Source organism: Tachyglossus aculeatus, chromosome 3 (assembly GCF_015852505.1).
Source record: "Tachyglossus aculeatus isolate mTacAcu1 chromosome 3, mTacAcu1.pri, whole genome shotgun sequence".
Classification (NCBI taxonomy): Eukaryota; Metazoa; Chordata; class Mammalia; order Monotremata; family Tachyglossidae; genus Tachyglossus; species Tachyglossus aculeatus.
The window spans coordinates 35,080,319-35,657,034 of record NC_052068.1 but is presented as its reverse complement, the minus strand read 5'-3'; the positions used below and the strand labels follow the sequence as shown (position 1 = coordinate 35,657,034).

Below are 576,716 nucleotides of genomic sequence, written 5' to 3'. Positions count from 1 at the left end.
GGAAGACAGACATTAAAATAAATTATAGATGTGTATGTAACAGCTGTAGGATGAGGGTGGGGTGAATAAAGGATACAAATCCAAGTCCAGGGGTGACACAGTAGGGAGAAAGGAGGTCTTAGTTTTATGTACGTAAGGGCTGTGGGGTTGGGGATGGGGCAAATATCCAAGATCTTAACTGGTACCGATCCAAGTGCAAAGGCAACACATTAGGGAGGGGAAATAGGGGAAGTGAGGATTTAAGGAAAGTTCCTTGGAGGAGAGATGCTTTGTGAACTAGGGCAAGTCACTTCTCTTCTCTGGGCCTCAGTTACCACATCTGTAAAATGTGTATTGAGACTGAGCACCATGTGGGACAGGGACTGTATCCAACCTGATTAGCTCGTATCTACCCCAGTGCTTAGAACAGTGTTTGGCACATAGTAAGCGCTTAACAAGTACCATTATTAGAAGGTATTTGAATATGGGGAGAATGAGAGTTCTAGGACCAGAGGGAGGACATGAGAAAACAATCAGTGGAGAGAGAGACAAGATCGAGGTATAGAGAGTAGATTGGTGTTAGTGGACTGGGCTGGCTGGTAATCAATTAATCAATGTCATTTACTGAGCACTTATCACGTGAAGAGGACTATTCTAAGTGCATGAAGAATACAAGAGAATAGGCAAACACGTTCTCTGCCCATAAAGATCTCACAGGCTAGAGAAGTGGGGGGAAGAGCAAGAACAGGTAAGAGGGAGAGAGGTGAGTGACTTAAAACAGATAGTAAGGATTTTCTGTTTGATTCAGAGGCTGATCATCAGCATCTATTGGAAACTCTTGAGGAGACCCAGTTTCAGGCCAAAGGTAGGATGTGGGCAAAGGTTTGGCCGCAAGACGGTCAATATCAAGGTACACTGAGGAGGTTGGTGTTAGACGAGTGAAGTCTGCGGGCTGGACTGTAGTAAGAGATCAGCAAAGTAGAAGCGGGAGAGCTGATTGAGTGCTTTGAAGCCAAATTTCTGTTTGATATGGAGATGGAAGGTCAACTTATAGAGGTATTTTAGAACTGGGGAGATATGAACAGAAAAGTTTTTCAGAATAATGATTTAAGCAACAGATTGAAGTATGGACTGGAGATGGGAGAAACAGGAGGCAGAGCAATCAGGAAGGATGCTGAAGCAGTAAAGGCAGGATATGATAAGTGTTTCTATCGGCATGGTAGCCTTTTGGGTGGAAAGAAAAGGGAGGATTCTAGGTGTTGTTGTGAAGGTAGAAATGGTAAGTTTTGGTGGCAGCTGAACAGGTGGGTTAAATGAGAGAAAGGAGTCAAGCTTAATGCCAAGGTGAGACAGAGTTATTGTTTGCAGTGATGGTAAAGTCCATAGGAAGGCGAATTCTGTTTCAAACGTGTTAAGTTTAAGGTATTGGTGGGACATCTACATAGAAATGTCCTGAAGGCAGTAGGAAATGCAAGACCTCAGAGAATGAGAGGGAATGCAGCTGGAGAAATAAATCTGGGGCTCATCTATGTAGAAATGGTAGTTGATGCCCTGGGAGTGAATGAGTTCTCCAAGGAAGTGGGTGTAGATGGAGAATAGGGGGGTCTCAGAACTGAGCCTTGGGGGACTCTCACAGTTGGAGGGTGGAAGGCAGAAGAGAAGCTGGAAAAGATGCTGAGAAGCAGTGACCAGAGAGAGAGAAGAGGAGGACAGATGACAGTGTCAGTTATGCTCAGGTTGGATAGTGTTTCCATGAACAGGGGTGGTGCCCAGTATTAAAGACAGCTGAGAGGTCAAAGAGGATAAAGATGGAATGGATGCCCTTAGATTTGTTTGGCAAGAAGGTCAACAGTGACCTTAGTGAGAGAGAGAGGTTTCTGTGGAGTAGAGGGAATCCAGGAGAAGATTGAAGGAGCAGAAATGTAGTCAGCAAGTATGAGCAACTCGCTTGCAGTGTTTGGAAAGGAATGATAGGAAGGAGAAGATGTGATAACTAGAGAGAATTGTGGGGTCAAGGCAGGGGGTTTAGGATAGAGGTTACATGGATATATTTGAAAACAGGAGGCTTTGGAGCACGAAGAGTTGAAGGTGGCAGTCAGGGAGAGGGAAGGGAGGAGGCAGATGTTTTAATAAGGTGCAAAGAGATGGGGTCAGAGATGAAGGTGGAAGGTGTAGATTTTGAAAGGAAGCAGATATCCCTTGGAGATATTCCGGGGGAGGATGGGAAAGTAGAAGAGGGAGCAGGAGGAGAATGGAGCTGGAATGATGCAGGGAAGATTTTCAGGGTCATCATGCCTGAATGTCTGATGGTTTCAATTTTACTGATAAAAAAGGTGGCAAGACATTCAAAAAATACCATTGCTTGAGAGTGAAGGATTTGTTCAAATTAAGTTGAACTTGTTTCTTTTTAAAACATCTTGAGAAGCAGCGTGGCTCAGTTGAAAAAGCACAGGCTTTGGAGTCAGAGGTCATGGGTTCAAATCTTGAACCCGCCAATTGTCAGCTGTGTGACTTTGGGCAAGTCACTCAACTTCTCTGTGCTTCAGTTCCCTCATCTGTAAAATGGGGATAATGACTGTGAGCCCCCCATGGGACAACCTGATCACCTTGTAACTTCCCCAGTGCTTAGAACAGTGCTTTGAACATAGTAAGCACTTAAAAAATCAATCAATCAATCAATCAATCATATTTATTGAGCACTTACTGTGTGCAGAGCACTGTACTAAGCGCTTGGGAAGTACAAGCTGGCAACATACAGAGACAGTCCCTACCCAACAGTGGGCTCACAGTCTAGAAGGGGGAGACAAAGAACAAAACCAAACATACTAACAAAATAAAATAAATAGAATAGATAGGTACAAGTAAAATAAATAGAGTAGTAAATATGTACAAACATATATACATATATACAGGTGCTGTGGGGAAGAGAAGGAGCTAAGATGCAGGGGATGGAAAGGGGGACGAAGGGAGAGGAAGGAAGGGGCTCAGTCTGGGAAGGCCTCCTGGAGGAGATGAGCTCTCAGTAGGGAATTGAAGGGACGAAGAGAGCTAGCTTGGCGGATGGGCAGAGGTAGGGCATTCCAGGCCTGGGGGAGGACGTGGGATGGGGGTCGATGGCGGGACAGGAAGGCTGAGTAGGTGCGAATGAGGTTGAGGCGAATGAGGTTGTCGTTAATGTTGTTTAAAATGCCATTATTATTATTATTATTATTATTATTATTATTATTATAGGGGCAAGATATGGGGAGGGCAGGGCAGGGAACAGGGAGATGGAGAAAGGAGTTGAAAGTTTGGAAAAACCATTGTGGGTGATGGACGGTGGAGAGGAGCAATGGGGCAAACATGGCACTAGGAGCAAGAAGGAAGCCGATTCCTCCCCTTTTTCCAGTGAGTATGGGAAATGGGGAGAAGAGGAGGCCCCCTTGGGAGGGACCAGCAGTCGAGACAGCATCATCTGGGGTTTGCCAGGGTTCAGTGATGGTGAGGAGGAGTTTCAGTGATGGTGAGGAGGAGCAGTGACTGAATCACAAGGAAGTCAAGGATGATGGGAAAGTTTCCCACGTTCGAGTGAGGCTTTCCCCAGACCACATTTAGCTGGGGCTATAAAGTAGGGGTCAGGGGAGGGGACGGTGCGAGGGATGGGATGGGGTTGGAGGGGAGTGAGAGCTGAAGGTACCGATGTAGGGAGATGGGGGTATGGGGAGGTGGTGGGAGAGGACAGGAATGGGGTGATTAGAGGGAGAAGTGTGAGGGGATATTGTGAGGTCAGGGAGTTGGTGTGGTGGGTAGATCAAAGACCTGCGAGTCAGGTTATGGGTTCTAATACCGGTTCAGCCACTTTTCTGCTGGGTGACTTTGGGCAAGTCACTTCACTTTTCTGGGCCTCAGTTACCTCATCTGTAAAATGGGGATTGAGACTGTGAGCCCCAAATGTGTCAGGGACTGTGACCAACCTGATTAGCTTGTATAGTATACCCCATTTTACAGATGAGGTAACTGAGGCACAGAGAAGTTGTGACTTGCCCAAAGTCACACAGCTGACAATTGGCAGAGCCGGGTTTTGAACCCATGACCTCTGACTCCAAAACCCGTGCTCTTTCCACTGAGCCACACTGCTTCTCCTACCCCACCCCAGCGTTTAGTAAAGTGCCCGGCACATAGCGCTTAACAAATACCATCATTTTAAGAGGGAGTGTCTGGAACAGTCGCAGCTAAATCTGGTATTTTCTGTGATTTTTAACTCCGGGAATGATCACTGGAGCTGGGCTCCACAGCCCCTCGACTTCGTGAGCAGACACTCTTTAGACCAACTCAGTGTCCTAGCAGAGCATTGACCTGAATTCCATGAGAAAACAAGGCTCTTATCTGGGTTAAACCAGGTTATGTGTCCGCAGTGCCAATGGGCTAAATGATCACAAAAGGGTATGGGCCTGTTCGCGGATTCAGACTCCCACCCGGAGGGGAGCAGAATGGCCAAGTGAGCTTTGCCATCATGGAAGGGCACAGGGCAGCCCATGGGCACTGCGACACACCCAGGGAAAGCCAAATGGGAGCAGACTGGGCAGCCGGACTAGCCAGAAATGTGTTATCCTTCCTCATCCGTCCCCAAACCACAAACCCCTTGCAGCTGGGGGCAGGGAGAGGGGCGAAAGGGGGAGGTAGGGGGTGAGCAGATTGGAGTCAGCCTGGGGGTGGGGCGGGGGGGAGGAGATAGAGGCACATGTGTCGGGTGTGGGTGAGTGGGGAAGGTTTGGAAAGGGCAGCCAGCTCCATCTGAAAAATGGAACAAACAATGTGAATCCCATCTGCTTCCTCCCGTTTCAGCTTTCCCAACGTTTCGCAAGGAATTGTCTGGTTACCTGCTTCCTACTGCCTCCTGGCTCCTCTTCTGGATGAAAAAAGAAACTGCCCGAATAGCCTCCCGCTTAGGTCTGAGGGCTGCCCATACGGGATGGGGAAAGGGCAAGGTTCTTGTTTCCCTCGCTCGGACATGGTCACCAGAATGGAGCTGGTGACTCTGATCTCTTTGGTTCTCAGCGTGCAGGTGAGCGGCAGGGTACAAGGGGCTTAGAGGCTTGTTAATTTGCATGCTCTCAACTGTGAGCTCCTCGTGGGTAGGAATGTGTCTGTTGTTATATTGTACTCCCCCAAGTGCTTAGTACAGTGCTTTGCACACAGTAAGAGCTCAGTAAGTGCGACTGAATGAATGAAAGCATTGCCCATCCGCATGCACATCTTTCATCGGAGTTGCCCCTCCTGTGGTCCTCTGGGCTCCTCTAGTGTCTGCTGACAAGGATGGGTGTGACTGTAAGCTCACTGTGGGCAGGAACTGTCACTATTTATAGTTGTAATTGGACTTTTCCAAGAGCTTAGTACAGTGCTCTGCACCCAGTAAGTGCTCAATAAATACAATTGAATGAATTAATGAATTGTTCAGCGTTGTTTTCATGAACATCTACAGGCCTCTAAGCCTGCCTGGATGTGTAGACATCAGGGAATTGGCCTGAATGACTCGTGTTTTAGTCTTTTCTTCGATGGTATTTGTTAAAACGTTTACAAAGTGCTGAGGTAGCTACAAGCTAATCGGGTTGGACACAGTCCCTGACCCACGTGGGACTCATAGTCTTAATCCCCATTTTACAGGTGAGGTAGCTGAGGTACAGAGAAGTTAAGATACTTGCCCGAGGTCACACAACAGACAAGTGGTGGAGCCGGGATTAGAACCCAGGTCCTTCTGACTGCTAGACCGGTGCTCTAAATACTAGGCCATGCTACTTCTTGGTCCTGTCCACGCACAGTACGGAGGCTTCTCTGAGCTGCCTCAGGGCAGAATCCAAAGTTCAGACCAATTGGAGGAAGGGGGAGCTGAAAAACTGGGTCTCCAGTCCCTCTCAGCAGCAAGGACTCAGCTGGATGGCTTCAGGTCCAGGCAGAAAGCTTGCCTAAGGACCAATGCAATGAAAACGGGCATGCCTCGTAACACTCATTAATAAGTGAGGTACAATCAGTGAATCAATCAATCAATGGTATTTTTTGAGTGCTTATTGTGTGCAGTGTCTCCCCACTTCTCAGAAACCTGTGATCAAATGGAAACTCCCTACCATCCATTTTAAAGCACTGAATCAGTTCACCCCATCCTACCTCACCTTTCCAATCTACTAAAGCCCAGCCCAAACACTCCACTCCTCTAGCACCAAACTTCCTCACAATGCCCCAATCTTGTCTATCTTGCCACCGACCCCTTTCCTACTTAATAATAATAATAATAATAATAATGGCATTTGTTAAGTGCTTACTATGTACAAAGCACTGTTCTAAGTGCTGGGGGGATACAAGGCGATCAGGTTGTCCCACGTGGGGCTCACAATCTTAACCTCCATTTTACAGATGAGGTAACAAGCACAGAGAAGTGAAATGACTTGCCCAAAGTCACACAGCTAAGTGGTGGAGTCGGGATTAGAACCCATGGCCTCTGACTCCCAAGCCTGGGCTCTTTCCACTAAGCCACGCTGCTTCTCTGCTACTTCACGCTACTTCCTACTCCTATCCTGGGACTTCCTCCCCCTCTAGTCTCCCAACCTTCAAAGCATTACTAAGATCTGATCTCCTCCAACAGGCCTTCCCCAACTAAGCTAATTAGAGAAGTAGCATGGCTTAATGGAAAGAGCGTGAGCTTGGGAGTCAGAGGTCATGGGTTCTAATCCCATATCCACCACTTATCAGCTGTGTTACTTTGGGCAACCCACTAAACTTCTCTGTGCCTCAGTTACCTCATCTGTAAAATGGGGATTAAGTCTGTGAGCCCCACATGAGACAACCTGATTACCTTGTACATTGTATCTATCCCAGCACTTAGAACAGTGCTTAGCACAGAGTAAGCACTTAATAATAATAATGATAATCATGTTGGTATTTCTTAAGTGCTTACTCTGTGCCAAGCACTGCTCTAAGTGTTGGGGAGGATACAAGGTGATCAGGTTGTCCCACGTGGGGCTCACAGTCTTCATCTCCATTTTACAGATGAGGTAACTGAGGCATAGAGAAGTTAAGTGACTTGCCCAAAATCACATAGCTGACAATTGGTGGAGCAGGGATTTGAACCCATGACCTCTGACACCCAAGCCCATGCTCTTTCCACTGAGCCACACTGCTTCTCTTAACAGGTACCATCATTATTAATACCATTATTATTAAGCCCTCTTTTCTCTGGCTCATTCCCCCTTCTACGTCGTCTGTGGACTTCAAGATCTGACCTATGGATGTATGCTATTCGCCCCACCCTCAACCTCACAATATCTTTGTAGATAACTTTAAATTATACATTATAAAATACTTGTTCACATTAATGTCTGTCTCCCCCTCTAGACTGTAAGTTCACTATGGGCTGGGAATGTGTCTACTGACTACGTTCATTCATTCATTCATTTATTCAATCATATTTATTGAGCGCTTACTGCATGCAGAGCACTGTGCCAAGTGCTTGGAAGGTACAATGCAGCAATAAAGAGAGACAATACCTGTCCACACTGGACTTACAGTCTAGAGGGGAGAGACAGATGTCAAAACAAGTAAACAGACATCAATATAGATAAATAGAATTATAGACATATACACATCAAAACAAACAGGCATCAATATAAATAAATATAATTATATATATACATATATATATATACACATAAATACTGCGGGGAGGGGAGGGGGGAAGAGTAAAGGGAGAGAGTTGAGGTGATGCAAAAGAGAGGAGGAGCTGAGGAAAAGAGAGGCTTAGTCTGGGAAGGCTTCTTTGAGGAGGTGAAAATTTAGTAAGGCTTTGAAGGAGAGGAAAAGTGATTGTTTGGCAGATTTGAGGAGGGAGGCTGTTCCATGTCAGAGGTAGGACGTGGGCTGGGGTCGATGGCGGGACAGGTGATTCTGTTGCATTGCACTCTCACAAGTGCTTAGTTTAGTAAAAGCTCAATAAATATAAGTGATTGATTGATTGCAGAGTACTTGGGAAAATCCAGTTCAACAGAGTAGGTAGATGTGACCGCTGCCTACAAGGAGCTTACAGTCTGCAAGACAGTGAGATGGATTCTGGAAAACATCTTTTAAATATTTTACACCCACTTGTTGTGTGCTTGCCCAAGACAGGTACAGTCATTATCTGTCAATCGCACTAATCTATACTGGGCTAAAATACAGGAGCAGAATGGAACAGAATGTACAAAACCATATTTCCCAGTGAAGGCCCAGTAAATTCTAAAAGTCTTGACCAAGTGCAGCATCTGGTCCCTGGCTGAAACCTTCTGAGTGGAACTGGAAGGAAAGAAAATCCCCAAAATAGCCGGCACCTTAAAGCAATTCTCCAAAATAAACCGTGGCTGAATGAAAAAAAGGCTCTCTAAATGTTAATTCGAGTGTTTAATTGTGGTTCACTGTGAGTCTATTAAACCCTGGCTGAATGCATGACAGGCTGACAACAGCACAGTGCTAATGTGCGCTAGAGAAGAGCCCCAGTTAGTTTTTTTTAATGGGCAGGATTTGGGAGAACAGCTATCAGAATAAAAAGGAAGTCACTTCGAACAGTCAAATTTTGACAGTGGTTGTTGTTTCTGCTACCTTTTCCACCCACCCCTTTGGCTCTCTCGACTTTCTAAGGAGGAAGCCAATGCAGCTAAAAAGGAGGGTTTCTCCCTCTCTGGCATGAGTGTGATTGCTGTGTAGCCATGGCACTCACTAAATCAATCAATCTTATTTATTGAAGGCTTACTGTATGCTGAGCACTGTACTAAATGATTGTGAGAATACAATATAATTGAGCTGGTAGACACATCCACTGCCCTCTCAATAATGATGGCATTTTTATTAAGCACTTACTATGTGCAAAGCACTGTTCTAAGCGCTGGGGAGGTTACAAGGGAATCAGGTTGTCCCACGGGGGGGTTCACAGTCTTCATCCCCATTTGACAGATGATGGAACTGAGGCCCAGAGAAGTGAGGTGACTTGCCCAAAGTCACACAGCTGACAATTGGCAGAGCCACACCATGAACACTTAGTGCCCTTATTGAATATTACAGTGCTTTTGCCGAGCACTGTAATAAAATTACTGTGGTATTTGTTAAGTGCTTACTATGTGTCAGACACTGTCCTACGTGCTGGAGAAGATACAAGCTAATTGGTTTGGACACAGTCCATGTCCCATGTAGGGTTTACAGTTTTAGTCCTACCTTACAGAGGAGGTAATTGAGGCACCGAGAAGTGAATTGACTTGCCCAGAGTCACACAGCAGACAAGTCGAAGAGCTGGGATTAGAACCCAGGTCCTTCTGACTCCAAGACCCGTACGCTGTCCACTAAACCCTACTGAGAGCTCACCTCCTCCAGAAGGCCTTCCCAGACTGAGCCCCCTCCTTTCTTTCCCCCTCCTCTCCCTCCCCATCCCCCCTTCCTTACCTCCTTCCCCTCCCCACAGCACCTCTATATGTTTGTACGTATTTATTACTCTATTTTACTTGTACATAATTACTATTCTATTTATTTTATTTTGTGAATATGTTTTGTTTTGCTGTCTGTCTCCCCCTTCTAGATTGTGAGCCTGCTGTTGGGTAGGGACCGTCTCTATAGGTTGCCAACTTGTACTTCCCAAGCACTTAGTACAGTGCTCTGCACACAGTAAGCTCTCAATAAATATGATTGAATGAACGAATGAACTAAGCCATGCTGCTTCTCATGCTGTACTAACTGCCAGGGAAAGAACAGCACAAGAGAGTTGGTAGACTCTGCTGTATCAAAAATAGAGGGAAAACCAAGAGAAGCTGGATAGGACTCTGACCTGAACTTCCATAACTGGCATGATGTGGCCAGCTTGTCACACATTAGATTGCACACTCATTCAGTCAGTAGTATTTATTAAGATCCATTGTTTGCAGAACACTAAATAACTGGGAAAGTACGACAGAAGTAGCAGATGTGCCCTCAATCTAACTGGGAAGAGATAGGCCACACTGATAGTAATAATAATAATAATTAGTATTTGTTAAGAGCTTACTATGTGCCAAGCACTGTTCTAACACTGGGGTAGATACAAGGTAATCAGGTTGTTCCACATGGGGCTCACAATATTACAGTTGAGGGAACTGAGGCACAGAGAAGTGAAGTGACTTACCCAAGGTCACTTTGCAGACAAGATTAGAATCCACATCCTCTGACTCCCATGCCAGGGCTCTTTCCACTAAGCTACAGGTTTAGATAAGATATTCCCTGTGGATTGTAAACTCCCTGTGGGCAGGGATTGGGTCTAGTAACTCTATTGAACTGTATTTTCCCAAGCACTTAGTACAGTGCTCTGCATACAGTAAGCACTAAATAAATATAATTGATTGATTGATTGATGTGTCCTAAGGACAAGCGCTTGAGGAAGGGGGGTTGTGAAAGGGCTAAGGTGGCCCAGAAGTAGAGATATGGAAGTTGGGTTATATACTCCTGGGAGTTTAGACATTCCTTAGTGAAGGCCTCATGGAGAAGATATGATTTCAGAAGGGCGTTAAAGATGGGAAGAGGATTGGTCTGCTTCATTTAAAGGGGAGTTATAGACAGGGCTTGGAGGATAATGTGAGCAAGAGATGAGCGGTGGGAGCAATGAGAATGAGGAAAGTGAATAGGATACCTTCAGAGGGATGAAGAGTGTGAGCTGGGGTGTATTGGGAGAAGAGAGTGGAAATGTAGGTGGGAGAGAGCTGATCGAATGCCTCTAAAGCCAATAGGAGTTTTTCTTGATGCAGAGGTTGTAGATGATGCAGAGGATGTAGAGGATTGCAGCAATGCAGAGGCAACCACTGTAGCTTTATCATAAGTGGGTAAGATGTGTGTAGAATGATATTTTAGAAAATACCCCAAGAAGTAAAGTGAAGTGTGGACTGGAGAGATGAGAAACTGGAGGCAGAGAGATCATGAAGGAGGCTGGGATATGACAAGTACTAAGACTAGAGTGATGACAGCTTGGATGGGGAGGAAGGGGATGAATCCTGGAAATGCTGTGGAGAAAGAACCAACAGGAGTTGATGAAAGACTGAATGTTGAGGATGAGTAGGACAGAGAAGAATCCATTAGATTTGGCAAGAAGGAGATCATTTAAAGCACATATTTAGGGTGATTTGATTTGATCAGTGAAAATGGGGACCTGAATGTGTATACTAGACGATCACCTTGATGTCTCCTGATACACAGGGGAGGCAATCTGTTGTGGCAGATGGGCAAATTAATGTTGGATTTGTCTAAATGTGACTCTCTAGGTCAAAAGATGGCAGCTGACCACAAGGGGCAAAGGACTAAATCAGGGTTTAGAAGACCTACATTCGCGGCTCGAGTCCCCCACTGTCGTTCACCTCTAAAGCTTCAATTACCATCAATAATTATGGTATTTGTTTAGTGGAATAATAATAGTGGAATCCAGTGTGGCTCAGTGGAAAGAGTACGGACTTTGGAGTTAGAGGTCTTGGGTTCATTTGTCAATTGCCAATTGTCAGCTGTGTGACTTTGGGCAAGTCACTTAACTTCTCTGTGCCTCAGTTACCTTATCTGTAAAATGGGGATTAAGACTGTGAGCCCCCCGTGGGACAACCTGATCCTTGTAACCTCCTCAGCACTTAGAACAGTGCTTTGTACATAGTAAGTGCTTAATAAATGTCATTATTATTCTTTGAGAAGCAGCATGGCTCAATGGAACGAGCACGGGCTGTGGAGTCAGAGGTCATGGGTTCAAATTCCAGCTCCACCAATTGTCAGCTGTGTGACTTTGGTCAAGTCACGTCACTTCTCTGTGCCTCAGTTACCTCATCTGTAAAATGGGGATTAAGACTGTGAGCCCCCCGGGGGACAACCTGATCACCTTGTAACCTCCCCAATGCTTAGAACAGTGCTTTGCACTTAGGAAGTGCTTAATAAATGCCATTATTATTATTATTATTATCATCACTACACAGATGATTCTTAAAGCTACTTCCTCCATTTCTGATCCTCCTCTGCAATCTCACATTTCCTCTTGTCTTCAGGACATCTCTATTTGGACGACCCGCTGATATTTCAAACTTTGTGTGTCCCAAACAGAACTCCTTATCTTCCCTCCAGTGCTTAGAACAGTGCTCAGCACATAGGATGCATTAACAAATACCATCATTATTATTATTATTATTCCCACACAATCAATCAATCGTATTTATTGAGCGCTTACTGTGTGCAGAGCACTGTACTAAGCGCTTGGGAAGTACAAGTTGGCAACATATAGAGACAGTCCCTACCCAACAGTGGGCTCACAGTCTAGAAGGGGGAGACAGAGAACAAAACCAAACATACTAACAAAATAAAATAGAATAGATATGGACAAGTAAAATAAATAGAGTAATAAATATGTACAAACATATAAACATATATACAGGTGCTGTGGGGAAGGGAAGGAGGTAAGATGAGGGGGATGGAGAAGGGGACGAGGGGGAGAGGAAGGAAGGGGCTCAGTCTGGGAAGGCCTCCTGGAGGAGGTGAGCTCTCAGTAGGGCCTTGAAGGGAGGAAGAGAGCTAGCTTGGCGGATGGGCAGAGGGAGAGCATACCAGGTACAAACACTGTCCTATCCAAATCTTTCCCATCATTGTAGACAACACCACTCTCCTCCCTGCCTTAGAAGCTCTGTGACTTTGGCATTATCCTCGACCTTTCTCTTAGTCAACCCACATATTCAGTCTGTCAGCAAATCCCGTCGGTTCTACATTCACAATATTGCTAAAATCCTCACATTTTTCTCCAGCCAAAATGCAAATTCACTGGTATTATCACCATATCTCTCCTCTCATTCATTCAGTCATTCAATCAATTGTATTTATTGAGCGCTTACTGTGTGCAGAGCACTGTACTAAGCGCTTGGGAAGTACAAGTTGGCAACATATAGAGATGGTCCCTACCCAACAGTGGGCTCACAGTCTAGAAGGGATGGAGGGATGAAGGGAATGAGAAGGGATGGAGACTACCACTTCTATCATAGCCCATCCCAATGATTTTTTTCCCAGGTACGGAGGAAGTCCTTCCTTATGTTCAACTATAATCTCTCCTGCTTCAATGTAAACTGATCTCCCCTCATTTGGTCCTCTATAGATACGGACAACAACTGGTCCAGATCTCCCTTATAAGATTTCCACTTAAACAGGAGGTCAGTTACATATTCATTTTCAGCCTTTCCTTTTCCATGTGAAACAACCTTAATTGCTTCACGAACCTGACAACCTCTAAGTAGCAAATCCAGGAGAAACTGGAATGAGAAAAGTTGACTTTACAATCAACATTTTCTGTTTCCTCAGAAAAGTAGGCAGTGAGAGTTTTCTTTCAAAAGTAGCTACCTGTTTCGACTACAAGGTAAAGACGCGCTGCTTGACTCCAGGAGCTGCTGGTATCTCTCAGACATAAAAATAATTTCCTGCCACAATCAAGTACAAACTTCCCACCGTGTGAATTATCATTTGTGAACTGTTCAAAGATAATCTGAGTAAAAAGAACCTTTTTGTACTAATTAAAATGAAGTCTTTTATATAGGATGCTAGGCATAAGGTATATAAATTATACCCAGACTGAGCCCCTTCCTTCCTCTCCCCTTCGTCCCCCTCTCCATCCCCCGCTTCTTACCTCCTTCCCTTCCCCATAGCACCTGTATATATGTATATATGTTTGTACATATTTATTACTATATTTATTTATTTATTTTACTTGTACATATCTATTCTATTTATTTTATTTTGTTAGTATGTTCGGTTTTGTTCTCTGTCTTCCCCTTTTAGACTGTGAGCCCACTGTTGGGTAGGGACTGTCTCTATATGTTGCCAATTTGTACTTCCCAAGCGCTTAGTACAGTGCTCTGCACATAGTAAGCGCTCAATAAATACGATTGATGATGATGATGATCAATACTTAAGCACCCTTCATTTGCACCAAGAAACATTAGAAAGTGCTGGTCTTTGGTTCTCTTTATGAGTAGACACACACTGGGTGTGGTCTGCTAATCACGATGCTTATAAATATGAATAAAAAGATATTTCATAAATCCAACTTATTTTTTTTTACAATACCAACTTCATTAATGCTAGTTTGGACTTAATCGTTTTTATTGACCGCTTACCAAGTGCAAAGCACTGTACTAAGCACTTGGGAGAGTATAATACAACACTATTAGCAGACATGTTCCCTGCCCATAATGAGCTTACCAGAACAAAACAAATAATATGTGGTTCGGCTTTCCCACAGAAGATCTATGTTGCACCTTTAAATAATTCTTGCCAAGCTTCTCTGGAGCCTATATAACTGGTCTGATAAGGGGAAGCATTTAAATTGCCCTTTTTGTAAAAATCTAAATCAGATCCACACAGCCCACTGAAATACAGTATTCTCTATTTACTGAGCAACTCTTTACCACATCAGCCTCCTCGCTGATCTCTCTGCCTCCAGTCGGTCCCCACTGGGGTCTAGATTTCATTTAGCTCTCCAGATTGTTTTCCTAAAAAAAAAGTTCTGCACACAATTCCCAACTTTTTAAAAACCTCCAGTGGTTGCCCGTCTACCTCTGCATCAAACAGAAATTCCTTACCATCAGCTTTAGGGTAATCAAGCTCTTCCCTTCCTTCCTACTCTTGCTAATTTCCTATCAATCAATTAGTGGTACTTATTGAGCACTTATTATGGGCAGAGCACTTTACTGAGTGCTTGGGAGAGTACAATGCAATACAATTAGCAGATGAGTTCCCTGCCTATAATGAGCTTACAGTCTAGAGGTGCGTATTTTAAGTGCTTACTACATGTCTGGCACTGTACTAAGTGGTGGGGTATATAAAGAGAAGTAGCAAGACCTAGTGGATAGAGCACAGGTCTGGGAGCCCGAAGGTCATGGGTTCTAATCCCGGCTCCACCACTTGTCATCTGTGTGACCTTGGGCATGTCACTTTTCTTCTCTGTGCCTCAGTTGCCTCATCTGTAAAATGGGGATCGAGACTGTGAGCCCCATGTGGGACAAGGATCGTGTTCAACACAATTTGCTTGTATCTACACCAGTGCCTGGCACATAGTAAGCACTTAGCAAATACCACAATTATTATTATTATTACGTCACTCATTCATTCAGTTGTTCAATTGAGTCACTCAATTGCATTTTTTGAGTGCTTACTGTGTGCAGAGCACTGTACAATATAAGAATAAACTGACACATTCCCTACTTAAAAACGATCTTAAAATCTAGAGGGGGAGACAGACACTAATACAAATAGATACGAGATAATCAAGTTGGACATAGTCCAACTGTGCACTGTCCAACTGTGTACAGAGCACTCAGTACAGTGCTCTGCCCATAATAAGTGTTCAATAAGTACCACTAATTGACTGATAGGAAATTAGCAAGAGTAGGAAGGAAGGGAAGAGCTTGATTACCTTAAAGCTGATGGTAAGGAATTTCTGTTTGATGCAGAGGTAGACGGGCAACCACTGGAGATTTTTAAAAAGTGGGGAATTGTGCGCAGAACTTTTGGCAGGCTGCTTGTGAGGCCCACAGTCTTAATCCCCATTTGACAGATGAGGTAATTGAGCCACAGAGAAGTTTAAGTGACTTTTGTTAGTACAGTGCTAAGTGCTTGGTAGAGTGCTTTGCACACAGTAAGCACTCAATAAATACGATTGAATGAACGAAAGTGACTTGCCCAAGGTTACACAGGAGAGAAGCGGCAGAGCTGGGATTAGAACCCAGGTGCTTTTGACTCCCAGATTCACGCTCAATCCATGCTCCTACTATAAGCCAGCCTGCACGCTTTGCTCTTCTAACACTAACCTACTCAATGAATCTCGATCTCATCTCTCTTGCTGTTTCTAGACTGTGAGCCCACAGTTGGGTAGGGACCGTCTCTATATGTTGCCAACTTGGACTTCCCAAGCGCTTAGTACAGTGCTCTGCACACAGTAAGCACTCAATAAATACAATTGAATGAATGAATGAATGATCCCTCGCTCATGTCTTCAATTCATTCATTCATTCAATCGTATTTATTGAGCACTTACTGTGTGCAGAGCATTGTACTAAGCGCTTGGGAAGTACAAGTCGGCAAAATAGAGAGACGGTACCTACCCAACAACGGGCTCACAGTCTGGAAGGGGGAGACAGACAACAAAACAAAGCAGGGAGACAGGTGTCAAAGTCGTCAGAACAAATAGAATCAGAACAGTGCTTCGCACAAAGTGAGCCCTCAAAAAGTACGACTGATCGACTGATTGATCTCACCCCTGGATCTGGCCTGGAACATCTTTCACCTTCATATCATATCTCTGTCTCCCCCTTTTAGACTGTGAGCCCACTGTTGGGTAGGGACTGTCTCTATATGCTGCCAACTTGTACTTCCCAAGCGCTTAGTACAGTGCTCTGCACACAGTAAGTGCTCAATAAATACGATTGATTGATTGATTGATTGATTGATATCAACAGACCATCTCTCTCCCCACCTTCAAAACCCTAATAAAATCATATGTCTTCCAAGAAACTTTTCCTGATTAACCTCTCTTTTCCTTCTGCATCATTTTTGCAATCAAGTCAGTACCTCTTAGGCACTATGATACTCACCCCACCCCCAGCCCCAAGGCATCTATGTACATATTTCCCTACTCTCTGCCCCTTCTCCTATCTGAAATATGAGTTAATACCTGCCTTCCCAGCTAGACAGTAAGTTTCTTGAGGGCAGGGATCATGTTGACTAACCCTACTGTAATAATAATAATAATAATAATAATAATAATAATAATAATAATAATAATACTTCTGGTATTTAAGTGTTTACAGTGTGCCAGGCACTGTATTCATTAATTAATTCATTCAATCATATTTATTGAGGGCTTACTGTGTGCAGAGCACTGTACTAAGCACTTGGGAAGTACAAATTTGCAACATATATAGACGGTTCCTACCCATCAACGGGCTCACAGTCTAGAGAAGCAGCATGGCTCAATGGAAAGAGCTTGGGAGTCACAGGTCATGGGTTCAAATCCCACCTCCGCCCCTTGTCAGCTGTGTGACTTTGGGCAAGTCACTTAACTTCTCTGTGCCTCAGTTATCTCAACTGTAAAGTGGGGATGAAGACTGTGATCACCTTGTATCCTCCCCAGCGCTTAGAACACTGCTTTGCACATAGTAAGCGCTTAACAAATGCCATCATCATTATTATTATTAGAATGGGGGAGACAGACAAAAAAATAAAATAAGTAGATAGATGTCAATACTATCAGAATAAATAGAATTATAGCTACATACATATTAATAAAATAAATAGTGTAAATATGTACAAATAAAATAGAGTAAATAATATGTACAAATATATACAAGTGCTGTGGGGAGGGGAAGGGGGTAGGGCAGAGGGAGGGAGGGGGCACTGTACTAAGTGCTGGGGAGGATACAAGCAAATCAGGTTGGACAGAGTCCTGTCCCACCTGAGACTCAAAGTCTTAATCCTCACGTTTTCAGATGAGATAACTGAGGCACAGAGAAGTCAAGGGAGTTGCCCAAGGTCACACAGCAGACAAATGGTGGAGCCCATATTACAACCCATGAACTTCAGTTTCCCAGGCCCGTGCTCTATCCACTATGCCATGCTCTCTTCCAAGCACTTTGCATGGAGTAAGCACTCAATAAGTATCACGGATTGATTGTTTGACATATAGATGGAATCCAGATGTCTGACCACCAAAAGGGACCTAATTATCAAGATAATAAGAGGAAGTAGGGAAACGGCAGTTGTAGGGGAGGAAATTGGGGTCCCCCAGGTAAGTAAAGTCCCTAGGAATAATAATAATTATTATTATAATTATATTTGTTAAGCTCTTACTATGTACCAAGCACTGTTCTAAGCACTGGGGTATATACAAGGTAATCAGGTTGACCCATGTGGGGCTCACAGTCTTAATCTCCATTTTACAGGTGAGGTAACTGAGGCACAAAGAAGCTAAGTGACTTGCCCAAAGTCACACAGCTGACAAGTGACAGAGCAAGGATTCGAACCCATGATTTATAATAATAATAATGATGTGAGCCACATTTTAGACTGTGAGCCCACTGTTGGGTAGGGACTGTCTCTATATGTTGCCAATTTGTGCTTCCCAAGCGCTTAGTACAGTGCTCTGCACACAGTAAGTGCTCAATAAATACGATTGATGATGATGATGATGGCATTTATTAAGCACGTACTATGTGCAAAGCACTGTTCTAAGCGCTGGGGAGGTTACAAGGTGATCAGGTTGTCCCACGGGGGGCTCACAGTCTTAATCCCCATTTTACAGATGAGGTACTGAGGCACAGAGACGTTAAGTGACTTGGCCAAAGTCACACAGCTGACAATTGGTGGAGCCGGGATTTGAACTCATGACCTCTGACTCCCAAGCCCGTGTTCTTTCCACTGTGCCAGCTGGGATAAGGGGAGATCTTCAGTCTGTCTTTGTAGAAGGGTACCATTGTTAAAGTCAGGAACAGGAAATTAACAAGTAATTAACAAGTAATTAACAAGTTATATGTTGCCAACTTGTACTTCCCAAGCGCTTAGTACAGTGCTCTGCACACAGTAAGCGCTCAATAAATACGATTGATGATGATGATGATGATAAACTAGTTGTCAATCAGTCAGTCAATCGGATTTATTCAGTGCTTACTGTGTGCCGAGCACTGTACTAAGTGCTAGAGAGAGTAAAATATAGCAATAGAACTGACGCATTAATGACCTTAAAGTCTAGAGGGGGAAATGGACATTAATACAAATTAATGAATTACAGATTTATACATAAATGCTGTAGGGCTGGGAGGGGGAATGAATAAAGACAGCAAGTCAAGGTGATGCAGAAGGGAGTGGGAGAAGAGGAAAGGTGGGCTTAGTTAGGGAAGGCCTCTTGGAGGAGTTGTGCCTTCTTCACTAAGGCTTTGAAGAGGGGGAAAGTAATTGTCATTATGAGCAGGGAATGTATCTGTTACATTGTAAGCGCTCAATAAATACCACTGAATGAATCGGACTCTCTCACGTGCTTACTACAGTCCTCTGCACGCAGTAAGCGCTCATTAAATATGATTAACCGACTGACTGATTGAAATTTATGGGAAAACTTCCCACAGTACAATTATTCACAATCTGCCAACATCTTTGAGGAACGTCTTACATACCGATCTGTGGGTATATCTGTTTAGTTTAATCACTATTTAATCACTGGCTTAATCACTATTGTTTAATCTTTGTTAGAGTAATTTAAAGCCTAACATCCCAATTTTAAATAAATGAGTCGTAATATTATTATGTGCCTTGCAGGAGGTTGCAGTAGTAGAAGCATATTCTGCTATGTTAGTATCCGCTGGATTGTAAACTCCTTGCAGGGGGTGACCATATGCCTACTCGCTATTTTACTTTCCCAAGTGCTCCGTACAGTGCTCTGCACACAGCTATTCAAAAAATACCATTGCTTGAGAGTGAAGGATTTGTTCACATTAAGTTGAACTTGTTTCTTTTTAAAACATCTTGAGAAGCAGCATTGCTCAGTGGAAAGAGCACGGGCTTTGGAGTCAGAGGTCAGGGGTTCAAATCCCGGTTCTGCCAATTGTCAGCTGTGTGACTTGGGGCAAGTCACTTAACTTCTCTGGGCCTCAGTTACCTCATCTGTAAAATGGGGATTAAGACTGTGAGCCCCCCGTGGGACAACCTGATCACCTTGTAAACTCCTCAGTGCTTAGAATAGTGCTTTGTACATGGTAACTGCTTAATAAATGCCATTAGTATTATTATTAAAACATCTAATAATCTAATGAATTCCTTTTGAACACCTCTGCACACATTCTCTCTCCTTTAGGGTCTTCAATTGTATTTATGCTTTCATTTTATTTCTTGAAAATTGATATGGCTGTTTCTTCCTAAAATTGTAGCGGGTGGGAGGGAAACTTTAGCTTCTTCATAACCAATGCACTGATGCTTTGGATTGTCTAAATTTGAAGAGGTCCACATTGGACAAATATTTCCCTACATTAGGTGCAGTTAGCTCATCAATATCTTCATCATCTACTGCTAAATTAAGTTGCTTCCCCAGTTCATAAATATTTTTGGCAATTGACTCAGGGATCTCTTCCACACATTGAAAATCAGATATAAATTGTGGGAAAGCTTCCTCCCAGATCTATCCATTCTTGATGGCTTGATAATAAGTATAATTATTATTATTTTGGCATTTGCTAAAGGCTTACTAGGTGCCAGGCACTGTACTAAGCACTGGAGTAGATACAAGCCACCAGGTTGGACACAGTCCCTGTCCTAGGTGGAGTTCACAGTCTCAATCCCCATTTTACGGATGAGAGAACTGAGGCCCAGAGAAGTGAAGTGACTTGTCCAAGGTCACAGAGCAGACAAGTGGCAGAGAGGGGATTAGAATCCATGACCTTCTGACTCCCAAGTCCATGCTCTATGCCATGCTGTGACCTTGGGAAGGTCACTTCTCTGGGCCTCAGTTATCCCATCTGTATAACAGGTAACAAGACTGTGAGCCCCATGTGGGAAATGGACTGTGTCCCACTTGATTACCTTGTATAATAATAATAATAATAATAATAATAATAATAATAATAATAGCATTTGTTAAGTACTTACTACGTGCAAAGCACTGTTCTAAGTGCTGGGGAGGTTACAAAGTGATCAGGTTGCCCCATGGGGGCTCACAGTCTTAATCCCCATACAAGCAGTAGATACACTGCTTGTATCTACCCCAGTGCTTAGTACAGTGCTTGGCACATAGTCAGCGCTTAACAAATACCATAAAAAAGAACAAGTATTGCTTATTGCATTAGATTAAAGCAGTCAGGAAAAGAAAGGAACCACTACTCTGATGTCACTCGTGAATGAAGGTGAGTTATGGAAGGCAGAGCAGAATAACAAAAGAGAGAAAGGTTTAGGAACAACCCAGAGCAGGAGGATGTTAGTGGGGATTTAGTAATGGTTCTTAAATCAGGAGAAGGTATTAGGGAGTTGGTTTGCACTGTTACCCACAATGAGCTCAAAGTCTAGAAGGAGAGGAGATAGACATCAACAGAAATAAACAGACATCGATATAAATGAATAAAATTACAGATATATACATAAGTGCTGTGGGGCAGGGAGGTGGGGAAGAGCAAAGGGAGCCAGTGAGAGTGGCGCATAAGGGAGTGGGAGATGAGAAAAAGTGTGACTTAGTCTGGGAAGGCCTCTTGGAGGAGATGGGCCTTGAGTAACGCTTTGAAAGGGGGGAAATTAATGTTTACCTTGGGATCCCTCTAGGACCCCAGGAGAAGTCTTAGAGGGGACCCCCAGAGTGGGACAGGGGCTGTGTCCAAACCTAACTATCCTCTAGCTACCCCAGTGCTAAGTGCAGAGCTTGGTACATAATAATAATAATAATAGCATTTATTAAGAGCTTACTATGTTCCAAGCACTGTCCTAAGCACTGGGCAGGTTACAAGGTGATCAGGTTGCCCCACGGTGGGGCTCACAGTTTTAATCCCCATTTTACAGATGAGGTAACTAACTGAAGCCCAGAGAAGTTAAGTGACTTGCCTAAAGTCACACAGCTGACAATTGGCAGAGTTGAGATTTGAACCCATGACCTCTGACTCCAAAGCCCGTGCTCTTTCAATTGAACCATGTACATAGTAAGTGCTTAACAAAAGCCATTAAGAAAACCAGAATTCAGAGCTCTGCTTCCTGCGCTATCTCTGTATTCTGGTTATTATTATTATTAATAATAATAATAATAATAATAACAATGATGATATTTGTTAAGCTCTTACTGTGTGCCAGGCACTGTACTAAGAGCAGGGGTGGGTACAAGCAAATCTACCTGGACATAGTCCCTGTCCCATGTGGCCCTCACAGTCTCAATCCCCATTTTACAGATGAGGTAACTGAGACCCAGAGAAGTGAAATGACTTGCCCAAGGTCACACAGCAGACAAGTGATGGAATCAGAATTAGAACCCATGACCAGGCCCATGCTCTAGCCACTACCTGTCTACATGTTTTGTTTCGTTGTCTGTCTCCCCCTTCTAGACTGTGAGCCCATTGTTGGGTAGGGACCATCTCTATATGTTGCCGACTTGTACTTCCCAAGCATTCAGTACAGTGCTCTGCACACAGTAAGCGCTCAATAAATGCAACTGAATGAATGAATGAATGCTTCTCACAAGCCCTTGTGAGATTTATAGACTATGAGTTTCCTGCAGATTGTGAGGTTGCTGTGGGCAGGGGATGTCTGTTTATTGGTATATTGTAATAATAATAATAATAATGATGATGGCATTTATTAAGCACTTACTAAGTGCAAAGCACTGTTCTAAGCACTGGGGAAGTTACAAGGTGATCAGGTTGTCCCATGGTGGGGCTCACAGTCTTAATCCCCATTTTACAGATAAGGTAACTGAGGCACAGAGAAGTTAAGTGACTTGCCCAAAGTCACACAGCTGACAATTGGCAGAGCGGGGATTTGAACCCCTGACCTCTGACTCCAAAGCCTGTGCTCTTTCCACTGAGCCATGCTGCTACTCTCCAAAGCGCTTAGTACAGTGCTCTGCAGGTAGTTAAGTGCTGAATAAATATGATTGAATGACTGTGTGACCTTGCCCAAGTCACTTCACTTCTCTGGGCCTCAGTTACCTCACCAGTAAAATGGAGATTCATTCATTCATTCATTCAGTTGTATTTATTGAGCGCTTACTGTGTGCAGAGCACTGTATTAAGCGCTTGGGAAGTACAAGTCGGCAACATATAGAGATGGTCCCTACCCAACGGGCTCACAGTCTAGAAGGGGGAGACAGACAGGAAAACAAAACATGTGGTCAGGTGTCAAGTCATCAGAATAAGATTAAGATTAAGGCTGTGACCCCCACGTGGGACAACCTAATTACCTTGTATCTATCCCAGTGCTTAGAACAGTGCTTGTCTTACCTTATCTTCTCTCCCTTACCTTATCTTCCTTATCTTCCCTCCCAAACCCTGCCCTCTCCCTGACTTTCCCATCACTGTAGACAGCACTACCATCCTTCCCATCTCACAAGCCCACAACCTTGGTGTCATCCTCGACTCCACTCTCTCGTTCATCCCACACATCTGATCTGTCACCAAAACCTGCCGGTCTCACCTCCACAACATCGCCAAGATCTGCCCTTTTCTCTCCATCCAAACCGCTACCTTGCTGGTTCAATCTCTCATCCTATCCCGACTGGATTACTGCATCAGCCTCCTCTCTGATCTCCCATCCTCCTGTCTCTCCCCACTTCAGTCTACACTTCACTCTGCTGCCCGGATCATCTTTGTGCAGAAACGCTCTGGGCATGTTACTCCCCTCCTCAAAAATCTCCAGTGGTTGCCTATCAACCTCCGAATCAAGCAAAAACTCCTCACTCTCAGCTTCAAGGCTGTCCATCACCTCACCCCCTCCTACCTCACTTCCCTTCTCTCCTTCTACAGTGCAGCCCACACCCTCTGCTATTCTGCCGCTAACCTCCTCCCTCCACACATCCGCCAAACATTCCTCCCTTCAAAGCCCTACTGAGAGCTCACCTCCTCCAAGAGGCCTTCCCAGACTGAGCCCCCTGTTTCCTCTCCTCCTCCCCATCCCCCCTCCCTACCTACTTTTCCTCCCGACAGCGCTTGTATATATATATTTGTACAGATTGATTACTGCATTTATTTTACTTGTACATATTCACTATTCTCTTTCTTTTGTTAATGATGTGCATATAGCTTTAATTCTATTTGTTCTGACGATTTTGACACCTGTCTACATGTTTTGTTTTGTTGTCTCTCTCCCCCTTCTAGACTGTGAGCCCATTGTTGGGTAGGGACCGTGTCTATATGTTCCCGACTTGTACTTCCCAAGCGCTTAGTTCAGTGCTCTGCACACAGTAAGCACTCAATAAATATGATTGATTGAATGAATGAAATGCTTGGCACATAGTATGCGCTTAACAAATACCATCATCATCATCATCATCATCATAAATGAATGAATTCTTACAGGAATTTCTCATTTAATTCTACAGAGTCCACAGGACTTGACCGTAGGTCAACCCAATGTCAAGGAAGGCTGACGGCCTTGTTGAAACCTAGGCATTCTCCTCCCCTCTCAGATTATTGGTGTCTTTACTTTCCAAACCTCAAGGTCACTCATACATTCCACAACACGACCAGAAGTAGAGGCAAGGGTGCCAGGAGACTTCATGGAACACGGAATTAGAGGTGGAAGGGCAGGGAGAAGAGAACCAGGACTCTAAGAGTGATCAATCAATCCGTCATTCAATTAGTGATATTTATTGAGTGCTCACTGCGTCCAGACTAAGTGCACTTTACTAAGTGCTTAGGAGAGTACAAGACAATAGAGTTGGTAGATACATTATTTGCCCAGAAGGAGCTTAGAGTCTAGAGCAGGAGACAGATGTTAAAATAAATTATAGATAATATGTACATCAGGGCTGAGGGACTGAGAGCTGAGGCAAATATCAACAGCTTCAAGTGTTCAGATCAAGTGCATAGAGGTCTCCTGTGTATGTGCAGAATGATTAGGGTTGGGAGTAGAAAGCTGAGAGCTTTTCTCTCTGGGGATTTTGTTCAAACTAACGAAGGAGGGACAGTCATTTTGACACTCAATTTTCAGCTCCAAGAGAATCAAGGCTAGAATAAGAGCTTTGGGAAGCAGTAGAAAAACAGTCACCCTTACCATTCATATTGACTGTAATCTCCTTGAGAGGAGGGATGGTGTCTGCCAATTGAACTCTCCCAAATGTTTCGTACAGTGCTTTGAACGAAATAAGCAAGCTCAGTAAATACCATTGATTGACTGATTTGTCTGGAAGGGACTTCAGGGGCCATTCATTCATTCAATTGTCTTTTTTTGAGCACTTACTGTGTGCAGAGCACTGTACTAAGCACTTTAGTCCATACAAGACTATATCTCTGCCAGCTGAGACAGACATCTGTCTGTCCTGTCCAGAGATTTCTCAGCTTCCACGTTTCAACAATAACACTTAGTGCTTACCAAAATCTTTCCTGCTACAATTCAATTCTGTTGTCTCTTGCCTTGGGTGCTGGCCAGACGGAGAAAATCTGAATTCACCTTTCTGAATCCAGAATTCACCTTTCTGAATCCCACGGACAGTGATCAAAGCGGATTGTCTCCCTGCATTATTGTTCGGCCTCCTTTAACGGTCTCCTGTTTTCACCAGATCTGAAGACTTCATTTCCCCCGAACTGTTCTACAGCAATTTTCCTCATGCACCACAGCCCTTACGCTAGGGTCTGAATGAAAATCAGTTTATCCTGAATGAACTGAAGAAATAAATGATCAGAACAGCGTGAGGACATTTTGGATGCAATATCGTGCCGGATATGAAAATTTTAAAAACCTTTAAGTCAACCATGAAATTAGCAAAGAACGGTAATCTGTGTTCTTTCAAACACAAATCTCAATTGCGGAACTTTCCATTTACCAAAATAAATATCTCCTACATGAAGATTACCCCAGTTTCTCCAAGGATGCAGTCCTTTCGCAAAGATAATATTCTCATTAAAATAATATAAACAAAACACAGGCTCCAATGAAGGTGGAAAAGGACAACCGATCTTGGCTTGTTAGAAAATTCCATCTGCCTGTGTCTGAGAAAGCACATCTATAAGACTGGTTTTCAATTTTAGTTCTGCAAAGCATGACCCAGCGCAGACCGCACAGGGCCGAGAGTCTGACTGCTACAGAGAATGCGTGCGAGTTTTAAAGTTTCCACTCAAGTGACTGCTGGCAATTCCCTTTGTTTCCCTGTGCGTATCACTGTGTGAGACCAGACACAACTCCTGCTGCAGAGATTGTTGAGCCGCTTTTCCCCATCTTTCTTGGTTTAAATTATATTTATTCAGGGCTTACTATGGGTGAAACACTGCTCTAAGCACTGGGGTAGGAGGTCCGTGTTGATTAGCCCCTGCCCCACATGGGCTCACAGTCTATGTAGGAGGGAGAACAGGTAGCCCCACTTTACAGTTGAGGAAACTGAGGCACAGAGAAGTAAAGTGGCTTGCCCAAGGTCACAGAGCAAGCAATTGGAAGAGTTGGGATTGGAACCCCTCTAGGCTGTAAACTAGTTGTGGGCAGGGAATTTTATGTTGTGTACCCTCTCAGGGTCACATCTGAAGAGTGTCTAGTATGCTACAGTACTCATGACTACAGGAGGAAGAGTCAAGGAGAGGCCTACCCATTTCATTCCTAGCTTGGGCAGGGGCTAGTGAGTGGAAGACAACCTGCTACAAGTCAAAACTCACCTGTGCTGGGCAGAAGCGGCATAGAAGAGAGTCGAGTACAGACTTATTGACTGCGTGGAGGGAGGCAATGGTAAACCACTTCCATATTTTTACCAGGAAAACTCTAGGGAGACACTACCAGAACGATTGCAGATGGAAGTGGGGCGTTCTGGGAGAGATGTGTCTATGGCATCACTATGGGTCAGGCATGACAACAACACTTTCCCAAGTGCTTAGTACAGTGCTCTACACACAGTTAATGCTTAATAAATATGACTGACTGACTGATTGACGAATCCAGGTCCTCCTAACTCCCAGGCCTGTGGTTTTTCCACCAGGCCATGCCGCTTCTTGCCATTAGGGAATGTGTCTGTTATTTTGTTGTGTTGTTGTCTCCCAAGGGCTTAGTGCAGTGCTGTGTACACAGTAAGCACTCAGTTAATACACTGATCGATTGATTACCTCAATCACCTCTCCTCCCCCTCCTTCCTTAAAATCTGCTCCCACAAACCTTCAGCCTACTTGGGGCCCTTTGGATCATTTGAAATCCACCTCCCACTAGATTGCAAATTCCTTGTGGGCAGGGACACAGTATCATACTCTCTTAAGGGTTTAGCACAGGGCTCTGCACAAAATGAGCACTCAATAAATACCACTGATTGATTGAACCTTTCTTTAGCAGTATACTGGGATTTTTTAACAGGGAAAAGGATTGTGCCTCTGCACAGAGTTTTGGGAGAGGTAGAAGGCGGCCACTAATGGCCCTTACAAAAGTAATAATAATGATGGTAGGAGCATTTATTGGGAAACAGTATGCTCTGCACACAGTAAGTGCTCAATAAATACAATTGATTGATTGATTGATTGGTCTAATGGATAGAGCATAGTCCTGGGAGTCAGAGTACCTGGGTTCTAACCCTGACCCTTCCACTTGTCTGCTGTGTGACCTAGGGCAAGTCGCTTAATTTCTTTGTGCCTCAGTTCCTTCAACTGCAAAATGGGGATTCAATAACTCTTTTTCTCTCCTACTTAGACTGAAAGCCCCACATGGTATGTGACTCTCCTGTAGTCAACCCCGGTGCTTAATCCAGTGTTTGGCACATAGTAAGTGCTTAATAAATACCACAATTATCGGTATAATTATCATTGTTATTGTTAATTGGTTAGTATGTGCCAAGTGCTGTGGAAAGATACAGTGCAATTGGATCAGGCACGGACTCTACTACAAGTCTACTACAAGTCAATGTTTATGCCTCAGTTTCCTGATCTGTAAAATGAGGATTAAACCTGTGAGCCCCATGTGGGTCATGGACGGAGTCCAACCCACTTTGCCTGTATCCATCCCAGCACTTAGTACAGTGCCTGTCACAAAGTAAGTACTTAACAAGTGTCAAGCAGCATGGCATAGTGGATAGAGCACAGGCCTGGGAGCCAGATCATGTGTTCTAATCCTAGCTCTGCCATGTGCCTGCTATGTGACCTTGGGCAAGTCACTTCACTTCTCTGGGCCTCAGTTACCTCATCCATGAAAGGGGGATTGATATTGTGAGCCTCGCATGGGACTGGGACAGCGTAAAACCTGATTAACTTATACTCACCCCAGTGCTTAGTACAGTGCCTGGCACATAGACGTGCTTAATGAATACTGTAATTATCATTATTATTATCATTATTACATGTCACTCTCATATGTTATGGATGGTTGCGATGGTAAGTCCAACTAGTCCCCACTCTCAGGACAGAGTCACTTCCTGAGAAAAGTGTAATTAATGCCATTTACTGCATCCTTTGGAGTCAACCCAATCAGAGGAAAGAAGCGGGGCGGGGAGGAGACCCTCAGCCATCTCGGAGGTGAGAGGTTGCAAGCTATATGGCTGAAAGGACACAAGACATGGAGAAGGCTCATTGCTGTGACCCTGGATTCATTCCTTCATTCATTCAATTGCATTTATTGAGTGTTTACTGTGTGCAGAGCACTGTACTAAGCATTTGGAAAGTACAAGTTGGCAACATATAGAGATGGTTCCTACCCAACAACGGGCTCAGAGCATCATAGTGGATAGAGCACAGGCCTGGGACTCATAAAGTTGTGGGTTCTAATCCCAGATTCACCACTTGTCTGCTCTGTGACCTTGGGAAAGTCACTTCACTTCTTTGGGCCTCAGTTTCCTCATCTGTAAAATGGAAATGAAGACCGTGAGCCCCATGTAGGACAAGGACTGTGTCCAGCCTGATTTGCTTGTATCCACCCCAGCGCTTAGTACAGTTCCTGGTACACAGTAAGCGCTTAAGAAATACCAGAATGGTTATTATTATGATTAGTATTATTACAGGGCACAGCGAGGGGTCAGAGGTGATCCTGTGTGAGGATTAGGGCAAGGTTTGGGGTCCCAGGTAGGACTTGCCCCTGAGTGGGAGAAAGGGCACTGAGAGATTCTGCCATCTGAAGGATTCAGAGTGGATGATACTGGAACTTGGGAAGGCTTGAGAGATGAGGTGACAGGACCAGGGAAATGTAAGCACCTACAGGAAAGTTAAGAGAGACGTGTGGCAGGGCGGAGAGTATTAGATCAAGGGAAAGGCAGCTCCAACTGAATGAAAACTAGTATTAAACATTGTTGAGATGTCAGATCTTGATGTCTGCCTGCAGGAGGGGTTGGAGGAGAAGGCTTTGGGTGCCAGGGAAACATGTGGCCTTAAGAAGCTGGGAGATGGAGAGTGGGAGGGAGCGATTTCTCTGTTAGCTTCCAGAAGCCAGTCCACAGAAGGGAGTATAGGCTTAATTGCTGATGACCTCTTCCCCTTCAGAGGGACATCTAGGATTCAGTTGAAGGTTGGTGGCAGCAAATGGGGAGCAGAGACTTGGGGTACACTAAGCAGACATCCTCAACTTCGAGAAGTGAAGAAGGTTAGGTCTTCAGGACCCAATGGAAGCTATCCAGTGTCCTAGTGCTCCTAAAGTGACTCTGGGGGTCTTTGGACTGTTATTTAAGGCTGAGAATCCCTGGTTACTTTACATCAGTGGCAAACATCATGATGATGCCAATCGGGATATTTTATGGAAGTCCAACAAGTGCCTCAAGTGTGTCTCCTGTTGGTGTCCTGATTTCCTGCTTGCTCTTCTCCCATGGGCTCCTCTTCCATGTTCCTCTGAACTGGGCTGATTCCCAGCCATAATAATAACAATCATAATTATAATCATAATAATCATCACTATAATTATGATTTTATTATTATTTAACTCTTTAAGAGCTTACTATGTGCCCAATACTGTATTAAACACTGGAGTAGATACACAGTAGCCAGATTGGTCAAAGTACCTGTCCCATGTGGGCCTCACAATTAAATAGGAGGGAGCAGAGCTTAACCCCCTTTGTACAGATGAGGGAACTGAGTCAGAGAGAAATGAAGTTACTTACCTAAGTTCACACAGCAGATGAGTGATGGACTCGGGAGTAGAATCCAGACCTTCTTACTCCCAGGCCAGTGCTCTTTCAACTAGGCCACAATTTTTCCCTCAGCCATGAAACCTGAGTCCAGGAACAGAGGCAGAGGAAAATTGAAGGGTTAAAATAAAAATACCAGATATATCCTTCAAGCCTTGCACTTGAGGTGACCTGGTGCAGAGGGCAGAGCAAAATTAAATGAGCTCTATAGACTGTAAACTCCTCAATCACTCAATCATATTTATTGAGCACTTACTGTGTGCAGAGCACTGGACTAAGCGCTTGGGAAGTACAAGTCGGCAACATATAGAGACGGTCCTTATCCCACAACGGGATCACAGTCTAGAAGGGGGAGACAGACAACAAAACAAAATATGTAGACAGGTGTAAAATCGTCAGAACAAATAGAATTATAGCTATATGCACATCATGAACAAAATAAATGGAATAGTAAATATGCACAAGTAAAATAAATAGAGTAATAAATCTGTACAAATATATACAAGTAGACTTGTAGACTCGAAGCTCCTTGTGGACAGGTATCACATCTACAAACTCTGTTGTATTGTACTTCCCCAAATTCTTAGTACAGTGTTCTGCCCACAATAAGCATATGATAAATACCACAGATCGATTAACTGAGTGAGCCAATTCCTGGGCTTGATTAGACAATAACTGAACCCACCAGAAAATCGCTCCTTCTATAACACCCTCCTCCCTTCAGGTACTGGTCTACAAAGTTGCCAAATCTCTTGCTAAATCTTTCTGGTCTTTTTGGTTTTGCTCCTCCAGACAACTTGATCTCCTCACACGATCTTTCCCTACATTCCCTCTTTCCCTTCATTGTAACTATTGCACTATTGGTCAAGTGGGCATTGTGGCCTCCATGGGTCCCAGATGCACCTTTAATAATAATGATGATGGCATTTGTTAAGCGCTTACTATGTGTCAAACACTGTCCTAAGCGCTGGGGTAGATACAAGGTAATCAGGTTGTCTCACGTGGGGCTCCCAGTCTTAATCTGCATTTTACAGATGAGGGAACTGAGGCACAGAGAAGTTAAGTGACTTGGCCAAAGTCAAGCAGCTGACAACTGGAAGTGTCAGGATTTGAACCCATGACCTCTGACTCCAAAGCCCGGGCTCTTGCCACTAAACCATGCTGCCCACAGTCTTTACCAATCTAGAAGTAAGTGGCACATGTCACTCTATGTTCACCAAGCAAGTTACACCGTGGATCAGAGTCATATAATTCAGAATATTTGGTGGAAACCTGCAAATTTCAAGCACTTCCCCAAGAGTCTTCCTGACCTCCTCCTTCACATTACAGCCACCACCATCCTCTCCCAGCCCTGCTCCCAAACACGGGCACCACTTCCCACCTCCTGGTGCCATCTCAAGACTGGGCAGGGGAGAGACCAGAAGAAAACCTGATTACCCCATATGAAACAGGAGTCACCCTATGGGCGAAATTTGGTCTCATTTAATATCAATAATGATAATAACAATAATAATAATGATAATTTTGGTATTTGTTCAGTGCTTATTATGTGCCAGGCACTGTTCTGAGCACTGGGGTAGATAATCATCAACATCAATCATATTTATTGAGCGCTTACTGTGTGCAGAGCACTGTACTAAGCGCTTGGGAAGTACAAGTTGGCAACATATAGAGACAGTCCCTACCCAATAGTGGGCTCACAGTCTAAAAGGGGGAGACAGAGAACAAAACCAAACATACTAACAAAATAAAATAAATAGAATAGAATAGATATGTACAAGTAAAATAAATAAATAAATAAATAGAGTAATAAATATGTACAAACCTATATACATATATGCAGGTGCTGTGGGGAAGGGAAGGAGGTAAGATGAGGGGGATGGAGAGGGGGACGAGGGGGAGAGGAAGGAAGGGGCTCAGTCTGAGAAGGCCTCCTGGAGGAGGTGAGATCTCAGTAGGGCCTTGAAGGGAGGAACAGAGCTAGCTTGGCGGATGGGCAGAAGGAGGGCATTCCAGGCCCAGGGGATGACGTGGGCCAGGGGTCGATGGCGGGACAGGCGAGAACGAGGTACGGTGAGGAAATTAGCGGCGGAGGAGCGATGGGTGTGGGCTGGGCTGTAGAAGGAGAGAAGGGAGGTGAGGTAGGAGGGGGCGAGGTGATGGACAGCCTTGAAGCCCAGGGTGAGGAGTTTCTGCCTGATGCGCAGATTGATTGGTAGCCACTGGAGATTTTTGAGGAGGGGAGTAACATGCCCAGAGTATTTCTGGACAAAGACAATCCGGGCAGCAGCATGAAGTATGGATTGAAGTGGGGAGAGACACGAGGATGGGAGATCAGAGAGAAGGCTGGTGCAGTAGTCCAGACGGATAGGATGAGAGCTTGAAAGAGCAGGGTAGCGGTTTGGATGGAGAGGAAAAGGCGGATCTTGGCATTGTTGCGGAGCTGAGACTGGCAGGTTTTGGTGACGGCTTGGATGTGAGGGGTGAATGAGAGAGCGGAGTCGAGGATGACACCAAGTTTGCGGGCTTGTGAGACGGGAAGGATAGTAGTGCCGTCAACAGAGATGGGAAAGTCAGGGAGAGGGCAGGGTTTGGCAGGGAAGACAAGAAGTCCAGTCTTGGACATGTTGAGTTTTAGGTGGCGGGCAGACATCCAGATGGAGATGTCCTGAAGGCAGGAGGAGATGCGAGCCTGGTAACCAGACTGGACACAGTCCCTGTCCCACATGGGGCTCAGTCTTAATCCCCACTTGACAGATTAAGTAAGTGAGGCACAGAAAAGTTAAGTGACTTGCCCAAGGTCACACAGCAGACAAGAGGCAGAGCCAGGAATCATTCCCCTACTCATCCTCCTTTATATGTCTCCTACAGACATGGATCTGTATCCCCTTAAGAATAATAATAATAATAATAATAATAATAATGGCATTTATTAAAGGGCTTACTATATGCAAAGCACTGTTCTAAGCACTGGGGAGGTTACACGGTGATCAGGTTGTCCCACAGGGACTCACACTCTTTATCCCCATTTTATGGACGAGGAAACTGAGGCACAGAGAAGTTAACTGACTTGCCCAAGGTCACACAGCTGACAATTAGTGGAGCCAAGATTTGAACCCATGACCTCTGACTCCAAAGCCTGTGCTCTTTCCACTGAGCCATGCTGCTTCTATAATTATGGTACATGTTAAAAACTTACTATGTGCCAAACACTGTTCTAAATGCTTACTAAGCACTTGATATTCACCCCTCCCTCAGGATTTACATATATAACCTCACACTCCTGCCAATTTTCCTATCTGTAATTTATTCTAATGCCTGACTCTAGATTGTATGCTCCTTATGGGCAAGGATCCTGTTTATCAATTTTATTGCCTTGCACTGCTTCGAGTTCTAATCCTGGCTCCACAGCTTATCTGTTGCGTGAACTTGGACAAGTCACTTAACTTCTCTGTGCCTCAGTTTCCTCATCTGCAAAATGAATATTAAATCTTTCTCTCTCCTACTTAGACTGTGAGCCCTATGGAGAACAGGGAGTTTGTCCAAATTGATAACCTTGTATCTACTCTGATGTTTATAACAGTGCTTGGCACATAGTAGGAACTTAAAAATAATAATTATTATTATTATTCTCCCAAGCACTTAATACAGTGTTCTCCACACAGAAAGCACTCAATAAATACCACTGATTGATTTGGCCTCTGTGGGTAGACAAGGCATAGGAATGCTACAAATTTTGGGTAACTGACATAATAACAGAGTGAAGACGTGAGATAATTGATCATTAAATCCTTGAAAAATACACGGAATATGACTTCTATTACTGACAATAATGATAGCTATTATATAACCCAAAATGCTACCCATTGTTTTGCTTTCCTTTTTTAAACTTCAGAGTCTGAATCTTCCTCTGAAGCAGGGAAAGGCTGAGGCAGGAATGGAGAACAAGATTAGATAATAATGGTTGTTCTTAAGGCCCAAATGGGGAGCCTCATCACAGCTGTTGGGCTTTTGTTTTCGTTTTTAAATGGTATTTCTCAAGCACTTACAATGTGTCAGACACTCTATTAAGTGCTGGGGCAGATGCAGGCCAATCAAGTTGGGCCCAGTTCATGTCCAGCAAAAACTCTTCACTATTGGCTTCAAGGCTGTCCATCCCCTCGCCCCCTCCTATCTCACTTCCCTTCTCTCCTCCTACAGCCCAGCCCTCACCCACCACTCCTCTGCCGCTAACCTCCTCACTGGACCTCGTTCTCACCTACCCCGAAGTTGACCCATGGCCCATGTCCTACCTCTGACTTGGAATGCCCTTCCTCCTCACATCCTCCAAACTAGCTCACTTTCCTCCTTCAAAGCCCTACTGAGAGCTCACCTCCTCCAGGAAGCCTGCCCAGACTGAGCCTCCCTTTTCCTCTGCTCCTCCTCCTCTCTCCATCACCCCTACTCCCTCCCTCTGCCCTCCCCCTCCCCCTGCCCCACAGCACTTGTATATGTATATACATATTTATTATTTTATTATTCTATTTTATTAATGATGTATATATCTATAATTCTATTTATTTATATTGACGCTATTAATGTCTACTTGTTTTGTTTTGTTGTCTGTCTCCCTGCTTCTAGACTGTGAGCCCATTGTTCATTCATTCAATAGTATTTATTGAGCGCTTACCGTGTGCAGAGCACTGTGTGCGTTGTTGGGTAGGGATTGTCTCTGTTGACGAACTGGTACTTTCCAAGTGCTTAGTACAGGGTTCTGCACACAGTAAGCGCTCAATAAATACGATTGAATGAATGAACTCACAGTCTTAATCCCCATTTTACAGATAGGTAACTGAGGCTCAGAGAAGTTAAGTGACCTGCCCAAGGTCACACAGCAGACAAGTGGCAGAGAGGGATTAGAATCCTAGTCCTTCTAACTCCCAGACCCACGTTCTAGTCACTAAGCTTCACTGCTTCTCCTCATGTTGGGTGATGACAGAGGTATTTTACTTGTACCTATCTATTCTATTTATTTTATTTTGTTAATATGTTTTGTTTTGTTCTCTGTCTCCCCCTTCTAGACTGTGAGCCCACTGTTGGGTAGGGACCATCTCTATATGTTGCCAACTTGTACTTCCCAAGCGCTTAGTAAGGTGCTCTGCACACAGTCAGCACTCAATAAATACGATTGATTGATTGATTGATTGGTATAAGGACTCTGGAAAACACCTCCCCCTCTGCTTCTGCACTAGTTAAGGAATTCATATAAACATATTTTATAGCTTTGTATTAAGGCAAACAGCCTATTTCAAGTTGCTTTGGGATCGACAACTTTTTACGAGGGATAATTTCCACGAAATGAAAAAAAAATCGTTAGAGCTTGTGAAAAATTGTGCCAAAGCTATATTGACAGAAGTAGCCACAATTTCGCCTTTCTCTTGATAAAATTAAGAAAGTCACTTAATGCTTGGTGGCAGTTAGGGAGTCGTTAGTCTGGGAACCGTTCATTTTTGTTCTGTTGGTCACCGAGGTCCAGGCTTGGCACTGGAAATTTTCAAGAAAATGTTAATCTAAAACTGTGAAGGACCCAGTAGTTGTCTTTAGCTTGGTCATAAAGGATTCCCAAGTCTCATGCAAATAACTTTGCTTCCAATCTCCAAGCACTGGGGGTGGATGGGATGAAAAGTGGAGGAAAGGAACACTGAGCTAGAGGGATTAGAAGCTAATCGTGTCTACATGCAATGGGCGACACATACGTGGCCTGGTGGACAGAGTAGGGGCCTGGGATTCAGAAGAACCTGGGTTCTAACCCGCTTTGCCATTTGTCTACTGTATGACCTTGGGAAAATCACTTAACTACTCTGTGCCTCTGTTTCTTCAGCTGTAAAATGGAGATTGAGACTGGGTGCTCTGTGTGGGACATAGACAACCCAATTATCTTGTTTCTACCCCAGCGTTTAGTACGGTGTCTGACAATCATTCATTCAGTTGCATTTATTGAGTGCTTATTGTGTGCAGAGCACTTTACTAGGTCCTTGGGAGAGGAAAATGCAACAATAAACGGACACAGTCCCACAGGGAGCTTATAGTCTAGAGTCGGGGAGACAGACATTAATACAAAAGAATGCAGCTTTGTACATAAGTGTTGTGGGGCTGGGAGGGGAGAAGAACAGATGAAGCAAGTCAGGGTGACACAGAAGGGAGTGGGAAAAGAGGAAACCGGGGGCTTAGTCAGGGAAAGCCTCCTGTAAGAGATGTGCCTTCTGACACATAATAAGCCCTTAACAAATACCACAATTATTATCATTTTTATTACATGGCATGATCTGACTGCCAGTGGTTTGAGTAGGCAATGAAACAGAAAACCTTTTAAACCATCTCAGTGATTACCCTTAGGGCTCCTTTGAGAACCATCTCAGGCGCACTAACACATATTAATTCTTGATTGGGCCTTTCTTTCAGCCCGTTCCTATGGGCACAAATGAGAATTTGGCATTGATGTTTTGCCTACTTTGAGAGAAGATGAAATTGATACCCTGAAAATGGATTCAACAATCCTAAGGCATATGTGAGGGGCAATTACGAGGTGAATATCTGAGGATGAATCGATGCCTCCAGACAGAAGGAAGGGCAAAATAACCAGTAGGGGTCCCTGCCACCTTGGTGTTCTAAATCAAATCAATCAATCAATTGTATTTATTAAGCACTTACTCTGTGCAGAGCACTGTACTAAGTGATTGGGAAGTACAAGTTGGCAACATATAGAGACAGTCCCTACACAACAGTGAGCTCACAGGCTAGAAGTGTTGGGGGGAACACCTGATTTTGTACATGGGTTAGGGCAGGAGTTTGGCAGTCCCCTGAAGCACTCATCAGCCCTCCCCAGGGTCCTCAGACTCACCAGGCCCTTCCCTGCCCCAATTTCATGCCATCCCTGTTGCCACAGCAGCAAGGACAGAGACCACAGGATTAGGTCACTTATGCTGCACTATTTTTGAGGCTTTCCTCGCACCCATGCTGGGGAACTGGCAGCTGCCCTTCCTCCTCTGCCCTTCAGAGAGAAATGATAACCCTAAGACACTTTTCCTCTAGCCTGTCCCTTCAAGAAACTCCAGCAGTTGCCCATCCACTTGCACATCAAACAAAAACTCCTCACCATTGGCTTTAAAGCACTCCATCACCTTGCCCCCTCCTACCTCGCCTCCCTACTCTCCCATTAAAACCCAGCAAGCAAATTGTCTTCCATCTGATTATCTTGTATCTATCTCAATGCTTAGTACAGTGCTTGCTACATTACAAGTGCTTAACAAATACCACAGTTATTAGAATTATGATTTTGATGCAGATAAACCTGGGATCTCAGGCCAAGAATCTGCCACCATCCTGGAAGGAAAGATGGCAGTGGTGAGCAACAGAAGGGCATCTTCACTTGCAATCAGTGGCAAAGATGATGCAAATCACCTATTTGGCACCCTTCTCCCCACCTCCACTGGCCCCGCTTTCACCCACCCCTTCATCCATGCCTTCCACCAATCAGCCCATCTCCTTAAAACATCTGTCTCTGTCACTCCTCTCTCTGCTGCCCCTAAATCTAGAACCCACCCTAAGCTTTCCACTCAGCTATACTACTTCATTCACTCAATCACATGTATTGAGTGCTTACTGTGTGAGAAGCACTATACTAAGTACTTGGGAGAGTATAATATAACAACAGACACATTTCTGCCCACAGTGAGTTCACAGTCTAAAGGGGGAAACAGACATTAATACAAATAAATAAATGAATTACAGATATAGACAGATATTTACATATGTGCTGTGGGAATGGGAGGGAGGATGAAAGAAAGACCGAGTAAGAGCAGTCCAGAAGGGAGTGGGTGAAGACGAGAGGAGGACTTAGTCAGGAAAGGCTTCTTGGAGGAGATGTGTCTTCAATAAGGTTTTGAAGTGTGGTAGAGCAATTACTATTTGCATAAGAACTCCAAACCTAACATGGGCACCGTTTTTGTTGGTTTAACTTAGTCATTCAATCATATTTATTGAGTACTTACTGTGTGAAGAGCACTGTACTAAGTGCTTGGAAGAATACAGTAGAACAGATAAAGTCCATGCACACAATGAACTTACTGTGCCCTCCCTACCCCGACTCAGTGGGAGGGATCAGATGAGGTCAAGAAAGACTGTGAAGGGTAGAAAAGGGCACCTGGGCACCTCCGGGCATCAGGGCATCAGGAAAGAATGGGTTCAGGATTTTGAAGGCCCACAGGGAAGCCATAATAATAATAATAATAATGGTACTTGCTAAGCGCTGACTATGTGCCAGTCATTTTACTAAGCATTAGGATAGATACAAGTTAATCAGTCCCTGATCCATGTGGGGCTCCCAGTCTTTATCCCCATTTTACAGATGAGGTAACTGAGGCCCAGAGAAGTGAAGTCACTTGCCTAAGGTCACACAGCATGCAAGTGGCAGAACAAGGATTAGAAACCATGTCCTTCTGATTCCCAGATCCTTGCTCTAACCACTACTCCATGCTACTTCTCTAAGGAGCAGGCAGGGCAAGTAGCAATGGAGGTGAAATGGTGGGGGTAAAGGCATGGCGAGGCTGGGTAACAGTGAGCCCACTGTTGGGTAGGGACTGTCTCTATATGTTGAACTTGTACTTCCCAAGCGCTTAGTACAGTGCTCTGCACACAGTAAGCCCTCAATAAATATGATTGATGATGATGATGACTAGGCTTGTCAGGAATGGCATGGAAAGACAACCCCTTATCCCCGCAGCCATCGCAGAACCTGGAAAACTACATCTCCACTGTGCTGAGCGAGCACGGGCAATGGCAGATTCATCCTGAGAACCAAGTCAGAGGGAATGTTTTGTGGACATTGGACCCCAGCTTGGTCAGGAGAGCTCTGCTGCCCCAGTCCCAAACAAACATAGGTTTGGACCCTACTGCCATGGAGAAGACAATTAAATCAATCAATCAATCAATCAATTGTATTTATTGAGCACTTACTGTGTGCAGAGCACTGTACTAAGCGCTTGGGAAGTACAAGTTAGCAACATAGATTTGCATTAAATTAAATTAAATGCATTAAATTAAAAGAATTAAATGCGTTCTTCCAGGCTGGCTGCTCCACAACAGATTTCTCTGGAGGCCACGGCTGCTTCTTTGGGTCAGGTACTTTTGGAAAGTGCCAGTCCCACCTTCAAAGTCATACCAAATTCATATCTCCTCCAGGAAGCCTTCCCCAATTAACCTCACAGGAAATATATATACAGATATATATAGATATATATATACACAGATATATATATAGTATATATATAATATATATGCATATATATATATATATATAATATTGTACTCTCCCAAGCACTTTGTACAGTGCTCTGCATACAGTAAGCACTCAGTAAATACAATTGAGTGACTATTTTCCCTCCCCACTGTGTCTTCCACACCTTTGAGTCTGAGATTTCCAGCCATTTGCCCCAGTAGTTTTGTTCACAGCCTTATGCTCAGTTGCTTCCTCTACCTCTAATTTATTTTGATGCCTTTCTCCCTCTCTAAATTGTAAACAAGGAGAGAAAGAGCCTCAGCCTGGGAGTCAGAGGACCTAGATTCTAAACCAAGCTCTGCCACTTACCTGCTGTGTGACCTTGGGCAAGTCACTTGACTTCTCTGTACCTCAGTTCCCTCATCTGCAAAATGAGGATTCAATATCTGTTCTCCCTCCTACTTAGACTGTGAATCCTGTGTGGGACCTGATTATCTTGTATCTACCCCAGCATTTAGTACAGTGCTTGACACATAGTAAGTGCTTAACAAATACTATTATTATCATTATTATTAATCTCCTTGAGAACAGGGGTCATTTCTACCTACTCTATTATCTGCTGTATGACCTTGGCCTTCAGTTACCTCATCTGTAAAATGGGGATCAAAACTGTGAGCCCTATGTGGGACAGGGACTGTGTCCAACCTGATTACCTTGTATCTACCCCAGAGCTTAGAACAGTGCTTGACACATAGTAAGCATTTAACAAGTATCATAATTATTACTATTATTATAATTAGCAGCCTGGCTCCCTGGAAAGAGCATGGGCTGTGGGTTGAAGTCATGGGTTCAAATCCCGGCTCCTCCTATTGTCAGCTGTGTGACTTTGGGCAAGTCACAACTTCCCTGTGCCTCAGTTACCTCATCTGTAAAATGGGGATTAAGCCTGTGAGCTCCCCCCCTCCCCCGGGGGACAACCTGATCACCTTGTGACCTCCCCAGTGCTTAGAACAGTGCTTTGCACATAAGAAGTGCAAAATAAATGCTATTATTATTATTGTTGTTGTTGTTAATAATCAATCAATCATATACTTATAGAAGCATAGTAGCAGCATGGCTCAGTGGAAAGAGCACGGGCTTGGGAGTCAGATGACTTGGGTTCTGATCCCGGCTCCGCCACTTGTCTGCTGTGTGACCTTGAGTAAGCCACTTAACTTCTCTGTGCCTCAGTTACCTCATGTGTAAAATGAGGATTAAGACTGTGAGCCCCATGTGGGACTACGTGATTAACATGTATCTACCCCAGTGCTTAGAACAGTGCTTGGCACATGGTAAGTACTTAACGAATACCACCATAATTATTATTATATTTGCTTAGCACTTACTTTGTGCAGAGCACTATACTAAGCGCTTGGGAGAGTACAGTTTAACAGCTGGTAGACGCATTTTCTGCTCACAGCAAGTTTACAGTTCAGAGGGGGAGACATAGTAGCTCCCTGTGGGCAGGAAATGTGACTACCAATTCAATTGCATTGTACACTTCCAAAAGCTTAGGAGAGTGGTCTTTACATAGCAGGTTCTCAGTAGATACCACTGATTGATTGAATGATTAATTAAGCCCTTATTGTGTGCCAAACACTATCTTAAGCACTGGGAGGGAATACCCAGGTAGGTATCAGACACAGTCCCTGTCCCTCAGTGGGGGCTCATAATCTAAAAATGTACTCTCTCAAGCACTGTATATAGTACTGTGCACACAGTAAGCTATCAATACAATCCATTCATTGAATGATTGAAAAGTGTGCTTAGGGCAGGGTCCTGAGGGAAATGCCATTATTATCCAGTTCCTCCATTGACTGTGGCCCTGAAAAACCTCAGAGCCTCACTTTGACTGTAAAATGGGAACAGTAATTCCCAGAAGTCACCTATCCCCTCAAAGATGTTATAAGGAGTATGGACTTTGGTACAAAATGATTCCAAATTACACTTACTGAGATCACCTATTCCATTTTCATAACTCCACCAATTAGAGGCCATTGAGAGCTAAGGGAAATCTCAGCAGTGCTCTTCTCTCCTCCATCCAAAAGGAAAATCACCAGGAAAGATGGCTGCTTTTCAGTCCCTCCAGGCTCACAATACTCAGCCATCCAAACCAATCTTCCAGAAGGAGGGATAGGAGGGCTTCTGCTTCAGATGACCTGACCAGTGCATCATGACCAGCCTCAGACAACTGATCATGCAGACACAATTCTCTCTGTCTGTCTGTCAGTCTGTCTGTCTCTCTTTTCCCCTCTCTCTCTCTCTCTTTCCAGCAATGTTCCTTTTCAAATACAGTCAAAGGCCAGTCAATGGCCCAGAGAGTGGAGCTTAAATATGTCCATTCTGGGCAGCTTGCAACACATTCCCTCTCACCTCCCCCCATTTCTGCTTTCCACCCAAATCACAGGCTCCATTTCCCAGCAGAGCGTAGGAGTCACAGGAAAAAATTCCAAACTTCACATCTCCCAGCTTGCAGCCTCTGGTAGGTTAGCAACAACAAGAAAGGGATGCTAGTTGCTAGACAACCACTTGTCTTATTAACCCTCCCAGCACTGAACCTGACCTAGGCCATAAAAATGAAGACAAAAATGTTTAATTCAGCTTCAAAAGCGCTCTTTAACTTTTTCCCTAGCTACTCCGGTCTCCGGCTCTAATTGGGCTGCTTGGAAAGCCATGAGAGAACTGGACTGCAAAATCAAACACATTGACTGCCCAGAAGAGCATTTCAAAATTTACCTCAGCAGTTTACCTCCCTGAGGGGGCATTTTAGTGGTGGTCTTTTATCTGCAAACCTCCTGATGACTCAGTCTTTACCTCTTTTCTCACTATTCAAGGTGGAGAGCAACTGCTATGTTCTTCCTGACCAGACTTTCCTGGTAAGCACCATTCAAATGGTGAGAGTCCAGGCCAGGCGGAGGGAAACCTTGACAAAGCCCAGTGAGATTGACATTCCATTGGGTTAGCTCATCCATGGGATAAGACAACTGATCTCATTAGATTCTTTTTGCTCAAGAGCCTCTTTTTGTTTCCACACCCAGACCTGAGGTGTCCTTGCAGGTTACAAGGGCACATCATTTTCCCCTAACCTTTCACAAAGGGGAACCTGGAGCCAGGCAAGGGCTGAAGCTGTTCTGTTTTTCGCTCATAAGAGGTTTCAATCCCTCAGGGTCAGGATTGCCTGACCAAATACCCTCTTGAATTGACGATAAGTGAGGCCTGTTACCAGATCACAGGATCAGAACCCCCCTAAGGGAATGTCTGGCCTAGATTTAATACATCTGCTCTCTTCCTGAGTGAAGAGAGAAGCCAAACTCTTTTGTTTCCACTAATGAAGGCAGGGTTCCAGGCCCAGGTTCTGCAGATGGGTGGAAGAAATATATTGAGAGGCCAGTTTTTCACTCCTCAGAGGGACCAGTTAAACTTGTTTGATATCTCTGACTTTCACTTTCTGCCCTTTGCTGGTCTAACAGTGCCTGGACCTCTGCACATGGGTGAGTGGAAGCTGAAACTAGTCATTTGCAGAAGCAGTGTGGCTTAGTGGAAAGAGCATGGGCTTGGGAGTCAGAGATCATGGGTTCGAATTCCGGCTCAGCCACTTATCAGCTGTGTGACTTTAAGCAAGTCACTTCACTTCTCTGTGCTTCAGTTACCTCATCTGTAAAATGGAGATTAAGACTGTCAGCTCCACATGGGGCAACCTGCTTACCTTGTATCTGCCCCAGCGCTTAGAACAGTGCTTGGCACATAGTAAGCATTTAACAAATATCCTCATTATTATTGGTATAGAGTTTAATAACTGACCTCTCTGGAGACATATATAGTGGGTGATGGATAGAGATCAAAGATGAAAAGACCCGGCCACTTATGTAGATACCTTTAAATTCTATATTAGACATGACTTATTCATTCATATTAATGTCTATATCTCTAGACTGTAAGCTCACTATGGGCAGGGAACATATCTTCTAATTCTGTTGCACTGTACTTTCCCAAGCACTTAGTACAGTGCTCTGCACATAGTAAGCACACAATAAATACCACTGATCGATTGATTGATATAAGAATGCACACTAGGATCAATCAATTAATCATTTAGTGGCATGAATTGTCCTCTAGACTGTAAGCTCCTTATGGGCAGGGAAAGATGCCTGCTAATTCTGTTGTGTTGTACTCTGGCTCAGTGGAAAGAGCACGGGCTTTGGAGTCAGAGATCATCGGTTCAAATCCCAGCTCCTCCACTTGTCAGCTGGGTGACTTTGCGCAAGTCACTTAACTTCTCTATACCTCAGTTACCTCATCTGTAAAATGGGGATTAAGACTGTGAGCCCCACGTGGGACAACCTAATCACCTTGTAAACTCCCAAGAGCTTAGAACAGTGCTTTCCACATAGTAAGTGCTTTATAAATGCCATCATTATTATTATTATTACAGTGCTCTTCACATAGTTAAGTCATCAATCTCCTCACAGTACCTCCTTCTCGCCTGTCCCGCCGTCGGCCCCCAGCCCACGTCATCCCCCGGGCCTGGAATGCCCTCCCTCTGCCCATCCGCCAAGCTAGCTCTCTTCCTCCCTTCAAGGCCCTACTGAGAGCTCACCTCCTCCAGGAGGCCTTCCCAGACTGAGCCCCTTCCTTCCTCTCCCCCTCGTCCCCCTCTCCATCCCCCCCATCTTACCTCCTTCCCTTCCCCACAGCACCTGTATATATGTATATATTTTTGTACATATTTATTACTCTATTTATTTATTTATTTTACTTGTACATATCTATTCTATTTATTTTATTTTGTTAGTATGTTTGGTTTTGTTCTCTGTCTCCCCCTTTTAGACTGTGAGCCACTGTTGGGTAGAGACTGTCTCTATGTGTTGCCAACTTGTACTTCCCAAGTGCTTAGTACAGTGCTCTGCACACAGTAAGTGCTCAATAAATATGATTGATTGATCATTGATTGTTAAGCGCTTACAATGTACCAGACACAGTACTAAACAATCAGGTTGGACACCATCCATTTCTCACATGGGGCTCAAATCTAAATCTCCATTTTACAGATGAGGTAACAGGCACAGAGAAGTTAAGTGACTTGCCCAAGGTCACACAGCAGACAAATCCATCTGACTCCCAGGGCCCTTATTCTATCCATTAGGCAACACTGCTTCTCAGATTTGGTGACAGATTGAATATGTGAGTTGAATGAAATAGATAAGTCAAAGATAAGGCCAAGTTTACGGGTTTGTGAGACAAGGAGGATGGTGGCATTGTCTACAGTGATGGGTAAGCCAGTGGGAGGACAGGGTTTGCATGTGAAGATGAGGAGTCCTGTTTTGGACATGCTGGGTTTGAGGTTTCAGTGGGACACCCAAGTAGGTGGAGATAAAAGACTGCCAAGAGGGTGAAAAGTCAGGACTGGGGTTGTAGATTTGGAAATCATCCAGAAAGAGATGGTAATCGAAGGCATGGGAGTGATTGAATTCTCCAAGGCAGTGGGTGTAGATGGAAAATAGAAGGTGCTACAGGACTGAGCCTTGGGGGGCTCCCACAACAAGGGGAGTCTGAGACTGAGAATGAGCAGTAAGAGAACTAGGAGAAGCCAAAGTTATATGATGCTTCTAGGGGAATGTTGAAGGCACCTGAGAGGTTGAGGAGGATTAGGTTGGAGTAATGACTGTTGGATTTGACAATAAGGAGATCATTGGTGACCTTTGAGAGGGCAGTTCCTATAAGGTGAAGGAGGTGGAAGCCAGATTGAAGGGGGAGTCAAGGCCCTTTGGAAGTGTAATAATCTGAGTTGAGCAATTTTTCTGGAGCCATTCTAGATTGGATCTGAATTCTCTTGAGGGATTGAATGCTCCCTTTCCAGAGTGGAGGCTATAGAGCAGATCACCAAGCAAATTCAGAATTCACTTCTTCCAGCTAGTCTTAATAATGATAATAATAATTGCGGTATTTGTTAAGCCCTTATTATGTGACAACGAGTGTATTAACTGTTGAGGTAGATACAAGATAATCAGCTACCCCAGGGGAGAACAGATATTGAATCTCCATTTTGCAGATGAGGGAACTGAGGTCCAGAAACGTTACCTAGGGTCACCTAGTAGGTATGTGGCTGACCCAGGATTAGAATCCAGATCCTCAGACTCCCAGTCCCATGCTCTTTCCATAGGCCATGCTGTTTCTCTCATGTCAAAGCAGGGCTCAACCATGGCTTCTTCAGGGCTGTCATGTCTATTTGAAGGCCCGTTCTTTCTCTGTCGAGTGAGGGATATGGCCAGAATTATTTAGCTGGCTGAGCCAGATGGACCTGGAGTCCTTCTGGGGGAACCGGGCAGACTCCTATGCTTCAGCTGCTCTGAGAAGAATTCATCATCAATATGTGACTTTATTTAAGCAATAAATGTCCATTAATTTTGGATTATCTCAATTCCTGCCAGCCTGATTATATTTGCAATTTTTACATCTGCAATAAGAGGTTACTCATGTAGCAATCTGACTGGTTTGGCACGTACTTCATTTAGTAAATTGGACAGTTTCTCTATCTCTAATTAGATGTGCTTCTCTCTCTCTTGCTCTCTATGTATGTGTGCCTTTGTATGAGTCCGTATGCGTGTGTGTATGTGGATCTGGCATTGGTGTGTTTGCGGTACTGCTTTTAAAGGTACATCAGTGGGACAGCAAGGGAGACAGGGATGAGATGGATGCCAAGGAAATGGGCTTAATCTCCTGCCTTTGCCCCTTGATCCCCATTTAAAAATTTACATCAAACTAGAAAATTCGGAGGCAGCCTCATCAGAACTCGGAGCAGAATAGTGTCAGTTATTTTTTGTTTGTTTGTATGAATCTTCCAGTTGTAAACTAGGCTAAAATCACCCCAAAGTGGGGATCCTCTTCTTCCTCTTGCTCACTGTGACCATCTCCCTATCTGGTGGCTTAAGTCCATCCTATCTGATGGACTTAGGGTGGCCAGTTGGCTTTCAGTTTGTCAATGACCTGTTGGTTATGGCCATGGCACCAAAATCACTTGTGGAAAACTTTTCCATTTCACAGGAGGCTCAGGAGGTGAACCCCATATTCAGGGGGAGCTGGGAGGACAACACAGTCCAGGGATACTTTCATCTTTGGGGCTCAAGCCCAGAAAGAACGCAGAAGTACAGAGGACTTGGAAATGAAAGAAGGTGAGGTAGAGAAGAGAGAAACAGAGATAGAGAGTGAGAGATGAAAAGAGACAAAGTAAGAGATGAAAAGACAGAGACTGAGTAAGAGATGAAGCAAAGATAGAGGCAAAGACAAAGGTTCTGAGAGAAAGAGACTCCCTACTTTATCGTAAATACAGTTTTAAAATGGAGAGAGTCCAGGAATGTATGTGTGGGGGTACTTACATAGTAAAGTACTATATATACAATACTGTTTCATCCATTCATTCAATCATATTTATTAAGCACTTACTGTGTGCAGAATACTGTACTAAGCACTTGGGAAAATGCAATACACCAATAAACAGTGGCATTCCCTGCCCAAAACGAGCTCTCAGTCTGGGGGGGAGGAGGAGGCAGGGGCAGAGACAGAAATCTATACAAATAAATGAAATTACAGCTATATCCATAAGTGCTGTGGGGCTGGGGGCAGGGGAGATTAAAGGGAGCAACTCAGGGAGATGCAGAAGGGAGTGGGAGATGAGGAAAAGTGGGGCTTAGTCTGGGAAGGCCTCTTGGAGGAGGTGTGCCCTCCATAAGGCTTTGAAGCAGGGGGAGAGTAATTAATTTTTGGTCGGATTTGAGGAGGGAGAAGGTTAGTGCCAGAGAAGCAAAGTATGTGGGCAGGGTAGTAGAGGAAGAGAAGCGAGATGAGTTTAGGTAAGATGGGGAAAGGTGATGAAAAGCTTTGAAGCCAGTGGTGAGGAGTTTTTGTTTCATGTGGAGGTGGATGGGCAATCGCTGGAGATTTTTGAGGAGGCGGGGAGTGATATGTCCTGTACGTTTTTTTAGAAAGATTATCCAGACTGGACTTGAGTGTGGAAAGACAGCCTCCGTGCTAGACACCTGTAGAAGCATGTTTCCACTTCTCTGACTACTCTAAGCCAGACTACACACCCAATCGAGACAGACTCTCCAGTTCAGAAAGTCTGGGGACAACAGCAGAACCATCTTTGGGCTCTCTTCGGCTTCAGTGCTTCCCTCTCTTCAGAAATGTAGAGATAAATGGCTTTGCCTGCACTAAACTGACTCCGAATGCTGACCCCACAACTGGAAAACATGGAGTTTGGATTCTCACCTCAGGGAAAAGTAAAGCATGAAGGAAGTTCATTTTTTTTTAAAAAGGAGCTTGAGAAGGAGGAGTGTGGTCCAGTGGACAGAGCACAGAACTGGGAGTCAGAAGGACCTGGGTTCTAATTCCAGCTCTGCCACTTGTCTGCTAGGTGACCCTGGGCAAATAACTTCACTTCTCCGTGCCTCAGGTACCTCAGCTGTAAAATGGGACTTAAAACTGTGAGCCCCATGTGGGACAGGAGCTATGTCCAACCCAATTTGCTTTTATCTACCCTAGCACTTATTACAGTGCTTAGCACATAGTAAATGCTTAACAAACACCACGAGTAAGCTGCTCTTGTTGGTGACTAAAAGACACAGGGTAAACATTACAATCAAAATGCAATGCACTAGTTGGAGGGACAAAGTAGAAGCAATCAGGATGCCCAGAGCTTTCGTTGTGCAGTCAATGCTTGCATCACTACATAGACATTGGCTATCTGATAACTTCTGATATCCTCCAAATGGAGAAATGACTCTAGAACGTGTGCCAGAGATACTCTTAGGATGCTCCAACATCTGCTGTGTGACCTAGGGCAAGTCACTTAATTTTTCTGTGCCTCAATTACCTCATCTGTACAATGGATTTGACTCTGAACCCCAAGTGGGACAGGGACTGTGTATGGCCAAATTATCTTGTATCTACTCCAGCACTTAGTACAGTGCCTGGCACATAATGAGCACTTGAAAAATACCTTAAAAAATGATGGAGGAGGGGAGGGCAGCAACTGGATGAAGCAGCTGGGATCCTGGCCCAAATTTCGACCCAATGAAGCACAGAGGGAGGAATTTCTAGCCTGGCTTCACACCCTTCTCCTAACCAACCGGTCAATCAATGGTATTCATTGAGTTCTTACTGTCTGCAGAACTCCTGCACTAAGCCGCTGGGAGACTACAATGCAAAGCAACTGACAGAGACATTTCCTGCCCACAAGGAGCATACAATCTAGAGGGGAAGATAGATATTAAAATAAATTATGGATATGTAAATCAGAGCTGGGAGGCTGAGGGTGGGGTGACTAACACATTCTTAAAGGGTACAGATCTAGGTGCATAGGTGATGCTGAAGGAAGAAGGAGCAGGGGAAACGAGGGTTTAGTTGAAGAATGCCTCTTGGAGGAGATATGATTTTAATAATAATGATGGCATTTATAAAGTGCTTACTATGTGCACTGTTCTAAGCACTGGGAAGGATACAAGGTGATCAGATTGTCCCACGTGGGGCTCACAGTCTTCATCCCCATTTTACAAATGAGGTAACTGAGGCACAGAGAAGTTAAATGACTTGCCCAAAGTCACACAGCTGACAATTGGCAGAGCCAGGATTTGAACCCATGACCTCTGACTCCCAAGCCCGTGCTCTTTCCATTGAGCCACGCTGCTTGGGTTTGAAGGTGGGGAGGATTGTGTTCTGTCATCAATGAAAGGGGAGAGAGTTCCAGACCAGAGGAAAGATGTAGGTGAGGAGTTGGCGCCAAGATAGATGAGATTGAGATAGAGTTAAAGGAGTGAAGAGTATGGACTGGGTCAGAGTGGGAAATCATCAAGGCAGGGTAGGAGAAAGAGAGCTGATTGAGTGCCTTAATGCCAGTGGTAAGGACTATCTGTTAGATGCAAAAGTGGATGGGCAACCACTGGAGGTTCTTGAGAAGTGGGGAGATATGGACTCCCCACTCCATAGTTTTTTTTGGAAATATGATCCAGACAGCAGAGTAAAGTAAAGACTGGAATGTGGTCAGACAAGAGGCAGGGAGATCAGCAAGGAGGCTGATGCAGTAGTCAAGGTGGGATACAACACGTGGTTGGATCAGCGCAGAAGCAGTTTGGATGGAGAAGAAAGGGTGGATTTTAGCAATGTTATGAAGGTTAAACAGTCAGGATTTGGTGACAGATTGAATATGTGGGTTGAAAGATATCCCAAGCGCTTAGTACAGTGCTCTGCACTAGACTGTGAGCTCGTTGTGGTCACTGTGTATTGTTGTACTGTACTTTCCCAAGCACTTATACAGTACTTAAAAACGATTGACTGACTGACTGACTGAATGAATGAATGACATGCTCTGTGCAACAGGGTATCACCGTTGATGACACTACCATCCTTCCCGTCTCACAAGCCCGCAAACTTGGTGTCATCCTCGACTCCGCTCTCTCGTTCACCCCTCACATCCAATCCATCACCAAAACCTGCTGGTCTCACCTCCGCAACATTGCCAAGATCCGCCCTTTCCTCTCCATCCAAACCGCTACCCTACTTGTTCAATCTTTCATCCTATCCCGAGTGGATTATTGCATCAGCCTCCTCTCCGATCTCTCATCCTCCTGTCTCCCCACTTCAATCCATACTTCACGCCGCTGCCCGGATCGTCATTGTGCAGAAATGCTCTGGGCATGTTACTCCCCTCCTCAAAAATCTCCAGTGGCTACCAATCAACCTACGCATCAGGCAAAAATCCTCACCCTCGGCTTCAAGGCTGTCCATCACCTCACCCCCTCCTACCTCAGCTCCCTTCTTTCCTTCTACAGCCCAGCCTGCACCCTCCACTCCTCTGCCACTAAACTCCTCACCATGCCTCGTTCTCGCCTGTCCCGCCATCAATCCCTGGCCAACGTCCTCCCCCTGGCCTGGAATTCCCTCCCTCCACACATCCGCCAAGTTAGCTCTCTCCCTCCCTTCAAAGCCCTACTGAGAGCTCACCTCCTCCAGGAGGCCTTCCCACCCTCCTTCCTCTCCCCCTCTGGCCCTCCCCATCCCCCCCCACCTTACCTCCTTCCCCTCCCCACAGGACCTGTATATATGCATATATGTTTGTGCATATTTATTACTCCATTTATTTTACTTGTACATATTTAGTCTATTTTATTTTGTTAACATGTTTTGTTTTGTTGTCTGTTTCCCCCTTCTAGACTGTGAGCTCACTGTTGGGTAGGGACCGTCTCTATATGCTGCCAACTTCTACTTTCCAAGTGCTTAGTACAGTGCTCTGCACACAGTAAGCACTCAATAAATATGATTGAATGAATGAATGAATGAATGAATGAACAGCTATGCTCCGCTCCAGGAAAATGCCACAACTCCCCTCAGCTCCAATGAGGACACCCCATTCCATTTGACTTTCCACCCCAGGATGGAAAAGGGAACATTACCTACATTCTGAGGCTGCCACAAAACCTCAGGAAGTCTTGTGGCTACAGTGGCTATTGCTGTGGCTTCAGGCATACTATGAATTCTGAACTACGTGCAATCTGAAATTCTGCTCCTCCACCCAAAGCCAACTACTGTCTCTTGTTTATTGTAATAATGACAATAACAACACTAATAATAATAATAATAATAATGCTAATAATAATAATAGTGGTATTTGTTAATCTCTTACTATATGCCAGGAACTGTACTAAACACTGGGGGAGATACAAGCAAATCGGGAAAGAGCACAGGCTTTGGAGTCAGAGGTCATGGGTTCAAATTCTGACTCTGCCACTTGTCAGCTGGGTGACTTTGGGCAAGTCACTTAACTTCCCTGGGCCTCAGTTACCTCATCTGTAAAATGGGGATGAAGACTGAGCCCCACGTGGGACAACCTGATCACCTTGTAACCTCCCCAGCACTTAGAACAGTGCTTTGCACATAGTAAGCACTTAATAAATGCCATCATTATTATTATCCCCAATTTTACAGATGAGGTAACTGAGGCACAGAGAAGTTAAGTGACTTGCCCAAGGTCACACAGCTGACAAGTGGTAGAGCAGGAATTAGAACCCAGATCCTTCTTCAATTCAATTCAATTCAGTCATATTTATTGAGCACTGTGTATTGAGTACTGTGTGCAAAGCACTGTACTAAGTGCTTGGGTGAGTACAAGACAACAGTAAACAGATATATTCCCTGCCCACAAAGAGCTTACAGTCTAGAGTGGATTTCCAGGCCTGTGCTTTATCCATTAGGCCACACTGCTTCTCACACAACATTGTGGGTATTGTGCATTTGTCCATTCCTTTTATTATTTTGTAGTTTTTTGTCTCATTTACCTATATGTGCATCTCCAGTCCTCTCCCCACCTGTATTCGGAGACTGTGAGACCCTCAAGGAACAGAATCTGTGTCGAAGTATCCCCCTGGATACTGAAGCTGCGAAGACATCTTTTAGACTGTGAGCCCACTGTTGGGAAGGGACTGTCTCTCTCTGTTGCCAACTTGTACTTCCCAAGCTCTTAGTACAGTGCTCTGCACACAGTAAGCGCTCAATAAATACGATTGATGATGATGATGAAGTCCTTACAGTGTGCTCTTTCCCAGCACTAATTACAGGTTCTGAACCCAGTAAGCACTTAATATCAATCATTCAATCAATCAGTGGTATTTATTGAGTGCTAGCTATGTGCAGATCACTGTACTAAGCACTTGGGAGAGTACAATACAACAGAATTAGCAGACAAGATCTCTGACCATAATGAGCTTACAGTATAGAGGTGGGAACAGGCATTAATATCAATGAAAAATTTATAATATATAATTTAAAAATATATAAGTGTTGTAGGCTTAGGGGTGGGGCGATTAAATACTATTACTACTACAGTGATGATGACTACTACTACTACTACTACTATTATAGTGCTGTTTTATGTTGTAATTCTATAGTTCAGTGCCATAAAGCAAACACAATCTGCTGGAAAATACTCACACAATTTCAACACTACACAATTACTGGTGAGTTCATATTTCCCCCGCATATCTTGGGTTCACAGTCCTAAGAAGTGTCTGGGTGTCCCGATTTAGACGGGAACATCACACCCTCTACTGATCTGTGCCACAGCCTGACAGGCCTAAGGCAGAACCCATCAAGAGTCACGCTTCATGCCAAGGTGTGGGTACTGAACCCCTCGGTTCCTATGGTGACTATAGTGACAACAGCAGCTCCTTTGGACGATGATGCAGAACAGGAGGAAGAGCGAACATGCACCCAGCTAAACTAGCTTTCCTGGACATTAATATAGGAGTTTTGGAGAAGCAGCATATGGCTTAGTGGAAACAGCACGGGCCCGAGAGTCAAAGCACCTGGGTTCTAATTCCAGCTCCCCCATTTACCTGCTAGGCCCCAAAACTTCAGTGTGCTTTGGTTTCCTCATCTGTAAAGTGGGGAACAGGAGTCCTTGTTCTCCCTCCTACACAGACTGTGAGTCCCACGAGGGACAGGGACTATGTCTGATCTGATTGACTACTGCCTTGATTAAATCATCCACTTCCTTGCTGACACACCTGCCTCCTGTCTCTCTCCACTCCAGTCCATACTTCACTCTGCTGCCCAGATCATTTTTCTAAAACACATTCAGTACTCATCTCCCCACACCTCAAGAACCCCCATCCATCTCTGCAACAAACAAAAACTCCTTACCATTAGCTTTAAAGCACTAAATCAGATTACCCCTCCTACCTCACTTCACTGATCATGCTACTAAAGCCCAGCCCATACACTTCTTTCCTGTAGCTTACTCAAAGTGCCCCGGTCTCATCTATCTCTCGGTGACAATTTTACCATGACCTTCCTCTGGCCTGGAACTCCCTCCAGAGTTCCATAATCACCAGATCACTAGTCTCCACACCCTCAATGACTTATTAAGGTCACACCTCCTCCAAGAAGCCTTCCTAAATTAATCCCTATCTTCACCCTTCTACATAGTTTATGCAATTCTATCTGTACCCCTTAAGTAGTTGATATTCACCCTGCCCTCAGCCCCACAGTACTTAGGTACAAATCCATAATTTATTTATTTATATTTATGTCTGCCTCCCCCTCAATCAATCACACTTACTGAGTGCTTACTAGGTACAGAGCACTGCACTAGTTACTTGGGAGAGTACAATACAACAGAATTAGGAGGCATGTTTTCTCCAACTAAATTGTGAGCTCGTTGTGGGCAGGGGACGTTTCTACTAATTCTGTTGGGTTATACTCTCCTAACCCTTTCATACAGTGATATGTACATTGTAAGTGATCAATAAATACTAATGATTGATTGATTGATTGTATCATATCCACCTCAGCACTCTCTACAGTGCTTGGTTCATAGCAAGTGCTTAGAAATGCCACAATTCTTCGTATTATTATTTTGCATAGAGCGGGCTGATATATTCTTTGGTGCTGGGCACTCTTATTCAAAGGAGCCAAAGACCAGTTTGGTCCCAGTTAGTCAGTTGTCCACAATTACCATAGACCCATTCTTGGGTTGGGCAGAGCCAGTAGCTTTGGCAAAGGGGAGGCTGATAATGGTAGCAAATACAACAGGAATTCAACCCCAGCAAAAGTGTAAGCTCAATGTGGACAGGGAATGTGTCTATATGTGTACTCTCTCAAGTGCACAAAAAGCACTCAATAAATATGGAATGAATGAAGGAATGAATGAACGAATGAAAACAGTGGAGAGCAGACAACAGCAGACATTACTGAAGGTCTGCAGATATTGGCAGTGAGAGTTTAGCAGCATAAATAGTGTCTTCTTCATCTCTCACTCCTCACTCAAGGGAGAATCCTTGTCCCTTCTCCTCTTCTCTTTCCTCTTTCCCATTCCATTTTTTATATTTCTCTTTCCTCTCCTTCTGCCTTTCCCTTATGTCTCTCTTCTCATTCTCTTTCCTTCTTCTTTCTCTGCCTTTCCTCCTCTTCCTCTTCAGTCCCACTCCATTCAGTCTCCACTTCATCCCTTCTTCTAGACTGTAGACCCAGTGTGGGCAGGGATTGTCTCTCTTTATTGCTGAATTGTACTTTCCAAGAGCTTAGTACAGTGTTCTGCACACAATAAGCACTCAATAAATACAACTGAATTAAATGAACTCTTTGAGCCTTCCAAACTCTGGTCATCTTACTTTCCTAGGTAATAGGCAGCTTCAGAACCACATACAGAAGGAAGGGAAGGAGTCCAGGTGCACAGCCACAATATCAAGACTCTCTGAAACTATTTCCAAAGAAGCAGGGTGGCCTAGTGGTAAGACCATGGGAGTCAGAGGACCTGGATTCTAGTCTTGACATCACCACTTGTCTACTGTGTGACCTTGGGCAAACAACTTAACTTCTTGGTGGCTCAGTTACCTCATCTGAAAATGAGGATTAAATCCTACCTATTTAGACTGTGAGCCTCATGTGTGGCAGGGACTCTGTCCAACCTGATTAACTTGTATCTACCCCAGCACTTAGAACAGTGCTTGGCACATAGTAAATGATTAATAAATGTTATTATTATTACTGTTATTTCCTTCTTTTGATTTACAAAAGCATTCATGTGAACCTCCTGCTTGGTAGTTGTAAATCTGGGGCATTGAAAAGTACATTGTTTAGCCATGAAACAAACAATACAGACACCAGCTTTTCAAGGTGCTACTGAATTCAAGAAAGGAAAATCTGGCTGTGGAAACTTTAGGCATCCCCGTTACTTGTTATCATTGGGTAGATCACCGCAAGAATCCTCCTGATCTGACTTCTCCCCTCAACACTTACGTAGGTACCTGTAATTTATTTCAATGTCTCCCCTTTTAGACTGTAAACTCATGGAGGGCAGGGAACATGTCTACCAACTCTGTTACATTGTATTCTCCCAAGTGCTTAGTACAGTGCTCTGCACATAGTAAGTGCTCAGTGAAAATGGCTGATTGACTGCCTTGGGAATTTCAGTCTTCTTTTAGAACCATTGGGTTTCAATTGATGGGGACAATGATTGATGGGGCCACAGAAAAAATACCTGGGACAACATAAACTTTGTTATGTAGCCTTCTTTAACATCAAGATGGCCTTTAATTGACAGTGTTGAAGCATTGCATGGGTTTATTCTGAATTATGGATGATGTGCCCAAATTAGTCCCATTCTACAGCAGTGATGAACCTAATTCATGTCCCTCTGAGGTTAGGGAGAGAGTTTAGCTCGTGCTACTGCTGCTGCAACAGTCTTGGTATTGCTTTGCTGTTACATCTGCCCACTAATAAACTCCTCATTAGACTTTAATTAATTACTGAATGGATGGAAATTTGTTCCACCTCAAGCTAAATCTAAGATTTCCTCAGTCTTAATCACTGAAATTCAAAACTCACATGATGCTGTAGTCTCAAAAGTAGTTCTCTAAGCAATTGTTGACACGTTCCCAAGGCACTTACCATGTCAAATTGGTGTTTAACCTCAAAAGGATATTAGAATTCCTACAGTTTGAAAGCTAAAATTCTGTCGGTTTTTCCTCCACCACATTTCCCAGATCCACCTTTTCCTGGCCAACCAAATGGCCACTAGTCCTATCCTGACTAGGCTACAATTTCAGGAATCCCACTGGCCTCCTGGTCTCCCAATGTCCAGCCTCTCCCTTTTCCAGTCTATATTTTACTCTTTTGGCCAGATCACTGTCCTAATGCACAGTTTGGAATAAATGCCTACACTTCCTTAAAACCTCAGCGGTTAACCATTGCCCACTGAATCACACCGAAACTCCTAACCACTGGCTTTACGTCACTTCACCAGCTTGATCTCTTTAATTTAGCACATGGAGCAGTAACACAGTACAATCATTCTAGCTAACAATTATAATATTTGTAATATTTCTAAAGTATTTACTTTGTGCCATGCACTGTTTTAAGCATTGCGGGGGAATAAAATAAAACATGGGGTTCACAGTCTTAATCCCCATTTTACAGATGAGGTAACTGAGGCCTAGAGAAGTTAAATGACTTGCCCAAGGTCACACAGCAAAGTGGTGGAACAGGGATTAGAACTCAGGTCCTTTTGACTCCCTGGCCTGTGGTCTATCCATTAGGCCATACTGCCCCTCCGTCATACTAGCAACTTTATTGATGTGTACTCTCTGAAGAGCTTGGTACAATCCTCCTCACACAGTAAGCACATAATAAATACCACTGAATGATCGACTATAATTAAATAGGATGAATCCAACCTATACGCACATAAAAGCTAAAAATGAGCTGAGATTGCACAGGAAATGCCTCCTGGAGGAAGTGTCTTTTCAAGAGGTATTTGAATTTAGAGTAGGTCATGGCTTAGCAGATTTGAAGTGGGGATGAGAGTTTCATGCGGGGACAAGGACAGGAGTAAATGGGACTGAGCTAGAAGAGTCAAGAGTGACTCACAGTAACAAAGTTAACTCGGGAGGAGGGAGAAATGTGATCTGTCAGAGAGGATGTGATAAGAGTGGAAAGATAAGGAGGAGGCTGGCTGTGAGCCTTGAATCCAGTGGTGAGGAATTTCTGTTTGAGGCAGAGAGAAATAGGTAGTCACTGAAAGTTTTTAAAGAGGGGAGTGAAGAATGGTACTTGCAAGATGACCCAAGCAGCTAAAGACTGGACAGAGCATGGGCCTGGGATCCAGAAGGGTCCATCCCTTGTCTGCGGTATGACTTTGGGCAAGTCACTTCACTTCTCTCTGACTCAGTTACCTCACCTGAAAAATGGGGATTAAGACTGTGAGCCCATATGAGACATGGGTTGTGCCCAACCTGACTAGCTTGTATCAACCCCAGTGCTTTGTACAGCGCCTGGCATATAATAAGTACTTAAAAATGCCATTAAAAATGTAGGCTTGGCTGAATAATAATAATAATAATGGTACTTGTTAAGCGCTTACTATGTGCCAAGCAGTGTTCTAAGCGCTGGGGTAGATATAAAGGTGATCAAGTTGTCCCACGTGGGGCTCACAGGCTTCATCCCCATTTTACAGATGAAGGAACTGAGGCCCAGAGAAGTGAAGTGACTTGCCCAAAGTCACACAGCGGACAAGTGGCGGAGCCAGGATTAGAACTCATGACCTCTGACTCCCAAGCCCGGGCTCTTTCCGCTAAGCCATGCTGCTTCTCTGAAAAGAATGCTGAAAAGGAAAGAGGCTGGGAGCAGGGAGAATAAGAAGGAGACTGATGTAGTTGTCCAGCTGAGAAAAGAAGCAAGCTTGAATTAAAGTGGTGGCCAAAAGAAGAAGCAGATCAGGGAAATACGATGGAAGACACTGGGAAGACTGACAGGGTGAATGTGGAAGATAAAATTCATAGAGTACAGTGCTCTGCACATAGTAAGCGCTCAATAAATACGATTGATTGATTGATTGATAGAGTAAAAATGTCAACAGGATTGTTCATTTCAAGGGCAGATGAAGTTGATTGTATTGCAGTTGGCTATGATGGAAAACCTAAGATAAGCAGTTAGGCTGAGAAGAGAAGATGAGCTCAACGTGGCTCAGTGGAAAGAGCACGGGCTTTGGAGTCAGAGGGCATGGGTTCAAATCCTGGCTCCACCAATTGTCAGCTGTGTGACTTTGGGCAAGTCACTTCACTTCTCTGGGTCTCAGTTACCTCATCTGTAAAATGGGGATGAAGATTGTCAGCCCCACATGGGCCAACCTGATCACCTTGTTTCCCCCCAGCGCTTAGAACAGTGTTTTGCACATAGCAAGCGTTTAACAAATACCATCATTATTATTATTATAAGGAGTTTATACCCTGTTTAAGGTGCTTATGGGTCTACCATGAGTCAAAGGGAGACCTAGAACAGAGTGATGGAAGTAGTGGCAGAAGTGAGAGTATTTATTAAGTGTTTAAGCACTAGGAGAGAATTCACAGGTGGAAATTAGAAATTAGCACTGGACTAAGCGCTTGGGAAGTACAAGTCGGCAACATATAGAAACGGTGCCTACCCAACAACGGGCTCACAGTCTAGAAGGGGGTGACAGATAACAAAACAAAACATGAAGACAGGTGTCAAAACAGTCAGAATAAATAGAATTATAGCTATATACACATCATTAATAAAATGAATACAGTAGTAAATATATACAAGTAAAATAAATAGAGTAACAAATATGTACAAATATATACAAGTACTGTGGGGAGGGGGGGAGGGCAGACGGAGGGACGGGGGTGATGGGGAAGGGAGGAGGAGAGGAAAAAGGGGGCTCAGTCTGGGAAGGCCTCCTGGGGTGGGGTGAGCTCTCAGTAGGGATTTGAAGGGAGGAAGAGAGCTAGTTTGGTGGATGTGAGGAGGGAGGGCATTCCAGGCCAGAGGATGGACGTGGGCCGGGGTGAATGGCGGGACAGGCGAGAATGAGGCCCAGTGAGGATGTGAGCAGTGGCAGAGGAGCGGAGGGTGTGGGCTGGGCTGGAGAAGGAGAGAAGGGAGGTGAGCGAGGAGGGGGCGAGGGGATGGACAGCCTTGAAGCCAAGAGTGAGGAGTTTTTGCTTGATAGGTTGACAGGCAGCGACTGGAGATTTTTGAGGAGGGGAGTTACATGCCCAGAGTGTTTCTGTACAAAGATGATCCGGGCAGCAGAATGAAGTATAGACTGAAATGGGGAGAGACAGGTGGATGGGAGATCCGAGAGGAGGCCGATGCAGTCATCCAGTCAGGATAGGATGAGAGATTGAACGAGTAGGGTAGCGGTTTGGATGGAGAGGAAAGGGGTGGATCTTGGTGATGTTGCAGAGGTGAGAACGGCAGGTTTTGGTGACGGATTGAATGTGTGGGGTGAATGAGAGAGCGGAGTAAAGGATGACACCAAGGTTGTGGGCTCGTGAGACAGGAAGGAGGGTAGTGCCTGTGGTCCACTGCTAAAAACAGATTAAACTAAGTGACATGCAGATCTCCTCCACTGCACCTCAGAAAGATAAGGTCTGGTAACAATTGAACCTAAAGTCCCACACTTCATTACTGGGTCTTTCGATCAGTGAGTGCAAATTGATTGGATCTCTATTTTGTGATATATTTTCATGAAAACATCTGTCACAGAAAGGAGTCCTTACACAGAATTATTAATCCGATCTCAAACTGTGACACTGAAAAGGGGGCTGCTTCTTAGCATGACAGGAGGCCGAATTCACACAAAACACCTGTGGCCCACTTAGTTCAAGCCACTCGAGCAAACTCACTGTGACAAGATTAGATTTGTCTGCCGCTTCCCCTGGAGCAGGTCACCCATGGCAATTTACAGTACAGACCTCAAAGCCACGGATGAGGTAAAATGAGATGAAAACACATTTGCATCTTGAAACAGGCCAAGAAAAATGGTTTCCTCACAGACTGTATTTATTAGACCCAGGGAAGAAACTGCTTCCTGAGTTTCATCTACACAATTACATTCCTCTCAGCACGAAAGGAAACTATCAAATCAACCTATCTGGAGTTCTCCTCTCTCAGGTCAGAGGTTACAGTGCAACCACAGCCCATTTCTTGTGCTCCACTCTGCAGTAAGATGCTTCAGGCACTGGACTTCCAGTGGACGGAACAGTCTCTCCCACTTGGGTTCAAAAATCTGAGCAATCTGATGATTTACTGGCAATATAAATTGGGGAGGTTTTATTCCTGATTGATTTCCCTTTCTTCTTCTGTCCTGAAAATAGGTCACTAGACAAAACTGCCTTGCAGAGGGAAGAAAAAAAGAAATTATTCTGATTACAGGTTATAGTCTTCACTTGCCAAGGTCTCTTTGGGTGTGAAATGGAATTGATCTACAACTCGACGCCCGTCAGTTCTACCGTCACCATCCAAAACTGCAGAGTCTTCTTGGACTATTGAAAGATAATAATAATAATAATAATGATGGCATTTATTAAGCACTTACTATGTGCAAAACACTGTTCTAAGTGCCGGGGAGGTTACAAGGTGATCAGCTTGTCCCACGGGGGGCTCACAGTCTTAATCCCCATTTTACAGATGAGGGAACTGAGGCCCAGAGAAATGAAGTGACTTGCCCAAAGTCACACAGCTGACAATTGGCAGAGCTGGGATTTGAACCCATGACCTCTGACTCCAAAGCCCGTGCTCTTTCCACTAAGCCACGCTGCTTCTCTGACTGACTGATGTCAGACTGATGTCAGTCAGTCAATCGTATTTGTTGAGCTCTTATTATGTGCACAGCACTGTACTAAGCGCTTGGGTGAGTACAATATAGCAATATAACAGAAACATTCCCTTCCTACACAGGCTTACAGTCTAGAGGGAGAGCCAGATAAATAATCAAATTACAGCTGTGGCATGGAGTTCTTTTTAGGAAATGATCCAGTGAGGAGACTTCTTGTCCCTATGTAGCAATCCTATTTATTGAGCACTTACTGTGTAAAAAGCAGTAGGGAAAGTACACTAAATAGAGTGTCAGGGTTAAAGAATTTAATCCATTCTTAATGTCTGTTTCCTCCTGTAGACTGTAAGCTCCTTGAGGGCAAGGATGCAATTACCAACTCTGTGGTATTGTACTTTCCCAAGAGTTTAGTACAGAGCTTTGCACATGGTAAGTTCTCGGTAAATACCATTACCATTGATTGATCAACTAAAGAACTTTAGTTCCAAGAATGAACAACTTAAACATTATCGGAGAAGTACTATAGAACTGTAGAACCATGGTATCCTGTAGTTGGAAGGATCCCCAGAGAAGTCTTTTAGTCACTGCTCCTACCTCCAGGGAAATTTTACTTCACCTATCCCGACAGGGTCCTTTGGATGCTAAATGTGAAATGGGAAGTAAACCCAGATCATGTGACTTAGTGCCTATCAGCTATTTATGTCTATGTGGAGGTATGAGTTTAGCTATAGTCACTGCCTGTGCCAAGGCCATGAGATAAAAAGGGTTTGTAAAGGAAAAGCACAAGAGACATCCACAGCTGCTTAACTTGACAGACGGAGTACAAGCTAAAATCAGCTTTGACATATAACAAGGTAGTTTGCTTTGGATTGGTTTGGCTAATGATCTTGAAGTTGGAAACCAAAGCAACCTGTGAAACAAAAAAGAGCCAATCAAGGTCAGCTGGCAGCATGTCAAGAGGGAAAATATGGAGGACTGTCAAAAGGTGGTGACATCAGAGAGGGAGAGAGAAAGGGTGAATAAACATGCACAGGCTGTGTTTATACTGGAAAAATTTCTGGAGAATGTGCCACAGTTTTCCATGTAATTGATTCTTCCTGTTTAGGAAGCACAATAGATCCCAGGGTTTGGGGGCCGTGACTGCACCTGGCCTAGCGAGTCTAAGGCTGAAGGTGTAGGCTAGAGAGGCTAAATGTTGAGGAAAAGTTTTATCAGAAGCAACTGTGTTGGTGATTAAATCAGACAGGATCCCAAAGGACCTCAGAACTTGTACCACTCTCATTAGTGTCTGTATTTGGCAGTTTTTGTACAGAGCATTATGGTAGTTAGGAAGGCAGATAGCCTTTTTTTTCCTTTCTATTTTTAAACCTCAGGATAAAAATGTCTCCAAAAGCTACAACTCTTCCCCCTCCCCTCACCATCCACTCCCCTCTGAAGAGATTGCTGAGAGGCAGTGGAAAGAAAGAGAAGTTGCAGGGCTGGAAGATTCCTCTAGGTCCTAAGGAAGACATGACTCCAGGCTCCACAAGGCAATTCTTTCCCACAGGTGTTCTGAGATTTCACTTGGAAAAAGTGTCTAAGCACCTAGATACTGGGGTGATAATGCAGAGGAAAATGAATTGGGGTCATCAGCAAAATTAGTTTTCTCCTGACCTGCTTGCTAGTTATTGAAATTCATAAAACCTAGATTATTTTGTTACATCCGACAAGAGGAATTTCTAGACAATTCTACCATTAGCTCATTTCTCCCAAAGATTTAGGAGCAAATCAAACCTATTTCTTGGTTATGGACACTACGGGGAAGCAAAGGGAGGGAAGGGGTGGAAGAGATGAGAAGAAAAATCAAAGAGAAACAGGTATCCGTTTCCCAGAGGCCTGGACAGAATTGCACTCACAATGGATCATCCGGGCTGAACCATCTAATTAGGAACATTTTTGGAAGATAGTGATTGCACCAATTCCCTTAGACCACTCCTCTCATGCTCCTGTCCCACTCTTTCAGCCCACTGAAGAGTTCATCTGGCCCAAGGGCAATGGACTTGCTTTCTTGTCATATTAGGTTCAATGACCAGTGCAGGCAGATATTGTGTAAGATGCCACAGCGTAAGATGTCAGAAGCCACTACCTGGGTTGGGGGCTTCTTCTTGATTGAGGGGTCCTTCAATCCCTTACATTGCATAGGCTTCTGATCACCCAAGTACCCCTACCTTCCCCTCCCTGCTCAGAGGGCTCAAGAGCCATATGGCATTTTAATAGTGGATACATCCAGAGAAGGATGCAAACTTTTAAATTAGCCAATAACTGATCTGTTTACATTAAGAAATAGTTTAGTAACACCCACAGAGGAGGCAGCACTTAAAGTGACTTCTTATCTACCCAAGATAAGAATCAATTAATTTATGAGAGGGGCAGAAATTGGCTTTGACACAGACAACTGAAAAAAGAACAGACATGTTTTCATGTGTAATTAGCTGGAAAACAAGATGTTTCATTCCTGTATGGCATTTCCTTTTATTATGGAGGAAGGAGGAAAAAGAAAAACTTTATCCTTGATTCTGGAGCTAGGAGAACAGCTGCTCTGAACCGTTTTTTAGATAGTATTTTTAAGAAGTTACTATATTACTATATACCCGGCACTGTTCAAAGCACTGGGGTATGTACAAAGTAATCAGGTTGGGCACAGTCTATGTCCCACATGGGGCTCACGGTATTAATACCTATTTTACAGATGAGGTAACTGGGGCACAGACAAATTAAATGGCTTGCAGACAAGAAAACAGTTAATAGCTTTTAACTGAAAGGGTGTCAACTATGCAACTTGCAGGCATCTGAATTATTTGATGTCCACTTATCAATCAATCAATAATCTGTTAAACACTTACTGTGTGCAGAGTCCTGTAATAAGCACTTGGGAGAGTACAACATAACAGAGTTGGTAGACATGCTCCTTGTTCACAGTGAGCTTACAGTCTGGGGGGGGGGAGACAGACATTAATAAAAATAAAGTGGATATGTACATAAGTGCAGTGGGGATGAGGAAGGGATGAATAAAGCCTACAAAATGAAGAGCAAGAATGATGAAGAAGGGAGTGGAATAAGAAGAAATAAGCCTAGTTGGGGAGGTCTTCTTGGAGGACATGTGCCTTTAGTAAAGCTTTGAAGGTGGGGAAGGTGTTGATGCGCCAGATTTAATAATAATAATAAATCTGGTATTTGTTAAGCACTTACTGTGTGCTAGGCACTGTACTAAGTGCTGGGGTGGATACTAGCAAATACTTTCGAACACAGTCCCTGTCTCACGTGGGGTTTACAATCTCAATTCCCATTGTACAAATGAGGAAATTGAAGCCCAGAGAAGTGAAGTGACCTTCCTCAGGGTGCACAGCAGACAAGTAGGGGAGTCGGGATTAGAACCCACAACTTTCTGACTCTCAGGCCCATACTCTATCCACTCTGCCATGCTGCTTCGGGTGTAGTGATATAAACAGGTAGGGCATGCCAGGCCAGAGGCCAGACCTGGGTGAGGGGTCAGCTGTGAAACAGACAAGGTTACAAGCTAGTGAGTCAGGGAGGGTGATGGTGTTGTCTACAGAGATGGGAAAGTCAGAGGAAGAGCAGAATTTGGGTGGGTATATGAAGAGTTCTGTTTTGGACATAGTACCAAGGTCCGGGAATATCCAGTGTCCCTGGAGGATCCTGGGGAATTCCTCATTTACCAAGCTTAAAGTGAACAGGACTAGTCAATGACTGTGTTTCCTGAAAAATGTCTGTTGTCAGCGAGGTATTCATCTATAGATTGAAAAATGCATTTTTCAAAATTCTAGCATGAGCTAGCATGATTCATTCATTATTTCAATCACATGCATTGAGTGCTTACCGTGTGCAGAGCACTGTACTAAGCACTTAGGAGAGTACAATATAACAATAAACCAACATGCTTCCTGCCCTCATGAGCTTACATCTAGTTTCTCTCTGACCCTAACTTCACACATTGCAGGAAGAAAATCAGTCACACCTATGCTTGTGAGAAGCAGCGTGGCTCAGTGGAAAGAGCCTGGGCTTGGGAGTCAGAGGTCATGGGTTTTAATCCCAGCTCCACTGCTTGTCAGCTGTGTGACTTTGGGCAAGTCACTTGACTTCTCTGTGCCTCAGTTCCCCCATCTGTAAAATGGGGATTAAGACTGTGAGCCCCCCGTGGGACAACCTGATCACCTTGTAACCTCCCTAGCGCATAGAACAGTGCTTTGCACATAGTAAGCTCTTAATAAATGCCATCATTATTATTATTATTATTATTATTACAGAAATAGAATCAGCAGGACATAGTAGATAGATGGTTGTGGGTTCTAATCCTGGCTTCCCCACTTGTCTGCTGTGTAGCCTTGGGCAAGTCACTTTACTTCTTCAGGTCTCATTTCCCTCATCTGTTAAATGGTGATTAAGACTGTGAGCCCCACGTGGGACAGGGACTGTGTCCAACCCAATTTGTTTGTATCCACCCCAGCGCTTAGTACAGTACCTGACACATAGTAAGCACTTAACAAATACCACAATTCTTCTTATTCTAGACTGTAAGCCCAGTGTATGCAGAGATTATCTCTCTTTATTGCTGAATTGTACTTTCCCAGTGCTTAGTACAGTGCTTCGTGCCCCCCACCTTACCTCCTTCCCCTCCCCACAGCAACTGTATATATGTATATATGCATATGTTTGTACATATTTATTACTCTATTTATTTATTTTACTTGTACATATTTATTGTATTTATTTTATTTTGTTAATATGTTTTGTTTTGTCTGTCTCCCCCTTCTAGATTGTGAGCCCTCTGTTGGGTAGGGACCGTCTCTATGTTGCTAACTTGTACTTCCCAAGCACTTAGTACTGTGCTCTGCACACAGTAAGTGCTCAATAAATACGATTGAATGAATGAATAACAGAGTTGGTAGATATTTTCCCGGCCCACAATGAGCTGACTCAGGATGGAAGTGAGGATTGGACTCTTTGAAAGTCAGGTTAGGGTTATGGAGGGTACTGAGAAGCAGCGTAGCTCCTGAGAAGCAGCGTGGTTCAGTGGAAAGAGCCCGGGCTTTGGAGTCAGGGGTCGTGGGTTCAAATCCCAGCTCCGCCAATTGTCAGCAGTGTGACTTTGGGCAAGTCACTTCACTTCTCCAGGCCTCAGTTCCCTCATCTGTAAAATGGGGATTGTCTGTGAGTCCCCTGTAGGACAACCTGATCAACTTGTAACCTCCCCAGGGCTTAGAACAGTGCTTTGCACATAGTAAGTGCTTAATAAATGCTATTATTATTATTATTATTATTAGCGTCAGCAATAATGTTGTCCTCGACTCATATCTCTCGTTCCACCCACCAATTCAATCTGTCACCAAATCCTGTCGGTTCTACTTTCACAAGATTGCTAAAATCTGCCCTTTCTTCTCCATCCATGGCTACCATGCTGATCAAAGCACATATCCTATCCCATCTTGACTACTGCAGTTGGCTCCTCGCTGACTTTCCGGCCTCCTATCTCTCCCAACTCCAGTCCATACTTCACAGATCAATTAACAAAAACGTTCAGTCCATGTCTCTGCACTCGTCAAGGACCTCCAATAGCTGGCAGTCCACCTCTACATCAAAGAGAAAGTTCTTACCATTGGTTTTAAAGCACTCGATCACCTTGCCCCATCCTACCTCACCTCACTAATCTCCTACTACAGCCCAGCCAACACACTCCACTCCTCTAGTGCCAGATTCTTCTCTGTGCTCCAATCTTGTCTATCTTGCCATTGACCCCTCTTCCATGTCCTCCCCCTAATCTGTAACTCCCTCCCCCTGCACAGGACCACCACTCTTTCCACCTTCAAAGCATTATTAAGGCTATGTCTCCTTCAAGGAGGCTTTTCCAGATAAAGCTCTTTTTTCCTCAGTTTATTTTCCCTTCTGTGTCATCTATCCACTTGGATCTGTGACCTCTGGACATTTGATATTCATCCCACTCCCAATTCTACAGCATTTGAGTACATATTTTTAAATTATACATTATGAATTTGTTTATTCATATCAATGTCTGTCTCCCCCTCTATACTGAAGGCTCATTATGGGCAGGGAACCTGTCAACTAATTCTGTTGTATTGTACTCTCCCAAATGCTTATTACTGTGCTCTGCCCATAGTAAGCACTCAATAAATACCAATCAATCAATCAATCAATTGTATTTATTGAGCACTTACTGTGTGCAGAGCACTGTACTAAGTGCTTGGGAAGTACAAGTTGGCAACGTATAGAGACAGTCCCTACCCAACAGTGGGCTCACAGTCTAAAAGACTACCACTGATTGATTGATTGATAGTGAAATTTCCCTGTGGAAAATGCTGATCTGGTAATGGCTCTGAGAAAAAGGCTTGGGCCAAGTATCATTGCAAGATTGTCTGAGCAGCAAACAGGCAGACAACCCAGGAGACTTGGAATATTTGTGTTGTACTGAACCATCGAGGAGTCAAGCAGGGAGCCTGCCCTAAGATTTCATCTTCAAGAGGTTAAATAAGGGTTTAGATAAAATAAAGTACAAAATGGTTTTTCAAAGAGGAGAAAGGTCCATGAAGATCCCAAACAGGTCTGAATCAAGCCCAGACTGGGCTTTCCCTGGACTCCTCACTAGGGCTGTCCCAAAAGGCTAATTAGGGCCCAGGGCAGGGAATGGAGACAGAGGAGAGGATGGGATTTGAAGGATAGAATTTTTGGCTAACCCACTCGCTCCATTTCTAAGGCACAGCCCACTTTCAGGATCGAGCCTGGGGGCCTATGGGTCTGCACTATCCAGGCTTGGATCCTGCAGGAAGCTGTTTATAGAATTAAAAAAAGGACGTTACCCTGAGCCAAAGACCACAAAATGCCAGCTCGTCTGAGGGCACCCACTTTATCAACTGGGTGGTTCCTTCTGGGTTTCTGCCCTCAGGACTCTGACATTCAGAGGGAAAGAAGGGGGCCGGAAATGTTTGCCTTTTCAAATTTGCTGCTCCAGGCACCCTCCCTCTCCCTTCCCAGTATCCCCTGTTCCTCGGGGTTGATTGGGAAATCTGAGGTAGCAGACGTCATTTCACTTTTCTGTGCCTCAGTTACCTCATCTGTAAAATGGGGATTAAGACTGCGAGCCCCTTGTGGGACAGAGACTGTGCCCAATATGATTGGTTTGCATTTACTCCAGTGCTCAGTACAGTACCTGGCACATAATAAGTGCTTAACAAATACCCTAAAAAAGAGAAGGTCCCAGGTCTGCTCTTGCCTCATTCTAATTGGAATGAAAGGCGAAATTTGTTGTCGATTTCTTCTATAAGTTAAAGTTTAGCCCTCGTGGGGGTTCCATAAAGGAATTGTGTCATTGTGAACTATGACTGATTTATCAGGTGGAATCCTTCCAAATGACCTGCTAAATGTACTTCGCCCATTGTCTGGGTGGTTTGAACTATGCATTCACTAGCTTAGGGTCAAAGGGGTGGAGCTAGAGAAGAGGGAGAGTGGGGTATTCTATAATTCCTACTTCTATTCCTGTTTGCAGCCATTTCAGCCACCCTTTTCCCCCTCAACCCACACACTCTCTCTCCACACACCACTCTATTCTCCTCTGGAATGGCAGCAGTGGTACAATACCCCCAGAGTCCCCCTGCACCTACTCTGTGTTTTCCAGAGGGGTAGGGGCCATGGGGGCTTGGGATTATGTGGTCATAGCTGCAGAAATAATATCCACCCACCCACAAGGAGTCAGGAACCAGCCATGTGAGGATCCAAAGGACATTGTCTAGACAACCCCCCCCCCGCCACTCCAAATCTGCATCAGACTGTATCATATGATAGGGAGCTGGTTTTTTAAAATAGTATTTGTTAAAAGCCTACTCTGTGCCAGGTACTGACCTGAGCACTACGTACATACAGACTGTGTCCAACCTGCTTAACTTGTATCTATCCCGGCAGTTAGATGAGAGTTTGGCACATAGTAACCATTTAACAAGTACCATAATTATTATTTATTTTTACAAGCTAATCAGGTTGGACACAGTCACTGTCCCACATGGGGCTCTTATTTTAATCCGCGTATTACAGATGAGGTAACTGAGGCACAGAGAAATTAAGCGACTTGCCCAAAGTCACATAACAGACAACTGATAGAGGTGAGATTAGAACCTTCTAACTCCCAGGCCCATGCTCTATCCACTAGGCCCCACTGCTTCTTAGTTCAGCTGTTCCAAGTAAATCAAATCCCTTCTGCAGGGACCGAGGACCCGGATCATTAGTGGACCATAAATAATGTCTTTCAAGTGGGTGAAGGATGATTAGATAGGGGCCCTCAAACACATCTACAACCTAATCAAACGTACCTTATGCAATTTGCACCCTTGTCATGGCCCCATCATGGGGACCAGGAGAGCTAATGCAACCATGAAATGCAAGAGAAAGAATGAAAATCTGAACCTGAAGTCATCCAGACCAATCAGCTTGAGACGGCCAGGGCCATTGAGATTGCTTATCTTTGCTTTACCAGATCCTTCTTCATGGTGAGAATTTCAAGAAGCTGGGCAGAGCTGGCCACAGCTTCAGAAATGCACTCCAGACTTTAGTCCCCTGGGTTCTGGTGAAAATGGGATGGACAGACCTAAATCTCGATCCATCGTCCCTAACTATACCCCACAGATCCAAAAGATTGGTGCTTGCATCTGGACCTCTGAATACTTTGAAAAAAATCAGAATTTTCACTGCGAAGGCTAATCCTATGGGAAAGGAAAATCTGAGGCAAATTTCTTGGTAATGACTCAGAAATTTCCTGGAAGGTTTGGTAACCTTCTGGTCCAGCAATTATCGCTTTCCCACCCCCAGTTCAAGGCTGGCAGCCTTCCTCCTTTCTGGCCCCTGCAATCTCTCTTCCTGCTTTTTCCTCTTATTTGTTCTGCTTGTTTCTCTCTTGCCTTGATTTATTTTCTTTCTTTTTTCTTTTGCCACGCCCTCCTTAACTGATACAGGGTTTCAGCAGGAGGTCCTTGGTCACTGAGGTGATGGAGGCTCATAAATTATTTCTTCAGAACTCAGTGTTGCCAGATTTGGGAGCGTTCAGGGAAACCCATGTGTTCTCATGTCTGTCTGAAAAAAAGGGTGCATAACCCCCTTCCAGCCCCCCAGGAACACCCCCCTTCTGGCCCCCTCTTCAATTCTCCTATCCTTCTCAGCAATATCTATAGAGGAGATGCTTGGCACATAGTAAGCGCTTAACAAATGCCATTATTATTATTATTATTATTATCTCCTGCCTCTTCTCAAAAGCCTACCCCTCCACCTGCACGTCTGAACCCATTCCTTCACACCTTATCAAAACTCTTGCCTCATCCCTTCTTTCCTCCCTAAAAGCCATCTTCAACCTTTCCATCTCCAGTGGCTTCTTCCCTGCTGCTTTCAAACATGCCCATGTCTCTCCTAACCTAAAAAAACCCTCCCTTGACCCCACAGCTTTCTCCGGTTTGATCACCCCATCTCCCTCCTACCATTCCTTTCCAAACTCCTTGAGTGAGTTGTCTATATCTGCTGTCTTAAATTCCCCTCCCCCAGTTCTCTCCTGAACCCCCTCCAATCTGGCTTCCAGCCTCTACCTTCCACAGAAACCACTCTCTCAAAGGTCACCAAAGATCTCCTTCTAGCCAAATACAATGGCCTCTACTCAATCCTAATCCTTCTTGACAGCTCAACTGCCTTCGACACTGCAGACCACCCTTTTCTCCTGGAAACATTACCCAACGTTGACTTCACTGACTCCATCCTCCCCTGGTTCTCCTCTTATCTCTCTGGCCATTCATTCTCAGTATCCTTCATGGGTTCCTCTTCTGCCTCCCACCCCGTAACTAGGAGGTTCCTCAAGGTTCAGTTCTGGGCCTGTTCTATTCTCTATCTACATCCAATCCATTGGAGAACTCAATTACTCCTATGTCTTCAACTACCACCACTATGCGAATGATACCCAAATCTACATATCTAGCCCTGGTCTCTATCTCTCTCTTCAGTCTCGCATTTCCTCTTGTTTTCAAGACATGTCTACTTGGATGTCCTCCCATCACCTCAAACTTAACATGTCCAACTCCTTATCTTCTCACCCATACCCTGTCCTCCCCTTGACTTTCCCATCATTGTAGATGGCACCACCATCCTTCCTGTCTCACAAGCCAGTAACCTTGATGCTATCCTTGACTCTTCTCTATCATTCAACCCACATATTCAATTCATCACTAAATCCTGTCAGTCCCACTTTCACAACATAGCTAAAATCCACCCTTTACCTCTCCATCCAAACTGCTGCCATGTTAATACAATCACCCATCCTATCCCACCTGGATTACTGCATCAGGCTCCTTGATGACCACCCAGCCCCCATCACTCCTCAATCCAGGCAATACTTCACTCTGCTGCCCAGATCATTTTTCTTCTGACATTCAGAACAGGTCACCCTGCTCCTCAAAAAAACTCCAGACATTGTCCATCCACCTCTGCTTCAGGCAAAAACTCCTCACCATTGGCTTTCAAGCACTCCACCACTGTGCCCCCTCCTACCTCACCTCGTTTTCTCCTTCTGAAGCTCAGTCTGCACACTTGGCTCCTCTAATGCTAACCTCACAGTGCCTCAATCTTGTCTATCTCACTGCCGACCCCTGGTCCACATCCTGTATCTGATCTGGAATACCCTCCCTCTTCATATCCGACGGACAATTACTCTCCTCCCTTCAAAGCTTCATTGAAGACATGTCTCCTCCAAGAGGCCTTCCCAGACTAAACCCGCCTTTCCTCATCTCCCACTCTCTACTGAATCACCTTGACTTGCTCCCTTTGCTCTTCCCTCCTTCCAGCCCCACAGCACTTACATAACATATCTATAATTTATTTATTGGTATTGATGTCTCTCTTCCTCCCTGCAGACTGTAAGCTCTCTGTGTGCAGGGAATTTGTTTGCTTATTGCTATATTGTACTCCCCCAAGCACTTAGCATAGTGTTCTGCACACAGTAAGCACTCACTAAATACGATTGAATGAACACATGAATGAGTGAATCAATGGGGGATTTCCAATTGCAAATTCAAAGTCTCACCCCACAGGCTGTTTGGCTGGCCAGATTGAGGGTGCTGCCAGGCTGGTCGAAGTAATTGTGCAAGGGAACTGCATGGCAAGATGTGAGGTGGAGGAATGGAGAAGAGAGATGAGAAGAGCGGAGATTCCCATTCTCCTGATGTACTGCTCTCTAACCTCAGCATGAGAGGCTCTTGGGCTTGGAGCTGGTTTAAGCACAGTAAGAACATCTGTGAGCCACTCAGTCTGATACACTCCTCACTGGACAGGTGAGTGCTGGCAGCATGGCTCAGTGAAAAGAGCATGAGCTTTGGAGTCAGTGGTCATGGGTTCAAATCCCAACTCTGCCAACTGTCAGCTGTGTGACTTTGGGCAAGTCACTTAACTTCTCTGTGCCTCAGTTACTTCATCTGTAAAATGGGGATTAAGACTGTGAGCCCCCTGTGGGACAACCTGATCACCTTGTTACCTCCCCAGTGCTTAGAACAGTGCTTTGCACATAGTAAGCGCTTAATAAAATACAATAAAAAAAAGAGCTGTGGCCTCCCAGACAGCTCTTCCACTACATCTGGGTGAGGCTGGCCCTGGTCTGCTGTGCTGATGGATGACCATCCAAACTGCTACCATGTTGATACAAGCACTCATCCCACCCTTATCTTACAGTGCTCTGCACACAATAAGCACTCAATAAATACGATTGAATTTATCCTCTCCCTCCCTGATTACTGCATCAGCCTCCTTGTTGACCTTCCTGTCTCCTGTCTCTCCCCACCCTAGTCCCAACTTCACTCTGCTGTCTAGGTCATTTTTCTACAGACATGTCCAGGCCATGTTTCTCCACTCCTCAAGAAACTCCAGTGGTTGCCCACCCACCTCTATATCAAACAAGAACTCCTCACCATCAGTTTCAAAACACTCAATCATCTTGACCCCTCGTACTTTACCTCACTACTCTCCTACTACAACCCAGCCCACACACTTCTCTAATGCCAACCTTCTCACCGTACCTCGATCTAGTCAATCTCACCACCGACTTCTCGCTCACATCCTGCCTCTGGCCTGGACCACCCTCCCTCTTCATATCTGATAGATAATTACTCTCCCCATCTTCAAACTTTACTGAAGGCATATCTCCTCCACTAAGCCCTCCTTCTCTCTTCTCCCATTCCCTCTGGTGCAGCCCTAACTTACTCCTTTTATTCATCCCCCTTCCCAGCTCCACAGCACTTACGTACATATCTGTAATTTTATTTATTTGTATCAAGGTCTGTCTCTCTTTCTAGACTGTAAGGTTGTTGTGGGCAGGGAATGTGTCTGCTATATTGTACTCTCCTAAGTGCTTAGTAAAGTGCTCTGCGCATACTAAGTGCTCAGTAAATGTCACCGACTGACTAGTAACAAGAGTAAGATGGTCAGCATCTGAGGATGAACAAGGCTGGAGAAGCTAATGGAGGCTTGCCTGCTAATGGAGGCTTGCCCCATGCCTCCTTATTCATTCATTCATTCATTCAATCATATTTATTGAGCACTTACTGTGTGCAGAGCACTGTACTAAGCGCTTGGGAAGTACAAGTTGGCAACGTATAGAGACGGTCCCTACCCAACAGTGGGCTCACAGTCTAGAAGGGGGAGACAGAGAACAAAATACAACATATTAACAAAATAAAATAAATAGAATGAATATGTACAAATAAAATAGAGTAGATTATCCATCAATCAATCATTGGCATTTATTGAATGCTTACTGTTGCACCGTACTTCCCAAGTGCTTAGTACAGTGCTCTGTACACAGTAAGTGCTCAATAATAATAATAATACTGATAGTATTTATTAAGCACTTACTATGTGCAAAGCACTGTTCTAAGCACTGGGAAGGTTACAAGGTGATCAGGTTGTCCCGCAGGGGGCTCACCATTTTAATCCCCATTTTACAGATGAGGGAACTGATGAATGAATGCAGAGAACTGTCTAAACACTTGGGAAAGTACAATACAGCTAAGTTGGAAGACACAATCACTTCCCACAAGGAGCTCACAGTCTTCTTACTGTTGGGATGGACATTTTCCCCATGGTTGGGTGACAATCACTTCCCTGACTACCGTTGTATTTCTGGAAGAAGTGCAGTTGATCGGGAGACCGTGGGATCCCAATTTCTCTTCTAAAATTTGGACCTTCCAAAGGAAGCCCTCGGAAGTGACTCCTAATTGAATGGAACAATGCCGCTGCAGGCAGTATGGAGACCTATGTCATCTGGATTGCATTTTTAAGGTCATTATATTCTACTGCTTTCACATATCTTTTCCCCCCTCTATTGTGTAAGTTCTGGAAAACACTATTGAATGCCCTTAGGACTACGTTTGCTGGTGAGTTAATAGAGAAAATCTGACTGCAAAGAACTAGCTGATGCACCACTGAGACGATAATGATACCCAACTTTAATATTTAATGCAAATGCTAGAATTACATGTGTGAATATCTGTACAATCCCAATACATCTTTATAAACTATAGAGTGATTTTTGCTTTTATTTCCTTCAAAATAGGTTGGTTTCACATATCTGTTCTCCTTGAGCTGATTATTTAGCCCAGACGAAATCTTAGCACCTTATGATTGCTATCAATTTGATTGAAACGTCTCGTCCTTTTGCACTTGAAAAAGCAGTATGAAGGAAGTTATTTGGCATCTTCTCATTAATAGCAATTAGTATCAAACCCCCAAATTGGGAAATCATGCCTCTAAGGGATGCTTTCTTACAGAATTTCCTATTTCTGGGGATTTTTAAGGAGGCCACCCCAGGCTCCCTCTAAGAATTCTCATAACAAGGCCTAACTTTATTCCTTGAGACCCCAATCCATCAATCAGTCAATCGTATTTATTGAGCGCTTACTGTGTGCAGAGCACTGTACTAAGCGCTTGGGAAGTACAAGTTGGCAACATAAAGAGACGGTCCCTACCCAACAGTGGGCTCACAGTCTAGAAGGGGGAGACAGACAACAAAACAAAACATATTAATAAAATAAATAGAATAAATATGTACAAGTAAAATAGAGTCATAAATATGTACCCCACCCTAAGGAGGTTCATGATAGAGAAGCAGCGTGGCTCAGTGGAAAGAGCATGGACTTGGGAGTCAGAGGTCATCATCATCATCATCAATCGTATTTATTGAGCGCTTACTATGTGCAGAGCACTGTACTAAGCGCTTGGGAAGTACAAATTGGCAACATACAGAGACAGTCCCTACCCAACAGTGGGCTCACAATCTAAAAGGGGGAGACGGGTCCTAATCCCGGCTCCCCTACATGTCTGCTCTATGACCTTGGGCAAGTCACTTAACTTCTCTGAGTCTCAGTTACCTCAACTGTAAAATGGGGATTAAGACTGTGATCCCCACATGGGACAACGTGATCACCTTGTATCCCCCCAGCACTTAGAACAGTGCTTTGCACATAAGTAAGCACTTAACAAATGCCATCATTGTTATTATTATAATGTCTGTCACAATTAGAGCTCCAAGATGGACTCCCTTTCTTCCCTTGCCTAAAATAAGATGAGAGAAGGCCCAACAGTACTTCGACTGCTGTGCCCCAGATTAGAGTGTAACTTCCTCTCCATAATGCCCAGTCAGGCCAGAGACTCTCCTGCTGAGGGAGCTGGTAAGGGACAGATAAGCGCTTAGTACAGTGCTCTGCACACAGTAAGTGCTCAATAAATACGATTGATTGATTGATCTAGCAGCTGTAAAGCCAGCAACCAGCATTCCCTCGATGGTCCTTCACCTGAAACCAGCCTAAAGACACAGGGGCTTCTGCACCAAAGTTTGGAGCAGGTCATCTGAAGGTCTTTTAGAAAATTCTTTAACATTAAACATGGAATCACAGACATGCACACCAATGACAAGTTTGAGAGAACTGGAGAGTCTCAAAAGTGAATTCTCCTTCAATAGTCTATATACACAGCCCCCGCTTCTAGACTGTCCCCCTTCTAGACTGTCCCCCCTTCTATCAATCAATTAATCAATCAATCAATCATATTTATTGAGCGCTTACTATGTGCAGAGCACTGTACTAAGCACTTGGGAAGTACAAGCTGGCAACATATAGAGACAGTCCCTACCCAACAGTGGGCTCACAGTCTAAAAGGAGGAGACAGAGAACAAAACCAAACATACTAACAAAATAAAATAAATAGAATAGATATGTACAAGTAAAATAAATAAATAAACAGAGTAATAAATATGTGCAAACATATATACATATATACAGGTGCTTTGGGGAAGGGAAGGAGGTAAGATGGGGGGGATGGAGAGGGGGACGAGGGGGAGAGAGGGGGACTTCTAGACTGTGAGCCCACTGTTGGGTAGGGACCGTCTTTATATGTTGCCAACTTGTACTTCCCAAGTGCTTAGTATAGTGCTCTGCACACAGTAAGCACTCAATAAATATTATTGAATGAATGAATGAACACAGCCATTTATGCATGGAGCAGCGTGGCTTAGTGGAAAGAGCATAGGGTTGGGAGTCAGAGGTTGTGGGTTCTAATCCTGGCTCTGCCACTTGTCAACTGTGTGACTTTGAGCTAGTCACAATAATAATAATAATAAGAAGAATGGCATTTATTAAGCGCTTACTATGTGTCAAGCACTGTGCTAAGCACTGGGGAGGTGACAAGTGATGAGATTGTCCCACATGGGGCTCACAGTCTTCATCCCCATTTTGCAGATGAGGTAGCAGCTGGCAATTGGTGGAGCTGGGATTTGAACCCATGACCACTGATGCCAAAGATCATGTTCTTTCCACTGAGTCACGCTGCAACCACTGGAGTCTTTTGAGGGAGGAGGAGGGTGACATGTCCTGAACATTTTTGTGGAAAAATGATTTGGGCAGCAGAGTGAAATATGGACTAGATTGGGGAGAAACATGAGAATGGGAGGTCAGCAAGTGAGCTTCTAATCCCCACTCTGCCACTTGTCTGCTGTGTGACCTTGGGCAAGTCAGTTCAGTTCTCTATGCTTCAGTTACTTAATCTGTAAAATGGGGGTTAAGAATGTGAGCAAGGATGTTATCTTTTAGACTGTGAGCCCACTGTTGGGTAGGGATTGTCTCTATATGTTGCCAACTTGTACTTCCCAAGCACTTAGTACAGTGCTCAGCACACAGTAAGCACTCAATAAATACGATTGATTGATTGATTGAGCCTCATGTGGGACAGGGACTGTTTCCAACCTGATTAACTTGTATCTTCCCCAGAGCTTAACTTCTCTGTGCCTCAGGTAATCTCCATTTTAAGACTGTGAGCCCCACGTGGTACAACCTGATTACCTTGTATCTACCCCAGCACTTGGAACAGTGCCTGGCACTGTAAGCGCTTAAAAAATACTAACAATCTTTTTCTAATCTAGGGGAGAAATGAAAAATCCCTCAGTCTCTCAGCTGGAATATATAAGAGTTAGGGGCCACTGGGTTTTGATTCCACTCCATACTCAGTTGACAGATCCTAACATTGAATATCAGGGACTTTGAAGTCTCCCTGATGAATGAGGGGCTTCAATAAGCCACTGCGTTGAATGTTGATAAACATATTTCTACTGTGCATGGTCCTGCTTCTCTGGTGCTGTGAATGCAGGCGAGTTTAATAAAGACTCTTTCATTCTTATCGGCTGGGCATGACTGGTGATTGGTGCATACCCAGGGAGAAAGTCAGATCCTGGAACCCCAGGCCTCAGTCAGTCAGTCAATTGTATTTATTGAGCACTTACTATATGCAGAGGACTGTACTAAGCACTTGGGAGAGTACAATACAATAATAAACAGACACATTCCTTGCCCACAATGAGCTTATGTGGTCCGAGCAACCAGGAAAGAGGGAGAATGGATGTTCAATCCCCATTTTGCATATGAGGAAACTGAGACAGAGACAACTCAAGGATGTTATCTTGGGTAACACGGCATAGAAGTGGCAAAGCTGGGATTAGAACCCAGGTCTTCGGAGACTCTCTGGCTTGTGGTCTTTCCATTGGGCTATACTGCAGTGGGAAGTAGAAACCCCATTTGCTTCCAGGAAAATAACTTCTGGCTGTGTAGAGCTGGATCCAGGGGCACTGGTCTCATGGGGCTTGTTGGTTTGATTATTTGTCCTGATGTGACAGCTAGGCCTCTCAGTCCCCAGGTTCCGGGACTCCTGTGTGGCAAGACGGTGGATGGTTGAATAACTAGGCACGATGTGAATTAGGTATTTGCAGGAATGGGAAGAAGCTAGGAGGTTTGAACAGCCATTGTAAATAACTCTGCCTGGCCATGTATCGCCTGGTCTGTTCGGACTCAATAAACCACAAAGATTCCCTGGATTGAAAATTGGATGAATTCGGGTGGATGAAAGCAAGAGGCCTAATGAGAAAGCAGCAGTGTGGCCTAGTGAAAAGAGCACAGACTTGGGAGTCAGAGGACCTGGGTTCTAATCCCGGCTCTGCCAGTTGCCTGCTGGGGAAACTTGGGCAAGTCACTTAAGTTCTCAGTGCCTCAGTTTCCTCAGCTTTAAAATAGGTATTCAAAATTGGTTCTCCCTACTACTTAGACTGTGAGCCCCATGTGGGTCAGGGACTGCATCCAACCTGATATTAACTTTTATCCACCCCAGAGCTTAGAACATTGTTTGGCACATAGTAAGTGTTTGACAAATAAAATAAAAAAGAGGGTGCAACACTAGAGATAGATTGTTTCCCGTCTTCCTTTCTTCACATGTATTTATGTGGCTGCAAAATAAAAAGGATTGAAAAGGCAATCAATCGTATTTACTGAGCACTTATTGTGTGAGAGCACTGCATTAAGAGCCTGGAAGAGTACAATATAGCAACAAACACATTTCCTGCTCAGAACGAACTTACAGTCCAGAGAAGTGACAAAATCATTATTAAACAGCTGTAAAGGGAAGACATGGGAGCAGAGGGCTGGACTCCACCACCATTGGGGGTCTTTATCAACCTGACAGTTCTACCATTTCATTCCCACAGGAAGGGCAAGGACATCATGAGAAATTCCTCAACAGGTCCCTCTTTGAGATAAAAGATTTTTTAACTTCTCATGTCCCCAGAAGTAGAGTTGATAAGCCAAGAAAGACAGGCATGAAGGAATTTGGGATCATGTGAGTCATTTCATAGAGAATCAGAAAATTGGGGGGTCAGATGTTACTGCTGGCAGGTCATTTGAAGTGTAGGAAGGCAATCCTGCTGTTGCCCTCGGATATTTTGATTTGTCTTTATTGGAAATCCCCAAAAATGATGACTACTCATTGCAGAAATTTGACAAAAGCCCTCCCTTGCCAAATGACCCTGAATTTATCACGCCACTGGTCTCATCAACCAGTCCATTGTCAGTAGAGGCAAGAGTGGTAACAATGTTGGAGGCGATTCATTTTTAACATATCTAGGAGAGAGGTCATGTCTTTGGAAGATGGGTGCCATGAAGCATGAAGATAATGGAGATGATGATGAGGATGATGGCAATCATAATGATAAAACTTCATTCATTCATTCAATTGTATTCATTCAGCATTTACTGCATGCAAAGCACTGTACTAAGCACTTGGGAGAGTAAAATATAACAATAAACAGACATAGTCCTTCCCCACAGTCTAGAGGAGGAGACAGACATTACTATAAATACATACTTACATAAATTACATATATGAATAAATGCATTACAGATGTGAATCTGTACGAATCAATCAATCAATCAATCGTATTTATTGAGCGCTTACTGTGTGCAGAGCACCGTACTAAGTGTTTGGGAAGTACAGGTCAGCAACATATAGAGACAGTCCCTACCCAACAGTGGGCTCACAGTCTAAAAGAATAGAATCAATCTATTAATCTTTACTGTAAGCTCGTTGTGGGCGGGGAACGTGTCTACCAACTCTGTTATACTTAACTCTCCCAAGAGCTTAATATATTCCTCTGGACACAGTTGGAGCTCAGTAAATATGTTTGATCGATTAAAATACTAATTCAATTGATCTGATACAGATGGACCAGACACGGTCCTTGTCCCACACGGAGCTCACAGTCAAAAATAATAATAACATTGATGTTTTTAGACTGTGAGCCCACTGTTGGGTAGGGACTGTCTCTATATGTTGCCAATTTGTACTTCCCAAGCGCTTAGTACAGTGCTCTGCACATAGTAAGCGCTCAATAAATACGAATGATGATGATGGCATTTGTTAAGCGCTTCCTATGTGCCAAGCACTGTTCTAAGTGCCAAAGGGAGGGAGCACCAGATATTTATTCTCCACTTTATGGATGAGGAAACAAGAATGGAGAAATGAAGTGACTTGCCCAAGATCACACAGGAGACGAGTGGCAGAGCCAGGATTAGAATCCATGAATTCCAGTCATGTGCTCTTTCCACTAGGCTGCAGTGTTTCTCCAACCTGTGCCGATTCTGTCTTACACCTAACCCTGGCACATCTGCAATTGGCACTTCCAAACCCTGATACCCCTGGGGGAATTACCCTGTTGCCTATGTGACACACAAGTCCACTCTTCGCAAAGCAGCTTAAACCCCAGCATGTCTTTAATCCAGATTTCAAGCATGGAGGACAATTACCTCTGAAACGCATTTGAAAACTCAGCCCCAGGTAGACCACACCAGGGATATCTGCCAAACCACTCCCGGAAATTCAGCCCAATGGGTTTCCTGTGCTGAGTGCAGGATGCCTGGGAAAAACATTCCCATAAATAGAACATCCAAGCGAGTACTCCAGAGTTCCCCAAGGTCAGCACTGTTAGGCCATTAGAGCTGCATCCTCGATAAATTAAACCTCGGATCTCCTCTTCTGGGTGTGGAACTTCCTGGCCTTTCGTAAGCAAATACGCGAAGCCCAACTCGCTGACTCTGCTGGATAATCCCAGTCAGGAAGGGAGGGAATCTAAGAGTTCCGGTCACCACCGCTGAAAGCCCACTTCCCTGCTAACTGGCCGGCTCAATGGAACATAATGAAAAAGCTCTTCCTGTCTCATCAACCTGATCCCCTCTCTCATGAGGCTTAGCGGTTTCCAGCATCGATACCGACACACGTTAATGACACAATGAGAAAAGTTAATGCAAAGGTCTAATTGAGCTGATCTCCCATCACAGGCCATTTAACAAAGTTAATAGTAGAGAGAGCATCCATTAATATTTAATTAAATATCCCAGAATCACAAGCTGTCACACTAGTGGAAGTGAAATCCATCTCCATACTTTAGCCTCACTACCATGGCATCCACGGTTGCATCAGTGTCAAGGTGGGTTTTGGTACTCCTCTCCGTACCAAGCGGATGGGACCAGAACCCATGCCAGCCAGCCGCCCACGATGCCAACTCATGAAGTAAGTTATTCTCTCTAAGTCTCTCCCAGCTGGAGAAGGGGCAGTAACTGGAGTTCTGCCTTTTAATCTCCAGGTTGGCTTTTTGTCACCAAAATTGAATTCTTAGCTCATGTAGTCTGGCAACGCTACAGATTTCCCCGCTACACAACGTTGTCTTGAGCTTAGCATAGGGATCTCTGGGTTAAAGGGCAAGAATCTACAACCTGAGAGAACAGCTCATCAGAGAAAGTGTGGGTACGATATCCACAAGCAATTCTCCATCACTGGCATCCATTGGAACAACTTTTTGAATACATTCTGCCACCAGATGAGAGCTGTCTAATCCAAGATTGGTTCAAAACCCGAGGTGTGCCCCTATTGCCTCTGGGTTACAATGACCCCCAAGACGCATGTGATGATAATAATAATGATAATAATGATAATGATATTTGTTAGGTGCTTACTATGTGCCAGGCACTGTTCTAAGTGCTGGAGTAAATACAGGGTAATTGGATTGTACACAGTCCCTGTCCTACAAAGGGCTCATATTATCGATGAGGGAACTGGGGCACAGAGAAGTTAATCGACTTGCCTTAGGTGACACAGCAGATAAGTGGAGGAGCCAGGATTTGAACCCATGTGATACACTGCCATGCAGTGGAATAAGATGTTATCTTATTGGCTCCACTTCTGTAGTCGTTGACCTGATCCTGAACCTAGAACTTTTCTCTGAAGAACTCTGATCTCTACAATAGCTCCAGAGCCATTACTTTCTCCTCTTTGCTCCCTCTAAACCTGTCCTCCACTTCTGAGCCACGGAATACAGTGGCAGGGAGCCAAGGAAGTTATAGCCCAAAGGCCTCTGTCAGCCTCATGCTCTCTCTCTTTGTAACAGATCTCGCAAAATAATTAACTCTTTTACTATCCTCATGGAATTCTGGCTTTTACCCCTATCCATTCTGGTGTGCTTGTTGTAATAATCGTAGTGGTAAAAGTACTATTTATTGAATGCCAACTTGATGTGATGCACTGTACTGGATGCTAGGAAATCTAGCACCTACAGAATAAAGAAGTGACATTTTCCCTGCCCACAAGGAACTTACACTGCAATGGCAAACTCAGTCAATTTTCTTTCCTTTTTTTTTAATGGTATTTGTTAAGCACTTACTATATGCCAGGCACTGTACTAAGCACTGGGAGAGATACAAGCTAATCAGGTTGGACACAGTCCATGTCCCACATGGGGCTCACGGTCTTCATCCCCATTTTACAGATGAGGTAACCGAGGCAAAGAGAAGTTAAGTGACTTGCCCAAGGCCACACAGCAAACAGATCATGTACCGGAATTCGAACCCAGGTCCTCCGACTCCCTAGTCCAGTCTTTGTCCACTAAATCAGTGTCTCTCTAATCTGTCTGACATCTCCCCCACTGCCCCTTCTCCTGTCTTGGTTAGCAATGGAGCAATGCAGCTATGAGAGCTTGACTGGGACCCATCTCCAGCGCTTAGAACAGTGCTTCGCACATAGCAAGTGCTTAACAAATACCATCATTATTACTGGACCACCAACTGAACCAAGACACACTGCTCAGTATGTCGCTGCCCTGCTCACTGCTCTTACATGGAAAGAAGGAAAATATTCAGTGAGAAATACCACCTGCCAGTTCTTTTCCGGTTAAAAGGATTTTTCTAAAGAGAATTAAACACAAAATGACTGCCATGTAATGATGCGCTCTATTTCATCAGTTTCTGGCAGCTTGAACATGACTTTATTTTGTATCACACACTGTATTTCCAAAACCCCTTAACATTTTTGAAGATGTTATTTGTCACATAGAGAAAGAAGTCCCAATAGCTAACTCCTGAGATCAAAAGAAATTGCTGAATTGAAAGATTCTTTCTGGCCTTCCCAGACTGAGCCCCCATTTTTATCTCCTCCTCCCCATCCTCCTTGCCCTACCTCCTTCCCCTCCTTATAGCACTTGTATATATTTGTACAGATTTATTACTCTATTTTACTTGTACATATTTATTATTCTATTTATTTTGTTAATGATGTGCATGGAGCTATAATTCTATTTGTTCTGACAATTTTGACACCTGTCTACACGTTTTGTTTTGTTGTCTGTCTCCCCCCTCTAGACTGTGAGCCCGTTGTTGGGTAGGGACCATCTCTATATGTTGCTGACTTGTACTTCCCAAGTAGTTAGTACAGTGCTCTGCATACAGTAAGTGCTCAATAAATATGACTGAATGAATGAACATGGTTGGGCTTTTCTGGAATCACATCAACTTTCTCTTCCTCTATTAGTTTTCATCTAAAGCCAATTTTTATCACAAATCTCCCATGTTTTATGGAACAGAATAATGCATTTTTGTTTCATTTTCATTTTGACCCAACTTCTATACCCACGTTTGCCACTCAAATTGACATTTTCATTTTTGGCCCAATCCTAATGAAGCTACTCTAAGGCAACAACTCATGTCTAATTGCTGTATGCCACGCAGGTATAATAATAATAATCGTTATTATTATTATGGTATTTTTTAATCACTTACTGTTTGCCAGGTGCTGTATTAAGTGCTGGGGTGGATACAAGCAAATTCATTCACTCATTCATTCAAATGCATTTATTGAGCACTTACTGTGTGCAGAGCACTGTACTAAGCGCTTGGGAAGTACAAATCGGCAACAAACTTGGACACAGTCCCTGTCCCATGTGGAGCTCACAGCCTTAATCTCCATTTTTCAGATGAGAAAAGTGAAGTACAGCGAAGTGAAGTGATTTGCCCAGAGTAACACAGCAGACAAGTGACAGAGCCAGGATCTCTCTTCTGCCTCTATCTCCCAGTTGCCCTCAGCTGTGTCACAACATTGGAAGTTTCAAAGTTGCCTTTGCATTTGGATCTGCACCCTTTATTCACCCCTGCCTCTGCCCCACAACACTTCATTCATTCATTAATTCATTCAATTGTATTTATTGAGTGCTTACTGTGTGCAGAACACTGTACTAAATGCTCGGGAGAGTACAATTCAAAAATAAACAGACATATTCCCTGCTTAAAATGAATTTATAGTCTCCCCCTCTCCATCTCCCGTCTTACCTCTTTCCCTTCCCCACAGCACCTGTATATATGTGCATGTGTTTGTACATATTTATTACTCTATTCTTTTATTTATTTTACCTGTACATATCTATTCTATTTATTTTATTTTGTTAATATGTATGGTTTTGTTCTCTGTCTCCATCTTCTAGACTGTGAGCCCACTGTTGGGTAGGGACTGTCTCTATACGTTGCCAACTTGTACTTCCCAAGTGCTTAGTACAGTGCTCTGCATACAGTAAGCACTCAATAAATATGATTGATTGATTGATTCGGGGGCCGGGGTAGGCAACAATACAAATAAATAAAATTACAGATATGTACATAGGTTCTGTGGGGCTGGGAGTGGAGTAAAGCAAAGGGAACAAATCAGAGAAATGCAGAGGGAGTAGGAGATGAAGATAGGTGGGGCTTAAGTTTGGGAAGGCCTACTGGAGATGTGCCTTCAATAAGGCTTCGAAGGGGGCGGGGGTAATTGTCTGTCGAATTAGAGGAGGGAGGGCATTCCAGACCAGAGATGGAGAGATAGGTGGAGAGATAGGCAAGATCAAGTTCATTGAGAAGGTTAGCAATAGAGGAGCAAAGTGTATGGGCTGGATTATAGAAGGAGAGAAAGGAGGTGAGGTAGGAGGGGGCAAGGTGGTTTAGTGCTTTAAAGCCATTGGTGAGGATGGATGGGTGGCCACTAGAGTTTTCGGAGGAGCAGGGTGACATGTCCTGAACAGTTCCGTAGAAAAATGACCCAGGCAGCAGAGTGAAGTATGGATTGGAGTTGGGAGAGAGAGGAGGTTGGGAGGCTGATGCAGTAATCCAGGCAGGATACGATGGTAGCAGTTTGGATGGAGAGAAAATGACATAGCTATAATTCCATTTATTCTGATGGTTTTGACACCTATCTACATGTTTTGTTTTGTTGTCTGTCTCCCCCTTCTAGACTGCGAGCCTGCGGTTGGGTAGGGACCGTCTCTATATGCTGCTGACTCGTACTTCCCAAGCGCTTAGTACAGTGGTCTGCACACACTAAATGCTCAATAAATATGACTGAATGAATAACATACCCATAATTTATTTACTTATATTAATGTCTGTATCTGCCTCTAGACTGTAAACCCACCGTGAGCGGGTAACATGTTTACCAACTCTGTCATACTGTTCTCTCCCAAGCGCTTAGTACAGTGCTCTGGACACAGTAAATGCTCAATGAATATGATTCATTGATTGACTGAAGTTTTTTTCACTATGTCTTTAAAATATTTCTTCCGCCTTCTTTGTTCATGTTCTACCCACCTTAGCTCATAACAAAGCAGATGCAGGATATTCTGCTAGCTGTCCATTTTCTTTATATGTTCTGTCTAACAAAGATGTGACACAACAAGTATTTCTTTTTTTAGGGTATTTGTTATGTACATACCCTGTAAAATGAAAATTATTAATAGTAATGATGGTACTTGTTAAGTGCTTAGTAGGTGCCAAGCACTGCTCTAAGCTTAAATACTCCTCCCTCCTACTTAGACTGTGAGCCCCATATGGGACCGGGACTAGGTCCAACGTGATTAATTTTAATCTAACCCAGTGCTTACCACATAACAAGTACCATAAAACACACCTTAAAAAATATGTCAGGTCCTGTCCTAAGTGCTGGGTTAGATACAAACTAATCGGATTGGATACAGTCCCTTTCCCACATGGGGCTCACAATCTTAATCACTAGTTTACATGTGAGGTAACTGAGGCACAAAGAAGTGAAGTGACTTGTCCAAGGTCAGGCAGCAGAAAAGTGGTGAAGCTGGGATTAGAATATAAGTGTTCTGACTGTCCGGCCTATGCTCTTTCCATGAGGCCATGTGGCTTTTTTGCTGTTAGTGGATTGACTGCCTTTCAGGGTCACATTGTTTGTGTTACTGACTCACCATGTGATTTTGAGGCACAAGGTGGAATTGATCAAAAAAGCCTTTAGACATTGGATGGGGTACAATGAAGTCTCACGACTATTCTTCAGGTCGTTGCTACAATTTCTCCGTAGACCTTCACTTTGGCCATAAGTTTGATGCTGCATTGGTGTGTCAGCCTCTAAAATGACCTTCTTGATGTGGTTTTCTAGTTTTTTGCCAATCCTTTCATCAATGTACAGCATACTAAACTATTCAAGGTGAAGAATTCAGTGGCAGCATTCAAATCTAGATCCCCAGTGGAGAGATCTTTGGCTACAAATAGGGTTTGTGCAGGGTTTATTAGGTGTAGGGAGACGCATAGCCTCAGTTTCCCAGCAAATAGTTCACAGCACTTTGCTGATTCTGAAAAGTAATTCAGAATATCATGAGTGCATTGTTTTGAATGGACTTTTCTATAGTATTGGTTATAACCATTTAGGAATTCCTTTTTAACTAACTTTTAAGGGAAGCAGTGAGGCTTAGTGGTTAGAGCACAAGACCTGGGACTGACTTAGGGCAAGTATGAGAGTGCGGGACTGTGGGAGTGACCTTGGGCAAGTTGCCTAACTTCTCTGTACCTCAGTTACCTCATCTGTACAATGAGGATTAAGACAGTGAGTCCCATGTGGGACAATGGGGTGGGTTAGCTGATTAGCATGTACCTATCCCAGCGCTTAGTACAGTGCTGGGAACATAGTACAAACTTAACAAATACCAAAACAAAATAAAAGCTTTTGATAATAGTTTTATCCTGTTTAGTTGAAAGAGTGTCCCAGAGGAGACGAATCAGGCTTTAATACTAGCATCTATACAATGGGGATTAAGACAGTGAGCCCCACTTGGGCCAGTGGACTGGGTTAGCTGATTAGTACACTGTACAGCGCTTAGTACAGTGCCTGGCACATAGAACACACTTAACAAGTACCAAAGCATTCATTCATTCATTCATTCAATTGTTTTTATTGAGCGCTTACTGTGTGCAGAGCACTGTACTAAGCGCTTGGGAAATACAAGCTGGCAACATATAGAGACGGTCCCTACCCAACAACGGGCTCACAGTCTGGAAGAGCAAAACAAAAACTTCTGATGATAGTTTTATCCTGTTTAGGTGAAAGAGTGTCCCAGAGGATAGGAATCAGGCTTTAATACAAGCTTCCAGATTTCCTGTTGCATTCTCAGGGATGACTGCATTGACTATGTTGACCGAACAAGATTGAACCAATACAACATATTTTACAATGCTGGTGATGGGGAAAGAATTAGAAAAGGTCCTGATTCTGATGTATGACTGATACTGTCCTGAAATAACCTTTGAATCTTTACAAACCTCGCAGTGGAGCCAAACATGTTTAGCACACCTTTTGAAACTCAAAAGAGTGAAGTAATGTAGCCTAATGGAAAGAACTAGGGTGTGGGAGACAGGAGACTTGGGTTTAAATCCTGACTGCCACTTACCTACTCTGTGACCTTGAAGAAATCACTTTAACTTCTCTGGGTCTTAACTTCTCCCCTAGACTGTAAACTTCTTGTGGTCAGGGAACCTGTCTACCAACTGTTGTGTGTACTCTCCCAACCACTTAGTACAGTACTGAAAGCAGCATGGCTCAGTGGAACGAGCACCGGCTTTGGAGTCAGAGGTCAGTGGTTCAAATCCCAGCTCTGCCAATTGTCAGCTGTGTGACTTTGGGCAAGTCACTTGACTTCTCTGTGCCTCAGTTACCTCATTTGTAAAATGGGGATGAAAACTGTGAGCCCCCCGTGGGACAACCCGATCACCTTGTAACCTCCCCAGTGCTTAGAACAGTGCTTTGCACATAGTAAGTGCTTAATAAATGCCATTATTATTATTATTATTACTCTCCGCAGCATGAGCGCTCAATGAATACCATTGATTCACTGCTTGTTTGAGTTCCTCATCTGCAAAATGGGGACTGAATAAATGTTCTCATGGGGCTGTATCTGACTAGGTCACCTTGACTTTATCCCAGCTCTTACCAGTGCTTGGCACATAGCAAGCACTTAACAAATGTTAGTTATTATTATCAGATGACTCAGCTTGTCCACAACTGAACTCATCTTCCTTCCTAAACCCTCTCCTCCCCCTGGCTTTCCCATCACTGTTGAAAGAACCACCATCCTCCCTATCTCACAAGCCAACTTGGCATTATCCTTGATTCCATCTCTCTCCTCTAAGCTCCATATCCACCCAGTCACTAAATCTTAGTGGTTCTACCTTCACAACATCTCCAGAATCTGCCCCTTCCAAGCTACTCCCTTGCTGCTCTAAGCATTTTTCATATCCCATCTTTACTACTGCATCAGCCTCCTTGTCAATGCTCCCTGCCTCCAGTCCACTCTTCACCCAGCTGCCCGATGATTTTTCTAAAATATTATTTTTATATTATATTTTTATATTGTATTTATATTGATGTTATATTCATTAACAAAATGAATAGAATAGCAAATATATACAAGTAAAATAATCTGTACAAACATATATACAGGTGCTGTGGGGAGGGAAAGCAGGTAGGGCGGGGGGAGGGGGAGGAGGAGAGGAAAAAGGGGGCTCAGTCTGGGAAGGCCTCCTGGAGGAGGTGAGCTCTCAGTAGGGCTTTGAAGGGAGGAAAAGAGCTAGCTTGGAGGATGTGTGGAGGGAGGGCATTCCGGGCCAGAGGGAGGAAGTGGGCCGGGGGTCGACGGGGGGACAGGCGAGAATGAGGTACAGTGAGGAGGTCAGTGGCAGAGGAGCAGAGGGTGCGGACTGGGCTGGAGAAGGAGAGAAGGGAGGTGAGGTAGGAGGGGACGAGGTGATGGACAGCCTTGAAGCCGAGAGTGAGGAGTTTTTGATTGATGCATAGGTTGACTGGCTGCCACTGGAGATTTTTGAGGAGGGGAGTAACATGCCCAGAGCATTTCTGCACAAAGATGATCCGAGCTGCAGCGTGAAATATAGACTGAAGTGGGGAGAGACAGGAGGAAGGGAGATCAGAGAGGAGGCTGATGCAGTAATCCAGTCGGGATAGGATGAGAAATTGAACCAGCGAGGTAGTGGTTTGGATAGAGAAGAAAGGGCAGGTCTTGGCAATGTTGTGGATGTGAGACTGGCAGGTTTTGTTGACGGATTGAATGTGAGGGGTGAACAAGAGAGAGGAGTTGAGGATGACACCAAGATTGCAGGTTTGTGAGATGAGAAGGATGGTAGTGCCATCTACAGTGATGGGAAAGTCAGGGTGAAGGCAGGGTTTGGGAGGGAAGATAAAGAGTTTAGTCTTGGACATATTGAGTTTTAGAAGGCGGGCAGGCATCCAGATGGACATGTCCTGAAGGCAGGAGGAGACCCAACCCTGAAGGAAGGGAGAGAGAGCAGGGGCAGAGAAGTAGATTTGGGTGTCATCAGCATAGAGATGGTAGTTGAAGCCGTGGAAGTGAATGAGGTCACCAAGGGAGTGAGTGTAGATAGAGAACAGAAGGAGACCAAGAACTGACCCTTGAGGAACCCCCACAGTAAGGGGATGGGAGGGGGAGGAGGAGCCCACAAAGGAGACTGAGAATGAATGGCCAGAGAGATAAGAGGAGAACCAGGAGAGGACGGAGTCTGTGAAGCCAAGGTTGGATAGCATGTTGAGGAGAAGGGGGTGGTCCACAGTGTCAAAGGCAGCTGAGAGGTTGAGGAGGATGTGGGCTGTGTGGTAGAAGGAGAGACGTGGGTGAGCTAGGAGGATGCAAGGTGATGGAGTGTTATGTGACAGACACTGTAATAAGTGCTGGGGTGGATACAAGCAAATTGGGTCGGACACAGTCCCTGTCCCACATGGGGCTCCCAATTGCAATCCTCATTTTACAGATGGTAACTGAGGCAAAGAGAAGCAAAGTGACTTTCCCAAGTTCACACAGCAAAGTAGCAGAGCCAGAATTAGAATCCATTACCTTCTGACCCCAAGGTCTGTGCTCTATCCGGTACAACATTCCCAAGTGCTTAGTGTAGTGTAATGCACTGCAGTCAGTAAGTGCTTAATTGATACCATTACTAACTCTGCATAGAGGTTCATCAACATTCATTCATTCATTCAATTGCATTGATTGAGCACTTACTGTGTGCAGAGCACTGTACTAAGCGCTTGGGAAGTACAAGTTGGCAACATATAGGGACAGTCCCTACCCAACAGTGGACTCACAGTCTAGAAGGGGGAGACAGACAATAAAACAAAACATATTAACAAAATAAAATAAATAGAATAGTAAATATGTACAAGTAAAATAAATAAAAAAATAAATAGAGTAATAAATCTGTGCAAACATATAGACATGTATACAGGTGTTGTGGGGAGGGGAAGGAGGTAAGGCGGGGGATGGGGAGGGGGGAAAGGGGGAGAGGAAGGGGGGGCTCAGTCTGGGAAGGCCTCCTGGAGGAGGTGAGCTCTCAGCAGGGCCTTGAAGGGAGGAAGAGAGCTAGCTTGGCGGATGGGCAGAGGGAGGGCATTCCAGGCCAGGGGGAGGATGTGGGCCGGGGGTCGACGGCGGGACAGACGAGAACAAGGTACAGAGCCTCAACATCATCTTCATCATCATCATCATCATCATAACAATAATATTTATTAAGTGATGACTATGTGCCATACACTGCACTAAGCATTGGGGTACATACGAGATCAACCAGTCGAATACAGTCCCTGTCCCACATGGGGCTCATTCATTCAACCGTATTTCATTTTATAGGGGGAGGGAGAACAGATAATGAGCGCTTAGTACAGTGCTCTGTACACAGTAAGCGCTCAATAAATACAATTGAATGAATGAATGGAGGCCTTCCCAGACTGAGCCCCCTCCTTCCTCTCCCCATCTCCATACCCCCCACCCTACCTCCTTCCCCTCCCCACAGCACCTGTATATATGTTTGTACAGATTTGTTACTCTGTTGTACATATTTACTATTCTATTTATTTTACTTTGTTAATATGTTTTGTTTTGTTGTCTGTCTCCCCCTTCTAGACTGTGAGCCCGTTGTTGGGTAGGGACCGTCTCCTTATGTTGCCAACTTGTACTTCCCAAATGTTTAGTACAGTGCTCTGCACACAGTAAGCGCTCAATAAATACAATTGAATGAATGAATGAATACCCATATTGTAGATGAGGAAACTGAGGCATAGAGAAGTGACTTGTCCAAACTCACACAGCAGGCAGGTGACAGAGACATGATTAGCTCACCTCGTTGTCTTCTTTAGACTCATCAACATACAGCAGTTTCTGGATGACTGTCTCAAAGATTTCATTACTGCACATAATGCACTGATTAGAAGAGTATTTTGAATTGGAAGCATATTCGGACTCTAGCTTCCTGGTCCACTGTCACATTCTCCAGCATGATAATATATCATGGGGTGAGCCAGACTGGACCAACTACGTAGTCAAATGCTTAGTATAGTACTCTTCATTTATTAAGTGTTCAATAAATACCAGTGGTTGAATGGCACAGTCTTATTTTCTCATATGGGTTGGGGAAAGAACATCCAGAGATCCTTCAGTTCTGACTTACCCAATCATACTATTGGGGAGGACACTAATTTCTCAGCATAGCCAAATATTCTTAGCCCAGACCTGCAGATGATGTCAAATGCTGTTATAAAATCTAAGGGCTGCTTTCTGCAGTTTTTGTGCTGCAAAGATTATACCCTGCTGGGCTGGGCTTTGGTCAGAAGCCAGAGTGTAATTCAGGGAAGCCATCAATCAATCAATCAATAGTATTGAACGAGTGCCTACAGTATTCATTGTGTTTACAGACATTCTTCCCTAATCTATTCAGAAGAATAAGAGCTAGATATTTGCCAATGATGAAGAGTGGTGAGATACTCCAGGTGGTTACCCTGGCAACTATCTTTCCTTTTAAGGATGATGATCACGGTGACATCTTTGAGAAGCCCATGAAATTAATCTTTCGATCGTATTTACTGAGCACTTACTGTGTGCAAAGCACTGTACTAAGTACTTGGGAAGTACAATGCAACAATAAACTGACGCATTCCCTGCCCACAATGAGTTTACAGTCTGTGTGTGGGGGGGGGGGGAGGGCAGAGACAGACATTAGTAATCAATAAATTACCCATGTAATAATCATTATTATTATTTTATTAAGTGCTTACTGTGTGTCAAACACTTTTCTAAACACTGGAGTAGATAGAAGTTAACCAGGTTGGACACAGCCCCTGTCTCCCAGTGAGGCTCATAGCCCAAGCAGGAGGGTGATCAGGTAATTGAATTGAATCCCCATTTTACAGATGAGGAAACTGAGGCACAGAGAAGCTAAATAGTTTGCCCAAGATCACACGGGAGGCAAGTGGTAGAGCCAGGTTTAGAACCCTAGACTTCTAGACTGTGAGCTCACTGTTGGGTAGGGACTGTCTCTATATGTTGCCAACTTGTACTTCCCAAGTGCTTAGTACGTGCTCCGCACACAGTAAGCGCTCAATACAATTGATTGATTGATTGTACTTCCAAAGCGCTTAGTACAGTGCTCTGCACACAGTAAGCGCTCAATAAATGCGATTGAAGGAATTGAATGAACCTAGGTCCTCTGTCTCCCAGGCACCTGCTCTATCCACTAGGCCAGGCTGCTTCTATAAAAGGTCATCTCCTATTCTTTTAGATTATCTCGGAGATTTCTTAGAAAAGCAGCAGGTTCGAGTGGATAAAGCAGGAGCCTGGGAGTCCAAAGGACCTAGGTTCTAATCCTGGCTCCTCCACTTGTCTGCTGTGTGACCTTGGGCAAGTCACTTCATTTCTCTGTGCCTCAGTTTCCTCATCTGTAAAATGGGGATGAAGACCACGATCCCCAAGTGAGACAGGGACTGTGTCCAATCTGATTAGCTTGTATTCATTCATTCAATTGTATTTATTGAGCGCTTACTGTGTGCAGAGCACTGTACTAAGCACTTGGGAAGTACAGGTTGGCAACATATGCAGACAGTCCCTACCCAACTGCAGGCTCACAGTCTAGAAGGGGGAGACAGACAACAAAACAAAACATATTAACAAAATAAAATAAATAGAATAGTAAATATGTACAAGTAAAATAGAGTAATAAATCTCAACAACCATATATACAGGTGCTGTGGGGAGCGGAAGGATTGTATCTACCCCAATGCTTTGTACAGTGCCTGGCTTAAAAATACCATAAAAAAGTATCACCAGATCTAGATACTTTGTCCTTCCTCACAGCTTTTACTGCAGCCATGACTTCCTCTAAGTTTGGTTGGAAAGCCACACAACCAGCAAGCAGACCCAGAAGCTCTGAGGTGCTAAACACATCTGAAAACCAGCCTCACCAAGTTAGTATGACAAAGTGGAGTATTAGCAACAGAGAGCTGCTTCTAAATGGAACCACAGAAACAGGAGGATAATGGCTTCTTGAATTACAATTTGAACCCCCACGTGAAACTTGGTAATTTTTTTAAAATACCGGTTTCATTTGTTGAATACAAAAACCAAGTTTGAGCTATACATCCAAGTTAATATCAAGTTAATATTCAAAAAGTTTTCCTTTGTGGGTTGGTAATGAATTGCTTGTAGTGATGACATCTTACTTTGATTAGCGAAAATATGGAACTTTTTTAATGAAATTATTAACCTGTACACCCCGATTCATGCATCAAAATAAATAATGATACTTTTTTTTTACTGATTTTCACTCAAATATTGTAGCAAACTCCAATAATTCATAGGGAAAATTTCTAAAGTGAAAACAAAAAATGAGGAACTCTACCTTTATATCACCAGAGAGGAACCACCAATCATTTTTCTATGCACACAAAATGCCTCAATCAATAATACACAAATTTTTATAAATAAGTACAATAAAACACCCAGAGTTATTGCTTTGGTTGTATTTTTAAATGGTGATTACAGTCAAGGTTTCTGAGCACTGTTTCATTTGAAATGCTATTACTCTAGAAAAACATATCTTGTATAGATTGCACATTTGCCAAAACATCAGTGCACTGGAGTCTTGACTGTATAGAATCAAAGAGCTGAGAAGCAGCGTGGCTTAGCTGGAAAGAGCACAGGAATGGGAATCAGGAGTACCTGGATTCGGCTCCTGTCTTTACCACCTGTCTGCAGCATGAACTTGGATAAGTCATTTAACTTCTCTGTACCTGTTACCTCATCTGTTTAATGGGGGTTAAAACTTTAAGCCCCATATGGGACAGGGACTGTGTCCAACCCAATTTCCTTGTATTCATTCATTCATTCAATCGTGTTTATTGAGCGCTTACTGTGTGCAGAGCACTGTAATAAGTGCTTGGGAAGTACAAGTTGGCAACATATAGAGACAGTCCCTACCCAACAGTGGGCTCACAGTCTAGAAGGGGGAAACAGACAACGAAACAAAACATGTGGACAGGGGCAAGTCGTCAGAATCTACCCTAGCACTTAGTTCATTGCCCAGAACATAATAAATGCTTAACAAATACCAGTAAAAAGATAACGTCCAATTTGGTCTAATTAACTCCCAAATTATTAACTCGAAAAGTAGCAGGGCCTAGTGGATAGAGCACAGACATGTCTGCAGTGGGACCTTGGACCAGTCACTTCACTTCTCTGGGTCTCAGTTACCTCATCTGTAAAATGAAGTTTATGAGTGTGAGCCCCATGTGGGACAGGGACTGCGTCCAAACTGAAAGAATTGTATCTACCCAGTTTTTAGAACAGTGATTGGCACATAGTAAGAATTTAACAAGTGCCGTAATTATTATGTGAGCTCATTGTGGGCAGGGAATATGTCTGTTGCTGCACTGTACTCTCCAAAGTGCTTAGTACATAGCTCAATAAATACGATTGAATGAATGATTATTATTATTATTACTAATAATAATAATGATAGCATTTATTAAGCGCTTACTGTGTGTAAAGCACTGTTCTAAGTGCTGGGGAGGTTACAAGGTGATCAGGTTGTCCCACAGGGGACTCACAGTCTTCATCTCCATTTTACAGATGAGGGAACTGAGGCCCAGAGAAGTGAAGTGACTTGCCCAAAGTCACATAGTTTGCAATCAGCAGAGCTGGGATTTGAACCCATGACCTCAGACTCCAAAGCTCATGCTCTTTCCACCAAGCCACGCTGCTGCTCATTATTAAAGTAAGCACTTAACAAATATCATAATTATTAAAGTGCTTCAAATACTGTTATTAATATTGTAATTTTTAAATGAAGGCCTAAGCCAATTCATTGTCATATTTATTGAGCGCTTACCGTGTGCAGAGCACTATACTAAGCACTTAGAAAATACAATCCAGTTGGAAGGTGGCCCACTGAGTTCCAGGGATGAAAGTACCATAGGCTCCCTTGTTACCTTGGCTCCAGTGTTAGTTGCTCAAAAATTCATCTCTAGATCAAATCAAACAGCTTTTTCTGCTGCTTAAATCTCTATTTCAGTTCATTCACTCATATATATTGAGTGCTTACTTCTTCTTTCTGGTCATCTGTGGAAACACAGAATCACCAATCACAATCTTCTCGGTGAAACTCTTCACAGGCAGCATTTGAAGGCAATTGATATGGATGCTGTGCTGCTTATTTGAAAATGATCATTTAAAATTCAGTTAACTGGAAAGAGTACGATGTAAAGTGATAAAAGAACTGATAACTTACAGCAAAGGCAGGGACTGAGGCAGAGAAACACAACTCCTGGGCAGACGCTGTGCAGGCTGTCTTATACTCTCCCCAAACCCTCCCTGCCTTTCACCTCAGATAACAAGGTGGGGCAGGTGGCCCATCACCTCAGCTGTGTTTTTCTCCTATCACAGTAGGGCCCCAACCCAGATCCCTGCTACCGAAAACACAGACGCTCATCAAATGCAGCTGACGATTCGAGCAAATGCCCAGGGCTGGCCTAGCAAAGCAAATCGGGAAGCTGTAAGGCCTAGTGGATAGACCCTGGGAGGCAGAAGGACCTGGGTTCTAATCTCAGCTCTGCCCCTTGTCTGCTGTGTGACCCTGAAGTCGGTTCACATCTCTTGAACTCAGTTACTTGATCTGTAAAATGTGAGCCCCATCTGGGACATGGACTGTGTCCAACCTGATTAACCTGTATCTATCCCAGCACTTAGTACAGTGCCCGGCATATGGTAAGCACTTAACAAATGCCATAAAAAAAATGGTGTGGCCTGCTTCAGGGCAGGGAAGGGGGAATCAATTAATCAATCTATAGTAATAATAATAATGATGGTATTTGTTAAGCACTTACTATGTGCAAAGCACTGTTCTAAGCGTTGGGGGGATACGAGGTGATCAGGTTGCCCCATGTGGGGCTCACAGTCTTAATCCCCATTTTAAAGGTGAGGTAACTGAGGCTCAAAGAAGTTAAGTGACTTGCCCATGGTCACACAGCAGACATACGGCGGAGCTGGGATTCGAATCCATGACCTCAGACTGCAAAGCCCAGGCTCTTTCCACTGAGCCACACTGCTTCTCTATTGAGTGCTTATTGAGTGCTTACTGTGCACAGAGCACTGTACTGAGCTCTTGGAAGAGTACAATACAACAGAGCTGGTAGACATGTTCCTTGCCCATCAGGAGATTATAGTCGAGAATAGTGTTATAAAGAGAACTATCTGCCAATTCAGAAGTTCTTAATCCTGCAATCATCCTGGCTGGTACCCCTTCATTCCAGGTATCTCATGTGGGAATTTTCTCAACCAGTGACCTCTGAGTACTGACCATCCCATTTAGGAAAACCAAAATGTCCTGCTCTCCCTCCCCATGAGGCTGGGGCCTTGCTAGTTCCCCAGGAAAATCATACAGTTTTATTACTGATTTTCACTCATTAAATATTGTAGAAAACTCCAGTAATGCACAAGGGAAAACTTCTAAAGTGAAAACCAAAAATGAGGAACTCTACCTTTGTACTTCATACCTTCTAACATGAGCTCTGCACACAGAGGGCTGCACATCTTAGCTTGGGAGGGTGGATAATAATAATAATAATGTTGGTATTTGTTAAGCGCTTAATATGTGCTGAGCACTGTTCTAAGCGTGGGAGTAGATACAAGGTAATCAGGTTGTCCCATATAGGGCTCACAGTCTTTACCCCCATTTTACAGGTGAGGTAACTGAGGCATAGAGAAGTTAAGTGACTTGCCCAAGGCCACACAGCTGACAAGTGGTGGAGCCGGGATTAGAACTAACGACCGCTGACTCCCAAGCCTGTGCTCTTTTCACTAAGCCATGCTGCTTCTCTATGTGAATGGAGCTGAGGTTGGAGAGAGATGGCAGAGACCAAGACGCAGTCAGAAACTGAGAGGCAATAATGCATCCATGGATAATGATGATAATAGTAATAACAACAATAATAATGATACTCATTAAGTTCTTACTATGTGCCAAGCACTGTTCATTCATTTAATCGTATTTATTGAGCACTTACTGTGTGCAGAGCACTGTACTAAGCGCTTGGGAAGTACAAGTCAGCAACATATAGAGATGGTCTCTACCCAACAATGGGCTCACAGTCTAAGCACTGATGTAGATACAAGTTAATTGAGTTGGACACAGTCACGGTTCAACAGGGAATTAAGACTGGAGTCTTAATCCCCATTTTACAGATGAGTGAACTGTAGCACAGAGAAGTGAAGTGATTTGCCCAAAGTCACACAGCAGACAAGTGGCGGAGCTGGGATTGGAAATCATGACCTTCTGATTCCCAGGCCCCTGCTCTATAATTTCTCTGGGCTTCAGTTACCTCAACTGTAAAATAGGCATTAAGACGGTGAGCCCCGCATGGGATATGGACTGTGTCCAACCTAATCAGTTTATATCTACCCCAGGGCTCCGTACAGTGCTTGACATATAACAAGCACTTAAAAAACAACAAAAAAAGAAATGTCTAGGGTGGGCCTGATCCATGGTGGACATTCTGGTGGGAATTCCACTAGTTTCCCACAGAGGCTTGTCCATCCCCCTCTGCAGCTCTGCTCCCCAAGGAGCCGGGTCAGAGCTGTTTCGGGTTCTCCTCCTGCTCTTTTCTGTTCAGGGTGGCTGAGGAAATCTGGATGGGGGATTGGGAAGTGGACAGGTAGTGTGTGGGGCCAACTTGTACTTCCCAAGCGCTTAGTACAGTGCTCTGCACACAGTAAGCGCTCAATAAATATGATTGAATGAATGAATCAACTCTCCGGGGCAGGGAAGAGGTCTTGTAGCAAGGTGTCTGCCCCCCGAGTCCACTCACCATTCTCCACAATCCATACGTGATTCTGGACAGATCCCAACCCCCATCCCTGCTCTGGGAAAGAGTTCTAGCATGCCCTTTGGTCTATTCACCACCCCAAACAATCTAAATATGACCCCGGACAGACACCCGTTCCCTTACCCCTGCCGAAGGGGTCTGCTCCAGAGGAAAATCCCGCCTCCCTCTTCCCCGGCACTACCCCCTGGTTGCACGATCGGATGACTTCGTAATTTTAACTATGAAGACGATAGATCAGGAGCCGATATAAAATGCTTGTTTATCGGATCAGCTTGAGGGATTTTGCCTAATTAAATTTCCACAGAGCAAAACGTGCCAATCCGTTGTGGAACCGACCCGACTGGGCCTCAGATTTTTCATCCATAAAATAGAGTGAAGCCTGCTTTCTCATCCCTCTTGAATGAGAAGCAGCGTTGCTCAGTGGAAAGAGCACGGGCTTTGGAGTCAGAGGTCATGGGTTCAAATCCCGGCTCTACCACTTGTCAGCTGTGTGACTTCGGGCAAGTCACTTAACTTCTCTGTGCCTCAGTTACCTCTTCTCTAAAATGGAGATTAAGACTGTGAGCCCCACATGGGACAATCTGGTCACCTTGTAACCTCCCCAGTGCTTAGAGCAGTGCTTTGCACATAGTGAGTGCTTAATAAATGCCATTATTATCATTATTATGAGCCTTATATGGTACAGAGACTGTTTCTAATCTTACTCTCTTCTATCTTCTCCAAGCTGTAGCACAATCCACGGAATCCAGTATGCATTTCAGAGGTGCCATTGCTATTATGGTATTTGTTAAGAGCTTATTATGTGCCAGGCACTGTATTAAACCCTGGGGTAGATACAGGCTAATCAGGTTGGACACAGTCCATGTCCCACATCGGGCAAAAAGTCTTAATCCCTGTTTCTCAGATGAGGGCACTGAAGTGCAAAGGAGTGAAATGACTTGTCCAAGATCACACAGCACATATTGCCGCTATTATTTACTGGGTGCCACGGGGAGGGAGCTTCAGGGGTTGAGTTGACCCGTGCACAGGGTATTCTCAGGGCAAGACTCTTCCCTCGGGTCTAATGAGCTGTGGAAGAGGGAGGCTGTCATTGCTGTTGACGTCCCTCTCACAACAATATGGGTTCCACTCCCTCGGCCCCACTGATACCTATTAGAGATAGAGGAAGGGACTGAAAAATGTTGAATAGGGAGGATTGGAAGAGCCAGGGAACTTTTGGAAAAATTGGGTTGTTCAGTCTGGCAAAGAAAAGATTTCATGTGCCTCTGGGGTTCGTAATTTAGCTCAAAGTTGCTGAACGTTCATAGCCTCTCAAATTCCAAGGTGGTGGGTAAAATCCTGGCCAGCTGCATTATGATGCATGGTCTGAGAAAATGCCCTTCATAGACCGATAAAAGTCAAATTATTTCCACTCTTCATTTACCTTTTCCCCCGGCCTGGTGATTACACTGGAAACTGGAGGTTTATGATGTGTTCATGCATTATGCTGACCAAGTTTTAGAAAATACACCTGCAAGGAGGAGGAGCCGCTGCCCTTTTCTGGACTAAAAAACATTTTTCATGTTCCTGTGGATATTAATATTAATGTGTTGTTGATAATAACAGGATTCTGCATCACAGCGACAGTTCCTTCAACATCGATGGTGGAAAGGACTGTTCTGCAAAAATAATCTCCCAGTCTGTGGTTTTCAGTACAAGCAGGAATTTCAATTATGTTTCCCTTAGTTGTCCTCAAAACAGACTACTTAAATTGCGTCCCTCCAGGTTAGGTTTCTCTTTTCCTTTGGATCTGAGGAAGGATTTAGGAAGCAGAATGGCCTAGTGGATGGAGCACAGGCCTGGGCGTTAGAAGCACCCGGGTTCTAATTCCGGCTCTGCCACTTGTCTGCTGTGTGACCTTGGGCAAGTCACTTAACTTCTTTATGCCTCAATTACCTCATCTGGAAAATGGGGATTAAGATTATGAGCCTCATGTGGGACAGGGACTGTGTCCAACCCCATTTGCTTGTATCCACCCCAGTGCTTAGTACAGTGTCTGGTGCCTAGTAAGCAATTAATAAATATCATCATTATTATCATTATTTCAGAGGCAAGATTCATTCATTAATTAATTCATTCAATCATATTTATTCATTCAATCATATTCAATTGTATTTATTGAGCACTTACTGTGTGCAGAGCACTGTATTAAGCACTTGGAAAGCACAATTCGGCAACAGATAGAGACAGACCCTACCCAACAATGGGCTCACAGTCTAGAAGAGTGCATTTATTGAGTGCTTAGTGCAGATCACTGTACTAAGCACGTGGAAAGTACAATACAGCAATAAAGAGAGACAATCCCTTCCCACAAGGGGCTCACAATCTAGAGAGGGGGAGATATCAATCAATCAATCATATTTATTGAGCACTTACTGTGTGCAGAGCACTGTACTAAGCACTTGGGAAGTACAAGTTGGCAACATATAGAGACAGTCCCTACCCAACAGTGGGCTCACAGTCTAGAAGGGGGAGACAGAGAACAAAACCAAACATACTAACAAAATAAAATAAATAGAATAGATATGTACAAGTAAAATAAATAAATAAATAGAGTAATAAATACGCACAAACATATATACATATATACAGGTGCTGTGGGGAAGGGAAGGAGGTAAGATGGGGGGATCGAGAGGGGGGCGAGAGGGAGAGGGGGAGATATGATAGGAGCATGGCCAGAAATGATGTTGGAATCCTTCCGCCATGCATGATGGATGACCCTTCCCTATGAAACTTGAAGACAGACAATGCCCACAGAGGAATGGATTCTAGTGCCAGGGGTTTGCATAACTACACAGTTGCTCTGTCACCCCTATCCATCACATTACCCTGGAACAAGGAGTGCAAATGGTGAGCAGGAGAGCAGGGATATGACACATAAGAATAATCATAATTATGGTCTTTGTTAAGCACTTACTATGTGCCAATCAATCAATCAATCAATCAATCGTATTTATTGAGTGCTTACTATGTGCAGAGCACTGTACTAAGCACTTGGGAAGTACAAATTGGCAACACATAGAGACAGTCCCTACCCAACAGTGGGCTTACAGTCTAAAAGGGGGAGACAGAGAACAGAACCAAACATACCAACAAAATAAAATAAATAGGATAGAAATGTACAAGTAAAATAAATAAATAAATAAATAAATAGAGTGCCAGGGACTGGACTAAGCACTGGAGTGGTTACAAGCAAATCGGGTGGGACCCAGTCCCTGTACCACATGGGACTCGCAGTCTCAATCCCCATTTTACAGATGAGTGAACTGAAGCACAGAGAAGTGTAGTGACTCACCCAAGGTCATACAGCAGACTAGTGGCGAAGCCGAGATGAGAACCCACGACCTTCTGACTCCAGGCCTGTGCTCTATCCACTATAACATGCTGCATTACAAAGTGCATGTGTGGTCTTTATCCACACTAGCCAGCAGTAAGAACAGGGGCTAGAATCAGTCAATCAATCAATCGTATTTATTGAGCGCTTACTGTGTGCAGAGCACTGTACTAAGCGCTTGGGAAGTACAAGCTGGCAACATATAGAGACAGTCCCTACTCAACAGTGGGCTCACAGTCTAGAAGAATCTTTGTTGTCTCTGCTAGTTGACCCTATTAATCTACCTCAGTTCTGCTAGTCTCTCTCTGTCTCAATCATTCATTCATTCATTCAATCGTATTTATTGAGCACTTACTGTGTGCAGAGCACTGTTCTAAGCACTTGGGAAGTACAAATTGGCAACATATAGAGACAGTCCCTACCCAACAACAGGCTCACAGTCTAGAAGGGGGAGACAGACAACAAAGCAAAGCATGTGGACAGGTGTCAAGTCGTCAGAACAAATAGAATTAAAGCTAAATGCACATCATTAACAAAATTAATAGAATAGTAAATATGTACAAGTGAAATAGAATAATAAATCTGTACAAAAGTATATACAGGTTCTGTGGGGAGAGGAAGGAGGTAGGGCAGGGGGGATGGGGAGGAGGAATCCAATCAATTGGTCCAACAGGGAAGCAGCATGGCTCAGTGGAAAGAGCCCGGGCTTTGGAGTCAGAGGTCATGGATTCAAATCCCGGCTCCGCCACTTGTCAGCTGTGTGACTTTGGGCAAGTCACTTAACTTCTCTGGGCCTCAGTTACCTCATCTGTAAAATGGGGATTAAGACTGTGAGGCCCCCCATGGGACAACCTGATCACCTTGTAAACTCCCCAGTGCTTAGAACAGTGCTTTGCACATAGTAAGCACTTAATAAATTCTATTGTTATTATTATCAGTCATATTTATTGAGCACTTACTGTGTGCGGAGCACTGTCCTAAGCACTTGGAGGAGTACAACCTAACAGATTTGTAGACACGTTCCCCGCCCACAGTCTAGAAGGGGAGACAGACATTAATATAAATAAATAAATTAGAAATACAAACCTAAGTGCTGTGGGGCTGCAGGAGGGGCAAATAAAGGGACAAATCCCAAAGCGAAGGTGATGCAGAAGGGAGAAGGAACAGAAGAAGTGAGTGCTTAGATGGGGAAGGCCTCTTGCAGATGTGCTTTTAATGTGTTGTCTCTGCAAATTCCTTTTCTCTCTCCTCTCCAGGTCTGCCTCTGGATAGCGACTCTAGTTTTCTAAGTGCTACAGTCCCTGTTTCTTCCTCTGGATCTCAGAGGATGCGGTCTCTGGTTCTGGAGTAGCAGCCCTTCTGTATGTACCTCAAGGCCTTTATTGAGTGTTCATTTTGTGCAGAGCACTGTACTAAATGCTTGGTAGACAACATCACAATAAAGTTGGTAGACGCGCATCCTGCCCACAGTGAGTTTACAGTCTAGAGCACATTTGCCTGAACAACTATTTTGACAATTTTGGATGACGCTCATAGCCTGAGCTCGATTGGAAGGGTGATTTAGCAATGGATGCAGCAAACCTGATCTGAGTAGCATCTTCGCTTATGGCCACATAAAAGAGGTTGAAGGGCAATTGGATGTGCCACACAGCCATGCTTCTAATTTTGTACCAGCCTAAATTTATGAGGTTCTACATAAAACCAAAGGATTTCATCAACAACATGGAATGAAATATTCTCTGGAAATATTGCTACTCGGGCAAACAATTCACAGTTAGACAAAGTAGAAAGTTCAAAGAAAAAGGACACAATGCCTTGACAAACTGGTAGTGGTAATAATAATAACTGTGATATTTGTTAAGCATTTTACTATGTGACAGGCACTGTACTAAGCTCTGGGATTGATACAAGATAACTGGATTGGACATACTCCATGTCTCACAAGGGGCTCACAGTCTTAATCTACATTTTACAAATGAGGAAACTGAGACACAGAGAAGTTAAGTGACCTGCCCAAGGTCACACAGCAGACAAGCTACTGAGCTGGGATTAGAACCCAGGTCCTCGGAATCCCAGGCCCAGACTCTTTCCACTAGGCCACACTGCTTCCAACCGACATGTGGTGACAACAGACATCAAGTTCTGCATTCAGCTGAAGCTCTGTAAGGATACTGAGGTGACCAACTTTCTACTTGGATGGAAGACCCAGACCGATCAGAGAAGACATGTCCAGCTTCTGGAGCAATTTCACCTTGAAATCAAACTTAACAACAAATGGAAGGACAATATTATTGTCAGGATTAATGGCATAACATTAATGACAGAATCATATCTACTTGTACATGAAGTGGCATACTTGTACATATCTATTCTATTTATTTTATTTTGTTAGTACGCTTGGCTTTGTTCTGTCTCCCCCTTTTAGACTGTGAGCCCACTGTTGGGTAGGGACTGTCTCTATATGTTGCCAATTTGTACTTCCCAAGGGCTTAGTACAGTGCTCTGCACACAGTAAGCGCTCAATAAATACGATTGATGATGATATTTCTACAGAAAAGCAGTGTGGTGTAGTGGAAAGAGCACAGGCTTGAGAATGAGAGGTCGTGGGTTCTAATCCCAGCTCTGCCACTTGTCCGCTGTGTGACTTGGGGCAAGTCATTTAACTTCTCTGTATCTCAGTTACCTCATCTGTAAAATGGGGGTTAAGACTTGGAGCCCCACGTGGGACAACCTGATCACCTTGAATCTACCCCTGTGCTTAGAACAGTGCTTAGCACATAGTAAGCGCTTAACAAATACCCGTATTATTACCATTATTATTACAAAACTGTTCAGTCTATGTTTGCCCACTCTTCATGAACCTCCAGTGGTTGTATCATACACCTCCACGTCAAAAAGTTATTTCTTACTGTCGGCTTTCAAAGCACTCAATTATGTTGCCCCCTCCTAACTTACCTTCTTGATTTCCTACTATAGCCCAGCCTGAATTCTTCACCCCTCTAATAATAATAATAATAATAATATTGGTATTTGTTAAGTGCTTACTATGTGCAAAGCAGTGTTCTAAGCACTGGGGGGAATACAAGGAGACAAGGTTGTCCCATGTGGGGCTCACAGTCTTAATCCCCATTTTACAGATGAGGGAACTGAGGCACAGAGAAGTGAAGTGACTTGCCCGAGGTCGCACAGCAGACATGTGGGGGAGTTAGGATTCGAACCCATGACCTGTGACTCTGAAGCCCGCGCTCTTTCCTCTGAGCCAGCGTGGCTCAGTGGAAAGAGGCCGGGCTTGGGAGGCAGAGGTCATGGGTTCGAATCCCGACCGCCACTCGTCAGCTGGGTGACTTTGGGCAAGTCACTTCACTTCTCTGGGCCTCAGTGCCCTCATCTGGAAAATGGGGATGAAGACTGTGAGCCCCCTGTGGAACAACCTGATCACCTTGTAACCTCTCCAGCGCTTAGAACAGTGTTTCGCACGTAGTAAGCGTTTAATAAATGCCATCATCATTATTATTATTATTATTAATCCCAGCTCCACCACTTGTCAGCTGTGTGACTTTGGGCAAATCACTTCACTTCTCTGGGCCTCAGTTCCCTCATCTGGAAAATGGGGATGAAGATTGTGAGCCCCATGTGGGACAACCTGATCATCTTGTATCCCCTCCAGGGTTTAGAACAGTGCTTGGCACAGAGTAAGTGCTTAAAAAATGCCATCATTATTATCTTTTAGACTGTGAGCCCACTGTTGGGTAGGGACTGTCTCTATGTGTTGCTAATTTGTACTTCCCAAGCGCTTAGTACAGTGCTGTGCACATAGTGAGCACTCAATAAATATGATTGATGATGATTGAGCCATGCTTAATGCCAACCTACTCATTGTACTTCAATCTCATCTCTCCACTGATTCTTGCTCACATCCTTCCTCTAACCTGGAATGCCCCTCCTCTTCCTATCCAACAGACAATCGCTGTCCCCATCTTCACAGTCTTATCGAAGGCACATTTCCCCCAAGAGGCCTTCCCTGACTAAGCCCTTATTTTCTCTTCTCCTATTCCCTTCTGTGTCACCCTTTGCACTCTGCATTCACCCCTCCTTTAGTCCAACAGCACTTCCTTATATACCTGCATTTTATTTATTCATGTTAATGTCTGCCTCCCTCTCAAGACTGTAAGCTCATTGTCAGCAGGGAACATATCTACAAATTCTTTTGTGTGGTATTCACCCAAACACTTTGTAGAGCGCTTTCCACATGGTAAGTACTCAAATATGATTGATTGATATTACCAACACCAGGAAAATAAATGTAACACCTAATGGGCAGAGCATGGGACTAGGTGCCAGGAGACCTGGCGTCTGGTCCCAACTATGCCACAGAATAATTGATACTTGTGATATTTGTTAAGCACTTTCTATGCATCAAATACTGAGGTAGATACAAGATAATCAGGTCAGACACAGTTCCTGAGCCACAATGGGGCTCACAGTCCAAGGGAAAGAGAGGCCAGGTTTTAATTTACCATTTTACAGATGAGGAAACAGAGGCTCAGGGAAGTAAATGATGGTATTTGTTAAGTGCTTATTATGCGCCAGGCACGGTATCAACGCTGGGGTGGATACAAGAAAATTGTGTTGGACCCAATCCCGGTCCCAAACAGGGCTCACAGTCTTCATCCCTGTTTTTCAGATGAAGTAACTGAGGCCCGTAGAAGTGAAACGGCTTGCCCAAGGCCACAGAGCAGACAAGTGGCGGCGTGGGATTAGAACCCATTACCTTCCGACTCCAAGGGCTGTGCTCCATCCATTACACCATGCAGCTCCAAAGTGGCTTGCCCAAGGTCACACAGCAGACAAGTGAGAAGCACCGTGGCTCAGTGGAAAGGGCAGGGGCCTGGGATTCAGAAGACCTAGTCTCTAATCCCAGCTCCACCACTTACCTGTTGTGTGACATTGGACAAATCACATCTTCTCTGGGCCCCAGTTTTCTCATCTGTAAAATAATAATAATAGTAATAATAATAATAATAATGGCATTTGTTAAGTGCTTACTATGTGCAAAGCACTGTTCTAAGCGCTGGGGGGATACAAGGCGATTAAGTTGTCCCACGTGGGGCTCACAGTCTTAATCCCCATTTTATAGGTGAGGTAACTTAGGCTCAGAGAAGTTAAGTGACTTGCCCAAGGTCACACAACAGACATGTGGTGGAGCCGGGATTCGAACACATGACCTCTGGCTCCAGAGCCCGTGCTCTTTCCACTGAGCCACACTGCTTCCCTCTAAAATGAGGATTCAATATTTGTTCTTCCTCCTACTTAGATTGTGAGCCCCACGTGGGACCTGATGCTCTTCTATGTACCCCAGTGCTTAGTGCAGTGCTTAGCACATAAGCGATGTTCGATAATAACAATTATTATTGTTCTCATTATCATTATTACTATTGTTCAGATCTGGGATTAGAACCCAGATCTTCTGACTCCAAGGCCAGTGCTCTTTCCATTAGGCCACGAGGCCCATGCAACTCTCTTAGTGACGATGATGGTATTCGTTAAGCGCTTACTATGTGGCAAGCACTGTTCATTCAATTCAATTGTATTTATTGAGCACTTACTGAGTGCAGAGCACTGTACTAAGCGCTTGGAAAGTACAAATCGGCAACATATAGAGACGGTCCCTACCCAACAACGGGCTCACAGTCTAGAAGCGCTGGGGTAGATACAAAGTAATCAGGTTGTCCCACGTGGGGCTCACAGTCTTAATCCCTATTTTACAGATGAGGTAACTGAGGCACAGAGAAGTTAAGTGACTTACCCAAAATCACATAGCTGATAAATGGAGGAAGTGGGATTAGAGCTCATGACCTTTTAGATCTTTTAGATCTTTTAGACTGTGAGCCTTCTGTTGGGTAGGGACTGTCTCTATATGTTGCCAACATGTACTTCCCAAGCGCTTAGTACAGTGCTCTGCACACAGTAAGCGCTCAATAAATACGATTGATTGATTGATTGACCTCTGACTCCCAAGCCCCTGCTCTTTCCACTAAGCCATACCGCTTCTCTAGCCATGCCACTTCTCTACCCCTTTGAGCCCGTTGTTGGGCAGGGACCGTCTCTATATGTTGCCAACTTGTACTGCCCAAGCTCTTAGTACAGTGCTCTGCACACAGTAAGCGCTCAGTAAATACGATTGAATGAGTGAATGAATGAATATCTCAGTTCCTTCATCTGTAAAATGGAGATAAGATACCTGTTTTCCCTACCTCTTAGAATTTGAGCCTAATATGGGACAGGGACAGTGTTTGGTCACAGTATTTTACATCAACCCCAATGCAAAGTACATAATAGGCATTGGATAAATACCAGTAATTAAAAATAGAGAGTCTTAGTCAGCTCAGCATTAGAATAATGTTGGCAGGAACCTCATTCCGGTGAATTCCTACCGAAAAAAACCCTGCATATATTAATGCTGGTAGTTAAGAGAAATAGCTGAACCAGACCAATATCAAACAGTAATTGAGCCAAATATAACAGAGTTGCCTATTTTTACTTTGTTTACATATTTCCCTTGGGAGCCACAAAATAGAGTAATTTCTGCATAACAGTCTTTTTTACATTGAATGGAGTCAAGGGCAAATAAGCTGTGGCTATAAATACAAATTATTCAGATAATTCAGATCCCCAAAATACATTCTGAGTTTTGTTTTTTAGTTATGTCTGCCAGAGTTGCTTTGGCTTGGAATAGCTAGATAATTTAGCTGGGATGTATTTTTAGGGTTCGCTTACTGGGAATGATTTCCATGAGTAAACCCAGGTTGGCTCTGCTCTCCAGTAGACTCCACCACTTGCCTTCTGCGTGACTTTGGGCAAGTCAATTAGAAACTCAGTGCTTCCGTTTCCTAACCTGTGAAATGGGAATTCAATACCTGTTTTCCCTCCAACCTAGATTGCTAGTCCAACATGGGGTAGGGACTGTGTCTGTCCTGATTATCTTGAATCTGCCCCTTTTCTTAGTAGGGTTAGGGTTTGCCACATAGTAAACACTTAACAAATGTCACTGTAACAGTAATAATCATTATTATTAATACTATTACTACTACTCCAGGAACTCTTGCATGGTGGCTGGACTCTCTGGCGTTTTATTAGCAGTGACGATAATAAATCTGACCATGGCTGAAATAAAGAGTTTGCTCTATTCGGGTGTTAAAAGGAGAAGTGAATTTTTCCCCATACCCTTCGACTCTAATCTGCGTTTTGTTTTTGTTTTCCTTCTTTTCCCTAGAACAGAAAGTTGCACAGCCAAGTATCAGAGTTCGATGCTAGGTCCCAAACTAAGGCGGAGGAAGGGGTCGGTCCTCCCCATCTTCCCCGAAGAGGCTTGACAAACATCGCATTATGACTGGCGGGCCCAAGGCCCCGACCATTTCTCTCCTCTGCCAAGGGAAATCAGGCCGGTGATAGATCCCCCGCGAGAAGAGGCATCTTCTACAATGGGCTTTCTAAATTTAATCACCAAGAAAAGTAACTTTATAAATGGCCTGAGCTGGATGGGAACCGCAAGGAGGGGGAGAGAAGCTGCGAATGGTATAGTCCTCCCTCAACCTCTTTTTTATCTTTGGCTCCCTCTCTCTCTATCTCCCCTCTCCTGTCTCCGATTCCCTCCCCGCCCCCCTTCTCTCACTACCTCGCTCTCAGCCTCTCTGCCACTCTCCCCCTGCGGCAGGCGGCAGAATGGGAGTTGCTTGTTTCGAAGGCGGCCGACTGCTGTCACGCCGTGGAGGCAGCAGGCTGCCTGTCCAAAGAGTGATCCTACTCTGTCATTTAGGATGAATCACTGGGCTCTGGCAAGAATTTCTATCTTCCTTGTAGCGATCGGACCCAAGAGCTACCCTGGACCGGATCAAGGTAAGGGGGTTTTCTCTCCTTCTAAAAGGGCCTTAAGCCGGCGCGGTGCGGACCACGGCGAGGTGTCAGCTGCTGAGCAAAGACTGGCACGGGAAGTCTTTCGGTGGGTGTTTTCGGCACCGGGCACTGCATGCCAGGAGTGTGCCTTTCTAGGCTTAACCCCTCACACACTGGTTTAATCCGCCCAGAGGGAGCGGAAAGCCAGAGGCCACCGGGCAGACTGCATACTGCTCCTTGCCGGCACCTGGTTACAACTTTCATGACTATGTTCACTTCTCTAACCCCAAGAATATTAAGATGCCCCTACCTGGAATGAAAATGTTGCCATCCTCTCTGCCCTGCTTCCAGGGTCTCTTCTGGCCCAGGTCTCCTGATCTAGTTCATCCATGTGTATTTATTTTGATTCAATCTAATCATTTAATAAGTTGGGCGGTGGTCTTTACAAGTGGCTAAGCCGCAAGCATCTTCTCCAGGAAGCCTGCAGTTGGCCAAAGGACTAGCTGCATTTACTGTTATTTTGTGTTTGCTTCTTTAAACTACTCCTTAAATCCTCAGGACAAGAGCATCGATGCCCATACAGTGCAGTGCTGGAACATGCTGGTAATTCTCCTACCTTCTGTGCCTCATAGAGTACGCGGTGGATTGTATTTGTTATGTTTTGCGAGGGCAGTGTACCTCTATTTTTCATTATTTGTGGGTCAGACCTGGCAGCCTGCCCTCCCCAGAATCCTGAAATTGCTGAAGGACTCAGTCCATGGGAGCAGGACATTATTTAAACAGGCTTCTCCTGCTTCTGTCCACTACTTTTTCATTTCTCCCTTCCAATTGGAGCCTCCGCTTCGCCGGCACGACTTCCCTGGTCCCTGGTTTCTTTCATTGGCTTCGGAGGTGGCACCACTAAAGGACATTTGGGGTGAAGGAGGGCCACCTCCAGCTCCTTCCCTGCCATCCCCACCCAGCCTATGTTATGGACTGAATTTCCACCCCACCTGGCCAGGCAGAACTGATCGCAGAATGTCACCCCCTAGGTCTTGGGGAACACAGCCATTTGGGTGGGTTTTCTTCTGTTGGCTCCCTATTGGAATGATTGGAGACCGGTCGGAAAAATGACTTGGGGCCACCGAGGGCAGAGGTGGGTATTTGGTCTGACCTCCCTCATAGGACTCATTGGTCAACGGGTCTCAAGCCAAAATGGAGCCCCTTGCAAGCCAATCGACAAAGATTTCTTGGTAAAGGAGAGGACGCCAATTTTCCAGGGAAATCTTCACGATTCCGGGTGCTGATTTCCCAAGGGGTAGAGCGATGGCTAACGGCAGCATTAGCCAATCCCAAATGGGGTACTGACCTTTGACCGACGAGTAAGAAAGAGGCTTGGTTTAAGGAGGCTAGTTTTGCGATAAGTTCTTTTTCGTTATCATATAACTTCTGCCCCCTCCAACTACCTCACACATGCAATCCACAATACTAAAGAGCAACTTGACATGTTTCATTAGAAATCTGAGGGACGGTGCGGCTGAAATACATATGACATTTGAAGAGATGTTAACTTAATCTTGGAACGAAGTTGAGACACTTCAAATCTTATGGTTCTATGGTATCAGAGATTACCCTTGAGTCTTCAGGCTCCCAAGCAATTAGCATCTACTGAAGGAGACCCTCATGTCTGCTCTGTGATGTGATTGCTGGACTCAAAGGCCGGTGGAATTCCCACCATATTTTTCTTCCTTTACAGCCAGTCATGTGGTTATGTTCTCCCTTCCCTTAAAGTTGTGTGCTTAGGGTCTTCCCTCTTTAAATTAGGCTGTTCACCCTTGGTCAGCTCCATCCTCTGGAACTGGGTCTTCTCACTGAGCGGAGCCCAAAAAAGAGCAGAGTGCAGTACTTGGGTTCAATGGTTTCACCCATCATATCAAAACCATTATTTCTCTCCTGAAAAGCTCAAGATGCCTTTATGTTATTTTCTGATGTCCAGCTCTCCGGTGTTCCAGGTGCAGTTTCCCCTGGAGAATATTCTTTCCTTGCACAGTGCTGTAAATGGAGTTCTGAGGGTCACGATGCTGAAAGGCACAGTGACAAGTGAGCAGATTTTGCCTCTTCTCCCGGGCCTTACCTTTGGTTTGCTTGGAATGCAAAGATTTTGAGGATCGGTGATATGGCCAAAATACCAGCGGAATGCTGACATATTTAAGATTGATACTACAGCCCAGATGTGATGCAAATGGCAAATCAGTGATCATCCTGTATTAATTGGGAGTGGTGAAGGAGGAGGATCCATTTATAAAGGTTAACTCTGGCATGGATTTCCCCCTCTTCACTTCTCCCCTCACCGTTCAGGTTTATTTGGGCTAAATGGGTGGGTTATATGAATTTTAGGGGGAAGGGAATGACAGTAAATGCAGTTTGGCTGCTCAGTCAATCAGTGGGGCTGCTTCAAAGAAGCACTTATGGATGTTAATGTTCTGGTCTGCCACCTACAATTTGGTAGTTGTTTATTTCATTTTAAATCTTGATGGCTCATTTTCACGTTTTGGAAAAGCTCCTTGGAACACAGACTGCTTCTAGCTAGGTCTACAAATGCAAAAGAAAGAAGAAAAAACCCAAACCCCCCAAAACCTTGCCCTGGTTGATTTTTCTCCCTGAGAGATATCAAAATATCATCAGTCTCGTGGCTTTTTTTTTCTACCTGGAAAATTATTTAAATGTAGACAGTTCGCACAGACACAGAATATTTTTGGTGTAACTTAGCAACAACAGTATGAAGGAGAAGGAAAAAAAAAACGGCAACATCCATCTCCTATGCAAATCTTGGGCTATGTTGCTTGTTACCCCCATCCTCTGTGTATGACATCCCCTGAAAAGGCTGCCATTGTAGCATGTCATTTTGGTTAGTTTCTGATAATTAACCAACTCAGCCAGCTCCTCTTATTTAGAAACAGAGGCTACCAGGTGGAGAGGAGAAGGAGAAGGGGTGTGTCCAGAAACATGTCTGAAACAGAACTGACTTTTACGATTGCTTTTGGAAGAAGGAAGATACTCATGTTTTCATCGAGCTCAGCCAGCCGGATTCCAAAATTGGAAACTTAGCATCAGCATTTAGAAAACATCATTAACAGGCACTAGATTCTAGAGGGTTGCACTGTGGGGAACGCTAGCCTTCAGCGTGGCTTAGTGGAAAGAGCACGGGCTTGGGTGTCAGAGGACGTGGGTTTTAATCGCGACTCTGCCACTCACCAGCTGTGTGACTTCGGGGAAGTTACTTAGCTTCTATGTGCTTCAGTTACCTCATCTGTAAAATGGGGATTAAGACTGTGAGCCCCACGTGGGTCAACCTGATTACCTTGTATCTATCCCAGTGATTAGAAGAGGGTTTGGCATATAGTAAGTGCTTAACAAATACAATTATTATTACTATTATATGTTTCCACTTGCTCTAAGCAGTTCTTCACAGTCCCTACTCCATAATGGTCGACTTCCTTGTGAGATCCTGCCCTGGACTCTCTCAACCTTTGCAATAAATAGGATTCTTTGCAACATGATGCTGAATGCCAAAATAAATTGCCTTCTTAACCCAGAACAAAGAATGCAGAGGCTCCTGTACCAAGAGATAATACCACTTCCTCAGAATGACAAAGACATTTCAGGCTCTAGGAGATTAACTTTGCTAAAGAGGTTCAGACAGGGTCAGGGCACTCATCCTATTTTATTATTTTTTTTTGTTAACATTAATAATGATGGCATTTGTTAAGCGCTTACTATGTGCAAAGCACTGTTCTAAGCTCTGGGGAGGATACAAGATGATCAGATTGTCCCATGTGGGGCTCACAGTCTTCATCCTCCATTTTACAGATGAGGTAACTGAGGCACAGAGAAGTTAAGTGACTTGCCCAAAGTCACACAGTTGACAATTGGTGGATCATGGTATTTATTTAGCACTTACTATGTGCCAGGCACTGTTTTAAGTGCTGGGATAGACACAACATGATCAGATTCATTCATTCATTCAATTGTACTTATTGAGCGCTTATTGTGTGCAAAGCACTGTACAAAGTGCTTGGGAAGTACAAGTTGGCAACATATAGTGACGACCCCTACCCAACAGCGGGCTCACAGTCTAGAAGGGGGACACAGACAACAAAATAAAACATGTTTACAGGTGTCGTCGTCAGAATAAATAGAATTAAAGCTAAAAACACATCATTAACAAAATAGAATAGTAAATATGTACAAGTAAAATAAATAGAGCAATAAATCTGTACAAACATATACAGGTGCTGTGGGGAGGGGAAGGAGGTAGGGCAGGGGGATGGGGAGGAGGGGAGAAAAAAGGGGGCTCAGTCTGAAAAGGCCTCCTGGAAGAGGTGAGCTCTCAGTAGGGTTTTGAAGGTTGGACACAGTCCATGTCCCACATGGGGGTCAGAGTCTTAATTCCTATTTTACAGATGGAGTAAACTGAGGCACAGAGAAGTTAAGCGATTTGCCCAAGGTCACACAGCAGACAAATGGCAGAGCCAGGACTCTCTGGCCCAGGCTCTTTCCACTAGACCATCCTGCCTATTGACCAATTATGCTTGGAAGCTGCCATTTCCCATGAAATGCTAGCGCTGGGGAGGAGATGAGAGCCAGGGAATTGCCCAAGAGCTTAGTACAGTGCTCTGCACACAGTAAGCGCTCAATAAATATGACTGAATGAAAGAATGAATGAATGCCTGTGAGTCACTGAGGGACCAAGAGAATCATGATCAGTGATTGAATAGTCTCAGTTCTACCAATCCCAAGTGCCGAAAGCATGAGATACAAGCTTCTGGCTCTTCCTACAATAAGGCTGCCGGTTCCCCTCTCATTCATTCATTTCATTCATTCAATCATATTTATTGAGTGCTTACTGTGTGCAGAGCACTGTACCAAGCGCTTGGGAAGTACAAGTCAACAATATATAGAGACGGTCCCTACCCTGCAACTGGCTCACAGTCTAGCCGGAGGAGACAGACAACAAAACAGAACATGTGGATGGGTGTCAAAATTGTCAGAACAAATACAATTAAAGCTATATCCCATACTTAGCCTTGAAACACTTGCATTCATTCATCCAATCATATTTATTGAGTGCTTACTGTGTGCAAAGCACTGTACTAAGCTCTGTACTGCCCACAACGAGCTCACAGTCTAGAGGGAATGCATGGTGGGGTAAGCCCGATAGTAGTAAAAGTATTAACGGCAGCATGGCTCAGTGGAAAGAGCACGGGCTTTGGAGTCACAGGTCATGGGTTCAAATCCCGTCTCCACCAACTGTCAGCTGTGTGACTTTGGGCAAGTCACTTAACTTCTCTGTTCCTCAGTTACCTCATCTGGAAAATGGGGTTTAAAACTGTGAGCCCCACGTGGGACAACCTGATCACCTTGTAACCTCCCCAGCACTTAGAACAGTGTTTTGTACATAGTAAATGCTTAACAAATACCATCATTATTATTATTATAGAGCACTGTACTAAGTACCAGGAGAGAATACATAGGTTGGAATGGCCCCTAAACCCTAAATTTTACCCCAGCTGTTAGCTTTTGGTTAAGTATGGAAATCCGTGTCTGTGAAAACATTCTGAGTGTCTTAACTAGGAGCAATTGCTTGTTTGCTGAAAAGTTTGGGGAGCCGAGGTGTTCTGGGCTGGGTTAGGTCAGGGAGGTGGGTGCCACTGGGAAATAAATGCAGGGTCAACTCAAATTTGGTAAGGGGGGAAGAAAACCGTTACAGGTCAAGAAGGCTTACCTATTGCAGTGACTTCATTAGTCGGTCAGACAGCTTAGAGCCGCGGTCTCTACTGGAGAAAACCTTAGCTCTATCCGAATATGAAGAGCAAACTCAAGAACACCTGCAAGACCTGTCTGCTTTGCGCACAGTAATCGCTCCATAAATATGACTGAATGAATGAATGTTTGGTCCAGCTATTCCCAGTGTCTAGTCAGGATAACATGAGTAAAATTGCTGAACCAAATCTATGTTTTTCTTAATGACCCTGACGTTATCTGAGGAGACTGTAAGGGTGGGGCGAGCCAGTTCTCATCACGGAACTTCGGCACAGGTGGTGTGAGCGTGTTATGTTGAACTCATCATCATAATAATTTTGGTACTTGTTAAGCGCTTAATATGTGCCAAGCACTGTTCTAAGCAATAGGGTAGATATGCATTAATCAGGTTGGACACAGTCCCTGTCCCTCATAAGGCTCACACTCTTCTCCCCATTTTACAGATGAGGTAACTGAGGTACAGAGAAGGTAAGTGACTTGCCCAAGGTCACACAGCAGACATGTGGCAGAGCCGGGTTTAGAACCCATGACCTTCTAACTCCCAGGCTCATGCTGTATCCACTAAGCCACACTGTTTTTCCGTGGCTTAGTGCAGATCCAGGGGTTTTCAGTGAGATTGGGTCCCCAGGTGACCCTTTCATCTGATGGACCACTTATTAGTCGTGCCCCTGGGGGCTGATAAAACCGAGCATCTCGTCCAACCCCTTTCCTCACCTTGAGAAAAGGAAATGTTGTGATAGAAAACTTTTTTTAAACATCCTTTCTACCCTCACAATAGAACTATTGTGTAAAGCAGCCACTCTGAAACATCACTTATTTTACTCATTCCCACCAGGAACCTGAGCTTAGCTGACAGGTGGCTGTTTCACTTGCGCTTGCGGTCATCTTTGTAACTCTACGATGGACTCTTCATCCCTCTCCTAGCCCCTCCTTCCTCAGTCTCAACGGCTGTTGATCACCCTAGACTCGGAAAGCTCTGGGCTGAGGCTAGGCCGGAGAAGCAGCATGGCATAGTGGGTAGAGCATGGGCCTGGGAATCAGAAGATCATGAGTTCTAATCCTGGCTCCACTACTTTGCTGTGCGGCCTTGGGCCAAGTGACTTCACTTCTCAGTACCTCAGTTCCCTCATCTGAAAAAATGGTCATTGAGACTCTGAACCCCATGTGGGACAGGGACTGTGACCAACCCAATTTGCTTGTATCCACCCCAGTGCTTAGTACAGTACTTGGCACATAGCAAGCACTTAACAACTACGGCAATAATTATTATTATTATTATCATCGGTGGTTGTGCAGCCGCTCTGTGACAGAGAATGCACAGAGTGGATTTGGCAGCATGGTTTAGTGGAAAGATCACAGGCCTGGGAGCCAGAGGACGTGGGTTCTAATCCCGGCTCTGCCCCATGTCTGCTGGGTGACCTTGGCCAAGTCACTTCACTTCTCTGACCCTTAGCTTTAAAATGGGGATTAAGACTGTGAGCCCCATGTGGGATGGGAGTGTGTCCAACCTGATTACCGTCAGCGCTTAGAACAGCTCTTGGCACATAGGAAGGGCTTAATAACCACAATTATTATTATAATTAATATTATTATCTCCCAGGGTACTATTTCCAAGGACAAGTGCCCCAGTGCTGCCCCTCCCAGGGAGTGACAGACGGAGTCTATTTGGGTCTGTCCACCTCAACCTCTCCTCCTCTCCCCTGCTGCGATATCAGCAGGTTTGGCGACCTGAGCAAGCGGCCTTTTTAGGCCGCAAGATGGTCTGCCACCACCGCTTAGACTGCTCCTTCCGCAGACAGAGCCTGGGCCCCAGAAGCAAGGGTCCCTTCCTTTAACAAGCAGTCTGGCCTGGGGGAATGAGCTTGGGCCTGGGAATTGGGGTCCATCGGTTCTAATCAGGAGAAGCAGCACGGTGTACTGGACAGAATCTGGGCCTGGGAATCAAAAGGGCATGGATTCTAATCTCGGCTGAGCCTATTGTCCACTGTGTGACCTTGGGCAAGGCATTTCACTTCTCTGGGCCTCAGTTACCTCATATGGAAAATAATAATAATAATAATGATGGTATTTGTTAAGCGCTTACTATGTGCAAAGCACTGTTCTAAGCACTGGGGTGGATACAAGGTGATCAGGTTGTCCCACGTGGAACTCACAGCCTTAATCCCCATTTTCCAGATGAGGGAACTGAGGCACAGAGAAGTTAGATGACTTGCCCAAAGTCACACAGCTGACAATTGGCGGAGCCGGGATTTGAACCCATGACCTCTGACTCCAAAGCCCGTGCTATTTCCACTGAGCCACACTGAAAATGGGGATTGAGACAGGAACTATGTCCAACTCGATTTGCTTGTATCCATCCCAGAGTTTAGTACTGTGGCCGGCACATAGTAAGCGCGTAACAAAAACCATTTTTATTCCTGGCTCTGCCACTTGCCTACTCTGTTACCTGGGGCAAATCACTTCTATGTGCCTCAGTTTCTTCATCTGTAAAGTGAGTTTCAAATACTTATTCTCCCTTATGCTTAGCCTGAGAGATCTACACAGGACTGGGACTGTGTCCAAATTTATTCGTACATTCAATGGTGTTTGTTGACCACCTACTGTGTGCAGAGCACTGTACTAAGTGCTTGGGAGAGTACAGTATAACAATAAACAGACACATTCCCTACCTACAACAAGCTTACAGACTAGAGGGTAAACTGATGGTTTTACTAAGTACCTAATAAGCACTTCATAAATATTACAGTTATTACTACAATTGTTATTAGACTGACTGGCTCAGGCTGAATACAGAGAGAAGCATTTAACTTAGCTGAAGTCCTGGGGTGGCCGCCTCTTAATAATAATAACAATAATGATGGCATTTGTTAAGCACTAGCTATGTACCAAGCACTGTTCTAAGCACTGGGGTAGATACAAGGTAATCAGGTTGTCCCACATGGGGCTCACAGTCTTCATCCCCATTTTACAGATGAGGGAACTGAGGCACAGAGAAGTGACTTGCCCAAAGTAACACAGCTGACAAGTGGCAGAGCAGGGATTAGAACCCACGACCTCTGACTCCCGAGCCCGGGCTCTTTCCACTAAGCCACGCTGCTTCTCTAACTTTCCATGCCCAAGTCTAGGGCCATGAGCTGCTTGCTTGCCCCAGGCCACCAGAATGCTTGGACCAACTCTGAGAAGGGATGAAGGAAAAGATGAAGGGAAAGAAGGGAAGGGAAAGATCCGAGAAAAAAACGTCCCTAGGGACCAGGCTAGCAGCCACAAAAGTGAGCTACCAAAGGTGGGACTGGGAAAATGTTCCAGCGGGGAGTACAATCTCCTTTTCCCACTCTGCCATCCTACACATGCAGCAAGTGGGCCATAAGTCAAAGGTTTTTCCACACAAGAAGGGAAAGGGCAGAAGCAATAGCAGCCACCCCAGACTTCACCCCGGCTTGCCTCCAGGTTGCCCAATCTCTCTGGCTCTCGGGCCCTCGGGAGAGACTGGTCCTAGAAACTGCAGCCCCTTCAAATGGGAGGCTTAAGGTGAAGGCCCACTTGGCTCATCTCAAACTGGCTCTGTTCCCGCTTCAATCAATCAATCAATCGTATTTATTGAGCGCTTACTTTGTGCAGAGCACTGTACTAAGTGCTTGGGAAGTACAAGTTGGCAACCTATAGAGACAGTCCCTACCCAACAGCGGGCTCACAGTCTAAAAGGGGGAGACAGAGAACAAAACCACACATACTAACAAAATAAAATAAATAGAATAGATATGTACAAGTAAAATAAATAAATAAATAAAGAGCTTCCTCTTTCAGCGGTGCTGTCAGACCAGCTGCTCTGCCTCCAGCCCCAGCCCCAGCCTTAGGATGGCCCAACTTCAGTCCTGGGTCAGCCCAGCCGCATCAGGGAGCCTCTGTTTGAGAGAGGAGTCCAGGTTGGTGCTGTAGACACCACGACGGCAAAGGACGGGGGAGCGTAGGGAGGAAAGACAGTGTGAGAGAGTCCCGACGCCTAGCTTGGAGAGCAACAGTAGATGTGAAAAGGCTCTGGGACTGAAGGGAGGACAAGGGTAGAAGAGGATCAGACACCGATAGAATAATGATGATAATGACTGTGGTGTTTCTTAAGGCTTACTACATGCCAAGTACTTTGCTAAGTACTTGTATATTCATTCATTCTTTCAATTCATTTATTGAGTGCTTTCTGTTTGCAAAACACTGCAAAAAGTGCTTGGGAGAGTGCTCTATAACAACAAAGAGACACATTCTCTGCCCACGACAAACTTACAGTCTAGAGGGGGAGACAGACATTAATCTAAATAAATAAATTTCAGATATATGAACCCATTGTTGGGTAGGGACTGTCTATATGTTACCAACTTGTACTTCCCAAGTGCTCTGCACACAGTAAGCACTCAATAAATATGATTGAATAAATGAATATGTACATAAGTACATACACATACCCCCCCCCCCACCTGCCCGCAGCACTTATGTATATATCTTTTTTTTAAAATGGCATTTATTAAGCGCTTACTATGTGCAAAGCACTGTTCTAAGCGCTGGGGAGGTTACAAGGTGATCAGGTTTTCCCACTGGGACAGTCTTAATCCTTATTTTACAGATGAGGTAACTGAGGCACAGAGAAGTTAAGTGACTTGCCCAAAGTCACACAGCTGACAATTGGTGGAGTTGGGATTTGAACTCATGACCTCTGACTCCAAAGCCCAGGCTCTTTCCACTGAACCATGCTGCTTCTCTGTATCTGTAATTTTATTAATTTACATTGAAGTCTGTTTCTTTGTAGTGATGTCTGTCTCCCCCCATCTAGACTGTGAGCTCGTTGTGGTCAGGGATTGTCACTCTTTATTGCTGAATTGTACTTTCCCAAGTACTTAGTAGAGTGCTCTGCACATAGTAACTCAATAAATATGATTGAATGAATGTACATCATCAATCGTATTTATTGAGTGCTTACTATGTGCAGAGCACTGTACTAAGTGCTTGGGAAGTACAAATTGGCAACATATAGAGACAGTCCCTACCCAACAGTGGGCTCACAGTTTAAAAAATGTACAGATCTACTTGTGGAGATACAACATAAGACTCTCAATAGAAAGGATAGGGGAAACAGGTAACAGGAAACAGGTGAGGAAATGGAGGCACAGAGAAGTCAAGTGACTCGCCCAAGGTCACACAACAGGAAAGCTGTGAAACTGGGCTTAGAACCCAGGTCTCCTGACTCCATGCCTGGGCTCTTTCCATTACCACCCTGATTTCCCCGCTTCTCTACAAGTTCAGTTAGACCGTGTTAATAACTGATATAGCAAATATTCCAGAATTTCACAGTACCCATTTCAGTCCTCCCTAGCTCTGCTCCTAATATGCCAGGATTCCAGTGGTGGTCCAGAGACCACCCAGGACAGCAGTGTGGAAATGGGGCAATCCTGGGTGGTGAAAAACCTTGAAATTGCCAATTAGGCAATTTTCTGGACAAGCCGGGGCGTGGGACTCATAGCATTCAAGGCTGCTTAATGTTTGTTTTGCATTTAGCAATGGGCGGATCCTGGGAGGATTTGCAGCAAGAACAAAATCGCCCCAAGCATGTTTTTCAAAACACACCCTTACCCCCTCAGTCCTGGGCCCCGGGTACTAAACCAACTGGACCCTAGGGCTACAAAAGTGTACAAAATCTCTCCTGTGAAAAGGCTGCAGCAGAAAACCTGACCATTGAACTAACGTTCCCCTGTAAATGGTCCAGTCCACTGTAGAGATGAGACTTCCTATGTTTCCCTTTAATCCAAATGCAACCGGACAGTGGGGAGATCCAATTCCAAGTCCCCACAGATTTTGGAAGGGATTCATTTCAGTTTGAATATTTTTCTCATCTTTTATTCCAATCCAAAATATGCTTTAAATTTGTAAAGTCATTGACTCTGGCACTGAACTTAGCCCTTCCAATGCTTAATTTCAGTTCCTACTGAATTTTTATGGACAAATGATAAAGAAGTTTTGGCAGGATCTTAATTACCATATAGAGTGCAGTTCTAGCAATTGCAGCTGAAGTCATTCTACTAATCAAATGAAAAAAAAACATTTCTAGGACAGGAGGATCATCTTTAAAAAGTAAGAGATTTCCTCATTTGCCTAGTAAGACAGTTAATACTTCCCCAAACCAGGATCTACCCCCAAATCTCCAGGCCTTCAATCACTCCACAACAAACCAATTTCACTGACTTATACAATGGTACGTGTTTCTCATCTATACACCCCACCCTCAGCCCCACAACACTCATATACATATCTGTGAATTATTTATATTAATGCCTGTCTCCCATTCCAGACTGTAAGCTCATTGCAGGCAGGGACAATGTCTACCAATTCTGTTGCGTTGTACTCTCCCAAGTGCTTAGTATAGTGCTCTGCACACAGTAAGCCAGTAAGCACTCAATAAATACATTTAATTGACTGATTATCAGAAAATGTTTTCTCTCAGCCTGAGAACCCGACTGTGAAAAAGTACACCAAAAGCACGAGAATGAAGATCCAGAGCAAACCAGAAGAGAGAAAAGAAGAAAACAAATGAATCAATCAATCAATCAGTCAGTCGTATTTAATGATTTACTTCATGTATTTACTTCATGCTGCTGCCTGGATCATCTTTGTGCAGAAACGCTCTGGCCATGTTACTCCCCTCCTCAAAAATCTCCAGTGGCTACCAATCAACCTACGCATCAGGCAGAAACTCCTCACCCTTGGCTTCAAGGCTGTCCATCACTTCACCCCCTCCTACCTCACCTCCCTTCTCTCCTTCTCCAGCCCAGCCCGCACCCTCCACTCCTCTGCCACTAACCTCCTCACTGGGCCTCGTTCTCGCCTGTCCCGCCGTCGACCCCTGGCCTACGTCCTTCCTCTGGCCTAGAATGCCCTCCCTCCGCACATACGCCAAGCTCTCTTCCTCCCTTCAAAGCCCAACTGAGAGCTCACCTCCTCCAGAAGGTCTTCCCAGACTGAGCCCCCTTTTTCCTCTCCCCCTCCCCATCCCCCCTGCCCTACCTCCTTCCCCTCCCCACAGCACCTGTATACACGTTTGTACAGATTTATTACTCTATTTGTTTTACTTGTACATATTTACTACCCTATTTTGTCAATGATATGCATCCATCTTTACTTCTATTTATTCTAATGACTTGACACCTGACCACATGTTTTGTTTTGTTGTCTGTCTCCCCCTTCTAGACTGTGAGCCCATTGTTGGGTAGGGACCATCTCTATATGTTGCCAACTTGCACTTCCCAAGCACTTAGTACAGTGCTCTGCACACAGTAAGCGCTCAATAAATACGATTGAATGAATGAATGAATTTAATGAGCACTTACTGTTTGCAGAGCATTGCACTTGTGAGAGTACAACATAGTAGTGTAACAGACCTGCCCCTACAAGTCTTCTTCCTTAGAGCCGGGCATCTCCATGTCTGAAGAATTTCCTGGAGAAGGCCACTCACTCAATCAATCATATTTATTGAGCACTGTGTTCAGAGCACTGTACTAAGTGGTTAGAAGAGTCTTGTCTTACGCTGTCGAATAATTTCCAACCCACAGTGACTACATGGGCACATCTCTCCCAGAATGCCCCACCTCCATCCGCAATCCTTCTGGGAGTTGATTTGTAAAAATTCGGAAGTGGTTTACCATTGTGTCCTTCTTCACAGTAAACTTAAGTCTTAACTCTCTCTCATGCTGCTGCTGCCCAGCACAGGTGAGTTTTGACTTGTAGAAGATTGCCTTCCTCTTGCCAGCCACTGGCCAAGCTAGGAATGGAATGGTTAGGCCTCTGTTTGACTCTCCTTCCCGTAGTCGAGACTCTCCAGGTGCGATCCTGAGAGGGGGCTTAGGAGAGTAAAACACAACAATATAACAGACAGTAGGAACTGCCCCTGCCAGCCTTCTTCCCTAGAGTTGAGTGCCTCCATGACTAAATAATTTCCAGGAGAAGGTCACTCATTCAATCAATCAATCAATCAATCAATCATATTTATTGAGTACTTCATCATCATCATCAATCATATTTATTGAGCGCTTACTATGTGCAGAGCACTGTATTAAGCGCTTGGGAAGTACAAATTGGCAACACATAGAGACAGTCCCTACCCAACAGTGGGCTCACAGTCTAAAAGGGGGAGACAGAGAACAAAACCAAACATACCAACAAAATAAAATAAATAGGATAGATATTTACTGCTAAGCTCTTGGATGAGTACCACACATCAGTATAACAGACAGTAGGGTCTGCCCCTCCAAGTCTTCTTCCAACAAGTTGGGCAACTCCATGGCCGGTGAATTTCCTGGATAAGGTCACTCAGTATATCAATGGATCAATGGTATTTATTGAGCACTTACTGTGTGCAGAGCACTGTACTAAGAGACTGAGAGGTGGATTTTCAGTCGAGTCTCCACATAGAGGCTTCCCTAGGCTGGGCCTGGTCTGTCCAACTCTGATGACTAAACACGAACCAGGGTGAGCCAGACTGCCCCTCCCCTACTCTCCAAAATCAATGGCAGATGTAGATGACCTTGGTGACCTCAAACTTCTTCCAATTCCGAGTCAGGTTCAGCATGGGAAAGGCAGCAGGCTCTTGGAGAGAGAATATGGGTCTGGGAATCAGGAAACCCGGTTTCTAATCCTGGCTTTGTCATTTGTCTGCTGGGTGACCTCTGGCAGGTTTCTTAACTTCTCAGTGTCTCAATTCCTTCATCTATAAAATAGGATTCAAATGCTTTCTCTCCTTCCTTCCGAGACTGTGAATAATAATCTGCCCGGACTGTGCCCGATTTGATTATCTTGTACATACTGTAGCTCTTAGTACAGTCTTGGTTCATAGTAAGCACTTAATACCATCATCATCATCATTATTATTGTTTTATTCTAATGGAGTGCTAACGTTCAGCGACTAGGCCACTGCCGTACATGTATAATGAGCATGAACATGCTTCCTAAACCTGTGGATATTAAAGTCAGCAACTCATGGGGGAAACCAGCACATGTATGTGAATTCAGCAAGTCTCCGAAGTGCTTAGAATAGTGCTTGGCACATAGTAAGTGCTTAACAAATACCATCGTCAAAGTGAGGTTCAGATTTACTTCCGGGCCCCTGAGGTTCACACCAGGTAGGGATTCTGTGGGCAGATCCCTCTCAGGACAGCCCAAATCAGTGTGGGTTTGTTTTTCAGCCTGGCTGTGTTTCCTCGCCCGATCATTTAGGAGGTGGGATGGACCTCGGGGGATTTCATTCATTCATTCATTTAATTGTAATTATTGAGTGCTTACTGTGTGCAGAGCACTGTACTAAGCATTTGGAAAGTACAATCCAGCAACAGAGACAATCCCTGCCCACAATGGGCTCACAGTCTAGAAGGGGGGAGACAGACATCAAAACAAGTGAACGGGCATCGATAGCATCAATATAAGTAAATAGAATTATAGATATACACATCATTAATAAAATAAATAGAATTATAAATATGTATACATATACTATGAAGTGGGAAATGGGGCAGGGCAGATATCAGATCTGGGTCTTGAAAATCCACCCTCCATAACCTCTCCGTCCTCTCTGTAATGTGATCACTCAATCGTATTTTTTGAGCACTTACTGTGTGCAGGGCATTGTACTAAGCGCTTGGAAGAGCATGACATGACAATATAATGGACACAATCCCCATCCACAGTACCTTACAGTCCAGAAGGAGCTTACAGTCTAGAGGGAGCTTAGAGTCTACAACTTACAGCCTCAGGAAGGAGCAACTCCAACTACCATATTAAGAGAAAAAAACAAGCATTTTAGGGAATGCTAAAAATCTCTTTCTGCTTCATCAAGTATATGCTCGTTCTTCAGTCTCAGTTTGACTTTTGAAATGAGACCTGGGGCCCCAGTCCCCGTGGGAGAGGTGATGATCTGAGTTAGCCCGTAGACTGTCTCCAGAGTCAGGGAGACCAAAGGCACAACTTGCTGAGTGGGGCAGATCCAGGCCTGCCTGCAAGTTCTGCCTTAATCAGGTAATCATCTCCAAGTCGGCAGCCCGGTGAGCTTGAAAGCACCAAGCAGCAGAATAAATATGTTTCTCTTTTTCCTTTCACTGGCGTCTGAAAAGCTTTCCACTCTGCAGTACTTTTACTCATTTACTTAGCTTGAATTCTAGACACAATTTCCACAAAGATAAAGGGAGTTGAACACGTCAGACGCAAGATCCTCTTATCTAAGACAATAAGAAAAAGGGGAGAGGAACACAGGCTGGGCATTTAACCTAGCTTTTATGATTAATCTATTATTTATTGCACATAGTCACGCTGTTTCTCTAGAACATGTTTGAGGATAGAGCGTAATGGTGAATGATTTCACCTTGCTAGTTTACCTGTGACTATCTATCAGTCAATCAATCATATTGAGTGCTTATGTATGCAAAGCACTGTACTGTTTGGGGGCGTCCAATAGGACACAAATCCTGACCACAACAAACTTTCAGTCTAGAGGGGGAGATGCACATTAACATTAATAAATAAATTACAGATATATACATAAGTGTTATGGGGCTGGGAGGTGGGGGTGAATAAAGGGAGCAAGTCAGGCAACACAGAAAGGAGTAGAAGAATAGGAAAAGAGGACTTAGTCAGGGAAGGCCTCTTGGAAGAGATGTGTCTTCAATAAGGCTTCGAATCTGGATAGAGTCGAACACCTTCCTGTAGGATATAAAGAGGGAGGGCATTCCAGGCCAGGGGCAGGATGTGAGAGATTGGCAGCAAGATAGATGAGATTGAGGTACATTGAGTAGTTTGGCATTGGATGAACGAAGTGTGTGGGCAATTTGTACTTCCCAAGTGCTTAGTACAGTGCTCTGCACACAGTAAGCGCTCAATAAATGTGATTGAATGAATGAATAGGAGAGTAGTGAGGAGAGGTAGGAGGGGGCAGTGTGATTGAGTGCTCTAAAGCCTATGGTAAGGAGTTTCTGTTTGATGAGGAGTTGGATGGGCAACCACTGGGGGTTCTTGAGGAGTAGAGAAACATGGACTGAATGTTGATGTAGAAAAATGACCTGGGCAGCAGAGTCAAATATGGACAGGAGTGGGGAAATTCTAATCATCTGGACACATTCCAGATGTGACACCCATTAGATTGTAGAATCCTAGGGGGAAGGAATTATATTTTACATTTTATATTTTATATTTATATTTTGTACTATGTTATATGTTATATTTTTCTGCCCCGAGCACTTAGTATAGGGCTCTGCCCAGAGTAAGCACTCAGTAAATACCAATGAATGATTTATTGACACTCATATGATTTATTACTTATTCTATTGTGATTTATTAATTATTTGTTAATATGATCTATTACTCTATTTTATTAATGACGTGCATATATCTATAATTCTATTAATCTATTTTGATGGTATTGATGCCTGTCTACTTGTTTTGTTTTGTTGTCTGTCTCCCCCTTCCAGACTGTGAGCCCGTTGTTGGGTAGGGAATGTCTCAATCTGTTGCCGAATTGTACTTTCCAAGCACTTAGTACAGTGCCCTGCACACAGTAAGCACTCAATAAATACTACTGAATGAATGGGGAGAGGCTGGAGGCAGGGAGGACAGCAAGGAGGCTGATACAGTAACCAAGGTGAGCGAGGATAAGTGCTCGGATTAGTGGACAGAGAGGAAACGGAGGATTTTAGCAATCTTGTGGAAGTTGAACCGACAGGATTGTGATAGACTGAATATGTGAGATGGATGAGAGAGTGGAATCAAGTATAATGCCAAGATTATGTCCTTGTGAGACAGGAAGGATGGTGGTTCTACCTACAGTGAGAGGAAAGTCAAGGGAAGGACAGGGGAATGTTCAGACTGTAAGCTCACTGTGGACAGGGAACTTGCCCACCAACTCTGTTATATCATACTCACCCAAGTGCTAAGTACAGTACTCTGCACATGCTCAATAAATATGACATCGATTGAACATTTGGTTTGTCCTTGCCAGCTCTACTAGGGGTTTAATGTGGCCCTTTGGGAACAAGATGTTTGGTCAAAACACAGCAGTTTTCATTAAAGCCTTAATTGCTGATTACATGGCTTTGAAAACCATAGCCAAATCTGCTTTCTGCGGGTTGCACCTCAGCTTTATTGACTCTCACTGGCTTCCAGGTTTCCTTTCCTCACTGAGATTTTGCCTCCTCTGCATTCCTAGAAAGGATTCTGAGAGAGAGAATGAGACTGGTTGTACTCCTATTTTTGTTTACTTTGCTATCACTCTCAGTAAGGATGGTTAGTTTAAATTCAAATCATCCCTATCTTGGCCAAGAGCAGGTAGAGAGAGGCTTGCATAACCCTAAGAAGCCGCCTATATTTCAACATGGCATGAAAGTAATTTGTATTGAAAAATCAATTCCCACTATATAAACAGGAGAAAAGGAAAACAAGGTTCAATAGCTTTGTAGGAGGCTAGTTTAGGGAAAGTCCATGTATTCACTTAGACTTGGGAAGAGCGTGGGCTAGTGGAAAGAGCACTGGGAAAGAGAATTCCCAGAAGAGGTCTGGGAGTTAGAGGACCTGGAGTTCTAATCCTGACTCTGTCACCTGTCTGCTGTGTGACCTTGAAAAGTCACTTCTCTGGGCCTTTGCTCCTTCACTTGTAAAATGGGGATAAACACTGTGAGCCCCACGTGGAACATGGACTGTGCCCAATCTGATTAGCTTGTTTCCACCCCAGCTCTTAGTACAGTGCCTGGTATCAAGTAAGTGCTTAACAAATATCTTACACTCCCCCACCAAAAACTAAACCCGAAATTACACCTAAGGCCCACAGTCAACACTTTGCTGCATTGAATAATCAATTTGTACAGTATTGATTAAGTAGATATTCAATCATTTTCTGGAGTATGATATTCTTCAGAAAAACTGAAGGAGGAAGGATCATTTTGTCATTAAACCAATAAATTAATTACCTGTGACTTTAGTTCATTTTAAATTCGTTTTTTATCGCCTAGGTATTTGTTCTCGATATCTCAACACATACCAGCCTAAATGTCCTTAATAATGAATATTTAGGCCCTGGTGCTTGCCACTAGTAGGAAAGAAAATAATAAATGCCTAGCAAGTACCACTGTGGGCCTGTACTTTGCTAAGCACTGGGGTAGAGGTACAAGGTGATCAAAATGGGTACATTCCCTGCCCAACAAGGAGCTCGCAGGCTAAGAGGAAGGGAGAAGTAGATAGTCTATCCCTAGTTCACAGATGAGAAAACTGATTTCCAAGAAGTGGTTTGCCCAAGTTCACAGAGCAGGTGACTAGTGGTAGAGCTGGGATTAGAGCCCAGGAATCCTGACATCTAGTCCTCTGTGCATTAACAATAATAGTAATAATCATGGTATTTGTTAAACACTTTCTATGTGCCAAGCACTGTTCTAAGCACTGGGGTAGATACAAGGTAATTAGGTTGTCCCGCATGGGGCTCACAGTCTTAATCCCCATTTTACAGATGACGTAACTGAAGCAAAGAGAAGTTAAGTGACTTGCCCAAGGTCACACAGCAGACAAGTGGCAGAGCGGGGATTAGAACCCACGTCTTCTGACTTCCACTAGGCCACGCTGCTCCATTGGCCACACTATCCTGATACTTGGATTCATTTGTTCCTTATTACCTTCTACTGATGAATATTACACTTTTGTAATACAGCACTACCCCTCCCAGGGTCACGTCCGGAGAGTTTTTTGGGGGTGTGAATGAGTTCTTCATTGTGGGTTGATACACTACCTTGGTTCCCTTTGGACTTAGCGTCAGCCTGTAATACCCTGTAATACCGACAAATACACTGAAGCGGTGACAGTTATGTTGTTTGGGATGTGTGCCTCTAGCAAGCAGTTAATCAACAACTACATCAAAGACTTTTCTTGAGCACTTACAGTGTGCAGAACGCTGTACTAAGCCCCAGGGAGAGCGCAGTAGAGTCAGTAGACACAATTCCTGTCTGCAAGGAGCTTTCAGTCATATGGGCTCAGCAGTTCTTGAATAATAGTTTTGCAGAATTTGGATGATGATCAACATATTATATTGAGTTGGAAGAGTTTTGCAGAGGTGTGGAAGTGTATTCTAACAGCTCCATCCAGGTCTGTGAGCCCGTTGTGGGCAGGGATTGTCTCTGTTACTGAATTGTACCTCCCAAGCGTTTAGTACAGTGCTGTACATAGTAAGCACTAAATAAATACTACTGAATGAATCAGGTTGGACACAGCTCCTCTTCACAATAATTATGCTACTTATTAAGTAAGCACTTACTATGTGCCAGGCACTGTTCTTCAAGATGGGTTTCATAGTCTTAATCCCCATTTTACAGGTGAGGTAACTGAGGCCCAAGGAAGTTCAGTGACTTGCCCAGTTGACAAAAGTCTTGAATTGTTGTTGCCACTTCTTCAGAAATCCATCCCTGGCTGTAAAGATATTGGAGTCACATCTCATTCTCTTCAGAGTTACTGCAATGACCCATACAGCGTGGCTCAGGAGAAAGAGCACGGGCTTTGGAGTCAGAGGTCAAGGGTTCAAATCCTGGCTCTACCATCTGTCAGCTGTGTGACTTTGGGCAAGTCACTTCACTTCTCTGGGCCTCAGTTCCCTCTTCTGTAAAATGGGGATGAAGACTGTGAGCCCCCCGTGGGACAACATGATCACCTTGTAACCTCCCCAGCGCTTAGAACAGTGCTTTGCACATAGTAAGCACTTAACAAATACCATTATTATTATTATCACTATTATTATTCAAATGCCGTTGCGTTGCTTCCGACCCATAACGACTCCAGTGAGACACCCTTTTCAGAATGTCATCATCTTTAATGACGGGTTGAAGTTTTCCATTCTGTGGAAGTCTTCAAAACCTTGCTTCGGCCTCCCCCCTACCTGTATCATATGTTCCTTAACTTGATGTGCATGTTGTTTCCCAAGTTTCTCTAAATCTCACTTCTGTCTGACTATTCTTAAGACAGCTGTCTTTCATATAAAATGGAAGAATTTGTAAAAGAAGAAAGTCCTATTTATTATTTGTCCAGTTTTCCGGTGGGGCTGGAAGTTTTCTAATTGTGCTGAGCTGCCCATGTTTCTTCACCATACTTTGAAGACTATAGGGTCTTTCTCCTTTGAAGAGACATAAAATGTTACCTGGGGAACCCATTGTGTGTGAAGTGTGAGTAATCCCTGGCTAATAAAAAGGAGTCATAGCAGATTGAGAGGAAATAGCTGGTCTGGGAGTCAAAAGAAACTGGGTTCTAAACCCATTTCCACCAACTGTCTGCCGTGTGACCTTGAGCATGTCACTTAACTTCTCTGGGCCTCAGTTACCTCATCTGTAAAATAGGACAGGTACTGTGTCCAACCTGATGAGCGTCTATCTACCCCAGTGCTTAGTACAGAAGATATTTGTGGGTAGATGTGTATGTATTTGTGTTTTGTGTGATTATGATAGGCAGAACTACTGAACACTCATTTTAGATAGCTTTCTGCAAGGGGTTGGCCCCTTCAGACATTCAAGGACTTTAATTTCAAGGAATATCATTAGGAGGCACCCAAGGAGACAAGCAGACAAGGTAAACAGGCAGAAAACCTGTCTACTGACTCTGTTATATTATGCTTGGCCTAGTGAAGCCCACTGTTGGGTAGGGACTATCTCTATATGTTGCCAACTTGTACTTCTCAAGCGCTTAGTTCAGTGCTCTGCACACAGTAAGCGCTCAATAAATACGATTGAATGAATGAATGAATGAATAAGCATGAGCCTAGAAATCAAAAGGATCTGGGTTCTAATCCCAAGACTGCCACTTACATGCTGTGTCACCTTGGACAAGTAATAATGACAATAATTATGGCATTTATTAAGTGCGTACTATGTGCAAAGCACTGTTCTAAGCACTGGAACTTCTCTGTGCCTCTTCTAGACTGTAAGCTGGTTGTGGACAGGGAATGTGTCTGTTATATTGTTATTGTACTCTCTCAAGTGCTTAGTTCAATGCTAGGCACACAGCAAGCGTTCAACAAATACAATTGATTGATTGATTGATTGTGCCTCGGTCACCTTATCTGTAAAATGGGGACAGGGGCTGTGTACAAACCCAATTTGCTTGTATCTACCCCAGTGCTTAGGACAATGCCTGGCACATAGTAAGCTGTTAAGAAATGACACAATTATTGTCATTATTATTATTGTTCTCCCAAGCATTCAGTATAGTGCTCTGTAACACAGTAAGTGCTCAATAAATACCAGTGATTGAGTGATTGAACAAATGAGTCTGAAGGAGGACACCTGGACACATGATAGGCTTGTTGAGTAGGGATTGTCTCTATCTGTTGCCAAATTGTACTTTCCAAACACTTAGTACAGTGCTCAGCACACAGTAACGGGTCGGTGAACATGATTGAATGGATGAATGAATGAAATGGCACCGAAAGTAATCTGAAAAACGTCAAGTATAAAAATCCTAAAGAGGGTTGGGTGAGTCATATACACTTTCTCATTTCTGGGTTGACGAGCTAGATTGACACTCAGCAGGGCACCCTGGAACAACCAGTCATTTGAGGATTTCTAGAAAGTGTGGAATTCCCATTCTCTTAGACTCTAGGGCACAGCGCTGAAGTCAAAGCACCGTGGTGGCCGTATTATTTCTGAAGTGTCTCCAGAGGCTCAGCTTTTCTCAAAGCTGGGCTCCAACTGGAAGGCGCGAGCCCTGAGTTCAATTCCTAGCTTCATTCCTGCCTGACCCCGGGAAGTCTTCTCCACTATCTCTAGGCTTCCATTTTCCCTCTGGGATATTTGGGAAAGATCACTATTAGTTCACTCTTGTCTGGCTCACAAGCCCACGGCCATTACTGCTTTGAGGGTAAATGAGAAGCAGCATGGCCTAGTAGAGAGAGCAGGAGCCTTCCAGTCAGCAGGACCTGTGATCTAATCCTGCCTCTGCTAATTACTTGCTGTGTGACCTTGGGTAAGTCACTTATCATCATCATCATCAATCGTATTTATTGAGCGCTTACTATGTGCAGAGCACTGTACTAAGTGCTTGGGAAGTACAAATTGGCAACATATATTGGCAACATAACTTATCTTCTCTGTGCCTTAGTTATCTCTTCTGTAAAATGGGAATTAAGACTGGGAGCCCCATAAGGGACAGGGACTGGATTCAACCTAATTAACCTGTAACTACTCCAGCATTTAGAATAGTGTTTGATACTTAGTAAGCAGTGAACAAATACCATCAAAAAAATGACTCAACCTAAGTGCAGGCTGATTGTCCAGAAAATGGGAAAGTGTGGACCTCAACTCTTTGCTAAGGGCAAATTCTAGCCAATTCAAGGGAATAGCTTCCATAGGTCAGATCTGTTCATTAGTAATGATATTTATTAAGAGCTCACTTTAGGTGAAGCACAGGGCTAAGTGTTGGGGTTGACAGGGAAGTAGCATGGCCTCGTGGAAAAAGCACTGGCCTGGGAATCAGAGGACCTTGCCCCTAATCCCGGATCTGCCACTTTCCTGCTGTGTGACCTTAGACAAGTCACAATTTCTCTGGGCCTCAGTTTATCTGTTAAGTGAGATTTGAATACTTGTTCTTACTCCTGGTTTAGAATGTAAGCCCAGTGAGAGACAGTGACAGTGTCCGACTTGATTATCTCCTACCTACCCCAGTGCTTTGTTCATTCATTCATTCATTCAAACACTTTCAAGCGCTTGGCAAGAACAAATCAGCAATATATAGAGATGGTCCCTACCCAACAATAGGCTCACAGTCTAGAAGGGGGAGACAGACGAAAACAAAACAAAACAAAACAAGTAGACAGATGTCAATAGTAGACAGATGTCAATACCATCAGAATAAATAGAATTATAGCTATATACACATCATTAATAAAATAGAGTAATAAATATGTACAAATATACACAGGTGCTGTGGAAAGGGGAAGGGGGCAGGGCAGAGGGAGGGAGGGGGCAATGGGGAGGGGAGAAGGAGGAGAGGAAAAAGGGAGCTTCAGTCTGGGAAGGCCTCCTGGGGGAGGTGAGCTCTCAGTAGGGCTATGAACGGAGGAAGTGAGCTAGTTTGGCGGATGTGTGGAGGGAGGGCATTCCAAGTCAGAGGTAGGATGTGGGCCAGGGGTTGGCAGCGGAACAGGCAAGAATGAGGCCCAGCGAGGAGGTTAGTGTCAGAGGAGTGGAGTGTGAGGGCAGGGCTGTAGAAGGAGAGAAGGGAGGTGAGGTGGGGGGGGGGGGGCGAGGTGATGGAGAGCTCTGAAGCCAAGAGTGAGGAGTTTTTGCTTGATTCGAAGGTTGATAGGCAACCACTGGAGATTTTTGAGGAGGAGAGTGACATGCCCAGAGCGTTCTTGTACAGAGATAATCCGGGCAGCGAATGAATTATAGACTGAAGCGGGGAAGTATAGACTGAAGTGGGAAAGTACAATGTTTGACACACAGTAATCGCTTAACAAATTCATTCATTCATTCATTCAATCATATTTATTGAGCACTTACTGTGTGCAGAACACTGTACTAAGCCCTTGGGAAGTACAAGTTGGTAACATATAGAGACGGTCCCTACCCAACAGCAGGTTCACAATCTAGAAGGGGGAGACAGACAACAAAAGAAAACGTATTAACAAAATAAAATGAATAGAATAAATATATACAAGTAAAATAAATAGAGTAATAAATATGTACAAACATATATACATATATACAGGTGCTGTGGGGAGGAGAAGGAGGTAAGGTGGGAGGATGGGGATGGGGAGGAGGGGGAGAGGAAGGAGGGGGCTCAGTCTGGGAAGACCTCCTGGAGGAGGTGAGCTCTCAGTAGGGCTTTGAAGGGAGGAAGAGAGCTAGCTTGGCGGATGTGCAGAGGGAGGGCATTCCAGGCCAGGGGGAGGACGTGGGCTGGGGGTCGATGGCGGGACAGGCGAGAACAAGACACAGTGAGGAGGTTAGCAGCCGAGGAGCGGAGGGTGCGGGCTGGGCTGGAGAAGGAAAGAAGGGAGGTGAGGTAGGAGGGGGCGAGGTGATGGACAGCCTTGAAGCTGAGAGTGAGGAGTTTTTGCCTGATGCGTAGGTTGATTTGTAGCCACTGGAGATTTTTGAGGAGGGGAGTAACATGCCCAAAGCGTTTCTGCACAAAGATGATCCTGGTAGCAGCGAATACCACCATAATAATTGTTATTATTATTAGATAATGTATGCTCCTGTGGGCAGGGAACATGTCTATCAACTCTGTTGTACTCTTCCAAACCATTTAGGACAGTGCTCTGCACACAGTAAGTGCTCAGTAAATACCACTGATTGATTGATTTGGGATTATAAGGTCAGACACGGACACTGTCCCCATTGCTTTGAACATCACCTGAATTAATAGGATTTTTAATTGCCCTAGATTCTTTTCTGGCAAAAACCCATCGCCCCTAGGTGACCATCTGGAAGTTGCAATGTTTGTTCCAGGGAGGACACACTCCAAGCCCCGGAGCAGGTGTGTATGGGTAAAAACACCTCCTTCTCCCGGAGTCCACACCTGGTTCTTTCCCCCGGCTCCCATCTGCAAGCTGCCAGGGAGAGCCTCTCGGTGTCGGAGTTTTGACAGGAAAGGTGCTTGCCAGAGTCTTGCTCAGCAGAAATGCTGAATCTAGTTCAGCACCTGCCCTTCCTGACCTGATTAAGGAAAATCCCAGAGACTGAAATTCCTCCTCCCACTGGTCCTCCCATCAGAGACCAGTCTGTGGGTTCCACTCAATGCCAAGGTGTGGTTTCCGGCAAAGTAGTTGAAGCTTTGATCTCTAATGCCAAAATGATGGTCCATGAGCAGCGTGGCAAGGCCTTACTTCCCTGTGGTTATCAGTGGCTATTTGGTTGCTTTAATCAAGCACTTAGTACAGTGCTCTGCACACAATGAGGGGTCAATAAATACGATTGAATCAATCAATCAATCAATCAATCATATTTATTGAGCGCTTACTATGTGCAGAGCACTGTACTAAGCGCTTGGGAAGTACAAATTGGCAACATATAGAGACAGTCCCTACCCAACAGTGGGCTCACAGTCTAAAAGGGGGAGACAGAGAACAAAACCAAACATACTAACAAAATAAAATAAATAGAATAGATATGTACAAGTAAAATAAATAAATAAATAAATAGAGTAATAAATATGTACAAACATATATGCATATATGAATATATGAATATGAATATATATGAATATACATATGAATGAATCCCACTGGGGCGGGTTTACCAGAAATCAGCAATAAGTTGCTCAGATCATCAACTTCTCAAGCTAGGAGGAATATTGAGAAGTTATTTAGGCCATCCGGCTATCAGTAAAGTCGCACTCACCTATCTCAGCTATCTCAGAAATATAGCTGACTCCGCTCTATTGATTAACATTGTCCAGCAGAGAGACTCTACCATCTCCCCTGGGAATTCACTGCTGCAGTTCACCACTCTTAAGAGTTAGGAAGTTTTTCCTAAAGTGGAACCTGTGTCCCTCCAGCTGCTGCTTAAGCCAGATTCATTTATTCAATCGTATTTATTGAGCACTTACTGTGTGCAGAGCACTGTATTAAGCGCTTGGGAAGTACAAGTCAGCAACATATAGGTTCAGTCTCTCATCCTTATCCCGATTGGATTACTGCATAAGCCTCCTCTCTGATCTCCCATCCTCCTGTCTCTGATCTCCTATCCTCCTGTCTCTCCCAACTTCACGCTGCTGCCCAGATAACCTCTGTGCAGAAACACTCTGAGCATGTTACTCCCCTCCTCAAAAATCTCCAGTGGCTACCAGTCAACATGCGCATCAAGCAAAAACTCCTCACTCTCAGCTTCAAGGCTGTCCATCACCTCGCCCCCTCCTACCTCACCTCCCTTCTCTCCTTCTCCAGCCCAGTCCACACCTTCCGCTCCTCTGCTGCTAACCTCCTCACTGGGCCTCGTTCTCACCTGTCCCGCCGTCAACCCCCGGCCCACGTTCTCCCCATGGCCTGAAATGCCCTCCCTCTTCACATCCGCCAAGCTAGCTCTCTTCCTCCCTTCAAAGCCCTACTGAGAGCTCACCTCCTCCAGGAGGCCTTCCCAGACTGAGCCCCCTTTTTCCTCTCCTCCTCCCCATCCCCCCATCCTACCTCCTTCCCCTCCCCACAACACCTGTATATATGTTTGTACAGATTTATAACTATTTTTTTTACTTGTACATATCTACTATTCTATTTATTCTGTTAATGATGTGCATCTAGCTTTATTTCTATTTATTCTGATGACTTACCTGTCCACATGTTTTGTTTTGTTGTCTGTCTCCCCCTTCTAGACTGTGAACCCGTTGTTGGGTAGGGACCATCTCTATAGGTTGCCAATTGGTACTTTCCAAGTGCTTAGTACAGTGCTCTGCACACAGTAAGTGCTCAATAAATACGATTGAATGAATCAATCAATCAATATAGAGATGGTCACTACCCAACAAAGGGCTCAGCCCTTTCATCTTCTCGACGCAAGGCAACTCAACAAGTCCAGAGTGCAGCAGCATGGGCCCAGTGGATAGAGCATGGGCTTGGAAGTCAGAAGGACCTGCTACATCAATGGTCTCCTTTGTGACCTTGAGCAAGTCACTTCACTTCTCTGTGCCTCACCTCTTCTGTAAAATGGGGATTAAGACTGTGAGCCCCATTTAGGATAGGGGCCGTGTCCAGCTGGATTATCTTGTATCTACCTCAATGCTTAGTAAGGGCCTGACACACATTAAGCATTTAATAGATTAAAAAAAAAATCTGGAATTTAGTGTTGAGTCTAGGACAACTTTTGTTTCAAAGCACAGGCTAAGAGAATCCAACTGGGAGCAGGGAACGCATTTACTAGCTCTGTTGTATCGTGCTCTCCCAAGTTCTTAGTACACTGCTCTGCACACAGTAAGCGCTCAAGAAATACCATCAATTGATTTTCAATCCAGGTCCAAACTAGTTAACTGAGAAGTTGCTGATGGAACAGCTGGGTGAGAATTTGCTCTCTGGTTGGCCTTCACAGTCATTCCTAAAATACTTGCAGAGAAGATTGAAAAAAGTCTGATTTCTGACTTGATGTTACTGTCACTTTGATAATACTGATGGCATTTGTTAAGTGCTTACTATATGCCAAATGCTGTATGCCACATGCTCCTAGGGTAGACTCGAGATAACCAGGATGGCCACAGTCACTGTCCCACAATGGGGTCCCCAGTCTAAAGAAATAGTCACCAGTGGGAACAGTGGAAAGGTGGGGGCAGTGATGAGAGGGGAGCTGTACAGGTGGAGGGCCCCTGAAGCTGGCTCATAGGGCTTGTGTTTTTCTAAGTGTCACACTTGGAAATGTAGTTCCCCAGGATTCAATTGCCATGGCAACTCTATTAACAAATAGTAGCACAAGCTTTGCAGAGGAGCTCTAAGAGCTGGAGTTAATTGGGGCTATTTTCCTAAGCTTTTATTAACCTTTCCTTCTAGGGTACCTCTCTTCTGAAACCTTCCCTATTTACACAGTTCACCCCACTTCCTTGAGCTTTGCCACTTGGTGGGGGGAGGTCTCTTTTTTTTTTTTTTCCTGGTGTACTGCCAGACCCAAGACCCCTCTCCTGTAGGCTTCTTAATTGTATACACTGTGTGCTGCATGCCTAAGGAAAGCAAAGCGTGATTGTAGCATTCTTTAAAAGGAATAATGCACTGATTGGCATTAATGCCTCTTCTACCAGCTAATTTTGGCTCCATAAATTCAGCTCCTACTTTGCATTTTTCCCTGCTCTTCAAACTGAAAAGGATCATCTAATAAGACAGACTGGGAGAAGAGGGAAAGATCTATTCTACACATCATCGGAAATGTACTGACTTATCTCTTGAGTGCTTTTCAAACATAAAGATTTAGAAGGACTGAATTACAGAGCTTTTTCTCAATTCGATGCGTTATACCAGCTGTTATGCTACACCTTATCTGAGTGAGGGAAGATGGGAGGGAGAAAAGGAGAGAAAAGGGAGAGGCAGAAAGCCTGGGGGGAGAAAGAGGATGAGATAGGAGGAGGGTGGGATGCCAGCTTAATGTCTCTGGGCATTACGGTAATGTCCCCCAGGTAGATTGAATCTCTTGACCTATGAAGAAAATTTTTCCCCTGGAGAGAGTCCTAACTACCGACTGCTGAGAGTGCAAACTCTGAGAAAGAACCAAAGGAATAGCTACGGATCTACATTGGAATACTTTAGAGCCGGTGTGAATAAAATTGAATAAATGTGTTCAGTGAAACCTGCTCAACCCCAGTGGAAATAAAGAGAGCTAATTTGTTGATTACTTCGAGTAGGCAGGGGAGGTCTTCAATTATTAATTTTTTTATTATCATTATTAACAATAATTCTCCCCTCTGCCTCCCCTCAGGGATTCCCAGCAAGAGGTCTTCCACAGTTGGAGAGGGGAGGGGGTGTTGACAGTCCCTGGATTGGGTTTGAGGGGGTCCCTGGCCAAGAGGCGCTGGGAACTGCTTCCAAACGCAGTAACAGTCATCCGCACAGCAATCAGTCCTGTGGATTCCTGCCATAAGCCTGGAGCAAAATAACTGCCTACCCCAAATTCCACCTGATCCTTGAAGAATCAGTGGAACTACCTACCTATCCTGACAGGAGATAGGATCCCCATAAAGACCCTAAGAGAGGTGACACGCAGATGAGAGAGCAGAGGCCTAGGCTGGAATTTAGGTTGTGATGGTTTTGGCCAGGGGCAGACAAATACACAGCAGCTTGCTCCCCTTCCCTTGAAGTTGTTAGGGATGCAGTAAGCTTGACCAGTATGGCTTAGTGGAAAGACCAATGTCCTGGGAGTCAGAGGAACTGAGTTGTAGCCTGGCACCTCCACTTTTCTGTTCTGCGACCTTAGGCAAGTCACTGAACCTCTCTGGGCCTTAGTTTCCTCATCAGCAAATGGGAATAAGATTCCTGTTCTTCCTACCTCTTAGATCATGTGCCCAACCTGGGACAGGGCAGTGTCCATTCTGACCTAATCTGAGAAACAGCACAATACTTGGGTTCTAATCCTGGCTCTGCCTGTTGCCTGATTTGCGACTTTGAGCATGTCACAATTTCTCTGGGACTCAATTTCCTCATCTATAAAATGGGGAAAAGATACTCATTCTCCTTCCCCTTAGAATGTGAGCCCCATCAATCAATCATATTTATTAAGTGCTTACTGTGTGCAGAGTACTTTACTAAGCGCTTGTGAGAGTACAATATAATAGAGTTTGTAAACGTGTTCACTGCCCATTAGGAGTTTTTCATGTGGGACAGGGACCATGCCCAATTTCCTTACACTGTATCTTTCCTAGTACTTAGTACAGTTTTTGGATCAGAGAAAGCACTTAACAACTACCAAATCTTTTAAAAAAATGTTTTTATCATCTTGTAATTCTCTCAGCACTTACCACAGTGTTTGGGACACAGTGCTGTGTAAATATCATTAAATTCTGTACACTTTGTTAGGAACTTAAGGGGATGGTCCAATGAAGGGAACTAAGAGAGATGAGAGGAACAAGGGGAAAGAAGAGGAGAAGAGAAAAATAAAGGGAATGGAGAGAGGTAAGACAGAGAAAAGTGGTTCTGTCACTTGCCTGCTGTGTGACTTTGGGCAAGTCACATAATGTCTCTGTGCTTCAGTTTTCTCATCAGTAAAATGGGAATTCAAGAGCTTTCTTCCCTCCTACTATGCCTGTGAGTCCCATGTGGGGCAGGGATTATGTCTGATCTGATTATCCTGTAACCACTCCAGTGCTTAGTACAGAGCTTGGCACATAGTAAGTGCTTAGCAAATAAGACAGTTATTATTCTTATCAATCTTAACGTAATGGGGTTTAACTTCTTCCTCTTTCTATGCCACCTCTCACCACCCTCAGGTTCTGCTGCCATTGAGGGTGAGGATTTGTGCCATTAAGGTGGTCATTTATTTGTTTTAAACTAGAAACTCTAGTTTCCAGCTGGAATGGTACCAGACAGTTTCAAGTCACCTCAGCATCTGCCACTGAGTCCCACAGCTCAGAAGCAGCTGCCATGTTCACCAAGCACTGAGAGCGGGGAAAGCCACAGCTCTGAACCAAGACTGGAGAATCAAGGTTCCGAGTTCTGTCCATATTCCCAATAGGTCCTGTACAATGTCATTACGAAACCCCAGTAACCAGCTTAACACACATAACCATGTCCACCTGTCATTTCTGGGTCAGCAAAGGAGTGTCCGCTAGAACAGTGCTTGGCACCAAGTAAGTGCTTAAGAAAAACCATCATTATTATCATTATCTCAATGCTGTCAGTGCCACCTTGGTCCCTGCCTGAGCTAAGTGGCTATAATAGATCTATTTGGTTGGAATTCTCAACTGCAAACAGAGCAACCAGGTGTTCTTTCAGCCACATTTGTCCCCAGTGAGTACGAACAGACCCTAAATAGCATCACTTCAAAATCGAAGGACACCTGTAAAAGACAGAAGCAACGTGGCCTAGTGTCAAAAGCACGGGTCTTAGCGTCCGAAGACCTGGGTTCTTCTAATCCTTGCTCCACCAATTACTTTCTGTGTAACCCTGGGGAAATCACTTTGCTTCTCTGTGCCTCAGTTTCCTCAGCTGTAAAATTCATTCAATCGCATTTGAGTGCTTACTGTGTGCAGAGTACTGTATTAAGCACTTGAAATGCAGAATGAATACCTGCTCTCCCTCCTAGTTAGACTGTGGGACAGGGTCTGTATCCAACTTAATTTATCTGTATCTACCCTGGAGTTTAGAACAGTGTTTGACATATAGCAAATGTTTTAAAAAATAGCAATAATAGTAATAATAATGACAATAGAGAGGTATATATTTTGTGAGAAACTAATTCAGGGGTTTAATGTGGTACCACGACAATAATAATAATTATGGTATTGCTAAGCACTTACTTTTGGCAAGCGCAGTTCGAAGCGCTTTGGTAGATACTGTTAATCAGGTCAGACACAGTCCCTGTCCTATGTGAGACTCACACTCTTATCCCCATTTTACAGATGAGGTAACTGAGGCCCAGAGAAGTTAAGTGAATTACCCAAGATCACACAGCAGACATGCGGCGGGGCTGGAATTAGAACCCAGGTCCTTCTGATTCCCAGGCCCGTGTTCCATCTTTTTAAGCTACTCTGCTTCTGCCACCTGAAACTCCTAAATGAGCTTCCCAATCTGTCTACATAGTCTTCCCTTACAACCCAAGGCCTTAGAACAATGAACAACGAGGCCTGAGGGTCCTGGTTCTCTTTATCATTATGGAACAGCATTCACTCCATCCTCTGTTCCAAATATTCCCAAAATGGCTCCCAGGGAGAGGGAGTGGGAGAAATGCCACACATTCATAGGGCCACGGCCAGGAATTTCCTGTAAGGATATTCAGCCCACAAACGGGGGCCAAGATCCTGGGCAGTCACCCAGGATACTTGCACTTTTGGTCTGTAGAAACCCCTCAGTGACTCCTTGTGGAAACACTCCAGGAAAATAGCATGTGAAAGTGGCCTCTTCTAATATCACTTCTTGTGACTCAATGCTGCCCTTAAATTTTAATTTCTCTGAGACATAAAATAATTCTTTCAGGACTTGTGATCAGTAGACTTTGAAGCAGAAAGGAGACAAGAGAGCAAACTCCAGGACCACAACCCTAATGCTGACAGGCACTGCATGGCTTCTTCTGATCATCTTCTGATGGTCCCTTCCTCAAGAAGTCCAGAAAAACTGTGGAATTCCCTCACTTCTTTCCAGGAGGATTTAGGGAAATGACATTAGCTGGTAGGCTGATCCACCTGGCCTCTGAAAATCATCCATTAAGAGGTTTCAACGGTGGTGGCTATCTACTCCATCCCCTTCAACCAATAGATTTCAGCAGAGAATTCTTCAAATTGAAGGATACCTCTCCTACTCTTGAGGAGACTTTGATAAGGGGCTCAGAAAATGTAGGAAAAGTGTCACGGCCAAGTATCGGAAGCTCACAAAAATAATTAGTGCACGGTACAGCCTCGTTATTCGAAAATGTCAGGTAACTACAAAATGGATTTTGAATTAATTAGATTTAAATTAACTGCTATTTTCTTTAAAGAACAATAAGGCACCTAGTTCAGCTGGAGAAGGACTGTTCCTTTGACTTGCATATCATTTGGAATGAAGTTCCTCTGCTAAGAAAAATCTTATTATTGTTTGAGGAGATCTTTCTTGTAGTGTTTGATTTAATAGCATTTGAAACCTAGGACTTTGTCTAAGCCTGCCGAATGATTTACACCTTGTTAATGAATGTGATTTATTGCTGTGGATGGGACAGACTAAGATAGACTATTTGAAAGGCTGCAGTTTCATCAAGGTCCATCAATGTATAAAATGACCTAGAAAAACTGGACTATTCTTTTCTTTCAATCGTGTTAACTGAGCACTTACAAAGCACTGTACTAAACTTTTCTTTACCCTCTCTCCGGCTCTTCTTGAATTTAGCCTACCCTCTTCATGCTCTTTCTCTTCTTGCCTTTATCATTACTGTAATTATTAATAATAATCATACTTATAATTGTTGCAGTAATTATTAATAATAATCGTAGTAATAATTGTAGCATTTGTTAATCATGTTTATTGAGCTTTTACTGTGTGCAGTGCACTGAACTAAGCACCTGGGAGAGTATAATACAACAGAATTGGTAGACACATTCTCTGCCCAAAGTGTGTTTACAGTCTACAGGGGGAGATAGACATTGATATAAATAAATCAATTATGGTTATGTACATAAGTGCTATAGGGCTGAAGGAGAGGTGCAAAATCCTGCCGGTCTCACCTTCACAACATTGCCAAGATCTGCCCTTTCTTCTTCATTCATTCATTGATTCCATCGTATTTATTGAGTGCTTACTGTGTGCAGAGGACTGTACTTAGTGCTTGGGAAGTACAAATTGGCAACATATAGAGACGGTCCCTCTTCATCCAAACTGCTACCACGTTAGTACAGTCACTCATCCTCCCCCAACTGGATTACTGCATCAGCCTCCTTTCTAACCTCCCATCCTCCTGTCTCTCCCCTCTTCAGTCCACACTTCACTCTGCTGCCAGGATTATCTTTCTACAGAAACGTTCTGAGTATGTCACTCTCCTCCTCAAAAATCTCCAGTCGTTGCCTACCAACCTCTGTATCAAACAAAGCTCCTCACTATTGGCTTCAACTCTCTCCATCACCTTGCCCCCTCTTACCTCACCTCCCTTCTCTCCTTCTACAGCCCAGCCTGCACACTCTGCTCCTCTAGTGCTAACCTTCTCACTGTGCCTCGATCTCACCTGTCCTACCATCGACCCCTGGCCCATGTCCTATCTCTGGCCTGGAATTCCCTCCCTCCTCAAATCCACCAAACAATCACTCTTCCCCCCTTCAAAGCCCTACTGAAGGCTCACCTGTTCCAAGAGGCCTTCTCAGACTAAGTCCCCCTTTTCCTCAGCTCCTGCTCCCCTCCGCCTCACCTCAACTTGCTCCCTTTGCGCTCCCCCCAACAGCACTTATGTATATATATATATAATATATATGTATATAATGTAGTTCTATTTATTTATATTGATGTCTGTTTACTTGTTTTGATGTGTATGTATCTATAAGTCTACTTATACTGAAGCCTGTTTACTTGTTTCGATGTCTGTCTCCCCTCTTCTAGACTGTAAGCCTAATGTGGGCAGGGATTGTCTCTATTGCTGAATTGTACTTTCCAACCATTGAGTACAGTGCTCCGCACACAGTAAGCTCACAAAAAATTATGATTGATTAAATGAATGAAGGAAGGAAGGAATGAATAAAAGATGCAAATCCAAGTGAAGAGTACGTACTATATGTCCAGCACTATATTAACTGCTGGGTAGATACAATATATGCAGATCGGACACAGTCCCCGTCCCACATGAGCTCCCAGTCTAAATCAGAGGGAGAACAGGTATTTAATCCTTATTTTACAGTTGAGGAAAATGAGGCCTCTAGATGTTAACTGAATTTGGTGCACTTTATACAGTGGGCAAGCAGTGGAGCTGAGATTAGACCCCCAGGTCCTCTGACTCATAGGGCCTTGCTCTTTCCAGTAGACCACGCTATGACTAAGACAAGTCACTTCACCCCTTTGTGCCTCAGTTCCCTTATCTGTAAAATGGGGATAAGATATCAGTTCTCTCTACATTTTAGACTGTGAGCCCTGTCAAAGACTGTGTCTGGTTGGATCATTTTATATCTACTCCACTGCTTGGTACATATTAATTGATCAACAGTATTTACCAAGTACTTACTGTGTGCCAAGCACTGTACTGAGCACTTGGGAGAGTACAACATTATAACAGACACATTCCCTGCCCACAATGAGTTTACAGTCTAGAGGGACTATTAAGCACTAAATACTAAATACCATTAGTTGAAAAAATGCATAAGTACTTAGTACAGTGCACTGCACACAGTAAGCACTCAGTAAATATGACTAAATGAGAATTTTTATTCTGGGATATTTTGGAAAAGTAGACAAATGTCCCAGCAGTAGGACTGTTCTTGCTCATCTGGTCCATTTAACTGGCATTGATTTTTTTTCCCTCCCCTAACACACTCACACCCCCATCCCATCTGCCATGGCTTAGCGTCCATACTTGGATTGCCACACCTAATTGGAGCATGCTCAGTACATGCTCCAGATAGGTTTCACTACAGATTAGAGACCTCAGAATGATGGGGGATTTTTTATATTTTAATTATATTTGTTAAGTGCATACTATGTGTCAGACACTGAACCAAGCACTGGGCTAGAAACAGATAATCAGGTCGAACACAGTCCATGTCTCATATGAGGCTGACAATGGAAATCCCCATTTTACAGATGAGGTAACTGGGGTGCAGAGAAGTTAAGTGACTTGCCCAAGGTCACACAGCAGACAAGGGACAGATCTGGGATTGGAACCCAGATCCCGGGTCCATGCTTTAACCACTAGTCCATGCTGCTTCTCTTCCCAACTCTCATGATCACTGAGAGTGAAGGTGGGAACCCTCTCCCCTGAGTCACACAGCTTTGAAAAGTATTCGGGCATTTCATTGAAAGTAATGATAATAATAATAGCAACAGTGATAATCATGATATTTGTTAAGCCTTTACTACATGCCGAGCACTGTACTAAGCACTAGTGTAGATACAAGATGATCAGACAGAGTTTTTGATCCACATGGGATTCACAGTGGGAGGGAGAACAGTATCGAACCCCCAATTTACAGATGAGGAAACTGAAGTACAGAAAAGTCAAGTGACTTGTTCAAAGTCACATGACAGGCAAATATAAGTGCTCAGTAAATGCGGTTGAATGAATGAAATAGAGGAGCTGGGATTAGAACCCAAGTCCTCTGGCTCCCAGGCCTGTGCTGCTTCATTCATTCATTCATTCAATCATATTTATTGAGCGCTTACTGTGTGCAGAGCACTGTACTAAGCGCTTGGGAAGTACAAGTTGGCAGTGCTTCTCTGAAAGCTATATCGAACTGCAGAATGAGTCACCCTAAAATAAAAATATCAATTTGTGTTGATGCAGTGCAGCGTGGCTCAATGGAAAGGGCACCGGCTTTGGAGTTAGAGGTAACGGATTCAAATCCCGGCTCTGCCAATTGTCAGCTGGATAACTTTGGGCAAGTCACTTAACTTCTCTGGGCCTCAGTTCCCTCATCTGTAAAATGGGGATGAAGACTGTGAGCCCCCCGTGGGACAACCTGATCACCTGGTAACCTCCCCAGCACTTAGAACAGTGCTTTGCACAGAGTAAGTGCTTAATAAATGCCATTATTATTATTATTATTATTATTATTATTATTTCTCTCCCTCCATGTTAGATTTGGCATTTTCTGTCACCTGCTTTGGGTGCCACTGTGTGCTTTATTTAGGATTACCTCTATTAGCCAAGGGAGTGGGTAGGAAGTGCAGTTCAGAGTAATCACTCCTCACAGGGTTAGTGACACTCGTTGACACTGTTTGGATCGAAGGGTAGTTTACCAGTCTCAGTGATCCTTTCAAATAGACTTGAAAACCAAGGTGGTGGCACAGAAGGCAGAGAAGCAGCATGGCTTAGTGGAAAGAACACGGGCTTGGAAGTCAGAGGACATGGATTCTAATCCCGGCTCCACCACTTGTCTGCTGTGTGACCTTGGGCACTGCACTTTTCTGTGCCTCACTTCCCTCATCTGTAAAATGGGGATTAAAATTGTGGGCCCCACGTGGGACAACCTGAATACCCTGTATCTATCTCAGCACCCAAAACAGTGCTTGGCACATAATAAACGATTATTAAATACCATCGTTATTATTATTACTGCAGGTGGTAGTATTGTTTCTGTGTGTGAAAGCAAGGGCTGGGAAGGTGAGATTAGGTAGGGAGATGGGGAGTGGGAACTTGATGAATTCAGTTAATAATAATAATAATGGCATTTGTTAAGCGCTTACTATGTGCAAAGCACTGTTAAATAATAATAATAATAATGGCATTTATTAAGCACTTACTAGATGCAAAGCACTGTTCTAAGCTCTGGGAAGGTTACAAGGTAATCAGGTTGTCCCATGGGGAGCTCACAGTCTTCATCCCCATTTTACAGATGAGGGAACTGAGGCCCAGAAAGGTTAAGTGACTTGCCCAAAGTCACACAGCTGACAAGTGGTGGAGCGGGATTAGAACCCATGACCTCTGACTCCCTCACCTGGGCTCTTTCCATTTAGCAATGCTGCTTCTCAATAATAATGATGACATGTATTAAGCACTTACTATGTGAAAAGCACTGTTCTAAGCACTGGGAAGGTTACAAGGTGATCAGTTTGTTCCACAGGGGCTCAGAGTCTTAATCCCCATTTTACAGATGAGGTACCTGAGGCACAGAGAAGTGAAGTGACTTGCCCAAAGTCACACAGCTGACAGTTGGCAGAGCCAGGATTTGAACCCATGACCTCTGACTCCAAAACCCAGGCTCTTTCCACTGAGCCATGCAGCTTCTGTTCTGTTCTAAGCTCTGGGGAAGATACAAGGTGATCAGGTTGTCCCACTTAGGTCTCACAGTTTCAATCCCCACTGAAACTGAAACTGAGGCACAGAGAAGTTAAGTGACTGGCCCAAAGCCACACAGCTGACAAGCAGCGGAGCGGGGATTTGAACCCATGACACCTCTGGGACACAGGCATGACTGTATTTCTGCATTTCCTAACCTGTCAAATTCTATACTTCTTCCTTCAGGCTCCCTTTTAAGACCCCTCCACACCTCCCCACTCCTCCTGCTATACCTCTGACCTCTTATGTACTGAGCAATTTCCTAATGGAGAGCAGTCAAGCAAAGGGGATTGTAGACTCAAATGAGACATGTAAAACCTGGTCAAACAATCTGCCAACGAATCACAGACCATTAACTCCTCTTGCACTTCTCTTTCAAATACCACACTGAATAGAACCCAAAAAACGTATTTAACCAAAGAGCCACAGTTACAGAGTTACTAAGCTGCTACTTTCTATTAAGGCTAGGCCTATGCTAGGGGGTAGTTGACACCACCCTGATTGGGCTAGGGTTATTACTGATACTATCTGGGCACTTCCTCTGAAGTCTAATGCACAGACCATGAATGTGGATGTCTTTGGCAGTGTTTTGCCCCTTTAGCAGTGTTTTAGCAGTGTTTTAGCAGTGTTTTTGCCCCTTTAGCAGTGTTTTGCCCCTTCAGGCTATGAGCCTTAGGACCTTCCCCACTTGGCCTATTGAGTAAGGAGGTTGGGGGTTTCTTTCCCTACCACTTCTGATCTTGAAGGAAGAAGTCCTTTAAAGCACTCAATCACCTTGCCCTGCCCACTCTTACCCCTCCTGGTTACTCTTGTACTATAACCCAGCCCATACACTTCACTCCTATGGTGCTAACTTTCTATACTTCCATATGCTTCTGGTCTCCAGGCCAGAACTCCCTCCCTCCTCAAATCTGACAGATAATTATTCTCCCCCTCTTCAAGGCACATCTTCTCCAAGAGGCCTTCCCTGACTAAGCCCTTCTTTCTTCTTCTCCCACTCCCTTCTGTGTCACCCTGACTTGCTCTCTTTATTCACCCCCCTACCCAGCCCCACAGCCCTCATGTACATATCCATAATTGATTTATTTATATAATGTATGTCTCCCCTTGTAGTCTGTAAGCTCATTGTGGGTAGGGAATGTGTCTGATAATTGTTATTCTGTACTCTCCCAAGTGCTTAGTACAGTGCTCTGCACACAGTAATTGCTCCATAAATACAAATGAATGAATGAAGTCCAATTCTGAGACAGCTTGGGCAATTCATTTAACTTCTCTGTGCCTGTTTGTTCAATGAAAAAAATAGAAATTAAAGACTGATTCTCCCTCTTCTTTAGTTTGTGAGCTCCATGTGGAACAGGGGCTGTGTCCAATCTACTTATATTGTTACCTACTCCAGTGCTTAGTATAATGCAAGTATCAATCAAACAATTGTATTTATTGATTGCTTACTGTGTGCAAAGCACTGTAGAAAGCACTTAGGAGAGTACAATACAATAGAATTGGTACACACTTTCCCTGCACCCAGACTGTAAGCTCAATGTGGGCAGGGAATGTGTCTGTTTATTGTTATATTGTACTCTCCCAAGCACTTAGTACATTGCTCTACACACAGTAAGTCTTCAATAAATATGATTGAATGAATAAATGAATGCCCACATTGAGCTTACAGTCTAGAGTAAGCACTTTAATATTATTATTAATGTTATTATTATTATCATTATTATTCCTCCTTAGGCCACCGCCCCATCTCCATCGGAAGCATTTGTTAAGCACTCTTGCTTCGGATGTTGATTTGCTTCCAAATTTCAGTGCCTCCACAGGATACCGTTCTCTGTGAAGAAGTGAATGTCCTGACTCAGAACTAGCCCTCGGGATTCTTGTGACAGATGGAACAAGGACATAGCCGCATCTTTCTCTAACCATCTTCGTATGGGCAAGACCGTCTATACTGAGGGATCTAGCAGACTGTAAATCCTGGATCCCTTCAGCACTTTAGCCTAGGGCTGGGGGAGATGCAGGGTAGGGGTCATGTCTATTAAGTCCACAGTATGCTTCCGAGCACTTAGTACAGTGCTCTGAAAGCTCGCTGTGAGCAGAGAATGCATCTATTAACTCTTTTGTCCGTACTCTTCCAAGCACCTACTGACCTCAGGCCTACATCCTGCCTCTGGCCTGGAATGCCATCCCTCTTTATATCTGACAGACAATTACTCTCCCCACCTTAAAAACCTTATTGAAAGCACATCTCCTCCAAGAGGCCTTCCCTGACTAAGCCCTACTTTTCTCCTACTCCCCTCTGCGTTGCCCTGACTTACTCCCTTTATTCATCCCATCTCCAAGCCCCTCAGCACTTATGTACATATCTGTAATTTTATTTATTTCTATTCATGTCTGTCTCCCCCTCTAGACTGTAAGCTCATTGTGGGCAGGGCTGTTTCATTGCTGTATTGTACTGTCCTAAGCGCGTAGTACAGTGTTCTGCACACAGTAAGCACTCAGTACATACTATTGTTGATTGTAAATATTCAGTAAATACCACTGATTGATCAAAATAGCAAGCAAGCCATGGTAGTCAGTGCAAAAGATCTCAGCCCTCTCTTTTCTCCACAGGCTTAAATGTGTGCTGGGTGAGAGAATCCACTCTACCTCATTCATTCAACCATATATATTGAGTGCATACTGTATGCAAAGCACTGTACTAAGTGCTTAGGACAGAAAAATATAACAATAAACCAACACATTCCTGCACACAATGAGATCACGGTCTAGAGGGAGAGACAGACATTAATATAAATAAGGAAATAAATAGATAAATAAATGAATTACAGATATATACATACGTGCTGAGGGGATGGGAGGGAGGATAAATGAAGGAGCAAGTAAAAGAGGCACAGAAGGGAGTGGGAGAAGAGGAGAGGAGGGCTTAGTCAGGGAAGGCTTCTTGGAGGAGATGTGCCGCCAACTCTCTTCCACCTGCTCCATGCTGTCCCCTGGGGTGGTGGAGGAGAGCTTGAGGAAATGTCTTCAGTACCTGGAACTGGTCAGTGTTGAGAGATCTGTTTTCAGATAAATTTGCTATTCTTGACCTTTACTCAGAGAAGTCAGAAAGCTGAAAACGGTCCTGGACTCTTACCTCACACTGCATCGCACTGAACCTTCTGCTGCTTCTTGCCTTTTTGCAGTGATTGAGTTTTCAGGACCATCATCAGCACTTGCATACTGGACTGAAAATTCGATATTATTCATTCTGATTCCACTGTTTGTGTTTATCTCTATGTCAGCCTCCCCCACTTGACATCCAGCTCCTGCTGGAATGGTAATGTGTCTGGTATTTATTGTACCATTCACGAGCTTATTATGGTACACTGTGCTCAGTAGATAATAATGATAATGGTGTCTGTTAAGCTCTTACTATGTATCAGGCCATGTACTAAGCGCTGGGGTGGATACAAGCAAATCAGGTTGGACACATTCCCTGACCCACTTGGGGCTCACAGTCTCAATCCCTGCTTTACAGTTGAGGGAACTGAGGAACAGAGAAGTTAAGTGACTTCTCCAAGGTCACCAGCAGATAAGTGGCAAAGACAGGATTAGAATCCATGACCTTCTGAGTCCCAGGCCCCTGCACTGTCCACTACAGCATGCTGCTTTACAATGCAACAATAAAACAGACACATTCCCTGCCCGCAATGAGCTTACAGTCTAGTGGGGGAGACAAACATTAATGTAAATAAATAAAATTACAGATATGTACATAAGTACTGTGGGGCTTGGAGCAGGGGTAATAATGATGGTATATGTTAAGCACTTACTATGTGCAAAGCACTGTTCTAAGCGCTGGGGGGATACAAAGTGATCAGGTTGTCCCACGTGGGGCTCACAGTCTTAACTCCCATTTTACAGATGAGGTAACTGAGGCACAGAGAAGTTAAGTGACTTACTCAAAGTCACATCTGATAAGTGGCGGAGCCGGGATTAGAACCCATGACCTCTGTCTCCCAAGCCCATGCTCTTTCCATTGAGCCACGCGGGGATGAATAAATAGAGCAAATCAGGGCAACACAAAAGGGAGTGGGAGAAGAGGACAGGAGGACTTAGCCAGGGAAGGCCTCTCAGAGGAGATATGCCTTCAGTAAGTAGATGTTCAGTCAAGGTTATTGACTATCATGTCATGGGATTCCCTAGGGTTACTTGGCCTAATCTCCCACTTTGGGTGTCATTGGGTACAGGTACAGCTGCCCTCCAAAAACACCTGACCCCTTAAGAGCATCAGAGTATATATTGGTGGAAAGCACTGGAGGAGATTTGGGTGATGACATCAAGAGTTATTTGGATCAGGAGTTATTTCTGGCAACAGTCATTTCTGAGACTAACAACTATATATCCACTCAGAGATGTCCTACAGGAAGAGGGAAGACAAGTTGGGAAAGAGATAGCAGGGAAGCAGCGAGGCCTAGTGGAAAGAATAGAGGCCTGGGAATCAAGAGAACTTGGGTGTCACCCCAGCTCTGCCACTTGTCTGTTGTGTGACCTAAGGCAAGTCACTTAACTTCCGTGGGCCTCAGTTACCTCATTTGTAAAGTGGGGATTAAGACCGTGAGCCCCATGTTGGACACGGACTGTGTGCAACCTGATTAACTTGTATCTATCCCAGCACTTAGTACAGTTACTGGTAAATAGTAAGCACTTAACAAATACCATAAAATGAAATAGAGAGATAGATTTGGCGGTCTTTCACGTCTGGGTGATATAATTAACTAGGAAAATGATGGACTCTCCAACATTAAAAATGAAGAAGAATTGAGCCCAGGGTGGAGAAGAGGAGCAGGAGGAAGGAGAAAAGGGACAGAAGGAATGAGGAGAAGAGGAAGAGTTAATGAAGAATAATCTGAAACAGCACTGCAAAAGACAAAAGAACGTCCAAGATTTGAGAGTTCCATGAAGACCAACTCTGGACAGGATGTCAGGAAGACAATGTGATAGACAATGTTCATGTCAAATAGAGAAAGGTCAAAGGAACCCAGCAAAGGATAGAAGTCCTTGGGTTTGAAAGTGGGAACATTATGGTTCCTTAAGAAAAGCAACACTATAAAGATCATCACATGATTCTTTTCGGGAATTTTTAAGTGTCTCACCTTGGGATCTGATTTAGCAACCAGAAGGTTGAGACAGGGTTTTCATGACCCCTTAATCCTGGCTGCACAGACACAGAAAAGAAACCCTCGGGGAAGACCTCATACTGCTATTTCTCAGGACACATTCACTCCAAATAGGAATAATGCACTTGTGTGGATCCTAACAGAGAACCAAGTGCTTACCACTGTGCCCAACTATAATCCCGGTCCCACCACGTGTCTGCTGTGTGACCTTGATCAAGTCACTTCACTTCTCTACATCTCAGTTCCCTCATCTAGGGAAAATGGAATTAAGACTGTAAATCCCATTTGGGACCGGGACTGTGTCCAACCCAATTTGCTTGTATCCACCCTAAGTGCTTAGTACAGTGTCTGGTACATAGTAAGTGCTTAACAAGTACCACAATTATTGTTATTATTATGATTTGATTAGGCCTCCCCAAATCCTACTCCAATTGCAACACAAATGTCCCTCACATATTCTTAGAGTGCTTGTTTCCAGAGATGTTCAGAATGCCCACCTTGACTAAAGTTCAAGCAGCCATGATTGATGGAAGGCTATGACGATGCTTTAGAAATAGGAAGAAGGAAGAACAGGGCCCCATCAATCTGAAATTTCCAATGGTCTGAGGGGCACTTTCTCCATGAGGTTTTCCTGTTTCTTTGACCCTCTGAGTAGTAGTAGTAAAGGTAATTGTTGAGGACCTTCTGATTGCAACATACAGCCTTAAGTGCTTGGGAAAGTATAATGGAAACATGAAGTGTATAATTAGCTAGGAAGAGAAGAGAGATAAATTTACGAAAATAAGTATGGGGTAATCAGAATAAATAAATTGCTCTACAATCGATCATATATACGAGCGTAATTCCTGAGGGATGATGGAAATAAATATCTGCGTGTGGGAGGTGGCTGAAGGGATGTGTCTTGGCTTTGGGGAGTTGACCGATTGAACAACTGTATTTAATTAGCACTTACTGCACACCTAGCACTGTACTCAGGGCTTGGGAAAGTACAGTACAATTGAGTTGGTAATAATAATGATGATGGCATTTGTTAAGCTCTTACTATGTGTCAAGCAGTGTTCTAAGAGTTGGGGTAGATACAAGCTAATCAGGTTGGTCACAGTCCCTGTCCTACATGGGACTCACAGTCTTAATCCCCATTTTACAGACAAGGGAACTGAGGCACAGAGAAGTGAAGTGACTTGCCCAAGATCACAAAGCAGAGATGTCACAGGACCAGGATTAGAACCAGGTCCTTCCCAGGCCTATGCTGTTTACATCTTACAGTTACAGGAAAGCCTTTTGGAGGAGGTGGGATTTTAGGAAGGATAGAACTTCCCTCCCTATTTGAGCCACATTTTTGCTGATGGTTAGGATAAGGTTATATCCGCGCTAAATTTTCAGTTTTAGATGGTTCCTTCTGCTTTCCAGTTGTTAATCTTGCCTTGCTCCAGATATGTAAATCCTACAGTGAGGCCTGTCTCACTTCAGCCAGCAGCCACTCTTAAACTGGTCCCAACTGTGGATTACTCTCCTTTTTTGGAAGCACCCTCCCTACATTCAAGAAGCTCTGTGGTTTTGCTGAAGCCAAGGCAACAGATCACCCATCCAAATCCACAATAATAATAATAATAATAATAATAGCATTTGTTAAATGCTTACTATGTGCAAGGCACTGTCCTAAGCACTGGGGAGGATACAAGGTGATCAGCTTGTCCCACGTGGGGCTCACAGTCTTAATCCCCATTTTACAGATGAGGTGACTCTGGCACAGAGAAGTTAAGTGACTTACCCAAAGTCACAAAGCTGACAAGCGGCAGAACAGGGATTAGAACCCATGACCTCTGATTCCCAAGCCCGGGCTCTATCCTCTATGCCATGCTGCTTTCCCAAGATTATCCAGGTCGGACACAGTCCCTGTCGCAACTGAGGCTCATAGTCTAAGTAGGAGGGAGAACAGGTATCTTACCCCATTTACTAGATGAAGAAACGGAGGTCCAGGGTAGTTAAGTTGAGAAGCACTGTGGCTCGGTGGAAAGAGCATGGGCTTTGGAGTAATTGGTCATGGGTTCAAATCCCTGCTCCGCCAATTGTCAGCTGCGTGACCTTGGGCAAGTCACTTAACTTCTCTGTGCCTCAGTTACCTCATCTGTAAAATGGGGATTGACTGTGAGCCTCCGTGGGACAACCTGATCACCTTGTATTCCCCCAGTGCTTAGAACAGTGCTTTGCACACAGTAAGCGCTTAATAAATGTGATTATTATTATTATTATCATTATTAAGTGACTTGTCCAAGTTCACACAGCAGGCCAGAGGCCAAATCGGGATTAGAATCCAGATCCTCCGACTCGCCGGCACAGGCTCTTACCACTAGATATGAGCAGCAGAACAATCACTGTACCCTCCGCTCCTCTGCCGCTAATCTCCTCACTGTGCCTCGTTCTCGCCTGTCCCGCCATCAACCCCCAGCCCACGTCCTTCCCCTGTCCTGGAATGGCCTCCCTCCACACATCCGCCAAGCTAGCTCTCTTTCTCCCTTCAAGGCCCTACTGAGAGCTCACCTCCTCCAGAAGGCCTTCCCAGACTGAGCCCCCTCCTTCCTCTCCCCCTTCTCCCCCTCCCCATCTCCCTGCCTTACCACCTTCCCCTCCCCACAACACCTATATATATGTATATGTGTTTGTATGTATTTATCACTCTATTTATTTTATTTGTACATATTTATTCTATTTATTTCATTTTGTTAATATGTTTTGTTTTGTTGTCTGTCTCCCCCTTCTAGACTGTGAGCCCTCTGTTGGGTAGGGACCGTCGCTATATGTTACCAACTTGTACTTCCCAAGAGCTTAGTACAGTACTCTGCACACAGTAAGCGCTCAATAAATACGATTGAATGAATGAATGAATGAATGAATGAATCACTCCAGTTCAAGGAGTTTTTGGTAAGTGGTTGAATTTAAAAACGTGGCTCAGTGGAAAGAGCACAGGCTTGGGAGTCAGAGGTCATGGGTTCTAATCCCAACTCCGCTACCTGTCTCCTGTGTGACCTTGGGCAAGTCACTTCACTTCTCTGGGCCTCAGTTACCTCACCTATAAAATGGGGATTTAGACTGTGAGCCCCACATGGGACAACCTGACTAACTTGTATCTGCCCCAGCCCTTAGAACATGTTTGGCACATGGTAAGTGCTTAACAAACACCATAATTGTTATTATTATCATTATTGCGCCTTCCCAGCACTTAGTACAGTGCTTGACATATAGTAAGCACTTAACAAATGCCACCTTTAATTATTATTATGGGAAATCCTTGCGGTGGGAGGTGAGGCTTAGTGACAGGAATAATATTAATGATAATGATGGTATTTGTTAAGCACTTACTATGTGCCAAGCACTGTTTTAAGCACTGGGGTAGATAGAAGGTAACCAGGTTGTCCCATATAGGGCTCACAGTCTTAATCCCATTTTACAGATAGGGTAACTGAGACACAGAGAAGTTAAGTGACTTGTCCAAAGTCACACAGCTGACTGACTCCCAAGCCCATGTTCTTTCCACTAAGCCACTGGACAGTACATAGTTGACCCTCTGATTATCAAATAGATGTTAGGGAAACAAAAGTCCGTGTTTTAGGAACTTCCCCTCAAAATGACTACTCTTATGTTTGTGATCAAACCCCAGGACAGAAAGCACTAAAAATCCAAGATCGTCTTCATTTCATTGTAAAAGATGGTTCTCAAATTATATAGAAACAAGTGAATAGAGCCATAAATAGGTAGGGCTGTTTGCCTCTGGAAAATTGAGGATTACATGCTCTAGACTGCTGGCTGGATTCCTCAAATATCTGTTTGGTTTGAAGAAGAACAATTCTTATAAATGACCAAATTTCAGATACTTATTGAATCTTCAGTCACTTCAATTTACTCAATTAAGTTATCAGGAATGACACCCCTGCTACTGCCAGATTACCCTAGAAGTATGGAAACTTCTCCCAATGTGACCCTCACTCCACTTTTCTCTGACTCTCCCAAAAATTGGAAATGAAAAGATGGGTAAAGAGAGATACTGGTTCAGAGGAAAACATCAATCGCCTTCTTTCTAGAAGGGGAGAATGTGTGGCTTGGATGTTGGAAGAAAGTTTAGTTCAGCCTTTCATTTTTATCAGAACTTAGTTGCTTATCTAGAAACTAGGACTGGTTTATTTATAGGCTGAAGCATCATGTTGTGGTGCAGAAAAAAATATAAAATAAACATGAAATGAAGAAAGATAGGCTTCTCACTCCCAGAAGCGACCTTATCTTCAGGGTTATAAAATCCTCCTGAAATCCCTCATACCCTAGAGTTATTATTCTTATGTAATTGAGATTTAGAACAAATGCGTAAACTGTTAAAAGGCCAAACACAACTTTTTCCCATAGTGAAACAACAAGGTAAAGGTGACACCATGTTAGGCCAGATTCTCAGTAACCAGGACTCCATCGATCTTGAATTCAACGTCCATTGATCCTATATTAATAGACTCAATATAAACTCCTCCATTACTGCTTTGTCCTTCAACAAGATCTTTCATCTCACAAGTTCGGCATCAAAAGTTCAACATTCCTTGAAATGCTTTGAAAGAGATCTGGAATGCTAATTTCTCTGTTGCAACAATATAAACTCTGCCAGAAACCTCATAGAATTGCATGTTTTGCAAGGTTATTTTGGTCAGCCTTTATGGGCTTCTAATTTAGATTTAAGAGGGCAGTTTAAAGTGCAATTGATCATTAAACTTTTATTGATGCCTAACCACTCAGAAATCGATGCATGTGGTGTTTTATGAGTTGATAAAACTTAATAAATGGCTCTTACATTTTTCTTCCGAATTTATTTTCTTAGGGATAATAAAGTGGTCCCGTTATGTAAACGTGCGGTTATAGAAGTACCGCACATGTGCAGTGAAATACAGCAAAGTAATTTTGTAGTTAAGTCTTTAAATGAATTTAATCATCAGGGTTTTTTTTTTCAATGTATGCTACCTATAGCTGGGAGAACCCTTCCTCTCCTCAGATTTAACCACTTGATGACTGTTGTTTAGTTCCTCTACTGTGACAGGTTCTATTCGTGAATTTTTCCATTTTTTAATGGTGTTTGTTAAGCACTTACAATGTTCCAGGTACACTGAAACTATGCACTGTAGTAGATGAAAGATGATCAGGTTAGACACAGTCTTCTTTAACCCAACAGTAACTGAGACACAGAGAAAAATAATAATAATAATGGTGGTATTTGTTAAGTGCTTACTATGTGCAAATCACTGTTCTAAGAGCTGGAAGTTAAGTGACTTGTCCAAGGTCACACAGCTGAGATCAGAACCCAGATCCTTCTAACTCCCAGGTCCACTAGGCTATGCTACTCCTTGATTTAATAATCTGGGAGGAAATTAGACCGATTTGGATCTAATCTTCTCTCAGTCAGGTCTACACCATAAGAAGCTTTGGGGCATAAATAGATCCCGACGTTCTCCTCCTCTTTCCCCCATCCCACTGCTAAACTGAAAGAGCAAATGTCAACTCCAAAAGAGCCTCACTTAATCCCAAAAAGAATTAGGAATTCCCTACCGTGTGCCCAAGACAATCAAGGTGATTTTGAGTGGTAGGGATTTTTGTTGAGTAACCAGAACACCAATAGTCATAATAATTATAACAATATTAATGATAATAATGATGATAATAATAATTGTGGTATCTGCTAAGCACTTACTATATGCTAAGTACTGGATAATTATAACAATAATAATGATAATAATTATAATAACTGTGGTATCTGCTAAGCACTTAGAAAAGCAGTGTGACTCAGTGGGAGGAGCATGGGCTTGGGAGTCAGAGGTCATGGGTTCTAATCCCGGTTCGGCCACATCAGCTGTGTGACTTTGGGCAAATCACTTAACTTCTCTGTGCCTCAGTTACCTCATCTGGAATATGGGAATTAAGACTGTGAGCCCCATGTGGGACAACCTGATTACCTTGTATCTCCCCCAGTGCTTAGAACAGTGCTTGGCAAATAGTAAGCACTTAACAAATACCAGAATTATTATTATTACTATGTGCTAAGTACTGGGATAGATACAATAGAATCAAATCCGACAAAGTCCATGTCCCATTTCTAGCTCACAGTCTTAGCGGGAGGGAGAATGGCTATTGAACCCCCATTTTACAGAAGAGGAGGATGAGGCATAGTGAACAATAATAATGATAGTATTTCTTAAGTGCTTATCATGTGTCAAGCACTATTCTCAGTGCTTGAGTATAGTGCTTGAGCTTGCAGGCGCTGGGGTGGATACATGCTAAACCCTGTCCCACGTAGGGTTTACAATCTTAATCCTCATTTTACAGATGAGGTAACTGAGGCACAGGGAATTAAGTGACTTGCCCAAGGTCACATAACAGACAAGTGGCAGATCGGGGATTAGAACTCAGGTCCTTCTTATTTCCAAGCCCATACTCTATCCATTAGGCCACACTCTCGCTTGCCAAAGGCTACAAAGCAGGTAAGTGGAGGATCAGGATTAGAGCTCAGATATCTTTGCAGCCCCATCCTGCGCTCTTTCCACTGGGCCACACTGCTTTCAAGTGTCTGAAATCAACCCCTGATCCACTGCAGGCTAGCTGCCCACAGTGACCTTGAAGGAACAGCTAGTCTTGACATCTTGAGTGCTAAGCTTCCAGGAAGTCCCTTGTCAAGTACAGGAAATGCTGGTGTCTGAATGTATTGGGCTGTTGCACCTTTTGTCAGGAACCTCACCAAAAGTGGGAAGAAGGTCCCTTATTTCCCAGCCCCCTCAATTGATCTGTGAGGCCTGCATTTTGACAAAAAGCAACTGGATTAAAATAATGAATAGAATCCAATGAAATGAAAAAGACCCAAAGTTGAGATAGGCAGGGAAAATGATGGAAAGAGGGAGCCTCCATTCCTTTTGCAAACACGACTTTTCATCATTTTCATTTGATACCCTTCTTCGTGGAAGGCTGGGGAAACCACAAAAACATCCCTAATGATTCCCATCTGTGATCTAATCTATAATAACAAAATGACTGATATCATTATGCAGCATAATCTTCTATCAAATGCTTTGCTCAGACTTTGAAATCAAACCCATCGAGGCATATGGTTTCTCACAGTACTGGCCCACAAAAGATGAATCTGTCATTAGAGCTGCAGGGAAAGGGAGGGAAAAACATGTTTTCCATGAAGTTAAACTGGTTGGGAGGGGGGAAAAAAAATGTCCTTTTCCCTTTCTGTAACCAAGCATCCTAGCAAGAGCCTTGGAATTGAGTTTTGGAGACTAGGCTGGGAGGGAAGGTTCTAGTTCAGATTCTTTCACCATTTGGCTTGAGTTTGCCTCTTCCCATGATGGGTAGCTCTTAGTGGTATTATTGTGCACTTACTGTGAGCAGAGCACTGTACTAAGCTCTTGGGAGCGTAGAATATAGCATAGTTAACAGACAAGTTCCTGGCCCACCTAAATTGTGAGACCCTTGAAAGGCAGGGATGGTGTCGAATTTCCACCTGTGGATATTTTTCAGCACTTAGGAACAGTGTCCTGCACACAGTAAGCACATAATAAATACTAAGAGCAGTGAGAGAAGCACTGTGAGGAGCAGTGTGGTCTAGTGGATAGAGCACGGACTTGGGAGTCAGAAAGACCTGGGTTCTAATCCCTGCTCTGCCACTTGTCTTCTGGATGACCTTGGTCAAGTCATTTAACTTCTCTGTGACTCACGTACCTCATATATAAAATGGGAGTTAAGACTGTGAGTTCCATGTGGATCGCGGACCGTGTCCAACATGATTAGATTGATGAGAAGCAGCGTGGCTCAGTGGAAAGAGCACGGGCTTTGGAGTCAGAGGTCATGGGTTCAAATCCCAGCTCTGCCAATTGTCAGCTGTGTGACTTTGGGCAAGTCACTTCACTTCTCTGTGCCTCAGTTATCTCATCTATAAAATGGGGATTAAGATGGTGAGCCCCCCTGGGACAACCTGATCACCTTGTAACCTCCCCAGCACTTAGAACAGTGCTTTGCATGTAGTAAGTGCTTAATAAATGCCATTATTATTATTATTATCTTGTATCTACCCCAGCCTGGAGCACTTTACAAATACCATAAAGAAAATAAATTCTATCACTACTTATGCTAATCAGAGGAAGAGGAGAGAGATTTTCTAGTACAGTGTTTTGCACACAGTAAGTGCTCAAAAAAATATGATTGATTGATTGAAAGTGTGTCTATCGAGGCACAAATGCCAGGCACTAGAAGAATCCAAGAGAAAGCCCGGATGCTTTCATCTGGATTCATGAATCCAGAAAGCCCGGATTCATTCATTCAATCATATTTATTGAGCACTTACTGTGTGCAGAGCACTGTACTAAGCACTTGGGAAGTACAAATTGGCAACATATAGAGACGCTCCCTACCCAACAATGGGCCCATGTGCCAAACAAGACAACACCATATGTATCTCATACTTTGCTTGGCATGAAGGAGTTCCTGCTTTAAATCCCTTGTTTTTACTGTGGGCTTTCTGAATAAACACAAATAAACCATATAACATTCATTAGAGCTGGAAAGAGAAGCAGCAGCAGAGGAGTTTGAGGATGTGGGTTCTAATCCTGGCTCCACCACTTGTCTGCTGTGTGACCTTGGGCAAGTCACTTAACTTCTTTGGGACTCAGTTACCTCATCTGTAAAATGGGGATTAAAAGTGTGAGCCCTATGTGGGACAACCTGATTACCCTGTATCTATCCCAGCGCTTAGGACAGAGCTTGGTACATACTAAGCACTTAACAAATACCATAATTACTGTTATTAGTAATTAAGATTAGGTTCCATTACTCCTTCAGAACAGGAGCAAGATGAGGCAGAGTTTATCAAACATCCCATAATTTCTCATGGTTCTGTTCAAGGCATTTCAAAAACAATAGAGTCTATTTTGTTCAGGAGAGTAGAAGTCAGAGGAAACAAAAGGCATAAGAAAATGGAAAGAAGCAGGAATGGGGAAAAATGCACCTAATGGAAAGACAAAGCCAATGCATCAAATGGAAGAGAGAGAGATGGAGAGAGAGAAAGACACAGAGAAAGACAGACAGGAGAGGAGAGGAAAGAGAACAAAGCATGCATAAAATAAGGAATAAAGGCATTAAAACAAATAACTCTGCAATCTCAGAGTTTGGGCTCAGCGATGGACAAGAATCAACAAATGCATTCACCTATGCTTCAGTAACAATTGAAAAACCAGCGATGGGGAACAGAAAATCTGTATGCGTAATTAGCATACACGGCAGCACATGAGGCAGCATGATAATGTGGTAAAACAATAAGCAACTGAAGCATACTAAACGTAACACCACAAAGATGTTGTGCCATTGTCTGAATGTGCTCTCCTTGGCTGGTCTTTATTTGTTTTATTTTGTGGGATTTTAGAGGAGATGGGAGTTTAGAAGAGCTGAGAAGAGATACACACCTTAACCTCTCCATCTCAGGCTTTCCTCGCTTCCCTCCCAACAACCCCTTGGGTTGATAACAGGAGGAGGAGGGCACCCTTTAATGATGTCCCCATGGTCGTTGGGTTCATTGCAGGTATAACACCTACAGTGTCCTTGAGGAGGGTAGGTCAACTCATTGCTCTGCACAGAGAAAATTAAGTGTAAATAAAGTCTAGGAACTGCAAAGCTCAAGAGTTACTCCTTTTTCCTTCTTCCCAAATTTTTTAAGGGGGATAAAAAGACAAATTCTCCCTTAATGAACATGTTTCTGCATCCATCCCACCTCTGTAGTCTGTATTTCCCAAGTCCCTAGTACAGGGCACCACACTAAATGAATGCTCAATCAGTCAATTTATCAGGGGCATCTACTGAGTGTACTTCGTGCAAAGCACTGTGTTACACACTTGGGAGAAGCAGCGTGCGTTAGTGGAAAGGGCACGGTCGGTCTTGGGAGTCGGAGGACGTGGGTTCTAATCCCGGTTCTGCCACTTGTCTGTGACCTTGGGCAAGCCACATAACTTCTCTGTGCCTCAGTTACCTCATCTATAAAATGGGGATGGAGACTGTGAGCCCCATGTGGGGCAACCTGATTACCTTATATCTACTTCAGCACTTAGAACAGTGCTTGGCATATAGTAAGCGCTTAACAAATACCATAATAACAATAATTAAGGTAGTTGGCATCATCCCTACACTTAAAAAGCTGACAATCCAAGGAAGGAGACACACACTAAAATAGATTATGAATAGGGGAAAGTAACACAGTTTAAAGAGAGGTATATATGTGCTACTGGTAGTGGGGAGAGAGTGCGTACCCAAGTGCTTAGGTGATGGGAGGCACTGAAGTAGCAATTGGGGAGGAAATAGGGTGGGAAAATGAGAGATTAACTAGTAAAGGCCTCCTGGGGAAAATGAGATTTTAGAAAGGCTATGAAATGGGGAGAATAATGATCTACCAGCTATGATAGGATATGATATGGGGAGGGAATGCCAGGCAGGAGGGAGGATGTGAGGAAGAAGTCTGTGGTGACCAAGACCAAGGCACAATGAATAGGTTGGCTTAAAAGGAGCACAGAGAGTGAGCTGGGATAAGGTGAGGAAATGTTTTAAGGAGAGAGCTGATAGAGTGCCTTAAAGCCAACAGCTAGGAGTCTCTGCTGGATTCAGGGAGAAATAGGCACCCATCCAAAGAGGTTTTGGAAGACTGGGAGATGTGCACAAAATAATGGTTGAGAAAAATCATCTGGGCAGCTGAGTGAAGCATGGACTTGAGGGGTCAGGGAGGTCAGGAAGTGAACGAGGCAAGTCATTAGGTTATGACGTGTTTGTGTTTCCCCTCTTCTAGGCTATGAGCCCATTGTTGGGTAGGGACCGTCTCTATCTGTTGCCGAATTGTCCTTTCCAAGCACTTAGTACAGTGCTCTGCACACAGTAAGCACTCAATAAATACGATTGAATGAATGAATGAATAAATAAATACAACTGAATGAATGAGTGAATGAACGAACGAACGAATGAATGAACGAACGAATGAATGAATGAATGAATGAATGAATGAATGAACCGCCTTCGTAGCACTTTGGATGGAGAGAAAAGGGCATGTATTTCCTGAATGCTTACTGAGAACAGAACTAAGTCCTGGACTAAGCACTTGGGAGAGTAGAATACAATCGAGTTGATAGACTCGCCTGCCCACAAGAAGCTTACAGCCTAGAGGTACTCAAATGGACTCACTTTGTATTTTGTGACATTTACCATCAACTGTTCAACACTTAGGGACTGCAATCTCCACAGGTAGATTGCAGCCTTCCTACAATCACTGCTCTGTTTCCTGACACCTAACAATTCCCAACAGCTCTGTAGATAATGAGGCTTTGGGAAGAAGGGGCACGGAAATCCACAGAGGCCCTAATAGATCGTAAGCTCCTTGAGGGAAGGTATTGTGTTTACCAACTCTGTTGTATTTCTCACTCCCAATGGCTTAGTACAGTGGTCTGTACTGTACATGTGTCACATAATAATAATAATAATAATAATGATAATAATAACAATAATAATAATAATACTTGTTAAGAGCCAAGGGCCAAGCACTGTTCTAAGTGCTGAAGTAGATACAAATGAATCAGGCTGGACAGAATGCCTGTCCCACACGGGGCTCACACTCTTAATCCCCATTTTACAGATGAGATAACTGAGGCCCAAAGAAGTGAAGTGACTTGCCCAAGGTCACACAGTAGATATGTGGAAGAGAAGGTATTAGAAGCCAGATCCTTCTGACACCCAGGCCTGTTCTCTAAACACTAAGTCTGATCAGTTGTCGGATTGAGCATTGCCTAACAATTATAATAATAATGATGATATTTAAGTGCTTACTATGTACCGAGCACTGTTCTAAGCACTGGAGTAGATACAATAATAATAATAATAATGGCATTTGTTAAGCTTTTACTATGTGCATAGCACTGTTCTAAGCACTGGGGGGATACAAGGTGATCAGGTTGTCCCACGTGGGGAATAACAGTCTTCATCCCTATTTTACAGATGAGGTAACTGAGGCACAGAGAAATTAAGTGACTTGCCCAAAGTTTCAAGGATGACAAATGGGGGAGAGGGGATTAGATCCCATGACCTCTAACTCCCAAGCCCGTGTTATTTGCACTAAGCCATGCTGCACTGTACTGAAGAGAGCTAAAACATTCAAGTCTGGTATGGCGAATAGGTGTCCCTTTCAAAGCAGCCTTCCCCTCCCCTGCCTTTACGCTGGTCCACTTTTAAGTGAAGCAGGCTCCATGTAGGATTTTTTTTTTTTGGAAGAGAGACAGGAAACTAAAATAGAAATTTAAACTATGGATCTACAAATCCCGTCTTGACGTCTATTCCGCTCCGTCTCTGATCTGTTGGCATAGGTTCCAGAGGCTCCTGTGCATAAAAGAGGAGAACAAGGCTAAAAGGAGAAATGGATTCGGGGAGTAATCTGTCTATCCAGTGGGAGGCGGAAATGGAAATGACTTATTTGGGGAACTCGATATTGTTCCAAGTGGTTTGTGTATCTCTGGGTCCAGGCACCATGCTCTCATCCGTGTCCACCCCCCCCCCCCCCGCCCCCCAGGGCCACTTCCCCTCCTGTTTCTTGCATCTTTAATAAAGGAAATTGAACATCTTGTCAGACAGATGACAACCCTGTTTTCTTCTGTTCGGGTGGCTGACCTTGACACGTCCAAGACAGGCTCTTGGCTCAAGAGTTACCGGCTGGAAGGAGGGTCCCAGACCCCCACCCGTGGCTTCTCGCCACTAGAATAGGCTGCGACTTTAGTTCTGGATCATGAATCTTGGGTTCGGGACATTTCCCATTTCTCTAGTTCACCTAAATCATCCACTTGTCAGGAAAACGTGTCTTCCCCTTCCTTAGGCGTGTGACCTGCGTACAGCTTAATGAAGTGCACATTCAGAATACAGATGTCATTGAAATATGCAGAGATGGCAGCGTGTTGAACAGAGGGCAGAAGATTCATGCCTTTTCCCCCATCGGTGCAGCACGACAAAACCCTGCGGCAGAGCCAGGCTGCCTACGGATCAACACCTGCAAGTTGTTTGTTCAGGGGAGTCTCTCCGTACGATTATTCATTTCCTATCTTGGGGATGCCAGCAGCTCCCGGCTCTCTTCCAACGTCTAGGAGATCCGGGCCCAAAACAACAACACACAGATGTATACGGCTGCGTGTCAAAGGCCTAAGAGTGATGGGAGTTCGGGGATTGTTACCTATCTCAGAGCTCCAAAAGGAAACTTGTGAAAATCAACCATTTTTTTCCACGCTCTGCTTTACAACCTCATAATGACTTCCATCTTGGATCGCCTCCAATTCCCCAAGCTGCACGGGCAGCTCAAAACAGCTGAAACAAAGTCCGGAATGGTGGGAAGACTGTTCTAGCTTGGCACCTGCTCTCTGCTCCCGTGTAATGGTCGAACCCCCTTTACTGAATGTCAGGTGTAGAAATTACACCTCCACCACCCCTGGCCCCCAACTTTGGGGGGGATGGATGGATGGAGACACACACACACACGCCAGCCTGAGCCTCTGGGCTTAGATTGGGCCCAATCCACAGTGAAATCAATCAATCAATCGTATTTATTGAGCGCTTACTGTGTGCAGAGCACTGTACTAAGCGCTTAAAGAGTGAAAGAGTCACATTTTCACCACCTGGCCACCAAGCTGACATTTTCACAAAACTTTGTCCAGATAAATAATGGTCCTTTAAATATGGACTGTACAGTACTGAAAACACCTCCAAAATGTTATTCATAGATCGCCCAGAACAGAGATCTGCAGAATGCTGAACTGAATGCTTATAATAATAATGGTATTTATTAAGCGCTTACTATGTGCAAAGCACTGTTCTAAGTGCTGGGGAGTTTACAAGGTGATCAGGTTGCCCCACGTGAGGCTCACAGTCTTAATCCCCATTTTACAGATGAGGTAAGTGAGGCACAGAGAAGTGAAGTGACTTGCCCAAAGTCACACAGCTGACAAGTGATGGAGCCGGGGTTTGAACCGATGACCTCTGACTCCAAAGCCCGGGCTCTTTCCACTGAGCCATGCTGCTTCCCCCAGTGATGGGAGGAACCATATAGGTCACTCCTGAATTTAGTAGCAATAGTATTTATTAAGCTCCTACTGTGTGCACAGCACTCTACTTTGGCACTACAGATGAGAATTAGAAATAATAATAATGGTAGTATATGATAAGTGCTTACTACGTGCCAAGAACTGTACTAAGTGCTGGGTTAAATGCAAGATAATTAAGTCCCACAAGGGGCTCACAGTATAAGCAGGAGGGAGAACAGTTATTGAAACCTCATTGTGCCAAGAAGGGAACTGAGATACAGAGAAGTGAGCTGACTTGTCCAAGGTCACACAGCAAGTACGTGGCAGAGCTGGGATTAGAACTCAGGTCCTCTGACTTCAAGGCCCAGCTCTTTCCACTAGACCATACTCCTTCTCAGCATGGTTCCTGGCCCCTAAGAGTGTACAGGGGTGTGGTGGGGGAGAGTGGCCTCTGTTTATTGTTTATTCATTCAGTCATATTTACTGAGCACTTACTGTGTGCAGAGCACTGGACTAAGCGCTTGGGAAGTACAAACTGGCAACATATGGAGACGGTCCCTACCCAACAACGAGCTAACAGTCTAGTCTTGTTATACAGTACAGATTTTTATTTGTACAGATTAATTACTCTATTTATTTTACTTGTACATACTCACTATTCTATTTATTTTATTTTATTAATATATTTTGTTTTGTTATCTGTCTCTCCCTTCTAGACTGTGAGCCCGTTGTTGGGTAGGGACCGTCTCTATATGTTGCCAACTTGTACTTCCCAAGGGCTCAATACAGTGCTAGGCACACAGTAAGCGCTCAATAAATATGATTGAATGAATGAAATGAATGAATATCGTACCCTCCCAGATGTACTCTCCCATCAGAGCAATAGGGCACTGTAGCTACGTGGCTCAGCTTAGCTGTCACAGCCACAGCCTGACAATGTTCTAAAAGTTGAGCGGGTCTTCTGCTGGTGACACTGTTGATTTCTCACTTTTCCCAGGCTGCAGCAGGAGCCCAAATGGCTAGTTTTCTCCAGGTCACGATCAAAAGACCATGAAATTAAAATCAGCACCGAAATGCCAAACGCTCCGTGGTTCTTTACCTCTCCCTGAGCTAGAATCTGCATTCATAAACCTTTCAGAGTTACATATCTGTCTGTGGATTTAGCTGAGTCTCAGAACAGGGAAAGATTTAAGATCCCTGCCTGTCAGGCAGGAAGCAAGGCTGATTAACTACATTTCCTGAGTGGAGAAACTGGGGCATGGAGCAGAAGCAGAGCAGTCAGGCAACAGCAACTTCAAGCGCCTAGTACAGTGCTCTGCACACAATAAGCACTCAATAAATATGACTGACTGAATGAACAACTTGAGCACACTCCAAGGCTTTTTCCACTTGGATAATAACAACTGAGGTGCATTTTAAGCACTTTCTATGTGCCAAGTCCTGTACTAAGCGCTGGGGTAGATACAAGATAATCAGGCCTCACATGGGGCTCACATTCTAAATAGCAATCAATCAATCAATCAATCGTATTTATTGAGCGCTTACTGTGTGCAGAGCACTGTACTAAGCGCTTGGGAAGTACAAGTTGGCAACATATAGAGACAGTCCCTACCCAACAGTGGGCTCACATTCTAAAAAACAGGTATGGAATCCTGTTGAGGATTTTGCAGTTGAGGGAACTGAGGCACCGAAGAGTGAAGTGACTTGCCCAAGATCACCTAGCAGGTATGTGGTGGAGCAGGATTTGAACCCAAGTCCTCTGACTCCCATGCCCACGCTCTTTCCATTAGGTCATACTGCTTCTAAGTATCTTCAGGGCATTCAAGGGACACTATGACAACAGGCCTGTCGCCCCCAGAAAAATGCTACATACAGCACAGACTCCTTTTTAATTATACTGTTCAGACCTTCTCTCTTGGTCAGCACTTTCTCTCTGTTCAGAAAATTCAAACATTGAGCAAAAATTACCCTTGAAATGCTTACTTTCCTCGCGTCTCCAATCCTTCTTCAGATTGATAAATGCTTCTCGGCCATTTTTCTCTAGGTACTTGCTAATGACACCCAAAGGTTCAGTGATTTGGAGAGTGCAGAGTAAGATAAAGAAGGAATGTTGTCTTGTGTCCCAGAGCACGCGTAACATCAATATCTAGCAATTATATTGGCTGCATAATTACTGTGTCTCTGAGTCTGGTTCTGTGCCCTTCATATTGCGTGGTTAGTCCACATGGATTTGGTGTAAAACCGATGGTTTAATGTGTTTGGGATAATGACACCTGCAGCAGGAATAACATTAGAATGCCAAACGCTCTGTGGTTCTTTACCTTTCCCTGAGGTTAAGTGACTTGCCCAAAGTCACACAGCTGAGAAGTGGCGGAGCCGGGATTGGAACCCATGACCTCCGACTCCCAAGCTCGTGCTCTTTAAACAGAGCCACGCTGCTAACTGAAGAGGATTCTCTTAGCACCTATCTCAGTGCTCTGCACACAGTATGTGCTCAATCAGTACTATTAATCGAATAAATGATGTACTTTTCATCCCTCTCCCCCTCGTCCCCCTCTCCATCCCCCCATCTTACCTCCTTCCCTTCCCCACAGCACCTGTATATATGTATATATGGTTGTACATATTTATTACTCTATTTATTTATTTATTTATTTATTTTACTTGTACATTTCTATCCTACTTATTTTATTTTGTTGGTATGTTTGGTTCTGTTCTCTGTCTCCCCCTTTTAGACTGTGAGCCCACTGTTGGGTAGGGACTGTCTCTATGCGATGCCAATTTGTACTTCCCAAGCGCTTAGTGCAGTGCTCTGCACATAGTAAGCGCTCAATAAATACGATTGATTGATTGATTGATTGATTGATTTTCATGGTATTTGTTAAGCGTTTACTATCTGTCAAATGCAGTTATTCATGCTGGGGTAGACACAAATGAATTAGGTTGGATACCATCCCTGTCCAACATGGGGTCACAATCTAAGTAGGAGGAAGAGCAGGCATTTAATCCCCATTTCAAGTGTGAAGAGACTGAGGTACAAAGAAGTTAAGTGATTTGCCCAAGGTCACACAGCAAACATTTGACAGAGACAGGATTGGTGCGCACGTCCTCTGACATCTAGGCCCGTGCTTTTTCTATTAGGCCATGTTGCTTCTCACTGTTCTTACTTGATCCATACTTCTGAACCAGCGTTGGCTGTGAAAAGAGCACGGGCTTTGGAGTCAGAGGTCGTGGGTTCAAATCCCAGCTCCGCCACTTGTCAGCCGTGTGACCTTGGGCAAGCAGCGTGGCTCAGTGGAAAGAGCCTGGGCTTTGGAGTCAGAGGTCATGGGTTCAAATCCCAGCTCTGCCACTTGTCAGCTGTGTGACCCTGGGCAAGTCACTTAACTTCTCAGAGCCTCAGTTACCTCATCTGCAAAATGGGGATGATGACTGCGAGCCCCACGCGAGACAACCTGATCACCTTGTTTCCCCCCAGCGCTTAGAACAGTGCTTTGCACATAGTAAGTGCTTAACAAATGCCATTATTATTATTCTCTGGGCCTCTCAGTTCCCTCATCTGTAAAATGGGGACGAAGACTGTGAGCCCCACGTGGGACAACCTGATTACCTTGTATCTACCCCAGCGCTTAGAACAGTGCTTGGCACATAGTAAGCGCTTAAAAAATACCAACATTATTATTATTATTATTATTATTATTAATATTATTATGAATTTGCAAATGTGGAGGGTGAGAATGACTAAGTATATAAGGGACTGATGGGATGGTTAATGGGGTGTTATGATTTAGAAGGAATTAATTGTGTTCATTGACACTTCCTGTGTGCCCAACACTGAACTAATGACAAGAGAGAATACAATACAATTGAGTTGGTTGAGAAGCAGCATGCTGTAATGGATAAGGCACGGGCTTGGAAGTCAGAGGATCAGGGGTTCTAATTCCCGCTCTGTCACTTTTCTTCTGTGTGACCTTGGGGAAGTCACTTCACTGGGCCTCAGTTACCTCATCTGTAAAATGGGGAATTGAGATTGTGAGCCCCACATGGGAAAGGGGCTGTGTCCAACCCAGTTTGCTTGTATCCAAACCAACGCTTAGAACAGTGGCAGGCACATAGTAAGTGCTTAAAAAAATACCATCATTGTTATTATAAGATCTCTGCTGGGAATGAATCACCTGTATATATGTATATATTTTTGTACATATTTATTACTCTTTTTATTTATTTATTTATTTTACTTGTACATATCTATTCTATTTATTTTATTTTGTTAGTATGTTTGGTTTTGTTCTCTGTCTCCCCCTTCTAGACTGTGAGCACATTGTTGGGTAGGGACTGTCTCTATATGTTGCCAACTTGTACTTCCCAAGTACTTAGTACAGTGCTCTGCACACAGTAAGTGCTCAGTAAATACGATTGATTGATTGATTGATTGAATGAATCAGGGAAGGCTTGTTGGAGGAGGTGGGCTTTCGGGATGACTTTTGACTATGAAGAGAGCTCTGATCTGCCCAATGGGAACAGGACAGACTTTCCCAAGTGCTTAGCACAGTTCTCTTGCACACCTCCTCCAGGAGGCCTTCCCAGACTGAGCCCCTTCCTTCCTCTCCCCCTCCTTCCCCTCCCCACCACCCTGCCTTACCTCCTTCCCTTCCCACAGCACCTGTATATATGTATATATGTTTGTACATATTTATTACTCTATTTATTTATTTTACTTGTACATATTTATTCTATTTATTTTATTTTGTTAATATGTTTTGTTTTGTTTTCTGTCTTCCCCTTCTAGACTGTGCACCTGCTGTTGGGTAGGGACTGTCTCTATATGTTGCCAACTTGTACTTCCCAAGTGCTTAGTACAGTGCTCTGCACACAGTAAGTGCTCAATAAATACGATTGAATGAATGAATTAATTAAAATGCCTTTTATCACATGTGACGCTATCTAAGAGGAAGGGAGAGCAGTGTAGCCTAGTGGAAAGAGAATGGGCCTAGGAATCAGAGGGCCTACATTTTAATCCTGACTCTGTCAACTTGCCTGCTGGGTGAACTTGAGCAAGCTACCTAACTTCTACAGGCCTCAGTTTCCTCAACTGTAAAATGGGGATTCAATACCTACTCTTCTTCCTTCATAGACTGCGAGCCCCGTGTGGGACACATGTCCAACCTGATTAACTTCTATCTAGCCAAGTGCTTAGAAAAGTGCTTGACACCTAGTAAATGCTGGATGAATACAATAACTATTATTATTTCGAGGGAGGAGAAGGAAAAAGAGGAGAGGAAGGAGGAGAGGGAAGAGGTGGGAAAGGAAAGAGGTAAGAGAGGACGGGAAGGATTCCCGTGAACTAGTGAGAGAGAACAGGAATGATTCCAGAGCCTTGAGTACTAATCCCAGCTCAGCCACATGCCTCCTGTATGACCTTGGGCAAGTCACTTAACTTCTCTGTTCCTCAGTTTCCTCATCTGTAAATTGGAGGCTATGCTGGGTGTGCTTGCTATATGGCAAGGATTGTACTAAGCACTGGGTAATCAAGTCAGACCCAGTCCTTGTCCTATATGGGGCTCGCAGTCTAAGGGGGAGGGAGAATAGATATTAAATCCTTATTTTAAAGATGAGAAAACTGACACAGAGAAGTTAAGTGACTTACCCAAGGTCACACAGCAGACAAATGGCAGAGCTGGGATTAGGACTCAGGTCCCTTGATTCTCAGGACCTTGCTCTTTCCACTAGGCCTTGCTGCTCTCCCACTCCCTTAAACTGTGAGCGCCTCATGGGGAAATAAAGACTGAACTAGCACTTGCTTAATATTTGCTGAACAAATCCTAATAATAATTAATTATTAATAATAATAATTAGGAGGAGGAGAGGGAGAGTAACGGAAATACAGCCTCCTCAAAGTGATGTTTAGCAACACTCAGATGATTCAGTTTGCAGCAACCCAGAATATGGTCTCTGTCTCTGTCTCCCCCTTTTAGACTGTGAGCCCACTGTTGGGTAGGGACTGTCTCTATATGTTGCCAATTTGTACTTTCCAAGCGCTTAGTACAGTGCTCTGCACATAGTAAGCGCTCAATAAATACGATTGATGATGATGATGATGGTAGCCAATGTACCCTGGGCTGTTTTGTTTTGTTATCTGTCTCTCCCTTCTAGACTATGAGCCGATTGTGGGGTAGGGACCATCTCTATATGTTGCCGACTTGTACTTCCCAAGCACTTAGTACAGTGCTCTGGACACGGCAAGTACTCAATAAATATGATTGAATGAATGTCTCAGTCATTTAAATAATAAGACAGACTAGGCCAGAGTGTTTAGGCCTTTTGATTTTCAAGCAGCCCTGGAATTTCAGGGTCGAGTTCTGTGTGTGTGTATGTGTTGGGGGGGCAGTCCCTGGAAGCCCCAGAATCAGGTTCCGCAGTTGGACTGAGTGGGGAGTGAGAGAGGCTGATGTCTTTGGACATCGGCTCTTGGGGATGAACTCTGTCAGAGCGGCAAGGTAGCTCGCTCCTCCATCTCCTCCGGTAGCCCCGGGACAATGAGGTCTGATGCAAATGACTTTTGGAAGCCAGGCTGAGCCCACAGCGGGAAACGGATGACAACAGAACCTGCAGTGAAGGCAGCCATCAGGGCAAGACCAGCCCAGAACGTGGACACTTTCTTCTGACTTGCCCACTGCACCTGCCCCCTTGAAACCCCCCCACCTCTCTCTCTTTTCCTCCCCCCCTCCTCCCTTTTCAATCAATCAATTGTATTTATTGAGCGCTTACTGTGCGCAGAGTACTGTACTAAGTGCTTGGGAAGTACAAGTTGGCAACATACAGAGACAGTTCCTACACAACAGTGGGCTCACAGTCTAAGAGAAAAACTTTCCTTCTCTCTCTCCCCCCACCCTCCATTCCCCAGCTTTTATTCCACCACAGCGGACTGCCACCACTCCAGGCTTGTAAATTCTGGGTTGGGGAAGCAAATCAATCAATCAATCAATCAATCAATCGCATTTATTGAGCGCTTACTGTGTGCAGAGCACTGTACTAAGCGCTTGGGAAGTACAAGTCGGCAACACATACAGTCCCTACCCAACAGCGGGCTCACAGTCTAGAAGGGGGAGACAGAGAACAAAACCAAACATACTAACAAAATAAAATAAATAAAATAGATATGTACAAGTAAGATAAATAGAGTAATAAATATGTACAAACATATATACATATATACAGGTGCTGTGGAGACGGGAAGGAGGTAAGATGGGGGGGATGGAGAGGGGGACGAGGGGGAGAGGAAGGAAGGGGCTCAGTCTGGAAAGGCCTCCTGGGTCTGGAAAGGCCTCCTGGACTAAGCTAACTAATTTATAGCTCTATATTATTTCCACGGGGAGAAGAAGGGGTGGGGTAGGTGATCAGTGGGTACAAACTCAAGTGCGTAGGTGGTGCAGTGATAGTAGATGCTCGGCACACCCAGTGACCCCTGGGTTCAGGGATTCAGACTGCACAAGAGAGGAAGGAAACCAAATGTCACCAGGGCAAGGTGTTTCCATAGCAACAATTGCCCCCCAACCCTCAAAGTCTTTTTTCCAATTGAGTTCAGCGATCTTATTCCCCTCTTCCTTCTCCTGTCCAAACAGATACGCAGGGACTGTCAAGAGAGGGGCAAGCAGGTCTGCTCCAGCCTAGTGTAATTTCCTCCGTGATTTCCCAGGTCTCCCCTTTAGTGCAGACCAGTTGTGCCTGAAGATCCCCTCAAATGCAGCTCCAACAGATGGGCGCCCAGCAGGTCCTCCGCACAGGTGTCTAATAGTGACGCTATCGGCCAGCAGATGGTAGTCATAATGGCTTCAAATGTTTAACAACAATTTGCTTATTGTATAATCTCATTTTTATAACATAGATGAGAGCTTTTGGATTCCTCCGGAGCTTCTGGGCTGCATTTAGAGCTTCTGTGCCTCCCAGTTGATGGATGAATCAGTAAACTGAGACGCAATTTGGAACACCAGTAGAAGTGGGAGGTTTAGGAGGCTAAGGCCTTTCCAAGACTCAAGTTTTTTTAAGCCTGTTTTCCTTACAAATCCCACAGCTCCCTGACAAAATCTTTCCCTTGTGAAAGCAGAAATGGCTTCCTGTAGGTGTCCTATACACTGCCAAACTCTAAGGAGAGCTGAGTTACTGGTCCTTAGGGGACATAAGTGGGGCCAAGCTTTAGGGTCAGAGTCCAGCCTCTGGTTTCTCTATCACCGGGGAGTCTGTGGGTTTCATTCCTTTACCCGTAATATCGAGAGGAGAGTGACTTGTGGTAACTGGTAATGGCTTATTGTAATTTCTGAATCAGTCAATCGATCATTGGCATTTATTGAATGCTTAGTATGTGCAGAGCATGTTACTAAGTGCTTGACAGAGAGAGTTAGCAAGACATTACATACATTACATACATTACATTACATACATTACAAGACATACAAGAGAGTTAGCAGACATTTTCCCTGCCCACAACGAGAAGTAGCGTGACTTAGTGGAAGGAGCACAGGCTTGGAAGTAAGAGGTCATGAGTTCTAATTCCGGCTCCACCACTTGTCAGCTGTGTGACTTTGGGCAAGTCACTTAACTTCTCTGGGCCTCAGTTACCTCATCTGTAAAATGGTAATTAAGACTGTGTGCTCCATGTGGGACAGGGATTGTGTCCAACCTGATTTGCTTGTATCCACCTCAGGCTTAGTACAGTGCCTGACACATAGTAAGCGTTCAACAAATACCATCATTACTTTTATTATTATCCCATTTAAAACCATTAGAATCATAATGAACCTACATTAAGGCAACCTGATTTGCTTTTATCCATCCCAGTGCTTAGTACAGTGCCTGGCATGCAATAAGGGTTCAATAAATACCACAATTACTACTATGGAAGAAATTAACTGAAAAGTCCTCTGAATGTTTTGGAAGAATCATAATAATAATGATGATGATGATAATAATGATAATAGTAATAATAACAGTGATATTCGTAAACCCTTACTATATGCCAAACACCATACTAAATGTTACAGAAAATTCAAGATAATCATATCGGACTCAATGTGTCTGACAGTGTCTGACGTGTCTGACTCCAATCCTCTCCCACATCTATATTCTTAAATTCTAAGTTCCTCGAGGGACGGAGTCAATGTCTAATTCAATCAATCAATCCATCAATGGTATTTATTAAGCACTTACTATGTGCAGAGGACTGTACTAAACATTTGGGAGAGTACAATACGATAGAGCTGGCAGACACATGCCCTGCCCACAGCGAGCTTACGGACTAGAGGGGGAGACAGACATTAATATAAATAAATAATTTATGATAAATAATTTAATTCCCATCTTTGACCTCTTTCCCAGTGCTTAATACAGTGCTCTGCACACAGTAAGTGCTTAATAAATACTGTTACTACTATTACTACTACTGCTTCTCTAGCCACAGCACCCTACTGACTTTTGTTTATATTGTGTGAATTGTGCATTTGTCCTAGTCTCTTAGGCTGTTCTATTGTTTCATTGTGTCATTACTATCAATGTTCTTGTCTCCAGTCCCCTCTCCCACCTATATTCTCAGATTGCGATCCCTCGAGGGACAGGGTCTACATCTAATTCCCATCTGTGTATTCCTTCCCAATGCTTAGTACAGTGCTCTGCACACACTAAGCTCTTAATAAACAGTTTTACTGCCACACAGTTGTGTCGCCCCTGGACCTTACAGTCTAAGTAGAAGAAAGGTAGGAGGTATCGAATCTTCATTTAACAGATAATAATGATAGTATTTGTTAAGCGCTGGAGTGGATACAAGTTAATCAAGGTGGACACAGTTCCTGTCCCACATGGGACTCACATTTTACGGAGGAGGTAACTGAGGTAAGAGAAGTGAAGTGACTCACCCAAGGTCCCACAGCAGAGAAGTAGAGGAGACAGGATTAGAACCCATGACCTGTGCTCTATCCACTACGCCATGCTGCTTACTGAGGCTCAGAGAAGTTGTGACTTGTCAGAGAAGTGGTGACTTGTCCAAGGTCACCCAGCCTACAAGTGGGAGAGGTGGGTTTAGAATCCAGATCCTCTGATTCCCAGCCCCAGGTGCTTTTTTTTCCACTTCCCAGGAAGCCAATAAATCCCAGAACCAAGCCACGGGGTGGAGCTTCCAGTGGCAAGGATTCTGGTGGCTATTGTTAGCCTGACTGAAGTCACCACAGGGTAGGGTGAGGTGTTGAGATATTGCTCTTCCCCTCCATCCCCCAGCCCTCATCCCCATGAGAAAAGTACAAAATGACAAAGGATGTAGTTTATTCATTATTAGCAGGGCCCAAAACTCACCTGCGCTGGGCAGCAGGAGCTTGGGAAAGAGTCTAGGATGGAAACTCAAGTTTACTGCACAGAAGGAAGCAATGGTAAACCCCTTCCGGATTTTTACCAAGAAAACTCTATTCATTCAATCATATTTATTGAGCACTTACTGTGTGCAGAGCACTGTACTGAGCGCTTGGAAAGTACAAGTTGGCAACACATAGAGACGGTCCCTACCCAACAGTGGGCTCACAGTCTAGAAGGGGGAACTACACTACCAGAATGATTGCAGATGGAGGTGGAGCGTTCGGGGAGAGATGTATCCAGCGCTTAGAACAGTGCTTTGCACATAGTAAGTGCTTAACAAATACCAACATTATTATTATTATTATGTATCCATGGTGTCACTTTGGGTCAGAGATGACTCAACAGCATAAGAAAAGATAAACCTTAATGCCCTCTAGACTGTGAAGTCCCTGTGGGCAGGGAATGTGTCTACCAACTCTACTGTACTGTTCTCTCCCAAATTCCTAGTACAGTCCTCGGCACATAGCAGGTGATCAATAAATGCTGTTGATTGATTGATTGATCATTTCTGGTGCTTCCTCAAATCACTTCCTTCTCCTCTCCTTTCCTGCTCTGGTTTCAGAGGCTAGTAGCTAGGGTGTCTATTAAGCACATACTCTTTGCCAAAGAATTGGGCTAACACAGGAGTAATAATAATAATAACAGTTATAGGCAGGGAATGTGTGTTAATTCTGTTGTAGGGTACTCTCTCAAGTGGTTAGTACAGTGCTCTCCACATAATAAGTGGTCAATAATACCATTAATAATAATAATGATGACATTTATTAAGTGCTTACTATGTGCAAAGCACTCTTCTAAGAGCTGGGGAGGTTACAAGGTGATCAGGTTGTCCAACGTGGGGCTCACAGTCTTCATCCTCATTTTACAGATGAGGTCACTGAGGCACAGAGAAGTGAAGTGACTTGCCCAAAGTCACACAGCTAAGTGGAGGAGTTGGGATTTGAACCCATGATCTCTGACTCCGAAGCCCTAACTCTTTCCACCGAGCCATGCTTGAATAATAATGATATAATGATATAATAGTACTAACTGATTAAATAATGAGAAGCAGCATGGCCTAGTGGCAAGAACACGGGGTTGGGAGTCAGAGGACATGAGTTCTAATCCCGGCTCCGCCACTTGTGTGCTATGTGATCTTGGACAAGTCATTTCACTTCTCTGGGCCTAAGTTACCTCATCTGTAAAATGGGGATGAAGACTGCGAGCCCGACGTGGGACAACCTGATAACCTCGTGTCCATCCCGATGGTTAGAAGAGTGCTTGGTACATAGTAAGCACTAAATAAATACCATTATTATGTATAATAATAATAATTATATATAAGAAAAGACAAACCTTAATGCCCTCTAGACTGTGAAGTCCTTGTGGGCAGGGAATGTGTCTACCAACTCTACTGTACTGTTCTCTCCCAAACTCCTAGTACAGTCCTCGGCACATAGCAGATGCTCAATAAATGCTGTTGATTGATGATTGATTGATCATTTCTGGTGCTTCCTCAAATCACTCCCTTCTCCTCTCCTTTCCTGCTCTAGTTTCAGAGGCTAGTGGCTAGGGTGTCTATTAATGGTAAATAATGGTATTTATTAAGTGCTTACTATGAAACATTCACTCTTGCTAAGCACTAGGGTAGGTCCAAGATAATCAGATCAGACACAGCCTTGTTCCATATAGGGCTCATAGTCTAAGAAAGTAGAAGAGCAGACATTTAAACCCCACTATACAGATGAGGGAATGGAAGCACAGAGAGGTTAAATGACCTCTCCAAGGTCACCCATCGGGCAAATGGGGGAACCTGGATTATAGGGATCTTCTGACTCTTGGTCCCGCTGCCTCCTGGAGCAAGATATTAATGCAGTCTTCCCGGACCTTCCTCAAGCTATTGTGAATGCTTCGATACATCACTTCAGAAATCTCTTATTTCTTCAATCATTGCATGATGAATCTCCCTGTCTGGTACAAACTCACCAATCCATCGTAGGTTTCTAAAGTCACTCAGCAGTAGGATAAATCCAAAGAATAAAAAGAACTCTAATATTTCTAATATTTCTAGCCACTATTCAAAAATAGTAATATGAATACTAATAATACTACAGCTAATAATATGACAGCATATGCATTACGCACTTACTAATTGCTTAACTCTGTGCTAAGTGCTTAGCAAAAAAAGGATTGTGCTAAATACTAGGGTATATACAAAATAATAAAATAATTACATCAGGCACAATCTCTGTCTGATGAGGGACTTGCTATCTAAGAAGATAGAGAAGCAGTATGGCTCAGTGGAAAGAGCCCGGGCTTTGGAGTCAGAGATCATGGGTTCAAACCCCGGCTCCGCCAATTGTCAGCTGTGTGACTTTGGGCAAGTCACTTAACTTCTCTGGGCCTCAGTTCCCTCATCTGTAAAATGGGCATTAAGACTGTGAGCCCCCTGTGGAACAACCTGATCACCTTGTAACCTCCCCAGCGCTTAGAACAGTACTTTGCACATAGTAAGCACTTAATAAATGCCATTTTAAAAAAGAGGGAGAACAGGTGTTTTATCCCCATTTTACAGATGAGAAAAATAAGAGAAGTTAAATGACTTGGGCAAGGTCACACAACAGGCAAAGTGGCAGAGCTGGGACTAGAAGCTGGATCTCCTTACTCCCAGTCCTGTGCTCTTACCCTTCATTGCTCAGATCCTGGAGAAAGGCACACAACATTTAGTGTCGCTAACACACCTGTCTCTATCACCACATCCTACCCAAGGGCTGCAGCCAACAGACAGAGGACCAGGGGACCCTGAGGGATGGACCCACTCAATCTGGACTGTCCACCCTGCACCCAGAAAACTGGGGAGCCTCTTCTCTGTTCCACCCAAGGAGGGAGTTCCCATCCCTCTACCGATGGAATCCCTGCCCTCTGAAGCAGCTAGTGGGACTGGCAACTTTTGAGCACTGGGAGGGGAGTAAGGAAGTAGAAAGCAGCAGCAGGAACAGGAGGGGGAAAGGTGATGGCAGAAATGGGTCTCAGACACCTATTACGTAGCGTAAGGAGTTGTCCCCACTTCACTGTGCCTGAGCAGCACCATAATAATAATAATAATAATGGCATTTATTAAACACTTACTATGTGCAAAGCACTGTTCTAAGTGCTTGGGAGGTTACAAGGTGATCAGGTTGTCCCACGGGGGGCTCACAGTCTTAATCCCCATTTTACAGATTAGGTAATTGAGGCCCAGAGAAGTTAACTGACTTGCCCAAAGTCACGCAGCTGGCAATTGGCAGAGCTGGGATTTGAACCCATGACCTCTGACTCCAAAGCCCGGGCTCTTTTCACTGAGCCACGCTGCCCGACCAGACAGAACTTGTCGCTGGCCAAAGGGATGGGAAGGATGGCTCCCAGACTGAACCCCCTCCTTCCTCTCCCCCTCCTCCCCCTCCCCATCTCCCCCACCTTACCTCCTTCCCCTCTCCTTTCCCTCCCCACAGCACCTGTATATCTGTATATAGGTTTGTACATATTTATTACTCTTGATTTATTTTACTTGTACATATTTATTCTATTTATTTTATTTTGTTAATATGTTTTGTTTTGTTCTCTGTCTCCCCCTTCTAGACTGTCAGCCCACTGTTGGGTAGGGACCGTCTCTATCTGTTGCCAACTTGTACTTCCCAAGCGCTTAGTACAGTGCTCTGCACACAGTAAGTGCTCAATAAATACGATTGAATGAATGAATGAATGAATGAATGAATGGCATTCTGGCCAAGCTCAGGCCCACCTCTCCCTAACACCTCACCACAGCCTCCATGGGATGGGAGGGACTCCTATCCTCCACGGGTGGGCCTATCAGTGAGGGAAGGGCCACGCCATGGCACCCCAGATCCATCTACATGAACATTGCCCTCTCCCATCTGTGGAGTGAGGGAGGAGTTGGGTGAAGGGGATTGGGACGGAGAGGAGAGAGGGGAGAAGGGTGCAGCGTGGAATGAGGAGAGGAGAGGAGGAAAAGACTAACCTCTCTGCTTCTTTCCTTTCCCTTCACTTTTTCCTCTCTTTCCTCCTTCCCTTCCTTTTCTTTCCTGCTTCTTTCCTCCCTTTCCCCTCCCTTCCCTGATTTCCTCCAAAAACAGTAGCAGCTATTGCTGTGAATAACCATTGTTATGAATCAATATGACCCCATCATATTGTGCCGAGCAAGCTTGATGTAATGATGTCATGTGTCACTTGAAGGCTCCATAAAACTAAGCAGCCCTGGGCTCCCGGGGGATCATGAAGTGTTATTCCTGCCCAGCCATAGCAGAGCTGGAATTGTAGGGTTACCCAGGCCTGGGAATCAGAAGGTCATGGGTTCTAATTCTGGCTCTGACACATCTGCTGTGTGACCTTAGGCAAGTCACTTCACTTCTCTAGGCCTCAGTTACCTCATCTGCAAAATGGGGATTGAGACTGTGAGACTATGTTTGGTTTTGTTCTCTGTCTCCCCCTTCTAGACTGTGAGCCCACTGTTGGGATGGGACTGTCTCTATATGTTGCCAACTTGTACTTCCCAAGCGCTTAGTACAGTGCTCTGCACACAGTATGCGCTCAATAAATACGATTGATTGATTGACTGATTGAGCCCCATGTGGGACAGGGACTGTGTCCAACTTGATTTGCTTGTATCCACCTCTCGCTTAGTACAGTGCCTGACACATAGTAAGCGCTTAACAGATACCATCATTACTTTTATTATTACCCCATTTAAAACCATTAAGAACCTACAGTAATGTGTGTTAAAATTGCACAATTGTTTCTTAGAGCACCAACTGCTCAAATATTTCATTTTGTTCGGTTCTTCAGCTAGAAAAGGCTTGGATGAGAATTAAAAATGGATTTCATCTGTTTGACCCTGGACCCTTCAAGTTCCGTCTTCTTTTCCCTTAGTCCACTGTGGAGAAGGCTAACCGTCTTCCTTGAATTTAGTATCAAGTGCCTTACCACTGAGGAGTTTGAGGGAATTAGAATTAAGTATTGAAGATTTTTTCTGGAATGGTGTTTGAGGGGTGTGGCTGCTTGCAGCTGATGAAGACCAATATAGCTTGAGGCTCTGTGAAGACAGTCATGTCCACAGACATTTTACAAGAAATGTGTACTTCAGCTGAATAAAACGTGTGCACTCACCCTGAGCATGGCATAATAGGGGTGTCACAGACAGTTTGGCAATTTTGACATATTTCTCTGCTTGTTTTCTAATACCAAAGTTCAGTGAAGAATTGTATCAATCCCAGAGGGATCTCAGAATCAACTCTAGCATGGCTCATCAAGACTGGTAATGCGAATGAAGAGTAAACGTGATGGTCCTAACTCACAAATTGCTCCCTAAAAAAAATCCATCAGAAATTGTGAATTTAATCTCACAGCATTTTCCAGGTCTTAGCTTAGGTCTGGCTGATCTCTTCATTCTAAAAAATCCCCTTTGCTATTTTCCCCACTGAAAGTCTCAAGCCTCGACTTGGTTTTTAGCCGAAACATCACATAATAAGCCTCCAGCTAGACAACGTGGACTAGAGCTTCAACTGAAAAAGGGGAAATATGGGCCGGGCAGCTGAATCACCTGTGGAATAGCTCTCTCCTGTTCAGGCCTGCTACCCTGAAGTCATCAAACTAGGGGCTCAGATCACAAATAAAGTTGTCTTAGACAAACCCCCTGTATCTTTGCACCTTCTTCAAGTCCTGCAGTCAGTCCATCACTTGCTCAATTGTATTTATTGAGCACATACTGTGTGCAGAGCACTGTACTAAGCACTTGGGAGGGTACAATATAACAATAAACACATTGCCTGCTCTCAATGAGCTTACTGTCTAGAGGGGGAGACAAACATGAGCTGACAACTGTTTCATAGGTTGTGAGATAAGGAGCACTCAGATTCATTTCCAGAGGGAGTCTTTTTTGTTTTCCTGGGATAGATTTTGTCCCCTAGCACTTCAAGGAGATCCCACATATTTAGTAGAGAGTTACTGTCACCACCCTACCCAATAAAGCCTTTCACAGTGGTGAGGCAGTGTAAGCTAGGGGAAAGAGCACAGGATTGGTATCAGGGGATCTGGGTTCTAGTCTGTAACTTGCCTGTTGTAAAACACCCACCCTCCTCAAATCCAACAGACAATTACTCCCCCTCCATCTCCTCCAATAGCCTTCTGTAAGCCCTCCTTTCCTCTTCTTCCTCTCCCAACACCCTGACTTGCTCCCTCTATTCATCCCCTCTTCCAGCCCCACAGTACTTCTGTACATGTCTGTAATTTATTCATTTATATTAATGTCTGTCTCCCCCTCTAGACTGTAAGTTTGTTTTGGGCAGGGAATGTTTCTGTTTATTGTTATATTGTACTCTTCCAAGCACTTAGTTCAGTGCTTTGCACATAGTAATTGCTCAATAATTATGATTGAGTGAATGAATGAATGAATGAATGAATGAATAAAGGTTGGGCAAATCTCTGGTCCGTTACCCTATCAATAATAATAATGATAATAATAATAATAATAATAATAATAACAATAATGATATTTGTTAAGCACTTACTATGTGCCAGGCACTTTACTAAGCACTGGCACTGCACTAAGTGCTGTAAAATGGGGATAAAAATCTACTTCTGCCTTCTTAGATTATTTTGTATGGTAACATAGTGCTTGGCACCTAATATGGCACTTGCTATAAACCGTTTTGCTATTATCATCATTATCAATCAGTCAATCTACTTATTCAGTGCTGTGTGCAGAACACTGTACTAAGTGCTTGGGAGAGTACAATATATCAGAGCTGCTAGGCACATTCCCTGCCCTGGAAGACTTTATTATTATTAATGAGCTTTCTCCCCTAAAGCAGCCCCTCACTAAATTACAATTCACTGCCCCTTACAATACTCTGCTCATCTCCCTCAGCGGTTTTCCCTGCCAAATTTTGAAACTCTAATTCCAAAGATTTCTGATATTTTTCTCACAACCCTGTGGTTTCCTGGTTCCAACCAACTAATTCTGTAAAGGAGTAGAGTTGCGGCCTGCCAGAGAAGACTGCTACCAACTGGATCGAGCCACAGAGGTGTGACATCCCATTTTTCAATTAATCGGCAATTAACCAATAATAATAATAATATTCATTCATTTATTCAGTTGTATTTATAGAGCACTTATTGTGTGCAGAGCACTGTACCAAGTGCTTGGGAAGTACAAGTTGGCAACATATAGAGACAGTCCCTACCGAACAACGGACTCACAGTCTAGAAGGGGGATAATGATAAATGATAATAATAATAATGGCATTTGTTAAGCACTTACTATGTGCCAAGCACTGTTCTAAATGCTGGGGTAGATACAAGGTCATCAGGTTGTCCCATATGGGGATCATTTTCTTAATCCCCATTTTACAGATGAGGGAACTGAGGCACAGATAAGTGAAGTGACTTACCCAAAGTCATACAACTGACACGTGGCAGAGCTGTCACCAAAACCTGCCAATCTCAACTCTGCAACATTGCCAAGATCCGCCCTTTCCTCTCCATCCAAACCGCTACCCTGCTCATTCAAGCTCTCATCCTATTCCGTCTGGACTACTGTATCAGCCTCCTCTCTGATCTCCCATCCTCCTGTCTCTCCCCACTTCAATCCATACTTCATGCCGCTGCCCAGATTGTCTTTGTCCAGAAACGCTCTGGGCATGTAACTCCTCTCCTCAAAAATCTCCAGTGGCTACCAATCAACCTACACATCAGGCAGAAACTCTTCACCCTGGGCTTCAAGGCTGTCCATCACTTCGCCCCCTCCTACCTCACCTCCCTTCTCTCCTTCTCCAGTCCAGCCCATACCCTCCGCTCCTCTGCCACTAATCTCCTCACCATGCCTCATTCTTGCCTGTCCAGCCGTCGACACCCGGCCCACATCATCCCCCTGGCCTGGAATGTCCTCCCTCCCCACATCCGCCAAGCTAGCTCTCTTCCTCCCTTCAAGGCCCTACTGAGAGCTTACCTCCTCCAGGAGGCCTTCCTAGACTGAGCCCCCTCCTTCCTCTCCCCCTCTTCCCCATCTCCATGCCCCCGCCTTACCTCCTTCCCTTCCCCACAGCACCTGTATATATGTATATATATTTGTACGTATTTATTACCCTATTTATTTATTTATTTTATTTGTACATATCTATTCTATTTATTTTATTTTGTTAATATGTTTTGTTTTGTTCTCTGTCTCCCCCTTCTAGACTGTGAGCCCACTGTTGGGTAAGGACCATCTCTATATGTTGCTAATTTGTACTTCCCAAGTGCTTAGTACAGTGCTCTGTACACAGGAAGCACTCAATAAATATGATTGACTGATTGATTGATTAGAACGCATGACCTCTGACACCCAAGCCCAGGCTCTTCCTCTGAGCCACGCTGCTTCTCAATCATTCAGAACTTCCAGCTAGCTGGTCAAGGGGCCCCTGAGAAGGGAGGGATGTGGAAAACTGACTCTGGCAGGGACAAGCCAAACTAGCCAAGAATACTTCCACCTCTGGGGATGGAAAGCTACGGCATCGTGACATACATGGAATTCAGCTTCTTAAAGGATAGAAACCTGAAGGCTTAGAGTGGTATGACTGGGCTCTATCTTTCTTTTTTCTCTGGCTCAGAGAATCAACTTGGGTTTGGGAATCAGAAGATCAGGGGTTCTAATCCCGGCTCTGATACTTGTCTGCTATGTGACCTTGGGCAAGTCACTTCACTTCTCTGTGCCTCAGGTACCTCATCTGTAAAATGGGGGTTGAAACTGAGCACCATGTGGTATTCGCTCGATTTACTTGTATCCACCTTAAAGCCTGGCACATAGTAAGTGTTTAACAAATACCATCATTATTTCCTGTTGCTATTTATTTCTGGCTAAGCCAATTGCTTGGCCACACTGCTGCATAGAAGAAAAGAGGCTTATGGGGAGGGAGTTTTCCCACCAATCTCTGGTTCCACCTGCAATTCTAGCAGTATCATAATGCTGGGGGAGAGAAACAGCAGCAATGTGGCCTGTGGTCTTTCCACTAGGAGTCAGAAGGCCTGGGATCCAAACCCGGCTCAGATACTTGTCTGCTGTGTGCCCCTGGGTAAATCCGCTCCACCTCAGTTACCTAATCTGTAAAATGAGGATTAAAACTGTGAGCCCCACGTGGAAAAGGATTGTGTCCATACAGCGTGGCTCAGTGGAAAGAGCATGCGCTTTGGAGTCAGAGGTCATGGGCTCAAATCCCGGCTCCACCAATTGTCAGCTGTGTGACTTTGGGCAAGTCACTTCACTTCTCTGGGCCTCAGTTCCCTCATCTGTAAAATGGGATGAAGACTGTGAGCCCCCCATGGGACAACCTGATCACCTTGTAACCTCCCCAGTGCTTAGAACAGTGCTTTGCCCATAGTAAGCGCTTAAGAAATGCCATTATTATTATTATCTTATATCTACTCCAGGGCTTAGTACCAGGTACCCAGTTATCCCAGTGGCCCCAGTTACCCTATCTGTAAAATGGGGATGAAAAACTGGCACATAGTAAACTCTAAACAAATACCAGTAGAAAAAAAAACACAACAAAAAAAAATGAGGTGAGGTCACTGACCAGATGAGGTTTTTGACAGTTGAGAATCTGAGAGTGAGTTAGCTGGTAGGGCAATGGATAACCTGGGAAAAGTGACCCCTCCCCCTCCACTATACAATCTCAAAAGTCATCATCATCATCATCATCATCAATCGTATTTATTGAGCGCTTACTGTGTGCAGAGCACTGTACTAAGTGCTTGGGAAGTACAAATTGGCAAGTCAGGGTCCTCTGTTACTGTGAACAATGTTCTGTGGATCACCATAGTCAGGACTTGGGAGGTGGGTTTTTTTTTTCCCAGAGCAATCAGAGCTAAAACAAAGGTGTTCCAATAGGTATCATCGCATGCCCCATAAATTGGACTTGGAGAATGAAAAAAGGTCATGGGATTATTATCAACCAATCTATGGTATTTATTGAGGGCTTACTAGGTGCAGAGTACTGTACTAAGCATCTGGGGAAATGCAATACAACAGTTTTGGTTGACGTGATCCCTGCCCATAAGGATCTTATAGTCTTCAAGGGGAGACAGACATTAGGGAGAGTCTTAAAGTTAGGGATAGGGAAAAAATTAATAATGATAATAATAGTGGCATTATGCTAGAGGGACTAATATCACTCAAAGAATAAATGGAAAATGAAGCTTTGTCCTAAGTACAAACCAGCTCCATCATTAAAGTCCCCATATTCTTTCACCAACCTGACATCTCTGCTTTCTCTACAGAGCAGGGCCATTTCTCATTCTCTTCCCCCACTTTTTTAGATTCTGAGGTGCCCACTGTAGGAGCCTAACAGTGGCACTGGGAATGGAGTCAATCACGTAGGAAAACAAGGACCTGATCCAAAATAAAATGAAACTGAGGGAACACTCTGCTGGCTTTCCCAAAACTTTGTGGTTACAGCTGAATCCGCATCTTTGCTCCACTACTCTTCCCTCTTGGCTCCCGTCTGCCTTAAACTTATCACAACTGTTCCAGCAGCCAGATAGATGAGAGAAACAACAGCTATTGGCTTGGAGAAAATACTAAATGGGCTTCATCAGAGAAGCAGTGTAGCCAAGAGGAAAGAGCATGGACCTGGGAATCAGAGGACCTGGGTTCTAATCCCAGCTCTGCCCCTTGTCTGCTGTGTGACCTTGGACAAGTCACTTCATTCATTCATTCATTTATTCATACAATTGTATTCAATGAGCGCTTACTGTGTGCAGAGCACTCTATTAAGTGTTTGGGAGAGTACAATACAACAATAAACACACACACCATCTGCCTACAAGGCGCTTACAGTCTAGAGTGGAGGAGACAGGCAGTAATATAAATAAATAAATAAATAACAGATATGTATGTAAGTGTTGTGGGGCTGGAAGTGGGGATGAAAAATGGGAGCAAGTCAGGACAACATGGAAGGGAGTGGAAGAAAAAGAAAGGGAGAGAGATCTGGGCTGGAGATGTAGATTTGAGTATCAACTTTATAGAGATGGTAGTTGAAGCCTCTTAACTTCTCTTTATCTCAGTCACCTCTTCTGGAAAGTATGGATTAAGATGGTGAGCCCTATAAGGGACAGGGGCTGTGTCCAATATGATTATTTTGTGCCTATCCCAGCATTTTTTTGATATTTGTTAAGCACATATCAAGCACTGTTCTAAATGCTGGAGTAGATACAATTTAATCAGGTCAGACACAGTCCCTGTCCCACATGGGTAATTTATTTATTTATATTGATGTCTGTTTATTTGTACTGATGTTTGCCTCCCCCATTCTAAACTGTGAGCTCATTGTGGGGAGGTATTGTCTCTATCATCATCATCAATCGTATTTATTGAGCGCTTACTGTGTGCAGAGCACTGTACTATGCCCTTGGGAAGTACAAGTTGGCAACATATAGAGACAGTCCCTACCCAATAGTGGGCTCACAGTCTAAAAGGGGGAGACAGAGAACAAAACCAAACATACTAACAAAATAAAATAAATAGAATAGATATGTACAAGTAAAATAAATAATTAAATAAATAGAGTAATAAATATGTACAAACATATATACATATATACAGGTGTTGTGGGGAAGGGAAGGAGGTAAGATGGGGGGATGGAGGGGGGACGAGGGGGAGAGGAAGGAAGGGGCTCAGTCTGGGAAGGCCTCCTGGAGGAGGTGAGCTCTCAGCAGGGCCTTGAAGGGAGGAAGAGAGCTAGCTTGGCGGATGTTGAGAGGGAGGGCATTCCAGGCCCGGGGGATGACGTGGGCCGGGGGTCAATGGCAGGACAGGCGAGAACGAGGTACAGTGAGGAGATTAGCAGCAGAGGAGCGGAGGGTGCGGGCTGGGCTGTAGAAGGAGAGAAGGGAGGTGAGGTAGGAGGGGGCGAGGGGATGGACAGCCTTGAAGCCCAGGGTGAGGAGTTTCTGCCTGATTTATTGCTGTATTGTACTTCATCAAGTGTTTACTACAATGCTATGCATACAGTAAGTGCTCAATAAATATGATTGAATCAATGAATGAATAAATGAATGACGCTCACAGCCAAAGTAGGATGGAGAACGGGTACAGAATCCCCGTTTTGCAATTGAGGAAACTGAGGCACATAGAAGTTAAGCGACTTGCCCAAGGTCACACAGCAGACAGTGGAGGATCTGGGATTAGAACCCTGGTCCTTTGACTCCCAGACTTGTACTTTATCCACTAGGCAACACTTATACTCTAGAGAGGGAGATAGACATTAATATAAATAATTAAATTACAAATATGTACATCAGTGTTTTAGGGCTGGGGTAGAGTATGAATTATTCAAACAGAGCAAGTCAGAGTGATGCAGAAAGGAATGGGAAAAGGGGAACTAAGGGCTTAGTCAGGGAAGGCCTCTTGGAGGAGATGTGCCTTCAGTAAGGCTTTTAAGATGGGGAGAGTAATTTTCTGCTGGATATGAAAAAGAAAGGCGTTCCAGGCCAGAGGCAGGATGTGGGCAGGAGGTCAGTGGCAAGATAGATGGATAGGCCTTCCCAGACTGAGCCCCCTTTTTCCTCTCCTCCTCCCCATTCCCCCCGCCCTACCTCCTTCCCCTCCCCACAGCAACTGTATATATGTTTGTACAGATTTATTACTCTATTTTACTTGTACATATTTATTATTCCATTTATTTTCTTAATGATGTGCATCTAGCTTTATTCTTATTTATTCTGATGACTTGACACCTGTCCACATGTTTTGTTTTGTTGTCTATCTCCCCTTCCTAGACTGTGAGCAGGTTGTTGGGTAGGGACCATCTCTATATGTTGCCAACTTGTACTTCCCAAGTGCTTAGTACAGTGCTCTGCACACAGTAAGCGCACAATAAATATAATTGAATGAATGAATGAATGAATAGATGGGATCGAGGTACAGTGAGTAGGTTGGCATTGCATGAGTAAAATTCATTCATTCAATCAATCATATTTATTGAACGCTTATTGTGTGCAGAGCACTGTACTAAGCGCTTGGGAAGTACAAGTTGGCAACATATAGAGAAGGTCCCTACTTAACAGTGGGCTCACAGTCTAGAAGGGGGACAGACAACAAAACAAAACATATTAACAAAATCTGCTGGCTGGAGTGTAGTAGGAGAGTAGTGAAGTGAGGTAGGAGGGGGCAAAGTGATTAAGTCCTTTAAAGATGATGGTAAGGAGTTATTGTTTGTTGCAGAGGTGAGTGGGCAATCACTGGAAGTTCCTGGGGAGTGGGGAAACATGGACTGAACTTTTTTGTAGAAAAATGACCCAGGCAGGAGAGTGAAGTATGGACTAGAGTGGGGAGAAACAGGAAGCAAGAAGGTCAGCAAGGAAGCTGATGCAGTAATCAAGGTGGGATAGGACATGTGCTTGTATTAATATAGTAGCAGTCTGGGTGGAGAGGAAGGGGCAGATTTTATTGATGCTGTGAAGGTTGAACTGACAGCATTTAGGGATAGATGGAATATTTGGGTTTAATGAGAAGGAGGGGTCAAGGATAAGTCCAAGGTTACAGGCTTGTGAGAAGGAAGGATGGTGGTGTTGTCGACTTCAATGGGAAAATCAGGGGAAGGACAAGGTTTGGGTGGGAAGTTAAAGAGTTCTGTTTTGGACATGTTGAGTTTGAGGTGACAGCAGGACATCCAGGAGAAGCAGTGTGGCTCAGTGGAAAGAGCCTGGGCTTTGGAGTCAGAGGTCATGGGTTCAAATCCCAGCTCCACCAACTGTCAGCTGTGTGACTTTGGGCAAGTCACTTAACTTCTCTGTGCCTCAGTTACTTCACCTGTAAAATGGGGATTAAAACTGTGAGCCCCCCCGGGGACAACCTGATCACCTTGTAACCTCTCCAGTGCTTAGAACAGTGCTTTGCACAAAGTAAGCACTTAACAAATACAATCATTATTATTTTTATTATTATTATTATTATTATTATTATTATTATCCAAGTAGAGATGTCTTGAAGGCATGAGGAAATGCGAGACTGCAGAGGAGGAGAGAGATCAGGGCTGAAGATGTAGATTTTTTAATCATCTGCATAGAGGTATATCCTGTATGTGTATATATATATATATATATATATATATATATATATATATATATGTTTGTACATATTTATTACTCTATTTTACTTGTACGTATCTATTCTATTTATTTTATTTTGTTAGTATGTTTGGTTTTGTTCTCTGTCTCCCCCTTCTATACTGTGAGCCTAATGTTGGGTAGGGACTGTCTCTATATGTTGCCAACTTGTACTTCCCAAGCGCTTAGTACAGTGATCTCCACACAGTAAGTACTCAATAAATACAATTGATTGATTGATTGATTGATAAAGGTGGGAACTGAAGCCATGGGAGAGAATGAGTTCTCCAAGTGAGTGTACAGTGCAATATCTGCATGTTGAGGCAGTTGGGAGCCGTCAGAAGAACACGCCTTAATCCCCTAATCGTGTTCTATCTAAAATGCATAGTGAAGGCAGACGTTTCAGTGGATCGGGTAGACTGGGAGTGAGGAATTCTGATTGGGTGGAAGAGTCAGGAAACACTGTCTCCAAAGAGGAGATGGACCACAAAGGAGCAGACAGGAGAGTTAAACCACTTTCAAGCCAGTCAATCCCACTCTACCCCTCTTCCCTGGGTGGATATGCAGCTGCTGATTATCTTCTGCCTTTCTGCTAATAGCCTGTCTGCACAGTTTACTCCTCTAATACCATGTGCTCACTTTGCTTCACACTTATCTCTCTCTCTTTCAGCATCAGCTGGCATAGTGGATAGACCAAGGGCCAGGGAGTTAGAAGGTAATGGGTTCTAATCCCGACTCTGCACCTGTCTGCTTTGTACCTTGTGCAAGTCACTTCACTGTGCCTCAGCTGCCTCATTTATAAAATAAAGGTTGAGACAGTGAGCCCCATGTGGGACTGCAACCAAACCATTTTGCTTATATCCACCCCATCAATTTCAGGAAATCGAGGTTTCCCCCATTTATTTTGCCAACGAGGGAAAAGTATGACCATCAGTAGGGAAAATCTACCATCTGCTGTTCTCGGTAGAACTGGACCCGTTGAGTGAGCAGAATAGCCTCTGAGATTAAGCCTGTTGGTCTAAAGGAGGAAATTTGGCCCAGTGAGTCAGAGGCAAAATCCTCCTTCTTCAGAGGAGCAAGGGCATTCCAATTACAAACACATGGTAATGCACAATAATAATACTGAAAATGCATCCAATCCATTAAGCGAGCTGAAAAAAAAAGATCATGGCGTGGAACATGTGCTTGATACCCCATGCCTTCTCTCCTTGCTCAGTTTTGCTGGTTGTCACTAACGGCAATGAGTTTCTGGGAGCACTGTTTTTCTAAGCTTTAATATAGACTGTTTTGTAACAGTAGAATCAGACTAATGGGTTTTATTGTTGAAAATGTAGGCAGAACAGCAAGATACCAATTTTCTCAGAGAACTGCGTAGGGTTAGAAAAGTTAGGATCTCCTTCGTTTCAGAGAGACCATTAACTAAGATAACAGCTTCTTTAGTATTATTTTTCAGAATTGTCTTGTTTTCGGTAGCTATTCAATGCATTCAAATAAAATTTTTTAAAAAAATTGAAAGTGGTTCAATCTCTGTCATTCATGTAAAATGAGGCAGGCGGAAAGTAAGTCAGCCACCTCTTCCCTACTGAGATTCTCAGATGGAAGTTCAGCTTTCAAAACTTCTCTAAGGCCCTTCATTTACATTCCCTGGGCCACCGTCTGAACAACTGTAATTGGAAACACAAATTAAATAAGTAGAAACAACTTATCTTTCTGATGGAGAATATTGATTCCCAAGGATCTTAGATCTGTCACCATATTGCTCCGCATTTCTCTTGTATTAGCAAGCCATTTGCGATAAAAAAAAAACCTTCGCCCACTTAATTACCTGGGCTAATGATGAATCTTTAGAACCCAAACAGATTCAACATGCACTGAGCAGGCCATATCAGATTAACTTTATAGTGAACCCAAGAATTGTTATCCCAACCAATTACTACTGAAGGAAGATGGGAGATTCAACTGGGAAGCAGCATAGCCTAGTGGATAAAGCACGGTTCTAGGATTCAGAAAGACCTGGCTTCTAATCCAAACTCCTCCGCTTGTCTGCTGTGTGACCTTGGGCAAGTCGCTTAATTTCTCTGTGCCTCAGTGACCGCCTCCGTAAAATGGGGTTTAAGACTGTGAACTGTGTGCGGAACAGGGACTGTCATCTTGTAGATACTCCAGCGCTTAGTATAGTGCCTGGAATATAGTAAGCACCTCACAAATATCATTTTAAAAAATGCACAGTGTAGAGCAGACCATGTCAGACTAGGTTCCCTGCTAACACAAAGACTGCTATCCCAAACAATTACTGCAACACCAGTTGTCTCTGCTGGACACAACTGTCACTCAAAAATGTCAGTGCTCCTGTATTTCTCTCATGGATCACGCATCTCTTAGCCTGACTGCTACTGGCAAATCATGAACCAATGCACTTAAATCTATAGGTGACCTTCTCTCCCTTTCCCATTCAGTCTGAGAAGTCCTGCCATGGCTTCTCCGGGTATATTTTTTGATTCTGCTCCTCCTTCCTTCCTATCCTCAAAAGATTGATTGGTTCATGCCTTACTTGTGAAAGGGACCATTCTGTATTCCCTGCAGGGAACCCCCTCCCCACTCCTATCCATCTTACAACACAGCTAGAATCATCTTCTTTAATTGTTTTACTGACTCCATCCCTCCATTCCCAAAGGTCTAAAGGGACTACTAAATATTAGTTGGATCTAATTAAAACTCCTGTAGTGGGAGTACCTCTTTCCTACATGCTCCCATCCCTTGCCGCATCACAGTCTCCCCTCTCCTCTCCCATCACACAATTCTGCTCATTCCCCATCCCACTACACTTCTACTCTGGTATTCCTATAGGGAAGGTTGACAGAAATTCAACCTTCCTATAGGGAAGGTTGAGAAGCAGTGTGGCTAAGTGGAGAGACCACAGACTTGGGTGTCAGAGGTCTTGGGTTCTAATCTTGGCTCCAATACTTAGCTGCTATGTGACCTTGAGCAAGTCACTTAACTTCCCTATGCCTCAGTTACCTCATCTGGAAAATGGGGATGAAGACCATAAGCCCCACATGGGATAACCTGATTACTTTGTATCTACCCCAGTGTTTAGAACAGTGCTTGGCACATAGTAAGTGCTTAACAAATGCTATTATTATTTTTAGAAATGGTAAACTGAATCACTCCTTTCATGAGACTTCATTCATTCATTCAATCTTATTTTTGCGTGCTTACTGTGTGCAGAACACCATTCAATCTTTTTTTGAGTGCTTACCGAGTGCAGAGTACCATACTTAGTGCTTGGGAGAGTACAATATAACAATAAACAGACACACACCCTGCCCACAATGGGCTTAGTGTCTAGAGAGGGAGACATATTAATATGGATAAATAAATGACAGATATGTTCATAAGTGCTGTGGGGCTGGGATGGGGCGATGAATGAAGGGAGGTAGTCAGGGTGAAACAGAAGGAAGAGGGAGAAGGGGAAAGGGGGGGCTTAGTCAGGGAAGGTCTCTTGGAGGAGATGTGCTTTCAATAAGGCTTTGAAGTCATTGTATCTAGGTGCATTTACAGATTCAGGAATCTGGGATTCCTGATCATCTCTAGCAGAAACTCAGACCTACATCTTTGAGGAAGACTTATCAGTTCCAAGCTCTTCCAGAGTTTTAGATCCTGTTTCAGTCCCTGTCTCGAAAGCCTGTAACCTTAACATTATCTTTGACATCTCTCTCATTCAACTCACATATTCAATCAGTCACAATTTGTTCATTCAGTCATATTAATGGAGCGCTGTATGCAGAGCACTGTACTAAGCACTTGGGAAAGTACAATACAACAATAAACGGTAACATTCCCTGCCCACAACGAACTCATGGTTTCTGGGCCAGAGGGCAGGGGAGAGTGGAGACAGATATGAATACAAATAAATAAAATTACAGATTTGTACATAGGTGCTTTGGGCCTGGGATGGGGAAGAGCAAAGAGAGCAAGTCAGAGAGATTTAGAAGGGAGTGGGAGATGAGGAAAAGTGGGGCTTAGTCTGGGAAGGCCTCTTGGAGGAGATGTGCCTTCAATAAGGCTTTGAAATGGAGGAGAGTGGTTGTCTGTTGGATTAGAGGAGAGAGGGGGCATTCTAGGCCAGAGGCACCAATCCTGTTGATTCAAACTTCACAACATCACTAAAATCAACCCTTTCCTCTCCATCCAAACTGCTACCACCTTAATCCAAGCACTTATCCTAACCCTCTTTGACTCCTGCATCAGCCTCCTTGCTGACCTCCCTGCTTTCGGTCTCTCCCCAATTCAGTCCATACATCACTCTACTGCCTGGATGATTTTTCTACAAAACCATTCAGTCCATGTTTCCTCACTCCTCAAAAGACTCCAATTGTTGTCCATTCATTAATTCATTCAATCATATTTATGGAGCGCTTACTGTGTGCAGAGCACTGTACTAAGCGCTTAGGAAGTACAAGTCGGCAACATATAGAGATGGTACCTACCCAAAAACACTTCTGCATCAAAGAGAAACTCCTTACCACCAGCGTTAATGCACTCAGTCATCTTACCCCCACCTACCTTAACTCGCTGGTTTCCCATGTGAGCCCACTGTTGGGTAGGGACCGTCTCTACATGTTGCCAACTTGTACTTTCCAAGCACTTAGTACAGTGCTCTGCACACAGTAAGCGCTCAATAAATACAATTGAATGAATGATGCACACTTCAGTTGCCTAATGCCAACCTACTCATTGTAACTCGATCTAGTCTATCTCACCACTGACCCCAGCCTACATCCTGCCTCTGGCCGATAACTCCCTCCCTCTTCAAAACTGACAGATTATCACTCTCTCCATTTTCAAAGCTTTATTAAAAGCACAAGAAGCAGCGTGGCTCAGTGGAAAGAGCATGAGCTTTGGAGTCAGAGGTCAGAGGTTCAAATCCCAGCTCCGCCAATTGTCAGCTGTGTGACTTTGGGCAAGCCACTTAACTTCTCTGTGTCTCAGTTACCTCATCTGTAAAATGGGGATTAAGACTGAGAGCCCCCCATGGGACAACCTGATCACCTTGTAACCTCCCCAGCACTTAGAACAGTGCTTTGCACATAATAAGTGCTTAATTAATGCCATTGTTATTATCTCCTCCAAGAGCCTTCCCCTACTAAGCCCTTATTTCATATTCTTCCACTCCCTCTTCACCGCTGTTGTACTTGGACTTGAACCGTTATTCACCCCACCCTGAGCCTCATGACACTTATGTACCTATTTCACCATTTATTTATCAATATTGATTTCTGTCTCCACCTCTAGATTGTAAACTCCTTGTGGGCAGGGGATGTGTCTACCAGCTCTATTATCTTGTTCTGTCTCAAGAGCTTAGTAAAGCGCCCTGCACGTAGTAAGTGCTCAATAAATATGATTGATTTATTTGATAATGAATTATTTTGTCCATCTGTCTCTTTCATTAGATTGCACTAATACTGGTGTCTTTTAATAAGTGTTCAATAAATATGATTGATTAATTGATCATAAAATCTTCTGTCTGTCTGTCTCTCTCATTAAACTGCAGTAATACCGGTCATTTATTAAGAGCTTAGGAGGGGCCAAGCAGCCTGTCAAGCACTGGGTTAGACACAGGTTCATCAGATCCGATAAAATCCCTCCCCATTATCAGAGCATTAGGGAGACTAGGCTCTTATCACTATTTTAATGATGAGGCAGCTGAAGCCCAGAGAGTTTATGAGATTTTCCTGAGTAGTAGAGCTAGGACTAGAACCCAGATTGTAAGCAACTTGAGGATAGAGTACGTGTGAATCTTGCTTCTTTGGACTCCAGAGGCACTCAAATACCCCTAATTGATTTGCAGCCCTCCTCCTCTTTGCATTCCTCTCTCCTGCCAACAAACACACATACACCAAAACCCCCTGGAACATCCAAAAGATCACCTAAATCCACTCAGTCAATTATTCCAGTGCTTAGAACAGTGCTCTGCACCTAGTAAACACTTAAGAAATGCTATTACTATTATTATTATTATTGACGGATAATTTAGCTAAAGCATTCGGTCAATGGTTTTTGAGTTCTTACCTGAGCGCTTACATTGTGCAGAGCACTGTATTGAGTGCATATTGTGTGCAGAGCACTGTACTATGTGCTTTGGAGAGTATTTCTATTGAAGTCTGTCTTCCTCCCTCTAGACTGTGAGCTCGTTGTGGGCAGGGAATGTTGCTGTTTATTGTTGTATTCTACTTTCCCAAGCACTTAACGCAGTGCTCTGAACACTTAGTAAGCTCTTAATAAATATGACTCAATGAATGAATGAATATTCCAGACCAGAGGCAGTACGCGGGGGAGACCCGAGAAGTTGGCAGTGAAATAAATGAGATTGAGATACAGTGAGGTTAACATTAGAGGATTGAAGTGTGCAGGCTGGGTTGTATAGTAGGAGAGTAGTGAGGTGAGATAAAAGAGGGCAAGGTGATTGAATACTTTCCAATGACTCCCATGAGTTTGGAAAGTAGAAGAGAAGAATTTTGGGGTCTGGACCCAAGGGTACCAGGCAAGAGAGTGTGGATGACTCAGAGCAAACCATCACTGCTACTGCAACAACAACAACAACAAAAAACTCTAGCACATGTTCTGCTGGTAGTAGGACATATCTACTATCTACATATCTACATGTACATCTACATGTACATCTACATCTACATATCTACATCGATTCCGATGAGGTGAGGCAACTGAGGCACAGAGAAGTGAAGTGACTTGCCCAAAGTCACACAGCTGACAAATGGCGGAGCCTGGATTTGGACCCATGACATGGGACCCCCAGCAATCTGGGGGGGAGGGGGGAGAGGGGGGAATGGGGAGGGGGTATGGACCCCAGGCCCTTAGAGGATGGGCACTGTCAGCTGCGGTCAGGGAATGGGTCTGTTTAGTGTTACTTTATGCTCTCCATAGCGCTTAGTCCAGTGCTCTGCATGCAGTAAGTGCTCAATAAATCCGATTGAAGGAATGAATGAATGGGGACACACACACACACACACACACACACACACACACACACACACACACACACACATCTAAACACAGTCCTCTAGGCTGTAAGCTCCTTGCGGGCAGGGAATTGGTCTGTTTATTGTTACTTTATACTCTCCCAAGTGCTTAGTACAGTGCTCTGCACGCAGTAAGCGCTCAATAAATACAAATGAATGCATGGACACACACACATCTAGACACAGTCCTCTAGACTGTAAGCTCCTCGCAGTCTGGGAACGGGTCTGTTTAGTGTTACTTTATACTTTCCCAAGCACTTAGTACCGTGCTCTGCATGCAGTAAGTGCTCAATAAATATGACTGAATGAATGAATGCATGGATACACATACACACATCTAGACACAGTCCTCTAGACTGTAAGTTCCTCGCAGGCCGGGAATGGATCTGTTTATTGTTACTTTATACTCTCCCAAGCACTTAGTACAGTGCTCTGCATGCAGTAAGCGCTCAATAAATATGACTGAATGAACATATCTTTTCCCTGCTACCCATTACTCAGCTGTAGGGCAAGGGGTCAGAAAAGGTTTCTGGATTTTCATGAATAAAGTTTGTGAGTGTTCAATGGTTTTGCTCTCAGAGATGTTCACATTCACAGATGCACCATCTTCAGTTTGAAGGGCTACTACTATTCTACTACATTATTTCATAAAGGAGGGTTTCAAGATAAAACATGTGAGGGGGAGATGACGTATTCTGTTTCCTGAAAGCAGTGGCTGTGAATGGATCCTAAAGAGGTGGTATCTATTAATATCTGGCAAATTTAAGGAAAGTAATTTTAAGTCAGCCATGAGTTTTCCAGAAGCGGAATCTGCATTTTTAATTCATTCAATTGTATTTATTGAGCACTTACTGTGTGCAGAGTACTGTACTAAGCGCTTGGGAAGTACAAGTTGGCAACATATAGAGACAGTCCCTACCCAACAATGGGCTCACAGTCTAGAAGGGGGAGACAGACAACAAAACAAAACATGTGGACAGGTGTCATCAGATTAAATAGAAATAAAGCTAGATGCACATCATTATACCTATTTCACATTGATCTCCCATCCTCTTGTCTCTCCCCCACTTCAATCCATACTTCACGCCACTGCCCGGATAATCTTTGTGCAGAAACACTCCGGGCATGTTACTTCCCACTTCAAAAATCTCCAGTGGCTACCAATCAACCTACGCATCAGGCAAAAACTCCTCACCCTGGGCTTCAAGGCTGTCCATCACCTCGCCCCCTCCTACCTCACCTCCCTTCTCTCCTTCTCCAGCCCAGCCCACACCCTCCGCTCCTGATAACCTCCTTGCTGTGTCTTGTTCTCGCCTGTCCCACCATCGAAACCCAGCCCATGTCACCCCCCTTGCCTGGAATGCCCTCCCTCCCCACATCTGCCAAGCTAGCTCTCTTTCTCCCTTCAAAGCCCTACTGAGAGCTCACCTCCTCCAGGAGGCTTTTCCAGACTGAGCCCCCTTCTTCCTCTCCCCCTCCTCCCCCTCCCCATCCCCCGCCTCACCTCCTTCCCCTCCCCACAGCACCTGTATATATGTATATATGTTTGTACGTATTTATTACTCTATTTATTTATTTTATTTGTACATATTTATTCTATTTATTTTGTTAATATGTTTTGTTTTGTTGTCTGTCTCCCCCTTCTAGACTTTGAGCCCGCTGTTGGGTAGGGACCGTCTCTATATGTTGCCAATTTGTACTTCCCAAGCGCTTAGTACAGTGCTCTGCACATAGTAAGCGCTCAATAAATACGATTGATGATGATGATGATGATGATTGAATGAATGAATGAACAAAATAGAATAGTAAATATGTACAAGTAAAATAAATAGAGTAATAAATCTGTACAAAAAATATACAAGTGAGGTGGGGAGGGGAAAGAGGTAGGGCAGGGGGATGGGGAAGAGAAGAGGAAAAAGGAGGCTCAGTTTGGGAAGGCCTCCTGGAGGACGTGAGCTCTCAGTAGGGCTTTGAATGGAGGAAGAGAGTTAGCTTGGCGGATGTGCAGAGGGAGGGCATTCCAGGCCAGAGAAAGGATGTGGGCTGGGGGTTGATGGTGAGACAGGCGAGAATGAGGCACAGTGAGGAGGTTAGCTGTGGCAGAGGAGCAGAAGGTGTGGGTTGGGCTGTACAAGGAGAGAAGAGAGGTGAGGTAGGAGGGGGCAAGGTGATGGAGAGCTTTGAAGATGAGAGTGAGGAGTGTTTGCTTGATTTGTAGGTTGACAGGCAACCACTGGAGATTTTTGAGGAGGGGAGTGTCATGCCCAGAGTGTTTCTGTACAGAGATAATCCGGACAGCAGAGTGAAGTATAGACTGAAGCGGAGAGAAGCAGGAGGATGGAAAATCAGGGAGGAGGCTGATGCAGTAATCCAGTTGGGATAGGATGAGAGATTTTTCCCCCCCTATAGTTACAATTGGATTAGTTATTATGCTGTTTGTTAAGCACTTTCTGTGTATCAAGCACTGTTCTAAGTGCTAGGGTAGATAGATACAAAGTTATCAGGTTGGACACATTCCCTGTCCCGCTTGGGGTTCACAGGCTAAGTAGGATATTGAGAAGGTATTTAATCCCCAGTTTACTGATGAGGAAACTGAGGCACAGAGAAGTTAAGTGACTTCTGGCATGACTCTAATTCTCCGACTTCCTAAATTTGCCAGGAGTAAGAGACAATGAATTCTCAGACCTGTCTTTCCTACATACTCAACTGGAAATTGCTCCCCTCCGCGATAGAAGGAAAGGGGCCATGGACAGAATTTTCTTAAATGCAGTAAGCAGCAGTCAGTTAGATTAATGGATGCTTCTCGCCTAAGGAATTCAGGTAGCTAGAAGCCAGCTCTATCGCTGGCTGGGTAATTAAATCACCAATTAAAATGCATGAAGGAGAACTGCTTGGATCGCCAGCTCTGCTCCACCAATTATAACTCACATTACTTCTCCAAGCACCTCAACCGTGCATCCTGAACAGCAGTGTCCCGGGCCACAGTCTCTGACCACCACCCCCAAAACCTTCCCCTCTGAGGTATTTCCTGTTTGGTAGAGGTGGCCGACCTATTTATAGCACCACTTTGCTAAAAGTTAACTCTGTTTCATCTGTTGTACTTGGAAGTCTCTTATTTGTACTAATGTGCCATTGCATCTTGTTAGCACTATGAACATGGCTCATCTCTGCTGTATTACTCAATCTCTTCTCTCCTCACTTCCCTCTCCAGGACTTTATAGGGGAAAAGTACCAATCAGTTTGCCTCGATCGGGGAAATCCACCTGTTTGACAGCCTATGAATTCCCGGTTCTTTTTTATAAGATTCTTCTTCAAGTAAGCTAATAGATAATGGCTCTAAAAATGGGTATGCTTACCTAGAGATGGGCAGGAGGAGGGGAGCCCAGATCTCTTTTTCATTCAATTGAGAACCCATCTTTTTTATTTATTTGTTATATAGGCTTGGCACAGAAAAGGTAATTCGGGCTCTAGTTTTGGCATTCAGTCGAAAAAAAGGTTAAGATATATATGATCTGCTTGGGTATTTCTCCTAAATTGAGTTGACTGCACTTCTGAGATAATATATCTGGGGGACTGTGATCTACAGTCTCCGGTGTTATCTCCAAGCCACTTGTAATAGGATTAATGCATGGCTCAGGGACACTAAATGAAGCATGACTGGAATACAGTGTTACAAAAAGTACACACCAATTTCACACACACACACACACACACACACCACACACCATGTAATTAAAGCTCAATCCTGTAGCTGATGGGTTGTTCATAAAAGTGTTTCCTGATCATGGTGGGTAGGGGAGGGATGTTTGAGCACAAATTTGGAATCAAGAGAATGTGCTGAGCAAAGCCATTTCAATCCTTTTCGACAGGATTTGTCAATATTAGATTGCATTTTAGATAAATTCCCTATATCAATACTTGAAAAAAGGGTTTAGTTGATAGAATCTAATGTGGCTAGGAGGGAGGGAGGAAATAGAGGGAAAATGAGCAAGAGAAGAGCCAAGACAGAGGAGAGAGAGAAAAGTAGGAAGGGTGGGGGGGAAGGGGAGAGAGGAAAGGGGAGAAAAGGGAGGGAAGTGATGGGATGGAAGGGAGAATAGAGAGAGAATAAGAGGGAGAGAGGGAAGGACAGAGAGAGGGACTTGGAGAGAAGTAAGGGGAGATAGTATAAGAGAGAAAAGAAAAACATGAAAGATAACAAATACTCCTACACTTATAGTAGCAAAGTAAAAGTAATTTTTAAATATAAGACTTCAATTCCCCTAGAGAGATGTGAGCAGGGACTAAGCCACTAATTAAAAGTAGCTCACCCACTGATTGAATCGTGCAGGTGAATTGAGACATGCAAACCTAGGTCTAAAAGAAAGGTATTTCACATGAGCAGTTCACTACTCATTCATGGCACGATTGTTGGATTAAATAGGGTCCTACAGAGGGAAATAAGCAACTGACCCCACTTCAGACAGAAGGCTCAGGATTTTTGGCATATATGAAACTTTAATGAAAACAAGACCAGCTTCTCATCATCCCAAGTACACCCTGTGTCTGATGCTTTTAAATTCTCATAGAATCATTGCTTGGCCATTCAAACCCACTTAAGTACCATATTGGGATTCCTGATTTGAGATGCCAAATATACTATTTATTTGTTGGTCAGTGAAGTAGTTATAGAAACACAGTGTATTTATTAAATGTACAGGAGAGGGGATTTAGCCAGTGCATTTGAAAAAAAAAGTCAGAAGTCATCTGGACACTACTAGTAAGAGCTAGTAGAACTGGCTTTAGGGGAAAGGAGCCAGAGAGAAGAAGAGAAGGGAAGGAATGAAGACATGAAGAAAAAGTTCGAGGAAGAATGGGAAGGGGGAGGGAAAACATCAGAAAAAGGGAGTGTGATAGAGTGAAAGAAAGACTCAAGTGTGAGAGAATGAAAATTCCTGGATACCAGGAATAAGATTTAATGTTCAAATTTTTTAGAAGGGTTTTCATTCTTTCCTGGAAACTCAAGATTTCTTGAAATAGAAAGTGTGTAAAAGCAGTTTTACACTGTCTGTGTTTAAATATTAATCAACACTAATATAAATACTCATTGTGTTCAGTTTGCAAAGCCAATTGGAGCCTACCCCCCCAGGGCAGGCTTCCATTATTAATTTAGCTCAAATTTCCCAGAGTTGTCAGTCCAAGATATAAGAACCATTGCCTTTCTGGCCCCTGGAACAATTTAATTCCATGTGCAGAGGACAAAGCAGTCTATAGATTTCCTCCCTTCCTTTTGTCAGCCAGTGTCTGCCCGCACACAGTATTAAATGGACTCTTGACGAATGCCCAATATTGTCAATAATATTAGCTTTTCTGCTTGCAGTGCCATCAATGCCTTTCAGCTATTCATTATGATGGCAAAAGGGAGGCCCAAAAACCCTGCATGGAACATGCTGCCAAAGAGCAGAAAATGGCGTGAACATGGTCAGTGGTGGCTGAAGAGTTCAGGAGCTTTGCTGACCACCACCCCACCAAGTAATGCTAATCATTGCTGACCTTAGCCCACTCCATTCTCATAGAATGCTGAGGCTATGTTCAATCAATCAAGCAAGCAAGCAAGCCAGCAAGCAAACAATCAATGATATTTATTGAGCACTTACCGTGTGCCAAGTACTAAGCACGTGGGGGAATATAATAATAATAATAATGATGGTATTTGTTAAGCACTTATTATGTGCAAAGCACTGTTCTAAGCGCTGGGGAGGTTACAAGGTGATCAGGTTGTCCCAGGGGGGCTCACAGTTTTAATCCCCATTTTACAGATGAGGTAACTGAAGCACAGAGAAGTTAAGTGACTTGCCCAATGTCACACAGCTGACAGATGGCAGAGCTGGGATTTGATAGAGTTAGGAGCATGGCGCAGTGGATACAGCACCAGCCGGGGGTCAGAAGGTCATGGGTTCTAATCCAGGCTCTGCCACCTGTCTACTGTGTGAATTTGGGCAAGTCACTTCACTGCAGTCCAGAGACGATCACCACAGAATAAGCACTCAATAAATATGATTGAATGAATGAATGAATAGTAAAATCAATTACAGGGAGGGAAGGCAACCAAGTATAAGGTTGTATATTTAAATTATAAATTGTATATTTATATATCATGCATTATAAATACTTTATTGATATAAATAATTGCTCTTTCCACTAAGATTGACACGAACTCTAATTCAAGGAATATTGGTGCTATAACAAGCACCTAGTACACCCAAACTTTTCTTGAGACGTAACAATCTCATGCCATCCAAAGCAGTATGACTTGGTGGAAAGATCACAGGCTTGGGAGTCACAGGTCATGGGTTTTAATCCCAGATCCACCACTTGTCAGCTGCGTGGCTTTGGGAAAGTCACTTAACTTCTCTGTGCCTCAGTTGCCTCATCCATAAAATGGAGATTAAAACTGTGAGCCCCATGTGGGACAACCTGATTACCCTGTATCTACCCCAGTGCTTAGAACAGTGCTTGGCACATGGTAAGCGCTTGAAACATACTATCATAATCATCATCATCATTATTATTCTTGTTGGAAGAGCGTTCCTTAATTCCCTAACAGTGTTCTACCCACTCTGTGTGATAAAAACTTTTGTTATGGTAGAACTGTATGAACTGCAGGTAGTTCTAAGTTCAGTGATTCACCTTATCACTGACAACGAGGGACTCCTTTGGAGTTGCTATCAACATTTTAATCCCCTCCTGAACAAACGTTCCCCATCAAAGATGAGGCCTTAAAGAAACAAAGAAGATGAAAGTTGGAGGCTCGATCTTAGATTCAGTTTTTGAGGAAATCACTACTGCTGTCAAATCAAAAAATATGGGTCTGACGGAATTCCTATAGAAATTTACCAGCAAAAATAATGCTTAGATGCCTGTTCAGACGTCCCTTCAGCAGGAGAAACACCACCTTAAATACCATTTTCTAGAAGAAAGCTAAAGAATTGACTATGAAAAAGCGTTAGAATATGTTCCCTCACTCCATGTCTGGCAGTAGCACCTCAGCCGTATTCCTTCCAGAAAGGCTTCGGAAGAATTTCATTCGTCATGATGTATCTGAATCAGAGTGTAAGCTTCACACAAAAATACAGCATGTATACATGACCTTCACAGCACAATAGATTCAGGAGCAGTGCAGGGAACAACACGTAAAATGCAATGTCTTGGTTGCAGCAAAATAGTTGCTATCAGTAGCACACCTGGATTCTAGTAGCAACTAAGCAGCATGTGCAACAGTAAGCAGTCAGTACATACTACTGACTGGATTCAGTAAAGTTTTCTGCACAGAGTAAGTGCTCAATAAATGACATTGCTTATTTAATATTTATTGATTACCGTGAGAAGTTCACCAAGGCCTAGGAATGCTTCCCAGTGGTATGGCAAGTTCAGAAGCAGCATGGAAGGTCATGGGTTCTAATTCTGCTCCACCACTTGTCTGCTGTTGTGACCTTGGACAAGGCCCTTCACTTCTCTGAGCCTCAGTGACCTCATCTGTAAAATGGGGATTGAGACTGTGAGCCCCACGTCCCTGTCCTGTGTCCAACCCGCTTTGCTTGTATCTACCCCAGAACTTAGTACTGTGCCTGGAAAATAGCAAGCACTTAACAAATACCACAATTATTTATTATTTATTGTTGTCAGAATTGAGGATGACCTGTTCGACCTGTTCCATTTTACTAAGTAACACAGGGCTGTACATAGTAAGATAATTATCATCAGGAAAAAGAGAGAAATCAAAGGCATAGTTTGGATATCATAGAAAACCAGGATACACAAAAACCCCAGAAATAATGTGGATCACATCTTGAGAAGTGCTGAGTTGGAGAAGGTCCAGAGAAAGCCAACACTAGGCCCCAAACTCTGAGCTGAAATGAGCCTGAAGCCCTGTTCCTCTAAACACAGAAACATGTTTTTCTCTTATTCTATTTATCCTTGCCCTTGTCTTTTATGCTTTTGCTGTGCTTCATCTTTCCTTATGCGCCTGTCAAAAAATCCTCCACTTTATCCTGATAACCGTGAGTCTCTTGGAAACTTGGGACCATGACCACTTTTTATCCATGTATTTTTTTTTCTCAGGGCTCAGTACCCTGCTTTGCAGACAGTAGGCACTAAAATATATTACTACTGTAGAGTTGGGGAAGTTGGACTGACATTAACGTTTAGCAATATACAATGTCATGATGGGTAACCATTACGTGGCTCTTCTAAGTATCCTGCTGCCACCTTTGGAGAAAGAACGTTAGTCTGGATAGACAATCAATCTCACGCAGAATGGCATTTTTTGGCTTTTTGTGTTCAGTCCAATCCAACCTAAACTAAGTTGCCAAATTTGAGGATGGAACAAGGGACGTGAAAGCTCAGAATAGATTACTCTTCCAATCAACTAGGAAGCACTTCCAATTTATTAGGATATGAGTTTTGTCAGATGCCACTGGGAATTATCCAGAACCATCTGATTGCTGATAGCTGCATTTTGGATGCACATTCACAAGAAGACACACAGGTGGTGATGAATTATGTTGGCCAAGTCAGCACTGTGATGTGAATTATGGCTGAAGAAGGCCACGACTGTGTGCCACTTGGCATTAGGGAAACCCTATTTATAAGCAATGGTTTTCATCAGCCAAACCGAGATTGATGTTGTCGTCTAATTCCACTACCTACGCAATTTACACCAGCCAGAGAAGTAGCAGTCCAAATCAGGAAGGTGAATGTGGATTTTGGGAGATTGAAAGGGCTTAGAACATCAGCATTATTAAAAGGCACATCAACATAAAACCTAACACAATGGGCACCACGGTTTTTATTTTGGTTTCATTAGCATTGCTCTGGAAAATTCCCGACAACCAATGGTAAGATAGGATCACTGATCAATCAATGGTATTCATTGAATGTTTACCATGTGCAGAGCACTCTACTAAGCACTGGAATGCAGAATCAGGGAAATTTTCATTGCAATATAGAGGCCCAGGGTGGGACAAGTGTAAGACCACTGAGGGCAGGGATTATGTCTACTAATTCGGTTGGCCTCTCCCAAGTGTTTAGGACAGTGCTCTGTGCACAATAGGCACTCAATAATTATTGAGTGATTAATAGATGATAGGCACTGAATACCCAGCTAGCTGCTAGAGGATGAATGCAAATGGTAGGGTGGGGGGAGGGATGCTTACTAGCATGAAAGGCAAATCAGTGGTTTTAAAGACCCTGAGCCCTTATGAATATATTCTTACCCTCCGCTATTCCTCTATCTGTAATTTATTTTAATATCTGTATCCCCCTTTAGACTGTCAACTCCTTGTGGCCAGTGACCTTCTGTACCTACTCTTTCATATTGTACTCTCCTAAACACTTAGTACAGTGCTCTGCACATGGCAAGTGCTCAATAAATACCATTGACTAAGTGATTGATTGGATTCCCATCCCCTGAAAAAATAATTTCAAATGTAAAGCATGAGTGTGGCTGCAAAAAAACCCCCTAAAAACCAAAAACATTAGACTTGAGATGAAGCTTTTAACCTTGCCAGGTCCCAATCTGGTCTCCATCTGGAGAGAATTCTTCATCTTAGAGAATTCATTCATTCCCATGGTTTCAACGACCAGCTCTATGCAGACACAGATGATTCCCAAATCTACCTCTCCAGCCCTGATCTCTCTCCTTCTCTGCAATGTCACATTTCCTCTTGTACTTGGATGTCTCTGCTTGGATGTCCCACCAACACCTCAAACTTAAAATGTCCAAAACAGAACTCTTCATCTTCCCACCCAAATCCTGTCCTCCCCATGATTTTCCTATTACTGTAGACAGCAACACTACCCTTCCTGTCTCATAAGCCTGTAATTTTAGGAGTATCCTAAACTCATCCTCATTCAACCCACAAATTTAATCTGCCTTGAAATTCTGTCAGTTCTACCTCCACAATATCTCCAGAATTCAGCCTCTGCTCTCCATCCAAACTGCTATCAAGCTGATCTAGGCACTCCCCATTTCTTGCCCTAACTTTTGCAGCAGTCTCCTCTCTGCCCTCCCTGCTTCCCATCTCTCCCCTCTCCACTCCATATCTCACTCTGCTGCCCAGATCATTTTTCTGAAACAAAAGTTCAGTCCATATCTTCCCATTCCTCAAAAGCCTCCAAGGGTTGCCTGTCCACCTCTGCATTAAAAAGAAACTCCTCATCATCAGCTATGAGGCACTCATTCACCTCTTTCCCTCCTACCTAGTGAATTCTTACATTAACCCAATCCTTACACTCTCCACTTTTCTAACATCAAACTACTTAATGTATCTAGATCTCTTCTATCCCACAGCTGAGGCCTTGACCATGTTGTCCCTCAGATGTGGAACTCCCTCTACCATTACATCCAACAATACACCACTCCACCTCTGAAACCCTCCTAAAACTCACATCTTGAAGACTTTCCAAAGATTTTCACCTTCCCTATCTGTCCTCCCTTCTTCATTGACTATGAACTTAGCTGTTTACCCCTTAAGCACTTTACTCACCCCATACCAGTGGTCCTTAAAGTATATATCCTTATATTCTATTTCACCTAACTGTAATTTATGTTAATATCTGGCTCTAGTGTTTACTATGTACACGGTGCTGGGGTAGAGGATATGAGATTGGACACAGTCCCTGTCCCAAATGACTCTCGCAATCTAACATCTCCCCAGAGGACCAGAGGGAGTTAATTGATCAATAAGTGGTATTTATTGAGTGCCTATTGTGTGCAGATCACCAAACTAAGTGCTTGGGAAAAATACAGTATAAAAGTGATTTGCCACGGTCACACAACGAGCCAGCGGCAGAGTTGGCCCTAAGACCTGGGTACCTGACTTCCAGTTCCATGCTTTTCATTCAATCACATTTATTGAGCACTTACTGTGTGCAGAGCACTGTACTAAGCACTTTTTCCACTAATGGAAGGAAAATGGACCTGGGAGACAGAGGCCTTGGGTTCTAATCCAAGCTCTGCCACTAACCTGCTGTGTGACCTTAGGCAAGTCACTTAACTTCTGTATGCCTCAGCTCCCTCATCTGCAAAATGGGGATTCAATTCCTGTGCTCTCTCCTACTTAGAATGTGAGCCCCATGTGGGACCTAATTGTCTCGTATCTACCCCAAGTCTTAGTATGGTGCTTGGATACCACTGTTATTATTAGTAGGAAAATAATGAATTGTAGAAGCATTTTATTAAAATACAATTTATGACAGCACTTAAAGTATGTAGTGTGTTTTACATTCTGGTGCCTCTGTTGGTCTGTCTTCTTCTCTGAGTATCTTTTAAATATCTGAGGCAGAAGAACTGATGAAGAACTTTATCGCTTCCCATCCCTCAAACTGCCAGCAGAATTCAGCTACTTATTCTGAATTATTTTGCAACCTAGAAAACCTGTGGAGTACTTAATGCTCTGGTGAACCATAGAGGAGATCAACAGCTTCGCACTTCAGTACGAAAATCTACCTTCCTTTGGCAATATATAATAGGATAAAGGAAGTAAATGGGGAAGGGTGGGAGGGGGCAGAAAGAAAATTCCATGTTTGAATGATCACGTATTCCAAATTACTGAAATCTAAATGATCAAATTTCACCAGATAATTAGTCAAGTTAATTTGCCTTTTACCTTTAGAATGGAGTCTTCCCCTCCAGATTGTAAGCTCTCTGTGGGCAGGGAATGTGTCTACCAACTCTGTTGTATTGTACTCTCCCGAGAGCTTAGTTCAAGGCTCTGCACGCAGAAAGCACTCAATAAATGCCACCGATTGATTGATGAGGTTGGGAGGACCTGCCATTCTCAAGATGCACTCTTTTTTCTCCACTTTTTCCCATCCTTCTTTTTTCTGATTTTTATGTTTTCATTTAATAGCCACAAAATCACTGAAGAAAAAGGGTTCATGGACCTTACTGGTCCCTAAATATAAAGCTTCTGAAGCCTGGAGCAGCAAAGATGGAGATCAAAGACTCTTCATGTGTCAGGGCAGGGATGACCTCTATGGGGGGAGTAGAGAGGGGTTCAGACCGAACTGCACAAGAGATGCCAGGGAGCCCTGACGTGTTCTTGCTAATGCAGAGGTCAAAGCTCTTTACAGCAGCACCCTAAGGGCTTATTTACTTCCTCATACCATTTGGGCAAATCCCAAATGCTTCTTACACCCACATCTTGGTTTCCTAATCCCAGGCACCAAAAACTTCCTGAACTTACTTGATTTTAGTTAGCATTACAGTTATTCAATCAGTCAATCCACAAGTACTTCCTACATGCTAGAACACTGTACTAAGCACTTGGGAGACAACAATACAAGTGTTGGTTGGCAAAATTCCAACTTCAAGAAACTTTCAGTCTGGTGTGGGAGGCAGGCATTAAATGAAATTACGCATTAGGGAAAGGGCGGGATATGGGGAGATTTACAGAAGTGCTGATGGGCCTTGGGTGGGACATCAGGAATCTGAGGAATGTGGCCATCTGCCCAGATGTGATAGCCACCTGGGCCCAACCAATGGCCTGGAAAAGCAATGTGACTTAGTGGAAAGAGCAAGGGGTTTGGAGTCAGTAATAATAATAATAAAATAATAATAATAATAATAATAATTCATTCATTCAATCATATTTATTGAGTGCTTACTGTGTGCAGGGCACTGTATTAAGTGCTTGGGAAGTACAAGTTGGCAATATATAGAGATGGTCCCTACCCAACAGTGGGCTCACAGTCTAGAAGGATAATAATAATAATAATAATAATAATAATAATAATAATAATAGTAATAATAATGGCATTTATTAAGTGCTTACTATGTGCAAAGCACTGTTCTAAGTGCTCGGGAGGTTACAAGGTAATCAGGTTGTCCCATGTGGGGCTCACAGTCTTAATCCCCATTTTACAGATGAGGGAACTGAAGCCCAGAGAATCAATCAATCAATCGTATTTATTGAGCACTTACTGTGTGCAGAGCACTGTATTAAGCGCTTGGGAAGTCCAAGTTGGGAACACATAGAGACAGTCCCTACCCAACAGAGAAGTGAAGTGGCTTGCCCAAAGTCACACAGCTGACAAGTGACAGAGCCAGGATTTGAACCCCTGACCTCTGACTCCAAAGCCCGAGCTCTTTCCACTGAGCCACGCTGCTTCTCCTAATCCTAGCCCTGCCAATTTCTTGCTGTTTGATCTTGGGCAAGTCACTTAACTTCCCTGGACCTCAGTTTCCTCAACTGTAAAATGGGGACCCATTCTCCCTCCTACTTAAGACTTTTAGCCTCATGTGGGACACAGACTTTGTCCAACGTAATTAACTGGTACCTACCCCAGTGCTAGGAACAGGGTTCGACACATAGTAAGTGCTTAATAGACACAAACAAAAAGAAACAAATAAAACAAACAGGGGCAAAGAAATACCTGGGGGGACTGTGGGAAGTAATGCCAGTGGAGCTTCAGGCTGGGGTCCAAGTAAGCTCTACAGAGCAGGAATCATGGAAAGATCACAGGCATGAGAGTCAGAGGACCTGGGTTCTAATCTTGGTTCTGCCACTTTTCTGTATGACCGTGGGCAAATCGTTTAACTTCTCTTTGCCTCAGTTTCCTCATCTGTCAATGAGGATTAAGAATGTGAGCCCCACGTGGGACAGGGACTGTGACCAACCTGATTATCTTGTATCTATCCCAGTGCTTAGTAGAGTGCCTGGCACACAGTAAGCACTTAGCAAATACTACAATTTAGGCCCTTTTCCCTGCAGCAAGGCAGAAGACTAAACTTTTCAAATTCTCCATCTTCACATTTCCTTCACTCCGAGGCTTCTTTGTTCCAAGCCCCGCTTTTTTTCAACACCCGCTCATCAGGTAGAGAATTATTTTAAGGCCATTCATGTTTGGCAGAGATTTGAAGCAGTGATAGCTAATTAACAATACTCCTTTTTGGCTTTACTACATCCCCCAGAAATCACAAAAATACTCTCTCAGCACTCAGCTTCCTCCAAAATGATACTCACTGCTCATAATTGATCATCCACCCAAGAGATCAGAAAGGAATCCGACAAGGGAGCGGGAGAGGTTTCCCCTGGAAAACCTCACCGTGGGTATCCAGAAACCTACTGATCACGTCATTGGTTTGAGGAACGAGGAGACGAAGAAGGGGATGTGGTCATTCCTGTCTGTGGTCTCTGTGCTTGCAGGGCCTGATGTAATCCCCAACAGATCGTGGTGATTTGGAAGCCTGCTACTGAGATAACTCTGCCATTGAATAATTATGTCCCCAAGGTCAAATCGGGTAACTATCATCCGAATCAACTTCCCTGTCCAGCACCTGGGAATGTGAATTACTGTCCTCTCCCTCTCACAAAGGTATTCAGAAAATATTTGAGGGAGGAAGGAACTTCATTCAATCGTATTTATTGAACTTCTACATTTTCTAAAGAAAAGTGGGCACTAGAGGATCTGGGTTTTCTAGACTTAGAGCACTGAAGATGCCATGGAGATATCAGGCCTCATTCTCTATTAAGCAGGATAGTTTAGTGGATACAGAGTACCAGCCTAGGAGGCAGAAGGTTATGGTTTTCTAATCCCAGCTCCCCCGCTTGTCTGCTGTGTGACCTTGGGCAAGTCACTTCACTTCTCTCTGCCTCAGTCACTTCATTTGTAAAATGGGGATTGCAACCACGAGCCTCATGTGGGAAAGGGACTGTGTCTAACCTGATAAGCTTGCATCTAACCCTTAGTACAGGGCCTGACACATAGTAAAGACTTAACAAATATCATTATTTTCTTGGCTCAGGACCAGGGGAAAGAATTGGGGGACAAGCAAGAAAATACCCCTCCAGAACCCAAACCACACAAAGTGCCCACAATTAACAGACTCCAGGTTCCCATTCCTAAAACACCGAGTGCTACTTTGGAAAGCTATGGGATGTCCCCCCAAAATAAAGTCGTCACATTCCACCCGGGTCTTCCACCTGGACAGACCTTCGGAGAGAGAATTCTAGTCTTCGCTGCTCACTTCCCCAGAGCCCAACCCTAACCCCAGGAGGCCAGCCCTGTAGTGGACAGAGCACGGGCCTGCAAGTCAGAAGGTCGTGTGACCTTTGGCAAGTCACTTCACTTCTCTGGGCCTCAGTTATCTCACCTGTAAAATGGGGATTGAGACTGTGAGCCCCATGTGGGACAGGGACTCTGTCCAACCCGATTTATTTGTGTCCACCCCAGTACTTAGTACAGTGCCTGGCACAGAGTAAGCGCTCAACAATCACCATTATTATTATTATTATTGTCTTCCCTGGTACTCCATCTACTGTGCCTAGGGCTGACTGTCCGGAGACTGAGGCAGCCCCACCAAACTCTTTCTGCTGCAGCTGCTATTCTCATGATCAAGCTCGGGGCTGCTGGTTTCTTCAGTCTCATGACACTGGGGGTGGGGGGTGGGGAGGAGAAGCAGAACTGCATACAAAAACTCATCTGGAGCCAGAAGGACAAGGAGGCGGCCTAGTGGAGAAGATTATCCACACTTTTTTTCTAATCCAACAATTTACATGTCATTTTCCTCCCACACTTTGAGCTTGTTTTGTTTAATTCAGTTCAGGGCCAACTGCAACTCCAAGCGCCAGATGTTTGGATCGCTCCGGGTTTGAGACTGAACTATGAAATGGGATGACGCATCCCCCTGTCGAGGGCTGTTCCCCCTCCATTATGCTGCTGACTGTTTAACCTCACGGGAAACGTGCCCACATTGGAGCCACGCTCTATTCTGGGATCTGTCCTCGCAAACTGCTCTCCGCTAGCGTGATCAAATTAGTTTTCAGATGTCTATCGTGCTTTCCCGAGCTTCTTTTTGCAGAGTCTCTGGGCTGTCACAGGTGGGCAATCGGTAATCTGAGTCTAGCCCAATTGCCAAGACTTTCCCCAGACTCCTACTTATTATTCTCCTATGTATGAGCCTCGTTCATCTGTTGACTATTAGGGTAATGCAGTAATTGGCATTCTGGCATCCTTCCTTTTCCCTTCAAGCAGACTCACATTTAGAAACCTGCTCTTTCATTTCCCTGGGTGGGATTAGGATTAAGATTCTGCTTCAAGCCTCCGGCAATTTTATCCCCTACTTCCCCGCAGTTGAGTCGTGCCTTGTCTTTGGAGCCTTTAAACCACTAGCCCTAGCCAACCTTCCACCCCGCGGCTCTGGCTGCAACAAATTCCGGTTTGTTCCTGATTCACATGGCTTGGTGAAGGGGCTGCCCATCTATTCACACGCAGGGCCACTCAACTTCTGCAATATCTGCTTTGCAGCCTCAAGACACTCTATGGGAATAGGTGGAGGGGGAGATCCCAAAGGGTTTGCGGGTGGAGGAAACTGCTGATTGAGTCAACTGACATTTTTAGTTATTAATCAATTAATTGATCAATCATTTTTTGAGTACTTACTGTGTGCAGAGCACTGTATTAAGAGCTTGGGAGAGTACGCTATGACAGAGTTGGTTGGCATGTTTTCTGCCTACAACGAGTTTACAGTCTAGAGAAATGGTATTTGATAAACACTTATAAGGTACCAGGTACTGTAATGATAATAATTATGGTATTTGTTAAGCACTTATTATGTGCCAGGCACTGTACTAAGTGCTCGGTAGATGCCAGATAATCAGACTGGACACAGTCCATGTCCCTCGTGGAACTCACAGCTTTAATCTCCACTTAACAGATGTGGTAACTGAGGCACAGGGAAGTTAAGTGACTTGTCCAAGGTCACACAGCAGAGAATAAATTCAAAGGGGGAAATAGTAAAGTCAAGCCATTGGTAATGAGAGAAAACAGGAGACCAATACCATCCTGGTCTGAACATTATTATTACATTCGAAACCTCAGTTGGGACCTCCTTTTGAGGTTTCCTGGCTTGGGGTCTCCCTGCAGACCTCCAGAAAGGAAAGACCTATGCAAAGATGAGTTCACACTGAGTGGTTTCCAATAAGGGCATCCCTCAAAGTGACCAAATGTCCTGCTTTAGGCAAAGTGGTCATGGCTTATGGGGGCCCTGCCACCTGCTCAAAGAGTCATTCATTCATTCATTCAATCATATTTATTGAGCACTTACTGTGTGCAGAGCACTGTAGAGTCTCCAGGAGTAGCCGTTGGAGTTGACATTCAGATAGGTGTTTGGAGAAGCAGCATGATTAGAGGAAAGAGCACAGGCTTGGGAGTTGGAGGGCCTGGGTTCTAATCCTGGCCCCGCCCCTTAGCAGCTGTGGGCCCTTGGATGAGTCACTTAGCTTCTCTGTGCTTCAGTACCCTTATCTGCAAAATGGGGATGCAATACCTGTTCTGCCTCCTGCTCAGACTGTGCGTCCCACGTGGGACCAGATTATCTTGTACCTATTTCAGTACTTGGAACAGTGCTTGGTACATAGTAAGCAGTTAACAAATACCATAATAATAATAATAAAAACAACTATAATTACTATTATCAATGGCAATAGAAGAAAGGGAGTGGAGGAAGAGTCTATACACTCCTCTTCCTCCTCCCTCCACTATGGCTGGAATGGCTGCTTCATCCTCTAGACTGTAAGCTCATCATGGGCAGGGAAGATGTCTGTCATATTGTTACATTATACTCTCCCAAGCACTTAGTACATTGCTCTGCACACAGTAAGCACTCAATAAATATGATTGACTGATTGACTGCTTTCCAGAGGTGCCCAGAATTTCTTTGCTTTTGTGACATAGGCCATGCTGCAGTGAAAACCTCCAGGAACACCCAGACTGAATCCTTGAATTCTCTGCACTCACAGCTTACTGCTGGAGCTTTTGTTGCCATTAGCAATGGGGCCACTGGCATGACCGAGACAATGAAGTGCTTAGTACAGTGCTCTGTACACAGTAAGCTCTCAATAAATGTCATCGATTGATGGATAAGGGCATGCTAGCCATTGGAGGCAGAAACTGCTCACCTCTATCCCCTTTCACTTCATTCCCCATGCTCCTCTTTTCTCATCTCTTGCTGGTTCCCTTTGTTCTTCTTCCCCTCTTTCCCTTCCCCTTCTCCCTTCCATCTCCTTCTCTCATCCCCAGTCTCCTTCTTACCCTTCTCTCTGTCCACTTTGCTTCACTCCTGTTTAGCTCTGACTCCATCCCATTGAAGCAGACTAGAAATCTGGACGCATTAACATTCTCCCACAGCTGCAACTACTGTGGACCAACCATGAAACGAACAAGACTCGGCTGGTTCTGAAAAGCCAGGAAATCCCCAGCAGGGTGGGGAGAGAAAGTGCCTAAGGAGTTTAAGCTCTTCTACTTCCAGCTACCACTCATGCCATTCTTAACAGACTCCAGAGCTAACTGGAGCCTTAGCGATACCAACACCTCCAACCCCTGATTCGTCCCCATGGCTGGGAACCACATCAGCCCACTCCTACAAATCCTTGAGCTTTTCCTGGAATCTCAAAAGGCCGACTTGTTTCTGGAAGCAGAAAGTCTTGGGCACGGGCCACCGAGTCGAATAATCAGCCCGTGCCTCTCTTGACTCAGAGCTTGTTGGGTAAATTCTATTGACAGAGGGTTTCCAGTCAGAGTGGTCCTCTTAGAAACAGGAGGCAAAGAGGGGAACAGTCATGAAATACAGACAGACCCTCATCGCTTCCTGTTTTCAGCCATGCTGGAATTTACTAGGGTTCCTCCTGTTCCTGATTCATGTCTGACCTGTAGGTCATTTCTCTCCCTCCCCTGTTTAGGAATTCTGTTAAGGAATTCCGTCCAAGGATTCAGGGGAGCAGGGGCACAGACAGCTAGGATGTGGGACTATAAAGCCTTTTTTTTTTTTTTTGGATGGGGAAGGGGGTTTGGTCCCACCAAATATGGAAGAGAAGCTCATCAGGGAACCGGGAGATCTCCATTCACTCTAAAAACCTTGGTATTCTTAGGTAAATGGAGTCACTTGTCATCTCATCTTTATGATATGGTGGAGGATGCCTGCTCCTTGCTCAAGGATACATTAGATAATGCTGTTAATAAGCAGGGAGCGTCTTGGGGGAAAGATATTTAAGACCAACCCATGAGACCAGGCTATCCACCTAAGAGAGCTGAAGTGTTCAACTGGCCACTTTCTTCGGAGAGGTGAGGAGCAAGGAGAGGCATAACTCAGTCATGTACACAGAGATGTGTCCATAATAATAATAATGATGGCATTTATTAAGCGCTTACTATGTGCAAAGCACTGTTCTAAGCACTGGGGAGGTTACAAGGTGATCAGGCTGTCCCACAGGGGACTCACAGTCTTAATCCCCATTTTACAGACGAGGTAACTGAGGCTCAGAGAAGTGAAGTGACTTGCCCAAAGTCACACAGCTGACAAGTGGCGGAGCCGGGATTTGAACCCATGACCTCTGACTCCAAAGCCCGTGCTGTTTGGATGCAGCGTAATACAAGACAAGACACGGGGAGGGAGTTTTCAGCCCTGACTTTTCTCCCTTCTCTTCAATCCTAGGTCAGGGCCACTGACCGTCCCTAGCACCCCTGTTCAGGCCAAGTCCTCTGTAGGTCAGTGTAGTGTGACTTTAACTGTCAGGGAGTGAAAGGGCAGCCTAATTCTTGGGAGCAAGGAGCTGGCACAAACGGCTGGCGCTCACAGGGCATGTTTACACAGCTGGAATAATGGACAACATCAGAGACTCTGCCATGGTTTGTGCTGCCCTGGATCTCAACACACAGGCCAGGATTTCTATGTAACCAATTCCCTCATTTCTGGATGTTTCAGGACTGAGGCTCTTTCCTGCTTCATGACAGGAGTCTCCATCATCATCATATATGTTCACGCATGTCAGAAACATCATGGCCAGGTGGAAAGAGCATGGTTAAGTATGCAGGAGACCTGGGTTCTCATCCTGGTTCTGCCCCTTGCCTGTTGTGTGACCTTCTATGTCTCAGTTTCCTCATCTGTAAAAATAAAAAGATGCCTGTTTGACCTCCCCTTTATACTGTGAGGCCCCTGTGGGATAGAACTGTGTTTCATCTGGTAGTAGTATATCATCCCAATCCCATCTCTGCCAATTGTCAGCTTTGTGACTTTGGCCAAGTCACTTAACTTCTCTGTGCCTCAGTTACCTCATCTGTAAAATGAGGATTAAGACTGTGAGCCCCCCGTGGGACAACCTGATTACCTTGTAACCTCCCCAGCTCTTAGAACAGTGCTTTGTGCATAGTAAGTGCTTAATAAATGTCATTATTATTATTATCATGATTTATTCATGGCTTGCAAAGAGTAGGTGTCTAACAAATTCCATAATCATCAATCACATTCATGAACAAATCCACACCACCTAGCAGCCACAGCAGTGGGCAACAGTAAGATGTTGCTGAGACAAAACAAAATACTTTCCTCCAAGAAACCCTCCTTCCCCACTTCAAACCTTATTGAAGACACATCTCCTCCAAGAAGGCTTCCCTGACTAAGCCCTCCTCTCCTCTTCTCCCACTCTCTTCTGGGCCACTCTCACTTGCTCCTTCATTCATCCTCTTTCCCATTCCCACAGCACATGTGTCTATATCTGTAATGTATTTATTTATATTAATATCTATCTCCCCCTCTTGACTGTGAGCTCGTTGTGGGCAGAGATGTGTCTGTTTGTTGTTATACTGTACTCTCCCAAGAGCTTAGAACAGTGCTTTGCATGCAGCAAGCGCTCAATAAATATGACTGAACGAATCAATGAAGGGATATCCACTTTCTCCCTGCCTAGGTATTCGAAGAACCTAATGACCTTCAGATTATATCACCACTGGAAATGGTATCTGCGGAGCGGGTGGTACTTCCCAATGTAGCGTGGAAATGGCACTAACTGACTCCACATCCTTTTGGTTTAATGATTCCCCCCAAAATCCAGCCCAGGGATAGAATGCAGGGGAGGAGAGAGGCTTTAATTTCAGCAGGAGGGTCTCCAAGAATTTGGAGAAAATAAAGATCAGGCCAATGTTGTGGGTTTGTGAGTCAGGAAGGAGGGTGGTTTCAACAGCGATGGGAAAGTTGTGGGGGTGGAGGGGAGGAGAAAATGAAGAGTTCTGTTTTAGATAGGCTTAGTTTGAGGTGACCGTGGGATATCCAGATAGAGCTGTCCTGATGGCAGGAGGGTATGTGAGATTGCAGAAAGGAGGACACATCCGGGTAGACAGCCTTCTCTAAGATCTCAACCCAACTCCTTATTATTTTTATTATGGTATTTGTTAAGCACTTACTATGTGCCAGGCACTGTCCATTATTTTCCCTCCCACTGGTACACATCCCTCCCACACCACCCCCCCCGGCAAAATACATATGTACAGTATCCTTACATTTAGTTGCTTCCCTTATCTGTAATTTATTTTAATGCCTGTCTCCCCATTAAGACTGTAAACTACTGGAGGCTAGAGACCATGTCTACCAACTGCGTTGGACTCTCCCAAGTGTACTGCATAAAGTTAGTCTTCGATAAATACCATGATTGATTGATTGATTGATTGATTGAATGGGCACAGAAACCATTGCATTATTCCCGTAGTGGAGTGGTTCTCTTGAATTTCTAAGTCTTTGGAAGAGCAGAGAAGAAATAGAGCAAGTGTTTGGTCCATTGAATAGGTAATTAATGGAAGCAGTGTGATTGGATGTATCTTCCCTGTCTTCCCATGAGCTTGGGATCAATTTATCTGCAAAGATCCTGGCCCTAAAATAGTAATAATAATAATAATAATAATAATAATGATAATGGCATTTGTTAAGCGCTTACTATGTGCAAAGCACTGTTCTAAGTGCTGGGGGGATACAAGATGATCAGGTTGTCCCACGTGGGGCTCACAGTCTTAATCCCCATTTTACAGATGAGGGAACAGAGGCTCAGAGAAGTTAAATGACTTGCCCAAGGTCACACAGCAGACATGTGGTGGAGCCAGGATTTGAACCCATGACCTCTGTCTCCAAAGCCCATGCTCTTTCCACTGAGCCACGCTGCTTCTCTAAGATCATGCTTACCTCTAGATTGTAAAGTCTACATTGGGAAGCAACATGGCTCAGTGGAGAAAGCACGGGCTTGGGAGGCAGAGGACAGGGGTTCTAATCCTGCCACTAGTCTGCCGTGTGACCTTGGCCAAGCCATTTAACTTCTCTGTGCCTCAATTACCTCATCTGTAAAATGGGGATTAAGACTTTGAACCCCACGTGGGACAACCTGATTATACTATACCTACTCCAGTGCTTAGTACAGTGCTTGGCACATAGTAAGTGCTTAACAAATACCATTATCATCATTATTATTATTATTAAATTCCTTGTTGGCAGGGAACGTATCTACCAATTCTGTTATATTCTCCAAGTGCTAAATTCAGTGCTCTGTACACAGTAAACACTCAGTGAATACAATTGATTGATTACCTTGCTGTAGCCTGTCCTGCTATCACTATAAAAAAAACAGTGTAGTTCTCCTCTCTGATACCCGCTAAACCTGTGCATTCCTATCCCAGAGACACGAAGCATGACATCTCTAGGGCCTTCATCTCTCTTCTTAGGGGAAAGTCTTCATTATATCCCGGTGTTTTCCTTCTAGGATATTGCAAAGTACAGGCTAAATCGTTCATAGGGCAGTGGGATGTTAAAAAGGAAGTGTGGGAAGAAAGGGGCTTTCTTGGGGGAACTTTGAGCAGGGGTGGCAACTCGGAAAAGAAACCAGAAGCAAAGCATCTTGGAGCTTGATCCTGACCAGCGCAGGATTGGGTCACTATTGAGAGATAGCTTAAAGAGGGGAAATTTGATCCCAAATAAACCAAAGTTCAGAGGAACCCTTTCCCTATTCTCAACAGCTTCCATTTCAGCTGTAACTTACATTCAGATATCTCTTCTGGACCCTGAAAATGAGCAACTTGTAAATATCGAAGTCCAAGCCAAGCCCTGATATCTAAGTGGGGCAGGGGTGGGTAATGAAGTGGGGCTGAGGCACTTTATTAGCCAGCCCTAGGCACACACACTTATAAAACATTCACAACCCCCAGTAGTACTTATGTGTATCATTTTAGAGTCTACTACTTCCCCCTATTTGAATTTATTTAGTTTCTGCCACTAGATTGTAAAATCCTTAAGGGCAGGGAATAGTCTACCTCTTCTATCACACTCTCCCGAACAATATAGTGCCCCACACACAATAGGTACTCAGTAAATACTACAGATTGGATGAGTCAAGCTACACATCAGGCCACAGCATGCTTAACTCCACAGACTAATCTCATACATCTTACATTTTCCTAAGCCTAAGAAACGTTGCCTGTACAAAAGCGATTTAGCTTGTCCCAAATGAAATACACAAATTTTTCATCTCGTTTCCTGGAGAACCTACCTGATGGCACAGTTTAACAACTCTCCTTTGGGGCAAGTGTTTATCTAGGCACTGAAGTCTATAAAAACAAAACGGTATCAGATAGAGTCGGGATAATAATGATGGGATTTGTTAAGTGCTTCCTATGTGTCTAGTACTGTGCTAAGCGCTGGGTTAGATACAAGCTAATCAGGTTGGACCAAGTCCCTGTCCTAGATAGGGCTAACAGTCTTAAGGCCCATTTTACAGATGAGTTAACCGAGGCACGGAGAAGTGAAGTGACTTGCCCAAGGTCACACAGCAGACAAGTGGCGGAGCCGGGATTAGAACCCAGATTCATTTATTCATTCAGTGGTATTTACTGGGCACTTATTGTGTGCAGAGCATTGTACTAAGCACTTGGAAAGTATAATTCAGCAACAAATATGGGCTCACAGTCTAGAATGGGGGAGAAAGACATCAAAACAAGTAAACAGGCATCAATAGCATCCATACAAATAGAAGTATAGATATATACACATCATTAATATAAATAAATAGAACTATAAATACATACATATATACACAAGTACTGTGGAGCGGGGAGGGGGGTAGTGCAAAGAAAAAGGGGGGCTTAGTCTGGGAAGGCCTCCTGGAGGAGGTGAGCCTTCAGACACCCAGATCCTTCTGACTCTCAGATCTGTACTCTATCCACTAGGCAATGATGCTTCCCATGAGCCCCAGGCATCCAACTGGATTCTCTCACAATTTGCCCCAGCATTTAACACAGAGGACGTGCTCAGTGGAGACCATAGCCAACCAACCAGGATGCCCGTTCTCTCAGACCCAGTCACCTACAGTCCCCTCGAATCCCCTGACAAGCAAATATCCAAGCCTATCCTGGAGGCACTGGGACAATTCACCAGTTGAGGTGCCTTCTGCAGCTCCAAGAAAGGGATCCCCATCTAGGACAATCCCAAGTTTGCAGTTCGGGTGGTCCTGAGTGGGACTTGTGTCTCAGCTAACAGAACCCAGCATGATGGCTTTAGTACTGATGGCTCTGTCAGGAGGTTGCATAGTCACAGGATACTGGGATACTGAGAAACGGAGGAGGAGATGGCTCACTTTAAGTAGCAATAACTCTGGTTAAAGGGTCAGTCTGCTGGTCCAGCACATGACGGACATGTTGTAGAAACAAATCCCAACCACTAACGCAAGGGTTTGGGGAGGAGACTCACAGAGGTGGTAGAAGCCCCAACATGGCTTCTGGCTAATTCTGCATGGAGCAGTGGAAAAAGCACAGTCCAGAGAGTCAGAGGACCCAAGTTCTAATCCTGGGTCTGTGATAGACCTTGGGCAAGCTTAGCTTCTTGAATCCTCAGTTTCCTCATCTGTTTGCTCTCCTACTTAGACTGTGAACCCCATGTGGGACAGGGATTGGGTCTAACCTAATTATCTAACATCTATCCTAGTGCTTATTAGAGTGCTTGGCACATAAGTGCTTGACAAATACCACTATTATTAAGGAGCTTATAATTTACTGATTGATTGACTGAATACACCAAGTTAGTATTCTGAGACCGGGCTTCCTGCATTTGCAGGCCCTGACATCACAGGACCAACACCCATGGTGGGCCTCTACCCCCAGCAGTTTGTTATGGTATTTATTAAGTGCTTACTACATGCCAAGCACTTATACAAAGCATTGAAGTAGATACAAGCAAATCAAGTTGGACACAGTCCCTGGCCCCCAAGGGCCTCATAGTCTTAATCTCCATTATACAGATGAAGAAACTGAGGCCCAGAGAAGTGAAGTGACTTGCCCAGGGTCACACAGCAGGCAACTGGCAGGGCCAGGATTAGAGCCCAGGTCCTTCTTGCTCCCAGGCCAGTACTCTATCCACTAGGCGATAATGCTTCCCAAATATCAGCTTCCAAAGGAAGCTTTTAAAACTAAGTTTCCTGCAAGGGAAGAAGCAAACTAACCAGCAGCTCAGACAGTCCTTTTTTTGCTAGTCACCCGGGGCTCTGACTCACCTAGCAACAGTTCTGCCAGCCTTCCGCAGTCCCTGGAATCTACTCCTTGGAAGGCAGCCATGTCCACCATTTGAAAACAATCAGTTTGAAAAAGGAACGTGACAGAGGGTGGTAGTAGGGAGAGAAAAAAGGAAGACATGAGGATGGAGAGAAAAAAATTGGGGGGGAGCATGAGAGGGAGGGAAGGAGGAAGGGAGGAAAAGATAGAGGGAAGAGGAGAGAGAGGGAAAGGGAAAGAGAGAGAGAGAGCAAGAGATTGTCAGTCCATCCTTCATTCACATGCACATAGTAATGCTTTCAGAGTTGCCTGGCAACTAACTAGAGGGATAAGAGCTTCCAAAAGGGTGACAGTACACAACAATTTCTACCACCAATTTCTGCATATACACACATACACACACACTTGTTTCTCCCAAATGAAGAGGCATTTTAGGAACTGATAACATCAACAAGAGACTGAAATCAATCAGGATCTGAGCAAGTTATATAATCAATCAATCAATTATTAGGATATACTGAGCTCTTAGAGGGTACAGATCCAATTGCACAGACAACGCAGAAAGGAGGGAGACTTGAGTGGGGAAATTAAAGGTTCCTCGGGGCAGGCTTCTTGAAAGATATAAGATTTTAAGAGGGCTTTGAAGAAGGGGAAAGTGGTAGTCTGCTTGATATGAAGAGGGAGGGAATTCCAGGTCAGAGGGAAGACATGGGCAAGGGATTAGCAGCGAGAGAGATGAGACTGAAGAACTTTGAGCAGCTCCCCACCGCTAGCCCTAAAGCCCTCATGTACATACATCTCATTCTCCGCTGCTTTCCCTGTCATTTATGTTAATATCTGTCTCAGGATCACCAGACTGATAGCTCCTTGAGGCCAAGGACTGTATCTGCCGACCCTTTTGTATTGTACTTGCTCAAACGCTTAGTACGGTGTGCTGGATACAGTAATGACTCCATAAATACCACTGATTAACCGGTACTGCTTGCAGAGCACTGTGAGCCCACTGTTGGGTAGGGACTGTCTCTATGTGATGCCAATTTGTACTTCCCAAGCGCTTAGTACAGTGCTCTGCACATAGTAAGCGATCAATAAATACGATTGATTGATTGATTGATTGATTGAAAAGCATTTGGGAATGTACAATATAGTAGCCATGATCCCTGCCCTCAAGATGCTTACAATCTAACAGGGGAGACAGACGCCAAAATAAATTACAGATAGGAAGAAACAATAGAGTGTAAAGAACTGTACCTTAGGTACGACTTTAAGCCCCCCCTCCCCCTCAGCTCCGCCAGTACATAAGTTTTAATTCCTAGGATCTTGCTGTTCTCTCCTTGGTCTCTCCTTTGGGGATGTGGAGGATAATCCCAAAATATGCTGAGTTAGTCAGAGTATACTAGAGCTAGGTGGGACCTCTTGGAATCCTCTAATCCAGCCTCCAGGCAGGTTTGCAATTCCCTGAAATCCAAGTTTTTCCCACTAAAGTGCTAGCCAAGATTCTACTTTGCTTTGACTCAAGGTCTGTGATTTAGGGCCTGGGCTAGAGAACTATGTAAGCACCACAAGGTCAGGAATGGCTTCTAACTGAAATTGCAAGCCCCTTATAAAGCATATTGTTATGTGCCTTAAGAGCTCTCCATGCTTGTTTGCTGGGGATAATTGTTTTGATGAGACGCCAAGTATGGTGGAGGTGAAGATTCAGCAGAAATGATAATAATAATAATAATAATAATAATAATAATAATAATGGCATTTATTAAGTGCTTACTATGTGCAAAGCACTATTGTAAGTGCTGGGGAGGTTACAAGGTGATCAGGTTGTCCCACGGGGAGCTCACAGTCTTCATCTCCATTTTACAAATGAGGTAACTGAGGCATACAGAAGTTAAGTGACTTGCCCAAAGTCACACAGCTGACAGTTGGTGAAGCTAGGATTTGAACCCATGACCTCTGACTCCAAAGTCCTTGCTTTTTCCACTGAGCCACTCTGCTTCCCAGCAGAAATGACCGGGGAGCTCCAGTCTCAGCTTCAACAACAAGACCGGACAAGAGGATTCGTTCAGGCCATAGTTCCCCACTCCTCCGAAACCTCCAGTGGTTGCCCATCGACTTCCGCATCAGGAAGAAACTCCTTACCATCGAGCACTCAATCACTTTGCCCCCTCCTCCCTCACCTTGCTATCTCTTTCTACAACCCAGCCCACACGCTTTGCCCTTCTAATACCAACCTTCTCACTGTACCTCCATCTTACCTATCTCACTGCTGACCTCTTGCCCATGTTCTGCTTCCAGCCTAGATCATCCTGCCTCTGGCCTGAAATGCTCTCCTTCTTCATACCCAACAGACAATTACTCTCCCCACCTTCCAAGCCTCAGTGTAGGCACATCTCCTCCAAGAGGCCTTCCCAAACAAAGCCCTCATTTCCTCTTCTCCCACTCCCTTCTGCACCACCTTGACTTGCTCCTTTTTTCATCCCCCCTCTTCTTCAATCATATTTAATGAGTACTTACTGTGTGCAAAACACTGTACAAAGTGCTCCCAGTCCCACAGCAGTTATGTACACATCTGTATTTTTTTTTTTACGATAATGTCTGTCTTCCCCTCTAGACCGTAAACTCACGGTAGGCAGGGAACGTGACTGTTATATTGTTATATTATATACTCCCCAGATCTTAGTACAGTGCTCTGCACATAGTAAACACTCAATAAATATGATTGAATGAATACAACTCACTGACTGACTGGCTGACCCTTTGGTCCGAACTGCCTCTGGGGGCCTGAGGGCTCCTGGTTCCAGGATCTGGTCAGCCTGGCAACCAGCCCAGTGAGGCCTACAGGATGACCATATTATAGTGTTTGAGAAGCAGTGTGGTCTAGTGGAAAAGCACAGGCCTGGCAGCCCAAAACCTGGGAACTAATCTGTCACTTGCCTGTAAGTTGTGTGACCTTGGGCAAATCGTTTGACTTCTCCATACCTCAGGTTCCTCATCTGTAAAATGGGGATTAAGTACCCATTATCCCTTCGACTCCGTCTGTGAATCCTGTATGGGACAGGGGCTGGGTCTGACCAGATGGGCACTTAGTCCATTGGTTGGCATAGAGTAAGTACTTCACACATTTTGCAGTTATTATTATGTTATTATTATTACTATTAGTTTCATCATTTGTTTAGAGGTCACAATCTGGATCAGTGAAAGGCCTTTCTCTGAGGAGAAAGGCCCAGTCAACATGGGGAAAACCCACAGAGGTTTCTAAGTGATATAGAAAACTCAATGCCACAGGGCCAGGGCAGATAGGAACAGACTGCGCAACAACTGGGCCATTTAATCAATCAATCAATCAAAAAGCATTGAGGACCTGCAAGTCACTTAACTGCTCTGTGCCTCAATTATCTCATTTGTAAAATGACCGTGAGCCCCACATGGGACATGGACTGTGTCCAACCTGATTAGCTTATACCTACCTACTGCTTAGTAATAATAATGATGATGGTATTTGTGCTTACTATGTACCAGGCAGTATATAAAGCTTTGAAGTGGTTACAAGCACATCGAGATAATAATAATAATATTAGTATTTGTTAAGTGCTTACTATGTGCCAAGCACTGTTCTAAGCGCTGGGGGAGACACAAGGTAATCAGGTTGTCCCACTTGGGGCTCACAGTCTTAATCCCCATTTTACAGATGAGGGAACTGAGGCATAGAGAAGTTAAGTGACTTGCCCAAAGTCACACAGCAGTCAAGTGATGGAGCCAGGATTAGAACCCATGATCTCTGACTCCCAAGCCCGGGCTCTTTCCCCTGAGATACGACCCTGTCCCACATGGGGCTCACAGTCTCAATCCCCATTTTACAGATGAGGTAACTGAGGCCCAGGGAAGTGAAGTGACTTTCCCAAGTTGACACAGCAGACATGTGGTGGGGCCGGGATTAGAAGTACAGTGCCTGACACAGGATAAGTGCTTAACATATGCCATAAAAATAATAAAATAATTGTAATAAAAATTTTATTAGCTTCTCAGATTCACCCCTGCATCAACACAAGTCTAGCCATCTGTTGACATGCACCTTCACAGGACTGAATAATTCCTTGGGACCAGGTTATGAAATGGGACTATTTTTAGCATTTAAAAATCCAAGCCTCGGGTTGAAATCGAAATATGAGTATTTGCACACAAATTCCCATAGCTCCATCAATTAATTTCTCCCCCTTGCCTTTAGGTTTTTAGTTTCAGAAGCAGGGTTTGAGTAGTCAGATCAATCTTACTGTGACTTTTGTCCTGAGACAGGAGGCTTGTGTCTCTCCCTCTTTTCTCTTATTTATTCATTCATGTTGCCAACTTGTACTTCCCAAGCACTTAGTACAGTGCTCTGCATACAGTAAGTGCTCTATAAATATGATTGATTGATTGATTGATTGATTGAGCACTTACTGTGTGCAGAGCATTGTACTAAGTGTTTGGGAAGTACAAATCGGCAACAAGTAGAGATGGTCCCTAACCAACAATGGGCTCACAGTCTAGAAGGGGGAGACAGACAACAAAACAAGTAGACAGGTGTCAGTACCATCAGAATAGATAAATAGAATTATAGTTACCTACACATCATTAATAAAATAGAGTAATAAATATGTACAAATATACACAAGTGCTGTGGGGAAGGGAGGGAGGGAGGGCAGAGGGAGGGAGTGGGGGTGATGGGGAGGGGAAGAGGAGCAGAGGAAAAAGGGGGGGCTCAGTCTGGGAAGGCCTCCTGGAGGAGGTAAGCTCTCAGTAGGGCTTTGAAAGGAGAAAGAGAGCTATTTGGCGGATGTGTGGAGGGAGGGCATTCCAGGCCAGGGGTAGGACTTGGAGCAAGGAGTCGGCAGTGGGACAGGCGAGAACGAGGCAGAGTGAGGAGGTTAGTGGCAGAGGAGAGGAGTGTGTGGGCTGGGCTGTAGAAGGAGGGAAGGGAAGTGAGATAGGAGGGGGCGAGGTGAAGCCAAGAGTGAGGAGCTTTTGCTTGATTCGTAGTTTGACAGGCAACCACTGGAGATTTTTGAGGAGAGGAGTGGCATGCTCAGAGCATTTCTTTACAGAGATAATCCGAGCAGCAATTAGAGTGAAGTAAAATAGACTGAAGCGGGGAGAGACAGGAGGATGGGAGATCAGAAAGGAGGCCGTTGCAATAACACAGTCGGGATGGGGTGAGAGATTGAACCAACAAGGTAGCGGTTTGGATGGAGAGGAATGGGTGGATCTTGGTGATGTTATGAAGGTGAGACTGGCAGGTTTTGGTAACGGATTGGCTGTGTGGGATGAATGAAAGAGCGAAGTCAAGGATGACACCAAGGTTACGGGTTTGTGAGACAACCATAGTTGCCGTCCACAGTGACGGACTCTCATCTTTTTATGCCACGCTCTCAGGTCTCTCCCTCATGTCTCATGTCTCTACCTCTCATCTCTTTTGTCACTGTCATGGTACTGGTCTTATGTCTTATGTGGGACTCACAATCTAAATTGGAGAGACTACAGGTATTGAATCCTCATTTTACAGTTGAGAAAACTGGAGCCCAGAGAAGTTAACTTACTTACCCAACGTCACACAGCAGGCAAGTGGCAGGGCCAGGATTGAAACCCTGGCCCTCTGACTCCAAAACCTGTGCTTTCTCCACTATGCTACCTCCCTATGCCCTCAGACATGAGGCTGAAATCATTCTACCTTTTGGTTGTCCTGGGATCATTAGGAAAAAATAAAATAAATCACTTTTGTCCTGGATGAACTAGGGTGGAGGGACACTCACTTCCCTTGCAGGCCGCCAGGCCTCAAAATTGCCAGTTAGCAGCATGACTTAGTGGATAGACCATGGGCCTTGGAGTCAGAAGGACTTGGGTTCTAATCTCCACTCCGCCACGTGTCTGCTGTGTGACCTTGTGTAAGTCACTTTACTTCTCTGTGCCTCAATTACCCCACATGTAAAATGGGGTTGAGTGTGAGCCCGCTGGTGGATAGGAATTGTGTCCTACTGATTTGCTTGTGTCGACCCCAGAGCTTAGAACAATGCTTGGCACACAGTAATCGCTTAAGTACCACAATTATAAAAATAATAATAATTGTTATCATTATTATTATTATTGTTCCCTTTCTTGCTTTGATTTCCTGGAAGGGGAACTGAGGATTCATTCAATCGTATTTATTGAATGTTTACTGTATGCAGAGCACTGCACTAAGCACTTGGGAGAGTACACTATAACAATAAACAAAGTCTATGCCTACACTGAGCTTACAGTCTTCAGATCCAGCCCAGAGCTCTGTAAGTGGCTTGAGAAATAGTGGTGGGAGGGCTCACAAGGCCAGTATTTGTCTGGAGAAAAATGCATACGCATAGCTCTTCCCCAGTTAGCTACACCTCCAGGTCAGACTGTTTCTCAAAGAGAGCACCTCCCAACACCAAGTCTATCCAATATTGTCCATTTTAAACATCACCCAGAATTCCCCTCTTTCTAGCAGCCTTCTGTTTTCTCTTCTCCCTGGCTCGATCCTGAAGACTTCCAGGCATCCTGTGAGCTGAAGCTGGGATCCCAGACTTTCTCCAAGGTGGTCACTTTTGGAAAGCCGACAGGGAGAACTGCTTATTTCCATTTTAGTAACCTGGGACAGCTTCTAGTCCTGCAGAGAGATGTCCTAGTGGATAGAGCATGGCCCTGGAGTCAGAAGAACCTGAGTTTTAATCCTAGCTCCACCACTTGTCAGCTGTGTGACCTTGGGCAAGTCACTTAACTTCTCCATTTCTCAGTTACCACATCTGTAAAATGAGGATTAAGACTGTGAACCCCATATTGGACATGGACTGTGTTCAACCTGATCAATCAATCAATCAATCAATCAATCGTATTTATTGAGCACTTACTATGTGCAGAGCACTGTACTAAGCGCTTGGGAAGTACAAATTGGCAACACATAGAGACGGTCCCTACCCAGCAGTGGGCTCACAGTCTGAAAGGGGGAGACAGAGAACAGAACCAAACATACCAACAAAATAAAATAAATAGGATAGAAATGTACAAGTAAAATAAATAAATAAATAAATAGAGTAATAAATATGTACAACCATATATACATATATACAGGTGCTGTGGGGAAGGGAAGGAGGTAAGACGGGGGGATGGAGAGGGGGACGAGGGGGAGAGGAAAGAAGGGGCTCAGTCTGGGAAGGCCTCCTGGAGGAGGTGAGCTCTCAGCAGGGCCTTGAAGGGAGGAAGAGAGCTAGCTTGGCGGATGGGCAGAGGGAGGGCATTCCAGGCCCGGGGGATGACGTGGGCCGGGGGTCGATGGCGGGACAGGCGAGAACGAGATACAGTGAGGAGATTAGCGGTGGAGGAGCGGAGGGTGCGGGCTGGGCTGGAGAAGGAGAGAAGGGAGGTGAGGTAGGAGGGGGCGAGGTGATGGAGAGCCTTGAAGCCCAGGGTGAGGAGTTTCTGCCTGATGCGCAGATTGATCGGTAGCCATTGGAGGTTTTTGAGGGGGGGGAGTAATATGCCCAGAGCGTTTCTGGACAAAGATAATCTGGGCAGCAGCATGAAGTATGGATTGAAGTGGAGAGAGACACGAGGATGGGAGATCAGAGAGAAGGCTGGTGCAGTAGTCCAGATGGGATAGGATGAGAGCTTGAATGAGCAGGGTAGCGGTTTGGATGGAGAGGAAAGGGTCAGCTTGTATCTCTTGATCAGCTTGATCAGCTTGTATCTCCCCCAGTGCTTTGTACAGTGCCTCTAGACTGCAAGTTCATTGTGGACAGGGAAAGTGTCTATCAACTCTGTTATATTGTCATATTGTACTCTCCCAAGCACTTAGTAGAGGGCTCTCCACACAGTAAATGCAATTGACTGACTGGCACATAGCAAGCGCTGAACAAATATCAGGGAAAAAAAAGTGACTCAGCCTACCTTGGAGAGAAAGTCCCAAACTTTTTCTGCCGCAGCTCAGGCCATGTCCACACTTCCTAGAGGAAGTGATTTTCTGTGAAATAATAGCCAAGGGGAAAACAGAAGTCAGATTCCTTTCCTGTAATATGTTGCTTTGAAGAGGTTTTGGTTCATGGAGAGGATAGCGTCTTTTCCTGTATTTGGTGCTTTAAGTACCGTGTCCCGCTTTCCACCCCATCTCACCTGTCAGAGAAATCGGGTACCTCAACGCTCGGCCCCACTTGAAGACGGGAGTTGGCTGTCTCCCAACGGTTGTTCTGACAGACTCCAAAGGAGCCCCACACCCCTTTCTCCAAAGCTGGGCTCCGGGAGAGGCAGACTGATGAATCCTAAAATTGGGCTTCTGGGCACTTTGCCCTAATTTGCCTGACAAGGAGCTTAAATCTTTGAACAAATGACTTTTTTTTTCCCTTTCCCCTTCTTGAGCTCCTGCATGATGATTAATTCAGGGCAGAGGATGCTGCTGCAGTGCAGGCAGCTTGTTAAAGCATTTGATTAATAACTGCTGATGTGGGAAATGCATTGCAGTACTCAAGACCACATCTGGCAGAGGAACATAGCCACTTGCTGCTGTATAAACTAGACGCATTCTCCCACACTCACGTGCTCGACCTGCGGTCCAATTTCAAAATTCTGCTGAAGGCATTTCACCAAGCAAGGCACAGATCACCAAAGGAACCCAGGGTTACTTGTTTTTGATTGATTGCAGGGTCTTGAGCTCATTAGAAGTAAAGAGTGAGAAGAAGAACAACAACAACAACAATTGTGGCAAGGTTAAGCGATTACTATCTGCCAAGCACTGTGTTAAGTGTTCGGGGAGATAAAATACCATCTGAGCAGATACAGTCCTTGTCCCCCATGGGAGCTCAAAGTCTAAGTCAGAGGGAGAACAGGTATTGAGTCCCCATTTTACAGACCAGGAAAATGGGGCACAGAGAAGCAGAGTGGCTTAGTGGATAAAGCACAGGCCTGTGAGTCAGAAGGACCTGGGCTCTAATTCTGGCTCTGCCACATTTCTGGAGTGTGAACTTGGGCAAGTCACTTACCTTCTCTGTTCCTCAGTTCCCTCATCTGTAAAATGGGGATTAAGAGTATGAGCCCTATGTGCGACAGAGACTGAGTCCAATCGATTAACTTGAATCTACCCCAGCACTTAAAACAGTTGTTTGGTACACAGTAAATGCTAAACAAGTACCATAAGAATAACATTATTATTGTTGTTGTTATTTTTATGTTGGGACTTGCTCAAGGTCACACTGAAGGAAAGTGGCAGAGTAGTTTCCTGACTCCCAGTCTCTTTTCATAAATCAAAGGCTAGTTTCATAACAGGGTTTACTGAGCACCAGAAAAAGTGCTAGGTCCCATATAGAATAGTCAGAAGAAGTTCCTGACTCTTCCCTCCACCCCAAGAGGTGAATTTTAAGAAAGCAGTTGAACAACGGCCTGCTAAGAATACTTAAAAAAAATGTTGCATGGAAATAAATGGGGTCAAGGTCATTTTTGCCACACCCACACTGGAGTTCAACATGGAGGAAAGAATTCCAAAAATGAAAACTGCATGGTGAGATCATTTGAACTGCAGGAACATTTAACCAAAAAACACGGAGGATCTAATGAAATCCATGGATAGTGTTAGAGGAGGGCCTCCTGAGCCTGAGGCACTGTACTAAGTGCTAGGGCACATATACCAGAATGCAAAACATATGGTCTCTCTGACTCAAGTTCAGTAACAACTCTTTTTCAAAAATGTACTTCAAAACCATCATCAAGAAAACCAAGTAAAGGCAGATTAAAATCCATTTAATAGTACTCACTGAGTATTTACAGAGTTCTTTGTACATAGTACTGCTCTGTACAATAAAACTTCAAGACACATCCCTGCTCTCAAAAATCTTACAAAGAAGCTTCTCGGATTGATTTTCTAAAACATCATTTGAACATGGCTCCCCTGTTCCTCTGAATCATCCAGTGGTTACCCAATGCTCTTTGAAACAAGCAGAAATGCCTGACCTCCAGCTTTAAGGCACTAGATCAGCTCTCTCTCATTACAACCCAGCTTCACTCAACTTCACTCCTCTAATACCAAGCTACTCACTGGGCTTTGATCTCATTTCTTTAGCTATTGACCCCTTGCTCCCTCCCTCTTCACACTAAGCTCTTGGGTATTACCCTCCCCTTTTCCCCACCCTCCAGGAGTACAATAGTACTTTTCTTTAAACTTTGATACTTCCTCCTATCTGTAATGTATTTGTCAGTCTCCCTTGCTGCTCCTTGAGGGCAGGGATCATGTCTTCTAACTCCATTGGACTCCCCCAAGAGCTTAATGCAGAGTTCTGCACAGAGTAAATACTCAATAATTACTATTCATTTACAACCAAATGATGAAAACAGACATTGCAGTGAGAGCAATGACTTCTAACCACAGTACATTGACCACAGTAACTTTTCCAAGAATCAGTCTTATTTATTGAACTCTTACTATGTGTAGAGCAAAGTACTAAGTGTTTACCAAACCTTAGGTGACAAGAGCTTAGGTAAGAGCTCACCTCCTCCAGGAGGCCTTCCCAGACTGAGCCCCCTTTTTCCTCTCCTCCTTCCCATCCCCCCGCCCTACCTCCTTCCCCTCCCCACAGCACATGTATATATATGTTTGTACAGATTTATTACTCAATTCATTTTACTTGTACATATTTACTATTCCATTTATTTTGTTAATGATGTGCATCTAGCTTTATCTCTATTTATTCTGATGACTTGACACCTGTGCACATGTTTTGTTTTATTGTCTCTCTCCCCTTTCTAGACTGTGAGCTCGTTGTTGGGTAGGGGCCATCTCTATATGTTGCCAACTTGTACTTCCCAAGCACTTAGCACAGTGCTCTGCACACAGTAATCGCTCAATAAATACGATTGAATGAATGAATGAATATGTACTGGGTCCAACCTGTTTAGTTTGTATCCACCTGAGTGCTTAGTATAGTGTCTGCCACATAGTAAGCACTTAAATAACAAAGGAGCTTATAATCTAGAGGGAGAGACAGACATTAAAATAAATTATGGATATGCACATAAGTGCTGTGGGGCTGAAGGTTGGGTAAGAAAGGGGTACAAATCCAAGTACAAAAAGGAGTGGCGGGGGAGGTGAAGGGGACATCGTGAGTATTGGGGAGGGGTTAAATGAGGGAGGATGGGAGGGGGTGGTCCTGGTGGAAGGGATTGAGGAACATGGGGGGCCAGAGAAGTTTAAAGGTTCTAGGTGAAGTTTTCCACAGCAATAACTGCTTAATCCAGTGGTTCCACTGATTAATTGTGGAACTGAATGAGGGTCTCTGGGTCCTTGAGAGTGAAGTTGGGGGGTAACCAGGGGACCAGATTGATGTGAAGGTAGGCAGTTGTTGATGTATATTGAGCCAATTCATTGTCACCAGGGTGTAAAACCTGCCATGCTCTCCACGGGGTATTCAGGCCAGGCTGCAGGGAGAGGGAAGTTGAAGGGATGGCCACTTCTAGGTGCAGCATTTCAGGATTGAGATTTATGTGTCCTGAAGTGTGGAGGGCATCCAGTGGTTCCAATGTTAGATGTCCTAAGTCGGCTTCAGCTCTCTTCCCTGGGTGAGGTTAGATGTCTTGGGTTGGCTGAGGTAGCTCGGCAGAGAGAGATCTCAGCTCTTTTCCTAACCCCATCCTGGGGGAGGTTCTGGAAGGAGAGATTTGCTCTCCAACCAATCAATCAATCAATCGTATTTATTGAGCGCTTACTTTGTGCAGAGCACTGTACTAAACACTTGGGAAGTACAAGTTGGCAACATATAGAGACAGATCCTACCCAACAGTGGGCTCTCCACCCTAAAGGGGAAATTTTCAAGATTCATGCAATAACCAGGGTCTCCCGGACAGGTACATTAGACATCACATTCCTCTCCTGGTCCCTGTAATTTGGGCCTAGGTGCCAAGGCATGAGTGACATCAGTGAAAGTAAATCCCTTCTGCTAGGTGAGGACACACTACCGAAGGATTTACCAGAGGCTTAGGCTGATAAAAAGGCATCTAAATGAGTCATGTCATGCACTTACTGCAGTCACAGCCTATTAATCCCCCAAGGGCCTATTAGCGGCAAAGCATTTGTTAAGAGAAGATGATAAGACAAGCGCATAAGGTGATGAGACTTGACCAATCAAACCTAAAAGGGCAAACCGGATTATAGGCCAGTTATAAATCTTAACAGATTTCCCTTTAGTCTTGTGTGGGAATGACCTCAAATACGGGTCTAGAGAGAAATGATTTCCAGGGCCTGCCTCTTGGAAAGTCACAGGAAGTTAATGAAAGAGCCGCTGTCCAACTGGCAACACTTCCTAAAACCGTTTTGCGGAGCGCCATCCCGGGTTTTCAAAGATGATGTTTCCGATGGGCTGGGGAGATCCCGTCCATATGTGCCGATGGGGCTCAAAAAGGCCTCCCGTCTTCAACACTGTGTACATCTAAACATAAATCCTTGCCATGCCAATGGACTTGCCCATTCAGAGCCTAACTCTGCATTCAAGCCTGCCTCTCCGTAGCCTATTCTTGAAAAAGCATTTGCTCAAGGGAAACAATCCGTCTCGTGAGAGCTTCCCGAAGGTCTGATCTGGCTGTTGGATCTCCATTGCTATGTCGCATTGTCTGGGCCTGTGTTTAAATTTGCACCCTCCTCTTCTCCTTCCCCAGTTCTTACCCCCCCCCCCCACAAAACAGGCTTACACGTGCCCCCTTTCATTCCGCCATACAGCAGCTGCTCGGGTATCCTGCTGTCACCTATTCTTCTCCCAGGCTCCGCACGGCAAAGCTGGACGGCTGTGAGCATTGTCTCAATGCTGGCGATTTGCACAGAGGATTTGAGGCGAAAGAGTTTTTTTTGTTTTTGTTTTATTCTTTCAGAAGGAAAAGAGGGAAAATTGGAAGCCGATTGGCGAGAGGCGAACAGTCACTCTCTGTGAGCCGGAGAGCGTCTGTCAGGCCTCGTGCGCTCTCTAGACAAAACAGTGCGTGCTCTCTGTTCTTTGCCAACTCATTACAGACCTTGCAAGAACTAAGTTAATTAGCTGCTTAACCTCATGCTAATATTTATAACCAATTAAGGGGGTGTAATTTCATCTCTCACAGAGAGAGATTCTCGGAGCGCCTGGCTAGAGTTCCATCTTGTTGAATCCTGGAGTCCCCACTTTCAGCACCTCTACATCTTCCATTTGGACTTTCACTGCTCAGAAATCTTCAGGAGTAGCAGCTGCTGAGGCACCTCCAGCTCCGGGAAGCAGGAGAAAGAAAGCGTAAGCCCCAGCTGGATACTAGCAGGCTTTATGCAAACAACTGTTACAAAGGACACCGCCTGCATAGGCAATTTTGGCATTTGTTAAGCGCCGAGCTCTGTACTAAGCACTAGTATAGATACAAGATAATCAGGTCGGACACAGTCCTTGTCCCACATGGGGCTAAAAGACTAAGAGGGAAGGAGAACAGGTATTGAATCCCCATTTTACAGATGAGGAAACTGAGGTACAGAGTGACAGAACAGAGCACATAATTAATAATAATAATAATAATGGCATTTATTAAGCGCTTACTATCTGCAAAGCACTGTTCTATGTGCTGGGGTAGCTACTAATTCAAGTAGCAGTGTGGCTTAGTGGAAAGTGGCTTTGGAGTCAGAGGACGTGGGTTCTAATCCCAACTCTGGGTCCACTGTGGGACCTTGGGCAAGTCACTGCACTTCTCTGTGCCTCAGTTACCCCATCTGTAAAATGGGGATTAAGACTGTGAGCCTCATGTGGGACCATCTGATTATCTTGTATCTACCCCAGCACTTAGAACAGCGCTTGGCACATAGTAAATGCGTAACTGCTGGGTAGGGACCGTCTCTTTATATTGCCAACTTGTACTTCCCAAGCACTTAATACAGTGCTCTGCACACAGTAAGCACTCAATAAGCACTCAGTAAGAGAAGCAGCATGACAGTGGAAAGAGCCCGGGCTCTGGAGTCAGAGGTCATAGGTTCAAATCCTGGCTCCGCCACTTGTCAGCTGTGTGACTTTGGGCAAGTCGCTTAATGTCTCTGTGCCTCAGTTACCTCATCTGTAAAATGGGGATTAAGACTGTGAGCTCCCAGTGGGACAAACTTATCACCTTGTAACCTACCCGGTGCTTAGAACAGTGCTTTGCACATAGTAAGCGCTTAATGAATGCCATTATTATTATTATTATCAAATATGATTGAATAAATGAATATTATTATTATTATTACCATTACTTGTCCAAGTTCACAAAACAGAAAGTGCCTCTAGGCCCACGCTCCTTCCTCTAGACCATGCTGCTTCTGGAATATAGTCTAAAACTTCATGCTCTTCTTTTGTTTGTTTTTAGGGTATCTGTTAAGCACTTACTTTGTGGCGGGCACTGTCCTAAGCACCAGGGTAGGTACAAGCTAATCAGGTTGGACAGAGTCCACGTCCCACACGGGACTCAGAGTCGTAATCCCCATTTTACAGATGAGGCAACTGAGGCGCAGAGAAGTGAAGTGATTTGCCCAAGGTCACACAGCAGACAACTGGCAGAGCTGGGATTAGAACCCAGGTGCTCTGATTTCCAGGTCAATGCTCTATCCAGTAGGCCATGCTTCTTCTCAACATGACTTCTCCAGGAAGCCTTCCCTGACTAAGCTCTCATGCCTCCACCTATTTTTTGCTCCCTATCGTTTCATTAATACGCTTAGTCCCACCCTCTAAGCACTTGGGTACTCACTCCACTCCCCACCTCCGCAACACATTTGAATAGTCCCTCATACATGGGAATGTTCTTAGCACTTAGCACTTAGGGAATGATCAAACTCTTAAGTACAGTGCTCTGCACACAGTAAGCACTCAATAAGTATGACTGAATAATAATAATAATAATGATGGCTTTTATTAAGTGCTTACTATGTGCAAAGCACTGTTCTAAGCTCTGGGGAGGTTACAAGGTGATCAAGTTGTCCCATGGCGGGGCTCACAGTCTTAATCCTCATTTTACAGATGAGGGAACTGAGGCCCAGAGAAGTAGACTGTGAGCCCGCTGTTGGGTAGGGATTGTCTCTATGTGTTGCCAACATGTACTTCCCAAGCGCTTAGTACAGTGCTGTGCACACAGTAAGCACTCAATAAATATGATTGATTAAGTGACTTTCCCACAGTCACACAGCTGACAAGTAGAGGAGCCGGGATTTGAACCCATGACCTCTGACTCCAAAGCCCGTGCTCTTTCCACTGTGCCATGCTGCTTCTCGAATGAATGAATGAATGAGTGGTTGCTTCCCTCACCTGTAATTTATTTTAATGTCCACTAGACAGTAAGCCCCATGAAGGCACGGATCATGTCAATCAATCAATCAATCTATCATATTTATTGAGCGCTTACTGTGTGCAGAGCACTGTACTAAGCGCTTGGGAAGTACAAGTTGGCAACATATAGAGACAGTCCCTACAACAGTGGGCTCACAGTCTAGAAGGGGGAGACAATCAATCAATCAATCAATCAATCAATCATATTTATTGAGCGCTTACTGTGTGCAGAGCACTATACTAAGCGCTTGGGAACAAAACAAAACATACTAACAAAATAAAATAAATAGAACAGATTTGTACAAGTAAAATAAATAAATAAATAGAGTAATAAATATGTACAAACATATATACATATATACAGGTACTGTGGGGAAGGGAAGGAGGTAAGATGGGGGGATGGAGAGGGGGATGAGGGGGAGAGGGAGGAAGGGGCTTAGTCTGGAAAGGCCTCCGTCTACCAACTGTATTGTATTCTCCCAAACAGAGTAAAGTGTTCTACACAAAACGAATGCTCAAAAAATACCACTGATTGACTGATTCTCAGAGAGTTTCCCCATGTGAACATGACAGATCAGCAGTGACAGGTGGCCCATCCTTGTGTGGGGCTGCTTATGATGCAGCATTTGAGTTGGCAGAAAAACCGATGCCCCTCCAAGGCCTCTCCTTGTTCAACAGAACCAGGTTATTGATTCTTTGGCTGTGACTATAATTAACTTTCAAATGCGTCCAGGGAACCTAGAGAGCAAACAAACTCATTTTATAATAACCTGTAAATAAAGGTGTTTCCAAAGCAGAAGTGACAGTCAATATCGAGCACTAATGCGGTCTGCTGGCAGGCGGGAGGCCCGTGAAATGAGTTACCTTTCGATGTGAAATGTCTGGTGGATAACTCACATTCCTCCCCATTACATCGTATTTTCCCAGTTTTCTAGAACAGAGGGAAAAGTCATAATTGGTTGGTTTTGATGGCTTGGACTGCCCTGATTTCTCTGCTCACAAGCTACAAACCACATCCTCTTTCCTACTGATGTGCTAAATGAGTAAGCCTGGGCTACAGTGCTGCTGTGCCTGTATTGTACTCCCCCAAGCGCTTAACGTTTGTCTCTCCCTCTAGACTGTAAGCTCACTGTGGGCAGGGAATATGTCTGTTACATTGTTGTATTGTTCTCTCCCGAGCACTTAGTACAGTGCTCTGCACACAGTAAGCTCTCAATAAATATGATTGACTGGCAGATTCATTCAGTGCTCTGCACACAGTAAGCACTCAGTAATGCCAGATTGAGCAATTAATTATCCAAAGCCTAGGCCGACAAAGAGTCTATCAAACACAGCTCTCGCGTCTTCTCTTCTCTTCTTGCTGCAGAGAAGCAGTGCAGTGCAGTAGAAAGAGCCCGGGCTTTGGAGTCAGAGGTCATGGGTTCAAATTCCGGCTCCACCAATTGTCAGCTGTGTGAATTTGGGCAAGTCACTTAACTTTTCTGTGCCTCAGTTACCTCATCTGTAAAATGGGGATTAAGACTATGATCCCCCCGTGGGACAACCTGATCACCTTGTAACCTCCCCAGCGCTTAGAACAGTGCTTTGCACATAGTAAGCGCTTATTACATGCCATCATTATTATTATTATTGTTACTATTATTCTCACCCATGATTGGTGGGAGCTCAATCCAGTAGGGCAGTCTCAGTACCAACCTGTTCAGAGTATTGGTAGGGGTGAATGTCAATCATCAGTCAAAACCCAACAGGTGTAAAGGATAGAATTAGAGGGAGCAATCATTTAACATGCTTTTGTTTTCCAAAGAGCTTACCCATCAGCGTGGCTTACTGGAAAGAACACAGGCTTGAGAGTCAGAGGTGGTGGGTTCTAATACTGGCTCTGCCACTTGTCAGCTGTGTGACTTTGGGTAAGTCACTTAACTTCTCTGTGCCTCAGTTACCTTATCTGTAAAATGGGGGTGAAGACTGTGAGCCCCACCGGGGACAACCTGATAACCTTGTAACGCCCCCAGCACTTAGGACAGTGCTTGGCACAAAGTAAGTGCTTAACAAATACCATCATCATCATCACTTCATTTTATCCTCCTAGCATTGAGAAGCAGCGTGACTCAGTGGAAAGAGCCCGGGCTTTGGAGTCAGAGGTCATGGGTTCAAATCCCGACTCCACCACTTGTCAGCTATGTGACTTTGGGCAAGTCACTTAACTTTTCTGGGCCTCAGTTACCTCATCTGTAAAATGGGGTTGAAGACTGTGAGCCCCCTGTGGGACAATCTGATCACCTTGTAACCTCCCCAGCACTTAGAACAGTGCTTTGCACATAGTAAGTGCTTAGTAAATGCCATTATTATTATTATAGCATCACTATGAGGTAGGAAGGGGCAACTTTTATTACCCTTGTTTTAAAAATTAAGAAACTGAAGCTCAGAGAGGGTAAGTGACTTGCCCAGGAGTACACAGCATGCCAGTGGCCGAGCTGGGCCTAAGACCCAGGATTCCTGATTCCCAGACCAATGTTCATTACACTAGATCATGCTGCCTTCAACCTCCCAGACATATCAGATTGACTGCAAGTATATTCCAGCTCTATTGTAGTGTATTTTCCCAAGCACTTAGTACAGTGCTCTGCACATCATAAGTGCTCAATAATAAATTCCATCAATTGATTGATTATGCATCACCTTCTGGGACTGGATACATCTTCTGAGGAGCAGAGTAGAGACCAATCCTGCATTAGCTAAGCGGTGAACCAGAAGGGCTTAATTTCTAGGACAAACCTCATAACTTTGGATCCAGGATTAAGAACACAAAATGGAGTCCCTAAGAATTTTCTTCCAAGTTGTGCCTATCCTCTTTCAGGAGATACCTCCTCATATGGGCTTTCCCAAATCCATATTCCAAATAATTCTTGCCACTGAAAGGGGCAACAACGTTCAGCAGAAGCATGAAGCAGATTGGGAGCCCTGTGTGGGAAAGGGACTGTGTCCAATTTGCTTAGCCTGTATTTACCCCATTGCTTGGAGCAATGCTTGGGGCATAGTAAGTGCTTAACAAATATCACCATTATTATTACTGTCATCCTTATATTGTACTCTCCTGAGCACTTAGTTCAGCGCTTTGCACACAGTAAGCGCTCAATAAATACGACCGAATGAATCCTGAGTCAAAGGAGAAAAAAGATCTTGCAAAGCCAGATTCCCTATGCGAGTTTCCCACTTAGTGTTGGCAGAAGCCCCTGAATGACTTACAGAGACCCTCCTTGATTGCATCTATCGCTAATCCCACCTGTTCCTTTTGGAAAACTCTTTTCCTCTCATGCCTGAATTCTAACTGCTGAGCAGATTTCCCCTAGTGGGCCAAGGGTTTGAGGCACTTAACAGCTCGGGAGAGATTTTCCTGACACAAATTTGCTCCCTGTGTGCAGCATCTGTGTGGTTCCTTCACCTGTCATTTAGTCATGATCTTTGAATTACCCATTCCAGTGACTTACTCCCCTGCATCCCCATGAAGGTTGGGTCTCCAAATGAGCCCCTCCTTTTAGCCAGACCCGGATCTGTCCCAAGCATCCCTGGGGTCTGGCTAAAAGATGGGCCTCATTTGGAAAGCAGGAGGGTAAGGGTCGCTGGAAAGGCTAGTTCAAAGGTCATGGCTAAATGACAGGTAGAGAAAGCATGCCGATGCCAAACACAGGGAGAAAATTTGTCGTGAAAATCTCTCCCGAGCTATTAAATGCTGCAAACCTTTGGCCTGCTAATGGCAATCTGCTTGGCAGATAGAAGTCAGTCATGAGAAGAAAAATGTTTTCCTCAGATTCATAGGGAGAAAACCTTTCGAGTCCATGAATGATGACATTTTCTCAGGTTGCACCCTGTGACTAAAGGATTATCTCAGCCTCAGTCAATCAATGTTTATGATGTTGTGCTTACTGTGCACAGAACACTGTACTAAGCACTTGGGAGAGTGTGATAAAACAGAGTTGGTAGACACATTCCCTGCACACACAGAGTTTACGGTCTAGAGGGGGAGACGGACATTAATATAAATAAATTACAGTTATGTACACAAGGGCTTGTGGGGATGAGGGTGGTGTGAATACTAAGTGCTCAGAGGGTAATAATAATGATGGTATTAAGCGCTTACTATGTGCAAAGCACTGCTCTAAGCGCTGGGGGGATACAAGGTGATCAGGTTGTCCTACGTTGGGTTCACAATCCCCATTTTACAGATGAGGTAACTGAGGCCCAGAGAAGTGAAGTGACTTGCCCAAAGTCACACAGCTGACAAGCGGTGGAGCCGGGATTAGAACCCATGATCTCTGACTTCCAAGCCCAAGCTCTTTCCACTGAGCCACGAATGACACAGAATGGAGAAGGAGTAAGGAAAATAGGGCTCTTGGAGGAGATGTGACCTAGTAAGGCTTTCAAGGGTGGGGAGAAGAGTGGTGGTCTGGCGTATTTATTGCTGGAGGGGGGCAGTTCCAAGCCAGGGGGAGGATGTGGGAAAGGGATCTGTAGCAAGGTAGAAGCAATTGAGGCATAATTGATCAGTGGCGGGAAGTGATTCTGATGACTTGACACCTGTCCACATGTTTTGTTTTGTTGTCTGTCTCCCCCTTCTAGACTGTGAGCCCGTTGTTGGATAGGGACCATCTCTATATGTTGCCAACTTGTACTTCCCAAGCACTTAGTCCAGTGCTGTGCACACAGTAAGCTCCCAATAAATACGATCGAATGAATGAACGAATGAAAGTGCACAAGCCGGACTGTAGTAGATCGGTGTGGTAAGAGGGGCGAGTGGACTAAGAGCTTTAAAGCTGATTGTAAGGAGTTCAAGCCAAAGCTCTTAGCACCCCTGTGCACGTCTTTTTACTATTAAAAAAATCACATAATTCAATGGCTGAGAAATAATCAGGCAAAAGACAGGCTACGACTCCCACTTTCCAATGGAAGAACTCCAGCTAAGAGGGGAGCCAAGGTCTGGCATTGGGCTGGCACTACCGAGAAGGCACTGAGGCGATGCGCACCCCAGCGTATGGTACAACACTCCCTGGGCCAGTGCTGCATCCGTTGGCTCTCAGACAGTTCCTTGGCACACTGGGCACCCATGCTTGTGTACCCACATAGAATGCCCAGCAGTTTTAATGCTCAGAGAAGCAGCGTGGCTCAGTGGAAAGAGCACGGGCTTGAGAGTCAGAGGTCATGGGTTCAAATCCCGGCTCTGCCAATTGTCAGCTGTGTGACTGTGGGCAAGTCACTTAACTTCATTCATTCATTCAATTGTATTTATTGAGTGCTTACTGTGTGCAGAGCACTGGACTAAGCGCTTGGGAAGTACAAGTTGGCAACATATAGAGACGGTCCCTACCCGACAGCAGGCTCATGGTCTAGAAGGGGGAGACAGACAACAAAATAAAACATATAAACCAAATAAAATCAATAGAATAAATATGTACTAGTAAAATAAATAGAGTAATAAATATGTACAAACATATATACAGGCGCTGTGGGGAGGGGAAGGAGGTAAGGCGGGGGGATGGGGAGGGGGAGGAGGGGAAGAGGAGGGGGCTCAGTCTGGGAAGGCCTCCTGAAGGAGGTGAGCTCTCAGTAGGGCTTTGAAGGGAGGAAGAGAGCTAGCTTGGCGGATGGGAGGAGGGAGGGCATTCCAGGCCAGGGGGAGGATGTGGGCCGGGGGTCGACGGCAGGACAGGCGAGAATGAGGCACAGTGAGGAGATTAGCAGCAAAGGAGTGGAGGGTGCGGGCTGGGCTGTAGAAGAAGAGAAGGGAGGTGAGGTAGGAGGGGCCGAGGTGATGGACAGCCTTGAAGCCCAGGGTGAGGAGTTTTTGCGTGATGCATAGGTTGTCTGGTAGCCACTGGAGATTTTTGAGGTAACTGTGCCTCAGTTACCTCATCTGTAAAATGGGGATTAAGACTGTGAGCCCCACGTGCGACAACCTTAGAACAGTGGTTTTCACATAGTAAGGACTTAACAAATGCCATCATTATTATTATTATTTTAACGCAGAAAACTACCACCAGCATGCCCCACCCCACCACCCCCATCCCTCCCACATATGGTCAGAGAACTGTGACGGAGTGAGGTTTTCTAGCCTCTATGCAATCTGTCATTTCTGAGCCTGTCATCTTTTAGCAAAAATATTTTTTCTTTTTTTTAATTGTTTCTAAAAACATTTTTCAAAAACAAATAAACCCACTGCTTGTTCAAAGTCCTGCTCCCACCTGCAATTCACAAGGAAAAATCAAAAAGTTCTTTGTTTTACTTCTTATATATTTTGGTGTCTATAATGGGACTCTCTGTTAGATGTGATTTGGATTCACAAATACAAGTCTTTCAAGACAGCACAGGTCAAGGGACTGAGCTTTCCAGGCTGAGGGATGGGATGAGATACGGCTATACAGGCAAGACAAGAGCAGACACAAGAAACTATGTGGCTTAGTGGATAAAGCATGGGCCTGAGAGTTGGAAAGACCCAGGTTCTAATCCTGGCTCTGCCAAGTGCCTGCTGTGTGACTTTGGGCAAATCACTTCACTTCTCTGTGCCTCAGTGACCTCATCTGTAAAATGGGGATTAAGACTGTGAGCCCCTGTGGGACAACCTGATCACCTTGTAACCTCCCCAGTGCTTAGAACAGTGCTTTGCACATAGTTAGTGCTTAATAAATGCCGTCATTATTATTATTGTTATCTTGGGCAAGGCACATAACTTCTCTGGGCCTCAGTTACTTCATGTATAAAATGGGGACTAAGAGTGTGAATCCCATGTGGGACAGGAATTGTGTCTGACCCGATTAATTTGAACTTGCCCCAGAGCTTGGAAGAGGGCTTGGCATATACCACGCACATAAAAAATACCATAATTATTATTATTATTATTAGGACAATTGTGGAAGTCCCAGCCCAAAAGGGAAAATGATTGTCACTTGGAGAGAGTAAGCAGAAGGCAGGCCCCTGTGATTCGATTTGGTGAGGTAGTGGGTTGTCCCAAAGACCAGGTATGAATGGTGGGCCTGACAGACTCTGCTGAGAAGTCTCTGCCTTCCCTTTAATCCTTTAATATGTTACAAACTTGTACTTCCCAAGTGCTCAGTACAGTGCTCTGCACACAGTAAGCACTCAATAAATACGACTGAATGGATGAATAATCAGAAAGATCTTCTGTCCATGAATCAATGGAATTCAGGATCACTGGAAGTCAAGAGACCTGGATTTATTTAATTTATTTGTACATATCTATTCTATTTTATTTTGTTAGTATGTTTGGTTTTGTTCTCTTTCTCCCCCTTTTAGACTGTGAGCCCACTGTTGGGTAGGGACTGTCTCTATGTGTTGCCGATTTGTACTTCCCAAGCGCTTAGTACAGTGCTCTGCACATAGTAAGCACTCAATAAATACGATTGATGATGATGATTATTCTAATCCCAACTTCACCACTTGTTTGCTGTGTGACCTTGGACAAGTCACATAACTTCTCTGTACCTTGGTTCCCTTAACCATAAAATGGGGAATCAGTCCTGCTCTGTCTCCCTTTAAGCTCATGATCCATAAGAGGGACAAGGGAGGGTGTCTGGTCAATCAATCAATGGAATTTATTGAGTGCCTACTGTGTACAGACTAGACTGTGAGCCCGTTGTTGGGTAGGGACCGTCTCTATATGTTGCCAACTTGTACTTCCCAAGTGCTCAGTACAGTGCTCTGCACACAGTAAGTGCTCTATAAATACTATTGAATGAATGACTGAATAGAGAGTATCATTCTAAGCACTTGGGAGAGTACAATACCACAGAGTTGGTAGATACAGTCCCTGCCCACAAGGAGCTTACAGTCTAGATGGGGAGACAGACATAAAAATAAATTAAGGATATGTACATAAGGGCTGTGGGGTTGACAGCTGGGTGAAAATCAAATGCTTAAAGAGTTCAGATCCAAGTGCACAGATGACACAGAAGGGAGAGTGAATAGGGGAAATGAGGATTTAGTTGGGAAAGGCTTCTTCACGGAGATGTGATTTTAGTAAGACCTTGAGATGAAGAGAGTAGTGGTCTGTTATATATGTCTGTGGTCTGTGTATATATGTATGTGGTCTGTTATATATGTTACATATGTTATATATATATATATATATATAAATGCCATCATTATTATTATGAAGGAGGAGGGAGTTTCAGGCCAGAGGGAGGATGTGGGCAAGGGTTCGGCAGCAAGAGAGATGAGACTGAGACGTAATGTGTAACTTTGCATTAAAGGAGGTAAGGTAAGAGGAGGAGAGACGATTGAGTGCTTAAAAGCTCATGGTAAGGAATTTCTATTTGATAAGAAGATGGATAGGTAACCACTGGATATTCTAGCCCACAAAGGGACTAAATTTTTTTAGAAAAATGATCCGGGCAGCAGAGCGAAGTAAGGACTGGAATGGGGAGAGAAAGGAAGGCAGGAAGGTCATCAAGGAGACTGATACAGTAATCAAGGCAAGATATGATAAATACTTGGATCAGCATGCTGGCAGTTTGGATGGAGAGGAAACGGCAGATTTTAGAGATGCTGGGAAGGTCTGATCAGATTGTACTGTATTGAACTGGATTGTAATGTAGCCCAGCATTCAGCAGAGTGCCTAATAGTGCCATGGATTGATTGATTCCAATCTGGGGGAAGGATGCTTATTAGAAGCAGCGTGGCTCAGTGGAAAGAGCCCGGGCTTCGGAGTCAGAGGTCATAGGTTCAAATCCCGGCTCCACTAATTGTCAGCTGTGTGACTTTGGGCAACTTCTCTTTGCCTCAGTTCCTCATCTGGAAAATGGGGATGAAGACTGTGAGCCCCATGAGGGACAATCTGATCACCTTTGTAACCTCTCCAGTGCTTAGAACAGTGCTTTGCACATAATAAGTGCTTAATAAATGCCATTATTATGATTATTCATTCATTCATTCAATCATATTTATTGAGCGCTTACTGTGTGCAGAGCACTGTACTAAGCGCTTGGGAAGTACAAGTTGGCCACGTATAGATTATCATTATTATTATGTGAACGTGAATAAGGATGTTGAAAAGCAGCATGTTCTAGTGGATAGACCATGAGTCTGGGAGTCAGACCCAGGTTCTAATCTGGGCTCCACCACTTGTCTTTCTGTGACCTTGGACGAGTCACTTTGCTTCTCTGTACCTCAGTTTCCTCATCTGTAAAATGGGGATTAAGAGTGAGTGTAATGGAATGTGTTAAGTGCTTACTTTTATTATCATTATAATTATAATTATTATTACTATTTGCCATATTGTACTTTCCAAGCACTAAGTATAGTGCTCTGCACACAGTAAGCATTGAATAAATACAATTGAATGAATGACTATTATCATTATTATTATTAGGCCTTCGCTTTCATTGGGACACTGCTTTCAACAGAGAAGCATCGTGGCTTAGTGGATAGAGCAAGACCCTAGGAGTCAGAAGGCCCTGGGTTCTAATCCCGGCTCTGCTAAATGTCTGCTAAGTAACCTTGGGCAAGTCACTTCACTTCTCTGTGCCTCATTTACCTCATCTGTAAAATGGGGAATGAGAGTGGGAGTCCGGTGTGGGACAGAAATTGTGTCCAACTCGATTAACTTGTATTTATTCCAGCACTTAGAACAGTGCTTGGCACATAGTAAGCACTTAACAAGTACTATTATTATCATTATTATTATTCCAGGGCAGGATGATGCAAAAAGGTGACAAAGAGGAAGGTTTGTTTAGGGGCTGGGCTTCTCAAAGGGGGAGTTGTGGGGGAGGTCTAATCCTTCCTACAAAGTCTGGCAATGTGTTCCAGGCCAGGTCACTCCCTTGCTATCCACTTCCATCAAGGTCAGCACTTCTCTTCCTCCACCGCTTTGTTCTGGGGACAGAGCTTCTGGCCCGGGACCAACCAAAGGCAGGAGAAATTGGCTACTCCCTAGGCCTCTTTCCTCTCTCACATGTTGTTCACATGCTTTTTTGTGTGTGTATTTGTTAAGTGTTTACTTTGCCGCCGGGACCCAGGAGGATGCTCCAGTTCGGCTGCGGGAACCGGACGGGAGTCCCAGCTCCCGAATTTCCCCCTCCCCACAGCATCTGTCTAGACCGTGAGCCTGTTGTTGGGTAGGGACCATCTCTATATGTTGCCAGCTTGTACTTCCCAAGCCCTTAGTACAGCACTCTGCACACAGAAGGTGCTCAATAAATACGATTGAATGAAGGAAGGAATGAATATTTATTCTATTTATTTTATTTTGTTAATATGTTTTGTTTTGTCGTCTGTCTCTCACTTCTAGACTCTGAGCCCACTGTTGGTTAGGGACCGTCTCTATATGTTGCCAACTTGTACTTCCCAAGTGCTTAGTACAGTGCTCTGCACACAGTAAGCACTCAATAAATACAATTGAATGAATGAATGTATATATATGTATATATATGTTTGTACATATTAATTACTCTATTTATTTTACTTGCACATATTTATTCTATTTATTTTATTTTGTTAATGTGTTTTGTTTTGTTGTCTGTCTCCCCCTTCTAGACTGTGAGCCCACTGTTGGGTAGGGACCGTCTCTATATGTTGCCAACTTGTACTTCCCAAATGCTTAGTACAGTGCTCTGCACACAGTAAGCACTCAATAAATACAACTGAATGAATGAATGTATATATGCATATATATATGTATATATGTTTGTACATATTTATTCCTCTATTTATTTATTTTACTTGTACATATTTATTCAATTTATTTTACTTGTACATATTTATTCAATTTATTTTATTTTGTTAATATGTTTTGTTTTGTCGTCTGTCTCCCCCTTCTAGACTGTGAGCCCACTGTTGGGTAGGAACCATCTCTATATGTTACCGACTTGTACTTCCCAAGTGCTTAGTACAGTGCTCTGCACACAGTGAGCACTCAATAAATACGATTAAATGAATGAATGAATGACAGGCACTGTATTCAACACTGAGGGAAGCTGCAAGGTAATCAGGTTGGACATGGTCACTGTCCCACATGGGGCTCACACTCTTAATCCCCATTTTACAGATGAGGAAACTGAGGTACAGAGTAGTAAAGTGACTTGCCCAAGGTCACAGAGAGACATGTGGCGGAGCCAAAATTAGAACCTAGGTCTGAGTCCCAGACCCATGCTCTAGCCATTAGAACATGCTGCTTTTCAACATCCTTGTTCACGTCCTTCCCCCAGCTTGGAATCAATCAAACCATGGTATTTATTGAGCACTTACCCTGTGCAGGGCACTGTACAAAAAATTGGAAAAGTACAAGACAACAGAGTGAGTAGATGTGATACCTGCCCACAAGAAGATAACTCTACACGGAGAACTCCCCGCTTCCTCATACCCAACAGACTGCTGCTCACCTCATCTTCAAAGCCCTTCTGAAATCCCATCCCCTCCAGAAGGCTTTCCCCTAATTAATCCTCTCTCCTTCCCAGGTTATATACCCAGAACTATTATCTCGGTGCCAACTATATTAATTTTATTAATGATGTGTATATAGCTATTACTCTATTTATTCTGATGATATGACATGTCTACTTAATTTGTTCTGTTTTGTTGTCTGTCTTCCCCTTCTAGACTGTGAGCCCGTTGTTGGGTAGGGACCGTCTCTATATGTTGCTGATTTGTACTTCCCAAGCACTTAGTACTGTGCCCTGCACACAGTAAGTGCTCAATAAATACGACTGAATGAATGAATGAATGAACTATGTGCTTGTTTACTCACAACCACTTCCAGACATCTTCAAGACGCTTTCATGGATTAAGCTATGGTTTCACCTACTCCCCAGTCCCTCACCCTTCCCAATCACCATGAACTTGGAGCTGTACCTTTTAAGTTCTTAAAATTCACCCGATCCCCAGTCCCACACCACTTATGTACTTATATGTAATGTATTAATTTATTTTAAAGTCCGTCTCCCTTGTCCCCCTCGGGGTTCTCTATTTTTCCTCATTCAACAGATGAAGACACTGAGGCATGGAGAGGTTGTGACTCATCCAGCAGTCACACAGTGGGTCAGTAGTAGAGGTGAAACTAGAACCCAGGACCTTTTGCGCTCTCTCCAGTAGGCTGTGTTCCCTTCCCAAGTGCTAACTGCACATTTTAGGGGCTCAATAAACACTACTGATTGAGATTGTTCTCTTTCACCCCTCTTAACACTCTGGGATACAGTAGAAGCAATGTGGTCTAGTGGAAAGATTTTGGGCCTGGAAGTTAAAAAATCTGAGTTCTATTCCCAGCTCTGCCACATGTTTGCCTTGTGACCTTGAGGAAGTCACTTGACTTTCCTGAGCCTGTTTCCCACTCTGTAAAATGGGGATTCAATACCTGTTCTCCTGTTCTTCCTCCCACTTAGACCGTGAGCCAGGTGTGGGACAAGGACCGTGTCCGACATGATTATCTTGTTTCTTCACCAGAGTTTAGTACCTCAAGTTCTTAACAAATACCACAAATATTATTAACACATTATTCTGGGGAAGCCTTCGGGAGGGACGGCAGTGAAACAGTTTCAGAGTACTTTGGAGGGAGAAGATTACAGAGTCTGAAAATCAGATTAATCTTCGCCTCTAGCAAGTCAACATCTAACTGCATAGACATCATCTGGCAGAGGGAGAAAAAAAATACCAAATCTAAGTAGTTTCACAGAAACTCCCTCTCCCTGGCCTTTCCAGAACAGCTGGGACTTGAGCTAAAAGCGTTTCACTTGAAACCATGTTGAGGGGCTCACCCACACTCAGGGAACGTAAACAAAAGTTTTCAAACCTCTACTACATTATGGACTGAGGGAAACCTCCCATTCCCCAGAGAATTAGTCTTTCTTCCTTACAACGTGGTCTTTCAATCCCACCTGCCACTAATAATAATAATAATAATAATAATAATAATAATAGTATTTGTTAAGTGCTTACTATGTGCCAAACACTGTTCTAAGCGTTGGCACTAATATCATCAACATCTGTGGTATTTATTGAGCACTGAAAAATCATATTTATTGAGCAATTACTATGTGCAAAGCACTATACTAAACACTTGGGAGGGTACAATATAACAGATTTGGCAGATATGTTCCCTGTCCACCTATACAACTCAGGTCTGCCACAGGGCTTGACACATACATGGTGCAGAAGTTACCCTCCTTTTTTTTTAATGGTATTATGAGATTTCTATGTGTCATAAACTGTTCTAAGCACTGTGGAAGGTACACGTTAATTAGGTTGGTTACAGTGACTGTCCCGCATGGGGCTAACAGTCTAAGTAGAAGGGAGAACAGGTATTCCCATTTTAGAGTTGAGGAAAGTGAGGCACAGAGAAGTAAAGTGACTTGCCTAAAGTCACACAACAAGCAATAAGAAGAGCTGGGGTCAAGAACTCAGGTCCATGCTCTCTCCATTAGGCCACACTACTCATCCTAGGCATCAATCCTCAATGGTTTTGCAGCATCCATCAAACCCCCAGCTCTGGCGCTGACCATCAAATGCAAGAAGCAGCATAGCCTAGTGGATAGGGCACAGGCCTGGGAATCAGAAGGACCTGGGTTCTAATCTCTGTTCCACCACTTGTCCGCTGTGTAAGCTTGGGCAAATCATTTCTTTGTGCCTAAGTTACATTATCTGTAAAATGGGGACTAAAACTGTGAGCCCCATATGGGATATGGATTGTGTCCAACCTGAGTAGCTTGCATCTAGCCGAGCACTTAGTACAACGTCTGGCACATAGTAAACGCTTAACAAACACTGTAAAAAAAAAAATGCACCAGCCAAAGCGGATCATTACCCTTAAAGACTCCAGCCCGGAATATGTAACTCCTATCATTGCTCTCACATTCTCTACACGCTCCACAGCAGTTCAACAGAGCCACTACAAGCATTCCTGAATATCTTCATTTTCAGCTAATAACACCAGTTCAGAATGAGCTAACACAAGGAAATGTTCAGCGTAAAGAAGTCATCTCTAAAGGCCAAACATATCCTAACAAGATTTCCCTATCAGATGCCTTGTAAAATCTTGTGCTTAATAAATGTCTTCCTCCAGACAGGGCATTTTAGCCGATAAAACCCCTTTTGCGCAATGTAAGGGGAAATGAACGAGTTGATTAAAGCTGCTCTGAGGGAAAGAAGCAATGTTAGTCTGAAAGGCCAACTTATGCAGTTTTTCCCTCAAGTATTAGCATCCATTAGTTGATGCTTATGGGATGCTTTCCCCCTCTTCCCCCTCTCCATCCCCCCATCCTACCTCCTTCCCTTCCCCACAGCACCTGTTTATATGTATATATGTTTGTACATATTTATTACTCTATTTATTTATTTTACTTGTACATATCTATCCTATTTTATTTTGTTGGTATGTTTGGTTTTGTTCTCTGTCTCCCCCTTTTAGACTGTGAGCCCACTGTTGGGTAGGGACTGTCTCTATGTGTTGCCAATTTGTACTTCCCAAGCGCTTAGTACAGTGCTCTGCACATAGTAAGCGCTCAATAAATACAATTGATGATGATGATGATGCTTTTAGTTTCTCAGTCTCTGATCAAGCAAACTCTTCTTTAGAACAAGGAGATGGGGGCATCTTTCCCCCATCCCCCCACGAAGCAGCGTGGCTCAGTGGAAACAGCCCGGGCTTTGGAGTCGGAAGTCATGGGTTCTAATCCCGGCTCCGCCACATGCCTGCTGTGTGACCTTGGGCAAGTCACTTAACTTCTCTGAGCCTCAGTGACCTCATCTGGAAAATGGGGATTAAGACTGTGAGCCCCATGTAGGACAACTTAATCACCTTGTATCCCCCCCACCAGCGCTTAGAACAGTGCTTTGCACATAGTAAGCGCTTAACAAATGCCATTATTATTATCTTTATTTCTGCTTCTCTATGTCAGTGAAGGCCTGAAAGCTTCTCCAATACTGGTGGAGGGGCGTACAGTAACACAGACCTGAGAGTCTGAAGAATCTGCGTTCTAATTCCATGTTCGCCACTTGTCTGCTTTTTGACCTTTGGCAAGTCACTTTGCTTCTCTGTGCCTCAGTTACCTCAGCTGTAAAATGTGGATTAAGACTGTGAGCCCCAGCAGCATGGTGTGGTGGATAGACCACGGGATTGGGATTCAGAAGGTCATGGGTTCTAATCCGGGCTCCACCATTTGTCTGCTGTTATGACCTTGGTCAAGTCGCTTCACTTTGCTGGGCCTCAGCTACCTCATCTGTAAAATGGGGATTGAGGCTGTGAGCCCCACATGGGACAGGGACTATGTCCAACCTGATTTGCTTGTATCCATCCTTGTGCTTAGTACAGTGCCTGGCAGATAGTAAGCACTTAACAAATACCATAATTACTAATGACTATTATTACCATGTGGGACAGGGACTGTGCCTGACCTGATTATCTTGTATAATAATAAAATAATAATAATAATAATAATAATAATAATAATAATAATATTGTGGTATTTGTTAAGCAGTTACTATGTGCCAAGGAACTGTTCTAAACACTGGGGTAGATACAAGGAAATCAGGTTGGACACAGTCCCTGTCGCACATGGGGCTCACACTCTATATCTCCATTTTATAGATGAGGTAACTGAGGTCCAGGGAAGTGAAGTGATTTGCCCAAGGCCACACAACAGACAAGTGGCAGAGCTGGGATTAGAACCCATGACCTTCTGACTTCTAGGTTCGTGCCCTATCCATCATACCATACTGCTTCTCTTGTGTCTACCCCAACGCTTAGAACAATGCCTGGCACATGGGAAGCACTTAACAAATACCATTAAAAAAAAATCTCTAGTCTGGGCTATGGAACCACAAGCGTACCATACAGCAAGGACCAGCCAAACTCTAATTCTCCCCAAGGAGCATCCAGACTAGCCTACTCTCAATGACGGCTCCATCTGACCACCATTTCAGGCCTGCCCCTGACTGAAGCTTCGCTGCGACTGATTTCTGCCAACAGCCCGGAGAGGTGACTGTGAGAAGTGTGGAGCGAGTAGTACTTGAGGGTTTCAGGAGAGCCGAGAGAACGATTCCTGATCCTCTCAGGACAGAAAGGCATAAGCAGAACATGGCTCTTCTTCAGCCTCACAGGCAGAAAACAACAATGACGTAATCTATATGATGGTGTATTATTTCCCTATTCTTTCCAAAGCTGATAAAATCAATACAACTATGGGCCCTCTTCCTTCTTTTCTATTAGCTCAGTAGCTGCTCACTAGAGATGCTATTTACAGCACTCAAACATACTAGAAGCAGAGATATAAGTGACATCACATGCATTACTCTGAGCACATAGCATCCACACCATTTTGAGAGATTGAGCTGAATTTGTCTTTTTTAGAGGGCATTTTTAGGGTGATGACACTCCTGACCCCTCCTACTGATTCCAGAGCCTTTTCATTACCCTCCCATCTCCCTGTGAACACAGCTGCCCTAGAGAAGCACTGTGGCCTAGTGGAAAGAGTACGGGTTCTAATCCCTGCTCTGCCATTTACCTTTTGTATGACATTGGGCAAATCACTTCACTTCTCTGTGTTTTGGTTTCCTTTTTCATAAAACGGGGATTCGATATCAGTTCTTCCATCCTCATAGACTCTGAGCTCCCATATCAGGCAGGGAGTGTTCCTGACCTGATTAAAACTAGGATCTACCCAAGCACTTAGTCTAGTGCTTGGTAAATAGTTTGTACTCATCAAATACTATCATCATCAGCCTTGTTATGGGTGGGGACTTGTCTGCTAATTTTGTTGTATTGTACCATCCCAAATGCTTAGTAGTGTGCTCTGCACATAGTAAATGCTCAATAAATACCACTGAAAGATTGACTGATTGATTTATCATCATTATCATCATTCTGGACTGCAGAAGCACAGAGAAAGGAGGCTGGGAACTGAAAATAAAAATCTTGCATATAGAGGCAACTGGCGACATATATTGACCACTCCCTACTGATGAGGGAGTAGATGGCTTCTTCTCATATTTTGGAGTATGAGGACTGCAACTTTTCACACAGGTGATCCCCATTCATATTAAGGAAGGACTTGATGGTTTGGACCAGTTGATCTGTTGAAGTTCCCTTCCAGCATTAGGACTTTCCTTCCCATCCTCCACCTCATCTTCCTCATGACACTATGATTAAAGCCCACTAAAACTCTCTGTTCCCACCCTCAGAGCTCTCTGAATGGCTCCTTCTGCAGTCATGTTGAGTGGAAAAGTTGGAAAGAGAATTGGATTCTCCGGGGGAATGTGCACAGGGTGGACAATGCAAACTGATTTTCTCAGCCTACATAAGGGGGAGATGGACTGCTCTGTTTATCTTATAAAATACAAATACTGCTTCTCTGATTTGAGAACAGAAACCTCAAAAGGCAAAATAAGGAGAACAGCTTGAGACCACTGGATTTTCTGCCGAGCTTGAGAAACTCCCCCCATGAGAATATTTGTTCTTTCCATAGGATTGTAAGCTCCTTGTGGGTAGGGATCTATGTCTTTTGTTTCTGCTACACATTCCCAGTGCTTAATACAGTGCCTAACACTCAGTAGGCATGCAATAAATACCATTACTCCTACTACTATTATTATTATTCCTCAGCCATTCTGAAACATCTGTGATAAATCCTCCAGCCAGATTGTGGTAAAAGAGGAAGTGGGTAAGTGACATTTCTGCAAAACCACCCCACTCCCCCCCTGGAAAATTACCTTCAAATAGATCATTTATTTAAAGGGCCAGGTGCTTCATGCTGAAGGAAAAGTTTATCTCCGATGAATGTTTTCTAAGGGGTATAATGCCAGATTTAGCTATTCAGGATGATTTGGGGGTTTAATTTTTTTTCCTCTCATGCTCTAGTTTTCTGGCCCTGTTTTTTCCATGTTCCTTGACAATCTGGCAGCTTCATTCATCATTCTGGATTTGGTCAGCCTCGGAATTGAGATCTGTCTTCTTTTTGCTGTCAGCAAAGGAAAGAAGCAGCTCCTTCAGATCTCCCCTTTCCTTCTGAACCTGGGGTTCATAAATCTTAAATGCCTCTTGGATGTTTGATCGATTTGGAGGCTTCTTGGCCTTAGTGCTTCTCTGGAGGGATACCACCTTCTCTAACATTCTTGATGAAGGAGAAAGGTGAAACACTTCTGAACACCAACCCTGAGGGATTCTACTAGTTTGTTCTTCAACCCACTGTCAATCAATCTGTTGGCCAACCAATGGTATGGATCGAACATTTACTGTGTTTATTAAGTGCGTGGGAGAGTATAAAGGAGGCAGCAGACACATTCCCTGTCCTCAAGGAGTTTACAATCTAGTTGGGGAGGCAGACATTAAAATGAATTTCAGATAGCAGACAAGCAGCAAGACCTAATCGACAGAGCACAGGTCTGGGAGTGAGGAGGACCTGGGTTCTAATCCCAGCTCTGCCGCTTGTCCACTGTGTGACCTTGGGCAGGTTACTTCACTTCTCTGTGCATCACTTACCTCACCTAATAGTAATACTAATAATGGTATTTGTTAAGTCCTTACTATGAGCCAGGCACTATACTAAACGCTGGGGTGGATACAAGTAAATTGGATTTAACACAGTCCCTGTCCCGTGTGGGGCTCACAGTTTCGAATCCCATTTTGAAGATGAGGTAGCTGAGGCACAGAGACGTGAAGTGACTTTCCCAAGGTCACACAGCAGACAAGTGGCAGAGCCGGCCCGACCCCTGGATCACGTCCTTCCCCTAACCTGGAATGCCCTCCCTCCACACATCCACCAAGCTAGCTCTCTTCCTCCCTTACTAAGATCTCACCTCCTTCAGGAGGTCTTCACAGACTGAGCCCCCTTTTTCCCCTCCTCCTCCCATTCCCCCCCACCCTACCTCCTTCCCCTCCCCACAGCACTTGTATACATATTTGTACAGATTTATTACTCTATTTTACTTGTACATATTTACTCTTCTGTTTATTTTGTTAATGATGTGCATATAGCTTTAATTCTATTTGTTCTGACGATTTTCACACCCATCTACATGTTCTGTTTTGTTGTCTGTCTTCCCCTTCTAGACTGTGAGCCCGTTGTTGGATAGGGCCTGTCTCTAAATGTTGCTGATTTGTACTTCCCAAGTGCATAGTACAGTGATCTGCACATAGTAAGCGCTCAATAAATACGATTGAATAAATGAATGATTATCCAACTGCTCCATAGGTACGTGGACGAAGCAGAGGGGAGGGAGAGTAGGAGATGAGTGTTGGTCAGGGAAGGCTTTCTGGAGGAGAAAAGACTCTAGCAGGGTTTTGAAGATGGGGCCAGTAGTGGTCTGTTGGTTATGAAGGGAGTTCCAAGCTGGAGAAAAAATGTGAGCAAGGGGTTGACAGTGAGAGAGATGAGATCAATGCACTGTGAGTAGGTTGGTATTGGAAGAGTGACATGTGTGGGCCTGGCAGAACAGAGGTGAGGATAAGTAAGAGGGAGAAAGCCATCTGACTGCTTTAAAATCAATGGTAAGTTTCTGGTTAATATAGAGATGGATAATAATAATAATAATAATAATAATAATAATAATGACATTTATTAAGTGCTTACTATGTGCAATGCTCTAAGCACTGGGGAGGTGATAAGGTGATCAGGGTGTCCCATGGGGGTGCTCACAGGTCTTCATCCCCATTTACTGATGAGGTAACTGAGGCACACAGAAGTGAAATGATTTCACACAGCTGACAAATGGTGAAGCCGGGATTTGAACCCATGTCCTCTGACTCCAAAGCCCGTGCTCTTTCCACTGAGCCACACTGCTTCTCTGGATGGGCAACCACTGGAGGTTCTTGAGGAGCGGAGGGAGGGGTGCAGAATGGTTTTTCAGAAAAATGATACAGGCAGCAAATTGAATTATGGACTGGAGAGGGGAGAAGCTGGAGGCAGGGAGGTCAGTGAGGAGCTGAGATTCATTCAATCATATTTATTGAGTGCTTAATATGTGCAGAGCACTGTACTAAGCGCTTGAGATAGGGTGGGGTCCGGACTCACAATGGCTCTGCTGGTGAGATATGGGCATATATACTGATAGGGAATGGTAACCCTTGGGTCATTACTTCTCCGGTAGGAAGTGTAGGGCCCGATTCCCAAGGGGATCGATCAATCATATTTATTGAGCATTTACTGTGTGCAGAGCACTGTACTAAGTGTTTGGTTGACTTCAATATAACAGACACATTCCCTGCCCACAGTGAGCTCACAGTCTAGAGGGGAGACAGATATTGATAGAAATAAATAAATTACAGACATGTACGTAAGTGTTGTGGGACTGAGGGATGGGTCGATAAAGGGAGCAAATCGAGAAGATACAGAAGGGAGTGGGGGAAAATGAAATGAGGGCTCCGTCAGGGGAGGCCTCTTGGAGGAGATAGGCCTTGAATAAGGCTTAGAAGGTGGGGAGAATTATCATCTGTACGGTGTGAAGAGGGAGGGTGTTCCAGGTGAGAGGCAGGGCATGGGTGAGAGGTCGGCCTCCAAGTAGACAAGATGGAGGTACTGAGAGAAGGTTAACGTTAGAGAAGCACAGTGTGCAGGCTGGGTTGTAGTAGGAGAGCAGAATTGTGAGGGAGGAAGAGGCAAGGTGATTGAGGGCTTTAAAGTCAATGGTAAGGAGTTTCTATTTGATGCCAAGGTAGATGAGCAACCTAGGGGATCAATCAATCAATCAATCAATCATATTTATTGAGCAGTTACTGTGTGCAGAGCACTGTACTAAGCGCTTGGGAAGCACAAGTTGGCAACATATAGAGACAGTCCCTACCCAACAGTGGGCTCACAGTCTAGAAGGGGGAGACAGAGAACAAAACCAAACATATTAACAAAATAAAATAAATAGAATAGATATGTACAAGTAAAATAAATAGAGTAATAAATATGTACAAACATATATACATATATACAGGTGCTGTGGGGAAAGGGAAGGAGGTAAGATGGGGGGATGGAGAGGGGGACGAGGGGGAGAGGAAGGAGGGGGCTCAGTCTGGGAAGGCCTCCTGGAGGAGGTGAGCTCTCAGTAGGGCCTTGAAGGGAGGAAGAGAGCTAGCTTGGCGGATGGGCGGAGGGAGGGCATTCCAGGCCCGGGGGAGGACGTGGGCCGGGGGTCGACGGTGGGACAGGCGAGAACGAGGGACGGTGAGGAGATTAGTGGCAGAGGAGCGGAGGGTGCGGACTGGGCTGGAGAAGGAGAGAAGGGAGGTGAGGTAGGAGGGGGCGAGGTGATGGACAGTCTTGAAGCCGAGGGTGAGGAGTTTCTGCTTGATGCGCAGATTGATTGGTAGCCCACTGGTGATTTTCCTGAAACGTGGTTCAAGCCTCTTCCCACCCTAAAATTGAGCTCCACTTCTGGCTAGCACAGAAAGAAGAGGGGCCCAAATTCCTCCTCTTCTGTGCTGACACCTACCACTGTCACCACTATCACCACTCTAGCTGAACTGGCCCATCCTGAAGCCATTTATGGGTCATCTCAGCATGACGGATTTTAGCCAACCTGGAAACTTCCATGAACAGTTCCAGGGTGGGTCAGTTTTTTTAATGGTATTTGTTAAGCTCTTACTATGTGCAAGGCACTGTACTAAGCACTGGGTTAGATACAAGCTAATCAGGTTGGATAGAGTTCATATCCCATGGGGCTTGCAGTCTTAATAATAATAATGATTGAGGTACTTGTTAGGCACATACTATGTTTCAGACACTGTATTAAGCACTGAGGTTGATACAGTAATAACAATGATAGGATTTATTAAGCACTTACTATGTGCAAAGCACTGTTCTAAGAACTGGGGAGGTGACAAGGTGAGCAGGTTGTCCCACGGGGGGCTCAGAGTCTTAATCCCCATTTTACAGATGAGGTAACTGAGGCGCAGAGAAGTTAAGTGACTTGCCTAAAGTCACAAAGCTGACAATTGTTGGAGTGGGATTTGAACCCATGACCTTTGACTCCAAAGCCCATGCTCTTTCCACTGAGCCACGCTGCTTCTCCTGTCTCACATGGGGCTCACTGTCTTAATCCCCATTTTACAGATGAGGAAACTGAGGCCCAGAGAAGTAAAGTGACATGCCCAAGATCACACAGCAGGCAAGTAGAGGAGCTGGGATTAGAACCCAGGTCTTCTGACTCACAGGTTCATGCTCTTTCCACTAAGCCATGCTGCTTCTCAATCTTAATCTTCCTTTTACACATGAGGTAACTTAGGCACAGAGAAGTTAAGTGTCTTTCCCCACGTCACACAGAAGACAAGTGGCAGAGTCAGGATTAAAACTCAGGTTCCGCCGAACCCCAGGCCCATGCTTTTCCCCCGCCATTCACCACTACCTGTTGGCAACAAAGAGCAATCGGGTGGATTTTACAAGTTGCCCCCTCTCTGTCCCATTCTCATAGATGCCCATGTTCCTGGTCACTAAACACTGCGGCAGATACAAAATAATCATCTTGGACACAGTCCCTGTCCCACGTGGGGCTCACATTCTTGATCCCCATTTTACAGATGAGGAAACTGAGGCACAGAGAAGTGAAGTGACTTGTCCAAGATCACCTGGCAGACAAGTGGTGGAGCCGGGATTAGAACCCACGTCCTCTGACTCCCAGGCCTGTGAACTGTGAGCCCGCTGTTGGGTAGGGACCGTCTCTATATGTTGCAAACTTGTACTTCCCAAGCGCTTAGTACAGTGCTCTGCACACAGTAAGCGCTCAATAAATACGATTGAATGAATGAGTGAAAGGGGCCCACCCTCTTGTTACCATGAGCATCACTGAGGGTCACCCTCAGTTTACTATATTCATTCATTCATTCAATTGTATTAATTGAGCGCTTACTGTGTGCAGAGCACTGTACCAAGCGCTTGGGAAGTACAAGTTGGCAACATATACTCCATATACTACATATTCCAGAGAGGATCAATCAATCAATCAATCAATCAATCGTATTTATTGAGTGCTTACTACGTGCAGAGCACTGTACTAAGCGCTTGGGAAGTACAAATTGGCAACATATAGAGACAGTCCCTACCCAACAGTGCGCTCACAGTCTAAAAGGGGGAGACAGAGAACAAAACCAAACATACTAACAAAATAAAATAAATAGGATAGATATGTACAAGTAAAATAAATAAATAAATAAATAGAGTAATAAATATGTACAAATATATATACATATATACAGGTGCTGTGGGGATGGGAAGGAGGTAAGATGGGGGGGATGGAGAGGGAGACGAGGGGAAGAGGAAGGAAGGGGCTCAGTCTGGGAAGGCCTCCTGGAGGAGGCGAGCTCTCAGCAGGGCCTTGAAGGGAGGAAGAGAGCTAGCTTGGCGGACGGGCAGAGGGAGGGCATTCCAGGCCCGGGGGATCACACCATTCCTAGGCACTGTTATGGGAGGCCAGGATCCCACTCTGGTTGCTGGCCCATGACTGGCTGTAGGCTGCGGTCCCGGACCACTATCAACACTCTGCTGTGGCTGCATCTCTACCCCAAGTGGCATTGCATAAGGGGAGTGGTCACAGCGAAAATTAATTCTCCAGTAGATTGGCGCTGGTTTGGGGTTTGATTTGCCGTGACCCTCCAATCCATGGCACCGGTCCTGGTTTCGTAGCACTTCTTCCTCAGGTAACTCCTTGCTGGATAGGGTGGTCACTGTGGTCTCTTCCTCCCTTCAAGGCCCTGCTGAGAGCTCACCTCCTCCAGGAGGCCTTCCCAGACTGAGCCCCTTCCTTCCTCTCCCCCTCGTCCCCCTCTCCATCCCCCCCATCTTACCTCCTTCCCTTCCCCACAGCACCTGTATATATGTATATATGTTTGTACATATTTTTTACTCTATTTATTTATTTTATTTGTACACATCTATTCTATTTTATTTTGTTGGTATGTTTGGTTTTGTTCTCTGTCTCCCCCTTTTAGACTGTGAGCCCACTGTTGGGTAGGGACTGTCTCTATATGTTGCCAATTTGTACTTCCCAAGCGCTTAGTACAGTGCTCTGCACATAGTAAGCGCTCAATAAATACGATTGATGATGATGATGATGTGGGCAGGCTATGTGTCCGTTTGTTGTTGTATTGTACTCTCCCAGGAGCGTGGTACAGTGCTTTGCACACAGTAAGCACTCAATAAATAAGATTGATTGAATAAATGAATGAATGAATATCAGGCAGGGTGGTTTGCAGCTGGTCTATCTCCCTGTCCGGTTCTAATGCCACAGTGTTTGCCTGCCTTTACGGCTGGGTTTTTCCCCTTCTGCCTTTGGCTCTTACCACCAAAGCCCTTATCTACGAGGCAGCTCCATGTTCACAGAAGTCTGAAAGAGAAACACAATGACTCTGGAGCTACGGAAGGGGTGACACACATAATGATGCTTCCTGGCATCTTTTGTGAGTTTCACAACATCGTATGAAACAATGGAGTTGCTTGTGACCATGTCCCCTCTCCATCAGCTTTTCTGTTTATGCTTATCAGCCTGTAGGACTCCTGGTTAATGGTTAATTTTTAACATCCTTCTTACATTGACTTCCCCCTAGAATAATATTGCCATATTGCTCTCCCCTTCATACTATCAAATCTTAGAAAAAGACCACTGTATTTAAGATCAGGTAGGCCTCGGACAGCTTACATTCCGAGCTCTGATAATAAATACTAAATATGGTACCTCTTAAGCATTTACTATGTGTCAAGCACTGTTCTAAACGCTGGGGTACATACAGGCTAATCAAGTGGGACACAGTCCATATCCCACATGGGGCTCACACTCTTAATCCCCATTTTACAGATGAGGTAACTGAGGCCCAGAGAAGTGAAGTGACTTGCCCAAGGTCACTCAGGAGCAGACAAGCGGAGGAGACGGGATTAGAACCCAGGTCCTTCTGTCACCCAGGCCCCTGCTCCATTCACTAAGTCATGCTGCCGTCAAAGAAAGATATGATAGGCATGGGGAGGAGCAGAGAAAACAACTCTCACTCTCCCCCAACCAGACCTTTCAGCTCAGGAACCCAATTTTCACCCACCAAAACCACAGATGGGATAGAGATGTGATTGAGAGACTGTTAGCCCTATAATAATAATGATGGCATTTATTAAGCACTTACTATGTGCCAAGCACTGTTCTAAGTAAGCACTGGGGAGGTTACAAGGTGATCAGGTTGTCCCACGGGGGGCTCACAGTCTTAATCCCCATTTTACAGATGAGGTAATTGTGCCCAAAGTCACACAGCTGACAATTGGCAGAGCCGGGATTTGAACCCATGACCTCTAACTCCAAAGCCCGTGCTCTTTCCACTGAGCCACACTGCTTCAACTGTGTGTGGTTTGTTGGACAGGGCTGTGTGCAATCTGATTATCTGGAATCTACACCCCCTCTCTTGGTACAGTGCTTGGCTCTTACCAGCAAATCCCTTATCTACGAGGCAGCTCCATGTTCACAGAAGTCCAAATGAGAAACACGACGACTCTGGAGCTATGGAGGGGGTGATGCATGTAATGATGCTTCCTGGCATCTTGTGTGAGCTTCACAACATAGGACGAGACCGTGGAATTGTTTGTCAATGTCCCCTCTTCATGAGCTTATTCCCCAGTCTCTCAATCACATCTCTATCCCCTTTGTAGTTTTGGTGGGTGAAAATTGGGTTCTTGAGCTGAAAGTTCTGGTTGGGGAAGAGTGAGAGTTGTTTTAATAATAATAATAATAATAGCATTTGTTAACCACTTACTATGTGCCAAGCACTGTTCTAAGAGCTGGAAGGGGGGACACAAGGTAAACCAGGTTGTCCCACGTGAGGCTCACAGTCTTAATCCCTATTTTACAGATGAGGGAACTGAGGCACAGAGAAGTTAAGTGACTTGCCCAAAGTCACACAGCTGATGAGTGGCGGAGCGGGATTAGAACCCATGACCTCTGACTCCCAAGCCCGGGCTCTTTCCATTTAGCCACTCTGCTTCTCAGTGTTTGGCACATAGTAAGCACTCGACAAAAACCACAATTGTTATTATTACCTTCAGGCAGCATTGTGTTTCTCCAACTGGTTCGTATATCGTAGCCCAACCTATATTGTGCAGCCCCACCTGCACACTCCTCTCCTCTGCCGCTCACCTCCATGTTCTCGCCTGTCCCACCGTCGACCCCCAGCCCACATCCTACCTCTGGCCTGGAATGTCCTCCCTCCTCACATCCAGCAAATTAGCTCTCTTCCCCCTTCAAAGCCCTACCTCAGTAGGGCTTTCCTATTTGTCTAATCCCGACTCCACCACTTATCAGCTGTGTGACTTTGGGCAAGTCAACTTAACTTCTCCGTGCCTCAGTAGCTCACCTCCTCCAGGAGGCCTTCCCAGACTGAGCCCCCCTTTTCCTCTGCTCCTCCTCCCCTCCCCATCGCCCCTACTCCCTCCCTTCTCCGCCCCACAGCACTTGTGTATATTTGTACATATTCATTATTCTATTTTATCAATGATGTGTATATATCTATAATTCTATTTATCTATTTTGATGTTATCGTTTTGTTGTCTGCCTTCCCCTTCTAGACTGTGAGCCCGTTGTTGTGTAGGGATTGTCTCTATCTGTTGCCAAGTTGTACTTTCCAAGCACTTAGTACAGTGCTCTGCACACAGTAAGCGCTCAGTAAATACGATTGAATGAACGAATGAATATTGTAGTACTTCACCCTCTCCCCCTGCATTTCTGAACCAAGATCAAGTAGGGGGAACAAAATATTGTAAGTATAATTCGGACAATACCTCCCCCACACACAAGTGAAGTAGGGATAAGACAGGGCAAACCAGGTTCATATATATTTTTGAGACTAATTGTGAGAATGAATCTGGCAAATGTGTTTACTTAGCCAGCAAATTCTAAAGATAATGGCCTAGGTTTCTGACAATTCTGATGTTAATAACTATTCCGGTTACCAAATCAAGAATAATTTACAGTCAAGGCAGGTTTCACGCAATTAACAGGAGTGCAATTTTTCCCCTGACAACATTTGGAAAGGAAATTGCATATGTACATATTCTTAGTTGACATCTCAATTTTCCCAGATGCTAAGGTCCATCTACATATGAGTTGTATTCTCTACTGCAAAATGTGATACAGAAAAATCAATGTACTTTTTACATATGTATATTTCCTTATGGAGTTACTGCTAAAAAAACACCCTTTTAGCCTCATGTGGACTCTTGATTTCTTGGGGTTTGTTACTGAAACGTGGTCTTTAGGAATAGCTTCTTTACTGCCTAGAGAACAAAGATATATTTCTTTTTTTCTCAAGATTTCCCATCATCTAACTGATGTTGTCACATCACAGCTAAACGCATCCTGATTACAGTCTCCCCAAAAAATAAAGAATGTGTCACCTTTGCTACTAATCAGAGCAAAGGGAACCAGATTCAAAGGAACCTCAGTTTAGAACAGGATGTCCGTTAAAGAGTGAATTCAACCTCAGTACTTCCCTGGGGATATTATCATAATCACTGAAATCTTGAAATACCTACAGAGGTAAAATACACACATGCAATGTAGTGTGCCTTGGACTGAGTATTCCACTCGAATTTCTTCTTCAGAGAATCTTGGCCCCATGAGTAAAACCAGTGAGGAGCAAATTATCACTACAGGCAAAGCCCCAGTACATGATCATGCAACAGGATGTGCAATTTGGGGTTACTGTCTGTACAATTTGACAATTATCACAGCAATGTTATGTCCGACCGCTGTGGGAAAATCAAATCCCTCCCCACCACCTCCTTCCTATGCCCCGTCCCTGTCCCATCCTCCACTGTCCCTGGATATTTTGGGGGAAGTAGGAAGTGGGGAGGCAAGAGGCAGTTTATGGGTAGAGCACAGGCCTGGGAATCAGAAGGTCATGAGTCCTACTCCTAGCTCTGCCACTTTTCTGCTGTGTGACTTTGGACAAGTCACTTCACTTCTCTAGGCCTCAGTTCCCTCATCTGTAAAATGGGGATCATCATCATCATCATCAATCGTATTTATTGAGCGCTTACTGTGTGCAGAGCACTGTACTAAGCGCTTGGGAAGTACAAGTTGACAACATATAGAGACAGTACCTACCCAACAGTGGGCTCACAGTCTAAAAGGGGGAGACAGAGAACAAAACCAAACATACAAAATAAAATAGAATAGATATGTACAAGTAAAATAAATAAATGGAGTAATAAATATGTACAAACATATATACATATATACAGGTGCTGTGGGGAAGGGAAAGAGGTAAGATGAGGGGGATGGAGAGGGGGGCAAGGGGGAGAGGAAGGAAGGGGTTCAGTCTGTGAAGGCCACCCTGGAGGAGGTGAGCTCTCAGTAGGGCCTTGATACCAAATGCCCTAAAGCACTGCAAATGCAATTACAGTACATCCCAGAGCACCCAAATCCCCTTGGATAAAGCAGAGATCCAGGGCTTTTATTTTTCCAAAGCATTTTCACATCAATTATCTCATTTCATCCTCATAGATGAGACTATTTCAAACTTTAGAACAACTCTGGCCAATAGCAATGCTGAGCTGATGGGATGGAGATTGTGAGCTCCAAGTGGGATAGGGGCTGTGCCCAACCCAATTTGCTCATACCTCCCCCTTCTAGACTGTAAGCCCGTTGTTGGGTAGGGACCATCTCTATATGTTGCCAACTTGTACTTCCCAAGCGCTTAGTACAGTGCTCTGCACACAGTAAGCACTCAATAAATGAATGAATGAATCCACCCCAGTGCTTAGTACAATGTCTGGCAAATAGTAAGTGCTTAATAAATATTATTATTATTATTATTATTACATCTTCTGGAAGTCCACCCCGGACAGCACACGTTCTAAGGAGTTCAGTGGTGCAGGTGTTCAGAAGTAGATATCCTGTCATAAGCATCTATTTGAAGAGAAGAAGAATGCTTTTCTGTTCAACCTAAGTTGGACAAATTATTCACTAAATATCCGTTCTTCCCCCCAACGTAGAGAGATGTTAGATGATGTTCGGCCTGATTAAGTGGTCTATCCAAGCACTCATTAATCATTCATTTATTCCTTATATAATTATATTTATTGAGTGCTTACTGTGTGCAGAGCACTGCATTAAGTGCTTAGGAGAGTACAATATAACAATAAACACATTCCCTACCCACAGTGAGCTTACCATATAGAGGAGGAGACAGACATTAATATAAATAAATAGCATTTCATTACAGTGCTTAGCACATAGTAAGTGCTAAACAAATATTATCATTATTATTATTATTATCATAATCAAGTTCAAAAGCCATTAGTTGAGTTAGTCAATCAAGCTCTAACTTCTGCAGCCACCTAAACTGTAAGCTCATTCTGTGAATTTGTTCAATACAGAGCACTATACTAGATGCTCAGCAGCATGGAGTTGTAGATGCAGCATGGGCCTGGGGGTCAAAAGGTCCTGGGTTCTAATCCTGGCTCCGCTACGTGTCTGCTGTGTGACCTTGGGAAAGTCACTTTACTTCTCTGGGCCTCAGTCCCCTCATTTGTAAAAGGGTTTTGAGACTGTGAGCTCCACAAGGGAAAGGGGCTGTATCCAACCTGATTTGATTGTATCCACCCCAGCACTCAGTACAGTGCCTGGCACATAGTAAGCACCTAAAATATGCCATAATTATTATTATTATTAAAATAAAAGGTGTGGTCCCTGGGCTCAAGGAGCCTATTGGGAGGGACTGGTAGCCATAAACTATTTGCATAAGGCAGCTGCAGGGATAAAAACATAACATCTCAATTAGTAACAACAAACAAATGGAGAAAATGAATCAACAAAAGCATGAATGACGAAGTAAATGGCATTAATAAATTTGTATATACCAAAGTGGTAGGGTGGCTATTGGAATGGCATGTCCAGGAGGTGATAAGGAAATGTCTAGAAGTGGTGAATTTGGGGGAAAGCTGGGATCTGGTAGATTTGAAGGGGAAGGGTACTCCATCAAGGGGTAGTAAGCACAAGAACTGAAAAGGGAAAGACAGAGCACAGTGAAATGGTGAGCTTCAGAGGAATGAAAATTGAGACTGAACTGTTGCAGGTGAAGAAAGCCAATCGTGCTTTAGTGGAAAGAGCACGGGTTTGGGAGTCAAAGGTCATGGGTCCTCATCCCAGCTCTGCTGCTCTTCAGCTGTGTGACTTTGAACAAGTCACTTAACTTCTCTTGGCCTCAGTTACCTCATCTGTATAATGGGGATTAAGACTGTAAGCCCCAAGCAGGACAACCTGAATACCCTGTATCTATCCCAGGGTACAGAATAGTGCTTGGTTCAGAGTAAGTGCTTAACAAATACCATTTTAAATATATAAAATGGAAAGAGAGGCAGAAAGAGGGGAGAGAGAAACAGTTGGGGGGGGGGGGGGGGGAGATAGAGAGAGCTGACCTAGAGCCTGGAAGGCAATCAGTTAATCAATCAATCAATCAAACATACAGCATTCATCGATCACCTACTGTGGACAAAGTGCTTGGAAGAGTACATGTGTTTGCCATTTCTATATTGCATTCTCCCAAGTGCTTACTACAGTGATCTGCAAACAGTATGCACTCAAAAAATACAGTTGATTGATTGATTGAATTAGTAGACATGATCCTTGCCCTCAAGGAGCTTACAGTCTAATGGGGAAGACAGACTGAAATAAATTACTTCCAAGGGAGTAATAAAACATAAAGATTTGTGCATATAAGTGCTTTCAGAGTGAGGGAGGAAGGTTTGACTACCGAGGTCCTCAGGTGACATGGAAGTGCAAAATCAATCAATCAATCAATTGTATTTATTGAGTGCTTACTGTGTGCAGAGCACTGTACTAAGCGCTTGGGAAGTACAAGTTGGCAACATATAGATACAGTCCCTACCCAACAGTGGGCTCACAGTCTAAACAGTCTAAAAGGGGCTCACAGTCTAAAAGAGTAAGTAGGAGTGTAAGTAGGAGTAGAAATATTCATTCAACCGTATTTATTGAGCGCTTACTGTGTGCAGAGCACTGTACTAAATATCAGTGGTGAGATGAGATATTAATCAGGGAAACATATTGGAGCAGATGTGATTTCTGATGGACTTTTGAAAATGGGGAGAGCTGTGGTCTTCCAGATAATAATGGTGGGAGCTCCAGGAAGAAGGGACATAGGACCAAGATGTCTGCACCAGACACGGTGAGTAGGTTGGAGCCAATAGTCAGGAGCACACTGGATGCATAGAGAAGCTGTCAACATAAAGGGGTGATTCTCAGAGATAAGCAGAAATAAGCAGGAACACACACTAGTAATAGGATGAGACAGTGAAGAGATCTCCCATATAGCTGGGCAGAGCAAAAATTTCGCTTTAAAGTCAACCTGCAGGGCAAATTAGTGCTCAAAGAGCACACACGCACGCATGCACACACACACCCATTACTTTTCATTATTTCTGTTTCCTGCAAACACCCACAATCTCCAATAGGATCATTTTAAAATCATTGGGCCCCATGGCCTCATAAATGTGTCTGTGCATTAAAAGGTAGTGGCAATGCCTGGAACAGGGAAGAGAAAAGCGGTGTTGCTGTGTAAGAATGGGCCATATGTTTGTGCTTTTAAACTAAAAACATAAATTAAAATATCCACAGGAGCTCTTCCAGTGATTAAAAAACTGTCAAACAATTGAGCTAAATAACTCAATTAACACAAGACTATCTCCCAGTGTTAAATTGGTTTTAGTGTTCTCCTTTTGTCTTAAAGGATTAAAGGAATGAATGTTGCTTCGTGTAGGAACACGGATAGGTTGGTGTCCAGCTGACCCGTTGAGAAAGAGTTTGGAAAACTTGTATTCATTTTACATAATTTAGTGCCATGTTTTCATAAACCTCTTTGCCAAATCTGCTAATTCTTTCTAGCCACAGACACACTCAGAAACACACACACACACACACACACACACACACACACGCAAACACACACTTAGCTAGGCAGGGCTATGAATATAAATGCTCATTAAAAGAACAGAAGAGAGAAAAACTTATTTCACTGAGACAATAGAGAGCGAGATTGCTTGACATGTCCAACATCAGATGCCAATCTCATAAAAAGTGATGCCAAAACATGTTTGTGTTCTATTTTAGTATCCAAGGTTTATTGTCGAAACTGGCTTCAATCAACTTATTTCGGTCAGTGGAATTCAAATCAGGCATTGGTGACAAGCTGTGGGGCAGCAAAAATTTTGCAGAATTATTTGGTTTTTGCCTATTCCTTGACATTCTTTAATTGAGGAATGAACCACCCATTAGGATAGACTATCACATGATCATAGTATAGAATTGATTTTACAATGCCGTATTTCCATATATCCCCGACTTTGGCCATTACAGGAAAGAAACCCTTGTTAGCTAAAATCCTCCCCAGTTCCTGGGTTTAACTTCTCTGGGCTTCAGTTACCTCATCTGTAAAATGGGAATTAAGACTGTGAGCCCCACATGGGACAACCTGATGACCTTGTATTGCCCCCAGCTCTTAGAACAGTACTTGGCACATAGTAAGTGCTTAACATGTTTGTACATATTTATTAGTCTACTTATTTATTTATTTTACTTGTACATATCTATTCTATTTATTTTATTTTGTTAATATGTTTGGTTTTGTTCTCTGTCTCCCCCTTCTAGACTGTGAGCACACTGTTGGGTAGGGACTGTCTCTGTATGTTGCCAACTTGTACTTCCCAAGCACTTAGTACAGTGCTCTGCACACAGTAAGTGCTCAATAAATACGATTGATTGATTGATCATTATTTTAGGAAGCTGATCTGTCATGATAGTTTGAATAATAACCCTTTTATATCATTATAGATCATTATCAAATCACCCACTCAGAATCCTTTTCTTAAGGCTACATTTTAACAGTTCCTGTATCTTTTCCTTGGAATCCTTATTCTTGAAGTCTTGAATTTGAGCTCCCTCTCCAAGCTCTCCTCCGTACTAGAACTAGTTACAATGCTCCAGTCAATACTGGACCAGTTCTGAAGATGACCAATTTCTGTTTTTCCACTGTGCAAGTTCCTGAAAGCAAGAAGAAACAGTGTCTCCCAAGGGCTACAATCAATCAATAAATCAATGGCATTTATTGAGCACTTACTGTGTGCAGAGCACTGTACTAAGACTACAGTGTACTAAGTACAGTGTACTGAACTAAGGCTACCCACTGTTGGGTATGGACTGTCTCTATATGTTGTCAACTTGTACTTCCCAAGCACTTAGTACAGTGCTCTGCACACAGTAAGCGCTCAATAAATACAACTGAAGGAATGAAGTGGTGGAGTCAGGATGATACTTACTATTCTATTTATTTTGTTAATGGTGTGTATCTAGCTTTATTTTATTTATTCCGGTGACTTGACACCTGTCCACATGCTTTGTTTTGTTGTCTGTGTCCCCCTTCTAGACTGTGAGGCCGTTGTTGGGTAAGGACCATCTCTATATGTTGCCAACTTGTACTTCCCAAGTGCTTAGTACAGTGCTTCGCACACAGTAAGCGCTCAATAAATATGATTGAATGAATGAAGTGGTGGAGTCGGGATGATATTTACTATTCTATTTATTTTGTTAATGATGTGTATCTAGCTTTATTTTTATTTATTCTGGTGACTTGACACCTGTCCATGTGCTTTGTTTTGTTGTCTGTCTCCTCCTTCTAGACTGTGAGGCTGTTGTTGGGTAAGGACCGTCTCTATACGTTGCCAGCTTGTACTTCCCAAGCTCTTAGTACAGTGCTCTGCACACAGTAAGCGCTCAATAAATACTATTGAATGAATGAATGTATGTGTACAAAACATCTGCAAGCTCCCTACTTAACTTCACACCTGCACCTGTTGTGTGACCTTGGGCAAATCATTTAACTTCTCTGTGCCTCAGTTATCTCATCTGTAAAAACTGGGGATTCACTGATTCATTCATTCAATCATATTTATTGAGTGCTAACTGTGTGCAGAGCACTGTACTAAGCACTTGGGAAGTACAATTCAGCAACAAATAGAGAAAATCCCTGTCCACAAGGGGGGAGACAGACATCAAAACAAGTAAACAGGCATCAGTAGCATCATTATAAATAAAAAGAATTAAAGATATATACACATCATTAATAAAAAGAAATATAATTATAATTATAAATATGTACATATATACATAAATGCTGTGGGGCAGGCAGGAGAGTAGAGCAGAGGGAGGGAGTTGGGGCGATGGGGAGGGGAGGAGGAGGGGAGGAAAAGGAGGGCTCAGTCTAGGAAGGCCTCCTGGAGGAGGTGAGCTTTCAATAGGGCTTTGAAGGGGGGAAGCATGTTACTTTGGTGGATTTGAGGAGGGAGGACATTCCAGGCCAGAGTAGGATGTTGTCCAGGGGTCGACGGCGGGACTAGCAAGAACGAGGCACAGTGAGAAGGTTAGTGCCAGAGGAGTAGACTGCGCTGGTTGGGCCGTAGTAGGAGAGAAGGGAGGTGGGGTAAGTAGGGGCAAGGTGATGGAGAGCTTTGAAGCCAATAGTGAGGAGGTTTTGCTTGATACGGAGGTTGTTAGGCCACCACTGAAGATTTTTGAGGAGGGGTGTGACATGCCCAGAACTTTTCTGTAGAAAGATAATCGGGTCAGCAGAGTGAAATATAGACTGAAGCAGGGAGAGACAGGAGGTGGAAGATCAGAAAGGATGCTGATGCAGTAATCCAGTTGGGATATGATGAGTGATTGTACTAACATGGTAACACGATTCAATACCTGTTCTCCCGCCTACTCTGACTCTGAGCTCCAAATGGGACAGGGACTGTGTCTGACCTGAGTAATTCGTATCTACCCCAGCAATTAGAACTGTGCTTGACACATAATAGCTGCTTAATATCATTTTTTAAAATGCTCAATATACCTCCAGTGCTTTCCCATTTTCCTCCACATCAAACAAAGATTATTTACAATTGGCTTCGAGGTTCTCAGCTAACAATCTCCACCTTACAGAACTGCTCTCTCACCCACTATCCCTTAGCTCACACTCTTTGTCTTTCCAAATGCACCTAACTGTACCTTACTCTTGACTTTCCCTCTTCCATGCTCCCACTCATGCTGTTCCCCTGACCTTAAATTCCCTCTCTAAATCCGCCCAATATTCAAGTCCACCCCAAAATCTCACCTTCTCCAACAAGCTACTCACCAATGAATTCCCAACATTTCAAGTCATATTAATCCCTAGGTCACCTCAGACATTCAATACGCATTTATTCCTATCTCAGCACTTATGTGTAGATATACATTTTTATAGCCATCTCTCCAATAGAACGTAAACTTTTTGTGGGCAGGGAATATGAATTTTGCACCCATGGTACTTTCTTAAGACCTTGGAACTGTATATTGTATCCAGTAGGAGCTCAATAAATACAATTCATATTAATCATTAAATCAATCAGTGTATTTACTGAGCACTATGTGCAGAACACTGTACTAAGCACTTCAAAAATATGATACAACCGAGTTGGTAGACACGTTCCCTGCCCACAAGGAGCTTACTGCCTAGAGGCCTACAGTGTGGCTCAGTGGAAAGAGCATGAGTTTGGGAGCCAGAGATTGTGGGTTCAAATCCCGGCTCTGCCGCTTGTCAGCTGTGTGACTTTGGGCAAGTCACTTAACTTCTCTGTGCCTCAGTTACCTCATCTGTAAAATGGGGATGAGGACTGTGAGCCCCACGTGGGACAACCTGCTCATCCTGTATCCTCCCCAGTGCTTAGAACAGTGCTTTGCACATAGTAAGCGCTTAACAAATGCCATTATTATTATTATTATTATTATTACTACTATTCCCAGCATATTTAGGAGACTCATTTCCAGAGGAAGAAACTAAGGTCCCAGGAAGCAAAATGACTATTTGAGGTTGACTGAAGAACGGGGATTAGAATTCAGTCCAACCTCCAGGGTCTCAACCTTCCATGGTACAAGGGACAATTTGTATAATTACTATGTCACATGTAAAACCCTTAGCTTTCCCTTCTCCCTTTTTTCAGGGTGAACTGACTAAATCTATTATGCATTTTAATGGTTGAGAATTAATTGGGTTGTCAGCTGGAGAAAGGAGGAGACCATCAGGGACTTCTCTCAGACTCTCAAGCTGAAAATTCGAAGGAGCTCCAAAGCTCAGGAAAGAATGACTTTATAAATGGTTTTAAGTTCAATTTTTTTTTCTTTCAAAATTCCCCCAAAGTTCTGAGGCTTTCTTTTCCAAATGCATGTAAAAGGTTATCCCATTTTGGACTTACGACATCATTTAGCACTTAAATTCCCACATTAAACCATCATTTCTATCTCTTAATTTCATTTCCTTGACTCTTTTAATGAAGCTTTAAGTCAGAAGTTCATAATTGAAACACCAGTGAATAACTATACCTGAAATTCAGCAGTGATTCAAGAGATTCCCAGCTCTGCCAATTGTCAGCTATGTGACCTTGGGCAACTCACAACTTCTCAGTTTCCTCATCTGTAAAATGAAGCTCAATAGCTATTCTCCCTCCTCCTTAGACTGAGAGTCCCCTGTGGGACAGGGTCTGTGTCCAACCTGATTATCTTGTATCTATCTCAGCACTTAGAACGTGCTTGGCGCATAGTAAGCCCTTAAATGACCACAATCATTACTGTTGAGACGGCTAAAGATCAGTTCTAAAAGCCTACTGCATTACAAAAAGTCCAATGGAGAAGAGAGCTTTTAGGTAGTGCCCTGAAGATGAATCAATCAAATGATTTTTATGAGGAATAGCCTGCCTCAGTGGAATAAGAAGGGGCCTGGGTGTCAGAGAAAGGGTTTAATCCCTGCCTGGCCACATATCTGCTGTGTGACCCTGCACAAATTCATTCATTCATTCAAACAATCGTATGTATTAAGTGCTTACTGTGTGCAGAGCACTGTACTAAGGGCTTGGGAAAGTACACTACAACAATAAACAGTGACATTCCCTGCCCTCAACAAGCTTACAGCCCAGAAGCGGGAGACAGACATCAAGCAGCGTGGCTCATTGGAAAGAACACGGGCTTGGGAGTCAGAGGTTGTGGGTTCTAATCCACCACTTGTCAGCTGTGTGACTTTGGGCAAGTCACTTCACTTCTCTGGGCCTCAGTTCCCTCATCTGTAAAATGGGGATGAAGACTGTGAGCCCCCCGTGATCACCTGATCACCTTGTAACTTCCCCAGCACTTAGAACATTTGCACACAGTAAATGCTTAATAAATGCTATTATCATTATTATACTAATAAATATAAATATAATATAATAATGATGATGGTTTGTATTAAGCGCTTACTATGTGCCAAGCACTGTTCTAAGCACTGAGGAATGGTCAGAGAAGCTAGGCTAACTCTCCGATCAGTATTGGTATAATTGAAACCCCCCACTTGTGGTTTAATGTCTTGGCTTTAAATTGAGATTTTAGTATCCACCTTGCAGAAACATTCTACTGTGTGCATTTTCCTCAGTTCTAATCAACTAGAAAATTTCTTCAGTTCTGCAGAAAGAATGATTACTTTTGATTTAATGGAAATTTTTTCCCTTCAAAAATCAATTATCCAGCACATGTAGTATTTGTCTTGCAAGCAAAATCCGTGCTTAAAAAAATAAACATTTCTTTCCTTGCATTCTTCCTGGGATAAGATTGTAATGATGGTATTTGTTAAGTACTCACTTTGTGCTAAGCACTTGGGGGAGCTTGCAGGATAATCAGATTAGAAACAAGTGCGCCTCTCAAACTGGGTTCTGGTTGTAATTAAAAGCATGGCAAAGCTGCTATTACCATTGGTATTTTGTCTGAGCAACAACTGTAGAACAGGTTCTTTAAAGTAATGAGCATCATCAATTCAGAGCATTTTTTAATTAGGGAAACTACCTTTGGGAAATCCCAAAATTTATCTTCCTACGCTTACAGAATCCTCCTTTACTGTTGCGAGGAAGGAGAGACTAAGTGGCTCTTAATATCCATTGGTGAATCACAAAACAGTGAAAATATGGCAGAGGCAGGATTCCAAGTTTGCTTGCTTTAAAAAAACAAAATCACCGCATGTTCCCTTTCTTCCGTTTTCTGACTCCCACTGTCCGTTAATCAATTTCGGTCTTACCTTCCCCAGTGGCTATCAACGTGAGCTTAAGCGGCAGGAGATTTCTCTGCCAGATGAACTTTATGATTGCAAATCAGCGGCTGCTCTTTGCGGTTTTGCTCCTAAAGCTGGAGGGCTCTTGCAATATTAGATAAAGCAGTGCGAGGCAAGGAGCTGAGGCGGGTGGCAATATAGGGCTTTGCTTCTCACTCCCTCACTCCGCCAGCAAAATAGCTTCCACTTGAAAATCAAAGGCTGTTCCACCCAATGTACTACATCACTTTCTGTCAGCACCCAGCAGAAAGACCATGGATATTATTTTGACATCATTTGCTCCTTGAGTAATCCTACATCTGGCACGGAGGCCACATAAACTGAACCCTGTCGGAATTATTGCAACTTCACTAGGTATAATAAGGAAACCGAGAATCATTTTAATTTGCAAAAACATTAGAAGGGGACACACGTTCCACCCACACCCTGCAGATGGTCAAAGCCTATTCGTCCTGGGTCCCGGTTGACTTGCTATCGCAGTAAAAGCTCCCAGAGCACATGTTACTCTTGTTCTCAATCAGACACCATCTAGTTTCTCATTTGCAGATTAAGGCAACTCCTTAAAAACCTCCACTAAGGTGTCTCTGAGGAGTTAAGATATCCTATCTTATAACTGGTGGCTTGGGGAGAAAGAGGCCAGAAACGACTCAGTGAGCAAAGGATCTAGCATCTTTCCAATTTCCAGCTTCCATCTTGCCTCACATTCCCCACTCCCCACTCTTTTCTGGAAGCCGAGATTGGAATCAAATGGCAAACCTGACCACTGCCTCTAAGAAGCAGCATGGCCTAGTGGATAGACAAAGGGCCTGGGACTCAAGAAGACCAGGGTTCTAATCCTGGCTCTGCCACGAAGTTGCTTCCCACCCCACGCAGCAACACTGGGCAGATCGCTTCACTTCTCTGTACCTCCATTACCTCATCTGTAAAATAGAGATTAAAACTATGAGCTCCACGTGGGACAGGGACTGTGTCCAATCCAATTGGCTTGCATCCACCCCAGAGGCTAGTACAGTGTCTGGCACATAGGAAGTGCTTAACAAATACCATCATTATTATTATTATTCTGGGACTTGAGCAGAACTAGAGGGGCCTGAGTCTCTGGGAGAAGCAGCATCAGCTAGTGGGTAGAGCAAAGGCTGGGAGTCAGAAGGACCTGAATTCTAATCCTGGCTCTCCCACTTGTCTGCTGTGTAACTTAGAGCAAGCCAATTCACATCTCTGTGCCTCAGTTATCTCGTCTGGAAAATGGGGATTAAGACTGTGAGCCCCATGAGGGGCAGGGACTGTGTCCAACCCAATTTGCCTGTATCCACCCCAGAGCTTAGTACATTGTCTGGCACATAGTAAGCACTTAATACCACAACTATTATTATTATTACCCAGCTTTAAACCTACAATAATGGGAATGAATGTTGGTGACTCACTCTTAAAAAACTTCTTTGGAGGGAGCTGCTGTTTGAGCCACCGGTAATGAAGTACAAGGAAACACCTGGACAGGTCCTGCTGGACAGTGGGGACAGAACTCACTGAGAAGCAGCGTGGCTCAGTGGAAAGAGCCCGGGCTTGGGAGTCAGAGGCCATGGGTTCTAATCCAGACTCCGCCACTTGTCAGCTGTGTGACCTTGGGCAAGTCACTTAACTTCTCAGATAAGGGCCTCAGTCACCTTATCTGTAAAATGGGGATTAAGACTGTGAGCCACATGTGGGACAACCTGATTACCTTGTATCCTGGGACAACCTGATTGCCTTGTTTCCCCCCAGCGTTTCGAACAGTACTAGGCACATAGTAAGCCCTTAACAAATGCCATTATCATTATTATTATTATTATTAGAACACAAGTTCCTGAGTCCAGCACACACCTGTTCTCTCCATTGCAGCAGTGGGAGGACAGAAAGCAGCCCGAAGAGCCTTCCCACCCCTTGAAAAAGACACACCCCACCACACAGAAGACAACCTGTAGCTGCCATCCCTCCCAACATCAGGCCCCATTGTGCTCTCTCTCTCTCTCTCTCTCTCTCTCTCTCTCTCTCTCTCTCTCTCTCTCTCTCTCTCTCTCTCTCTCTCTCTCTCTCCATGGCAGGGTGAGGATGACACAGCAACCCCCCCTTCTACTAGACTGTGAGCCCACTGTTGGGTGGGGACCTTCTCTATGTGTTGCCAACTTGTACTTCCCAAGTGCTTAGTACAGTGTTCTGCACACAGTAAACGCTCAATAAATACGATTGAATGAATGAATGAATGAATGAATGAATGAATGACACAGCAGCCTGAGGCCTTCTGTAACTTTTAGAACATAGGTGTTGGGAATTTTTCTCTGTGGCTCCCGTGACGGTTAGACTCTGTACATGCCCAGCCCAGGAGTTGAGAAATGGTAACCCCTATGGTGTTCATTCTCGACTCTGCTCTCCGTTTGTTGTATTCAGTTTTTTGTTTTACCTTCCTTGTGTGCCTTTTGCTACCTCTTCTTCCTCTTATCCTTAGGTTGTGGGCCCTCTGCGGGTCAGGGACTTTGTCTACTTGGAATCTGGGTCCTTTTTTCCCAGAACTTAATACAGTGTTTTGCCCACAGTAAGTGCTTAATAAATACAAGTAACACTACTATTATTACTACTACTACTATGATTTGTTGTTGTTGTCTTATGCTGTCAAGTCGTGGCCAACCCATAGTGATGCCATGGACATATCTCTCCCAGAACACCCCGCCTCCATCTACAATCGTTCTGGTAAAGTATCCATGTAGTTTTCTTGGTAACAATACAGAAGTGGCTTACCATTGCCTCCTTCCGTGCAGTAAACCTGTCTCTGCCTTCGACTCTCTCCCATCCTGCTGCTGCCCAGCACAGGTGAGTTTTGCCTTGTAGCAGATCGCCTTTCACACGTTAGCTGCTACCCAAGCTGGGAATGGAATGGATATGCCTCCGCTTTGACTCTCCCTCCCATAGTCAAGACTGATACAGTACTGGAAACTCTCCAGGTTAACTACTGTGATTAGTAACTGATTAACAAATACTAGTACCACTACTACGATGACAAGTAGTAACTGATTAAGAAATACTTGTACCACTACTACTAGGACAAGCAACTGTTTAATAAATATTAGTTCCACTACTAGTAGCAGAAGCAGTGTTGGAGAAGCAGTGTGGCTCAGTGGAAAGAGTACGGGCTTGGGAGTCAGAGGTCGTGGGTTCTAATCCCAGCTCCCCCACGTGGCTGCTGTGTGACCGTGGGCAAGTCATTTAACTTCTCTGAGCCTCAGTTTCCTCATCTGTAAAATGGGGATTAAGACTGTGAGCCCCATTTGGGACAATGTGATCACCTTGAAGCCCCCCAGTGCTTAGAACAGTGCTTTGCACATAGTAAGCACTTAACAAATGCCATCATTATTATTAGTAGTAGTAGTATTATGACTAGAAACTACTTAAGAATATGATTATCACTACTGCTGCTAATAATAATAATAGTATTTGTTAAGCACTTACTATGTGCCAGGCACTGTACTTAAGCACTGGGATGGATACAAGTAAATTGGGTTGGACACAGTCCCGGTCCCTAATGAGGCTCAAAGTCTCAATCCCCATTTTACAGATGAGGTAACTGAGGCACAGAGAAGTGAAGTGATTTGCCCAAGTTCACATAGCAGACAAGTGGCAGAGCAGGGATTAGAACCCATGACCTCCTGACTCCAAGGCCTGTGCTCTATCCGCAATGTCATGCTAACTGCTTGATAAATACTAACACTGCTACTACTGATTACTACTAGTAGTACTACTACTACTACATAAAACATGAAAATTTCCAAGTCAGTCTGGTCTTGCTGGCCAGATTCTGGGAACTGGGTTGGCTAAGACAGAGATAAGAAGGTCCTCATCTCTTAATAATAATAATAATAATAACAATGGCATTTATTAAGTGCTTACTATGTACAAAGCACTGTTCTAAGTGCTGGAGAGGTTACAAGGTGATCAGGTTGTCCCACGGGGGGCTCATAGTCTTCATCCCCATTTGACAGATGAGGGAACCGAGGCCCAGAGAAGTTAAGTGACTTGCCTAAAGTCACACAGCTGACAATTGGCGGAGTCAGGATTTGAACCCTTGACCTCTGACTCCAAAGCCCAGGCTCTTTACACTGAGCCACACTGCTTCTCTTGAGCAGGACCAGCATCTATTGGCTAATAAGGAAGCCAAAACTGTAGAAGGGGTAGGCATAGCCACTCAAGACCCCATGGGCTTGAAATTAGTCTGGAAACCTGACAAGATGTAGCTATTGCTGAATATTTTCAGGATATCTTTAGTTTCAGCTGAATCAGCTGGGACAGTTCATATCTCCAAGGAACCATTAATAAGTGAAGGAAGGGAATTGCACACAGACCCAGAAAATAACAGGGGAATGAGTTCTTGGCAGAAGGTATAGAATGAAAGAGTCTCAGGGAAATGTGAAAAAATGGTTCAGAAAATGGGAACAGGGTCCAGACAATAGGAAATTGCAGAAGGTGATGACCAGAACATCACTTTTCCAAATAGGCAGCTGGAGAAACAGGAAGAGCTGTGAGGGAGGGCAGGGAGTGAGGTCCAGGATGCATGCTGACAACCTCAAAAAATAAAAATAATAATAATACTATCTGTTAAGAGCTTATTTTGGGCCAAGCACTGCACTAAGCGCTAGAGTAGATACAGAAAAACAGACTGGACAAGGGCCCTGTCTCACAGGCAGGATGAGGGGTTGGAAAACAGGGCTGAGGGGTTCAGGGGGACAGGTCCCTTTTTATAATATTTATTAAGCACTTACTAGGTGTCAAACACTGTCCTAAGCAGTGAGGTAGATTTGTATCAGTCAGGCTGGACACATTCCCTGTTCCACATGGGGCTCCCAGTTGAAGTAGTAGGGAGAACAGATATTGAATCCACATTTTGCAGTGGAGGAAATTGAGGCTCAGAGAAGTTCAGAGACTTGCCCGAGTTCATACAGCAGACAAGTGGCAGAGCAGGGATTACAGTGCAGGTCCTCTCACTCCCAGGCCTGGGCTCTTTCTGCTAGGCCATGCTACTTTACTCTACAGAATTTATCTACAGCATTTAAGCTCATTGTGAGCAGCGAATGTGTCTGTTTATTGTTATACTACACTGTCCCAATCAATCAATCAATCGTATTTATTGAGCGCTTACTGTTTGCAGAGTACTGTACTAAGCGCTTGGGAAGTACAAGTTGGCAACATATAGAGACAGGCCCTACCCACCAGTGGGCTCAGTACAGAGCTCTGCACAAAGTTAGCACTCAATAAATGCCTCTGAATGACTGACTGAATCTAAGAAGGGCTCCCATCTTTCTTGCTCCAACCCAGCAGCATGACACCCAAAAAGGGAAGAGGCAGGTTAAGATGGAGCCATTTTACTCTAACTGCATGAGTTTCTCACTTCTCTTATCCCATCAAACATCCTGAAAATCTCAACTGCCAGGTTTATTAGAGTATCTGAATCCTTCATTTTGCCACTTCAATCCAAAGGGCATCGGTTTGTATCTACATGGGTAAACTCTTCAAGTAATTCAGGTCCAGGAAGAGATTTGAGCCTCGGTTTTCTGATTTCTGCCAATGAACAGGTTTACCTGTGTATGTGGATCCAAGCTGTGTTTTGATTACCCACCCCACGAGAGGCACAGGACCTGTCTTCCGCTCTGATTCCACACAGCATAAGCCCTCAGAGAGTGTATATTCCTCTCCATCAAACCACTAAGTATCATCTCCCAGTGACAGGAGAGCAGACTACATATTTATTCTACTATTTATTTTATTTTCTTAATATGCTTTGCTTTGTTATCTGTCTCTCCCTTCTAGACTATGAGCTCACTGTTAGGTAGGGACCGCCTCTATATGTTGCCAACTTGTACTTCCCAAGCGCTTACTACAGTGCTCTGCACACAGTAAGTGCTCAATAAATACAATTGAATGAATGAACGAATGAAGGGCCAGGGGTCTGTCAGGCCTGAGTGATGATTTCCCCGTGTATAAGTAACAGTGAGCAGTTTTTCTCTGGTTGTCCCTACAATGGTTTAATAGCACAGCAGTTTGAAAATAATTAAAAAGTTCATCTGAGCGGATATGACCTGCTGCTTAATGGTTATTTTAGTTCCACTTTCAACCTCTGAAAGAGAATTTGGTAATTAGTATTTTAGGGCAAAATTCATCCCAGTCTGCCCTGGTAACAATAAAGCAGGCTTAGTAGAACAGACAGAAGAATATTGGTATTGTTTTGTAATTCAGATCTCCTGAATGGCCAAAAAAGCTTTGTGATCAACAACTTATCTCCAGGGGTGAAGCACCAGAAGCACTGAAGAGCCAGGGGGGCACATGCAGGGGAGGGGTAATGGAAGCTGTCCTCCGTTGAATTTTGGGGCTGGATTCATAGCTACATTCACCCGTTTCTCCACCAAGAACTAAGCATTTCTGAGCAGGGCTGTAAAGAGTCTGCAAACAGTGTTAAAGAGACAACAGATTCCATCTTTCTGACATGGTAGGTCTTCAAAGTTTGTGGGTCACTCATGAGCCCTGTAATTCCTGTTCCCTGAACCCCATCAGCCCTCGAACTAACAAAGAAAAGTTGGCCACTGAGATACTGATGTGTCTCCATAAGCTAGTGCATCTGTACAACTCCAAGACCATAAGTGTGAAGTTTGGTGATGGATAGTTATTTGGTCTACTGCAAAATCATGACTAAAATGGAAAATTTTTATTGGAAAATCCAGTTGGGAATAAGTCCACTTCTTGATATAGTAGGAAGGTCAGCTCCACTAAAAATTGAGGCAGTGGGATTGAGTTTAAGCTAAAGTTGTAATTTCAAAAGAGAAATATCCTGGCTGCTGCTATTGGGAGACCGTGGAGTACATTTCCAATAATACCGATTATGTATTTCCAAGGAAAGTCATTTAGTCTCTTCTGGGAAGATTTCTTAAGAAAAGGGAAGACAGTTCTCTATGTGGGTTGCGTGAGGAAGAACGATGGCTTGTCAGGCCTCTCATTGTCTCTTCCAGCTTTAGAGGTCTTTGAAATTCTTTCTCTTCCTTTAGGTTCAATGGATGAGAAAGTAAGACACTCCATGCTAGGAACTGTTTTTTCCCCCAGAGTTCTCAATTTTAATTAGAAGCTCTAGTAGATTTTTGCCCTTTTCCTTTTGCATCCATTTTACCTCTCCGAGATGCAGGCAATGAAAGGTCATAGAAAGGTGAGAAAAATGCAAACTCACCCCTGTTTCGATTAGCCTAGCAAAAGAATCTGGTCCACAATAGCTCATAAACTTGGAGAAACTTAAATTAACTTCAGTGCTGCACAGGCCATCCAGGGCGGCTAATCCTTCTGGAAAACCCAAATGAACCTTGAGTCTGATGGAAATATCAAAGCCCACATTACTGACGGCAGCTCCCAGGAGCCAAAATGCTGGTCAGCCTCATCAACCTAGATTCTAGCAGTCACAATTTATTTTCCACATTATTTAACTTGTGAGTAAACAGGGGACATTTATCTCGACTCTCAGGGCCCTCTCAGCTATGATAGAACAATGAGTACGATAGGGATTATGCTATAAAAGAATTAGGCCTCTCAGGAGCCTGAGAGAGAGAGAGTGAGCAGTAGCAATTTTTCTTGCTCTACAGCCTGTACATTCATTTTTCTTTAATGAAGGGAGGAGGGTCTCACCCAGAACAGGGGCCTTCGCTGCAACCACCCAGTCCCTTTGTTATAAGAGACTGTCCTGAACTTTCCTAGGCATCATATAGCCTGCCCTACAAATCACCATTGCTGCTTTCTGCCGAGCTCCTTTGACCCCATATTGCAGTCAAACACCCCAAGGGTGTCCAATGGTGAGGGCAGGAGGTCAGAGAGTGAGCAGGAAGCCTGAAATGCAAAAAAGCCAAACTCGAGCTTTTTGCGTGACCCAAGAGAGCACTGAGATTGATGCCCGCATCCTACTCAAACCCAAGATTGACCTTCTCTCACCCGGGACCAACTTGGAAGTGCACACAAATTGCCAGAGGAGACCATTCAGGGGCATTCCAGGCAGAGCTGAGGATAAGAGGGCTGAAGCAGTACCTGAATCTCTAGTATATATCGTAGTTTTGTCTTGGAGTTTCAGAGTGCCATAATTGTCTGAAATTATAAAAATGAAGTGCCCTGCTTTCAACCGATTTAAGTGGTAAAATTTCGGAGTCTCAAAATGAGCTATGGACTTAGAGGGGTCAGGGCCAGAGTGAGAAATGGAGAGAGAGAAGAGAGCAGAAAAGAGAAAGGAGACCAAGGAGGAGGGGGAAAATGAGAGAGTACAAAAAGAGAATGGGAAAAAAGAAAGGAAATATAGGATAAAATAGGATGAGGGTGGGGAGATTTCTTTCCTCCTCTCCTACCGCTTGCTTCCAACTTTCCCTCCTCCATTCCCATCATGCCCGGCCAGTTATCCTTAGAACTTTTGCCAAGGGCTGGCTTCTTTCAGCCCCTCATCACTCTCATCACCACTTTCTGGACCCAGGCCTGGGCTAGAATAGGACACTCGCAGCCAGGAAGTGGGGAAGGGGTATCAGTGGGGGAGAAAGAAGTTGAAGAATGGTGTTAGAAAAGAGGCCAGGGTGGTAACAGGTGTGGACCATGTCAAAACTGGCCACCCGAGCTATGAGTAGGAGTTTCAGCCACACCTGGAAACATGGATGCCATTTGCACTTTGAACGTGGGAGTGAAAAAGAATCAGGGATTTTAGGGAAAATGAAAACTGAGATAGGACAGGTTTCAAAAAGCTGAGTCAAAAATTCACTGTATCGAATCTGTTCACCCAGGAAACTCTCAGATTCATTCATTCATTCAATCAATCATATTTATTGAGTGCTTACTGTTTGCAGAAACACTCTAAAAAACATTTGGGAGAGTGCAATGCAACAATAAACAGATGCATTCCCTGTCCATGGTGAGCTTACATCTTAGAGGATAATAACAACTGTGGTATTTGTTAAGTGCTTACTGCATGCCAGGCCCTGTACTAAGCACTGGGGTTGATGCAAACAAATTGGGTTGGACACAGCTCCTGTGGAGTTCACAGTCTTAATCCCCACTTTACAGATAAGGTAACTGAGGCATGGAGAAGTAAGGTGACTTGTCCAAGGCCATGCAAAAGACAAGTGTGGCGGAGCTGGGGTTAGAACCCATGACCTTCTGAGTCCCCATGCTCTATCCACTACATTCTGCTGCAGATCTCCTCCAGGAGGCCTTCCCAGACTGAGCCCCCTCCTTCCTCTCTCCGTCCTCCCCGCCACCGCCTTACCTCCATCCCCTCCCCACAGCACCTGTATATATGTATATATGTTTGTACATATTTATTACTCTATTTATTTATTTTACTTGTACATATTTATTCTAATTATTTTATTTTGTTTAATATGTTTTGTTTTGTTGTCTGTCTCCCCCTTCTAGACTGTGAGCCCGCTGTTGGGTAGGGACCGTCTCTATATGTTGCCAACTTGTACTTCCCAAGCACTTAGTACAGTGCTCTGCAAACAGTAAGCGCTCAAGAAATACGATTGAATGAATGAATGAATGAATGAATCTGTGAGAAGTCGGGGGTGAGCAGTTCTGGTGGTCTGGCTCCAAACTCCGTGGAGACAATTGTCCCCATCTCCCCTAAAGTGGGCACCTATGCCATATCTGGAAGGCATCACCTGTACACTCTGCTGACCGAGGCATTGCGATAGTCTACCATACTTGTACATATTTACTATTCTATTTATTTTCTTAATGATGTGCATTTAGCTTTATTTCTATTTATTCTGATGACTTGACACCTGTCCATATGTTTTGTTTTGTTGTCTGTCTCCCCCTTCTAGACTGTGAGCCCATTGTTGGGTAGGGACCATCTCTGTATGTTGTCAACTTGTACTTCCCAAGCGCTTAGTACAGTGCTCTGCACACAGTAAGCGCTCAATAAATGCAATTGAATGAATGAATGAACTCCTGCAACAGTCCTTTTTGACTTGTCTCTTCCCCAGAGCTTAGAACACTGCTTGACACTTAAGATGCACTTAACAAATATAAATATATAATCACCATCATCATCATCGCTGGTATACAACCACTCCCCTCTCCAGTCAGTTTTTCTCTCTGCTTTCTGTCCAGATCAGCTTTCCAAAATTCCTTTCTCCAGACATCTTTCAATCAATGGTTTTTGAGAACTTACCGTAGGCAGCGTACTGAATTAAGGAGGTTGAAAAAGTACAATACCATAGGGGTGATTGAGGAGATCCCTGCCCACGAGGAGCTTGCAGTCTTCAGGGGGAGAAAAACATTAAAATCAATTCCAGTTAGGGGAAATAGGGGAGTATTAGGGTATTTGAAAAAGTGCTGTGGGGCTGGAGTGAGCTTCAAAGTGCTTTAGGCACATTCTGAAATTTATTCATTTTATATTAATGCTGTCTCCCCCCTCTAGACTGTAAGTTCATTGTAGGCAGGGAATATGTATGTTTATTGTTATATTGTACTCTCCCAAGCGCTTAGTAGAGTGCTGTGCACACAGTAAGCACTCAATAAATATGACTGAATATTCCTCAAAATTCTCCAATGGTTGCCTTTTCTACTCATCAAGTAGAATTTCCCGATTGTTGACTGAAGCAATCTATCCTCTTTTTCCCTGCTACCCACCTACTCTCTTCTGCCACTACACCCTACCTCACACTTAATATTCCTCTCAATATAATCTACTCACTCTGATACATTCCCATCTTTCAAGCCGGTGATCTCTTGCTCTCATCCTGCACCCTGCCTGAAATTCCCTCCCTCTTCAAGTCTGACACACCACAACTTGCCCTGTCTTCAGAACCTTCTGAGATCAAATCTCTTCTAGGAGGACTTACCTGATTAATTTCTAATTTCTCCTTTCTATTTTTCTGTTTTAATGGGACTTGTTAAGTGCTTACTATGAGCCAGACACTATACTAATCTCTGGGATAGATACAAGTTAATCAGGATGGATATAGTCCATGTCCCACATGGGGCTCACAGGCTTAATCCCCATTTTACAGATGAGGTAACTGAGGCACAAAGAAGTAAAGTGACTTGCCCAGGTGACACAGCAGACACGTGGCAGAGCTGCAATTATCGCCCAGGCTCCGTGCCCTATCCACTAGGCCATGTGCTACCTTTCTATTGTACTCTATTCTTTTCGCCAACTGCCATTTCAGCCCTTTGATGCTAGCTAAGCACATCCTATTAGAACTTACATTCATATTGCATAATAATAATAATAATGGCATTTATTAAGCGCTTATTATGGGCAAAGCACTGTTCTAAGCACTGGGGAAGTTACAAGGTGAACAGGTTATCTCACGTGGGGCTCACAGTCTTAATCCCCATTTTACCGATAAGGTAACTGAGGCCACAGAGAAGTTAAGTGATTTGCCCAAAGTCACACAACTGACAAGTGGCGGAGTCAGGATTTGAACCCATGACATCTGACTCTAAAGCCCGTGCTCTTTCCACTGAGCCATGCTGCTTCTCTCAAGCTTGCATACAGTCTTTTAGTCCTCAAATCTATAATTTAAATGGCTGATCTACTAAGCTCCTGAGGGTAGGAATTGTGTCTCTTGTACTTTCCCAAGTGTTTAGTACACCGGTATGCATACAGTGGTGCTTAAGAAATACTTCTGATTGATTGATAGAAGAGAAGTAGCCATCAGAATGAGCATTTCAGGGAAGGAAGTAGAGTGGTTGCAAGGTAAGAAAGGATGGAATCAGAGGGGCAGGTAGATTTGGTAGATTTTGAAAGCAGGTGGAAGACCTCCAAATAGATTGTTGCCACAATGCAGTGTGGCCTAGCAGGAAGATCAAGAGGACCTGGGGTCAAATTCCATTTCTGCCACTGGCCTGCCTTGTGACCATGGGCAAGTCACTTAACTTCTCTGGGCCTCAGTTTCCTCAACTGTAAAATGGGGATTGAATACCTGTTCTCCCTACCACTTAGGCTGTGAGCCCCAATGGGAAAAGGGACTTTGTCCAGCTTGATGCTCTTGAACCAACCCCATTGCTAAGTAACAGTGTTTGGCACATAATAAGCACTTCACAAATACCACAGTTATTATTAGGGTGGTCATAGCTATAATAATCGCCCTCTCCCAAATCATGTTTTCCAGGCTGCAATTCAAAAAGCGCTACATATTTTTCCCAAAAAGCCACTGGGGAGTTGCTCTCTACTGGTTAATTCAGTGGAAAGGAAATGATGTTCAGGAATCCTCTGGGGGAATTGTTCAATAATAATGAATGTCTTCGGAATCCACATCCCCAATGCTCTTTCTAATTAGTACGGAGGGTCAGTGTGCATATGAATCTCCACTTTAATTAAGAGCTAATAATGGATCCTGGGAGAGCACGGCACATGGGTTTTAAAAATCAGGGGCTCTGAGGACTTCCTCTCGCTCTCCAAATTTTGCATAGTCAAGGACCTAGCTACATAGTATTCACGGGAGTTGTAAGGAAATTTATGGGATCCCTGGTAAATAGTGGTCTAATTATTATTCTCTATCAGGCTTTCTTTACTAGAACCGAACCCTTTCCTTATGTTCGTGGCCTGGGCTGCTGACAGCACAAACCTTGATGTGAAGAGCAGCATTGTAATAGAAGGAGGAGTAATAACATTTATTGAGTATCTATTGGGTATGACGCACCCTATTAATAGTTTGGAAAAGTACAATGGAAGTATGAGTTTTGTTCTGACCAGAGAGAGTTTACACTATAATGGGAGAGGAATAAAAAATGAGTGTCTATAGAAGTGGGCAGGGAATGTGCCTGCTGACTTTGTTGTATTCTCCCAAGCATTTAGTACAGTGCTCTGCACACAGTAAGTGCTCAATAAATGTCATTAATCACATAGGAAAGCAGCATTGCCTAGTGGAAACAGCACGGGCCTGGGACTCAGAGAACCTGGATTCTAATTCAGCTGTGCCACTTACTTGCTCTGTGATCTTGGGCAAGGCACTAAACTTCTCTGTGCCTCGGTACCCTCATCTGCACAATGCAGATTCAGTACCTGTTTTCCCTCCTACTTAGATTGTGAGCCCATGTGGAACCTGATTATCTTGTAACTACTCCAGTGGTTAATACAGTGCTTGGCATAAAATAAGTGCTTAACAAATATTATTATTATTACTAGGGAGAAGCAGCATGGCCTAGAGGAAAGAGCAAGAGACTGAGAGTCGAAAGAACCTCAGTTTTAATGCCGGCTCTGCCACTTGTCTGCCGTGTGATCATGGGCAAGTCACTTCACTTCTCTGGGGCTCGGTCACCATGTAAAATGGGGATTAAGAATGTGAACCTCATGTGGGGCAGCAACTCTGTCCAACCCAATTAGCTTGCCTCTACCCGAGTGCTTAGTACAGTGCCTGGCATATAGTAAGCACTTAACAGATACCACAATTATTATTATCATTATTCATCTCTTCAATCAATCAATCATATTTCCTGAGCACTTACTCTGTGCAGAGCATTATACTAAGCATTTTGGAGAGTACAACATAGAATACAGTGCTCTGAACGTAGTAAGCACTCAATAAATACCACTGAATGAGTCGGTAGAAGTCTCCTGCAGGAAAATATAAGCAAAAGCTAGCAACACCCTCGAATCAAACTCTGTATAAAGTATTCCAGTCTCCATGGCAGCTCGCTACTCCAGGGTGTTGGCTTATTTTTACTGTTGGGGTGCTGACATATCTCTTTCTAGCTACTCCTCCTTTTGGGCGGTGGTGAGCAGGGAAAATGCTCCCAAGTGCTTAGTATAGTGCTTTGCACACAGTAAGCGCTCAGTAAATACGATTAATAATAATAAGTGAATGTTGAAAACCCGAAAGGTCTAATTGGAAGAGATTAAGAGCATCCCAGAGCTTCAGAAAGGTAAGCTCGTTGTGGGCAGGGAATGTGTCTGTTTATTGTTATATTGTACTCTCCCAAGTGCTCCGTACAGTGCTCTGCAAACAGGAAGCACTCAAAAAACATTCATTCACTTGTATTTACTGAGAGCTTACTGTGTGCAAAGCACTGTACGGAGCACTTGGGAGAGTACAATATAACAACAGACACATTCAGGCCCACATCGAGCTCACGGTCTAGAGGTGGAGACAGACATCAATATAAACAAATAAATAAATAAATAACAGATATATGCAGATATATTCAATACGATTGAATGAATGACAGAATGGCCCAGATGACAACTCTATAGTTCTCCGTTATTTCCAAGGGAGAAACTGGTCCTCTGCCTGGGTTATGCCATGCTGGAAAAGCAGCATGGCATACTGGATAGAGCACAGGCCAGAAGTCAGAAGGTTATAATAATAATAATAATGATAGCATTTATTAAGAGCTTACTATGTGCAAAGCACTGTTCTAAGCACTGAGGAGGTTACAAGGTGATGAGGTTGTCCCACGGGGGACTCACAGTCTTCATCCCCATTTTCCAGATGAGGGAACTGAGGCCCAGAGAAGTGAAGTGACTTGCCCAAAGTCACCCAGCTGACAAGTGGCAGAGCCGGGATTCGAACCCATGACCTCTGACTCCAAAGCCCGGGCTCTTTCCACTGAGCCACGCTGCTTCTCTAATCCTAATTCTAATTCTCGAATTCTAATTCTCGAATTCTTTAATGAGTTCTAATCCTAGCTCTGCCACTTGTCTGCTGTGTGACCTTGGCCGAGTCGCTTCACTTCTCTGTGCCTCAGTTACCGAATCTGTAAAATGGGGGTTTAAGACCGTGAGCCTCACGTGGGACAGGGACTTTGTCCAACCTGATTTGCTTGTATCCACCCCAGCATTTAGTACAGTGCTTGGCACATAGTAAGCGCTTAACATATACCATAATTATTATTATTGTTACAGTAGATAACCCCTTCTAGAAACATCATCCTTTGGGGTCTAGGAGCTGGGCACAGAGAAGTGAAGTGACTTGCCCAAAGTGACACAGCAGACAGGTGGTAGGTCCTCTAACTCCCAGGCCCATCTTCTTTCCACTAGCCCACGCTACTTCTCTTTGTGGTTCTGGGAAAGAAGCCGATTTTCATCTGTCTTCAGCATTAACTACAAGTTGTACCAAGTGCATACCTAAATCTCCGACCTCAGGTAACCTATCAAACGGAATGATAGGTCCCCTCAGAGGAGTCTCACCGTTAGACTATCTCTTCTAATTATTCTGCTTCACTAGTGGAGTTTGCCTTCCCCCAGGCAGTCAGCAATAATAGCAGGGACTGCAGGAGCGAAACTACCTTTGCCGTGCATTTTGGGTTTCCAAATTCCCCCATAGGTTGTTTCAACATCCCTACTTGGTCACGGGCGATGAAAGGATTGCTCCGCTGATCAAAAAAACCATTACTTTCTCTTGTCAAACCAGCACATCTGTGTCTGCACCGAAACGGATTTTCAAATATTGCTCTGTGGTGGTTATAAAGCCATTCCTAAATTGCGGATTCAATCACTTTAGGATTTTTTAAAAAATCCTCCCCAGCCAGGGAACATAGAAAAGAACCTCAAAATTTTCCATCCCCTTTTCCTCCCTAACACACCCAGCTCTGGTCTTTTGGTCTCTTCCCTACATTCACAACCCTTCTTTTTTTTTTATTTTGGTGCACTGACTGCTTCTGAAATAATAATAATAACGATGGCATTTGTTAAGCGCTTACTATGTGCAAAGCACTGTTCTAAGCGCTAGGGGAGATACAAGGTGATCAGGTTGTCCCACGTGGGGCTCACGGTCTTAATCCCCATTTGACAGATGAGGTAACTGAGGCTCAGAGAAGTTAAGTCACTTGCCCAAGGTCACACAGCTGACAAGTGGTGGAGTCGGGATTAGAACCCATGACCTCTGATTTTAAAGATGTGGCTCTTTCCACTGAGCCACGCTGCTTCTCTGCTTCTGAAAGACATGGGTCTGAACCCACTGCACTTTCCAGACCCCAAAGTGGACATGGCTGAGAGTTTCCCAGTCTTCTCTAGCACTGGTTCCAGTCTCAAGCTGGTGCAGAGGGAAGGGAGGGATTGGGTGAGGGCAGAGGAAAAGAAGAGAGGCTATGAGCCCTTTGTGGGCAGGGATTGTCTTTCTTTAATGCTGTATTGTACATTCCAAGAGCTTAGTACAGTGCTCTGCACACAATAAGCACTCAATAAATATGATTGAATGAATGAATGCAAATATCAGAACCTAAACATGCTAACAAAAAGCAATTCCTATTGCTTTAGTTCTTTCAAGCCCCTGACACGGTGAAAAACCTCCTCTTTCCGGACATAGACTGTGGTATCCCCGTAGCCTGAATGGGAGAAGGCACTTCTTTTATTATTAATAGTAATAATAACAATAATGATGGTATTTGTTAAGTTCTTACTATGTACCAGGCATTGTACTAAGCGCTGGGGCGGATACAAGCAAATCGGGTTGGACACAGTCCCTGTCCCCTGGGGCTCACAGCATCAATCCCTGTTTTACAGATGAGGGAACTGAGGTCCAGAGAAGAGAAGTGACTTGCCCAAGGTCACACAGCAGACAAGTGGCAGAGTCAGGATTAGAACCCATGGCCTTCTGACTCCCAAGCCTGTGCTCTATCCACTAAGTCTAGGACGAAAGCTACTTCAGAAGCATGGAGTCTCACTCCATGCACCTAAGTGCCTTTGCTGACTGGGAATGCTTGAGTTTTCTGGTGCCAGGAGGAGGAAAGGGATTTGAGTTTTCTAGTTCCATGTTCACTACCTCCCTGTAAGCTTGCTGTGGGAAGGGAATGATCTTAGTACATTGTACTTGCCCAACCAGCCAGAGCCCCACTTTAATCAGTCAATCAACAAATGAGTGGCATTTATTGAACTCTTATTGTGTGCCGAGTCCTGAACTAAATCTCTGGTGACCCCCATGTGCATCAGAGACTGTGTCCCACCCGTTAGAGAAGCAGTGTTGCCTAGTGGATGGGGCATGGGCCTCAGAGTCAGAAGGACCTGGGTCCTGGGCAGGTATTGTGTCCAACCTGATTATCTTGTGACCACCCCAGCATTCATTCATTCAATCGTATTTATTGAGCACTTACTGCATCCAGAGAACTGTACTAAGTGCTTGGGAAGTACAATGTAGCTAGACTGTGAGTCCACTGTTGGGTAGGGACCATCTCTATATGTTGCCAACTTGTACTTCCCAAGCACTTAGTACAGTGCTCTGCACAAAGTAAGCGCTCAATAGATACGATTGAATGAATGAATGAACAAATAGAGACAATCCCTGTCCACAGTGGCCTCACAATCTACCAAGAATGCCTGTCACACAGTTAGCTCTTAACATATCCCCTGAAGAAAAAATGACTTGTATCCATTCCAGCATTTGCAATAATGCTTGACACTTAGTATTTAACAATAATAATAATAATAATAATAATAATAATAATAATAGAGTAGCCAACATGGCGGCTAGTTCTTTCTCCCTGCTGACCCTCACTCCCCTCCAAAAGGGCCAGAAGTGGCAAATGCTTGGGAAGAGCACAGTCAATCAATCAGTGGTATTTATTGAGCGCTTACTGTGTGCAGAGCACCTGGAAGAGTACAATATAAGAAAGCAGCGTGGCTCAGTGGAAAGAGCACGGGCTTTGGAGTCGGAGGTCATGGGTTCAAATCCCAGCTCTGCCAATTGTCAGTTGTGTGACTTTGGGCAAGTTACTTAACTTCTCTGTGCCTTAGTTACCTTATCTATAAAATGGGGCTGTGAGCCCTCCGTGGGACAACCTGATCACCTTGTAACCGCCCCAGTGCTTAGAACAGTGCTTTGCACATAGTAAGCGCTTAATAAATGCCATCATTATTATTATTATTATTATTACTATTCTATAACCAAGTAGGTTTCCTGCCCACGACAAGCATACAACTGGCTCCATCAGGGCCTGGTGAAGTTTGTGCTCCCTAAGACTGATCTGGGACCGAAGCAAGGGAACAGCTTGTGTCTGGCGGGTCTGGGGAAAGGCTATATTTCTTCTCCGTAAATCCACCCGGCTTGCTCCGGCCTGTCCAAGGATGCCGGTCTTGCCTTTCGGCCCTTAAGGGGACCTTCAAAGCTGTGTGCCTCTTGTCCCCAGGAGGCCACCCCCATACCCCACCCAGATGCTTTCACATCTGCTGTGCAGACATTCCGTAGCAAGACCGAAATTGTTTGCTCAGTGATGTCATTAGACTGGTGGGGCTCAAGACACTTACTACTTCAGAGGCTAAAACAGGGTCTGAGCACACTACTTCAGAGGCCTATTTCCTGGAAGGCAGGGGAAGAATTTCGGGGAAGAGGATGCTTACAGGGTGAGTGTGAGCCAAATCTCTGGCTGATCAGTCAGTGCCACACAGCAATGTTTAGCAGTCCTCTCTCCACCCTCCATCTCGAGGGCTGGCCGTCTGAGCAGCTGCCCTTCTCACTTCCCAGACCCTAAAGCCTTCGTTCATTTCCCCAGCATTCGTTTCCTTGCATTTGTTATAAGCCAATCGGACATCGCTGGGTTTAGTGGATGCGGAGAGATAAGGCTACACTGATTTAGGACCAGGAGGGGGTTAATTGATCAGTCATTATTCATTCATTCAATCACATTTATTGAGCACTTACGGTGTGCAAAGCACTGTACTAAGCGCTTGGGAAGTACAAGTTGGCAACATATAGAGACAGTCCCTACCCAACAGTGGGCTCACAGTCTAGAAGGGGGTATATAGTATGATACCCACAATGTAAATATGATTGAATGAATGAATGAATATTATTAGAACCATGCTAAAGAGCCTCAGTGTATAAAATAGAAAATATAGGTTAAAATTAAAATAACCCCGGCCACCCAACAGGAACATCTTGGGAAAGTGGAGGGAGCAATCAAATCTACTTGCAAAACTCCACCCCTCAAAGGAGACAGTGACTGTGTCTAATTCCAACCGTTGTATAATAATGATGGTATTTGTTAGGCGGTTACTATGTGCTGAGCACTGTATTCTCTCCCAGCACTTGGAATAGTGATCTACACACAGTAAGCACTAAATTAATACTACTACTATTAGCACTACTACTACAAGATGCAAAAAAGAAATAAGGCTGATCATCCTGCCTGGTTTATTTTAGCAGAAATGATGGCAATCTGCGGCTTATTTCCTGCCTGGATTACTCTCCCTCAATTGGCCAGAAGCGGATCCAATGTTTTCACATTGTAGAAATAGCCCTGTGCTGCTCTCCCAGATGGGAAGCAGGGGTCTGACTGCTCCAGTAAAAATTGGAGGGGAAAGCGGGGCACCTCACCCTATGGAATTCACTCCAAAGGCTGTCTCATTCCCAGCCCAAGGCCATCCGCTCATCTCGGGTCTCGTGTGGGGCTTTGGCAACTGGAAGTGTCGGCTGCAAGAGACTGGGAAGGCTGACACAGCTACTAAAAAAGCGAAAGCCAATTCAAAATGAAACCCAGAGGGTAAGCTTGTGCGGAGTCAGCAGTTGTGGGGCTGTCGGTAGAAAACCACCCCTACAGCCAGAGTAAAAACACACGGGCAGCCCAGTGGATCGGACAGTGACAAGAGGAAAGCACTGGTCCTCCCTATCGCAATCCCCTAACTCCTCTTTTCAAGGAGTTCACTGACTATCTTCATGTGGATGCTGTTATAGACCCCCGCTTGAAGATTTCCATCCAGAAGGTATGCTGAATGTTACTGCCAATTCTGTCACATTGTACTCTTCCAAAGTGCTTAGTACGGAGCTCTACAGAGCACATAGTAAGCGCTCTATGAATACCATTGATGATGATGATAATGCTGTTGTCTCTCCAAGTAAAGAGCCGTGGTCAGAGGTTCCAAACTTTCATTTGGATTTGATTTGCTTTACGTAGTTAAATGCCAATAAATGAGTTAAAAACAGGTGTGCCAAGCCCAAACAGACAGGATGGAAAACACTGAAGATAATGAGGTGAGGGAGACAAGAAGTATAATAATAATAGTAATGATAATAATGATGATGGTATGCATAAAGTGCTTTCACTACATGCCTAGCACTTCACTAAACACTAGGGTAGACAGCAGATGAGCATAACAGACACAGACCTTGTCCCAGATGAAGCTCGCAGTCTAAGGGGGAGGAAGAACAGGTATCTTACCCCATTTTCACCAATGAGGAAACTGAGGCCCAGAGAAGTTAAATGACTTGTCCAAGGTCACACAGCAGACAAGCATTGAGAGATGGAATTAAAACTCACGTCTCCTAACTCCCAGGCCTGTCCTCTTCCCACAAGACTATGCTAATACCCTTTGAATTGTGCCTCAATGATTACAGCACTGACAATGAGGATGATTTAGAGGACAAGGTGGAAGAGAATGGGGGTGAGCTCTTTCGAAGGATGGCACATCCCTGAAAAGCTTCATAGGTTGTAGCTTTGTAGGGTGTAGGTTGAGAAGCAGCATGGCCTAGGAGGAAAAACACAGACCTGAGAGTCAGAGGGCCTGGGTTCTAGTTCTGGCTCTGCCACTTTGCTGCTCTGTGATCTTGGGCAAGTCACTTAACTGCTCTCTACCTCAGTTGTCTCATCTGTGAAATAGGGATAAAGACTGGGAGTCCCATGTGGGACAGGGACTGTATCCAACCTTGTATCTATCCCAGTGGTTAGTGTAGTGCTTGGTACATAGTAAGCACTTAACAAATATCATAAAACAAAAGGAAAATAAAACTAGCATTCTGATCCCAGAAATGATCCAGTGTGCTAGATCTACAGATGAGAACCAGTGGGTTAAGATGAAAATGTGGGACAGAGACTCTGTCTGAATTTAATTACCTTGTAGCTAACCCAGCATTTAGTCCAGTGCCCAACAAATACTGTCGTCATTATTATTATTATCATTATTATCTTCAGGGTGGGAGAGGAGTTTGGAAAGTTAATCCACGTTTGAGTGTGACGTCTCAGTTGCCGTCCCTGGTAAGAAAGATCTCAGTCTGTGGGGCCATCACAATCTGAACGTCTCCCCAAACCTTGAAAATTATCCAGGGTCTGCAACAATTTCGAACCTGAATAGTGAGTTTCAACCCAGAAATTACTACAGTGTCTGACACTTAGTAAGTGCTGAACAAATACCATTTTAAAAAAGTCAAATGGAACTGCATATCTTAAAGTCATGTACCTGATTTTTGGCAATAATAATACTGATAATAATAATTGTGGTATTTGTTAAGTGCTTACTATGTGCCAGACTCTATACAAGCAAATCAGGTTGGACATCATCCCTGTCCCAGTGGGGCTCACAGTCTTAATCCACATTTTACAGATGAGGTAACTGAGACACAGAGAAGTGAAGTGACTTGACCAAGGCCTCGCAGCAGACAAGTGGCAGAGTCAGGATTAGAACCCAGGTCCTCCTGACTCCCAGTCCCACGTTCTGGGTAAGTCACTTAACTGCTCTCTACCTCAGTTGTCTCATCTGTAAAATAGGGATAAAGACTGGGAGTCCCGTGTGGGACAGGGATTGTATCCAACCTTGTATCTACCCCAGTGGTTAGTATAGTGCTAACATCATAGCATCATACCATGCTGCTTCTCTATATAGCTGAGATGAATTATTTGAGTTAGAATTTTGACAGCATAGGTGGATGATTGACAGCTTAGAAGCCTCCTACCCAGTCATATAATATGGAAATAAAAGAAGACTATCAGAACAATGAACACACTTTTACTCTCTCGGTCGACTGGGTACAGGTGGATGAGAGAGAATCTCAGTGGAGACCAGACTGGAGATGTCTCTCTGATCGCAGTAAAGAGGTTTCCGAGGAGTTGGAGTAAGCAGCGTGGCTCAGTGGAAAGAGCATGTGCTGGGGAGCCAGAGATCATGGGTTCTAATCCCAGCTCTGCCACTTGTCAGCTGTATGACCTTGGGAAAGTCACTTAACTTCTTTGGGCCTCAGTTCCCTCATCTGTAAAATGAGGATGAAGACTGCGAGCCCCACGTGGGATGACCTGATGACCTTGTATCTACCCCAGCGCTTAGAACAGTGCTCGGCACGTTGTAAGCGCTTAACAAATACCAACATTATTATTATCATTATTATTATTACTACAAGTCGTCTATGGCAACTCATCAAACTGAGGAACAGAGAGCTCCTTGATTCTTAGTTGTGTTAAGGCATGTTGCTGGTAGAAGGTTACCGGTGAAAGGGGGAAAACAACCCTAACAGCCCTAGCTCCCGCTGTTCTCAACTGGTTGTTGAGTCTGGATTGGCAGATCAGTCCCGATAAAGCTATATGCCTCTGTGATTTAGTGATTCCAGGTGTGACTGAACCTCGTGATGGTTCACATAAGGAGAAGGCATTAAGCAGACTATTGGGGATGAAGGAGAGGGGGTTAGTGGAGGGAGGCACCACCTGAATCAGCTCCTGCAAACACTGGCACCAATATTAACTCAGTGTGTTTTCTGGATCTGCTCTCTCAAGCATTCCCAGTCTCCCCTCAGAGGGAAAAAGGGGAACCAAAGAATCAGCAGGCAAAATTGCTGTAGCTCGATCTCATCTATCTCACCACCAACCCATCTCCCACATCCTGCCTCTACCCTGGAACACCCTCCCTCCTCGTATCTGAAAGACAATTATTCTCCTACTTCAAAGCCTTATTGAAGACACATCTCCTCCAAGAGGCCTTCCCTGACTAAGCCCTCCTTTCCTCTTCTCCCACTCCCTTCTGCATCACCCTGACTTTCTCCCTTTATTCATCCCCCCTCCCAGCCCACAGACCTTTGGTACAAATCTGTAATTTACTTACATATATTAATGTCTATCTCCCCCCTTGACATTAGCTCATTTTGGGCAGGAAATGTGTCTGTTTATTGTTATACTGTACTCTCCCAAGCACACAGTGCTTTTCACACAGTAAGTGCTCAATAAATACTTCTGAATGAATGAATGAAAGACCTCAGGTGTTGTGGAATATTGTCTATATTCCTCCCTATCTCCCACCCTGCAAACACACACCTTTCTCCCCAGTAACATATATACTTGTCCTTCATATATGGAGAAAACTGTACTAATGAGGAAATTCACCTATGATATTTGTGAGGCTGGCTAGATCAATGCAGGATCCATAGTGGCAGCCACACTAGGCTCTCACTGTGTGTGGCAAGCCATTTCAGGCTGAACCAGGGAAAAAACTACTTGGTAATTTTAAGCTTGTGTGGGACCTGTCGTTTTGTCTCCTCTAAACTGGTTACCAGTATGCGAATCCTACGTGGGACAGGGACTGTGCCCAACCTAAATAATTTTGATCAATCAATCCATCAGTGGTATTTATTGAGCACTCACTCTGTGAAGAACACTATACCAAGCACCTGGGAAAGCATAAGCAGGCATTTCCTGTTATTGCAGAGGAATGCAGTAAACTATCTATATTTGTAACTTATTTATTTATACTAATGTCTGTCTCCCCCTCAAGACTAAGCTCACTGAGGGCAAGGAATTTGTCTATTATATATTGTTGCACTGTACTACAATAACAGTAATAATGACATTTATTAAGCACTTACTATGTGCAAAGCACTGTTCTAAGCGCTGGGAAGGTTGCAAGGTGATCAGGTTGTCCCATGGGGGGCTCACAGTCTTAATCCCCATTTTACAGATGAGGTAACTGAGGCACAGAGAAGTTAAGTGATTTACCTAGAGTCACACAGCTGACAATTGGCGGAGCCGGGATTTGAACCCATGACATCTGACTCCAAAGCCCGGGCTCTTTCCACTGAGCCACGCTGTTTCTCCAAGTGCTTAGTACAGTGATCTGCACACAGTAAGCACTCAGTAAATATTGAATGAAATGGGAAAGTACAATACAGCAGAATTAGCAGACACATCCCCTTCCCATAACAAGCTTAGAGTCTAGCGGGGAAGCAGACATTAATAGGAATAACTTGTATGTCACACCAGTGCTTAGAACAGTGTTTAGCCTAGGGTAAGCACTTGATGCCATTAAAAAAAATTGTGCTCTGCAACAGTTTCAAGCCCTACATCAGGGGGCATGGCCCACAGGGAATATAATGAGCCCTTACCTCAATCTGCTCAGGACACTGAGACAAAAGCTCATTTCTAGCCCTGGATAGATCTGGTCTTCCTCAGGTCCAGACAATCCCAGGGCCTCCCTGGTGTTCCGAGCTAGGTCCGGGAATCCCATCAGGGGAAGGGGCTTAATAGTTCAGTTCCTCAGGACTCTGGAACTGGGGCCAACTTCAGCCTTCTTCCTCAGTGACCAGCACTCTGTATGATGGACAAGTAGAGTACTCTACTTGGCATTTCCAATGCTCTTCATATATACCACCAGGAAGCCTTTGCCACTTAGCTTGACGTAAGAAATTTAGTAATAATAATAATGGTACTTCTTAAGTGCTATGTGGGAAGCACTGTTCCAAGAGCTGGGATACATACAAGCTAATCAGGTTGCACAGAATCCCTGACCCACATTCATTCATTCACTCATTCAATTGTATTTATGGAGTGCTTATTGTGTGCAGAGCACTGTACTAAGCGCTTGGAAAATACAATACAGCAATGAAGAGAGACAATCCTGCCTACAACGGGCTCATAGTCTAGAGCGGGGGAGACAGACCTCAATACAAATAATCAGGTATCAATATAAATAGAATTATAGATATATATACATATATACATGAGTGCTGTGGGGTGGGGAGAAGGGGAAAGAGCAAAGTGAGTGAGTCAGGGTGACATGGAAGAGAGTGGGAATTAAGGAAATGTGGGGCTTAGTCTGGGAAGGCCTCTTGGAGGAGGTGCGCCTTCAGTGGGGCTTTGAAGGGGGGAGAGTGACTGTCCGGAGGATTTGAAGAGGGAAAGTGTTGCAGCCTAGAGGTAGGACGTGGGCAGGGGTCAGTGACAAGACAGGCAAAACTGAGGCACGGTGAGAAAAGGTTAGCACCGGAGGAGTGGAGTGTGCAGGCTGGGCTGTAGAAGGAGAGAAGGGAGGTGAGGTAGGAGGGGGCGAGGGGATGGAGAGCTTTAAAGTCAATAGTGAGGAGTTTTAGTTTGATACAGAAGTGGATGGGCTCACACTCTTAATCCCCATTTTACAGATGAAGTAAATGAGGCCCAGAGAAGTGAAATGACTTGCTCAAGGTCACACAGAAGAACTGAGGTGGAGCCAGGATTAGAACCCAGATCCTTCTGACTCCTAGGCCCGTGCTTTATCCACTAAGTCACACTGCTTGTCCTGTGAGATGTTTTTTTTGTGCTTCTGCCCTTTCTCTAACATGCTTGAAGCAGCTGCCTTAATGTTAGCCTCCTTTAAAGCAGCATGGCTCAGTGGAAAGAGCACGGGCTTTGGAGTCAGAGGTCATGGGTTCAAACCCCGCCAATGTCAGCTGTGTGACTTTGGGCAAGTCACTTCACTTCTCTGGGCCTCAGTTACCTCATCTGTAAAATAGGGATGAAGACTGTGAGTCCCCCATGGGACAACCTGATCACCTAGTAACCTCCCCAGCACTTAGAACAGTGCTTTGCACATAGTAAGTGCTTAATAAATGTCATTATTATTATTATTATTGTTATTATTATTATTCAGTTCATTCAATTGTATTTATTGAGCACTTACTGTGTGCAGAGCACTGTACTAAGCACTTGGGAAGTACAGGTTGGCAACATACAGAGACGATCCCTACCCAACAGTGGGCTCACAGTCACAGTCTATTATTATTATTGTTATAAAGGGCCACTAAGAGAAAAATGAGCACATTTGTTGAAGTAGGCAGAAAGCCTCTCTAAAAAACCCCAGTAAAACACATTTTCATAAAAAATTCCTATTTTTAATGGCTTCCATAAATTCTCTATTTAGGAGCCAATGAAGTTTTTATCCATATGCAGTGTACATTTGAGAAATAATAAAGCAGTATGGGACAACTTGCCCCCTTAATTTTCGTAGCTACATAAGATTAATTTTGCATTACCTCGTTGACAGTATGCAATGCAGGTGCTAGACAGAGCACCGTGGTCTGACTGAACAACTGGTTCGCTTTGGACGGGGGCCAGAACACAGGTCTGGCTTTTTAGGACTGAGAGAGGGATTCAGGTTCTAATCCTTAGTGGGCTTCAAATTCTAAAATCCCGCAATTTCAGGGTTGCTCTGGGCATGTGTCTACTGGTCTGAGGTCAGGCAGGGCTGGCAAATGAAGTGTGGGGGAGTTGCAAATCTTTGCAGATTCATTATCCTTAAAGTGCATCATAACTGTGAGCATGCACGCATTTTGAAAACACTTAGCTAACCTCACAGCAAAAGCATGTTCCTAGATACCAAGTAGCCACTGAAATCCTGTCGGAGTTCCTAGGGGAAGGGTTCCATCTAGGGAAATATATTTTTTAATGGTATTTTTAAAGCGCTTACTACATGTCAAACATTGTTTTAAGCAGTGGGGTAAGTACAAGTTAATTAGGTCGAACATAGTCCCTGTCCTGCATGGGGCTCACAGTCTAAGTAGGAGGGAGAACTGGTATCCCCGTTTTATAGCTGAGGAAACTGAGTCATAGAGATGTTAGGTGACTTGCCCAAGGTCACACAGCAAGCAACTGGCAGAGCTGGGATTACAACAAATGTCTTTCTGACTCCTGGGCCCATAGTCTCTCCACTAGGCCATGCTGCTACAATAGATTTTCCCATTTTTAATGATGGTAGTGCAAATAGTCTTTCCATCTCAGCGATGGAAGCAATTCTTCTACAGTAGTAGTAATAATAGTATTTATTAAGCAGTTACAAATGTGCAGAGCACTCTACTAGGTGCTGGGAAAGAGTATAAGGTGGGAATTAGACACAGACCCTATCCCTCAAGGGGTTCTCAATCTACAAATTTAGATGGGGGAGAAACCTGGAGAAAGACTCAACAGGAGAAATGGAACAATAAAAAACTAAAACAGACCAAGGGCAAGGACAAATGCACAATATACAAAATAAGAACAAAAGTCAGTAAGTAGCTCTTGCTAGAGGAGCAAAATTTCACTTTTCTTGTGATTCAGAGTCCATGACTTACTCATAGCTGCATGACAAGCTATCAATCATTAAAACCACATTGATTCTGGAAGTCTCTTTTTGAATTGTTAGGCTGCTTCCCACATTCAGTATTTTCTTGCCATGGCATCCATTTTATTTGAAAACACAGCCTTGAGAACAATATGATCTAATATGATATGAGAATCAGCGTGGTCTAGTGGAAAGACCACAGGCCCCGGAGTCAGAGGATCTGGGTTCTACATGCTGCTTCCCATTATGTGCACAAAGTGTACAAATTTGCAAGGGATTCTCACTCAAAGATATTCAATTTCACCATCTCTCAAAGAATGCAATCTCACCATCGCCAGCATCAACTTCAAACCCAAGGGCAACTCTATGAAATGTACATCCCAATCTTCTACCTCCTCCCACTCTTCCAAAGTGCTCACACCAAAACTATCACCAACAGCTGAGACTCTTGCTTGAAATAATAATAATAATAATAATGGTATTTATTAAGCGCTTACTATGTGCAAAGCATTGTTCTAAGCACTAGGGAGGTTACAAGGTGATCAGGTTGTTCCAGTTGGGGCTCACAGTCTTAATCCCCATTTGACAGATGAGGGAACTGAGGCCCAGAGAAGTGAAGTGACTTGCCCAAAGTCACACAGCTGATAATTAGCAGAGCCGGGATTTGAACCCATGATCTCTGACTCCAAAGCCTGTGCTGTTTTCCACTGAGCCACGCTGCTTCTTTTAAAGGTGTGTGGTGGAGGATTGCCCATTTCAATGAATACCAAAATCACACACAATTATTTCATAAAAATCACCTGCTCTCTCAGATCTGGAACACAATCCTTTACCATTCATTCATTCATTCAATCGTATTTATTGAGCGCTTACTATGTGCAGAGCACTGTACTAAGCGCTTGGGAAGTACAAGTTGGCAACATATAGAGACGGTCCCTACCCCTTTCTTGGTTTTTTTTTTTTTTTGGCTGTATGGTATTTGGTAAGCAATTACTGTATGTCAAACACACAGTGAGGGTGGAGGAGGGGGCATAGCTTACCCTTCCCTTCCCCTGGAGAGACAGGGGGGCCATCCTGCCCTGCCCCCCACCTCTCAAGACCAGCCCCGGAGGAATCCGGCCCCGCTCCAGAGTCCTGGCGGGGTGGGCCGGCCGGGACAACACTCTACACATAGTGAGAAGCAGTGTGACTTAGTTGTCTCTCCCCGCTTTAGTCTATACTTCACTCTGCTGCCCAGATTATCTTTGTACAGAAATAAATAATAACGGCATTTGTTAAGCGCTTACTATGTGCAGAGCACTGTTCTAAGCGCTGGGGGGGGATAGAAGGTGATCAAGTTGTCCCACGTGGGGCTCACAGTCTTAGTCCCCATTTTACAGATGAGATAACTGAGGCTCAGAGAAGTTAAGTGACTTGCCCAAGGTCACACAGCAGACGTGGTGGAGCAGAGATTCGAACCCGTGACCTCTGACTCCAAAGCCCAGGCTCTTTCCACTGAGCCACGCTGCTTCGGCTGAAGTTCGGGGAACCAACTGAACTCCTGCAATGGGCAGGGAGGGACACCTCCCAGGACGGAGGAAACAGGACTAAACTACAACTGAAGGAATTGTGAGCCATGGAGAAGCGAGAGGTGTGACACTTTACAGGGGCAGGGGGGAATCTGGCTCTCAATCAGCCAGGTGAACTTCATGAGCACCTCCAGGACTGGGCCCAGGCTCTACAATGGCGGGGTCTGAATGTTGAGGGCACGCCACTCCCCTCCTCAAAAAAATCTCCAGTGGTTGCCCGACAACCCAGCCCATGTCCTTCCCCTGGCCTCACCTCCTCCAGGAGGCCTTCCCAGACTGAGCCCCTCCTCCCCAACCCCCAGGCCCTACCTCCTCCCCTCCCCATAGCACTTGTATATCATCATCATCAATTGTATTTATTGAGCGCTTACTGTGTGCAGAGCACTGTACTAAGCGCTTGGGAAGTACAAGTTGGCAACATATAGAGACGGTCCCTACCCAACAGTGGGCACACAGTCTAAAAGGCGGAGACAGAGAACGAAACCAAACATACTAACAAAATAAAATTAATAGAATAGATATGGACAGGTAAAATAAATAAATAAATAGAGTAACAAATATGTACAAACATATATACATATATTCAGGTGCTGTGGGGAAGGGAAGGAGGTAAGATGGGGGGGATGGAGAGGGAGAGGAGGGGGAGAGGAAGGAAGGGGCTCAGTCTGGGAAGGCCTCCTGGAGGCCTGTATATATTTGTACAGATTTATTACGCTATTTATTTTACTTGCACATATTGACTATTCTATTTATTTTGTTAATGATATGCATAGATCTATAATTCTATTTGTTCTGATGATTTTGACACCTGTCTACATGTTCTGTTTTGTTGTCTGTCTCCCCCTTCTAGACTGTGAGCCCGTTGTTGGGTAAGGACCGTCTCTATATGTTGCCGAATTGTACTTCCCAAGCACTTAGTATAGTGCTCTGCACACAGTAAGAACTCAATAAATTTGATTGAATGAATGAATGGTTGAATGAATGGAAAGAGCCCGGGCTTGGGAGTCAGAAGTTATGGATTCTAATCCCGCTTCTGCCACTTGTCAGCTGTGTGACTTGGGCAAGTCACTTAACTTCTCTGGGCCTCAGTTCCCTCATCTGTAAAACAGGGATGAAGCCTCAGAGCCATACTGAAACATAGTGTTAGTTATGAAATGCTGTAAGTGCTGTTCACTTTAACTTGAAATGCCCTAAATCGAGGGCATTCTGTATATGGTTTATAGTCCTTAGCGTCACCACAGCTTTTGAGTTTACTTTTCCCCTGAGCACAGGGCTCCCCCAGTCCAAAATTAGGCACGTTGATAAGAAACAACCCCAGCACTTAGAACAGTGCTTTGCACATAGTAAGCGCTTAACAAATGTCGTCATCATTATTACTGTTATTATTATTAATAAGCATCATGAAGCACCATGGCACAGGGTATAGAGCATGGGCCTGGAAATCAGAAGTCATGGGTTCAAACTGTGGCTCCTCCGCTTGTCTGCTGCTTGACCTTGGGCAAGTCACTTCACTGTGCCTGTGACCTCATCTGTAAAATGGAGATTGAGACTTCAAGTCCTGTGTGGGGCAGGGACTGTGTCCAACTCGATTTGCTTGTATCCACCCCAGCACTTAGTACAGTGCCCGGCATATAGTAAGAGCTTAATAAATACCATAATAATAATAATAAGCATTGTCCTAGCACTGGGGTAGATACAACTTAATTAGGTTGGACACAATCCCTGTCCCACAAGGGGCTCACAGTCTAAGCAGGAGAAAGAACAGGAGTACTGAAGTGCAAAGAAGTTAAGTAACCTGCCTGAGGTCATGCAACAAGCATTGGCAGAGGCAGAATTAGAACCCAGGTCCTCTGACTCTCACACCTATGACGTTTACACGAGGCCATGCTGGGATTTTAAGGAGGCTGCCTCCAACTTATACTTGACTTAACTGACTTTCGGTTCCTTTTTCAACCCCTCACCACTTCTCTTTTTCACTTATCTTTCTTCCCTAATGCCCATGCCTGAATGGTCCTTTAGCATAATTTATTTGCCCCCCTGTCTCTCTCACACAGATATGCTCAATAATAACAATAATAATGATAATAATAATAATAGTATTATGTCCCAAGCACTATACTAGACGCTGGGTAGATACAATGTTAAGCAGATCAGACATAGTCCCTGTCCCACACCCTCACCTGCAAAAATGCATAAAATATGTTAACAAATGCGCAGAGAGAGAGAGGGAGGTGGGTATGAGATTGAGGTGGTTTCCACATACATGACAAGTTCCTGGATGTCTTTGTCTCCTGTGGGCCTGGTTTTTGTACCACAGCATCGGATGGGCATGTTGGGGTATGGGAAGAGAGAGTAAAATCCCCTTGAGTGCCCTGAGCTCAGGAGCAGTGAGGGTCCCAGAGTGAACGGGCCCCAGTGTCAGGTTCAATCCATCCTCTATGTCTCCCCCGCCCCAACCAAAAATGCTGAATGTCAAAGGGACACATTTTATTTTTAATTGTATTTGTTAAACACTTACTATGTGCCAGGCTCAGTACTAATCAGGTTGGACAAAGTACATGGGTGGGGCTCACAGTTTTAATCTTCATTTTACAGATGAAGTAAATGAGGCACTGAGAAGTGAAGTGATTTGCCCAAGGTCACACAGCAGACAGGTGGCAGAGACATGATTAGAACCCAGGTCTTCTGACTCCCAGGCGTATCCACTCAGACACTTATTAGTATATAAGGAATACTCAGATTTAGGACAATTGGCTCCTGAAAAACTGCCCCTCGAATCTAAATATTGTAAGGAAGAGCCAATTTTCATTTTCTCACAGGAACAATGTTATAAATGTGGGATTGGTACCTGAACCAAAATTGGAAAACTTATTTTGCTCCAAATGACCTGGAATTATATAGTCTATCAATTACAAATGAGTAAAATAACAATGTTAACATATTTCTCTTGAGTCAGAGGGGTTCTACAAAAGGAGAGCTAACATATTTCATCAGAAGTAAAGCGGTCATGACGACCTTCCCTGTTAACTCTGCCAAGCAATCAAGGAGACACCCCACCCACACGCCTCCTCCCCACCTGACTCTCCTACTTGGCCCCCCCATTAAGCATTCTCCACCATTCTCTCCCCTACATCATGGCTCCCAAAATTGCTTCCTGATTTCCACTGCTTTTGTTTCCCCCAACTTCCACTGGTGTCCCTGGAAAGTCTGCCATAATGCAAGCTAACGTTGTCAAGTTGGGACCACCATGTTGAAAAGCTGAAATATAGTATTATTTATGAAATAAATGAACAAATAAATCAGAGAAGCAGCGTGGCTCAGTGGAAAGAGCCCGGGCTTGGGAGTCAGAGGTCATGGGTTTGAATTCTGGCTCCACCACTTGTCAGCTGTGGGACCTTGGGCAAGTCACTTAACCTCTCTGTGCCTCATCTGCAAAATGGGGATTAAGACTGTGAGCCCCACGTGGGACAACCTGATCACCTTGTATCCCCCCCCAGCACTTAGAACAGTGCTTCGCACATAGTAAGCGCTTAACAAATACCATCATTATTAAATGCTGTAAGTGCCGTTCACTTTGACTTGAAATGCCCTAAATCGCAGACATCCTGTGTATGGTTTATGGTCCTCAATGTCACCACGGGTTTCCATTTTACTTTTCCCCTAAGCCCAGAGCTCCCCCAGTCCAAAATTAGGCATATTGATAAAAAACAAAAGGACATAACAAGCCTCTTATTACCACCTTTCAGCCTCTAATTAGTTTCAATGAAGAACTCAAACTCTCTCAACTCTGCTGGCCCATCCTTCTAGTTTTGACTGGAGTCCAACTTCCTGAATCTCCAGTAAACAGAAAGAAAGAAAGAGCTCACTCCTTTCCTCATTGTGGAAGACTCTGAGGAAAAACATTTGACTCAAGCAGCTTGCTGCTGTTGAATACCATAAATGATATAAGAACCTCAAGAGCTACTGAGGGCTCAAAATCATCAACAGGCATTATTAGGCCATGGATCCCGGCAACTGTAGTCATTCTCCATAGAAAATACCTGGAAGTGAAATGATAAACCTCCAACCTGGAACCTGTTTGACGAAGGAGTGAACAAATGTCCCAGATTGGGACATTGGGACATTGGTGGTTCTTCAAAGGAGCCCACGGAGTCAAGGTTGGACGTCTTCTCTCAAGTAAAACCTTTGTGGGGCTCCCTTGACTCTGCCGTACCTTACATACATGCGGGGGGCTCAGAAGATTATTCCGATCATTTTGGGGATGACTGTCCATTTAAAGTGACGGCAGTGACAAGGAATCAAAGTCCCTGATTGCGAGCCTACTTAGATTGTGAGCCCCATGTGGGTTGACGACTGCGTGTCCCATTTGATTATCTTGCACCTCCCCTATCATTTAGTACAGTGCTTGACTATAATTTAGCACTAAACAAATGCAATTATTATTATTGTTATTATCATTACCATGGCCATCATTATTATTATAGGAGGCTCAGCTGACTCCCAGATGAAAGCCCTGCTCGCTAAAACATGAATGCCATCCTTTTTTTAATTTTTAATGTTATTTGTTAAGCACCTCCAATGTGTCAGGCATTGTACTAAGCACTGGAGTAGGTACAAGTTAATCACGTTGGACACAGTCCATGCAAGTGGGGCTCAGGGTCTTAATCCACATTTTACAGATGAGATAACTGAGGCACAGAGAAGTGAAGTGATTTGCCCAAGAGCTTAAAGCAGACAAGAGGTGGAGCCTTGATTAGAACTTGATTTGCTGAATTGTACTTTCCAAGCAGTGTTCTGCACACAGTAAGCACTCAATAAATAAAATTGAATGAATGAACCAGGATCCTTCTGACTTCCAGACATATGCTCTATCCACTAGACCATGATGCTTCTCCCTGAGACTCTAACGCTGGGATTTGAGCGCCAAGGAAAATGGCTGCTTTGATTGAAACATGCACACAATCTCCAGAGACGCGCTGGTTTGGCCCCTGAATTCCATGGGGTCCCATCTGACTCGAAGAGAATCCAACAAAATGCAGATTTGAAAAGGGTGAGCTTAAAGAGTCCAATTTTGTCCTGCTGCTTCTCTTGATCTCTGAACTGCTGTCAGCCTCACAGTTGAGCTCACAAAGGCCCGCTCCCCCCGTACCAAGCCCTTAAGGAGTGCTTTCAGGCGGCAGGGATCCTCTTTAGGGTGTTATCTTCAGCTTCAGCTGCTGCGGGTCTTTCTGAGCTGAGATGGGGTTTGCACTGATGATCTGCAGTTATATGAGGTTTCAAGCTGGCTGAATGGTTTTGCTAAGACAACTTGCCCGCTCAAGAGATAAGCACCTCAGGGGGATGGACCCCAGTGTTCTCACCCATTACTGAAGGGTATTTGAGTGCTCAGTGATTTGCAAAGTGCGGTGCAAAGTGAAGAATAAACTGGTGCTGGAAATAATTTTTCACTCTTGTCTGCCTCTCTATTATTATTTTATTATTCATAGTGTAGTTAAGTGTTTACTGTGTGCCAGGCACTGTTCTAAGCGCTGCGGTAGATATAAGATCATCAGTTTGGACACAGTCCCTGTCCCACACAGGGCTCACGGTCTTAATCCCCATTTCACAAATAAGGAAATTGAGGCCCAGAGACATTAAATGACTTGCCCAAGGATATACAGCCCAGAAGCACCTTCCCAAGTGCTTAGTACAGCGCTCTGCACACAGTAAGTGCTCAATAAATATGATTGAATGAAGCGGCGGAGCTGAGATTAGAACTCAAGTCCTCTGACTCCGAGGTCCGTGCTTTATCCACTAGGCCATGCTGCTTCTACTCATGTTCTATCGCATCATCAAGAGCTCAGGCATGTTCAGCAGGGAGGGGTGTGTGTGAGTGGTCTGGGGGTGGAACAAGTCCAAGAAAAGGCCACGATCCCTACAGGGTTTGGGAGCCCAGAGGTTGGCATTTGAGATTCAGTCAAGGAGGAAATTTGAGAACAGGTCAGAGCCCAGTATAAAAAACTCAGAAGAGGTCTGGAGGATGGGGGGAGGGTGGGTCAAGATGTGGACACAGTGGCATGAGAGACAATCCAGAGAAAACTGGGACTGGATGTGGGACTCTGAAGGTGGTAGAGCAGTGGCTGATAGGAGATGGAACACGCAAAGGACTAGACTATAGCCCTCTAGACTGTAGGTTTGTTGTGGGCAGAGAATGTATCTGATATATTGTTGTATTTTACTCTCCTGGAAGCTTAGTACAATGCTCTGCACACAGTAAGCACTCAATAAATATGAGTGATTGACTGACTGACTGAATGGATGAATAATAATAATAATGGCATTTGTTAAGCACTTATTATGTGCAAAGAACTGTTCTAAGCACTGGGGGGCTACAAGGTGATCAAGTTGTCCCACGTAGGGCTCACAGTCTTAATCCCCATTTTACAGATGAGGTAACTGAAGCTCAGAGAAGATAAGTGACTTGCCCAAGGTCACACAGCAGACATGTGGCAGAGCCGGGATTTAAACCCAGGACCTCTGACTCCAAAGCCCGGGCTCTTTCCACTGAGCCATGCTGCTTCTCTATGAATGAATGAACAGGAAGCCCAAGGAAGGGTTGTAGCCCAATGGAACCAGCCAGAGAGAGAGAGGGAGGGACACCATTATTCTCATCAAAGCACTTAGTACAGTGCTCTGCACCCAGTAAATACTCAAGAAACAGCGTTGATTGACCGATTGACTGTGAGCCCAAGCTGGGAAACAGGAGCCCCCCTTCTGCATCGCCCTTGCACTTGAATTGCTCTTTATTCACCCCTCCCTCAGCCCCACAGTACTTATGGACAAATCTGTAATTCTGTTTTTATATTACTGTCTGCCTCCGGCTCTAGATTGTAAACTCACTGTGAGCAGGTAACGTGTCTACCAGCTCTATTATACTGTACTCTCCCAAGCACTTAGTATAGTGCTCTGCACAATAAAGTAAGTGCACAATAAGTAAGTGCTCAATAAATACCATTGATTGATTGGCTGGAAGGTAGTGGGAGGAGAACCGAGAACTCACCAGAGAGGAGAGGAAGATTGGTGATAAATCACAAGGAAATAAAGGGAAGCAGACAAGTAGAAAGAAAAAGACAAAACCAAGTTCTTCGGTTTCTCGCAAACCATTTTCAGGGGTCAAAATCAGTCATTTGAATTAGTTGCTTCTTCCTAGGAGGCAGATCGCTTTTGTAATCCCATCTGACAGAGGGATAAACTGAGGTTGCACCTGCCACTTGAAGTGGACGTAGACAAAGGCTTCCCATTCCAAGTTGGCAGATCTATTGTCTAACTCTGGGAGGCTTGCTGTTTTTCTTGACCATCCTCCTGGGGCAGTTCTGAGGGTGTTTTACAGAAATCTGCATTCTTGTGGTGGACAGGGAATGTTTCTACCAACTCTGTTATAGTGTACTCTCCCAAGCGCTTAGTACAGTGTTCTGCAAACAGTAAGCACTCAATAAATGCAATTGATTGATAGATTGATTCCCCTGATGTATGCCACCCAGACCCAGATTAAGGCTGGGGGTGGATCACAAGGATAAAGGAAAAGCCCTCAGACTAAAACTAGATTCTTCCAAACTGAAGCAGTATAGCCTGATGGGTAGAGCATTGGCCAGGAAGACAGAAGGACCCAAATTCTAATCCCAGCTCCGCTACGTGTTTGTTATGTGACCTTGGGCAAGCCGCTTCACTTCTCTGTGCCTTAGTTATCTTATCTCAGTTAATAAAGACTAATAACAATAATAATAATAGCATTTATTAAGCACTTACTATGTGCAAAGCACTGTTCTAAGCACTGGGGAGGTTATAAGGTGATCAGGTTGTCCCCTGGGGGGCTCACAATCTTAATCCTTATTTTACAGATGAGGTAACTGAGGCCCAGAGAAGTTAAGTGACTTGCCCAAGGTCACAGAGCTGATAATTGGCAGAGCCAGGATTCGAACCCATGACCTCTGGCTCCGCAGCCCGTGCTCTTTCCATTGAGCCACGCTGCTTCTCTAGCCATGCTGCTTCTCTAAGATTAAGACTGTGAGCCCCATACAGGTCATGGCCTGGGTCCAGTCTGATTAGCCTTATATTCATTCATTCACTCATTCATTCAATCACATTTATAGAGCACTTGCTGTGTGCAGAGCACTGTACTGAGTGCTTGGGAAGTACAAGTTGACAACATATAGAGACGGTCCCTATCCAACAGTGGGCTCACAGTCTAGAAGGGGGAGACAGAGAACAAAACAAAACATATTAAAAAAATAAAATAAATAGAATAAATATGTACAAATAAAATAGAGTAATAAATACATACAAACACATATACATATATACAGGTGCTGTGGGGAGGGGAAGGAGGTAAGGTGGAGGGGATGGAGAGGGGGAGGAGGGGGAGAGGAAGGAGGGGGCTCAGTCTGGGAAGGCCTCCTGGAGGAGGTGAGCTCTCAGCAGGGCCTTGAAGGGAGGCAAGAGAGCTAGCTTGGTGGATGGGCAGAGGGAGGGCATTCTAGGCGAGGGGGAGGACGTGGGCTGGGGGTCGACGGCGGGACAGGCGAGAATGAGGCACGGGGAGGAGATTAGCGGCAGAGGAGTGGAGGGTGCGGGCTGGGCTGGAGAAGGACAGAAGGGAGGTGAGGTAGGAGGGGGCAAGGGGATGGACAGCCTTGAAGCCCAGGGTGAGGAGTTTCTGCCTGCTGCGTAGGTTGATTGGTAGCCACTGGAGATTTTTGAGGAACTGGAGATTTATATATACCCCAGCGCTTAGTAGTTTCTGGCATATCATAATTGGAAGTATAAATTGCAGTGCTTGTTACAGTGCCTGGAAGTTAGTAAGTGCTGAACAAATATCACAGTTATTGTCAGTATTGATTGCCTTTGTAAGGCAGCGTGGCTCAGTGGAAAGAGCACGGGCTTTTGAGTCAGAGGTCATGGGTTCGAATCCCAGCTCCGCCAATTGTCAGCTATGTGACTTTGGGCAAGTCACTTAACTTCTCTTGGCCTCAGTTACCTCATCTGTAAAATGGGGATTAAGACTGTGAGCCCCCTGTGGGACAACCTGATCACCTTGCAACCTCCCCAGCGCTTAGAACAGTGCTTTGCACATAGTAAGCACTTAATAAATGCCATTATTATTATTATTAAATCTTAGACTTGGTACACCATTTTCATTCATTCAATCGTATTTATTGAGCACTTACTGTGTGCAGAGCACTGTACTAAGTGCTGAACACCAGGCTGTTATCCATCAGGCACCATTATCAGAGAAGCAGCATGGCTCAGTGAAAAGAGTATGCACTTTGGAGTCAGAGGTCATGGGTTCAAATACCGGCTCGGCCAATTGCAAGCTGTGTGACTTTGGGCAAGTCACTTAACTTCTCTTGGCCTCAGTTACCTCATCTGTAAAATGGGGATTAAGACTGTGAGCCCCCTGTGGGACAACCTGATCACCTTGTAACCTCCCCAGCACTTAGAACAGTGCTTTGCACATAGTAAGCACTTAATAAATGCCATTATTATTATTATTATTATTATTAAATCTTAGACTTGGTACACCATTTTCATTCATTCAATAGTATTTATTGAGCACTTACTGTGTGCAGAGCACTGTACTAAGTGCTGAACACCAGGCTGTTATCCATCAGGCACCATTATCAGAGAAGCAGCATGGCTCAGTGAAAAGAGTATGCACTTTGGAGTCAGAGGTCATGGGTTCAAATACCGGCTCGGCCAATTGCAAGCTGTGTGACTTTGGGCAAGTCACTTAACTTCTCTGGGCCTCAGTTCCCTCATCTGTAAAATGGGGATTAAGATTGTGAGCCCCCCATGGAACAACCTGATCACCTTGTAACCTCCCCAGTGCTTAGAACAGTGCTTTGCACATATTAAGCGCTTAATAAATGTTATTATTATTATTATTATTATTATTATTAAGACAAGAGCAGTATTAGGCATGGTTCAGTTATTTAGACCTGGTGTATAGGCAGTAATATTAAATAAAAACCACGCACAGGGCACTAAATGTGCAATGGTGGTTTAATTAGAGGTTGTTTGCTCTGCATTAGGAGAGGAGAGTACTGCATTAGGCAGAAACAAGTTAAGGAGAGTACTCTGTTTTCAGGAAACGTATACTACCTGTCAAAACTAATGATTCACCCAAATAAGCTTTCTTTCTTGTTGAGTTATCTCCTGGAGCCAAAACTGAAGATACACTATCCACACAAATGACAGAGCACGCTTACTTTCTTTAGAACCACTTTGAAGAGGAGAAGACTCTTTAAAATTCTCAGGCTAACTGTGCAGCAACTCTTGACCCCCAAACAGACCGTTGCTGTTATGGGGCTGGAAACAGTTAAATTATACTAATCTGTTTTCTTAAAATCACTACTTAGAAATAACCTGTTGGCCAGCCTGGTTGCCAACATCTCCAAAGAATATAGGTTACCTACCACCTCGGGAGAAACACCAGTTTCCAAAAACATTTCTGAAGAAGGAATTGGAAATGGTATGTACTCTGTAATTTTGATCATTAAGCTAACTCCACGATTAAGTGTCAAACCTCTCTAATACGTAGCATCTTGGTCCAGGAACTGGGGTTCGGTCAGTACATCTTGACCCTTTCTGAATTCTCCTGAATCCTAGCTTGGATTCATGACCTTGGGGAACCCATTTTATATATCCACTCCTCCAACTTCCCTTCCTTTACACAAAGGCATGTGGCTCGACTCCGCGAAGTGTGAACTGGATGTGTGAATGTGTGCAGAGAAAGGGAGCAATTTGGGCTTTGTGCTGATATTTTCACATACAGATGGATAAACATTGAAAATTAAGGAGATAGAGATGTAATAATTACAATAATAATAACGGTATTTGTTAAGCACTTACTATATGCAGGCACTATACTAAGCGCTGGGGTTGGATACAAGCAAATTAGGATGGACACAGTCGTTGTCCCACACGGGGCTTACAGTATCGATCCCTATTTTACAGATGAGGCAACTGAGGCACAGAGAAGTGAAGTGATTTGCCCAAGGTCACGCAGCAGATGAGTGGCAGAGCCGGGATTAGAACTCATAACCTTCTGACTCCTTTCTATCCAATACAATATATGCTTCTCACATATATATAGTGCTGAGATGAAAAGCACAGTGGAAATTGGATACGAAGAATGTTATGTCAGTTCTTCACTTTGTATGCTACTACAATATCTATCTCTTGTTTCTTTTAATTGAATCAGTATTTCCGGAGACATGGGAGTCAACAGGAACAAAAAGTCAAGGGCAGAGACCTTGACTTGATACAACCTCTCCAGTTCTTTTCTCTGTATTGTTGTTGCTTAGTAAATAAATAACAATAACAACCTCAACCTCAGTAAATAAACCAAAACGGTAAATGAAACCAACCCATGTTTTGCAAATCTGCCTGTCTGTATACAATGCCAGCACTCCCTTCCTTCCCAGTCTAATTCTGAAATAGAAAGAGTAGGTAATGAAGAATTTTTACTTTCCTTCTGGATAGTCCAACATTTAGACATCTCCCCCAAATTCTGCTACTAAATAAAAACCACATCTCATGGGTCACTCTTTGGGGGTGATGACAAATGTTGAATTCCCAACTGCCTGAGCTTAGTGGGGTTTTTGAGAAAGCCAGCTCTTAGGAAGTCCACTGGGGATGGGACTAGGAGCATCTCAGAACTACGGAGGAAATATGGCCAAATAACAGAAACCGGTCTTGTGGATTAGGATATCAGGATATAACAGGATATAGAGAAGCAGTGTGGCCCAGTGGAAAGAGCACAGGCTTTGGAGTCAGAGGTCATGGGTTCAAATCCCGGCTTCGCCAACTGTCAGCTGTGTGACTTTGGGTAAGTCACTTAACTTCTCTGTGCCTCAGTTACCTCATCTGTAAAATGGGGATTAAGACTGTGAGCCCCCTGTGGGACAACCTGATCACCTTGTAACCTTCCCAGTGCTTAGAACAGTGCTTTGTACATAGTAAGTGCTTAATAAATAAATGCCATTATTATTATTATTATTATTATTATTATTATCAGGGTCACGCTGCTTTCCAAGGACAATGAATGTTCATCCTAAAAAAGTACTGGGATAACAAACTAAGATTTTGCTCCCCTCCCTATTTCTTCCTCTCCCCCACCCCTTCAACCCCAGCCATATTAGGACTTCTGCGTCACCTAAACGCTTGGAGTTTACCCCATCACATTACTTCCTACCTTTACAGACATATCTTAAAGTTTTGTTGCTTCCCCTTACCTGTAATTTACTTGATTGTCTGTCTCCTCCATTGGACTGTATGCTTCTTGAGAATAGGATTAGTATCTGTATCTGTTTTTTACTCTCCCAAATGCTTAGTACAGTGCTCTGCATTCAATAACTCCCTTAACTATAAGCTTGTTGTGGGCAGGGAATGTTTATTGTTATATTGCACTCTTCCAAGTGCTTAGCAGAGAGCTCTGCACATGTAAACTCTCAATAAAGATGACTGACTGACTCTATAAACAGGATTGATTGATTGACTGTGAGGGAGTCTACCTGACCAGGAAGCTCATCTCCTCATCCTCAGAAACTTGGGGGAGAAGCAGCCCCCGTGAGGCACCCATCAGTCATTCATTCATTCAATCAATCGTATTTATTGAGCCCTTACTATGTGCAGAACACTGTATTAAGCGCTTTGGCGGGAGCCACACCCACCACACCCTAGGCCGGAACTGGGTTCTTCCTTTCATTCATTCAATCATTCACTCGTTCATTCATCATCAATCGTATTTATTGAGCGCTTACTATGTTTACTATGCTTACTATGCATAGTACTAAGCATATATGTATGCATATACATATGCATATGCATATGTTAGTATGCTTACTATTCATTCAATTCAATCTAATTTATTGAGCTCTTACTGTGTGCAGAGCACTGTACTAAGCGCTGCTAAAAGTACAATACAGCAGTGAACAGTGACGTTCCCTGCCCACAAAGAGCCCACAGTCTAGAGGGAGGGAGTCGGACATCAACACAAATAAATAAATTTAGAGAAGCAGTGTGGCTCAGGGGAAAGGGCACAGGCGTGATGGTCAGAGCTCATGGGTTCAAATCCCGGCTCTGCCAATTATCAGCTGTGTGACTTTGGGCAAGTCACTTAACTTCTCTATGCCTCAGTTACCTCATCTGGAAAATGGGGAATTAAGACTGTGAGCCCCACATGGGACAACCTGATCACCTTGTATCCTCCCCAGCACTTAGAACAGTGTTTTGCACATAGTAAGCGCTTAACAAATGCCATCATCATTATTATTCTAAATAAAATTACAGATATGTGTAAACGTTTTGTGGGGCTGGCTGGGAGGGGAGGGTAGGTGGAAGAGGAAAGGGAGCAAGTCAGGGCCCTTCAGACCACAGACTCCCGTGAACATAGCCTGTGTAGCTCTTCACTCTCTCCTCTGTCTGTGCTTCCCTCCCAATAAGCCACCAAGTCAGTCAAGACCCAAGGGAGTAACTGACACCCACTCTGCCCATGACCCGTGGGGGCATTTAAGGGACCAACCAGTCTATGTCCTCATGGAAGGCGAGACAGAAACTCAACAGCTGCAGACGTGTGTCATAACTATGTCTCTTCCGTTCATTCTTTCATTCATTCAATCATATTTATTAACTGCTTACTGTGTGCAGCGCATTCATTCATTCAATCGTATTTATTGAGCACGTACTGTGTGCAGAGCACTGTACCAAGAGCTTGAGAAGTACAAGTCAGTAACATAGCGACGGTTCCTACCCAACAACAGGCTCACACTGTACTAAGTGCTTGGACAGTACAATACAACAATAAACAGTGACATTCTCTGCCCACAACAAGCTCACAGTCAAGAGTGGGGGATACAGATAACAATACAAATAAGTGAAATTAAAGATATATACATAAGTGCTGTGGAACTGATGGGAGGGGTGGGGAGAGCAAAGGGAGCAAGTTAGGGCAATGCTGAAGGGAGTGGGAGAGGAGGAAAAGTGGGTCTTAGTCTGGGAAGGCCTCTCGGAGGAGATGTGCCTTCAATAAGGCTTTGAAGGTCTGGGAGACTGTTCCCCATTAGCATGTAAGTTCCTTGTGGGCAGGGAGTGGGACACCTCTTTGCTTTGTCTTTCCCAAGCACTTTTTAAAATAATATTTGCTAAGCGCTTATTATGTGTCAAGCACTTTTCTAAGTTCTGGGGCAAATGCAAGTTAATCAGGCGAGATTCAGTCCCTGTCCCACATGGGGCTCACGGTCTACATAGGAGGGAGAACAGGTATTGGATCCCTATTTTACAGGGGAGGAAATTGAGGGGCAGAGAAGTTGAGTGACTTGCCCAAGGTCACACCGCAGAAAAATGGCAGAGTTAGGATGAGAATCCAGGTTCTCTGATTCCCAGGCCCAGGGCCCTTCCTCTACAGCATGCTGCTTCCATTTAACATCTAGTGGATCCTCAATAAATGCTACCACTACTTAAGGATTGATAATAGGATCAAAGACTGCTTCCCAGTCAGTCAGTCAGTCAACTGTATTTATTGAGTGCTTACTGTGTGCAGAGCACTATAATAATAATAATAATAATAATAATAATAATAATAATAATGGCATTTATTAAGCGCTTACTATGTGCAAAGCACTGTTCTAAGCTCTGGGGAGGTTACAAGGTGATCAGGTTGTCCCAAGTGGGGCTCACAATCTTAATCCCCATTTTACAGATGAGGTAACTGAGGCACAGAGAAGTTAAGTGACTCACCCAAAGTCACACAGCTGACAGTTGGCGGAGCTGGGATTCGAACCCATGATCCCTGACTCCAAAGCCTGTGCTCTTTCCACTGAGCCACGCTGCTTCTCACTATACTATGCACTTGGGAGAGTACAATAGAACAATAAACAGATACATTCCCTGCCCACAACAAACTTACAGTCTAGAGGGGGAGACAGACATTAATATAAACAAAGACATTACAGCTATGTATAAAAGTGCTATGGGGCTGGGAGCAGGGGGTGACAATATAATAATAATAATGATAATGATAGCATTTATTAAGTGCTTACTATGTGCACAGCACTGTTCTAAGCACTGGGGACATTACCAGGTGATCAGGTTGTCCCACGTGGGGCTCACAGTCTTAATCCTCATTTTACAGATGAGGGAACTGAGGCACAGAGAAGTTAAGTGACTTGCCCAAAGTCACACAGCTGACAATTGCCGGAGTCGGGATTTGAACCCCTGACCTCTGACTCCAAAGCCCGTGCTCTTTCCACTGAGCCATGCTGCTAGCAAGTCAGGGTGTCGCAGAAGGGAGTGGGAGAAGAGGAATGGAGGGGCTTAGGGAAGACTCCTTGGAGGAGGTGTGCCTTCGTTTAGGTTTTGAAGGGGGCAAGAATAATTATCCGTCGGATAAGAGGAGGCGGGCGATCCAGGCAAGAGGCAGACGTGGGCGAGAGGCCAATGGTGAGATAGATGGGATGGAGGTACAAGTACAGTGCTCCCACCACTACTCGGGCGACAGACCCTATTTCTTAATTATAGATGAATTTCTGCTTAGGTTATTTATTTTGGTCTGGTTTATCTCATTTATTTTCTGCTGTTTAGCTGTTTCCTTTAATGATATCCTGTGGCAGTAAGTGGTTCTGAGGACCACATCCTTTCCTCCGTGTCACTTGACCCAGTCACCAGCAAACTGATCAGTTTCGCTTTTCAATGGCTGGCTCTAAATCAGGACAATAAACGCTTTTCAAAGAACATATGCAGAAAGAATATGATTTGACCTGTAAAACTGCATTGGCCCACCTATATTTTCTGATGTCTGTGGTTCCTCCATAATTTCTAAAACTCCTTAAACTGCTCCCCATCAACATCTGCTATCAACACACACCAAGTTCCCTTTATTAACAATAATTATTGTATATTTGTTAAATGCTTACTATGTCACACACTGTACGAAGCCCTGGTGTACACACAAAATAATCACATCAGATATTGTCCCTATCCCACATGGGGCTTGCTGTCTTAAATTTACACAGTCACAGTCTAGCTGCAGAGTCCTGTTAGAGCACACAAAAAAAGGAATTAAATGATGTAGCAAAGCTACTTATTGTAAATATCATTGCCAAATTTATTCATATTAAAGTCTGTTTCTTCCTCTAGACTGTAAGCTCATTATGCGCAGGGAATATGTTCTATCAAGCAGCTAGTGCAGTGATCTGCACATAGCAAGTTCTCAATAAATATGATTGATTGATTGATTGACTGAAATGTGTTTTAAAGCACACTAGCTGGTTTCACTTGACTGCTGCTCAATTTCATTTTGTCTCTCCCTCCCTGATTTCTCTCAGATCATAAGCATAATAATGATAATAATAATTGTAGTAATAAAGAGCTTACTATATGTCAAGTCCTGTACTAAACATGAGGATGGATAAAATAATAATAAAAATAACTGTGGTATTTGTTAAGAACTTACTAAGTACCAAGCACTGTACTAAGTTCTGGAGTAGACAGAAGATAATCAGATCCCACATGGGGCTCACCGTCTAAATAGGAGGGAGTCAAGTTTTGAATCCCCATTTTGCAGATGAAGAAACTAAAGCACAAAGAAGTGAAATATTCAAGATTACATAGCAGGCAAGTGGTCAGAACTGGAATTAGAACTCAGGTCCAAGGGCTCCCAGGTTCTTGATATTTTTATTAGGTCACACGGCTTCTCTACAAGACAAGCAAGTCAAAAACACTCCCTACCCAACATGGGGCTCATAGTCTAAGTAGGAGGGAGAACAGATAATTCACCTCGTGTTTACAGGTAAGGAAACTGAGGCACAGAGAAATGACTTGCACAAGGTCAGACCCATGCTCTTGTAGACTGTAAGCTCCTTGTGGGTAAGGATTGGGAAGGCAGCGTGGCTTGGTGGAGAGAGCGAGGGCTTGGGAGTCAGAGATCATGGGTTCGAATCCCAGCTCCGCCGCTTGTCAGCTGTGTGACCTTGGGCAAGCCACTTAACTTCTCTGTGCCTCAGTTACCTCATCTGTACAATGGGGATTAAGACTGTGAACCCCAAGTGGGACAACCTGATCACCTTGTAGCCCCCCACAGTGCTTAGAACAGTGCTTTGCACATAGCACTTTAACAAATACCACCATTATTGTTATTATCTACCAACTCTGTTGTGCTGTATTTTTCTAAACTGCACACTGTAAGCACTGAGTAAATAGCAGTGATTGATAAGCACGTTGGCTAGTGCTTATTTTCAAGGCTGCTCTAAATCTTCTCTCGGATATCCCTTAATGCAAGAAGGGATTTAAACTGGCCTGCTCCAAAGCCCCTTTTCTGTAATGTGTATCAGTCATCCTGTCTGTGACAATTTTCCCTTCAAAGGAAAGATATTAGTCACAGAGTTTTCAGGGTTTACTGGTCAGTTAAACCCAAACCTTTTTTAAAAAAAAATGATATCTGTTAACTGCTTACTGTGCAGTATGTGGTGTAGATACAAGATAATCAGATTGGACACAGTCCATGTCCCCCATGGGGCTCACAGTCTTAATCCCCATTTTACAGATGAGGTAAATGAGGCACAGAGAATTTAAGTGACTTGTCCAAGATCACACAGCAGACAAGTGGCAGAGCCAAGATTAGAACCCAGGTCCTTCGGACTCCCAGGCTTGTGTTCTGTCCACTAGGCAATGCTGCTTCTTAACCCTCCACTCCTGTCTGCACTTAAAAGCCTGGAAATCACTCATTTCAGTTTTAAATTGTTAAGCTGCCAAACAAGTTATGTAACTTTGAAGAGTGGCTTCTGTGGTCGCTTTTCTTGAGGGTGTTTAACAAATCTGCATACAAATGCAGTTTTACAAATGAACCTCATCCTGTTTCTTTGTGGCTATTGAGTCTGCCAAACAAATAAACATGCATTTTGAAAGCTGAGCCCCCTTTTTCCCAGACTGAGCCCCCTTTTCCCTCTCCTCCTCCCCATCCCCCTCCACCCTGCCTCCTTCCCCTCCCCACAGCCCTTGTATATATTTGTACAGATTTATTACTCTATTTATTTTACTTGTACATATTTACTATTCTATTTATTTTGTTAATGATGTGCATATAGCCTTAATTCTATTTGTTCTGACGATTTTGACACCTATCTACATGCTTTGTTTTGTTGTCTGTCTCCCCCTTCTAGACTGTGAGCCCGTTGTTGGGTAGGGACCGTCTCTATATGTTGCCGCCTTGTACTTCCCAAGCGCTTAGTACAGTGCTCTGCACACAGTAAGCCCTCAATAAATACGATTGAATGAATGAATGAATGAATGAAAATGCTGTATCTACTTCAGTGATTGTCTGTTTCACATCAACCTGGTTATGCAAATCCTCCTTATAGTCTATGCCCTCTGACCTCTCAAAAGCCCAGGAGATTCATCATTCATTCAATCGTATTTTTTGAGTGCTTACTGTGTGCAGAGCACTGTACTAAGTGCTTCACCTCTGTTTCTGCAGCATGTTCTGATAGGCCAGGATCCACTATCCAAAGCCTTCCTGGCAGAGACCGAGCACATCCCTCTTTCAAAAGAATCCAATTAATAGATGTGAAGGGTTCTCCTAACCCAGAGAATAGCTGCTTCCTTTGTAGAGAAGCAGCATGGTGTGGTGGATGGGAGTCAGAAGGACCTGGGTTCTAATTCCGGGTCTGCCACTTGCCTGCTGTGTGACCTCGGACAAGTTGTTTAACTTCTCTGTGCCTCAGTTACGAGATCTGTAAAATGGGGATTAAGACTGTGATCCCCATGAGGCATGAGGACTGTGTCCAACGTGATTAGTTTGTATCTGCCCCCGTGCTTAGTACAGTGCCTGGCATATAGTAATCGCTTAACAAATACCATAGAAAGTTAGATATTCTAAGAGAACTAGGTTGGAAAAGTAGCATGACCTAGTGGAAAGAGCATGGGCCCAGGAGTCAGAGGACCTGGGTTCTAATCCAGGCTCTACCACCTGCCTGCTCTCTCACCTTGGGCAAGTCACTTTACTTCTCTGTGCCTCTTTTCATTCATCTGCAAAATGGGGATTCAATACCTATTCTCCCTCCTATTTAAACTGTGAGCCCCATGTAGGATCTGAATCCTTTTATATACCCCAGCTTGGCACATAGTAAGCACTTAACGAACACCACAATCATTTCCTGGTTCATCTCTTAGTCCTGCAATGCTCTGGATAATGCTGTGGCCACGGGTTGGTAGAGTCCAGTCAACTGCCCCGAAGTTTTTTCTCACTGGCCCTTGCTGATGAACTGCCACTGCCCAATCCTTAATTCCAAGGTACTTCCCCATAGACCAACTCCAAGATGATCAGAGAGCCACTCCAGGCAAGACTGAACCTGGGCCATCTCAGTCAGATGTGATCTATCCATTTTCAAAGAAAGAAGTCTCCAGAGAAGCAGACTTTCCCACGAGTTGATTTTGATGTTCAACAATCTTGAATCACAAAATTCTTCTTATGTCTTTATCGCTTCAAATTCAAAGACACATCAGAAAACAGCAACCTAAAGTAATCACACTTATAATGTACCAGTTCTGCCTGACCACTTCAATCGATTGTTAAAATTTACGGAGCCCTTACTCTGGGCAGAGCACTGTACAACGCACTTAGGAAAGTAAAATAGAAGAGTTGGTAGACACATTCCCTGCCTACAAGGAGCTTGTAGTCTCCAATCAATCAATGGTATTTATTGAGTGTTTACTGTGTGTGGAGCATTGTAGTACGTGCTTGGGAGAGCACAGTACAGTAGAGATGGTAGAAATGATTCCTGCCTACCAGAAGTTTACAGTCTAGAGGATGAGTTTACACTGTACACTACCTCTTTCCTTCTTTCTCCTAGTCACTTCCATCTTCCTTCTCTGAAAGAGTTCTCAAAGAGGGGGAGCCTTCTCAGGCTTTTGCTTGCCCTTCCAATCAATACCTGTGTGCCAAGCATTGTACTAAGTGCTTTAGAGAATTCAACAGAAACAATACATGTAATCTCTGCCCTCAAGGAGCTTAGGTTCTAGTGGAAGGACAGAAAAGTACCTAAATCCTCAGGGAGCACTTGAGCATTTAAATGCTTAGGTGGCAGGGAAGGACTAAATGGTAGTTGGGGGCTATGAAGTGGGGAAGCTAGAATTATAATAATAATTTTGGCATTTGTTAAGCGCTTACTATGTGCAAACCACTGTTCTAAGCGCTGGGAAGGATACAAGGTGATCAGGTTGTCCCATGTGGGGCTAACAATCTTAACCCCCATTTTACAGATGAGGTAACTGAAGCTCAGAGAAGTTAAATGACTTGCCCAAGGTCACACAGCTGACAAGTGGCAGAGTGGGGATATGAACCCGTGACCTCTGACTCCCAAGCTCCTGCTCTAGCCATTGAACCATGCTGCTTCTCTAAGACTTCCTTGCCCTCATGTGGGAAAAAGAATTAATTGCCCCCTCCCATTCTACATTCATTCATTCAATCGTATTCATTCATTCATTCATTCATTCAATCGTATTTATTGAGCATCATCATCATCAATCATATTTATTGAGCGCTTACTATGTGCAGAGCACTGTACTAAGCGCTTGGGAAGTACAAATTGGCAACATATAGAGACAGTCCCTACCCAACAGTGGGCTCACAGTCTAAAAGGGGGAGACAGAGAACAAAACCAAACATACTAACAAAATAAAATAAATAGAATAGATATGTACAAATAAAATAAATAAATAGAGTAATAAATATGTACAAACATATATACATATATACAGGTGCTGTGGGGAAGGGAAGGAGGTAAGATGGGGGGGATGGAGAGGGGGACGAGGGGGAGAGGAAGGAAGGGGCTCAGTCTGGGAAGGCCTCCTGGAGGAGGTGAGCTCTCAGCAGGGCCTTGAGCACTTACTGTATGCAGAGCACTGTACTAAGCGCTTGAGAAGTACAAGTTGGCAACATATAGAGATGGTCCCGACCCAACAACGGGCTCACAGTCTAGAAGGGGGAGACAGACAACAAAACAAAACATATAGACAGGTGTCAAAATTGTCAGAACAAATAGAATTATAGCTATATGCACATCATTAACAAAATAAATAGAATAATAAATATGTACAAGTAAAATAAATAGAGTAATAAGACTGTACAAACATATATACAGGTGCTGTGGGGAGGGGAAGAAGGTAGGGCAGGGGGAGATGGGGAGGAGGAGACGAAAAGGGGACTCAGTCTGGGGAGGCCTCATGGAGGAATTAAGCTCTCAGTAGGGCTTTGAAGGGAGGAAGAGAGCTAGCTTGGCAGATGTACATGCAATGAAGCAGTATGACCTAATGGAAAGATCACAGACCTGGGTGTCAGAGGACCAGGGTTCTAATCCCCGCTTTGCCACTTTTCTGTGTGACCTAGGGCAAGTCACTTCATTTCTCTGGGCTTCAGTTCCCCCTTCTGCAAAACTGGGATTCAATATCTGTTTTCCCTCCTTCTTAGACTGTGACGCGGACGTGGGACCTGGTAATCTTGTATTTCCCCAGCACTCAGCACAAGGTTTGGCTGAACAACTACCACCATTGTTAAATCAATCTGAATCCCCAGAATTCATTCATTCATTCAATCATATTTATCGAGTGCTTACTGGGTGCAGAGCACTGTTCTAAGTATTACACAGCAATAAAGAGAGACGGTTCCAGCCCACAATGGGCTTATGATCTAGAGGCGGGGAGGAAGACAAGTTTTGATGTTTTAAGTAAACAGGCATCAATATTAATAAATAGAATTACAGAAGCAGCATGGCTCAGTGGAAAGAACACGGGCTTTGGAGTCAGAGGTCAGGGGTTCAAATCCCAAGTCTGCCAGTTGTCAGCTGTGTGACTTAGGGCAAGTCACTTAACTTCTCTGGGCCTCAGTTACCTCATCTGTAAAATGTGGATTAAGACTATGAGCCCCCTGTGGGACAACCTGATCACCTTGTAACATCCCCAGCGCTTAGAACATCATCATCATCAATCGTATTTGTTGAGCGCTTACTATGTGCAGAACACTGTACTAAGCACTTGGGAAGTACAAATTGGCAACATATAGAGACAGTCCCTACCCAACAGTGGGCTCACAGTCTAAAAGAGCTCACAGTCTAAAGGAACAGTGCTTTACACATAGTAAGTGCTTAATAAATGTCATTATTATTATTATTATTATATATACATTAGTGCTATGTGATAGACTGTGATTGTGAGTAGTAGCTTTGGATTGCAATGACTCGAGCAAGAGCGTAGTGTTAAGCAGCCTCCCTGGAGAAACAGAGGTAGCACTGCGCTGTGGCCTAGTGGATAGAGCACAGGCTTGGGAGTCAGAAGGAGCTGGGTTCTAATCCCAGCTCTGCTATTTGTCTCCTGGATGACCCTGGGTCTATGCCTCAGTTACCTCACCTGTAAAATGAGGATGAAGACTGTGAACCATCCCCCCGCCTTACCTCCTTCCCTTCCCCACAGCACCTGTATATATGTATATATGTTCGTACGTATTTATTACTCTATTTACTTATTTATTTTACTTGTACATATTTATTCTATTTATTTTATTCTGTTAATATGTTTTGTTTTGTTCTCTGTCTCCCCCTTTTAGACTGTGAGCCCGCTGTTGGGTAGGGACCGTCTCTATATGTTGCCAACTTGTACTTCCCAAGCGCTTAGTACAGTGCTCTGCACACAGTAAGCGCTCAATAAATATGATTGAATGACTGAATGAATGAACCCCAAATGCATAGACAAACAGCATGGCTCAGTGGAAAGAGCCCGGGCTTGGGAGTCAGAGGTCGTAGGTTCTAATCCCGGTTCCGCCACTTGTCAGCTATGTGACTTTGAGCAAGTCACTTCTCTTCTCTGTGCCTCAGTTACCTCATCTGTAAAATGGGTACTAAGATTGTGAGCCCCACGTGGGGCAACCTGATCACCTTGTATCCTGCCCAGTGCTTAGAACAGTACTTTGCACACAGTAAGCGCTTAACAAATACCATCATCATTAGTATTATTATATGCGACAGGGACTACATCCGACTCGATTTGCTTGTGTCCACCTCAGCGATTAGTGCAGTGCCCGGCACAGAGTGAGTGCTTAACAATTAGCACAATCATTATTATTATTATTATTATTATTATTATTATTATTATTATTATTATTATCTGGGACAAAGAGAAGCACATGACCACTGCCACCCTGTAGCCAGTCCCCAAATGATACACACCATGAGGCAGCTGCCTCACTCAGCTTACTGACTGCAGACACCTCGGTGATGCCGAGGACAGGGTGTTTTCTTGTCTTTGCACATTTGTCTCTTTCCTTCTCCAAGTCTCTGGTGTTTGGTGTGTCTGCGCCTCTGTTTGTATGTGTGTGCGCCTGACTATCACACCCCCATGCCTTTTCAAGTCAACCCCCCTCCTTCCTCCTGCTCTAATTATTAAGCAGTGTGACTTTTCTAAAGAGAAGAAGATGGATACCAGTAGAAAAGGGGAAAGAAAAGAGGGGAAAAAGAAAAATATCTCCCACCCCTGAGTGACTGTATTCAGGTGACAAGTGACAGGCACACTGAGGTGAAGGGAAAGGGGAATGGGAAGACTGACCTATTTTTCCATTCAGAAATATCTGATTTGAGGCTGGGGTTGATCTGAAATCTTGGGCTGACTTGGTTTGGGAGCAATGAAATGAATCTCTCAATAAAACGTAGGCCCAAGAGTTTAGCATCTTGACACCTGAGATCAATTGCAGACTGGACCCTGGATGTGAGTGTGTGTGTGTGTGTGTGTGTGTGTGTGTGTGTGTATAATGATAATAATAAAGGTATTTGTTAAGCGCTTACTATGTGCCAAGCACTCTTCTAAGCACTGACAAGATAATCAGGTTGTCCCACGTGGGGCTCACAGTCTTAATCCCCATTTTACAGATGAGGTACCTGAGGCACAGAGAACTTAAGTGACTTGCCCAAAGTCACACAGCTGATACAAAAAATAGTATTTCGTAAATGCTTACTGTAAGTCACGCATTGTACTAAGATGCGAGGTAATTGGGTAGGACACAGTCCCTGGCCCACATAGGGCTCACCATCTTAATCTCCATTTTACAGATGAGGTAACTGAGGCACAGATAATTTAGGTGACTTGTCCAAGGTCACAAGTGAGGGAGCCGGGACTAGAATCCAGGTCCTTTGACTCTCAGGCCTGGGCTGTTTCCACTAGACTACATTGCCTCTCTTTTGCAGAGGAAGAAAGACATGTGTGGGAGAAATAGTGAAGTTGGGCCCAAGATACAACTGAGAAACTTCCTACTCTCTAATCAGGGTTCCACCCTCTGGGCTAGACACTGACTTTCTGGCTAGGTGCTCATCATGAAGAGCAGTTGCAATCCAGCCCCAGGAAGAGTCAAGAGGGGAAAAACAGACTGAGACAGTTGGGGGGCTGGGGGGAGTGGGGTGAGACTGAGAATGGGGGAGAGGGGGAGAGAGAGAGGGATAAGAAAAGTGAGAGGGAGAGGAAGAGTCAGTTAATCATATTTATTGAGCACTTACTGTGTGCAGAGCACTGTACTAAGCTCTGGGGAGTACAGTACAACAATATAACAGATCCCTTCCCACAAAAGGAGAAAGAGAGAGAGGGAAAAGACGAAGAAGAGGAAGAGGGGAGAAGGGGAGAGATGGGGAAGAGAGAGAATACTAGCATTTTGGCGAGAACACCAGTATGTTAAATCTCCTTATTTCTGCAGAAGGACAGAATGGAGATGACTAGGTGGCAGAGACAGAGGGAGACAGGCAGAGAAAGAGACAGACAAAAAAGACAGGCAGGAAGAGACACAGAGAGGCAGACAGACAAAAGCAGGCTAAGATAAGAAAGAAAGAAAATGAAAGAGAATGCGCACATGTATAGGGATTGTGGAGGCATCTCGGAGCTCCTCCGCTCTGCAAACACCTACACAGTGAGGATTCAGAGGGATCTGATGGCATAGAAACCACCCGCAGAACGCCCCCGGAGTGGGTGGGGTGTGGATTCAGTGTCCTTGCTCACAGCTTTCTTTTACCAGGGACTTTGGTGGGCACAGGGAATGACTGGGACATGGATGAAAATTGCAAGCATGTTACACAAATCAGAAAAGCAGCCCTCATTAAAAAGCTCTGAATGCGGTGGGAGAAGTCATTTTTGTTTTAGTCGAAGCCGGATGCTATCCTGTCACAAAAGATTTCAGTGACGATTCAGGGGGAGGTACGCAAAGAAGGGGGAGTTTCAAGGGGAAAAGAAGATTCCCAGAGACTCCCACCATATCCAAGGAGGGCCCTTCCCCACAGCACCTGTATGTATGTATATATGTTTGTACATATTTATTACTCTATTTATTTATTTTACTTGTACATATCTATTCTATTTATTTTATTTTGTTAGTATGTTTGGTTTTGTTCTCTGTCTCCCCCTTTTAGACTGTGAGCCCACTGTTGGGTAGGGACTGTCTCCATATGTTGCCAATTTGTACTTCCCAAGCGCTTAGTACAGTACTCTGCACATAGTAAGTGCTCAATAAATACGATTGATGATTGATGATTAGCCAGCAAGATTATTCTTCATCCGCTAACAGGCCCTCATGTGCTGCTGCTGTTTTGTGCTCTCTCGTTCATGACTTCCGGAAGAACTTTTCCCGCACTGATGACAATCTTTCTACTAAAGCCAGAGGAGAAAACCAAGCTTAGTCTTCTGAGGGAAGGAGATAATTTACAAGGAAAAATGCACTTGCCCTGTTGATTTTGCCTGGAGTGAGGATTGCTTTTGGGGCAGCTCTGATGAAAAACAGATGAGAAAAGCTGCTCTATTATTTAGCATGTGAGGAGAACACATTTAGGTTTCATTTCTCAGGTTAAAAAAGAACAGATGACATCCTTCAGATACAACAAGGCAGTGTGAAATGTCAGGATAGCCAGAGGATAAGACTTTTCCTTTTTGAGTACCTGAAACTGAGGCACATTTCCCTAATTTATTGACATATTAATGTCCATCTCCCAGTCTAGACTGTAGGTTTGTGATGGAGAGGGAACGTGTCCTCAAGCTCTATTATATTATACTCTCCCAAGTGCTTAATACAGCCCTCTGCACACAATAAATGCTCAATAAGTACGACTGATTGATTGATTCAGGATTTCATTCTATAAATTGACGTAAAAGAGCAGCCAGGCCAGCTGAAAGTCCATGGGAATACCAAGGGCTTCCAAGAGCCTCATTGATTCAGAAAAAATAAAGAAAAGTGTCTTCTGTTTAAAACTGAGAAGCAGCATCGCTTAGTGGATACAGCACAGGCCTAGGAGTCAGAAGGACCTGGGTTCTGATTTTGGTTCCACCTCGTGTCTGCTGTGTGACCTTGGGCAAGTCACTTCACTTCTCTATGCCTCAGTTCTCTTGTCTGTAAAATGGGAATAAGAGTGTGAGCCCCATGTGGGACAGGGACTGTGTCCGATTAACTTGTATCTACCCCAGTTCATTCATTCATTCAACTGTATTTATTGAGCACTTACTGTGTGCAGAGCACTGTACTAAATGCTTAGTAAGTACATGGCTCAGTGGAAAGAGCATGGGCTTTGGAGTCAGAAGTCATGGGTTCAAATCCTAGCTCTGCCAATTCAATCATGTTTATTGAGTGCTTACTGTGTGCAGAGCACTGTACTAAGTGCTTGGGAAGTACAAGTTGGCAACAAATAGAGACGGTCCCTACCCAACAGCGGGATCACAGTCTAGAAGACTAAAAGTCTAGAAGACTCTGCCAATTGTCAGCTGTGTGACTTTGGGCAACTCACTTCACTTCTCTGTGCCTCAGTTACCTCATCTGTAAAATGAGGATTAAGATTGTGAGCCGTACTTGGGACAACCTGATCATCTTGCATCCCCCAAGCACTTAGAACAGTGCTTGGCACATAGTAAGTGCTTAACAAATATCATCATTCTTATTATTACAATTCAACAACAGATAGAGACAGTCCCTACCCAAGAACCTGTTTACAGGCTAGAAGGGGGAGACAGACAACAAAACAAGTAGACAGGCATCAAAACCATCAGAATAGTGTCAGCTGTGTGACTTTGGGCAAATCACTTCACTTCTCTGGGCCCCAGTTCCCTCATCTATAAAATGGGGATTAAGACTGTGAGCCCCACGTGGGACAACCTGATGACCTCGTATCCCCCCAGCGCTTAGAATTGTGTTTTGCACATAGTAAGAGCTTAACAAATACCATTATTATTGTTCTTATAAATAGAATTATAGCACTATAAGCACTATATTCCCTCCCAGCCCGCAGCACCCCCAGTGTCTGGGTGCCTGGCACGTAGTAAGTGCTCAACTAGTACCATGATTATTATTATTATTACTAAGCAACCCACCCAGGACAGAACTCACATTTGGTGTTGGGCTGGCAGGAGGCCAGACCTCCGATTATCGCCCGGATTGAATCACTCAAACTGATGTCGACACCCCTGTTCTCTTAGAGGCATGCTGACTAAGACAAATCAGCAGCTGATTTTTAAGGGTTGCAGCAGATGGTACAAGCAGTGGGACGCTGGGAGGGGTTGCCGGGGCAACGGACCTCACTCCTGGAGAGGAAGATTCCAGGAGCTTCTGTCCCCTACCGAGAGGGCAAACTTCAGTTCACTAATGTGAGACAGAGGAAGAGGAAAAAAGAAAAAGAAAGAGAAGAGAGAGAAAGGGGGAGGGGGCAGATAGAAGGAGTGGGAGGGTCTAAGAATGGGGAATGTTTAGCAGATTTTTGTGGCAGGAATGTGAACTAGTAAGTGAAGACGATGAAAATGTCTTTCAGATAAATCTGGGCTGGAAAGGGATGTCTGCGGTGTGGAAGGCAGTGGATATCAAAGCTCTGAACTGGCATGGTGCAGAGAGCAATTTAGCAAGAGCGAAAGGGCAGCACCACACTGCAGTTTTCTTAACGGTCTCAAGCCAGGATCTCAGAGCACTCTACAATTGGTTTCTACCAGTTTGGGTTTCATTTTTTTCCTTTTTTTTAATGTTGCTGTTTTTTAATGGTACTTATTAAGTGCTTACTTTGTGCCCCATGCGAGCCAGGACTGTGGCCAATCTAATTAACTTGTATCTACCCAAATGCTTAGAACAGTGCTTGACACAGAGTAAACGCTTAACAAATACCATGACCATTCATTCATTCATTCAATCATATATATTGAGCGCTTACTGTGTGCAGAGCACTGTACTAAGCGCTAGGGAAGTACAACCTGGCAACGTATAGAGATGGTCCCTACCCAACAACAAGCTCACAGTCTAGAAGGGGGAGACAGACACTATACTAAGCCCTGGAGTAAAGATAATTCAGTTGAATAGTACCTGTCTCATATGGGACTCACCATCTAAAGAGGGAGAGCAAGTAGACCCTTCTAGACTGTGAGCCCATTGTTGGGTAGGGACCGTCTCTATATGTTGCCAACTTGTACTTCCCAAGCGCTTAGTATAGTGCTCTGCACACAGTAAGTGCTCAATAAATATGATTGAATGAATGAATGAATGAATGAAAAGTATTTAATCCCCATTTTACAGTTGAGAAAACTAAGCACAGAGAAGTTAAGGGATTTGCCCAAGATCATACAGCAGATAAATGGCATAGCAGGATTGGAAGCCAGGTCCTCTGACTCCCATGCCAGGCCTCCTTCCACTAGGCTACACTGCTTCCCTTGTACCAGTTAGAATGAAGTAAAGGAAAATTTCCACCAGTCAGTATTTTTGTGCCCTATTTATTCCTTGGACTCAACAAGGGAAGGTGAATCTTAAAGGAACCTCAGGGAGAGATGATAGTGAACAGAGAATCCCAGTGCTTGTTGGGCTACCCAGCGTGGCTCAGTGGAAAGAGCCCGGGCTTTGGAGTCAGAGGTCATGGGTTCAAATCCCAGCTCTGCCAATTAATAATAATGGCATTTATTAAGCACTTACTATGTGCAGAGCACCATTCTAAGTGCTGGGGAATTTACAAGGTGATCAGGTTGTTCCATGTGGGGCTCACAGTCTTAATCCCCATTTTACAGATGAGGTAACTGAGGCCCAGAGAAGTGAAGTGACTTGCCCAAAGTCACACAGCTGACGAGTGGCAGAGCCGGGATTTGAACCCATGACCTCTGACTCCAAAGCCCGTGCTCTTTCCACTGAGCCATGCTGCTTCTCTTCTGCTGCCAATTGCCAGCTGTGTGACTTTGGGCAAGTCACTTCACTTCTCTGGGCCTCAGTTACCTCATCTGTAAAATGGGGAAGAAGACTGTGAGCCCCCAGTGGGACAACCTGATCACCTTGTAACCTCCCCAGCTTTGCACACAGTAAGTGCTTAATAAATGCTATCATTATTATTATTATTACCCCGCTCAATTTTGTGAGTGACAGTGGTCTTCTTTGCCTGGAGCTATTTATTCTTGACTCCATGTACAAACTATTGCTTGACCTCACCATATTCCCTATCCTCTTTAACAGGGAATATCAGTCAATCATGAGTATTTATTGAGCACTTATTCTTCACAGAGCTCTGAACTAAGCTTTTGGGAGAGTTCCATGACCTAATGAAAAGAGCTCAGGCTGGGAAGTCAGAGGGCCTATGTTCTGGTCCGTGACAGGCGTGCGACGCAGAAGGGAGAGCGAGCCGAGGAAAAGAGGGTTCAATCGGGGAAGGCCTCTTGGAGGAGGTGTGACCTTAACAATGTTTTGAAGGTGAAGAGAGTAAGTCAGTAGATCACATTTACTGAGCACTGGCTGTATGCAGAGCACTGTAATAAGCATTTGGGAGAGTACGATAAAACAGAATTAGCTATGTTCCCTGTCCAAACAAGCTTTCAGTCTAGAGGAGGAGACAGACATTGATATGAGTTACCAAATTCATAATGCATAATTTATAGATACGTACGCAAGTGCTGTACGGTTTGGGGGCGGAGGGGACGAATAGCAAATGTCCAAAGGTCACAGATCCAAGCAGACAGAGTGAGCCAGGGAAAAGAAGCTTAATCAGGGAAGGCCTCTTGGAGGAGATGTGACCTTAACAATGCTTTGGAGGTGAAGAGAGTAAGTCAGTCAATCGTATTTATTGAGTACTTATTCATTCATTCATTCAATCATATTTATTGAGCACTTCGTGGCTCAGTGAAAAGAGCACGGGCTTTGGAGTCAGAGGTCATGGGTTCAAATCCCAGCTCTGCCAGTTGTCAGCTGTGTGACTTTGGGCAAGTCACTTAACTTCTCTGGGCCTCAGTTCCCTCATTGGTAAAATGGGGATTAATGTGAGCCCCCCATGGGACAACCTGAGCATCTTGTAACCTCCCCAGTGCTTAGAACAGTGCTTTGCACATAGTAAGCGCTTAATAAATGCCATTATAATAATAATAATAATAATAATTATTATTATTATTATTATTATTATTATTACTGTGTGCAGAGCACTGTACTAAGTGCTTGGGAAGTACAAGTTGGCAGTATATAGAGACGGTCCCTACCCAACAACGGGCTCACAGTCTACAGAGTGAGCCAGGGAAAAGAAGCTTAATCAGGGAAGGCCTCTTGGAGGAGATGTGACCTTAACAATGCTCTGGAGGTGAAGAGAGTAAGTCAGTCAATCGTATTTATTGAGGCTTATTCATTCATTCATTCAATCGTATTTATTGAGCGTTTATTGTGTGCAGAGCACTGTACTAAGTGCTTGGGAGAATACAATATAACAACTATTTATTTTATTTTGTTAGTATGTTTGGTTTTGTTCTCTGTCTCCCCCTTTTAGACTGTGAGCCCACTGTTGGGTAGGGACTGTCTCTATATGTTGTCAATTTGTACTTCCCAAGCGCTTAGTACAGTGCTCTGCACATAGTAAGCGCTCAATAAATACGATTGATGATGATGATGATGATAAATGGATACATTCCCTGCCCACAAGGAGCTGGAGAATATGGAGGTGGAGGGGAGTTCCAGGCTAGGGGGAGGACACGGGAAAGGGGTAGGAGGCAATATAGATGAGATTGGAAAAGGCTTCCCTGCTCTGCAGCCCTGGTTGATGAGTGGGGCGACAGACCCCCACCCCCACCATGCCAGAACAGCCTTTCTGTCTTCCTTCTAAGCAGTGGAAACCACCCGCGTCTTCCTTCCCCCCACACAGTCTGGTAGCACCAGTGGTAACAGCAGCCGCTCTCCATGCCTGGCCTGAAGACGGACAATTCCTCTCCCTGATTTCAAAACCTTATCAAAGGCACATCTCCTCCAAGAGGCCTTCCCTGACTGACCTCTCCTTTCCTCTTCTCCCTCTCCCTTCTGCATCACCCTGACTCACCCCCTTTATTCATCCTAGCCCTACAGCATTTATCTGTAATTTATTTATATTAATATCTGTCTCCCCCGCAGGACTATAAGCTCATTGTGGGCAGGGAATGTGTCCGTTTATTATTATATTGTACTCTCCCCAATGCTCAGTATGCTGCTCCACACACAGTAAGGGCTCAATAAACACGACTGACAGATTGACCGACTGAAGAGCCCCAGTTGGGAAATGGGTACACTCCCACTCACACTTCAGTTTTGGAGGAAACCCCGGCCATTCCCATCCCCAATCCACCCCCATTAAGTGAATCACTTTCTCCTAGGAGCTCCCCCAAAGCCCTACCCTCCTCTTCCCAGTGCTGACCCCTGCTCAGAAAATCAGATGACCTTGTCATTTAGACTAGGAGCCAGGCAATCAGGAGCGGTTAAATATCGCCGTGTATCAGATCGTCTTGAAAGATTTCACCTGAATAGCATTCTGTAGAACAAAATATGCCACCCCAACGAGGGACTCTGGGTTCCAATCCTGGTCCTACCACTTTCAATCAATCAATCAATCGTATTTATTGAGCACCTACTGTGTGCAGAGCACTGTACTAAGTGCTTGGGAAGGACGAGTTGGCAACATATAGAGACAGTCCCTACCCAACAGTGGGCTCTGTGTGACTTTGAACAAGTGACAACCTTTCTGTGTGGGTTTCCTCCTCTGTAAATGAGGATTAGATTCCTCAAATGGTCAGTAGCATTTATGAGTGTTTATTGTGTGCAGAGCACTGTACTACATGTGACGGCTCATTTGATATACTTTTGAGAAGGAGTATGGCATAGTGGAAAGAGCAAGGGCTTGGGAGTCAGAGGTCGTGGGTTCTAATCCCAGCTCCACCACTTATCAGCTGTGAGACTTTGGGCAAGTCATTTAACTTCTCCATGACTCAGTTACCTCATCTGTAAAATGGGGATTAAAACTGTGAGCCCCATGTGGGACAGCCTGATTACCCTGTGCTTAGAACACTGCTTGGCACATAGTAAATGCTTAACAAATACCATTATTATTATTATTATTATTATCCCCACCCATAAGTAGCTTAGAGTCGAGAGGGGTAGAGAACCATTAAAATTGATTAGGGATAATCTACAGACTAGGGATTGGGGAAAAGTAGAGTGTGAGAATATTTATGTAAATATGTTCATTCATTCATTCAATCGCATTAATTGAGAGCTTAATGTGTGCAGAGCACTGTACTAAGCTAAGTACTTAGTACTGTATTTAGTGCTTGGGAAGTACAAATAGGCAACATATAGAGACGTTCCCTACCCAACAACGGGGTCACAGTCTAGAAGGGAGAGACAGGCAACAAAACGAAACATGTAGACAGGTGTCAAAACTGTTAGAATAAATAGAATTATAGCTATATGCACATCATTAATAAAATAGAGTAGTAAATATGTACAAGTAAAATAGAGTAATAAATCTGTACAAATATATACAAGTGCTATGGGGAGGGGAAGGAGGTTGGGCGGGGGCGGCGATGGGGAGGAGGAGAGGAAAAAGGGGGCTCAGTTTGGGAAGGCCTCCTGGAGGAGGTGAGCTCTAAATAGGGCTCTGAAGGGAGGAAGAGAGCTGGCTTGGTGGATGTGTGGAGGGAGGGCATTCCAGGCCAGGGGAAGGACGTGGGCCAGGGGTTTACGGTGGGACAGGCGAGAATGAGGCCCAGTGAGGAGATTAGCAGCAGAGGAGTGGAGGGTGCGGGCTGGGCTGGAGAAAGAGAGAAGGGAGGTGAGGTAGGAGGGGGCGAGGTGATGGACAGCCTTGAAGCCGAGGGTGAGGAGTTTTGGCTTGATTCATAGGTATGTTGTGGCTGTGGTGAAAATCATAGGGTTTATGGGATACCTAGCCAAGTTCAGAGTCAACACAGCAGGGAGGATGGATGGGATAATAAAGGTCTTAGTCAGGGAAGGCTTCTTGGAGAAGGTGTGGTTTTAATAAGGCTTTGAAGAGAGAGAGAATAGTGGGCTGTCAGATATGAAGAGGGAGGGAGGGAGTTCTAGGTCTGAGAGAGAATGTGGGCAGAGTGTTCCTTCTCCCCCCTAGACTGTAAGCCCCATGTGATACAGGCAATGTGTCTGATCTGACTGTACTGTATCTTTGCCAGAGGTATGTAGTGCTTGGCCCATAGTAAGGACTTAATAAATACCACAGTCCCTGCTTCAAGGAGCTTACACTTTAGCACAAGAGACAGACATTAAAATAAATTCTATTTTTTACCTTTAAAAACAGAATGGGGTGGGGCTGGGAATCATTCTTTTCTGAAACAGTGGCTAAATTTCTTGAAGCATCAGATTTAAAAAAAAATTTGTATTCACTCTGTGACAGTTGAACAGGCTAGGGTGATCAGAACATGTAGGGTACTTATAAGTACAAAATGAATTATTTGAGTGCTAGAGGTGGAAAGAAGTATGCAATTAAATAGAAAAAGGAAATGAATTCTCCTCCTCCTACCCCTATTCTCCCCCTCCTCCCCCTCTCCATCCCCCCTGCCTTACCTCCTTCCCTTCCCCACAGCACCTGTATATATGTATATATGTTTGTACGTATTTATTACTCTATTATTTTATTTATTTTACTTGTACATATTTATTCTACTTATTTTATTTTGTTAATATGTTTTGTTTTGTTCTCTGTCTCCCCCTTCTAGACCGTGAGCCCACTGTTGGGTAGGGACCGTCTCTATATGCTTCCAACTTGTACTTCCCAAGCGCTTAGTACAGTGCTCTGCACACAGTAAGCGCTCAATAAATATGATTGAATTGAATTGAAATTGAACAGAGAATAAAGACATGCTTTGCTCTAGACTATCATGTCTACCAACTCTGTTGTACTGTACTCTCCCAAGTGCTTAGTACAGTGCTCAGTTCACAGCAAGCATTCCGTAAATACCAATAACTGATTTTAATAATGAATCATCAATCGTATTTATTGAGCGCTTACTGTGTGCAGAGGACTGTACTAAGTATTTAGTATGATTACTAAATAGATTACTAAATAAATTACTAAATAAATTACTAAATAGAATGAGTAATAATGGTACTTGCTAAGCCCTTACTAGGGCCATGCTTTCATTCATTCATTCAATCATATTTACTGAGTGATTACTGTGTGCAGAGCACTGTACTAAGCATTTAGGAGAGTACCCAGCACTTAGAACAGTGCTTTGCACATAGTAAGCACTTAATAAATGCCATTATTATTATTATTATTATTATTACAATTCAACAATAAACAGGTATATTCCCTGCCCACTAGGAGCTTACACTAAACTTTGGGGTATATACAAGATAATCAGGTTGCAAACAGTCCCTGTCCTACATGAGGCTCACAGCCTAAGCAGGAAGGAATAGGACTTAATCCCCATTTTACAGATGAGGAAACTGAGGCACAGAGAAGTTAAGTGATTTTCCCAAGCAAATCAAGTGGCGGGGCCAGGATTAGAACTTGAGTCCTCTGACTCCCAGCCTGTGTTCTTCCCATGCTGGTCTAGACTGTGTCTTAGTCTTAAACAATAGATGAACTCGAGCAGACCAATCAATCAATCAATCAATCGTATTTATTGAGCGCTTACTATGTGCAGAGCACTGTACTAAGCGCTTGGGAAGTACAAATTGGCATCACATAGAGACAGTCCCTACCCAACAGTGGGCTCACAGACCAGCTCCTGTTGGGTGGTTTTCCTCCAGTTACAACCCCGGCCCACCTTCAGTTGATGGCCATTCTTACTACTCTCTCTTTCTCTATATATACAGATATATTTTCAAATGGAATTTGTTAAGTGCTTACTGTGTGCTAGGCCCTGTTCTAGTCCCTGGGGTTAGTTACAAGGTCATCAGGTTGGACGCAGTCCCCTTCTCACATGGAGCTCACAGTCTTCATTCCCATTTTACAGATGAGGGAACTGAAGCACAGAGAAGTGAAGTGATTCGCCCAAGTTCACATGGCAAATGGGTTTAGAACACAGGTCCTTCTGACTTCCGGGCCCACGCTCTATCCATTAGGCCGCATTGCACTATGCTAAGAGCTGAAATAAATACCAGATCGTCAGAGAGAACAAGTTTACGGGAAAACAAGTATTTTCCCTCCATTTTACAGTGGAGGAAACTGAGGCACTGAAAAGTTGACTTGCCCAAGGTCACCCAGCAAATAAGCAGTGCAGCCAGGACTGCCTGTCCTGTCCCGCCGTGGACCCCCAACCCATGTCATCCCCCTGGCCTGGAATGCCTACCCTCTGCACATCCTCCAAGCTATCTAGCTCTCTTCCTCCCTTCAAAGCCCTACTGAGAGCTCACCTCCTCCAGGAGGCCTTCCCACACTGAGCCCCCTCCTTCTTCTCCCCCTCCTCCCCCTCCCGACAGCACCTGTATATATGTATATATGTCTGTACGTATTTATTACTCTATTATTTTATTTGTACATATTCATTCTATTTATTTTATTTTGTTAATATGTTTTGTTTTGTTCTCTGTCTCCCCCTTCTAGACTGTGAGCCCACTGTTGGGTAGGGACCATCTCTACACGTTGCCAACTTGTACTTCCCAGGGGCTTAGTACAGTGCTCTGCACACAGTAAGCGCTCAATAAATACGATTGAATGAATGAACGAATGACTATGGGGTCCCAGTCGCATGCTTTTGGCCACTAAGCCACTGGAATTCCAGTCAACTCCAGGTCTGAGAAGACAGGGACAGAAGAGACAATAAGCCATGCTCAGTCTGCAAAAACCCCAAAGCCCCTCCTAGCTTAGAGGCAAGGAGCCAGCCCACTACTGATCAGTGCTAAACCTCACTGGTGGCAGAGATACTCTTTTTAACAATCTAGGGAAATCCGGTGGAGGAGCATTGGAAGGAGAGCATGTATGGCTTCCTCTTCTCCCTTCAAGCCGGACAATATGAGGAGCGACAGACAAAGCCTCAGGAACTGTGCTGAGCACTTGAAATCTTTCCCCTTGACAAGACCAACTCCAGGAAAAAGTGGTGGGCCAAAACCCCACACAATCTGCCTCTCCCCCTGCCCCCAACACACACACACACCTACCCCTTGGTCAAATTGTATGGCATTGTGTGACTTTCACAAAATCCGGGGAGTGGGAACAGCAACCACCCGGGGAAGCAGCGTGACTCAGTGGAAAGAGCCCGGGCTTTGGAGTTAGAGATCAGGGGTTTAAATCCCGGCTCCACCAATTGCCAGCTATGTGACTTTGGGCAAGTCACTTCACTTCTCTGGGCCTCAGTGACCTCATCTGTAAAATGGGGATTAAGACTGTGAGCCCCCCGTGGGACAACCTGATCACCTTGTAACCTCCCCAGTGCTTAGAATAGTGCTTTGCGCATAGTAAGTGCTTAATAAATGCCATTCTTCTTCTTATTATTATTAAGCAGCCAAAGAAACAAAACCAGGTCATCCAGTGTCAACATTGCCTGGTGGTATGACCTAAATCAAGCCAGGATCTCCCATTGAGAAGTCCATTTCTCTTTTAACCTCCTTACCTTGCTGCCCAAAAGACTAGAACGGAGAGGAGACCTGGTCCTTAGGAGCCTTGATATTTCCATGGTGACAAGTCATCCATAGCAACAAGGAACAGTAAAAGGAGCAAGTCATATTTTCCTGTCACCCATGGCAGGGCTGGGTTGGGACCCAATCCCTTAAACCATCGACGTAACTGCCACTTCCCTTTTCCAAAACAGTCTCGGTCGTAAACCTTCCAACACCGCCCTCCCCATTTCTCCAGACAAGCATCCGGTGGCCTGGGTTTCGATCTCACTGTTGACACACTGAACTGATTTGCACCATTTTTAAAGGAAATCACACCTGTCAAAGCTGCCAGAACTGCTGCATTTAATGATAAAGGGTAACAAAGTGTGACAGATACCGCGGTTCCCTGAAAACGCATTCAATCTCGGCAGGCTTCGTGTCACCACTCAGCGATCAGCAAAATGAGAACAACATTAGAAGGAAAATATCTAAATCTGCCGTCTCTGATTGGCCAGGCTCTCAGGGACTCTATCACCCTACTGTTTTATTAATCTCTAGTCTAAGATGCTCACAGCCGGATTCTTGCCTCCTCTTGCCTTGAGCATCGGGTAGCAGAATAGTCTGAAGTGAGAGCCCACAGAGACAAGCCTATTCGAAAGCAAATCCTTTACATCATTCCCAAAAGGTACCTGGAAATGGGAAACTAAAGTAACGTAATTTAAAATCTGTCCTGGGTTCCCCTTGGCTTGGTCTCACCCCAGTTCCCTTTGAAATGTTTCTCTGAGTGATACAAAAGTCATTCCATAAAATCAATTCATTTTAAAATGGCATGTTCAATGATACATTGAGAAAGAGTGTGGTCTAGTGGAAAGATCCTAGTGCTGGAAATCAGGAGTCCTGGGTTTAAATCCCAGCTTCCCCTTTTGCCAGCTAGGTGATCTCGGGCAAGTGACATATGCTTAGCTGTGCCTCATTTTCCTCATCTCCAAAATGGGGACTAAATACTGTTCTCCCTCCCCATTTAGACTGGGAGCCCCACATGGGACAGGGTTTTATACAGAGTCTGATTAGTATTGTATACGTCACAGAACTTAACACAATGCTGGGTACATAGTAGAAAATAAATACCACAATTGTTTTTATTATATCATTTGATTACTTCTGGCCTGTTAGAATGAGGTCTACTTCATTCATGCTCACAGTCCTAAAGGCTCTCTGAACACCTAGGCACTTCAGGAATAAGCGAAATAATATTCAGGAATAATAATATTCGATGGACATAATTTATTTATTTATTTTACTTGTACATATCTATTCTATTTATTTTATTTTGTTAGTATGTTTGGTTTTGTTCTCCGTCTCCCCCTTTTAGACTGTGAGCCCACTGTTGGGTAGGGACTGTCTCTATATGTTGCCAACTTGTACTTCCCAAGCGCTTTGTACAGTGCTCTGCACAAAGTAAGCGCTCAATAAATACGATTGATGATGATGATGACGATGATGAAGTGCCCAATATAACCTCCAAGAGAGGAAGTCATCCAGCAGCTTCCAATTGTCTCTGACATGAAGAAAGACTAATAGTGTAAACTGAAGCCCTGGATGACAATATGAGTGATTACCAAAAACAACTTTATAGTTTCAGCGTGATGCTTTTGTTAGCCATCAACTCCCCAGACTACGGAGAATAATAATAATAATAACACTTGTTAAATGATTACTATGAGCCAACCATTGTGCTAAGCATTGGGATATAGATCAGACACAGTCTCTGGTCCACATGGAGCCCACAGTCTAAGAGGGGAGGGAGAACAGGCTACATTCCTTTGCTCAGAGTGTGAGCATGTGATGCCATTTTGTGTCTTTTTGGAAAGAAATTCAAGTCAATAGCAGAGTCAAGATGTCTAAGGAGAAGATTCAGAGCTAAGTCATCTGAATTCAAACCCCAGCTATGAAACCAGTTTCCTATAGGCCTTCTGGTGACTCACTCTGTCCCTTCGGTAGCTCAATTTCCACATCTGTGGAATGGGGGTAATTACACCTGCCTACATTACAGAGTGCTGGGAGTTTCATTTTAATTAGGTAATGCCGTATCTGTATACGAGAATTCCTCAAGGATGAGTGATGACAATAGAGGAAAAGCACGTAAATGCTCAGGTCCGAGTTACAAAATTTAGTCACGAAATAAACATCACGTTTGCTGAAACTTCTACTTGTTATGTAATGTCAGTGTCATTTCCATTATATTCATTCAATCATATTTATTGAGCACTTACTATGTGCAGAGCACTGACTAAGTGCTTGGGAAGTACAAATCGGCAACATATAGACACGGACCCTACCCAACAATGGGCTCACAGTCCTAGAAGGGAGAGACAGACAACAAAACAAAGCAAGTAGACAGGTGTCAATAATAATAATAATAATAATGATGGCATTCTTTAAGTGCTTACTATGTGCAAAGCACTGTTCTAAGCACTGGGGGGGATACAAGGTGATCAGGTTGTCCCACGTGGGGCTCATAGTCTTAATCCCCATTTTGCAGATGAGGGAACTGAGGCCCCAAGAACTGAAGTGACTTACCCAAGGTCACACAGCAGACGTGTGGTGGAGTCAGAATTCAAACCCATGACCTCGGACTCCAAAGCCCATGCTCTTTCCACTGAGCCATGCTGCTTCTCTGTCTATACTCTATCTCTCTACAATCTCTCTACTCAATCTATTCTCTAGCAATATTATCAGAATAAATACAATTATAGCTATATACACGTCATTAATAAAATAAATATAGTAAATGAGTACAAATAGAATAAATAGAGTAATAAATATGTAGAAATATATACAAGTGCTATGGGAAGGGGAAGGGGGTAGGATAGAGAAGGGGGTAGGGAGATACAAGGTTATCAGGTTGTCCCACTGTGAGTCCCACATGGGACCAACTCCATCCCCTCCATCTTACCTCCTTCCCTTCCCCACAGCACCTGTATATATTTATATATGTTTGTACATATTTATTACTCTATTTATTTATTTTACTTGTACATATCTAGTCTATTTTATTTTGTTAATATGTTTGGTTTTGTTCTCTGTCTCCCCCTTCTAGACTGTGAGCCCACTGTTGGGTAGGGACCGTCTCTATATGTTGCCAACTTGTACTTCCCAAGCGCTTAGTACAGTGCTCTGCACACAGTAAGTGCTCAATAAATATGATTGATTGATTGATAACCTGATGACCTTTTATTTACCCTAGCACTTAAAACAGTGCTTGGCACATAGTGAGCGCTTAACAGATACCATAATTATTATTATCCCATGTGGGGCTCACGGTCTTCACCCCCATTTTACAGATGAGGTAACTGAGGCACAGAGAAGTGAAGCGACCTGCCCAAAGTCACCCAGCAGATAAGTGGCAGAGCCAGGATTAGAACCCACGTCCTCTGACTTCCAAGCCCGGGCTCTACCCACTAAACCACACTGCTTCTCCTTGTGTCTAATCCTATTTATTGAGTGCTTACTGTGTGTATGCAGAGCGCTACGTCTCTGGTTTTGGGTGAAACCAAGATTGGGTGGTCAAACCGACAAAATATCAACATTTTCAATCTGACTTTGTAACTCTCACAGAGAGTCTTTTAGACTGTGAGCCCGCTATTGGGTAGGGACTGTCTCTATATGTTGCCAACTTGTACTTCCCGAGCGCTTAGTGCAGTGCTCTGCACACAGTAAGCGCTCAATAAGTCCGATTGATGATGATGATGGTTGATCTGGAAAAACTTATTTATTTAATGGTGTTTGTGAAGCGTTAACTATGTGCCAGGCACTGTACTAAGCACTGGGGTACATATAAGCTAATCAGGCTGAACAGAGTCCATCTCCCACATGGAGCTCACAGTCTTAATCTCCATTTTACAGATGAAGCAACTGAGGCCCAGAGAAGTTAAGTGACTTGCCCAAGGTCACACAGCAGACAAGTGGCAGAGCTGGGATTAGTACCGAGGTCCTTCTGACTCCCAGGCATGGGCTCTATCCATCAGGCCATGTCACTTGGATCACGAGAGCTCAGTTTTTCTACCACTGCTACTCAACATCTTTTCATATCAAGGACTCCAGTGCACTTTCTAGAAACTTCGGTGAACACCTATTTGGGGAAATTCTCCAACCAATAATTTTACCCACTGAAAAAATGGGGAACCCATATTACAGAGCACATAAACTTGTTTCCCTCTGCAAGTCCTATGGCTTTTTTAAAGCTTGGGGCTTCTTTAAGCAGATTTTCAGGGGCAAAGAAGAATCCTAAGTTTTTTAACATGGAATTAAACCCAGACTCCTGATTATTCCCAGACTCCTGATTATTATGAGGCCTTTCCAGACTGAGCCCACTCCTTCCTCTCCCCCTCCTCCTCCTCTCCAACCCCGCCCGCCTTACCTCCTTCCCTTCCCCACAGCACCTGTATATATGTATATATGTTTGTACATATTTATTACTCTATTTAGTTATTTATTTTACTTGTACATATTTATTCTATTTATTTTATTCTGTTAATATGTTTTGTTTTGTTCTCTGTCTCCCCCTTCCAGACTGTGAGCCCACTGTTGGGTAGGGACCGTCTCTATATGTTGCCAACTTGTACTTCCCAAGTGCTTAGTACAGTGCTCTGCACACAGTAAGCGCTCAATAAATACGATTGAATGAATGAATGAATGAATTATTCATTCAGTCATATTTATTGAGCACTTACTGTGCACAGAGCACTGTACTAAGCGATGATCTTTCTGTATGAATTATTCATTCAATCATATTTATTGAGCACTTACTGTGCGCAGAGCACTGTACTAAGTGATGATCATTCTGTAAACCTGATTAACTTGTTTAACTGATTAACTCCAGAGTTTAGAACAGTGTTTGACTATAGTAAGCCCTTAACAAATACCATAATAATACTAAATCCCATACATAGTGGATACTGTAAGCCCGTTGTTGGGTAGGGACCATCTCTATATGTTGCCAGCTTGTACTTCCCAAGAGCTTAGTACAGTGCTCTGCACACAGTAAGCGCTCAATAAATACAATTGAATGAATAAAGCACAGGCCTTAGATTCAGAAGGTCATGGGTTCTAATCATGGCTCTGCCATTTGTCTGCCATATGACCTTGGGCAAGTCACTTAAATTGTCTGTGCTTCAGTTCTCTCATCTGTAAAATGGGGATTGAGACAGTGAGCCCTACGTGGGACAGGGACTGTGTCCAACCCGATTTGCTTGTATTCTCCCCAGAGCTTACTACAGTGCCTGGCACATAGTAAGCACTTAACAAATACCATATTTATTATTATTACCTCACATTCACTGATGCAATCTCACCATACATGTTGTCATCTTTAAACCAAAAGACAATTCTACTACTATGCATGGCAGTATATATTCTAGAAAATCCACTTAAAATGAGATAGCCTCTGCCATTCAGACACCTCCAGTTTAAAACAACACAAAGACAAGTACAAAGTAAAGAATAAAAGCTAAACTGCACTTTGCTGCCAATATAATCTACCACCTCAAATGATTCTGACCACAATCGATTAGGTTCTTGGCGACTGCACAAGGTTTGAGTTATTTTATATGTAGAGAACTCATCACTCTTCCCTCTGCATTTCTAGCAAGGGAATTGTCTCTGAATTGTCTGCTTCTTCTGGGGATTTTCTTAGTACTTTACTTACTCTTAACACACTCAATTAACGCCAGTCTCCTTTTGTGGGATCACGCTTCTTCACAATTACATTTGTAATCTTCCTTTCAGAACCTGGATCAGAATTCTCCTCTTTTTATTTGCTTAAAGTCAGGGAGACATGATTTAATCCAGCCTCCCATGAGATCAGACACACTGAAAATCCTTTCAGTTTGAAGTTGGGTGTTCTTCCAGCAGAGAATTGGAACAATTTATGAATTCCGGTGTCTTCTGTTTATTGAATGTGCAAATGCATTTCAAAAATATTTGGATATTGAAACTTCATGGAAGATATGTTTACATTTCTGAAATCATAATGGGAGGATTTGGAATTTGCCCAGTTAAGACGTTTTTGTTCTTTGGACAGAAAGTACCAGAGCCACATTCTTCATTACTAAAACACGTTAACGATCCCATCGCCTTCCACTTGAGGCTTTGCCATTGGAGCTCAGGTGGGGTTTTGACATCTAAGGCAACTAAACAATCCCATTCTCCTACGTAAATGAATTTGCTACTGATTTCGATGAAACCTGAAAAAGCTTCTTTTGTTCTTATACTTTCAACCCGTAGGGAACAGAGTACTTTGCTAATTCCAGCTCACCACCCCTCCCCACAACTATTTCCCAGTGAAGACCCATCCTGTACACTAAATAATAATAATGGTATTTGTTAAGTACTTACTATGTGCCAGGCACTGTACTAAGCGCTGGAGCAGATAGAAGCAAAATGGGTTTATTTATTTATTTGTTTATAAATAATAATAATAATAATAATAATAATAATAATAGTGTCTATTTATTCATTTATTTTACTTGTATATATGTATTCTATTTATTTTATTTTGTTAGTATGTTTGGTTTTGTTCTCTGTCTCCCCCTTTTAGACTGTGAGCCCACTGTTGGGTAGGGACTGTCTCTATATGTTGCCAACTTGTACTTCCCAAGCGCTTAGTACAGTGCTTTGCACACAGTAAGTGCTCAATAAATACGATTGATTGATTGATTGATTGGACACTGTCCCTGTCCCATGTAGGGCTCACAGTCTCAATTCCCATTTTACAGATTAGGTAACAGAGGCACAGATAAGTGAAGAGACTTGCCCAAGGTCACACAGCAGATAAGATGCAGCTTCACTGTCAGCAATGCTATCTTTGAACTGAATATCAACTCTGCTACATTCCACCCTTACCCAAAGATGGGATCTCATCATCAAGAGTGCCCTCTTCAAGCAAGGAGGACATATATGGGTATAGTTTATGTTTGAATGCAGAAGTAAGCCACAAACATAAGCAGAGGCCGACACACCCAAGGCCAAAAAGAAACCAGGCAGTTAAACTTAAAGAAATGGAATCAACTATTGTTCTCTTCAACTCTCTGTCTGTTTGGATTTTATGAGAGTCTGGCTGACGATCTGGTGGGTGGCCACGGTCCTGTTGTCTCCCAAGTACTTATGCTAATACTCGGCATATTGTAGTCACTCAATAAATACCATGAATTGACTTGGAAAAGGGAAAGAGCAGGGATGGAGGGAAGGTTCTGGGGTAAGCGTGAGAAGCAGCATGGCCTAGTGGATAGAATATGGGCCTGGGAATCAGGACCTGTGTTCTAATTCCGACTCTGCCACTTGTCTGCTGGGTAACTTTGGGAAAATCACTCGGCTTCTCATGGCTTACTGGAAAGGGCACAGGCTTGGGAGTCATAGGTCCTGGGTTCTAATCCTGCCTCCACCCCTTATAAGATGCATGACTTTGGGCAAGCCACTTAACTTCTCTTTGCCTCAGTTACCTCGTCTGTGAAATGGCGATTAAGACTGTGAGCCCACGTGGGGCAACCTGATTACCATGTATCTACCCCAGCATTTAGAACAGTGCTTGGCACCTAGAAAGCACTTAACAAATACCATTATTATTATCATTATTCTCTGTAGCTCAGCTATCTCCTCCTTAAAGTGGGGACTAAAACAGTGAGCCCTACAAAGTAAACAATGACACTTTAGTTGCATAGCCCTACGTGGGACAGAAACTGTGTTCACCCTGATGAACTGGTATCTACCCCAGTGCTTAAAGCAGTGCCTGACACATAGTAAGAGCTTAACAAATAACATAGAAAAACGTGTAAACCTAATAAACATTTTGCTCTGTAATAATTTTGAGAGACTCTTTGCGAAGCTGCGACATATTCTTGGTATTATCGTGGAATCCTACAAACCACCTATTGAACACTTTCAACTGCTCCCTTGAACATTTTCAACTGCTCCCTGGGGTTTCCCCTATTCCATATTTCTCTGGGTCTCTGCGCATTTCTGGAATGGAGATTGCCCTACCTTTTACAGCTACTCAACCTGGGGGTCTTCCTTACTGTTTTTTTGACTTTACCACTGACAGTGGAGCCAATCCAGCATGATACTCCAGTGTGGAGGCATTGACAGAATGAGAAAATATTGGTCTTATTACCCTACTAGCAATGAAGGGTTGGGGCCTGAAGAGGTCAAAACCTTCTAAGTATTAAACCCTCAGAAACCCCAGGAATGATTCAGTAGTGGTGATCAATCCGTTCCGTTGTGGACTACTGATTTGTGGACACCGGCATTCAGAAATAATTCTGCGTAAGTGAACATTTTTGCACAAGAAATAACACTGGTCTAGGCTGAGATATCAGTGAGGGAAAAAGAGTCTGAATGATGAAATGTTAGTCTTGTCTTATGCTGTCGAGTTGTTTCCGAACCCTAGCGACACCACAGACACATCTCTCCCAGAACACCCCGCTCTCCATCTGCAACTGTTCTGGTAGTGTATCCATAGAGATTTCTTGGTAAAAATTTGAAAGTGGTTTACCATTACCTCCTTCCACACAGTAAATTAGAGTCTCTGCCCTCGACTCTCTCCCAAACCGCTGCTGCCCAGCATGGGTGAGTTTTGACTTGTAGCAGATTGCCTTCCACTCGCTAGCCACTGCCCAAGCTAGGAATGGAATGGGTAGGCCTCTGCTCGACTCTCCCTCCCATAGCCGAGACTGGTAGAGGACTGGAAACTCTCCAGGTGTGACCCTGAGGGGGGGAATGTTAGTAGTCACTCCTAAAACCTCATATAAGAACTATTCTGATTGGGTGTGGCAGTATCTTCTTCAGAAGACACATACCACCACCATCATCATCATCATCAATCGTATTTATTGAGCACTTACTATGTGCAGAGCACTGTACTAAGCGCTTGGGAAGTACAAATTGGCAACATCATCATCATCATCATCATCAATCGTATTTATTGAGCGCTTACTATGTGCAGAGCACTGTACTAAGCGCTTGGGAAGTACAAATTGGGAACATATAGAGACAGTCCCTACCCAACAGTGGGCTCATACCAGGTGTGTCTTCTAGACTGTGAGCCTGCTGTTGGGTAGGGACTGCGTCTCTATATGTTGCCAACTTGTACTTCCCAAGCGTTTAGTACAGTGCTCTGCACACAGTAAGCACTCAATAAATACAATTGAATGAATGAATTACCTAGGGGTGTGTGTGTGTGTGTGTGTGTGTGTGTGTGTGTGTGTGTGTGTGTGCGCGCATAACAATAGATTCTAGGAGTGAGGAACTCTTAAATCTAGTCTTACTCCTAATCTCAGTCTCAGTCTTTTCTTCCAAATTAAAAATGGGGATGAGCACATTGTCCTCCGAACATGAGTCCCCAGAATCCAGGAATTATGTCTATATCTCATCTACATATTTCTTTCCCAGTGCTTCTCGGTACTACTACTACTACTAATAATAATGATGATGATGGCATTTGTTAAGTGCTTACTATGTGCAAAGCACTGTTCTAAGCGCTGGGGGAGATACAATGTGATCAAGTTGTCCCACATAGGGCTCACAGTCTTAATCCCCATTTTTACAGATGAGGTAACTGAGGCTCAGAGAAGTTAAGTGACTTGCCCAAGGTCACACAGCAGACTTGTGGTGGAGTCGGGATTCGAACCCACGACCTCTGACTCCAAAGCCTGTGCTCTTCCCACTGAGCCACGCTGCTTCTCTAATAGTAATAATTGTGGCATTTGTTAAGTGCTGACTACATGCCAGGCACTGTTCTAAATGCTGGGGTAGATACAAGCCAATCTGATTGGACACAGGCTCACAGCCTTCATCCCCATTTTACAGGTGAGGGAACTGAGGCCCAGAGAAGTGAAGTGACTTGCCCAAGGTCACTCAGCAGACAAGTGGAGAAGCCAGGACTAGAACCTGAGTTCTTCTGATGCCCAGGCCTGTGCTCTATCCAGCACAGAAAGCACTAAATAAAGTTGTATTTACCCGAGCTCTTAGAACAGTACTTGACACATTGTAAGCGCTCAACAAATAAAATGATAATAATAAAACAAATAAAATACTATGTTATTATGACTATAGGAGAATTCATCGCTCTCTTGGTAACAATGACATTTTAGTTGCATAGCACTTGTTACTGTCTTCGTGACTAAGATCTACCAAACATTTTAAAAATGGACGCTACATTGTGAATATGAACAGGCATATGTAATTATGACCAATTCTAGTTCATGGTTGTCAACTTGCAATTACCCATCAATCAATGAATCAATGGTATTTATTGAGCATTTACTATTCATTCAGTCTTACTTATTGAGCGCTTGCTGTGTGCAGAGCACTGTACTAAGCGCTTGGGAACTACAAGTTAGCAACATAAAAAGACGGTCCCTACCCAACAATGGGCTCACAATCTAGTATACAGAGCACTTTTCTAAGCACTTGGGAGAATACAGTATGACAGAATTAGCTGTCATGTTCTCTGCCCATAATAAGTTTACAGTCCTAAAAGTCATGTGCATGGACTAATTAGTATGGATAATTAGTCGTGAATAACTGTGAGTTCATCAAATATTTTTTAGCAACAACAAAAATCAATTAATGGTAGCTATCGAACACTAACTGTGTGCAGAGCACTGTATTAAGTGCTTGGGAGACTTCAATACAACTGGTAGGTAGACATTGTCTGTTGGAAGGGTGACAAAATCAGGTAGCCCCCAATATGATTATCTGATGTATTGAGCCTAAGTCTTTTAATGCCATAAGTAGCAATTATAGCCTAAGTATCCAAACAGGAATTGTTTTACCCTGAGATGGCCAAGTTTCTGAGTCCTCCCAGATGAGTGTTCAGTTTCAACCTTAGCTGGAGATTGAGGCTTCTACCTAAAATGGCAACCACCTGAGAATGTCACCAGACTAGGGGTAAACAGACTGTGACTTTCTAACCAGCTCCTAATTAGGCACAAATGAGAAATCAATCAGTCAGTGGCATTTATTAAGCACTTACTATGTGCAGAGAACTGTACTAAGAGCTTGGGAGAATACAGTAGAGTTGGTGGACTCTTTCCTATGAGTCTGGGATTACAGAATCATAATTTCCTAGTACCTCTCCTCACACTTAGCAGTAGGCATCAAATAGACATGGATCCTGGAAGAATGTGTCCAAAGGGGGATTTACTGCAACCAGGATCTCTAAAGAAGCGGTGTGGCTCAGTGGAAAGAGCACGGACTTTGGAGTCAGAGGCATGGGTTTAAATCCCGGCTCCACCAATTGTCAGCTGTGTGACTTTGGGCAAGTCACTTAACTTCTCTGTGCCTCAGATACATCATCTGTAAAATGGGGATTAAGACTATGAGCCCCACGTGGGACAACCTGATCACTTTGTAACCTCCCCAGCGCTTAGAACAGTGCTTTGCACGTAGTAAGCGCTTAATAAATGCCATTATTATTATTATTATCTCTATCTGTGAGAACCAAGTACCCTATTTCACATGGGTCCTTTCCTCTGTCCTCCATCTTGCTTTTGGTGAAAGGGCAGTATATTCAGCCCATTTTATAAGATGGGAAAACTGAAATCTCACCTGATTCTCTAGGGCCATCCTGAAAAGAAGGGAAGAATTAAAAATACAATCCAGGTCAACTAAGGCCCAATCCCAGTTCATTCATTGAGCGCTTACTGTGTGAAGAGCACTCTACTAAGCACTGGGAAAGTACAATTTGGCTACAAATAGAGATAATCTCTACCCAACAATGGGCTCACAGTGTAGAAGTGGGGAAACAGACAACAAAACAAACAAAACAAGTAGTCAGGCATCAATAGCATCAATGTAAATGAATAGAATTATATATATATACATCATTAATAAAGTAAATAGAATAAATATGTACATATATACACAAGTGCCGTGGGGAGGGAAGCGGGGTAGAACAGAGGGTGGGAGTAGGGGCGATGGGGAGGGGAGGAGCAGCACAGGAAAAGGAGGGCTCAGTCTGGGAAGGCCTCCTGGAGGAGGTGAGCTTTCAGTAGGGCTTTGAAATGGGGAATTGTGTTAGTTTGGCAGATGTGAGGAGGGAGGGCATTCCAGGCCTGAGGTAGGATGGACCAGGGGTCGATGGTGGGACAGAAGAGAATGAGGCACACTGGGGAGGTTAGCGGCAGAAGAACAGAGTGTGCGGGTTGGGCTGTTGAAGGAGTGAAGTGAGGTGTCGGGGGCAAGGTGATGGAGAGCTTTGAAGCCAATAGTGAGGAGTTTTTGCTTGATATGAAGGTTGATAGGCAGCCACTGGAGATCACAGAGGAGGGCGGGGTGACATGACCAGAGTGTTTCTGTACAAAGATAATCCAGGCAGCAGAATGAAGTATAGACTGAAGCGGGGAGAGACAGGAGGTTGGAAGATCAGATAGGAGGCTGATGCAGTAATCCAGTCAGGATATGATGAGTGACTGTACTAACAAGGTAGCGGTTTGGATGGAGAGGAAATGGTGAATCTTGGCGATATTGTGAAGGCGAGACCGGCAGGTTTTGGTGATGGATTGGATATGTGGAGTGAATGAGAGAGCAGAGTCAAGGATGACACCAAGGTTGGGGGCTTGCGAGACAGGAAGGACAGTAGTACCATCCACAGTGATGGGAAAGACAGAGAGAGGACAGGGTTTGGGAGGGAAGATAAGGAGCTCAGTCTTGGACATGTTGAGTTTTAGGTGGCGGGTGGACATCCAGGTGGAGATGTCCTGAATGCAGGAGGAGATACCAGTCTGGAGGGAGGGAGAGAGAACAGGGGAGGAGAGGTAGATTTGGGTATCATCCATGTAGAGATGAAAGTCCATGATGAAAATTAAGGCCAAATTCTACTGCTGCCAAATGGAGCAAATTTAGTACTTATCACACAATCAAGCTTTGATTTTTTTTTATTACCAAGAACAAAATGACTACCATTAAAATAGGATATTCTCTGCTCCCTAAGCACCAAGATCCTCCTCAACTCAACTATCACTGAATCGGAAGTACATTCAGAGAGATGACTAAGAGTCCCACTCACTTCCTGGACCTTCCACATGTCTTAGGTGGAACAGTTCAATATTTAACTGAGTGTTTCAAGATCTGAGCCTGGTCAAGGTAGAAAAAAATGACAGGAAAGAAATTCCAACCATCTAGATATTGAGATTTAGGGCCGTTGAAAAATTTCCTAATTCCTCCCAAAATGCCCAAGTTACTTGCGCCAACAACAGAAACTTTTGCTTTCATGAGCGCTTTCAGACAAGATGTGTCTGTAAGATCTTGGGATCATTCAGGCAGCGTGCTTCTGGTCTCACTTAAGACATATTTCCAGACGTGTTTCCTACAGGGAGTTTCCTGAACCTTCTGGTTTACTCACCCACATGGTTATGACCCATCATCCGCCAAGAAGTTGAGACAGTGAGACCTTACAGGACACCCAAGCTGCTGGACAAGTCTAAATCAGGGCCCAGCCTTCAAGCCGCAGTCCCGACCAATGAAATCACTCTGCAGGGCAAGTGTGACTCTAAGAACATCTGCTTTGAGTTACATTTAAACCCCTTTATGTGTTAAAAAAAAGAGGGTGTCCCAAACTTACATGAAAATGCCCTTGTTCTGTTATTTTTGCTTGGCTGGGAGTAAATTATGCCCAAGAAAAAAGAGGATCCTGAAGTGCAGACATAAGTCAATAATATGATGGGACAGCACGATGCTGCAGCTCTTATGCCGTTGGGATTTATGATCTCCGCATTATCTCTTCCTTGAATTATTGTGGCACGAACGGGTGTTTTGGCAGGGATTGGCTTGACTGGATAACTGCCATAGGGCTCCTGGCTTCACAAGTTGGCCTTGGGGTTGCCTAGGAATGGAAAAGGGGTCCGAGTGCCATGAACTCATTTTGCCAGCTCTTTCGGAAGCAATTAGTCAAATGTTTTTCCATCTTGCCCCTCCCGTGACCTCTCTTTAGACAGGTTGCTGGCTGAAATGACTGAGTCTCCCCTCCCTATTTTCTTCTCCATCCCGTTAGCTCCGATATACTGGCAGAGAAAGCACCATGTCACTTCCCAGATGGGATAGGTGTGGCTTGGCTCATCTCTTAAACACACATGATGGTTTTTCTGGAGTCTATGACTTCGATCTATGTCCCAGAGGTTTTAGGGTGTGGAAGGGTGTGTCGAGAAGCAAGGGGAGGGGAGAGGATGGAAGGAGGGGTGTCATGTTAGAGGGATAGAAAATTTATGTGGTCCAAGTGATGTTATTGAATTGAATAGCGGTAGAATCATTAGTTGTAGCAATATATTGAGCAGGGAGGCAAGGGGAGGGAAGAGGATGTGAGGAGATGTGTCATGTTAGAGGGATAGAAAAATTATGTGGTCCAAGTGATGTTACTAAATTGAATAGGGATAGATTCATTAGTTGTAGCAATATAATGAGCAGGTATTGGCTTCCATATAGAAGCAGCGTGGCTCAGGGGAAAGAGCCTAGGTTTGGAGTCAGAGGTCATGGGTTCAAATCCCAGCTCTACCACTTGTCAGCTCTGTGACTTTGGGCAAGTCACTTCACTTCTTTGGGCCTCAGTGACCTCATCTGTAAAATGGGGATTAAGACTGTGAGCCCCCCGTGGGACAACCTGATCATCTTGTAGCCTCCCCAGCATGGAGGGCCTCCCAGACTTAGCCCCCTTTTTCCTCTCCTTCTCCCCAACCCCCCCCCCCCCCCACCCTATCTCCTTCCCCTCCCCACGGCACTTGTATATATATTTGTACAAATTTATTACTCTATTTATTTTACTTGTACATATTTACTATTCAATTTATTTTGTTGATGATGTGCATATAGCTTTAATTCTATTTGTTCTGACGACTTTGACACCTGTCTACATGTTTTGTTTTGTTGTCAGTCTCCCCCTTCTCGACTGTGAGCCGATTGTTAGCTAGGGATCGTCTCTATATGTTGCCTTCTTGTACTTCCCAAGCTCTTAGTACAGTGCTCTGCACACAGTAAGCACTCAATAAATACGATTGAATGAATGAACAGTGCTTTGCACATAGTAAGTGCTTAGTAAATGCCATCATCATCATCATCATCATCATAGTGGGCATGCTCGAAGATGGTATACCCAAAGCATTCTAGGTAGCCAGTCTGAAGCACTCTCCTTTTTATCACTATTTGAGCCATGTCTTCCGGGAGGCAGCCACCCTTCAATCAATCAATCAATCAATCAAATTTATTGAGCGCTTACTGTGTGCAGAGCACTGTACTAAGCACTTGGGAAGTACAATCAATCAATCAATCGTATTTATTGAGCACTTACTGTGTGCAGAGCACTGTACTAAGCGCTTGTGAAGTACAAGTCGGCAACACATAGAGACAGTCCCTACCCAACAGCGGGCTCACAGTCTAGAAGGGGGAGACAGAGAACAAAACCAAACATACTAACAAAATAAAATAAATAGAATAGATATGTACAAGATAAATCAATCAATCAATCAATCAATCGTATTTATTGAGCGCTTACTGTGTGCAGAGCACTGTACTAAGCGCTTGGGAAGTACAAATTGGCATCACATAGAGACAGTCCCTACCCAACAGTGGGCTCACAGTCTAAAAGGGGGAGACAGAGAACAGAACCAAACATACCAACAAAATAGAAATGTACAAGTAAAATAAATAAATAAATAAATAGAGTAATAAATATGTACAAACATATATACATATATACAGGATATATATATATATATATATATATATATATATATATATATACACACACAAGATCCTTCAAGGATCTTCCCACTCTGTCTTCTGCTCCCTGTCATTTGTTCAGGAGGAAGACAATGTAGTTAGCTCTGGTCTTGAATGAGGCAGCACAGAAGTCAAGACAGCAGCGGAGAGTTCTCAGGTAAGAATAACCCAGAAGTCTGAAGTAGCAGGCCATGTGGGTGTGACTGGGCTGCATATTCATACTCTGCTTCGGTAGTGCGTGTGTGTGCATTTGCAGTTCTGTGCACCTGCACACACTCATACACACACACATACACAGCGCACTGCCTCCTCTGCTGTGCTTAAATGGCAATAATTTTTTAAAAAATCCATAGCAAGCTTTAGGCGATACAAAATGATACAGATTCAAACTTGTCTAGGTCATTGGAGTAGAATACGCATGTTCATGATCAGAGTTTAGCAAAATAAATCAATCATTGGTATTTACTGAGTGTGTACTATGTGCAGATCACTGTACTACGTGCTTGGAAGTGCATAATAGAGTTGGTAGGTTCAATCCCTGCCCACGAGGAGTTTAAATAATAATGATGGTACTTGTTAAGCACTTACTATGTGCCAAGCACTGCACTAACTGCTGGGGTGGATACAAGCAAATCAGTTTGGACACAGTCCCTGTCCCACATGGGGCTCACAGTCTTAATCCCCATTTTGCAGATGAGGTAACTGAGGCATAGAGAAGAGAAATGACTTGCCCAAGGTCACACAGAAGACAAGTGATGAAGCCAGGTCTTTCCGACTCCCAGGCCTGCTCTACCCACTAGGCTATGCTGCTTCATTATTGTTGTTGTTATTATCATTATAGTATTTGTTAAGCACTTACTTTGTGTCAGGCACAGTTCTAAGTGCTGGGGTAGACACAAATTAATCAGATTGGACACGGGTCCTGTCCCCCATGGGGCTCACAATTTAAGCCTGCCACAAGTATATTATTATTTCTTTCTTTTCCTGACTTTTCAGTCCCACCCTCCAGATCCACCCTCCATCCCATGTGGTTGTAGGAGCTCAACCATCACTTTAGAGACATTCCTAGCCAACGGGTATGTGGGATTTTTGCAGACACTGCTTGGAGTCTCTCAAAAACCATACGAGCCATTGGCAAAAGAGAGCAGACACCGTGATTCCTAGTTCTCTCTTCCTTGTCAGTAACTACCATCTAATCACACTGGGTAAGGTTACATTGCTGAACTCTGGTTCTCAGGTGATCAGCTTTCTTAAGGTATTCTAGCTTCTTTTATGCTTCTTAATGAAATTCTGGGGATGTTTTCCCTGAAAGGCAATTCAGAATTAATTAAAAAAGGTAACGCATGTGGGAATGAAAAAGAAACTCTTTAAGATCATTATTTTCAGGGGGGAGGGGAGGAGAAACCTGCATTTTGTACCTAGATTTGTCTAATTTAAGGTAGGACAAAAGGCCAGGTTACAGGGAAATGGCAGGTGCTTAAATAGATATTTCCTTGTGTGACTTTTACAAGAAACAACCAATTTAATGCAAATTGAAATAGCCCAGTGGGCTTCACTTGGTCAAGAATGCCTGGGCTAGGGAAATACTGCACCTTTCTCCACCACTGAGTCTCTGAAGAAACAGAAAACAAAAACAAAACAAACAGAAGAGATATAAAAGAACTTCATTTACCTTATAGTGAGCCTTAAGCTGTAGAGGGGGAGAACAGATTGCCTGCCCTGAAGGACCAAATCATCTGTTTAACAAGCAGCCAGATGCAGCACAGATTGTAAAATACCATTTCTCCTCCCTCTTGTCCCCTTTCACCCAGTTCTACAGGGATTCTTGGGGCTCCAGGGGAATTACTCCTTTCCCCCCCAACACCGGGAGAAGAGGGAACTCGGTGGAACTTGAGGGAGGGAGATTCAAAGGCAGCAAGAGGAAACATTTCTTCACACAGTATGGGGGTAATCAATCAGTGGTATTTACTGACACTTCCTGTGCAGAGCACTGATCACAGAAAGTTGTGCAGCTGAAAATATCAGTAGGCTTGTTGTTGTTGTGCTATAAGCCAGGTACGGTCCTAAGCACTGGGGTAGGTATGAGGTAATCAGGCTGGACACAGCCCCTGTCCCACATGGGGCTCCCAGCCTCAATCCCCATTTTACAGAAGAAGGAACTGAGGCATAGAGAAGTGAAGTGACTTTCCCAAGGTCACACAGCAAACAAGTGTGAGTAGACCCTCTAGACCATGAGCCCACTGTGGACAGGGATTGTCTCTATTGCTGAATTGTACTTTCCAAGAACTTAGTATAATGCTCTGCACACTGTACTCAATTAGTATTTATTGAGTATTATTTATTGCACTCAATAAATACGATTGAACGAATGAAAGAAAGCAGCAGAGCAGAATTAGAACCCAGGTTCTTCTGACTCCCAGTTCTGGGCTCTATCCACTAGACCATGCTGCTTCAGATAAATTAATTGGTAAACACTCCATAAAGTGTTGCTTGAGGGAAAGTAGATACAGAGGGGAATACTGGGGGTGTTCCACCATAGAAGCAAGAGAAGACAACCCACTCGAAGATTAGATCAGACCTACCTATTCTACTGTATTGTACTCTCTCAAGCACTTAGTATAGTTCTCTGCACACACTAATCGCTCAATAAATATCACTGACATTGATGAGGGAGGGAAAAATTCAACCTTATTAACGATCATATTCACGGATTCAAATGGAGAGCTGGACTTAAATTTCTTTCTCTCCCTGGCTACTCTGACAGTCCTCAAAGCCAAATGGCCAGGATATAAGCCTTGGGAAAGTAGTGACTGAAAACTGAATTCAAGAGATGTGTTGAGAAAAAGATTTGTTAAAGGCCACGCTGCTTCTTTATTGCTTCACTTGCCATAACCCCACCTGGATTCAGCAGTTCACTTCGTTAGTTTTCAGATCTCCCTTGCTGTTTTTCGAACAGGCAGTGGCAGTCGTAAGCTTCCCATACCCCACCTGTCTGGAGCAAGTTGGACACTTCCCAGTCTTTTCTCAGTAAGAATCCTCCTCTTCCCCCCTCTTACTTCCAGCAGAGTTCATTCCAGATCATCCAAACATGCCAAGGAAAACTCATCATCCAAATCATCTGCTCCAGTATTGAAGGAGGTGCTGTTTACAGCTGGGCCTGCCTAATTCTAAGGCACAGCTGACACATCTATTATCAGTCACAGTAGTTTAGAAAAAGAGAGCAGGGCTCATGACTATAAAAGCCTCTTCACCGTTTTTCATCGCTCCCTTCCCCAGTCTGTACTTCTCTCTACTCTAAAATATCACTCTGCCCAGATCTCTCCACTCCTCTGGCCTAGTAGATAGAGCGTGGGCCTGGGGTCAGAAGGACTTGGGTTTTAAGCACGGCTCTACCATTTGTTTGTTGTATGACCTTTGGCAAAGACACTTCACTTTTCTCGGCCTCAGTTACCTCATCTGTAAAATGTGGATTAAGAGTGTGAGCCCCACATGGGACAACCAAAACACCTTGTATCCTCCCCAGTGCTTAGAACAGTGCTTAACACATAGTAAGTGCTTAACAAATACCAAAATATTATATATATTATACGTGGAGCGAGACTGTGTCCAACTTGATTAGCTTGTATCTACCCCAGCGTTTAGACCAGTGCCTGGCACATAGTAAGCACTTAACAAGTACCAGTATCATTATTATTACCTCCAATGTTTATCCATTCCTCTCCAGAACAAGCAGAAACTGAAGACGAGTCATCAATCAATCATATTTATTGAGCACTTACTGCATGCAAAGCACTGTCCCAGGCACTTGGGAGAGTAGAATATAATGGAGTTAATAATAATAATAATGGCATTTGTTAAGCGCTTACTCTGTGCCAAGCACTGTTCTAAGCACTGGGGGAGATACAAGGTTATCAGGTTGTCCCACGAGGGGCTCACAGTCTTAATCCCCATTTTACAGATGAGGTAACTGAGGCACAGAGAAGTGAAGTGACTTGCCCAAAGTCACACAGCTGACAAGCGGTGGAGTAGGGACAGAGTTGGTAGACATATTCCTTGCTCACAATGATTTTACAGTCTAGATGGGGAGACAGATATTAATATAAATAAATTAGCCACAGATATTTACATAACTGCTGTGGGGTTGAGGGAGGAGTGAATAAAGTGTGCAAATCCAAGTGCAAGGGTGAGGCAGAAGCAAGTGGGAAAAGAGTTATTTTTCTTTTTTCAAAATAGTCTATACATGCTTATTGGTGTCAAGCACTGCTCTAAGCATTAGGGTAGATCCAAGATAATCAGGGTAGGCACAGATTCTTTCCCACCTGGGCCTCACAATCTAAGCAGTGAATCCACATTTTAACAGTTAAGAAAACCAAGGCACAGGGAAGTTAAGTGACTTGCTTAGGTCACTCAGGTCACACAGCAGGCAAGTGGCAGAGGTAGGATTAGAATCCAAATCCTCAGCTCCTAGGCCTGTGCTCTTTCCACTATGTAATATTGCTTTGGTCTTTCCCTCTTACTTATCCACTCTCTTCCAAGATCACCCCAACTCATACTTTATTCCTACCATTCTCACCTTCTCACTCGGTCTCATCTCACAATAATTGTGGAATGTATTAAGCTCTTACTACATGTAAGGCTCTACACTGACAACTGGGGTAAATGCAATATAAGCAACCGCTGCCCTAAATGAAGCTTACATTCTAAGAGGGAGGGAGAAAAGGTCGTTTATCAGAACAGTTTGTTTATCCTCAGTTTACAAATGACAACACCAAGAAGTTAAGTGACTTGCCCAAGGTCATACAGCAGGGAAATGTCAGAGTTGGGATTAGAACCCAGCTCTCCTGGCACCCAAGCCTATATTTTTTTCCCTAGGCCACACTGCTTCTCTCAACTTCCCCTCCTCAAACCCTTTCCTCTTCCCTCAAATCTGCCAGACCACAGATCTCCCCAACTTCAAAACTTTCCTGAGGACTTAACTCCTCCAAAAGCCTTTTCATTTTTCTTCTCCTGATGTCAGATGCTCCCAACTGCCACCTCACCATTTATGCTCTTATCTACCCATAACACTTTAATACATCATGTTGACTTACAATATTCTGCTCTTTTAGCACTTATTCACTTACTGTTTCTTCATGCCCTCCCTCCTCCTTTGTAAATTATTTTGTGTTTGTTTCCCCAGTTGAATTGTAAGATTCTTGACAATAGGGTTCTTATCTGTTACATCTATTAGAGAAGCAGCGTGGCTCAGTGGAAAGAGCTTGGGCTTTGGAGTCAGAGGTCATGGGTTCAAATCCCCGCTCCACCAATTGTCAGCTTTGGGCAAGTCACTTCACTTCTCTGTACCTCAGTTCCCTCATCTGTAAAATGGGGATTAAAAACTGTGAACCCCCCGTGAGACAACCTGATCACCTTGTAATCTCTTCAGCGCTTACAACAGTGCTTTGCACGTAGTAAGCACTTAAGAAATGCCATCATTATTAATATTATTATTACACTTTCTCGAGCCCTCAATACTGTACTCTACACTCAGTAGGCCCTCAATGGTTTATATTGATTGTTTTTCATTTCCAGTCTTCTCTTCTGCTACCCCTTACTCCCTCCTTAACCTAACTTCCTGGTAACCTAAGCTACACAGATAAACTCTGGAGTAACATAGAGTTAGAAATATGAGCCCAAATTTATCAATGAAGAAGTAGTGAGGCCTAGAATAAAGAGCATAGGTCTGAGATTCTGAGGATCTGTTTTCTTAATCCGGTTCCGCCTCTTGCCTGCTGTGAGATCTTGGGCTAGTCGCTTAACTTCTCTGAGCCTCAGTTTCCTCAGATGTAAAACTGGGGATCAATATGTATTCTCCTTCCTACTTAGACTGTTAGCCCAATGTGGGACAGGGACTATGTCTGACCTGATTAATTTATATCTACTCCAGCACTTAGAACAGTGATAGACACATGGTAAGCACTTAACGAATACCATAAAAAAGTTGATGTGCCTGGCTGCAATCAGGAAACAAGCATGGAGGAGCAAGAAGTGAATAGTGCACTAAGAAGCTGCTGTAGAGTTTGGTATTCAATCGATCAATCAATCAATTGTATTTATTGAGTGCTTACTGTGTGCAGAGCACTGTACTAAGTGCTTGGGAAGTACAAGTTGGCAACATATAGAGACGGTCCCTACCCAACAGTGGGCTCACAGTCTAGAAGCAGCGTGGCTCAGTGGAAAGAGCACGGGCTTTGGAGTCAGAGGTCATGGGTTCAAATCCCGACTCCGCCACATGTCTGCTGTGTGACCTTGGGCAAGTCACTTAACTTCTCAGAGCCCCAGTTACCTCATCTGTAAAATGGGGATGAAGACTGTGAGCCCCACGTGGGACAACTTGATCACCTTGTATCCCCCCCAGCGCTTAGAACAGTGCTCTGCACATAGTAAGCGCTTAACAAATGCCATTATTATCATTATTATTATAGAAGTTCACAGTATTCATCAACAAGATGCCCATGCTTATCCACGGGGTCATCTGATTTCAGCAGACACTGGACCGGGGAGCCTGGAGATAATAATAATGATAATAAAAATCATAAAATAATAATAATGGTATTTGCTAAACACTTATTATGGGCCAGGCACTGTATTGGGGTGGATACAAGCAAATCTGGTTGGACACAGTCCCTTTCCCATGTAGGGCTCACAGTCTCAATCCCCATCTTACAGATGAGGTAATGAGGACCAGAGAAGGGAAATGACTTGCCCAAGGTCACATAATAGACAAGTGGCGGAGCCGGGATTAGAACCCATGGCTTTCTGACTCTCAGGCTCATACTCTATCCACTAAACCACGGAGGTGAGTGAGCCGGAAAACAGAGTGTAATGTCCAAGTGACTGTAAGAAAGTTGACCACACCAACCGCTGCAGGTGTTAGCTTTTATACCGTATTGGTGTTATCAGAGAAATAGAAGGGAAAGAAATAAAGATTAAGCTTGGAAAACACTGATAACTGAGGACCTGAAAGTGAAGTTTTCTGAGGCTCAAATAGCTGAATGAATTAATGAAAGACTCAAGGCTGCAGAGCTTGTAAAAATGAATAGGAATAAAAATAACATTGAAAATGCCCTGCTTTTGATTTATGGGGCTATAAAACTGACTATCGTGTTGGGGCAAAACTCGAAAATGAGAAACTTAATTCGAAATTTACAAAGGTCAAAACATTCAGAATCAAATTACTACTGTACTCTCCTAGAAGAGAAGAGGTGGCAAAACAGGGAATCCTCAACTAGCTCAGAGGCAGAAAACCAGAGCAAACGCTATCTGAAGATAACGTCTAAATCAATCAATCGTATTTATTGAGCACTTACTGTGTGCAGAGCACTGTACTAAGCGCTTGGGAAGTACAAGTTGGCAACATATAGAGACAGTCCCTACCCAACAGTGGGCTCACAGTCTAAAAGGGGGAGACAGAGAACAAAACCAAACATACTAATAAAATAAAATAAAATAAAATAAAAAATAAAATAAAATAAAATAAAATATAAAATAAAATAAAATAAAATAAAATAGAATAAAATGGACAGTTTGCATTGAATGAGTCCAGTCGTGTGAACCACTGTGTCAGAGAACCCAAATTCAAAGTGACTAGTAAGGGGCAGGTTTTCCTGACCTCTTTGATCTCAGTTGTCAATAATAATAATAATAATGATGACATTTATTAAGTGCTTACTATGTGCAAAGCACTGTTCTAAGTGCTGGGGAGGTTACAAGGTGATCAGGTTGTCCCACCGGGGGCTCACAGTCTTAATCCCCATTTTACAGATGAGGGGACTGAGGCACAGAGAAGTGAAGTGACTTGCCCAGGGTCACACAGCTGACAATTGGTGGAGCTGGGATTTGAACCCATGACCTCTGACTCCAAAGCCCGGGCTCTTTCCACTGAGCCACGCCTCTAGCCTAAACACTAAAATCAGAAAGATGGTGATCTTTGTAAACAGACTGTATTCTATGCCTGGAAGGGCAACACAACCAGAACAGTTCCAAAGCTGAAAGATACCCTCAATCAATCAATCAATCAATCAATCGTATTTATTGAGCGCTTACTGTGTGCAGAGCACTGTACTAAGCGCTTCAGTAAGCAGCATGCTCCATTCAGGAACCAACACGAGGGCCAGAGCCGGGTATCCATTGTCATGAGCCCAACAGAAATGTGAGGCAATCTCTAGCTAAATTTAAGAGAGTTTCTCTATTTCATGTACAGCCTGATGGAAGTCAAAATCAACAACCATCATATGGCTTCTCCAGATATTCTGTGGCCATTCTAGGAGACAGAATATTTAGCTGGATGGACCAATGGTCTGGCCAGGTAACGACATTTCATTCAATCCTTCATTTAATTGTATTTTTTAAGCTCTTAACTATGTGCAGAGCACTGTACTAAGCCCTTGGGAGAGTACAATATAACAATAAACTGATATATTCCCTGCCCATGATGAAGTTTCAATCTAGAGCACGAGACAGACATTAATATAAATTACACACATATATTACAGACAAAATTACAGGCCTTTTAGACTGTGAGCCCACTGTTGGGTAGGGACTGTCTCTATATGTTGCCAGCTTGTACTTCCCAAGCGCTTAGTACAGTGCTCTGCACACAGTAAGAGCTCAATAAACACGATTGATGATGATGATGATGATGATATAAATTACAAATATATATATTACAGATATATAATTTACAGATTTCCCATAACTTTACACATCCTAGGCCATCCCCTGCCTTCTTCCAGTTGCAGAGTTGGACAAATTTAATTAGTAAATGAAAGCCCACATTTAAAGCTCTGAAGCGGTGAAACACAACAAAATCTTTGAGTAAACTCACAATCCCGTGCCTTGCTTCTTACAATAGGTTTGCCAAACAAGTGGATTCTAGCTGGGCAGCAATGTGTAACTGTAAATAATGATAATAATAGAAATAATAATAATAATAGCGTTTGTTAAGCTCTTACTATATGCCAAGCATTGTTCTAAGTGCTGGGGGAGATACAAAGTAATCGGTTTGTCCCACATGGGGCTCACAGTCTTAATCCCTATTTTACAGAGGAGGTAACTGAGGCACAGAGAAGTTAAGTGACTTGCCTAAGGTCATACAGCAGACAAATCAATCAATCAATCAATCAATCATATTTATTGAGTGCTTACTGTGTGCAGAGCACTGTACTAAGCGCTTGGGAAGTACAAGTTTAGAGACAGTCCCTACCCAACAGTGGGCTCACAGTCTAAAAGGGGGAGACAGAGAACAAAACCAAACATACTAACAAAATAAAATAGAATAGTTATGTACACGTAAAATAAATAAATAAATGGAGTAATAAATACGTACAAACATATATGCATATATATAGATATCATTCAATCAATCATATTTATTGAGCGCTTACTGTGTGCAGAGCACTGTACTAAGCGCTTGGGAAGTACAAGTTGGCAACATATAGAGACAATCCCTACCCAGAGGTGGGATTAGAACCCATGACCCCTGACTTCCAAGCCTGTGCTCTTAATCCTTTTTATGGTGGAAAAAAAAAAAGAGAGAGCAGATTTCCTTGCCTCCTATATAGCCAGCCCAGTAGTGAATGTGAGGGGGGAAAGGAGGGAAGGAGAATTCAGTACAGTACTGAAGGAGCCAGAGTCCCTTGTTACTTTCATTCCAGATGTTCTAAAATGAGCTACTGGATGGAACTATTTCTAAGAAAGGGGCTCAGAGATAAAATCCTGCATGATACTATAACAGTAATTATGGTGCTTATTAAATGCTTACTGTGCCAACCACTGTACTAAGCACTGCGGTAAATACAAGATTATCAGGTTGGACTCATTCCCCATCCCACATGGAACTCACAGTGTAAGTATGAGTGAGTAGAACTTAATCCTCATTTTAAAGATGAGGAAACTGAAAGTTAAGTGACTTGTCTAATATCACACAACAGACAAGTGGCTTAGTGGAAAGAGAAGCAGTGTGGCCTGGTGGAACCAACACAGATCAGGGAGTTGGAGGATCTGGGTTCTAATCCTGGCTCCACCACTTGACTGCTGCCAAATCTGCAGGGACGAACCCAAAGCTCTTTCATCGGTACCGGTTCATGACAACCTTTCATTTCTCCTCTCCTCTGTAATAGATTATAAACTCCTTGGGGTCAGGGATCATATCTACATATTCTGTTGTAAATAATTATGACATCTGTTTAGTGATTACTATGTGCCAAGCACTGTTCTAAGCACTGGGGTAGATACAGGGTAACCAGGTTGTCTCCTGTGGGCTCACGCTTTAAATCCCCATTTTATAGATGAGGTAACTGAGGCACAGAAAAGTTACGTGAGTTGCCCAAGGTCACACAGCTGACAAATGATGGAGCAGGATTAGAATCCACATCATCTGACTCCCAAACCCATGCTTCTTCCACTAAGCCATGCTGTTTCTCATCGTACTCTCCCAAGCACTTAGTATGGTGCTCTGCACAGAGTAGATGCCAATATTATTAATTGATATGCTTTATTTTTTTGTTTGCCCAGCCTGCCTATCATTGCCAAGCATAATTTTTCAAGTGGGATTGAACTGGATTAGCAAATTGAAATAATTGGCGATTTGATGAAAGAGTGCCCCAGTCTTCAACCCCACTGCAATAAATCTTAAATTAATAGTAGCACCACCCAACCCTATGAATAGGTTCCCAGGAATGGGAGAGGAGAAGCTAGTAGAGGAGAGGGGAAGAGAAGGGTTAAACTAGAACACTAAAATTCACCCTCTCCTCTCCATCCAAACTGCTACCACATTAATCAAATCACTTATCCTATCTTGCTTTCATTCATGCATTTATTCATTCATTCAATCGCATTTATTGAGCTCTTACTGTGTGCAGAGCACTGTACTAAGCACTTGGGAAGTACAAGTCGGCAACTGTATCAACCTCCCCGCTAACCTCCTTGCCTTCTGTCTCTCCCCACTCCAGTCCATGTTCACTCTCCTGCCCGGATCATTTTTCTACAAAAATGTTCAGGCCATGTTTCCCCACTCTTCAAGAACCTCCAGTGGTTACTCATCCACCTCCGCATAATGATAGCATTTGGTAAATGCATACTATGTGCAAAGCACTGCTCTAAGTGCTGGGGAGGTTACAAGGTGATCAGGTTGTCCCAACGGGGGGCTCACAGTCTTCATCCCCATTTTCCAGATGAGGTACCTGAGGCCCAGAGAAGTTAAGTGACTTGCCCAAAGTCACACAGCTGACAGTTGGGGGAGCCGGGATTTGAACCCATGACCTCTGACTCCCAAGCCCGGGCTCTTTCCACTGAGCCACGCTGCATCAAACAGAAACACTTCACCATTGGCTTTAAAGTAGTCGATCACCTTGCCCACCCCTAACTCACCTCACACCTCTCCTACTATAACCCAGCCTGCACACTTTGCTCCTCTATGACTAACCTTCTCACTGTACCTGTCTCATCTGTCTCACCTTCAACCTCTCACCCACATCCTGCTTCTGGCCTGGAATATCTTCCTTTCTCATATTTGACCGACAATTATTCCCCCCACCTTCAAACCACTACTGAAGACACATCGCCTCATTGTAGGCAGGGAATGTCACTGTTTATTGTTGTGTTTTACTTTCCCAAGCACTTAGTAGAGTATACAGTAAGTGCTCAATAAATGTGACAATGAATCTCCTCCAAGAGGACTTCCCTGACTAAGCCCTTCCTTTTCTACCGCTCCCTTCTGCGCCACCCTGACTTGCTCCCTTTATTCACCCCCTCCCAGCCCCACAGCACTTATGTACATATCTATAGTTTACTTATTAATATACTAATATATGTCACCCCTTCTAGACTGTAAGCTCATGTGAGCAATCAATCAATCAGTCATATTTATTGAGCACTTACTGTGTGCAGAGCACTGTACTTAGCGCTTGGGAAGTACAAGTTGGCAACATAACATGTCTGCTGTGTGGCCTTGGTCAAGTCACTGAATATCTGCTGTAAGCAAAGCACTGTATTAAGTGTTTGAGAGTGTACAATATAGTGAGCAAGAAGTGTGTCTGTAATACTGTTGTATTGTGCTTTCTTAAGCGCTTAGTACAGTGCTCCACCTCTCTCAGGGTCGCACATGGAGAGTTTCCAGTACTCTACCAGTCTCGGCTATGGGAGCGACAGTAAAACAGAGTGCTACCCATTCCATTCCTAGCTTGGGTGGCTACTGAGTGGAAGGCAATCTGCTACAGGGTAAAACTCATCCATGCTGGGCAGCAGCAGCATGGGAAAGAGTTGAGGGCGGAGACTCAAGTTTACTGCGTGGAAGGCGGCAATGGTAAACCACTTCTGTATTTTTACCAAGAAAAGTCTATGGATACATTACCAGAAAGATTACAGATGAAGAGTGGGGCGTTCTAAAAGAGATGTGTCCGTGGTGTCGCTCTGGGTTGGAAACAACTCGACAGAAAAAGACATACACAGTGCTCAGTACATACAATTGACTGACTAGACAACCAGTCAATCACTGGTGTTTACTGAATATCTGCTGTAGGCAAAGCACTGTATTAAGTGTTTGGGAGGGTACAATATAGTTGGTAGCACCATCTCTGCCCTCATGGAATTTGCAGCCTAGCAGAAAAACAAAACAAAACAAAGAATACCGATGCCACTGATCATCCTCTTGGGAAGAAGATTCAATTCAGTTCAGTTCAATCGTACTTATTGAGCACTTACTGTGTGCAGAGCACTGTACTAAGTGCTTGGGAAGTACAAGTTGGTAACATATAGAGACGGTCCCTACCCAACAGCGGGCTCACAGTCTAGAAGGGGGAGACAGACAACTAAACAAAACATATAAACCAAATAAAATAAATAGAATAAATATGTACAAGTAAAATAAATGGAGTAATAAATATGTACAAACATATATACATATATACAGGTGGTGTGGGGAGGGGAAAGAGGTAAGGCGGGGAGAGGGGGAGGAGGGGGAGAGGTAGGAGGGGGCTCAGCCTGGGATTTGCTCAAATTCATTCATTCATTCAATTGTATTTACTGAGCGCTTACTGTGTGCAGAGCACTGTACTAAGAGCTTGGAAAGATATGATGGTGAAACGTCCATATGTCAGCTAATGTATTTGCTTCCATTCACCTGCAAAGCTGTAGTGAGGTCTCGATGGCTGGATACTCTGTGAGCCCACTGTTGGGTAGGGACTGTCTCTATATGTTGCCAACTTGTACTTCCCAAGCGCTTAGTACAGTGCTCTGCACACAGTAAGCACTCAATAAATACGATTGATTGATTGATCTATCAGCCTGTTTGGACTGAGGAAACAGTCTTTGCCACCCTCGCCACACTCCATCCCTTCCCCACAAGCTGCATGTGTGTACACACACACAAACACACCCACACACACACCCCCCACACACACACCCTTCACTAGAACAATTCCAACCCAATCCAGCGATAGATCCCCGCCCCCAGTCACGGTATTAGTTTTGCAAAGCCAACAGCATGGATTGGACAAGCTAATTCACAAGTAGCTTAATCTGAAAAGAGATTAAAAAGCCATTTTCAGAGTAATCACATTTACCTTTAAAGCGCTTTTTTCCAAAGGACTATATTAGCACAGATGGGAACTCTAGTATAGATGAGTGAGGGAAAAAAAACATTAATTTACAAGTTCTGGCCAGTTATCTTAACTGAGGCCAAGCAACAAATGTCAACTTTCAAGAAGAGAAACACTTCCCAGATATGTCAACAACAAACACTTGAAAGGAGCTCTTGAAATGAAAGCAGTCCCCTCCTATTCAGGCTTTTAAACAAGTATCTGCCCAAATGTAAATACAGAAAGCACATTAATCAATCATATTAATTGAGTGTTTATTGATCTCAACTTATACCATAATACTACTATTATGTACAGAGCAGTATACTAAACGTTTGGGAGAGTGCAATACAACAGAGCTGGAGGACATGTTCTTTGCCCAAAAGGTGCTTAAGATATGAGAACAATTTTAATGGAATCAAGAAAGAAAAACCAAACTTTGGGAAGTTATATTTAGAATTAAAGCTTAAGGATTATAATTAATATTATTATTCTTATTATAAGAATATATTATAAGAATATATTATTATCATTATAATGATTCTTCTTATTATTATTGGGGTATTTGTTAAGCTTTTACTATGTGCCAGGCATGATACTATTAGAATAGATACAAGACAAACAGGTTGGTCACAGTCCCTAACAAGAATTATTCTTATGATAAGAATAATTATAATTATCATCATAAGAATTATTCCTATTATTTTTATTGGGGTATTTGTTAAGCTCTTACTATGTGCCAGGCACGATGCTAAGTATTAGAATAGATACAAGACAAACAGGTTGGTCACAGTCCCTGTCTAACAAGAATTATTCTTAAGATAAGAATAATTACAATTGTCATCATACGAATTACTCCTATTATTTTTATTGGGGTATTTGTTAAGCTCTTACTATGTGCCAGGCACGATGCTAAGTATTAGAATAGATACAAGACAAACAGGTTGGTCACAGTCCCTGTCTAACAAGAATTATTCTTATAAGAAGAATAATTATAATTATCATCATAAGAATTATTCCTATTATTTTTATTGGGGTATTTGTCAAGCTCTTACTATGTGCCAGTCACGATACTATTAAAGAAGATACAAGACAAACAGGTTGGTCACAGTTCTTTTCCTACACAGGGCTCACAGTCTTAATCCCCATTTAACAGATGAGGTAACTGAGGCACAGAGAGGTTAAGTGAATTGCCCAAGGTCACGCAGCAGACAAGTGACAGGAAGCTATCTACCATCATCATCATCATCATCAATCGTGTTTATTGAGCGCTTACTATGTGCAGAGCACTGTACTAAGCGCTTGGGAAGTACAAGTTGGCAACATATAGAGACAGTCCCTACCCAACAGTGGGCTCACAGTCTAAAAGGGGGAGACCAACTCTGTTTTATTGCATTCTCCCAAGTGCTCTGCGCACACTAAGCACTCAATAAATATATTTGATTGATTGATTCTTGGTTCAAATTGGAAGGGGGTCCAATAGGGAAGCAGCATGGCTCAGTGGAAAGAGCACGGGCTTTGGAGTCAGAGGTCATGGGTTCGAACCCCGGCCCTCCACGTGTCTGCTGTGTGACCTTGGGCAAGTCACAGATGAGCCTCAGTTACCTCATCTGTAAAATGGGGATGAAGCCTGTGAGCCCCATGCGGGACAACCTGAATACCTTGTATCCCCCCGGTGCTTAGAACAGTGCTTTGCACATAGTAAGCGCTTAACAAATGCCATTATTATTATTATTATTATTATTATTATTATTATTAAGTAACTCCCAGGCCCCAAGTCTTTCCACTGGGCCGTGCTGATGCGAATTCCTGCCACGTGATACTCTGTTGTATTATACTCTCCCAAGTGCTCAATATGGTGCTCTGCTCGCAGTAAACTCAATAAATGCCACTGATGAGGATGATGATGATAAGCTATCAGAGACCTCTGCTCTTTCTGCTACACCACCCGGCATTTCAAAGGTGAATTTGGAAGCCAGGACCCCAAGTAGAGCTGAACCTCACGGTCCATCCAGGCCTATTTTGATGCCTGGATGCAAGTAGACCAGTAAATGCCACAGAAGCGTGAGCACTTGATCTCTGTGCTAAGCCTGACTTAGCTCAAGGTGTCAGCTCACTTCTCTAGCCCGCAATTTCCCCATCTGGAAACAGGAATTAGGCATTATTGGACCCCTTCCAATTTAAACCAAGAATCAATCAATCAAATATATTTATTGAGTGCTTAGCGTGTGCAGAGCGCTTGGGAGAATGCAATAAAACAGAGTTGATAGATATCTCCCTGTCACTTGTCTGCTGTTTGACCTTGGGCAAGTCACTTCACTTCTCTGTGCCTCAGTTTCCTCAACTGTAAAATGGGAATTAATAATGATGGTATTTGTTAAGCGTTTATTATGTGCCAAGCACTGTTCTAAGAGCTGGGGGAAATACAAGGTAATCAGGTTGTCCCATGGGGGCACTCACAGTCCTAATCCCCATTTTACAGATGAGGAAACTAAGGCACAGAGAAGTACAGTGACTTACCCAAGGTTCCACAGCAGACAAGTGGTGGAGCCGGGATTAGAACGCATGACCTCTGACTAACCAAGCCCATGCTCTTTCCATTGAGTCACACAGACTGTGAGCCCTAAGTGGGACAAGGACTGTATTCAACCCGATTAGTTTGTCTCTGTCCCAGAGCTTAGTACAGTGCCTGGTACTTAGGAGGCATTTAACAGACACCATAGAAAAACAAAAGGGGGAAGATGGGCATTAAAATTAATTATGGATATATATGTAAGTACCATGGAGCTGGGGGTGAATGAAGGATACAAATCCAAGTGAGCTGAAATCCAACCAGGAACCATCGGGCTCAAAAATGTGAACCCCCAAAAGGAAACTATAGCAGTCAACAGAATTCAAGAACACCACCCTTGATCAAACAGTGGTAAAGACTGAGAGGAGCTGCCCACCACATGATCTCTGACCCTCTCTCCCACGAGTCCCTCGTGGAGTCTGGAGAGTCCCTCCCTTACACTGCAACTTCTGAGATCAAATTTCCCATTACTAGCAGTTTTAATGGCCGGGGGACACGGTTTTCCCCTGGGCAAATGGTTTCCTCTTTCTAAAGTCGGCACAGGGCTATTTATAAACACCAGGTTCCCCAATTCAAATGGCAGATTCCTCGGCTGGCACAAAAGTAGATACTTTCACAGTTGAATGGAAAAGTTTTTGGATCGCGGCTGACAGTTATTGTCCTTCCGCTAAGTCTAAAGTGAATTTGACGTTGAATGACACAGCTGACTTCCTTCTGCAAATGTAATCCCACAGAGGTTTCTATGAAGGAAAAGCTGTTTTTCTTATGGTGTAGTTCTTTTTCTCTTCTAATAAATGTCACTAGGGTTTTTTTATTTATCATAATCTGTTCTCAAAAGATAACAAATGCCTAATGCCAGTCATGGGGGAAGAAAGGAAACCCTATTGACTTATGAAATACCATCCCCTGAATGAGCACAGAGAATGCGACAGCTCTTTGAGCCTGCTTTCACGTGAAATTAATTTATTTCTTAAGAAGCCAATTCATGTGTGTAGGAAAGACTTCTTCAAAAGCCTTAAAAGTGGGATGCACTTTGTAATGCAAAGAGGCATAAGAAACTCAGTGTTATTGTGTAGTTGAGGATTTCAGTACGACAAGGATCTGGGATATGCCCCTTATTAAAAGAGCTGGGCAGTATCGGTGAAATCACCCAGATGTCACCAGCTTCTTATCCTCTTGGGTGTGACTGCTTAGGGCCGAGAAATCTCTGCAATGATTGTGTTGCTTCATCTGGCCCAGCTGGGCCCCCCCGTACACAGCGGCATTCCTTTAGTTCCTGGCCAGGACCAGCCCACTGTCCATGCTCCCCTTCCCTTCAGATGGCACTGGATGAGGACCAATCCATCAGTGGTACTTCCATAACGACTCACATAATTGCCTCCACTCCAATTTCCGAGAGGGAAATAAAAGGATAGAAAGAGGAGTAGGACCAGAACTCCATAGATACAGGCTCACAGAGATGTGTGAGGCCCTACTGAGAGCTCACCTCAATCAATCAATCGTATTTATTGAGCGCTTACTGTGTGCAGAGCACTTTACTAAGCGCTTGGGAAGTACAAGTTGGCAACATATAGAGACAATCCCTACCCAACAGTGGGCTCACAGTCTAGAAGAGGAGGCCTTCCCAGACTGAGCCCCCTCCTTCCTCTCCCCCTCGTCCCCCTCTCCATCCCTCCTGACTTACCTCCTTCCCTTCCCCACAGCACCTGTATATATGTATATATGTTTGTACATATTTATTGCTCTATTAATTTATTAATTTTACTTGTACATATCTATTCTATTTATTTTATTTTGTTAATATGTTTTGTTTTGTTCTCTGTCTCCCCCTTCTAACCTGTGAGCCCACTGTTGGGTAGGGACCGTCTCCATATGTTGCCAACTTGTACTTACCAAGCACTTAGTACAGTGCTCTGCACATAGTAAGTGCTCAATAAATACGATTGAATGAATGAATGAATGTGTGAACCCTCATGTAGGAAGAGTCAGTCAGTCAGTCAATTGTAATTATTGAGTGCTTAGTCTGTGCAGAGCACTGTACTAAGTACTTGGGAGAGTAATAATAATAATAATGGCATTCATTAAGCACTTACTACATGCCAAGCAGTGTACTAAGTGCTAGAGTGGATACGAGCAAATAGGGTTGGACACCAGTCCTGTCCCATGTGGGGCTCAGGGTCTCAATCCCCATTTTACAGTTGAGGTAACTGAGGACTAGAGAAGTGAAGTGACTTGCCCAAGGCCACACAGCAGACATGTGGTGGAGCCGGAATTAGAACCCATGACCTTCTGACTCCCAGATCAAGGCTCTAATAGACACATTCATTCATTCATTCAATCATATTTATTGAGTGCTTACTGTGTACAGAGCATTGTACTAAGCGCTAAGTACAATTCAGCGATAGAGATAATCCATACCCACAATGGGCTTATAGTCTGGAAGCGGGGAGACATACATCAAAATAAGTAAACAGGCATCAATACGAATAAATAGAATTATAGATACATACACATCAAACAAGTAAGCAGGCATCAATATAAATAAATGATTACTGCATCGGCCTCCTTTCTGATCTCCCATCCTCTTGTCTCTCCCCGCTCCAGTCTATATTTCACTCTGCTGCCTTGGTTATCTTTGTACAGAAACGCTCTGGGCATGTCACTCCCCTCCTCAAAAATCTCCAGTGGTTGCCTGTCAACCTTCGAATCAAGCAAAAACTCCTCACTCTCGCTTCAAGGCTGTCCATCCCCTCGCCCCCTCCTACCTCACCTCCCTTCTCTCCTTCTCCAGCCCAGCCCACATCCTCTGCTCCTCTGCCGCTAACCTCCTCAGTGGGCCTCGTTCTCGCCTGTTCCGCCGTCAAGCCCTGGACCACGTCCTTCCCCTAGCCTAGAATGCCCTCCCTCTCCACATCAGCCAAACTAGCTCTCTCCCTCCCTTCAAAGCCCTACTGAGAGCTCACCTCCTCCAGGATGCCTTCCCAGACTGAGCCCCCCCTTTTTCCTCCCTTCCTCCTTCCCCCCTCCCCCTCTCTTCACTACTCCTTTCCTCTCTCCACAGCAACTGTATATATTTCTACATATTTATTACTGTATTTTATTTGTAGGTACTATACTTATTTTACTCATGATGTGTACATAGCTATATTTCTATTGATTCTGATAGTATTGACACCTGTCTACTTGCTTTGTTTAGTTGTCTGTCTCGCCCTTCTAGACTGTGAGCCCGCTGTTGGGTACGGACCGTCTCTATATGTTGTCAACTTGTACTTCCCAAGTGCTTAGTACAGTGCTCTGCACACAGTAAGCGCTCAATAAATATGATTGAATGAATGAATGAATATGTTGTCGATTTGTACTTCCCCAGTGCTTAGTACAGTGCTCTGCACATAGTAAGCGCTCAATAAATACGACTGAATGAAATAGAATTATAGATATGTACATATATACACAAGGGCTGTGAGGTGAGGGGTAGAGCAAAGAGAGTGAGTCAGGGCAATAGGGAGGGGAGGGAGAGCTGAGGAAAAGGGGGGCTGAGTCTGGGAAGGCCTCTTGGAGGAAGCGAGCCTTCAGGAGGGCTTTGAAGGTAAGAAGTGTGATTGTTTGGCAGATTTGAGGAGGGAGGGCTTTCCAGGCCAGAGGTAGGATGTGGGCCAGCGGTAGACGACGGGACAGGCGAGAATGAGGCATAATGAGAAGGTTAGCACCAGAGGAGCGGAGTGTGCGGTCTGGGCTGTAGAAGGAGAGAAACAAGGTGAGGTAAGAAGGGGCAAAGTGATGGAAAATGTTGAAGCCAATAGCGAGGAGTTTTTGTTTGATATGGTGTTTGCTAGACAACCACTGGAGGTTTGAGGAGACACAATCCCTGCCCACAAGGAGCTCACTAAATACGATGGAAAACTGTAATTTTATTCATTTATATTAATGTCTGTCTCCTCATCTAGACTAAACTCACTGTGGGCAATGAGTATGTCTGTTATATTGTTGTGTTATTATCTCCCAAGTGCTGACTGACTATGGTCCTGGGAGATCACTTTGGAGCCAAAGTCTTAGGGGCCAAGGTGGTGGGCTGGGGGAGGGGTGGGGGTGGGGGGGTTGTAGGAATGGCAGAAAGCAATTTAGAGCATCAGGCAAATCTACTGGCTACACCATTCTTAAGGTAGATTTGGCGGCAAGACGAGTGTCACTTGGCTCCCAAAATGATAATCCTTTCAGCAGGGCACGACTTCCAATAATGTAAGGTTGACACAGGCTAAACTCAGGGTCGATTCTGACCAAAAACAGATATTCATTCAATTGTATTTATTGAGCGCTTACTGTGTGCAGAGCACTGTACTAAGTGCTTGGGAAGTACAAGTTGGCAACATATAGAGACAGTCCCTACCCAACAGTGGGCTCACAGTCTAGAAAGGGGAGACGGAGAACAAAACAAAACATATTAACAAAATAAAATAAATAGAATAAATATGCACAAATAAAATAGAGTAATAAATTCACACAAACATATACATATATACAGGTGCTGTGGAGAGGGGAAGGAGGTAAGGTGGAGAAGGGGGAGGAGGGGGAGAGAAAGGAGGGGGATATTTAGCTAAACAAAATGTTCTTTGATGTACATTGGTCCCATGGAATGTCTAAGGAAAATGCTTGGTAGACATAATAATAATAATAATAATAATAATAATAATAATAATGGCATTTGTTAAGCACTTACTATGTGCAGAGCACTGTTCTAAGTGCTGGGGGGGATACAAGGTGATCAAGCTGTCCCATGTGGGGCTCACAGTCTTAATCCCCATTTTACAGATAGGGAACTGAGGCTCAGGGAAGTTAAGTGACTTGCCCAAGGTCACACAGCAGACATGCAGCAGAGTGGGATTCGAACCCATGACCCCGGACTCCAAAGCCTGTGCTCTTTCCAATGAGCTATGCTGCATCCTTCAAGTGCTATCAAGAGTTGATAGGCAGAAATTTTATTTCCATTTTTCTGAAGAAACGGAGGTGAAATTAGGTTAAACATCAGGATGAGTGCCACCTCACCTGACCAGAAAGAACTAGCATTTCATTTGGATTTGTACTCTTGATCAATCAATCATATTTATTGAGCATTTACTGTGTGCAGAGCACTGTACTAAGCGCTTGGGAAGTACAAGTTGGCAACATATTGATATTCACCCCACCAAATGTATGTGCAGACCTGCAGAAAAGAGAAGCAGCGTGGCTTAATGGAAAGAGCCCAGGCTTGGGAGTCAGAGGATGTCGGTTCTAATCCTGGCTCTGCCACTTGTCTGCTGTGTGACCTTGGGCAAGCCATTTCACTTCTCTGTACCTCAGTTCCCTCCTCTGTAAAATGGGGATGAAGACTATGAGCACCACATGGGACAATCTGATTACCTTTGTATCTACCCCAGTGCGTGGCATACTGTAAGCACTTAAATACTACGATTTTTATTATTATCTTCAACATATTAATATCTGTCTCCCCTTGTAGACTGTAATGTCCTTGTGGGCAGGGAACATGTTTACCAATTCTGCTATATTGTACTTTTCCAAGTGCTTAGTATAGTGCTCTGCATACAGTAAATGCTCAATAAATATGACTGATTGGGCTAAAGATGTCCAGAACCTTGCTCTCCCTTCTCCCCTAACTCCTCTTCCTCTGTCCACTAGACCACACACCACCACAGGAAATATTGATTTATACATGGCACATGATCAATAAGTATAATTGATTCATTGATTTGGAAGGATTGATGGGAAAAGGGGAAGAATATCTTCAAGTTCTAGCCTTTTGCAGAGCTCCTGGAATTTCAGAGTTAGTAGTAATATGACTTCATAAACTTTCCTACACACCCATTTCCCCTCTCTATATTTTATTTTAGTGTCTATCTCCCCCTCTAGACTGTAAGCTCCTTGAAAGTGGGGATCATGTCTACCAACTCTAACTTATTGTACTCTCCCAAATCCTCAGTACAGCGTTCTGCACACAGTAAGCATGCAAAACCCACTGAATGACTGATTGAATTGTCTCTCTACATGTAGTTTCTATATATATATAGATCTGTAAAATGCACTTATATAGATATAATAATAATGATATTAATAACAATAATAATAATAATAACATTGGTATTTGTTAAGTGCTTATTATATGCCACGCAATGTTCTAAGCATTGGGGTAGATACAGGGTAATCAGGTTGTCCCACATGGGGCTCACAGTCTTAATCCCCATTTTACAGATGAGGTAACTGAGGCACCGAGAAGTGAAGTGACTTGCCCAAAGTCACACAGCTGACAAGTGGCAGAGATGGGATTTAAACCCACAACCTCTGACTCCTAAACTCGTGCTCTTTCCACTAAGCCATGCTGCTTCAGTAATAGATATGATATGATATGGTATGGTATGGTATGATATATAAACATAAATATGTCACAGATAGTAAAGGTCCCTGGATCAATCAATCAATCGTATTTATTGAGTGCTTACTGTGTGCAGAGCACTGTACTAAGCGCTTGAGAAGTACAAGTTGGCAACATATAGAGACAGTCCCTACCCAACAGTGGGCTCACAGTCTAAAAGGGGGAGACGGAGAACAAAACCAAACATACTAACAAAATAAAATAAATAGAATAGATATGTACAAGTAAAATAAATAAATAGAGCAATAAATATGTACAAACATATATACATATATACAGGTGCTGTGGGGAAGGGAAGGAGGTACTAAAAGCTCACCTCCTCCGGGAAGCCTTCCCAGACCGAGCCCCCTTTTCCTCTGCTCCTTCTCCCCTCCTCATCACCCAGACTCCCTCCCTCTGCCCTACCCCATTCCCTGCCCCACAGCACTTGAGTATATATGGACATATTTATTATTCTATTTATTTTATTAATGATGACTGTCTACTTGTTATGTTTTGTTGTCTCTCTCCCCCCTTCTAGACTGTGAGTCCACTGTTGGGTAGGGACCGTCTCTATATGTTGCCAACTTGTACTTCCCAAGCGCTTAGTACAGTGCTCTGCACACAGTAAGCGCTCAATAAATATGATTGATTGATTGATTGTGAGCCTATTGGTGGGTAGGGATTGTCTCTGTTGGCAAATTGTACTTTCCAAACACTTAGTACAGTGCTATGCACACAGTAAATGCTCAATAAATACGATTGAATGAACAAATGAATGGCTGAAAAACCTACACAATTAAGTGGCTGAGTTCCAAAGTCATAATTCTATCTCTAAAATGTAAGCTCATTGCAGGCAGGGAACATATCTACCAACTCTGTTGTACTATACTCTCCCAAGTGCTTAGTATAATAGTTTGCACACCATAAGCACTCAATAAATATTATTGGTGATGGTGGTAATAATAATAATAATAATAATAATTGCATTTGTTAAGCGCTTACTATGTGCAGAGCACTGTTCTAAGCACTGGAATTGGGAACTCCTGCTGATGTCACATATCCATAAAAGGGAAGCCAGTTACTGACTATGCCTGAAAAGGAAGACTTACCCTTGTTTCCCTCTTTTCTCTTAAGCTTAGTGTTTTAGAATAAATAAGATGGAAAAATCAAAACCAGAATACTCATTGTGAACTCCCAGAGGAGTTTTTGTTACAAAATCAAATTACAACACCTAGTTCCCTAAACCTACTTCTGTCTAATAATATGGCAACTTCCTGTCACTTAACTCCAAGTGAATCACTGTGCGGTGACAGGGTAACTACACAGCAAGTACACAGCTAGCTCTTTTTCAGGGTAATTTTCTCTTTCCCCATTTCTAACACTCAGTGCTAGTTTTACAGTAATTACCTTAGGCTCTACTGAGGATGAGTACAGAAGTAATTCCCAGAACACAGATGAAAAATCAGCCTTGGCTGAAGTCAATGATTATCTTCCCTGGGCAGAATTATGAGGGTCTATGTCTATATCTAGGGTCTTATAGCTCCCTGAAAATTCTTGCTTCTTTGGTTAAAAAAAAAAAGATTATACATACATATATATAATATGCATTATATAATATATATTAGATATTATATAAACATATATACACACACATATATATATATACACATGCATATAATAATAATAATGACATTTGTTAAGCACTTACTATGTGTGATGTACTGTTCTGAGCGCTGGGGAGGATACAAGGTGATCACGTTGTTCCACGTGGGGCTCACAGTCTTAATTGCCATTTTACAGATGAGGTAACTGAGGCACAGAGAAGTTAAATGACTTGCCCAAGCTCACAAAGAAGACATGTTGGGGAGCTGGGATTAGAACCCACGACCTCTGAATCCCAAGCCCGGGCTCTTGGGAGTATATATGTTATTCTTTTAAAGTGTCTAACTGATAAATATCCTCCCACTCAGAAAAATCAAGATCCTGCACCTTATCACTTAGCACTTAGGTGATTAAAGAGAGAAGTTGATCTCAGCTGAGTGGAAATAGCTAAAAATCCTTATGATAAATCACTAACAAAAACCCTGAATGAGTTGAGAAGCAGATATTTTTATGAGGAAGAGAGAGACTGAGAGAAACAGAAAGGCCCAGAAGAAGATCAGCCCTATTTCTTAAGCAAGGTTTTCAACCTGGAGGCAGTTTGTTAATTGTCAGACGCTGCAGTGAGTTATGTTTTTCCTCTTTGGAAAAGACAGAAATTACACACACATGCTGATTGGCTTTGACTAAGATTCTGCATTTTCCAGGGATGCTGATTTGCTTTGGTCAAGATTCTGCATTTTCCAGGGAATTGCCTAGTAATGACCATGTTACCATGCAATTAGTCAAACACGAGGATATTTCTGCCCAGTAATTTTAAGTGTTTCTAGATAAATTCATTCTGTCTGTCTTGCAGGAGAAACCAACTCATTCTCATTTTCCTCCACCCCCAACTCTGAGTCTTCAAGCAAACCCCTTTCCTCCCCCTCAACTTCAATTCCAGATCCAGTGTTCTGGATCCATCCTTCTTCCCTTGCACAGTCCCACGCTGCTTCCAAGGGTCACCGGGACCTCTTTAGGGGGTGGCGGGTAGAGGGAGGGAGAAGATTAAGGTCTGGAGAATAAGGAGGAGGAAAATGATCATGACAAAGGCATTTTTACCAACCTTGATTTCCGATCCCAGTTAAATCCATCAGAGTCACTTATCAAAGTCACTGCACTTCATGGTCAAGAAAGCAGACCACTGAGCATTCTTATTCGGATTTTTTTTAAAAAAAAAAAAAGACCACAGAATTTTCTCTTTTCCACAAACATCAGCTTATTCAGACCTGTGTTGCTCCTCCGGTCACGTATAGAGTTAGTTTTATTACAAAAGGGAAAATTAAACACACGGGGGACCAAAGAAAAGTGCCTATTCAGGGGGGAGCAGATATGAGAAGAGACGACATCCCTGGCCATGGTCTAGGTCTGAGTTGTGCACGTTAAAACAATCCCTGGAAAATCAAAAACTTTGTAGAAACAAGGTCAAATGTCTGGCTCGAGATGTCTCTGAAAAGTGTCTCACCCTTCTTTCCTTTCCTCTGAAAGCTAGAGACAATAATAAGTCTTGAAGGGACTTCTCTCCCTTGCTTTCATTTTTATCACCTCTTTTAACAAGAGTCTCCAGTTACTGTATCATGATTCTAGCGTTCTCCCCCTAGGCCCCTATATTAAGAAATATAATTCAGCTTCTGCCTGGCAGTGATCTGGAGGCATGAAGGAGTCACAATATTGATTTGTATGCTAAAATTTCAGAGCTGAGAGCACAGCTGCCTTTCCCTTTTATGGAACATTCATACGGGGAACTCTTTTTAATCAGATTAGCCAGCCTTCTTAAATGGCAATCATTCAAATGACTGGAATTCATTGATTTTTTTTTCCAGTTTATCAACCCATTTGCATAGCTCCAGATATGAGACCTCAGCTGGGAATCAGAGTTCTAGGACTTGGGTGAGAAATTTAGGTTTATTTTATTATCACTGGCCCCATAGAGGATGCTGTCTTGGTTCATTTTCCCCATAAGTGACTGCTCCATTGCTAACCTACCGCACATTGAATGCTCATTTCAAACATCCCCCAGTTAAAGCTACAATGTGCTAAATGGAACATCTCTTTAGAAAAAGCAGCTTATCCAACTTTGTAAAATGAAATCTTAAAAGCTAGTTCCAAGTATGGAAAATATCCAGCAGTCTCTCTCCCCACCGGAAGGGTTGCTGTGTAACTTTTGCAGATGAGTGTTAACGAATGTGGCAAGAAGTCAGGAAACAGAAATCTATTCGGCCACAAATTCATTGTGTGAACCTAATTAAACAGTTTAACCTCTTTGAGCTTTGTCACACCCATCTTCAGTACTGAAACAGTATTCCAACTTGAAAGGAGGGGTTCCAAAGAAGTCAATGACAAAGTTTTTGTAAAGTCTTCTGGGATCCTTATAGGAAATGCATGACAGTTATTGAATCATTTACAATAACTGTGGTGTTTGTTAAGGGCTCACTATGTGACAAGCACTTTACAAAGTGCTGGGATATCAATCAATCAATCAATCGTATTTATTGAGCGCTTACGGTGTGCAGAGCACTGTACTAAGCGCTTGGGAAGTACAAGTTGGCAACATATAGAGACAGTCCCTACCCAGCAGTGGACTCACAGTCTAAAAGGGGGAGACAGAGAACAAAACCAAACATACTAACAAAATAAAATAAATAGAATAGATATATACAAGTAAAATACATAAATAAATAAATAGAGTAATAAATATGTACAAACATATATACATATATACAGGATAGAGGCAAGATAATCAGGTCCCTCCCGGGGCTCCCAGTCTAAGAATGAAGGACAGCATGAATCCCCTTTTTGCAGAGGAGGGAACTGAGGCACAGAGAAGTGACTTGCCCAAGGTGTCACGGCAGGTACGTGGCAGGGTCGGGATTAGAACCCAGGTCCTCTGACTCAAAGGCCCATGCTATTTCCAGTAGGCCATGCTACTACTCTTATGAAACGAGCTCTCTTATGAAATGGTAATTCTTCAGGAGGCTGTTTTTTGATGATCTTTGTGGTCTGAGTGGGGCATTCGGTTCTTGCCCCTTGCAAAAACCATCCTCCCTGCTAAGACCATCCAAGCTGAATTGGTGGGGGGGCAGAAATATTTACACAGCGGGCCCCCGGACATGCACATAGGATAAGTAAAAGGGGCCCACCTTAGTCCCTGACCAGAATGGCCAGTCCTCTGAAGGAGAGGGAGGCAGCATGGAGAGGAACAGTAGCAGGAGAGGGAATTAAGTTGAGGTAGCAGGTGAAGACAGCCTCCACAGCTGACTGGTCCCAGAATTCCCACTACAGTTTCTCACCTCTGCCAACCCCAGATAAAGAGCTTCTTCCTGGCTCCATGCCTGAGAGCCATGCTGGGAACATAGGCGATCTGATATCTCAGGGGTTGTGCTTGGCTGTTAGTATGCTTGGTTTTGTTCTCTGTCTCCCCCTTTTAGACTGTGAGCCCACTGTTGGGTAGGGACTGTCTCTATATGTTGCCAACTTGTACTTCCCAAGCACTTAGTACAGTGTTCTGCACACAGTAAGCGCTCAATAAATACGACTGACTGATTGATTGATTGATTGTTGGGGACAGTCTCCTATTGCTTTAGCTTCACTCTACTTGGGGAAGTGGTTGACTCACTGTGCTTGTGTATCTGGGGGTGGGTTTGTGTGTCAGCCCCTGCGAGTCTGTCAGCTCTGCTTTTGCACGTGAGTGTATCAACTGCTTTCTTTCATTTCTGTCTTTCCTTCCTGCACAATCTTGGACTTCTGCCCCACTCTCCCAAAATGATGATAATATAATAATAACAGTGATATTTGTTAATCGCTTACGTTGTGCCAAGGACCATACGAAGTGCTGAGGTGAAATGATACAACTAAGCTAGTCACAGTCCCCTTGAAATTCTCACCCCCTGTTCCACTTTGGAATTCTCACCCCCTGTTCCACTTTGGACTCAGGAAAATCTGATCCATTTACCCATCTCTGTGAATTTGCCTCGTAAAATGGATAGCAGACCCTCCGTAATGGGCTTTTTCAAAATGGAAATGCAGCATAAATGATTATCAGGAAATTAGAGCAGTTGGCTCCAATTTCAAATTATCTGGAGACACTGAGAAATCAATTACCATGCAATATGGCTCCAGATGTAGGAGAGAATAAAGCTTTAAGAATCAAAAATCTACATTTCTTGAAACTAAGTGATTGTGTAGTATTTGATGAGGTTGACAGTATTTTCAGCAATGGGTGGCAGGTGACATATGAGCCTTGTTTGATTATCAATCAATCAAATGGGTTTATTGAGCATTTACTGTGCGCAAACCACTGTGTACTAAGAATTGGAAATGTGCAAATTTGGTAGACTGGATCCCTGCCCACAGAAGCTGTTCTTCAATAAATTGCCTGACTCAGTTTCAGGATGGGGGTGTTGGTGAGAATGTAGGAACCTCATCTTCTCACCTTCCTTCTCACTCCCAGCTGTGCAGCTAGAGGTGAAGGGAAATGAGGGAGGGGCCCTTGGAGAGAGGATCATGAGGCAAATCTAAAGGCAAGTCTAAATCTCAAGAGAGTGGACAATAGATAGAATCAGACAGAAAAGGCCTGGTTGTCAAGCGCACCCTGGTACCCAAAGCAGAAGGAAGGGCTAGAGGAGGGAAGGTTAATGATTCAACCTCCTCAGAGAGGATGCTCAACTTAATACACTGAAATATCTCTAAACCTTCTGAATCTCAGGCCTCCAGGTTTATTAGTGACAGGTTTAACTAGATGATGCAGATGCTGCAGACCCCTAAGGGAGAAGTGGGAGTTCAACAGGGACTAAAGCTCCTAAAGCTCAACATGTCGAAGACTGAGCTCCTTGTCTTCCCTCCCAAACCTTGTCCTCTCCCTGACTTTCCCATCTCTGTTGACGGCACTACCATCCTTCCCGTCTCACAAGCCCGCAACCTTGGTGTCATCCTCGACTCCGCTCTCTCATTCACCCCTCACATCCAAGCCGTCACCAAAACCTGCCGGTCTCAGCTCCGCAACATTGCCAAGATCCGCCCTTTCCTCTCCATCCAAACCGCTACCCTGCTAATTCAAGCTCTCATCCTATCCCGTCTGGACTACTGCACTAGCCTTCTCTCTGATCTCCCATCCTCGTGTCTCTCTCCACTTCAATCCATACTTCATGCTGCTGCCCAGATTATCTTTGTCCAGAAACGCTCTGGACATATAACTCCCCTCCTCAAAAACCTCCAATGGCTACCGATCAATCTGCGCATCAGGCAGAAACTCCTCACCCTGGGCTTCAAGGCTGTCCATCACCTCGCCCCCTCCTACCTCACCTCCCTTCTCTCCTTCTACTGCCCAGCCCGCACCCTCCGCTCCTCCACCGCTAATCTCCTCACTGTACCTCGCTCTCGCCTGTCCCGCCATCGACCCCCGGCCCACGTCATCCCCCGGGCCTGGAATGCCCTCCCTCTGCCCACCCGCCAAGCTAGCTCTCTTCCTCCCTTCAAGGCCCTGCTGAGAGCTCACCTCCTCCAGGAGGCCTTCCCAGACTGAGCCCCTTCTTTCCTCTCCCCCTCGTCCCCCTCTCCATCCCCCCGTCTTACCTCCTTCCCTTCCCCACAGCACCTGTATATATGTATATATGGTTGTACATATTTATTACTCTATTTATTTATTTATTTATTTATTTTACTTGTACATTTCTATCCTACTTATTTTATTTTGTTGGTATGTTTGGTTCTGTTCTCTGTCTCCCCCTTTTAGACTGTGAGCCCACTGTTGGGTAGGGACTGTCTCTATGTGATGCCAATTTGTACTTCCCAAGCGCTTAGTACAGTGCTCTGCACATAGTAAGTGCTCAATAAATACGATTGATTGATTGATTGATTGACTAGGGACCCTGGAATAAAAGTTATAATTGTAATTTGCCCTGGTGTAGCCTCTGGACACTTTAAAGGTTTATATTGGAATAATTTCCAAAGGAGATTTTAGGAATTAATTAGGTGCCAATGCACCTAATTTCCATTTTATCAGAGAGGTCAAAGCTCCCAAGCCCTGGTACCTGACGTGATCTCAGACTATTTATCACACTGCTCTGAGGCCCGCTACACGTGTCTGACCACCATCATGGGAACAGTATGGCGTAGTGGATAGAGCACGTAGTCAGAAGGTCATGGGTTCTAATCCCAACTCTGCCAGTTGTCTGCTATGTGCCTTGGGCAAGTCACTTCACTTCTCTGTGACTCAGATACCTCATATATAAAATCGGGATTAAGACTGTGAGCCCCAGGTGGGACAGGGACTGTGTCCAACTTGATTTGCTTGTACCCACCCCCAGAGTTTAGCACAGTGCCTGGCCCATAGTAAGCACGTAACAAACACCCTCATAATTATTATTACTGTTATTATCATCATCCTTGGACACCACCTAAGGTCTCCATTTTGAAGCGAGATGGACTATAGAAGTTAGTGGTAGGGGCACCGGAGTAAATTGGTAATTCAGCAAAATAGCTAAACCAACCCAAACATGTTCTTTGTCCAAGCACTTCTTCCTCCTCAAATTTTAAACCAATGTTTATGCCTCCAGCAAAACAGCCTGCACTTAAGGTTGATTTGCCTTCCACTTATCAAAATGGTTTCCTGGATACAACAACCCTTAAGGAGTTCTTTAAAGACTCTCCCCTTTAAGAAGGGCTCCACACTCTCCACTCCCTCTTACTAAAACCAGGAAAGATCCCAATCACGATCAGAGTAAATGAAACCCACAAACCTCCAGGAAGAGCAGCAGGCATTTTAACCTGAAATTAAGGATTAGAGGTGAAGTCCTAATTATAATGAATACAGGTCACAGTTGAACATGTTGAGGATACGATGCACTTAGTTAGTATAGTGCTCTACACACAGTAAGCGCTCAATAAATACAATTGAATGAATGAATGATTGCTAAACTTGAGAAATTTTCAAACAGTTTGCTAGACACCTAAACAAAAATGTCCATAAAAAAATTTAAAAGAAACTACTAGTAGTGACAGAAGTTCAGTCCAAGGTTTACAAGGCCTTTTAATGCTCCACGTAGCATCTTTAATATTTTTTTTCCAAGCTAGGCCTAGAGATGAATGAGAATATATATATTGAAAGATCAGCAGATGGTTTCCCACCATGATAATAATGGAATGATCATTATAGACAAAAGCAATTATAGGCAGAAAACACGCCCTTTGAGGGGGAAGAGTTTTACTACTCATTCCACAGGAATATATCTAGGCACCCAAGAAAGTCATTATTGCCTTTTGGAGCATCAAGAAATGATTAATGGCAGAGCTCAAAGACTATCTAGAGAAGGTGCGAAGGATACTGGGAGGAAACAGTCTTGCTGACTCCGGGAGAGATATGAGAGTCATATGGGCAGCATGTTTTCAGCACATTCCAGACAATATCAGAGAGGTTACTGTTTAGCCTCTTACCCAAGAACCATGAAAACCAATCAGGTGTGGTTTAGCTGCTCACTTTAGTGCCACGCTATCAATTTATCTGAGCTGAGTCATGAAAACTGAGAAACAGGGATGTAGACAGAGTATGTTATGTTCAGATCACTCAAACAGTTGATGAGCTAGACTGTAAACTCGTTACTCTAGACTGTGACTTCATTATGGGCAGGGGACGTGCCTGCTAATTGTGTTGTATTGTACTCACCCTAGCTCTTCATACAGTGCCCTGCACATAGTAAGTTCTCAATTAATAAAATGATTGATTGGAGATAATGCTGGGTGTCCCATTGAAAATACTAAGAATTAAGGCCCAAGATCCTGAGAGGAGAAAGTGATTCTAGTGCTAGTCGTTATGAACAGTTGCACTTGCAGAGGCTCTGACTTTTCATCATGAGAATAGAGATAAAATGGGGGCAGAGATGTCCCAGGTAGGATGGAGTGTGTGTGTGTAAATAATAATGATGGTATTTGTTAGGCACTTACTATGTGCAAAGCACTGTTCTAAGCACTGGAGAGGATACAAGGTGATCAGTTTGTCCCACGTGGGGCTCACAGTCTTATTCCCCATTTTACAGATGAGGTAACTGAGGCCCAGAGAAGTTAAGTGACTTGCCCAAAGTCACACAGCTGACAATTGGCGTAGCCGGGATTTGAACCTATGGCCTCTGACTCCCAAGCCCAGGCTCTTTCCACTGAGCCACGCTACACAGGTGGCAGGGGAGGCGGGAGGGAGAGAGGGAACAGGACTGTGAAGGGAAAGGCTACAATTTACTAACCCTGACTGGACACTCCCAGGTCTTGTCAAAGAGCTGAAGAAGCTATCACCCCATGGACTAGACTCCACAATAATAATAATAATAATAATAATAATAATAATAATAATAATAATAATAATAATAATAATGGTATTTGTTAAGAGCTTACTACATGCCATGCACTGTTTTAAGCACTGGGGTAGATACAAGGTAATCAGGTTGTCCCACGTGGGGCTCAATCTTAGCCCCCATTTTACAAAAGAGGAAACTGAGGCACGGAGAAGTTAAGTGACTTGTCCAAGATCACCCAGCAGACAAGTGGTGGAGTCAGGATTAGGACCTAGGTCCTCTGACACCCATGCTTTGCCACTAGGCCATGCTGCTTCTCTCATCCATGCTAGTCTTGTTCCCACTGGGGCATGGAGCCCAAAGAGGAAACAGGAGAGTAGAGAAGCAGCATATTGCAATGTGCATGCACATCTCAGGTGCAGAACCTCCCAGCTGAGTACAGATGCAGTACTTGACAGGTGGATGCCCTGGTAACAACTGCTGTCTTTTCCACTCACATCTACCAGCTATTTTTTGAGATTACGGCTGGGCCTATCCACCTCTCCAAATGCTCTAACCTTCACCCCTGATGATCTAGCCCCAGCAGGCATTCTTCTACATGCACAACCAGGACTATAACCCCACTCTCAATTAATCAATTGCATTTATTGAGCATCTGTGCAGAGAGGAGAGTACTAAATGCTTGGGAGATTGCAATAAACAGATAGGATCCCTGCTTCTGATCTGATTATTCTGGATCTATCTCAGTCTTTAGCACATAACCACGGTCATTATTAGGCATTTACAATCTAGTCAGACACTAAAATAATTTATAGACAAGAGGAGGAGAAGATTGAACATGAGTTCATGCTTAAGCAATAGGGGAGGGAGGATATACACACAAGGGCTATGGAGCTGTTCTGAGCATACCAGCGCTAAGGTGGCACAAAAGTGCTGAAGTGGCATTTACAGGGGATAAAAGACTGATTGGGGAAGGCCTCCTGGCTTAGATGTGATTGCAAAAAGATTTTGAAGATCTCCTGATCCGCCAAACTATGTTCTCCCCACTTGACCAAAAACAGTTGCTAGGGCACTTATAGGAGGAATGACAGAGTTTGAAAAACACTTTCTCATTTCTATACCATGGGTAGTGAAACTCCTGGATAATTGTGCCTTTTTTCAACCCCCTGATGCAGAGCAGTCTATATGGGAGATATAATAATAATACTGATGGCATTTGTTAAGCACTTACTATGTGCAAAGCACTGTTCTAAGCGCTGGGGACGATACAAGGTGATCAGGTTGTCCCAGGTGGGGCTCACAGTCTTAATCCCCATTTTACAGATGAGGTAACTGAGGCACAGAGAAGTTAAGTGACTTGCCCAAGGTCACACAGCTGACAATTGGCAGAGCTGGAATTTGAACCCATGACCTCTGACTCCCAAGCCCGTGCTCTTTCCATTGAGCCACGCTGATGCCAGGGTGGGAATTAACCAGTCAATCAATCAGTGGTATATACTGAGCACTTACTATGTGCACAGCACTCTACTAAGCTCGTGGGAGAGTACAATACCACAGAATTAGCAGACACTTTCCCTGCCCATAATGAATTTGGAGTATAGAGGTGGAGAGAGACATTAATATGAATAAATGATGTATAAAATATAATTTAAAGACATGTACATAAGTGCTGTGGGGTGAATATCAAATGTCCAAAGGTCACAGATCCCGTGCATAGATGACGCAGAAGGGAGAGCAAGCCGGGGAAAAGAGGGCTTAATTGGGGAAGGCCACTTGGAGGAGATGGAATCTTAATAATGCTTTGAAGGTGGGGAGAATGGTGGTCTGATATATAAGGAGCAAACTGCCATGCCGTGGCTTGCTGAGGCTGTGAACCAACAGAAACATGTTTAAGAGTGCTCACCAAACGTACAGCATTATGCTTCTGGATAGCCTTTCCCCACTAAAACCCCTTCCTCCTCCCAACTTTCCTATCTCCGTCAATACTGCCACCACTTTCCCTAACTCAGAATCCTATAGTCGTGGTAGAGAAGCAGCAAGACCTAAAGCGAGGCCCTGGGAGTCGGGGGCTCTGGGTTCTAGTCCTGCCTGCCTTAAGCGAGTCACTTAGCTTCTCTGTTCCTCAGTTTCCTCATCTGTAAAATGAGGGTGAAATACTTGTTCTCCCTCCGCCTTTGACTGTGAGCCCCATGTGGAGCAGGGACTGTGCCTGACCTGATTATCTTATATATCGACCCCAGCGCTTAGAACAGTGCTTGAGGCATAATGCACTCAATGCTGCAATAATTACTATCCTGTATTTCTCACTGTCTTTCTAACTCTTACATTCAGTCTACTGCCAAATCCTGACAGTTGCTCCTCTTTATCTCCCAGATCCAACCCTTCCTGTCTTCACAAATAACTACCTTCGTGGTCAAGCTGTTATCATACTACAGCTGAACTATTGCATCAGTCTCTTTCCTCCCCCCCATCCCTTCTATACTGCCCGCTGCTGCAAGTCTCTGTCTTCTTAAACCATCTCTCGGCACCCACATCTTAGAGAAGCAGCGTGGCTCAGTGGAAAGAGCCCGGGCTTGGGAGTCGGAGGTCCTGGGTTCTAATCCCGGCTCTGCCACTTGTCTGCTGTGTGACCTTGGGCAAGTCACTTAACTTCTCTGAGCCTCAGTTACCTCATCTGGAAAATGGGGATTAAGAATGTGAGCCCCAAGTGGCACAACCTGATCACCTTGTATCCCCCCACCAGCGCTTAGAACCGTGCTTTGCACATAGTAAGCGCTTAACAAGTGCCATGAAACAAACAACACATCTTCACCCCTCCAAACTCTCCACTGACTCCCCTAGCCCCTCTATCACAAACGAGAATTCCTTTCACTTGGCTTCATGGCTCTAAACCATCTTGCCCACTATTCTATATCTTTCTCATTGCCCTTACTCCCCAGGCCACTCTCAACCTAACCTAAGTGTACTTCACTTTTATCGCTCCTCCCTTCATCCACTGACCCTCGCTCTTCCCCCAACCCGGAAATCGCTCCTTCCCCAAATGTGACAGACCTCAGCATTCTCCACATTCAGTGGCCTCAATTAGTGGGAAAAGCAAGGGCCTAGGCGTCAGAGGACCTAAATTCTAATCCTGGCTCTGCCACATGTCTGCTGAGTGACCTTGAGCAAGTCATTTCACTTCTCTGTGCTTCAGTTACCCCATCTACAAAATGAAGATTAAATCCTACTCCTTACTACTTAGACTCCTCACTATTGGCTTCAAAGTTTGCCATCACCTTGCCCCCTCCTACCTCACTCCCCTTTTCTCCTTCTACAGACCAGCCCACACACTCCGGTCCTCTGCCGTTAACCTCCTCACTGAGCCTCGTTCTCATCTGTCCCGCCATCGACCCCCGGCCCACGTCCTTCCCCTGGCCTGGGATGCCCTCCCTCCACACATCCGCCAAACTAGCTCTCTTCCTCCCTACAAAGCCCTACTGAGAGCTCACCTCCTCCAGAAGGCCTTCCCAGACTAAGCCCCCCTTTCCTTCTGCTCCTCCTCCCCTCCCCATCACCCTGACTCCCTCCTCTGCTCAGGTATAGCCACTTGTGCACAGGTATAGAAAGGAAGACCTTCTACTCTCAGACCCTTGCTCCTTCCACTAGGTTAGGCTATCCCGCAGCTCCTCATTTCAGGTCAAAGAGATTGGGGCAAACAGGATGTAACATTAACAAGGGCCCAAAACATATTTTTAGAATTTGAGTATGACCAGGAGTTAACCCCGTGAGCCACTATGTACCTGTGCCAACATATCTGGAAATGAGGTCTGGCCCTCTACCCGTTTGGGCTGGCTCCCCTCCAGCTCAGTGGCATCTCTGGGGCCTGTGCCATGCTGTGCTGGTCAGAAGAGCAGAGGCAGGGGTGGCACAAGGCTGGAAGCATGCCCACCTGCCCAGGGGGAGTAGTGGTAGCCCATATCACCACAATGGGCTGAGGGATCCAAGCTATCCCTCTCCAGTGCAACCCCCCCGTGAGACAGTGCCCATGACTCCCAGAGAAGAAGCAGCAGCAGCAGCAGCGTGTCCCACTGGAAAGGGTACAGGGCTGGGAGTCAGGGGACTTAATAATAATAACAATAATTATTATTATTATGGTATTTGTTGAATGCTTACTATGTGCCAGGCACTGTACTAAGTGCTGGGGTGGAAACAAGCTAATTGGGCTGGACACAGTCCTTGTCCCAGAGGGGATTCACAGCCTCAAATCCCCATTTTACAGATGAGGTAAATGAGGCACAGAGAAGTGAAGTGACTTCACAAGGTCACACAACAGCCAAGTGGCAGAGCTGGGATTAGAACCCATGACCCTTTGACTCCCGGGCCCATGGTCCATCCACTATGCTATGCTGTTTCTGCCCCAGCTCCTCATCCTGCTGTGTGACCTTGAGCAAGTCACTTCACTTCCCTGTGCCCCAATTTCCTCATTTGTAAAATGGGCACTCAATATCTGTTCTCCCTCCTATTTAGACTGTGAACCCCATGTGGGACAAGAACTGAGTCCTGATTTCCTTAGATCTACCCAGCATTTACCACAGTACTTAATAAGAGCATACCAGATGTAATAATAACAGTTGCTATTATTAGATCACTTGGTTCTGGCCTGTTAGGAGTTCTGCTAATGTACTAGTTCCAGAAACAAGCTGGTTGGTGATTTGAATGTTTCCTATGCCTGGGTGTGGCTTTTTCTTTCATCGTTTAATCCCTACTGCTCATATTCAGTTGTTCCAGAATAAAATAATGCGGTGCCTCTGCTGAGAGAGAAACAGTAGGATCCACCATAAGTCCCTGAGCCCGGATTTCCCCTTCCTGAAAGATTCAATTAATCAAACAGTGGTATTTACTGAGTACTTACTCTGTGCAGGGCACTTGGGAAAAGGTAATGCAACAGAGTTGGTAGACATGTTCCCTGCCCACAAGGAGTTTACAGTCTACAGGGGGAGGCAGACATTAAATACATTAGGGATAGGGGAATATAAGAGTATTTTCACAAGTACTGTGGGACTAGGGTGAGGATCAAAGTGCTTAAGAGTACATAGCCAAATGCGTGGTCTATACAGAGTGGAGGGTTGATGGGGAAGTTAAGAGCTTACTCAGGGAAGTCCTCTTGGGGAAATGTGATTTTATGAGGTGGGGATAGTGGCAGGCTTTTGGATATGAAAGGGAAGGGAGTTTGGGCACAAGAGAAAACATGGGCAAACGTTTGGTGGTGGGAATGATGAGATCAAGGTACAGAGAGTAGGTTGGTGTTAGAAGAGTGGAGTGTGCCAGTTGGGTTGCAGTAGGAGACTGAAGTTAGGCAGGCAGGAGAGAGCAGATTGCATGCCTTAAAGCCAGTGGGAAGGAGTTTCTCTTCAATGCCAAGTTGACTAGACAACTGATGGAGGTTTGTGATATGGGCTGAATGGTTTTTCAGAAAAACTATCTGGGCAGCAGAGTACATTATGGACTGAAGAGGGAAGAGACAGGAAGTAAGGAGCTCAGCAAGGAGGCTGGTGCAGTTGTCATGGTAAGAAATGATGAGTTCTTCAACATGGTAGCCATTTAGATGGAGAGGAAAGGGAAGACTTTAGCAAGGTTGTGAAGAGAGAACCAACAAGATTTTGGGACAGATTGAATATCTGGACTGATTACGAGAGATGAATTGAGAAAAATGACAGGTTTACAGGCTCGTGAGATTGGAGGATGGAGGTGATAAGGAGGGTGTTACAGGGGTATGGGGTTGGTGGTGTGGTGCCAGCTGAAGGACAGGGGAGCAAGGGATGTAAATTCAGAGGACAGGGTGGTGTTGACGACATGGATTTGTGTGTCAAGAGGATAGGTTCGGCACGGAGACCAGGTCGGGTATGGTGACCACCAAAATTGAAGAGGATCAGGAGATCAGAGGTCTTGGTGGGGCAACAAGACAGATTGTCTGGAGGGGAGAGAGGGAGGTCTGGAGGTGGTGGTCAGGAAGTGGAATTTCAAAGTTGGTAAGGTTGGAGATTAGACATTAAGCAGAGATGATGAGATTGAGAGTGTGGCCAAGTTGATAGGTCAGGTGTGCCGAACATACCTTCCACCCTCCTCTCGGAGCTGGATCCGGGTGCCTGGATCAACTTGCCGCCTCCTCCTGGTTCCAACCACCATGCCTGCCATGGTGGTGACCAGGTCCCTTGTTCACCAGGGAGCAGGGCAGAAAATTTGCTCTCCAGCTTCTAGAAACTGGCTCATACCTTTCCCACAGGTGAACCACAAGCCACTGGGTGAATAACCAGCCAGCGTGTGAATCCTGATATTAATAATAATAATAATAATAATAATTGTGGTATTTGTTAAGCACTTACTATGTGCCAAGCACTGTTCTAAGCGCTGGGATGGATACATGCAAATCGGGTTGGACACGGTCCCTTGTCCCACATGGGGCTCACAGTTTCAATCCCCATTTTGCAGTTGAGGCAACTGAGGCACAGAGAAAGTGAAGTGACTTGCCCAAGATCACACAGCAGACAAGTGGTGGAGGCAGTATTAGAACCCATAACCTACTGATTCCCAGGTCCATCATGCTCTATCCACAAGGCCAGGCTCCTTCTGATCATCGTAAGTGGGGATCACCGTAATGGCCATCTCCATCTTGTTGAATCCATCTTCCTGCCCCTCATTGATTTCTGACCGTAGGACACTTGCAGCCTTCTTTCCCAGACCCCCAACAATGGAGAATTAAGGTGCTTGAGATGGAGCTCAGAGGAAACAACCAAAGCCAAGAGGTCCCTGCAACAGTCTCCTATTTAAAACTGGACTCCTAGATTCTCACAGAAAACTTAGACCCTTTTCCATCTCTTTCCCATTAGGATAGAACATGAGAGAGAGAACTCTAAACCCACTGCCCCCGCCAACTATTCCACTCCCTCTTGAAACTCTCAGTGCCCCACCCCTTCCTACTCTCACCTCTGATGGCCTTGCCAATTATGCTCTTGGTAAAGTCAAAAACATCGGATTCAAACTCTAGCTTCTGGGCTCCCTCCCATATCCACATTAACTCTCTCATCCTTCTCAGCTGCCTCTCAAAGAGTTCTCCCATCTGCTTCCAATAAGAAGCCGTTTTTCCCAGTGGACAGAGCGAAGGCCTAGGAGTCAGAAGGACCGGAGGTCTAATCCCGACTCAGCCACTTGTCTGCTGGGTGATCTTGGGGAAGTCACTTAGCTTCCCTGTGCCTCAGGTACCTCATCTGTACAATGGAAATTAAGAATGTGAGCCGCATGTTGACAAGGACCGCGTCCAACCTGATTATCTTGTATCTACCCCAGTTCTTAGTACAGTGCCTGGCACATAGTAAGCACTTAACAAATATCATAAAAAATCTAATCCCTCCACCGGTGCTTCTGAACCCATCTTGCTCACTTTCTAAAAACACTTGTTCCCACTCTTCTCCCACTCTTCTTCCCTTCCTGACAACTATCTTCAACCACTTGCTCTTTGATGGCTCCTTCCCAATTGCCTTTAAAATACACCCATGACTCCTCTATCATAGAAAAAACCTTCTTTGGACACCACTGCACCATCCAGCTATCACCTTACCTCCCTCCCCCTATTCTTGTTGAAACTTCTCAGACAGGTTATATAACTCCACCGCTTATGCTTCCTCTACTCAGATTCCTTTCTTAACCGTCTACTGTATGGTATTCACCCCTTCAATTAGTCAATAAATGGTATTTACTGAACACATAATAATAGTAATAATAATAACAATAGCATTTGTTAAGTGCTAACTATGTACCAGGCATTGTACTAAGCATTGGAGTGGATACAAGCAAATTGGGTTGGACCCAGTCTCTACCCAACATGGGGCTCACAGTCTTAACAGGCACAGAGAAGTGAAGTGACTTGTCCAAGGTCACAGAGGAATCAAGGGGTGCAGCTGTGATTGGAACTCAGGTCCTTCTGACTCCCAGACTCATGCTAAGATCCCTAAACTAAATGCTTAAAAAAAGTACAATACAGTTGAGTTGGTGGACACCAGAGCTATCCACCACTCTCTCAAAGGTCACCAATGACCACCCAATTGCCAAATCCAATGGACTTTACTCCAATCCATGATATTTATGGAGCACTTCACTGTGTGCAGAGCAATGGACTAAGAGTACACTACAACCGAATTGGTAGACACGTTCCCTGCCCATTATGAGCTTGCAGTCTAAGAATAATAATAATTTTTATGGTATTTGTTAAGTGCTTACTATGTGCCAGGCACTGTACTAAGCACTGATGTGGATACAAGCAAATCGGATTGGACACAGTCCTGCCCCACTTGGGGCTCACAGTCTCAGTCCCCATTTTACAGATGAGGTAACTGAGGTCCAAAGAAGACTTGCCCAAGGTCACACGGTGGACAAATGGAACCAGGATTTGAACCCATACCCTTCTAACTCCCAGGCCCATGCTCTATCTAATATGCCATGCTGCTTCTCGAGATGGCCTCAGCTTCTCAGCTGCCTCTGGTACCGTGGACCAACCTCTAACTAGCCTTGTTTTTTCAGATACTCCTCTCCTGTTTCTTTTCATGACACTTTGGCTGATCATTCTCTGTTTCTTACACCAGCTCTTCTCCTGCTCCCCATCCTCCACCTATAGCTAGTCCTCAAGTCTCTGTTCTAAGTCTCCTTCTCATGTCAACTTACACTCATTCACTTAGTGACCTCATCTCCTCCTTCAACTTAAACTACCACCTTCATGAGAATGACTCTCAAATCCATCAGGCTAACCCTGGCCTCTCTCCTTCTCTGTCCTCTCACATTTCCTCTCTCCTCCCCAACACTAACACATCCAGCACCTTAAGCTCAACATGTCCAAAATGGAACTCCTCACCTTCCCTCGAAATCCTCTTCCCCATCTCACTTTCCCATTACATTTCCTAGCATCACCATTCTCCCTGTTTCTCGAGTCCTTAACTTTGGCATTATTCTTGACGCTCCTTCTCTTTCAACTCTCACACTCAGTCCATCACCAAAATGTTGTCATCTCTTCCTTAGCGTCATTTCCAGGATCCTCCCCTTCTTTTTCATCCAAACAACAACCACTCTCATCCGGGACCTTGTCAACTGCAAAAGCTCCTTGCTGATCTCCCTGCCTCCATTCTCTTCCCTTTCCAGTCCACACTTTGTTCTGCTGCCCAAATCATTTTCTAAATTGTCCTTCTGTACAAGTCTCCCAGCTCCTCAAAAATGGAAGGCTGTATGCAGAGCACAATCTAAGCAGCATGGCCTAATAGAAAGAACATGGGCAGGGGAGACAGAGGACCTGGGTTCTAATTCCACACTGACATTCATCTCCTGTGTGACCTTATCTTCTCTTATCTTCATTTATCTTCTCCATGCCTCAGTTTCCTTATCTGCAGAATTCTCCCTCCTACTTTGACTTTAAGCCCCAAGTGGGACCTGATTTCCTTGTATCTACCCCATGCTTAGTACAGGGCTTGACACATAGTGAACACTAAACAAAAAACACTATTATTATTATTAAGTACTATGGAAGAGAACATTAAAGTAGACGTGATCTCTGTCATAAATTACAGGTAGGGGAATCAACCTAGTACAGGGATATGTCACAATCCCGGCCCCGTTTTTTGTCTGCTGTGTGACCTTGGGCAAGTCATTTAACTTCTCTGTGCCTAAATGACCTCAATTGTAAAATGAGGATTCAGACAGCGAGCCACATGTGGCGGGCATGGACTGCGTCCAACCTAATGATCTTGTACTCCAGTGCTTAGTACAGTGCTTTGCACCTAGTAAGTGCTTAGCACCATAAAAAAAAATGGTGCGGGCACGGGAGTGGTTGAGTACCTAACTACTTAGGGAGTATGGACTCAATTGCATGGGCGATGCAGTACAGAGCAAAAATAAGCTGGGGAAATGAGAGATTACTCAAACAGGAACTCCTCCCCATCATTCTAAAGGCCTGTCAATTTGCTCCCTCTTACTTAATCTCATTTCTCTCCCACAACAACCCAGCCCACACACTCCACTCCTCCAACACAAACCTATTCACTGCTCCTTAATCCATCTCTCTTAAATGCTGACCCTTTACTCACACTATCCCTCCTGCTTGGAACTCCCTCCCCCTTCATATCAAACTACCACTCTTCCCATTTTCAAAGCCCTAATAAAATCATCTCTGCTCCAGGAAACATTCCCTAATTAACCTCATATCTCCTCACCCTACTCCCCTTTCTTTCTGCACTGCCTATGCACTTATGTCCTTATCCCCAAACTACTTCGATGCTCAGCCCACAGCACATACACGAATCCTTATTTTTTGCAGCTTCCCCATCTGTAATTTATTTTACTGTCAGTCTCTCCTGCTACAATGAAAGTTTCTTGATAATCCAGTTTCAGATTAATAACCGCCACTGGCCTGCTGTGTAACCTTGGGCATGTCATTTAACTTCACTGTGCCTCCATTTCCCCATCCGTAAAATGAGGATTCGATTCGTATTCTCCCTCCTACATAGATTATGAACCCCAGGTAGGAAAAGGACTTTGTCTGTGAGTTGATTATCTTTGCATCTTCCCCAATGTATGGTGTATAGTATGTGCTTAACAAATACCGTAATTATCATTATTATTATTATTCACCCAAACACTTAGTACATTGCTCTGAGCTCAGTAAAAGCTCAATAAGTACCACTGATTTGTCGATCGATTGATTGACTAATGCTATTTGCCTCTCCCTCTTGGTGTCACCATACCCCTGAAGCCTCTATTCCATGATTGTCTGGAGAGTTTGGTCAAGCCACTTAACTTCTCTGTACCTCAGTTACCTCATCTGTAAAATGGGGATTAAGACTGTGAGCCCCACGTGGGACAACCTGATTACCTTGTATCTACCCCAGCGCTTAGATCAGTGCTTGGCACATAACGATAATAATATTAATGATGGTATTTGTTAAGTGCTTAACTATGTGCCAGGCACTATACTAAGTGCTGGGATTGATACAAGCAAATCGGGTTGGACACAGTCCATGTCCCATGTGGGGCTCACAGTCTCAATCCTCATTTTACAGATGAGATAACTGAGGCCCAAAGAAGTGCAGTGACTTGCCCAAGGTCACACAGCAGACAAGTTGCCAATCCAGGATTAGAACCCATGACCTTTGACTCCCAAACCCAGACTTTTTCCACTGAGCCATGCTGTGCTTAACAAATAGTATTATTATTATTACTATTATTATTATTATTATTATCTGATTTCTGTGTTACAGACTAATTTATTTCTGCTGCTCCCTCCCACATGTCCTCAGCTAGACTATGTGGTTTGAGAAATTTTTCTTTTGGTGGTATTTGTTAAGCACTTATTATGTGCCAGGCACTCTATTAAGTGCTGGGGTAGATACAAGGTAATCAGGTTGGACACCGCCCCGTCCCACATAGGGCTCACAGTCTTAAACCCCATTTTACAGATGAGGTAACTGAGGCCCAGAAAAGTGAAACGACTTGCCCAAGGTCACACAGCAGACGAGTGGTGGGACCGGATGTAGACCCCAGAGGCAGCGGTTTAGAACGCAGGTCTTCTGGGTCCCAGGCCCATACGCTTTCCACTAGTCCACACTGCTTCTCAGATTTTGCTCATAGGCTCTTTCAAACACTTCTGTCTTTAATCCATCTCTTTCTCCTGTCACTCGCTCACCCAGAACCCAGACAGTTCAACTTCCTCTCTCCCCCACCAAAACTTTCTTGCTCCCAAAACACCCTCAATCAAATTACGACGACAACTCTTTAGTTTGAGCATGGGTGGGAGCGGGGAAGGGCTTTAAGGGGCACAGTGAATAAAGGGAGAGTTGGAAAGAGAGATGGCTTTGGCAAGAATCCCTGAAGAACAGCCAGAGACACTGGGAGCCAGAGTGGAACGGCTGCCTCGGGTGCAATGAGAAGGTTGGGTGGGACAGGGAAGGGCCACGGCATGATCGGACTCTCAATAATAATAATAATTGTGGTATTTGTTAAGTGTTTACTATGTGCCAGGCACTGTACTAAACACTGTTCAGGCCAAAGAGGTGTTGGATCTTATGTGTAATTCAGGATCCAGTCCGACACTGTTTATCCTAACGTGAGACTATTAAATGAATTTAAGTTAAGTTCCGGCTAACGCGAAGTGATTCCTATCAGCCCAATGAAGTAAAAGGAACACCTACCAGCAGTCCCCTGGTTGGGATAACGGAGACATGGCATTTTGCAGAGCCTCAGTTTCTCTGCATATTAAACAGAATAACGATATCCCTGTTTCTTGTCTCCAGGGGTCATTAGGTCAGGTGAAGCACAGCCTGTGAAACTGTCTCACCTCTTCCAGGAAGTGTTATTAATGACAAATTCCCTTTCTTTCACTAGTGTGCTCAGTAACCCCATTCTCTTTAACAATTAAGAAATTTCCCCATGATTGGGTTCTCTGGGTTCACCTATCATCGTGGGAGCAGCATGGCTTAGTGGAAAGCGCACAGGCTCAAGAGCTGGAAACAAATTGGGTTGGACATAGTCCCTGTCCCCCAGGGGGCTCACAGTCTCAATTCCCATTTTATAGATGAGGTAACTGAGACACAGAGGTAAAGTGACTTGCCCAAGGTCACACAGCAAACAAATGGCAGAGCCAAGATTAGAACCCAGGTCCTTCTGACTCCAGGTGCTCCTCACACACGCTTTTGGAAGGAGCCTCAGACCATCAAATAAACATTTCTTTTTTCCTGGGCTAAACACATTCCTCTTGCTGGCAAAGAGTTAAATATCTGTTCCCAAAAAATGCGGAGTTGGCCCCCTCAGCAACTTAGAGAGGGAGAATAACCTCCTGGATGTCCCAGCTACGAACCTCCGACCGTCTCGGTCGAGACATGTTCTCCTGCCCAAACAAGCTAGCTGTAGCACTGCAACAAGTCACAAAAAACAGATCTTGAGGAAGGGTCAGGAAGGAAGGCCCACCAGAAAGCATCTCACATTGTTGCTGTTGCTAGGGAAACCACTTCCCTCGGTATCGAAGCATTCCCTCTGCCCGCCTTGCTTTGTCTAAGGCGTTTGGCATATTGATGTCAAGAATGGAAGCGGCAGCAAGAGAAACATGCCACAAAATATTTTGAAAATGTGAGAGCGAAAGAGGCAAATCAGCCCTCCCCAGCAGGTGTTAGAAACCATCGCTGGTGCTGGTTTGTTTCCGGGACAAATACCGAGGTCAAGGCTGGGTGGATCTTGCAGGTTATCATGGGAAATCAAATCTAATATTAAAACCTCACAAAACATTCCTCCACCCACTGTCCCCGGCTGCCGTTGGCCGTCTGAGCACTGTACTAAGCACTTGGGAGAGTATGATTCAACAAAAAACAGACACATTCCCTGCCCACAAGCTTGTGGTCTACAGAGAGGGTGTGATTTGAAGCTGGAGGGGTCAGGAAGGGAATGGACAAACTTTATTTTGGGGCAGACAACTGAAGCCACCGGTCTTAACCTCCTTCTCTGAGCAGGAAACGTTCCCAATTCTGGGATTCTTGTGGGTTCAACAGCAGCAGTAGTGCAGGTATCAAGGGGATTTAACCTTTCCCCTTCAATATCATCGCCATTCAACCACATAGGGAGGACATTCCAATCAATCGATAGTATTTAGTGAGCTCTTACTGTATGCAGAGAACTGTATTAAGCACTTGGAAGAGTACAACAAAGCGATATAACAGATGCATTCCCTCACTGTGACATGCTCAAACATTCATTCAATCATTCAATCGTATTTATTGAGCGCTTACTGACTCAAACATGATGGGGTTTAACAGGACTCACATAAAGGTTCTCATTGCATCTGATTGGATTTTCTGTTTACCCTAGCACTCAGCGCAGTGACCGACACACAGAAAGCGCTTTAATATATAACAGTCCTCTAGATTGTATGCTGTGTGTTGGCGGGGAATGTGTCTCCCATATTACTGTGTTGTACTCTCCCAAGCTGTTAGTACACTGCTCTGCATTCGGTAAGCGCTCAATAAATAAGTTTGATTGACTGACTGCTAAAACAGCATGGGCTGGGAGTCAGAAGGACCTAGGTTCTAATCCTGGCTCTTCCACTTGTCCGCCTTGTGACCTTGGGCAAGTCGCTTCACTTCTCTACACCTCAGTTTCCTCCTCTGTAAAATGGGGATTAAGACTGTGAACCCCACGTAGGACAGGGGCCGCGTCCAACCTGATTAGCTCGTATCTATCCCCTCGCTTAGTACAGTGAGTGGCACATAGTACGTGCTTAACAAATACTATTTTTAAAAAATGAAAAAACCCACAATTATCACTGCTGCTACACTCTCCATTCCTCCTCCAGAGTAACGAATCCCTCTGGTGACTCCTGGGGCACAAGTGGTGTTCGCCTTACTCCATAGCTGGCTGCCAAAGGAGACAAAGAGGGAGTGTGGCTGCACTAAGACTACAGCAATTATTTCAAGGCTGATGGGCCGGTAAGGGATCTCTCGTGTTGCTCTTATTTCATCACGTCGACCCCCAAATCGCAATGATGACTACGGGCCCGGGGAAGTTGCACAAACCCCTTGCACCCCCAAAAATGGACCATTCTTGCTGTTGCCAATTGTAAACTCCCCCTCTCAGCCAACATCCCAGCTTTAACTTGTTCCAGATGGGCAAGCAGGTGGGCTTGAAGGGAGAGAGGCAGAGGGGGAGGGGATGGGCACAAAGCCTTTGTGCAAACCACCCCTCCCCTTCTGCCTCTCAGAAGGAAAAGCTGGCTTTTGTTCGCAACTGAAGTGGATTCTCACTCTTCCTTCCTTCCTGGTGGATAGGTCAGCCTGGATCCTTCTCAAGAAGACCTCATGGGGCTAGGTGCCCCCAGAGACTGGGACCTTCTAGAAAAATATGAGATACTGCTTCAGTCTACCCACTCAACACGTTAATAATATTAATAACAATTACAGTATTTGTTAAGCGCTTACTAAGCAGTAAGCTTAGTAAGCTTACTTAGTAAGCTTAACTTAGTAAATTAAGCTTACTTAGTAAGCTTACTAAGCTTACTTAGAGAAGCAGCGTGGCTCAGTGGAAAAAGCCCGGGCTTTGGAGTCAGAGGTCATGGGTTCAAATCCTGGCTCCGCCACTTGCCAGCTGTGTGACTTTGGGCAAGTCACTTCACTTCTCTGTGCCTCAGTTACCTCGTCTGTAAAATGGGGATGAAGACTGTGAGCCCCCCGTGGGACAACCTGATCACCTTGTAACCTCCCCGGCGCTTAGAACAGTGCTTTGCACATAGTAAGTGCTTAATAAATGCCATCATTATGATTAAGCACTGTTCTAAGCGCTGTGGTAGATACAAGGTAATCAGGTTGTCCCACGTGGGGCTCACAGTCCTAATCCCCATTTTACAGATGAGGTAACTAAGGCACAGAGAGGTTAAGTGAATTGTGTGGCTTACTATCTATGGTGGAACCTGGAGGACAAATAGAAACAACTGGGAACTGCAAAATCTGACTTTAAGAAATGAATAAACGGAAGAAAGTGAGAAACAGTATGCATGTCTAAGGGTGGTAGATGGGCTTACTGCAACCAGAGAAGGTGCTGGGCTTGACTTAGTGGAAAGACCATGAGTTTGGGAATCAGAGGATGTGGGTTCTAATCCCAGCTCTGCCACTTGTCTACTGTGTGACCTTGGGCAAGCCACTTAACTTCTCCATGCCTCAGCTACTTCATCTGTAAAATGGGGATTAAGACTGGGAGCTCCACGTGGGACAACCTGATTATCTTGGATCTACCCCAGCGCTTAGAAAAGTGCTTGGCACATAATAAACACTTAACAAATGTCATAATTGTTATTATTATTACTATTATTATTTGTGCCCAAGCTGAGCCCTCCGATGTTGGGGGTTGTGGAAATTTGGCTCAGTGGAAAAGAGCACGGGCTTGGGAATCAGAGGTCATGGGTTCAAATCCCAGCTCTGCCAATTATCAGCTGTGTGACTTTGGGCAAGTCACTTAACTTCTCTGTCTCAGTTACCTCATTTGCAAAATGGGGACAAAGACTGTGAGCCCCACATGGGACAATCTGATCACCTGGTATCCTCCCCAGCACTTAGAACAGTGCTTTGCACATAGTAAGCACAAAACAAATGCCATTATTATTATTATTATTCCCTTTTTGTCTTCAACCAGCAAAAAAGTCAACTTCTGGGGGCGGGGAGGCTGGTCACTAAGGCAAACCCCCATTGTCAGAAACTCGATATCACCCATTCCATGCTAAGCTCATTGAGGGCAGGGAATGGGTGTCTTGCTTTTGCTGTATTCTCCCAGTGAAAGCCTGAGAAGGCTTCAGTTGTGTTTCTTGGCTCCTCTGCAGAGCTTCCTCAGGGATACGTGGCTAAATAATATCAATTATAATCATGCTATTTATTACTAAGCACTTACTAGAAAGAATCAGTGTGCTCTAGAGGACAGCACAGGTAGAGGAATCAATGAAACTTGGTTCTGATTCCAGCTCTGCCACTTGCCTGCTGCACAACCTTGGGCATCACTTAACTTCTCTGTGCCTCAGTTCCCTCATCTGCAAAATGGAGATTTGCTACCTGTTCTCCCTCCTCAGACTGTGAGTCCCATGTGGAGCCTGATTAGGCTTGATTGTCTTGCATCTATCCCAGTGTTTAGTATAACACGGTGCATAGTAAGCATTTACTATGCTTATTATGCTAACTTACCATGCTGAGAAGCAGTGTGGCTCAGTGGAAGAGCCCGGGCTTTGGAGTCAGAGGTCACTGGTTCAAACCCCAGCTCTGCCAATTGTCAGCTGTGTGACTTTGGGCAAGTCACTTAAATTCTCTGTGCCTCAGTTACCTCATCTGTAAAATGGGGATTAAGAGTGTGAGCCCCCCGTGGGGCAACCTGATCACCTTGTAACCTCCCCAGTGCTTTGAACTGTACTTTGCACATAGTAAGTGCTTAATAAATGCCATCATTGTTATTATTATTATTTAAATAACACAATTATTATTATTAATAAAACTATGTGTCAGGCACTGTGGTAAGTACCAGGATAGAGAAAATCAGATCAGGTACAGTTCCTGTCCTCCATGGAACTCTGAGTCTGAGTGGCAGGACTCATCTCAGCAAACATTTGCAAAAGCCTTCTTGATGAGCTACACCCCTCTCTAAATCCCATCTACACGGTTTTGGTTAATCATATTTATTAAGCACTTACCGTGTGCAGAGCACCATGCTAATGCGCTTGGGAGATTACTGCACAACAATGTAACAGATACAGTCCCCGCTCACAGCGAGCTTACATAATCAATTCTACATCAGCATTCTGTGTTTGAGAGCCAAGGGTTGTTTCTGAAGACCAGCTAGGGAGATGCTCTTGTTTATTTTGATCCACGGAACCAAAAAAGGAAGCCAATAAAAGTGGTGGCTTAAGGGAATCCTCTTGGAGTCTGAGTGCCATTCATCTTTCAAAGAAAAAGAACTGAACAAACCACGAAAAAACCACCTGCAGTTAGACTTGCCCTGTAATTTCCCACTTGTGCTAAAAATAAAAGTTGAGTTTCACTTTACATTAGTTCTGCTCGAGCTCTTTCGTTTAGTGTTTCTTTTCCCCCCTGTTGTTGTTTTTTAAAAATTTGGTCTGTGACATCACAGGAAGCTACTGGACCAAAAAGGAGAAATCTGTTGCGTGTTATGCAAAGACTTCCCCTGTTGTTCGGTCTGACTTCTATCTAGACAGGGTTTGTCTTGGTCGCTCCCTCTCCTTCCCACTCTCCTGACTTCTTATACGGTTTTTTTTTTAATGGTTGTTGTTAAGCACTTACAATGTGTCAAACACTGTTTCAAGTGGTGGGGTAGACAAAGGTTAATTAAGTTGGATACAGTCTGTCCTGCATGGGGCTCACAATCTAAGTAGGAGGGAGAATGGGAGAACTGAGGCACAGAGAAATTCAGTAACTTGCCCAAGGTCACACAGCAAAACCAAGAAGGCCCATGCTGCTTTTCTAACTTTTCTGACTTGTTCCTGTAACCCAGGCTGGACTGGGCTGGAAGGCATTTACCCTTGAGAAGCAGCGTGGCTCAGTGGAAAGAGCCTGGGGTTTGGAGTCAGAGGTCTTGGGCTCAAATCCCAGCTCCGCCAATTGTCAGCTGTGTGACTTTGGGCAAGTCATTTAGCTTCTCTGTGCCTCAGTTCCCTCATCTGTAAAATGGGGATTAAGACTGTGAGCCCCACGTGGAACAACCTGATCACCTTATATCCCCCCAGTGCTTAGAACAGTGCTTTGCACATAGTAAGTGCTTAACAAACACCATCATTATTATTATTTACCCAGCGAGAGAGCCTAGCTGTATTATCCAGTGACCATCTCTGTAGGGTCCAGTGGCTATCTTTTTAGGGACCTGGGAGGAACGGTTTTGGTCAAAACCACAAAATGCATCAGTGGTATTTACTGAGTACCTACTGAGTTAATACTAAGCATTTGGGAGAGTGCAACAGCAGGACACATTCTCTGTCCTCATGGTGCTCACAATTTACTGGGGGTGAGAGACCAAAGGTTAGAGAGAGAATTCATCTCTGGAACTGTAACCCTGCACCCACACAACCCCTTAACTAGTAGGGTCAGAGGGAGCCAGGGGAGAGAAGACAGCAAGAGAACTCAGGATAAAGATGTAACTGTGGGCAATTCCGCCCGGGAGGCAAATAGGTGACAGACAGCCTCCATGCACAAAGCTGCTGTTCTACAAAGGATGTTGAAAAAAAGAAAAGAAAAAAAAAACAAGTCCACATTATTTGACATTATGATGCTGTCAGGAGAAGGGCTTCTCTTCAGTGGAAATAATTGGCCCAGGCTCTGGTGAAACAGAGCTGCAACTACAGCATGGAAGGAACTACAGTGACTCAGCTTGCACATGGCAAAAAGTGAATTTGTGTGTGTCGAGCCACTATGGAGAAGTGCCTGGGGATGATGCTGAGGGAGCCATTTGGGATTTATCGATTTAGAAGGACTGAAGCATGTAGGTGGAATTAGAGGGGAAAGGAACGTGCCAGAGGAGAGCCCAGATGATTCAAAGAAGCTCAATATGAATTCACTGTTGAGCTGAGTAAAACACCCGGAGCCAATTTTAAACACGGGCAGGAGAGTAGGGGACATATGAAGAGGTCAGAGCTAACCAGCCGCCCTCGGTCCTAGAAATCCAACGACTTGATATGGTCATCAGACTTGGTTCCTTTTGGAAGGAAGGAAGAGAAACAAACGTAGGAAAGCACCAGTGAGGAAACAGGCAAGCCCCCTAGGTAAGCCAGCGGTTTACCATCACCTCAGAGGGGAAAGCGAAAACAGACAGTGGAGTTCCCCCTTCCTGCAGACAGCTGCAACACATGATCCCTGCGTAGTGGAAGTCTGTGGGCGTGATGGTTTCCTCCCATGCATTACCAGTGTGGTACTCTCCATTTTCCTGGAGTATAATTACAGGGCAGCTGAGAGGAGCCAGTTCATAGTCCGCCTACCTTCTGAAGGGAGGCAGGTTTTACAGCTTACCCTGAGAAGCAACTCCTTCCAAGGAGAGACTGTGTAAAGAGAGAGTCGGGGGAAAGGGTGGAGCGGACAGAGCGCTCCTTGGACTTCCCTAGAGCCTAAGAAACAAGCAATGATCTTTGAGAGCCAGGTAAGTGTCACCCCTTTTGTGATTTCCCTCAGGAGAAATTAGAACCCCACGGGAACAAGAAAGCGGTCTTCATTCAATCAGATTTATTGAGCGCTTACTGTGTGCAGAGCACTGTACTAAGCACCTGAAAAGGACAGTTTGGTAATAATCGGTGTCAGGATATAAAATACATCTTCTCACAGAGGTTTGTGTAAGGTATCACTTGTCAAATGAGACCTTCAGCCAGGATGGTGTTCAGAAGATTGGACGGCAAATGCTAGGTCTGAGGGAAAGTCTAGCTTTGGAGTGTTCTAGGCAAGTGGTTTGGGTTCATGTGGTGGATCTACTATCCATGATTCGGGGACTTGGCAACTGTCCAGTTCCTAGCAAGGGCTTGGAAAAGATTTCATTTGCTGCCACTGTTTGGAAGAACAGACCTGGCTCATTGTATCTTGATTCCAAAATAAGCTGGTTAGCACGAATCTGCACCTGATGTGAGATGAGTTACAAAGATCATCAGTAAAGAGTCCTATGGGGAAAGAGTGACAGCATTCTGGATTATTCCATCTGAGTGCTAGAAAACATGGACAGCATTCAGTTTTTACCACTCTGGCACCAGAATCATACTTTGGGAAAAAAAAAAATCTCAGAAAAACAAAATGTGTGTCAGAGACCCTCCAACAGAAGTGTACTTTGGCCCTACAAAAACAGAGACAGATGGAAAGTGGATGTTGTCATTCTTAAGCCACATGGGCCTTATCCTCCCTGGATCTATGTGGAACTGTGCTGTAGAGAAATTAATCAGGTAACCTGATTCAGCAGACAGAGACTCGGTGTCACTTCTGTTTCAAGAGGTATTCTGGGGCTGGCATCAAAGCCCATCACGGCAAGGCTGGAAGGTCAAGAGACAGGGAAGTGATGAACTACCAATAATTTGAGCTGTACTTGTACTTTAATTCCATTTGGACCTGTTGCCTGGTTTAGGCTATCCTGGGGAAGTCTTTGAAAAATTAAGGAATGAGACAATTGGTAGTTGTCGCTTAAGAGAAAGTACAGAGAGATGTGCATGTGAGGATCAGGGGATTTAAAGGGAGGTTTTGGAAGCCGGACCCTGAGGCCACTGGGTTGTGAAAGGGAAAGAAAAAGGGAAAGGAGACTTAGCTTTCTTTTCAGAGGAAGGAGAAAAACTCAGTGGCCATGTAATTATGGGATTAATAGGAAAGCAAAGACAGCTTTGCTGTACCATTTACATTTCCAAAGCAATTTGTGAAAATCCTCCTGATGAAAAAAAAAGGGGGATAATTGAAAATGTGATTCAGGAGAAGTATGTTTGGTTTAAAGCCTTATTTCAAATGAATGACCCAGTCCATCACTGGGAAAAGGGTTCGATGGGGGAATGCTTCACTTTGGCAAAAACTGGGATTCTCAGAAAAGGAATATTGGTTTTGCAATGGGTTCAGTCACCAAAAGCTTTAAGGGGACACACCAAGTAAGTGGGTTCCTAGGGAAACAAGATCCCCGCTTTTAAATTTGTACCTAACTAGGGATGAATAATTCTAACCCTTTAGCATCCTCTGCCTGGTAAGCCCAAGTGTCTCCATGAAATCAAGAGCTTATTTTTTTTCTTTTACTCACGACATTGCAGTCCCTTAAAAAAAAGGCCTTTAAAGGGAATTGAGATCATGCGTCTGGAAGAGGATGAAATCAACTGGCACTGTGGAATTGTATTGACAAAAATCGGTTCCTCCTCTTCTGTGGAAAGGGAAGAAAACTAGAGCTTTTTTTTCTTTTTCTAACCCAATCTGCTACAGGACCTCAGGCAAACCACTGAATATCTTTGCACCTTAGGGGTCCCATCTGTTAGGCAGAGAGTAAAAGCCTTTTTAAGAGATTTCTTTGAAACTTAAATGCTGAACACAAGAGCCTCTTCAGAGGCCAGGAGGGCCAGACTAGGCTGTTGGCTAACACCATAACCTTAAATATGGAAAGGTCCACTAAGCCTAGGGGAAGCAAAAAAGAAGTATGCTGTCATGATGTGACTACAGACAGTTAGTTCCCAAACAAACTTATAGAAGCTTTAATCCAGGGAAGTGTAGGTAACAGCAGGATTAAAAATAAATGTTCAGAAAAGTCAAAGGTCACCCACCCACGGAAATAAGGATATTAAATTTTTAATAGTCCACCCCCCACAAATACCTACAGGGAATATGTGGAGTATTCTGAAAAAAAATTAGAGATATAAAGTGAAAGGTATATATCTATAATTTATTTTTATATTATCTGTCTTTCCCCCTCTAGATTGTAAACTTGTTGTGGGCAGGGACTGTGTCTATTGTACTCTCCTAAGCACTTAATACAGTGCTCTGCAGACAGTAAGCACTCAATAAATCCGATTGAATGAATGAATCAAAGAGCCCCACCATAGAAGAGACCTCTTCTGTAAAAAAAAAGTTCTTCCCCCAGCTTAGCCTTCCTTTAGAGAAATGGCTTTATTAGCTAGATGTGCAGTGAATTTTAGCTAATGGGGTCTGCCCAACTCACCCATCTGGAAAGATTCTTGACTTGATGGTGATGATTATTTTTTTAAACCCACTCTCGGGGAGAGTTTGGGGTCTGAATGGTGTAGGAGAAGGATGAGTGTGAATGGAGTAGTGGTGATGTTTATTTCAAAAATAATCATTTTAAATATGTAGCTTTTAAGGGAGCTCCCAAGCCTCTGGGATTTAAGGAACTGTTCTTTCACCCTGAACTTTTCTGTCCTAATGGATTGGGGATTAGCCTCTGCCCCCTCACTTCCATGACCTGCCTTTCTCCCAGAGAGAGGTACATTAATATCTCCATCATCTCTATTCAGGCATAGCCAGTGCAGGGGCTGAGAATCCCAAGGTGACATGGCTCCTCGATTAGGGTTCCATACAGATTTAATAATAGTGATAATAATAATAATGGTATTTGTTAAGCACTTACTATGTGCAAAGCACTGTTCTAAGTCCTGGAGTGATCAGGTCATCAGGTTTGTCCCATGTGGGGCTCACAGTCCTAATCCCCATTTTACAGATGAGGGAACTGAGGCACAGAGAAGTTAAGTGACTTGCCCAAAGTCACACAGCTGACAATTGGCAGAGCCGGGATTTGAACCCCTGACCTCTGACTCCAAAGCCAGTGCTCTTTCCACTGAGCCACGCTGCTTCTCAGATATGAGAGGGACTGAGATCTACTGAGATCAAGAAGCAGCGCGGCTCAGTAGAAAGAGCATGGGCTTTGGACTCAGAGGTCATGGGTTCAAATCCTGGCTCCACCATACATCTGCTGTGTGACTTTGGGCAAGTCACTTCACTTCTCTGGGCCTCAGTTACCTCATCTGTAAAATGGGGATGAAGACTGTGATCTCCCCCACAGGACAACCTGATCATCTTTTAACCTCCCCAGTGCTTAGAACAGTGCTTTGCACATAGTAAGTGCTTAATAAATGTCATTGTTATTATTATTATTATTATTACCTCAGAGCCGTTAGTGATCTGCAACCCTCCCTGGAGAAATTCTGGCAAGTGGAAAAAATTGAAAGTGACCAATTAGAGTGTCCGAGAAGCTATGGCAGAGAGGTAAGTACTAAAGAGATAAAAGACGAATGAGAGAAAAATCTGCTTTAGGCAATACACACCCTTTAAATTTAGCCTGAGAATAAGGTTGACAAGTTCTTCCCCAGGTATCTTCTTTGGGGTGAAAAAGAACATGTATTCTGCTTTTAGTTTATTTTCAGAATAATAGTGGTTTCCAGACCAACCCCACTCTCCCTCAGGTGAAGCAAAGCTCAACATCAACAGACTGTAGGGTATTGAATGTCCGTCCCACAGTAATTGGTATTAAGAACAAAACACAGTTGCATTGGGCATCTGTGCCGCTAATGTGAAAAGCAGCTATGCTACTTAGCCCGTGCCTGACAGTTTAGTTTACAGTATTTTTTTTCTCTTTGTTGGGCTGGAGGGGGGCGGTGGGGGGAATCAAGCAATTCTCCCACCAGCTAGGTTCCCCCCAAACAACCCAGGGTGGTCAACATATTCAGCTGGGGAATGAAAGGGATTTTCTGTGGTGGCTCTTGGCTGGATAATTCAGTATGTCACCAAACAGGCTTTGATGTGGTTCTTCCTTGCCTCACACATCATACACTCCCCCCTGGGACAGCCCCATTAAATACCATGAGTGGGCATTGGCAACATGCCAGAGGTGTCGTCAGGGTATTTACAAAATGTCAGGTTAATTTTACACACCTCTGCCTCCCACTCAAACCCCTCCTACTCCTGTAACATCACTAGTCAGAGGACCTGCTGTTCCGCTTCTTCCCCGATTTTTAACTCCCCTCAGTCAAGAGCACAGTTCCTGAGCACAGAATGGCTACTAGAGAAAACTGTCCTATTAGTGTAAGCTAACTGCAGTGTGTCACACAAACGCAATAATGCCCTCCTTGTCAGAGCTTGTAGTAAAACCGAAAATCAGAAATTACAGCAAAACAGCAGTTCTTCAGTTTTCTACTCTCCTCATCAAAGAAAGCATATTATTTTTGGTGGGGGGGGGAGCCTGAGTGCCCTTCTCCCCCACTCCTACCCCATCCATGCGATCAGGGTTTTTATAAACTATATTCTTGCTTTTCTGCTTCTTATGAATCCTGACAGGAAATGATAAGGACAATCTCTTAACAAAATAAAAGTTAGCTCCAGTGACTTTCTAATGGCAGCTTTTATCATCCCAACAAAAACAGCTCTCAAAACTTTGAAAGACTCTTTGTACTTTGATCTTAACAATTTTCCGTTCAGCGGATGTTGCAGTCCAAGCTAGAGGCATGTCTAGGGAACTTTTTTTCGTCCCTCCTTGTTCACTCACAGAGATAGAAGGCAGGTTTTTTTCCCTCCCTTCTCCTGTATAATGCTTACATCAGCTGCTTCTCTTATTTACCAGCCACAGACACAAGAGGCCTTTTTAAAGGTCCATAAAAACAGCTAGAGAGGGATATTGTCAATAATGGATGAACTTAATTCAGGGTAAATCTGGCTTCTTTTCTGTCCCCCTCTCCAGCTGCAAGCACCCCTGGAACGTTTATCTCTGGCTCTTCGGGAAAATGGTACTTTAAAGGAGGCCTCTAAAATGTTAAAAGCCCTCCTGCACCACCATGACTATCAGACATTAGTCACAGTAATCCTTTCTTTCTTTAATTTCTCCTCCCCCCACCCCCCAACTCCTCCCATCTCAACTCCATCCCCACTCTTACAGGGATCTTTGGGAAAATTACATTCAGGAGAAATGATAATTTCGTTTTAAAGGAATCATATTCTCGTCCACTTAAGATGATTCTCTGTACCCCATTCCAAAGCTGCATCTTCCAATCCACACTACTACAGAACAGGTAACAAATGTATAACACATTTCACTGGATCACTGGATCTCATTATCTCTTCTCTCCACAACATCCCCCACCCCACCACCACCACCCCAACACAAATTAAACAACTTAAGTATAACTTTTCAAAACTGCTGCCAATATTTTAACGTGTGAAATAACCAGCTTGGAGGCAAGCAGTGGGACAATTTGATCTCCTGAGGTCTCTTTTCAGTCCTATGATATTTAATCATGTGGGAATACCAGAATGAGAATGGATAATCTATTTGGGTGTGTTTTGTCCCTCCAGTTAACACCTTAAAGGTGGGCAATCAACATAACTCTCCAGGGACCTGGAGTTACAAGATCAGATTAGGCTCCCTTTGACCTGATTTACTTGGTATGATTGTATTCGGTGTGTGATATATAGCCCACCTCACACCTCCTCTGCTCCCCACCATAAGAATTAAGACTTATCCATCCCTATTCATTCATTCAATCGTATTCATTCATTCATTCATTCAATCAGTGCTCAATTTATTGAGCACTTACTGTGTGCAGAGCACTGTACTAAGCGCTTGGGAAGTGCAAGTTGGCAACATGTAGAGATGGTCTCTACCCAACAACAGGCTCACAGTCTAGAAGGGGGAGATAATAATCCCTATATTACTACATAGAGGGCTGTGCGTGTTGCAGAAAGCCCTGGTTTATTTCTAAGCAGAGCAGTTTCATCCTAGAAACCCCAGGACCTCTGGCATGCTTAAGATATGTTGCCAACTTGTACTTCCCAAGCACTTAGTACAGTTCTCTGCACACAGTAAGTGCTCAATAAATACGATTGAATGAATGAATGAATGATAAAATAGGTTGCAACCTTGGGATGGAATTTTTGAGGAAAAACAAAAGCCTCCCTTCAGCCAGCCTGTTACATTTCCCAAGGAATCCTTCCTTTCTGGTCAACTCATTCCCCCTTTACACTATAGTGTTCAACAGCCCAAGAGTTAAAAGAACATCATCAATTTACAAGCAATAGTGGCACGGGCTCAAACACATTCAGTCCTAGCCACTGTGTGATTCTAAACTGACTCCATATGGCGGGGTGGGGTTATAAATCTTGAGACAGTGTGACATAGTCAAGGGGCTGAAGGGAGATTTGCAGTCGGACTCAAAGATCAGCCAATTATTTATTTGCCACCATATTGTTTCATCTCTGAGAGATCATCAAGCTAAAAGACGTTGTCTAGTTGTCTGACCAGAAGACAAAGCAGTTAGAAATTCCCAAGTTCTACTGCTGACACAGTCTTCTTCCATCTGAAACTCAGGTTTCCTAGCATGGTGAGAGCAATATTGAACTTCTTACATACATCTGAGTGTAGATTATGGGGCTTTTCTTACTATCCTTTCCAGGTAAATCATGCCTAGGTATAGAGGAAAACATTTTTTTAACAGATAAATTTTTCAAAATGTATTTTGTATTCCTGTAAATGGATCACAGGATGCTTTTCCATCTCATCAGGATGTTGTGAGATGTGGAGTGTGTCATTAAACTGTCTGGGGGCCCTTCACATGCAAAACCTCCCTGCATACAATGCTGACAATCTAATGATCCCACACACTGAAAATGGCAAATAGCCACTGAAGAAAAAAAATAGCCCCTTTTTCTCATTTGTAGCTGGTGTGTGTTGTTTCCCAATAAGAAATAGCACCATATTTTATAGTGCCTTTAATTTAGAGCTAACTTTGAGCATTAAAAGCCTTATCTCGCTCAAAGTTAATGTGACAGATAGTCTAGGAGGCATATTAACAGGGATAATAGCTTTCTCTAAGACAGGGGAGACCTGTTAACTTACACAGGGAAATTTGCAATTCAAGTGAAGCAAATGAATTATTTTAAAGCAAGGAAGAAAGTCTGGTCTAAACTGGACTTCACTTTGAAGAAGGAATGCCCTCCCTTTTTCATACCAGATCATCTACCCGCAGAGAGAGAAAGAGAAGAGAAGGTCGTTAAGTAGGAGTCATGAATTGGAGAAAAAGAAAGTTTAGAGTGGTTGGTAATGTTGTGAACAGTGCGATGTCCTTTTGGAACAGAGATTTTTAGAACAATATGTGCAACACAGGCAGCCTTTCCAAAGGGGGTTTTAGTAAAGGTCTTCCCAGTCGGCTGGGAAAAAGTCAGATTCCTTAAAATCAGAAAGATTACCTTACCTGCTTCATTTCCATCACACTCAATGCATGGCAACCTGGGTAATAATGAAAGTGGCATTTGACAGACAGCTACATATTGTCCTCGAAGCAGCTGACAGAAGAGGTTGACTAGTAAAGAAATAAATAAATAACCGGTGAAATCTGAAGAGACCCTGAAATTCCCAGAACAAGTCCACACATTTGACACAGGAAAATAATTTTTAAATATTAAATTATGTGTTTGGTACAAAGCTTTGATTATCTGGATTTCTCTTGCTTACTAGTAGCTTTTGTTGAGAAGGCTCCTTTAAAATCCTCCACTTGCATTGCTGTTCCCATGACAGCAGCCTCATATTTCACCAAGGGTTAGCATCTCTTTTCTGTTCCATGGTCACTGATTAATGCCCTGACCCTTGACCTATTAACCCCTACAACAACAAAACAGAAGAGGAATGCCTGCATTGCCCCAAAGTTTAAATTGGTTTAAATAAGGTCCTTCCTGTGCGAGAATATTATGTCTTAATGATTTGTTTAGGTGAAAAATGTAACCTCCCATGTCCCCCAGCTCACCACCCTCCCTCCTCTCCTTCCCTATCTCCTGCTTTCTTGTAAGGGACAAGAGAACGCTTAAACCCTTGAGCTAAAAGCAGCTCAAACACATACAGAGCCAGAAAGCAAAATTAATCACTTTCTTGTTTCTGATTAAGACCAAAAATACCCTGCAGGGAGACCGCCAGTTAAGCCTAAAGGAATGAAGAGACAGGAGATAATAAAGACTTGAAAAGAAAAAAAAGGCTTATCCTCCTTCGGCCAGAGGAGTGAAATTGCCAGGCTGTTTGTCAGTACAGTACAGAATATTCTCCCTTTGCTAGCAGGTGCAGAACCCACGCTTGGATAGAATGTAACAAACCCTTCCGAACCCCACGCTCTCTGGCATTTAACCAGAAATTGGGTTCGGTCACCCAGGAAAAGCAAAAAAAAAAAAAAAAAAGAGGTTAAACCAGGGAAAAACACAGCTTAGGAAATTCAAACTCAGCCTCTCATCTCCTCCTTTCCCAGGGAGAAAGGGTTTAAGGGCAAATGCTGTTGAAAGAACAACAACAATAATAATAATAATAAAACTGTGGTATTTGTAAAATGCTTACTTTGTGCCAGGCACTATACTAAGCACTGGGGTAGATACAAGCAAATCGGGTCAGACACAGTCCCTGTTCCCTGTGGGGCTCACAGTCTCCATCTCCATTTTACAAATGAGGTAACTGAGGCACAGAGAAGTGATGTGATTTGCCCAAGATCAAACAGCAGACAAGTGGTGGAACCAGAATTAGAACCCATGACCGTCTGACTCCCAAGTCCATACTCTACCCATTACGCCATGCTGCTTCTCTAGAAATTGCCATAACGAAAAACGCTAATGCCAAATCAGGTGTTCAAGATGTTGGTGACCGGGGCTCTTCTTGATCCCAAAGAATCCAAAAAGCAAATTGCACTCGAACACCTAACATCCATTTCAAACTGCATCTTCCACCCAATTTCCACACTACTGGATGGCTCATTACAAAGAGGTAAACCAGGGGGATGGTCACCCTTAGCCAGCTGATGGCAATTGTCTGTTACCACAAAAAGGTTACTTTAGTAACTTGCTCCAAGAAGTTCAAGAGATCAAAGTGCTTTATGTTTCTTAGCAAAGACCTCTAGCTAATCTTCCTGAGACTTAGTGTCTCGATTTTTACAACGGAGAAGCTGTGGTGCAGGGCAGATGGAGGAATTTTACAAGGCAAGTCAGAAGCAGAGCAAAGTAGCCAGCTGACCACCTAAGCAGATCAGGTGGGCTAGGGCCAACCAAACAACCCAGCTCCCTCCAGTTCATACAGTCCTTCACCCTTAAACCACTTAACAATGCTCTCCTCACCCTGGCAATACTGATCAATCAATCGTATTTATTGAGCGTTTACTGTGTGCAGAGCACTGTATTAAGCGCTTGGGAAGTACAAGTTGGCAACATATAGAGACAGTCCCTTCCCAACAGTGGGCTCACAGTCTAAAAGGGGGAGACAGAGAACAAAACCAAACATACTAACAAAATAAAATAAATAGAATACATATGTACAAGTAAAATAAATAGAGTAATAAATATGTACAAACATATATACCTATATACAGGTGCCGTGGGGAAGGGAAGGAGGTAAGATGAGGGGGAAGGAGAGGGGGATGAGGGGGACAGGAAGGAAGGGGCTCAGTCTGGGAAGGCCTTCTGGAGGAGGTGAGCTATGGGAATAGCTCCTTAATAGTTCCTGATGCTCCTTAAGCTTCCAGAAATGGTTATCAGAACCTCAAGTAGGGCAGCCGTAGCACAGCCCCGGGCTTGGATGCTCAAGGAGCTGGAACTGACCACTTCTAACTGGCAGCTGTTGCCGTATGTGCTGGGAGAAGAGAACAGCTGGGAAAGCACTGAGCCCTGCTTTGAACTGGCCAGGCAAGAGACCTGATCAGGGAAAGAGGAGGCTTCAAAAACTTGAGAGGTTTTGTTGTTGTTGTTTTTTCTTTAATTCATTCATTCAGTCATATTTATTGAGCACCTACTGTGCGCAGAGCACTGTACTAAGCGCTTGGGAAGTACAAGTTGGCAACATATAGAGACAGTCCCTACCCAACAAAGGGCTCACTGCCTTGTACTTGGGTACAGGTTGGACACAGTCCCTGTCCCACATGGGGCTCACAGTCTCCATCCTCATTTTACAGATGAGGTAACTGAGTAACAGAGAAGCGAAGTGACTTACCCAAAGTCACACAGCATACAAGTGGTGCAGTCAGGATTAGAACCCAGGTCCACTGACTCCCAGGCTCTTTCCAGCAGCGTGGTTCAGTGGCAAGAGCCCGGGCTTTGGAGTCAGAGATCATGGGTTCAAACCCCGGCTCGACTATGTGACTTTGGGCAAGTCACTAAACTTCTCTGCGCCTCAGTTACCTCATCTGTAAAATGGGGATTAAGACTGTGAGCCCCCTGTGGGACAACCTGATTACCTTGTATCCTCCCCAGTGCTTAGAACAGTGCTTGGCACGTAGTAAGTGCTTTAAAAAATGCCATTATTATTATCATTTCCACTAGGCCATATTGCTTCTCGAGATTAGAGGCCATGGGTCCATCAGGTATAGTTACTCCTGCATCCGACAACCAGGACTTCACTGATCTATTCACTTTATAAGTATAAGATAGCCTGACAGCCAGGGGTGTTTCTCTGGTTTTCTTTCCCCATCTGACTGAAATACTGTCCAAGATCTGAGATCGGTCAATCTGATTGATGCCCTGCTGGCACAGATTCTTCTCTAACCCCAAAAGCAGAACTGCTGTCTGGAGAAGGGAGAAAAATAACAGATATAATGGCAGAGTCATACCCACTTCACATAGGTTGTGAGAATCGAGTTGGTCAGCGGGGTGGGTGCTGGGGCTGCCATGCCATGGGTTAACTTCCACAATGGCGTGGTCAGCAGGGAGGGTTTCAAACAACCCTATCTGGTCAACAAGGAGGGAGGGAGAAAGATGGTTTCCCTCACACGCATTTGAAGTTAGGGCACGATGATATTTGAGTGCAGAGAGCTAATCTAAGTGCTTAGCAGAGTATGATACAGTAGAGATGGTAGACATGATTCTTGCCTTCAAGGAGCATGCAGTCTAGTGGTATTAAGCACTTACTTTATGCCAAGCACTGAGGTGGGGGACCATCAAGGTCTTAGATGGACCCATTTTACAGATGAGGAAACTGAGGCTCTGATAGGTTACCTAAGGAGGAAGAGGAAAGAAAAAACTGAGGAAGGGTGGGAAGGAAAGGACAGAAAACCACTGGCCCTGGGGGACACATAAGGCTGGGTAGGTGAGGGTGAGGGTTTTGGGGGAGGGGGTTCAGCTTTCTCCTCCCAGCCAGAAGGCCACTTATCTCCTGGGCATTAAGATAACAAGTTTAAGTTTCGAAGACTTGAATCAACCCCTCCCCACCCGCTCCCCATGGTCCAACAGCTCCCTGGAGCACAATGAGTTAGGCACCACACGGAGAAAATTGGCAAGTAACTTGAGACAAACTAGATAACACAATATCTCCTTGCCTATGAGTTTTGGTCTGCCCAGCACCTCCTCCTCCTCACCTCAGTAACCTTCTTCCCAGGGTGAGAAGGAATTACTCAGTGATTTAATGAGTTCTGCAGTAGATGCTGTGTTCTGTGAATGTTTACACGTTATTAACACCTTGGTTATCCTTTTGTGTCAGAGGGGAGAGGGGTAGAAAGGAGTAACAGACACCACCAACACCCTCTAACCTTAGTTCTTTGGAAGCAGCGTGGCCTAGTGGAGAAAGGCTTGGGATTCGGGGACCTGGGTTCTAATCCCAGCTCCACCACTTGAACAAGTCACTTAACCTCCCTGTGCCTCAGTTTCCTCAACTGTAAAATGGGGATTCAGTACCTGCTCTCCTTCCACTTAGATGGTGAGCCCCATTGGGACAGGGACTGTGTCCAACTCTATTAACTTCTACCTGCCCCAGCACTTGGAACAGTGTCTGACACACAGTAAATGCTTAAAAAGAACAATAATAAAAGCCTGACCACTGCAGCCGTGCTTCTCCAGTGTGTGAGTAAACATGCAGAAAATTATCAAGCACCTCCCATGCAGCAGGAAAGTCAACATCAAAAGCATATGGGTGGTGATTTGGGTGAAAACAGGAAGAGAAGTGATTAACCGTAAGGGTTGGGAAGCAGGAGAACAAGGCTGTGCCTAACTCAAGATCCTTGCCAGGTGCACTTTAGAAGTCCTGAACTAGCTTCAGTCATTCAATTAGCAAAACATATGTCACCTCCTGCTTGGTGACATTAGAAATTGCTTTCAAATGTATTTTAGAGGCTTTCAGGCAGGGATCTGGAGGAGAATTTGTATTTGAAGACTGACTTTGCATTGCCACGCCGATGAGGATGGAACAGCCTCAGAGAAAGTGTTCACATTTCACTCCAAGTTGCCAGCTCTGCTGAAATGTTTGCTACAAACATGGTTCCAGACAGTCATTAGAAGCATTCACTTCCATCAGGGGTAAGGAACGAAGCTATTTCACTTTCAGAGCCTAGTTTCTGGATGGATAAACTCAGTCTGATAGACATATAATTTTTCGGGCTGTAGACAAGAGGAGGGAAAAAAATGGAAAAGTTCAAATAATCTATTTTCTGTCAATTTTTCTACTTCAGTGAAGAAGTTTTGTTTAGGAGATGTTGGGATTTTTTTTCTTTTTTTTTTTTTTGGTATGTGTGTGGATTTTATAAAGGAACCTGGACCTCCATGTAGGAATAGTGCCAGCTCAATTGGAATTGCCAGAGGATGCAGCTGGTAAGGATTTCCTCATCCTTGCACCTAAGCTCATTGCAAGGCTGTTGTATTTTTTCCAGGGATTTTGCTGGTGGACTCCAAAGCTCGTTATCTTTGTAGACCATGAGAAGGCGGGTTTCCTGAAGAGGCTCACCTTTGGTCACTCCAGAGAGCATCCTCCTTGAACTTAGTCTCTCTCTCTCTCAACTCCCCTTAGGTGCCAGGGGTGGACATTTGCCTTAATATCTCTAATGTACAGCAGGCAAGCTAGATTTCGGACTGAGCTGTCTATCATCTTGACACAAATTTCATTTATGGGTATTAGCAAGCTTTAAAAAAAAAGAAAAAGAGCATTAGATGCACTCTGGTTTTGCCACTTACTAGAATCGGTTACCTCAGAATGTGAGTCCTTCGGGGCACAGGGTCTATGTCTAATTTCCACCCACGTACTTTTTCCCAGAGCTTAGTATAGTACACAATATGACAGTATATTTGGTAAGCATTTAATAACTACTATTGAGACTGAGAAAAAGTAGCAAAATCTTCTTCTGAAGGCCTCAAAAAAGCAGTCTGAGGTACTTTTCTTGTGTCATTTTCCTATCCATACTTGTATGCAGGTAGGACTATGTTTAACCTCCAGTTCCGTAAACAAATCAATGCTTCAAACCATTCCTGCCATGAATGGAAAAGCTGGGGCCCAAACCCCTGTGCCTCCAGTAGCCCTTGAACAAAATGAAACCAGTGAACTAAATTAGATAAAGTCTGGATCTGTTGAATTGGAAGTCAAGAGACTTGGGTTCTGTTCCCCACTTGGAAGTCTGACCTTCAGCAAGTCCCGAAAGCTACTTATGCCTCACTAGGATGAGCACTGCTGCTGCCGCCCACCTCTCCCTGGCTGGTGTTAGCTAACAAACAACTGTGTAATGCTTTGCAAATACAAAGTGCCACGGGAACATCAGAGAATTGGGAAAAGAGCGATTTTCTTAAAGCAAAAATTCAAAACCAATTCCAGTAATTGTCAGGAACTCGCAGACACCACTGTCACTTAGCTGTTACATTTGTTCTTCCCTCTGTTCTACCTTAACGTTGCAGTTTTGAGCTCAAAGTTAGTTGTGGCCTCTCCATACAGCCACCAAGGGAGACCTGCACCTAGGTCGTCGTGGGCCAGACTCTTAAGTGATTTCCCCGTTCTGCTGAAACACTTCCTTGTAAAATTTTTAAAAAAGTTGGTTCGCCTACAGCCTTCGTAGTCTCATTGCATCAACACTTTCCCCTCAAGGGCCAGAACAGGTAGAAAACAATAGCCCTAAAAATAAAGTGTTTAACATCCACAATTTCCCCACCTCTTACAATCCTATGTCCCCTGGGATTTCCAAGATGTTTCCTCCAGTGGGATAAACTGACCTGCCTCACCTTTTCCCCATGACTACGAAGAATGTCTGATGAAGCCTAATATCCCCATTATTAGCCGATCCTATAGAACTCTTTTCTTTAACAAGGTCTTTAATGAGATTACACATCATCTATATAAGCCGCTGTCACAAGTCCCTCCCCAGAAGACACCTGAGTATCATTTTCACTGCCTGAATGAGGGGACATCCCTGCCACCCTTCGTCCAACTTCACAGATCGGAGTTCGGTATGGGAAGGGAGTAAGGGAAACGGCAAGTTAATGGGGCGTAAGTGCCAAAGACCACTGGTCCTTGATCCCCAAAGGACTGTGTGTTCCTCATAAGGAGCATCAACACATTGATATCTTCCCTCTCTGCACAAGTGGCAACCAACAATCAGTATCACCTTGTTCTTGGCCAGCTGGACCTGTTCAGCTTTTGATGGGTGTCTTAGGACCTGAAGTAGACCAGCAGCATCGACTAATCAAAAGAGCCTAATCAAATGAGCCTGAGAGTCAGAGAGCCTGAGTTCTTAGCCTGGCTCCGTCATTTATCTGCTGTGTGACCTTGGGCAAGTCGCTTAGCATCTCTGTCCCTCAGTTCCCTCATCTGCAAAACCTGTTCTCCTGCCTATTTTGGAATGTGAACCCCATATGGTACCTAATTATCTTCTATTTACCCCAGAACTTAGTACAGTACTTGGCACATAGTAAGCCCTTAAACAAATGCCACAATTATTATTACTTGACAGTATCTTAAAAATGAAGTCTCATTTTAACAGTTGTCAGCGTGCTAAAGCATCTTTGCTATACACCTATTGCACTGTTGGTCCCTCTGAGTGGAGGAAGGCCATGTTGCTTGTTGAGGGCAGGAAAGTTGTCTATCGTACTCTCCCAAGTGCTTAGTACAGTGCTCTGCACCCAGGAGGTGCTCAATAAATACAACTGACTGATGGTGAAATGAGGGGGGACCTTTGGGGATGGCCCCATGTTTGGCTACCACTGGATCAGATGCAACACTTCCCTGATATCCACCAGAGTATATGCTTGTGTAATTGCACCTTCAGAAAAAAATAAAAATGTAAAAAACACTAACTAGCAAGACTACAGACTTTTAGAAAGTGATGTCTTTAGCTTCCCATAGGACAGGGAAGTGCTGAATTGTAGCCAGGACCCCTGGGATGTGGAGTCTTTGGCTTTTCAGAGGGTTTCTCTAACTCAGAATTGAAGGCTAAAGTCAGAAGTGAACAGAACTGAAAAGCAGGGTGTTAACTTTCGGATGGGTGAAACCTTTTGTAGCAGTTTTTGTTCAATAATAACGATGGCAACTATTGAGCGCTTAGTATGTGATAAACATCATTCTAAATGCTGGGATAGATGCAACAAAATCAAATTGGATAGGTCCCTGTTCCATTTGGTGCTTACAGTCCAAGAGGGAAGGAGAGCAGCTATTTAATCCCTCATTATGGATGAGGAAACTGAGGTGCAGAGAGGTTAAGTGACTTGCCCAAAGTCATTCATCAGACAAGTGGCAGAGGTGGAACTAGAATCAGGGTTCTTGACACTCTTCCCACCCCCCCACAACCAGTCCCACACTGCTTCCATACAATAGCATGATTAGGCCATTTCTGAAAATGCAAAAGAATACCCTTGGTTTTGTAATATAACATGTCATGGGTAACCTACCAAGGAGGAAACAGATAAACATATTACTCAGGACTGGGGAAAAGGAAGGAAGAAATGGATAAGATACCAAAAGATTCCCTGGAACAGTTCTTGGTTAATTATATGAAGTTCATTATAATTATACATAAGAGGTACATTAGAATGTAATTACACTGTAATTATAGAGTTCTGTGCTATCAATATTTAATCTGCAGGGTGTAGCTGTCCTTAAAGTTCACTGTAGTTAGATTTCACCTGTATTAAAGTGCTATGGGCCCCACCCTGGCTGACTTGTTTTGGGTATCATGCCATAAGGATTTGGCAACTGGGGAGACTTGAAAATGTGCACTCCTTCATAGGGAAAAGTCTTAAAGACCAAGATCTCTTGCCCTACTTTCCCTGGTGGACTAAAGAGGTGGAAGCAGATCTTGTTGACATCATGTGGCAGCCTGGCCCGCTCAAATCTGACAACACACTTGTCACAAAACATGCCTCTTCTGTGAATCATGAGGCATCACACAGTGGCAAGTCCTAGGCCAAAAATTTGGAAAGGAGGAAAGGAAAATTAAAGTTATTAAAAGCTGATTAGAACCCCAAAATGTTCAAGCTCAGAAATAAGACTATAAGAAAGAGAGAACGCAATCCAACTGGTGTCCATGTGGGCAAATCCACTTAATGGGCCTTGTCACTGACCCATCTTCTCTGTTGGGCCTGAAATTCCCTCCCTTTTCACTTCCAACAGTCCACCACTGCCACTTGTTCACAACTAGCACAAATTCCAGAAAGCGGGCCTATTACCTAATAGGAAGCAGCATGGCTCAGTAGAAGGAGCCCGGGCTTGGGAGTCAGAGGTCTTGGGTTCTAATCCCACCTCTGCCACTTGTCAGCTGTGTGACTCTGGGCAAGTCACTTAACTTCTCTGGGCCTCAATTACCTCATTGGTAAAATGGGGATTAACACTGCGAGCCCCACGTGGGACAACCTGATCACCTTGTACCCTCCCCAGAGCTTGGAACAGTGCTGTGCACATAGTTAGCACTTAACAAATGCCATTATTATTATTATTATTCATCCCAATATTAGTTTGTCATCTGACATTTTCTTTGGTTTGCAAAATAAACTACAGAATTAGGGTTCTGGAATTGTGTTGCTTTCACTGCTGTCTCAAGAGGCCACCAGGTAACCGTCCCTGTCCCATATGATGAGTATGACATATGACAGAATCTATCAGGAGAACTTTTCTCACTGGAAATTTCAATATTCCTCAGTCTGCATGGGATAAACCTGGACTGGCACCAAACCAGAGTTTCATAATGCAGATAGGGGCTCCTACCCTGGGAGCCAAGACATCAGCTTAATTAGCAGATTGCATCTCCAAGCTTTTCCAGCTCATAACTCTTCCCCACCACCCCACTTCACTATTGCTTGGGAGCCTGGTGGCAGCCTTCAGGGCCAGGTTAATTTGGGATCAGGGTGTGGGAGGGTGGACTGAAGAAAGAGTAGTGTCTATTCCCCTGAAAATCCATGGCAGCAGTTTCCTGAACAAATTAGAAAGCATATACAAAGGGACTCAAAAAAGATCCATATCTGTTCAGCTCAAAGCTTATCAGGAAACATCATGACAAAAAGAAATAGTTTTAAGTTCTCCATGCACATGAAAATAAATTTACTTCCATTTTGCCACTAAGGAACATGTAGGCTTAGGGTTTTTTTTTCATTCTTTGCTCTAGAGGTGCATTGATTTGTTTCATTCAGACACCACCACTAAATTCCTCTGCAATATTATTTTCTCTATGCCAACTAATCTGAGACTGTTTTGTTGAGTGAATGACCATCATTTAAATCACTTTCCAGGATCCAAACAATCCTGGGGAATAGTAGAACTCAAAAATGCTTTGCTGTCAGCTTTGTATTTCCAGGTTTGAAATCCATAACATGGAAAAGAATGTAGAATAGGTCCTTTGTGCTTTCATCGATCCTAAACTGAACTGGGGGAGTTTATGAAGTAGAGATCCATAGCAAAACAGAAGGATATTGGTTGACTCTCAAACTCCTGCTCATATAGCACAAGGTGGGATGTCAGGCCATTTAATTTCTATCCTTCTAAAAAAAATGGGGTAAGGACATTGATCAATAAAGCAGTGGGTGTGTGTTTGTGGAGGCTGAAAGAGAGGGAGGTTTCTGGGGAGAAGAGAAACAGAGGGTGTTGGGTACCATCCATTCTGCCAGTCCTCACAAACAGGGTCAGAAGAGCTTGGGGAGTTTAGGGACGGGCTTGTCCACCTATGTAACTGAGGAAACCAACAGGCATGATCTCCCTAAAATCCCTCCCCTCCTCCACCCTCTTTGATTCTCCCTATGTTCCATGCAGTAACTCAAGAAGAAAGCTCTTTCTTCCACCCATGCTTCTGATCCCGTTCCTTCATGCCTTTTTAAGAAACACTTCACCCCCCTCCCTTCTTCCTCCCTTGACTGTCATCTTACACTATTCACAGTCTAACAGCTTCTTCCCCAATGCTTTTAAAAGATGCGTATGTACCTCTTATCCTAATAAAACCCTCCCTTGATCCCATGGCTGCTCCCTTCTATCATTTCTCTCCAAACTTCTTGAGAAAGTTGTTTACACCCCTTCTCCACTTCCTATCCTCCAATTCTCTCCTAGCTTCCCACCCAACTGGCTTCCTCCCCCTCCACTCCACAGAAACGGCCCTCTCTAAGGTAACCAATGACCTTGTTCTCACCAAATCCGATGGACTCTACTCGATCTTAATCCTCCTGGTCCTCTCAAACACCTTTGACACTTTAGACCATCCCCTTATCCTTAAAACATTATGCAACCTTGGATTCACTGACACTGTCCCCTCTTGGTTCTCCTCCTATTTCTCTTGACTTCTTCTTCTCAGTCTCTTTGGCTGGCTCTTCCTCTGCCTCTCACCCTTGACAGTAGAGGTTCCCTCAAGGCTCAGTTCTAGGTCACCTTCTATTCTTCCCCTACACCCACTCCTTTGGAGGACTCATTTGCTCCCGTCGCTTCAATTACCATCTTTATGCAGGTGATACCCCAATCAACATCTCCAGCCCTGACATCTCTACTTCCCTACAATCTCGCATTTCCTACTGCCTCGTAGGCATATCTGCTTGGATGTCCCACCGACACCTCAAATTAATCATGTCCAAAACTGAACTCATCTTCTCACCCAAACCCTGTCCTCCCCATCTCTTCCGCATCACCGTAGACAACACCATTATCCTTCCCATCCTTATCATTGTCCTCAACTAACCTCTCTCATTCCACCCACATATTTAAACTGTCACCAAATCCTGTCGGTTCTACCTTCACAACACTGCTAAAATCCATCCTTCCCTTTCCATCCAAACTGCTACAATGCTGATCCAAGCACTTGCCCAAGCCTTCCTTGACTCCTACATCTGCCTCTTCACTGGCCTCCTGGCCTCCCATCTCTCCCTACCCCAATCCATACTTCGCTCTGCCACAAAATTCATTTACCAACAAACTGTTCAGTTCATGTCCCCCCACACCTCAAGGCCCTTCAATGGCTGTCCATCCACCTCCAGTCAAACAGAAACTCCTTACTATTGGTTTTAAAGCACTCAAACAGCTCATCCCACCCTAACTCACCTCACTAATATCCTACTACAGCCCAGCCCACACACTTCATTTTTCTAGGGCCAGCGTATTCACAGTGCCCCGATCTCATCTATCTCACCACCCACCCTTTCACACGTCCTCCCCCTAGCCTGGAACTCCTTCCCCCTCCATATACGCCAGACTTCCACTCTCTGTTACTTCAAAGAATTACTAAAGTCACATCTCCTCCCAATTAAGCTCTCTTTTCCCCAGCTTGCTCTCCCTCACGCATCATCTATGCATTTCAATCTGTGACCTTTCAACATTTGGAATTCACCCCACCCCCAACCCCACAGCACTTACGTATATATCTATAAGTTATATATAACTTATTTACTCATATTAATGTCTGTCTCCCCCTCTGACTGTAAGCTCATTATGGGCAGGGAACGTGTTTGCTAATTCTGTTGTACTGTACTCTCCCAAGTGCTTAGTACAGTCCTCTGCACATAGTAAGCTCTCAATAAATACAATTTCAGTGGAATGAGCCCGGGCTTTGGAGTCAGAGGTCATGGGTTCAAATTCCGGGTCTGCCAATTGTCAGCTGTTTGACTTTGGGTAAGTCACTTAACTTATCTGTGCCTCAGTTACCTCAACTGTAAAATAGGGATTAATATTGTGAGCCCCATGTGGGACAACCTGATCACCTTGTAACCTCCCCAGTGCTTAGAACAGTGATTTGCACATAGTAAGTGCTTAATAAATGTCATTATTATTATTATTATTATTGACTGAGGAAAGATCTTTACAGCTTTATCTAACCCAGCTTCACAGAGAGGACCAGGAAGATGCTGGCAAAGCCAGGGTCCCAAAGTCTCTCCTCTCCAAAAGACTTTTACCGCAACAGCTCCTCACTCTCTCAACCAAAGATTCCCCCAATTCATATTAAAAACATGGATGTTTAGTGGTCTGGCAACCCACCTCCAGAAAATATCTTAGTAGTAGTGACTGGCAAGTGCTTAAAACGTTTTCACATTATACAACATGTCTGACAGCTACGGGAATTGTGCCCTAAGATTTTCAATTCAGTTTTAAGATAGCAATAAGACAAACAACTCAAGAGACAATCTGGGACTTAAACCTTCACAAGGTACCACAAGAGAAAAAAGCTGCAGGAAATGTTGATCTTTGTCCATCCCTGTTCTCCCTCCTACTTAGACTGTGAGCCCAAGGAGGGACAGGGACTGCGTCCGACCCAATTAACTTGTATCTACCCCAGTGCTTAGAACAGCGCTTGACATATAGGAAGCACTTCAATACCACAATCATGATGATGATGATGATGACTGTGATTATTACCGGTACTCATTATGTAATGGCTGGCAGGGGAAGAATGTGCAGTTTACAGTTAAGGAACAGACACTCTCTCCAGCAGCAACCGCTGCTGGATTTTCATCTGCTTCCTATACCACTGTTGAGGGTGGCACCTCTTTAGCCTGGCAATGGGTAGAAGTACTGGATGGGGGGAAGGGGAAGTCTTCAATTCCTAGTGAAAAGACTGAAACTGAGTATTTAAAACAGGTTTTAGGGTGCCCAAAACAGAACCAGATTGGGGACCATTTAGGGTCCGACTAAAAAGTGGAGAGAGGTCGATCATATTGAGTGCTTACTGTGTGTAGAGCACATGATGATGATGATGATGATGATGATATTTGTTAGGCGCTACTATGTGCCAGGCATTGTATTAACCGCTGAATCACTAGGGAAATCTTTCCAGAGCCCAGCTTCAATCAGTTAAGTCCCTTCCCATAAGCGTTGGGATGGATGCAAGCAAATTGAGTTGGACACAGTCCCTGTCCCATGTAGCATTCACAGTTTCAATCCCCATTTTACAGATGAGGTAACTGAGTGACAGAGAAATGAAGTGACTTGACTAAGGTCACACAGCAGAGAAGTGGTGGAGCCAGGATTAGAACCCATGATCTTCTGAATTCCAGGTCCATGCTCTATCCACACACCATGCTGCTTCTCAAGCATTTGGAAAAGAACAATATCACAGACACAGCCCCTGCCCGCAGCAAGCTTAGAGTCTAGAGGGGTTTGAGGAGCAGAGGTTCATGGCTTCCAGATAAAGCCACAACTAGAGTGGCCCAGCTTTGACTAGGAGCCAGGTAGGAGGGTGGAGGGGCAGCGGAAGCCAGATACCCTCCGAGGGCAATTTAGCCCAGCTCACTACCATACCACCAAGGAGCCCCAGCCCCAAGAGGCCCTCCTGATATGAAGTCTGGACTGGTGGAGCACTGCACCCTTATTAATCCCCTCAACCTGGTTTAATCTAGGAGGGCACATCACCCCGTGGAAATGGACAAGAAGCAATGTGGCTTAGTGGGTAAAGAGTCAGAAGGACCTGGGCTCTAATCCCAGCTTTGCCATATGTCAGTGGTGTGACCTTGGGCAAGTCAGTTAACTTCTCTGGATCTCGGTTACCTCATCCGTAAAATGGGGATTAAGCGTGTGAGCTCCATATGGGACAGGGACTATGTCCAATCGGATTAATTTTTATCTACCCCAGTGCTTAGAACACTGTTTGGCACACAGTAAGCACTTAACAAGTACCATAATAATAATAATTATTATTATTACATAGCATCACATATGCTTGAAATGGACATTATTTAGGGAATTTGAGAAGTGGGGAAGAAAGCAAAAAGATGAGAAGGAAAAAAAGTATTTTGGGACACTTACTAAATACTGCACAGCTCTCCTCTTCGCCCCTCTCCAGTAACAAATCAAACCTCTCTGGGGAAACCCTGCGACAAGGAAGACAACCCTTTAGAAGATACACACAATCTATGTGTTTATTGATCGGTTTATACCTGCCTCTGAGGACAGACCGGGGGAGGAAGGTAGAAAGGGGAAAGGAAACCCAGTTTCTATATCGAAACAATTGCAATCATGTTCTCCCCAAGCCAGCGGAAGATTCACCAGCAAGATGTGTAATTTCGAGTTACTAATTGTGATGCCCTGCAGCTTGCTGGGCTAAAAATAGGATCCTCTTTTTGTTGAGTAGGTTAAAAAATAGAAGTTCACGTGCAGCTACAGCAGTACCACTTTGTAAAGAGACCTACTGAGCAGCCTTTCAATGGGCTCTCTCCTCCATAGCCACTGAAGTGCTGACACCCAGGCAACCCAGACCAACATCGTGGCATAATTGATGACTTCTACTGAGTAAGGTGGCACATTCTTGGCACAGTTTATCGGGGTTGTGAGTGATGAGAAATAAACAGTGCCCAGAAATCAGTAAAAATATGTGGACCTCCCTCTTCTTTCCTGTAGCTGCCTTAGCCCATGATCTGTGGAGGATTCAGAATAGATTTTGCCTCTATATAAAGGAGCATAATAGTGAAGTGGGTAATGCAAGATCCCAAGCTGGAAAATGCACCCTGCACAACTGACCTTCATCCGACCTTCCCTTTGGTGCTACTTTGGTCCCCATGAGAACTAAATAGTAGTTTGGTATAGTGGATAGAGAGCAGGACTGGGAGTCATAAGGACCTGGATTCAAATCCCAGCTCTGTCACTTGTCTGCTGTGTGACCTTGGGCAAATCACTTGACTTTTCTGTGCCTCAGTTACCACATCTGTAAAATGGAAATTCCCCTCTTAGGATCCCACCTGGAGAGTTTCCAGTACTCTATCAATCTTAGCTATGGGAGAGTCAAGCAGAAGCCCACCCATTCCATTCCTAGCTTGAGCAGTGGCTAGTGAGAGGAAGGCAATCTGCTAAAAGTCAAAACTCACCTGTGCTGGGCAGCAGCGGCGTGGGAGAGAGGCAAGGGTAGAGACTCAAATTTACTGCACAGAAGGCGGAAATGGTAAGTCACTTCTGTATTTTTACCAAGGAAACTCCATGGATACACTACCAGAATGGTTGCAGATAGAGGTGAGGTGTTCTGGGAGAGAAGTGTCATGGAGTTGGGTTGGAAATAACTCAGCAGCATAAGACAAGACAAAATGGGGATTAAGACTGTGAGTCCCACGTGGGACAGGGACTGTGTTCAACCTGATTAGCTTGTATCTACCCCAGCACTTAGTACAGTGCTTGGTATATAGTAAGTGCTTAACAAATACCATTTAAAAAAAAAATCCCAAGTATAATGTAGGGAAAAACCCAGGGTTACCAAGTCTCTTGTTCTGAGCCAGGTACTTGGGTACAACATGCTCAAGAGAACAATAAGATCTGAACCACTTGGATGCTTTTCATAAATAGGTAAAGGAGGGAGGCCTGTGGTTCTGTATCCAGCAGGTAGCTATTGATACACTGTAGGCTTTATGCTTCCATTTTGTGAAAGAAATGATTGAGAAGCAGCATTCCTCTGGGGATCAGCAAAATTTTCCCTTCTGTCCTGCAATTGTCATGGAGTTCTTGTATTGTACATTACTATGATAAGAAACAGCATGGCCTAGTAAGAAGCAGCATGACCTAACAGATAGAGCACATGTCTGGGAGTCTGAAAGACCTGGGCTGTAATCCCATCTTTGCCACTTATCTGCAGCGTGACCTTGGTAAGTCACTTCACTTCTCTGTACCTCAGTTCCCTCATCTGTAAAATGGGGTTGAAGACTGTGTCCAACCTAATTAGCTTGTACTTACCCCAGTGCTTAGAACAGTTCCTGGCATGTAGTAAGATCTTAATAAATACCATTAAAAAATGAATTCATTCACCAGCTATGTAAGCTGGTACTGGGAGTTGGGGTGGGAGGGGCGGTATCCAGAAATGAAGACTCCGAGAGATGAGGGCTTATTCTACCCCACAACTTCAATTCTTCCTTGGAAACTAGAAATACATTTCTTTCTGTTGTACGTTCCCAAGTGCTTAGGTCACTGCTCTGCAGTATAGACTGTAAGGTCCTTATGGGCAGGAATCATTTCTACCAACTCTCTTGTACTCTTCCCAGTGCTTAGTATAGCTGTTCAACACACAGTAGGCGCTCAATAAATACCACTGATTAAATATCACAGGTTGATTGATTCAGAAGAAATCTTCTAGGGTTTTTTTTTCCTAAGCAAAGCCTCTAAGTAACTCCTCTGTACTTTCCAGAACTACTCAAGGAAGCAGAAGGACCCCTAGAATAAACTAGAATAGGAGATCAGCAGTTTAGAGTTTCCATCAATGCTGTCCCATGACCCCGAATAGGTAACTTACCTTCTCTGAGCTACAATTAACCCCAAAATAAATCCATCCCAAGCTTTCAAGTACTAACAAAGGGATGGCTTTTTGGCTTTAAATGATCTTTGGGGATTCAATTCCTCAGAAAGGAGTGCACCTCATTTTGTCTAAGTTCAGAGAAGCTTTGCAGTAGGTGTATTTGGTGTGTCTTCAGCTTACGCTGCTGCCGCCATTTCTAAAGAGAATGAACATTTCGGAAGCAGGTTTGCTCTTAGTGACTAGATCTTGGATTTGGATTCTGTCACAGAACAGGTTTTTGTGGTATGTGATGGACAAGCAGTACAACAACTTAATTGAAAGGTCTTTTAGTGTCATATTTTTGTGAGACAACATATAATTAAGGTTCATGAGATGGCACTGCAAACTGATAGGATGATAATTGCATGCTTTTCTGGAGTTAAAATGTATATTCTTTACCCAAGTATATTTAAGCAAATTGTCTGCCGGATACTTTAACTTCAGCTGTCTGCATCTTTTATGAGTCCATTAAGCAATCTCAACCTTCTCCTATTTTCCTTGTCTTGTTTACCAAGAATGAGTTTCTCCTTCCCTCTGGTCCACTCAAACTGGAAAGTCGGAAAAGCAAACAGACCCAGGGATTTAAAAAGAGAAATCAAATAAAAAGTCGCCCTGGGAGTTACTAGATGCAAAGAATCATATTAAGCCCACTTGAGCATCTGATCCACTGAACAGTCTGCCTAGTGCAACCAAAGGATTGAATCTTAAAGGTTGGTTACACAAAGCACATTCCCTCCATAATCACTTCTCTTTATGACCAAGCCACCGATAACAGCCGTTTATCTAAAGGAGGTATATGGCTCACCTTTACCTGTAACACTCCAGGTCCCATCCCCTTACAAAGGTTCTCCTTTCATTCATTCATTCAATCGTATTTATTGAGCACTTACTGCGTGCAGATCTCCCGGCAGGTCAGTTTCAGAATTCCAAAATGGGGTAGAAAACATCAGGGAAAGTGATAACCGATCCACTTGACTATTGAGCTCTGCAATCAGACAGGTGTAGCAACAAAACTCCAACATGAACCCAGCTAAAGCATTACTTCCCAAACCAAGGCTGTGTTATTTCCCTTTGAAGGGGACATACCAGGCTAATCTAATGAATTAAATTTGTTTCAAGTGTGAATTAATTAGATTTGGAAATTGCTCCAAAATTCAGTTATCAGATTTGTCTCCTTTTAGCCTCTTGGGTTAAATTCCCTCCTGGCTTCCAAATGCATCAATACTAAGGAAATAGTGGCTACTTTAATCCACATTATTTGGAAGTAAATCTTATGTAGTTTCACTCTATTTGGCGGGGTATTGGGTAAAACACCTGGGGTTCCTATCTGAGTTATTGGCCTAGTGTAGACTCAGGGTTCTTAAGTGACAGTTTCAACAACTCCAATCAGATTCGCATTTCCTCTTTGCTTGGTGACCTGCCAGCAGCCAGTAAACCCATCTTTAAGAAATTAGCAATTTTGCTCAAAAGCAGGATGTGAACAGCTGCACTTGTTTGTTGCAAACTCTCACTCTACTTCGCCTTGAGAGCTTTGGTGGTTAAAATGAACTTAATATTTATTGATGTTGGGAGTGTTCACAGCAATCAGTCCGGTTACTCAGACCTTGAGCCCCAGATAAGATCGTTTTAGCTAACACAGGAAGCCCAGCAGGCTTTCCTCCACGGAGGTTGAACCTGTTCTATGTGGGCAGTTAAACTACTTAACTTTTGTTAATTCCCCAACCACTGGCTGGATTCTTCTCACCCTCCTAAGGTGAGGTAGGAGGCATTGTAGGAGGGCAAGTGAGGGGAAAATTAAAGTGAGGCCTTTCATTTCTTTGGTGTTGAGTCACTCTTACACACTTGCTGTAAGGCATTTCCCCTGATTTTGGCCTAGATTAGGCTAAAAATTAAAAGGCTCACATCTTTAATATTTTCCAGTGGGGAGTTACAGAGGATAGTATGAGTGTCACAGCCCCCAAGGAAATGTGATCAGAAGAGTGACCTGGAAATCTTAAGAACATCTGGCTGGAGACCAGTGAAGGGATTGCAATAAGCTCTGGCTTGGCCTTCCAACTCAAAGATTTTGATTCCCCAGAAGAAAATACACGGTTTAGGGGACTATTTCAGAAAACTTGCTACCTTTAAGAGGGAAAGAGCTGTTGTGTGTGTGTATGTGTGCTTGTGTGTGGGTGAGCATGGCAGGACACATTTATTCAGGTTGCATGAAGTCTCCTGACAGGAATGGCACACATATGCTAGAACATTTCTCTCTGAAAGAGTTATCAGTCATCAGTGTACAGAGCAACAAAAGAACAATTATTTGGCTGAACTAATGTCCTGCTTGGGTGAGGGGAATGATAATTTTCATTCTGTGAGCTGAAGCCTGGGAAGAGGAGTCTTTTTTTTTTCCCTCCATGATCTCAGTGGGAAATAAGTTTAGTTTTAGAAATACAGTGGGAGGGGGGGTGACTACAGCAGAGAAGCAGCGTGACTCAGTGGAAAGAGCCCAGGCTTTGGAGTCAGAGGTCATGGGTTCAAATCCCTGCTCTGCCAATTGTCAGCTGTGTGATTTTGGGCAAGTCACTTAGCTTCTCTGTGCCTCAGTTACCTCACCTGTAAAATGGGGATTAAGACTGTGAGTCCCATGTGAGACAACCTGATCACCTTGTATTCCCCCCGGGCTTAGCACAGTGCTTTGCACATAGTATGTGCTTAACAAATACCATCATCATCATTATTATTACTACTCAGAAGCAGGGACCCACAATCTAGTCCTGTGATCCCACCTACCTGTGTGAGAGAGAGGGAGAGGGAGAGAGGGAGAGAGGGAGAGAGGGAGAGGGAGAGAACAGGACCTTGTTTCCTCTTAAGACAGACTTTGTTAATCCACATGATTCAAACACTGGGGTCATTGAGACCCCTTACTTTCACCAGTCACTGGATTACCTAAAACTTCAGAAAGGCCCAGAAAACCATAGCAGGAGTGAATAGGTAATGGAATCCACAACTCTCCACATAATAATAATAGCAGGATTTGCTACACCTTTACTATGTGCTAAGAGGTGCTTTGCACATAGTAAGCGCTTAATAAATGCCATCATTGTTATTATTATATCCAAGATTACAGGTTAGACGCAGTCCCTGTCCTACATGGGACTCTAAAGGGGAAGGGTGATGAGGTATTGAATTCCCATTTTACAGATGAGGAAAGTGAGGCCCAGAGGAATTGTGACTTGCCCAAGAAGCAGCAGCGTGGCTCAGTGGAAAGTGCCCGGGCTTTGGAGTCAGAGGCCATGGGTTCAAATCCTGGCTCCGCCACTTGTCAGCTGTGTGACTTTGGACAAGTCACTTCACTTCTCTGTGCATCAGTTCCCTCATCTGTAATATGGGGATTAAGACTGTGATCCCCCTGTGGGACAACCTGATCACCTTCATTCATTCAATGGTATTTATTGAGCGCTTACTGTGTGCAGAACTCTGTACTAAGTGCTTGGGAAGTATAAGTTGACAACATATAGAGACGGTCCCTACCCAACAGTCCCTACCTAGGTCCCTACCTAGGGCTCACAGTCTAGAAGGGGGAGACAGAGAACAAAACACATTAACAAAATATAATAAATAGAATATGTACAAGTAAAATAAATAGAGTAATAAATACATACAAACATATATACAGGTGCTATGGGGAAGGGAAGGAGGTAAGGCGGGGGGGATGGAAAGGGGGAGCTGTAACCTCCCCAGTGTTTAGAACAGTGCTTTGCACATAGTAAGCGCTTAATAAACATCATTAAAAAAAAGATCATCCAGCAGGCTAGCAATAGTAATAATATTTCTTAAGCACTTACTGTGTGCCAAGCACTGTACTAAGCACTAGATCCAGTGCCATGCCTGGGGAAGATTGGCTCATACCCTGGGCAGCTGTTCAAACCACCAGAATGATATGGAAAGTGAAAACCTACACAGCCCAGAGAGGGCAGAGTCAAAGGCTCAGAAGCCTGGGCACACCCTCACCCAGAGCAAAGCTGTGCATCACCACAGCCCCAAAACACCAGGGAAACTTTGGTGTGGTTTCCCAAACTGGAATATGAGCCAGGCTGAACTTTGTACACAGAAGGAGAAACACAACTCCCTATGTCGCTAAACCAAAAACCACTTTGCAGAGCAGGCAGAAGCCTGGAGGAGACAACCTTCCAAGAGGGTTCTTTGAAAAAAAGCTAACGTTCTGTTCCAGGTGCTTTTTGTTCTTTTGATTAGTTTCAGCCATCTACATTCTCCCCTGGAATGAGAGGAGAAAATTAGACCAAGCACTCTTCCTTGCAGCCAGCTAGAGAGATGGGGAATAGAGAAGCAGCGTGGCTTAGTGGAAAGAGGCCGGACTTGGGAGTTGGGTCATGAGTTCTAATCCCTGCTCTGCCACTTGTCTGCTGTGTGACCTCGGGCAAGTCACTTAACTTCTCTGTGCCTCAATTTCCTCATCTGTACAATGGGAAATAAGATTGTGAGCCCTGCGTGGTACAACCTGATTACCTTGTATCTACCCCAGAGTTTAGAACAGTGCTTGGCACATAGTAAGTGCTTAACAAATACCATCATTATTATTTTATTCCAGAAAATAATTTTTAGGTGGAACCAACCTTATGTTGAAAGCTAGATTGATTTCGGATAAGACTTAAGAGAAGCAGTATGGCTCAATGGAAAGAGCACAGGCTTTGGAGTCAGAGGTCATGGGTTCAAATTCTGGATCCACCACTTGTCAGCCGTGTGACTTTGAAGCAGCGTGGCTCAGTGGAAAGAGCCCAGGCTTTGGAGTCAGAGGTCATCGGTTCAAATCCCAGCTCTGCCACTTGTCAGCTGTGTGACTTTGGGCAAATCACTTCACTTTTTTGGGCCTCAGTTCCCTCATCTGTAAAATGGGGATTAAGACTGTGAGCCCCCCGTGGGACAGCCTGATCACCTTGTAAACTCCCCAGCACTTAGAACAGTACTTTGCACATAGTAAGCACTTAATAAATGCCATCATCATTATTACTAATTTATCTGGGCCTCAGTTACCTCATCTGTAAAATAGGGATTAAGACTGTGAGCCTCCCGTGGGACAACCTGATCACCTTGTAACCTCCCCAGCCCTTAGAACAGTGCACATAGTAAGCATTTCATAAATGCCATTATATTATTATTACTTAAACCCTGGACATGCTCAGAGGAGAGGGTGCAGAAGCACCAAAGCGCTTCCTTATAAGACTCCCACCGTCTTGGATGGGGGAAAGAAGAGGACCCCAAACCAGCTCATTCTAGGAGCTCCAAACCGAGAGTCTGACTTATTAACCCGTTAAGTTTAGGGTCTGGTGGGTAAATGGAGGAGCGAGCACCTTCCACACCAGGTGATAATGACATTCGACAGACGCTAGTAAAAGCAGCCGGGAGTGGAAACTCTCTTTTTCCCTCTCTAGGCCAGCTGTCAAACCCTAACGGAGTTCCCCTCGGGCACGTTTTTCAGCCCAAGTAAGGCATCTTGACGTGTCCTTTCCTGCTCTTTTAATGGGTGGAGGAAGGTGGGAGTCGTTTAACCTGCCGCACGGGTTTCCGGCTCCAAAAAAGGAGAAGGTGGGAATTGGTGGGACCCCTCCCACTCCCTCCCCGGATAGCAGCAGCTTTTCTGGACACCCCCCAGCTCTCTGAGGTCTGCTCCTTTTGAATTGGGCGATGAGCCCTGCAGCCAACCGCCAGCCGAGCTAAGGACCGACGTCAGCCCCGGGCTGCAAAGCTGCAGCAGCTTGGGTTTTCTTCCTCAAAGAGCCGGGAGACTCTTCAGACCCGAGCTTTGGCCAGGAGAATAATAGTCGGGCTGCAGACACAATGCTGACAGCCTGAGGCTTAGGCCCCTTTGCGCAGGCCGGAGATTGAAATCGACGCCGAAGTTTATGTATATACTCCGGAGGACAATGAGGGTAAGGCTCGCCTCTCTTCTACCTGAGCAGGAGGCACTCGTTTGAGTCGGGGACATCTGCAGAAATGTAAGATCCTTTTGGTTCGTGAGTCGGGGAAAAGTGCAGAAGTGTTTCTGGGTGGTGTTGGGTTCGTTGTTGGGTTTTTTTCTGCGCCCCAAGGAGTCAGTCGAAGCCCGCCCCGTAAAAGAGAAGGCTTAAATCCATCTTGGGCTGTCGTAGCAGAGGTGCAGGGGACTTTGCGCCCGCTTGAAACTTGGGGTGTCTCAAAGGGACTTGAGAAAAATCATAATTAGGGTGCTTGTGAAGCGCTTCCTATGTGCCAAGCACTGTTCTAAGCGCTGCAGATCTATTCCATTTATTACGGGCTGGGATTGTTTCTGTTGCTGTGTTGTACCTTCCCCAGCCCTTAGTAGAAATCTTAATAATTAGGGTGCTTGTGAAGCGTTTCCTACGTGCCAAGCACTGGTCTAAGCGCTGATGCTCGCTTCTATTTCTTACAGGCTGGGATTGTTTCTATTGCTGTGTTGTACCTTGCCCAGCTCTTAGTAAAAATCATAATAATTAGGGTGTTTAAGTGCTTCCTATATGCCAAGCACTGTTCTAAGCACTGAAGATCGCTTCCGTTTATTACGGCCTGGGATTGTTTCTAATGCTGTGTTGTACCTTCCCCAGGTCTTAGTAAAAATCATAATAATTAGGGTGTTTGTTAAGTGCTTCCTATGTGCCAAGCACTGTTCTAAGCGCTGCAGATCGCTTCTGTTTATTACGGGCTGGGATTGTTTCTATTGCTGTTGTACCTTCCCCAGCTCTTAGTAAAAATCATAATAATTAGGGTGTTTGTTAAGTGCTTCCTATGTGCCAAGCACTGTTCTAAGCGCTGCAGATCGCTTCCGTTTATTACGGACTGGGATTGTTTCTAATGCTGTGTTGTACCTTCCCCAGCTCTTAGTAAAAATCATAATAATTAGGGTGTTTGTTAAGCGCTTCCTATGTGCCAAGCACTGTTCTAAGCGCTGAAGATCGCTCCTGTTTATTACGGGCTGGGATTGTTTCTGTTGCTGTGTTGTACCTTCCCCAGCTCTTAGTAAAAATCATAATAATTAGGGTGCTTGTGAAGCGCTTCCTACATGCCAAGCACTGTTCTAAGCGCTGAAGATCACTTCTGTTTATTACGGGCTGGGATTGTTTCTGTTGCTGTGTTGTACCTTCCCCAGCTCTTAGTAAAAATATTAATAATTAGGGTGCTTGTGAAGCGTTTCCTACATGCCAAGCACTGTTCTAAGCGCTGAAGATCGCTTCTGTTTATTACGGGCTGGGATTGTTTCTATTGCAATGCTGTACCTTCCCCAGCTCTTGGTAAAAATCATAATAATTAGGGTGTTTAAGTGCTTCCTATGTGCCAAGCACTGTTCTAAACGCTGAAGATCGCTTCTGTTTATTACGGGCTGGGATTGTTTCTGTTGCTGTGTTGTACCTTCCCCAGCTCTTAGTAAAAATCATAATAATTAGGGTGTTTAAGTGCTTCCTATGTACCAAGCACTGTTCTAAGCGCTGAAGATCGCTTCTGTTTATTACGGCCTGGGATTGTTTCTGTTGCTGTGTTGTACCTTCCCCAACTCTAAGTAAAAATCATAATAATTTGGGTGTTTGTTAAGCTCTTCCTATGTGCCAAGCACTGTTCTAAGCGCTGAAGATCGCTTCTGCTTATTACGGGCTAGGATTGTTTCTATTGCAGTGTTGTAGCCTCCCAAGCGCTTAGTACAGTGCTCTGCACAGATTAAGCGCTCAATAAATAGGATTGAATTAATATTGCTGCTTCCAGGAATGCCCTTCGACCGAGCTGGATCCGGGCTCAGGGCCATTCGTTTCTTGGGGTTTTGGACAAGGTTTGCGCGTTGGCCGGAGATCTTTGCTTTGTGCAGGCGTTCAGCCGGGCGTCTCATTCACTCATTCAGTCGTATTTATTGAGCGCTTACTGTGTGCAGAGCACTGTACTAAGCGCTTGGAAAGTACAATTCAGCAAGAGACAGTTCCTGCGTGTCTCTGTTCCGATAGCCCGAGAAGGACATTTCTTGGGGAGTGAGCGCTTTGGAGAGAATCCTAAAGTGCAGGTGGTGCAGTGGAATAATAATAATAATAATAATAATAATAATATTTGTTAAGCGCTGACAATGTGCCAACCACTGTTCTGAGCGCTGGGGTGGATACGAGATAATAATAATAATAATAATGGTATTTGTTAAGCGCTTACTATGTGCGAAGCACTGTTCTATGTGCTGGGGAGGATACAAGGTGATCAGGTTGTCCCACGTGGGGCTCACAGTCTTAATCCCCATTTTACAGATGAGGGAACTGAGGCACAGAGAAGCTAAGTGACTAGCCCAAAGTAATCAGGTTGGACCCAGCCCTTGTCCCACAAGGGACTCACAGTCTCCATCCCCATTTTACGGATGAGGTAACTGAGGCTTAGAGGATAATAATAATAATAATAATGACCCGCTGTTGGGTAGGAACCATCTCTATATGTTGCCAACTTGTACTTCCCAAGCGCTTAGTACAGTGCTCTGTACACAGTAAGCGCTCAATAAATACGATTGAATGAATGAATGATGGTTTTTGTTAAGTGCTTACTACGTGCCAGGCACTCTACTAAGCGCTGGGCTGAATACAAGCAGATCGGGTTGGACACACTCTGTCCCACGTGGGGCTCATAGTCTTAATCCCCATTTTACAGATGAGGTAACCGAGGCACCGAAAATGATAATCATTGTGATATTTGTTCAGCATTTACTGTGTGCCAGACGCTGTACTAAGCGCTGGGGTGGATACAAACAAATCGGGTTGGACACAGTCCCTGCCCCACAGGGGGCTCCCAGTCGCAATCCTCATTTTGCAGATGAGGTCACTGAGGCCCAGAGAAGTGAAGTGACTTGTCCAAGGTCACACAGCAGACAAGTGGCAGAGCTGGGATTAGAACCCACAACCTCTGACTCCCAAGTATGTGCTCTAACTATTAAGCTATGCTGCTTCCCTAAAGTTTGTGGAGAGACCCTGCTCCCTCACCCCGCTGCCCCCAGACTCAGGCTAGTTGAGGGGAAGAGAAGCTTAGAGAGTCGCAGGGCTTGAACAGAGAGCCACTCGCCGCTTTCAGAGCGCCCAGCAAACGTCCAGACATCCTGTCAAACGTTTGGAAAAGATAGAAGTCCCTGGACTCCTGCAGTGTGCAATGCAGACACTGCCCGGGAGAAGCTCTAAAGAAAAGGCACGGAGGTGACTTTGGGCAAGTCACTTAACTTCTCTTTGCCACAGTTACCTCATCTGTAAAATGGGGATTAAGATGTGAGCCCCCCCCCCCCCCGTGGGACAACCTTATCACCTTGTAACCTCCCCAGCGCTTAGAACAGTGCTTTGCACATAGTAAGTGCTTAATAAATGCCATCATCATCATCATCAAATGCCACTTAAAGCATTCACCCCAGAGAGAAGATGCTTTTGTTCGCCTGCTTGCAAGAATGCAGTGTGTGTGTGTGTTTGTTTTGGTCATTCTTCCCGGGAAGCCCGGATTTTATGCTGTAAAATAAATAATAATAATAATGATGGCATTTGTTAAGCACTTACGGTGTGCCAGGCACTGTACTAAGCGCAGGGGTGGATACAAGGAAATCGAGTTGGACGCCGTCCCTGTCCCGCGTGGGGCTCACAGCCTCAATTCCCATTTTACAGATGAGGTAACTGAGGCACGGAGAAGTGAAGTGACTTGCTCAAGGCCACACAGCAGACAAGCGGCAGAGTCGGGATTAGAACCCCATGACCTTCTAACTCCCACGGCTGGGATCTACCACTACGAAATAATTCTCCCCGGGAACCTCATGTCTTGAAAGGCTTGGGAGCTGAGTCGGACCTGCTGGAGTCCAAATCCAATCAGGGGCATTGCCAACAAGCCTCCTGTTTTTTCACCTTCCTGCCACCGTCCTGAACAAATAGCCTGGAGTTCTCCAACTCCAGTTTCCAGGAAATCGGGTTCCACCCACTGATTCTCAGGAAAGGTAGGAATCCAGCCTGCCCTGCCTTGGCCGGAGTTCTGTCAGTGCTGATTGAAAGAAGAGCGCCTAATGGCAGTCAGAGCTCTGGTTGTATTTTCGTGACCCCAGAGATGTCACGATGTCAGAGATTGCAAGTGGCTGGCAATCTGGGTTGCTCACTGTGATTATGCACCTGTAGAGCCTCCCTTCACTGTCCAGTTGGGGAGGAGTCGGTGCTGGGCCTCCGCCTGTCTGCAAGGAAGCCGGCCACACGTGTTTGTGGCTCAGACCGGCCGTGATTCATGTTTAGAGATCTTATAATGAGGAAGCACTTTTCTCTCATTATGGTTCATCCCTCGGTATTATATGATGGTGATATTTGCTGCATTCTACACATTGTTTTGATTCTGAGAGCCACATGAGTCATGAAAACATGTAAGGATGGGACGGTGGGAGGGACGGGGTGGGTAAGTGAGCGTTTGACAGCCCTGCTTGGTAGGAGCCAGTTGAAGTTTCTCCCGGACAGTGTCTGCATTGCACACTGCAGGAGTCCAGGGACTTCTATCCTCTCCAAACTTCTGACGGATTATGTCCGGTTGGTAGGCGCTCTGAAAGCGGTGAGTTGCTCTCTTTTTTTCCCTCGCACCCTCTCTGAAGGAAGGAGGGAGCATACTAATAATAACAATGGGTTTGTTAAGTGCTTTCTATGTGCCAAGCACTGTTCTAAGCACTGGGATAGACACAAGGTTATCAGGTTGTCCTACTTGGGTCTCACAGTCTTGATCCCCATTTTCCAGATGAGGTAACTGAGGCACAGAGAAGTGAAGTGATTTGCCCAAAGTCACACAGCTGACAAGTGGCGGAGCCAGGATTAGATCCCACGACCTCTCACTCCCAAGCCCGTCTCTTGCCACTAAGCCACGCTGCTTCTCATAATAATTGTGGTATTTGTTAAGCGCTTACTATGTGCCAAGCACTGTTCTAAGCATTGGGGGGGCATACAAGGTAAACCAGGTTGTCCCACGTGGGGCTCACAGTCTTAATCCCCATTTTACAGATGAGGGAACTGAGACACAGAGAAGTGAAGTGACTTGACCAAGGTCACACAGCTGACGAGTGGCAGAGCCAGGAGCCTCTGACTCCCAAACCCGTGCTCTTTCCACTGAGAGAAGTTTGGCTTCACTTAAAAAGCCTCATCACTAATGAATCAATGATTTATTGAGTGTTTACTGTGTTCAGAGCACTGTAGTAAGCATTGTAGTAAGCGCTTGGGAGAGTACAGTATAACAGAGTTGGTAGATGTGTTTTCTGTCCACAGCGAGCACTGATTTCATGAACAGTGGCATTCACCTTGTTGCTTGTGCTCTTTAATATGGAGCCTGAGCAAAGATTGTAAGCTAGTAACTTGGTTTACCCTTCTAAGCATCATTATTGGTTACATTTCGATGGTCTGGCGCAGCCATGATAACAAGCACTGACGCAGGGTAAAGGCCTTAAGAGCCTCGATTAGTGGACCTAGTGAGACATTTACGGTACTCTGAGTTCTTTCTATTTCCCTCATGTTCGATGTCCATGGGAATCTGGGAAACTGAGGATAGGTGCTGCGGGCAGATACTTGTGTTCTCCATGATGTGTTTTGTTTTGTTGTGTGTCTCCCCCTTCTAGACTGTGAGCCCGTTGTTGGGTAGGGACCATCTCTATATGTTGCCGACTTGTACTTCCCAAGCGCTTAGTACAGTGCTCTGCACACAGTAAGCGCTCAATAAATACGATTGAATGAATGAATGATGTGGAAAAGCAAGAGGAGGTGGGAACAGAACCGCCGTACCTTGTTGCTTGTGCTCTTTGATATGGAGACTGAGCGAAGATTGTAAGCTAGTAACTTGGTTTACCCTTCTAAGCATCATTATTGGTTACATTTCGATGGTCTGGAGCAGCCGTGATAACAAGCACTGACGCAGGGTAAAGGCCTTAAGAGCCTCGATTAGTGGACCTAGTGAGACATTTACGGTACTCTGAGTTCTTTCTATTTCCCTCATGTTCGATGTCCATGGGAATCTGGGAAACTGAGGGTAGGTGCTGTGGGCAGATACTTGTGTTCTCCATGATGTGTTTTGTTTTGTTTTGTTGTGTGTCTCCCCCTTCTAGACTGTGAGCCCGTTGTTGGGTAGGGACCATCTCTATATGTTGCCGACTTGTACTTCCCAAGCGCTTAGTACAGTGCTCTGCACACAGTAAGCGCTCAATAAATACGATTGAATGAATGGATGATGTGGAAAAGCAAGAGGAGGTGGGAACAGAACCGCCGTTAGAATTTTGTAGTTGAATGATTTTTGAGAACTGCGTGTAAGGCTGGCCTGGGAGAGGGGCAACAGGTGGAGAGGATGGTGTTTTGGATGGAGAGTAAGGCGACTTGGGTTCTAACCATGTGAGAACAGACTGTAACAGTGTCTGTAGCCTTCTTTCAGACTCCCCAGAGAAAGGCACTCTCTTGTCTTAGGCAATTGAGCCCAATAAAAGTTGGGAAAGCCAATTTAGAAAACCAGATTTGCGGTTGCTTACAGAGTGGTGTTTTACTTAGAGGAGCCGGGCTATGAAGGTTAGGGTTGATCAGGCTTAAGATCAATAAATGGACTTTCCAAGGAAAAGCTCAAACCGATTAAACTTACTGCTCTCCCGAGAGCAGTAGCAAGTATATTTATCCTCATGCTTGGGAAAGAAACAAGACCCAGGAAAGGGAGGTAATTTGTCCAAAGTCACAAACCCAGGGCCCTTGAAAACCTCTGATTTCTTCAGTTTTCTCATCTTTTAGGTGAAGCTTGAGAATTTCCTAGGCCCTTTTTAATTTTAGTTTTGAAAGAAAGCCAAACCTTAACCATCTCAACACCCTCTGGACGTTGGGTGTTGAATTGAGACCGATATCCATTCTGTCGCTGTAGCAACCACTATTTGAGGGAAGAAAAATAGATGCCTCTCTTTTAAATATGGAAGCGGTTGTAGTGAAGCCTCATGGACTTCAGGTAGGGGTTTAATTTCCCAGGGTGAGGTGAGCAAACGCAGCAATCTCATTGACTGTGGACCTGTTGCTCTAAATCTGGGAGAAGAGCCACCATTGATGGAGCGGAGGGTGGAAGGAGAGAGGGACCTGAAGGGGGAAAAGATCTTTGTTCCCGGGAGGACTTCAGAGTCGGGGAATAGCAGTGAACTTTCTGTAATGATGTGCGTCTGTTTGGGCTCTCCACAGGAGCCTCAGTGAGGAAGTCACTTCCTAAATAATAATAATAAATAAAATAAAATAAAAATAATAAATGCCATCATCAAGTCACTTCCCTTCCCAAGGCAGAGTTTCGGCCAGTTGCTAAACCACTAACCGGGTATCTCAGCTGCCCGCCGCCACCCTATACTTGCAGTTTCAGGCTGGAGTAGCTTGGCTCAAAGTTTCACAGAACCTCCTGGAGGGTGGGTAGGTGGGTGGGTAATCAGATTTCAGGGGTAGAGAGTAGGCAGCTTGGTATGTGTCCTCCTAAACACACCAGCCACAAGGCAGCGCTCAGTAAACAGAGGGCACCTGTGGAAAAAAACTGTTGATTCTGCTTTAAATGCTATATTTATAGTTGCATGTAGGAGGAACAAGAGCCGTGTTTGAGTGCGTGCCTGGGAAACAGGAATGCCTGGGTTCTGATCTCAGCTCTGACCCAGCCGGTCCTATGGCTTGGACCAACCCTTCCTGGGTTTCAGCTTCCTCTTTAAACCTCCCCAAAGTTTCTGTTGTAAGTGAGACCACGGTGTTTTCCTGCTTCCCCGGGGTAGTAGGAGCAAACGGAGGAATTCCAGGGATGATCATTATCATCATCAACAAAACTGCACATTCAAAAGCCATTCAGAAGAGCTCACACTGTTCTCTAGGCTTGTGACTCCCTCCAAGGGCAGCGTCAGACGTGAACATAAACTTGCCCCAGGCTGGAAGCAGCCTTCCTTTACATGGGACAGACACACCCTGTCAACTGCTGGATCCGAACTCAAAGCGTAAATTTGCCACCACCACCCCTGTAAGCAGGCGAAAGCAGATCATCTCTCCCACGAGGCCGTTGGATGGGTAAACAGTGCAACGCCTGTAGGTTTCTTTCCCAGCGTTCTCTCCCTAGTTAAAATCCCAGACTGGATTTTTAGCTTTAAAGCTACCATGGGGAAGAAGCGTTTGGCTTCTGATTGTTTTATGGGTAAGTTGGGAAGAGAAAGATTCCACCAGCCACTCCCGAGCTGAGCTGGTGTTTAACTTTGGCAATAAAGGCATCTTGCAGGTGGGTGGCATTTGGGATTCTTCCCCCTCCACCATCCTTGCAGTGTTCCTTCAAATAGGCAATGTCTGTACAGTGCCTACGCTCAAACAGATCAGGCGAGAGAGAAAGAGAGAGAGAGAAGGCAGCTCTTGCATAAAGAGACTCTTTGATGGCCCTCACCACCTCTTCATTTATCCCCCTACAGGAAACTATGCCCCAGACACCAATATTCTCCAGTATGCTCGGTTCCAGTTGTAGTGGTCAAGTGCAGCCGGACATGGGTGAGCGGAGTGGAGGCGACCTCGTTTTCCAGGATGGGAATCTGATCTCCGGATCTCTGGAAGCTCTGATTGAACATCTTGTTCCCACCATGGATTATTACCCGGATGTAAGTACTGTAAATTGCTTTGGGGGAGGCGGGGAGGGTTTGGTTTCCACTGGCTCCACTGATCTTAGGAAGAGGAATACAACCAGCTCCACCCTCGCCCTCAAGTCCAGAGCATTAGCGAGTGGCTTCTGCTTCATACAAGAACCCTTGCCCCGTGTGCCAAAGGGGGATAAGATCCTCACGACCATTAATGATGTTTCTAATAGCTAAGCAAAACAAGAGCTTAAGTTGTCAGGCTGTGGCATATTCCTGGGCCAACAGTAGAAGGTGACATTTTGAGCAGGCAATGGATAGTGATGATAAGGATAACAACTGTGGTATTCATTAAACAGTTATTAGATGCCAAGCACTGTGGAAGATTCAGTACAGTCAGATCAGATACATCCCCCATCCCACACGGGGTTCCCTGTCAAAGGGGGAGAGAAAATAGGTATTGAATCCCCATTTTACAGATGAGGAAACTGAGGCACAGAGCAATTTAGTAACTTGCCCAGGGCCACACGACAGGTGGCAGAGCTGGGATTTGAACCCAGTCCTCTGAGTCAGGCCTGTGCTCTTTCCACTGGGCTGTTCTCTTTGCTTAAGGGTCAGCATGGTGGATGGGTGGGGTACGTCTTGCCAACCTAAGCATGGCAGACCTGAGCTCTACCCCTCCCCAATGTTGCCACCCGCAAGTACAGATTCCACTGGTGAAGGGGAGAGTGTTTTCAAATCAGAGGAGGGATCGATACCACTTAACCAGAAGGAATTCAGCCAAATCTCAGGGATCCCCTGTAGTGTAAATACCTTGCCCCCCTCCGCCCCCGCATTGCTGCAGGTGAAAAAGCCAAACACATTTTGGCCCTAATAAGTCTGGGTGGTTGGGGAACAAAGAAAAATATTCATTCAATCGTATTTACTGACCGCTTACTGTGTGCAGAACACTGTACTAAGCGCTTGGGAAGTACAAGTTGACAACATATAGAGACGGTCCCTACCCAATAACGGGCTCACAGTCTAGGGATAAAAATATCCCTACCTTGCTGTCTCTCTGTCAAACACACAGGATTTTGAAGGCAGAAAGGTCTGAGGGAAATAGACCGACCCAGAGACTGGCAGCAGCCACCGTTTGGATGGAATAATCGGTCACTGGTATTTATTTGCTGAGCACTTACTGTGTGCACAGCGTTGTGCTAACTGCTTCTCTGACATTTCTAGAATCCACACAGTTTCTGAGGGTTAAGGGTCTGCCCCCGCCAAAACAGTTGTGCAAGTCTTGGCCTAGTCTGAAGAGCACAGGACTGGGAGGAAGAGATTCTAATTCCAGTTCCATCACTTGCCTTCTAGTGACCTTGGGCAAATCACTTAACTTCCCTCAGCTTCAGTTTCCTCATCTGTAAAATGGGGATTCAGCACTTCTTCTTCCCTTCCCCTCAGACTCTGAGCCCTGTGTGAGAAAGGAACTGTATCCAACGTGATAATCTTGAATCTACTTCAGTGCTTATTATATAGTGAGTGCTTAACAAATACCACAATTATTATTAACTTCCCTATGCTTGATTTTAAGTTAAGAAACATGTCAGTCAGCCCAAGCCATGATACTGAAATAGGTATGATCCTATCCATTCTGACTCCTTGCTGAACTTCCTGAAAGGCATTCAGGAGGTTTGAGTCATCTTTCTGAAGTGAAGGAAAGAAGCAGAACAAGCGAGTCCATAACCCGCACCATATGTTCCACGGTGCGTTCCCATCCGTTAGGAAAGCAGAGTGGCTTAGTGGAAAGAACACGTTCTTGGGAGTCAGAAGTCATGGGTTCTAATCCCGGCTTAGCCACTTATCAGCTGTGTGACTTTGGGCAAGTCAGTTAACTTCTCTGTGCCTCAATTACCTCATCTGTAAAATGGGGATTGACTGTGAGCCCCACGTGGGACAACCTGATTGCCTTGTATCTATCCCTGCGCTTAGAACAGTGCTTGGCACATAGTAAATGCTTCACAGATACCATGTGATGGTGATTATTATTATTATCCATTCATAGACTCCTGGGGAGAATAGTACCTGAGAGGCTTTGGGATTCAGTTTGTGCTTCTCTAAAGAATGGGGACTGTTGTTTATTCTTCTAAAAATGGTTTTCCATTCCCTGACATCCCAGGTATGTACCTCCCCAGGCAAAGCCCAGAGTACTCTAAAGAGCTCCCTGCAGTTGGTCTATACCCCATCAAGGATCTCATCAACTCTGTGGCCATGATCTCACCTTTCACACTTGGCTCTACTCAACTGCAGGCTCAGTTTCATATTTTTTGCACACAGTAAGCGCTCAAGCACCATTGATTGACTCAGGCTAATTTTTGAGACATGCCAGAGGAAGAGGGAGTGAAAAACCCTGATGCCAACTTGCAGTTATTCAGGAGAATGTTGTGGGGTCCCTCAGGGAGCCTGATACCTGAATTCCAGCCAACAGTTTGGGTCTTCTTCCCCTATCCAATTTTACCAGGGCAACAGGACAAGCAGCTCGTATCCTCTCACTCTTCCCAAGCTCCGACAGAGGTGTGAAGAAGTAGAAAAGTGGCTCAGAGGCCCTGGGAGGAGAAGAAGAATAATAATTGTATTATTTGTTAAGCCCTTACTATGTGCCAGACACTGTACTAAGCGCTGGGATGGATCGTGTTGGACAGGTCCCAGTCCCAAGTGGGGCTCACAGACTTAATCCCAATTTTACAGATGAGGTAACTGAGGCACAGAGAAGCTCAGTGAGTTGCCCAAGGTCACACAGCAGACATGTGGAGAACCCGGGGTTAGAAGAAGAAACCCAGGTAATCCACAGACCCGGCTCATCTGCCCGGAGATAATCTGGAGTCGGTGGTTTGCTTGAGGAGGTTCTTGTACCAGTTTGAAGTTTGGGATTAGAAGCCCCAAATTCCCCCCAGGCCCTTAAGCTGGAGTCAGCTTGTGCCATGAGAAGGTCAGGATAGACAGGCATCCAGTGTTGCTTGCAAGCTTGTTTTCAGCTGGAAGATTTGTTTTGCACACAGAGGGCTGTGTTCCGGAGGCAAGGAATGGAATGTCCCATTCCCTGCCACCATCAAATCCGAAGAGGCACGTGAGGGAGAGGGTGATCAAACACACTCAGTTCTGGATCGAGCTGCTACAGGGAAAAGGAAAACTATTTATTTATTCTTTCTCCTTCACCTCAAGACGCCATCAGAACATTCTCGGGCCATAAAGCAACAGTTTTCTCGGCCTGGTCTTTTCTTTTCCCTCTTCCTCTTCTTAATTGAAGCCGTCTCTTAGCAACTGGTTTAAGGCATTACAGGCATCCGCCTGCCTTCTCTCAGAAAGCACCAACTTCTTTTGTGTTGGGCTGAGCTGCTCTAAGTGACGGGTGTTTGTGTTGGGTTTTCTTTTTACTTCCCCCACCCACTTGCACAAATACCTGTTGGCTTTTGTGAAAGGCAAGTGGGGCGCACAGATTCACCCTCGTAGCGGGGAAGGAAGGAGTTGGTGAAAACTCTTTTTTTCAGTGCTTGGATCTTTCTGGCTGAACTCCCTGCCGTGAGCTTTCATTAGGAGAAGAAGAAGGGATCTGAGTTCCTCTCGCAAATGGAGTCTAGGGACTGGAACACACCCATGTCAAAATGTGTAGGGACCCCCCAAACCCTGCACTGTTCCCCCAGGAGCCGAACATGGGCTCTGGGTTCATCCACTCATGATCCTAGGGAAGCAGCATGGCTCAGTGGAAAGAGCCCGGGCTTTGGAGTCAGAGGTCATGGGTTCAAATTCTGGCTCCACCACAAGTCTGCTGTGTGCCCTTGGGCAATTCTCTGAGCCTCAGTTACCTCATCTGTAAAAATGGGGATTAAGACTGTAAGCCCCACGTGGGACAACTTGATCACATTGTATCCCCCCCAGCACTTAGAACAGTGCTTTGCACATAGTAAACGCTTAACAAATGCCACCATTATTATTATCCTAATTTCCGTATTGCAGCTGGGAGAGTGTGAACAGGCAAATAGGGGTAGAGAGAATTTGCAAATGCCCCAGAGCCAAAGCAGAGCTGTAGGAGACTCAGCAGCAGAGCCAGGGATGGGGTATGTTGTAAAAGGAAATATGAAGTGTATTCCTGCTTCTCTGCCACCTTTTCCACCTACATCTCTTTCTGTCTCTCTCTGTCTCTGTCCCTCTCTCCCTCTCCTCCCTCCCCAAATGGAAAGATCATTTCTGCCACCCCTGCCACCTCCCCATCCCCCAAAATGACCTGTTCCCCATTTGAAAGGAGGCACTGGGGAGAAAAATCAATCAATCAATGGTATTCATTGTGCGCTTACTGTGTACAGAGAACTGTACTAAACACATGGAAGAGTACAGCTCGTCCCCTAGACTGTCAGCTCATTCTGGGCAGGGAATGTGTCTACCAACTGTTATATTGCACTCTCCCAAGCACTTAGCACCCAGTAAATGCTTCACACCACCACTGATTGATTCATTCAATACAACAGAGTTGGTAGACACATTCCCTGCCCACAGTGAGCTTGCAGTCTAGAAGGGGAGACAAATATTAATATGAATAAATAAGTTATAACATTTATAGCTAGGTACATGAGGAAAAATGCCACTGACCTTTGAATACCCATCTTCCATTTTTCCTTGGTTAGCTGGGGTGTGAAGATTAGTCAGTCTTGAGCCCTGAAACCCCTTGTTGTGGGCAGGGAATGTGTACGCCAATTCTGTTATATTGTACCTTCCCAAGCTCTTAGTGCTCTACACATAGTAATTGCTGAATAAATACCATTGATTGATCGATTGATTGAACAGATTCACTATTTAGTTCCAGTGGCCCAGACCATGGTCGGCCTGGGAAATATTGACTAGGGATACCCACTGGTCCCCTGAACCCTTGAGTGGCACATCATCCCCTTCTTTATCTTCCACCATCCTGGCAGCAGGCTGGTGGCATCTCTCAGCCTCAGCAGACAAACAACAAAGCCTCTTTGTGGGGAAGGCCGATGGTACGGCTTCTCAAACATTGCACAGAACACTCAGCACATGTGCTCCCAGAGAATTATGGTTACAAACCCTTTGCGCTAATGGCTGGCAGTGGAGGGAAAAGAAGGTGGGTTAATTTAGATGAACCTGTCCCCAGCCTCCCATTTTCCTTAACTCAGAGCAAGTGTAAAAACAATATTGAGGTTCTGAGAAGATGATTTGGGGTCATAATGGACACGAGTATAGCTTTCTTAGTGTGTTAAACCTTTGGATATACAGGCAGCTCAGTCACAGGCCCAAGGCTTCAATCCCCAGTTCCTGGTCTTCTTTTCCTCCCTCTAGCATTAACATCAGCAATTCTAATTTGGGCTTCTGATGTTTAACTCTCTCTTTTTTTGTGTGTGTGGTACTCCATTAAGCACTCGCTATGTGCCAGGGACTGTACTAAGCACTGGGGTGCTTACAAGATAATCAGATTGCACACAGTCGATATCCCACATGGGGCTCAAATGATCAATCCCCATTTTACAAATGAGGTAACTGAGGCCTAGGGAAATTAAGTGACTTGCCCAGGGTCACAAAGCAGACAAATGATGGATCCAGGATTAGAATTCAGGCCTCTGACTCCCAAGCCCTGGTCTATCTTTTTTACTTTTCCCCAACCAATCCCTCCTCCTTGTTTCTTCAGCACACAAAATGGCAATTCTATTTTTCTTTCTTTCAAACATAAGGTCATATTGAGAAAAATGTTTCACTCCTTTGCTAGAAGTCCTTTTTCCTCTACATACGTTTAATACCAGATCCAAACAGTTCTCTTTAGGCATAATGCAGCTTTGATATTTTGCAAAATAACATTCCAACCACCTGTCACTCTTAAAAGAACAAATCAAACTGTAAAATAAAAATCCATATTAAAGCTAAAACTTTCAGTGAAATTTCATTTGGATATGCAGGTGACTAGAACCAGTTCACAAATTATTTGTAAAAAACATGTGTTTCAAATTCTGTGGATTTTTTTTTAATGGTTACTCACCCGTGTTGACAGATGAGTGACTTTGCCATTTAAATCATGAAAAAGGACATGCTGACTCTTTCCCCAGGGTTCATTTTGGTAAAAGAGGGCACCAAATCCCAGGCGGGTTGGGCTGCTCTTGACAAGAGGGCATGATGTGTTTCCCCTCCCCTACTCCTCCAGGAGGAAATGTAGCTCTCACCCCAACTTGGTCAGGTGATTTTTTTTTCCCTTCTGATTTTTTGAAAGGGTTCATTCACCTAAAGGAAGCCATAGAGCTCATTAAAAATGGCAAAACTGGAGTACCAGCTGCATTGACAATATTTTTCAAACACCACATTTGTTTAGGCAAATGATTTGTTGTTTGATGGTTTGCCAAAAAACTTTCAACATATTGGTGGGTCACTAACCTGGCCATAACTTTTTTAACAAGCTGTGTGGCCCTTAGAATAATAATAATGATAATAACGATTATATCTGTCAAGTGCTTACTATGGGCCAAGCATGGTACTAAGCACTGGAGTAGATACAAAATAATCGCAGTCTTTGTTCCTGTGGTGATTATAGTCTGAACGGGAGGGAGAATGGGTATTGAATCCTCATTTTACGAATGAGGAAGCAGAGGCCCAGAGAAATCATGTGACTTGCCCAAGGTCATACAGCGAGAAGTGGCAGATCCAGGATTAGAATTCAAGTCTTCTGAATCCCAGGCCCAAGTTCTTTCCATTTGGCCACATTACTTATCATTCTTAAGCCCTATCCTGTCACCTTCACTCTTCATCACAACCATTCTCTCCCCTTAAACCTTCCTAGTGGCTTGCAGTAGGAAATATTTGGATAATGAAGAATGGATAAGTGCTTACAGAACTATTTGTCAAAAATGAGGGTGCCTTCCTTTCCTCCCCCTTGGTGATTAACACTGGCATCAAGCCATGGGGAAGGAAATACAGTCACCTGTGTAAAGGATGCACACAAAACGCCTACTAACTTTCCTCAAGGAGACCTGTCTATAGAAATAAACACTGGGTTCCCAGGCTCCAAATCTATACTCTTTCCCACTAGATTAAGCACCTAAGGACAGTGATCCTATCAATCAGTTAATCAGTGGTTTCTATTGACCGCTTATCCTATGTGCAGAGCACTGTACTAAGCGCTTTGGAGAGTACAGTACAACAGAGTTGGTAGACATGCTCCGTGTCCATAGTGAGCTTACAATGTAGAGGGGAAATTTACAGTCTAGTCTGTGGTCTAGTCTTCTCTTTTATATTCTCCAAACTGTTTAGTAAGGCATTCTGCACACAGTATGTGTCTAATTATGCTATTGATTGATTTAAATGAAAACATTCACAGGCTTGATCATTAGCTTATACTTCTAACTGTTCCCCCAGCCCCAATTCAGCTATTAGAAAACACACACACACACACACACACCCCTCCATCCCTCCCTCCCCATCCCCCCCGAGCTCTCATAGCTACCAACCAAGCCAAAAGATCGAAATGCTGATTGTTACACAATAAACACAAGCAGTGTTGTGGTTCTGGAACTAAAATCCAGCAACCGTCGGCTAGGAGAAGACAGGAAAAATGTCATCTCTCGGAGGCAAAATGGTAGAAGCATGAGGGTTCCAGAAGGAGGTATTCATTGCTCCGATCTATCTCCCTTCAATTTTCTGTGTTCATACGGGGAATGCATAAAGTTCAATGTGGAGTTTGACCCCTCATAGCCATACCAGCTTTGTGCTTTCCAATACAATAGCATAGTGTATTGCATTTCCTCCTTTCAACATCTTCCTTGTGGGACAAAGGTGGAATTTTTCTTCTTCATCTTCAAGGCCCTCCAAAAATCACATCTCCAACAGGAAGCCTCCCCTGATTAATCTCTCTCCTCCCCACCTTAATTTTCCCAACAGTCACTTCAAGACTTCCAAGTCACCTAAGCACCTGGATGCTCACACTCCTTCCCTTTGCACTTCTGTGCATTTCTTGATACTCTACTTCCTCTCACCTGTTATTTACTGTCTGCCTCTCCTGCCAGATTGTAAACTGGGCTGGGATCATACCTACCCACTCTGTTGTGCCCCCTCTTAGAGCTTAGCACACTGCACACTGCTCTTTTAGACTTTAGACTAAAGACTTTTAGACTTAAGTCTTTTAGACTTTAGACTTTAGACTTTAGACAGTCTTTTAGACTGTGAGCCCACTGTTGGGTAGGGACTGTCTCTATGTGTTGCCAATTTGTACTTCCCAAGCACTTAGTACAGTGCTCTGCACATAGTAAGCGCTCAATAAATACGATTGATTGATTGATTGATTGCTCTGCATAGAGTAAGTTCTTAGTAAAATCGATTGATTGGCTGGTTTTGTGGGGTGGGAGAGGAGGTAATGAAGGCAGACTGGGGAGGAGAGCAGAATGTGAAAAACAGAAGTGCATAAGAGATGAGATTCCTCCAACCACCAGTTCAATCGCCTTTTCTCTTTTCCCTTTCTACAGAGGACATACATCTTCACTTTCCTCCTGAGCTCCCGTGTCTTCATCCCTCCTTATGATCTCCTGGCCAAAGTGGGGCAAATCTGCCTCAAACAGAAGCAGCAGCTGGAGGCAGAAACTGAAAAGGTAAGGAAGGAGCCAAAAAGAAGAATGTGGTTTTGATTAAGACCAACAGTAATCAGTAACAGTAATGATTAAACTGAGCATATGTTTAAGGGAGCAAAAGAACTTCTGGCTTAATTAGAGCCCATTAATTGTGGTGTTCTGTTCTTGAGACTTTTTGGAAACTCCCAGGACTGCTGAGCTGAGAGTTCCCCAAAATTCTGGGTCACCAATCACATGCCTTTAATACACTCCAATAATGCAGAGACAATATCAATAATAATAGTAATAGTAACTGTGGTATTTGTTAAGCACTTACTGTGTGCCAACACTGTTTGAAGCACTGGGGTAGATACCAGGTAATCAGGTTGGACACAGTCCCTGTCACGATGAGTTCACAGATTAATCGGTGGTATTTATTGAGGGCTTGCTGTGTGCTGAGCACTGTACTAACCACATGCTGTCAACTCTGTTATGTTCTCCCAAGCTCTTGAATGCATTGCTGTGCACACAGTAAGCACTCAATAAATACCACTGATTGATTGTTCCCCTGAGAAGGGCTGGAGAGGTACCTGATTTGGGGTAGACAGATTTTCCAGTGACTCTTCCATCTCCACTGTGCTCCCCCACCCCCTCACCCACTCCTCCCATCCTCTCCTTTGTTATTTGATGGGGCCTTTAGGTTTCAGTTAAATGGTTGAAAAGGATTGTTTGAACAAGAGCATTAATTCCTCTGCTGGATACCCGGCCCATCTTAGGCAGCTTGGGCTGAAACTCTACAGACCCAGCCCTTTCCATAGAACTATCGGCTGGGGAAAAGTATTTTGGCCCCAAGGCCAAAAAAGCGCTGATAGCTTTTGGTAAAGCAGTCCCGTAAACAAATTATGCAAAGAGAGACTGGCTGAATCTCCTTCTGAGGAGCATGTGAGTAGTATGTGTGCATTGGAAACCCGCCAACCTCGGAGGTCACATACCACGACACTTAGCATTCCACGGGGCTTTGACGTCATCTACTGATAATCCCTTCGACGGAGGACTTCCCGAGAGTCAGACTGACCAATCGACTGGGAGATCAGTGAGATTCACACAGCGAGGTTCCTCATTATTTTGTCTTCCAAGGAAGCCTTAAGGCATGCTGAGCTGATTGACCGGTTGATTCTTCAGCCCAGTTAAAAAAAGCATTCCGTTCCTCCGAAACCCAGCATTCCTGTTCCTACTATAGAAGCGGAAGGCACCCGCCGTGAGTTTTTGACATGGAACATCAGCGTTCCCTGACATAACCTTCCTGAAACTGTATCTCTTTCGCCCAGCAGCAGAAATCCAACTCACCACTGTGGGCCTTGGAATTACGTACCCACTGCAGGAAGATAGCAGCTCTTCCTGCTGCTGTGTCCTGCTTCCTGGGATTAGTTACCCTTCCAATGCCTCGGCCTCACATAGAAGCAGTGTGGCCTAGTGGAAAGAGCACATGCGTCAGGGGATCTGGGTTGGCTTCTAATCCCTTCTCTTCCACTTGGCTGTTGAGTGACCTTGGGCAAATCACTTTTTCTTTTTTCTGGTATTTGTTAAATGCTTACTATGTGCCAGACACTGTACTAAGCACTGGGGTAGATGCAAGCTAATCAGGTTGGACATATTCCATGTTCCACAAGGGGCTCACAGTCTTAATCCCCATTTTACAAATGAGGTAACTGAGGCACAGGAAAATTAAGTGACTTACCCAAGGTCAAACGTCAGATATAATAATAATAATATTTTGTTAAGCACTTTGTGTCGGGCACAGTTCTAACCGATGGGGGAGATACAAGTTAACTGTGTCGGATGCAGTCTGTGAGCCCTTTTGTGAGGAAGAACAGGGTTTGAATCCCCGTTTTACAGAGGAGGAAACAGGCAAAGAGAAGTTAAGTGACTTGCCCAAGGTCACACAGCAGGCAAGTGGCAGAGCCGGGGTGAGAACCCAAGTCCTTTGACTCATAGGCTCATGTTCTTTCCAATAAGCCATGCTGCTCCTTAGCTCCACATCTCTGTGGCTCAGTTTCCTCATCTGTAAAATGGGGATTATATACCTGTTCTCCCTCCCCCTTACACTGTAAACCCCATGGGGGACAGGGACTGTGTCCAACCTGATTATCTTGCATCTACCCTAGTGCTTAGTAAAGTGTACAGCACATAGTAGGTGCTTAAATACCACAATTATTAGTATTTATTATGAGACAGAGGTGGAGGGGAAAGTCCATTTCAGAGATATCTCATCTTCATTGGTGCCATCCTTATGGCTGGAGCCTGCAGGAATATTACCCCACATAGCCTTAGGTTTTAATTGGCATCATCCCCATTTCACAGCTGAGCAAACCAAAGCCTGGGGAAGCACGGCAGCTTACTGAAGTCTAGCTTGGAGTCAGCCACAAGGATAGGAAAAAATGCAGAAAGGAAACAGGCTCTTAGAGGGGGGAAAAATAGCTTCCTCTGTACTAGAGAACTAACAAGAACAAACCTGTAAAATCAGGTTGGGGAAGAAGGTGAGGTGCTCAGAGTAGGATAGCTTAGGGCTGCCCCAGAGAGTTCAACTTTTCCTGAACCCAGAGAAAGCCAGCTGTACATTTGGCATGAATCTGACTACAGTACTCCTTCACTGACTGAAAAAGGGAAACCGCCAATGTAATGTGATGTCCTGACAGTTGCCTAACAAGTCAGTAGCATATTATCCAGTCACTAGTGAGATGTCCCCAGACAGTCTATTACACCATGGTTCAGACCCCGCTTGCTAGCTCAAATAATGACAATAATAATAATTGTGGTATTTGTGAAGTGCTTACTATGTGACAGGCACTGTTCAGAGGGCTGGGTAGATACAAGATAATCGGGTTGGTTCCATATAGGGCTCACAGTCTTAATCCCCATTTAACAGAGGAGGGAACTGAGGCACAGAGAAGTTAAGTGACTTGCCCAAGGTCACAGAGAAGACAAGTGGTGGTGTCAGGATTAGAACCCAGGTCCTTCTGACTCCTATGCTCTATGCGCACTCACACTCGGAGCAGGCGGGCATCTTCCCTGTACCTCCTCAGTGGCTACCTTCTCTCCCAAGATACTGACCCAAGCCTCCTTCCACAGGCTACTCTAATAGACCAAAACATTAATCCCCTATTCTGGCTGGAGCTGAAAGAAAGGAGCACCTGCGAGACAAACCTGTAAAATGATCTCAAGTAATCCGACACACCGGTTGTGAGTTCAGAATGCCAGGTTGCCTCAGCGTGGGAGCAGATGCTTTTGTTTTCAGTGGGCATTTTCTTTGGCTTACGTGTAAAAAACTCAAGGCCCTGAATTTTATTATCCCTTTATAAAGCAGAACTGGAAGGGCTGTAGCTCATAAACACACACACACAAAGCTTTGCACACATTCCTTCTGAGGTCATTTTCTAGATGCCTTTTCCCTAGTAACAGTGAGGCCCAAATATTGAAAAACAAGTGAATACTGAGTTTATACTGTTGAGTTGGTTTTGGGGGCCACCTTTTGTGGTTATCTGAGGCTGATCTGAGCTCAGTTGACAGCCTCAAACTCTTTGGTCTGTGTATTCTTTCTGCCACTGCTCCACATCTTTGGGAGGCAGCTGGAGTGGACACAGGTGGATTTAAGGGGTCAATTAATCATATTTATTGAGCTCTTGCTGTGTGCAGGGCACTGGACTGGAAACTGTACTAAGCGCTTGGGAAAGTACAACACAATAATATAACTGTCACACTTGGGAGAGTGCAACACAATAATATAATGAAGTCATGGGGGGGTTGGTCCCCCTGACTCCGCCCAGCAGGCAGCCACCAAGTCAGGAGCTAGAATCTTAACCTGATCTCTCTCTTCTTCCCCCTGCTTAGACCAAGTTGAAGTCCTTTGCTGCCAAGATCATCCAGCTTCTGAAGGAGTGGACAGAAACATTCCCGTATGATTTCCAGGATGAAAAGGCCATGAAAGAGTTAAAGGAGATTGCTCACAGAATCACGCAGTGTGATGAGGTAAGACAATTCAATGCCTCCCTTCTGGGCTCCCCACCACCCCGCTCCACCAATTCAGGGGGGCTTGGCACATCATGACATCCATCCATTCGGGATGGATTCATTCTCTGAAGGATCATTGGTTCCTGGGTCAAGGCCTTTGGACTGTAACTTTATCCATGACCAACGTGGGACAAAGGTCAGAGAGACCCAGGAGACATGAGACAGAGAGAAAAATCAGTGAATTAGTGATATTTATTGAACGTGTGCAGAACTGTATGTATAACACAGGTACTGAGAGCTTGGGAAACTACACAGTGCCTGCCCACAAGGAGCTTTCAGTCAGTCTAGTGAACACCAACTCCCAGATCCACCCTTCAAGCCACGGGCATAGCAAACTGGGCATTCATGAAGCATGGGAAAGGCGAGATCAACTGCTTGAGTTTCATGGAAATGACCAGGGAGGTGACCAGATTGTGTTTCTGGTTCAGCGTCATTTTGCTCACCTCGTCCTGGGAAACTCTGGGACTTTCCCAGGCCTAGGGTGACCCGGAGCAGCAGAGCCCTGGACCGAGTCTGCTGTCCAGTGGGAAGCCACAGACCAGGATGGGTCCAGCCTGGGGCACCTGTTGTATGTGGTCAGACAGACCCCTCTGCCCCCTGTCAGTTTCCCTTCATCAGAGGAAGTCTGGCCCAAAAGCACTAAACCACTCCCAAAGGGAAGAACCTGAACTGGGGAGCAGCTTGGTAACTTTCTGGAAGCCAAACTTAGGAAGACACTTAAATAGAAAGAGAACTTCCTTCTTTCCCCACCCCCATCCCGACTGCTCCCATCTCTTTCTGTCTCTCTCTGTCTCTGTCTCTCTCTCACACACTTCCTTAATGCCTGCAGGAAAGGGGCCAACTGGCACTGGCAGAAGCAGCCATCAGGAGCTTCAGGGATGGCCACAAAAAAGAAGGGAGGCAGATCAAAGTGCTATATCCAACTTGCTAGGTTGAAACTGGGGAAGCAGCTCTTCTTGGCAAAGAGTTATCTTTACCCTTTCTCCCTTTTCCTTTCCTTCATTCCTCCCCATTTGGCTTTTTCTTTTAGCCAAATGAAACCTAATTGGAGGTGACAGGACCCCTACTAAGGAGGGAGAAACTATTCCCAGCATATTATGCTGGGTACCTTGTATTTGGCTCATCCTATTTTTTGAACTCAGAAGACAAAGTGCTCTCCACCCCCTTTTCTTTCTCTCTGTCTTCTGGAGTGCCTTTCATGTGAGAAACCCTGGTATAAGGTGGGAGTAGAGAGGGGACTTGAACAGAAATAACTCATTTCTGGCCTTGAGCCCGGGATATAGAACTGTTTCTTGATCCTAACATTTAAAGAATCAACTTCTTTTCCGGGCTAACTACTAGCATGTGTGTAGCTGGCCCTAAACCATTCCTTGTGACACCAAAGCTAGTAGCAAATGCTCACAGCATCCTGGACTTTAGCTTCTTGCATTTCCTCCTAAAATCTCTGAGCAGCACCTGCAACCAGTGAAGATTTATTTCCCTTCCCACCTCTCCCAAATAGATTTCACCTTTTCCCAGCTTCTCTAAGAGAGACTTTCTTGATGCCAATTAGGATTTAATAGGCAACCTAAGTGAAGTAATCATGGCTGACTTGTCTGGGAGACTCAGGATTGGTGTGTCTGAACAAGCAAAGATTTAGAAAAGATTAGATAGTCCAAGCACCCAGGTGGGCAAGACACAGGTATATTAACCAGGCAGATGATCTTGACGGTCTGACTCTACTCTCGAACACGCGGATGATTATTGGAGCGTGTCTTTGGAAAATCAGCTCCTGAATGGGGCCAGGTCTCATTTTACACACACACACAGCTCCCCCTGCACCCCCCGCCTTAGTTGCTAGGTAAGAGCTAGCCAGGAATCAGCCAACTCTAGTAAACGACTCCCCTTAATCATCATGAAGGGAGGCCTCCAGGGAGGTGTAAAGAGCAGAGAAGGCAAAGAAAGTCAAGAACAAAGCTATAAAAAAGAAATCGCATTTTGGTGCTAGAGTAATTTAAGAAATAAAAAGGCAAGATTGATTATCCAAGAGGCCAGGCAGCCTGGGAAACACCTTGCCTTCTGGCTGTGTCGTTTCTCCTGGATGGTCACCCCAGCAACCCAATTGATCTGGCCCCATTCAAAAGGACATTTGTTTTTTCAGGGTCCCAATCACCCCATCAGCCTTCGAGCCAGTCACTCAGGCATCCAGTCCCGAGTGGGAGACTGCATTCAGGATCATGTGGATTGTAACTGAGCGTGTCTGTTATTTTCAGCAGACCTTGGCTCCCCACTAGCCAAATTCCCCGAGTTCCAGCCCCTGCACCCCACCACCACCCCATGTCTGAGCTCTCACCCAGTCGTGACAGTCATGTTCTACATAACCATTTTTCTCCTCCAACAGCAGTGAGAGTGATGAGCGCCTCAGGCCACTGTTCTTTAGCTTGGAGTCTGGTTCCTTCATTATGATAAAATGGCCCTGTCTGCAGCAATTTCGCTTGATTTCATTTGGGAATAGGAATATTGCCTTGTAAAGCAATGTTACGAGACATCAATTGTTTAATTTCAGCATAATACATGCAGATCTAAGCCCTAGCTTCTCACAAGGGATGAAGCGTTCCTGGATCCCACTAAGAGCCTTCGTGGGTCCCTGGGGTTCTTACCCACCTTCTCTGCCGGGAGCTGGTCGGAAAGTTGAGGTGAAGAGAAGAGTTGGGCAATTTTCCAGTTGATTTGCTCCATGTAGACAGTCCAGCTTGATCAGTTTAGGAAAAAAAAATGACTCTGGGTTCTACGTTTTCTGTGCGGACTGTCTTCATGAAAGGAGAAAATTAATCAGATAATTGCTTGATCCGTGGGTTGTGTGTACCCAGCCATTTTTGGGCTTTCCTAGAATAAAAAGTAGGTTAAGGAAGACTTACCTTTGAATGGTGAATGTGGCTGCCAACTGTTTGAGAAGCAGTGTGGCCAAGTGGCTACTGCACAGGCCTGGGAGTTAGAAGGTCATGGGTTCCAATCCCAGCTCCGCCACTTCTCTGCTGTGTGACCTTGGGCAAGTCACTTAACTTCTCTGTGCCTCAGTTACCTCATCTGTTAAATGGGGATTAAGACTGTGAGCCCCATGTGGGGCAACCTGATTACCTTGTATCCCTCCAGCATTTAGAACAGTGCTTGGCACATAGTAAGCACTTAACAAATACCATCATTATTATTATTATTATCTACTCCAGCACTTGGATCAGTGTTTGGCACATAGCACTTAACAAGTACCATGATTATTATTATTATTATTATTTCATTCAATCGTATTTATTAAGCACTTACTGTGTACAGGTATTTGAGGGCATGTATGTCCAGGACCAGCTGAGAGAAGCCTGTCAGCAGCTTCTGAAAGAAAATAAGATGAAAAATACATCCTAGAACCTACTGGAAACTTTGTTAGCCTAGCAGTAAGACCCTAAGTGATAAAATTATCTGACCGTCCCCACCGCAACTAGGCCTTAGCTTCCCCGTTTTTAGTCAATCAATCTGTTGTATTTATTGAGTGCTTTCTATGTGCAGATTACTGTTTTAAGTGGTAGGATGCAATGCAATAGAATTAGGGATACAATCCCTGCCCATAACAAGGTTACAGTCCAGTGGAGGAGACTGACATCAATATAAATAAGTAATTTACAATATGTAATAGTATATATTCTAAAGTGAGGGTGGTAGAACACTAGAGACCCTTAACTGAAAAACATAACAAGAAAGTTCCAACGCACCATTCCTCTTCAATATCCCCCAAGTCGATTGAGCATCTCCTTTGTGCGGGTCACTGTGGCTGATGCTCTTTTAGACTGTGAGCCCACTGTTGGGTAGGGACTGTCTCTACATGTTGCCAATTTGTACTTCCCAAGAGCTTAGTACAGTGCTCTGCACATAGTAAGTGCTCAATAAATACAATTGATGATGATGCTCAAAAATCCGATCAAGGAGACCAGCAAGTACCAATTGTCAAATTTACAATAGGTTAAAGAGTAAAATGAAAGACAGATGATCTTTAAAAGCCCCAAAGAAATCAACAAACCAAATGAACAGAGGCAAGGGAGGAGGTGCTTTGCTTCTGGAATTTTCATTCGAGCTACTCTGGGCTCAATGCTAAGGGTGGTTGCCCAGAATAGTGGGTTCAGAAAATGCCTCTTGGAAGAAGTGACTTTCAGAGGGCAGGAAATAAGGCGAGGGACATGGTTTGGTGCTGCTGAGGCGATTGACTTGGCGGACCACGGAGTTACTCCAAGCCAGTGGGGCCCCGTGGAAAGAGCTTGAGCCTGGAAGTCAGAGGACCTGGGTTCTAATTCAGGCTCTGCCAGTTATTTGCTATGAGACCTTGGGCAAGTCCCTTAACTTCTCCGTGCCTCAGTCCCCTCATCCATAAAGTGGGCATTAAATCCTCCTCCCTCCGACTTAGACGGTAAGCTCTTTCTGCTTGACACCTAGAAAGTGCTTAACAAATACCATTTTTAAAAAAAGACAGCTGGACAAGCCCTCCTTAGCTGGGCTTGGACCAGGGGAAATAGTGGAGGTGGGAATTTCAGGACAGAGAGCAGGCTGTTCCTTAGCAGGTTTTAGAGGTTTGAGGAGAAAACTCCTCTGACTGAGGCAATATGTGGGTTTTTGACAATAACCTTTACTGGGCTGAAGGATTGTTTTGGGGGAAAAGTTATAAAGCTGAAGTGTCTCAGCTGGGCTGATTTGGGGAAGACTCACCTTTCCTTGAGGCTTACGAATATTTGGATAAAAAGCCAGAGAGGGGCAACCAAGTGTGAGAGACTGACACCAGAGAGCCGGCCCCTCCTTGACTGAGCTTCTTCTAGATTAGGTGGTGGAGTTTCACCATCTGTCAGGGCAGATATGGGCTGGCAGCAGCTGCCACACTTCACTGAGCATCCTTCCACCCACAGAAGCCTCTGTTACCTGGGCAGATCAGTTTCAGGAACCTGTATGTGTGTGCACGCACACATACACACTCCCGCCCCCAGCTGCTGACTAGTTTCCTTGGATTTTAGCTGAGGACTAGCTGCTGACTGAAGCCTCGCAGACAATAATAGTAATAACAATAATTGTGGCATTTGTTAAGCACTTACTATGTGCCAGGCACTGTACTAAGCTCTGGGATGGATACAAGCAAATTGGGTTAGACACAGTTCCTGTCCCTTGTGGGGCTCAGAGTCTCCATCCCCATTTTACAGATGAGGTAACTGAGGCCCAGAGAAGTTAAATGATTTGTCCAAGGTCACACGGCAGACAAGTGGTGGAGAAGGGATTAGAACCCATGACCTTTTGACTAGCAAGACCGTACTCTATCCATTAAGCCATGCTGCTTCTCTTACAGACACATGATGCAGTGGATTCTCTATATGTGTGAGGACATTGTCTTCACTGTAAGAAACTGCCGAGTCTTCCCTCCCTGATCCCTTCGGTTCAGCCTCCTTCAGGCTCCTGAAGTCAGGGTCAGGCAGGAGAGTTTTCTCCTTATTTACTTTTCTGAACAGATTAACTTCCACTAGAGTGTAAGCTTTTAAAGGGCAGGGATCGTGTCTACCAAGTGCTAGCATAGTGCTCAGCACATAATAAGCCCTCAATTAATATCTTTGATTGGCTCAAAAAAGCTCCCTCCCATGGAATTATCAGCATATGTGATCCCAAAGATTATTGGCTGCAAAGTAGCGTTTAGGGTTTTTTTATGGTATTTGTTTAAGTACTTGCTTTGTGCCAGTCACTGTACTAAGTGCAGGAGTAGATACAAGCTAATCAGGTTGGACGCTTTCCATGTCCCACATGGTGCTCACAGTCTTCATCCCCGTTCATTCATTCGATCGTATTTATTGAGCGCTTACTGTGTGCAGAGCACTGTACTAAGCGCTTGGGAAGTACAAGTTGGCAACATATAGAGAGGGTTCCTGCGCAATAACGGGCTCTGAGGCACAGAGAAGTGAAGTGACATGCCCAAAGTCATACAGCTGACAAACGGCCGAGCTGGGATTAGAACCCAGATCCTTCTGACTTCCAGGATCCTGCTCTATCCACTAGGCCACACTGCTTGTCTAGTTTCATCCCCTGCGCAGAGTCCCCTCACCTGGGCACGGTCCTCGGGCGGATGGCCAGCATCCTCAGCTCCACTGTCTTTCCCCGCAGGAGAACGGGACGGTCAAGAAGATCATCAGCCAGATGACGCAGAACCTCCTGTTGTCCCTGGCTGCCCGGAATCAGTTCCAGGAGATCCGAGAGAAGTTCCGCCAGCCCGCCGTAGACAAAGGCACCATCCTGAAAGCCAAGCCCCAGGCCCCGCAGAAGGACGTCCTTAGTGTGTGCTGTGACCCGCTCGTCCTGGCCCAGCAGCTCACCCACATTGAACTGGTCAGTCCCTCAGCTTTCCCCTCCTCCACCAGGTCCGGTCTAATTTCCTGGAGCTTAAAGAAACCAAGGCCGGGTGAGCCTGGGCAGCCCAGGGGGAATGAGAAGCAACGTGGCGCAATGGAAAGAGCCTGGGCTTTGGAGTCAGAGGTCATGGGTTCAAATCCTAGCTCCCCCAGTTGTCACCTGTGTGACTTTGGGCAAGTCACTTCATTTCTCTGGGCCTCCGTTCCCTCATCTGGCAAATGAGGATGAAGACTGGGAGCCCCCCGTGGGACAACCTGATCACCTTGTAATAATAATAATGATGTTGGTATTTATTAAGCGCTTACTATGTGCAAAGCACTGTTCTAAGCGGTGGGGTAGGTACAAAGTAATCAGGTTGTCCCACGAGGGGCTCACAGTCTTCATCCCCATTTTACAGATGAGGGAACTGAGGCCCAGAGAAGTGAAGTGACTTGCCCAAAGTCACACAGCTGACAAGTGGCGGAGCTGGGATTTGAACCCACGGCCTCTGACTCCAAAGCCCGGGCTCTTTCCACTGAGCCACGCTGCTTGTAACCTCCCCAGCACTGAGAACAGTGCTTTGCAAATAGTAAGTGCTTAATAAATGCCATCATTATTATTATTACTATTATTATTATAATCTGCAGCACAGCAAGGCACTGCCAGAGAGGGGTCAGGGCCAGCCTTCTTTCTGCTGTGTCAAAGGCCTGAGAAGAGAGAGAGGTAGAGGGGGTGGGGGGCCGGGGGTCAAACTTTCATTGGCCATTCAGCCTCACCCCCTTCTAGACTGTGAGCCCGCTGTTGGGTAGGGACCGTCTCCATATGTTGCAAACTTGTACTTCCCAAGAGCTTAGTACAGTGGTCTGCATACAATAAGCGCTCAATAAATACGATTGAATGAATGAAAGGTCCTGGGATTGTCCAAAGCTGCTGATGTGAAGGGAAACAGCCAGGTGGGAATAGTGGGTGCCCTCTGGCTACACCCATGTGATGGGGGAAGAGGAATTTAATAATTATGACATTTAAGCACTTACTATATGCCAGACACTGTACTAAGCACTGGCGGTGGATACAAGCAAATTGGGTTGGACATAGTCCCTGTCCCATGGGGCGCTCACAGTCTCAGTTCCCTTTTTACAGATGAGGTAGCTGAGGCCCAGAGAAGTTAAGTGACTTGCCCAAGATCCCACAGCAGACAAGGGGCGGAGCCAGGATTAGAACCCATGACCTTCTAACTCCTAGGCCTGGGCTCTATCCACTATGTCATGCTGCTTCCCTACTGGTTACTAGCTGATGGTTACTAGGATGGTCCCCCAGACAAGGGAGAGGACCCAAAGAGTGGCCAAAAACCAGGATTCTGGGCTCAGAGACCCAAGGTCGCCGGGAGCTTGTTGCCAGACGGTTAAGCTCCGGAAGCGAACGGTTTTAAAACCGGGCTCTGACTGACCCAGAGAAGGGAAGGGGCTCAGAACACCACTGCGTTTCCTCTCTGGACCCCAAACACTCACATTCCTCCTCTGTCTGTGCAGGAAAGAGTGAGCAACATTTACCCCGAGGACCTGATGCAAATCGTCAGCCACATGGACTCTCTGGATAATCACAAGGTGGGTGTGGATAAAGTTTCCAGACCGGGGCTCCCTGGGGATCCCTTGGAGGCTACCATCTTCCCAGCTGGATGGCTCACAGGGACCGAGCCATGACCAACGTTATTCATCTCGGCTCTAAATCGCCAGATTCCATCCTGTTTCCCTTGCTGACTCACCAGCTCAGCAGGTCGTCTTCTTTGGAACTCAGTCGTATTTATTAAGCACGTACTGTGCGCCGAGCAGCGTACTGACTGCTTGGGAGAATACAAAATAACAATATAACAGACACTTTCCCCGCCCACAGCGAACTTATGGTCTATGAGCTTACTCTCCTTGCTGACTAGGTCGTAGACTGAGGTGGTTGGAACACTCTCTTGGCTTGTTTCAGCTCCCCAGGTTGTGGTGACGAGTTCTCGATGATGGTGATGATTGTGGTACTTGTTGAGCACTTCCGATGTGCCAGGCACTGTTGTAAGCGCTGGGGTAGATACAAAATAATAGGTCGGAATTAGTCCCTGCCCCACTTGGGGCTCACATTCTTAATTCATCGTCATCATCATCAATCGTATTTATTGAGCGCTTACTATGTGCAGAGCACTGTCCTAAGCGCTTGGGAAGTACAAGTTGGCAACATATAGAGACAGTCCCTCCCCAACAGTGGGCTCACAGTCTAAAAGGGGGAGACAGAGAACAAAACCAAACATACTAACAAAATAAAATAATTCAGAAGCAGCTTAGTGGAAAGAGCACGGGCTTGGGAGCCAGGGGACGTGGGTTCTAATCCCGGCTCTGCCACTTGTCAGCTGTGTGACTTGGGGCAAGTCACTTAACTTCTCTGGGCCTCAGTTACCTCATCTTTAAAATGGGATTAAGACTGTGAGCCCCATCTGGGACAACCTGATAACCTTGTATCTCCCTCAGCGCATAGAACAATGCTTGGCACATAGTCAGTGCTTAATAAATACCATTAAAAAAATTCCCATTTTACAGATGAGGGGACTGACGCACAGAGAAGTTAACTGACTTGCCCAAGTTCACACAGCAGACAAGTGGTGGAGGTAGGATTAGAACCCAGGTCCTTCTGACTCCCGGGCCCGTGGTCTATTTCTTCTGCAAGTTGAGTTGGATGGGGCACATCATCATCATCATCAATCGTATTTATTGAGCACTTACTGTGTGCAGAGCACTGTACTAAGCGCTTGGGAAGTACAAATTGACAACATATAGAGACAGTCCCTACCCAACAGTGGGCTCACAGTCTAAAAGGGGGAGACAGAGAACAAAACCAAACATACTAACAAAATAAAATAAATAGAATAGATATGTACAAGTAAAATAAATAGATAGAGTAATAAATATGTACAAACATATATATATATATATATATATATATATACAGGTGCTGTGGGGAAGGGAAGGAGGTAAGATGGGGGGATGGAGAGGGGGACGAGGGGGAGAGGAAGGAAGGGGCTCAGTCTGGGAAGGCACATCCAAGCTCAGGAGCCGCAGGTGGGCAGGGGTGTAAGACTGTAAGCTCACTGTGGGCAGGGAATGTGTCTATTGTTATATTGTCGTCTCCTAAGCACTTAATACAGTGCTCTGCACACAGTAAGCGCTCAATAAAGACGATTGAATGAACGAACGGATGGGCTGCTTGATAGGTTTCCAAACTCGGCCCATGCGGAGCGCAAGGAAGGTTGGATGGTCTTTAAGCAGCTTCATTCTGCTTCCGGTGACTTCTAAATAACAGCTGGCCTCGTCCACCACAGCCCCCTAGACCAGCTTGGACAGAGCAGGATTGGCCACCGGACCCACAGCCGGCTCGGAGCTCCTAGGAGAGGCCACTACCTGCAGGCTGGAGTAGAGCTCTTGGCAGGTCCTACGGAGCCCAGGCTAGGGGAGGGGGGTGTATTGGCCTCCCCGTGTTAAGTGGTGGAAGAGGGTCTTCCTGGCTACCCCACGGGGTCTCCTATCATGTGGGGACCAGGGGCAGCTGCAAATTCCATCACTCCCCCTCCCCTACCACCGCCGGGCTGGTCTCTGGGCTGCTGACAGCTGAGGTCTGTGTTCTGTCATTACCTCTCTCTCTGGGTGGCCTAAAAGAAACACCTTTTAAAACCTCAGAGACGGTGGGGGAAACAGCCAAGCCGTGAAGGTCCGAAACTTTGGAATGAATGAACGGGTAGACGAGATGGTTCCTTTGCTTCATGGGAAAGGACACTCCTTGGCATTATTCTGCCAGACCTCCGCTCCCTTCTACCCAGACTCTCTTCCTCGACTGGGGAATCGGAGGGCAACCGAACGCAGAGGGATTTGGAAAGGGTAAAAGAAGGTGTATCTAAAAGACAGGAGACTGGCAGGAGAATATCACTGTAGCAAATCCTTAGGTAGTCATTTACCTCTCCCCCTCTAGGCTGTCAGTCTGTTCTGGGCAGGGAACGTGTCTGATAATCCTGTGTTCTCCCAAGCGTTTAGTCGGGTGCCCTGCTCATAGTAAGCACTCAGTAAATACCATTAATTGATTGACTGATTGAGAATTAGCTCTCTGCCCCTTGCATGGTTCAGCTGTCCAGGCCTATGCTCTTTCCACTAGGCCACCCCACTACCTCCCTTTCTTTGCTCCCAACCTGAAGCCCACCCGCCCAGAATCTCCCCATGAACCCATGATGGCAGGAGTCGACCAAAGCACCTTTCTGGTCCAGCCCCGGCCTCAGATGCAGCCTCTTCTCTTTCAGTGCCGAGGGGACGTCACCAAGACCTATACCCTGGAGGCCTACGACAACTGGTTCAACTGCCTCAGCATGCTGGTGGCCACCGAGATCTGCCGGGTAGGTAGCCTTGATCTGCAGCTAAGAGGTGGCCAGACCCGTTAACCTCCAGCCCCCCTAGTTTTAAGAAAAGCAGGGTGGCTGTGCCGGGAACCGCAGAGGGAGGAAGAGACTTGCCAGGCACCGAACTGGAGAGGTTTAATGAGAGTCGACTTGAAGCAACGTGACATAGGTCACGCGTGAGCTAATTGAGGCCAATCAACTGGCAGATTAAGCCGATGAGGGAGGAGGAGCTACCGTGAAGCCGCTGTCGCAAAGCCGTGCCTAAATAAAGGATGCAAACGACTCATTCCCCGAGTCATCCCCCCGAGAATAGGGCTCTTTCCTGCCTTGGTATCGGTCTCCAGCTGGACAGAGCGTACCGCTTGGGCTGTACCCCGCCTCGGAAATAAGTGGAAACTGACCCGCCCGGTTTCCAGCCCAGGCCTGAAATAGCCCTTGGGGGAGGCCCGGTCGAAGCTTCGTCCCGGAGGCCCGAGTTATTTGCATTCTGATGACCTCTTCCTTCTCTCCGTTTTTGTCCCCTTCCCGAAACGAGAAGGAAATAACTTCACGAAGGACGGCTTGTTTATGAATGGCTCCCCAGAGCGCTGGGCCCTCATCAAATGTTTGGATGTGACGGAATTACATCTTAACGTGGAGATCTTTGAAAAAAAGATAAACGACAAATGGGAACTTAGTATTCTTTGGGCTGTTCTTCCCCCACCCCTCTGCCCCCAATCGGTCTTCATCAAGGCCCCTCAGGAAGGGACGGGGAAGGGAATTGTAGCAATATCAATTCCAATATTCTGTCCAGCTGTCACTGCTCGGAGCCCCCAACAGCTCCCCTGGGGAACATGGGCTCTTCCCACAGAAGTTAATCAGAGGCCAATTCTTTGCTCCAGGTGGTGAAGAAGAAGCAGCGGACGAGAATGGTGGAGTTCTTCATCGATGTCGCCAGAGAGTGCTTTAACATTGGGAACTTCAACTCGATGATGGCTATTATCTGTGAGTCTCCAGCCTTCCGAAGGCTAACTCGAACCCAACTTCCCTCTCCCCTGGCCACTGTCTCCCATCCCCTGGGCCTCCATATGGGCTCATGACCACTTCATCTCTCTGTGCCTCAGTTACCTCATCTGTAAAATGGAGAATAAGACTGTGAGTCCCGTGCGGGACTGGGATTGTGTCCAACCTAATTAACTTGTAATAACAATAATACTAATACTTGTATTTGTTAAGTGCCAGGTGCTGTACTAAGCACTGGGGTGGGTGCAAGCAAATTGGGTTGGACATAGTCCCTGTTCCATGTGGGGCTCACAGCACCAATATCCATTTTACAAACAAGGTAACTGAGGCACAGAGAAGTGAAGTGACTTGCCCAAGGTCACAGGATTAGATCCCATGCCCTTCTGACTCCCAGGGCAATGTTATATCCACTATACCATGCTGCTTCTAGTGTTTGACACATAGCAAGCACTTAACAAATGCCACTATTATTATTGTTAATAATAATAAATACTCAGAAGGGGTTAACTAAGTGGTTCTGGGTAATGGGAGGTTCTTCCTCTCCTCTCCCCACTTTCACAGTACAGAGCTGGGCAACACATTTCTGCTAAAAATATAGGATGTAGGTGGCACTAATATTTTCAATACGAGCTGCCCTTTTAAACTGACATGCAACTTGCTTCTGCTTTCAGCTGGAATGAACTTGAGCCCTGTGGCCCGGCTAAAGAAAACCTGGTCCAAAGTCAAGACAGCCAAGTTCGATGTTTTAGAGGTATGTGCCGGACCCCAGGGCGTGATTCAAGGAATAATGGCTCCTCTGGAGTCAGCTTGGGCATAAAGCAGGGCCGGAGTGACAAATTTACCTGCGTAGCCTACAGTTTGAAAATGAAGTAATGATATATGGACCAAAGTTGGTCTAAAGATCGACCCTAGAACTGATTAAAAAAGCCTTTACCTTAGGCCACTTTTCCTAGTTATTTTTTTTTACAAAAATTGGCAGTTCAACCAGAAAAAGGCTTAGCAGAAAGTTATCATCATTCTCTCTTACTTCAGTGCTGCTTCTCTTTTCTCAATCCTGTTTCTCCCGCTGCTAATTCTGTTGTATGGTACTCTCCCAAGCGCTTAGTACAATGCTCTTTGACTTCTCGTTCTCATTCAACCCACATATTCAGTCCGTCACTAAATCCTGTCAGTCCCACGTTCACAACATGGCTAAAATCCACCCTTTCCTCTCCATCCAAACTGACAATTACTTCAGGCCCTTCAAGGCCCTGCTGAGAGCTCACCTCCTCCAGGAGGCCTTCCCAGACTGAGCCCCTTCCTTCCTCTCCCCCTCGTCCCCCTTTCCATCCCCCCCATCTTACCTCCTTCCCTTTCCCACAGCACCTGTACATATGTATATATGTTTGTACATATTTATTACTCTATTTTACTTGTACATATCTATTCTATTTATTTTATTTTGTTAGTATGTTTGGTTTTGGTCTCTGTCTCCCCCTTTTAGACTGTGAGCCCACTGTTGGGTAGGGACTGTCTCTATATGTTGCCAATTTGTACTTCCCGAGCGCTTAGTACAGTGCTCTGCACACAGTAAGTGCTCAATAAATATGATTGATGATGATGACAATTACTCAACCTATCCCACCTGGATTACTGCAACAGTCTCCTTGCTGACCTCCCAGCCTCCTGTCTCTCCCCACTCCAGTCCATACTTTACTCTGCTGCTGCCTGGATTATTTTTCTTCAGAAATGTTCAGAGCAGGTCTCCTCGCTCCTCAAAAAACTCCAGTGGTTGCCCATCCACCTCTGCATCAAACAAAAACTTCTAACCATTGGCACCAGTGGCTTTAAAGCACTCAATCACCTTGCCCCCTCCTTACCTCACCTCACTACTCTTTTACTACAACCCAGCCTGCCCACTTTGCTCCTCTAACGCTAACCTTCTCATCGTGCCTCAGTCTTGCCTGTCTCGCTGCCGACCCCTGGTCCACGTCCTACCTCTGGCCTGGAACGCCCTCCCTCCTCAAATCCTACAGACAATTACTCTCCTCCCCTTCAAAGCCTTTTTGAGGGCACATCTCCTCCAAGAGGCCTTCCCTGACTAAGCCCTTCTTTCCTCTTCTCCCACTCCATCATCTTGACTTTCTCCCTTTGTTCTTCCCCACTCCCAGCCCAGTAATTTTTTTTTTATATTAATGTCTGTCTTCCCCACCCTTCAAACTGTAAACCCATTGTGGGCAGGGAATGTGTCTATTGGTTGTTGTAGTGTACTCTCCCAAATGCTTAGCTCAGTGCTGTGCACACGGTAAGTGCTCAATAAATACAGTTGAATTCATTCATTCAATCATTTATTGAGCACTTACTGTGTGCGGAGCACTGTACTAAGCCCTTGGGAAATACAAGTTGGATGAATGTTCTGCACATAATAATAACAATAAATAATAATAATGGCATTTGTAAGCACTTACTATGTGCAAAGCACTGTACTAAGCGCTTGGATAGATACAAGGTTATCACGTTGTCCCACGCATGGCTCACAGTCTTAATCCCCATTTTACGGGATAGATACAAGTTTACCACATTGTCCCATGCATGGCTCACAGTCTTAATCCCCATTTTATGGGAAAGATACAAGGTTATCACGTTGTCCCATGCATGGCTCACAGTCATTCATTCATTCATTCAATCGTATTTATTGAGCGCTTACTGTGTGCAGAGCACTGTACTAAGCGCTTGGGAAGTACAAGTTGGCAACACATAGAGATGGTCCCTACCCAACAGTGGGCTCACAGTCTAGAAGGGGTAGACAGAGAACAAAACAAAATATATTAACAGAATAAAATAAATAGAATAAATGTGTACAAATAAAATAGAGTAATAAATAAGTACAAACATATATAGATATATACAGGTGCTGTGAGGAAGGGAAGGAGGTAAGGTGGCGGGGATGGAGAGGGGAAGGAGGGGGCTCAGTCTGGGAAGGCCTCCTGGAGGAGGTGAGCTCTCAATAGGGCCTTGAAGGGAGGAAGAGAGCTAGTTTGGCAGATGTATGGAAGGAGGGCATTCCAGGCCAGGGGGATGACGTGGGCCGGGGGTCGACGGCAGGACAGGCGAGAACGAGGCACGGTGAGGAGATTAGCGGCAGAGGAGCGGAGGTTGCGGGCTGGGCTGGAGAAGGAGAGAAGGGAGGTGAGGTAGGAGGGGGTGAGGTGATGGACAGCCTTGAAGCCGAGGGTGAGGAGTTTCTGCCTGATGCGTAGGTTGATTGGTCGCCACTGGAGAGAGCCCACTGTTGGGTAGGGACTGTCTCTATATGTTGCCAACTTGTATTTCCCAAGCGCTTAGTACAGTGCTCTGCACACAGTAAGCGCTCAATAAATACGATTGATTAATCCCCATTTTACAGACGAGGTAACTGAGGCACAGGGAAGTTAAGTGACTTGCCCAGAGTCACCCAGCTGACAAGTGGCAGAGCTGGGATAGTAAGCGCTCAATAAATACCATTGTTTGATTGATTTAAGCGTCTCCTAAACAATTGCAACAACTCCAGTGACCCGTTCACCGCTCAATACCCCCTGATGTTCAGACCAATCACCCGCACACCAATCTTTAGAAACTTATCCTTGCATGACTTTCCAAACTGTTGTAATTCCTGATGAGAGAGCGCCCTCTAGTGGATAATGTGGATTCTCTCCTAAAAATAATAAATAATGATGGCATTTATTAAGCGCTTACTATGTGCAAAGCACTGTTCTAAGCGCTGGGGAGTTTACAAGGTGATCATGTTGTCCCACGGGGGTGGCTCACAGTCTTCATCCCCATTTGACAGATGAGGGAACTGAGGCCCAGAGAAGTGAAGTGACTTGCCCAAAGTCACACAGCTGACAGTTGGCGGAGCCGGAGCCCCTCGCCTCCCTCTCCATCCCCCCCATCTTACCTCCTTCCCATCCCCACAGCACCTGTATATATGTATATATATATTTGTACATATTTATTACTCTATTTATTTAACTTGTACATATCTATCCTATTTATTTTATTTTGTTAGTATGTTTGGTTTTGTTCTCTGTCTCCCCCTTTCAGACTGTGAGCCCACTGTTGGGTAGGGACTGTCTCTATATGTTGCCAATTTGTACGTCCCAAGCGCTTAGTACAGTGCTCTGCATATAGTAACCGCTCAATAAATACGATTGATTGATTGATTGATTGATTAGAACCCACGACCTTCCGACTCCCAAGCCCGGGCTCCTTCCATTGAGCCACGCTGCTTCTAAAAGACCCATCACTTCCTTTCCTAAACTGTTGGGCAAGGCCAGGGGAGATTTGAATAATGATTTTCTTTTTCCCCACAGTTGACACTTCAGTTCAAGTGGGTAGAAACGTAATATATGGAGGTCCTGCTAGACTGTGAGCCCGTTGTTGGGTAGGGACCGTCTCTATATGTTGCCAACTTGTACTTCCCAAGCGCTTAGTACAGTGCCCTGCACACAGTAAGTGCTCAATAAATACGAATGAATGAATGAGTTCAATGAACTGTGCTAAGCTCTTAGGAAAATGTAACCAAAGCACAAAGCACTTTCCCCATCCATAGAAATGCCACACTATGGAAAAGGAGTTTTTAAAGACATCTCTCCCTCCTCCCCACTTTGAAACTGTCTCACCCTTCTAGACTGTGAGCCCGTTGTTGGGTAGGGACCGTCTCTATATGTTGCCGACTTGTGCTTCCCAAGCGCTTAGTACAGTGCTCTGCACACAGTAAAGCGCTCAATAAATACGATTGAATGAATGATTGAATGAATGAAACAGAGGGTACAGAACCCAGAGCCAGGGAAGAGGAGAACAAAATTTTTACCATCCAATGTACGCAGTCCCTCCTTCTTCATATCTGACAGATGATCACTCTCCCCACCTTCAAAGCCTTATTATTCATTCAGTCGTATTTATTGAGCACTTACTATGTGTAAAGCCCTGTACTAGGCACTTGGGAAAGTACAATACAGCAACAAAGAGTAACAATCCCTGCCCACAACAAGCTCACAGTCCGGAGTGGGGGAGACGGCCAGCAATGCAAATAAACAGACATCAATATAAATAAATAAAATTACAGATCTATGCATAGTGCTCTGGGGCGGGGAGGGGAGGAAGAGCAAAGGGAGCAAGTCAGGGTTATGCAGAAGGGAGTGGGAGATGAAGAAAAATAGGGTTTAGTCTGGGAAGACCTCTTGGAGGAGATGTGCCTTCAGTAAGGCTTTGAAAGGGAGGCGAAAGTAATTGTCTGGCGGATTTGAGGAGGGAGGGCACTCCAGGTCAGATTTTATTTTGTTAGTATGTTTGGTTTTGTTCTCTGTCTCCCCCTTTTAGACTGTGAGCCCACTGTTGGGTAGGGACTGTCTCTATACATTGCCAACTTGTACTTCCCAAGCGCTTAGTACAGTGCTGTGCACACAGTAAGCGCTCAATAAATACGATTGATGATGTGGGCCAGGGGTCAGCGGCGAGACGGGTGAAATCGCGGCAAATGAGGTTAGCACCAGAAGAGCGAAGTGTGCGGGTTGGATTGTAGAAGGAGGGAAGCCAGGTGAGGTAGGAGGGGGTGAGGTGATAGAGTGATTTAAAGCCAGTGATAAGGAACTTTTTCTTTTTTTTTTGATATGGAGATGGATAGGCAACTACTGGAGATTTTTGAGCAGGGGGGGTGACTTGTCCTGGAGAAAGTTGATCCGGGCAGTGGAGTGAAATATAGACTGGAGTGGGGAGAGGCAGGAGGTTGGGAGGTCTGAAAGGAGGCTGTTGCAGTAATCAGCCCGGGTAGCTCAGTCGGTAGAACATCAGACTTTTAATCTGAGGGTCCAGGGTTCAAGTCCCTGTTTGGCGTGATTTTTCTCCCCCTTTTAGACTGTGAGCCCACTGTTGGGTAGGGACTGTCTCATATGTTGCCAACTTGTACTTCCCAAGCGCTTAGTACAGTGCTCTGCACACAGTAAAGCGCTCAATAAATACAATTGATGATGATGATGATGATAATCTAGCCAGGATAGGATGAGTGATTCCACATCTCCTTCAAGAGGCCTTCCCCAACCAAGCCCTCATCTCCTGTTCTCCCACTCTCCACTGAGTCGACCTAGTACTAGGATTTGCACCCTTTATTCACCCCTCCTTCAACCCTATAGCACTTTTGTACACATCTGTAATTTATTTATATCAATGCCTGCCTCCCCCTTTAGACTGTAAGGTCATTATGAGCGGGAAACATGTCTACCACCTCTATTATACGGTACTCTCCCAAGTGTTTAGTACAGTGCTCTGCCCATAGTAAATGCTCAATAAATACAATGAACTGGAAGGTCATTGTGGGCAGGGAACGTGCCTGCTAACTCTGTTTTAATGCACTCTCTCAAGTACTTAGTACAGTGTTCTGCTTTTAGTAAATGCTCAATAAATACCCATTTCTCGATAGACTGACACAATCAGTTGACTGTTGTCCCCTTTCCCTTCTGCAGCATCATATGGATCCCTCCAGTAACTTTTGTAACTACCGCACAGCCCTACAAGGGGCTGCCCAAAGGTCCCAGACAGCCAACAGCAGCCGAGAGAAGATTGTCATCCCCGTTTTCAACCTCTTCATCAAAGATATTTACTTCCTGCACAAAATACACACCAACCGCTTACCCAGTGGGCAAATCAACTTCAAGGTAAGGTCTGGAATTCCCAGTTCAAAATGTATTATAACCGCCCGCTTTGTGCCATCCTGCAGAGCAAAATTCTTACCCATGGGCAAGGCAGGATAGAGAGAGAGAGATAAACAGTCACTTAACAAGTCACTTAACTTCTCTGCGCCTCAGTTACCTCATCTGTAAAATGGGGATGAAGACTGTGAGCCCCACGTGGGACAACTTGATCACCTTGTATCCCCCCAGCGCTTAGAACAGTGCTCTGCACATAGTAAGCGCTTAATAAATGCCATCATCATCAAATAGGGAGAAATAGAGACCAACCACACTATGTGCAAGAAAACCATAACCTTTCCTGAAACCGAAACAGCCAAATGGAGTTAGCATCTGAATTGATGTTTAGAAAGCAAATCAGACCAGATGCAGCAGCTCTGAAGGTAACCGCAGTATAGTCATTCATTCATTCAATCGTATTTATTGAGCGCTTACTGTGTGCAGAGCACTGTACTAAGCGCTTGGGAAGTACAGATGGTCAACATATAGAGACGGTCCCTACCCAACAACGGGCTCACAGTCTAGGAATTAGTTCAGTGAGGGGAATGAGCTTCCTTCATGTTCGATGGAGGAGTCACCCTGAAGATGATTGCTATTTTATAAAAAAAATGTCAACATAATAAGCTGCCAATCTTCTAGTCTGCAAGCTTGTTGTGGGCAGGGAACCTGTTTACCAACTCAGTGATTATTAACTCAGTGCTCCGCACATAATGAGTGTTCAGTAAATAGAATTGATGGGTAGATTGATTGACTTAGTAATGTCTTAACTGTCATGCAGGGACCACTATCTAGAGGCCTAAGTGCCTCTCACAAACTCCCAGAAGAGATCAGGGGCATAGAAATTAGTAAAGTCAAGATCGGACCACCACCTAAAGGCCCAAGTGCCTTTCACAAACTCCCAGAAGAGATCAGGGACGTAGAAATTAGGAAAGTCAAGCTCAGACCACACAAAGACGTGGTATTTTCTTATAAAAGTCTCCTCAATTATTCATAAGTAAAACCTCAGTCAGTGCTGCATCGCAACTGAAAACTGGGCGACAATTCCTGAGGTCAGACTAGCACGGCACACTTCCATCAGCAAGGGGGTGGCTTTCTTTGAGCAAAAGCTTTGTGTGGAAAGACAGTGAGCCCACTGTTGGGTAGGGACTGTCTCTATATGTTGCCAACTTGTACTTCCCAAGTGCTTAGTACAGTGCTCTGCACACAGTAAGCGCTCAATAAATACGATTGATTGACTGAAAGAGAGACAAGGAGACAAAAGAGAAAGGCAGAAGTGCCAGGCAGTGCAAACATGAGCTCAGCAACTCAACAAGGTGGCAACTTTTTGTGTGCCCACTACGGCCAGGACTATGGATCGTGCTTTAGCCTTTTCAGCCTCACCCACGTTCAGTGGTGAACTTCCCTGTCAGTGGTACCTTCTTTGAATAGGGACAGCTGTGCATGACAAGCGTGGGAAGCACCATAGCCTAATGGAAAGAGCACAGGACTGGGAGTCAAAGGACCTGGGTTCTAATCCTGGCTCTGCCACCGGTCTGCTGTGTAACCTTGGGGAAGTTGCTGAACTTCCCAGAATGAGCCCCTTCCTTCCTCTCCCCCTCATCCCCCTCTCCATCCCCCCATCTTACCTCCTTCCCTTCCCCACAGCACCTGTATATGTGTATATATGTTTGTACATATTTCTCTATTTATTTATTTATATGTCTATTCTATTTATTTTATTTTGTTAGTATGTTTGGTTTTGTTCTCTGTCTCCCCCTTTTAGACTGTGAGCCCACTGTTGGGTAGGGACCGTCTCTATATGTTGCCAACTTGTACTTCCCAAGCGCTTAGTACAGTGCTCTGCACACAGTAAGCGCTCAATAAATACGATTGATTGATTGATTGAACTTCTCTGTGCCTCAGTTTCCTCACCTGTAAAATGGGGATTGAATCCTACTTGCTCCTATTTATGCTGTGAGCCCCATGTGGGAGAGGGCTTGTGTCCATTCTGATTTTCTTGTATCTACTCCGGCACTTAGAGAAGTGCTTCAAAGCCCTATTGAGAGTTCACCTCTTCCAGGAGGCCTTCCCAGACTGAGCCCCCTCTTTCCTCTCCCCCTCCCCATCCCTCCTGCCCTACCTCCTTCCCCTCCCCACAGCACCTGCATATATATTTGTACAGATTTATTACTCTATTTATTTTACTTGTACATATTTACTATTCTATTTATTTTGTCAGTGATGTGCATCTAGCTTTACTTCTATTTATTCTGATGACTTGACACCTGACCACATGTTTGTTTTGTTGTCTGTCTCCCCCTTCTAGACTGTGAGTCCGTCGTTGGGTAGGGACCATCTCTATATGTTGCCAACTTGTACTTCCCAAGCGCTTAGTACAGTGCTCTGCACACAGTAAGCGCTCAATAAATACGATTGAATGAATGAATAACAATAATGATGTCATTTGTTAAGTGCTTACTATGTGCAAAGCACTGTCCTAAGCGCTGGGGAGGTTACAAGGTGATCAGGTTGTCCCACGAGGGCTCGCAGTCTAATCCCCATTTTACAGATGAGGTAACTGAGGCCCAGAGAAGTGAAGTGACTTGCCCAAAGTCACACAGCTGCCAATTGGCGGAGCCGGGATTTGAACCCACGACCTCTGACTCCAAAGCCCGTGCTCTTTCCACTGAGCCACACTGCTTCTCTAGCAGCTGGACACATAGGCAGTGCTTAACAACTATCGTTATTATTATTGCATAAGGGGATGGTGACAACTGTTTTTTATTGTTCAATTATTTGCTAAATGAATTACCTCCTCTCTCCTTTTAATTAGCAAATGGAAGTCATTGAACGTGAACTAAATTCCTTTCATCTCTTCTTACCCTTGGTAGAAATTCTGGGAAATTTCCAGGCAAATTCATGACTTCATGACATGGAAACAAGTGGAATGTCCTTTCGAAAAAGACAAGAAGATCCAGAGTTACCTTCTCACAGCACCTATTTATAGCGAAGAAGGTAAAATCCTTTGGGCAGAGAATCAATCAATCAATCGTATTTATTGAGCGCTTACTGTGTGCAGAGCACTGTACTAAGCGCTTGGGAAGTACAAGTTGGCAACATAAGAGAAGTAACGTGACCTAATAGAAACAGCACGGGCTCGGGAGTCAGAAGGGCTGGGTTTTAATTCCGACTTTGCCGCTTGCCTGACTGTAACCGTGGACAAGTCACTAAAGCGCTCTGCGCCTCAGTTTCCTCATCTGTAAAAACGTTCACCCTCCTGCTTAGACTGTGAGCTCCATGAGGGATAGGGACTGTGTCCACAGTGATTATCTTCTCTCTACTCCAATGCATAATAAAGTGCTTGGCACATAGTAGGCGCTTAACAAATATCACAATCATTATCACCACCTTCAACTGTCCCAATCACTTGAAAGGATGTTATACCTGTTTTCTCCTAAACTCAGCCCTGCAGGTCAAACTGGGTTAGGCCAAATCATGACCTATGAGTCCCATTAGGGCGTTGTCTTAATTGTCACCTCTAGTTTCTGAGCTAATGGACAGGAGGAACAGCACTTAATACCCAACAGGGAAGGCAACTTGTGCTCCAAGTCAGACACAACCATCCCCCTGTTCTCCCCCTCAACTTACAGAACCCCAGAGAGCTATTCTTGTGGCTCTAAGGTGCCCTAGCATGGGGAAGGTCTGAAAGAACTTAAATTTGCCATCAAAAACTAAGAATCGACCACATGTAATACAACCTTTTAAGAGGTGCCCCCCCCGCCCCACTGCCCCCAATCTTTCACATTGGCCTCAGACCTTTTCATTCAAACACTGCAATTGGTTTGGGCTTTTTCCCCCCCAAGAAACCTTAAAAATGCTTAGGAATTTTGACCGGGGTGAGGGGAATGATAGGGAGCGGGTGAAGACACAAGAACTTCAAGTTTCTCAAAAATCTTTCTTCTTCTTGTTCAGCTCTGTTTGTAGCCTCCTTTGAGAGTGAAGGCCCAGAAAATCACATGGAAAAAGACAGCTGGAAGACTCTCAGGTACGAAGCTTCTCTTCTTTTACCTCTAAATCAACCCCATGCCCAAAGGCATTCTATTATAACACTGTTTTTTTTTAAAAAAATTCAAGTTAGAGGTTTCTCAGAAAAACAGAGAAGGACCTTTTAGCATGCCTAACATCTTCTTTCTTTCCTCCCTCTCTTAGGACAACTCTTCTCAATCGAGCCTGAAGCCTAGGCGCCAGCTTGCAGAACTTAAAGCGTATAGAACAAGGCCTCACTGGTTGGGGTCTGTTTTGTATATACCCTTTTATGAAAATAGAAATGGAGACTATTTCATGCATCAACCTTAAGGCACTTAAAAAAAAAAAAAACAAATGAAGATTTTTGTTTATTTTATTTTACTGCAGGGCGGGGCCCTGTTCTGAGAGAAGTGTATCGCGGGAGAGGGTGTCCATGGAGATGTCTTATTCTAAAGAAATGTAGTTTATTTTCCTCTTTTGCTTACTTCCATCTAAAAAAAAAACCAAACCAAAAACCAACCAGAACACTGCGCATATCCAGTGCCCTATTAGACATCCTGTACAAAAGCAGTCTGTTATGTCTGGGACTAGTGCCTTATAAGGTACTGAAACTGTCTAGTGTACCTACTCCTTTTGAGCTGGAAGTAAGCAATTAAAATGAGATGGGTATCCAGAAACCATCCACATCTTTGTAAATAAACGGAAAGAAACGTCACATGAACTAGAATATACCTGCCTGTAACAACAAAGGTGCAGCAACACATCTTTATTGTATTGTTTGAAAGATGGAATGACTGCTAGAGGTTTTTCGTTTTGTTTTAATACATTCCGGAAATGGTCCTTTTGAGTTTTGGCTGTCCATAGTTTACATTTTTGTTCTCCTTTGTCAGGGATTTATTAAAAAAAAAATACCCACAAGCTTATAATTAATCTATAAGTTATTTGCATCCTCTCCTTAAAGGCTGAATTTTTCCATACGAGTAATTTGGTATCTTTGTCCTCAGTCACCTTATAGAAAAAGGGAATTTCAAAATAAGGCAAAAGAGGGAAATGTGACACAGAGGTTGGGTAAGATCATCGTTGGCAGACACACTCAAGGATGAGAGAGTGAGAGACAAAGAGACTACAGAATACTGGGATTCTTGGGCATTTAAGCACTTAGTACAGTGCTCTGCACACAGTATGTGCTCAATAAATACGACTGAATGAATTTAAAACCATCCTTTAAACTCCAATGCCAGGTTAAGGTATTTTATACACCCCTGCAACTGTTTTCCATTCCTTCCTTCCAACTTCAATTCACGTGCAATTGTTTCAATACTAAATGAGGCTAACAAAGCCATTTATGGGTACAGTGCGTTCCTTAGAAAAGTCACGAGGCACTTAAGTTGTATCCCAAATTAGAGTACTTTCACTTAACTGACTTATCTTTCCAACTTCCTATCAGGCCCTTTATCTCTCTAAGGGCTTTTACATTTTTAAAGAAACTTACATAGAATTGGAAATGATGCTTCATTTCTGGGCATTAGTTCTCCCAGAAGCCGAAGGGGGATAAAAGCGGGAGACTAGAGTAGATCCGTTGCTCTCCCTGGCAATAGCGCCGAAACAAATGTCATCAGGTGTCTGATGAATTTGTATCAACCCAGTGCTTAGAACAGTGTTTGGCACATAGTAAGCACTTATAAAATACCATTTTAAAAATATGCCAGGGCAGAAGCTGAATGGATACTCCGTTGGAAGGGAGTGGTAGGAAACACTATCTTAGCACAGCCAGCCCAGGAACTGGGGGTGATGACTCTTTCTTGAAATGTGCTGCTATTTTTTCCTGTGCTACAGAACAGAGTTCTCAGCCCTGAGGGTGGGGGTGGGGGTAAGACTATTTATACTGTATTATTACAGTGTTTTGCACTTTTCAAAGATGTTCCAGACCGTACATATTGTCAAACACTATAAAAAGGGATTGTATATCAGCTTTGTTTATGTATTTGAGATAAAGGGATGCTGAAAATTTAAGAAAAAAGTATATATATATATATATATTTGAAATGCAATTTTAGAACACTTTCTGTATATGTACTGAAAAGCTTTCACTTGAATGTGCACTTCACTGGTCAGTCAGTTCTAGTGTTCATTTTCGCCCCCACATTCCTTAAATACTGTGGTTTGCTCTTCTGAATATGAAGCTGTACCATAAAGCAGGATATTCTGTGTTTGGATGTGCTTGCATCAATAAAATCCAAGTTGCTTCAGCATTGACAAACTTTGCATCTCTTTTATGTGCTAGTGTCTTTTAGTAGAGTGAGGGCAGAAATCAGACAGTTTGTCAGATGTAATAAATTCAATATGAAGATAACAACGGTGGTTTTGAAGTTTTAAGACAGATTCCTCCGCTATCATATGCATGCCTGTCCTATTTCTCCATGTCCAATACCTAAGAAGGCTATGGTGGAGTCAGAGGTCATGGGTTCAAATCCCGGCTCCGCCATTGTCGGCTGTGTGACTTTGGGCAAGTCACTTAACTTCTCCAGCCCTCAGTTACCTCATCTGTAAAATGGGGATTAAGACTGTGAACCCCCCTGTGGGACAACCTGATCACCTTGTAACCTCCCCAGCGCTTAGAACAGTGCTTTGCACATAGTAAGTGCTTAATAAATGCCATTATTATTATTAGGGTGAGGGAATCAAGCCTTCAAATGAAAAAATGCTGAGGGTGACTCATTCCTCTTCTGCTTAGCAATTCATTTCTCCCTTCGACTCCCGTACAGCATAAATAATACCATTTTAGTTCAAAAGCAAGATTAGTTTAGTTAGCCAGATGAAGGAACAGGACATGTTCATTATCCTGAAGTCTAAAGGAAATCAAGCAGCAGAGCCAAAAGAAATTTATATAATCCTGTTACTGCCTCTCTGTCATTTTTTTAATGGTAGTTGTTAAGCACTTACTATGTTCCAGGCATTATACTAAGTGCTGGGGTTGAAACAAGCTAATCAGGTTGGAAAAAGACATGTTCTACATAAAGTTCACAGTTTTAATCCCCTTTTTGGAAACAGCACGTGGAAAGAGCACGGGCTTTGGAGTCAGTGGTCATTCATTCAATTGTATTTATTGAGCGCTTACTGTGTGCAGAGCACTGTACTAAGCGCTTGGGAAGTACAATTTGGCAACATATAGAGACGGTCCCTACCCAACAGTGGGCTCACAGTCTAGAAGGGGGAGACAGAGAACAAAATAAAACATATTAGAATAAAAGAGATAGAATAAATATGTACAAGTAAAATAAATAGAGTAATAAATATGTACAAACATATATACATATATACAGGTGCTGTGGGGAAGGGAAGGAGGTAAGGCCGGGGGGAATGCATTCAAATCCCAGCTCTGCCAATTGTCAGATGTGTGACTTTGAGCAAGTCACTTAATTTCTCTGTGCCTCAGTTACCTCATCTGTAAAATGGGGATTAAGACTGTGAACCCCCCGTGGGACAACCTGATCACCTTGTAACCTCCCCTGCACTTAGAACAGTGCTTTGCACATAGTAAGCGCTTAATAAATGCCATTATTATTGTTATTATCTTACAGACGAGGTAACTGAGGCACAAAAAGTTAAAGTGATTTGCCCAAGGTCGCACAACAGAAAGGTGGCAAAGCCAGAATTTGAACCCAGGTCCTCTGACACTCCTAGGCCCATGCTGTTTCCAGTACGCCGTGCTGCTTCTGTGATGATAATCTGAGCCTAAGCGCCGGTGTATGGAGCTGTAGCATTGCACCTTCTGCGCGTGACTTATGAGAGGAGAGGGACAGACCTCAGGATACCCAAACGATGACCATATGGTGAACCAAAATTGGTCAATTGATAACAAGGCAGACAGAAGATTGAAAATCAATAAATGGCATCTATTGGGTATTTACTGTGTGCAGAACACTGTACTAAGTGTTTGGGACCGTACAATAAAATCGAGTCGGCAGATTTGATCCCTGACCACACAAGAAGCTTACATTCTACAAGAAATCTCATTTGAAGGCCTTAAGAGGGGGCATCTAGCAAACATTCACCGCAATTTCTGGGGGTGATGGCGGTAGTATATGCTGAGCACCTACTGGGTGCAATGCTCTGTACTAAATGCCTGGGAAAGCGCATGAGAAACATGGGACATTTCCTGCCTACAAGGAGTTTACACTATCAGGAGAGGCAGATGTAGCACTCTAGACTGTAAACTCGTTGTGGGCAGGGTACAGATCTACCACCTTTATCTTATGCTCCTAAACTCTTGGTACTCTGCACACAGTAGGCACTCAATAAATGCCACTGATGAATAGAGCGAATAATGCATAATAGAGAAGCAGAGTGGCTCAGTGGAAAGAACACGGGCTTGGGAGTCAGAGGTCATGGGTTCAAATCCCGGCTCCGCTGCTTGTCAGCTGTGTGACTTCGGGCAAGTCACTTAACTTCTCTGTGCCTCAGTTACCTCATCTGTAAAATGGGGATTAAGATTGTGAGCCCCACATGGGACAACCTGATCAAGTCCTCCTAGACTGAGAGCCCGTTGTTGGGTAGGGACCGTCTCTATATGTTGCCAACTTGTACTTCCCAATAATAACAATTCTAATGGCATTTATTAAGCGCTTACTATGTGCAAAGCACTGTTCTAAGGTTACAAGGTGATCAGATTGTCCCACGGGGGGCTCACAGTCTTAACCCCCCTTTTACAGATGAGGTGACTGAGGCACAGAGAAGTGAAGTGACTTGCCCACGGTCACACACAGCTCCCAAGGGCTTAGTACAGTGCTCTGTACACAGTAAGCGCTCAATAAATACGATTGAATGAATGAATGCTTAGAACATAGTAAGTGCTTAACAAATACCAAAATTATTATAGAGTGAATAAAGAATTGACTATACAATTGTTTAATTCATTAAGTCAATCGTATTTATTGAGCGCTTACTGTGTACTAGGCGCTTGGGAAGTACAAATCGGCGACAGATAGAGATGGTCCCTACCCAACAACGGGCTCACGGTCTAGAAGGGGGGAGACAACAAAACAAAACAAGTAGACAGGTGTCAATACCATCAGAATAGATAAATAGAATGATAGCTATATGCACATCATTAATAAAAGAGTAATAAATATGTACAAATATACACAAGTGCTGTGGGGAGGGCAGAAGGAGGGAGTGGGGATGATGGGGAGGGGAGGAGGAGAGGAAAAGGGGGGCTCAGCCTGGGAAGGCCTCCTGGAGGAGGTGAGCTCTCAGTAGGGCTTTGAAGGGAGGAAGAGAGCTAGCTTGGTGGATGTGCGGAGGGAGGGCATTTCCAGGCCAGAGGAAGGACGTGGGCTGGGGGTCGATGGCGGGACAGGAGAGAACGAGGCCCGGTGAGGAGATTAGCGGCAGAGGAGCGGAGGGTGCGGGCTGGGCTGGAGAAGGAGAGAAGAGAGGTGAGGTAGGAGGGGGCGAGGGGATGGAGAGGATTGTGGTATTTGTTAAACATTTACTATGTGCCAGAACACAACAATCAATCAATCAATCAATCGTATTTATTGAGCGCTTACTATGTGCAGAGCACTGTACTAAGCGCTTGGGAAGTACAAATTGGCATCACATAGAGACAGTCCCTACCCAACAGTGGGCAACAAGACTGTGAGCCCGCTGTTGGGTAGGGACCGTCTCTATATGTTGCCAACATGTACTTCCCAAGCGTTTAGTACAGCGCTCTCCACACAGTGAGCGCTCAATAAATACGATTGACTGAATGAATGAACAAGACAGAAGCCCAGATGATGTGGTATAACTGCGGACGGCAGAAGACTAGGTATGGGGCCATCAGCTCTGATCGTATAACTTCATAAGAACTCAGAAAATACGGATCGCTGTCCTGAATGAACTCCAGGTAGGAGCGATGGATGGACTTCAGGACCAAGAACATTAATGGAGGAAATGATTATATCAATCAATCAATTGTATTTATTGAGCGTTTACTGTGTGCAGAGCACTGTATTAAGCGCTTGGGAAGTACAAGTCGGCAACACATAGAGACAGTCCCTACCCAACAGCTGGCTCACAGTTTAGAAGATTATAGATAATAGATGACAGAAATATAGATGATAGATTATAGATTATTAGATTATAGCATCGTGGCTCAGTGGAAAGAGCCCGGGCTTTGGAGTCAGAGGTCATGGGTTCAAATCCCGGCTCCTCCACCTGTCAGCTGTGTGACCTTGGGCAAGTCACTTCGCTTCTCTGGGCCTCAGTTCCCTCATCTGTGAAATGGGGAATAAGACTGTGAGCCCTCCATGGGACAACCCGATCACCTTGTAAACTCCCCAGTGCTTAGAACAGTGATTTGCACATAGTAAGTGCTTAATAAATGCCATCATCATCATCATCTTGCTCCTGTTAGTCATATTTTCCTTGGGGCATGGGTTCATTCATTCATTCAGTTGTATTTATTGAGCGCTTACTGTGTGCAGAACACTGTACTAACCTAACAGCACTGTTGACCTAACAGTGTGACATAAGGGATAGAGCCCGGGCTTGGGAGTCGGAAGGACTTGGGTTCAAATCCCGGCTCTGCCACTTGTCTGCTGTGTGACCTTGAGCAAGTCACTTCTCTTCTCTGGGCCTCAGTTCCCTCACCTGTAAAATGGGGAATAAGACTGTGAGCCCTCCATGGGACAACCTGATCACCTTGTAACCTCCCCAGTGCTTAGAACAGTGATTTGCACATAGTAAGTGCTTAATAAATGCCATCATCATCACCATCATCATCATCATCTTGCTCCTGTTAGTCATATTTTCCTTGGGGCATGGGTTCATTCATTCATTCAATTGTATTTATTGAGCGCTTACTGTGTGCAGAACACTGTACTAACCTAACAGCACTGTTGACCTAACAGTGTGACCTAAGAGATAGAGCCCGGGCTTGGGAGTCGGAAGGACTTGGGTTCAAATCCCAGCTCCTCCACCTGTCAGCTGTGTGACCTTGAGCAAGTCACTTCGCTTCTCTGGGCCTCAGTTACCTCATCTGCAAAATGGGGATTCCCCTCTCAGGGTCGCACCTGAAGAGTTTCCAGGACTCAACCAGTCTCGACTACGGGAGGGAAAGTCAAGCGGAGGCCTACCCATTTCATTCCTAGTTTGGGAAGTGGCTAGCGAGTGGAAGACTGTGAGCCCACTTCTAGACACACTTCTAGACTATGAGCCCACTGTTGGGTAGGGACCGTCTCTATATGTTGCCAACTTGTACTTCCCAAGCGCTTAGTACAGTGCTCTGCACACAGTAAGCGCTCAATAAATACGATTGATGATGATGATGGAAGGCGATCGGCTACAGATCAAAACTCACCTGTGCTGGGCAGCAGAGGCACGGGAGAGAGTCGAGGGTGGAGACTCAAGTTGACTGCGCGGAAGGAGGCGGCGGTAAACCACACCTGTATTTTGACCAAAAAAAAACCTCTCTGGATCCACTACCAGAACAATTGCAGATGGAGGTGGGGCGTTCAGGAAGAGATGTGTCCGTGGCATCGCAGACGACTCGACAGCATAAGACAAGACAAGAAAATAAGGATTAAGACAATGTGGAACATGGACTGTGTCCAACCTGATTAGCTTGTATCTGCCCCAGTGCTCAGAACAGTGTCTGGCACATAGTAAGCACGTAACAAATAATAATAATGGCATTTATTAAGCACTTACTATGTGCAAAGCACTGTTCTAAGCGCTGGGAAGTTACAAGGCGATCAGGTTATCCCACATGGGGCTCACAGTCTTAATCCCCATTTTACAGATGAGGTAACTGAGGCACAGAGAAGTTAAGTGACTTGCCCAAAGTCACACAGCTGACAATTGGCGGAGCGGGGATTTGAACCCATGACTTCTGACTCCAAAGCCCGGGCTCTTTCCACTGTGCCACACTGCTTCTCTATAAATTCAGCGCTTAGAACAGTGCCAGCGCTTTGAACGGTGCTCTGCGCACAGTAAGCGCTCAATAAATACGATTGAATGAATGAATGCTTCATACATAGTAAGCACTTAACAAATACCATCATTTTAAGTACCACAATCAATCAATCAATCAATCGTATTTATTGAGCGCTTACGGTGTGCAGAGCACTGTACTAAGCGCTTGGGAAGTACAAGTCGGCAACATATAGAGACAGTCAATCAATCAATCAATCAATCGTATTTCTTGAGCGCTTACTGTGTGCAGACCACTGTACTAAGCTCTTGGGAAGCACAAGTTGGCAACATATAGAGACAGTCCCTACCCAACAGTGGGCTCACAGTCTAAAAGGGGGAGACAGAGAACAAAACCAAACATACTAACAAAATAAAATAAATAGAATAGATATGTACAGGTAAAATAAATAAATAGAGTAATAAATATGTATAAACATATATACAGGTGCTGTGGGGAAGGGAAGGAGGCAAGATGGGGGATAATAATGGCATAATTATTATTAATAATATCATTATTACTTAAATATTATTTATATTTAATTTAAATTCAATTTAAATTTAAATAAATATTATTATTAATATTTATTAAGTGCTTGCTATGTGCAAAGCACTGTTCTAAGCGCTGGGGAGGTTACAAGGTGATCAGGTTGTCCCACGGGGGGGCTCACAGTCTTCATCCCCATTTTACAGATGAGGGAACTGAGGCCCAGAGAAGTGAAGTGACTTTCCCAAAGTCATGCAGCTGACAAATGGTGGAGCCTGGATTTGAACCCATGACCTCTGACTCCAAAGCCCGGGCTCTTTCCACTGAGCCACGCTACAAACAAAAAAAAAATCAGGTGAGTAGCCAGGTAGAAGCATTGCACAGTGTGACTGAAGCGCATATGTGGCCTCCCATGGTAGTCAGTCAGTTACTGTGTACTGAGTGCATTATTAAATACTTGGGAGACTACAATGTAACAAACACATTCGTGATAGCAAATTGCAGGCACAAATGAAACTAAGGCCCAAATCTCCTGAATCCCAGAGCATTGCAATTTCCCATGGAATACCAGCAGTGGAATACCACTGTGTTAAAGGGTTGGGGGAACATCATCATCATCATCATCATCAATCGTATTTATTGAGCGCTTATTGTGTGCAGAGCACTGTACTAGGCGCTTGGGAAGTACAAGTTGGTAACATATAGAGACAGTCCCACACATCCTGTCACAGTTCCCGTCTCAAAATCTAAAGGGGGAGGAGAGAAACGATGGCTCAAAACCCACAACGATAAAAGAACAGTCAATGTCTGCAGGTTGGGGAGAGTCCTTGAACTCCTCACTGATCCAGGCAGTCTAAACCACCACATTCATTCATTCATTCAATCGTATTTATTGAGCACTTACTGTGTGCAGAGCACTGTACTAAGTGCTTGGGAAGTCCAAGTTGGCAACATCTAGAGACGGTCCCGACCCAACAACAGGCTCACAGTCTAGAAGGGGGAGACAGACAACAAAACAAAAACATGTGGACAGGTGTCATCAAAATAAATGGAAAGAAATAAATAGAAAGAAAGCTAGATGCACAGAGAAGCAGCGTGGCCTAGTAGATACAGCACAGCCCTGGGAGTCAGAAGGACCTGGGTTCTAGTCCCGGCTCCGCCACTTGTCCGCTGTGTGACCTTGGACGTCACTTCTCTGTGCCTCAGTTACCTCATATGTAAAGCAAGAATGAAAGACTGTGAGCCCCAAGTGGGACGTAGACTGTGTCCAACCTGATGTCATGGGTTCAAATCCCTGCTCCGCCACTTAGCTGTGTGACTTTGGGCAAGGCACTTCACTTCTTTGGGCCTCAGTTTACCTCATCTATAAAATGGGGATTAAGACCGTGAGCTCCCCGTGGGACAACCTGATCACCCTGTAACCTCCCCAGTGCTTAGAACAGTGCTTTGCACATAGTAAGCACTTCATAAATGCCATCATTATTATTATTAGCTTGTATCTATCCCCGCGCTTACTACCTCAATGATCAAGTAATCAATCGACGGTATTTAGTGAGCGCTTACTATGTGCAGAACACTATACTAGGGACTGAGGAGAATTAGCAGACAGATTCCCTGCCCACAACAAGCTCATGACCCAGACAGTCAATGGAAATGAGCAATTAGAGCAGACACGTTGAGCTGATTGCAACATGAAGAGGGAGAAGTAATAATAATAATAATAATAATAATAATGGAATTTATTAAGCACTTACTATGTGCAAAGCACTGTTCTAAGCGCTGGGGGGATACAAGGTGATCTGGTTGTCCCACGGGGGGCTCACAGTCAACCCCCATTTTACAGATGAGGTAACTGAGGCCCGGAGAAGTTAAGTGACTTGCCCAAGGTCACACAGCTGACAATTGGCAGAGCCGGGATTTGAACCCACGACCACTGACTCCAAAGCCCGGGCTCTTTCCACTGAGCCACGCTGCTTCTCCAAAAAAGCAGCAGTGCAACAGCATCACACGGGGCAATCTCTGGGGGGCACCTGATATGCCAGGGATTCCCAGTCCCACTCAAAGACGATAAGCAGCGTGGCTCAGTGGAAAGAGCCTGGGCTTTGGAGTCAGAGGTCATGGGTTCGAATCCTGGCTCTGCCCATTGTCAGCTGTGTGACTTTGGGCCAGTCACTTCACTTCTCTGGGCTCCAGTTCCCTCATCTGGAAAATGGGGATGAAGACTGTGAGCCCCCAGTGGGACAACCTGATCATCTTGTAATCTCCCCAGCGATTAGAACAGTGATTTGCATATAGTAAGCGCTTAATAAATGCCATTATCACCATCATCATAAGCAATCAGTAAGATTTACTCACCACAGTATTCTCGCCTTCAGCAGCAGCAGCATCATCCAACAGAAAGGCAGCCGCACAGAGGGCTGGTGAAACAACAGAAGGGGGGATGTAGCAAATGTTGGTGAGGCTGATGTAAAGGAGGGGAGGTTCCTCACAAAATTCTTCACCCCTTCTCTTCAAAACTTAAAAACAGCGCACCGAAAACCCTCTGGTTTTCTATCCTCTCGTTAGTTTCGTTATTTGAAAGGCTTCCCATCTTCTCTCCTCCTTCTCATAGCCCTGAAACCGCCAAAATGACTCAGAACCCAGCAAGTTCCTTGGTCAATAGACTGCAGTTGGCACAGCGCTTAGTACAGTGCTCTGCACACAGTAAGCGCTCAATAAATACGATTGATGATGATTGATCTATCTCTTCTGGAATGCTAAATATTCGGGGATGCCATTTTGCCTCAATTATCTCCTCGAGAAGAGAAAAACCTAGGCAGCGGCTAGTGGTTTGTTGGTATCGGTCTCTGATAAAGTCAGTCAATTCATCGGTCAATTAGTTGCTCGGACACAGAATGCAACTTCCAGGGCAGTATTCTAAGAAAAATGCCATTTACCTAAAATAACTCGTTAACTGAGGTCGAAGATTTATTTTTAGACTAGAATTCTCTGGGTAATTTGCATGTAAAGACATGGACTCAACCTCAACTATGTCCTATTTGTTAATCATCATCATCATCATCAATCATATTTATTGAGCACTTACTGTGTGCAGAGCACTGTACTAAGAGCTTGGGAAGTACAAATTGGCAACATATAGAGACAGTCCCTACCCAACAGTGGGCTCACATCCTATTTGTTAATCCTATTTGTTATTTGGGAAGCAGCGTGGCTCAGTGGAAAGAGCATGGGTTTGGGAGCCAATCCCGGCTCTGCCACATGTCTGCTGTGTGACCTCAGGCAAGTCATTTAACTTCTCTGAGCCACAGTTACCTCATCTGTAAAACGGGGATTAAGACCGTGAGCCCCATGTGGGACAACCTGATCAACTTGTATCCCCCCCAGAGCTTAGAACAATGCTTTGCACTTAGTAAACACTTAATAAATGCCATTATTATTATTAATCAATCAATTAATGGTATTTATTGAGTGCTTACTATGTGCAGAGCACTGTACTAAGCACTTGGGAGAAAACAACAAAATTGGCAGCCAAGTTTCCTCTGTTTAGTCCTTAATTCCTTCTTTCTAAAATCCAAAATTTTAAGGATTTTTAGCATTAGGCTAATCAAGATTTACATTTTAAAAGCTCATTCCCCAAATGAGTAAACTAAACTAAACAACAACTAAATACCAGCAGCGTGGCTCAGTGGAAAGAGCCCGGGCTTTGGAGTCAGAGGTCAGGGGTTCAAATCCCGGTTCCGCCAATTGTCAGCTGTGTGACTTTGGGCAAGTCACTTCACTTCTCTGTGCCTCAGTTCCCTCATCTGTAAAATGGGGATTAAGACTGTGAGCCTCCTGTGGGACAACCTGATCACCTTGTGACCTCCCCAGCGCTTAGAACAGTGCTTTGCACATAGTAAGCGCTTAACAAATACCATTATTATTACTATTATTATTAGAACAGTGCTTTGCACATAGTAAGTGCTTAATAAATGCCATTATTATTATTATTATTATTATTAAATAGCCTGTAGGTATTTTGGTATTTTATTCAGACTTGGAACACTGGACAGAGGATGGCATTTACAATGTTTTTATGAAACATTGAACACATATGCCATCTTGTGGATATTTCAAATAAAAGAACAGTTGCAGTGAAAAGATCAGATGCCTTAGCCCAATAATAATAATAATAACAGTAATAAAAATAAATGAGCGCTTACTGTGTGAAGAGCACTATACTAAGTGCTTGGGAGTGTACAATGCAATAGAGATGGTCGATACATCCCTTGCCCAATGTTGCCAACTTGTACTTCCCAAGCGCTTAGTACAGTGCTCTGCACACAGTAAGCGCTCAATAAATACGATTGATGATGTGGTATTTGTAAAGTGATTCCTATGCATAGGCCAAGAATTGAATCAAAGCAAGATAATCAGGTCTGACACTGTCTTGTTCTCAAATGGAACTCACTGTCTAAATAATAATAATAATAATAATAATAATAATAATAAATAGCATTTGTTAAGCGCTTACTATGTTCTAAGCGCTGGGGGGGGATACAAAGTAATCAGGTTGTCCCATGTGGGGCTCACAGTCTTCATCCCCATTTTACAGAAGAGGGAACTGAGGCATGGAGAAGTGAAGTGATTTGCCCAAGGTCACACAGCAGACATGTGGCGGAGTCAGGATTCGAACCCATGACCTCTGACTCCCAAGCTCGGGCTCTTTCCACCGAGCCACGCCGCTTCTAAATACGGGGGGGGGGGGCAACAGACATCTAAATTCCCATTTTACAGATGAGAAAAGTCACGCAAAGAGAACTTTTGTGACTTGCCCAAGGTCACAGATCAATCCAAACCAAGGAACCCCTAAATGAGGTGGGGTTGAAAAGAATCTAGAAGCAGATCTGGTCCGCACAACCTGGGCCCTTCAGGGAAAACTGCAGATTGACAAAGGAAAATGAAAGATCGCACAAAGGGGACTGCTGGATGCACAATAATAATCAATCAATCGTATTTATTGAGCGCTTACTGTGTGCAGAGCACTGTCCTAAGCGCTTGGGAAGAACAAGTTGACAACATATAAAGACGGTCCCTACCCGACAGCGGGCTCACAGGCTAGAAGGGGGAGATGGAGAACAAAACAAAACGTATTAACAAAATAAAATAAATAGAATAAATATGTACAAGTAATATAAATAAATGGAGCAATAAATATGTACAATGATACTGATAATAATGATAGCAATGGTATTTTATTAAGCACTTACTCTATCCTTGGCAGTGTGCTAAACGCTGGGGTAGATACAAATCAAGTTGGACACAGTCCCTGTCCCACATGGGGCTCACACTCTTAATCCCCATTGTACAGACGAGTTGGAGTCAGAGGTCATGGGTTCGAATCACGACTCCACCACGTCTGCTGTGTGACCTTGGGCAAGTCACTTAACTTCTCTGCGCCTCAGTTACCCCATCTGTAAAATGGGGATGAAGACTGTGAGCCCCACGTGGGACAACTTGATCACCTTGTATCCCCCCAGCGCTTAGAACAGTGCTCTGCATATAGTAAGCGCTTAATAAATGCCATTATTATTATTATTATCATTATTATTATTATTATTATTATTATTATTATGTGGCACAGCTGGGATTAGAACCCAGGTCCTACTGATCCCCAGGTCTGTGCTCTAACTACTAGGTCATGCTTGCTTCTCCCATGCTGCACAAAACCACAGCTTTAGGGGCGGAAGAATGATAGTACAGTGCTCTGCACACAGTAAGCGCTCAATAAATACGACTGACTGAATGAATGAATGTAAGTACTGGCCTTCAATGCTCTTTTAGACTGTGAGCCCACTGTTGGGTAGGGACCGTCTCTATATGTTGCCAACTTGTACTTCCCAAGCGCTTAGTACAGTGCTCTGCACACAGTAAGCGCTCAATAAATACGATTGAATGAATGAATGAATGAAGGGCCAGGGGTCTGTCAGGCCTGAGTGATGATTTCCCTGTGTATGAGTAACAGTGAGCCGCTTTTCTCTTGTTGTTCCTACAATGGGTTAATAGCACAGCAGTTTTAAACTAATTAAAAAGTTAATCTGAGCGCTGGGGGGGATACAAGGTGATTAAGTTGTCCCACATGGGGCTCTATATGTTGCCAACTTGTACTTCCCAAGCGCTTAGTCCAGTGCTCTGCACACAGTAAGCGCTCGATAAATACAACTGATTGATTGATAACCTAAAGCACTTCACCTCTGGAGGCGAACAAGCCGACACAATAATAATAATAATAGTAATAATAATAATAATAATAATAGGTTTTGTTAAGCGCTGAGGTGAACGCAGGGCTATCAGGTTGGACACAGTCCCTGCCCCATATGGGGCTCACAGTCTTAATCCCCATTTTACAGATGAGGGAACTGAGGCACAGAGAAGAGAAGTGACTTCCCCAAGGCCACACAGCAGACAAGTGGCAGAACTAGGATTAGAACCCATGACCTCCTGAGTCCCAGGCCTGTGCTCTACCCACTTCGCCGTGCTGCTTCTCTGACATCCAACATTTTCAACCTCTTCACCATCATCGACGGCATTTAGAGAAGCGGTGTGGCTCAGTGGAAAGTGCACGGGTTTAGGAGTCAGAGGTCATGGGTTCTAATCCCGGCTCTGACACTTTTCAGCTGTAACTTTGCGCAAGTCATTTAACTTCTCTGTGCCTCAGTTCCCTCATCTGTAAAACGGGGATGAAGACTGTGAGCCCCACGTGGGACAATCTTATTACCTTGTATCTCCCCCAGCGCTTAGAACAGTGCTTGGCACATACTAAGCGCTTAAAAAAATCATTTATGGAGCACACGGTGAAGTGGATAGAGCCTGGAGCCAGAAGGGCATGGGTTTAATCTTGTCTGCTGTGATAGCTTCTAGGCTGTGAGCCCACTGTTGGGTAGGGACCGTCTTTATACGTTGCCAACTTGTACTTCCCAAGCGCTTAGTACAGTGCTCTGCACACAGTAAGCGCTCAATAAATACGATTGAATGAATAGCTTGAGCAAGTCGCTTTACTTCTCTGTGCCTTGGTTACCTCATCTGTAAAGTGGGGATTGAGACTGAGTCCCACGTGGTCCAGAGACTGTGTCCAACGCGATTTGCTTGTATGTATCCCAGCGCTTAGTACCGTGCCTGACACATAGCATAATTATTAGTTATTGCTATAATTATCATCAATCGTATTTATTGAGCGCTTACTATGTGCAGAGCACTGTACTAAGCACTTGGAGAAGTACAGAGGGGGCAGAAAGGCTCCGTTGCTGACAGTGAGGCTCCCCTCCCTGTGCATTCTCGGTCCTCCTCACCATAGCCGAGCAAACTGTCTTCCATCCCAGCCCCGCCATCTCGGGCCGGCACGGACTCCCCTCAGCACCATCAATCAATCAATCAATCAATCAATCGTACTTATTGAGCGCTTACTGTGTGCAGAGCACTGTACTAAGCGCTTGGGGAGTACACGTTGGCAACATCGAGAAGAAACGTCAGGTGATTCAGCATCATCAATCGTATTTATTGAGCGCTGTGTGCAGAGCACTGTACTAAGCGCTTGGGAAGTACAATTTGGCAACATATAGAGACAGTCCCTACCCTCCCACCTTGCCGCACAGTGCACCCTCAGCCCCTTACCATCACACCTGAGGAACTCTCTGTTTGCCCCCAACGTATTCCGCGCGCACTGGAAAGGGTATAAAAGTCACTGCGGGGTTTCCTCGGCTCTTTTCTTCCATTGCAGCTAAGCGAAATTTTCACCCTGGGTGTCCTCAGGCCTCCCACCGTGACTGGGGAACTCCGTCAGCCTCCAGCAGGCTCTGCGTACACTGGGCTGCGTAGAAAATAATAATAATAATAATAATGGCATTTGTTAAGCGCTTACTATGTGCAAAGCACTGTTCTAAGCGCTGGGCTCTGCCTGCTCAGCTCCTCTTCACGTCTGGCATTTGCAACCTCCCCTCCCCGAGCCTTCTCAGCGTGTCCTAACAGCTTTCCCGTAACGCAGGCCCGGCGCCGCTCCCCTCCGTACCATCGAGCCCCGCATCCCACCCTGCTTTCCATCACCTCAGTGGGAATGGGAACGGCACGTGCCGCATGAAGCCTCGGAAAACCTCCGGAAAAGCTAATGCCTGCCAAGCCGTTGTTGTGGACTCTGAATCACGAGGAGAGATTCTGCTTCCCGAACCACAGCTCCCCTACAGACTTCCGTTTTTGTGTATTGTATATCTGTTCTTTAGGCCATTTTAATATTTTAGTATCTCATTGCTCCTGGATGTGTCTTCGACCTTCGATCTTCATTGACTGTGAGCCCCTTACTACACAGGGCCCAATCAATCAATCAATAATAATAATAATAACAATAATGTCATTTATTAAGCGCTTACTACGTGCAAAGCACTGTTCTAAGCGCTGGGAAGGTTACAAGGTGATCAGGTTGTCCCACGGGGGGCTCACAGCCTTAATCCCCATTTTACAGATGAGGTAACTGAGGCCCAGAGTAGTTAAGCAACTTGCCCAAAGTCACACAGCTGGCAATTGGCAGAGCCGGGATTTGAACCCATGACCTCTGACTCCAAAGCCCGTGTTCTTTTCCACTGAGCCATGCTGCTTCTCAATCAATCAATCAATCGTATTTATTGAGCGCTTACTGTGTGCAGAGCACTGTACTAAGCGCTTGGGAAGTACAAGTTGGCAACATATAGAGACAGTCCCTACCCAACAGTGGGCTCACAGTCTAAAAGGGGGAGACAGAGAACAAGACCAAATATATTAACAAAATAAAATAAATAGAATAGATATGTACAAGTAAAATAAATAAATAGAGTAATAAATATGTACAAACATATATACATATATACAGGTGCTGTGGGGAAGGGAAGGAGGTAAGATGGGGGGGATGGAGAGGGGGACGAGGGGGAGAGAAAGGAAGGGGCTCAGTCTGGGAAGGCCTCCTTCCCAGAGGAGGCCCATGTAATTCCCACCTGTATACTCTTTCCCAGGGCTTAGTACAGTGCTCTGTACAAAGTGCAATAAATATTATCACTACTATAACCAACATTGGGAAGAAGGAGAGCAAGTTTTTTCTTCCTTTCCTTGGGTACTGAAATGCCACATTCTTGACCCCATTCACACAGAGAGTATGCCCAAGTCAGGGAGAAGACTCTCATACAGCCCACAGCTTGACTGTTCATTCATTCACTCATTCAATCGTATTTATTGAGCGCTTACTGTGTGCGGAGCACTGTACTAAGCAATTGTTGCCACCACCAGGCAACTATTCAGAGTTCTCAATCCCAATTCATTCAACCAAGAGATACTGCTTATTGAGCACTTACTCTTGTGAGCTGAAAGCCACTTGGCAAGCCAAAAATCTCCAGATACATATTAATGTCTGTCTTCCCTTCTAAACTGTAAGCTTCTTGTGGGCAGGGCACATGGTCTACCAACTCAGTTGTACTATACTCTCCCAAGCGCTTACTGCTCCGTACAGAGAACTCAATACCACTGAAAGAAAAACAAATGTTATATTCAGCTGTATCACTTACCTGCAATAAATTTTAACTTAATAATAATAATAATAGCATTTATTAAGCACTTACTATGTGCAAAGCACTGTTCTAAGTGCTGTGGAGGTTACAAGGTGATCACTTTGTCCCACGGGGGGCTCACAGTCTTCATCCCCATTTTACAAATGAGGTAACTGAGGCACAGAGAAGTGACTTGCCCAAAGTCACACAGCTGACAATCGGCAGAGCCGAGATTTGAACCCATGACCTCTGACTTCAAAGCCCGTGCTCTTTCCATTGAGCCACGCTGCTTCTCTCCCCCCCTAAATTGTACACTCCTTGAAGTGAGCGACTGTTTCTACCAACACTGTGGTGTACTTCCAGTGCTTAGAACAGTGCTTGGCACATAGTAAGCGCTTAACAAATGCCATCATTATTATTATTATTACTTTCCAAAGCACTTAGTATGGCGCTCTATCCGGTAAGCGGTCAATAACCAATCCATGCCATTTGAGTGTTTACCGTGTGTGCAGAGACCTGAACTAAGTGCTTAGGACAATACAACAGAGTTGGTACACATATTTCCTGTCCACAAGGAGCTTGCAGTCTAGAAGGGGAGACAGACAAAATACATTACGGATATGTACATGATGCTGTGGGGTGAGAGAGGGGTGAACATAGGATGCAAATTCACTGATTGAGTGAGAAATCGTACCTTCTACTCAGGAATGATTTTGATGAGTTGGTCATTGAGTGGGAAATCGTACCTTCTACTTAGGAATGATTTTGATGAGTTGGTCATGTGCACATTGCGGGCTACGGAAGTGAGATCCCATTTCACCTTTTGTGAAGCTGTCCCATATATCTATCTCCACGTTTGCTCTGTAGTGAGCTCACTGAAAGGTTACAGCCAGTGTTTAAGCCAAACCACCAAAGGAACATACTTCCCATCCAACTGATCAGATGTTACAATGTTGAGGGAGTTAATGTATTAACCACTCCAGGAGGATAGAGAAAACTTGCAGGTGACATGGCAGAAGTACGGACGGTTGTATCTCCTGACTGGCGCTCTCGTCTGCTGCCTATTCTGAAGAGTTCTGTGGACCTACCGTCCTCATTATTAAACTCTACAGCATAATCTAGTATTTCGTATCTAGTCATCTTTGAGAAAATACGTTATCCCCGTGGTTAGAGTCGAAAGAGACAAAAGTTAGCTCTTTCAGACAACTGCAGATAATAAAAATACTTTTATTGGTACCGTACAATATCAAAACAGTAATGTTTCCACTTCAGTACTTAAATAAAAAGCTGTTGAAAACGCAGAAGAGTACTTGACTCTCACATAGAACCAGCTTCAGGCTACTTTGCACTTGATCACATTCTCTCATCTCAAACATCACAATTGTGCAGGCGCGCACACAAACACACACACAGACACTCACAGCCCTCACAATACATTACACAAAAGGCAATTTATGTACATTAACAATCAGTGTCGAGAATTATTTTGCACAATGCACTTTCCACACTTTAAGAGATGACTAAAACCAACCTCGGTTGATTAAATCTTAACCTAGCCACTGGATTAGAATTAGTTACATGAAAAGGTTGCATTATATTTTAGGATCCTAATTTCTAAATTAGGAGGGGATGAAGTAAGTTTCCTCTTTTGAGCGATGCATTTTGCTATTCTGAACTTAAGATATTAAAACAACGCATTCCATGTTGCGAGGCAAGGAAACCTGGCTCTAAAATGCTTGTCCTTATATATTCTGAAACATGCAAAACTGCTTATTTGGGCCTACCCTTATATAAATGCCATTTGGGTTCATAATGGTACTCTGATATGTTTCAATTTAGTTTCACCTAAAACTTGCCCTCGTTTCGGTCTCTTTTTTTTTTTTTTTTTGCACATTTTATTTGCCCTTCGATGCGACTCAGTCTGAGTTCAATTTCTTTTGATGGCTAGTAATGTAATGATGAGAATGTAATACCAGTTAACACTGCTAAACAACCTGTGATTCAAGTTTAAAGCAAAAAGTACTTCAGTGAATTCAACACTGACAGGTAAAAGCTATCTTAGAGACTCAAAGAGAGATCAGAAACTTACAGGGGTGAGTTTTAATCTCTGCTTTTCCCTTGCCTTGCAAGGAGAGTTTGAGTAAATGATTTGACTTGCCAATTCCTTCACTTTCTTATTCTCCAATACAGCAGCATTCCAAGAAGGACCTGTTAAAAACTTGTGACAAACACAAGGCTAACCTTAAAGGAACTGGGGTTCCTCGATCACTGTTTAATTGCTTAGCTGTCAAATAGAAATCATCTATTTATTGCAGTTATCAACTAGAGAACAGAATCAAATCAGATTCACTTAGTGCAATACTTATGTTGATACTAATCTAAGTCTGAGGGACCTTTCGCAAGTGAAACAGCATGAGACTCCTGCTGGGTTCCCGGTTGAATTCTCTTAAAACTCACCAAAGATTTAAACACTTTTCCTGTTATATCAAGTGACAAAACGATTAAGGGAGCGATGTGTCCAACCAAGATACTGTGCAAAGAACAACTTGAAAATACTTCTTCAAAGAGGCACTGCAGTTTGAACGTTAAGGCTGTTGAGTAGTGCTGGTTCTGAGTTCAGGTTTACCACCATTCAGTAGGATCCGTTCGCTTTCAACCCACTGCTTCGCTGTTTGACCGAAATGCCTGTTTATGGAGGTGAGTCTCTATCTCCTCTCTGAAGACGAGCATTCCAAGATGAGAGTGAGAAGCCTCATTCATGGCTTTGGACTGGATGCACATACGGTACTGCTCTGGAGTCAGTTCATCGGCACAGTGCTTCTCGTGCCAGAGGTGGAAAAGGCCAGGAACTGGGGTCCGAATGGCAATGAGGTCACTATGCAAGTATTTCCTGTAAAGATGGACATCTTCTCCTCCCCAGCCTTTCACTTCCAAGTCAAATCCCCCTGCGGGATCAAAGTTTCTATTAGAAAAGGGTGGGTTCTTTGTATTGGGTCGAGTCTAACACCATGCCACTCTAGGTGTCCTTCCATATTAGCCCAATTATTACCCTTAGCTTTCAGAATTTCTGCTAGGTGAAATTACCTACACATTTCCTGGATCCACTCAAATGGCTACCACACTGGTACAAACCCTGGTCACATTATGGCCACGATATTTGGTTAGCTTCCTTATTTGTCTTCCATTCATTCAATCGTATTTATTGAGCGCCTACTAGGTGCAGAGCACTGTACTAAGCTCTTGGAAAGTACAATTCGGCAACAGAGACAATCCCTACCCAACAATGGGCTCACAGTCTAGAAGGGGGGAGACAGACAGCAAAACAAGTAGACAGGCATCAATAGCATCAAAATAAATAGAATTATAGATACATACACACCATTAATAAAATAAATAAAATAATGAACATGTACAAATATACACAAGTGCTGAGGGGCAGGGAGGGAGGTAGAGGAGAGGGAGGGAGTAGGGGTGATGGAGAGGGGAGGAAGAGCAGAGGAAAAGGGGGGCTCAGTCGGGGAAGGCCTCTTGGAGGAGGGGAGTTTTCAGTAGGGCTTTGAAGGCGGGGAAGAGAGCAAGTTTGGCGGATGTGAGGGGGGAGGGCATTCCAGGCCAGAGAAAGGACGCGGGCCAGGGGTTGACGGCCGACAGGCGAGAACGAGGCACGGTGAGGAGATTAGCGGCAGAGGAGCGGAGGGTGCGGGCTGGGCTGGAGAAGGAGAGAAGGGAGGTGAGGTAGGAGGAGGCGAGGGGATGGACAGCCTTGAAGTTGAAGCCGAGGGTGAGGAGTTTTTGCCTGATGTGTAGGTTGATTGGTAGCCACTGGAGATTTTTGAGGTGGGGAGTAACATGCCCAGAGTGTTTCTGTACAAAGACAATCCGGGCAGCAGCGTGAAGTATGGATTGAAGTGGGGAGTGACAGGAGGATGGGAGATCGGAGAGGAGGCTGATGCAGTAATCCAGTAGGGATAGGATGAGATTGAACAAGTAGGGTAGCGGTTTGGATGGAGAGGAAAGGGCGGATCTTGGCGATGTTGCGGAGATTAGATCGGCAGGATTTGGTGACGGATTGGATGTGAGGGGTGAACGAGAGTGGAGTCGAGGATGACACCAAGGTTGCGGGCTTGTGAGATGGGAAGGATGGTAGTGCCGTCAACAGTGATGGGAAAGTCAGGGAGAGGGCAGGGTTTGGGAGGGAAGATAAGGAGTTCAGTCTTGGACATGTTGAGTTTTAGATGGCAGGCAGACATCCAGACGGAGATATCCTGAAAGCAGGAGGAGATGTGAGCCTGGTGGGAGGGAGAGCAGGGGCAGAGATGTAGATTTGGGTGTCATCAGCGTAGAGATGATAGTTGAAGCCGTGGGAGCGAATGAGTTCACCAAGGGAGTGAGTGTAGATTGAGAACAGAAGGGGACCAAGCACTGAACCTTGGGGAACCCCCACAGTAAGGGGATGGGAGGGGGAGGAGGAGCCTGCAAAAGAGACTGAGAATGAACGGCCGGAGAGATAAGAGGAGAACCAGGAGAGGACGGAGTCTGTGAAGCCAAGGTAGGATAGCGTGTTGAGGAGAAGGGGGTGGTCCACAGTATCGAAGGCAGCTGAGAGGTCGAGGAGGATTAGGACAGAGTAGGAGCCGTTGGATTTGGCAAGGAGGGGGTCATTGGTGACGTTTGAGAGGGCAGTTTCCATGGAATGTAGGGGATGGAAGCCAGATTGGAGGGGGTCGAGGAGAGAGCTGTTGTTGAGGAATTTGAGGCAGCGTGCGTAGATGACTAGTTCAAGGAGTTTGGAAAGGAATGGTAGGAGGAAGATAGGGTGATAACTAGAAGGTAAGGTGGGGTCAAGAGAGGGTTTTTTTGCGATGGGACAGATGTGGGCATGTTTGAAGGCAGAGGGAAGGAACCAGTGGAGAGTGAGCGGTTGAAGATGGAAGTTAAGGAGGGGAGAAGGGACGGAGCGAGAGATTTCATAAGATGAGAGGGAATGGGGTCAGAAGCACAGGTGGCCGGAGTAGCACTTGAGAAGAAGGAGGAGAGCTCCTCTGAGGATACTGCTGGGAAGGATGGGAGAGTAGCGGAGAGGGTTGAGAGCCGGGGGGTTGGAGAAGGCGGGGGAGTGTCTTTGGGGAGCTCAGACCTGATGGATTTAATTTTATTAATGAAGTAGGAGGCCAGATCGTTGGGGGTGAGGGAAGGAGGGAAGGAACAGGGGGCCTGAGAAGGGAGTTAAATGTATGGAAGAGCTGATGGGGATGATAGGCATGGGTGCCAATTAGGGAGGAGAAATAGTTTTGTCTGGCAGAGGAGAGGGCAGAGTTGAGGCAGGAAAGGATAAACTTGAAGTGAAATGAAGTGAAGTGAGGTGGAGGATGGTGGTGCTGTCTACAGTGATGAGAAAGTTAAGGGGAGGACGGAATTTGGGTGGGAAGATGAGGAGTTCTGTTTTGGACGTGTTAAGTTTGAGATATCGGTGGGACATCTGATGTCCCAAAGGCAGAAGGAAATGTGAGACAGCAGAGAAGAAGCGAGATCAGGGCTGGACATGTAGATTTGGGAATCATTTGCATGGACGTGGTAGCTGAAACCATGGAAGCGAATGAGTTCTCTGAGGGAAAGGGAGTAGATGGAGAATAGAAGGGGAACCTGAACTGAGCCTTGAAAGACACCCACAGTTAGGGGATGGAAGGCTGAGGAGGACTGTGTCAAAGACACTGGGAATGAGCAGCCAGAGATGGGAGAAGAACCAAGGGAGAACAATGTCAATGAGGCCAAGGTTGGATAATGTTTCAGGGAGAAGGGAGTGGTCAGCAGTGTCAAAGGCAGTTGAGAACTCAAGGAGGATTATGATAGAATAGACCCCCTTTGATTTGGCAAGAAGGAGATCACTGGTGACCTCTGAGAGGCCAGTTTATGTGGAGTGAAACAGGTGGAAGCCAGATTGGGAAGGGTCAGGGAGAGAACTGCAAGAGAGGAAGTGGAAAAAGCAGGTGCAATCACTCTCCCAAGTCCTTAGTACAGTGCTCTGCGCAAAGTGCTCAATACCACTGATTGACTGGTGACTACCAAATGCTTAAGGGATAAAATAACGGTAATACTAATAGTGGCATTTGTTAAGTGTTTACTATGTGTCAGGCACTGTATTAAGCGCTGGGGTAGATATAAGCTAATCAGGTCAGGTACAGTCCATGTCCCACATGGGGCTCAAAGCATTAATAATGATGATATTTGTTAAGCACTTACTATCTGCCAAGAACTGTTCTAAGCGCTGGGGTAGATACAAGGTAATCAGGTTGTCCCATGTGGAGCTCACAGCCTTAGTCCCCATTTTAAGATGAGGTAACTGAGGCACAGAGAAGTTAAGTGGTTTTCCGAAGTTACACAACTGACAAGTGGTGGAGCTGGGATTAGAACCTACGACCTCTGACTTCCAAGCCTGTGCTCTTTCCACTAAACCACGCTGCTTCTCCCCATTTAACATACTAAGGCACAGAAAAGAAGTGTCTTGCCCAAGGTCATACAGCAGACAAGTGGCGGAGCCAAGATTAGAACCCAGGTCTTTCTGATTCCCAAGCCCACGCTCTATCCACTAGCCATACTACTTCTCTAATATAGGCTAAGTGCATAAGAAACACAGATGGGATGATGGACAGGGGAAATGAGGGCGTAGTCAAGGAAGGCCTCTTGGAGATGTGATTTCAGGAGGGCTTTAAAGATGGGAAGAGTGATAGCCTGTTGGACATACAATGGGAGGGAGTTCCAGGCCAGAGGCGAGACTGATGACCGTGAGGTACAGCGAAAAGGTGGGTGTTGGAGGAGAAAAGTGTGCAGGCTGGGTTGCAGTAGGAGACTCTATTAAAACTACACCTGTCTACCCATGTATATTCATTCAAACGTATTTACTGAGCACTTACTGTGTGCAAAGCACTTTACTAAGTGCTTGGAAGAACACAACACAGCAAAAAACAGACACATTCCCTGCCCACAATGAGTTCACAGTCTAGAGATGGGGAGACAGATATCAATACGAATATATTACAGATATGTACGTAAGTGCTGTGGGGCTGAGGGAAAGAAGAAAGGGAGGAAATCAGGGCAAGCAGAAGGGAGAGGGAGAAGAGGAAAAGGGGGTGGTGTAGTCTGGGAAGGCCTCTTGGAGGAGATGAGCCTTCAATAAGGGGGAGGGGAGGGATTAATTTGTTGGATTTGAGGAGGGAGGATGTTTCAGGCCAGAGGCAGGATGCGGGCCAAGGGTCGGTGGCAAGACAGGTGAGACTGAGGCACAGTGAGAAGGTTAGCACTAGAGGAGCAAAGTGTGCAGACTGGGTGGTAGGAGAGTAGCAAGGTGAGGTAGGAGGGGGCAAAGTGGTGGAGTGCTTTAAAGCCAAAGGTGAGGAGTTTTTGTCTGATGTGGAGGAGGATGGGCAACCACTGGAGTTTTTTGAGGAGTGGGGTGACATATCCTGAACGTTTTTGTAGAAAACAGGCAGCAGAGTGAAGTATGGACTGGAGTGGGGAGAGATAGGAGGCTGGGAGGTCAGCAAGGAGGCTGATGCGGTAATCCAGGCGGGATAGGATGAGTGATTGCATTAACGTGGTAGCGGTTTGGATGGAGAGAAAAGGGCGGATTTTAGCAATGTTGTGAAGGTGGGACCGACAGGATTTAGTGATGGATTGAATATGTGGGTTGAATGACAGTGAGGAGTCAAGGATAAGGCCAAGGTTAGAGGCCTGTGAGAAGGAAAGGATGGCGGTAATATCTACAGTAATGGGAAAGTCATGGGGAGGACAGGGTTTGTGTGGGATGATTAGGAGTTCTGTTTTGGACATGTAAACCTTGAGGTGAAGGGAGGTCACCCAAGTAGAGATGTTTTGACAGCAAGAGGAAATGTGAGACTGCAGAGAGGGAGGGATCAGGGCTGGAGATGGAGATTTGGGTATCATCTGCATAGAGGTGGTAACTGAAGCCATGGAAGTGAATGAGTTCTCCAAGGGAGTTGGTGTAGATGGACAAGAGATGGGGACCCAGAACTGAATCTTGAGGAACCCCCAAAGCCAGGGGGTGGGAGGGAGAGAAGAAGCCCACTGAAGGAGACGGAGATGAATGGCCAGAGAGATAAGAGGAAAACCAGAAGGGAGCAGAGTCACTGAAGCCAAGGTTGGATACCATTTCCAGGAGAAGGGGATGGTCCACAGTGTCGAAGGCAGCTGACAAGTCGAGGAGGATCAAGATGGAATAGAGGCCACTGGATTTGGCAAGAATGAGATCACTGGTGACCTTTGAGAGGGCAGTTTCTATACAGTGAAGGACAGAAGCCAGATTGGAGGGGGTCAAGAAGAGAACTGAAGGAGAGGAATTTGAGACAGAGGGTGTAGACAACTCGCTCAAGGAGTCTGGAGAGGAATGGTAGGAGAGAGATGGGGCAATAACTGGAGGGAGCCGTGGGGTCAAGGGAGCATATTCAATTATGCATTTAATTATTTAACTTGATTTTTCTGTTTACAAACACTCATACCTGTTTCCCTGTAAGAGTTGAAGTTCTTTATAAACATGGAATATGTCACCAGCTTGCTTATACTTTCCAAGTGAATTATTTGGACATAAAAGCAGCATGGCCAAACAGAAAAAGCCCGAGTCTGGGAATCAGAGGACCTGGGTTCTAATCCTGGATCTGCCAATTGCTTGCTGTGTGACCTGGAGACATCTCAATTTCTCTGAGCCTCAGTTTCCTCAGTTGTAAAAGGATTAAATACCTGTTCTTCCTCTTACTTAAACTGTGAGGCCTTTAGAGGACAGAGGCTGTGTCCAATCGGATTAGTTTGTTTCTACTCCAGCACACAGAACGGTGCTTAACACATAGTAAGCACTTTAATATAGTATTAATAATAACCAAAAATGCAACCTTCACATAGTCGCTTTCCTCCATCATTTACCATTCTCACTGTTAATAATAATAATAATATTTGTTAAGTGTTTATTATGTGCTGAACATTGTACTAAAGTGTGGAGGGTATATACTAGATAATCCAAGATAATCCAGTTCAGGCACAGTTCCTGTCCAATATGGGGCTCACAGTCTAACTAATGGGGAGAACAGGTATATAATCCCCATTTTATCAATGAAGAAACTGAGGCATAGAGAAGTTGAGATTTGCCCAGGGTCACACAGCAGTCAAGGGGAAGAGCTGGCATTAGAACCCAGGTCCTCTGATTCCCTGGCTCTTTCCACTTGGCCAGGTATTTTCTGTAACTCGGATTACTCTTTTTCCACTGGACACTTTTGTTTCAATTTAAAGACTTTCCAGTATAAAGAGGAGTAAATTGATGTCAGCTGACAGAAGAGTAAGAAAATATTGGAATAAAAATTACAGAGATCACAGAGTGAACCCCCACCACCCTTCAAAATACAAACATTCTAGGTTTATTTAGCACAAAGCTTACCAATATTCAGGAAATCTGTCCTATATTGACAAGTCATTCCAAAGCCAAAATCTCGCCAGAAGCCAGAATCCTTCTTGTGGACCTGCAAATAAAGAAACGGATTTCTTAATTGTCAAGATAATGAAAGAGGTGGAGAGGACTGTCTGCATGTGAAAATATGTCAAATACAATTTGACTCATCCAACACCTTGTATCTTCTAATCAGATGGGACAATTCCATAAAATTGGCAAAATTTTTATCAGAGAAAGCATTCTAGAAACCAAACCAAAAATAAAGTCCAGGTTACCAATTGCTGATCCACTGGTGGTGGCGCATCTTGACTGGCATAAACAATAGCAGGATTGTAAAGGCTAAACACCACAGGGTAAAACACTTTTTTGCCTAGGAATAAAAAAGGAGCCTTATTAAAAGTTTAAAAATCAGTTAGCCTTTCACACATCATATTCTAGCTCTCAGTACTGCCACCAGAGTAATAGACAAGCCTGGTAGAAGTCAGGGACGAAGAAGCAAACTCTTGGCCTCCTCTTATTCCCTATGGGACTGACCAGACTCGAATCCAGTCACTGGGAGAGGGCCACAGAAGCTTTCTACTTGGTCCAAGCCTCTCAGTCAGAAGGCACGAGAAGCAGTTAAACTTTCTGGTGCATTCACACTGCTGAGAAAAGTACAACAAAAATGAGCTTCTGAGAACTGCATCACCAGTAAGATAATTAAGGAAAATACTGCAAGCTGGGCTGCAGTTTATAGAATCAGAATTATGGAAAACCCTTGGGCTCAGTGTAGAACAAAAGCAAGTCATCTAGGCTATGTATATATGATTGATAGACTATCTGGTGTAATACTGAGAGTACAGTAAGCGAGAAAAGAGAAGCCGCCTAGCCTAGTGGAACAAAGCACAAGTCTGGGAGTCGGAGGACCTGGGTTCTGACTCCTACGTCTGCCTGCTGTGTGACTTTGGGCAAGTTACTCGATGCCTCTGTGCCTTCGTTTCCTCATTTGTTACATGGGGATTCAACACTTCCTTTCCCTCTTATTTTGACTGTGAGCCCTGTGGGACGGGGATTGTGCCTGTCCTGAATATCGTGTACCTACCCCAGCTCTTAATGCAGTGTTTGGAACATAAGCATTTAAATACTACAATTATCATTATCATTACTATTATTACAGCAAAGCTTTATTAATTTAGACTGAAGCGGAGAGGTCAGTGATGAAGAGGGGGTACATTCTCAATTAACCTAATTATGCAAATTCTAAATGCAACTTTATTCCAATATTATGGGGGTGAGCCTCCCCACGTAGGTACCAAATTTAGCCCAACTTCCCTGTTGTCTTCTGGAGTCTGCCTCGTCAAACTCTCACTGTTGGGTAGGGACCGTCTCTATATGTTGCCAACTTGTACTTCCCAAGTGGTTAGTACAGTGCTCTGCACACAGTAAGCGCTCAATAAATACGATTGAATGAATGAACTCTATCTTCAAGGCAGTTGGGTGGCTAGAACTTGCTTTTCCTTGATGAGTTTGTTACCCCTGCATCATCCCCGCGCACCCAAAATCTTGCTTCATAACAGAGGCTTTGTTGACCACTGGGTAGACCCAAACTATCATTCTAGATGAAAACTTGTCTTTCTTTGCTAAAACAGAGGATAATTAGAGATGCGCCCTATTTACATATTCACAAATTCTGGATTAATGGCATCTAAACAAATGAGAGTTTAGTAAATTTCTACTTTTCCACTGAAGCACTGACTTTAAGCTCTATCAATGGAGTTTTCTAATTTACATTTTCCCACAAAGAACTTTCTTAAAGCCACCTCCTCCAGGTGGCTGGCATTCCCTGATTAATCACTTCCCCAACATTAGTTGTGGAATTTATTAAGCACTTACTCTGTGCCAGGCACTGTGTTAAGCGCTGGAGGAGGTACATAATAAACTGAATAGCCCTTTTCCCAGATGGAGCTCACAATCTAGGCAGTAGGTAAGAGCAGGTGTCTTAGCCCCATTTCACAGATGAGAATACGAAGGTACAAAGATGTGAAGTGAGCTTCCAAAGGTCAAACAGGAGATCAGTGGCGGATCTGGGATCAAAATCCAGGCCTCCGGATTCCCCTGGTCCTCTTTCCACTAGGACCCGTCTCTCTCATGTTATACCACTATTTGTCTAATAATTTTTTTTTTGTTACAGGCACGTTGACTTGCGTTTTATTTGTATCCACTCTGCTGTTATCTACTGTATAATCATCAGTTTATATCACTTGTCTTCCTCACTCTACTGTAAGCTCTTTGTGGGCAGGGAATGTGACCACCAACTTTATTGTACTGTACTCGCCCATGTGCTTAGAACGGGGCTCTGCCCACAATAAGCGCTCAATAAATACCACTGACTGATCACATAGTTTACATTTTTGTAGCTTCTTAAAACACCCAGTACCATCTTCTGCATACGGTAGGTTTCCAGATGGGCAAGAAGCACCTTCAATTTATGTTTCTTTATACAGTCCCAGGCCCAAGGATAGTTGTCATGCAGTGCCTTCAGTGGGCTAATCAGGGCCTGTTTCCTATTTGTTTTTCCTTAATCATCCAGTAACTGTTCAATGAAATCATCAATGTCAGCCACTTTGACTACCTCCTGTGTGCCAATCAATAAACTGGGTACCTAGTGCATGCAGAGAGCTGTCTACTATGTGCAGAGCACTGAGCTAGGTGCACACGGTGTGCGGTACGCTGCGCCGGGTACCTGCTGTATGCAGACAATGCTGGGATCCTACCGTATCCAGAGCACTGTGCTGGGTTCCTACTGTGTGCAGAGTGTTGTGGTGGGTGCCTAGTGTTTTGGGTTTTTTTTATGGTATTTTTAAGCACTTAATATGTGCCTGGCACTGTACTCCGTGATGGGGTAGATACAAGTTAGTGATGTTGGACACAGTCCATGGCCCACGTGGGGCTCAGAGTCTTAATCCCATTTTACAGATGAGGTAACAGGCACAGAGAACCTAAGTGACTTGCCCCAGGCCACACAGCAGACAAGTGGTGGAGGTGGGATTAGAACCTAGGTCCTTCTGATTCCCAGGCCCGTGCTCTATGGTGAGTCATACGTGTTTGTGTGTGTTCATGTCTGAGTGTGTATATGTGGGTGCTGGAGCAGCTGTGATTGTGTATGCATGTGAGGATGCAGAAAAGGATGAGAATTTTTGGTTTTTTCCAAGAAGGAAAATAACTCACCACCAATTTACCTTTGCTTTTTGTCTTTATATCTTTATGTTTTGTTCCACCTCTCCTTATGTGTCTGTTGCCAGTCCCCTCTCCTCCTTTTCATTTTTAGATGAGAGCCCACTGAGGGTCAGAGACCCTGCCCAATCCCCTCCTGGGTACCATTTCCCAACACTAAGTACACAGTGCTCTGCACACAGTACGTGGCTTAATGACTACTATGATTATTAGGCCTTTTGATGTTTACACATTTTCTTCTTTCTGCAACTTACCCGGTTCAGCATTTAAACGGCAGCTGTTAAGGAACTCTTTTGAGAAATATATGTCGACATCACAGAAAAACATTAAGACCTCGCCCTTCTCCCAGGCTCTGGCACCCACATCTAGTCCACGTCCACGATTAAATTCTTCATTCAGTGAGACCAGTGTGTAATTGTGAAAGTCTGTTTCACTACGAAGAAAGCACACACGTATGAAAACAAACCAGGACTCCCACCCTGTTCCATTTAATCATCTCTTCAAAAGCATTTTCAGTTGATTGACTAATTTTAGTTCAAAAATGTTATTAAAAGCAAGAGAATACCAGGAGAGGTTATTTAATGGAAGAAGTTATTCTACTGGTCTCCCTTTCGTTTTCTGTTTCATACTTCACCCTGCATAAACTCATTTCTATTTTGCCTTGGAGGAGCAATGAAGCAAGCTTGATGAGAACACTGCTTGTCCTATTCTGATATTACTCTTGTCAGTTTTAATAGTATTTCTGGAAAATTTAATCAAGTTAGATAGGAGAGGAGATGATCAGCTTCATTTCTATTTCAAATTTAAAAATAAAAGTAGAGAGGCTAAATTGCCTTGCCACCAAGGCAAGAGGCACTAATGGAAGCCAAATTAAACTCCAGTTCTGATATTCATTTTGAGGTCTAAGCATTGTCAGTTATCACCTAATTTAGATTAATTAAATGTGTTAATCCTGATCACTTCACGGAAGATATGACTCACAGTCTTCAGTTTAGACCTTGCACACCAACCTAACAACAGACTCTAGAATGTTCTTGACATCAGAAAGTCCTTCTTCACCAAAATATACCACTGTGAGGTGAATCCTTTTGTCCTGGTGAATACATATATCCCTACAAAGAGAAAAAATAAGATATGTATTTTTTTCCTCCCTCATTCTGAGAAAAATGGCTTGAAATAAAGACATTTATTAAACACTTGTACACAAGATAATAATATAATAATAATAATGGCATTTATTAAGCGCTTACTATGTGCAAAGCACTGTTCTAAGCGCTGGGGAGGTTACAAGGTGATCAGGTTGTCCCCCGTGGGGCTCACATTCTTCATCCCCATTTTCCAGATGAGGTAACTGAGGCCCAGAGAAGTGAAGTGATTTGCCCAAAGTCACACAGCTAAGTGGCGGAGCCGGGATTTGAACCCCTGATTTTGGACTCCAAAGCCCAGGCTTTTTCCATTAAGCCATGCTGCTTCCCCTGCATGATGGATGTGCCATCAATATAATCAATATACCAAAAGAACTTTCACACAAATACTGACAAAAGCCTCAATAACTATTCTTCCAGTATCTGAAAATCAAAATGCTTAAGTTACCTTCAAAATATTTTTATTATAAAAAGGCCTGATTTTGGATGTGAAAGGCAATTCTAAATTAGCATTGTTTAAAACATTAAATTGAGCAGTACACCCAGATTTCTTATGAGGATTACATTCTTGCAAAACCTAGCACTAAGGGAAACTCAAGCTGTAGGACTGAGAAGCAGCACGGCGTAGTGGACAGACCTTGGGCCTAGGAGTCATGGGTTCTAATCCCGCCTCTGCCACTTGTCTGTTGTGTGACCTTGGGCAAAGCACTTCACTTCTCTCAGACTCAATTCTTTCATCTGTAAAATAGGGAGCCTGTGACTGACCCGATTTGGTTGTATCCACCCCAGCGTTTAGCACAGTGCCTGCCACATTGTAAACGTTTAACAAATACCATAATAATAATAATAATGAACAAATATCAGTAAAAAATAAAACAAAGCACTCCAACATTGTGGCCACGTGCACGATTCTTTCTTCTTACACAGTGTCCAAAACAAGTTTCTATTGCCTCTAACACTATAATAGCCAGAACACAGATTGAAAATATGAATTACTGCAAACCTGAGTGGCTTTAACTATGGTATCCTGAATGTTTCTTTTGATTGAATTTTTAGAGATTTGTAATTAGACACTGCTATACATAAACAGATAAATAAGAATTTCCTTGGTAGTAAGTCTACTATAACAGTCATTCCTACAAGAATGCACATCTTATGGCACAATGTGGATATGATGCATTAAAGAATACGGGAATGTAGTGCCATCGTACAGAAGGAGCATGACCTAGTGGAAAGAGCATGGCTTGGGAGTCGAAAGACCTGGGTTCCAGCCTCCGTTCTGACACCTGCCTTCAATTGTGTGACCCTGGCCAAGTTAGGGGGGTTTTTTTTTGTGTGTGTGTGCCTCAGTTTCTTTTTTCTGTAAAATAAGGATTTTTAAGGATACAGTCTGCTATTCTCAGACTGTGATCCCCGTGAGGGAATGAACCCAGTCTGATTATTTTGAGTTTTCTATAACACAAAACTCTTCAAGACCACAATTACTGCATTATAACAGAACTGACGTTAAACCCAAACAGAAAAACACTATTAGATCCAATAGTACGACGTTTGTTTACGCACATACACGAAACTGAGAATGCCAGACAATTCATCCAAGAATTTAAGGAAATCTTCACCTGAAATTTTGCATAAATTGTGCAAATGCCTCAGTTCTGCCAGCAAGGGGGACGATGATATTAATCACTGATTTGGTAATGTCAATAGTTTCACTCCTCACTTTCATGAGCGGTCCAAAGGGTCGGAATAATGTGACATGTCTGTATTCCATAAGGTCTGTCTTCTTGAAAAAGAGCTCATATTGTGTACCTTTATCTCTCTCAGTGCGGTAGTATCCTGAAGAGAAAGAAGTTGACGGAGTTGTTTAGCTTGTGTTTTTTATGCATTAAGGTGTTTCAAAACAGATATGAACATATTTCAATTGTCTCTCTATATGATGCTCTCTATATTTACTACAGTAAGCTTTAGTACGGTTTAATATGTATACACTAAGATACAATACTTCTAAAATGAGAAAAAAGTTTTTTCACACTGACAAAAATGACAACCCATTAATCTGTTCAATCACTTAGTACTGGCAGTCCACAACTTAAGACGTTTTTACACCCTATTGACTTTACTACATTAGCCTCTTCTATTGCATTAGCTCAAGGGGCACAGGAAATGAGGCGGGCTACCCAGTGAAGCCATGGGGAAAGTGGAAAACAACTTTAAAGCTGTACTGGGGGAGGAAAAAAGGAAGTAAATTTTAAGTGGGGGGTGGGAGGGTGGAGAGGTAGAAACCAGGGGGTGGGAAGGACTGGCAGGCAGAGTATATATATCCATTTTAATTCCAGTAAGTATGAGAACCTCTTTCATCTCTCATCCAATTTAATTACATTAGTATAGTTACAGTACTCATCTACAGTTGATTGACTTCACAATTCTGGATAACCTTGGGAAGAATAAGGTATCTGACCTAGGTTCTGACCATCGGCCATTTTCAACATTGCTCCAATTGGAAAATTGGTTCTGACTTACATTTTGATTTACAACAGTTTTTTGGAACCAGTATGCCCTAACTCCGAGGACTCACTAAATATAAAAATGTACTTTAAAGTCCTGACACTGATTTACTAAATTAGTACAATCACTCTTCCTATTCCAACTGGATTACAGCATCAACCTCCTGTCTCTCCCCACTTCAGTCCATACTTTGCTCTGCTGCCCAGATTATCTTTCTCCAGAAACACTCTGGGCCTGTCACCTCCCTCCTCAAAAGCCTCCAGTAGTTGCCTAGCAACCTCCGTATCAAACAAAAACTCCTCACTATTGGCTTCAAAGCTCTCCATTACCTCGCCCCTTCTTACTTCACCTCCCTTCTCTCCTCCATCCAAGTCCGCACACTTCGCTCCTCCGGTGCTGACCTTCTCACTGTGCCTAGTTCTCGCCTGTCCCGCCGCAGGCCCACATCCTACCTCTGGCCTGGTACACATCCTCCCTTCTCAAATTCATCAATCACACTCCCCCCGTGCAGAGCCTTACTGAGGGCTCACTTCCTCCAAGGGGCCTTCCCAGACTAAGTCTCCCATTTCCTCAGCTTCCCCACCTTTCTGCATCGCCCCAACTCACTCCCTTTGCTCTACCCCCCTCTTCCTGCCCCATAGCAGTTATGTTTATATGTATATATCTATAATTATATTTATTTATACTAATGTCTGTGAATTTGCTTTGATGTCTGTCTCCCAACTTCTAGACTGTAAACCCGGTGTGGGCAGGGATTGTCTCTCTAGTGCTGAATTGTGCTTTCCAAGTGCTTAGTACAGTGCTCTGCGTACAGTAAGCTCTCAATAAATATGACTGAATGAACGAATACTAAAAATTTGATTACGAGTGTGCTAACAAAACTATATTTTGCATGAAGAGAGCAGCTAAATATTCCAAGGAAAACGCTTCCAGAAATACAAAGCTCTGGAATAAAGTCAGAAGTTCAATTAGAACATTTCTGACACAAGCAACAAACTAGAGGAAAGATGTGCTATTTACTCAGAATCAAGGAGCTCAAAGTGGACTATTATCCCTTAATCCTCACAGTATTCCTGTAAAGCAAGAAGTGTTGCATACTGAACTGAATAAATCTTGATCTAGATATATTGTTATATATAGTTCTCTGCATTAGCCGTTGAAACTATGAGCCCATTGTTGGGTAAGGACCGTCTCCAGATGTTGCCAATTTTTACTTCCCAAGCACTTAGTACAGTGTTCTGCACACAGTAAGCACTCAATAAATATGATTGATTGATTGATTAGTGTTTCTCACAATGTGATCTCGGACGTGAGAATCAGAGTCTAACTTCAAGGGACAGTATCCCCTGAGTAGAAGGGAGTTGCAGAGAGCTCCAGTAGTACTTTTAGAAGAGGGGTAATACAATCAGATGAGTTATTTAGGATTCCAGGAAAATCCCAGTAAAATGCAGTGGCTGTGCCTGGTTTTGAGTGGCCACTGGCTTGCTCAATTCTTGGAGCAATTAAGAAAAGTAGAAGTTGAGAAGCTTCTGTTTCTACAACCTTGCTCCTCACTGTTTTAGGAATTTCTGGAACAAATTTCAGTTAGCCTGGCTTCTGCTGCCAGGTTGGCCCTAGGGGAAGCAGCTGGGAAAGCAGGATTTGGCAAATATCTGGCTATTTGATCAATTTTGATAGCAAATAACAAAATTCTGGCTAAAAACTCACACATAACGGGATTCACATTGTCTGGTTAACTGTCTATACTGATCTTAAGTAATTAACAAATCTCCATTTTTGTGCCAAATAGAGTGAATGTAACTGGCAATAATAATGAGGGCTGGCTGAGTTCTGAAACAGTTTGCAGGTTTTAATTAACTTTATCCTAAGAGCCATATCTATGCTGCTTTGTATTCATCTTGGTAGAAAAACAGTCCGCACACCAAGTTAGCACATTTTTCCTGAAAGAATTCTTACGAGACCTATTTTTGCCAGGACTGCATATAGCATAATTGTGGCTTAATCATCTCTACACGTATGACTCCCAAATCTACCTCTCCAGCCCTGATCTCTCTTCTCTGCACTCTGGCATTTCCTCCTGCCTTCAGAACATCTTTACAGGGATGTCCTATCAACTCCACAAACTTATCATGTCCAAAATCAGAACCGGTCCAAACCCTGTCCTTCCCATCTCTCATCACCGTAGACAATTCCACAACCTCCCATCTCACAAGCCCCTAACCTTGGGATTATCCTTGACTCATCTCTCTCATTCAACCCATATATTCAAGCTGTTCCCAAATCACCTCACTTCTACCTTCAAACACTGCTAAAATCTGCCTCCAAATGGTTACCATGCTGTTCCAAGCACTTATCCTAGTTTGCCTTGACTAATGCATCAGCCTTCTCACTGACCTCCCTGCCTCCTATCTCTTCTCACTCAAGTCCACACTTCACTCTGCTGTCCACATCATTTTTCAGTCCTTCAGTCTCCCCATTCCTCAAAGATCTCAATGGTTGTCTATACACCTCCACTTCAAATACAAATCCCATACCAGTGGCTTTAAAGCACTCAATCGGCTTACCCTCTCATTTCACTCACCTTAATGATTTGCTACTACAATGCAGCTCACAGACTTTGCTCCTCCAAAGCCAACCTAATCACTGTACCTTGATCTCATCTACCTCGCTGCCGACCCTCTTGACCACATCCTCCTTCTGGCCTGGAACTCCCTCCCCTTTCATATGTGACAGGCTATCATCACTCTCTCCATCTTCAAAGCCTTATTAATATCTCATCTCCTCAAAGAGACCTTCCCAACTAAGCCCTCATTTCTCCTACTCCCTCTCCCTTCTGAGTCACCTATGCACTTGATTTTACCTGCACAGCACTTATGTACATATCCATAATTTATTCTAATGTCTGTCTTCCCCTCTAACCCATGAGCAGATCTCCTAGTGTGATGGGAACATGTCTATCAACTCTGGTGTACTGTATTCTCCCAAGCATGTGGTACAGTGCTCTGCACGCACAGTAAGTACTCGATAAATACCACTGATCGATCGATGCGCTTAGGACCTAACAAACCCTTCTAGGGAGCAGGAGATGTATTTACCAGAAACTGCAAAGACACAGAAATCATCAATTCATGAGCCCAAGTAATAAAAATTGTCTCAGGCGATGTGTCTACCACCTCTCCGTCAATGCTCCTAAGCCCTGTCTGCCATCCTGGGTAATCTCATGAAAGTCCCCACATTCCCATGTTCCCAATCCCTTCTGCATCACCCTAACTTGCTCCCTTTATTCACCCCCACCCGCACCCCACAGTACTTAAGTACACATCTGTAATTCATGTATTTATAGTTATGTCTGTCTCCCCCTCTAAACTGTAAGATCACTGTAGGCAGGGAAGGTGTCTGTTATATTGGACTCTTCCAAGTGCTTAGTACAATCCAATAAATGATTCATTGATTCCAGGGAGATAGGTGAGGGGAAAGGGATACAAGTAACACTTGTCATTCATAAGAAACCCAGGCCAATCTGAGAGCCCAAATGAGGATGAAGCCTCTCATCAGCCTAACCTAGCAGTTTCTAAAGTAAAATGAACCCAGTCAAATGAGAAGGAAAAAATGAATCACATACACCACATATTAGTAACCACTGCCCAATTCACTGGCTTGAAAAAAGGGCAAGCAATTCTACAGCTAAAGCAGGAGGGATCCTCTAAGTTGCATCTCCCTCTCATCCCTGGTCTGCCTTACATCAACATTATAGAATTTCCCCCACAGAAGAGTACAAAGGCATTTATGACCGAGTAACAATTGTGTAGGCTGTTCTAAAATATGTGGGCGTTTTCTTGAAGAGCCTCTGTTTAAGGAAATCTCATACTGAAGCACTTCTGCCTTGACCAGACTGATGCCACATGTGCAAGGAACTGTTTCTTCCAACATCATTCTGACCGCATTCGATCAAGAAGGTCATTGTCAGGATAAAGGCCTCAAATTCTGCAATTAGCATTCTATTTGAAACACGTGGAGAAAACATGTTACGTAACTGAGCATAGTAGTAGATAAGATGGATACCTCTGCTGATCAAATACATTAACACCACTCACGTATCTTCTAATGAAAATTGTGATCCTCTTTTAATATCAACAGTAAATAACTTGTTCCTCCCTTAGAAAGGAAGCAGTCGAAATTTAAGATTCCTCTTTATAATGAAATCTGAATCTAAAAATTTTATGTGGAAAGTAAATGGAAACATACTAGAAGAATCTGGAACTTGAAAACTGTTTCTACACTTAAGCTATGAAAAAGCATTTCCTAGTGGTTAGAGAATGGGCCTAGGAGTCAGAAGGACCTGGGTTCTAATCCCAGCTTCATTACTTGTTGGCTGTGTGACCCTGAACAAGTCACTTAACTTCTCTGAACCTCAGATCTAACAACTCCTTGAGTGAGTCTGAACCTCCTCTCCTCCAATTCTCTCCCTGAACCCCTCCAATCTGACTTCTGTCCCCTTCACTCCACAGAAATCATCCTCTCAACGATCATAAATGACCTCTACTTCATTCCAATCTTCCTCAACCGCTCACCTTCTGGAAATATTATCCAACCTTGGCTTCATCGACACTGTCCTCTCCTGTTTCTCCTCTCTCTCTGGCTGCTCATTCTCAGTCTCTTTCACAGGCTCCTCCTCTGCCTCCCACCCCCTAACTGTGGGGGTCCCTCAAGGTTCAGCTTTGGGTCCCTTCTATTCTCCATTTCCACTCACTCCCTTGGAGAACTCATTCGCTCCCATAGCTTCAACTAATACCTGTATGCAGATGATTCCCCAAACCACATCTCCAGCCTTGATCTCTCTCTCCCTCTCTGCAGTCTCATATTTCCTCCTGCCTTTGAAACATCTCTATTTGGATGTCCTGCTGTCACCTTAAAGTACCCAAAACAGAACTCCTTATCTGCCCATCCAAACCCTGTCCTCCCCTTGACTTTCCCATCACTGTGGACAGAACCACCATCCCTCTCGCAAGCTGTAACCTTGGCCATATCCTTGACTTCTCTCTCATTCAACCTACATATTCAAACGCTAAATCCTGTCGGTTCAACTATCACAGCATTGCTATAATCTGTCCTTTCCTCTCCATCCAACTACCACGTTAATCTGAGCACTTATCCTAACCCACTTTAATTACTGTATCAGCCTCCTTGCTGACCTCCCTACCCCCACATCTCTCTCCTTGCTGACCTCCCTGCCTCCCCATCTCTCTCTAGTCCATACATCAGTCTTCTGCCTGGATCATTTTTCTACTATAATGTTCATTCCATGTTTCCCCACTCCTCAAGAACATCCAGCGGTTTCCCATCCACCTATGGATCAAACAGAAACTCCGTACCCTCAGCTTTAAAGCACTCGATCAGCTTGCACCCTCCTATCGCACCTCACTACTCTACTACTACTACAACCCACACACTTTGCTCCTCTAATGCCAAACTACTCAATGTACCTCAGTCTAGTTTATCTCGCCACCGACCTCTTGCCCACATCCTGCCTCTGGCCTGGAAGACCCTCCCTTTTCATAACCGATGGACAATTATTACTCTCCCCACCTTCAAAGCCTTATTGAAGGCACATCTCCTGCAAGAGGCCTTCCCTAAATCCTCATATCTTCTTTTACCACTCCCTTCTACAAATCACCCTAACATACTCCTTTTATTTACTACTTCCTCCCCAGCCCCACAGCCCTTATGTAAATATCCATAATTTATTCATTTATATCAATGTCTGCCTATTCCTCTAGACTGTAAGCTCACTGAGGGCAGGAAAAGTTTTTGTTATATTGTTTTGTTGCACTCTCCCAAGTGTTTAGTACAATGCCCTACACACAATAAGCGCTCAATTAAATGACTGACCGAAAAATGGGGATTAAGACCATGAGCCACATGTTTTTAACAAAAGTGGGTTTTCTTCTTTACCCAATTAATTATTATTGATCTGCTTTTCAGCAGGCTATAATTTCATTTTAGGACAATCTCTTAAGGTACATCAACTTCATTTTTTACTACAAATGCACCTGATATTCAACTGAAAAAAATTACTTTCACTTAACATTCTGATGAATAATTAAAAAAAAATTCAGTAAACACATTGAAATATTTAGGCCATTTTATACAAGGACATGGATTTCTATATCACTGAGCTGGTCAGGATCTCTCGTGTCCCTCCATGTTCTCCTGTGTTGTGGGCTCCACACCTTCCTCTGAAAGGTTGTCCCAGGGCTAATCATTCCAAAAATCAAGTTCTTAGATTCAACTGAACTCTCCTTTACTTTAATCCCATTTCCTCTTACTCAGGCTTCGGTAGTCATGGGGGAATAACTTGTCAGAATTCTCCATACCTCTTAGATTGTAAGCTTTGTGCAAGTCAGGGACTGTGTCTGATCTGGTTACCTTGAATCTGCCTAGCACGTGGCACAGGCATGTAAGTGATTAATACAAGTATTATGGCATACGCTCCCCAGCTTTTAAGGGCATGCAACTGTCATGTAAACAGACACAGTTACAAGGGTTAGTACCAAGTTTCTAAAGGAAGCGTTCTTACTTAATTCTAATTACATAGGATTTTTCCAAAGGAGGTGGGTGAACCACAGAAATAATGAAAAAATAGTTAAGAAATTATACTTAGAAGCTACTTCATAAGAAAGCGAATTATGATGATTCATTCATAAGTGAGATTTGACAATACCTTCCATGAAATCATTTTCACTGAATATGTGTTTCTCCCCATTTGGGCCATCCTCCTCCTCCTGTTCATCTTCTTCATCAGGATTATTGAGAACTTCTAAGCCAGCCTCAATAACTTCCACCAACTCGTCTCTTTTGTCTTTCCTGACAGGTTTCTCCTCTGGATGCCGCGTGAGGCCCATCTCCAACTGGAACACTTTCATCAATGTAAAACTTTCAAAGGGGATGACACCATATTCGCTGGAGAGCTTGGCTCCTGTGCCTACCTCAGCTTTGTCAATTTGAGAGTGAAGAAATTCTAGGAGATCCCTGGGTACTTGGTCTTTGGTGCCTTGGTAGCCCATGCCATTGGCTCTAGGACTCTTTTTTTCTTGTAATAATCTCATTTTTTCACTCATCTCTTGAAGCTCTTGCTTTAACTGGGCAATCTGGCGCTTCAGGCTGGTAGCCCGAGTTTGATATTGTTCTTCTTGCTCCTGAAGGAGAGCTTGATAATACTCTTTCCCATAATTCTCCCCGACAATACCGGGGAGAGATGAGTTTCCATCTGTCTGTGGAGCACATTCAAGAAGGTACATAAATAACAGCAAGCTAAAGAGTAAAGCAAGGCCCACCAACAGCCATCGGGTTCTGGCTTGAAGCATTAAACCTCTTCTGGGCATTCTTATCAGTGTTTAGTTTCTCAACCCCATAAAAGACCTTCTTGTTCATTCCTTTACCAAAGCAAATCAGTCAAGGGCTTTAAAAGAGCATTATGATTCTTTCTTGTATGAGATGCCAACACCAGTTTTGTTGAAATGTGAAAACTTATCTTTCTGCATTAGTCTTGGCTATGTGCAGATACGGTGAGTCTGCCTTTGTCTTGATTAGATGCCGAGATGGTGAAAATATTAACATTTCCTGTACTGTAACCACAATGTCCATGATGAACAGCAGAATCTGGGCTACACAGTCAGATAAAATCCATTTTTGGGGTGGTGATTTGTCTAAAAGAAAAACAGAACAATCAGGCTTTAGGTCTGCAAAGACAATATTTGAAAAGTAGTAAAATAATTTAAGAAATTTCAAACACGTCTTGATGTTTACTCAGTGCCCAAAGCCATAAGGAGAAGGCAGTAAAATAAAGTACTCTACAAGTGTTGAGCTTCTGAGAAATATTTTCATTATGAGCTCATTTAGAGGACATTCTACACCTAGGTAATAGTTTCTAAATGGGCAGGTCTATTTTTCTCCAGCACTTGTGAAAGAAAGTATCTGATTCCATTTCATTTGGCATCTATAGTTCAAGTCAGCAAATTAAAGACACCCTAAAATTAAATTTTTTAAAAATTCATATTATAACTACAAAGGACTCAGACATCTGGAGAGCACATTAAGGAAACTAACATTCAAAGTCCCAGACATGATTACTGAGTTTTGGGTTTGTTTTTTTTTAGTTCTAAGATCACACAGTTCTTTCCACTGAGTTACATGGCAACAATTTCCTTCTGAAGAGGCAAGTCAAGTTTTCAACCAAGTACTTGTGATAGTTTCCGTATTAACTTTTTCCATCATGTCTAAAATACAACCTAATGCTTTTCCCGTATTGTATTTGCAAAGTTACTCTCTTTTAGGCTGGATCACTACTTCACAACCAGTGGTACACTGCGATAGATTCTCCCCATTAAGTGGTGTCGTGTTTAAAAATGAACAGCTGTGTACACACAAACAAAGACACACAGCCACGGACCAAAAAACTTGATTCTTTAATAAAAAGCCTTTTACTACTCAAGTCTTGACTCTATAACTTCATTTTAGTTCTCTTTTCTGGGAATATCAGCTATTTTTCCATCACACTACAGGGTCTTCTGAAAGGTCAGGTATCAAGTAAGTAATACTCTCATGGGATAAAAAGGATGAAATGAAGCAGGATGATCAAACTGATAAAACTACACTTGCTAGGAAGTGCATGGACTTTCACTGCAAAATAATTTGTGTTCTTTAGGGAAAGAGAAGGCTGGATTGAGGAAGGAAATTATAGGGAGATGCACCCAGGATCTCTCAGTCACTAGAGATCCTGGCCTTGAAGGGTGAAGATGAGTTCACCCTTGAGGAATGGGGAGATGTGGAATATGAATAATTCATAATCACTACCTGGGCAAGGAAGAAAGTCCCTGATTTCTCTGCAGCTCCAGGAATTCTGTTAACTAGGTAGTTCACAGTCCAACAATGTTAAGATAAATGAGGAAGAAGAAAATCAAGTTAAAAAGGGTTAGCACTTATACATCCTTCAGGAGGCTGTCAGAAAGCATGGTGGCAAAGTGGCATTTTACTCAGTTGAGAGATCGGGACTCAGACAAATAACACATCCTGCTCTTACAGGAGTCCCATCAGCATAATTTACATGTCATGCTTAACATCAAGTCAACAATGAAAACTCAATTAAATCTGTCTATTTGCTTCAAAGCTCATCTTATTAGTAAAGCTTCTCTGAGCGGGATAAGTGAGATGAACGGTTGACAACCAGATAGCCAAATAAATGAGGCAGAATAGATGAAACTGAAAACAATGGTGGCTACAGTTAAGTATTTAAGAATGCAATAAAAGGGTGCCAGAAAATGTGCCAGCAATGGTCTGGCTTGGTGCACTGCAAAAGTGGCTCTCTGAGCAGGAGCTTCCATAGGTTTGGGAGATAGAAAAAAATGAAGACAGCACCGTGCACTACCATATGGAACAAGACAGCACAATGTGAGATCTTTGTGAATGCATGGGGTGGCTGTATAGTCAACCACACTGTCATCCCTAAGAAAGTTTCAACAAAAGTATCTTCTTGTGTAGTTGATACTTATGCACTTTGATATTCGCCTTTTCTCCTGTTTGACAGCACTTATGTACATAACTATCTGTAATTTATCTTTATGACTATCTCCCCCTCTAGTCTGTGACCTCCTTTAGGGCAGGGATTGTCTATACCTAGTCTTTGGTATGTACTCTCCCAAGTGCTTAGTACAGTGTTATGCACACGGTAAATACCATTAAGACACTGTTTACCGAGGACAATGATAGCTGTCCTTTGAATTTAAAGAAAATACAGATATGTCTAAACATGCTCCAAACAGAGCTCCTCATCTTCCCCCTGCCAAACCCTGTTCTCCCCATGACTTTCCCATCACTGGAGACCAAACCACCATCCTCCCTGTCACACAAATCCTTAACCTTGGCACTTATCCTCGACTCATCTTCTCATTCAACTTACACTTTCAAGCTGTCACAAAATCCTGTCAGTTCTACCTTCATAATATCTTTAGAATCTGTCCTTTCCTCTCCATCCAAACTGTCTCCATGCTGATCCAACCACTCATTTTCCACCTTGACTTCTGCATCAGCCTCCCTGCCTCCTGTCTCTCCCGCTCCAGTCCAAATTTTACTCTGCTTCCCAGATCATTTTCCTGAGAAACCATTCAGTCCACATCTCCCCATTCCTCAGACAACCCCAATGTTTGTCCATCCACTTCTGCATCCAATAGAAACTCCTTACCATCATCTTGAAGGCACTCAATCAGCTCCCTACCGTCCGCCCCCGCCACTAATCTCTGTTCTCCTACAATCCAAACCGCACATTCCACACTTCTAATATCAACCTACTCTCTGTATCTCAATCTCATCCATGATCCCCTGCCCACACTGTCCCTTGAGCCTGGAATTCTCTACCCCTTCATATCAGATAGGCCACCACTCTCCACCTTCAAAACCCTTCTACCAATCACATATCCTCCAAGAGGCCTTACCAGACTATACCTTCTATTTCCCCTATCTGACCTCCCATCTCTAGACTCTAAGTTCACTGTGAGCAGGGAATGTGTCTGTTTATTGTTGTATTGTACTCTCCCAAGTGCTTAGTACAGTGCTCTGCACATGGTAAGCGCTCCATACATAGGCTTGAATGAACTATAAACTTGGCTATGTAACCAACCATATTTATTGAGAGTTTACTGTGTGCAGTGCACGGTACTAAGCCACCTTAGGAGAGTACAGTGTAACAAAATTGGTAGACACGTTCCCTGTCCACAACAAGCTTACAGTCTAGAGGGTAATGGCGGTGTATCCTTTAAGCACTTTGATACCCCAGCCCCACAATATTTATGCAAATTTTTTATACTCTAATCTACTTTAGTTTCTGTCTCCCCCTTTAAGTTATAAGCTCTCTGTGTGCAGGATCGCATCTACCAACTCTTACACTGTACTTTCCCAAGTCCTTAATACAGTGCTCTGCACAAAATAAGCACTCAATAAATACCACTGATTGATTGATTTCCATGTATTTACCCACAACGTTCATAAGCGAGGTCTCTTCTAACGCTTTCCACAACTTTGGAGAAGAGCCTATGGAAAACAAGGCAGAAGATCTTCAACAAAGGGATCCTTTAAAATATATGAGTTCCAAGTATCCAGGTCCAGGGCCACTAACACAATTACCTATTTGACTGCAGCTTCTAATTTCCTTGGAGCATAATACAATGGAAATCTTTTACAGAGTGTGTTCCCAAGGTTAAAACAAAATAAGCCCCACTAAACTTAGCTTCTCGCATTATGCACCATATATCGCCCAAGGAGCCTCTAGGAGTTAATACACTTCCCCAAATGCTTAACTTACTTTCTTATAGTGTACTGCTCATTGCTTTATCACCTAGCATCATTTGGAAGTACTAAGTACTACGAAAGATTAGGCTACTACATGGTTTCACTAGTTTTTAGATGCTGACCAGTTAAGGTGATGACAAAATATTTAAGATAGGCCCAAAATGAAGTAATCTGCATTCTTTCAAAGTCGCCTCAAGATTATGCTCTTTGAATATATATGGTTATAAATACAAACTCCTTGAACTTTCCCTCAGATTTATAGCACTGTTCATAAAATCACAAGCCTACTCCCCCACAGGAAGTTACCCAAAGTCAAGAAAAGAGAAATTTTATTGAATTGCATACTACTCTTTGAAATCTCATACTACACTATCAAGATGTAGATTTAACAATTAGTAGTAACCCAAAATGCCATGGGAATGAACGCATTTTATTCAATATAGAGAATAATTATTAGAGTATATGTTAACAATATGTATATTAAACATAAGAGATATGCACATGAATCAAAGGCACACTGAATTTTACAACTGCGTTAAATGACAGAACATGTTTAATCACTGGTTCCCACTCGTATTTTACAGCACTACACATTCAGAGGCTTAATTAACTGTAATTTCATTTTCTTTTGCGGCAAAATTTATCTTAAAATACTAATTTGAAAAAAGCAAAACAGAGAAAGGTCATTAAAATCCATACTGATGCAAGAAAGCTTACTGGAAAAAAAACCCTGAATTATGTCAAGTGAAAATGTTGAAATATACTCGGTTCCAACTCATGCTTTCACTACATATATTGGCTAAACGGTTTTTAGGTCATTAGGAGGTCCGCAACTAATGTAGGAGCCCCTGCAAAGCGAACCACAGTGTTGAAAGAAATTGCTTGTTCACATGCATGCAGCATAAGAACAGGTGAGCATTATGGCATGAGTTTTTCTTAATGCGGGGTTTTGCAAGAATGCAACCCCTGCACTGATGGAAAACTGGATGGTGGTGGGAGATGTTTCATGTCTATTAAATATTCGCACGTGCGCGCACACACACACACACACACACACACACACACACACACACGTAAGAAGGGGGAGAAAATGTAACAAAACACATTCCTCCTGTTCTTTCTAAACCTTGCAAGTTACAATGCATCTCAGGTATTTTGATAGGATAAAATACCAAACCACTCTAAAGGTCATCCATATTATAGTAAATATCTTACGTGCGTGCCTATAAGATTGATTACAGCTGTATGTGACTCCAAAACCATTAGAGTCCAGATGTAATACTAAACTTTTGTGAAACAAATCTGACATGCAGATCAAAAATGGAATGTATATATGTTTGTACATATTTATTACTGTATTTATTTATTTATTTATTTTACTTGTACATATCTATTCTATTTATTTTATTTTGTTAGTATGTTTGGTTTTGTCTCCCCCTTTTAGACTGTGAGCCCACTGTTGGGTAGGGACTGTCTCTATATGTTGCCAATTTGTACTTCCCAAGCGCTTGGTACAGTGCTCTGCACACAGTAAGCGCTCAATAAATACGATTGATGATGATCAAAAATGGAATGATTTGCTAGTAAATCTATCTAATTTTATTTTAGTAGAGGTTCAGAGTTTCAGAATTTAAGTTTTGGATATAAAAGAGATTTAAAGAGTTGTTTTAGGTTATAGGAGACACAGTTAGAAACAACACGAACCAGGTTGGTGCTTGATAGGCCAATAACTCAGCCAATAGATATGTTTTATATCTCATCTTGAAAACAGAAGGCTGACTCCAGGAAACAAAGAGAAGAGCTTTTTAAACCCAATTCTTCCAAATATCTCTCGTTTTGACTTTTGTAATACTGGGTCGGTTATCAAGAGGAGCATGATCATCTAATCTTATGTGAGAAGATAAATGACCCATACTCCAAGTAATTTATTTACAGCAGTTTCTAGGTGGCTCCAGTTATTTGGTAGCAGGATCTATAGATATAGATAGTTGTAGCAGTACAGACAGTGGGGTGGTCGTACTGAGCGACCCGGGTGCGGAGCACTGTACTAAGCGCTGGGGAGAGCTCACTACACTTAGCAGGCCCCAGGCGGTTCCCTCTGACATAGTGGCTCGAGAAGCAGCGTGGCTCAGTGGAAAGAGCCCGGGCTCTGGAGTCAGAGGTCATGGGTTCAAATCCCGGCCCCGCCACTTGTCAGCTGGGTGACTTTGGGCAAGCCACTTCACTTCTCTGGGCCTCAGTTACCTCATCTGGAAAATGGGGATGAAGCCTGTGAACCCCACGTAGGACTCTATTTATTTATTTATTTTACTTGTACATATCTAATCTATTTATTTTATTTTGTTAGTATGTTCGGTTTTGTTCTCTGTCTCCCCCTTTGAGACTGTGAGCCCACTGTTGGGTAGGGACTGTCTCTAGATGTTGCCAACTTGTACTTCCCAAAGCTTAGTACAGTGCTCTGCACACAGTAAGCGCTCAATAAATACGATTGATTGATTGATTGATTGACAAGATTTGGGTGGGGGAAGGAGAGGAAGGCTGTGGAGTCTTGCCTCTAAGACCCTTGTGGGCAGGGACCGTGTCTACCAACTGGGTTGGTACTACACTCTCCCAAGCAGTTAGCACAGTGGTCTACACCCAATAAAGACTCAATAGCTCAATAAATACAACTGCTTGATTTAAGGTATGAAATCATGCAAACCTCATAGGTCCCGCATTGTAGCTTACAGAAGCTCCCAAACTCAAATAATCAAGGGGCCTTTGAAGACAGCAACTTTGCTGCACAACCCAAAAAGCCAGGCTGAGTTCCCCCAAAGTGGATGAGTAATTTTGTTGTCAAGGGGGCTAGCTGTAGCTAGTAATAATAATAATGGCATTTGTTAAGCACTTACTATGTGCAAAGCACTGTTCTAAGCGCTGGGGGGATACAGGTGATCAGGTTGTCCCACGTGGGGCTCACAGTCTTAATCCCCGTTTTACAGATGAGTGAACTGAGGCTCAGAGAAGTTAAGTGACTTTCCCAAGGTCACACAGCAGACATGTGGCGGAGCCGGGATTCAAACCCATGACCTCTGGCTCCAAAGCCCGCGCTCTTTCCACTGAGCCACGCTGTTTCTCTAGTAGAATTTAAGTGTGTGAATCTGCCATTTTTAGTTTTCCAGGTAATGTCCTATAACAGACAGTATAGCTAGAATTGTGTTTTAGAACATCAAGCTTATCTTTCACTTTGATCTTTCTTCAAAGGCAAATGGAGTTTGGGGGATCTATAATAAAACCATTAAGGAACCTTAGAAAAAAATGTGAAGTTACAGAAGTTAAAGGTAGCAGAGTTACTTCATACTGCTATGTCGTAACACCACTAGAACCCAACTCAAGTGCAGTTTAAATGTTTTTCTCATCTGGGACTGAAAATGGATGATTAATAAATATTTCCATGAGCTCTTAATTCACTTTTAGTACTGTTTAAGGCTGTGGTTGTGGACAATCACCCAGAAAATTACTTTTTAAGACTATCAAAGTCAGGGCAAAGCATGGGCAAAAATGTGAGCTTTTCAACTCCTCTTTCCAATTTGCCTCAAACTAGGCCTCAGTCAGTTCCACCTACTATTAACCCCAGCTAGTTCATTCTGAGTGCTGGACCAAGATAGCTTGCTGGCTTTCATTGAAAATGATGGATTTTGTGGCTAATAACATGGCTAAAATAGGCCATGTTATTAGCCACAAAATCCATCATTTTCAATGAAAGCCAGCCACTAAAAAAAAAAAATCGGTAACTGAGAACAGTTACCTGATTATGTTCAATACACCACAGTACTTAGTACAGTGTTTGGCACATAGCACTTGACAAATACCCCAATTATTAAGATAAGGTGTCTAACCTTAAAGAACTTCTGGTTAGACACTTCTTTATGAACCATTTTCTCAACACAACTTCATGATTAACTGCAGTGCTACTCTGGTTCATATTTTTTTTTTTTGTTAGGCTCACCCTAAGCCAAATGCTCTGTAGACCAGATCCTGCTCTAGCTAGTTTCCAGCTTTCCTTGACTCTAATATTTGGGATGTCCATATATGTACACAGCAGTAGACACTAGCAAAATATATAAGCTGCCTAGACAGAAAATTGAGGCAGTCAGAGCCAGTGCCCCAATATGTCTGGAATTTATAAGGAGCTTACTTGAAGACTCTGAGAAGCAGTGTGGCTATCGGAAAAACCACCGGTCTAAATTCAAAGCTTCTGGGTCCTAATCCCAGTTCCACCACTTGTGCTGTGTGACCCTGCACAAGTCATTTTACTTCTCTATGCCTCAGTTACCGCGACTGTAAAAGGGGGATTGAGACTGTGAGCCCCACAAGGGGCATGGACTGTGTCCAACCTGATCATTATTTTTATCTACTCCAGCTCTTGGTACAGTGCCTAGCACATAGTAAGTGCTTAATAAAGTGCTTAACTCTTGAACAAGCCAGCCAACAATGTGGGCCTCTCCCTCCCTCTGACGGCTGCTTAAAAAGCTAAATGGAGGAGCCTTGCAGGATGAAGGAGTGGGAGGCTGCCCCCAAATGAAAAATTTTCTGGTAGAAACAGATTTGCACCTACCTCTTGTGATGGAAGGACTTGCTTTCACTTTGCCACTCCTGGAAGTGCTTTGTTGCAACCTCAAGAGCTCTGGAAGAGCACAGAGAATGCAACATAGTCTTATAAATTCTTCCTAGGAAGCAGGGAAGTATTACAAGTATTAAAAAGGGCCCACTAGGAGCTAGACAAAAATACTTAGATCGTCAATTAAGCTCTTCATCTTCTTAAGTACTTCTTAGTTCCAGTTACCTGTCATGGAATCCTCAGAATTTTTTTTTTAACATTCCGTCTGCCTTAAGTGTTATTAAACATTACACTGTCACATATTACTGGCAGGAATTTTTGCCAATGCCTGTCAAAACATCTTAATTCTACACCTGATTTTCCTAATATAAAATGAATGTCTTCACCCTACATCTCTCTTTGTAGCAACTCTGCCTTCCTTCCAATCATAAATATGACTATTTGTTAAAATACCGTACTGATAAAACTGAAATATTTCTCCATTAAAAATGAGCTGTTTAAAAACACAACATTATGGGTATACTATTAAGTCAAAACAAAGGTCTGTCAGAAAATAAATGTGTTTTGCTAGTTAAATGCAATAATACTACAAGAGTTCCCCAAGAATTGCCTAAAGGTTTACCCTTGAGAAGAGCATGGGCCTCGGAGTCAGAAGGACTTGAGTTCTATTTCTGCCCGTCAACTGCTTGCTGCATGACCTTGAGTATGTCACTTAAATTCTCTGTGCCTCAGTTTCCTAAACTGTAAAATGGGGATTAAAGACCTGCTCTCCATCCTACTTAGACTGTGAGCTCCATGCGGGACAGGGATTGTGTCCGGCCTGTTTAATGTTTACCTACCCCAAACAGTGTTCGACACACAGAGAGCGTAGAACAAATACCATTTAAAAAATTCAGTCAAATATATTAATAGAAGCAAAAGTACTTATTTTAAAAAGCTTTACTCCTGGGGCTGGCTTCGTATCAAATTCTTATCCTGCCATTTCTGGAAGACTGCTTTCCTTTTTCCTCAAAACTACGTTTCTTTACTGAAGTCAGTAAAAGTCGAAAATCCTTCAGAGGGGTGAGTTCATTCATTCAATCATAGGCATTGAGCGCTTACTATGTGCACGGTACGGTACAAAACAACAATGAACAGTGACATTCCCTGCCCTGAACAAGCTGACAGTCCAGATAAAATTACAGACCTGTCCATAAGTGCTGTGGGGCTTGGAGGAGAGCAAAGGGAGCAAGTCAAGGTGACGCAGAAGGGAATGGGAGATGAGGAAAAGTGGGGCTTAGTCTGGGAAGGCCTCTTGGAGGAAATGTGCCTTCAATAATAAGGCTTTGAAGGTGGAGAGAGTAATCGTCTGTCGGATTTGAGGAGGGAGGGCGTTCCAGGCCAGAGGCAGGATGTGGGCTAGGGGTTGGCAGTGAGACAGGCGAGATCGAGAGTTGTCTTCCCGCCTCCCACGACTCAAAGTCATCAGAACCACATTCAATTCTGATGAGCTGACTTCTACTAGTCCCCTAGTCATGCCCAGCTTGGGGACAGTGCTGTGCCTCCAGACTGTAAGCTCGTTATGGGCAGGAATGTGTCTGTTGTTATATTGTACTCTCCCAAGCACTCGGTACAGTGCTTTGCACACGGTATTATCATGATTATCAACTGCTGTAGAGTCGTTTCCGATTTATAGCGACTCTATGAATATGAAATGTGCTGATGTAACAACTGCCAAAAAAAAAAAAATACAAATTGTCGATTCTACGGTGTTTCCAGGGACAATGTATGGATCTGAAAGTTGGATGGTGAAAACACAGGATAGAACGATCATCGATTCTTTTGAAATGTGGTGGCCTTCCCAGACTGAGCCCCTTCCTTCCTCTCCCCCTCCTCCCCCTCTCCATCCCCCCACCTTACCTCCTTCTCTTCCCCACAGCACCTGTATATATGTATATATGTTTGTACATATTTATCACTCTATTTATTTATTTATTCATTTTACTTGTACATATCTATTCTATTTATTTTGCTAGTATGTTTGGTTTTATTCTCTGTCTCCCCCTTTTAGACTGTGAACCCACTGTTGGGTAGGGACTGTCTCTATATGTTGCCAACTTTGTACTTCCCAAGCGCTTAGTACAGTGCTCTGCACACAGTAAGCGCTCAATAAATACGATTGATTGATTGATTGGTGTTGGAGGTTTTGCAAATACCCTGGACCACCCAAAAAACAAACAAATGCACGCAGTAAGTGCTCAATAAATACGACTGAATGCCTGCATTATGTTAAGTAGAAAGGATGCAATAATAATAGTAATAGAAAATAACGGTAGGACACTGGAAGATGTGGTGAAGAAAAGGACAAGGGAGGAGAAAGATGCAATGGGTAGAGCCCAGAATTAACTCCACGCCGCAAATGATCCGTCCTTTGGGCGAACTAACAGCGGATCGCTTTAAAAATTAAGAAAAGCTGTGGCTCTTTAGAACAGCCTGGAGCCTCGAAGAGCAAAGCCATCATCATGCCCCTCGCCACCACCACTGCAGGTAAAACTTCTTTTGTGCAAGAAATCGACCCAAAGCAGCTTCTCTTGAACATGGCCCCCAGCACCCACTGTCTTTTTCTTGTAAAGGGACTGCATCTGTCATGGCATAGTGCCTAGACCACGGTCCTGGCAGTCATTAGGTCATGGGTTCTAATCCCAGCTCTGTCACTTGCCTGCTGTGTGACCCTGGGCAAGACACTTCCCTTCTCTGAACCTCAGTTCCCTCATCTGTAGAATGGGGAGCGAGACTGTGAGCCCTCCATGGGACAGGGACCGCATCCAACCCAAACTGCTTGTCTCCACCCCAGTGCTTAGCAGTAGTAAGCGCTTGATGAATGGGAGTGGGAAGGTCATGGGTTTTAATTCAGCACTTAAAACAGTGCTTGGCCCATAGTAAGCGCTTAACAAATGCCACAGTTATTATTATCCCACCTCTGCCACTTGTCTGCTCCCAGACTGAGCCCCTTCCTTCCTCTCCCCCTCGTCCCCCCTCCATCCCCCCATCTTACCTCCTTCCCTTCCCCACAGCACCTGTATATATGTTTCTACATATTTATTACTCTATTTATTTATTCTACTTGTACATATCTATTCTATTTATTTTATTAGTATGTTTGGTTTTGTTCTCTGTCTCCCCCTTTTAGACTGTGAGCCCACTGTTGGGTAGGGACTGTCTCTATATGTTGCCAATTTGTACTTCCCAAGCACTTAGTACAGTGCTCTGCACATAGTAAGCGCTCAATAAATACAATTGATGATGATGATGCTCTGTGACCTTGGACATGTCACTTCACTGGGCCTCAGTTCCCTCATCTGTCGAATGGGGATTGAGATGGCGAGGGGTAACTGAGGCCCAGAGAAGTGAAGTGACTTGCCCGAAGTCACACGGCTGCCCAGTGGTGGAGTCGGGATTTGAACCCACGACCCCTGACTCCAAAGCCCAGACTTTTTCCACTATGTTGCCAACTTGTACTTCCCAAGCGCTTAGTACAGTGCTCTGCACAAAGTAAGCGCTCAATACGATTGAATGAGTGAATGAATGAGGGGACCAGGGGGTACCAGGACTGCATCCAACCCGATTTGCTTGAATCCACCCCGGCACTTAATATGGAGCCTGGCCTGTAGTAAGCGCTTATCAAATGCCATCATCACCATGAGTAGTGTCCTCTGTCCGTCTTAATGCACCTGAGAACCCATAATAGACAGCTCGTCCGTCCCTAGTCCGGTCCCCTTGGGTTTGGGGCAGGACAGAAGCAGGTGCAAGGTGGTTATCTGGGTTGGCAGGGCCACCTGAGGCAAATTATTATTCCTTATCACCATTATTATTAGTAGTAATTAATATTATTAATAATTATTTATCATAATTATTAATATATTATTAATAATAATTATAATAATAATGGTATTTGTAAGCAGCATGGCTTAGTGGAAAGAGCCCAGGCTTGGGAGTCAGAGGTCACAGGTTCTAATTCCAGCTTTGCCACTTGTCAGTTGTGTGACTTTGGGCAAGTCACTCCACTTCTCTGGGCCTCAGTTCCCTCATCTGTAAAACGGGGATGAAGACTGTGAGCCCTCCCCCGTGGGACAACCTGATCACCTTGTATCTCCCCCAGCGCTTAGAACAGTGCTCGGTACATAGTGAGCGCTTAACAAATACCATCATCACTATTAACAAATACCGACATTATTACTACTGAGAAGCAGCTTGACTCAGTGGAAAGAGCTTGGGCTTTGGACTCAGAGGTCATGGGCTCAAATCCCGGCTCCGCCAACTGTCAGCTGTGTGACTTTGGGCAAGTCACTTCACTTCTCTGTGCTTCAGTTATCTCATCTGTCAAATGGGGATGAAGACTGTGAGCCCCCAATGGGACAACCTCATCACCTTGTAACCTCCTCAGTGCTTAGAACAGTGCTTGGCACAAAGTAAGCGCTTAATAAATGCCATCATTATTATTATTAGTAGTAGTAGTAAGCAATTATCCTGACTCTGCCACTTGTCTGCTGTATGACCTTGGGCAAGTCACTTCCCTGGGCCTCAGTTCCCTCATCTGTCAAATGGGGATGAAGACTGTGAGCCCCCGTGTGACAACCTGATCCCATTGTAACCCCCCCCCAGCAATTAGAACAGTGCTTTGCACATAGTAAGCGCTTAACAAATGCCATTATAATTATTATTATTATTATTATTCATTCATTCAATCGTATTTACTGAGCGCTTGCTGTGTGCAGAGCACTGTACTAAGCGCTTGGGAAGTACAAGTCGGCAACGTAGAGAGACGGTCCCTACCCAACGGCGGGCTCACAGTCTAGAAGGGGGAGACAGACAACAAAACAACACATATTAACAACATAAAATAAACAGAACAGTATTTATTGAGCGCTTACTGTGTGCAGAGCACTGCACTAAGCGCTTGGGAAGTACAAGTCGGCAACATCTAGAGACGGTCCCTACCCAACAGTGGGCTTACAGTCTCCAAGGGGGAGACAGACAACAAAACAACACATATTAACAACATAAAATAAACAGAATAGTATTTATTGAGCGCTTACTGTATGCAGAGCACTGTATTAAGCGCTTGGAAAGTATAAATTGGCAACATATAGGTGGTCCCTATCCAACAGCGGGCTCACAGTCTAGAAAGGGGAGACAGGCAACAAAACAAAACATATTAACAAAATAAAAGAAATAGGATAGTATCTGTGTGCTCTGCACACAGTAAGCGCTCTATAAATACGATTGGTTGATTGACTGTGAGCCTGCTGTTGGGTAGGGACCATCTCTGTGTTGCCAATTTATACTTTCCAAGCGCTTAATGCAGTGCTCTGCACACAATAAGCGCTCAATATATACTATTCTATTTCTTTTATTTTGTTAATATGTTTTGTTTTGTTGTCTGTCTCCCCCTTCTAGACTGTGAGCCCACTGTTGGGTAGGGACCGTCTGTAGATGTTGACGACTTGTCGTTCCCAAGCGCTTAGTCCAGTGCTCTGCACCCGGTAAGCGCTCGATCAATACGATTGAATGAATGAATGAATGTTGCCAATTTGTACTTCCCAAGCGCTTAGTACAGTGCTCTGCACATAGTAAGCGCTCAATAAATACGATTCATGATGATGACGGACTGACTCTCCGAGCGCATAGCACAGTGCTCTGCACACAGTAAGCGCTCGATCAATACGAATGAATGAATGAATGAATGAATATTGCCAATTTGTACTTCCCAAGCGCTTAGTCCAGTGCTCTGCACATAGTAAGCGCTCAATAAATACGATTCATGATGATGACGGACTGACTCTCCGAGCGCATAGCACAGTGCTCTGCACACAGTAAGCGCTCGATCAATACGAATGAATGAATGAATGAATGAATGAATATTGCCAATTTGTACTTCCCAAGCGCTTAGTCCAGTGCTCTGCACATAGTAAGCGCTCAATAAATACGATTCATGATGATGATGATGGACTCCCCAAGCGCTTAGTACAGTGCTCTGCACACGGTAAGCGCTCGATCAATACGATTGAATGAATGAATGTTGCCACCTTGTACTTCCCAAGCGCTTAGTACAGTGCTCTGCACATAGTAAGCGCTCAATAAATACGATTGATGATGATGATGGACTGACTCCCCAAGCGCTTAGCACAGTGCTCTGCACACGGTGAGCGCTCAATCAATACTATTGAATGAATGAATGTTGCCAACTTGTCCTTCCCAAGCGCTTAGTCCAGTGCTCTGCACATAGTAAGCACTCAATACGATTGATGATCATGATGATGATGATGATGGACTGACTCCCCAAGCGCTTAATACAGCGCTCTGCACACGGTAAGCGCTCGATCAATACGATTGAATGAATGTTGACAATTTGTCCTTCCCAAGCGCTTAGTCCAGTGCTCTGCACATAGTAAGCGCTCAATAAATACGATTGATGATGATGATGATGGACTGACTCCCCAAGCGCTTAGTACAGTGCTCTGCACACGGTGAGCGCTCGATCAATACGATTGAATGAATGAATGAATGTTGCCAATTTGTACTTCCCAAGTGCTTAGTCCGGTGCTCTGCACATAGCAAGTGCTCAATAAATACGATTGATGATGATGATGATGGACTGACTCCCCAAGCGCTTAGTACAGTGCTCCGCACACGGTAAGCGCTCGATCAATACGATTGAATGAATGAATGCTGCCAATCTGTACTTCCCAAGCGCTTAGTACAGTGCTCTGCACATAGCAAGCGCTCAATAAATACGATTGATGATGATGATGATGGACTGACTCCCCAAGCGCTTAGCACAGTGCTCTGCAGACGGTAAACGCTCAATACGATTGAATGAATGAATCATCATCATCATCAATTGTATTTATTGAGCGCTTACTATGTGCAGAGAACTGTACTAAGCGCTTGGGAAGTACAAATTGGCAACATATAGAGACAGTCCCTACCCAGCAGTGGGCTCACAGTCTAAAAGGGGGAGACAGAGAACAAAACCAAACATACTAACAAATTAAAATAAATAGAATAGATATGTACAAGTAAAATAAATAAATAGAGTAATAAATCTGTACAACCATATATACATATATACAGGTGCTGTGGGGAAGGGAAGGAGGTAAGATGGGGGGGATGGAGAGGGGGACGAGGGGGAGACGAAGGAGGGGGCTCAGTCTGGGAAGGCCTCCTGGAGGAGGTGAGCTCTCAGCAGGGCCTTGAATGTTGCCAGTTTGTACTTCCCAAGCGCTTAGTCCAGTGCTCTGCACATAGTAAGTGCTCATTAAATACGATTGCTGATGATGATGATGATGGACTGACTCCCCAAGCGCTTAGCACAGTGCTCTGCACACGGTGAGCGCTCAATCAATACGATTGAATGAATGAATGAATGTTGCCAATTTGTCCTTCCCAAGCGCTTAGTCCAGTGCTCTGCACATAGTAAGCGCTCAATAAATACGATTGATGATGATGATGATGATGGACTGACTCCCCGAGCGCTTAGTACAGTGCTCTGCACACGGTAAGCGCTCGATCAATACGATTGAATCAATGAATGAATGTTGCCAACTTGTACTTCCCAAGCGCTTAGTCCAGTGCTCTGCACATAGTAAGCGCTCAATACATACGATTGAATGAATGAATGAATGTTGCCAATTTGTCCTTCCCAAGCGCTTAGTACAGCGCTCTGCACATAGTAAGCGCTCAATAAATACGACTGATGATGATGATGATGATGGACTGACTCCCCAAGCGTTTAGCACAGTGCTCTGCACACGGTGAGCGCTCGATCAATACGATTGAATGAATGAATGAATGTTGCCAACTTGTCCTTCCCAAGCGCTTAGTACAGCGCTCTGCACATAGTAAGCGCTCAATACGACTGATGATGATGATGGACTGACTCCCCAAGCGCTTAGTACAGTGCTCTGCACATAGTAAGCGCTCAATACATACGATTGAATGAATGAATGAATGAATGAATGCTGCCAATCTGTCCTTCCCAAGCGCTTAGTACAGTGCTCTGCACATAGTAAGCGCTCAATAAATACGATTGATGACGATGATGAACTGACTCCCCAAGTGCTTAGTACAGTGCTCTGCACACGGTAAGCGCTCAATCAATACGATTGAATGCATGAATGAATGAATGTTGCCAATTTGTCCTTCCCAAGCGCTTAGTCCAGTGCTGTGCACATAGTAAGCGCTCAATAAATACGATTGACGATGATGATGATTGAATGAATGAATGAATGTTGCCAATTTGTACTTCCCAAGCGCCAAGTACAGTGCTCTGCACACGGTAAGCGCTCAATCAATACGATTGAATGAATGAATGAATGAATGTTGCCAATTTGTACTTCCCAAGCGCTTAGTACGGTGCTTTGCACGTAGTAAGCGCTCAATAAATACGATTGATGATGATGATGATGGACTCCCGAAGCGCTTAGTACAGTGCTCTGCACACGGTGAGCGCTCAATCAATACGATTGAATGCATGAATGAATGAATGTTGCCAATCTGTACTTCCCAAGCGCTTAGTACAGTGCTCTGCACATAGTAAGCGCTCAATAAATACGATTGATGATGATGATGATGGACTCCCCAAGCGCTTAGCACAGTGCTCTGCACACGGTGAGCGCTCAATCAATACGATTGAGTGAATGAATGTTGCCAATTTGTCCTTCCCAAGCGCTTAGTCCAGTGCTCTGCACACAGTAAGCGCTCAATGAATACGATTGACGATGATGATGATTGAATGAATGAATGAATGTTGCCAATTTGTACTTCCCAAGCGCTTAGTACAGTGCTCTGCACATAGTAGGCGCTCAATACGTACGATTGAATGAATGAATGAATGTTGCCAACTTGTCCTTCCCAAGCGCTTAGTACGGTGCTCTGCACATAGTAAGCGCTCAATAAATACGATTGATGATGATGATGATGGACTGACTCCCCAAGCGCTTAGCACAGTGCTCTGCACACGGTGAGCGCTCGATCAATACGATTGAATGAATGAATGAATGAATGAATGACTGAGGCGAGTGGGGGGGGGTGGGGGGGGTGGTATCGCGACAGGCGTCTACCTCAGGAGCGGCTGAGGAGAATGTCCGGCGGATCCCGGGTTGGGGCGATGTCGGCTCCCCAATCTCCGCCGCCTTTTCTTCTCTTTTTCCTTCTTTTCCTCTTCTTTTTCTTTTCGCTCTTCTCCTCCGCCTCCTCCTCCTCCCGCCTCCGCCCTTCCCCTCAGCCGCTCGGCTCGACGACTAACGGACACTTCCGGTGTGCGCGAGGAAACCCGGCGCGCGCGCGCACGGCGCCCCCCGCCTCCCCCTCCCGCGCGCGCGCGCGCACGCCCCCTCCCAACCGGCTCGCGGGCGCCGCCCTAGCGGTGGGCGAGACGCCCCCCCTCGAGGGCGCCGCGCTAGCAGTGGACGCGCCGGCCCCCTCCGGGCACTGCCCCCCGTCGCGGGCGCCGCCCTAGCGGCGGGCACGCCGACCCCCATCGCGGGCGCCGCCCTAGCGGTAGGCGCGCCATCCCCCAAGCGGGAACGGCCCCCCTCGCGGGCGCCGCCCTAACGGTGTACAGGCCGCCCCCCTCGCGGGCACCGCCCCTCTCGCGGGCGCCGCCCTAGCGGTGGGCTTGCCGCCCCCCTCGCGGGCGCCGCCCTAATGGTGGGCACGCTGACCCCCTCGCGGGCGCCGCACTAGCGGTGGACACGCCGACCCCCTCGCGGGCGCCGCCCTAGCCGTGGGCACGCAGACCCCTTCGCGGCCGCCGCCCTCGCGGTGGGCTTGTCGCCCGCCTCGCGGGCGCCGCCCTAGCGGTAGGCGCGCCATCCCCCTCAATGGAACCGCCCCCCTCGCGGGCGCCGCCCTAGCGGTGGACACACCAACCCCCTCGTTGGCGCCCCCCTAGCGGTGGACTCACCGCCCCACTGGCGGGCGCCGCCCCCCTCGCAGGCATCGACCCCCTCACGAGCGCCGCCCTAGCGGTGGACACGCCGCCCACCTGGCGGGCACCGCACCCCTCGCGGGCGCCGCCCTAACGGTGCACACACCAACCACCTCGCGAGCGCCGCCCTAGCGGTGGACACACCGCCCACCTGGCGGGCACCGCCCCACTCGGGGGCGCCGCCCTATTGGTGGACACACCAACCCCCTCGCGGGCGCCGCCCTAGCGGTAGGCGCGCCAACCCCCTCGTGGGCGCCGCCCTAGCGGTGACCACGCCGCCCCACTGGCGGGCACCACCCCCCTCGCGGGCGCCGCCCTAGCGGTGGACACACCGCCCCGCTCGCGGGCGCCGCCCTAGCGGTGGACACGCGGCCCCACTGGCGGGCACCGCACCCCTCGCGGGCGCCGCCCTAGCGGTGGGCGCGCCGTACTCGCAGGCATCGACCCCCTCGCGAGCGCCGCCCTAGCGGTAAGTGCGCCGCACCCCTCCCAGGCATCGACCCCCTCGCGAGCGCCGCCCTAGCGGTGGACACACCGCCCACCTGGCGGGCACCACCCCACTCGGGGGCGCCGCCCTATTGGTGGACACACCAACCCCCTCGCGGGTGCCGCCCTATTGGTGGACACACCAACCCCCTCGTGGGCGCCGCCCTAGCGGTGACCACGCCGCCCCACTGGCGGGCACCACCCCCCTCGCGGGCGCCGCCCTAGCGGTGGACACACCGCCCCGCTCGCGGGCGCCGCCCTAGCGGTGGACACGCGGCCCCACTGGCGGGCACCGCACCCCTCGCGGGCGCCGCCCTAGCGGTGGGCGCGCCGTACTCGCAGGCATCGACCCCCTCGCGAGCGCCGCCCTAGCGGTAAGCGCGCCGCACCCCTCCCAGGCATCGACCCCCTCGCGAGCGCAGCCCTAGCGGTAGACACGCCGGCCCCCTGGCGGGCACCTCACCCCTCACGGGCGCCGCCCTAGCGGTGGTCACGCCGCCCCACTGGCGGGCAGCGCCCCCCTCGAGGGCACCGGCCCCCTTGCAGGCATCGACCCCCTCGCGAGCGCCGCCCTAGCGGTGGACACGCCGCCCACCTGGCGGGCACCGCCCCCCTCGCGGGCGCCGCCCTAGCGGTGGACACACCAACCCCCTCGTGGGAGCCGCCCTAGCGGTGGACACGCCGCCCCCCTCGCAGGCATCGACCCCCTCGCGAGCGCCGCCCTAGGGGTGGACACGCTGGCCCCCTCGTGGGCGCCGCCCTGGCGGACAACACGCCGCCCCCCTGGACGGCACCGCACCCCTCACGGGCGCCGCCCTAGCGGTGAACACACCGCCCCGCTCGCGGGCGCCGCCCTAGCGGTGGACACGCTGCCCCACTGGCGGGCACGGCACCCCTCGCGGGCGCCGCCCTAGCGGCGGGCGTGCCGTACCCCTTGCAGGCATCGACCCCCTCGCGAGCGCCGCCCTAGCGGTGGACACGCCGCCCACCTGGCGGGCACCGCCCCCCTCGCGGGCGCCGCCCTAGCGGTGGACACACCAACCCCCTCGTGGGCGCCGCCCTAGCGGTGGACACGCCGCCCCCCTCGCAGGCATCGACCCCCTCGGAGGCATCGACCCCCTCGCGAGCGCCGCCCTAGCGGTGGACACGCCGCCCACCTGGCGGGCACCGCCCCCCTCGCGGGCGCCGCCCTAGCGGTGGACACACCAACCCCCTCGTGGGCGCCGCCCTAGCGGTGGACACGCCGCCCCCCTCGCAGGCATCGACCCCCTCGCAGGCATCGACCCCCTCGCGAGCGCCGCCCTAGCGGTGGACACGCCGCCCACCTGGCGGGCACCGCACCCCTCGCGGGCGCCGCCCTAACGGTGGACACACCAACCCCCTCGCGAGCGCCGCCCTGGCGGTGGACACACCGCCCCCCTCGCGGGCGCCGCCCTAGCGGTGGACACGCCGCCCCACTGGCGGGCACCGCACACCTCGCGGGCGCCGCCCTAGCGGTGGGCGCGCCGCACCCCTCGCCGGCATCGACCCCCTCGCGAGCGCCGCCCTAGCGGTGGACACGCCGACCCCCTCGTTGGCGCCGCCCTAGCGGCGGACGCGCTGCCCAGATGACGGGCACCGCCCCCCTCGCGGGCGCCGCCCTAGCGGTGGACACACCAACCCCCTCGTGGGGGTTGAGAAGCAGTGAGAAGCAGAGAAGCAGCGTGGCTCAGTGGAAAAGAGCCCGGGCTTTGGAGTCAGAGGTCATGGGTTCAAATCCGGAGTCTGCCACTTGTCAGCTGTGTGACTTTGGGCAAGTCACTTCACTTCTCTGGGCCTCAGTTCCCTCATCTGTAAAATGGGGATTGAGACTGTGAGCCCCCCCCATGGGACAAACTGATGACCTTGTAACCTCCCCAGGGCTTAGAACAGTGCTTTGCACATAGTAAGTGCTTAATAAATGCCATCATTATTAACCCCCTCGTGGGCACCGCCATCCTCGCGGGCGCCGCCCTAGCGGTGGACACGTCGCCCCGCTCGCGGGCGCCGCCCTAGCGGTAGACGCTTCACCCTGCTCGCGGGCGCCGCCCTAGCGGTAGACGCTTCGCCCTGCTCGCGGGCGCCGCCCTAGCGGTGGGCCGCGGTCCCCCTCGCGGGCGCCGCCCTAGCGGTGGGCGCTTACTATGTGCAAAGCCCTGTTCTAAGCACTGAGGTATTCATTCATTCATTCATTCATTCAATCGTATTTATTGAATGCTTACTGTGTGCAGAGCACTGTACTAAGCGCTTGGGAAGTCCAAGTTGGCAACATCTAGAGACGGTCCCTAACCAACAATGGGCTCACAGTCTAGAACGGGGAGACAGACAACAAAACAAAACATATTAACAAAATAAAAGAAATAGAATAAATATGTACAGAGTAATAAGTACGTACAAACATATATACATATATATATACAGGTGCTGTGGGGAAGGGAAGGAGGTAAGGCAGGGGGGATGGGGAGGGGGAATTTGTTAATTTGTTAATCTGCACACAGTAAGTGCTCAATAAATAGGATTGAATGAATGAATAAATATGATTGAAATAAATAGGATTGAATGAATGAATAAATATGATTGATTGAATGAATGTCCACATGTTTTGTTTTGTCATCTGTCTCCCCCTTCTAGACTGTAAGCCCGCTGTTGGGTAGGGACCGTCTCTAGATGTTGCCAACTTGGACTTCCCAAGCGCTTAGTCCAGTGCTCTGCACACAGTAAGCGCTCAATAAATAGGATTGAATGAATGAATGAATGTCCACATGTTTTGTTTTGTCGTCTGTCTCCCCCTTCTAGACTGTGAGCCCGCTGTTGGGTAGGGACCATCTCTAGATGTTGCCAACTTGGACTTACCAAGCACTTAGTCCAGTGCTCTGCACACAGTAAGCGCTCAATAAATAGGATTGAATGAATGTCCACATGTTTTGTTTTGTTGTCTGTCTTCCCCTTCTAGACTGTGAGCCCACTGTTGGGTAGGGACCGTCTGTATATGTTGCCAACTTGGACTTCCCAAGTGCTTAGTACAGTGCTCTGCACACAGTAAGCGCTCAATAAATATGATTGAATGAATGAATGAATGAATGTTAAGTGGTTATTAAGTGCCAGGCACTGTACTAAGCGCTTAGGTGGATACGAGCTATTTGGGTTAAACACAGACCCTGTCCCACCTGGGGCTCACAGTCTCAATCCCTACGGTACAGATGAGGCGACTGAGGCCCAGAGAAATAGAAGTGACTTGCCCAGGGTCACACAGCAGACAAGTGGCGGAGTCGGGATTAGAACCCATGACCTCTGACACCCAAGCCTATGCTCTAGCTGCTTCCCATGTTGAAGAAATGGAGGCACCGAGAAGTGAATTGACACGGATAGGTAGATACAAGGTAATCAAGTTGTCCCACGTGGAGCTCACAGGCTTAATCCCCATTTTACAGATGAGGTAACTGAGGCACAGAGAAGTCAAGCGACTTGCCCAAAGTCACACAGCTGACAAGTGGCGGAGCTGGGATTCGAACCCATGACCTCTGACTCCAAAGCCCCGGCTCTTCCCACTGAGCCACACTGCTTCTCAGTGCAAGGCACTGTTCAAAGCGCTGGGGAAGATACAAGGTGATCGGGTTCTCCCACGGGGGATTCACAGTCTTCACCCCCATTTTCCAGATGAGGGAACTGAGGCACAGGCAAGTGAAGTGACTGGCCCAAAGTCACACAGCAGCCAAGTGGCAGAGTCGAGATAAGCGCTTACTATGTGCCAAACACTGTTCTAAGCGCTGGGGAGGTTACAAGGTGATCAGGTTGTCCCATGTGGGGTGGGGCTCACAGTCTTCATCCCCATTTTCCAGATGAGGGAACTGAGGCACAGAGAAGTTAAGTGACCTGCCCTAAGTCTCACAGCTGACAAGCGGCTGAGCCGGGATTTGAACCCATGATCTCTGACTCCCAAGCCTGGGCTCTTTCCACTGAGCCACGCGGGGTGCAGAGCACTGCACTAAGTGCTGGGAAAGTACACTTCAGTCATTCAAGCGTATTTACTGAGCGCCGACTGGGTGCAGATCACTGCAATAATAATAATAATAATAATGATGGCATTTGTTAAGTGCTTACTATGTGCAAAGCACTGTTCTAAACACTGCGGGGGGATACAAGATGATTAAGTTGTCCCACGTGGGGCTCACAGTTTTAATCCCCATTTTCCAGGTGAGTTAACTGAGGCACAGAGTAGTGAAGTGACCTGCCCAAAGTCACACTGCTAACAAGTGGGGGAGGCAGGATTAGAACCCATAACCTCTGATTCATTCATTCATTCATTCAATCGTATTTATTGAGCGCTTACTGTGTGCAAAGCACTGTACTAAGCGCTTGAGCACTGTACTAGGACTCCCAAGCCCGCACTCTTTCCACTAAGTGCTTGGAAAGTGCAATTCATTCATTCATTCAAGCGTATTTATTGAGCGCTGACTGGGTGGAGAGCACTGCACCAAGCGCTTGGAAAGTACCATTTGTTCATTCAGGTGTATTTACTGAGCACTCACTGTGTGCAGAGCACTGCACTAAGCGCTGGGAAAGTACAATTCATCCATTCAGTCATATTTATTGAGCGCTGACTGTGTGCAGAGCTTGGAAAGTACACTTCCGCAACCGAGAGAGACAATCCCTGCCTCCAAAGGGCTCACAGTCTAGAAGGGGGGAAACAGCTATCAAAACAAGTAAACAGACATCAATAGCATCAATCTAAATAAATAGAATGATAGATATATACACATCATTAATATAAATAAATAGAATTACAGATTTGTACGTGTATATATACACATGCTGTGGGGCGGGGAGGGGGGTAGAGCAAAGGGGGCTTAGTCTGAGAAGGCCTCCTGGAACAGGTGAGCCTTCAGTTAAGGGACTTGTGACTTTGGACAAGTCACTTAACATCTCTGTGCCTCAGTTCCCTCATCTGTAAAATGTGGATTAAGACTGTGAGCCCCCTGTGGGACAACCTGTTCACCTTGTAACCTCCCCAGTGCTTAGAACAGTGCTTTGCACATAGTAAGCGCTTAATAAGTGCCATTAGTAGTAGTAGTAGTAGTAGTAGTAGTAGTAGTAGGGCTTTGGAAGGGGCAAGAGTGATTGTTTGGCAGATTTGAGGAGCGTGGGCCAGGGGTTGACAGCGGGATGGGCGAGATGTCCAAGATGTCCAAGACTGAACTCCTTGTCTTCCCTCCCAAACCCTGCCCTCTCCCTGACTTTCCCATCACTGTAGACGGCACTACCATCCTTCCCGTCTCACAAGCCCGCAACCTTGGTGTCATCCTCGACTCCGCTCTCTCGTTCACCCCTCACATCCAAGCCGTCACCAAAACCTGCCGGTCTCACCTCCGCAACATCGCCAAGATCCGCCCTTTGCTCTCCATCCAAACCGCTACCCTGCTCGTTCAAGCTCTCATCCTATCCCGTCTGGACTACTGCATCGGCCTCCTCTCCGATCTCCCATCCTCCTGTCTCTCCCCACTTCAATCCATACTTCACGGCGCTGCCCGGATTGTCTTTGTCCAGAAACGCTCTGGGCATGTTACTCCCCTCCTCAAAAATCTCCAGTGGCTACCAATCAATCTGCGCATCAGGCAGAAACTCGTCACCCTGGGCTTCAAGGCTGTCCATCCCCTCGCCCCCTCCTACCTCACCTCCCATCTCTCCTTCTCCAGCCCAGCCCGCACCCTCCACTCCTCTGCCGCTAATCTCCTCGCCGTGCCTCGCTCTCACCTGTCCCGCCGTCGACCCCCGGCCCACGTCCTCCCCCGGGCCTGGAATGGCCTCCCTCTGCCCACCCACCCAGCTAGCTCTCTTCCTCCCTTCAAGGCCCTACTGAGAGCTCACCTCCTCCAGGAGGCCTTCCCACACTGAGCCCCCCCTTCCTCTCCCCCTCCTCCCCCTCTCCATCCCCCCCGCCTTACCTCCTTCCCCTCCCCACAGCACCTGTATATATGTACATATGTTTGTATATATTTATTACTCTATGTATTTTATTTGTACATATGTATTCTATTTTATTTTGTTAATATGTTTTGTTTTGTTCTCCGTCTCCCCCTTCTAGACTGTGAGCCCACTGCTGGGTAGGGACCGTCCCTATATGTTGCCAACTTGTACTTCCCAAGCGCTTAGTACAGTGCTCTGCGCACAGTAAGTGCTCAATAAATACGATTGAATGAATGAATGAATGATTGAATGAATGGGAACAAGGCCCAGCTTGGCTCAGGGTGACAGGGGCCGGCCGGCCTGACTCCATTTAGGCCTGCAGCCCCCCGAGCCGTCGAAGCCAAGCCCGGCCCTGGCTCTCTCATGGCCCCCGGCCCGCTGACTGGGCCCACTAGCCCAAATATGTCCCTTGTCCCAAAAGGCCGCTCCTCAGACACCAGGACTGGACCCTTCAACGGGTTGGCCACATTTCCAATTCCTAGGCCTGGTCGGCGACCACGGGGGCTGCCTGAGGGCAACTCTCAGTTGGCCTTTATAAAAAAAAAATATATTCATTCATTCAATCATATTTATTGAGTGCTTACTGTGTGCAGAGCACTGTACTAAGCGCTTGGGAAGTACAAGTCGGCAACGTGTAGAGACGGTCCCTACCCACCAACGGGCTCACAGTCTAGAAGGGGGAGACAGACAACAAAACAAAACAGGTGGACAGGCGTCAAGGTCGTCAGAACAAATAGAATTAAAGCTAGATGCACATCAGTAACAAAATAAATAGAATAGTAAATATGTACAAGTAAAATAGAGTAATAAATCTGTACAAATACATATACAAGTGCTGTGGGGAGGGGAAGAAGACAGGGCGGGGGGGTGGGGAGGAGGAGAGGAAAAAGGGGGCTCAGTCTGGGACGGCCTCTTGGAGGAGATGAGCTCTCATCATCATCATCATCAATCGTATTTATTGAGCGCTTACTGTGTGCAGAGCACTGTACTAAGCGCTTGGGAAGTACAAGTTGGCAACATATAGAGACAGTCCCTACCCAACAGTGGGATCACGGTCTAAAAGAGGGAGACAGAGAACAAAACCAAACATACTAACAAAATAAAATAAATAGAATAGATATGCACAAGTAAAATAAATAAATTTCAGTTGGGCTTTCAAGGGGGAAGAGAGCTAGCTTGGCGGATGTGTGGAGGGAGGGCATTCCAGGCCAGGGGAAGGACGGGGGCCGGAGGTCGACGGGGGGACGGGCAAGAACAAGGTACAGTGAGGAGGTTAGCGGCAGAGGAGCGTTTCTGTCAATCATTCTCATTTTGATTCCCTTTTTCTTTTGTATTTCGTAGGAATTCTTCTTTTAATTGAGCTTTTCAAAACTGTTGTCTTTTTTTTTTTTTTGTCTTTTTTTACCATTCCTTAAATGGGACAAGAAATTGGAAAAAACTCCCAGTGTTTATTAAAATTAACCTGAGGGCCATTTTCAACCATGGCTGATGAAAATTGGATGATGGCACAGCTGTCGTGTCCACAGTTCAGAGGGGTCTTAGAGATATATGCCCTACCTGTGATTTATTTTAATGTCATTCTCCCCCAACCCCGCAGAGACTGTAAGCTCCTTGTGGGCACGGATCATGCGTATTCATTCATTCATTCAATCGTATTTATTGAGCGTTTACTACGTGCAGAGCACTGTACTCAGTGCAAGTACAGTGCAAGTACAGTACAGTACAGTACAAGTTGGCAACATATAGAGATGGTCCCTACCCAACAGTGGGCTCACAGTCTAGAAGGGGGAGACAGAGAACAAAACAAAACATATCAACAAAATAAAATAAATAGAATAAATATGTACAAGTAAAATAAACAGAGTAATAAATACGTACAAACATATATACATATATACAGGTGCCATGGGGAAGGGAAGGAGGTAAGGCGGGGGAATGGAGAGGTGGAACATTATCATATACTATGTAATAATATACTATAATAGTATATATACTATACTATCAATCAATCAATCAATCATATTTACTGAGTGCTTACTGTGTGCAGAGCACTGTACTAAGCGCTTGGGAAGTACAAGTTGGCAACATATAGAGACGGTCCCTACCCAACAGTGGGCTGACAGTCTAGAAGGGGGAGACAGAGAACAAAACAAAACATATTAACAAAATAAAATAAATAGAATAAATATGTACAAGTAAAATAAATAAATAGAGTAATAAGTACGTACAAACATATATACATATATACAGGTGCTGTGAGGAAGGGAAGGAGGTAAGGCGTGGGGATGGAGAGGGGGAACATTATCATATTATACTATGTAATAATATACAATAATAGTATATATACTGTACTATGATACTATATATATTAGCGTGGCTCAGTGGAAAGAGCACGGGCTTGGGAGTCGGAAGTCATGGGTTCTAATCCTGGCTCCGCCACTTGTCAGCTGTGTGACTTTGGACAAGTCGCTTAACTTCTTTGAGCCTCAGTTACCTTAACTGTAAAATGGGGATTAAGACTGTGAGCCCCACCTGGGACAACCTCATCACCTTGTATCCCCCCCAGCACTTCGAACAGTGCTTTGCACATAGCAAGCACTTAACAAATGCCATCACTATTATTATTATTATTATTATTATTATTATTATTATTATACTCTCCCAAGAGCTAAGTACAGTGCAAACTGCAAGCACTTAATAAATCAATCAATCATATTTATTGAGTACTTACTGTGTGCAGAGCACTGTACTAAGCGCTTGGGAAGTACAAGTTGGCAACATACAGAGACGGTCCCTACCCAACAGTGGGCTCACAGTCTAGAAGGGGGAGACGGAGAACAAAACCAAACATATTAACAAAATAAAATAAATAGAATAGATATGTACAAGTAAAATAAATAAATGCCATTGATTGACTGATATTTAGTTCCCTGGCCAAAGATCACACCTTCTCTCCGTATGGCTGCAGCACATTTATCATTATTATTACCATGATGATGTCTTTTGTTGAGAGAGAGCAGTGCCACAGAAGAGCGTATCAGAGTGACCCTACTTAGGAACATGGTACAACACTCCCAAAGAGCAAGGGGCCAGGCGAGATATATTATATTTTCAAGGGTCCAACGCAACGGATGATATTTCAGTCACACCCATAGTCCTCGACAGTGTCATCAAACAAGAGAGACAGCCAAGGGTAGTCTTCAATTCGAGGTGTTTTGAGTTATGAGGACTAGCACAAGAGAGACAGCCAAGGGTAGTCTTCAATTCGAGGTGTTTTGAGTTATGAGGACTAGCACTTGGGAGTCTAAATATACATCCTGTTTCAGCTCGTCAGCACATCAATTTTTAGTTTACAACAGTTGCCTTCTTTTGAAACTAGCACAGGTGGTGGGGAAGTATGTGTGTGTGTTGCAGAGCGGGTGTGTGATCGGTGGGCATGGGAAACTGAGGTTAATTGGAAACATTAGTCAATCCATCGTATTTATTGAGTGCTTATTGTGCGCAGAACCCTGTGCTTTGTACAACAGAACAGTTGGTGGATGTTTTCCCTGCCCTACACCAGCTTACAGTCTAGAGGGGGAGAGAGACATTAATAAAAAGGAATAAATCATGGATATGTACATTAATGAAAAGGAATAAATCAAGAATATGTACATAAGTGCTGTGGAGCTGAGGGAGAGGTGAGTAACGGGTGTAAATCCAAGTGTAAGGGTGATGCAGAAGGAATGGGAGAAGAGGAAATGAGGGACTAGTCAGGGAAGGCATGGTGGGGGAGATGTGCCTCCGATAAGACTTTGAAGGTGGGGGTAGGATTGATATGGAGAGAGAGGACATTCCAGGCCAGAGGCGGGATGTGGGCGAGGGGTCGGTGGTGAGATGGAGGAGACTGTGAGCCCACTGTTGGGTAGGGACTGTCTCTATATGTTGCCAATTTGTACTTCCCAAGCGCTTAGTACAGTGCTCTGCACACAGTAAGCGCTCAATAAATACGATTGATGATGGAGGTACAGTGAGTGGGTTGGCATGAGAGTCGAGAAGTGGGAGGGTTGAGTTGTAGCTTGAAAGCAGCAAGGTAAAGTAAGAGGGGGCAAGGTGATTGAGTGCTTTAAAGCTGATGCTAAAGGAGTTTTTCTGTCTGATATAGAGGTGGACGGGCAACCACTGGAGGTTCATTCTTTCATTCAATGGTATTTATTGAGCGCTTACTGTGTGCAGAGCACTGGACTAAGCGCTTGGGAAGTACAAGTTGGCAACATATAAAGAGGGTCCCTACCCAATAACAGGGTCACAGTCTAGAAGGGGGAGACTTTCAACAAAACATGTGGACAGGCGTCAAGTCGTCAGAACAAATAGAATTAAAGCTAGATGCACATCATTAACGAAATAAATAGGATGGCAAATATGTACAAGTAAAATAAATAGAGTAATAAATCTGTACGAACACATATACAGGTGCTGTGGGGAGGGGAAGGAGGTAGGGTGGGGGGGATGGGGAGGAGGAGAGGGAAAAGGGGGCTCAGGCTGGGAAGACCTAGACTGTGAGCCCGTTGTTGGGTAGGGACCGTCTCTATATGTTACCAACTTGTACTTCCCAAGGGCTCTTAGTACAGTGCTCTGCATTCATTCATTCATTCATTCATTCATTCAATCGTATTTATTGAGCACTTACTGTGTGCAGAGCACTGTACTAAGCACTTGGGAAGTACAAGATGGCAACATATAGAGACGGTCCCTACCCAACAGTGGGCTCACAGTCTAGAAGGGGGAGACAGACAACAAAACAAAACATATTAACAAAATAAAATAAGTAGAATAAATATGTACAAGTAAAATAAATAAATAAATAGAGTAATAAATACGTACAAACATATATACATATGTACATATACAGATATACAGGTGCTGTGGGGAAGGGAAGGAGGCACACAGTAAGCGCTCAATAAATACAATTGAATGAATGAATGAATGAGGAGTAGGGAAACATGGACTGAACGTTTTTGTAGAAAATTGATCTAGGCAGTTAAAAGTCACAATGGAGGGCTTAAGGGGCAGTTTTAGAGGGCGGTGGAGTGGGAAGAAGAAAGACATACCCATTTCACTTCCGATGAAGTAAACTTCAGTTTCCTTATCGTGGAACATCCTTAACGCTACTGCGCTATATTACTCAACTGATTATGCAATTTTGTTTAAAATTAGCATATCTGATTGTGATTCAGGAACCAGTCCTCCATTTGTAATATTATTTCAGTCTCCTCCATTAGTTTGTAAGCTCTTTGAGGGCAGGGAATATGTGTCTTACTATTTTACTCTTGTATTGTTCCTAGTTCAGTGCTTAGCGCTCAGTAGAGTTGAAAAAAATAACATTGAATATTTAAAAGAGAAAACTGGTTTAAACATTTTGATGATATAATTTTCAGGAGACCTGGCTCTCTCAATATAGTCAATCATATTTATTGAATGCTTACTATGGGCAGAGCACAGTACTAAGCACTTGGAAAGTACAATAAATCAGTATAGACAATTCCTGCCCTTATAGATATGATATGCAATTGTGTTTCGTATATACTATTTTCATTATTTATTGTTGGCAACTACCATTTAGGAATGACCCAACGTTGGGTTACTCTTGGTGAAATGAGAATTTGCCCTTTTATTTTTTACCTAAAAAGGAAATTTAGCTCCAAGTGTATGGAAATTTGAAAGTTTAAAATGGCAGCATTCACTCGATGCATGATGGTCCTGAAATTCCAGAAATAATTTTAGACAAAACTGTGCCTGCAGTGCTTAGTACAGTGCTCTGCACACAGTAAGCACTCAATAAATACAATTGAATGAATGAATGAGTTACAAGTAGCATTATTGAACACCTCGTATTAGAGAAGTAGTGGGGCCTTGTGGAAAGAACATGGGCCTAGGAATCAGAAGACTTGGGTTCTAATCCTGGTTCTCTCACTTGCCTGTTTTGTGACCTTAGGCAGATCTCTTAATTTCTCCGTGCCTCAATTTCTTCATCGGTAAAATGTGAATTACATACCTTACCTCCATCCCTCTTGGACTGTGAGGTCCATGCGAGACAGGGACTGAGTCCAATATGCACATACTATATAATAATAATAATAATAATAATAATAATAATAATGGTATATCTGTCCTAGTGCTTAGTACCCCCTCTCAGGGTTGCACCTGGAGAGTTTCCAGTAGTCTACCAGTCTTGACTACGAGAGGATGAGTCAAACAGAGGCATACCCATTCCATTCCTAGCTTGGCCAGTGGCTAGCGAGTGGAAGCCAATCTGTTACAAGTCAAAACTCACCTGTACTGGGCAGCAGCAGCATAGGAGAGAGTCAAGTGCAGAGACTCGTTTACTGCGCAGAAAGAAAGAGGCAATGGTAAACCACTTCCATATTTTTACCAAAAAAATCTATGGATACACTACCAGAACGATTGCAGATGGAAGTAGGGCATTTTGGAAGAGATGTGTCTATGGCATCGCTATGGGTCAGACACAACTCGACAGCATAAGACAACAAGTGCTCAGTACAGAGCTAGACCCATAGTGCTTAACAAATACCATAATTATTACTAGTGGGCGCAAAGAATAAGTACCAGGGAACCTATCACAGAAATAACAATAGGGTGCCAGCTTTGCAGTTCAAGAATGGAGGAGAACTAGAGGTAGGGCTATCTCAGAGAGGGGCTAGAGAAAAAATGAGAAGCATAGACACACCTTGGGGCAGAAAGGAGAACTTTCAGGCACAAATACTGGGTCAGAGAGGTGGATACAGTCCCGTAAGCAGGGGGGTCATGGAAATGGACATGCAGTCAGACCCAAGTTGGGAGGGGATCACACAGACAAGGAATTAGAAAGACCCACATGGAAAGCCTTTGGAGCTCTGTGGGGATTCCATTTTATGCTAAGCCTGCGGCCAATAAGATCTAGAGAAATAATAATTAATAATTATGGCATTTGTTAAGCAGTTACTATGTGCCAAGCACTGTTCTAGGCACAGGAGTAGATACAAGGTAATCAGGTTGTCCCACGTGGGGCTCACAGTCTTAATCCCCATTTTACAAATGAGGTAACTGAGGTACAGAGAAGTTGAGAGGCTTGCCCAAGATCACACAGCAGACAAGTGGCGGGGCCGGATTAGAACCCACGTCCTCTGACTCCTAAGCCCGTGCCCTTCCCACTAAGCCACGCTGCTTCTGGTAGTGTTATTTAGTAGTGCACCAGGTACTTGGCAAATACAGGATACATAACTGACAGCCACAAAGAGTTTACACTCCTAAAGGAGAGACAAACATGAAAAGAAATGTCAAAATAAACAATTGAATAAACATATATTCCTGGATGCTGAAGACTGTAAGCTCGTTGTGGGCAGGGAAGATGTCTGTTTATTGTTGCATTGCACTCTCCCAAGCGCTTAGTACAGTGCTCTGCACACAGTAAAAGCTCAATAAATACGATTGAAAGAATGAAAGAAAGTTGAAAGAAGTTTTTAACTGCTAGAGTTGGGTGACAGGTTTAAATGGATTTATAAATGGAGTTTCTGGTCCCTACTGAGAGATGGGAAAGAACATGACAAAGAGATTTCCATAGTTACAGCTTCCCCCTTGGCCCCATTATTAGGGAGGGCAGCCCCTCAAATCCTGTCCCAGTTCTGCTGGGATGCTAGGAGCTCTCATCATCACAATTCATTGTATCATTTCTGACCTTACCAACCCTGAATTACCACCATCTAACCAAAAACTCCTAACCTGCCTTCTCTTCCGCACCCCAAGATCTCAAATCTGTAGACCCCTTCCATGGAATCCAAGCCTTCATGTCCCACGTGGGCTCCCTGCTCAATCTCTCCCCTCTTGCTACACAAATTCACATCTTCAAAACCACCCTCTCTGTTGAACTCAACTCTTTTTCCCTCTTTGAAAGCAATCTCGCATCACCAACCCTCAGCACAAGATTGCCTCCACAGAATGTTTCCTCCGCTCCTGAGCCCATGCCATAAAATCCTGCTGGTGGAAATCCAGGCACCAAGCTGCCTTTCAATTCATCCTTACTTGCTGTAACTCTGACCTCTTCCTGAGAGCACAATCCTTGGTTCTGTGACTCCTTCTCTTCTCACTTGACATTCATTCCTTTAGGGGCTGATTTGCTCCTGTGGCTTCATCCTACCTCTCTTATGCAAATGACTCCAAAATCTGTCTCACTAGCCCTGACCACTCTCCTTCCCTATTTCCTTCTATCATCATCACCCATGTCAATGGACTCCACCAACTATTCCAGACCTTTAACTCCCTTCTGAAGGCCCCCCTTCCTTCTCCCAGCCTGTTGACATTATCAACTTCCTTCTTGACAAGTCCAAAGTCAGCAGCTGTAAGCTCCAGTCCCCAACTATCATCAGCCCCAAATCCAAATTCTCATTCTCCTCAGTCATCTTTCAAAAGGAAATCTCCTTTCTAGTTTCAAAATCTACCACCTGTGCTGCCCACCCTATCCCTTCTCACCTTGAAAATACACTAGTACCCACCCTTCCTCCCTTCCTGACTGCCATCTTCAACAGCTCCCTTCTCCTTCTCCTTGAAACCTGCCCACTTCTCCCCTGCACCCCTTGCAAAAAAAAAAATTTGCTCTGGATCCTGCTGCTCCTTCCAGTTATCACCCCATCACCCCCTTCCCATTCCTTTCTCATCTCCTAAAATGGGATGTATAAACCCGCTGCCTCAACTTCTTCACTTCCACCTCCCTTCTTGTCCTTCTACAATGTGGTTTCTACACTCTATTCCACTGAGACTGTTCTCTCCAAGGTACACAATGACCCTCTTCCCGCTAAAAATAATGGACTTCCTCTTCAATCTCTCAATCATTACCTTCTCCTGGAAACCTTAACTAACCTTGCTTTTACTTACACAGCTCTCTTCTGATAATCCTTTGACCCCCTCAAGGTGCTCTTTCTCAGTTCCCTTTGCCTGCCGTTCCCTTACTTCCACTCACTAACGGAGGGTGTCCCTCAATCCTTGTCCTGGATCTCCTTTTCTCACTTTATATTCACTCCTTCGGTGAGCTAATCTACTCCTCCAGCTTCATCCTACCTCCCTTATGTTAATAACTCCCAAATCTTCTCACTAGCCCTGTTCACTCTCCTTCTCTGCAGTCTTGCATTTCCTCCTACCTCTGAAACATCTCTACGAGGATGTCCTACTGACATTTTAAGCTAATGTCCCAAACTGAATTCATCTTCCCTTCTAATTCCTCTCCCCTACCTAACTTTTCAATTACAGTCAGCACCACTACCACCCCCGGACTTCTGTTCTGAGGTCTGTAACCTTTACATTGTTATTGGCAGTCTTCCTCCTAAGACTCCTACTCTCTTTCAACCCCTAAATTCAGACAGTCAGCAAATCCCACTGTGTTTCCCTCCACAGTGCCTGCAGGGTCCACCTATACTCTCTATCCAGATGACCACTATCCTGGCCTAGGCACTTGTTATATCCTGGCTTGCTAAAACATTAGCCTCCTCTATTTATTTATTTATTTTACTTGTACATATATATTCTATTTATTTTATTTTGTTAATACATTTTGTTTTGTTGTCTGTCTCCCCCTTCTAGACTATGAGCCCACTGTTGGGTAGGGACTGTCTCTATAGGTTGCCAACTTGTACCTCCCCAGTGCTTAGTACGGTGCTCTGCACACAGTAAGCGCTCAATAAATACGATCAAATGAATTAGCCTCCACACCTATCTCCCTGCCTTCAGCCTCTTCTTCTGCCAGTCCAAATTTCACTCCTCTAACTGGATTACTTTTCTCTGACTTTAAGCTCATGTCTCCTCATGTCTCAGAATTTTTCAATGGTTGCTAGTTCCTCTGTACATCGAAGAAAACTCCTGACTAATGACTTATAGGCAATCGATCAGCTCTCTCCCTCCTATTTATCCACTCTCTTCTCCTACTACGCCCCAGCTCTTATCCTTTTTTTCTTAAATTAACCTGCTCACTGCTCTTCATTCTCAACTCTCCCACTGATGATTGTTTGCTCCCATCTTCTCTAGTGTCTGGAATTTTCTCCTCATTCAAATTCACCAGACTACAGCCCTCCACATTTTCAAAGCTCTTCTGAAATCACATCTTCTCCAGGATGCCTTCCCCAATGAATTACTAATAATAATGATGGCATTTGTTAAGCGCTTACTATGTGCAAAGCACTGTTCTAAGCACTGGGGGGATACAAGGTGATCAGGTTGTCCCACATGGGGCTCAAAGTCTTAATCCCCATTTTACAGATGAGGTAACTGAGGCTCAGTGAAGTTGAGTGACTCGCCCAAAGTCACACAGCTGACAAGTGGCAGAGCTGGGATTAGAACCCATGACCTCTAACTCCCAAGCCCATGCTCTCTCCACTGAGCCACACTGCTTCAATTATTAATTCAATTACTAATTTCCCTTGTTTATATGCCCCTCTCCTGCCTGTTCAGTACTTTTGTGCTACCTAAGCACATACATGCAACATCTAGTGGCACTTTTGTATATATATATATATATATATATATATATATATATATGTATATATATATATATATATATATACATATATATATATATACAAAAGATATATATATCTTATCTACTCTATTATTTAAGCACTAACTCACATACTTATCCACTTTTCATTCTTTCTCCTATTGGTAATTTATTCTAGTGCCCCTCTCCCCAGCTAGATTCTAAATTAAGAGCAGGGATCATGACAACTAATTCTGTTGTGCACAGCCAAGTGTAAAGTACAGTACTCAGCACACAGCAGATGTGCAGAAAATCCTATTGACTGATTAATTGATTGACTATCAGTCACTCTCTAGAATTGGCACCCCTGAACCCTGCCCTAATGAGGAAGACATGTGGACACAAGTCACCAAACAATAGGTAAAAGAGCAAGATTGAAAATATGAAAATCAATCTGGTCTAGTAGAGAAATCACGGGGTCTCTGAGTAAGAGGACTTGGGTTCTAATCCCCGCTCCACCGCGGGGCTGCTGTGTGACTTTGGGCTAATCTCTTAACTTCTCTGTACCCCATCTGAAAATGGAGATTAACACTGTGATCTCTATATAGGACATAGTAAGCACTTAACAAATGCCATCATTACATAGGACAGGGACTGTGCCCAACTTGATTATCTTGTTTCTACCCCAGCGCTTAGTAGAGTGACTGATTCGTAGTAAGTGCTTAACAAATGCCATTTAAAAACCCAGCAAATGATAAAAAGTATATATTTAAATAAATATAACATGCTATTGGATTTGAGTGTTAAGGTGATGGGGTTACAAGCATGTGAATTGCATGATCAGGAAAGTAGGACATTAAAAGTAAGTAACTGTCTCTTGGAGGAGGTGACATTTTAGGGAGCCTTCAAAGGTGGGAAGGGTTGTGATTTGGTGAATTTGAAGGGAAGAGGTTTCCATTTGTGGGGAAGGGCAAGACACTGGGACCAAAACAGGTTGCAAGCTCTGAGGGTAGTGTAAGAACAGTTTTGGATGGTAGCATGATGGACTGAAGAAAGAAGACTTCACAGGTCCAAAACAGAACGCCTTATCTTCCCATGCAAACCATGTCCTCCTCCTGTCTATCCTATCACTACAGACAGCATCACCATTTTCCCGGTCTCACAAGTCCGTAACCTTGGCATTATCTTTCACTCAATCCGCATATTAGAGAAGCAGCGTGGCTCAGTGGAAAGAGCCTGGGCTTGGGAGTCAGAGGTCATGGGTTCTAATCCCGGCTCCACCACTTATCAGCTGTGTGACTTTGGGCAAGTCACTTCACTTCTCTGGGCCTCAGTTACCTCATCTGTAAAATGGGGATTAAGACTGTGAGCCCCATGTGTGATAACATGATTACTTTGTATCCCTCCCAGTGCTTAGAACAGTGCTTGGCACATTGTAAGCGCTTAACAAATGCCATCATCATCATTATTATTATTATATTCAGTCTGTCACCAAATTCCATCAGTTCAACCTTCACAACATCTCTAAAATCCACACTATCCTCTCCATCTAAACTACTACCATGTTTATCCAAATACATATTGGATACTGGATTACTACATTAGCCTCCTTACTGACTCCTGTCTCTCCCCACTGAAGTTCATACTTCACGTTTCTGCTCTGATCATTTTTCTAGAAAAAATGTGTCCCCACTCCTTGTTTCTCATGTTTCCCTTGTTGCCATGTTTCCCCACTCCTAGATAACCTCCAGTGGTTGCCCATCCACCTCCACACAAACAGAATTCCTTAATGTGTTGAGCCCACAACAAGCTGCCTTAGTGACTGTGTGTGATCCCGTGAACAACATCACCTCGCCCCCTCCTACCTCACCTCCCTTCTCTCCTTCTACAGTCCAGCCCACACCCTCCGCTCCTCTGCCGCTAACCTCCTCACTGTGCCTCATTCTTGCCTGTCCTGCCGTCGACCCCCGGCCCACGTCCTACCCCTGGCCTGGAATGCCCTCCCTCCACACATCTTCCAAGCAAGCTCTCTTCCTCCATTCAAAGCTTTTCTAAGAGCTCACCTCCTCCAAGAGGCCTTCCCAGACAGAGCCCCCTTTACCCTCACCTCCTCCCCATCCCCCCGCCCTACTTCCTTCCCCTCTCTACAGCACCTGTATATATGTTTGTACAGATTTATTACCCTATTTATTTTACTTGTTCATATTTACTATTCTATATATTTTGTTAATGATGTGCATCTAGCTTTACTTCTATTTGTTCTGACGACTTGACACCTGTCCACATGTTTTGTTTTGTTGTCTGTCTCCGCCTTCTAGACTGTGAGCCCGTTGATGGGTAGGGACCGTATCTATATGTTGCCAACTTGTACTTCCCAAGCGCTTAGTACAGTGCTCTGCACACAGTAAGCGCTCAATAAATACAATTGAATGAATGAGGGAGGTGTGGCTTTCTCTCCCTGCTCTACCTGGTAATGGGCCTGGACCAATCAATGACTGCAAGTAGAGCCACAGCTGCGATCCCTAGGTTAGATAAAAGGCTCTCGTTTGGATTTGCAAGGGGGCATGCAAAAAATATGCAGAGACGCAACAAGAGAAAAAGGGAGGCATGCTGGAGAAGCAGAAGCAACAAGAGAGCAGCACTCAGAAGCAGCAGAAGGCAGCAGCACTTGGAAGCAGAAAGAAGAAGCATTGGCTGAACGGGTTCCCTTGACCAGCAGACTGGTATTGGACCCTTGGTGGAATGGAGTGAGTGAGTGACTGTGTATATGTGTCACTCCCTTGCACATTGGTAAAACAAAGTAAAACCTTTCCACAGAAATCTTGTTGATCAGAGGTCTGGTTTGACTTTACAATGTGTCACTGAGGCTTTCCCAGTCCAGGAAGATCCCGGTTGGTACAAGCCAGGGGTGGGTGCATTGACTATAAAGCCCTCAATTCATTCATTCATTCATTCAATCGCATTTATTTAGCGCTTACTGTGTGCAGAGCACTGTATTAAGTGCTTGGGAAGTACAAGTTGGCAACATATAGAGACGGTCCCTAACCAACAACGGGCTCACAGGCTAGAAGGGGGAGACAGACAACAAAACAAAACATGTGGACAGGTGTCAAGTTGTCAGAACAAATAGAATTAAAGCTAAATGCACATCATTATCCAAATAAATAGAATATTAAATATGTACAAGTAAATTAAATCACATTGCCCCTTTCTACTTTACCACGCTGCTCTCCTACTACAACCCAGCCCGCACATTTTGTTCCTCTAATCATCATGATCTCAACTATCTTGCCTCCAACCTCTTGCCCACATCCTGCCTCTGGCTTGAAACACCCTCCCTCTTCATATGGGACTGATGATCGCTCTCCCCACTGTCAAAGCCTAATTAAAAGCACATCTCTGACCTTCCCTAAGCCGTTATTTCCTCCTCTCCCATTCCCTTCTGGCCTTCCTTTGAGTTTGTGCCCTTGATTCATCCCTCCCTCAGCCCTACAATATTACGTACATATCTGTAATGTATTTATATTAGTGTCTGTCTCTGCACACAGTAATTTGAGGTGGGGACACTAGTAAGGAAAACGTTGGAGAAATTCAGACAGTGGGGCAATGAAGGCTCCATTAGAGTAGTGATTCATTCATTCAGTCATATTTATTGTGTGCTTACCCATGTGCAGAGCACTGTACTGAGCACTCGGCAACAAATAGAGACAATCCCTACCCAACAACAGGCTCACAGTCTAGAAGGAGGGAGACAGATAACCAAGCAAAACAAGTAGACTTGCATCAGTAGCATCAATATAAATAAATAGAATTATAGATATATACACATCATTAATAAAATAAATGGAGAAATAAAACAATAAATATGCATACATATACACAAATGCTGTGGGACGGGGAGGGGGTAGAGCAGAGAAAGGGAGTAGGGGTGATGGGGAGGAGCAGAGGAAAGGGGGGCTCAAACTGGAAAGGCCTCCTGGAGGAGGTGAGCTCACAGGTGATCAATCAATCAATCAATCAATCATTTATTGAGCACTTACTGTGTGCAGAGCACTGTACTAAGCGCTTGGATAGTACAAGTTGGCAACATATAGAGACAGTCCCTACCCAACAGTGGGCTCACAGTCTAAAAGGGGGAGACAGAGAACAAAACCAAACATACTAACAAAATAAAATAGAATAGATATGTACAAATAAAATAAATAAATAAATAAATAGGGTAATAAATATGTACAAACATATATACATATATACAGGTGCTGAGGGGAAGGGAAGGAGGTAAGATGGGGGGATGGAGATGGGGGCGAGGGGGAGAGGAAGGTGATCACAAGGCTGGAGAGAATGAAAGATCTATGAAATATTACAGAGAAAGAACCAGCAGGATTTAGAGTCCCATTGAACGTATAGGTAAAAGACAGAGGAATCAAAGACGACACCAAGTTTCTAGGGCAGGGATGAAGACAGTGTTGTCGACGATGTAAGAATTAGGAGGAAAGAGGAGTTCCAGTTTGGAATATTTTGCATTTAAGTGCTTGCAGGCCAGCCAGGTGATGTCCTGCAGGCAGAAGAGAGGGTAAACTACAACAAAGGACAGGATTGGAGATTTGGATTTAGGAGCTCTCCAACTAGACCTGATAACTGCAACAATGTGAGCCCATGAGCCCACCAGGAGAATGTGTGGAATGAAAGAGGTTTTGGGACAATCCAGGTGGGCCAGCACAAAGGTCTGTCATAGAATCAACACTGACCCTCCTCTAGACTATAAACTCACTGTGGGCAGGGACTGTGTCTACCAACTCTGGTATATTGTAATCTCCCAAGTGCTTAGTACAATGTTCTACACACAGTGTGCGCTCAATAAACAGATCGATTCATCACCAGACCAGTCTTGATTTGAAACCTTTTGATGCCGCAAAGTCCCAGGGACAGTTACCTCCTCAACCTGATAGTCCAATAATCAAAATGCTGTCTCTCTGATCCATTTTATGATGAAATGTTTATGTAACAATTGGGTGAGTCATCCTGGCAAAAATGACACAGAACCATACACAAAAGACTCACCACGTTGTCATTTTTGCCTCGGTGCCTAGACCAGGAACAGATCCAGAGCTGAGTTTAAAAAAAATGAGCTACTAGCCCTGAAACTCCTTAAATAAATCCAGGGCTTAAACTGAGGACTTTCTCACATTACATAGCCAACTCTCTTCCTTTAATCCCTATCCAGTTCTTGGTGGTAGAGGGAGAAAAGTCCAGGAAATGTCCCTTTGGAAAAAATTGGGAACAGAAAGAGCTGCCCTCTGGGATGAGCACTTGGTATCTTTGTTTCTTTTCCTTTTCATGAATGTTCGGCAGAAGTACAAGGTTAAAAACTGGCTGGGGGAATTGCATTGTAATAATAGAATTAATTCAGCTCCCTCTGGGTGCAGTGCTTGTGTTAAACGTTTGGGAAAGCACAAATGAATCCCAAGACACATTCTCTGAGCCCAAGGAGCTCTAATGGTGTCACATCCTAATATTTTCAAATCAGCTAATCAGAATAATTGACCAAACAATTGATTTTATATATATATATATACACACACTTCCATATACACACATATATGGAAGGATATGCAAATGCTAGAGGTGGCTAATGATTGATATGTGATGAAGAACTTCATGGGGAAGGAAGTGGAGATAGGAGAGGTGATAGTGAGGTGTAGTAAGAAGATTGGCTTGAGAGGAGCAAAGTGGGTGAGCTGGGGAGAGGTGGTAGGAGAGAGCAGATTTATACAAGTTGTTGCCAACTTGTACTTCCCAAGTGCTTAGTACAGTGCTCTGCACACAGTAAGCGCTCAATAAATACGATTGATTGATTGATTGATTGATATAAGATGATGTGAGTTGGCAGAAAGTCTTGAAAAACTCAAGAAGCAGTGTTCCCTAGTGGATGGAGCTTGGGTTTGGGAGTCAGAAGAGCCTGGGTTCTAATCCCAATTCTGCCACCTATCTGCTGGGTGACCTTGGGCAAGTCATTTAACTTTAAACAAAGACTGAGAAGCAAACCACAACTTGTCAACTGCTGTAAGAGAGTTTAGAGTGTGTAAGAGGGTTTTAGAAGCTTTTATTTTACTCATCAGCTGTATGACTTTGGGCAAGTCACTTAACTTCTCTGTGCCTCAGTTGCCTCATCTATAAAATGGGGATTAAGACTGTGAGCCCCCCGTGGGATAACCTGATCACCTTGTAACCTCCCCAGCGCTTAGAACAGTGCTTTGCACATAGTAATCGCTTAAAAATGTCATTATTATTATTATTACTACTTAACTTCCCAGGGCGTGTGTTACCTCGTCTGTAAAATGGGGATTGAAACTGTGAGCCCCATGTGGGATTTGGACTGTGTCCAATTTAATTATCATGTATCTATCTCACCACTATAGCCTGACACGCAGTTTGTGCTTAACATATACCATAAAAAAAGGTGGAAATCCATGAAAGTCTCTCTCACGTCATATTACTTGTTTTTTTCCTCTTCTCTTGCCTTGCTTTCCCAATTGTCTTTTTAATTAAAAAAAACCCTTTTTCTTTTGCTTTCAGCAGAACATTCCTGCAGTATCCTTAGTTAACCCTCAGACATTATCAGAACTCTCATTGTCTTTTGCATTCAATTAGTTCTTTTTACCAAAAGTTTAAATGCTTATTTTAAAAATGCACAGGGCAAATGCTATATTTTTGTGGCATGAATTTTAGTTGCATTGGGAAAGAAAAGATATGCCATGCGAAATTTATATAACAACTTATCGATTGAATGTTGGCATGTCTGGAAAAACCATCACTTTCTTTGGGAAAAAATAATTAATTAAAATTAGAGCTTAAAATTAAGACTGGAAGAATTTAAATTCTTCCAGAACCAAGAAAATGCAGTATTTCACAAAATATCACTTTATTTCTTTCCGTTGGGCAATTTTTACATTACGATTATGGAAAAGCCCCGTTTCCTCTTCTCCCACACCCTTCTGCATCGCCCTGACTTGCTCCCTTTATTCTTCTTCCCTCCCAGCCCCACAGTACTTATGTACAAATCCGTCTTAATTTATATTAATGTCTGCCCCTGCCCCACCTAGAGTCTAAGCTCATTGTGGTCAGGGAATGTGTCTGTTCATTGTTATATTGGACTCTCCCAAGTGCTTAGTACTGTGTACCGAACACAGTAAGCCTTTAATAAATATGACTGACTGAATGAATGAATGAAAAGTAGTTTTGGGCAAATACTCGAAAGTAGACTACGGTCTTCACAGACTTGGCAATGCATTCAAACACAGTCACCAATTTTCCTTCTTGCAACAACCTATCATACTCTAACAGAGGTAGCTCCCCTTTGTGATAAGGCCCTGCATTATTTTCTAATAAATATCTAATTAATATCTAATGAAAGCACATCTCCTCCAAGAGGTCTTCCCTGACCAAGCAAACTCTCATCTCTTCTCCCACTCCCTTTTGTGTCACTTGCACTTCGATTTGTGCCCTGTATTGGCCCCTCCCTCAGCCCCACAGCACTTATGGCAGCGTGGCTCATTGGAAAGAGCCCGGGCTTTGGAGTCAGAGGTCATGGGTTCAAATCCCGGCTCCGCCAACTGTCAGCTGTGGGACTGTGGGCAAGTCACTTCACTTCTCTGGGCCTCAGTTACCTCATCTGTAAAATGGGGATTAAGACTGTGAGCCCCAAGTGGGGCAACCTAATCACCGTGTATCCTCCCCAGCACTTAGAACAGTGCTTTGCACATAGTAAGTGCTTAACAAAGGCCATCATTATTATGGACATATCTACAGTTGATTTATTTATATGAATATCTGTCTCCACCTCTAGGCTGTAAGCTTGTTGTGGGCAGGCAATGTCTGCCAACTCTGTTGAATTGTACTCTTCCATGCCCTTAGTATATTGATCTGCACACCGTAAGCACTCAATGAATATGATTGATTAATTGATTATGAATAAAAAAGGTGTGCTTGTCTTATGCTGTCAAGTCGTCTCCGACCCATAGCAACGCGATGGACGCATCTCTTCCAGAAACCTCACCTCCATCTGCAATGTATCCATCTGTAATGTACCCATAGAGTTTTCTTGGTGAAAATATGGAAGTGGTTTACCATTACCTCCTTCCCTGCAGTCTCCTTCCTCGACTCTCTCCCATGTTGCTGCTGCCCAGCACAGTTGAGTTTTGACTTGGAGCCGATTGCCTTCCACTCGCTAGCCACTGCCCAAGCTAGGAATGGAATGAGTAGGTCTCTGCCTGACCCTCCCTTAGTCAAGACTGGTAGAGTACTGAAAACTCTCCAGGTGCGACCCTGCGAGGGGAAAAAAAAAGGTGTGCACCTCCGGACTATTCTTTCTTCCAACATTCTTGGTGTCAGAAATCCCACTGAAAGGTTATCAAGAGTTTGTTTGTTTGATTTTTTGTTTTATGGAACTCGTTAAACACTCATCATGTGTCAAACATTGTTCTAAGCACTGGGGTTGGTACAAGTCAATTAGGTCGGACACAGTGCCTGTGCTGCATGGGGCTCACAGTCCCCAGGGAAAACAGGTTTTGAATCCCCATTTTACAGTTGAGGAAATAGGCCCAGAGAAGTTATTTGCCCAAGGTCTCACCCTGCTTGACACATAGTAAGTGCTTAACAGACGATAATAATAAAGATATTCATTCAATCGTATTTATGAACTGCTTACTGTGTGCGGAGCACTGTACTAAGCGCTTAACAACAGTCATTGCCCGAGCCAGGATTACAGCCTAGGTCCTCTTATTCCCAGGCCCATATTCTTTCCAACTGGCCACACTGCTTTTTTATGATGATGACCTTACTCAATATTCTGAACTTTAAAAAAAATCATTTTCATGATAGGGAAAATGAAAATAATTATGCTTTATCTGAGAGACTGGATGTTCAATGCATTTATTATTTATTGCACATTCAGTAACGTGCTGACTATACATTTCTACCAAATGGTGCAGAACAAATATCTTTATGGCCAAAGTATACAAGATGCTAAAGATCATACACATTTGTAAATTAATAAAAATGTGTTTCTAATGTTTTTTCCTTTTATAGAAAACAATTTTATTTAGGCACAAACACAAAACAAGGTTAAGGAGATTTTTCTAAAAAGAAATCTTACTAAAGCAAAAATGCAAGTCAACTAACAACCCTTTTGAAAAAAAAACATATTTACTATATATATAATTCACTTCATTCCTTAATACCTTCTTTATTTTACTCTTCCTTTTATACTAACCCTTGCATGAAATTGTTGCATTTTGTTTCCAAGATCCATGTAATTCATTTACAATGTTACTCTTTCTGTGACTTATGGTTTGACAATCTGATCAACATTACAAAGGGTTTTCTTATTATATTTTCTTTAAAGCTCTGATTTTTAAAAGAAAATTATCTATGTCCTATCAGGACCCGGGGTTTATTATTAGTTGTTCTTGCCTTTACGAACCTTTTAATTTTTTTCTTCACAAAACGTACAGCATGGTTAGGTGGTTTGACTGCTATATGGAAGGCATAAATATAGGTAATCTTACTTTCACAGCAGATCTGCTCTAAGGTTAATATATCACAGCTGAAGACCATTAGGAAATTAAAACCCCAATTCTGATCTCAAGATAGCAGCAGTACTGCACATTTAGAGTAATGCACACAGAAAATAACAGCTGATTTGGGAATTCCCTTTACATGAACTTTCCATGGAAGGTTCATTTCTGACACTTTACTTTTGAGTCTCAGCCATTTTACTAGACAGCAGTCCTGGATCCATGAAACGCTTTGAGCCTGTAACATATCAGAATGCAATTCTGGTCTTGATCCCATTGATTGAAAAGCATTTCAATTCAACTAAAGCAAAACAACAATATCCCTGAACAAGCAGAAGAGATCTGAGCAGTAAACACTATATACGTGTTTAAAAATTACGACTCCTTTCTTCCAAGACATACCTACCAACTCTCCCTCCAAACATATCTTGGTTTTACTTAAAAGTTGAACTGATAGTCCACAAGATTCTTTATGGAAAGTAATGAGATGTGGTTAGGAAAATGTGAAAAGTGCCTGGTATTCACTATTTTCTTCTCTGAAAATCTGTGTTTCACATAACCTAAACTTTAATGATTCCCAGACACTAGGTACTGCCCATAAGGATTTCCTGTTTAAAGAAAAAAAAAAATCCAAATGAATTTGACTGCAGAGTCTATTCCTCATAGAATATGGAAAAATTGAATTTATGTCAAAACCTGTAACATATGCAAGGGAAACTTGAAATAGGGACACGGAAAGCTCTGAGAGAGGTTAGATGCCATTTTCCGCCCACAGCTGAAAGGGCCCACACTCTTCATCTTTTCCAATGCACTTAACAAGCCTGTTTTTCTCCTTCCTTTGAGACCTCAGTTATCAATAGTAACCTGGTAAATCTTTGTTCTTAGCTGGTTTGGGAATTTTTAGGTTTCTGTGACCTTAGGAGCTTTAAAAAGGTTGGTATTGCTTTTATAGAAAGTTTGACCATCATCTCAGCATTTCACACTGTCTCATTGAAACATCTTTCCTAATTAAATGGCTTTTAACAAGTTCTCTAGATGTAACAATACGAAATGATGAAATAATTTACTTTATTTAAAAACTAGTAATAGTAGTCTAATAGGTTTAATTGAAGCCAAAAATGATGCTATTTGATTACTCAAAGTTCTGTTCCACTTAATCATATTTATTGAGCACTTTTACTGTGTGCAGAGTGCTGTACTAAGCACTTGGGAGAGTACAATACAACAATGTAATGGAGTTACAAGATATATTCCCTACTCACAATGAGTTTAAAGGCTCGTCGGAGGTTATACAATTACATAAACATTATTTTAGGACAAATAGCCATAAATCTGTGCAGCAGACAACTCTTAAAAGTACAGCCTTTTTTAGATGTGAACAAGGAAAATATATTTGTTGCTTCTGAACTGTATGAGTGCTTTCGTTAGAAAAAACATTTTTCCTCATTTTTTCTTAATACTTAACAAATGCGCTTGGAATATATAGGCCAATCTTAACCTTCCTAACCTTTGTGGCTACCTTTAATGGGATCATTTCTGGTATCATTAAGCATTAGCATAAATGACCTGACACTAGTTTACCTAAAAAATGTCAGCTACTGTTGAGTCATATGTACACTGTACGAAGTGATGAGGAGTTTGCATTTACTTGGTGGATTCAGGATATGGAGGTGACCAATCTGAATATTTCAGACAAAAAAAAATACCTAACCTTCTTTTTCCAATTACTTGGGCAGCCACTTGTCTGCTGGGTGACCTTGGACAAGTCACTTACCTTCCCTGTGCCTCAGTTTCCTCATCTGTTAAATGAAGATTTAATATTTATTGTCCCTCCTACTTTGATTGTGAGCCCTATGTGAGACAGGGACTGTGCCTGACCTGATTGATTTGTATCTACCCCAGCACTTAAGAACAGTGCTTAGCACATAGTAAGCACTTCACAAATACCATAATCATCATCATCATCATCAACAACACTGGTCTTTAAAACTGCACTGTACCATTTCTGGACTTTTATGAGTCCATGCTTCTTGTGAAATTTGGTTCAAAGTGATAGGGGCACTTATTTTGTTGTGCCTCTTTTTAGAGTGAACGTATTCAGGAAATATTTAAAACCTTTTTGCCCCACTACACCTTAATATAAAAAACACCCTTCCTTGTGGACAGCCTCCCTTGGGCTTAGTACAGTGTTCTGAATCCAGTAAGTGCTCGATAAATATGATTAACTGATTGACTGGGAAGTTAAAAGCTAAAAATGATTTTGATGAATATTTACTGTTCCTCAAATCAACTGCCTCTTTTGAATCACAAGGAAAGTCAGAGTATAACCTGGTTTTTTTTTAGACGTGTATTCAATTTATAGTCAAGAAACATGAGCGTAATTTCCATTTCACTGACTCTTAGCTCCTGAGATTTAAGTAATGCAGATAATTGTTATATTTCCTGAAAATGTAATATTTTATCTACCAAACTATTTTTCACTTTTTGGTCCTCTGAGAGAATTTCTCTGAAAGAACTAAATCACTGCAATCCTCTCCCTCATTTCTATTCTTTATCAAAAATTCTCACAAATTATTTTCCTTTTGGAGCCCCGATAAGGCCCATCACATTTATGAAATAGCCTATTATTGAAAAAGCCTATTATTGTATTTAGCAATCATCCGGGATTCCCCATTCTTAAAGAACTTTAAAAACATTAACTAATCCGTCTACCAAGTTCTCCAAACCAAAACCTGTGGTTCCTACTTTATAGAGTGGGAATCTGTCCTAGTGGATTGAGCAGGGACTTGGGAGTCAAAAGGAACTGGGTTCTAATCCTGGCTCTGACACGTCTTGCTGTGTGATCATAGGCAAGTCACTTAACTTCTCTGTGCCCCAGTTACCTCATCTATAAAATGGGAATCAAGACTCTGAGCTCCATTTACGACATGTATTGTATCTACCCCAGTGCTTAGTACAAAACCTGGCACATAGTAAAGTTCCTGGAATGCCCTCCCTCCTCAAATCCACCGACAATTATTCTCCTCCTCTTCAAAGCCTTACTAAAGGCACATCTTCCCCAAGAGGCCTTCCCAGACTAAGCCCGATTTTTCTTCACCTCTCACTCCCTTCTGCATCACTCTGACTTGCTTCCTTTGCTCTTCCCCCATTCCTCTGCCTCACGGTACTTGCGAATATATCTGTAATTTCATTTATTTATATTGATATCTATTTATTTGTACTTATTTATATTGATGTCTGTCTCTCCCCTTCTAGATTGTGAGCTTGTTGTGGGCAGGGATTGTCACTCTTTATTGCTGTATTGTACTTTCCCAAGCACTTAGTACAGTGCTCTGCACACAGTAAGCTCTTAATAAGTATAACTGAATGGATGAATTGAATGAACAAATACCATAAAAAACAAAGTTCTGATTTTAGCAAACTAAAACCGAGGAAGCAGTTAGTTCCACAGTAGGGTTTTTAGGAACCAGATCTCTTTTCGCTTTCTCCCATGGGGGAGAAAATACGATTTTTGTCTTTTATTAATTCAACCAGCAGTGGGTCTATTTCAATGACCCAGTGAAGGTGTCTCACTGGGTTAACGGAACTGAGAGTACTTGACCTTACAGAAGTTGCAATATCATCACCTCTAAGAGAAAAATATAATCATGGACTCAAATATCAAATAATGATCCCAAACACATATTTACAGTCAATCCAAATTTATGCAAACTTTTGGAGTTTCAGTCACATAACCAACTGATAGAGGATATCTAGCCGTTTTTCACTCTTGTTCCATCCCCCTCAACCCTGCCGCTGAACTCCCATGTTTCCCAGAGTGCAAGGAAACTGGTGGTTATGTAAGGTATGGAGTAAGGATACTGGCAGCAGCTGTCAATCATGTGGGCGTGCAAGCAATCAGGAGGCATGCCCAAAGAGACAGCACCAAAGATCTGATATGTACCTTGTTACCTGAGCTCATTCCTTTCTCCAGACCCACTCTGCTAAATTTTGACATAAGTTCCTGTGCCCTTTTGTTAATTTGAAAATAAAGCTCCCAATATAAAGCAATAAAGCAAAATAGCAAGATCAAAAATTACTTTCTTTTGGATTATCATGCCAGGTTCATTCATTCATTCATTCAATCATATTTAAAAAGAAATAAATAAAATAAATTTTGGTATTTGTTAAGCGCTTACTATGTGCAAAGCACTGTTCTAAGGGCTAGGGAAGGATACAAGGTGATCAGGTTGTCCCATGTGGGGCTCACAATATTAATCCCCATTTTCCAGATGAGGTGACTGAGGCCCAGAAAAGTGAAGTGACCTGCCCAAAGTCACACAGCTGACAAGTGGCAGAGCTGGAATTTGAACCCATGACCTCTGACTCTGAAGCCCAGGCTCTTTCCACTGAGCCGTGCTTGAGCACTTAATGTGTGCACAGCACTGTACTAAGTGCTTGGGAAGTACAAATCGGCAACATATAGATTCATACACGCAATACTCTAATTTTTGTTCTAATCTTCATCATCATCATCAATGGTATTTTTTGAGTGCTTACTGTGTGCACAGCACTGTGCTACGTGCTTCGGAGAGTACAGTACAACAGAATTGGTAGACAGGTTCCCAAGCCAGTGTGACCCTACAGCCTAGTACACTCACTTTTTCATTAACCGATATTTTCTTTACGAGACTTGGCTAAAATGTTGTTTGGAAATTGGGGAAAGGTCATCCAACTGTGTGAGCCTCTTTGGATAATAATAATAATAATAATGGCATTTGTTAAGCGCTTAGTATGTGCAAAGCACTGTTCTAAGCACTGGGGAGGATACAAGGTGATCAGGTTGTCCCACGTGGGGCTCACAGTCTTAATTCCCATTTTACAGATGAGGTAACTGAGGCACAGAGATGTTAAGTTACTTGCCCAAGGATATAATGAGTCATGGGGTCCAAAGAAATGGCTTTTGCATGCAGGAGCAGGAAGGTTGAGAACGACAACAGAATGAGAAGCAGCGTGGCCTAGTTTATAGGACATGGTCCTGAGAGAAGAACCTGTGTTCTAATTCCAGCTCTGCCACGTGTCTGCTGTGTGACTTTGGGCGAGTCATTTAACTTCTCTGAGCCTTAGTTAACCTCATCTGTGAAATGGGGATTAAGACTGTGAGCCCCATGTGGGACATAGACCGTGTCCAACCTGATTACCTTGTATCTACCTCGGAGCTTAGAATAGGGCCAGGCACTAGTAAGCGCTTAACAAATACCATTAAAAAAATGTGTAGGGTTTTGAAAGAACATAATCCCCACGATGTGGGAGAATGGGATGTGATTTTAGTTCCTCCCCTACCTCTCGGAGAAGATCAGCAAATAGCTGTGAAATGGTTTGAGTTCCTCAGCTGAAAGGAACTCCAGTGATTTGTATAATTTACTAGGAAACTAAGACAGAGACCCTCAGAAATTTACATCTTCTTGGAATTAGGTGGGGATTTCTGGGC

The 576,716-nt window shown here is 44.3% G+C and overlaps 3 protein-coding genes and 4 non-coding genes across 14 annotated transcripts; 4 read left to right on the top strand and 3 right to left on the bottom strand.

The window, feature by feature from the left end:
- Window positions 1-108,977: 108,977 nt before the first annotated feature.
- On the top strand, window positions 108,978-486,748 carry RASGEF1A (RasGEF domain family member 1A). Of its 4 annotated transcripts, none has more exons than XM_038743669.1 (13): window positions 108,978-109,138; window positions 449,194-449,376; window positions 457,842-457,964; window positions 461,811-461,948; window positions 468,144-468,365; window positions 469,898-469,972; window positions 472,690-472,782; window positions 473,667-473,769; window positions 474,459-474,538; window positions 480,267-480,458; window positions 483,362-483,485; window positions 484,443-484,515; window positions 484,680-486,748. In XM_038743669.1, the coding sequence occupies exons 2-13, from the start codon at window positions 449,200-449,202 to the stop codon at window positions 484,702-484,704; spliced, it is 1,425 nt and encodes a 474-aa protein (XP_038599597.1). In that variant the 5' UTR covers window positions 108,978-109,138; window positions 449,194-449,199; the 3' UTR covers window positions 484,705-486,748. The 4 variants fall into 4 exon arrangements, with proteins under 4 accessions (XP_038599597.1, XP_038599596.1, XP_038599598.1 ...); XM_038743668.1 differs by lacking the exon at window positions 108,978-109,138 and adding an exon at window positions 440,442-440,686; XM_038743670.1 differs by lacking the exon at window positions 108,978-109,138 and adding an exon at window positions 440,672-440,752.
- LOC119926018 lies at window positions 350,676-350,813 on the bottom strand. The gene has a single exon (XR_005449937.1). It is a non-coding gene; the product is annotated as a small nucleolar RNA SNORA7 (small nucleolar RNA).
- TRNAK-UUU lies at window positions 479,569-479,642 on the top strand. Its single transcript has one exon. It is a non-coding gene; the product is annotated as a tRNA-Lys (tRNA).
- A 16,944-nt stretch (window positions 486,749-503,692) lies between the features above and the next one.
- CSGALNACT2 (chondroitin sulfate N-acetylgalactosaminyltransferase 2) lies at window positions 503,693-543,930 on the bottom strand. 5 transcript variants are annotated; one of them, XM_038744181.1, is made up of 10 exons: window positions 543,837-543,930; window positions 534,733-534,801; window positions 527,649-527,701; window positions 525,517-526,501; window positions 517,910-518,126; window positions 516,156-516,257; window positions 515,400-515,578; window positions 512,208-512,302; window positions 511,921-512,002; window positions 503,693-505,426 (listed from the first exon to the last, which is right to left on the bottom strand). In XM_038744181.1, exons 4-10 carry the CDS (start codon window positions 526,175-526,177, stop codon window positions 505,134-505,136), a joined length of 1,629 nt encoding a protein of 542 aa, XP_038600109.1. In that variant the 5' UTR covers window positions 526,178-526,501; window positions 527,649-527,701; window positions 534,733-534,801; window positions 543,837-543,930; the 3' UTR covers window positions 503,693-505,133. The 5 variants fall into 5 exon arrangements, with proteins under 5 accessions (XP_038600109.1, XP_038600107.1, XP_038600110.1 ...); XM_038744179.1 differs by lacking the exon at window positions 527,649-527,701; XM_038744182.1 differs by lacking the exon at window positions 534,733-534,801.
- LOC119925262 (extensin-like) lies at window positions 536,418-546,741 on the top strand. Its single transcript, XM_038743364.1, has 12 exons — window positions 536,418-536,438; window positions 537,162-537,341; window positions 544,179-544,333; window positions 544,462-544,657; window positions 544,744-545,013; window positions 545,120-545,362; window positions 545,455-545,565; window positions 545,676-545,793; window positions 545,888-546,080; window positions 546,132-546,239; window positions 546,282-546,407; window positions 546,450-546,741. Exons 1-12 carry the CDS (start codon window positions 536,418-536,420, stop codon window positions 546,739-546,741), a joined length of 2,013 nt encoding a protein of 670 aa, XP_038599292.1.
- A 10,597-nt stretch (window positions 546,742-557,338) lies between these two features.
- On the top strand, window positions 557,339-557,476 carry LOC119926089. The gene has a single exon (XR_005450001.1). It is a non-coding gene; the product is annotated as a small nucleolar RNA SNORA7 (small nucleolar RNA).
- A 12,396-nt stretch (window positions 557,477-569,872) lies between these two features.
- LOC119925925 lies at window positions 569,873-570,006 on the bottom strand. Its single transcript, XR_005449852.1, has one exon. It is a non-coding gene; the product is annotated as a small nucleolar RNA SNORA7 (small nucleolar RNA).
- Between the last annotated feature and the right edge of the window lie 6,710 nt (window positions 570,007-576,716).

What these genes read in the sequence shown, in the direction of transcription:
- CSGALNACT2 (XM_038744181.1), bottom strand. Translation starts at nt 526,177, where the DNA reads ATGCCCAGAAGAGGTTTAATGCTTCAAGCCAGAACCCGATGGCTGTTG. An exon ending in TGAAAATGATTTCATGGAAG is followed by an intron (nt 518,127 to 525,516) that starts GTATTGTCAAAT and finishes CTTTCTCTTCAG; the next exon opens with GATACTACCGCACTGAGAGA. An exon ending in CAATTTATGCAAAATTTCAG is followed by an intron (nt 516,258 to 517,909) that starts GTGAAGATTTCC and finishes TTCTCTTTGTAG; the next exon opens with GGATATATGTATTCACCAGG.
- LOC119925262 (XM_038743364.1), top strand. Translation starts at nt 536,418, where the DNA reads ATGAATATGAAATGTGCTGAT. An exon ending in ACACGCCGCCCACCTGGCGG is followed by an intron (nt 545,794 to 545,887) that starts GCACCGCCCCCC and finishes CCCCCCTCGCAG; the next exon opens with GCATCGACCCCCTCGCGAGC. An exon ending in GTGGACACACCAACCCCCTC is followed by an intron (nt 546,240 to 546,281) that starts GTGGGCGCCGCC and finishes CCCCCCTCGCAG; the next exon opens with GCATCGACCCCCTCGGAGGC.
- RASGEF1A (XM_038743668.1), top strand. Translation starts at nt 440,660, where the DNA reads ATGTATATACTCCGGAGGACAATGAGG. An exon ending in TGGAGGCAGAAACTGAAAAG is followed by an intron (nt 457,965 to 461,810) that starts GTAAGGAAGGAG and finishes CCCCCTGCTTAG; the next exon opens with ACCAAGTTGAAGTCCTTTGC. An exon ending in AGCTCACCCACATTGAACTG is followed by an intron (nt 468,366 to 469,897) that starts GTCAGTCCCTCA and finishes CTGTCTGTGCAG; the next exon opens with GAAAGAGTGAGCAACATTTA.